The 486,544-nt window shown below is 38.9% G+C and overlaps 1 protein-coding gene and 1 pseudogene across 2 annotated transcripts; one reads left to right on the forward strand and one right to left on the reverse strand.

Moving 5' to 3' along the window:
• Positions 1–32,705: 32,705 nt before the first annotated feature.
• SYNE1 (spectrin repeat containing nuclear envelope protein 1) lies at positions 32,706–476,702 on the forward strand. Of its 2 annotated transcripts, XM_059940974.1 has the most exons (145): positions 32,706–32,847; positions 105,645–105,706; positions 119,828–119,923; positions 128,371–128,454; positions 135,561–135,653; positions 136,552–136,730; positions 142,860–143,056; positions 145,663–145,772; positions 149,085–149,135; positions 153,333–153,440; positions 156,374–156,511; positions 157,792–157,956; positions 165,731–165,843; positions 166,396–166,564; positions 172,056–172,152; positions 172,848–173,050; positions 174,862–175,026; positions 175,485–175,637; positions 176,644–176,787; positions 179,007–179,180; positions 181,352–181,510; positions 181,810–181,974; positions 183,718–183,852; positions 186,452–186,610; positions 186,812–187,020; positions 187,672–187,780; positions 189,393–189,557; positions 190,484–190,651; positions 192,153–192,323; positions 193,107–193,247; positions 197,090–197,250; positions 199,233–199,383; positions 202,478–202,705; positions 203,088–203,186; positions 204,722–204,909; positions 205,309–205,432; positions 207,718–207,884; positions 210,104–210,257; positions 212,016–212,644; positions 215,097–215,276; positions 217,272–217,422; positions 218,051–218,209; positions 219,411–219,593; positions 222,877–222,978; positions 225,301–225,504; positions 226,435–226,642; positions 227,453–227,565; positions 228,923–229,128; positions 230,148–230,303; positions 233,792–234,083; positions 234,894–235,066; positions 237,662–237,971; positions 239,161–239,325; positions 243,389–243,745; positions 247,897–248,033; positions 248,260–248,437; positions 249,070–249,252; positions 253,272–253,415; positions 253,741–253,896; positions 255,393–255,557; positions 257,086–257,258; positions 259,193–259,346; positions 262,050–262,193; positions 262,997–263,161; positions 266,809–267,126; positions 267,829–267,984; positions 268,140–268,310; positions 268,938–269,264; positions 270,885–271,037; positions 271,351–271,518; positions 273,757–273,933; positions 275,933–276,079; positions 279,053–279,178; positions 280,489–280,665; positions 281,968–282,233; positions 283,822–285,982; positions 289,048–289,385; positions 289,570–289,714; positions 290,380–290,598; positions 291,534–291,793; positions 294,119–294,284; positions 294,624–294,779; positions 296,878–297,030; positions 297,641–297,823; positions 298,562–298,699; positions 302,347–302,532; positions 303,208–303,330; positions 303,693–303,875; positions 304,962–305,105; positions 309,593–309,787; positions 310,880–311,020; positions 317,671–317,838; positions 318,050–318,211; positions 326,126–326,320; positions 328,280–328,453; positions 331,071–331,262; positions 339,722–339,853; positions 340,792–340,901; positions 346,198–346,354; positions 349,275–349,406; positions 349,607–349,762; positions 350,343–350,552; positions 354,690–354,791; positions 359,041–359,160; positions 360,711–360,911; positions 363,177–363,350; positions 364,399–364,530; positions 365,124–365,320; positions 366,398–366,530; positions 366,905–367,087; positions 368,499–368,648; positions 369,255–369,431; positions 369,871–370,026; positions 380,540–380,695; positions 383,286–383,456; positions 385,375–385,508; positions 385,909–386,113; positions 387,776–387,958; positions 388,518–388,664; positions 390,648–390,802; positions 391,522–391,669; positions 393,657–393,751; positions 396,531–396,765; positions 398,365–398,559; positions 402,803–402,928; positions 405,853–406,008; positions 415,645–415,803; positions 418,607–418,773; positions 433,565–433,727; positions 444,138–444,325; positions 445,220–445,370; positions 448,723–448,905; positions 449,175–449,312; positions 451,321–451,512; positions 452,415–452,748; positions 455,323–455,391; positions 457,131–457,273; positions 458,951–459,077; positions 459,660–459,871; positions 462,261–462,461; positions 463,744–463,872; positions 465,179–465,391; positions 466,420–466,512; positions 467,909–467,967; positions 475,721–476,702. In XM_059940974.1, the coding sequence occupies exons 1-145, from the start codon at positions 32,781–32,783 to the stop codon at positions 475,959–475,961; spliced, it is 26,466 nt and encodes an 8,821-aa protein (XP_059796957.1). In that variant the 5' UTR covers positions 32,706–32,780; the 3' UTR covers positions 475,962–476,702. The 2 variants fall into 2 exon arrangements, with proteins under 2 accessions (XP_059796957.1, XP_059796956.1); XM_059940973.1 differs by lacking the exons at positions 32,706–32,847; positions 105,645–105,706; positions 119,828–119,923; ... (123 more) ...; positions 415,645–415,803; positions 418,607–418,773 and adding an exon at positions 426,126–426,334.
• Positions 101,080–103,730, reverse strand: LOC132376369 (importin-9-like; annotated as a pseudogene).
• Positions 476,703–486,544: the final 9,842 nt, after the last annotated feature.

A 486,544-nucleotide genomic window follows, 5' to 3' on the forward strand; every position in this document is an offset into this window, starting at 1 on the left:
CTATAGGACAAAGATACCAGGAGGCCCTCCTAGACCTCCATCCCACCTCATGTGCCAACACAGGTAGCCTAACTAGGGTGACTGTCCGTCCCAATTTGCCTAGGACTAACGTGGCAGGATGTGGGGAGGGGAGAAAAGAGGGGAAGCAAAGTTTATGACTCTTCCTAAAGAATTTTAATGAACTTTCCAAAAGAAACTAAGGCTTCCAGTGTCAATGGTTATGCCCAAGAGAGCAAAATTCTCCTCAATCTGGAAATTGAGCAACTTGCAAGTGGGCAATCACTCAGCAAGAGTGCCTGTTATATGATGCATGGCCCACCCTGCCCACACAGAACTCCCGGTCAGAATGATTAATCAGGAAAAATGGTAGCAAGAATAAAGGACATTTATATACAATAGAAAGAAAACTCACACCAACTATCTTGTCCTCTTTCTTTTTTTTAAAAATAAATTTATTTATTTATTTATTTATTTATTTATTTATTTATTTATTTATTTATATTTTTGGCTGCGTTGTGTCTTCGTTGCTGCGCATGGGCTTTCTCTAGTTGCAGCAAGTGGGGACTACTCTTTGATGCAGTGCACGGGCTTCTCATTGCGGTGGCTTCTCTTGTTGCGGAGCATGGGCTCTAGGCACCTGGGCTTCAGTAGTTGCAGTGCATGGACTCAGTAGTTGTGGCTCACGGGCTCTAAAGCGCAGGCTCAGTAGTTGTGGCGCACAGGCTTAGTTGCTCTGCGGCATGTGGGATCTTCTGGGACCAGGGACTGAACCCGTGTCCCCTGCATTGGCAGGCGAATTCTTAACCACTGCGCCACCAGGGAAGTCCCTTGTCCTTTTTCTTAAATGCAAACTGATACCCAAGGATTGCCAGTTATATGAGAAGAATTGGTGGTATAAAGAAGAACCAATTTTGTTCTTTTTATGGCTGAGTAATATTCCATTGTATAAATGTACCACATCTTCCTTATCCATTCATCTGTCAATGGACATTTAGGTTGCTTCCATGTCCTGGCTATTGTAAACAGTGCTGCAATGAACATTCGGGTGCATGTGTCTTTTTGAATTATGGTTTTCTCAGGGTATATGCCCACTAGTGGGATTGCTGGGTCATATGGTAGTTCTATTTTTAGTTTTTTAAGGAACCTCCATACTGTTCTCCATAGTGGCAGTATCAGTTTACATTCCCACCAACAGTGCAAGAGGGTTCCCTTTTCTCCACACCCTCTCCAACATTTATTGTTTGTAGATTTTTTGATCATGGCCATTCTGACCAGTGTGAGGTGATACCTCATTGTAGTTTTGGTCTGCATTTCTCTAATAATTAGTGATGTTGAGCATCTTTTCATGTGCCTCTCGGCCATCTGCATGTCTTCTTTGGAGAAATGTCTATTTAGATCTCCTGCCATTTTTTTGATTGGGTTGTTTGAGTGAAGTAAGCCAGAAAGAGAAACACAAATATCATATATTAATGCATATATGTGGTATCTGGAAAAATGGTACAGATGAACCTATTTGCAAAGCAGAAGTGGAGACACAGATGTAGAGAACAAACGTGTGGACACCAGGGGGGGAAAGGGGGAGGGTGGGATGAATTTGGAGATTGGAATTGACATATATATGCCACTGGGTATGAAATAGATAACTAATGAGGACCTGCTGTATGGCATGGGGAACTCTACTCAGTGCTCTGTGGTGACCTGGATGGGAGGGAAATCCAAAAGGGAGGGGATATGTGTACACATATGGCTGGTTCACTTCGCTGTGCAGCAGGAGATAGCACATCATTCCAAAGCAACTATACCCCAATAAAAAATAAATAAATATTTTTAAAAAGAGCCAACACAAGTAAACAAGCAAAATGTGCTTAGAGGAGACAGATAGTTCAGGAAGCCAGATTAATATTCTGAGAGAGATTTGAGAAATTATTACATCCATAAATAAAAACAGAATGCTATAAAAAGCATCATATAAGAAAGAATGCTTAAAGATTAAAATTATGATTGCTGAAATAAAAATTAAAGACCAAAACTTGTCATATATTCTTCTAGAATGTATATTAAAAAGAGATTTCAAAAAAATGAGAGCTGAGGTAAGAGATGCAGAGGGCCACTTAGAAGGTCTAATATTCCATACATATTCTACCAGAAAAAGAACAAAGATAAGGTGGAAGTGAAATTTTTAAGTAAAAAGTAGAAGAGAATGTCTCAGCTGTAAGAAAAACACAATTAAAAAAAAAATCTAGCCATAACTAGATACATCATCCTATGAAATTTCATAATATTAAGGTAAAAGGAAAGATTTTAAATGCTATTTGAAAGAGAAAATAATACCTACAAACAAAAGAGACTCAAATTAAGAATCAACTTTATCAGATTTCTCTTTCATGACATCAATACCTGTAAGATAATCAATTTCAAAATTCTTCTGGGAAATGACATATAGGAAGAACAATTTTCTATAGGAAGAAAAATTTAGGTGTATTTGGCAGAAACAGAATTCAAATGGCCAACATGGGGATTCACAGCCTCTTAATTAATTTTCACACCCAAACCACTTTGCAAACTCTGAGTCTTTAGACTGAGGGGGCAAATGGGTTTCTTTAAGGAAGGGCCTTGTAAACTGACCATAGATGAAAACAATGAATCTTTCCCTGAGGCTTCTTCGGAGAATCTGAGGCTATTTAGCAGGATTACTGGAGAAAGGGAAATACTCAGTTCTTCAAGAAGTAATAGGATTCTGTCCTGATTCTGGGAGACCCCGCAACACCTAGTCCATTGTCAAAGTAGAGACTTGTGGAGTCTGTAACAGTCTTGTCCAAGTCTGTCTTCTAGAATTGGATGGATATACGGTAGTTCTCTCTCCTGTATACGTTGAAGACCTTTCCTAATAACATATTTAAACCCACAAACATTATTCCATAGTTATTATCCTAGTTCCAAAATGTCCAGTGGGGAAACAGATACAATTAGTACAAGATTGATCTCTAAATTAGCTCCCTGATATACGGAGTAAGGTCCATTCTGGAAGAAAAGGCAGACTGGAAACCCCTGGAATTGAATTGCTCCCCCTTACCCTCCACCTTCCTCCAAGAGAGTAAACAATATGCAATGCCACATACCTGGGTAACTGTCGAGATAAGTGCCACCATCAGAGGCTTGAGAGGTGCAAGCCTAGTGATTCTTACCATATTCTCGTTTAACATATCTGTTTTAGCTGAGCAAAAGCCAGATGGGTTACAAAGAATAACAGTAGATTATAGCACCTTTAATCAAGCAGTGAAACCAATTATGGCTGCATTTCCAGATATGGTATCTGTGCTGGAGCAAATAAAAACAGCCCTTGTACTTGGTATGAAGTTACTGGCCTGGCAATTTTTCCTATTTTCAAGGAAAATTAGAAGCAATTTGCATTTATGTGGCAGAGGCCAAAGTATACTTTTAATGGATTATATCCATTCTCCCACTATCATAACATAGTCTAGGGGAGCATCAATCATTTCAATATTCCACAGAACATCACATCGATCCATTACATTGTTGACATTATTTTAATTGGACTTGGTGAGCAAGAAGTAGTAAGCGCCCTAAATTCTTTAGTAATATATATTAACTACTCAAAGATGGCAGATAAATGTTCTAGATGTTCAAGAACCTGCCTCACAGGTTAAGCTTCTAGAGGTCCAGTGATAGGAGGCAATCAGAATATCTCTTCCAGAGTAAGAGACGTGTTGCTGTACCTTGCCCAGCCCACCATGGGGCAGGTTGTGTAATAGTGAGTCTCCTTGGATTTTTGGGGTTTTTTTAAGCTAATGAATGGATTTAATGAGGGTGACAGGAATCTTGTTTCTCTCTGTTGGAGGAAGGATTTACACACATGGAAAAATGGGACACGGGAATGAATGTGGGGATATTATCAGTGGGTAAGAGTCCTGGGGCGGCTGTAACAAAATACCCCAAACTGGGGGCTTAAACAACAGATATTTATCCTCCCCCAGTCCTGGAGACCAGAAGTCTGAGATCAAGGTGTCTCAGGGCCCTGCTCCCTCCCGAGGCTCCAGGGGAGGGTCTTTCCTGCCTCTTCCAGCTTCCGGGGGCTCCAGGCATCCCTGGGCTTGTGGCCACATCCCTCCCATCTCTGCCTCCATCTTCACATGGCTTCTCCTCTGTGTCTGTGTCTCTCCTCCTCTGAGTGCAGGCTGAGGTCTTTACGTCCCCCATAAGTGCGGTTAAAGGTGCCGTTCTCTGAGCCTCCCCCGAAGAAGACACTCATTGCTGTGCTCACAATGCGTCTGACACCAAGGGGATGTGGTTTCCACATGGAGAGCTTCTCGGATTCTGCATGGACAGTAGATGGTGTCCCAGCATCAGTGCTGGCACTGACTTCCCCAGGGTTAGCGCAGACCCTGCAGGGTGAGGGCTCAGCCCCACAGGACTGACGCCACTTCAGCCAAATGTTAGAGACTCACGGGGTAAGGTATGGGGTGAGGGGCTCCCCTGCCCTCTCCAGGCAAATGTCACCCTCCCAGCACCTCCATGTGTTCACCCTCCAGAAGCCTCCTTGGATTTTAGAGGTGATCCGCGCCACATTTGGTCAAGATGCTCCAGCCCATTTACCGCCACCCATAAAGTTGATTGTTTTAAGTAGGGCTCAGAGGAAGAAAAGGCTCTGCAGCAGGTCCAGGCTGTGGCAGCGGCCTGACCCTTGGCCCTTATGACGCAGTGGGTAATAGAAGTATCTGGAAAGACATAGATTCTGTGTGGAGCCTCTGAAAAGCCCCAGTCAAGAGAATGGCAGTGCAGACCCTTAGGATTTGGGCATAAGGTCATGCTCTCTTCTACCAACAACCATTCTTGACTGGGAAAGAATTTTCTTGGTCCTGATAGAAACTAAACACCTGCCCATGGAACCAGAGGTATACGGGATGGAATAGTGTCTCCCAAAATTCCTGGAACCTCGGAATATGACCTTATTTAGGAATAGGGTCATGGTAGATGTAATTAGTTCAGATGAGGTTATTCTGGAGCATGGTGGGCCCTTAACCCAATATGAATGATGTCCTTATAAAAAGAGAAGAGACACAAATACAGACACACTGGGAGAACACCATGTGACAAAAGAGGTAGAAATTGGAGTGATGTGTAAGCCAAGGAATGCCAAGGACTGTCAGCAACCCCAGAACCTAAGAGAAAGGCATGGAACAGGTTCTTCCCTAAAGGTTTTCAGGGAACATGGCCCTGGCAACACCTTGATTTGGAACTTCTAGCCTCCAGACTGAGAGAGAATAAATTTCTGTTGTTTTAAGCCACCCAGTTTGTGGGTACTTTGTTACTTCAGCTCTAGGAAACTAACACAACAAGTGACTGCGCCGTCTGGGTTACATACCTTGAACTGGGTATTATATATATCTAATCGGCACTGGAAGAATTTTTGCTTAAGGTGCCCACAACCTTACACACTGTGGGTTTGAAGTTCCCATGGCCTAGAAGAGGAGTGAGTCCACCAGGAAACATGGTTGTGATTCCAACGAATTGGAAATTGATACTCTCCACTGGCCATTGCAGGTTCCTTGGGCTTCTGCAACAGGAAGAAAGAAAAGGGTTTCCCTACTGAGCACCAATTCCAGGGGCAATTGTGTTGCTATTATTCAATGAGACATGAAGAGTTATGATTGGAACCTAGGGGATTTACTGGGATGTCGTGTGTATTCCCTTACCTAGTAGTGCTAAATTGAGCACTGCAGGAATGCATTAAAGACAATACCACCAAGAGCTCAGATTTTTCAGAATGAAGGTTTGGGTCATCCCACCAGGCAAAAATCTATCCAGCTGAGGTGCCAGCAGAGAGAAACCACTTACGTTTCATGACCGTGGTAGCTGTGTTTCCTAAGGTTTCTTTTCCCCACTGTTATTCTCCAGGCCCTTTTTATGAAAAACATGAGTCTGGCTAAAATTTTAGGTTTTGAAGGAATATGACTGACTTGTCATTCCCCCACAAAGGTACAATAGCTGATGGGATACTTGATTCATTTGTGTATATTGAGAGGAGATTTCGACTACTGACAGGGAAACCTGGGTGTTGAGACTGTAAAAAATTCATTAAAAATACACTAACAAAGTAACAAGGAAATTGTTAACGCCAGGGAAACCAAGGAATTGTACAGGGAATGATGAATAGTCACAGCTTAATCTGTGGTTCAGCTGTGAATTTCACTCACCTGGCCATGATATTGTAAATTCTGGATATATATCAAAGTAGAATTATGATTAAAATCTATTAGGAACACAGAGGACAGGAAGTGTATGTGTGTACAAGAGAGGTAGAGAGGAGTATTGGAATAGGTTTAAAAGCTTGTCTTCCACGGTGAAAAGTCAACAGATAATGCCTAATATATCAAAATAAAGAATTAGCAATATAAGCATGTTATTTAAAGATAAATACAAATTAAAGCTCGCTATAAGTGTTTCAACTTGATGGCTCTGGGGAGGCAAAAATAAAAGGAAGTAATACTTCTGAGGATTTGAGTTTTGTTTTTGTTTTGCTTTCAGTAACAAAGGAGAAGATAAATGTATCTTCAGATTGTAGGGTGATTTGGGTGGTTACTTTCACATTCGATGGAATCAAATATCCTGGCTGAATCATGTGCAGTATCATAGTAATTACTCTTTATGGATGTTTGAAGCTGCAAATTTTCTTTCAATAAGCACAACAACAATATTCATTTGCACGCTTAATTTTTAATTTGCTAAGTGTTAATACGTTGGCATATATTTTTGTACAATTCAAAAACATTAGAATTCTTTGTAAGATTTATTATCAATATTAATTTCTAATTGTAAATTCCTATATAATAGGGGTAGAAGTGGTTCGATTGTCTTACAAATGAAGTTGAAGCTTATTTATTATTTTTTATCTTCAGCACCTGACAAACAGTATGTACACTAAGAAATACTTTTGTCTGTCTACTATGATCAGAGTTTTCTAAATATAATGAGAAGGTATTTTTACCCAGATGCAACAGTTTTTAATTTTTGTTGTTTTGTTTTTGTTTGGGGGCAGGGATCTCATTTTTCACTCTATTAGCATGACATTTCTTTCCTAGAGTTGCCTATAGATGGTTCCATTTTGTCAACTTCGGATAGCAAAGTCAGCAGGATTTCTCATCAGCCATTTTTAGTATGAAGAAATTACAATAGTTTCTAAACTTGTCAGATCAAAACCAGCATTGTCAGTATTTGGCTCTTATGTCAGCCACTGGAGTATAGTTATCCCCTCTGTAATTGATTCTGAACCTGGCTAGGTGTCCAGACTTCCTGAGTCTATTTAAAGTACAGATTTCCATGCCTTATCTCAGACCTAGAAAATCAAAATGTAGGAGGTTGGGGGTCCAAAAAACCCCCCCATATTTCTATTAAGATCCCCAGATTATTCAGATATAGTATTTGGAAAATATTGCTGTTACATAAATCTCAAAAATTTAGGAAAATACCCTCAAATAATACAATTTCCATTATAATTTATTTTCTAATAATTGTGCACAAATTTATCTAAGCCTTCATTCTTATAATATCCTACCTGGGTTTGTTCCCTCATTCCTGAGTTTATATTAACCGATTCATATTTTAGTCAGTAGCACTTGGGAAAATTTAGTTTCAAAAGCACATTTCATACTTTGTAAAGGAATACTTCTTTATTTGTATTATGCTTCCCTCTTTTAAAATGATCTCTTTACATGTACACTATCAAGCAATAGCTTGCACATAATGATTCTAAGGGCAATAATAAGAAATGACAGCAAAGATGGGAGGGGAGAAGGTTAACCAAGAAAAACATATGAATTAGTAAACAAATAAAGCAATCAAAAGAAACAATTGCAATGCCTGAAAATGTAGGAAGAGGGGCAGAAAAGGTACAGTAAAAGTGACATGAAAGATTTGTTTCCTGGCATTGTCTTAAGGAAGATTAACCTTGTAGAGAATGTCAGAATTTCTGTTGCTGTAGTAAATTGGAGATGGGAAGTAGAGAAAGATAATGGGGTGGAGATGGTTTCTAGAGAAAATAAATGAAGGACAAAGTGAAAGAGGCAAATACACATATAAAGAGGCCGTATTTTTGTTTAAGGACAATATCATTCTCCTTGTCACTCAGGCTCAATACTTGTGATTTATCACTGATTCCTCTCTCTTGGCCTCTGTATTCAACCAATTGCTCATTGTAGCTTTTACCCAGGAAATGTCTTTCATACCCATCTTCATTTCCTTTCCATTATGATTACCTTCGTTCAGATCCCAATTTCCTCCCACTTAGAAACTTACAATTGTATCCTTGCCTCTGTTTTCACACCCCTCTGTTATGGACTGAATTGTATCTCCCCAAAATTCATATGTTGAAGCCCTAAACAATGGGACTATATTTGGAGATACAACCTTTAAAGAGGTAATGAAGGTTAAATGAGGTCATAAGAGTGGGTCCCTAATCCAATATGACCCGTGTCCTTATAAGAAGAGGAGGAGACACCAAGGATGAGTGTGCATGTGAAGACACAGCAAGAAGGCAGCTGTCTGCAAGCCGAGGAAAGAGGTTTCAGTAGAAACCAACCCTGCTGGCACCTTAATCTTGGATTTCCAGCCTCCAGAGCTATGAGAAAATGTGTTTCTGTTGTTTAAGCCACACAGTCTGTGGTGTTTTGTTATGGCAGCCTCAGCAGACTAAGACACCTTCACAAAGATGGTTGATAATGCTTTTTAAACTGCAGCACTCATACTGTTACTCTCTTCCTCCCAAAGTGCTAATGACTCCCCATAGGGATTTCTCACCCTGGTCTTTAAAGGCATTCTTCCTGGATTTACCTTTCACCAGCCCCATGTTTCCAAAAAAATATGACTCCTCACCATTTCTACACATGCCAAATAATTTTTTACTTCCATGGCTTTCACAGTCTGAGCTTCTCTATCTGGGAATGCACTTCTTTTCTCCAACTTCAGTAACGGTCAGGAGTGGGAGAAACCCTGTCCAAAGAAGTCCGAGGGAGCCACCTCCATGATATACATAGTGACCAGACTGAATGCACCACCACAAAGTCACTGGAGCAGCAGCCGAGGCAGCAGAGGCTGCGGAAGCCCCAGAAGGACAAGAGTGTCCTCTGTAGTTTATGGTTGACCTTCAGGTCTTGTTAGCACTCGAGTCTTTGAGAGCAATAAGCCTCAGGGTCTTAACTTGCTTGGCTTCCAGTCATGTAATCTGCTGTACTCTCCAGCTGGATTGATCCCAGCCTCACCTCTGAGATCAGCCCTGGCTTAGCGGAGACGATACAAAGAGCATTAGGACAATAGCTCAATATCTAAGCACCAAATTGGTTATGATGTTGGTCCAGCTCCAGCCTGGGTGTCCTAGCGATGTGTCTGATTCTCTGTAACTAGATGTCTTTCAGAACCAATGAATTGCTTCTTTGTTCCACGATGATCAAGTTGCTGCCCAATACTCAAAGTCCACTAGAGTCAGAATGATCACGATTCATGTTTCTAGGCATCTTGAGGCCTCCCTGACTAAAACTGTGTTGATCCCCTGGTATAGATCTGCCAATCACTTTTTCCTCAGCCACTCTTGCCTCACGTTAACTCACTCTGGATCTTATCCTGGGTTAAGAAACTTTGTTAGTCTATCCATCCCAACTGGCTCAGAGTTTCACTTGTTAATTGCTCCAGGAGAATGGCCCACTTCCAATCTCAGACCTGTTAGAACTCATGTTTTCATGGAATCCTTTGGAAACACTCTGCTGGTCTTAAGGTCCTAATGACTTTTCTTTCATGAGCTACAACCAGTCTGTCAATAAATCTTAAAATCTCTCACTTCAAAATACATTCAGGGGCTTCCCTGGTGGTGCAGCTGTTGAGAATCCGCCTGCCAATGTAGGGCACACGGGTTTGAGCCCTGGTCTGGGAGGATCCCACGTGCCGCGGAGCAACTAGGCCCGTGAGCCACAACTACTGAGCCTGCGCGTCTGGAGCCTGTGCTCCGCAACAAGAGAGGCCGCGATAGTGAGAGGCCCGCGCACCGCGATGAAGAGTTGCCCCCGCTTGCCGCAACTAGAGGAAGCCCTCGCACAGAAACGAAGACCTAACACAGCCAAAAATAAATAAATAAATAAATAAATAAATAAATAAATAAATAAATAAATAAATACATTCAGAATCTAATCACTTCTCACCACCCACACTGCCATCATGCTGCTCCAGGCTACAATCATCTCTCACCTGTTCTGTTGCAATGGCCTCCTAATTTGTTTTTCTGCTTTTGCCTTTGATAATTCAGGCTATTCTCAACACAGTAGCCAGAGTTTTCCTAAAATACAAGTTACATCATGCCATTCTTATGCTCAGGACTGTCCAGTGAATTCCTCTATCACCCAGAGTGACAACAAGGGTGCCAAAATGACTAACCAGGACGAAAGGAGCTGTCCTCCACTACTGCTCAGCATTTCTCTGAGCTCATCTCCTATGGCTCTCCCCATCACTCGCTGCACTCCAGCTACTCCAGCTTCCTACCTATTCCTCAGATAGAACAAATTTTCAACCTCAGGGCCTTTGTACTTGCTCTCTCCTCCCCCTGGGATGCTTTTCCCAGTTATACTATTACTTCTTGATTTACTTCCTTTAGGACTTTTCCCAGAAGTTACATTCTCAGTGCTGTTTTTCCTGACCACCCTAACTAAAAATTCAGCCATTTATTGGGCACAACTTTTATCTTTTCTCTGTTTTATATTTTTCTCCATAGCATCTATCATTATCCAGTATAGTTTATATTTGTGTGTATATTGTCTTCTTCCCCCTCTAGAAGATAACTTCAGGAAAGCAAAGATGTCTCCTGTTTTGTTCACTGCTTTAATTAGCACAAAGAACATTGCCTGACCTATACATAGTAGGCACTCAGTAAATATTGAATGAATAAATGAATGAATATTCTGAGCCCTAACTCTGCTTATCTTCCTGGATTTTGAGTCTTGCCTTTTCTGGTCTTTACTATCATTCTATGCTTGTGTCCCTGTCATGCCACGTGAAGGCTGGAGAGGAATCTGAGGGCTCTGGTTCTGCACCTGGAGAGGAAAATTAATTTTTATATCCATTGCAGGCCCTGTTGGTTGCCAGATTTCTCTTAGAACATAAGCAGAGGAATCACAAAACTGTGCTCAAAAAAATTCAGGGGGTAAAAACTTTGGGATTTAACAGATCCTACAGTCAAGAATTTCTCCCTCTATTTAATCTAAATATTTCGTGCTGAAAGTAACTTCCTTTTCTCTTATTTTATGTTCAAGAAAGATAGGTAATCGGAGGTCTCTCTCATCCACATGATTGATAATCTTTCATGTGCAAAATATTTTTGTCTAGGAAGCTTTCCTAGAAGTCATGCAATATGTCTTATCAATTAGCTAATATTCTTTTAATTTTATTTATTTATTTATTTATTTATGGCTGTGTTGGGTCTTCGTTTCTGTGCGAGGGCTTTCTCTAGTTGCGGCGAGCGGGGGCCACTCTTCATCGCGGTGCGCGGGCCTCTCACTATCGCGGCCTCTCTTGTTGCGCAGCACAGGCTCCAGACGCGCAGGCTCAGCAATTGTGGCTCACGGGCCTAGTTGCTCCGCGGCATGTGGGATCTTCCCAGACCAGGGCTCGAACCCGTGTCCCCTGCATTGGCAGGCAGACTCTCAACCGCTGCGCCACCAGGGAAGCCCAATTAGCTAATATTCTTGATGTAGTTGTTGATACGTATGATGACAATAAATATGGTTAATTAAGAAAAATAGTTGGTCCATGCTTCTAGTCATTGGGGTAGGAGAATTCTCATATGCGTATAATGTGATATTGTATGTATTTTTAAGAGGCTTTGTCTGTTTTTTGGAATACAGGTGCTTCCTTAAGTATCTTAGGAGTCCTTAGTAAGATTAGTGAGTAAAATACTTCTGGTCTATAAGGAACATTGACTGGCTGTCTCCTCAGGATGTATTATCTCCTTCCACTTTCCTCACAGTACCCAAAGTTTGATTCAGATACTGTGCAGAGTATGAGCCACCGCTATTCTCTGCCCCTTTCCATTGTGCACCCTGCCCTGGAAGACTGACCAGTATGGGCGACATCAACAGACCTCCTGCACCCTCAGTGCTTTTAGGATTGGACAATGGGAAGCCCGAGTAGAAACAGGAGAAAACAAGGATATCAGAGTACTAGTTCCCCTAGATCCTTCTCAAGCTCCTCTGAAGTTACCTGTGTTCCTAATGGCTCATTGCTCCTTTCAGCACACTATCTCCCACAAGACTCTTCTTCCAGGTTCCCTCCCCTCTTCCTTTGGTCCCAGGGTCAGTAATGGCTCTGCTGCTGCTCTCTCCAAGTTCCTGTGCTAGGCCTTATGGTTCTACAACACCCCTTTGTTATTTGGCCTTTTGAATAAAACAAAAAAAGCAAAAACAAATACACCTCACCTCAAATTATCCTAATCTAGAGTGTGACTTCTGATTCTTTTGGGAACTCTGACGAATACAGATATCTATAGTTTGTTCATGAAGACCATTGGCTTTGGGAAAATATTTTGTCAAGTTTAATACCCAGGATGGGTCCTGGTTGGCTAAATGAGGACATTTTATTCTTCTTGGCCACAGAAGTTGGTTAGGATGAGGATGTTGGGCACATAACCTAAGCTAGTCCATCTGGGGTAAGTTTTAGAACCCTTGCATCGAACTTCTAGACACAAGTACTTTCTTTTCTAGTCGGTGAACCAAGACATAGGTAGCTAGTCTACAACCACTAGGGCAATCAACCTTAGAGTGAAGCCAATATGTGGGCAGCAGAAGAGAGGAAAAGAAAGAAACCAAACCCTTGATGGAAACTTTGGGTGAATCCTGAAACCTACTTTTCGAACTTTCACAAGCTAATAAATCTTCTTTATGAGTTTTGCCAGTTTCAGCTGGCTTTTCTGCTGCTTGCATCATGATGATTCTGAACTGAAACATGGTCACATATAAACTTGATTTTGATGATTTCTCACAAATTTTTCAGCTGGAAATAGGTATGGGTAGTGAAATAAACGAGGAAGAAGAAATTCACAAGTAACTATCTCTTTTGCTTTCTCAGAGATTTCTTGGAGTATTTCCAAATGGCCAATAAAACTGTGTTCCAAAAAAACAAAACAAAACAAAACTGTGTTCCACTGAGCTCATTCAGCCAGTCTGGAACACTCTTTGTAGGAATCCAGTTAAGAAGTTCTTCAATCCACATGATCTCTTCCCACTGCAAACCCATCTACAACCTGACGTCATTACTGGCACAGTTATTTTGTAAACAAAGGGTCAATTCAAAACAGTATTTAGGAAAGTCATTATCCAAAGCGAGGCAGAATGGTGGCAGCCTATGAAATTAATTTTTAAAGTATCCAGAAAATGTTAATACCTTCTGAAAAGGAGATAAATAAGGACAGAGAAAGGGTAGATAATTTTAATATAAGACAAAGAATAAAGAAAAGACTCCAATATGCCTAGACTGCGACACAAACCCAAGGGAAATAGGAAAAGAGCACAAAGTCGAAGTGAATTTATCAGAGGATTTCAGAGATGTGTACTTATCAGGAGCCATGTCAGGCATAAAACTATATATCCAAACAGAGCCAAAAGCACAGTGACAGAAGTGTTTGGAGTAGTTGCAAAATTGTGAACCAAAAAGAAAAGATAGAATGAAGAGTTGAGAAGAAAGAAAAACATCATTTTCTACCCCTTTACATCATGAAGCATGGGATTATCCTGAGTTAATGGCCCACTGAGGATCCAGATATCCTGGAGATTTGGGTAACCACTTTCTAGTGGGTTTGATAATAATGTAACAGTATAATTGATGATTTATACAGTTTCATAAGGTATAGTGAGATTGATAAATTATTCATTAGTTTATTCAACAAATATTTACTGAGTACATTCTATACATCTGTTTTAAATGCTAGGAATATAAGAGTTAACAAACGGACAAAAATATCTGCCTTTGTGGAGCTTACATTCTAGGGGTAGATAGAAAATAAACTAGATTAGTAAGTAAATACATACACAATGTTGGTGTTAAGTGCTGGAGGAAAAAAATAAAAAGTGGAAAGAAAGATAGAAATTTTGAAGTAGAGTGGAGGGGATTTAAAAATCTAATATAGGGCATCCAAGAAAGACTTAGAAGGTGATATTTGATAAAAGACCTGAAAAAAGTTAGGAAGTAAGCCCTGTGAATAATTTTCAGAGTAGAATTTCTCAGCAGAAGGAATGTTACCTGAAAGGGCCCTGGGGCAGCAACTTGCCTAGTTCCCTTCAGGAGCATCAAGGAGTAAGTGCATGTGGCTGCTGGGCAGGGAGTGAAGGGAAGAGTTGTGGTTGAGATTAAAGGACTAACAGGGTCTTAGGGGCAAATCACACAGGGCCTTATAGATCATAAAGGCACTTCAGTCTTCATTCTAAGTAAGATGGAACGCCACTGGGGGATTTTGAGCAAAGGCGTGGAAGTACCTGATTCGTGCTGTGATAAGATTTACCTGGCTGTTATATTGAGATTAGCCTGAAGTTAAGAGGTGATGGTCCAGGTAGTAGCAGTGGAGCTGATGAATAGTGGATTTTAGGTACATGTTTTGTAACCTAGAGAAAACTTCAAGAGTATTACATAGAACTCCCATATACTTTTGAACCAGACTCATCGACTGTTTACATTTTACCTCATTTACTTCCTATGAATATTCTTCTTTATCTTTCATCATATTATTTTTTCTGAACCATTTGAGAGTATGTTGGATACGCCATGCTCTAGTACTATTACATATTTCAGACCTTATTTACTAAGAACAAGGACATTCTATACATATATTTTAAAGAAGGAATTGGCATAATTTGTTAATTGACAGAAGGTGAGAAATGAGAAAAAGAATTAGGTGTGACACCAAGGCTTTAGCTTGAGCAACTAACTGAGAAGGATGGAGTTATCATTAACTAATGTGAGGAAGGCAGAAAGAGGGGCAGGTTTGAAAGGAAAGATGGAAAGATGGCAAATTTCGTTTTGGACATATTTTATTTGGGATACGTTTTAAACTTTAGAACTAGTGGAAATCTTAAGTAGACAATTGGATATTCAAGTCTGGAGTTCAGGAGAGAGGTTTGAGCTAAAGATTTCAATTCTGGAGTTCATAGTATATACATAATATTTAACACTATGAAATCGAGTAACATTACCTAGGAATTAGTGCAGCTGGAAAACAGAAAAGCTCCAAATTTGGAGCTTGTGGTCTTCCAAAGACTAGAAATTGAGGAGGTGAGAAGGAAGTAGCAGAGAAGACCAAGAAGGGGAATTCCCTGGTGGTCCAGTGTTTAGGACTCCGGGCTTTCACTGCCGAGGGCCCGGGTTTGATCCCTGGTCAGGGAACTAAGATCCCACAGCTGCACAGCTCCCCCCCAAAAAAAGAAGAAAAAAAAAAGAATACCAAGAAGCCAAGAAGGAGTAGCCAGAAGAAGCGTTAAAGCAAGGGAAGTTTGTGTGTGGTGGGTTCAGAAGGCAAGTGAGGAAAGCACTTTAAAGAGGAGAGAAAAAATAAAATTTGTCAAGTTGTTCTAATAGGTCAAGATAGGGACAAAGACCACCATTTAATTTAGCAAAGAAGTCACTGGTAACCCAGATAAGGTAGGTGCTGTGAGTTTAGAAGCAAGTGGGAGGAGAGAAATGGCCAACAGTGAGTACAGCCAACACTTTCAAGAAGTTTGCTTGAAAATAAGGAACGAAATGGGTGGTATTTAGTGCTCAGATGGTGATCAAGAGAAATTATTTTTTTTTTAGTATGAGATAAATAGCAGAATGTTCCCATACTGTTGGGCATAAACTAGTAAAGAGAAAAGAAATAAATGATTCTGGGGAGAGAGGAAAATATTGTTGGCAGGAAGGATGGATTGAGTATGTAAGTGGAGGAATTAGCCTTAGCTAGGAGCTTGAAGAGCTCTTTTGTAGCAATAGCAGACAAGTTTGAATATTATATAAGGCACTGATGCAAATAGTGCAGATGTTAGTGGAAGCTTATGGAAATTTTCTTGATTGCTTAAGACGTGCAAAAGAAATCGGAAGAAAAGTTGGCAGTTGAAAATTTAGTTGGGGGAAGGATGTTGGAAGTTTGTGGAACCAGGGAAATGTATGAAATTTGTGCAGGAAAGTGGGAGAGTGTATTGATCAGAGATGCAGAGTATTCAGGGGCGTTTGATTTAGTGATCATAAATGCAAAGAACAGCTAGCATGATTGGATTTTTCTCCACCCATGCTCAGCACTGTGAGTGCATGCACCAAGTAGGCAGAGTTGAATTTAAACAAGGTATGTGGTTTAGCCAAGTGAGTAGGAGAAAGTGAGAGGAAAGGTAATTAAGGATAAATGCAAGGAGGTGAATTTTAAAGTAAATATGAAATCTAAATCATTTTAAGAGGACTAAGTATAACAGGGGTGGTGGACAATGAAAAAATGGTAGGATCAATAGTCACAGAGCTGCCACATATGACTGATGTAGGCTATGAACTATATACACCTAAGGGTACACCTTCTAAGTGGGTGCCATTCATATTTGAAATTTGATTTGTATATTTATTACAATAATTATTTGGTGGATGGAACTCTTGTTTTGTCCAAATAAATGGCCTTTTATGACATTTGTTGTTTTCTTTCTAATTTTTCAAGCAATACATGTTCATTTCAGATAACTAGAAATACATAAAAAATAAAGTAAAAAAAATTAACAATCACCCATAATCCCTACTCCCCACATATAACCATTATAAGAATTTTGATGCATTTCGATGCATTTCTTCCCAGTGTCTACATATTTTTAAAATTGAAGTACAATTGACCTACAATACTATGTTAGTTCCAGGTACACAACATAGTGACTCAATATTTCTATGCATTAAAAATGATCACCTTGATATATCTAGTTACCCTATATCCCACACTACAATATTACAATAAAATTGACTATATTCCCCATGCTATACATTTCATCCCTGTGACTCATTTATTTTGTAACTGGAAGTTTGTACCTCTTAAACTCCCTCACTTATTTCATTCATCCCCTAAACTCTCTTTCCTCTGGCAACTACTTATTTGTTCCCTGTATCTATGAGTCTGTTCTGTTTTGTTATGTTTGTTCATTTGTTTTGTTTTTTAGATCCCACATATAAGTGAAACCATACAGTACTTTTCTTTCTTTGTCTGACTTATTTCACTTAGCATAATACCCTCTAGGTCCATTCATGTTGTTGTGAATAGCAGGATTTCATTCTTTTTTATGACCAGTAATTGTGTATATATATACCACATCTTCTTTATCCATTAAACCATCCACAGACACTTAGGTTGCTTCCATATCTTGGCTCTTGTAAATAATGCTGCAAGTATCTTCTCCCATTCAGTAGACGACCTTTTTGTTTTGTTGATAGTTTCCTTCAATGTGCAAAAGCTTTTTAGTTTGATGTAGTCCCATTTTATTTTTGCTTTTGTTTCTCTTGCCTGAGGAGATGTATCCCTCCAAATACTGCTAAGGCCAATGTCAAAGAGCTTACTGCTTTTGTTTTCTTCTAGGAGTTTTATGGTTTCAGGTCTTACATTTAAGTCTTTAACCCATTTTGAGTTTATTTTTGTATATGGTGTGAAAAAGTAGTCCAGTTTGATTCTTTGGCATGTTGCTGTCCAGTTTTCCTCAAACCATTTATTGAAGAGTCTTTTTCCAAATTGTGTATCCTTGTCTCTTTTGTCATAGATTAATTGACAATATAAGCGTGGGTTTATTTCTGAGCTCTCTATTCTGTCCCATTGACCTATGGGTCTGTTTTTGTGCTAGTACCATCCTCTTTTGTTACTGTAGCTTTGTAGTATAGTTTGAAATCAGGGAGTGTGATATCTCCAGATTTGTTCTTCTTTTTCAAGATTGTTTTGGCTATTCTGGATCTTTTTTGGCTCCATACAAATTTTAGGATTATTTGTTCTAGTTCTGTGAAAAATGCCATTGGTATTTTGACAGGGGTTGCACTGAATCTGTAGATTGCCTTGGGTAGTATGGTTATTTTAACAATATTGTCTTCCAATCCATGAACACAGTATATCTTTCCATCTGTTTTTGTCATCTTCAATTTCTTTTATCAATGTCGTAGAGTTTTCTGAGTACAGGTCTTTTATTTTCTTGGTTAGATTTATTCCTAGGTATTTATTCTTTTTGGTGCAATTGCAAATGGGATTGTTTTCTTAATTTCTCTTTCTAATAGTTCATTGTTAGCATATAGAAAAACAACAGATTTCTGTAGATTAATTTTGTTTCTGCAACTTTACTGAATTCATTGATGGGTTCTAACAGTTTTTTTGGTGGTGTCTTTAGGATTTTCTATATATAGTATCATTGAAATGGAGCAGGGCCCTAGGGTCTATTACCCCACGTCCTCAGCCTGCCTTTTGTCTGTGGAAAAACTTTAGCCAAAGAATAAGTTTAATCAGAGAAATGAGAAAATACAGAAACAAAGGAAAACAGTCAAAGGAGACCAAATAATAATAATTTAGTCATTAAGCATAGTCAAGGACCTTTAGTTCCTTCTCAAGGGCTATAGGTAATATTCTGAGCCACATCCTGTGAGCTGTGTTATAGATACTGAAACCCCCGCCAGGTGGAAGGAATTAACTACATGATGACCAGACTGTAACCATGACATAAGCTGTCACAGTTCCAAGAACTGGCCTCAAAAAAATGGGAACAAACCGACCCTGGAACTGAAGAGTAACTGTACTTAAAACAATCAAGATGACGCTGATCAGACCACCTCATGATTAATTTCAAGATGACGGTCAGAGCTGATAGTGCTGCTTCTGTACGTAGCCCCCTCCCTCCACCTACAAAAGCTCTTGCCCACTGATTGTCAGTCAGGGGGAGTCGGCCTTTGGACAGGTGTCTGCCCTCCCCCCACCGTTGTCGGCATGCAGAATAAAGCAAACTTTCCTCTCCACCAACCTTGCCTCTTTATTGGCTTTTGAGCGGCGGGCAGCCGGACCCCACTTTCGGTTACATCATGTCATCTGCAAACAGTGACAGTTTTACTTCTTCAGAAATGGTCTATTATAATAGTCTCCAAAAGAAGGAGTTGAAGCATCTTGAGGAAGGCTCCCTCTCTAATACAAAGGCATCCTAAAGGCTGGCAGTGGCTTATCCATGGCTATAAGGTTCTAGTCAGCTGAGGGATTATTGGAATTGAAGCAAAAGAATAAGTGGGCTGGAAACAAAAGAGCAGGTGAAGAGTGGAGTGTTAACGACTGAGATGATCAGTATCAAATAATTGTTATTTTTGATAATGACAAGACCAAGACCATGATCATGGGAGTGGATGGTTAAAGCAGGGGAGAGACAATAGTGGTCTAAGAACAGCTCCTGAAGGAACCATAGGGAGAAAGTGACAAGAAGACTACACTGGGTAGTCAATGATGTCATCATAAAATTCATCGGCAATGCTAGTTTTGTGTGTGTGTGTTCTTTTAAAAAATAGTCTTAAAATCCTAACATGTAAAATTCTAAAATAATATCAATATGAGAGTTAAAACAGATTAAAAAGACCTAATGTTTTAAACTGGAGTTACTATGAGTTTTAATTTGAATACATGCTTGCTTTTCTCCCCAAGTCTGTGTTTGTGCTGTATACCGTTCATTGGCAAACAGTCTTCACTAACAATCCGTGCTATGCTCTCTCTCCCTGTATCTCAGGGGCTCGAAGTCTGAGGATTACCTTTCCTAGGCTCTTTCCTGGGGGTGGGGCGGGGTAGGGTGGATGAAATGTGCATTCTGCCAATGCTCTTACATGAGATTTGGAAGGCAAATGGGACATAGAGAAATTGTCCCTCCAGCAGCAATGACAGTAGTTCTACAGTGGCTGGCACCAAGCTCCACCACCAGGAGTCAGTGCAGAGGCAGCTGCGATGCTGCTCGCCATTTGCTGCAGCATCTTGACCTCTAGGTGGCAGCAGTGAGTTGCTGAGTTCTGAATTGCACCTGCAATGGCAGGTGCAATGACAGCTAAAAGCAGCCATACTAACGGTCACCTCTCTAGCCTTATCAAAAACTTTGAACACCTAAATCCCTGTTTCAAATCCTCAAGTTGTTTTGATTTTTCTTTAATGAATCCTAGATGACACAATATTTCATGCCATGTCTGGGTCCAGACCTTCAAAGATGAGAATCTCAAGTTGGTTAGTTGACCTGCCTGGGTTCACATACAGTGATGATACGATTCCAATGCAAAATAGAATTCCAAAGAGACATGGCAAGTAGTGGAGAAGAAATTAACACCTGAAATTAAGGGCCTACTGAAGACAAGAATTTAGGAGACCAATTTGGCTATTGCTGTGGAATCTTACAGTAGGAAAGAGAACTAGAAGAACTATGGGATGTGTCAGCTACTTCTGACATGACCATAAAGAAAAGCAAATGACAAGTTCAGAAACTTTACCATCTTGGATCAAGGCATGGTCAGAGACCCAGCCAGCTTCTAGGGCTCTTACCCTTGCAGCTACAATGTTGACAGAGCCAAAAAATCAGACCTAAGGTGTGTTGTCGCAGGTTGCAAATTTATAATGTAAGATGAATTCAGAGTCTTGCTGAACCTCTCATGTGAAAGTCATGGTCCTTATTGAGAATTGCAAAAGGGGCATTTTGGAGGATTCGGTTGAATCCTAGTTCTTTGGACCCCAAATCCTCCTGAGCTTTCCTGGCCAGGAGAGGTAAGCCCCTCCTTCCCTGTCTGTCTTTCCTCTCTCGTTAGCAGACTGTGAGAACTCCAGCAGAGGCAATTACCAAGTAAGGGGCTGCCTAACCCAACCAGACCATTACTGACTGCGTCCAGACCATGACGATACAAAGCCCCTTTACCTTGGAAACATAGGAGCCATTTTGTTTAGTTTCCCTGCCCTGTGCATAGAAGTTTGTTTTGAAGGGACTTAAGACTAATGGAGAGAGGTGGAAGAAGAGACCTGCTTGTTGAATTGCACGTGGGCTCATCCCCATAAAGATGCACCTCTGTAAGACTCTGGGCTGCTGCTTTTGATAAATCGACAACATATTTTTAAATGTGGTAAATCTCTGCCATGGTGTTAACACAATTACATAAAAGAGAAAGGATAGACATATAAAGGATTATTTGCTGATTTCATATGGGCACTGTGACTTATTTTACAAATATATAGAACACAATGATGCGGCCCTTGGGATAACGCTGAACTAAAATCAACTGGCATTTTTTGCTGTTCTCTGCCACTTCCTATTAACTCAGGGAGGAGGTATTGGGGGCCCAGATGCCACGATGTATAGGAATAGGATTCTGTGTAAACTCAGAGGGTATGAAGAGGAGACAGATGAGGAGGACAGACCTTGGGCTCCGTGGAGGAGAAAATCAGGTTGCTCCCCAGACTGCTGTCTCTCAACCTGTGATGGCCCCCTGGTTATATTTTGCTGCTCTCAGAAACTGGTGCTCTAGCCCAATCAGCCTGTTGCAAAGTAGAGTCAGTAGTCCCTTTATGTGCCAACTTCAGAAACATCGAGAATAATAGTAATAATAACTATAACTATAATAATGATGCTAATTATATTGTGTTTCCTGACCACATGCCAGGCTCTGAAGTATGAAGTACTTGCCATTATTAGCTCATTTAGTCCCCAGAACAGCCCTATGAGTAAGATATGCTGTTATCATGCTGATTACAGGTTTGTGAAATCTGAACTTGTGAGAGGTTAAATTGCTAGCTAAAAATCACACAGGTAGTTAATGATGGAGCTGAGACTCAAGCGTAGCCCTTTCTCGCTTCAAAACCCAAGACTTTAACCACTATACTATTCTGACTTCCTTCTGCCACCCATGACCTTATGTCCCATACACTTTATCTATTAAACATCCCTCAAATCCATGCACTTTTCCCATCACCATCACTCTAATAATTAGGGCTATGATCTTTCTAAAAGATTACTGTAGCAACTTCCTAACTGGTCCACCTTTACCCATTTTGGCCCTACTTCTAATCTGTTTTCCACATTGTAGCCAAAGGGAAATTTTTAAGACATAAAAGTGATCATATTGCACCACTTACTGAGAACACTGTAAAGGCTTTATGTAAAGACCCATCTCTTCGGGCTGGTTTTTTTTTTTTTTTTTAATTTTTATTTATTTATTTTTGGCTGTGTTGGGTCCTCGTTTCTGTGCGAGGGCTTTCTCCAGCTGCGGCAAGTGGAGGCCACTCTTCATCGCGGTGCGCGGGCCTCTCACTATCGCGGCCTCTCCTGTTGCGGAGCACAGGCTCCAGACACGCAGGCTCAGCAGCTGTGGCCCACGGGCCCAGTCGCTCCGCGGCATGTGGGACCCTCCCAGACCAGGGCTCGAACCCGTGTCCTCCGCACTGGCAGGCAGACTCTCAACCACTGCGCCACCAGGGAAGCCCCCGGGCTGGTTTTTAAGACCTGCACAATCTGCCCTTCGCTTCATTTTTGGGTCTCAAGGGGCCCATTTCCCCGTGTAGCTCCTGTCCCCTCCCTTGCTTTCTCTTCTGCAGCCACACTGGTCTTCACTTCCTCGAATGCACCATGTACGTTTCCTCCATTGATCCTTTGCACACTGTGCGCTCTGTCTGGAGCGCTGTTCCAGACCCCAACCTATCTGTCTTTCCTGCAGATCACAGTTCAAAGGTCACTTCCTTAGCAAAGTCTTCCTGATCTCTAAACTAAATTAATTCCTTTCACTGAAGCCTCTCATTTTTTTTTTTTTTCCTTCTCTTGGAGGCTGAGGTTTTATAATAATTTGTGTGACTCTTTGATGAATGTCTCTCTTCCTGATCATACTGGAAGCTCTGTGAAGGCAGGAACCAGGTCCACTTTTACTTACCACTGTGGCTCCAATGGTTAGGACAATATTCAGTATATGGTAGGCGTTCAAACAATAGTTGTTGAATAAATGAAGCTACAACACACTTCCCTGGGATTTATGGAGAAAGAAAAAAAAAAAATAAAGACAAGCCTCTTCCAAAAGTCGATGATGCGTTTAGTCCTTCTGTGGAGGATAAAACTGAGCTGAGAGTGGACATTCAGTTCATCAGGCAACCAATGCCAGCCAGACAGCCCTAGGCTTCTGCCTGTCTGTGCCTGGGAGAAGAGCAGCTAAGTCTGATGAGGGAGTTTCAGTTGGTGGGTTGGGTTGGTTGGATGAAAGCACAGACAGAGGGGAAGAACCCAGTCACATCCTCTCCTCCTGAGTGGCAGGCCTGCAGCTTGGACCTCAGTCTGGTCCCACCCAGGCAGAGGGAGCTCACTGGCCCCACCAGGCTCTGGCCGGTTATCTCCACAAGGAGCTCTGGGCATCCACGGGGAGTGTCACCCTGAGGCAGAGGCAGGATATGTTGAGAGTGATCCCAAACAGCCCCTCTCCAGGCGCGACTCCCTAGTGCAACCAGTGCTGTACTTAGAGATTCATTCTGTGGTCTCTGAAATATGTAAACACAAGGAAAGATAACACATCAGGTGAGTTTACCAGATTCATGTCAGATATTATTTTGATGGAATCCGAAAGGAAGAGAATTTGAAGAAAATGCAAAACTAATCAGTGGAGTGTTGGCAGCAAGTGAGGGAAAGGCAGGAGGCAAAGAAAAACTTCATCCACTTTAAAGCCCCATCCTTCCATTCTGCAAATGTAGAGAATAGGAAGAACTATTTTCAGATAGAAAATTCGAGAAGGTAATTATTATTTTTAAGATTCTTGCAACATAGCTTCGATTATTTGAGTTGCCACAATCCTGTTGGGCTTGGGCTTCGTTGCTGGTGAAGAGAGACTATGTTTTACTTTGCTTGGAAACCATAAAACCACAACAAGATAAATTCTTCCGAAGGCTACTAGGCAACCCCAGACTCTCCTCTACACCATGAGAAGGACTTGTGATGAAAGCCTCACAGAGAGCGTGAGGGAAGAACCTCAAGGTAGTTCTCCAGCGTCTCTTAACGAATAACCAAGAATAAATACGATTCAGATGCCGGGTGTCTTCTCAGGAAATCTAAGCCTTATAAACCACAAGAACAAAAATCTATAGTCTGATCAGTCTCCCTAAAATTATATGCTACTGATTTGACAGCCAAAAGGTCAGCCGTTAGGATCTTTTTGAAAGTTGATTTAAAAGGAGCCAGAGGAATGTCCTCATTGAACCGCACCACTTCCTTCCCGGGACCATCAGGGAACCTCCCCAGCCTTTCAGGATAGGTTCTGCTCAGAAAGGTCAGCCGGGCAGTGGAAACCCCAGGCAAAGTTAGCAAGCCGGGGCAGCGAATCTCCTTCCCAGCGCTCTCGGCCATTTCTTTCCTCCTCGACCCCCGGGAGGTGGACCCCGTGGAAAGGCTCCCGGAGAGGGAGGTTCACGTAAAGGCTTTGCAGCTGCGGAGAGACGCCGGAGGCCGTGCTTCTCCGGGAGGTAGGGAAGCCGGTGAGAGAGGCTGGGGCCCCCCCGCCCCGGGGGGCCCCCGCCCCTGGCTCTGCCGGGGACCAGCGCATCCTGGAGCCGGGCGCGGGGCGCGCGGAGGGGCGTGGCGGCGCACGGGGCGCGCCGGGAACCTGCCTGGGGGCTGAGCCCGCCTAGCCGACCTTGGCGAAGGGAGCTTTAGTGCGGGGGCGGGGGAGTGGGAGGAGGCCTGAACCCCCAGGGTGCACCCGGAAGGAGGACCGCTTGCAGAGGGAGGACAGAGCCGCCGAGCAGCTGGGCGCAGGAGTGAGAGAGCGTGCGAGCGGGCCCGGGAGCGCGGCCGCGGATCCGCCGCCGGCGGGGAACCGGCCCGGCGTGTTGCACTCGGTCACCAGGGCCGCCCGGCGCCCCGCAGCCCTGCAGCCGCGCGCCCCGGCTCCCGCCACCGCGGCCGGCCCAGAGCGCGCACCGGCACCGCCGCTGCGCTCGCTGCGCTACCTGGAACCAGAACGAGCCCGAGAGAGAGAGAAGGTAAAGGGAAGGAGAGAGGGAGAGAGGAAGGAGAGAGAGAATATGGGTGCAAGCAGCACAAATTGCAGACAAATTGTAAGCAAGTTTGTACGTGCGTGCTCGGGGTCGTGCGTGCTTAATGGGAGGGAGAGGATGGTGATGGTGGCGGTGGTGTGTGTACGTGTGTGATACTCAAGGATGAGGAGAGACGGAGGTGGGGAGCGTCCTCCTTGCATCTCGTGCGTAGATACCCCTTTTAATATCCCTTCTCTGAGTTGTCATTTCCGCCTGTGGCACTTCTTCTGGGGTCCAGTGATGCAGAAGAAAAAGGCAGCCACCCTCTTATTGCGATGGTCGAGACTGTTGCTACTATCAGATGGGAGATGTAGGGCGTTGAACAAATTCCAAAGCCTCCCTTCCTCCACTGCCGACTATTTTAGGAAGGGCTGGGGGAGGGGAAATGGGTAGCAAGGCCCGGGGCTTGAAGAACTGCGGAGGCCGGGGCTTCAGACTCTACTCCAGCTGTCGCCCTGCGATTTCTGGCAGGCGGACCCTACGCTAGAGGGCAAGATAACTTTCATCTCCTCTCCAGAAAGACACGTTTCAGACAGATTTTGCATCACTGCCGGAGGGAGTTCTGTGAAATGGTGGTTCACAGAGCGGCAGGTGTATGGCAAAGGGCAGGAAAATATGCAAAATAAAGCAGCTGTTAGCCATCAAGGAAAGAAAGCCGGCTGGGAAACGGGGTTCAGCGGGCTGCCTGGGATAACAGAGCTTGGAGGCTGCAAGTTCAGGCCCTCTTCCACAAATAGAGTCAGGTTCAACCCTGGGGAGAAAAAGACACCAGCTGTGAAACCGGTCTTAGCATCCCAGAATGTTCATTTCTGAGCTTCTCAGTTTGGGGTAGAAAACCTGTATGCATCTGAAAATTTTCTGTAAATATTAAGAGAGTTCAAATGGGTATCTATTTTTGTCTTCATCTGAGAGCTACTTTTCCAAAGAAAGCGTTTGTATTCAGGAGCCAGACTTGTGGATGAGAAAGTATAATAATTTTCAATTAAGCAAAGATTATTAATATGACCCACATCTGCGTAAAATGCTGATTTAACCATGAGTCATGAGGATTGTTCTTTGAGAGGCTTGCTGTTCTCCATGATGAAAAAGATTAATAGGATGGATAAAAAGTTCCTGACATCACCAGAACAGTGTAATAAAAAACGTATCTGTTTTTTTCTTGCACTTTTGAGTCTGTTTATTACTTTGTGGCAAGTTTAGAACAAAATGTGCCAGATCAACACTAGCTTAATATATTTCAGGCTGAAGATAAAGGCACATCTTCAGACTGACTCAGATAATAATATTGCTAGCCTTTGAAAATATTTGCTCAGTTATTACATTATAGCCTCACTTTTATCTGTCTTAACTAATGATTTTTTCACAAACTGGTTTATTTCTGTCCTCGTCCCCCACGTAAGAATTTCTTTCCACTTGATTCTTCTGTGCAAAGGAGTAAGGATTGAGAAAAGGTAGTTTATCATTTAAAAATGTTCAAGAATTGCTTGTGCTAAGTGGGGAGGGTGCTACAGTAGGACCTGCTCTCTGATAATTATGCAGCCCACACAGCTACTTGGAGATGAAGGGAGGTGTCACTGAAACCGGATGTAAGAAACCCATGACTGGGCAAGGTTGGTAGCAATTTCTCCCCAGGGCAGACGGCACCAGCGCTAGATACAGCAGTCACACCCTGTGGTCTGAAGACAGGCGTGCAGGACCCAAGGCTCCCCTTTGAGGAAGTCTGCGTATCTCCTTCTCTGAAATGTGTTAAATGTGTCCTTCCTTGTGGTCTAAACCAGTGAGAACTCATGTTTGGCACGAAGTGCAGTATAGACTCTAGCAGAGCACGGGAGGAAGGTAGCAGGTATCTTTGGGCAAGATTTATACTCCAGGCTTACAAAAAAATGTTCAATCATGACATAGTATCTGTCATGCTGATCAGCTCTGTACTTCATCTTTTGATTACTTCTACATATTCTTGTTCTTCCAGGGAAAGGACCAATTTTTATTTGTTACCCTGTAAAATTCATGAGTGAATAATTACCAGCACTATTCACTGATAGCCCGTACACAGGCATCAGTAATATTTTTGTATTAACTGCCGGGATGTCCGTCTTCTTCCCCACCGTTTAGCCATCTTAGCATTCATTAATTAGTACCATTACTAAAGGATGAATAGAGAAAAACAATAATTAAATGTAAAATTAGACACTTTATGTGACTCACTCCAGCAAAGGACTTAGATAGAAGGGGGGTTGAAATGTATTCATTAGCTTTTAAAATTTTTGTTTAGTAGTGGATTTTAATAGGAGTGCTATTGGACATATTTAGACATGTAATGAAGTAATACTTCATAGGGTTGTGAATCGGTTTACGTTTTATGGTCTCAGTTCATCTTTTTCAGCTAGAAATGAGCCATATCATCTCTGGTTGTTGCAGGGGCTGGAACTTTCTGCTTCAGTTTCCTAATATTAAAAACCTCAATTGCATTGCTTGAAGATGTAGCCTTGTGGCTTAGCAGTGTTTCTTCTAGTGTTTTCCTACTGTATTCCTTTTTAATAGCACAGATAGGAAACTGCTTTAGCAGGCAGTTGTCCATTCTGCTTAGAGACTGGAAAAGTCAAGTTGTGATGATTCATTCCCGTGCTTTTCACAGGTGTTGGTGTTAAGAAGAGTACATTGTTCAGATAGGAGAATCCCAGATAGCAGATACTCTAAATTCCCTCTGCATCCCGTATGATAAATGCAGCAGATGGTAGTGCTTGGGTATTCTCTTTGCGCCCACAGTACCCTGGATTTCTCCATTACGATACGCAACCTACTTTATTGTCATATTGTTTGTACGATCCCCCGCTCTGGTACATAAACTCTAAGAGGGGCTTATCTGTCTTGTTCACTGCTATTTACTCAGTACCAGTGTCCTTTACGCATGGTTTCTCAATACATTTGCTGTATGGCATAATAAATACAGGAATCTTACCTCTCTGCTAGGTGTGGTGGGTATAATTAGCTGCTTTGTAATCTTAGTTCCTTCTCTGGACATGATTAGAAGATGGTGCAAGGACTATTAATTGGCACACAACCTATCAGTGTCTCCCTAAGTCTCCCTTCCCATCCCTCCCCCTCTCTTCCTCCCCCCTTCCCCACCCAATATCCTGCACCTGATTAAAAACTCTTAATTAGCCTGGGACTAGTGAGATCATTGACGGTGCTGGACATTCCCTTCATGTCCTAGTTCTGTAGGTCATGCCCGCATAGACAGGAAGAGGCAGAATTAAGACTCAGCTCCATGTCTTTTTTAGTCCAGAGTCTGTGCATTTCCCGTTACCACGATCCCATGTCAGGTGGTTGTTGAGGACCTCCATACGCAGAAGCAGCTCAAAATCATCCAGCTGGTCAGAACCAAGCTAAGTCTAAACTCATATCTTCTAACATCCAGAACACATATCTTGTAAAAATTTACTTTTATTATCTTTGTCTGATTAATTTGAAATTTTTATCAAATCACATGGCCCTTTAAATTTAAGTATCAGTAAAAAGCAAGAATATCATAATTTCACAAAATAGGAAATATGTGTGTACATGAATGGTGAAAGCAAAATATTTAACCTTATGTCTAAAAAGGGAAGGATGTTGCATCAATATCTTTTGCAGTGGGGAGGAAGGAGTTTTCTGAGGGTGGTCCTGAAGAAAACTACACGTTCATAGTTTAGTGATGAATAGAGGAAAACGATAATTAAATGTAAAATTAGACACTTATGTGACTCACTCCGGCAAAGGATTGAGAGTGAAAGTGATTCAAGAAAACAAAAATAGGTACTGGGGGCTAGGATGTGTTCGGGGATCTAGTTAATATCAGTGGGTGGGATGTCGAAACAGTAAGAGTTATAATCTCTGTGCCTGCAAAATGTTCACGGTCTGGTTAGAGGGAGATAAGACTAACTGGTAAGGATTATAAGACAGGTCTTACTTCGCACAGTGTGGCTTGTTGGTGCTGGAGGAATGGAGGGAATTGCTGAAAGTGTGCTGCTGTGTGAGCGGTGGCTTTGCGCAGAGGGTGGGTCCTGGGCTGGGTCCAGCGAGCCTTTGGATTTGCTCAGCTGAGCGTGGGGAGGGATAATTAAGATGCTGTTCAGCAAGGACGTGAGGGTATGAACTGCAGAGTTTGGGGAAATAGTAACCTGCATAGCTCCTCTACTGCTGAGCTCAGCCTATGGCGCCTTGGCCCACAGAATCTCAAGTCAGAGCCCTGAGAGTCACTCACCATCCCCTGACTACCTCACCTCCCACTCCCTGTCTCCCCCCAGTCACCAAGTCCTGCACGTTTTGCCTCCTCAAGATTTGTTTGGATTTTACCCTCCGTTCACCATCCTGTTTCAGTCTCTCATCATCTTCCACCTGGGCCCCTGAGATACCTTCCTAACAGATCTTCCTGGAACTTTGAGCTGTCAACCTCAAATACACCCTTAAAAAAATGTACCTAGAATGGGCTTCCCTGGAGGCGCAGTGGTTAAGAATCTGCCTGCCAATGCAGGGGACACGGGTTTGAGCCCAGGTCCGGGAAGATCCCACATGCCGCGGAGCAACTAAGCCCGTGCGCCACAACTACTGAGCCTGAGCTCTAGAGCTCGCGAGCCACAGCTTCTGAGCCCGTGTGCCGCAACTACTGAAGCCTGTGTGCCTAGAGCCCGTGCTCTGCAACAAGAGAAGCCACCGCAATGAGAAGCCCGTGCACCACAAGGGAGAGTAGCCCCTGCTCGCCGCAACTAGAGAAAGCCCGCGCGCAGCAACAGAGACCCAACACAGCCAAAAATAAATAAATAAAATTAAAAAAAAAAAAGAAAAAAGAGCAATGTGCTTTAAAAAAAAAAAATGTAGCTAGAATAATCTCAATTACACGTGGTCACGTCCAGCTTCAAAATCCGTCAAGGTTTCCTGTTGCCTCCTGGAGACTCAGGACCAGCTTCTGGGCAGAGCACCACAGGGCTCAGCCATCTGGCTGCCCCCTCCTTTGCCAGCCTCAGCCCCAGAATGTCACCTGGTAGAGTCCCTCACTGACTGTTGGCAGTTCTACCTACAAATCATGCTGTTTCTTGTGTCCATGCCTTTCCTCAAGCTATCCATCCTGCCTGGAATGCATCTTGTATTTTTCACCTGACTACCTCTAACCCCTTTACCACGGCTCAGGTCAGGGGCTAGCTCCCTCCCAGGACACTCTCAGAACTTCCAAATTGGTTTAGTGCCCATCCTTTGTATCCTTCATTTCTATATTTGCTTGTACCCATGGTTTTGTTATAATAGCTTTTCTATACTGTATCTTCCACTGTGTTCTAAGCTCCTCAAGCAGTGAGCTGTGTGTCATATTCATCCTGTTGCCCCAGCCTTGAACTCTGGCACTCAGAATGTGTTAGTTATACTGTGGAAGTAAGACTGGGTATATCAGCTAAAGTTGGACACAGGCAGAGGAATTCTGAGTTTAATGCGGCATCAAAAGAAAGAGGGAGAGAAAGAGAGGGAGGGAGAGAGGGAAGTATTGCAGGATTACTCTGTTGTGAACGTGAATGTGAACTAGGAGAGGTAGGAGGGTGGTGATCTGCAATGTAATGGCTCATAGGCCATTCTCTGATTTTAATTCTCTAATTCTTGATTGATGGTGGGGGCCACGGCTTAATCATCTGTGAACTCCAGTGCTGAGCAGGGCCTGGCATGGGGTAGCTAAATTAAAATGAATTTCTTCCCTCATCCCTACTTAGTATATATGTAGCTACTAGCTAGATTTCAGAAAGCTGTGTTCTTGCATTTGGAGAACCTAACTTTCTAACAGCTGAGGGGAGCCATTTGTAAGATCCCTTAGGCACTTCTCACTGTCTATCAGTCTTCAAATTCAGGTAGCTTTGGTATGTGGGCTGGTGGAATGTTTTTCCCCAGGACATGAAGGTTGTTAATGGGTGCACGGCTCCAGTCGGGCTGGGCTGCAGGCCTTGAGGCATGAGGGCCAGCCATTAGTAATTATTTCTCCTCTGAGAATCCCTGGGGGAACCACCCACTGAGAGGTACCTCTCTAGCCTAGAAGCTGCCAAGTACTGGGTCCTACTTCCTGTATCTTTGCAAGCGGCCAGGAGAAGCCTGTCTTTGCCTTCTTACCAGTCAGTGCTATTCACTGCACCACTGACCCCTAACTTGCTAAGTGGCCAGTGCACCCTTTCTGGCCCCAGAAATGTGCAGGGCAGCAGCAGTGTGCAATGTTTTACATCCTTTTTGAGGTAGTGGTCTAAAAAGATGTTATCAGCTTATTCGTAGAATCTAACTAGATACCAGTATATACTAGTGTTAATGCCATTTTAAAAGTCAGTTGTAATCTGTAATTACACTGTATTACTTAACCAATTCTTCACAAATAATACAAGTTTTATGACCACACATTCACGTTATAATGTTTGATAGCCCTCATAGACGCCTCTTATTTCCTTGCCGAAGGTGGACCATCCCATAGATGAAGGTGGACCACACACATAGATGCACTGTGTTTTCTTTACAGTCTTGCTTTTGCCATCCTCCCTTGCCCCCGCCCTGTTTCTTTTCTTCACCTTCATCATCATAGCCCAGAGATGAGTATGAATTGTAAAAGTACCATGCTCACATAAGCCCCCTTGGTTTGGTGTCTTGGTTAAATTTCTTTCTCTGGGTACATTTTTCACCCTCCTCTTCTTTCTCTTCTTTCCTCTTTGGCTAACCCTAGGATTAGGAAATTCGTGTTCAAAGTACATGTCTCCATGTCAAGATTTCATCAACAACTCTCATCTCTTTTTTACCTCCCCCAGTCCAGCATGATGAATTAAACTTGACCAAAGCAGAGAATACAGGAAGGAAAGGGGTTAGAAGGAAAATGTCCTCTCTGTTAGCCCCCCATCCCACCCCAGCCTTCCAACTTACTTTAGAATCTTTCCATGGGGAGGGAAAAGCTAGATCAAACCCGTTTGTCTTCTAAAATGACAAGATTTGAAATTTGGATTTCTAGAATGAAACAGTTTTATATTTATCCTGTTTCAATTCATCAAATTTTAGGAGCTAAGATCTGATCTCATTCCTGAAAAGTGTACAAACACAACAGAGCAAAATAGGTGTGCAAAGCAGGCTAAAATAGCCCAGATAAGAGAACCTGTGAATATTAAATAGAACCGGCATTTTGAATACAGGTACTTTCACTTTCATAGATCAAAGAAAAAGGTCTAGTTTAAAAAGAAAACGTGGAAAAAAGTGAACATTTCTCCTTTTAGCAACCAATTTTACTCTGTATGTTTTGATTATGTGTTTATCAAGTACCATGAGAATTCCTCATATTTGCCTACTACTTTATAGTTTATAAGTATTTTTACATTGGTTATTTCACTTCAGAAATAAGAGATGAATCATCTCTTCAAATTGAATAAAGATAGCTCTACTTTTTGCACTCGGGTGACCTATATAGATGTTTTAAAAATATTGAACCTTTTCTGTTTGGTTTTCAGGTTCCTGAGTTCATCTAAGAGGACAGTCTTAAAGCAAAAGAAGAAAAAAGAAGTGGTTGGATTTCTGGGAGATCTCTTCGCTGACTGCTGTGAGTGCCTGGGATTCGTCCATGACTCGATAGAACTGAAGAAGTTCAAGTATGTTTTCTGGAGGGGCCTAGGGCTGCACTGCGTCAGGCCAGGAGTCTCCAGTGGTGGTTCCATGCCAAGGTGGGACCATGGCAGCCTCCAGGACAGCCTCGCGGGCTTCTCGGGACATCGCCAACGTGATGCAAAGGCTGCAAGGTAAGGGACAGAAACAGCAGGGGTTTTTTGTTTTGTTTTCTCGTGTGCTTTAAATTTTAAATGCCGACTTACCTCAGATTCTCTTCGGTTTGCTTGAATTTTTATTCAGTTTTATGAAGCTGCAGCAAGGAATAGCACCATGATGGCTTTTATCCTAGTGTTTTCAAACTAGTCCATGCTATTTTAAGATGCTGTCTTCTTCAAGTAGAAAAAAGACGAAGCTCCTTTTTTGGTTTTGTGTCTGCATTAGTGTGACCTTAATGGCTATTCAGTTCAGTGTCTGGCTGAGAACTGAGTCATCGGCAAACTGTCTTTCAATAAACGATGACGATACAGCACCATGACAAGGCCCTGATAAGGATATCATGACAGTGGTGGACAAATAACTATATGCTACAGTCAAATAAGTAAACCAGTGGTTTACTTATCCCAGCGAGAAAGCTCTTGGACATCTAGAAAGTCTTTAAGCAAAAAGAGGCAGAAAGGCCCAGAGGGGTGTCACGACCTGACGAGATTAATGGCTAGTGGCCCTGTGTGTGTGGCCTGGAACCCCGTCCTTCAACTGTGTCCTTTCTCCAGCACCAAATGGTTTTACACAAGAGAGTTCACAGTGAAATGTTATGGCAGCTCATAGATGAATTCCTAAGTGTGAATTTTAAAATTCTTTAATATGTGTATTCCTTGAACCAGAAAAAAAAAATCATCATCTACACCTCTATGAAAATATTGCTTCTTTTGTCACAGTCGTCATGTTACTTCTCTCAGGCTTCAAATGGCTATTTTCAGGATATAAAACTGTCCATACTTAGCAGTGTTTTGCTCTAGGCTTTGTCAAGAGAGCTTGAACATAATACTGTAGCTTGGCTTTTGAGCATGTGACTTTGCACCGCAGCCATCATATTAATCTGTCACAGCCCCACTTTCCTGGCTTATCATGCATTTAATATGCACACGAGCAGTCATTTCCATTTAAGCAGTTTTCAAATACAGACCAAACTCTTACCTTTGGCTGTTCATGACCCGGAACATGCTCCCATTTATAGAAAATCAGGCTGTCAGTGGGAATGGGTGTTTATCTTTGTCTGACCGGAGACCACCAATTTGACTGAAGCTCCTGCAGTCACGTGACCCCCACCCATGTTCATCTGCCTGGGCTGATTTGTGATGCTTCAGTGCAAGCGGCGTTTGTTTCCCATTGATTGTTGAAAAATCGCACTCGTCATGCTGGAAAGAACCTGGCTGGATAAAAGACCAGATCCTTGCTGAATATGTGGGCATAAATCTCCTCCATAGGCTGAAAAACCTTTGACTGGGTCTCCCCATTGCCAAGGATCTCCAATTTAAGTTGTACATCTTTACTTGGGTGGATGGAACACTGAACTTGGAGTTCTTTACTCTGTCTTGCCCGTCTTTGCCATTTGCCTGGGTACAAATGACTGAACCATTTTGTGCCCCAATAACCTCAGCTTCAAAATGATGGGATGGAAACTTAGGGTCCTTTGCAAAAGTGTGGGAAGATACTTAGGTAATGAAGCAGATTTTCCTTTGAGTGATTAAATGTGAAAATTCTGTGGATAAGATACATATTGACAACAAAGGAAAGGTGTAGAAAGTAAGTTTGAAACACTTAATTCAGAATCAGATTATGGTCCTACCAGCACTCTACTCTTTATACTTATTTTGGTTTGAATGAAAATTCTTTTATTAAAGTAATGGTTAGAGGTGAGAGGAGAGGGAAGGGTACTGATGCCTCAGTGTTTTGTTTTATTTTATTTTATTTTTTTGTAGTGTAGCAGCATGGATGGACTTGGAGGACATTATGCTAAGTGAAATAAGTCAGAGAGAGAAAGACAAATACTGTAGGATATTGCTTATATGTGGACTCTAAAAAATACAACAAACTAGTGAATATAACAAAAAAGAATCAGACTCACAGATATCGAGAACAAATTAGGGGTTACCAGTGGAGAGAGGGAAGTGGGGAGGGGAATATAGGGGTAGGGGAGTAAGTGGTACAAACTACTATGTATAAAATAAATAAGCTACAAGGATATATTGTACAACACAGGGAACATAGCCAATATTTTATGATAACTATAGATGGAGTATAACCTTTAAAAACTGTGAATCATTGTATTATATACCTGTAATAACTTATATAATATTGCATAGCAACTATTCATCAATAAAAATTTTTTTATTAAGGTGATGGTTAGGGGTGAGAGGAGAGAGAAGGGTACTGATGGCTCAGTGCTTTGTTCATTTGTTTGTTTTCATGGATGTACAGATGGTTTTGCTTGAGAGGTGGGTGGAGTGGGGGAAAGCCCTGGAGTCCCACCCTCCCCGCACCCTAGGCCTGTGACGGTAAATGTCCTAATTAGCATCTATGTGTTTAGGGACCCCACTTGCAAAATGTGGACTGTTTTCACCCTGCTCAGCCCTCTCAAGATTGTTGTCAAGCTCAGTGACATAATAGACAAAAGGTGCTTTAAAAGCTATAAATACTGTCATGTGGTCAGCTGTTCTGATTGTCATGGAAGAAAATTGGATGAGAAGGCACAGGCCTGACAGTTTGTTCAAATTGGGCTAGTCATGCAGATTTGGGGAGGAATGTTAACCGTTTTTATATATTCTGTATTGTATAAAGCAGGTAACTTTATTACATAATGAAGGGACTATACTTACTGTATAATTTTTTTCCTTTCTAGTATAAGAAAGAGTTATAACATGTCCTAAGGGTACTTGACAAATTTAGAACAATAAACCTTACAATTCAGAAGGAGAGAAAATTCCTGAGCCCTAGATACTTATCATTAACTTTTAGCATCAATTATGTCATAAAATAGGTAATTGGTGACAACAAAATGTAAGGTCTGTACAAGATGCAGCACATCTAGCCTGCAACAGTGAGAGCCAAATGACAGGGCTGGAAGGAAAGGTGATCTGCGGATTTGTCTGTTAACATATTGAGCTGCTGGGTTAATTTTGCCAATTCAGCTGGCAAGGCCTCCTCTTCATCTCAGCTCTCACTGTGCATCCTACTGAGGCTTTGAACCCAAACAAGAGTCAGCCGGCCAGAGGAGACCTGTCTTCTGCCAAGGGTATTGAGTAACTTTTCTTGCCTGCTAGAACCTCCAAACCAGGGACCAAGGTCCTAGTAAACGGAGGGCTGGCATTATTACCCAGATAAATGAGACAAGTGAGGGAATTTATTTGAGGAACAGGAAATTTTTATTAACTTAAATAGAACCAGAGTTGCTATTTTCAAAGTTCAAATCTATAATAACATTCTTCTAGAATCATCTTTTCTTTGCCTGGATAGATAATCCACATAACTAACGTTACCCACCCCCTTGGGTTTTATTGTCATATCAGCTCCATGCATAACTAATAAAAAGCATGTAACATTGAATAATGGCAACTTGACTTTCCTCTCTTGGTTATTTAGTTTACAACCATAATTGTTGACTGCTTTTCTACTTTTAGTTTTTATTTCCAGTGCTACGAAATTAAGGCACACACATAGATTGCTACATAATTTAGCTGCTACTGTAGCAGTTCAGTATTTCACCTTTGCCAATATTTGTACTTGTTTGGGCATAATGTTTTAGGCTGGGATCCTGAATTATGGATGAGCAGACAGACTGCAATGCAGAGTTTTGTTTGCTCTTAAGAAGAATGAATGTTTCTGTAACTTTCATCCATTTAAATATAAGCAATTTAATATTTAAATATTTAAATAAAAGCAAATATTAGACACTGGCATAATACAGGGCTTTAAATTTTAAATGCACATGATTAGTATATACATTTTCTGCTTTTAAAGGCTTACTAAGGGAATCTATTTAACAGGTGGCTTGTGGAGTCTTTTTAGTTTAAAATCACATCTAAAAAAATAAATGTTGAACTGTTCAGATTTAAGATAGTGACAAGAGGTTAAGGCTTTTGTCATTTTTCATAGTGCTTCTACATAACGTTTGCTCAAAGAGGGTTTGTTAACTGACTTCTATCAATTACATTTTTTTCATTTGAAGATCATCTACCAGGATTTTTAGATTAAAGTATCAGTGTTGATTATTTCAAAGCAGCGTGGCATCCATGCGACCTTACAGAGCAGGTGGTAAATGCCAGAGAAGACTCAAATGGGCAGGCTAGTGTGTCACATAGAGATCAATTTAATAAAAAAGAAGGATTGTTGACTGCAAGGTTAAACTTTGATTTTTAAACCTTGTGAATAAAATCAAAGAGAAACAAATGAGGAAAGGAGTAAACATTTACTCTTGGAGATATATCTATGAAATTCGCTAACTGTTCAAAAAAAAATAATCATGGCCTTCCCCTAAAATTGTTTTTATGATCAACATTGAACTTTTTTGGTTAAATATAGTATTTCCTATAAATCCATTTTACTGCAAAAAAAAAAAAAAACCCTCAGACTAACAAAAAAGCTTACTGAAAAGTAGAATAAACAACTATAACTAATGAAGACTTAATTTTCTTTTAGCTTAACATCAAATAAGCATTGGTAGGAAAAATTTGCCATCTTGTGAAGATTCTGATTTTTGATAGTGCTTTAAAGATTAAGTTTTGTTGCTTTGACTTAATGAATCTTCTTATTAAACTACAAAGTAGTGTCAAAAATCCATTTATCATATTTAGGCTGAAATTCTCCTTTTGGTTTAATCTCTTTCTTCCTATAATAGACATTATATGACAGCATCTCAAATTTAAATATAACACAAAACTGAACACAAAACAATGATATTTTGGAACATCATAGTTCAATAAATATTTGATGAACAAGTAGATAAATCATGATCCCTAAATTAAGGAATCGAAGATGAGATTAGTCAAAACATACGTTAAAACAAAGGAAGAAACCAGTTAAATTGGCTCCTACTTTATTTGCTTTCTTTAAAAAAAATCTTTATCTGAATTTTAATCAAAATTGGGTTTTGACCATAAAATCATTTTAAGGACACCTGTCCAGTCTGAATGGGTGACCGTATTGACCCCTCAGATGTGTGTGTTGTTTTTGTAACTGTCATGCTTTAAACACATTTTTCCTTCCTAAAGATATATTACACGTTCTTATTACTATTAAATGTATTAAATCATTTACATTTGTATAATGCCCTATCCTCCAAGCCTTTCCTTTTGCAGAGCCTTTTATCCACTATGCATTATGGAGAAAGTGCTTGAAGCCTTCAGGATTTTTAAAGGCCTGTAAAAATATTGGCTCTCAAATAGAAAAAGAAAACTGCTAAATCAAAATTCACAAAAGTTTACAAATGCTAAAATTATGTCAACTACCTTGAAGGTAGAAATTGGGTCAAATGCATGTCAGTGCCCTATACATTGACTAGCACAGTGCATTTCATAATATGGACAATTCATAAGTCTTGTTGAGTGAATATAATATAAATACTTAATATCAGACTGATTTTCAGTGGTGGAAGCAGGGAGACTAGGAGGGTCAACTTTGATAACTCAGAAGAGAGATAAGAGTGACTTCGACTAGATATTAAACAGTGGATAGAGACAGAAGTGGTAAAAATCTAGATATATTTCGAAAGTAAAGCCAAAAGATTTTGCTGATGGATTGGCTGTGGTGTGTGAGAGAGGGGAGTGAAAGTTGGCCCCTGCATTTTTCATTTGGAAATGAGGAAATATGTAAGACTGTTGGGAATAAGGTTGAGAAGGAAAATCAAGAGCTCTGGGGGGACATGTTACACTTCAGATGCCTGGTGGACATCCAAGATAGTAATTGAATGTCTGTGACTGTAGAGATCAAGGGAGAAGACACAGCTGGAAAAAAACATTTGGAAATCATAAGCACACAGAGAGTATTTAAAGCTGTGGGATGGGCTGACACCACCTAGGGAATAAGAATAGATAGAAAAGAGGTTTGAGAACTAGAACATCCAACATCAGGGGCGGGAGGATGAGGAGAGCCCCACATATGAGACTGAGAGCTGCAGCCTATGTGGTCAGAAAAAAGAAGACAGAAGGCTTCCCTGGCAACCAAAGGAGAAAGTTCAAGGACGGAGCGATCAATTGTGTTGATGCCATTAATGTTCTTTACATGTGCAGGTTTCAATGTTTATAGCACATAAAAAGATTATGTGTTTTTCATATATAAATATCAGGCCTGAGTTGATGCATATAGTTTCAAAATCATTTCTGGAAAAATAAAAGAATGGTCCTGTGCGTTGCCTGTAAAGAGTTGCAAGGTTCTTGGAAGTTAATTGGATAAGCGCAATTCCTTAAGAATTAATTATATAAATAAAATTCTGTATTGATGTTGAGCCCAATCAATAATGCCTCCTAAGGATAAAATAGCTCTCACTCAGGCCCTAATCAGTTCTCCATCCTTGTGGAGTTGGGGGCCCTGCTATGAACTGAAGGATTGTCCTCGTGAGAATGGTGCGTCCACTGATGCCATTTTAGACACCTGTGTGTGACTCTTGCATCTCAGTGCACCTCCTTCCCTCATAAATCTCCTTTTGCACCCCTTGACTTTATCTTTCTAGACTCGTTCCACATAACAAAACTAAGAGCATTCCTCTCCTGTTTTGGAGAAAGTCTTTATGGAGTCGGTGTCATCTCTTTTCACTGCTTTGGTCATTGTCGAGTTAGATCCTCTAGGACATAATGAAAGTATGACATTCAAGGTGTTTGGATTATCTGAATCCTTGTGACGACTTTGGGATTGCCCCTCCATTGAGACTGGGGTGGTAGGTACCATTCCCCAAAATGCTGTAACTGAATTTGGGTAAACTACGTTTGCATTTGGGAGAACTCTTTCAGTCATTGTGCTGGTAACTATTTAATTCCGCCTGTGTTGAGTCAGACCTGGGGCCGTGGGTTGGCCTCTGTAAGAAAATGAAGGCCACACAGGTACCCGTGAACTTTAGAGTTTCATGAATGTATAATTTAGGTAATAGATACCGATAAAGGGAAAAAGTGCTAGACTTTAAATGTCATGTGATATATTCCTGATATATCTTAAAAGCCTTATAGAAACAATTCACACCCCAGGTTATTATTTTTCTCTTATATTTTCCTTCTAATTGGAGCTAATGAGAATATTGACACATTTTTTATGTGGTATTCACACCTAAATACATAGTTCCTGATCTTTGCATGACATTTTGTAATTAAGCAATTATCAGTCATAGGATTCAGTTAATCATGTACTCATTTAGCTAGACGTTATCGTGTAAGAAAATATGCCGCTTTGCCATAATTCTGAGGATAGGCAAATCATAATTTTCTGTTTGTTTTACTCAAATAAATGAATGAAAATGGGAGAAGGAGGAATTGACACTGCCTCAAACAGAGGCAAGGTGAAATGGTTTACGTAAGATTTTAAATTCCTTGGATGTAGTGAAGTTTGCTTTAGTATTTTTTTAAATGGTTTCTATGGTAACCTATGTTCTTTTTGTTTCCTCATTGTTCACAATGACCTCTTGGATTAAAAACAAACAATTCCTTCCTCTGCTGATATTAATCTTTCATGTTTAGTAAACACTGGTCCCCACCCATGTTTTAAAAAAATTATTTACCTTGAATTATACAGCTGTTCTCCATTCTTTTGCTTCCTTTCTCCTCACATGTCACCAACATTGTTCTCATGGCATTTTGAATCCCTTTTATCTATTTATTCTTTATTATACTGTTGACTTGTTTACTGATTTGGGAAGAATTTTGAAATTTCCAGGGCTTATCTTGTGGGTTTTTTTGTTATTGTTGCTGACGCTCTTATGATTTTATGGGCCATAGTGTTCATGTTGCCAAGAATTACACTAATTACATACTCATGGTCACATTTTTCAGCTCCTTTACTTTTCTGAGAGTTCTCACAGATTTTTATCCATTTGTGGTTGAAATGAGCATTCATTGCTCTAATATTGAAGAGAAAAATGTAGAATTCTTACCCAGAAACCCGGGAGCTAAACTAAACAGTACCCCTGATATAATGAAAGAGATTGTTCAAAATACAACTCCAGTTGGGTCTTTCCCCCTGTTTCAAAGCCTACAATGACTCATCATAACCTTTAAGATAAATTCATTATTCTAAATGGATCTTCCTATGTGGCTCCTTTTAACTTCCTATCTTTGTTTCTGGTCACCCTCTGTAAATGATGTTGTTTCCACCACCCTGAACCACTTCTGGTTTTCCTGAAGCTAATTTCCATCTCACTTCCATGTGTTTGCATGTTCTCTCTCTCTTTGTCTCTCTCTCCCCTTTCTCTTTTTATTTACCTAGACTTGACTCAGGCTTTAAGACTCAGATAACACATTGTCTCCACTCTCCCAATGCCACCAGCCAAAGTGAAATGACTCCTTCTTTGTCCTCTACTTTCAGTATGCTTCTGTTAAAGTATTGATTACATCAGTCTGTCATGGTTTGTTTCTTTCTCTCTGTGTCCCATTAGAATATTCGAACCTTGAGGGTAGGGGTCTTGTCTTAGTCAACTTCGGATATCCAGTACTGAGCACAAAACTTGACATGTAGTAGGTACTCAGTTCATCCAATTGTGCATGCCTGCATTTAACAAATATTTTTTGAGCATCTGCTGTGCCCAAGTCCTCTGACTACAGATGTGAATATGATATATGGGGTTTCTCTCCTTGTGGGGCTGTAGTCTACTGGAGTGACATGATAATTAACAAGGAATTTATAAACTGGGTGATAGATATGATGTGTAAGTATATGTTTGATGAATAAATGAATGAATAGATGAAATTTGCACAAAACACACAGATGTAATTAAGTAAATTGACCAGGCTAGCAGACCATTTAATGGTCTAAATTATTTTCATGTAATCTTTTACTCTGCCTGAGTTGAAAACACCTTATTCTTAAAAGCCCAGGTCCCAGTTTTATAGAACTGGTGTGGTTGTTTAGATTGGAAGTGACTTATTGTTTATAACTTGATGTTCTTATTTTGAAGATGAAGTAACAGAGTTCTTGAGCAGTGAAGTGATAAGCCAAGGTGATAAGTAGATATATGAGGAACTCCAACCTCTGAGAAAATTGAGGGGTAACTTGCTTTTCATACATTAGTGCATATTCCTTCAAGATTATTCTTTTGCATAGTTGCTAATGATCAACTGGATCATTATGGATAGGAGACAAGACTAGCTATGTAATTTTTTATTTTGGCTTAGTACAAATAAAAGTGTGGGCCCTTGTTCAACAGTTATTAAGAACAGTTAATATGCAACAGAACATTGAGCCATGTGTAGGGCCAATCTGGATATAGGGCCCATCTGGGTGCAGGGCCCCATACAGTACCCAAGTCACACACCCATGAGGCCAGCACTGGTAGGAGATCAGACTTTGGAGAACTTCGGACCCTGAGGGCCACTGCAAAAGCAAAATTAAGAGGTGGAAGAGGGTGAAGAGGAGAGGAAGCAAAACATCAAAGAGAGCCCTTAGCTATCTCAAAATTGTATCTGGAACAGTCTTGTATAAAAGGAGGACTGTCTGTCTCACCTCATCTCAACTCTTCCTTGACCGGAACACAAAGCTAGTCCTTGAGCACTTGAGCGCAATCAATCAGCTGGTCTATGGGTTAAATATACCGGGGGCCTGGGAGCCTTCCCATCGCTTACAATCTTATCTTTCTAGGTTTCAAAATAACTTATCAAAAAAATCATTCATGGCCACTTAGCGAATTGAAGCTTGCTTATACATTTCATCAAAAGGAAAGATCATTTTGATTATTAATTATTTTAATATCCAGTTTTCTACCAAAAACATTTAGGTTGTACTGAATAATGATGATGAGAAACTAGGAATTATTTTCTTATTTCTAGATGTATTCATGCTAATTATATCCCTTTAATATCTCTGTTCTACAATTAGTAGCACTACAGTCAAATTTGTAAGAAACGTGATACAGGCCATATAAAAAGATTTGGTGGAAATTTCATATCTCTTGACTTCATCTTATTCAGTGAAGTTGTGAAAAATCCCTAAAGAGTGCATGGCTTTTGTGTTTACAAGTCAAAAGGCATGAAAACATTTAGTTGTGAAAGCATTGCCAAGTTCATGGGTCTCATACAGTAAGTGTCAAATATTCTGAGATCATTTCATGTTCTAATGTTATGATACTTTTCTGTTTTCATAATTATGCTAGGTAGACACCTATGCATAATTAATGAATTTAATGAACTAATATAAAGCATAGTTAAATCAGACTGGAAACATGTGTATACAAATAGCACTCTTTTTTTATTCTTTTTCATATTCTTTTCCATTATTGTTAATTATAGGATATTTAATTTAGTTTCCTGTGCTATATAGTAGGACCTTGTTGTTTATCCATTCTGTATATAATAGTTTGCATCTGGTAATCCCAGACTCCCAATCCATCCCTCCCCTCCGCCCCTTGGCAACCACAGGTCTGTTTTCTATATCTGTAAGTCAGTTTTGCTTTCGTACATAAGTTCGTTTGTGTCATAGTTTAGATTCCACATATAAGTGATATCGTATGGTTTTTGTCTTTCTCTGACTTACTTCACTTAGTATGATAATCTCTAGGTCCATCCATGTTGCTGCAAATGGCATTATTTCATTCTTTTTTATGGCTGAGTTGTATTCCATTATATATATATATATATATATATACACAGACACCCCCCCTCCCACATCTTCTTTATCCATTCGTCTGTTGTTGGACATTTAGGTTGTTTCCATGCCTTGGCTATTGTAAATAGTGCTGCTATGAATATAGGGATGCGTGTATCTTTTCAAATTATAGTTTTGTCCAGATATATGCCCAAGAGTGGGATTGCTGGATCATATGGTAGCTCTGATTTTAGTTTTTTGAGGAACCTCCATACTGTTTTCCATAGTGGCTGTACCAATTCATTCCCACCAACAGTGTAGGAGGGTTCCTTTTTCTCCACACTTCTCCAGCATTTATTTATTTGTAAACTTTCTGATGATGGCCATTCTGACTGGTGTGTGGTGGTACCTCATTTTAGTTTTGATTTGTATTTCTCTAATAATAGTGATGATGAGCATCTTTTCATTTGCCAACTGGCCATCTGTTTGTCTCCTTTGGAGAAGTGTCTATTTAGGTCTTCTGCCCATTTACAAATAACACTCTTTAACATTTTCTATTTGGTTTTATAATGTCTGTTTTCTATGAAATACATGTCTCACCTTTGTGATAAAGCGGCACCTTTTCAAAATAATAGCTCACCACCACAATAATCAGACAAAGAAGGAGTGGTAGTTCTGATGTATTTTAAAGCCTTGTTTATTTTTTTCTTTTGATACTTTGTACTTTTAAAAAGACAGTTTCATGACACCATTGAGTCTTGGACATACTTTTGAGTTTAATATGATAGCAGTGGTCACATAAAACTCCATCAAGTATAAGTATTTGGAAGATGGCCAGTTATATTAAAAATATCACTCTGTCTGTTTAACATTACCCATAAAAATCTGCATTTTTTAGATTCCCTAGGTAACACTCAGTGATTGAAATCTAAGTGTCCTGAAAGGCTTATAGAATCTTTTTTTAAAATTTTTTAAAAATTTATTTCTTTTTATTTTTTGGTTGTGTTGGGTCTTCGTTTCTGTGCGAGGGCTTTCTCTAGTTGTGGCAAGCGGGGGCCACTCCTCATCGCGGTGCGCGGGCCTCTCACTATCGCGGCCTCTCTTGTTGCGGAGCACAGGCTCCAGACGCGCAGGCTCAGTAGTTGTGGCTCACGGGCCCAGTTGCTCCGCGGCATGTGGGATCTTCCCAGACCAGGGCTTGAACCCGTGTCCCCTGCATTGGCAGGCAGATTCTCAACCACTGCACCACCAGGGAAGCCCAGGCTTATAGAATCTTATCATTTTCGAGGGAAAACTCTTAAAAGATCTTGTCTAACTTTGATTTTTAAAGATGAGTAATTGAGATTCCTAAAGATTAAACAACTTGTACAAAGTCACCATTTGGTTAAGACAAAATCGGACTAGGACCTTAGATTATCTGACTTTCTCCAGAATTATGGAATTTTCTCCTCATGATAAAATTATATGGCTCATTAATAAGCATTGCCTTTTCAGCTTTGTTCTGAGTTGAAAAGCGTTGATATTTAGTGTGTGCTTAGTTCACGTAAAAACTTACACTTTGTATTTACCTCTAATTAGAGCACTTTTTACAAATAGCTGGAGCTGTTGAGGGCATAGCCAACGTCTGTCTCAACTTTGCAAAATATGGTAAATGTTCACTGAACATTTGTTGAATGGATATTAGGTTAGTAAATTCACCTCCTCTGCAGTGTGCCTTTGAAGAAAGAGAGAGAGAGCGAGCGAGAGAGGGAAGAAGAGAGGGAGACAGGGGGAGAGAGAGAGCTCATCACTTGACTTTTTAACTGTTGCTTCAATAGGGCTATTGCAAAAATTTCTCTGTAGAGACTACTTATTTGCTGTAGTCAACTTGAACTAGAAATTATTAACTATAGGCTGTAGCTTAAAAAATAATGTTATTCTCAAGGATGCTTTTTCTTCTGAAAGTTTTGCCATGCAATTGACTAGTTTCTTTGCATTTGTGTGATCTTTTGTTTGTGAAATACGGTAATGAGTGGCCATTCAGTAGATATTCCATTCCTACAACAAATATAAATTGAACACCTCCTATGTTCCAGATACTGTGTTAAGCATAGAGGATCTTACTCTGAAACTGACAGTCATGTCCTGTTCTTTACGGGACGTCAAAGCTAGTAACCAGTTTGTAACCACAATTGAAGAATTTGGCCACGGGTCACTCTGGACAGGGGGCAGAGGATGCTTTGGAAGTAGGTTGGCATTCCTCCTGGTCTGACGCCAGCCGTGGCCCCAGGAGCCTCCCTGGCTACCACTGTGCTGATGCTCTGCTTCGGGCACTGGCCCTTCCTCATGTTAATTCTCATGCCAGCTTTTGGGAACTAGGCCACAGTCTGACAGAATCCCCAATGAGCTCCCCTTCTCGCCATACTCCAGATGGGCCTCTGGGTTGTGGACAACAAGCTGTGGCTCCTTCTCTTCCCCATGGTGCATCCACGGTGCATCTATGCCACAGATTTTTAACGTTAACCTAGTCTTCATTATACCAGGAAAACTTGGCTTTTGTTCTGTATCCAAGACTTTTAGGAATAGTAATTGTTAATTATTACTTTCCTGAACTTCGTGTTTTAACTTTGGTTTGGGGGAGGTATGAACTAGTTGAATGGCATACTCTGCCCATTTTATTTAAAACCAAGCATTACTCTAATGAACACATATAGCTGCAAGAGTAATTTAAAATAATTTTTAAATTACTAAAAGCCCCAGTCCTTGATCGCAACTATAAAAATATCTTTAAACATCCGTGTTTAGAAAAACAAAATTGCTCCTATGCTCCAAACTATAAAGAAAGCCTTTCTACCCAGAAAGCTGTGTGCAGTTCCAACCTGACACTGGTTTTAATTGGCTCAGTTATTGATGCCTCAGAAAGGGAGTTTTTATAAGGGAAAAGTTGGATCAGGCTTAAGTGCAAACCACTGGACTCAAGTGCTGTAATGCATTTCTTCCTGGCAGAGTTGCTTCATAACCAGCTATACATTAATGACAGCTTTTATGTGTTTGATAAAGATAACTATTTCCTGTTATCCAAAATAGCTTCTGTGTAAGTCAGATTATCAATGCAGAACATTAGACACTCCCTTTACATTTCAAGAACAATCAGTGCTTTGAAATACCAAGTGGCTTTTGTTTCTGGTTTGAGAGAGGAAACATGAGTCCATTTTTCAAAAACGTCTCCATTGCTAGTTGGCTATTTAATAATTTAAGATAGATGTCTAGAAAATACAGAGATTTTTATCATTACTTTTGTAGCCACATGGGCTGAAAGAAATAAGTCCAAATGGAAAGCTAGTAAGATTGCTATACTTTAAGCAAAAATATTCTTAATAAATTATAGTAATTGTTTTTAGCATTTTATCAGTGAGATTAACCAAAAAATGTATTAGACAGGTTTCTAAATTTTTTCCCAAAATTTAGATAGCTTAATTTTCTCAGATTATACAAATAATATGTTTCTTAAAATTCAACCAGCATAGAAAAGTATAAACAACAAAGTGATAATGTCTCCAATTCACTGAGGTAGATGAATAGATGACAGATAGATAGATGACAGATAGATGTATCTAAGTATTTTGGTGGATATCCTTCTACGTGTTTTTCAGTGCACACACCTATAGAGGAGAAAAGGTAGCTATATACTGTGAAAACTCTTTTATTCTCTGTAGTTTTTTTTTAATGGAGCAATATATAGTGCACTTCTTCACACGTCAATAAATATAAATCTACATTGACATTGAATGGCTAAATAATATTCCATTTTAGATATGCAGCATAGTTGGTTTAACTAATCCTCTTTTGGGTCTCACTTTTCACTATTATAAGTAAGATTAATAATCTTTTGACGTAGGATGCTCTTCTTTCTGTATTGGATTTTACATTAAGAAACAGACTAAATGTGACATAGTTTACGCTTTTTAAGAATCAGTTGTATAATCATTTTAGTGAGCAAGTTTTCAAAAGAATAAGATGGTGAAAATCTAATTATCATTATCAGTGACTTAAAAGTTTGAATATAAGTTGGTACGTTCCCCATTATTATGGAATATTTTTGCATGAAGTTCCCAAACATTTTCTCCAGATATAGTCAAACTACCTAATCCAGAAGGAGAGTAGCTCTCCTGGTACCTGCATCTGACTTAAATGGGAACTTCTGAAAGGAGATTTATGTCAGGAGCTGATGCTTCCTTTCCTATGAACAGACTGATTCCCATTCAGCGAAGGGCAGCACCATCAGTAGCATTTTATTCAAAATGACACAAACATTTTTGCAAAACAATACTGCCTGTGTTATAATTACACTGAATTTAGTCCTTATATTGCAGAATATAACCTTGAAATCAAGAATGCAGGGCAAAAAATAATCTCCAACCCTGATGTAATAATACGTAGGCAGTTGAGGTACTGGAGTTTCATTTTCCTTTTCCTTGAATCACCCAGACCACTGGCTCAGCTCTCAGTTTGATGCTGTGAGCGGGAGGGAGAAGTTGCGAGAAGTCAGGAAAATAATACGGGCCAAGACGCTACCATCTTGCCTTGTATTCCTGCCAGTGATTATTTCACCTGCCGAGCAGGTCCTCTAGTGTGAAATACACAGATCCTCTTCCCTGGCTGGCCCTTGCTCCTGTTTCTCCATTCTGCCCTGTCTCACAGTTTCTCCGGTTTTGCTCCTCAGCTCAAGGTTAGTGGCCCCAGAGCGGGAGCCTCTCCCCCTAGGCTAGCTCTTTCGGTAGGACTCACTCAGTCTCTTAGTCTCTCCCTCCCTGCCTCCCTGACTTCTCTCTGTCTCTGTCTCTCTCTCTCTCTGAATAGTGACTACTTAAAACTCGACGTGTATTAACCAAAAAATAAAGCACCTCTGGGTCTGGTTTCAGATCATGAGAAATTTTTATTTATATTCTACTTGTTCCGGAAAGGATTGAAAATAACAAAAATACACACAACCCAATGCAATTTGTTTTCAAATGAGGAAGCGAGTAAGTGATACCCAATGGAAGGTACTAATTAACCTCGCCTTCCTTCTTCACTTTGTGCAATGTCCAAGTTTGTCTCCAGCTGAGGGATGAAGAGGTCAGGATGGTGGAGGAGTGGAGGGTGGAGAAGATGCACGGTGTCTTATCTCCAGGTTGCTGAGCGCCAGACTTTGGCATCAACTGAAGGAGCATAAAATGAGTGGACATCCAGGGGCAAGACAACCCAGGACAAGGAACATCTGGATAAACAAACGAAGTGACTGGGGGACACTGGGGATGAATTTCGAAAGCCTGTGTAGCCTCCTACACGCAGCCTGTGACTGATTGTAAAGGACCCAGGATGGAATCAGTAGGGAGCACACACCCCTCACCCTCACTCTTTGTTTAAACAGTCTCACATTGCCCAATGCTTAGACCTCATCATATGAACCATTTCTCTCAGTGCTGTTTAGATTTCATTCCTGTTGGAACTGTTGCTAGTCTAGTGACTCTCAAATCATTTCAGATCATGATTCGTAATCTTGTCTACGGGTGTCCAAGGTGCCCTCTGCCCATGGCCTGAACTTCAGTTTTACACTTTAGCTATTCAGCAGGGCTGTATCCTGCCAGGATCCTTTGTCCTTCAGGAAAGGAAAGCATTTACATCCTTATCATGCTGTGGTTTTCTCATCTGACTTAGGCTGGTATCATTCATCTGCTTCATCTACCCCTACCATTTGCTTCTCAGTGACATTGGTGGTTGAAAGTTGACCTTAACTTATTGCTGCCTCTTCTTTGGTTTGTCTCAAATGTATTGATTAGCCCAAGTTAAGGATGAATACCCAATTAGGTGAGCCTCAGTTTCTTCAATTAAGTTAACCCTTTGCCCAGCTAGGTCTACTATTGTTCATGGTCTTTTTTATTTTTTGAATTAAATTAAATTTATTTGTGTATTTATTAAAGGGAAATTTTTTTTTTGAATTTTAGAATTTTCTTTACTTTTTTATACAGCAAGTTCTTATTAGCTATCCATTTTATACATATTAGTGTATACATGTCAATCCCAATCTCCCAATTCATCACACCACCCCCCCGCCACTTTCCCCCCTTGGTGTCCATAAGTTTGTTCTCTACATCTGTGTCTCTATTTCTGCCCTGCAAACCAGTTCAACTGTACCATTTTTCTGGATTCCGCATATATGCGTTAATATATGATATTTGTTTTCCTCTTTCTGACTTACTTCACTCTGGATGACAGTCTCTAGGTCCATCCACATCTCTACAAATCACCCAACTTCGTTCCTTTTTATGGCTGAGTAATATTCCGTTGTCTGTATGTACCACAACTTCTTTATCCATTTGTCTGCCATTGGGCTTTTAGGTTGCTTCCATGACCTGGCTATTGTAAATAGTGCTGCAAATCAACATTAGGGTGCATGTGTCTTTTTGAATTATGGTTTTCTCTGGGTATATACCCAGTAGTGGGATTGCTGGATCATATGGTAATTCTATTTTTAGTTTTTTAAGGAACCACTATACTGTTCTCCATAGTGGTTGTATCAATTTACATTCCCACCAACAGTGCAAGCATGTTCCCTTTTCTCCACACCCTCTCCAGCATTTGTTGTTTGTAGATTTTATTTTTTTTTGAATTTTATTTTATTTATTTTTTTATACAGAAGGTTCTTATTAGTTATCCATTTTATACATATTAGTGTATATATGTGAATCCCAATCTCCCAATTTGTTGTTTGTAGATTTTCTCATGATGCCCGTTCTGACAAGTGTGAGGTGATACCTCATTGTAGTTTTGAGTTGCATTTCTCTAACAGTTAGTGGTGTTGAGCAGTTTTTCATGTGCCTCTTGACCACCTATATGTCTTCTTTGGAGAAATGTCTATTTAGGTCTTCTGCCCATTTTTTGATTGGGTTGTTTGTGTTTTTAATATTGAGCTGCTCTTTATATATTTTGGAGATTAATCCTTTGTCCGTTGATTCGTTTGCGAATGTTTTCTCCCATTCTGAGGGTTGTCTTTTTGTCTTGTTTATAGTTTCCTCTGCTTTAAGTTTCATTAGGTTCCATTTGTTTATTTTCGTTTTTATTTCCGTTACTGTAGGAAGTGGGTCAAAAAAAGATCTTGCTGTGATTTATGTCAGAGTGTTCATCCTATGTTTTCCTCTAACAGTTTTATAGTGTCCGGTCTTACATTAAGGTCTTTAATACATTTTGAGTTTATTTTTGTGTATGGTGTTAGGGAGTGTTCTCATTTCATTCTTTTACATGTAGCTGTCCAGTTTTCCCAGCACCACTTATCGAAGAGACTGTCTTTTCTCCATTATATATCCTTGCCTCCTTTGTTATAGATTAGTTGACCATAGGTGTGTGGGTTTATCTCTGGGCTTTCTATCCTGTTCCATTGATCTATGTTTCTGTTTTTGTGCCAGTACCATATTGTCTTGATTACTGTAGCTTTGTAATATAGTCTGAAGTTAGGGAGTCTGTTTCCTCCAGCTCTGTTTTTTTCCCTCAAGATTGCTTTGGCTGTTCAGGGTCTTTTGTGTCTCCATACAAATTTTAATATTTTTTGTTCTAGTTCTGTAAAAGATGCTGTTAGTAGTTTGATAGGGATTGCATTGAATCTGTAGATTGCTTTGGGCAGTATAGTCATTTTCACAATATTGATTCTTCCAATCCAAGAACATGGTATATCTCTCCATCTGTTTGTGACATCTTTGATTTCTTTCATCAGTGTCTTATAGTTTTCTGAGTACAGGTCTTTTGCTTCCTTAGGTAGGTTTATGCCTAGGTATTTTATTCTTTTTGTTGCAGTGATGAATGGGATTGTTTCCTTAATTTCTCTTTCTGACCTTTCATTGTTAGTGTATAGGAATGCAAAAGATTTCTGTGCATTAATTTTGTATCCTGCAACTTTACCAAATTCATTGATTAGCTCTAATAGTTTTCTGGTGGCCTCTTTAGGATTCTCTATGTATAGTATCATGTCATCTGCAAACAGTGACAGTTTTACTTCTTCTTTTCCAATTTGTATTCCTTTTATTTCTTTTTCTTCTCTGATTTCCATGGCTAGGACTTCCAAAACTGTGTTGAATAATAGTGGTGAGAGTGGACATGCTTGTCTCGTTCCTGATCTTAGAGGAAATGCTTTCAGTTTTTCACCATTGAGAATGATGTTTGCTGTGGGTTTGTTGTATATGGCCTTTATCATGTTGAGGTAGTTTCCCTCTATGCCCACTTTCTGGAGCGTTTTTATCATAAATGGGTGCTGAATTTTGTCAAAAGCTTTTCCTGCATCTATTGAGATGATCATATGGTTTTTATTCTTCAATTTGTTAATATGGTATATCACATTGATTGATTTGCATACATATATATATATTTTTTTCAAGCTTTATTGATATAAATTGACATATCACATTGTGTAAGTTTAAGGTATACTACGCAGTGATTTGATAGACATATATACTGCGAAATGATTGCCACGGTGAGGGTAGTTAACAAATCTATCACCTCACATAATTACTTTTTTCTGTGTGTGGTAAAAACTTTTAATATCTATTATCCTAATAATTTTCAAGTACAAAATACAGTATTGTTAACTATAGTCACACTGCCTTACATTGCATCCCCAGAACTTATTCATCTTGTAACTGGGAGTTGGTACTCTTTGACCACCTTCACCCTTTGCCCTTGGCAATAAGAATTTACTCTCTGTTTCTATGAGTTAGGGTTTTTTAGATTCCAGGTATAATTGAGGTCATATAATATTTGTCTTTCTCAGTCGGATTTATTTCAGTTTGTATAATGCCCTCAAAGTTCATCCATGTTGTTGCAAATGGTAGGATTTTCTTTTTTTTAATGGCTAAATAATACATATTTGCAGTTTTCATTCTTTCACCATTGACTATGATGTTAGCTGTGGGCTTTTCATAGATGGATTTTATTATGTTGAGGTAGTTTTCTTCTATTCCTAGTTTGTTAAGTGTTTTTATCATGAAGAGTTCTTGAATCTTGTCAAATGCTTTTTTTCTTCATCAATTGAGATAATTATGTGGTTTTTATCCGTTCTATTATGTGCTATATTACACTGATTGATTTTCATTTTTACTTCATATGTTGAGACGTACTCACATTCCAGGAATAAATCTCATTTTGTCACGTAGTATAATTCTTTTAACGTGCTGCTGAATTCAGTTTGCCAGTGTTCTGTTGAGATTTTTACATAAATATCCATTAGGAATATTGGTTTGTAGTTTTCTTGTATTGTCTTTGTCTGGCTTTGGTATCAGAGTAATGATGTCCTTATAAAATGAGGACTTGTTTTTTTCTCTTCAATTTTTGGGAAGAGTTTCAAGGGTACTCGTGCTAATGATTTGCATATATTGAAGAATCCTTGCATCCCTAGGATAAATCCCACTTGATCATGGTGTATGATCCTTTTAATATGTTGTTGGATTCTGTTTGCTAGTATTTTGTTGATTTTTGCATCTATATTCATGAGTGATATTCGTCTGTAATTTTCTTTTTTTGTAGTATCTTTGTCTGGTTTTGGTATTAGGGTGATGGTGGCCTCGTAGAATGAGTTTGGGAGTGTTCCTTCCTCTGCAATTTTTTGGAAGAGTTTGAGAAGGTTGGGTGTTAGCTCTTCTCTAAATGTTGGATAGAATTCGCCTGTGAAGCCATCTGGTCCCGGACTTTTATTTGTTGGAAGATTTTTAATCACAGTTTCAGTTTCATTACTTGTGATTGGTCTGTTCATATTCTCTATTTCTTCCTGGTTCAGTCTTGGAAGGTTATACCTTTCTAAGAATTTGTCCATTTCTTCCAGGTTGTCCATTTTATTGGCATAGAGTTGCTTGTAGTAGTCTCTTATGATGCTTAAATTTCTGCAGTGTCTGTTGTAATGTCTCCTTTTTCATTTCTAATTTTATTGATTTGAGTCCTCTCTCTCTTTTTCTTGATGAGTCTGGCTAAAGGTTTATCAGTTTTGTTTGTCTCCTCAAAGAACCAGCTTTACGTTCTATTGATCTTTGCTATTGTTTTCTTTGTTTCTATTTCATTTATTTCTGCTCTGATCTTTATGATTTCTTTCCTTCTGCTAACTTTGGGTTTTGTTTGTTCTTCTTTCTCTAATTCCTTTAGGTGTAAGAATAGATTGTTTATTTGAGGTTTTCCTTGTTTCTTGAGGTAGGATTGTATTGCTATAAACTTCCCTCTTAGAACTGCTTTTGCTGCATCCCAAAGGTTTTGGATCATCGTGTTCCTGTAGTCATTTGTCTCTAGGTATTTTTTGATTTCCGGTTTGATTTCTTCAGTGATCTCTTGGTTATTTAGTGACATATTGTGTAGCCTCCATGTGTTTGTGCTTTTTACGTTTTTTTCCCTGTAATTTATTTCTAATCTCATAGTGTTGTGCTTGGAAAAGATGCTTGATATGATTTCAATTTTCTTAAATTTACCAAGGCTTGATTTATGACCCGAGATGTGACCTACCCTGGAGAATGTTCCATGTGCACTTGAAAGAAAGTGCTGCTGTTTTTGGTTGGAATGTCCTATAAATATCAATTAAATCTATCTGGTCTATTGTATCATTTAAAGCTTGTGTTTCCTTATTAATTTTCTGTCTGGATGATCTGTCCATTGGTGTAAGTGAGGTGTCAAAGTCCCTCACTATTATTGTGTTACTGTCGATTTCCTCTTTTATAGCTGTTAGCATTTGCCTTATGTATTGAGGTGCTCCTATGTTGGGTGTATATATATTTATAATTGTTATATCTTCTTCTTGGATTGATCCCTTGATCATTATTTAGTGTCCTTCCTCATCTCTTGTAACATTCTTTATTTTAAAGTCTATTTTATCTCATATGAGTATTGCTACTCCAGCTTTCTTTTGATTTCCATTTGCATGGAATATCTTTTTCCATCCCCTTACTTTCAGTCTGTATGTGTCCCTAGGTCTGAAGTGGGTCTCTTGTAGACAGCACATATATGGATCTTGTTCTTGTATCCCTTCAGTGAGCCTGTGTCTTTTGGTTGGAGCATTTAATCCATTCATATTTAAGGTGAATATTGATATGTATGTTCCTATTACCATTTTCTTAATTGTTTTGGGTTTGTTTTTGTAGGTCCTTTTCTTCTCTTGTGTTTCCCACTTAGAGTTTCTTTAGCATTTATTGTAGATCTGGTTTGGTTGTGCTGAATTCTCTTAGCTTTTGCTTGTCTGTAAAACTTTTGATTTCTCCGTCGAATCTGAATGAGATCCTTGCCGGGTAGAGTAATCTTGGTTGTAGGTTCTTCTCTTTCATCACTTTAAATATATCGTGCCACTCCCTTCTGACTTGCAGAGTTTCTGCTGAGAAATCAGCTGTTAACCTTCTGGGAGTTCCCTTGTATGCTACTTGTCATTTTTCCCTTGAAGCTTTTAATAATTTTTCTTTGTCTTTAATTTTTGTTAGTTAGATTACTATGTGTCTCGGCGTGTTTCTCCTTGGGTTTATCCTGCCTGGGACTCTCTGCGCTTCCTGGACTTGGGTGGCTATTTCCTTTCCCATGTTAGGGAAGTTTTCGACTATAATCTCTTCAAATATATTCTCGGGTCCTTTCTCTCTTCTCCTTCTGGGACCCCTATAATGCGAATGTTGGAGCCTTTAATGTTGTCCCAGAGGTCTCTTAGGCTGTCTTCATTTCTTTTCATTCTTTTTTCTTTATTCTGTTCTGTGGCAGTGATTTCCACCATTCTGCCTTCCAGGTTACTTATCCGTTCTTCTGCCTCAGTTATTCTGCTCTTGATTCCTTCTAGTGTAATTTTCATTTCCGTTATTGTATTGTTCATCTCTGTTTGTTTGTTCTTTAATTCTTCTAGGTCTTTGTTAAACATGTCTTGCATCTTCTCGATCTTTGCCTCCATTCTTTTTCCGAGGCCTGGGGTCATCTTCACTATCATTATTCTGAATTCTTTTTCTGGAAGGTTGCCTATCTCCACTTCATTTAGTTGTTTTTCTGGGGTTTTATCTTGTTCCTTCATTTGGTACATAGTCCTCTGCCTTTTCATTTTGTCTATCTTTCTGTGAATGTGGTTTTCATTCTACTGGATGCAGAGTTGTAGTTCTTCATGCTTCTGTTGTCTTCCCTCTGGTGGATGAGGCTATCTAAGAGGTTTGTGCAAGCTTCCTGATGGGAGGGACTGGTGGTGGGTAGAGTTGGCTGTTGCTCTGGTGGGCAGAGCTCAGTAAAACTTTAATCTGCTTGTCTGCTGATGGGTCAGGGTGAGTTCCCTCCCTGTTGGTTGTTTGGCCTGAGGTGACCCAACACTGGACCCTTCAGGCTCTTTGGTGGGGCTAATGGAGGACTCCAGGATGGCTTACTCCAAGGAGTACTTCCCAGAACTTCTGCTGCCAGTGTCCTTGTCCCCATGGTGAGCCACAGCCACCCCCCACCTCTGCAGGAGACCCTCCAACAGTAGCAGGTAGGTCTGGTTCAGTCTCCTATGGGGTCACTGCTCCTTCCCCCAGGGTCCTGATATGCACACTACTTTGTTTGTGCCCTCCAAGAGTGGAGTCTCTGTTTCCCGTAGTCTTGTAGAAGTCCTGCAGTCAAATTCCGCTAGCCTTCAAATTCTGATTCTCTGGGAATTCCTCCTCCCATTGCCGGAACCCCAGGTTGGGAAGCCTGACGTGGGGCTCAGAACCTTCACTCCAGTGGGTGGACTTCTGTGGTATAATTGTTCTCCAGTTTGTGAGTCACCCACCCAGCAGTTATGGGATTTGACCTGCTCATGACCAATCCTAAGATTCTGCCTCTTATTTTCCATAGAAGATAGAGAAGGGACACCTAAAAGAGGTTTCTGTTTGGGGTGTTTTTTGTTTGTTTTTTAAATTAGGAAACTTTAAAAAAACCCCACAATTATTGGGCTTCCCTGGTGGCACAGTGTTTAAGAATCTGCCTGCCAATGCAGGGGACACGGGTTCGAGCCCTGGTCTGGGAAGATCCCACATGCCACGGAGCAACTAAGCCCGTGAGCCACAACTACTGAGCCTGTGCATCTGGAGCCTGTGCTCTGCAATGGGAGAGGACGCAACAGTGAGAGGCCCGCGCACCGCGATGAGGAGTGGCCCCCACTCGCCGCAACTGGAGAAAGCCCTCGCACAGAAACGGAGACCCAACACAGCCAAAAAAATTAATTAATTAATTAATAATAAATAATAAATTAATTAAAAAAAACCACAATTATTACCATTTACTTGCCACTTAAATAAAAATCTTGTTTGGATGATACATTTTATTGTCCTTTGTCTAAAAGAAAGCTATGCAAAGGTGAGATTCCTTTGGAATGTCAGTCCCTTGTCACCTGCGTGGTGGCATCTGCTCCTTGTAGCCTCTTGCCATCTGTTGTCTTGCTTTGTCACCTCTTCTAAGGTTTTGCCACATCAGAGCTATCCTCTTATTGTTCACCTGTTCGTCTTTGTTACTATACATCCAGTCTCAGGGCTTGTTAACTGCTACTACACTTAATATATTGGTCAGTCCCAACTAATATTACTGGGCTTTACTGGCTCTTGTTGCTACTAAAAGAGAGACATTTCAAATAATTGACTGAATCTTTCAAGTCCCACATTATTTTGAGGTTCAACTCAAGTAGTGCTCTTCATCATCCAGGTAGTTCTAGTGTCTCCACTTACCTTATCTTTCACTTTTAACCTACCAGATATCATTCTAGGTATTAATACTCATCTGCTGACTTGTAGCATCTGATTAGAGTGCTTGTGTCTAACCTTCAAGGCTAGAGGGCAAATACACAATTTAATGCTTGCCATTGCTTTCTTAGCATAAGTAAGCAATAGAAGACCTAGTGGTATAAATGAAATGATGTCCCTGAATACACTTGACTCAAGTGAACCCAACCAATGAATTTTAATTTTTACTATAGACCAGCAGTAGAAATTTAGTTATGTAAATGATCAATTTTTTAATCAGTAGATTCTTACCAAAGGAATTGACCATGCCTCAGCAACTTTTCTGTAGTTTGTTCATGTTTATCTGTAAAGTAATTGAAAAACACTGATGAATCTGGTCGTGGTGGATAATGTCTAGAGCATTAATTCCAAGATGCATGTCTATTTGATGCTTAAAAACAGGTTTACCTCCCTATGCTTAATGGGAAAACATGTTCAAAACTCAAATGTCTGTTGTTTTACTAACATATCTAGAGCCTCCCAGAGGGGTGCATTTAAACGAGAGCCACCATTTCATATTCAATGTAATAAAAGTCCTGCATGACATTTCTTTAGGAACCACAGTTTTTTTAGTTCATTGATCTGAAAGTGTCACTTAGGTGGGATTGCTCAGCATGTCGAGAGAGGGAAGTGGGAGGAGTTCTGGAAAGATGTGGGTGTGTGATAACCTATTGCCATCAGATAAGAAGATACAGATAGGATTGCAAAAAAAAAAAATAAAATATCCTTCCTCTGTATTCCCAGCACTTATTAGAGTGAGCCACAGTGATGTTTTCCTTGGCAGGCTTGTAGAGCATTTATCAGCCAGTGGGGTCTCCAGTCTAAAATTTATGATGACTTGAGAGACTCACAAGAGCCTGTACTTAGTGCTTTAAATAAATTCAAAATGATAGTTTCTCTCTCCTGTGAATTTTCATTATTGAAATTATTAAAGGGACAGTAAACTTTCCTGGACCATGTTGCTTATTTATCTCATATGAAAGTTGAATATCAAATTCCTATGTTTGTTCTCATTTTGTTTTTTTGAATATTGTGGAAGACATAGAAAAGGCCTCTGATCTCTTGCAAAAGAGAATGACATCACTTGAATTTACTTCTGCTTCTCTCTGTCACACACATGAACAGCAACAAAACATCTGGTTAGCAAGGAAGAGCAGCTAGATGAAAAATAACACGTCATAAAATACTCTCTTTGGTCAGTGATCTTTATCTGTCAGATATAGATCAAATACTGAGTGTATGTGTATATATTACTGATACATATCAGCATCTCCTGATTACCTGATTCTTTTTCTGCATAAAAAGAGCAGATTTATCCAGACTCTTAGAGGCTGGATTACTCAATTACTCGATTACTCAATTACTCAACAGTCATGAGTAATTGCCACATTGCCCCTTCCTCTTGTGTTCTGCAAATGGTAAGCTTTCTTTTAATCTTGAAAATTCAGTATACTATGTCCACGTGATGTTATTTTGAAAATCTTGAAGCTGAAACCATATTTATTTTGGGAGATATTGCTAAGAGACCATGGGGACTTGTGAAAAAAAATTGGCAAATGTGAGTCAATTTAATTCTTTAAAAAAGAATGATTTTAATATTCTAATGTGTGTATTCAATTCCTGAATTTGAGCTTCTAAGCCTAACTAAGCTCTTTTCTCCCTAAACCCCAGGAAATACTTTCTCTCTCTTACCTTGTTTAAGTGTAATAAAAGGGAAGTGTGTTTGCTCCGCTTCATCTACTCAGTGATTCTGCTACTAAATTAGAGGGAGTTCACGGATCAATTCCTAGTCTCAGAAAAAAAAGAAGAAATAAATATACGTATAAAATAATCATCATCATATAAAAAGTAAATGATACTAATAACATAGTTGCCATGGGGACTATGAAAGAAAAAGTGAGTTTTTCTAAAGGAGAAAAACTTTCCGTTTGACTGTAATGTGTACTACATATTCAAGCACATATTTTGATTTTTTTTCTTATGAATATATTCATAATATTTACAACCAAAGAAAAAATTTGTCACCTGTGGCTATTATCTCATTAGACATGCACTCTGCAATTGGATGATAGTCAATAATGTGGTCTTTAGAGTCACAGGTATTTGGGCTGGTGAATCAAATCCAGTTCAGCAGGTATTTATCTTGCACTTGCTAAACCACATACATTTCATAAGGTGGTAAGTTTGAGCCAAAGAGGAAAACGCTTTAGGGAGTTTTAGTTACTGTAAGATGCTCATCTATTTAATATATAAGGACACATTTGCCTACATATGCTTAATGGGAGAACATCATGTTGCAAAAAACTCAAATGTCTGTTCGTTTACTAAAATATCACCCAGAACAATGCATGAAAACAAAGATCCACCATTTCACATTCAATTTAAGAAAAACCATTCATGTCATTAAATAAATATCTGTGATTTAAGAAGTTGGTAAGAATGGTTTTATTGGACTTTATTTTATCTACCAATTTGACATCCACATTTTCCCGGGACATATGAAAGCACTCACGTTCCTGGCACAGAGGTCGAACAGTTTTTGCTGTGCCTTTCTCTGTGCGTTTATAGAGAACCAGTCCTTTATGAAATAAACCAGTGCACCAGTAAGTTAGTCTGTAATGCCAACTTTACTTAAGGTTGTTAAATTCAACAGGAAGGGAAGATAATAGGAATGAAGATCTCTTTTCCAATTAATTTTTAAAAGCTTTGTTTTATGCAGCCCGTAGTTCAGATGATATAAGTGAAACAGTCCTATAAAAATAATGCTTCCAGTACCCTTTTCTTCCACTCTGCTTCCATATAACATTTGCCTTGAGTTGAGCTAAACAGTTAATACTTCCAGTCACCATATATAGTGGAAGGCTTAAAGAAATAAGTATTATAGAAGGAGGATCAAGTTAAAACAATACTGTAAGATTTTTTAAATGAGAAAATAATTGAAAAATATCTCATCATGCCAAGTTGGCCTTTAGGTATATACAGACCATTCATTCTTCTCTAGGGAAGTTCTAGCGAACTTCCCCCATGGATCAGAGGCGGCCATCTTTTCTGTCTTTTTTTTTTTAAGATCATCCTTTGCTCCAGATACACCCTTTTGAGAGAGAGGTGCAAGGAGTAGTAAAGAAGGTCAACCTCAGCCCTCCACCTTCAATGGTCTTGATTCAAGCAGCCAGCTCAGCCTTCATCTCATTCCTATGTACAAGTATAAGGCCAACATCCCCAATTAGTTACTTAGGACATCGTGTATTTGAAACATGAGAGTGTAGAAGTTTAGAACTGGTGGGACCGTAAACAGCATAGACCCTACAGTGGCATCTCATAGGTGACGCAACTGTGGCCTTGAAGTCTCAGGCTATGTCGAAGCCTGGACTCTGTGTTAGCTGCTGCTGTCACACCCCCTTTATAAAGTTTCCGGAGTTCCCTCTCGGGGCAGATGTAGAGCCAAGTACGTTTTCCCACAGCAGCTCTGTTAACAGATTTCTGTTCCAGTACTTCCAAATTCAGAAAAGAATATAGAATTTCTGGCAAGGCAGTTTGATATAGCTAGTGGCAGCATTTTTCAGTATTATGATAAAAAAGAGATCAGTGATTGCTCATTTATTCACTCACTAACCATTTAATAAACTGCTACAACACTGCTTGAAATAGGATTGTCAGCAAAGGCATGTGTAAGAGGTAACATTTGATCAGAGACCTGAACAAGAAGGATGGAGCCTTGAAATGGGGAGGACATTCTAGGCCATGTAAACAACAAACGTAAAGCACTGTGGAACAAATGTGTCCACTATACCTGGGGTTTAGAAGATGAGGCATGGGGAATTCCCTGGTGGTCCAGTGGTTAGAACTTGGTGCTTTCACTGCCGAGGGCTGGGGTTCAATCCCTGGTCCAGGAAAAAAAAAAAAAAAAGAAAAGAATTGTTATATCTAAAAAAACCCCAAAAAACTGAAAATTCTATCCTACTCTAAACATCTCCCATTGTGAAAATGGGGAGTGGGGACAGATAAAGGACAAAAGTCATCTCTATATATAGTCTGCAATAGAAGGTATTGATCTGTCAGGGCCAGGAGCATGTCAATTTTATACATATCAGCGAACTGGATTGGTGCACAGCAGATAGTCTTGTTCAATAGTCATAAATAATAATTAGAAAGAAAAAAAAGATGAGGCATGGAATCAAGTGCTGTGCTTTAGAACTGTTCGCAGTCAGATGTTATGAGATCCAGTGGAGATGTCTGTAAAGCAGTTTTACCAAACAGGCTGAAGCTCAGGGGAGAATTCAAGGCTGGGGATAGATGTTTACGATGCAGGAGCATATAGGTGACATTTCACTGGATGAGATCTCCTGAAGGTAGAATGTCAGTGGAGAAGGAAGTGATGACTGCTCACTTGGTTGTCTTCAATATTTGAAGTTCAGCAGAAAGAGAGGAGACAGCAGTGGAGACTGGAAAGGAAAGTAAGGAAAAAAACAAACAAGAGAAGAGGATGACCTGGAATCCAAGTCTGACAGAGTTTCAAGGATAAGGGGGTACCTAGCAATGCCTGTGTGCTGAGAGGTCATGTACTCTGAGACCTGGGAATTCAGCCTGGGATTTGGTAAGGCGGAGGTGTGGCACTGACAGGAGTGTTTTCATTGGATAAAAGTCTGACTGGATTAGGCTTGAGGGAGACTGGGAAATAACCAAGTGGAGGTTGACGTATTAGAATTTCCTTGGAAGAGTTTTTCAGTACAAGAGAGTAGGGAAATTGATGGTAGCTGGAGGGAGACATGACATTAAAGGGAGGTATTTATTTAGTGAATGGTTTTAGAGATTTTTCAACAAATTTACCATAAAATTTAATAATTTAAAACAAATGACTAGGGTTTCCCTGGTGGCGCAGTGGTTGGGAGTCTGCCTGCCAATGCAGGGGATGCGGGTTCGAGCCCTGGTCTGGGAGGATCCCGCATGCCGCGGAGCGACTCGGCCTGTGAGCCACGATTGCTGAGCCTGCGCGTCTGGAGCCTGTGCTTGGCAATGAGAAGCCCGCGCACCGCGATGAAGAGTGGCCCCCGCACCGCTATGAAGAGTGGCCCCCGCTTGCCACAACTGGAGAAAGCCCTCGCGCAGAAACGAAGACCCAACACAGCCATACATACGTACATTAAAAAAAAGAATGTAAGCAGACAAGAATAGCATTAAAAAAAAAAAAAAAAAAAAGAAAGAAAGCCCTAGAATTAATTATAAAAAAAAAAAAAAACAAATGACTATACATTTTTATAGTCATTTTTTGCTAGAATTTTAAAAATTTATTTTGTTGAAGTATAGTTGATTTACAATGTTGCATACAGCAGAGTGATTCAGTTATATATATATATATATATATATATATATATATATATACACACACACACACACATTCTTTTTCATATTCTTTTCCATTATGGTTTATCACAGGATATTGAATATAGTTCTCTGTGCTATACAGTAGGACCTTGTTGTCTGTCGATTCCATATATAATAGTTTGCATTGCTTGCTATAAATTGAATCTTGTGCACCATCAGACACAAAGAAGTTTCCTAAAGTTTTCATAAATTTATTGGATATCAAGTTTAAAATAAATCCTAAAGATAGAATAATCTGACCTTGGACTTCCCTGGTGCAATGCAGGGGACACGGGTTCGAACCCTGGTCCGGGGAGATCCCACATGCCGCGGAACAACTAAGTCCGTGCGCCACAACTACTGAGCCTGCACTCTAGAACCCACGAGCCACAACTACTGATGCTGCGTGCCACAACTACTGAAGCCCGCACACCTAGAGCCCATGCTCCGCAACAAGAGAAGCCAGGGCAATGAGAAGCCCGTGTACCACAACGAAGACTCAAACACAGCCAAAAATAAATAAATAAATAAATAAATTTATAAAAAATTTAAAGAAAAAAGAAGAATCTGACCTCTTCTCAGACCAACATCCCTGCCCGTAAGGCAGCACATTGCACCTTTGGACAGACCAGAGTCAAACACAAATTCTTCGTGTGTACCAAACAGAAATCTATCTTCTTGTAACTTCATTCGGATGTCCTGGTTTTACCCATTGGGCCACGCAAAGGTTGTCTGGCCTCTGCTGCACATCAGGTGACCCTGGTATCCTTGGCACTTCTCTTTTACAGGCCAGCACTCCCATCCCCCATCCACTCTTTGTATAATATGCTTTCAGATCCCTTCGCCAGTCTGACAACCATTCCTTTCCAGTGGCCCAGGTCCCACATACGATGGCATAACCGGCAGCTTTCCTCTGTGGAACTTCAGCTCTTCCTAAAAATGACTCTCCTATTCAGTCACTTAAGTCTGTCTGGAATCCAAGTGAACAGGACTTGAGCAGCATGGGCGAGGTGAGGCGTGGCGGTGGGGAGGAAATGAGTGTATTTCTGATCTAAAATATTGGTAAGAAGAAGTTACTGAGAAGGTGAGTGGGTGCTTCTCGGTGGAGAGTTTGGTTTAGAGGAGGCAGCACTCTTGTCCTCTCCTGACCTTCGTGATTATGGATCCCTTGTTTGTGGGACCCCGTGTTATGTATGTGCTGAGAACACATCCAGATGCTCACACAGTGGTCGTGTATAATTTTCACAACCCTGTAAGCAGACATCTCTAATCTCTGCTTAGTAAATGAGGAAATAAAGGCCCAGAAACTCTGGGTAAATTGTCCAAAGTCACCTGGTTTGAAAGTGGCAGCTTTGACATTAAAGTCAAAGTCTGTCTGACTTCAGAGTCTCTCTTAGACTTGACCTGGGTACTTGGCAATGTACTTGGATCACAGGCTTGGAGCACCTTAGATGTTTTCCTCTCTCTGTGGTTCTTTAAGATGTGTCATTTCTTGGGGCTTCCCTGGTGGCGCAGTGGTTGAGAATCTGCCTGCCAATGCAGGGGACACGGGTTCGAGCCCTGGTCTGGGAAGATCCCACATGCCGTGGAGCAACTAGGCCCGTGAGCCACAACTACTGAGCCTGCGCATCTGGAGCCTGTGCTCCGCAACAAGAGAGGCCGCGATAGTGAGGGGCCCGTGCACTGCGAGGAAGAGTGGGCCCCGCTTGCCGCAACTAGAGAAAGCCCTCGCGCAGAAACGAAGACCCAGCACAGCCAAAAATAAATGAAAAAAACAAAACAAAACAAAAAAACAGTTTATAGCCTCTTAAAAAAAAAAAAAAGAAAAAGATGTGTCATTTCTTAACACATTTCATTATATTATATTTTTTATTATGGTATGCGCTTCATGGTACTATACTAGTCAGATGTTTTATTTTCTAAAATATTTCATTATATTCTTTTGTTGAGCACCTTCTCTGGGTCTGACACTATTCAAGCCTCTGTGGAAGGTGCTAAGATGGGAAAAACTCAATCCCTGACCAAAGAGGTTGATGGCTCTGTGGAAAAGATAACCCAAATAATTATGCAAACTATTACATATAGAGTGGATAAACAACGAGGCCCTAATGTATAGCCCAGGGAACTATATTCAATATCCTGGGATAAAGCATAATAGAAAAGAATATGAAAAAGAATGTATATATGTGTATAACTGAGTCACTTTGCTCTACAGCAGAAAGTAACACAACATTGTTAAGTCAACTATACATCAATAAAAATTTTTTTAAATCACATAAAAATAATTGTATAAGGCAAAATATGATGGGCGATCCTGAAGAGAGGCACTAATAATTTCTCTTGCCTCTAGATCTGTATGGAGGTGGGGAGGGCATGATCAGGTGGAGGACCTTGACATTCTTCATGAACAATGTGAGATGAGTTTCAAAGGATGAGTGAGTGGGATTGTTCATGGAGGGGGGGCATATCCACATCTCGAGAACAGCACATGCAGTGAGGTAGAGGTGGGAAACCTTAAGATAAGTCAGGGGATATCTAATAATTTAGTTTAGCTAGAGAGAAGGATGCATCCTGGAGGTCAATGACAAACAACTTAGGAAAGCCAGGACCATACTGACAAAGGTATGACTGTTATTTTGCAGCTGGTAACAGGGAACCATACAGGATTTATTTTTTTTAAAAAGTAATGACTTCAGTACATGTAGGAGGCTTATGGTTTTTCGGGTTTTGTAATTTTTTGTGGTTAAGAGAAACTACACCTGTAATTATTATAAGAATAATTAATTATTTTTGTCTTTTTTGACACTGTATGAAACTATTTAACAGGTAGGAATAGGTAATATGCTATGACCTATTTGGAATTGATGGATTTTTGCCCCATCAATTTCTTAAAAGTGTTCTTATAATCTAAGACCTTGTTTGTTATATCTTCAGGTGATTATTTTATAAGATGAACACAATTTACAAAGTTATTGGTGATAAAAAATAAATAAAATTTATTTTATTAGTTCTGATTCCCCTGTTAAGTGAAATATACTTTTATATATTAAGACTATAGATTCAAACTAGCAAAAACAAACAAACTGGTGAAATATGAAAGACTGTGTATGAGAAAAAGTAATTGATTTAACTAAGATTTGCTAAATCCTTTATTTCATTTTGAATTAATATTCTAGGTGAATAACTGTATTTCATGTTTAGTTAAGAAAACCACACTAGATTATCACATGGCCCTTTGCTGTCCCCTGACATCCCTCAGGATTGGTAATATGATTCTTGCTTGACTCAAAAGTTGTCAAATATTAATGGCAGTGTGAATTGATGGATAAAATGTTGACTGCAGACTTCTCGGACAAAAGGTTCCCATTCAGTTCTATTTTTGTACCTTTCAAATTATAATTTATGCTGCACACCTCTGTCTGTTTAGACCCATTTATTACCCAAACTCATTTTTGTGATTAATTTTCTGGTAAGAGGATGAAAAATTTTCACATTAATTGGTTTTTATTTAAAGCTCGCAGAAGATAAGAACTTAAAATCAAGTAGATTCATATTAAATTTCCTGATAGGAAATGGTTTTCTGAGATTACTAGTAGACTTTTTTCAGATAACCAAAACTATTAATAGACCATTGCTTTATTACATATTTCTTCAATAATCTCATGCAATGGCTATCAGATACTCCCAATCTCTGTTAAAAGGAAGGATTGAAATTGAAACATTTAAAACGCTGGGCTTTCCCAGTTTTGCTTTTGCCATCTACTAGCTGAGTAACTCTCTGCTTACTACGTGGCTGTAGAGGGATAAGACGGCTGTCTTGGAAGATGCGGTTAGTGCTGGGCGCCCTCCCGGGGGGCCAACTGGATGAATCTTTTCAGGACAGTAGCCCCAACCCACCCCTGCCCCAGGCCTATATGGATGCAGAGTAGGGAGGGAGCTTCTTTAAAACATGCCTGCACGTCTCCCCCCGACCCCCCTAAAGTTTGCCAGAACTGCAAGAGGAGGAAGCCTAGGCATGTGTGTTTTCAAAGAGCTCCTCTGGTAATCTGGTCTCTCTGCTGTAACCCACCCTCCCTCCTCCGTCATCACCGGCATCCATAATGGCCCTCGGAGAGGATGTATCTTCCTTCCTTGTACTAGATGCTTCTTGACCTTCCTTGAACCAGAACCCAGTCAACCACTGGTCAAGCCTCTTATTGGCTGTCCAATTTATATCTACTCAGGGAGTGAAGCCATAAAACAATTCGGACAAAAGAACCTGTAGAATACTTCCTGCCTTTCTGTGTGATACTATATCACAGATCATTTCAATTTTAGAATATTTTACACATTGTAAATTGTCACCTGTATGGAAGTGATCTATTTAATCCAGTACAGTGTAAGACTCTTCGAGGCATAGATCATATCATACATTTCATTGTTTTTATTTCCTAGCACAGAGCCTCAGCATAGCAGTTATTTAGAAGTTTCTATGATTTTTGTTGTTGACACTGATGTTTGATTCTCTACTGTCTACCTTTAGCACTGAGTTTGGTTTGAGGCATCTGTATCTAATGCAGTAGATGGGTGGTTCGAGTTACAGAGTCTTAAAAGCCAAATAGATTGGTTGTCTATAGGTTCAAAATAAAGGAGAAAAGTGGAACATTTAAAAAATTCTGTGGCATTTGTCTTTAAGATAGGTGACCAATAAAATGTTGATATCAGTATTCCTAAACAAAACAGCACATACAAACCCAAGGTAGGAGTTTGCCTCTTTCATTCAGGGTGACCACCCATGTGACTCTTAAGTTGATGTAATATCCTCATAATCATAATTTAAGGTAGATGAGCTCCATGTGGCATAAAAGGAATTTCTTCCAGGCAATAAGTCTGACCTAAAAAACATTTCTGTGATTACTAATGGAACCCTGGTATCTTAGCATCTTACACATCGAGTGAGAGAGGCATTCTAATCTCTCACAGCAATATTGCCTGTATGAGAGAGGATGTGGGAAGGAAAAAAAAGAGACGATATTAAGTAAGAGGAACTTGCCCAAGAGATTGTTCCCTTTATTCTCCTTTCTGCCTGAGTAGCTTACCCCTTAAAAGTAGCACTAGTTGGCACCCTTTTCATTATTCTACAGGCATCCTCTACTTTTCCGCAAGTAATTATTTGGTGTAACTGAACTGGATTTTCTCTGATCCTGGTCTTTTGAAATCCTCCTTCTTTTCAATGATATCTATCACAGTGAAAATTTGGAACAACCTAAATATCTAATTAAATACAGCTGTTCAATGGAACACTGGACAGCCTTTAGAATAATAGGTGTTCTGGTAAAAGACTGTGAGGAAGGATATTTTTTATTTTATATCTCTCCCTGAGACTTATCAAAAGCAACAAAAAAGAATGTAAAAATAATGGAAACAAATTTAACTTTAGTAAACTTGAAAATACTAGTCAAAATCCAACCCCCAACTCCCCCCCCCCTCCAAAAAAAATGTCTGCCAAATAATAGTGACATTTGGATCATTGAGAAGGACATTGAGAACCAACACACACTTATTCAGAACTCAAGCAAGGCATGGCCCACTCAAAAAGGAAGCATCATGGTCCTGAAATAATTCTTTACAAAGATTCCCTGACTGAGCATGGCAAGCCATTGTAGATGTGGAGAACATTCTTATTCAGACCTGTTTCTTCACTGAAGCACATCAGAGAATCAGGTTAAAGAAAAAACCATAAAGATACTTTTATTCTCTTTGACCTATAATAACTAGAGCTTAGCTGTTTTTTGAAATAATAATATGCCATCAAATGGGGTTTCTGTAGGAATTTAGGGATGATTCAGTATTATGAATGTTATTAATATAATTTATTTTAGTAATAACTCAAAGAAGAAAAACCAAATACTCATCCAAATGCAAAATAAGTTATAAAAAACTGGCATTTAATTCTGATTTTTAAAATATCTTCGTAGTGTGTGTATAGCCAGCATCAGGCCTAGTAAGTTTTAGTCAGCAGTCACATACCAGCCAATTCAATCAAACAAGAATTAAAAAAGATAAATATTTGGGCTTCCCTGGTGGCGCAGTGGTTGAGAATCTGCCTGCCAATGCAGGGGACATGGGTTCGAGCCCTGGTCTGGGAAGATCCCACATGCCACGGAGCAACTGGGCCCGTGAGTCACAACTACTGAGCCTGCGCGTCTGGAGCCTGTGCTCTACAACAAGAGAGGCCGCGATAGTGAGAGGCCCGGGCACCGCGATGAAGAGTGGCCCCCGCTCGCCGCAACTAGAGAAAGCCCTCGCACAGAAATGAAGATTCAACATAGTCATAAATAAATAAATAAATAAATAAATAAATAAATAAATAAATAAATAAAAGAACGTGAATTTCTTTTAAAAAAAAAAAAAGATAAATATTTGAATTGTTATGGCAAACATCATACGTTGCATTAATATGAATGGATGACTGGAAAACACAAAGGCAATTGGAAACTGTTAAAAACAGTAACAGAATTCAGTAGGCAGTAGGTTTTAAATATGGAAGAATTGTATAAGGAAAAATTTGAACACCCTTTTGAGGAATATGTAAAAGAGAATTTGACTAAATTAAATATATACTCTTTCTTGGACAGGAAAACTCAGCTGTAAAGATGTCAGATCTTCTTAAATTAACCCCAAATTGCACTCTCCAGAAAGATATTAGCAATAATTTTTTAAAAATTTGAATTAATCAAAATGATATTCGTTAAAAAATACACATTATATTAATATCCAGAAAAAAATTTAAGAATCGAGTCATGAGGGAAGACTAGTTCTACCAGATATTGAAATATATTTAACAACCACAGTCATTTAGACAGATTTATCCTGGAGCAGAATATATAATCCAAAATAGGCTCATATATGTAAGAGATCGATATTCATTAAATCATTTGGAGACAATTGGATGACCATGGGGAACAGGGAGGGAACCAGTTGACTTATTTCCTCATGTCTTCACACGTCACGCATGCACAAGCACGGGTACACACACACACACACACACACACACGCAGACACACACACAATTTCAAGTAGACCAAAGGTTTAAATACATTTGTTGGAAACTGACATTTTGTAGGCTAACATCACTTGATTCCTGGCAACTTCACATGGTTTAACTCACATTTTAAAACATGAAACCACATAATTAAAAGATATTATAGAGGTTTAATTTTTTCTTTTATAATCTAGTCCTGGGGAAATCCTTTCTTGTCAAAAACTCAGAACCAAAAAGGGATTGATTTGTACGTTTGAGTATGTAATAATATCTGCATAACAAAGTGTGTAACTCTACAAAAAGCAAATGAAAAGATGGGAGAAGAATATGTCAGATATATAACAAAAGTTATATAATTTTGTAATCACAAAGGTCTTTATAAATCAGTACAAGAAAATCAGCCAGTAGAAAATGGACAAAGGACATAAGAAAACATCTGCATTTAGGCATCCAAGTAAAGATGCATATAAACATGCAGTCAGCAATTTTGTTTCTAGGATTTTATCCCTTGGATGTATTGTACATGCACTTGTAGGCAAAGCTGTATTACAAAATTGTTGATTGCAGCATTTTTGGCTATACATATATCTATATCCTAATTTATACATATATAAACATCCATATATATGTGTATTTTTATATATATATATATTTATAAAAATATAAACATTCTAATTTTCCCTATAGGGAGTTCCTTATAAATAGTAAAGTGTATCCATATGATGAAATATTATGCATCCGTTTTAAAAATGAGGAAGATTTGTATTGGTGTAATGTGAAGATGCAGAAACATATGTAACACTTTCATCCCAGAAGTACTCTGCATATGTAAGAGGGTGTGAGCATATATAAATATTATATTATTATATTAACCATTATATTAAAAATGTAAGGATAACCAAGAATCTGTTAATATTTATTGACATCAAGATAAATTAAGTAGAAAAAGTTAGAGTATAATATGATTTTATCTGTGGTCTCATTTTCCTTCTCTCTCTCACACTATATTTATTGAAACTTATGTGAGACTGTTGTAAGTGCTTCATATGGGTTTATCTTATTTAAACCTCATGACAACCCTAAAGCAACCCCAAAGAAGGCTTTTATTAATGTGTTCCCAGTTTAGCCAGGATTTGAAACCAGGCGGTCTGGCTTTAGAGCTTATGTTCAGAACCCTTAGGCAATCATGCTGTCCTGTACCTATGTGCGTAGAACTCCATCACACAAATTCACACAGAAAAAGTGTTTGGAAGAATATAGCTTTATAGTCTCTGGGTAAGATCATATAAGTAATTGTTTTTCCTTATAATTTTTCTCTATATATTGTTCTACAATGCGTGTGCATTTTTTGCATGACATTTTTAATAAGGTGTTTTTATTTAAATCATACTTCTGTATGTCAGTTACACATTCTGTGGCCATTATACGATTTTACTGTATCAACTACCGTTTCTACATTATCTGTGGGGTTTTAGATTTATACTTTCCACTAAGAAAATAATTAGGTCAACACTTTCTTACGTTGGCGTTCCCGTGTACCTTTGATCAGTCTCTGTTTTCTTGTGGAAAATCTGCACAAAAGGCAGCTTTTTATTCTAACTGAACGTTTTAGCAGTCTGTGCTGAGTCCAGTTTTCTTAATTTAGTTTTCCTCTTATTATTCATTTTTTTCTCATTCCTCTCTATTCCTAATTTTTCTAAAAACACTGATTTTAATTTTGAGACACAGTGGAGTACTGACATCTTGTCTTTGTTTCATGTTCACATGGCTTTTCCCAGCTTGACTGCTGACTACCCTGGTTCATTATTGTCAAAACTACATTTATAGGCATCCAGTTGTCTTTGTGTTGCGATTTTCAGTGACGATGTGTAGTATGTCGTTTGAGGTGGCTAAATTCTCTCATTTTGAAATGACACTTCCATGTTTCCTGGGCTGTTTTGCAGATGAGCCCCTGACTCTTTCTCTGAGCAGTGCTTACCAGCTGCTCGGGGTTCTTGTTCATACAGCTCCTGTACAGAGGTCTTTCCAAACTTTTAAACTAATGGGAAGCACTGTGGGAATTATTTAGCTTGTGAATTTCATTTTTTTTATTCTAGTGGGACTAGAATGCAGTTATTTTCATATGAATTTTTGACCCCCTAGATTGGTACAAAAGTAGAAGCTGAGTCTTTGCTTGTTGTGGAATAAGTAAAACTACTTCTTTTTATCTACCTCCAGTAACTTTCTATTCCAAACCTATGCTTACTCCACAGCAGTTACTTAAAGTGTGACTGTTGTGATCAAGTCTACAAGCCTTAGCCTTGGCCACACACCATCAATAATACAATCTCCATGTTTAAGACGAAGATCATTTTGCATCATAGGGTGAAAACAAAGTTGTGGTTTCGGTCGTGGAGATAATATAGATGGAGCCATACATCCATACTAACATGTGTTTATGTTTTACAAAAGCCTTCATGAATTGTTGTCTAGCTCTATTACATTTTGGTTTATACTCCAGGAGGAACTAGAAGGGAAAGAATTATAAACAGTACCCTAGTGGTTGACAAAAATGTAGGAATAGATATTCCCCTCAAGTTCCTGGGGAAAGGTTTTAAGTAACTAAATCGGTAGAAAATAGGCAGCTTACTTAGATGGATACTTTGTATTGATCTTTGAAGATCAAGTTCTTATTGTGGATGGGAGAAGCTTAACAGGAAGATGAAATAAGTACAATCGGTCCTTAGAGTATACCAATATACCATCGTTACTTTGTCCCAGAAGTTCTGTATTCCCTCAAGATGTACAAGCCATGCGTCTGTACTTTTCCTCCAGCCTTCCCTATCTCCCTAATATTAGGGGGACAACACAGGGTCATGGTTAAGAATGCAGGCTCTGTGGTCATCCTGCTGGAATGTGACTCTCTCCGCTGCTACTTAGTTGTGCAACCTTGGAGTTATTTAACTTCTCTCTACCTCTGTTTGCTCATGGGTATCATGAAAAGGATAGACTTCTTGATTTGTCATGAGGATTAAATGTTTATCCATGTCAAGTGCCCAGAACACAAATTAGTATGTTCAATAAACGTTAGCTATTGCATTACAGGAGCACTTAAGTGCAATAAATTCAACGTCATCCATCGAACCTGAAAGGGTTGGGAGAAAATGAATGGACATTGATCCAGATGGTACCGGTGATTCTGCCAGTTTTTCCCCTGGCTCTGGAGGGGCTCTGAGACGAGTGAGATGGGAGTCCAGGGCCTGCATTTCCCTCAGGTAGTCTCAGCATCCACTTACCTCTTAGTGCGGGCATCTCACCTCCCTGAGGATGATTCTAGGCTTAAAGATACGGAATTTTCATATGAGGTGACTAGCACAAGCTAAGTATGTCAACTTATGAAATTGCCTTCACTTGACTGTTTTAGACCCACAAAATTAGTGGTTTCATGTGGTTCAACCTAACAAGCTATCAAGCGCTCAGCTGGAAAACTCTTGGGTTTTGCCTTGCTTTAGAATCTAATTACTGAGAAAGATAAGACATTATGTATTTTTTATCACTGCCCGCCCCCCCCTCCCCATGGAGTATGTTTTTCTCCTTCATTATGTGGTTATGTCTATTTTCAAGGCAATGTTGGGTAGGGGAAATATGTTTTTGATGACACCTGATCTCCAATCCATCCCTACTTCTTCACTCTCTGCCCGAGGGCTCTTACACGGTCTAATCCACCCACATCTGCTCTCGGAAAAGGACCTAATAAATTCAGTCATGCAGAGGAACAAATGACAAATAAGGCCTAGTGCTCTCCTCCAAGAAACATGCAGATTTCAATAACCACCATCCTCTGTAAGAAGGGCATGAATCACAGATAATAGACTGAAAGGCTCTACTGTGTCACTGGAAACTTTGGTGGGGTTGGAGGCTGACAGTGGGGATTTGAGGCAGGGGAATTTCTGGAACTTGTAAAAATAAATATGCCCTGTTTCCCAGTCTCTGGAGGTAGGGAGTTCCCTGTTTCTCTAATTTTTCTGATAAAGAGTTTAAGACTGCATGTTGGGATTGTGGTAATAAAATAGATAACACTTATAGATTTCTTATTATTCTGCACAATCCTCACAATAACCTTAGGAAGCTGGTGGACACTATTATTTTCCTCATTTTAGAAATAAGGCAATGGAGACTTAACAGCAGTGAGGTAACTTGCTCAAGGTCATTCAACTAGTAATGGTAGAGCTGTCGATGCAAAGCCTACAACTATGGTTGGGGGGTATGAGAAAGAGAATATTGATTATAATGGTCCTACAGGCCCCTCCCCTCTAAGCTTCCTTGATTTTAGGATGCGACCATGAGGCCAAGGTGTACTGGAAGCTCTGGCTCACGCTGGTTCTTTAATAAGGGTCACTATTTAGAATCTGAGTACAGCTAATTTATAATATATTTTAATGTGTTCCCTTTTAGTACAAAATAAGTTTTAGTTTGGTAAATATATTACTAGAGAGCTGCTTATTTATTGTTATCAATAAAATAATTACAAAGTGTAGGATTAGATTTGTAACACTTCAAAAGCCCTCTACTCTGATGAAAGTACTCATTTAATTCTAATAGCACTCCATGATTTTGTCCATATTTATAACCAAACAAATGCTAGATATAATGATCTGACAAATAAAACAATTTAAAATATTGAATGAGTCCACCCTTCCACGAAGTATTTAGAAACAATGAAATACATTTTCATTGCAGAATTATGAATATCAGCAAATATTGCAAAGGCCACGATATAAGTGGCCAGTAGTGTTTGAAGTGCAAGGAACTGATATAAACACAATTATACTAAAAAGAAAGTATAACCTTTGTGTTTGGGGCTATTAATAAGTATATATATTATGAGTCATCATTTATTTGTCAAGAAAAGAAGTATTTTCTAGAAATTAATAAATAAAAACCAGTTTCTTATGAGACCGCTTGCAGCTTTAAATTATATTTTGTGCTGTATTATTTGCGAATCAGGAGAGCCATTTACATTTTAAAAGCCCTTTGAAACCAGACGTTAATAGAATAAATTATCACAAGGTGATATAACATGATTTCCTTCTGAATTTCCTGCTGAGATAACTTCATATTTGCAGCTGTTCAGGACCATCATAAATTATAAATTCAGTCTTTCTTTTTAAATTTGACACCATGTATATGTGTGTCTCCACACACACACACACACATACATACACACACACACAAACACAAAGCTCTTTAAGCACTTTTATGGGGTGAGGGGGGCTAGCTATGTGGAAAAATAGGTAAATATTGATGTTATTAATACAAGGAAGGATGTGAGAACAAGGGCCCTGGATGATTCTTAGGCTGGTGGACACTGTACCCTTTAAGAAATATCAAGGGAGAGTTAGGAGGTGTTTGAACTAAAAATTGAATGGGATTAGCCTCAGGATAAAAGGAATGAAAGCACACCATTGTAAAGTAGTATAATCCAATAGAGATGTTAAAAAAAATGGTGATTGAGGTGGAGAATTGTGGCCGGAGAGGCTTAGCTCAGCGGTGGGACCCACCACACTGTACCCATGTATTTATATGGTCATTTCGTGCCCTGAAGTTGCTGCTGGATCCTCTTAGGATGCAGCGGGCACTAAAGAAGTTTTGTGGAATATTTGTGGAGTGGCGGCATTCCTTGCAGGCTCAGAGACGCCTGCAGTGATCTGGCCTCTCTCTCGGAGGACCGGCTGGGAGTTCAGTCAGCTGGGGGCACTGGGTGCCCTGGTGGCTCCTGGAGAAGCCCCCTCTCTGCCCCTGGCCCAGCAGACGGCGCAGGAAAGTGCTAGCCCGCAGGCCATAGGTCCTTCAGCCTGGAGTTGGCCAGGAATTCAATTCCTTGTGAGGGCCACGTGGGGGACAGTCTCGGGCAAGCAGTTCTTTGCACCCCTGGGTTCACACATCAGTGGCTCCTGAGATCGTCTGGGACAGCTTCTCAAATACTTCCACTGTGACTAGACCTGCGAGGGTAGATTTTAGTAGCATTTACCACGTGAAGAAAAACTGGTAAATGACGAAAGTGACAAATTATTTAGGTGCTTTGCACCTAGAGAGGTGGGATAGGGAGGGTGGGAGGGAGGCTCAAGAGGGAGGGGCTATGGGGATATACGTATGCATATAGCTGATTCTCTTTGTTATACAACAGACACTAACACAGCATTGTGAAGCAATTATACTCCAATAAAGATGTATTAAAAAAAGAAAAGCCAAGGAAAGTTGACATTATAGGTGTTGGTGGATGCCCCACGTTAAGGGCCAGGTAACCTTCCCGCACATGCTTAACGCTGCGTGCACGGACATCCTGGTTACCGATGGCTCTGTAACAAGCTACAGAAACCTCACAGCAGAAAACATTATGCTCAAGCACTTTGTAGATCAGGAATCTAGACAGGCTTCCAGAGAGATGGCTTGTCTCTGCTCCACAGTGTCTGGGGCCTCAGCCAGAAGACCTGAACCCTGGAGGCTGGAACCATCGCACAGCTCTCTTACCACATCTGGCAGCTGATTGGCTCTTGGCTGAGACTTTAGCTGGAGCACCTGCCTGTGGCTTCTCCATGTGGCCTGATCATCCTGTAAACATAGGGGCTGGGTTCCCAGGGCAGGTGACTGAGAGAGAGAGAGAGAGAGAGAGAGAGACAACCAGGGAAAAGCCTTTTTGCCTCTAAGACCCAGACTCAGAAGTCACAGGGCATCACTCCTGATACACCCTCCTTGTCACAGCAGGTCGCCAAAGCTCTCCCAATTTCGAGGGGAAGAAAAGTAGCCTTTACCTCCTCATGGGGTAATAGTAGCAAGGTTCTGGAAGAGCAGGGAGGAACAGAAATACTGTCGTCTTTTTCAGAAAATGCAATCCTCCACAAAATGATGGAAAAAGGAAACATTCTTATGTTACTAACTTTAAACCAGTGAAGCCTATTTAGTGAGAAGCGGCAGGTGAAGCATCATTATACTTGTAGATTTACATTTCTCGGTGTTAGGCATGGGAAGTCAAATCTCTTCTGAAACAAATCAGAATATTAAGTAATATCCATTTCTAAAGACTTAAGAGGTTTTTAAGTGGATAAACTAGAAATAAAATGTGGCTCTTACTGTTTAAAACTGTTCATGAAATAAGTAGTGAAGTGACAGTGACAAAAAATATTATTTTATGAATAATATATAAATATTATAGAAGAGATATATACATAGTTCTTAGAGGTCAAAATTCTTAATTTTGAAAGTTAATAGGAAAGCAAGGCGATAGACTTCACAGGGCTAGCCAGCCCCAAAACCTCCAAAGTAGGGAAACTTGAAATCAAAGTCAGAACATTGGAATTGAAGAATAGGATTTTACATCTCATGAGTTTAACAAAAGAAAAAAAACTTTACTCTGGTTTTGCTGCTGATAATAGGAAGGAACTGATTCTGCTGTCTAGATTTGTATATTTAATAGAAAGGGTGACACTTTACAAATACACAAGCCTACACGGACACACACATACACCCACACCAGCCCTGTGTCACATTATAGTTAGCATATTCAGAGAAGGAAAATGCAGTAAGTAAAGATGTGGGGCTGTTCAAAGAACTGCTTGTTTCTGGCATTTACTTTCTAAGTGAGGCCTATTAGTCGTCTTCTAAGTAGGTAAGATACTGTAAAGTATTTTTAAAAAGTAAATTATGTGTATTTTTTGCCATATTGCTTGCAAAGCTAAAGAAAAACAAAACACTCATTGAAGAGCTCCATTCAGTGGTATCACTGGGAGATGTGATACCAGTGAATAGAGCTCTGCAGTCCAAAGCTGGTCTGAAAAATTATAATGATCTGAAACATTCCAGTGTTAGAAAATGGCTTTGATCTAAAATATCACAACCATGTCCGTTGTTTTCATGGATCTTGATGGGTTTTCTTTATCAGCAGCAGTATACACAGCCTTTTGCAAAGTGTGTGATAGTTGTGTCCATATTTCTGCCTGCAGTCATGGGCTCTAGCTCAGCTATGTGACTTTTCTGAGGCTTGACATTCAGTATAGCTCCTAATAAAATCCTTCCTGTTATTGAACTTGCAACAGGTTTTGTTTTGTTTTAATTTATTTAATTAATTAATTTATTTTTGGCTGTGTTGGGTCTTCATTGCTGCCTGCGGGCTTTCTCTAGTTGCAGCGAGCGGGGGCTACTTCTGTTGTGGTGCACGGTCTTCTCATTACGGTGGCTTCTCTTATTGCGGAGCACGGGCTCTAGGCGTGCGGACTTCAGTAGTTGTGGCTCGCGGGCTCTAGAGCGCAGGCTCAGTAGTTGTGGCTCACGGGCTTAGTTGCTCTGCTGCATGTGGGATCTTCCCGGACCAGGGCTCGAACCCGTGTCCGCTGCATTGGCAGGCGGATTGCCAACCACTGCGCCACCAGGGAAGCCCACAACAGGTTTTATTCTTGGTAAAAAATAAAAAGCATCTCATTATCCCCCATGACTGTGAATAGCCTTCCTAGCCAAAGCTTGATTTCATTTAAAGAAAAGACAAGAAAATCCCTTTTTAATGTATGAAAGATTAGGATTGACAATTGAAAGCTGGCATTTTATGTATTCCTCAATTTGTTTTTAAAAAGCCCTTCTTGTATAAAAAGGTTAGTATAAAACATATTTGCTTTGCTCACAGTCTGTTTTCCATAGATCTTTTGCTAATGCTCAATTATTAAGTCAAATTGTATCTCCATTTCCTCTGCTTGCTTTGAGGGTTATCTACTCATCTTTACTATTATTGGACTAAATAGGAATTAGATTTGGGGAAACCCAGAGACAAAGCCGGATTTTTCCACTGATTTTTGACAGTCAGCTTTGGGAGAGTGTAAGATAATTTCCATACTTCCTCTAGCTCATTTCAATAGGAAGGTCAAGAATATGGCCATCTATTTTTATACTGGCTGTGACCCAAAGTATCTTGTCAAGGTTTTGAAAGCCCTTTGGTCTGTGTGTCATCGTGTCACTTGGAAATACCTGTGTCTTTTGGGGAGAGCCACCACTGCATAGTAGTGATTCTTTAGTTACTTACCTCTGACAAATTTAGGAATGTATACCTTAGAAATTATTTTGATGGAAAAATGACTAGGTGTAGAGACGTGAACACACCAAGTTGCAAAGGATTAGTCATCAAGAACCTAGCGTATAATGTACTCTTGGGAACTGATTGAAACAAACAAAAAATAACATCATATAACTATATGAGAGAGTTGTCCTGTGCATAACAGAACTCAAAAATCAAAACCCGAGTATGTGCTAATAGTTCTGCCAAAAATACCTACTAATCAGTTATTCTGTGTCTGTGCTGTGAGCTGTGGCACACTAACATGTTGCCTCCTCTGGACCACCTGAAAATCCTCTTATGCATAACAATTTTTATTTATTTTGGATATACCCTAAAGCTACATAATGTGAATATATACCAAAAACTGCACACAGCAAACAGCTAATGCGGATTAGATTTAACATTAGTAGAGAAAGACGGGTTGGTACATATTAAAAAAAAAAAAGAAAGAAGGAAAGAAAAAGAAACCACAGTAGGAACAATTAAATAGCTGACTGATTGACTACCAGAAAGACATGCACGGGCATGTTTTCCGATTAGTCAAGGTCCACTTTGTTCTTATTTGGTGGATTATGCAAGAGTCGTTTCCCAGAACATTACTGATAATGCTGGAGGAGTTATAAGAGAAACTTTGTTTAAACTGGGTATTTTTAAAGAGTTTATATTCACATCAAGTTGCTCAGATGGAGAGTAATAATAATATTAATAAAGTTTACCATAGATTAAGTACTCATTATCTTCCAGGCCCTTTGCTGTATATTTTACACAGGTGTTGACCATTTAACTCCCCAGCAACCCTGTGAGGTAGCTGTTACTACTTTCCCCATTTTAGTGGTAAGGAAACTAGCACCCAGATAGCTTAAGAAACTTGCTCAAGGTCACACAGCTAGTAAGTGGTAGGAAACCTAGGTTGTTCTGACTCCGAAGAACATGTTTATTCCCATGACATTGCAGTCTAAAAATGGAGAGACATCTTAGATGATGACTGATCTATATTGAGATGCAATATCACTGCTCTCTTGACCGTTATTGGCAATTAACATAATGGCATTATCATACATATATTTTAAGGATCTAAAGCACTGGGTTTTTTAAAAAAATAAATTTATTTATTTTATTTTTGGCTGTGTTGGGTCTTCGTTGCTGCGCACAGGCTTTCTCTAGTTGCGGCGAGCAGGGGCTACTCTTCATCGCGGTGCGCGGGCTTCTCATTGTGGTGGCGTGTCTTGTTGTGGAGCACGGGCTCTAGGCATACAGGCTTCAGTAGTTGTGGCACGTGGGCTCAGTAGTTGTGGCTCACGGGTTCTAGAGCGCAGGCTCAGTAGCTGAGCCCGGTGCATGGGCTTAGTTGCTCCGCGGCATGTGGGATCTTCCTGGACCAGGACTTGAACCTGTGTCCCCTGCATTGGCAGGCAGATTCTTAACCAGTGCGCCACCAGGGAAGCCCCTAAAGCACTGGGTTTTAAACTTCGTTTGGGTAAGAGTCGCATGAGGAGTGTGTCTAAGCCTTGTCTGAGAGGTTCTCAAGCAGGGTTGAGCTTGGGGACACCTTTGCCATACAAAGGTGTTGACCCATTTCTTAGACACTCTCCAAAGTCATGTGCAAATATATAAATATATATATATGATATAGATGATGTATATAGCTATGATATGTGATATATAAAAATATTTTATATATATATATGTATATGTATGTATGTATATATATATATATATATATATATATATATATATATATATATATCTCAACATAGTAGATATTGTCTCTCTTCTTCATTCTTCCCCTATTCTGCGGCTCAAGTTGTAATTACAAACTGGTGCCAGTGTCCACTTTCACAGGTTGGAATCAGGAGATTCTTGCATCTGGGCCTTCTTGTCATTTCTTATTGAGAAGCTGTAATTGGTGAAGAGATGACTTGGAGCTTGGATGAATATCGTTAAAGTTTTACCTTTTTCTTCTCTTTTTTTTTGTAAATTTAAAATATATTCTGTGGTTCCAACAGGTGATACAGAGCTTCAGTGAGAGTCTGCTGTGTTTGAAAATGAACCCGTTCTGTTTCTTAGTCATAGAACTCAGCCTTCTGGGATAAATGTTATTTTAGGATAGGCAGGTGCTATTATCACAATTAGTTTGTTAATCTTAGTCTGTTTTTTAAAAAAATGATTGACCTGATTCTCAAACATATGTATTAGAGTACTAGGGTAATGGACTTTTATAGGGAAATCCTCAGCAAATTCATACAGAAAAGTTATTATTTATTAAAGTCTCAAGGTTACATGCTTAACATTTTTTGAGGATGAGCTTTCTAAAAGCTTCCTGAACATTTATTTCCATATTCAAAATTGGAGAATGGTAGTTCGGGGCTATCAGAGGGAAGGAGAATTGTGAGAAATGGAATCCAACCTATTTTTTCATCCTTTCTCTCTAGTATAGTTTTCTAAACCACCTCTAACTCACCCTTAGACAGTATTCCTTTCTTTATTTCTCATTACCAGAGGCAACTGAGCAAGGTGTTGTCTAATTAGAGCAACTGATGATGAGGAGTGAATGACAGAAAGAGCTACCCTTCCCGTTAGGTGTTTGCATTCTTGAAATGTTTATTAGACCAAAGACTTCTCCCTGCTTCAGAATTTGTGGCTGAGATATGTTTCACTGGTGAACTTTCCCTGCCTACCCTAGGAAGCCAAATGACTAGGAAGACACACCAACACACAAAACCCATTTAACACAAAACAACAAAGAGCAAAATTCACGAAATCAGTTTTATTTTATAGTTTTTGGCATTACATTAATTGATTCTCTTTATCTCTGCTCTCTTCCCTCTTAAGTGAACTCTTCAACCCCTGGCAGTAAGTGAGCTGTCCTTAGGGAAAGACTTTTCCTTCAGTTCATCTTTCCAACTGCAGAGGAAAGAGCTTTGGGGTGTTGGGCAATGATGAGCACCCTTTCTGACTCTCTGTGGCTAACTGGTTTTGTGACACTGGGCAGGTCACAGACGTGAGCTAACCCGTACACAGTGCTCTAATTCTAGAATTCTGTTATTCTAGGAGTCCCCTTATTCTGTTTATTTGCTTTGAAGCCGTTCCTGTGTAATTTCTCCTGTAAGACATGTGAAATGAGCAGTTTTACAAGAAGCAGGTCATCTGTGACCGAACTACGACTGAACTGAATTGTTCTAACGGCTAGGTAGATGGTTGTGCATTTTGGATACATGTAATTAATGGACCTCACCTTTAACCAGGGAAATGAGACGAACAGATCACCAACTGACAAAATTGGCAAAAATACGAACATACTTTGGTTTGTAGAAATTTCATTGTATGTAGATTGTAGTAAAAATTACCTTGATTGTCATGCCTATTACAGCAAAATGCTTAGTATTGTAAGGACAATGGAAATATTATTCAGACACTTTAAGGAATGTCACTAAGGATGCAGACATTTTATTTTTAAAAAATATCGATTTCTGTTTGCCTTCTCAGATGCTTGAGGCAAAAATCCAGTCCAAGATTGTGATTTTGAAGATACCCTCCTTCCCCCTCCCTGCCTTATTCAGGAAGTTGTTGTGAAGAGTTTTGTCATTGTACCTACAAATATGATAATCTCTTCACAAGGGCATTGTGAAAAATTTGTGATGATGCACAAACTAGCCTTAAATTTTTTAAAAAATCCATTAAAAATAACAAGTTAGTTGTACACAGCAAGTAAGCAGGAAACAAATTTAAAAGTAAGTAGAGTCACATGTTATGTTTTCCTTTTTAAATTATGTAAGAAACTAAAATGCTGATATTCTCTTAACCAGAGATAATGCCCCTCTGTCATAGTAATTGGTCCAACACAAATACAGATTTAATTAGTTGTGTTTCTAAGAACTGTTTCCCTTCTTCCCTCCTGTGGGCACATCACAGTTCCAAATTTTGCAAATAAGTGAAATCACACTGTTTTTCATAAGAAGGGAACATGCGTGCTTTCTTCTCTTGTTAGGATAAAAAGGTATATACATGTAAAAATTAAATATATATATTTCCCCTTCATCCTGTAGCTCTTATGAAATGTCTTTGAAGGACTGTAGGTGTGTGGCTCTAACTTCTGGGATGCTGCAGGAGTCACGGACACACATATATACACTTCATTTTCTAAGGAATCTCAGAGCTTTCTTGTTTCTGCTCAGTGAGTTTTCCTTTCTTCTTTTGATTTTCTTTTCTGATGTGCCATATAAACTAGAGTTCATTGACAAGGCTGTTGTTTAAAAAGCAAGACTAGCATACGGTAGCACATATATTTGGAATCTAAGAAAGAAAAAAAAAAAAAGGTCATGAAGAACCTGGGGCAAGATGGGAATAAAGACACAGACCTACTAGAGAATGGACTTGAGGATATGGGGAGGGGGAGGGGAGAGATGTGACAAAGTGAGAGAGTGGCATGGACGTAGATACATTACCAAACGTAAAATAGATAGCTAGTGGGAAGCAGCCGCATAGCACAGGGAGATCAGCTCGGTGCTTTGTGACCACCTAGAGGGGTGGGATAGGGAGGGTGGGAGGGAGGGAGACGCAAGAGGGAAGAGATATGGGGACATATGTTATGTATAACTGATTCACTTTGTTGTAAAGCAGAAACTAACACACCATTGTAAAGCAATTATACTCCAATAAAGATGTTAAAAAAAAAAAAAAAAGCAAGACTATTAATGGGTACTTTGTTTCCCATTCTTAAGCAGTCTCAGAAGACAAGAAAACAGCCTTTGCATTAGGTATATTGGGTTAAGAGGAATCTCAGAACTGAACACATTGTAAGGTAAAGTTTGCTGGTTAAATTTATTGCAACTAGGCAGCTGAGATAAATTGTCAATTGAAAAAAATCTCAGTATTCCTACATGGGTCCCAAAAGTCCAGATTAAGAAACAGATTAAAGAAGTAATTTGATTTCTGAGACAGACCCTTCCTTCCCTTCTCCTAGTTTTCCAACCACAAGGCTGAAAATCACCTTGTTCATCCCTTCCTGAGACTGGGCAGAGAGGTCTCACACAAATCCCTCCAGATCGGGGCCTGATCAGGGAGAGGGTCCTGGGTAACCATTTACCTGCTGACAATCTCCATACCGCTGTGGGGAGGAGTTGGGTTTTTTTCCTTTTCATTGATGCGGGCAACACAGGAAAGATTTCTTTCCTTGATACTGGGTACTGAACCTTCCGAGACAGCTCTATGAATTTGTAGGAGGAAATGGATCTCATCCTTTCAGTTGCCTCTGATTGGAGGAACAGTTACTAGAGTCTGTGAGTCTGACTTTCTGGTGGGAGCAGGTGAAACACACTGCCCATCCCAAATTTGTTTGAGGTGAAGGAAGAGAAGGACCCAGCACCGTTCCTTGTGCTGTGAGGAGACACTAGAGATTCAAGATGGCCTCAGTGAGCCCAGCTCCTAGAGATGCTAAGGCTGGGCCTCCCCAAAAGGTTCAAGTTGACAACTTTGTTCTTCAACAACCTCTTTGTTTTCCATGGGCCTCAGTGACTTCCTCATCTTCCTGATCCTAAATGCACAGGTAACTCCCTGGTTATTCTGTGCTTATGAAAGGAGCTGAAAATTATACACAGCGATGGAAGAGCACACATTTGGAATGTGAGAGTAAACGTTATACAGGTTTTGAACAATCAAATATCTATATAAAACAGGGAAAGTAATAGTAATTTAACTTTTATATTATCATGTTTAGTCTTGAGCAAGAGTTCTTAAAAATAGAGAGAAACTGTAAGACTGTATTTTCTATTTATGTTGCTGTGACTTCATGATAATTCATTTAGTTATTGTTAATGACTAAAAAATTGAAGAATTCAGTGGGGTTGTCAGACAGGGTTTAGACAACGCTGAAATAATTACTAGACTTGCACTTTTTGTTTTAAACTTATTTCAGTAACAAAATTGTGAATCAGAAGAGTGACTATTAATAGACTGAAATCACTAAGAACACATCTTGATGACAGGCTAAGATCGTATTTGTATCACTTATAAATTAATGAAGGGTTGTTTATTTCATCAAAGTAGGGCCTCAAGCCATGTTTCCACAGCTGCTTTATTAGCATAGAAAGCCAATCAAACACATCTTTACCATCAATGAGATGAGTTTTCCATTCCCAAATTGTTTTAGACTGAGCATAAGAATTTGCACTGCCAGGCTTACCTCCAAGAAGATCCCTGAATTATGTATGGCCCTCGACTGTCAGAGTATTTAAGAGTATTTTGGATGCAGCCTGTGTATATTCTTTTTTTCTTCTTCTCTCCTGTTCTTCGCATTCCTAACACCGATTACTAACCTATGTTTCTATTACAGCTATGCAAATTAACGTTATCTTTGATAATGTAATTATTATTTAAATTTTTTTTTAACTTGGTCTTTTCCCTTTTAAAATAAAGAGTTATTTATTTTTAAATTTTTATTTAACAATACAGCTAGACTGTATGCTAAACACTGTTTTGTATGCTTTTAGGGGTATTATGTTGTCTTCCTAGCAACCTTGTGAGGCAGGTGGTATTATTATCCCCATTTTGCAGATGAGGAAACTGAAAGGTGGAGAGTCTAAGTAACCTGCCCAAGAGGTGGAGCTGGAGCTTAGACCAGGCATTTTGGATACATGCTGCTAACTGCTGTGCCACAGAGTTTCGTGTAGCTTATGATCCACGTGGTGATTCCCACACTTGACTGTACGTAAGAATCACCCGGAAGTCTTGTTAAACCAGGTTGCTGATCAGATTCTGTAGGTCTGGATGAGAGCTGGGGAATGTAGATTTCTAACAAGTTCCCAGGTGATGCTGTGAAGGCACTTTGAGAACCACTGATCCATCATCGTATTGAGACCACGGGAAATAAATAGCTAATTTATTAATGTTGCTTAAGCTTCATTATAATAATTGAAAATATTAGCTTTTAGAAATAGGAGCTCTTTGCAGCTCAAAATCTTTCTGTTTAAAAATTACCCCTGGAATTCATGCTTATCTCACTGTTTTGTTTTCGTTTTTTTAAAATGGGAATTATTTATTTATTTATTTTTGGCTGTGTTGGGTCTTAGTTTCTGTGCGAGGGCTTCCTCTAGTTGCGGCAAGTGGGGGCCACTCCTCATCGCGGTGCGCTGGCCTCTCGCTATCGCGGCCTCTCTTGTTGCGGAGCACAGGCTCCAGACGCGCAGGCTCAGTAGTTGTGGCTCACGGGCCCAGTTGCTCCGCGGCATGTGGGATCTTCCCAGACCAGGGCTCGAACCCGTGTCCCCTGCATTGGCAGGCAGACTCTAAACCACTGCGCCACCAGGGAAGCCCTTATCTCACTGTTTTAAACTCCACTTTTTATTTAAGTAATCGCAAGCCTTATTTCACATGTTTTAAAAGCCATTTTGTGAATTGCTGGTTTATATCTTTGCTTAACAATGTAATAGGATATAAAGGTTTTTTTCATTGATTTCATTTGAAATATTTGCTATTATATTTTGGGCAAATATTTTCCCCATATGCTATTTGCCTTTAATTATGGTTATGATTTATTGACTGTGCATTTTTTATTTTTATGCAATGAAATCTCTCCCTCTTCTGTTACTTTTAGGCCTAGAATATCTTTCTTCATTTAGTAAACATAGATATTGATGCTTTTTTCTGGTAGTTGTTATAGTTGCTTTATTTTCTTTAATTCCCTAACCCAGTTGTAATTTATTTTGGGGCAAAGTGAGGCTGTAAATGGATTTTTCTGTTCAATTTGCCTTCTAGTTTTCCTTTGTCCATTCACTAAGTAATCTTTCTCATTTTTAAATAGTCTAGAGTCGCTTTCAGGACTGTATTCCATTCCATTCTGTGGTTTGTTCCTTCTCTGTTATCACACTGTTTGAATTAATTGAGCTCTGTATTGTATTTTAATATTTGGTAGGGTGAGACTCTGGCTCTCCTCATCACTATGTTTATCTTTTATAACCAAGACTATCTTTGTTAAGGAGTCAGATCTCCCTCCTTTTTTTCCAGAAAGCAGGTAGGAAGCTGTTTTTTTGACAACTCAGTAAACATCACTAACTTCTTGGATTTTGGAGAAATATCTATAGATTCAAGGCAACTGTTATAATAACTACTTGGCATTGGTACAGCAGGAGAGTTTCAGACTAAAAACATCATGAAGAAGAAAAAATATTCTTTTATCCTTCTCTGTTGACTTTGCTTCAAGGAATGGTAAGAAGGGAGGCAAAGAATTCAGTAGAGGCGTTCAAAGTACCTGTTGTATATACTTCACCATAGGCTTGTAGAACAATCCACTAATAAAGGTCTTTACCATTAAAGAAAACTATGAATTATGTAGGTTAGGCAAACAAAAGAATGTACACTTTTATATTATTATGAGAAAGGAAAATCTATTTCATTGACGAAGAGTTAGCATGGTTTGGTTAATATTTAAAATGATGTGTAGGAAACCAAATGACACTTTATAGCAACACAAAAAAACCCAAGAGATTGTTTTTCTACCACTGAGATTATAGCCTTAAATGATGAAGAGTCTCTCATAACTGCATTTGTTTGTGAAATTAATATTTGAGTCAGGCCAAGCTCTGTGTGGAGTGATGCTGTAAGGACACCCTGCTGAAAATGAGCCTGTGGTTTCTCTTCCTGCCTGATGTCCATTTGGCATCCACACTCTTTTGATAATTCCACTAAGCCTTATCCTAGAGTGCTGTGAATTGGAGGTATACTGCCAAAAATGCTATTTTAACCATGCTTTTAATATAATTTGAAAGGTGATGAATTGGACTCAAATTGCCTCTGAATCTATATTTTCCTGCTCTTGTGTCTTCCTGGGTACATTTTCCACCTCCTATCACACTTCTTTGTTGTAGCTATTTTTTAACGTGGATTTTGTTTTTTATAAATTTATTTATTTTCTTTCTTTATTTTTGGCTGCACTGGGTCTTCATTGCTGCACGCGGGCTTTCTCTAGTTGCGGCGAGTGAGGGCTACTCTTGGTTGTGGTGTGCAGCCCTCTCACTGCGGTGTCTTCTCTTGTTGCGGAGCATGGGCTCTAGGCACGCGGGCTTCAGTAGTTGTGGCACGTGGACTCAGTAGTTGTGGCTCGCGGGCTCTAGAGCGCAGGCTCAGTAGTTGTGGCGCACGGGCTTAGTTGCTCTGTGGCATGTGGGATCTTCCCGGACCAGGGCTGGAACTGGTGTCCCCTGTCTTGGCAGGCGGATTCTTAACCACTGTGTCACCATGGAAGCCCTAATGGATTTTTTTTTTCTCCATGCTAGTATTGTTTCTTCCTGAAAAGAAACAATATTGCCCTTGAGAGTGCAAACTGAAAGTAAAAGGGAAGGTCATGCTGGTTGCTTGCTCCATCGAGACAGCAGAGAGAACATGTTATTCTCAAACAAACCAGCATCTTTGTCTTGCCTACCTCTTTCCCTGTTGCCCTTTCTCTCTGTTTTTAAAAAAATTTTTAATTGAAGTATAGTTGTTGCACAGTATTATATGTTACAGGTGTACAATATAGTGATTCACAATTTTTAAAGATTATACTCCATTTATAGTTATTATACAATATTGGCTATATATTCTGTGTTGTACAGTATATCCTTGTAGCCTATTTTATACCTAATAATTTATACCTCTTAATTCCCTACCCCTATACTGCCCCTTTCCCCTTTCCTCTCCTCCTGGTAATCACTAGTTTGTTCTCTATATCTGTGAGTCTTCTTCTTCTTTGTTATATTCACTAGTTTGTTGTATTTTTTAGATTCCACATATAAGCAATATCCTACAGTATTTGTCTTTCTCTGTTTGGCTTATTTCACTAAGCATAATGCCCTCTGAGTCCATCTGTGTTACTGCAAATGGCAAAATTTCATTCTTTTTGACAGTTGAGTAGTATTCCGTTATATATATATACCACATCTTCTTTATCCGTTCATCTGCTGATGGACCCTTGGGTTGGCAGCAACTGAAGTGCGCTTTCTCTCTTATCTCAATGGGCTGGGTTGCCATGTGCACCACAGGTTCAAGCTTTGGGAGCAATAAAATAAAATGGAAGCTGCTATGTTTGCATGATGTTTCTTCCCCTTCCACACACACGCGTGCGCACACACACACACACACACACACACACACAGCCGTACTGTTGGAGGGCAAGATACTTTTCTGGGATGTGAAGGGGCTAAGTTTACAAGGTTAGGTTTAAGATCCGTGTCTTCTTCCTCTGTTCTCTTTGCCTTCCTTTGCCCCCCACGATCCCCCAAGTCATCAATATACCTAGTCAGCACCTTGCACATAATTTGTGTGCAGTAAATCTTTCTTAAAGTCAATTAAGAAACTCGGTGCTCCTTTAGGACTACAAACCCTGTCTAACCTAACTTTTCATCCCCACAGTTCTTTGCCCTTAGTCAGCACTGAGGCACTGCTTATGGAATGGAAATAAGGTTTAAATGAGAAATTTGAAAGGATAAGACATCCTATTTGTAAATCTATTGTAAATTATTTTCATCTTATTTCTTTTCTACCATTGCTTAGAAATACATCCTTCCTTAGAGTTGTTTTATTTATTTTTTTCTTTCATCAAGGCAATTGTCTGAATAAGAGGACATTTTGAAGCGATATAAAGTTTAGCCACCTAATTAAATCATTACAGTGATGCTGTAGGGCTCGTGTTACTATTTTCATCTCTATTTTACATATGAGTCAACTGAGGCATAAAATGGCTGAGTCACCTTTCTAAGGTCTCACAGTGAATGTTGATGCTGGGATTCCAAATCAGGACTTTTTTACTCCCAGAGCCCAAAATTTACTTCTGAGAAAACTGATTATTCCATTTTTGCCTCTACTGAACTGTAGGGACTTTTTTCTAAGTCGTGGTAATAGCCAACATTCTTTATAAACAAACTTTTGGGATTAACAAATTTCATATCACAGTAAACATTCGTTACTCTAAATGGGACAGAAAAATGAAAACAATCCCGTTGCTAATTTTGTTGTGTCACTTAACAGGCATGAGTATGGCTACAACTGTTTTCTATTTGGCCTCGAGATCCCAGGTCAAGGAATTATTTTATTCTAGCCTGCAGAGACCCACAAATCTGTAAACATTTATTGCTTGGGGGTCTAGTCTTAGATTGCCTTAGGAAGCATAACATGGAACTTCTGAAATACTCTTTGTGGATTCTTGCATGTGTATTTATTTATTTTTTGTATGGCTTTAAGTAATTTAAAGCCACACAAAAAATAATGTATTTAAATAATGTAAAATCTTTCCAATATTGTTTGCATATATATATATATATTTAAAAGCAGTGTGACTTCCTTAGCAACTTGCTATAATGTGTATTTCTAATACGGTAATTATAACTTTTAATGTGTGTTCCACAATATTAGACATTGGGAAAAAAATCCAGCAAACTCAAAGAACAAATTAGAAATAAACCAGATTATATCTTGTGTAAATACAACTATGAGAAACTAAATGCCAATGTAATATTGTTTACAAAGGATTCATTGAATTTCTTTCTCTCAGATTCTAAAATTAAAACTTTACATACATATCTAAGGTTAAAACTGGGGACTTGGAATAAATTGAATGATTTTTTTCAATTAAAAAAGCCTTTAAAGTTATTAAGATTTTAACATAATAAGAATGCCTGAATTCCTAAATGCTGACTGAAAAAGGTGTCATTTTTTTCCCCCTGAAAATGCATCTGAAGCACTTTTTATAAATTGATGTGAAAACTGTCTTTGTTGAAACCCTGGCATTAGGGAGCAGTGCCATGTGGTCAGTAAGCAGGGGGTAAGGCTAAAGAATGAGAGAAGAAGAATATGCTTTTATAGAGGTGTTGCTATAGGGATACTTTAAGGACAGTGCTGCAAGGAGAATTGAAAGTTCCCTTGGTGAAAGCTGTGTTTGGTTTAGATACTGATTGAATTGGGACAACTCCCAAAAGCCACCATAAAAGGTGGAATATAATAAAAACAACCTTCAAGACTCCTGGTGCGATAAAAGGTATTATTTGTTGTTGTTGCCTTTCTGTGTGTGTGTGTGTGTGTGTGCGTATACTCTTTCTTCTGATATAATTCCTGTCTGGATCCCTGCTACAAAAAACTGATATTATATAGAGAAGATTTTAAAACAACTCAAGTGAAATATTTTTTTTCTTCCTATTTTATCTGAACCTGAAACTGATAGAAGTGAAATGAATACTACTGATTTATGCTCATGATTTTGGGAAACCTAAAACCATTTAGTGAAATGGTTATTCACTAAACCATTTATAGTGAAAGCCTGAATTGTGGAAGTTTGCTAGGAATGCTAAGATAAGATAAAAGCCAAATTTTAAAACAAATTTAGATGATTTACATTTAATTATTTTTAAGAGATGGTTTCTAAAAGTTAAGACATCAGTGTTATAAGCATTTATGATAGAGCTAAATATCTTCAAATTAGTGACCAAAATATTCTTGAAGCCTCAATCTCAAGTCAAAAATTTGTCATAGTCTATTATGGCTTATTTTGTTTTTTTTACTTCCAGTTTTATTATTTTTAAATTCTAATTTTAAAAGTACACTGACTTATATCTTTATGTGAATGTAATGGAATTCTTTCATCATATTTTTCATTTTGTTTTTAGACTTCTTATAAAATATGAGGATGACTCAAAATTTCTCCTCCGTACTGTTGTGTGTAGATTCTAGAGGGTGGTAGCCAGATGCACCCAACTTTGCTTCTGGAATCCTAACAATTTTTCCTCAGTGGTGACCCCCCAGAACATACTTAGGTAGCTGTGCCATTTTACTTACCTGGAAACAAATGTAGATACAGTAGCAAGTCTTATGCTGGTGTTTGGCTACCTGGAATATACTGTTAATAAATTCCTCTTGATATATGTTCTGGTGATTTCCAAAGTTTTATATAAAATGTACCATGCATTTTTATAGCTGATTGAAACTTGGAATCTGGTGTTTGGTTATATATAAAAACACCAAAATCTTACATTTTTATATATATTTACCAAAACATATGTTTCCTTTATCTAACAAATAACTTTTAGTTAGTTCTGATTGTTCTGAGTTTCCTTGAAATAATTCAGTTGAAATAGTGCACTTATTTAAATTTATACCAATTTAAAATATTGGGGGCTTCCCTGGTGGCGCAGTGGTTGAGAATCTGCCTGCCAATGCAGGGGACACGGGTTCGAGCCCTGGTCTGGGAAGATCCCACATGCCGCGGAGCAACTAGGCCCGTGAGCCACAACTACTGAGCCTGCGCGTCTGGAGCCTGTGCTCCGCAACAAGAGAGGCCGCGATAGTGAGAGGCTCGCGCGCCGCGATGAAGAGTGGCCCCCGCTCGCCACAACTAGAGGAAGCCCTCGCACAGAAACGAAGACCCAACACAGCCATAAATAAATAAATAAATAAATAATCCTTCCCTCTACTTAAAAAAAAAAAAAAAAAAAAAAAATATATATATATATATATGTAGGCGGTGGGGTGGAGAAAGTGAACAGAAACCTCTTTGCCTTTTCCCAAGGATATAATTAAAATAACCATATCAAGAAATTACAATAGCTTCTTTTTATATTGGGAGAGTCTTTGTTCTGCTTATTACCTCTTCCTAAGATTTCTCGTCATATTCCCTCCTTACCTCCCTTCCCATCTGTGCATATATGGAAGTCAGGTCTTCCTCTTTTCTAGACGTTTTTTTTTTTTTAACAGATTATTTTTAAAATTTATTTATTTATTTATTTATGGTTGTGTTGGGTCTTCGTTTCTGTGCGAGGGCTTTCTCTAGTTGCGGCGAGCGGGGGCCACTCTTCATCGCGGTGCGCGGGCCTCTCACTATCGCGGCCTCTTTTGTTGCGAAGCACAGGCTCCAGACGCGCAGGCTCAGTAGTTGTGGCTCACGGGCCTAGTTGCTCCGCGGCATGTGGGATCTTCCCAGACCAGGGCTCGAACCCGTGTCCCCTGCATTGGCAGGCAGATTCTCAACCACTGCGCCACCAGGGAAGCCCTTCTAGGCGTTCTAAACTCATTTACTTTCCGGTGATTTGAGATGTGGCTGGTTTAAGAAGATTGCGAGTAATGAATCTGTGGAAAACTGGGAAATATTAAGTCACACCTAAAAACACTCAAATTAAAATGTTTTCTTAGAACATTGCTGGTGAAAGAAAACACATTTTGGGCCCAGATTCTGCCTACATGCCACTACTTGGCAACTCTTTCTTTCTTTTTTTTTTAAATTGAAGTATAGTTGATTTACAATGTTCTGTTAGTTTCAGGTGTACAGAAAACTGATTTATATATATATATATATATTCTTATATATTATATAGATTATTTTCCCTTATAGCTTATTAGAAAATATTGAGTATAGTTCCCTGCGCTATATAGTAGGTCCTTGTTTGTTATCTATTTTATATATATAGTGTGTAATTTTAATCCCAAACTCCTAATTTCTCCACACACCGCCCCCCCCTTTCCCCTTTGGTGACCATAAGTTTGTTTTCTACATCTGGGGGTCTATTTCTGTTTTGGATATAAGTTCGTTTGTATCATTTGTTTAGATTCCACATGTAAGTGATATCATATGGTATTTGTCTTTGTCTGACTTACTTCACTTAGTATGATGATCACTGGGTCCTTCCATGTTGCTGCAAATGGCATTATTTCATTCTTTGTTTTGGCTGAGTAATATTCCATTGTACCACATCTTCTTTATCCGTTCATCTGGCTCCTGACCAATGGTGTTTCAGAGCTGGGAGAGAGGCATCATCTGTGGGAGAAGGACTCAGACAGGATAGATGGTGACATGGGGCCAGACACAGGGCAGGACTAGATAGTGGTTGCCAGAGTTGTCTGGTTGGAGAAGTAGAAAAGGTACCTAGGCAGGCAGGCCTAGAAGGGAGAAAGGCAGAACCAAGTTTGGTTGGTTGACTAGAGAAAGCATATGAATCAGTGAGCAACCATTCAATCTGGTAGAAAAACAGACGTCTGACACATTTTGGAGAACTCCATGTAATTGGCAGTCTCGTGAGAGGTGTGGCCCTTTCCCTTTCTTTGCACTGTCCTCTTTGTTGCCACACTTCTAATTCAGTCCTCAGAAAAGTGCAACAGTGGGCCTTGGAAACAGTGTTCGTTTAGAAATAAATGGAGAAAGCAACATCTCATGGTGATAAAGGGTTTGACTCTGGTGTTGAACAGATAATGAAAGCAAATGTTGCCTCCCTCTGTATTCAGTATGTCATACGTGTACGTCTCACAGCTGAGCCCCTCCCCAGGATGTGTCCTCAGCCCAGGGGATTTGCCTCATCTGAGGTATGCCTCTCGATAGGGCAGCCCATATCCTGCCAGTGGGTACAAGGTCCTTGCCCCTTATTTCCATTTAGGACCTCTCTGAAGGACCACCCCAGCTAATTGCATCTCAGGTCAGCATCTCTCTCTCTAAAATTCTGCTTCCCTCATGCCCTTAAAAGTGTTGGTTTTGAGAGCATATCCCCCAAAACACTTCTTACTGACAAAATTCCTTCTAGAGTCTTCTTCTCTGTTAGCTTGACCTTGACGATTGATCATACCAATGCAGATACAAATATAGAGATGGGGAAGGGAAATCATTTATATGTGAGCCAGCTTCCACGAACTTCTGGTTGAATTCTGTTTCTGTTGAGGGTGCCACAACAGGGACGAGGTGGGCCCAGAAGAAGGGATGGAAAAAGTTGGAGAATTGAAGACAGGAGGTCAAGGTGTCACTGGGGAGGAGAGGTCCTCATAGCTTGTAGCTCAGGAAGCTGGTGGAACATACACGACCTAGCTCAGTTGTCCTCACTTTTTCTTTACCGTTTGCCTTTTTATGTAACTTATTAGGAAAAATTTTAGATATAGAAGCAGAATTTTCCCATTAGTTCCCATCCTTGCAAACTGTAGGGACTGGCTTTTATTTTTTTTCCACATTCATGTTGCCTTTAATTTCCTCCACTGTGGTCTTTTTCTTTTTTTTTTTTTTTAATTAATTTATTTATTTTTGGCTGTGTTGGGTCTTCGTTTCTGTGCGAGGGCTTTCTCTAGTTGCGGCGAGCGGGGGCCACTCTTCATCGCGGTGCGCGGGCCTCTCACTATCGCGGCCTCTCTTGTTGCGGAGCACAGGCTCCAGACGCGCAGGCTCAGCAGCCGTGGCTCACGGGTTTAGTTGCTCCGCGGCATGTGGGATCTTCCCAGACCAGGGCTCGAACCCGCGTCGCCTGCATTGGCAGGCAGACTCCCAACCACTGCGCCACCAGGGAAGCCCTCTTTCTTTTTTTTTTTTTTTTTAATAATCCTCTCACATATGCCAGGCCACTGTTTTTACTTTGCACTGCATACACAGAACTTGGGCTGTGATGTGCTTCTTTTTGATTCCTGTTCTCCCTATTGGACTGTAAGGAACCACACCCATCCTCTCCAGTTGCATCCATAGCTGGTCAGAAGTGGGTGCTGGCATACAGGAGGGGCACAATGACATTTATTAAATACATGAATCAAACAATCAGAGAATGGATCAAAATTAGAATAGGAGTAAGACTTCCTAAATTCTGGCCATGGTTCTGTAACTTCCTGGACTTCATTTCAGTTTCTAGATTTCTGGCATATTTCTTAACCCCACCATGCTTCATTTCCTTATTTCCATCTGGGCTAATGGTACCTCCTCTGTCTGCTCACCCAGGCTACTTGTGTGAATCAAATGAGAAGTATACACGGAAACGAGAGTAAATTCAAGTGTTGTAAAAATATAAGGTATTTTTATGAATTCACCACGTGATTATTTTCTTTTGCAGTGTTTATACCCACACATAGAGGAAGAAAAAAGTGACAGAAAAAAACTACCAAAGTTCCGGAGAAACTATTCAAATTTATTGTCTTTATTTAGAGCTAGAAGATAATTGAAGGAAGCCACCGTATGAATGCCTATAATGAACTCTGCTGCTTTCACTCTCATTATATTTATTGCTTATCTTCTCTTTATTATGATTATTACTCCTCTGTAGGGCACATGTCTATCATTGTTTTTCTATATTGTAAACACAATCCTTTATGCAGAAGTCTAAGCTTTGTTTTCAAATTCAGGATCGTTTGGACTTTAGAAATATAATATGGTGGGCCTGCCACATGGTATGTATCACCCCCAGTCAGAGACTGTGTCTTTGTAATCAGACACATTACTATTTCTGCAAAGAAAAGTATGCATTTTAACGTTAAGTGGGGTAAAGAAAGATTATAAACAGGATCTTCTCAATTTAGGTGAGTTTTTTTTTTCACCAAATGATTTTTACTAAAAATGTATGAAATTGAGGCCTATTTAAAGATTCAAGGCTGATGTATGTATTACCTTCTCTCTCCCACACCCCCATACATGCCTAATTAAAATTCCTCATGGTAAGAAAGCATTTCCTCCGTCATTGTTTCCCTAGAGACTAACCCACTGCCTGGAACCTTGTCTGATCTATGTGTCCTTAGAAAACCACCCATATTTAACTGCCTCCCAAACAAATATATGAAAATTCTCTAAATATTTAAATTTTCTTGTAATTTGCTGACTGACATATGCTATTTGCTTTTCCTTGCCTAACAGTGATAAAATTAAAATGTTATAATGAATGGTTCAGACTATATTTTTAACTAACAATAGCCAACTGAAGATGAAAGACTATCTTTTGTTTTGTACATTTCCGAAAAAAAAAAAATTTAGAAGGTTTAGAATAGTTAAATAAACCAAACACATTATCAGGATATACACACCCTCTCCCCTCCCACCCACTCCCTATCATGTAAGACCAAATTTTCCAGATTTAAATGACAGTATCTCAGACATCATAGGATATTTTATTCATATTGGAAAAATCATGTCATCTTTCAGCAAATGTCCTTGACTTACTGCATTTTGACCCTTCTTAAATAAATATATCTCGGGTAAATTTTTGTCTAAATAAATATACAAACAGTGGGAATAACCCAATATGATAGTGATGTTTTGGAGTAGTTAATTGGGCAATAATAATTCGATTGAAACAGATATAAATTTTAAAAATGTTCATACCACTTCATTCCCATTGTTACACATAGATACAAAGGACATAGTTCAGGCCAGTGATTCTCAACTGGGATGATTCTTCCCCGGCAGAGTTTTGACAATGTCTGGAGACATTTATGATAGTCGTAACTTGTTGGGTGGGGAGAGAGAGGCGTGCTCCTGGCAGCTCATGGGTAAAGGCAAGGGACGCTGCTAAATGTCCTGTAATGCACGGGGCAGCCTCTCATAACGAATAATTATCCTGCCCAAACTGTCAAGAGGGTTGAGGTTGAGAAATTTCTAATTTAGGAACTGAGATAATTATATTCTTCTCATCCCTTGTGCCTTAGATTTAAAGTGAGATGGTACTAAGTTTTGCAAATGTAACTTTAATGAAACTGGGCTCTTTTTATCTAGTCACTGGTTTTACATACAAAAGAAATACAACTCCACTTCCAAAAATCTCAGAAGCACTATGTCTTTACTGACATGTGCTTGAAAAAAACTGAAGCAGTGATTAGAGCACTCAGTATAGGCAAAAATCCTTAAAAATTCCCTTTTCTCAACTTTTTCCTCAATCTCACTCTTCCACTGGCTCTTGATCTTCTCCCCTCCTTTCCTTCTCTGTCCTCTCCCATTAGTCTATGCTGAACTTGTGCAGAGTAACTTCGGATGCCCTTGTTCCTTGCCACTTTTCTCTCCATTGCTCATCTCGTCAGAACACCAAAGACCCGGAAGGTAGACCCAATCAAGCAAGCCTAGAATCTTTCTTTTATAGAAGACAGAATGAAGAAGGGGTGTGTGTGTGTGTGTGTGTGCATGCGTGCACACGCACATGTGTGTATCTGTCACACAAGTAAATGCCTTTGTTTAGTTAGCCTTTGCTGTGTAACAAACCACTTCAAAACTTTGTAGCTAAAACAATCATAATTCATTTCTCATAACCTGTGGGTTGGCTGGTTAGTTCATAGTTAAAGATGGATGGTTTTCTGAGGAACACATATAAAAGGCAATGTGCCAGGCAATGGGTTCATTTCTAGGGATAAAATGATGGGGAAAATGCTCTTTTCCTGGAGGAATTTGTAATCAGGTATGTATGGGGATGTGGGAGAGGGGAGTAACAGATGCATCGACTCCGAAGCCTTAGATGAGTCTCAGTTTGCTGGCTTCATCTGGTTTGTGTTCATCTGCAGGGTTGGCCAAACTAGAAGGTTCAAGATGACCTCACCCACGTGTTTGGCAGTTGGTTCTGGCTATTGGATAGGGCATCTCAATTCTTCTCCACATGGACCCTCCTCCTCCAATATAGACTGCTTTCCTTGCTTGGTGAATTTAGGACAGGGATCCAAGACAGCTAAAATAGAAACTGTAAGAGTTCGTAAGGCCTAGAAGCAGATGATATAAAGTCATTTCTGCTGCATTATTGATCAAAGCAAATACAATGCAAGATCAAATTCAAGGAGAGGGGAAATCAATTCTGCCCTTGAGGGGAGGAAGAACAAAGTCACATTGCAAAGGAGAATGCCTACTGGGACTGGAGGATTTTTTGTCCATAATTTAATATCTGTCCTCTGATCACTATGCTTTATATTCTTTCTACATCAAAATACACTCATGCCCTCCCAAGACATCAAAAGTCTCATCCAATTATGTTATCAAGCTCCAACTCCAGTCTCGTGTGATCTGCATCTGGTCCAGATACAGAGGAGGCCCCTTGGGTGTAATTTCTGTCAGTCCCCAGACCTGGAAACTAAAAAGAGAAGTTACTGCTCCCCATTCATCCAACATGCAGTGATGAGACGGGGAAGGACCATTGCAATGGATGCTTCTGTCCGAAGAAGGGAAGAATGGAAAGGAGATGGAAATCGTGTTCTGAAGTCATTCTGAAGTCCAGCCTGGCACACGTGGCCCCCTCCTTTAATTCAAGGGCAAGGGTCATTCCCTGTCTTTTTGATAAGAAGTGGCTCATGTTTGTGGCTGATAGTCTTCTTAGCCATATAAAGCTGTGGTTCGAAAGTCTTCTCTTCATTTTGAACTCTCCTGTCCCTTAAGTGCAGACCGGTGGCATTTTTGCTTCACAGATTTGTTGGCTTCGTAAAAATCTGCTTGGAGTTCATTCTGTGGCCCCCAAAACCCAAAGTCTGAAATAAAACGTTGGAGCACACGTGAGGCTGCAGTGGGCAGTGCCCTTAAGATTCTTAGAAGCTGGTTTGTCTGGTTGAGAACATCAACCAAACACTGAAAAAAAAAAATAAATAAATAAAAAAATAAACAAACAAACAAAAAACAAACCAAACACTGCCTTAAATCTTTCTGAGTTCTTAACAATGGTTCTTACGGTCACAGTCTTGATTGATTGTTGTCCTGAAGCTATTTTTTACTTTGCAAATCTTTTCCCAGGAGAGACTGACAATGACAAACCATTATTTTTTCTGACGCGCCCTATCAAAGGTCTCCTATGTTTCCTCTAAATTCTGTTTGCAAACTAAATAGTTCCTTCTTTGGTTCATCTCCCTTTCTTCCAGTACCTTATAATGTGCAGCTGAAAGAAGCCGGTTGACAGCTTTCTGCAGGGAAATCTCCCTAGCCAGTTGCAAAAGTGCAAGTTACTACCAATGACAGAACATATAACGCATAAAATATGTGTAGCTCTCCTTCCGGCCCCAGCTAGTAGTTTCCTCACTGTTCTTTCAGCCTCTGCTAACAGTCTTCTTTGTGTCCTTCAGCCTCCTTCCCCATCTGATCCCAAGGCCACCTGGGTTTTTTTCTGGTCATTACTTGAAAGTTAAAAGTACATGTTTAATGTGCATTGGAAATAATGGCGCTCTTTAAATTTTATGGATATATCCAAATTTTCTCTAAATTTAAAGGCTTTGTTGTTTGTTTTATTCATTTATTCATTCAACAGGATTTATTTGTAACATTTGTAGGCATTGGGAACAAAGTTACTGTCCTCATGGGGTTTTTTTTTTTTTTAATTTATTTAATTTAATTTATTTATTTTTGGCTGCGTTGGGTCTTTGTTGCCGCGCACAGGCTTTCTCTAGTTGCGGCGAGCGGGGGTACTCTTCGTTGCGGTGCGCAGGCTTCTCATTGTGGTGGCTTCTCTTGTTGCAGAGCATGGGCTCTAGGCGCGTGGGCTTCAGTAGTTGTGGCACGTGGGCTCAGTAGTTGTGGCTCATGGGCTCTAGAGCGCAGGCTCGGTAGTTGTGGCGCACAGGCTCAGTTGCTCCGCGGCATGTGGAATCTTCCCGGACCAGGGCTTGAACCCTTGTCCCTGGCATTAGCAAGCTGATTCCCAACCACAGCGCCACCAGGGAAGCCCCCTCATGGGGTTTAGCTTCTAGTAGGCAGTCCAGGATTCTGAGCCAAAACTCAGGAGAAGTCAGCTCCAGCTCTGCCTCTCTAGAACTTAATATTTAGACTTTAGCCAAAAGGTCCTTTTTTAGAAAGCTGAAATTATGTTTCTTTGAGCATTACCTTTCAAAGGGTGAGGAATTGAAATGGTATCTTGTTCATCTCTGATCCTCACAACATCTAGTTTACAGCCAACAGTTGACACACAGTAGATGTTGGTGGGAAGAGCAGAATTCACCCTTTCCTTGAAAGGTGTTACATTGGCCCCTCTCTCTGGTCTTCATCTCTTTATATCTCTAATTAAGTCCTTCATTCCTGGGATAAACCCCACTTGATCATGGTGTATGATCCTTTTAATGTGCTCTTGGATTCTGTTTGCTAGTATTTTGTTGAGGATTTTTGCATCTATGTTCATCAGTGATATTGGCCTGTAGTTTTCTTTTTTTGTGACATCTTTGTCTGGTTTTGGTATCAGGGTGATGGTGGCCTCGTAGAATGAGTTTGGGAGTGTTCCTCCCTCTGCTATATTTTGGAAGAGTTTGAGAAGGATGGGTGTTAGCTCTTTTCTAAATGTTTGATAGAATCCGCCTGTGAAGCCATCTGGTCCTGGGCTTTTGTTTGTTGGAAGATTTTTAATCACAGTCTCAATTTCAGGGCTTGTGATTTGTCTGTTCATATTTTCTATTTCTTCCTGGTTCAGTCTTGGAAGGTTATACTTTTCTAAGAATTTGTCCATTTCTTCCAGGTTGTCCATTTTATTGGCATATAGTTGTTTGTAGTAGTCTCTCATGATCCTTTGTGTTTCTGCAGTGTCACTTGTTACTTCTCCTTTTTCATTTCTAATTCTGTTGATTTGAGTCTACTCCCTTTTTTTCCTGATGAGTCTGGCTAATGGTTTATCAATTTTGTCTATCTTCTCAAAGAACCAGCTTTTGCTTTTATTGATCTTTGCTGTTGTTTCCTTCATTCTTTTTCATTTATTTCTGATCTGATCTTTATGATTTCTTTCCTTCTGCTAACTTTGTTGCAAAACGGTGTGTGGCAGGCAGGAGGAGGCCCTTTTCAAACACCAATGGTCTGCAGAACCTGCCTCTCATTACTGTTGAGGTGGCCTGAGAACACCATGTAGCGGGGCTGCTGAGCGAACTGGCAGAGGAAGTGTGTGAGGTACGCCTGCAGATCCATCTGTTAGGGAGGGTCCTTCAGGGAGTCAGGGTCGTCTTCCTCATCGTCCTCGTAGTAATCCTCTTCGTATTTACGTGTGGCGAGAATATCAGACGAGAGTTAAGCCATCCTCCTCCTCGTCATCGTCCTCCTCCTGGTCCTCCCACATGTCACTGGAGTCACCTTGGCTCCACTGTGCAGGGGCGGCCTGGCGGGTGGCATTGGCCTCCATGACGCTGGACAGCTCGTTGATGATCAGCTTCAGGATCTTGACCAGCAGAGGAATGTTGGTCCAGCGCTCAGGGTTCTTGGCCGACTTGGAGCGGGTGCGGGTGCCCTCGTCCAGGCCGTAGATCTCCTCCCCCTTCACGCGGATGTCCTGTAGCCGCTTGTCATCCGTGTTGATGCCGTGCTGGAGCAGCTTACACAGCGCCACAGAGCTGACTTTGCCCTCGTACTGCCCGTAGGACAGGTGCTGCCGGCTGGTCCACTCGGCCATCGCGAACTCCAGGGCGGGCTTGCCTCTGGGCCCCAGGAGGTTGCACAGGAACTCTAGGAGGGGCTCCAGCTGAGTGTGCACCGGGTGGGCGAACACCATGATCAGGGACTGCATGCCGCTGAGCGTCTCTGCCTGCTGCGTCTAGCTGAGGATGGCATGGAAAATCTGGTCCAGGCTCTCCGCCGGCTCCCACCCCGCCTTGGAGATGAGGGTGGACACGAGGCGGCCCGCGAAGGCGGTGGTGAACTCGGAGGTGCGGGGGCCCAGGAGCTGGCTCGCCACCTGCGTCACACACCACAGCCCATTGTAGCCATGCAAAATCAAACCGCAGTGAGCTGTCACCTCACACCGGTCAGCATGGCCGTCATCAAAAATCTACAAACAATACGTGCTGCAGAGGGTGTGGAGAAAAGGGAACCCTCCTGCACTGTTGGTGGGAATGTAAATTGATACAGCCACTATGGAGAACAGTATGGAGGTTCCTTAAAAAACTAAAAATAGAACTACCATATAACCCAGCAATCCCACTACTGGGCATATACCCTGAAAAAACCATAATTCAAAAAGATACATATACCACAATGTTCATTGCAGCACTGTTTACAATAGCCAGGTCATGGAAGCAACCTAAATGTCCATCAACAGATGAATGGATAAAGAAGATGTGGCACATATATACAATGGAATATTACTCAGCCATAAAAAGGAACAAAATTGAGTTATTTGTAATGAGGTGGATGGACCTAGAATCTGTCATACAGAGTGAAGTAAGTCAGAAAGAGAAAAATACCATATGCTAACGCACATATACGGAATCTAAAAAAACAGTACTGATGAACCTAGTGGCAGGGCAGGAATAAAGATGCAGATGTAGAGAATGGACTTGAGGACACGGGGAGGGGGAAGGGTAAGCTGGGACGAAGTGAGAGAGTAGCATTGACATATATACACTACCAAATGTAAAATGGATGGCTAGTGGGAAGCTGCTGCATAGCACAGGGAGATCAGCTCGGTGCTTTGTGACGACCTGGAGGGGTGGGATAGGGAGGGTGGGAGGGAGGCTCAAGAGGGAGGGGATATGGGGACATATGTATACATACAGCTGATTCACTTTGTTGTACAGCAGAAACTAACACAACAAGGTAAAGCAATTATACTCCAATAAAGATACATATTAAAAAAATAAAGCCTTCCTGAAGCCAACGTTTTTTTCTTTGTATATTCGTTTTCCCTTATTGCATAACAAATTACCAAACTTAGCAGTTTAAAACAACGTCCTTTATTATCTCCAAATATTTGTGGGTCAGGAGTCCATGCATCTACCTATGCCCTCTGCTCAGGGTCTCACAAGTCCATGATCAAGGTGTCAGCTGGGCAGCATTCTCATCCGGAGGCTGAAAGAGGGAAGAATCTACTTTTGAACTTATTCAGGTTGTTAGCAGAATTCATTTCCTTGTGTATGACGGAGCTTCTTCCTGGCTCTTGACTGGAGGCTGCCCCCCTACTTCCAGAGGCAGCCTGCAGTTCTCTGCTCCGGGGCCCTCTCCATGGACTTTTCACAGTTTGGCTGTTTGCTTCTTTAAGCCAGCAGGAGAATCTGTCACTCCAGTCAGCTCAGAAGGAATCTTACATAAAGTAACATGTTCATGGGTGTGGCATCACATCACCCTTGCTGTGTTCTGTTGATTAGAAGCAATTCACAAGTTCTGGTTGCAGTTGCCCACACAAAGGTGTGGACTCCAGGAGGTGGGAATTTGGGGAGGTTACCCTATTATAGTGTGTTCACCACGCTACTCATCTGGTGAAATTACTGTACTGCCTCTGTCTTGTTGCATTACTCTATAGCCCTCCACTACACATGTGCCCTTTCTTGTCTCTCTCGACCTCTAAATATTTACCTTTATTATAATTTTTTGACTTTGCTACTTTTTTCTTCCAGTTTTATTGAGGCATAATTGACATTCAGCACTGTATAAGTTTAAGGTGTACAGCATAGTGATTTGACTTACATACATCGTGAAATGACCATCACAAACAGTTTAGTGAACATCCCTCATCTCTGTAGACACAAAATTAAAGAAATAGAAAAAAATTGTTTTCCTTGTGATGAGAACTCTTAGGATTTACTCTCTTAACCATTTTCATATATAACATACAGCAGCGTTAATTGTATTTATCATGTTGTATATTAAATCCCTAATACTTATTTCTCTTGTGACTGGAAGTTCGCACCTTTTGACCATCTTCATCCAGTTCCCCCTCCCCCCATCCCACCTCTGCTAACAGTAAGTCTCATCTCTTTTTCTGCGACTTTGTCTGTTTTTGAAGTGTAATTGACCTAAACACTGTGTTAGTTCCTGTTACACAACACAGTGATCCACTACTTCTATGCGTTTCAAAATGATCACCATAAGACTAGTTATCATCTGTCATCCTACAAAGATATTACATAGTTATTAACTATAGTCCCCAAACTGTACATTTGATACCTGTGACTCATTTTGTAACTGGAAGTTTGTACCTCTTAATCTCCCTCACCTACTTCTCTCCTCCCCTCAAACCCTCCCAGCAACTGCCTGTTTGTTCTCTGTATCTATGACTCTGTTTCTCTTTTTTATGTTTGTTCATTTTTTTTTGTTTTTTTGGATTTCACATGTAAGTGAAATCATACAGTATTTGTCTTTTTCTTTCTGACTGATTTCACTTAGCATAATACCCTCTAGGTCCATCCATGTTGTTGCAAATGGCAAGCTTTCACTTGTTTTTTTAATGGCTGAGTAATATTCCATTTCATATATATGTATGTGTGTATATATATATATATATTATATATATATATATACACATACATACACACCACATCATGTCCTTTGTTCTTTATCCATTGATCTGTTGATGGGCACTTAGATTGCTTCCATATCTTCTTGGCTATTGTAAATAGCGCTGCAGTGAACATGGGGATGCATATATCTTTTCTAATTAGTGTTTTTGTTTTCTAAATACCCCAGAGTGGAGTTTCTGGATCATATGGTAGCTCTATTTTTAAATTTTTTGAGGAATCTCTATATTGTTTTCCACAGTGGCTGCACCAGTTTACATTCCCTCCAATAGTGCATAAGGGTTTCCTTTTCTCTACATCCTTGTTATTTTCTCCAGCGCTTGTTACTTGTTGTCTTTTTTGATAATAGCCATCTAATAAGTGTGAGGTGATATCTCATTGTGGTTTGATTTGCATTTCCCTGATGATTAGTGATGCTGAACATCTTTTCATATACCTATTGGCCATGTGCATGTTTTCTTTGGAAAAATGTCTATTCAGATCCTCTGCCCATTTTTCAATTGGGTTGTTATTTTTTTTGATGTTGAGTTACATGAGTTCTTTGTATGTTTTGGATATTAACCTCTTATCAGGTACATCTTTTGCAAATATCTACTCCCATTCAGTAGGCAGCCTTTTCATTTTGCTGATAGTTTCCTTTACTGTGCAAAAGCTTTTTAGTTTGATGTGTATTACTAAGACCGATGTCAAAGAGCATACTGCCTATGTTGTCTTCTAGATATTTACCTTTAGATGTATCATGGTAGAGACTGTGTACTCTTCATCTCTCTGCATCCCTTTGCACCAAGCATAAAACTTGGCACTTAGTTGGTCTCAAGTGAACTTTTAAAAAAACAGATTTATTGAGGTTTAATTATTCAGTGAACTTTCAATAAATGAATGAAGATAAACATAGGGCTAACATATTGCAAATTTTAAAGCATTTGCTGATAATTTTTAAATAAATAATTGACTTGCCTAATATATTTGAAGTTTTACTGGCTCTTCCTTCAAGACAATAATTGGTAACATGAATCATAAGATAAAATAATATAATAATCATTTCTAGAGTTGTGTAACTATGAATTTTTTTCATGATACAACTTCATGACATGTTATCTAACCAGATAATTTTTTTTCTTCTAGATGAGCAAGAGATAGTACAAAAACGTACTTTTACAAAATGGATCAACTCTCATCTGGCCAAGGTAAAGGAAACTACCCAGAGTTCTATGTTTACTTAGTTTGAGCCAATACATCATTAAATGCACAGTTTAACGTAATGCTGCTGTGGCTATTGTCACTATAACTAGTCAATAATGTTGGCACCTATCAGTTTAATTGTGGCATCTGCTAACATTTTTTCAAAGAAAATTAACAGATAACCAGAGTCGAAAGCAGTTACTTCATGTCAATTCCATGAATCTTGATGAAATATTTCATTCAGTTGTTTCTTCTGTACTGATGTGTCTCATATCAGAAGGAGAATTCATGCTGGATTTTTGTTTGTGTTTGTTTCTATTTGGAGCAGAAAAAAGCAATGAGTAGTCTGCCCTGAGCAAAGAATTTTATCTAAGGAGATAGTGTCTGGGCTCCCCTCTCAGGTGCTCTTAGAGAAAAGTAACCATAGTGGCAGGACACTACAAAGGCTAATCAGTCTGAGATTATCCATACTGACCTTAGATTGTATCAGGTGACTGGGTATCCATACATTGTAATGACTTTGAACATAAATACTAACATAAAACAAATTTCCATGTAGCTACATTACAAAAAAATTAATCTCTTATAATGCTGATGAAAAAATATGTGAACCAGAAAACATTGCATTTGTAAAAATAAACGCAGATGACAGGACAATTGTCTGCATTCAGTTAGAGGATCTTTGCCGAGAGCAGTGCCTAAAGTGTGCAAGGCATAATCCTACGAGCAGTTTTTGACTGGGGACTCCTCCAAAGCCTCTTTTCATAGTTCAGAAGCAAACAAAGCATGGCAACTTACTTCAGTCCCATTGTACAAATTGACTGCTTACTGTGTGTCTATGATAGGCTTTGGAGACAGGAAAAAAGCTAGTAAGACACTTTCCCAGGCCTTGGGAAGCTCAAAATCCAGCAAAAACAGAAGACTAGATTAATGTGTCTAGGGCTTCCCTGGTGGCGCAGTGGTTGAGAATCCGCCTGCCAATGCAGGGGACACACGTTCGATCCCTGGTCCGGGAAAATCCCACATGCCGTGGAAGAACTAAGCCCATGCACCACAACTACTGAGCCTGTGTGCTGCCACTACTGAAGCCCGCGCGCCTAGAGCCCGTGCTCCGCAACAACAGAAGCCACCACAGCGAGAAGCCTGCGCACTGCAACGAAGAGTAGCCCCCGCTCGCTACAACTAGAGAAAGCCCACGCGCAGCAACGAAGACCCAACACAGCCGGAAAAAAAAAAAAAAAAAAAAAGCTTAAAAAAAAAAAGAATAATGTGTCTAGATACAGGATAAAATGGGATTATCTTTCCTATAATCTCTCCAAAAGCCACTTGGTAAAATGGGAATTTTCTGGCCCAGTGGCTGCACCCAGAATCTGCCCGGTGACAAGGCACTGAATGCTCTTGGGGCTCATTTTCTCAAGCTTTGGCTGGTGCCATCTGGCCCCAGCCACTACTTATACTCCAGAATTGTCATCATTTGAGGACAGTTCTTTTTTTTCCAAAATGAAAATAGTTATTGTTTTTTCATATCATAAAAAGGTTACATGCTAATTGTAAATCATTTTGATAATAAACTTCTTAGAAAGTTTAATGAAAATAAAAATCACCTTAAATTCCACAATCCTGATATAACCATCACTGACATATTGATCACCATTTTTCTACATGCTGGCATACACAATTTCACATAAGTGGTTATAGACGATACTATTCTGAATGCCTCTATTCACTCAGCACATCTGCACGTCTTCCCATGTGACTAGATACAGAGCCACATAATCATTTTAATGGCTGAATAATACTTTGTCATTATAAATATAATAAAATTATTTATAAATTATACGTCATGATTAGCCAGTTGTCTATCAATGGTTATATAATTAGTTTCCAGTTGGTTAATATTATATAAAATATCACAGTGAAAGTCCTTGGGCATATATATCTGTACATTTGTGTGATTATTTTTCTTAGGATAAATTTCTAGAAGTGGGTGGATAGTCCACAAGTATACATGTTTATAACTTTAATATATACCAAGAGCTTATGAGAATGCCCATTTCCTTATACTATTAATCCTCTTTAACAGTATTTTCCAATCTGGTGAAAATAGTTTATGGTTATTTTTATATTTTTTAATAGGGTTGAGTATCTTTGCAGAAGATTTTAAAGCAGAATTCCTGGGACACACTTATCTGTGTTCTGAATTCTTAAAAAGAAGCAAAAATTGGAATGTGTGCCATGGCACATGGTATACAAAGGGCCTTTGTGGAAGGATTATATGCCAAGAATTTGTTTTCTAATCTGTTTTTAATCACCATTTTATCATTGTTTCAAGTTACTTTACATATTTATGTGATAACTGGGTATTGGAAGGGGCTCTACCAGTGTGTACCCTTTTATGTTCTTTTTTTTTTTAGTCCTGCTTTGTGACCTCACTCCTGCTATTTCCCGTCTAAATATCTAAGTCCTACCCTTAATGTGTAGCACATACCTCTCTCATTCATGAAGTCATTTCTGACCACGTGTGAAACGCCGAGCAAATGCTCCAGAAGGTTAGCAGTTTCCCCTGCACTCCTCCCCCAGCCTTCTCTGCTGTTCCTGCCTCGGGTTTGGTAGAATCAGAATCTCAGCACTTCTCCAGAACCTGCAGCACAGGTGGAAAAGTTCAGCATGTCTTCTTTTTTTTTAATGTGCTCAGAGTATTTTAATTTAAAAATATGCTAGAGATTAGAGATTTCATGTATTTTGTGTATGTGTGGTCTGTGGGTCTATGAGTATTTGCCTATGCTAGTAGAAGATAGCTAGTTTCTTTTTTTTTTTTTAAGTATTTTATTTATTTACTTATTTGGCTGCGTCCAGTCTTAGTTGCGGCGCGTGGGATCTTCGTTGCGGCATGCGGGATCTTTCATTGCAGCGCGTGGGCTCTCTGTTGTGGCGTGTGAGCTCTTTGTTGTGGCGTGTGAGCTTAGTTGCCCCACAGCATGTGGGATCTTAGTTTCCAGACCAGGGATTGAACCCACGTCCCCTGCATTGGAAGGTGGATTCTTAACCACTGGACCACCAGGGAAGTCCCTAGTTTTTTTTTTTTTTTAATGAGAAGGAAATTGGTTTTGTTTTTTTTTTTACTTTTGAGTCATTGCATTTGGACTTACCACTGCACTCTTTTTTTTTTTTTTGGAATATAGTTGATTTACAATGTTGTGTTAGTTTCTGCTGTACAGCAAAGTGAATCAGTTATACATATACATATATACACTTTTTTGAAGATGCTTTTCCCATATAGATCATAACAGAGTATTGAGTAGAGTTCCCTGTGCTTATTAATTATCTATTCTATATATAATAGTGTGTATATGTCAATCCCAATCACCCAGTTTATCCCCACCCTCCGCCAGTATGTCTTAAATGATTTTATACTGTTTCATATCTCACCTTCCCAACAACACTGTAAAGTCTTCAAGGCATGTGCTAATTCTTGGAGTTCTTTGTAAATCCTAATAGCTCTAAGCACAGCACTGAGTACCATGCAGAGGAGCTTAACGAAACAGCAACAGCAAAGATTCTTTATCTTTCCTTATTTTGTTAGAGTAGTAAAAACATCAATCACATGGGGAAAAAATAACGATTAATGTCTGGCACTGTGCTAAGTGCTTAACTCAGGTTATTTTATAACGTACTTCTTCATATATCTTATAACGTACTTCTTCATATATCTTATAACGTACTTCTTCATATATCTTATAACGTACTTCTTCATATATCTTATAACGTACTTCTTCATATATCTTATAACGTACTTCTTCATATATTTTATAACGTACTTCTTCATACACCTGGCCATTGGTGCTGCTGAGATTTTAATGCAGACGTGAATCTGAAGTCCCCTTGGTTTCCCTACTTTACACATTTTTGCATTGATAGTATCATTTCAAAAGACCCGGAAAATTATTACCTCTGCAACTGCTCCATTGTAAACTTACTGCAATAGAGATTTTTTTGTTGTTGTTCTTTTGTTTTCTCCTCTGTACTTGCTATTTTTTTCTTTCTTGGGCCTTGAAAACTGAAACAGTGATACCTATGCTTGTTATCCGGGACTTATTTATACTGACATCGTAGTATCTTACCAAATGTAGCCTGCAACTTCATTGGAAAACATTTTCCTTTTCTGACTCACTTGTAGTTAAAAACATTTTGAAAATAAAATCTGACCACATTACCCTGCTTTGACAGTTGAGAGTTTTAGGATAGCTACAGAGTAGATGTTTATGTCTGCGACTGTCTCAGCAGCTGGTCCCATGATTCCCTACTCTTCCCTCTCTCTTGTACCCATCCTTTGCTTGCCTTTATCCCTATTTGAGTTTCCTATTGCAGCCCTGTTTCTCTCTCATTCTCCCTCTCACCCCGCTTCCATTCCTGTATCATCTCTATCTCTCCCATCCCATCTCCTCCATCACGCCTCCACCCAACTCCCTTTCCATCTGTATCTCAATCTCTCCATCCCTATCTTTATCCCCATTCCCATCTCTATTTCTATCTGTACACTTTCTCTATAAAAACATATGCAACTTGTACATCCTAGGCTTCACAGTCTCCTTGAGGTCACATTTACATATACGCCCAAATTTAAATGGAAGCACACACTTCCCTCCCCATTGCAGTGTGCTGACTTACTTCTGAGAATGATAATACCTTACTTGCAACAGAAGCAAAGTCAGGTTCATATCTTTTATCTGGCCTCTGGACAAGGACACTGTCACTTTCCCTGCTGTCTCTGTGAGAAGGCTTGCTCCCAGAGTCATTGTGTGACGCTAGAGTGTGCCCATCAGTCTAGCACCCCAGGCGCAGACAACAAGCACCTGCACAGACACACACACACACACACACACAGACACACACACCCCTATCTTAGTCACCTGGGCTCTACAGAAGCATATATTATGCCCAGAATCTCACTAAGTCTCTCGTGAAAACAGTTTCTTAGATTTTTGGTCTTCAGCTCTTCTTTACCTTTTAACAACACATGGATATCTCCCCTGGCCCCTGGTTTTCAGTCATAGAGCACGCCTAAAGCCATACTTAGAATCAAAGTGTTTCTCACTAGAAAAATAATCCACAGAGAAGCAACTTGATCTGCTTCAAGGTCTTTCCTTATCCTCCAGAGATTCTTTTTTTTTTTTTTTTAATTTATTTATTTATTTTTGGCTGTGTTAGGTCTTCGTTGCTGGGCGCGGGTTTTCTCCAGTTGCGGCGAGCGGGGGCTACTCTTCGTTGCGGTGCGCGGGCTTCTCATTGCGGTGGCTTCTCTTGTTGCGGAGCACAGGCTCTAGGCGCGCGGGCTTCAGTAGTTGTGGCACGTGGGCTCAGTAGCTGTGGCTCGCTGGCTCTAGGGCGCAGGCCCAGTAGTTGTGGCACACGGGCTTAGTTGCTCCGTGGCATGTGAGATCTTCCCGGACAAGGGTTCGAACCCGTGTCCCCTGCATTGACAGGTGGATTCTTAACCACTGCACCACCAGGGAAGCCCCTCTCTGGAGATTCTTGAGCCAACTTTTCCTCTTCTTTCTTGCCTATTAAGAAACCAAAGCCAATGGTTTGTCCTATAACAACAATCTGCTCCAAGGATGGAACCATAATTGCTGTCAGCTTTGAAAGGACCTGGTGTTCTGTAATTTGTTGGGTCAGATTGAGTCTGGTTTGGTGTATTGTTTATGTTTGTTTATTTTGCCCAGTAAATATGCAACCAACTTAGACCCAGTATTAGTCAGCTTGGGCTGCTGTAACAAAATACCGTAGACTATGTGGCTTAAACAAGGAACATTTATTTCTTGAAATTCTGGAGGCTGCGAAGTTCAAGATCAATGTGTTGACTGATTTCAGTCCTTACATGGCAGAGAGAGAAAGAACTGGTTTCTCTTCCTCTTCTTATAGGACACTAATTCCACTGTGAGGAATTTATGACCTCATTTACGCCCAATTACCTCCCAAAGGCCCCACTTCCAAATACCATCACATTGAGGGTTAAGGCTTCAACATATGGATTTGGGCGGGGGACACACAAACATTCAGTCCATAACAGGCCACAGGTTCATCCTGAGGTCTGGCTTGAAGCACATGAGAATTTCTTCCAAACCTCGGTCCAAGAACGATGTAAGTAATGAGCTTGTCTCCTCTTGCATATCAAATGTTTGTTTGTGTTTCAGTTCCTATTGTACATAGCGCTGTGCTTTGGAATGGCTTCAGATATCTAATAACCAAATCCTTCAAAATAATTAAAATGCATTTTATTCCTTGGTTTGTGTGTGTGTGTGTGTGTGTGTGTGTTTCCTGCAGTTTTCTGTTGACATCTACCAATAAAGGCAAGGAAGTGACCCATGTCAAAAATATTTTTATGCTGGTGATCAGATACTAGTCTTAATTCACCTATTACTTATGCTATATAACATGCCAAGTTACTTTATCTCTGAGAACAAGAAAGGAGAAAGTGCTAAATTGGCAGGAAAAAAAGAGTTTCGACTTTCTTCTAGAATGCAAGTTGTAAATATTTTGCAGGATCTCAATTGTCTGGGAGCTTTTGCACAAGTCATGGGAATTTCTGTGGATTTAAACTAGAGTGATAAACCAACTCATCCTAAATTCTGTGATTATGTCTTGCTACTGCAATGCCTTCTTTAAAGATTTCAAGCAAACTAAAAAAATAAACAAACACCTTATTTAGAAAGAAAACTTTATATGTCAATTATATCTCAGTAAAACTGGAAGAAAAAATCATACCTGTTTTCTCAAAAATCTTCTTTGGAAATTGACTGTTTCCAAAAATAGCTTTAATAATAAGTTGCAGCAGGTTTACAGAGCTGGGATGTTGAATTGAGAAGCAAAAAAAATTGATCCTGTCTCCTAAGATCATTCAATGTTGGGTGCATTGGGAGATGTTCAAAAGATGCTTTGTGGAGATAAATTTGGGGAGGGTTTTTCATGGGAAATTTTCATTTTTGTTGTAGGCTGCTTTGCTTAGTTGCAAATAAGAAAACTATTTACTGCTAAGTAAATAAAACAAACTCTTTTACTGATGACATTTTATTCTATTGTAACAATTCTTTGTAAATATTTTGACAGTAGCATGAAGACATAGGGTGCAAATAAGAGAGCAATCTGTTTTCAAAAAATACGCTTTTCTTAAAACAAAAATTTATATTAAAAATAGGAAAAAAAACTGGAGAATTTTCTGTATATTACTCAAATTTGTGGATATAATTATCAGTTTTTAAAAAATATTTGCTTTGTTTTCAAATTGAAGTCTTCACGCTTCTGAAATTATGCAAAACATTGCAAATCATAAATTGTTGATATAATGTAATGTAACATCAACAAAAATTAGTGAGTTCTGTTTTTTTCATATATCTGATAATTCCTTTGAGGAAGAGAGCTTCATACTGAAACGTGGGCCCTGTAATTTTCTTCCTTTTTAAGAAGAAACCTGCCTCTTTCTATTCTGTTTGCTTTGTCAGTGAAAGAAGGTGGAGTATTCGTTTTTTAATTAGCCCAGTATTGATCCAAGTAATAGTTTTTCAAAGTTAGGTCCTGATTCAGTGCTGGCTGTCATCACTCATTGCTAACTAGGTTTTTAAATTGCAGGGCTGCTGTTTACTGAACTCATCATATGCCGATTACTGTGCCTTAGCAACTTTATCTTTTATTTTATTTAAATAACACAACAATCAAATATAAGTAGTATTTTCTCCATTTTATAGATTATGAAACTGAAGCTTAGAGTTAATTAATAAGTTCAAGGTCATATAACAAGTACGTGGAAAACCAGATTTCAATCCCAGGACTCCAAAGTTTGGGCACTAACCATTGTGTTATATACACCCATGCTTCTTTCGTTTATTTAGCTATTCATGTAGCAAATACTTTTCAAGCACCTATTATGTGCTTGGGGTTGTGGATACAGTGGTGAACAAAAAACAGATATAGTCCATGCCATTATGAAACTGACAGGCCAGCAGAAGAGACAGCAATTACAGAGACGTGTGCATGGTAAATTCCACGAGCAGAGAAGTACAGGGTATCAGGGAGCACAGGGCAAGCGCAGCCAACCATACAAGTAACCTGAAGGAGGGCATCAGAATAGGTTTTCAGAGGAAGAAACATTTAAGCTGGAGCCTGAGAAATGTCTTGGGATTGGGTAGGTGAAGGAACTAATAATGTTTTCAAAAGTTAAGAGGTAAGATAGAGCCTGGCACAGTAAAGGAAATGAAGCTCAGAATACCTGAAAATATGGGTTCCAGGAATGGGTTGGCAACAGATGAAACTGAGAATCGATCAAAGGTCAGCCATTAAAAGGGTTTGGATGTTGTGTTATGGGCACCGGAGACGTTAAAGAATCTTAGGAAAATGAAATGATCACTCTGGGCTAAACCCGTCTCTCAACCTCTCTCTCTCATCTCTCTCTCCCTCCCCCGCCTCTCATTTCCGCACCCCCCTCACATAAATTAGAGCAGGAACCAGTAAAATTGGAGGTGGAGTGAACTTGCAATAAGTCAGATAAGAGGTGAGGATCCTTTGGACTAAAGTAGTGGTGGGGGAATGGAGAAAAGTGGATAGATTGAAAAATGGGTAGGGGTGGACCCGATACAACTGAGTCATTAGTTGGAAGCTGGGGAGAAGGAGTCAAGAATGACTTCGAGATTTCTGCCTGGAACAAATGATTAAGATCATTCACGGAGACAGAGAATACAAGAGACTTTGGGGGAAAGCTAATAGGTTCAGTTACACAGGGGGAAATGACTTAGTAAAGATGGACACATTTCATTTGGCAATTAGAAGTCATTAGCCATCACTGGGAGTGGCCAAGTCGTGGCAGAAACCCGACTCTAGCAAACTGGTAAGTAAATGAGAGGTGAGGATGTTAGGACCTGAGTGTATATTACATGTTAAGGAGATAGAGTATTAGCTAAAGCAGAACATGTGGTCTGGTAAGAGCTGTTTCAATAAAGAGTGGTCTTAAGTGTATGTCTATGGAAGGGAATGATCAAGAACTGGTAGAGAGGGATAGGGTGAAAATGAAGGAAAACAAGCTTATTTTAAGATACAAGACTCCTAAAGAGGCAGGGTGGGGAGAAAATCAAGAGGACAGGTGGAGGTTTTTACCAGAGGAGAGACAGCTCCCAATCTCTGAGGCCAGAGGGGGAATAGGAGGGATGGGTGTGGATGTGCCTAAGTTTGGGATGGGGGAGAGAGGAAGACAGAGTTGGGTGGACTTGAATTTGAGGGGATTCCCACCTAATGACTGCAGGTTTTTTAGGTCTATCAGAATAGTCTGCATTTCTAAGCAGAAGAATTTATGTTAGGAAGAATATTTTTCTTAAATTGGCAGTTAAAAATACGTTAGTTCTTTCACATTTAAAAATGTATTTATCTTAGCAAATTCCTAAACTTTATGCAAGATCCATAGGCTATTGTACAGTGTCACCTTGACCCCCAAAGGGGACAGATTAAAGACGTGTTTTCCAAAAATCCTTCCCCTAAAATTTTATTTTTAATTAGAAAAAGATAATATAAGTAATCTTAACATTAAACATCGGTTATACTCTGTTATCAAATAATTGTAGTTTCACATTCTCTCTAAATTTGTCAAATGGAATAGAGTGTTATATTTATATTTAAATACCTTTGATTCAGTCTTTATGATATTTGACTTTGAAGTAAATATATGATTTGGCATTAAGTCCTTTGGGAAAAAAATAGGTCAGAGATAGCCATTGTTCAGTGTTTCTATAAATGGAGCTTCTCTTTCCATTTGCAATAAACAGCCCTTTCTCCATCTGCCAGCCTTAGATCTAAGGGGCCATTAAGTATAGGCACTGAACATTTTAAATACCGACATTTGGATGACCTCAGGCATAATACAAGCATCTCCTCACTTTTTAGATGAACTGAAAAAAAAAGCACCGTCGAACATTATTTACATTCTGTATTAGTTTGCTAGGGCTGCCATTACAAGGTACGATATACCGGGTGCCATAAAATGAGAAATTTATTATCTCGCGGTCCTTGAGACTAGACAGCCATGCTTCCCTCTGAGATTCTGGGCAGAATCCTTCTTTGCCTCTTCCTAGCCTCAGTTGGAGGCCTGGAGTACCTGAGGTTCCTTGGTTTGCAGCTGCATTAGCCCAATCCCTGCCTCTGCGCCTGTCTGAGACTGTGTCCAAATTTCCCCTTCATGTAAGGACACTGGTCATATTGGATTAAGACCCCCTCTCCGCCCCCCCCATGACCTCATTTTAACTGGACTACTTCTCTAAAGACCCTGTTTCCAAATAAGATCACATCCTGGGGTACCTGGGATTAAAACTTCCACGTATCTTGGGGAGAAGCACATGCTTCAACCCAAATGTGCTCTATTAAATGAGCACATTTTGTTTTAAGACCAAGTCAGATTCATATACTCCTTTAAAAGGAACACTTTTGATTTTCCATGTTCGTTTTTAAATAATTCAAACTAATAATGACTTTGACATCTTCACAGTCATAAAATATCACTTTGGTGGCTGCGTTTATTCTTCTTCAGTTGTCTTTCCACCAATGGTGCTAAAAGATAACATGGAAACGCTTTCGAAATTGAAATTTGAGCCCATCTGTTTCCTTGTACACACTTTGGTGGGACTATTTATGCACTAAGATGAGGAGATAAGGAGGCGAAGAGGAAAAAGTAAATGTAATAATACACCCCAGAAACCATTCTTTAGTTGATTTTCTAAAACTAGTTTGATAATCTCAAGCTTAATGATAAATTAGTTATTTCCAAATATGCAACTAAAAGATTACAAAGAAAATCATGATTTCAAAATGAATGGCATTTAGTTTATTAATAGGATGTGTTAATTTATTAATAACAAAGACGTAGCTATAGCAATGTCCATGCGGTTTAATAAAATTTTTGACAATATTTGTCAAAGTTCTTTCTTTTAGAAATGTATTTTGTCTAGTCATATATCCAGTCAATAAATATTTTTAAATGTTGTTTGTATGCTTGGCAAGATTCTAGAATGTAGCAGTGAACAGAACAGGAAAAGTAACCCCTGCATTATGGTGTTTATATCCCAATGGGGGAGATGGACAGAGGAGAAGGAAAATAAGCTGTTCTGTTGAGAATAGACTGAAGAGGGACATGGGCCGAAGGAAGAAGATAAGGTAGGAGATTGTTGAGTCATCCAGGTGAGAGATGGCCGGCTTGGACCAAGGTCATAGCAGTGGAGGTGGTGAAAAATGGCTGGATTCTAGGTGAATTTTGACAATAAAGCCAACAAGATTTGTTGACAGATCAGCTGTGGAGTATGAACAAAAGAGAGGAGTAAAGGATAACCCCAGCTTTGTCCTGAATAAAACAAATAACTTGAGGGGTGTGCTTCTTTTAAACTATATAGTGAAAAAAAAAAATCATTACATGTGAAAGTTGTCAGGAGCAGTTTTCCAAGCAGATTTAAAGGTGGGCTGGAGGGCAGTTATTGCCTTTGGGATATTTATTCCGAATTGAATTAAATAATTAAGGAAATGGAAATGCTTATGCAATCTGTCATAGGAAACAGAAAAGAATGGGAACTATCTTCTCACTTTTGCCAAGCAGAGGTGGAAAATAATCACAACAGTGCTTTTATAAAGGGAGTGAAGGAGAAACATATCATACATAACATTAAAAAAAAAAAAACTACTTCACCTTGTTTCTGGAAATACTGGTAATGTCTAATCAGATTTTCTGAGTAAGATGACAGAACCTTTTAGAAGTTGAATTAACTTTATCTGGCTCGTGTCAGTGGTTATGATCATGATTTTACAGACCTAGTCCAGCTGCTTTGGCATTCTTAGACAGTTTAGTGTGGCGGGCTCCTTGCCAACCACTGGGGGGTAGCTTGCTCCACATCTGCCGGTCAACCTCTCTTCCCTTCCCACTCTCCTCTCGGTTCCTGTCGTTTAGCTTGCTGTTCCTGCCCATCAGATAACTGGAAGAGCATGCCAACACTCTAGGCTGGTCCTGGGATGGGAGGTTCCCCCATACCCTGTCTCTCAGCCTGTGAAATAGCTCCCACCTGAAACCTGGAAACCAGAGGCGGGAGTGGTTGGTCTGGCTCTGGAAATGAGGGGCCATTGTGTGTACACAGGTTTCAAGATGCCCGGAATACACCTTGAGGTCCAACCTTTGTGTTGAGACCTCTTTATATACTGCACAGAAGACCATCTGGGGAATATGTCAGGCCATGATTTTGCATCATTTCCAGCAAGACTGACTATGCTTGACCATGTGTATGTCTCAAATAAAGTAAAGCATTATCTGTGCCATGGGATCTTTCTTTAGGTCTTTTCCAGTTCAGTTTTATTGGTATCACTAGGTATCCAGCAATCACAAATTTTAAACCCAAGGATATGTATTTAGTAATTTAAAGTAAAATGCTGTAATTTTTGTATTATAAAATGTTTTAAGAGCTCTTTCCCCAAGAGGGAAAAGCACTTAGTAAAAGACTGCCCAATAGTTGTGAAACTAAAAGTGATGACGGTAAGTGAGGACCTGGGTTGGTCCTGGAATGAGATGGGTGATTTGGCCCTTTCCTTTGCTGAGGACTAAACCCTTCATGCTGCAGATCTCCTTGATAGCCGTGTGATATTTACCACTAAGGGGCTCTAAGATTCTTGCAGATGTGTAGCTACCTGCTGATGGAGCCATGATATGCTAGTAATGTTTCAAGGTAGCTTTGTACTTTTCCACATCACTGATTTGGATCAAACACCCAAAGCATCTTTCTCCTTAATTGATGTGCATGTGCTTGCCCTATTAATGCAAAGTTAAAAATGCTAAAAATAATTTTAGTACATTAACATTTTATAATTTTGGATATATAGGCATACACTTGTCCATGCAAAATGACCTTCTTTCTTTCTTCCTTTTTTTTTCTCCCTCCCTCCCTCCCTCCTTCTCTTCCTTCCTTCCTTCTTCCTTCCTTCCTCCTCTTTCTTTCTTTCTTCCTTCCTCCCTCCCTCCCTTCCTTCCTTCCTTCCTTCCTTCCTTCCTTCCTTTCTTCCTTCCTTTCTTCCTTTCTTTCTTTCTTTCTCTCTTTCTCTCTCTCTCTTCCCCTCCCTCCCTCCCTCCCTTCCTTCCTTTTTCTTTCTTGATAGAAAGAAAGACAATTGAAAGTCAAGTAGACAGCGTTAGGCCTTTAACATGTTCAGTGAGAATTAGAAAACTACAGAGCCTGACCCAGGTTATAAATTTTTTAAAATTCATATTCTGTGAGAAATCTGAGGGCACTTAATTACTGTTGACCATCAACTTTGACATCATCACTTTTTTACTTTCTTCTGAGGCAAGAGATACCTAATTTCAAGATTTCATGAACTCTAGTATACTAAGTATTTTCATAATCTTCATAAAAAAACGAAAGACCCTCCATGAGTTGAAAATGGGCTTTGACTTATTTCTCCAGTAGTGGTGCTAGATTTGCCCTGATCAGTCTGTACTCTTGTGCTTTTGATGCTTTGGGTTCAATGCCACGCTGTGAGAGAGGTTTGCTGGATTTGCCAGCTTGTGCAACAGAACGGACGTGGCCAGCTAACCCACAAGAGGTTCAGTCCATCCCTCTGGCTGTGCTAACAGTGGTCCCACAGAAGGTCACTGAGTTAACGAGGTTACCCTGGAGAGGATGTTCAAGGAAATTTGGCACCTGCCTCAGCCCAGTAATGTGCTCACTCAGGGTGAAGGTATGGAGGTTGGTCCAGTTTATCTGGGGTACCTCCTGTTCCCTGTTTACGTCCTGCTTTAACCTCTCTCTTATCTTTTATGTTTATAGTATCCTCTTTTCCTTCCCTTATCCCACACCATCCCACTCTTGTCAAAACTCCCTTTCTAGAAAGACACTGGTGTGTATGTGAAAGCCCAAGCATGAGGTTCTTGAATGTTAAGTTTACCTCCAAAGGATCGTTTTTCTCTTTGCAGCTATCCAAAGGTAATTGCCAACCATATCCCAAATAAAGGATTTTGGTATTTAGACATTTTTCTTCAAATTTTGCCACAGTGAGTAACAAATGTCTGACAGAGAGTAAGAGAAGCATTTTTGGCATTTATTCATTTTTTTATTTTATAGCGGAAACCCCCAATGGTGGTAGATGATCTTTTTGAAGACATGAAAGATGGTGTGAAGCTGCTTGCTCTGCTGGAGGTCCTGTCTGGGCAGAAACTGGTAAGGATGTTTTCTGTGACCAGACTTGTCAAACTGTTCCCATTTGGAATTTGGGGACTATGGAGTTGGGAGTATAAGGGGTGCTAGCCATGTAAGAGAAAGGTTTTCTCTTTTGTGGTTGGTAATACACAGGAAGCACTAGTCTATGGGTCACTTCTGGGAACAAGGAATAAATTTCCTTTCTTGTTCCTGCATACCCGTAGTAGATTTAAAACATTATGTGTAGTGGTAGCAATCCTAGAAGTGAGAGTAAAGAGCTTCATCGATAATCAGTCCTGGTTAACTACTGCATCTGTACGGCATCCGGGAAGATTTGTTGGAAATTAACATCTAATGCACTTTAAGTGCTTACTTTCCATTTGGAAAGGATTGTTGGTCCATATCTGTATACTTATATAGTTGTTGAAAATTAAGCCTTGAAATCAGCGTGGCATTTTTCATCCGCTTATGGACATTCTCTGTCATCAGTCGTTTGTAATAGGAACAGCATGTTCAGAATCATTTGTTGTTAAGCTCAATGGAACCAGCGGAGTGAAAAACAAATTGACGGTGACCTATAAAATCTGTTTTTCTACATTACTCGAATACTAAAATATTTATTTCTTTCTGGCTTATGTTTTTTTGTTTCAGAGTAGTAGAGAAGTAAGTAGTTTGCAAACATAGATTATTTATGTGATGTTTGCCATAATTTTTAAAAGGCTCTCTGGAAATAAGCTTCAGAATGTTGTATAATGCACTAGACATGGGGTCCAAAATTGGGGGTACTTATTTTTTTCTTAATCTGTTGCATCATGACAAAGAGCTACACAGTCATTATTACTTGGATAATTGATTTTTTAAAAAGTGTTTTTGCCTGATCATAAATTTCCAGTTCATTTCTTTTTTTTTTTTTTTTAAATTTTTATTTTTTTTTCCAGTTCATTTCTTGCGAGGAGCCTTCACCATAGCTTTTGTAACAGAGTTGTTTCTGGGAAGATACAAACTGGTAATAATAATTTGTGTGTAAGTCATTATCTACTTGAATTCATATTATAGCAGATGCTTTTGGTGCCCCCAGCGCCATCTCAGATCACCTCTGATTCCAGTAGCCGCAGGAGTGGACGTGGTCCACCCCCTCCATCAGCATCTCAACTCAAGCACTGGCAGCCTGTCTCTGGGTTTCTGCCCTCAGGACTTTTATCAAAGCTGCAAGTTGCACAAGGCAGCCCTGAAGTGTGGGAGAGTTAATGGTCCCAAAGGGGATGGGAGTCTGAATAAAAATTCCAGCCTGGCATTTGTAGGAGGGATGATTCCAAGGCTTATTTCACACATGAGGTAGAGTGCCCCATTGGATCCCCAGCAGAATTGAGCTGTGGTTGCCCATTGTGGAGACCCTTAATAGCACATCGTACTATTATTGATTATTATTTATTGATTTTTCCTCCTTCCCTGTCTCACTCCTGCTACCTGGGATCACCTCCTCGGTCACCTGCATGCACCCAGGTTCTTATCAGGCTCCGCATTGGGAGAAATCAAAGAAGACACACGTGAAAAGCCAATTTGGAATAAACAGATATATGCATGAGCTAAATAAACTGGATTAACATTAAGATGTGGGAGTCATCGACCTGAAATATATACTCCCTTGGTGGCCTGATGTAACTGGCTATCTTCATATACCCTCCTGAATTAAGCTATTTACTTGAACTGAAGGAAACTTCATTACAATTCAAATGGGTATTTAAGAAGCCTGTCATTCTAAGTGTCATTATGATTCTGCCATTGTACTCGGCCAACAGTATACAGAAACCTCAATGGGCATTACCTGCCAAGCTAAGTGATTCTAGAAAGAGTGTATATTTTGATACAAGAATCCTACTTCTCTTTAAGTGCCCTACTCATTCAGATGTGGTTACAATGATAGGATCTGGAAGCTAGAAGCAATTTCAGAAAGAATCTCAGCATTCTCATTTAACAGGTAGAGAAACTGAGACACAGAAGGACAGTTTCTGATTTAACCTTTATTATTTATTTTTACTGAGCCCTTCAAGATCCTAAATTATATAAAATGAAATTACTCTGAAATTATAAATAAACCATTGCAATGGTTATTTAAATTTTGCACATGTAGACATTTTGGTTCAGGACCACATTAAGATGAAAAGCATCATTTAAAGGACTGAGTATCCTAGGCATTCTTTTAGAGCTTTCAAAGAGAGAATGTGAACAAAAGCATTTCCCTCAGGAGCATTAGCACTGTTCGGGTAATCTATAATCTCATACGTACAACTCTATTAAAGAGCACTATACTTTAACATCATGATTCACATAGCCCAGGACTCTGACTTTGGCCATGATCATCTGGGAAATTCAGCCAAATACCTTAGTATTCCCTTTACCACCAGCATCTCAAGGTAAGGGAGGACTCTCAGTATCTTAGTTTCTTTTAATAACCTATTGTGACTCTCTTGTCTATGATTTTATTTCAGATGCTAGGGAGTTTTGAGTTTTTATAATTATTATTCTTAGATTTCTCTGTGCCCTTTGATTATTATTCGAAGAACATTTACTCTTTGAATGGATCAGTGATTATATATCTTTAATCACACATAAAGATAGGAACACTAAATTTAATTTTATACTTAGGATTTTTTTTAAGAATGTGAAGAATTCCATAGAAAAATTAAAAATAGTAGAAGCAATATGAATAGAGCTTAAGGACTGCAGAGAAATTCATTTCTTATCTATTTTGTTAACCTTCTGTATAGTATTATTAAAGACTCCTTAACACTCTGCATTCAAGAGGAGCCTAAAAATCCACTTAAAAGTACACATGGGCATTCTTAGGAAATTGGGAGCATTGAAGGTCCCTGCACGTTCACCAGGTAACTTTGTTAAACATCAATCGTATATTGAGAGTAGAACTCAAGTCTGCAGCTGGGTTTGGCATTATCTTTTGACTGTTCAGCTAACATATCTGGAGTCTCTAAGGCACTGCCTTTGCCCTCTAAGGAGAACAAAGATGAATGAGGTATGGTTGGTGCCCTCAAAGAGCTTGTAGCCTGGTAGGGAGGATCACTGTATTAATTAGGGTAGGTCAGTTGTGTTAAAATAGATGCAAATATGGGGTAGAACTATACAATAGATGTTTATACCTTGCTTTTTTAGCCAGGATACAGCCAAAGAAGAAAAGCAGAGAAAAGGTATTTGCTTTACTAGATATCAGGTCTTACAGTGAAGCTTTATCACGTAAGATAGTGCGGTGTTAATACAGGGATGGGCATATTGACTAATGCAATAGAGTTGAGAAACAGACCAAGGCATGAATGGAAATTTAGTTTATGTCAGAGGTGGATGTCAGATCTGGGAAGGAAAGATGGTTCAATAAATGGAACAGCAAGAAAAAGGTATAGTTGGGTCCTTATCTCATGGCCTCTATAGAAATCAAACATACATGGATAAAGGCCCTAATGGCAAAAATACTTTAAACTCTTAGAAAATATAGGTGAATATCTCTGAGACATCAGGACAGGGAAAAAAATAAGGCAAAAAATATTAACTATAAAAGATTGTTACCTTTGACTATTTTAAAATTGAGAACATTTTTTAATCAAAAAGCTTTAAAGAGTGATAAAACAAGTTAAAAATTGGTCAAAGATATTCACAATACAGGTTACAAAAGGATTAAGAAAGGATTATATCAAGAATATATGAGGTGCATCTTCAAAACAATGAGTACAAACAACCCAAGAAAACTGGACAGCTACATGTAAAAGAATGAAATTAGAACACTCCCTAACACCATATACAAAAATAAACTCAAAATAGATTAAAGACCTAAATGTAAGGCTGGACACTATAAAACTCTTAGAGGAAAACATAGGCAGAACACTCTTTGACATAAATTGCAGCAAGATATTTTTTGACCCACCTCCTAGAGTAATGAAAATAAAAACAAAAATAAACAAATGGAGGAACCTCCATACTGTTCTCCATTTACATTCCCACCAACAGTACAAGAGGGTTCCCTTTTCTCCACACCCTCTCCAGCATTTACTGTTTGCAGATTTTTTGATGATGGCCATTCTGACCGGTGCAAGGTGATATGTCACTGTAGTTTTGATTTGCATTTCTCTAGTGATTAGTAATGTTAAGCATCTTTTCAGGTGTTTGTTGGCAATCTGTATACCTTCTTTGGAGAAAAGTCTATTTAGGTCGTCTGCCCATTTTTGGATTGGATTGTTTGTTTTTTTGATATTGAGCTGCATGAGCCGCTTGTATATTTTGGAGATTAATCCTTTGTCAGTTGCTTCGTTTGCAAATATTTTCTCCCATTCTGAGGGTTGTCTTTTCATCTTGTTTATGGTTTCCTTTGCTGTGCAGAAACCCTGAGAAAACCATAATTCAAAAAGAGTCATGTACCACAATGTTCATTGCAGCACTATTTAATAGCCAGGACATGGAAGCAACCTAAGTGTCCATCGACATCTGAATGGATAAAGAAGACGTGGCACATATATACAATGGGATATTACTCAGCCATAAAAAGAAACGAAACTGAGTTATTTGTAGTGAGGTGGAGGTACCTAGAGTCTGTCATACAGAGTGAAGTAAGTCAGAAAGAGAAAAACAAATACCATATGCTAACACATATATATGGAATCTAAAAAAAAAAATTGGTTCTGATGAACCTAGGGGCAGGACAGGAATAAAGACGCAGACTTAGAGAATGGACTTGAGGACATGGGGAGGGGGAAGGGTAAGCTGAGACGAAGTGAGAGAGTGGCATGGACATATATACACTACCAAATGTGAAATAGATAGCTACTGGGAAGCAGTCGCATAGCACAGGGAGATCAGCTCAGTGCTTTGTGACCACCTAGAGGAGTGGGATTGGGAGGGTGGGAGGGAGATGCAAGAGGGAGGGGATATGGGGATATATGTATACGTATAGCTGATTCACTTTGTTATACAGCAGCAACTAACACAACAATGTAAAGCAATTATACTCCAATAAAGATGTTTAAAAATAAATAAATAAGTAAATAAGTAAACAAATGGAACCTAATGAAACTTAAAAGCTTTTGCACAGCAAAGGAAACCACAAACGAGATGAAAACACAACCCTCAGAATGGGAGAAAATATTTGCAAACGAAGCAACTGACAAAGGAGTAATCTCCAAAATATACAAACAGCTCATGCAGCTCAACATCAAAAAAATAAACAACCCAATCAAAAATTGGGCAGAAGACCTAAATAGATATTTCTCCAAAGAAGACATACAGATGGCCAACAAACGCATGAAAAGATGCTCAACATCACTAATTATTAGAGAAATGCAAAGCAAAACTATAATGAGGTATCACCTCACACTGGTCAGAATGGCCATCATCAAAAAATCTGCAAACAATAAATGCTGGAGAGGGTGTGGAGAAAAGGGAACCCTCCTACACTGTTGGTGGGAATGTAAATTGGTACAGCCACTATGGAGAACAGTATGGAGGTTCCCTAAAAAACTGAAAATAGAACTACCATATGACCCAGCAATCCCACTCCTGGGCATATACCCAGAGAAAACCATAATTCAAAAAGATACATGCACCCCAATGTTCATTGCAGTACTGCTTACGATAGCCAAGACATGGAAGCAACCTAAATGTCCATCAACAGAGGAATGGATAAAGAAGATGTGGCACATATATACAATGGAATATTTCTCAGCCATTAAAAAGAATGAAATACTGCCATTTGCAGCAACATGGATGGTCCTAGAGATTGTCATACTGAGTGAAGTAAGTCAGACAAAGAGAAATATTGTATGATATCACTTGTATGTGGAATCTAAAAAGAAATGATACAAATGAATTTATTTACAAAACAGAAACAGACACACAAACTTAGAGAACGAACTTATGGTTACCAGGGGGGAAGGCTGGGGGGAAGGGATAGTTAGGGAGTTTGGGATTGACATGTACACACTGCTATATTTAAAATAGATAACCAACAAGGACCTACTGTATGGCACAGGGAACTCCGCTCAATGTTATGTGGCAGCCTGGATGGGAGGGGAGTTTGGGGGAGAATGGATAGTACATGTATATGTATGGCTGAGTCACTTTGCTGTGCACCTGAAACTATCACAACATTGTTTATCGGCTATACTCCAATATAAAATACAAAGTTAAGAAAAAAGATGTGGTACATATATACAATGGAATATTACTCAGCCATTAAAAGGAACGAAATTGTGCCATTTGCAGGGTTGTGGATGGACCTAGAACCTGTCATACAGAGTGAAGTAAGTCAGAAAGAGAAAAACAAATATCGTATAATATCACTTATATGTGGCATCTAGAAAAATGGTACAGATGAACTTATTTGCAAAGCAGAAATAGAGACACAGATGTAGAGAACAAGCATATGGATACCAAGGCACGGGGGGTGGTGGGATGAATTGTGAGATTGGGATTGACATATATACACTACTATGTATAAAACAGATAACTAATGAGAACCTACTGTATAGCACAGGGAACTCTACTCAGTGCTCTGTGGTGACCTAAATGGGAAGGAAATCCAAAAAAGAGGGGATATATGTATACGTAGAGCTGATTCACTTTGCTGTACAGCAGAAACAAACACAACATTGTAGAGCAACTATACTCCAATAAAAATTAATAAAAACAAAAAGAAACAGACTTGCCAAAAAACAGAGGGTGAGGTGTTCACACCATTGTTGAGCAGGGCAGTGCAAATGAAGACCACCATGAAAGACCATGTTACATACGTTCAACTGAAAGTAATTTTTTAAAGATAACTATCAAAATCAAGTGTTGGACAAAATATGTATCCACAGGATTATTCTTGTATTGCTGATAAGAGTGAGTAGTACAAACACTTTGGAAAAGTTTGGCATTAGATTAGAAGTTCAAAAGTCACATTCCCCCAGACTCAGCAATTCCACTGTTAGGTATACACCCAAGAGAAACTCTTTATACATGTACCAAAGGTGGGATGTACAAGAATGACCTATCAGCACAGGTCACATAGGAATAACCTGGAAATAATTCAGATTCACATCAGAAGGAGAGTAAATAAATGGCACAGTATATGGCTGTCAAAATGAATGAAATACAGTGACAGGAAACAATATGGATGAATGTTAGCAATCTTATTATGTGGAAAAGTAAGTATCAAAAGATTAATACAGTGATATTCTTTATATAAGAGCTAAGAACTGAAATAAATATTCTTTTTAAGAATGCGATAAATGAAATGAATGTGTATAAAAGGGAAAACATTGGACTGGGTTTATTGTGATGGTTGCCATGGTGTAGGAGTGCAGGGGGATGGAATGAATGGTAATATTGAGGGATGTGGCTTCTGTGCTTAATTTCTGGGTCCTGGCTTTGTTTTAGTTGTGGGTTCCTAGGTGCCTTTTACATTATAAAAGATAATTAATCAAATAACTAAATAAGTGGGCCATGCAAGAAAAGGATAAACATTTTTAAAGTATATTTTCTATTTAAATATTTGTTTAAAATGATGTCATAAAAAATTACCTGTTGTTACACTTTTAACTGGAAATGAAAAGATACTTAGTTTTGAGCTCTAATGGGAGATTGTTTAGAGTTCTAGTGCCACAGAGAAGAGACCAGTCTATCAGCTCTGCAGTCATGGACCTGTTATCCTCTTAGGTCTTGTGAATGTAATGTTATCTACTTCACTGAAATTATTTTGAGTTTTAAAATGAACAGTGTAGCACATAGAAAGCACTTACTATTTTATTCTATTTATTAAATTATTTATTAATTTATTATATTTTGCTGAATCAAACACAAATAACTTAGTATCCTTGTACCAGAACATACTATTTTGCGAAGAACATTTTCATTCTTACACTCCTACTTTTTAACCTTGGCTCATGTGCGCCATGCTTTTTGGTCCTTCAGGCAGAGAAATGCCACTAATACTGTCAGCAACTTTCATGTTAGTATGACTGAAAAAAAAATGTGAGTGACCAAGAGTACTTTTTTTAAGACTTTATTTTTTAGAGAAGTTTTAAGTTTATGACAAAATTGAGAGGAAAGGAGAGATTTCCCATTATCTCCTGCCCTCCACACGCACCAAGAGCACTTTTCATAAAAATACTTCCTAACTTGCAGGAATAACAGTCTTAGTAGACAACATAGGAATTTTGTGACTTTCCAACCTTAAGCACACAGAAACCTTAAGGGTAAGTGCGTTCAGAAGCTGAGAATGAACGTATTTATTGAGTAAATTATACACCTTCCAAGTGCTGTGGGGATAACGCTCCTCTATGTATATGCTAACCTTTATAGAAATTGAGTATGTTGGCTGTTCTTGAACATTCTTCAAGTATATTTTGAATCCACTTAAGTAGATTTTATAACTGTCTTTTTAATGTGTGCATTTTTACTTATTCCTATCCTTCCCCCTTTTACAGCCGTGTGAACAAGGACGCCGGACGAAGCGAATCCATGCTGTGGCGAACATTGGCACGGCACTCAAGTTCCTGGAAGGAAGGCAGGTAAGAGAGAAACACAAACAAAACACTTCAAGAAGAAAGCGTGGACATACTAATATTTTCATTGTTGATTGTTGGGTAAAAACACTGCATGCAATCTATACAACATATATGTGCAATATTATTGTAAAATCATTTTAGACTTACAGAAGAGTGGCAAAAAAAAAAAAGGCACAGAGACTTCATGTCTGTACTTCAGCCAGCTTCCTCTAATGTGAGGGACTTATTTGTACATAGTACATATATGTAACATAGTACAACTACCAAATAAGGAAATTAAAATTGGTATGATACTGTTAAGTAAAGCATAGAAATTAATCTAATTTCATCATTTTTTCTCCAGTGTCTTATTTCTGTTCCAGGATCCAATCCAATAACATGCCTTGCATCTTAATTGTTGTGGCTCCTTTGTCTTTTCCATTCTATGACCTTGTCTTTCTGTGTCTTTCATGACCTTAATGATAACTGCTAGGCAGTTATTTTTCATAATATCTCTCAGTTTTGGTTTGTGTGATGTTCTCCCATGATTAGACTGAGGTTGTACATTTTTGGCAAGAATTCCAAGGAAGTGATGTATTCTTCTCAGTGCATCAGTTTAGTGGATATAGGTAGGATTCTGACTTGTCTTATTGCTGGTGATGCTAACCTCAACCACTTGATTAAGTCATTTGCTGAGGTTTTTTAATGGTAAAACTACTATTTTTCCATTTATAATTCAGAAATAACTTAGGGGAGGTAATTGAGATTATGCTAATATTCTCCTTTTTAAAAAAAATTTTATTTATTTATTTATTTATTTATGGCTGTGTTGGGTGTTTGTTTCTGTACGAGGGCTTTCTCTAGTTGCGGCAAGTGGGGGCCACTCTTCATCACAGTGCACGGGCCTCTCACTGTCGTGGTCTCCCTTGTTGTGGAGCACAGGCTCCAGACGCGCAGGCTCAGCAATTGTGGCTCACGGGCCTAGTTGCTCCGCGGCATGTGGGATCTTCCCAGACCAGGGCTCAAACCCGTGTCCCCTGCATTGGCAGGCAGATTCTCAACCACTGCGCCACCAGGGAAGCCCTAATATTCTGCTTCTTGCTCACTGATTTTAGCATCAGTTGCCTTCAATAATTACTTCTGTGCTGTTTGCCTAATGATGATTTTGTTTTTCCCTCATTTCTTTTATACTTACTAATTGGAACTGTTATGTAAGAAAAAGATGACCTTTCTCCCCCATTTATTTATTTATTCAATTCCTTATTTATTTCATTATGGACTCATGGATATTTATTTTATTCTATAGTTATAATCCAGTATGACTACTATTATTGTTATTATTGTTATTATTTTGTTGCTCAGATTGTTCTAGCTTTGTCCATTAAGAGTTCCTTCAAGCTGGCTCCTGTACTCTTTTGACATGGCCCCATCCTTTTTCAAGCATTTCCTTATTTTCTGGGACTACAGATTTTCCAGGTTTATCTTATATTTTCCTTACCCCAGTCCTAGAATCAACCGTTTCTCTAAGGAGGCTTTGTTCCTTTCATTAGTGAATGGCACTTAGAAACCAAGATTTGGGTGCTAGGTGTGCTCATGGCTACTGAGGTTTCATTGCCCTCTCAATATACAGATCTAGATATATGTATGTTTACTAATCTGGGTATACACACATATCTATATTTCTCTCCCTTCCATCTCTCTCTCTCTCTCTTTCTTTCTATATAGCTTCTTCTATTATGTGTGCATGTAAACCTTTACTTCAAATTGATACTTCTGATTTCAGTCCAATACCACAAGGTCCATTTCATGATGATTTCTTTCTGTTTTCTCTGACAGTGAGAAACCTGGCTCTCATCTATAATATATTCTCTTCTTTTTCATCCCTAGTATATACACATAAAGTAGTTTTAGAATTGCTAACCCACACCTTTGTGAGAAACATACTGACTAACTGAAGAACAGTATTTGTATACAGTTCTTTCGGTCTTCAGCATTACAATATCCTGTCAAGAGACTGTTGTCCAGATTTACCTAGGTCACTTCTGTTCTCCCATCCTTTCAGTGTGATTATGTTATTCATTTGTAGTAGAGTTAAGTAATAGAGTTATATTCCATTTTGGGCAACCACACACATCCTAGTTGACTTTATTTTTTATTTTAGAGAATGAGACATTATTATGATTCTAGGAGTAAAAGTTACACTTAGAGAAGTGGCATTCCCTCCTCATACTTGCTTCTCCATTACCATTCTCCTTACTTTCACTCCTTTTCTCACCTCTAGGTAACCAGTTTCTCCAGTTTCTGATTTATCCTTCCCGTATTTCTTTTGCAGGAATGAGCAGGTTATTTTCATACACCACCTTCTTTCTTATACAAAGGTAGCATACTAACGATACACCAGGTGCACTTTACCTTTTTCATTTAACAGTATATCCTGGAAATCCTTCAAATCAGTTCACAGAGATGTTCCTCATTCATTTTTACAGCTGCATAGTATTCCGTGGTCTGGATGTTCCAGAGTTTATTCAACCACTGTCTTATGAATGAGCATTTACGTTGTTTCTAGCACTTCTCAAACAGAAATGATGATGCAATTAATAACTGTGCATAAGTATTTTTGTATTATTGGAAGTGTATCTTCTGGGTAAATTTTTAGAAGTATGATTGTTGGGTCAAAACATAAGTGTGTATTTTGTTTTGTTAGGTGTTGACATATTTCCCTCCAGAAGGGTTGCACCAATCCTTTTAGATTTTAGCCTTTTCTAATTTGTGGAAATTCAGGAAGTCTGTGTTTGGCAATACCAAAACCAGCTTTATAAATGGATATCCAGATACTTCTGGAAAATAGAATGATTCAGTTATTTACTTCTCTGTCTATATGGACTAAATTATTTCATTTATTCCACAAATGCGTAATTGAATATTTTCTGTAAAACGAGAATTCTGGAAAAAGCAAAATTAAAGAAAACTAGATTCTGGCTCTTAAATAATTTACATTTTGATGAGCTGTTAGTACAGTGAATCAGTATAAAGTTCAGTCAAGTGTGCTAACTTCACACCAAAGAGAGATTCTAGGCATTAAGATAGTGTAGAAAAACAATCTTAGCTTTTAGTAGAATATTGGACATTGTTTCCAGGTCACTTTAACATCATTCTTAATGGAGTGTTTCTCTTCTTCCTTCTCTCGCTTCATGAGTTTTTCATGGAAAGCTGTAAAAAAAACCTTATTTAACAGGATATTTAGAGTTTTCCCAGTCATTTTGTCTTCCATTTTGGCTATGTAACAATAGTGTCCTTCTTTGTTCTGATGTGTATTCACTGGCTGGAATATGAAAACAAAATTCTTCTTATTAATTAATGTGTTGGAGAAAAATTTAATGACTTAACCCATGAAAGGCATTGTTTGTAAAAAGAACCAAAGAGTCTTCTTTTCACAGAAGACTTGTTTGTACCAGGTCCATTTTCACAGAACAAACATGAATAACTTTTTAAAAAGTAGAGGATTCAGATTTTAAATATTATATTTACTAAGGGCAAAAGGTAATGCATTTGAGTCTCAGGACAAAATCCAAAGTATTTCCTTTCTGTCCCCACAAATCCCTAACTACTTTGATTTTTTAAAAATCTACCTGAAATACATAGTTTTGGGCTTCTCTTTCTTGCATTTCTTTACCCCATTGGCTCACAAAATAATTGACAGTGGGGTAGAATGAGTTTTTGAAGACTCTTTGGTGGCCTCCCTCTTACTGTTTATTTTTGTTCTTTATAATTTAAGAACTCAAGTCTCAAACATATTTTCAAGAATTTGTCTTTAACCTTTGTATTTACTTTGTCCTCCATTTATATTTTTTCTTTAGATGATAGAAGATTTGTTTAGTACTCGGATAAGGAGTAATGAAGGCACTTTTCAAGTTTGCTGAAGAAAATCCTACCATTGTGTTTATTTTCCACTTGTTTACAGGGTTACTGAATAAAGGCATATGTTAGTATTTGATAAGAATTGTATAAATTTGGCTGTAATGAATAGATTCATCACTGCTTTCCACAAGTTTTTCTCCAATGAGGTGTCAGGTGTATCATTCTAAATAGTAATACAAGGAGCCGGTCACTGACCACGTTTCCTAAAGCTTGCCGTAGTGCACACAAGGACATAAATTCAGGTTCCTGTGAGGTCCATAGATGATGTAAACGATGAAGCAAGGTAGAAGCTGATTATGGTAGCAGGAAAACTGAGTAGTCCCATGTGCTGTCTGGAAGAAGGAAGCAAATACTCAGTTCCATCTGGAGTTACCTCGATGAAATGCAAGCACAGTGATCCCAGGTTTAACAATTGAACGAGAAAAGCCAGTAGTCTGGATTTTTATTGAAATCTTATTATTTATTTAAGTTATTTATTAAATAATGCAGGTATTTGGCTACCTATATATATATAAGTAGAAGACAACTCATAAAGTGGTGATGCATCTATTCATTAGGTTTTCCAATGTATCAAGAAAAGCTGGTAGTCTGGATTTTTTTTTTTTTTTTTTTTTAGTTTGTAAGGGATGGGGTTATATATTTTATTTTATTTTTTAAATTTTTTAATTTATTTTTTTAACATCTTTATTGGAGTATAATTGCTTTACAATGGTGTGTTAGTTTCTGCTTTATAACAAAGTGAATCAGTTATACATATACATATGTTCCCATATCTCTTCCCTCTTGCATCTCCCTCTGGATTTTTTATTTAAATTTTTTTGAAATTTTTCCCAAATAATTCAAATATTTTTTTGAAATATCTGTGGGCAGCTATGGCTGCCATAACAGAGTACCACAGGCTGGATAGCTTGAACAACAGAAATGTATTTTCTCACAGTTCTGGAGGCTGAAAGTCCAAGATCAAGGTGTCATCAGGGTTGATTTCCTCCGTTTTTCCAGGCTTGCCGACAGCTGCTTTGGCACTGTGCCTTCACGTGACCTTTCTTGTGTGTGTGTGCAGAGAGAGAGAGAGAAAGTGAGAGTGAGAGTTCCGGTGTTTCTTCCTCTTCTTATAAGGATACCAGTTCTATTGGATTAGGGCTTACTCTTATAACCTTGTTTCACCTTAATTGTCTCCTTAAAGGTTGTATCTCCAAATGCAGTCACATTGGGGGTTAGGGCTTCAACATGTGAATTTTGAAGATAATTCAGTCCATTCAGGCCTCTGGCTTACAAAATCAAACTTCTCCAAACCTAGAGGTTTTGTTAAAACAGATTCTTAGGCCACCTTCCTTATTTTCTGGCTCAGAAGGTCTGAGGTGAGGTCCATCTATGTGATTCATCCTTTATGGTTTCTGGAATTCTTCAGTCTCTTTGGATGTGTCTCTATTGCCCATCCCACAATCTTAGGGCTATTAAAAGTTTATTGTATATTTCATAGGATTTTGCAAGGGAGAGGAGGTAAAGCAAACAAAGAACCTGTGCTCCCCAAACCCATTATGGTTTTTAAGTTTTTAAGAAAGAAAATAATTTTGAAAAACATTTTTTCTTCACAAGTTGAGCAAAAGATCTTCAGGTTCTATAATAAGCTGAATGTGTAAACTTCAAAGTGTGGTTGGAGCTGGGTTGAGGTAGGAAATTCAACTTATATATTCAATTGCATTTTAAAAAAGAATGATATATAAGGAAAGAGAAATAATTTGTCCTCTATGAAAGGCATTAACCTTGTGGTTATTAGCATGTATTATAAATTTGTGGCCCATGGATACTAAAATGGATATAGAGAAAATTCTGGAGAAATTGTAAAATGGAGCAATCAAAATGATTATAAAGATTGTAATAGGTTCTGTTATAAAAGATTAAAGAAATGTGACACTCTTTATTTTCCACCAACAAGCATTTTATATCTTACACAGTGCTAGGTTTAAAAGAAGTAGACACATGATCTTGTGATCTGTGGAAGTTCTCAATTTTTTTCTGTCTCTGAACCTGATGAGTGAACTTCAGCAGTGAGATAAAATCCCATGGGTATATCTCAAATTATTTACAATGACTTTTGTGCTAGCTTTTACTTTACTCCTCAGATGTATAACTAGTAAATTTAAACTAATTAAGAGTAAGGTGTTTGTGGGATGATTTTGCTTCTGATATTTTTTTAAAAATAAGCTATTTACAAACTTCTGAACTTTATTTTAATATCACACGTTATTCAATCTTGGCTGAGAATTATTGAGCTAGAAGTCTAAGGAGTACTTTAGTTTTTTTTCTAATTTGTCCAGGGATTATGAAGAGGGGGATGAGCAGTTAATTGTATTCTATAGAGGTTGACTGAGCTGGACCTACCATGCAAGTCTATTTTCCTGGAACTTTCTCATAGTTGGGAAGACATTGAAATGAATAATCGGGGACAATTGTAGACAGATTAATTCTGAGTGCTTTATAGTTGTCAGTGCCCCAAAGTAGGGAACTGAATCCCCACAGTCTCTTTCTACTCTCTTAACTATTTCTCTTAACAATTAACTATTTCTCTTAACTATTTCTTGGCTTTCCTTTATCTTTAAAATGTATTCTGCAAATCACGCTCTAAATTTACCACCTGCATTTTTATTCCCTTTGAACAAATAATGTGGATTTTGAAGGACTATTTATGTATATGTATCATCTTCTCCCTTTGTTTTTCATGTCAGTCCACGTACAGAGGATCACCGGTTAGTACAAATTTTAGAATTTTTAACTCCTGACTTTTATAGGTAAAAGAGAACATAAGTTTCATGCTATTTGGTAACAAATTTCAAAGTAAGTGCATCTTCTTAAACTTCCCCTCACAGTTTCTTTTACGTTCCAGTCAACCTCTGAATGTAAAGAAAAACCTTTTTTTTTCTTTTTCCTGTCTGGCATTTTGTTGGTAATTCCTCGCATGATGTCATATTTTTTTCAACTTTAAACCAGTTTTTGAAATTTGTTCTGTAGTTGTGTTCATTGTGTGCACCTAATGAATGCCCCTGAAATTTCCACTGAGACCGTGTTTTTATGGCTCACCCTGCTTACTCTTGTGTACTGCTGCACAGGCATGACCAAATGTTACTGACGTCTAGTAAAGTGCTACTTATTGCATACTTAAATGATCTGTAATCTTCTAGTACATTACTAGTACAGTTTTTCTTTTTAAACAGATTAAATTAGTCAACATTAACTCCACTGATATAGCTGATGGCCGACCCTCGATAGTTCTCGGATTGATGTGGACCATTATTCTGTATTTCCAGGTATTGTGCTTCTTCAGCTCCCTTTTCAGTTGAAATAAATGTCACAGATGGAGGTAGTGGTGGACATTTTAATAATGAATAATGCCCTCATTTTCTGTACCTTTGCGGCTGAACCTCAAGTTAGCAGAGATGTGTCCTTCACACGTACATTGTTTTTTGTTGGCAGAAAATGCCCTCTTTTTCTCCGCTAAGGTGTTATATATGGAACTTCCCAAAGAACTCGGCCAGGTACCCAATCCGAAAAGTGGGTAGAACACGGTGGAGATGAAATATTGGTGTAAAAAGAGTTCAGGAAGTTTTTCTTTGTCCTCTGGAAGGGAGCGGTTCTATGCTCCTATTAGACATTAAGGGGAGAAATTAACTTGCTGTTCTCTCTGGGATAATTCTTCTAGCCATAAGGTTGTTTTTTAAAGAAATGGACTTTATTTTTTAGAGCAGTTTGAGGTTCTCCGCAAAACTGAGCAAAGAGTACAGAAATTTCCCATGTACCCCCTGCACCCACACATGCATGGCTTCCGCTTAACCAGTATCCCCCATGGGAGTGGAACATTGGTTACAATTAATGAACCTTTACTGACACATCACTATCATTTCAAGGTTCGTAGTTTACATTAGGATTCACTCTTGGTGTGCACATTCTTTGAGTTTGGAGAACCATTAGGTTTCGTTTTCTTCATTCATGCATGTATTTAACAAGTGTTCATTACTGTGTACAAGGTCCCGTTTTAGATGTGGTTGGAAGTGCAAACAGGAGTAAGACATCGGTCGTGCTCTTTAAGAGCTTATATTGTTGGGAGGTTAAGGGTGTTAAGATCAATCAAGTTGGAAAAGTAAACCACCTGCGAAGAGAAGAACAAAGATAATGCTGACGTTTTGCCGACTCTTGATGCACACGCAGATTGAGGAGTTGACCAGCAACCTGCCGCAGCTGCAGTCTCTGTCCAGCAGCGCGTCCTCCGTAGACAGCATGGTCAGCTCTGAGACCGCCAGCCCCCCAAGCAAACGCAAGGTGGCCACCAAGATCCAAGGAAATGCTAAGAAGGCTTTATTAAAGTGGGTCCAGTACACAGTCGCCAAGTAAGTACCAAGAAGGAGTTTGTTTAAATTAGAAACCCTTGAATAATTTGAGTTATCAATTTATGACTGAGTGCACATTCCACTGACTGCAAAATTTGTGGCGACATATGAATGAATGGCTTTGCTTCGGCTCTCATTTCACTCTTCCCTTGAATTAAAATGTAAACAGAAAGCATCCCTGATACTCTAGGAAAATAGTGTAATAAAACTAATTCCTTCTTCACTTGTTTGATGGGACCCAATTAATTTGTTTAATCCCTACACTTGATTAGCATGAGGACTAATTCCATTTAGGTCATTGTTTGGATTTTCTGCTGCTATTAGATAATCTTTACACAAATAAATTAGAGGTTTAAACGTGATTATCTCTTCATAAGACTATTGAGTTCTATTTAATACTATTGTGGACTAAGGTCCACATCCTGAAATAATCATATTTGTTTTTATACCTTGAAACTTTCTAGCAGTTTTATTTTTTAATGTTTTCTTTGATCTTTTCTTTTATCTGGAATGTACATTCTTTTGTCAGCTCCAGCTATATGGACTGGGAGTTTGATTCTAAGCATGATAAATTTACATGTGTGCACATATATGTGAGAATACTGGATATAAAATTTACTACTCTCAAAAAGTACTTTCTCATAGCAATTTCAATAGAGTTTTCAATTGATCATACCAATACTTTGTGGTCAGATGTGGTCAGTAATAAAATCTCTTCACCTAGAAGTTGTGTTTTTGTAAGATTTTCCTAAATGACATGTAAAATTAACTCACTTTCTATTTTGTTTCACATGCCTAGATGTAACCCACATCTAATTCTCTCCTTCTGGAAAATAGTTGTAAACAAGTACTTATCATTATAAAACACTGAGGCACTAAACACAGGAAGTTCTATTTTTAAAGAGTTTGAAGAGCAAAAATAAGGAGAGAAAAAAATAAACATAGAGAAGATGTAATTAGTGTTACTAACTTATATAGTTTTGCTTAACTTGTAAAGTGTGTTGGTGGTTTTCTAATTTGGGGTATATTTTTATGATTCAAGTTGCAATTAAAAATATTTCTGAAAGCAAAGCTTTGTGGCTCTTGGGACTCTAGTAGGGATGAAATTAAAAGCCCTTCCCACATTGCTGGCATGCTCTTTGCATAACATCTACAGTGGGTATTACTAATCTCTTTTGCAGCTTAACCAAGCAGGGAGAAGAAACATGCTGGGTAGGAGAGGACTGGTGATCACATGCTACAACATATATCATGATGCTATCGCGATAAAACTTTGTAATAATGTCAATGTGATATTCTGTTGTCTGTTGCTCTACACAGCATTTAATTAAACAAAGTAAATAAATTTTCATTTAATATTATATAGCTTGAAATAAAATCAAATTCAATGATGTTGGAGTTTTCCTGCATAAGTTTTGTTTCACACATGATGTGCAGGGGTCTAATAATAATCGTCATTCCTGCAACTTGTATGTTTGTAACATTGGTGGAAGTTGTATTTTCCTTACCTGTATAAATGTCCAGATTTGTGGACCCAAGGATTCTCCACCTATCAACACCTCAATGAGATCCATTTATTTAACAGCTGCATAAATTGTAGAGATTCAGGGAGATGACCACTTTCTGCCATGAATAGTCTGGAATGAACACATGATTCTGTCATGCTACCACATTGTTGATCATTTTTCTAAAAGCTATTTTACACTCTCCTGGTATTTATTTTTCAAGCAATTTCTTACCTGACATGGATAAAATAACTTTAGAATCTGTGCCTAGTTCAGTATATGACATGTCTGTAAAATTATAATTTGTGAGACTCTGTAGTGTGAAGGTTGATCCTTCTCACAAGACTGAAGGTGGAGAAAAAGGATAAAATATCCAGTGAACACCAAATTGTCAGAGTGTATTCAGTTTTCATATAAAATTTCAAAATACTTGAGAAGTAAATCAAAAAACTGTTTCAGTAACACAAGATAGTTAATCCCCCTTCTTTTTTTTTTTTTTTTTTACCAATTTCATCTACTATCTGTACTGTCAGAAATGAAAGCATGTCTGATAAACATGTCCTTAAAGACGTGTCCTATACATGTCCTAGTAAAAGGAAAAGACATGTCCTATAAACATCAATTAAATCTATCTGGTCTATTGTGTCATTTAAAGCTTCTGTTTCCTTATTAATTTTCTGTTTGGATGATCTGTCCATTGGTGTAAGTGAGGTGTTAAAGTCCCCCACTATTATTGTGTTACTGTCGATTTCCTCTTTTATAGCTGTCAGCAGTTGCCTTATGTATTGAGGTGCTCCTATATTGGGTGCATATATATTTATAAATGTTATATCTTCTTCTTGGATTGATCCCTTGATCATTATGTAGTGTCCTTCCTTGTCTTTTGTAACATTCTTTATTTTAAAGTCTATTTTATCTGACATGAGTATCGCTACTCCAGCTTCCTTTTGATTTCCATTTGCATGGAGTATCTTTTTCCATCCCCTCACTTTCAGACTGTATGTGTCCCTAGGTCTGAAGTGGGTCTCTTGTAGACAGCATATATATGGGTCTTGTTTTTGTATCCATTTAGCAAGCCTGTGTCTTTTGGTTGGAGCATTTAATCCATTCAAATTTAAGGTAATTATTGATATGTATGTTCTATGACCATTTTGTTAATTGTTTTGGGTTTGGTTTTTGTAGGTCCTTTTCTTCTCTTGTGTTTCCCACTTAGAGAATTTCCTTTAGCATTTGTTGTAGAGCTGGTTTGGTGGTGCTGAATTCTCTTAGCTTTTGCTTGTCTGTAAAGCTTTTGATTTCTCCATCGAATCTGAATGAGATCCTTGCTGGGTAGGGTAATCTTGGTTGTAGGTTCTTCCCTTTCATCACTTTCAGTGTATCATGGCACTCCCTTCTGGCTTGTAGAGTTTCTGCTGAGAAATCAGCTGTTAACCTTATGGGAGTTCCCTTGTATGTTATTTGTTGTTTTTCCCTTGCTGCTTTCAATAATTTTTCTTTGTCTTTAATTTTTGCCAATTTGATTACTATGGGTCTTGGCGTGTTTCTCCTTGGGTTTATCCTGTATGAGACTCTCTGCGCTTCCTGGAGTTGGGTGGCTACTTTTTTCTCATGTTAGGGAAGTTTTCGGGTATAATATCTTCAGATATTTTCTTGGGTCCTTTCTCTCTCTCTTCTCCTTCTAGGACTCCTATAATGCGAATGTTGGTGCATTTAATGTTGTCCCAGATGTCTCTTAGGCTGTCTTCATTTCTTTTCATTCTTTTTTCTTTATTCTGTTCTGTGGCAGTGAATTCCACCATTCTATCTTCCAGGTCACTTATCCGTTCTTCTGCCTCAGTTATTCTGCTATTGATTCCTTCTAGTGTATTTTTCATTTCTGTTACTGTATTGTTCATCGCTGTTTGTTTGTTCTTTAATTCTTCTAGATCTTTATTAAACATTTCTTGCGTCTTCTCGATCTTTGTCTCTATTCTTTTTCCAAGGTCCAGGATCACCTTCACTATCATTATTCTGAATTCTTTTTCTGGATGGTTGCCTATCTCCACTTCATTTAGTTGTTTTTCTGGGGTTTTATCTTGTTCCTTCATTTGGTACATAGTCCTCTGCCTTTTCATTTTGTCTATCTTTCTGTGAATGTGGTTTTCATTCTACTGGCTGCAGGATTGTAGTTCTTCATGCTTCTGCTGTCTTCCCTCTGGTGGATGAGGGTATCTAAGAGGCTTGTGCAAGTTTCCTGATGGGAGAGACTGGTGGTGGGTAGAGCTGGCTATTGCTCTGGTAGGCAGAGCTCAGTAATACTTTAATCCGCTTGTCTGATGATGGGTGGGGCTGGGTTCCCTCCCTGTTGGTTGTTTGGCCTGAGACGACCCAACACTGGAGTCTCCCCGGGCTCTTTGGTGGGGCTAATGGTGGACTCTGGGAGGGCTCACGCCAAGGATTACTTCCCAGAATTTCTTCTGCCAGTGTCCTTGTCCTCATGGTGAGATAGAGCCACCCCCTGCCTCTGCAGGAGACCCTCCAACACTAGCAGGTAGGTCTGGTTCAGTCTCCTATGAGGTCACTGCTCCTTCCCCCGGGATCCTGATATGCACACTACTTTGTATGTGCCCTCCAAGAGTGGAGTCTCTGTTTCCCATAGTCTTGTAGAAGTCCTGCAGTGAAATCCTGCTAGCCTTCAAAGTCTGATTCTCTAGGAATTCCTCCTCCCATTGCTGGACCCCCAGGTTCGGAAGCCTGACGTGGGGCTCAGAGCCTTCACTCCAGTGGTGGACTTCTGTGGTATAAGTGTTCTCCAGTTTGTGAGTCACCCACCCAGCAGTTATGGGATTTGATTTTATTGTGATTGTGCCCCTCCTACCATCTCATTGTGGCTTCTCCATTGTCTTTGGATGTGGGGTGTCTTTTTGGTGAGTTCCAGTGTCTTCCTGTTGATGATTGTTCAGCAGTTAGTTGTGATTCTGGTGTTCTCTCAAGAGGGAGTGAGAGCACATCCTTCTACTCCGCCATCTTGAACGAGTCCCCCGCCCACCTCAATTTGTTAAAATGTAATCTGATATATATACACTAATATGTATAAAATAGATAACTAATAAGAACCTGCTATATAAAAAAATAAATAAAATAAAAATTAAAAAAAATTTAAAAATGTAAAAAAAATTTAAAAAATAATTTGAGGTGGCATAAAGAGACTGTGAATACAAAAACATTTTAAAATGGGGAACTGTGGGCAAAGGGAAAATATAGGAAGAAAAGTAAGATGAAGCCAGAGGTGAATGTACAAATGAATAGATAATAAGAACATACTGCTTAACCTGGGTGGATATTTGCCAGTGTGTCAGGCATTGGCTGAAAAAATTATATCTGTACCACCAGAGACAGAAACTCTAAAAGAACTAAGAGATGTTGCTGCAATCTTACAAAATTGTTTTTAAAATATTTATTTATGAAGCCAGTGATTAGGTCCAAGGATGTTATTTTTAGCACAATATATTTTATGCAAACTGAGTGTACATTGGTAAAACATGATTTAAAGTAAACCTTAAAGTTTGCAGAGATAAAATGTAAGGGCATTTACCAACTTTTTATATTAATCACGGTATCAGTAAGATATATTGTCTCTTACAGTTTGTGGAAATTTTGAGAATATAGCAGACAAAAAGAATTGAGTGATATTATTTCTGTTTTATTTAGAAACAACTGTAATGAGACTAATTTTCTAAAAAGAAACTACCAGAATATTTATCTACTGAATGTTACCTAATTTATTGATCACCTTTAAAGGCTCTAGACTTAATCAAAAAATGTTGTTCAAAGACATCTTTGCAACTCTTTTTGAAACTGTCTTTATGATTGATAAGTTACATGTAGAAAAAAATTATTCATTGTGAGCTTGCCTCGCTTCTGTTTTCAACACCAAAATATTGCTACCAACTTGAATCACTTCTTAGTGATCATATCTGGCTTTGAAGTAAATCCACGAAAGAGCAAAGATTTGCCACCAGCACATTGCCCTCAAGGCAATTCTAAAAAAAAGAGTTTAAAAAACAATTTGCTCAAACAGTTTGATGGTAGGGTAAATTAATCTTGTCTGTACTTACGTGGAGTATAGGTTTTTTTGTGACTAATTTAGAGACATGATCACAACCATTTGCATTTTATTCATTCTACAGCATTTGATATAATTCAGCCACATTATATTTGTCTATTATCATCTGTGCATGTACAACACAGGCTGCTTGTCATTATCATTAGAAATGTGTTACAGACTTCTTCAAAAAAATACACAATGGTGAATTATTAACAGTTTTGGTGTTTTTAAAATGTTCCCTTTTTTTATTTTGCCAGGTGTTTTTTCTCTCTATTGGTTTCCTTTAAAACTGTGCTTTCAATTGAGTCTTTCAATTACTGAAAACCCTAATATAGAAAATTCTTTAAGTACGGAACCAGAATTTCTACACCTTACCTTGTTACCCGTTAAAAATTTTGCTTTGCTTCTTTTTTCTCAAAACCAGTGTACCGGTATAGCTAACTGCATATCATCCATTGCCGAGGAGGATTGGATTGAGTCTTTGAGGAAGTGTGCATTACCTGTTTAGAAAGTGACATTATCATTATTTTTTTAAAGGCAGAGTGGAATAGAAGTAAAAGACTTCGGGCGGAGTTGGAGAAGTGGAGTGGCCTTTCATTCAGTCATCCATGCTATTCAACCGGAACTAGTGGACTTGGAGAAGGTGAAAGGAAGATCTAACCGGGAAAACCTGGAGGAGGCTTTCACTATTGCTGAAACGGAGCTGGGAATCCCGAGACTCCTAGATCCCGAAGGCACGTTGAGCGACTGCTGGCTCTTGTATCCCTCAACTCAGTAGGGTTATATATCTTAAACCCAGATATTATAGATGCCTTCCGAGAGGTCAGAAAACTTTGAAAAGTGGGAAGGAATAGTATCTTCCTGCATCAGTTTTCTTTTGGAAAAATATTTGCCACTATACACGGGAGCAAAATATAGCTGGTTGCTCCTAACAGCCCTCTGACATGGGTGGTACCAGCCAGGGGAACTGTACTTACTCAATGTACCTAAGGATGGAATGAAAGTTTTACAAGTGAGTGTACTGCGAGGAGGAGGAGTATCACAGAATCCGGAAGAATAAAAAATTGTTAGTAATCTCAGAGCGTATCTTTAAAATGTCAGTCATTAGAAACTTAGAAGTGTTGATAACTACCCAGTATTTAGGTGTCAATCAGGCAAACTACCCAAGTGATTGACCTAATATCTTTCACTAGAATTTCTTGGCAACTTTTTGGTAAGGCTGTGAATTTTAAGACTTTCTGGAAATGGAGTTAACTCTGTCAAGCCTTCAAAAGGCAATTTTGATGCGCTTAATAAACTTCTAGTTGTTTGTTAAATTGAAATAAAAGGGTCAAAGTGAATTTTCCAAAAGTCCCAGATAATTTCTTATTTGGCTTGGTAATTATGGAAATTTCCATTAATGAATGCAAAAATATAAATACAGTGAAAGCAAGTTATTTTTTTAATATTTTAATTAATTAATTAATTTATTTATTTATTTGGCTGCGTCGGGTCTTCATTGTGGCACCTGGGCTTCTCTCTAGTTGTGGCGTGAGGGCTACAGAGCGTGTGAGCTCAGTAGTTGCAGTGCGTGGGCTTAGTTGTCCTGTGGCATGTGGGATCTTAGTTCCCCAACCAGGGATCAAACCTGCGTCCCCTGCATTGGAAAGTGGATTCTTTACCACTGGACCACCAGGGAAGTCCCGCAAGTTATTTTTAAAGATGAGATTTGAGAATGAACGTTTCTAGCTCTAAAACAGTGTCTACCTGCTTGGCTTCCTCTGAGATGATGGCAGCATGGAGATCCCTTGCCATTTTAGGGAACTGTGGTGCCCGCCCCCGCTCCAGTCTCACTAGGGGAGCCAAGGACTTTCCACCTTGTGTCTTCACACACACACACAAAAACCCAATAGTATCCAGGACACTACTCAGCTCAAGGGGAAAGACGCACAAATATCACAGCCCTCAACTTCAGAGAATGCATCAGAGCTGAAATTTTTTCCTAGAGTAGGATAGGAGGAGGATATGAATGGTTCTTTCATATCCATCAGACCAGAGGATCTTAATATTTTCTTTGATCATCAGAAATTGAGTTTGCCCAAATGCAAGGCTATCCCACATATAAAATGACTATTTTCCTAATGAGAACTTCCCCTTCAAAAAAGTTTTTAGCCAATTTGAACATATAAACTCTTAGGAATACAGATTAAATAGACCAATATCTATTGTAACAATTGTTTTATGATTTAGTCCCATGTGTATTTAAAAACATATACTATATTAAGTCATGTATTAAATGTTGTTTTTCTTTCCACTTTCACTCTTCATGAAAGTTTTACTCTTCACATGCATTCTCCACATCAGTGATCTTATCATTTCTAAAATCACCTCTGAGTCATCTCGTGAATTCCAGAATACATTATCTTTAAGTCTTTTAAGAGTTGTACCACTTCTTAAATCCTACATTGATGGTCGCTAGAAATTATATTTCAAATCACAAGAAACAATACAAAATATTAGGGCAGTTTTATATTTTGATTTTCATGGTTTTTGTTCTGTTTTTTTTTTTTTTCTCTACTGGTGCAGATATTGTATTTCTAATCTCCAAATGTAACCCCTTATTCCATTGCCTTTAAAAGGGATGTTTAAGACTTGTTGAAAACATTCAACACTTTTTATGTATCCAGTCTTACCCTGATTCTATAATTACTAAATTCATATAAATATCTTTCCTAGATTTTTGCTGATTTAATTAGGTAAACATCTATATACTTTAAAATGATAGTGATTGAGATCTTTTCAGGCTCTGTTTCACTCAAAGAGTACTTGATTGTTCAAAGTACAGTGACTTAGACGGAAGGCTCCACAATGGAGAAGCTGCGTAAGGACTTGGACATAAGGCTTCTCTCTCTTTTCTAAAATAAATTGATATTTGGCCATATGTAGTATACAGACTATGTAGTCACTTGTCACTCAGTGCCACATCTGTTAGCATGTTTTACTACTCATCTACCCCAATTCTGAAATGTACATATTATTTGTATTTTAGTAACTAGACAGAATGTAGGAATAACTATATATATCTCACATTTCTGATGAGTGTAGAGATTATTTAAATGAAACACGTACTACTTTCCTAAAAGCTTGGTTAAAATATGTCATCTTTCTGAGTCGTAAAATTTCCCCCATGGATTATCCAGACTAAACTGGTTTTTCCTCTCCCCATCTCTAAATAGTATTCTATTTTTCTTTTGCGTTTAGGACAGTGTCTTTTGGTATCTTCTCTAGATTTCAAAGTTTGTATTATTAAAATCTTTTTAATGCTAATTAATTTATTCACATTTGGGTTTGGTTTTTCCAGATGTTGATGTGGATAAACCAGATGAGAAGTCTATTATGACCTATGTAGCCCAGTTTCTGAAACATTATCCCGACGTTCACAGTACAGGCACTGATGGGCAAGAGAATGATGTAAGTGTTTGTTTTTCTTTGAGTGCTGATAATACACTCAATGGTAGTGACTTGGATTTTTAATATGCTGTTTTCAAAAAGTTAAACTGGAATGCATTTTAATATGAGAGCAACTGAGTAAAGACTGATATCACCAACTGGGGAGGAGATTAGAAGGAAAGATTTCTCTGATTTGTATGTTGGATATAGCAAAGAAAGCATTATTAATAATAAATACTGAACATATGATAGTGAGGGATTAAAATCTAGGAAAGATAGGGAATTCCCTGGTGGTGCAGTGGTTAGGACTCCACACTTTCATTGCCGACGGCACAGGTTCAATCTCTGGTCGGGGAACCAAGATCCCCCAAACAGCATGGCATGGCAAATAAAATGAAATGAAATGAAATGAAATAAAATAGTAGAGTAGAATAAAGTAAAGTAGCAGTGTTGGGAAACTTTATTGTAGCAATTTGATGATTGAATTAATTTTATATCCATCATATTATTTATGCATTTAGATCCTGAGTTCCCTTCTTCTGTTCAGTCTGATAAAATCTAATTTTGACTTTTAGATTTATAAGTTGCTACTCATTGCAAACATATGTAATTAAGGCAAACTTATGAAAGTTCTAATTATTCACTGTGTTTAGATTTTCAGCCTCTCAATAGTTTAAATAACATTTACATTTTTCATACTGCTCAAATGATATATGTTTGTTGTCATAAATAAACAAAAACAAAAGTTGGGGGAAAAAGAAAAAGAAAATTACCTGTACTTGACCTTCTGCAGAGAATCTATTCTAAAAAAATTAATACTTTGGTGTGAGTTCCATGTGTGTACACATAAAATATTTTAACAAAAATATTGATAGAATTGTAATATATATACAATTTTATAATTTTCTGTTTTCTGTTAACATCATACAAAACCCTTCTCATGCCATTCTTTCTAGAACATCATATAGATGTACAGTAATTTATTTACCCAATATTAATTGTTGAAAATTTCTGATTTTTTGCTGTTATAAAAAAATACTTCTATGAACAATTTTGTAATAAGCATTGTTTTACAGTTCTTTCTTAGAAGAGAAATTCCTAGACTAAAGGGCATATGGATTTTTAATGCTTTTGAAATGATTTTTTCAAATCCTCCTGTAGAAAGATCTCCCATTTTACAGTCCAGCCAGCACACCAGAATGCCTACATTCTGTCTTGAACAACAATGGATATTATTCTCCTATTTTTTAAAAGTACTGTAGTATTGTTTAGTTTTGATTTTGTTTTGTTGTTTTGGTTTTGGGTTTTTTTGGGGGGTTTGTTTTTTTTTTTTTTTTAGAGGGACGTGGATTTACTACTGAATTTAAAATTAATTATTAGGCAAAATGACATCAGGGAAGAATTATAAATGGAATTTTCAAGACATGTTAAAAACAATCTCTCTGTCTTTACTGTTGAGGTCTCAACTAACGTTTTCAGAGAGGTTTGAGATTATAATGAAGAGAAACAAGAAAAACAAAAAGCAAAGTGTACTATGTGTCTTAGAAACGGATCTAAGGAAGGAAAAGGTCAGGGGAACATAAACCAAAGTTTTCAAGTCGGAAAAGGTTTTGCACTAATAGAAATCTTCGTAAAAGAATTAAGCAAAACAGCGGTAACTGGTGTTTCCTAGGTCACTTGGATGAAGTTAAGGTGGCATTTGGTAGAACTATGTTAGTTATTTAAAAAGCTATGGTTTCAAGAAACTTTTTTTTTGTTCCTTGCCAGGCTTCAGGCACAAATGTTGATCACCAGAGTGACTTATTCTATAGTTAGAAAAATAATGTTCCTAAGGAGCACCACTGAAAGCGAAAGACTCTCTGTGCAAATTCCAGTGTGGACTGAGTCGTGTGTTTGGGATTCATTTGGGGTTTTCTGGGTTTTGAGAATATAATTGGGCATGGGCAGTGCTCTGTGAATAAGAAACTCTTTAAGGAGGTGTATTAGACTTACCTCATACGGCATAGAGAATATCAGCTTTGCACCTGATTGTCATATCTCAAGTTCTTATGTTACCCAATTGGATTTACTTCTGAGCTGATTTCTAAGCTTGTACTCTTAATTTCTCTGACATTAATCATCTCTCCAGATGAGTAAACACGGTGGCTGGTAATGTCTGAGAAATAACAGGAGATACTTCCGTTAATGCTCATGAGCAAGGATTTAATGCAAAAATCCTCAGAGATTTGAAGCACACTCCTGCTTTAAACTTGTTAATATACTATACTAAAGAACTTTATTATTAAGAAACTAATCTCATTCTCTAGAAGATAAATTCTGATTTTTCTTTTAAAAAATAAGCTTTACTCTTTTTTTAATGAGGCATTTGTAATGTAGGGTATGAGCATCTAAAAATGAATATTTTGAGTAGAATAAAAAGAATTTTTTAAATTTTTTATGATGTAGGGCTTATGTTTGTTCAATGCAGCTAAATGGCCATCTAATTCTGTCTAATGAACCTTTAAGGTTTTATACACTATACATATTAGGTTTGGTGTCAGCACCTAGAAATCCTCATTATTTGTCTACTCAGATTTTATTAAATGGTTCTTTTAATTCATTTTTTAAAAATATTGGCATCAACATGTCTACCAGGCTTTCATTTTTTTGTGTATTTGATTTTCATATCCCTTTTATGAATTTACTTAAATTAGATATTACGTAGATACTATTTTAAATCAAATTTTCTTATTGGAAATAGACATTGCTATGCCTTTCTTACTTCATCCATTAAAACTGATAAAGGAACTTTTTCCCTAAAGGTAGTCCTTGGATAATTAGCACACAATTGTAAATAAATAAAATAGGCATGTTGGCTTATCTCTCTCATCTATTAAACTTTCAGTTATTTATTCACTCATTACTTCCCCCATGGCAACAAATTTTACTGACTGCTTTCAGAAGCACAGCACAGTCTTAATTGTATAGGAATACAGAGATGCATATTATGACAGTATTTATAGATAAAAATATGAATCCATATACCTTTTCTTTACATTGTTCTCCTTTCAAAATGTTTACTACTTCAAGACATATGTATAATATATATATATAGCCACATATGACTATTACAAATTAAAACAAAAACATCAAATGCTACAATACTACACTGCCTTATTTGATTCAAACATTTTGATACTTTCAAAAGTTGTGAAAACATCTTAAAATAATTATATCCTTAAAATTATTGTCTATTTATTTATAGACAGATGCCTCGCCATTTTTCTTGTTTCCTATATAATTTTTTCCATGATTTATATTATTTTTCTATATATTATCTTTTCATATTGTTAGGAAATACTTCCAGGTTTCCCATCTTTTGCAAATTCTATCCAAATTCTTAAGGTAAGATTTAAGTAATCTTGAATTAGTGACCTCTTTCAAACATTCTGCATTCTGTAGCTTGTTAGCCATTCTTTTGCATGTATTTGTCTTTATATACACATTTATTTTAACACCTTAATTCTGTTATTTCCTTTTCCTTTCTAGTAGAACAAATGACATATGTGTTATTAAATGTTAGTTGCAGTCTAAGCCACTCCCATGGACTTCCTCACTAATCTTTAATTATAAGATGACATTAATTTCTTTTTAACAATACTTAATAGCACTAATAAAAGGAAAAATTAAAATAACTACAGTTTCTTTATATGTGACGTGGAAAATTAAAATAAAGTTAAAGATTTATTTTTGTACTTTAAAATATTAAGCAGGAAATAATTGAAAAAGGTAAGTGTTCAATTAGTTTGTAATCCTGAGTTTCATCACATCTCTTCTGCGCATTGTTGAGTTGTATGGTTTAGTAAAGTTCATGGCACATGTTGAGTGCTCAAAAAAATATTTGTGGAATTAATGATTAAGAACTTTTTCCCATTTCCAAGTTATCCTCTTTTTCAGTTGTTTCATCTTTCTTTATATTCCATCTAGGCCTGAAGTTAAGACTCTATCAACACAATAGACTTTATGCCAACATGGGAATAAAAAGCTAGAAGTAATTTCATATCAAATGTTGAGTTAATTTTTATCTCATGTTTCATGAAGCATGAGTTTATGTATATATAAATATGCTATAAAACATATAATGTGTATGTTTGAGTGAGCGAGAGAGAGAGAGAGAAAGAAAGAAAGAAAAGTAGTGAGAATGCTGACTGACACTTTAGCTGCTTGGCATTCAGATAGTCTCTGTAGGCAAATAGTCGCCTATGTCTTTCACAGTACATGTGAAAGTTACCAGTTGAAGAAAAGCCACTTTGGACTTCCCTGGTGGCACAGTGGTTAAGAATCCGCCTGCCAATGCAGGGGACATGGGTTCAAGCCCTGGTCCAGGAAGATCCCACATGCTGCGGAGCAGCTAAGCCCGTGCGCCACAACTACTGAGCCTGCGCTCTAGAGCCCATGAGCCACAACTACTGAGCCCACGTGCCACAACTACTGAGCCCACGTGCCACAACTACTGAAGCCTGCACGCCTAGAGCCCGTGCTCCACAAGAGAAGCCACCGCGATGAGAGGCCCGCGCACCATAATGAAGAGCAGCCCCCACTCACTACAACTAGAGAAAGCCTGTGTGCAGCAACGAAGACCCAACACAGCCAAAAATAAATAAATAAAATTTTAAAAAAGAAAGAAAAAAAAAAAAAAAGAAAAGCCACTACACTAAATGGGTTTTGGGAACTTAAATATTATTTTGTACTTCATTTTCCTCTTAAAAAGGAGAATGTTGAGTTTGTAAATAGCTACATCCTTTTTAATCTTATTGCACTTCCCCACCACTAGAAAAAGTCATTTACTGAATGTACTCTAAAGAAGCTGTTTTTAAGAACATAATCCTTTTCTCTCCGATGACTCTGTGAAATAATTTCAATCGGTGAAGAAAAGGTGATGATAGCCTCCTGTCTTTGGAGGCTCACAGTGAAGTCCCATACTCACTTCGGTGGGCCTCACTTAGTGGTCATGTTGACCTCAGGTCCCTTGGAGGTAGACTAAGAACATTGAGTTCCTCTGAGCTCATATGTCATTAGTGCTTCAACCGATAAGAAAACATGTGCCGTGACCCAGTTCACCTCTTCATTCAAAAGAGACAGCATGGGAAGGGCTGAGGCTTTGGAGTCTTGGGCTCCTGTTCCATATCTTTCTCTAATTAACTATGTTACCAATCAATCATATATTCACAATTATTTATTGATACCAGGTGCCAGACACTGTGTTAGGCTGCAGAAGGAAAGATACATAAGGGGTTTGGAATGCAGGGGGGAAAAAGAGACAAAGAGTGGACAATAAAATACAGCGTGGGGGCGGGCTCGTGCGCGGGAGTCCATGTGGACGCCGGTGCGGGACGGAGCAGCGCGGGGCCGCCCTGGTGGAGCTGCAGTAGCTCCGGGTACAGGAGGCGGTGGAGTAAATGATGAAGAGTCTGGAGAGAGACAACATCTGGAAGATGCAGGGCCTCACGTTCCGGTGCAGCGCCGGCCGTCGTGAGGACAGCCAGGCGTCCGTGCAGCAAGTGCGCCAGTGCATTGAGCGCTGCCGTGCGCCTCTGGCTCACCACTTGTGGTCGCACCACTTTTGCGACATGCGTTGTTCTTGCCCTAGTTCTGGCACCTTATCGTTTTAGTAAGGACCTTGCTGTGTTTTTACCAACTTATTACTTGAAATGATAATACAGCCTGTTTGCTGTTTCAAGACTGTGATATATTTTCCTAGTGGTTTGATTTTAAAAATAAATAAGACTTAAGTTGTCTTCCAAAAAAAAATACAGTGCATTTTGGGGGAATATTTGAATATTACTGGGGGAATATCAGGTTGTTACAAGATTATAGAAAAATGTTCTCAAAATGTGGTCCCTACACCAGCAGGCAGCATCAGATTCACCTGGAAACTTGTTAGAAATACACATTCTCAGCCTCCACCCTAGATAGACTGAGCCAGAAAGCCTGAGGGTGGTGCCCAGTAATCTTTTACACAAGCCCTCCAGGTGATTCTAGTGTCCACTAAAGTTTGAGGACCACTGGTGGAAGAGAAACTCACAACTGAGACTTGTGGGTCAGAAAAAGCTTTCCGGAGAAGGGTGTGCCTGAGCTGAGATCTGAGCAAGGCATTATCCAGGGGAAATTGTTCCAGGCAGAAGAGGGTTGTCTTTGTAACACCAGGAAGTGAGAGAGGACACAGATCATGATAGCACGTGTGCCAACCTCTGCCCTGGGCTTTTCTTCAATCGGTGACATTCACATGCATTCAAAGACACAGGTGACTATTTGCCTATAGAGACCATCTAAATGTCAAGCAGCTGAACTGTCAGCCTTCTCACTACTTTTCTTTCTTTCTTTCTCTCTCTCGCGCTCACTCAAACATACACATTATACGTTTTATAGCATATTTATATATACATAAACTCATGCTTCATGAAGCATGAGATAAAAATTAACTCAACATTTGATATGAAATTAGTTACTTCTAATTTTTTATTCCAGTATTGGCATAAAGTCTATTGTGTTGATAGATCCCTTAACTTCAGGCCTAGATGGAATATAAAGAAAGATGAAAAAACTGAAGTACAGGATTCAAAAAAGAAAAAAAAAATATTGTGGCCAAACTCACAGAGCTAACACAGGTCAGAACAAGAGTTTGAAACCAGCTTTACCTGCCTCCATAGCCAAAATTCTTTCTTCTGTGCCACTTCACCTGTCAGCAGACAGTCATTTCATCTGGGCCACAGGGCTGTGATCATCAGATGAGATGCTGTAGTCGAAAGCTATTTGTAAGTGCCAAAAAATCATGTTAAATATGTTTGTGATTACTTTGGCCTTCTTAGCAGATAAGAAGTCTCGATGAAAATTTAGGATATTTTCACTAAATCAATGCTAGAAAGACTCCTATTATTTGTGGAAGCAAGTATGTAACTGTCCAACTTTTTTTCATTTTTGAGATGTGAGTGGTAGCTTGTATGCATTCATTCAGCAGATAATTTGATAAATTATCTGATAGGTTCCATGTTGCTGGAGTCTGGGAATACCATATTGAGCAAGATAAATGTGCTTTCTGTCCTCATGGAGCTTACGTTATACTAGTGGATAATGTTTTTAAAAATAATATACACTAGTAATCCAATATTACTGTGACTGTGGCTCCTCGAATTCAGTCAAAATTAATCTGATCCAGAACAGTCCTCTGTGTTACCAATGGCCTGTGTTAAGAAGCAGCCACAGGCCTGTTTCCACTCGCATTTCAGCCATTGCTTTTTCTGAGTATTTTTGTACTTACATATTTCTTCTTGAGCACATTTTCTTAATTAAATAAATGTTTCTTGAGAAGAACAATGGAGGTAGGTAATTTCAGTATTCAGCACAATAATTAAGATTTTTTTTTTTAGAATTAATTTTTATTTCTTATCCTCCAAAAGAGGTGAGGGCAGGGAGAAAGAAAATTTTTCAGAGACATTTGGAACTTATTAAATATTCAGTGTATTCTAGGATCAGTCAAGTATTAATCAGCAATTAAGTAAATGCACAGATACTAATACAATTGTAATGTCTGCTGGTTTCTAGAGAGAAGACAGGCTAATTTTGAAGGAAACGAAAGCTTGGATAGAACAATTTGAAAGAGATTTGACAAGGGCACAGATGACAGAATCAAATTTGCAGGATAAATATCAGGTAATGTATGGAAAACAGATTTCAATTTTTTTAAAACCTTTCATGAGTAGGATTCATATTTGTCATTTAATCTATGTTTAATCTTTCAAATGATATTAATGAGAAATGTCTTTAAAGAAATAATATACATTATCTTGTTTACATATAATTTAATAATTGTATTTCTATATAAATAGATAGTTTTAAAAATTTAATACATTTATATATTGTGATGTGATTGCCATTGTAGCAATAATTAGCACCTCTATCATGTTACATAATTATCATTTCTTTTTAGTGGTTGAGATGCTTAAGTTCTACTGTCTTAGCAAGTTTGATGATTATAATACAGTATTATTGTCTATATTCACTGTACTGTGCATTTGATATCTAGGACTTATTTACTACTCGTTTGAAGTTTGTATACTTAAATATCCGTCCTATTCCCCTCTACCCCCAGTCCCCTGATAACCAGCATTTTGCTCTCTGTTTTTATGAGTTTGACTTTTTTAGATTCCATGTATAAGTGATATTATACAGTGTTTGTATTTCTCTGTCTGCCTTATCTCACTTAGTATAATGTCCTCAAGTTTCATCCACGTTGTCACAAATGGTAGGAGGTCCTTCTTCCTCATGGCTGAATAACATTCCGGGTATATATACACCACATCATCTTTACCTGTTCATCCATTAATGGGCACTTAGGTTGTTTCCATATCTTGGCTATTGTGATAATGCTGCAATAAACGTGGAGTGCATATATCTCTTCGATAACCTGTTTTCATTTCCTTTGGGTATACACCCAGATATGGAGTTGGTAGTTTTAAATTGTACATATCTGCACTATATAGAGTTGTGAGGCTTCATGACTTTCCGAGAACTCAGTCTTGTAGATGACCCAAAACACACACATTTAATTGCTGTTTTTGTACAACTCATGATCTTACAGATGTTACCTAACAAAAAATTCCAAAAAATGACTTCAGTGCCAAGTTGAAAATTACTGTAGAATAAACTGAATCAAATAAAAAATTGCAACATGACTATTTGGAGTGGGCCCATTAATGAGATCAGTTTCTCCTGCCACCTGCTTCCTTCAACACTATTGCATTCACATTGCAGCCAGTGTTATTATTGCTGCGGTGGTTCTTCTTTCTCCCAGTCTCATTACACTATCATTAATTGTATTTCAGCTTCCAATTTCCACTTCCAGAGTTTTTTCCATTAAATTGTGACTTAACTCTGTGTAGCATTGACATTTTCTCCTACTTAAAATATCATTGCATTTTAGTGGCAAAACTATAGTATATTCTAATATACATTATGTTTCGATCATTTTTGCTACAAAAAAAGGTGTGCGTGATATAAGAGATGCGAAGTGGCAGATGATAAAAGATTTAACTGTTAGAGTTAGTGTGTGATTTTATATAATCCTCTGTGTAAAGCGTGCCTGAATTCAGATTGATGATGCCATCAGTATTATATTTGATGGACTCGGCAATGCAATAAATTCCGTATGTGGTTATATGTTTGTACTTTTTGCTGTGAAACATAATGTAATTTTTTCCCCAAAAAAGATAATTTTCTGGGATGAGCTCCATTAAAATGATTAAATCAGTGAATTGAGACTATAATGCAAGAACAGAGTGAATGTACTTATTTAGTCCATTAGCGAGTTTTAGTCTTAGCATAAATTATCAAAAAATAAATTCCAAGTTATAAAGTTACCGGTTATACAGATGTTAATTTATAAGATGAAAACTAAGGATTAGAAAAGTATAAATCAGAAACATTCCTTTCAGGCCAAAGATGATCACAAGTCTCTTAAAATAGGGTTAGACAGCAGAGGGAATGTTTTCTTTCATTTGTGTGTTTATTATGTAATCAAAATCTTCTGTTTCTACTTATCAATTAATAGTGTATTTTCCAGTTTTTCCATATATCGAATTCTGTAGAACAAAATTGAAGACTGATTTTATGTTTTGGTATTTTAAAATTACATTAAGTTAGAGGGAATGGAAGGTAAAATTTGTGGGAAAATATTTATTCACCATCTCCCCCAAGTGTTCGTTATGTGAATTTACATGTTTGTTTACTCAGTGACTTAAGAAATTCTTTCAAATGTTATCTGTTAGATTCTGCAGGGCTATTCTCATGTTCTTTAATATAATTGCACATTGAGTGGCATTTTCAATTCATATTTGGACTTTGAGACATATTTTAGGATGTGTTAATTGAACATAAAATGTAGGACTTTCATTAAAATCACTACTTTCTGAGGTTAGTATTAGACTTACAGTTAAGTCTACATATTACAAATTTATGTTAACCATACTGTGACAAAAGAAAGATATAATACTTAATATTTTAACACCATAAAATTAAAGCAGAGGATTATTACCTAAGTGATGTCCCCTAAAGTAAACCTCTTTATACAGACTTACTTAAACACAAATTAAGATATTGTTAATTCTGTAGTATTTTGACATGTTCAATTGCTATTTGTAAATTGTTTGGTACTTTAAAGGAAAGCAACTATTTTGACTATTAATATAGATTTATACTCCTGTTGATTATTATTTCCTGATGAGTAGGGACTGGCTTGTAGGTTATTTAACTAGGAATGAGAAATCCTAGGCTTTAGTCCTGACTCTACTACTTGTCTTTGCCAGGTCACCTCTGGGCTTGGTAGTAATAACGGGGCTTGTCTAGGCTGTAGGGCGATGGGGAGCCAGAGAAGATAATATGTACAAAGCACTTAGCGTGGAGGCAGGCTCATCATCCGGGCTTGATGAATGCTAGCTGCTTTCAGCATCATGATTGTCATTATTATTATCAACAACATATATTGAACGTTATCCAAATATAAAGGATTGTTATTTAGGAAATGTGGTTTCCTTTGCTTTTGCCTTTTTTGACTAACTGCCATGTTGTGGCTGTTTTTCCTCTTTTAGTCATTTAAGCACTTCAGAGTTCAATATGAAATGAAAAGGAAACAGATTGAACACTTGATACAACCATTACACAGAGATGGTAAATTGTCACTTGACCAAGCGTTGGTAAAACAGTCCTGGGATAGAGTGTCCTCTAGGGTAAGTTCTCCAACGATTCATTTCATTAGACTCATATAATTTAGTCAAAGATATTTTCTGTCATCTCTTTCTTCAAAATGATGGTACATCAGGTCCTCCTATCTCTGTCTGAGGTGGGAAGGTTTACCTGTGGGATAGACTTTGTCCACTTGTCAAGTTTTCCTTTCAGTTAGCGGAAGTGCTTGTGTAACAACTCTTTCCTGCTTTGCCTGCCCTAAGTGTGATATCACCATTGACCAGATGACACACTGAAATCCTGAAAGACCACCTGGGTTACTTCTCACTTTGCACAGTTTAATCCTGCGTTGTTTAGAAGAGGTGACTCCCCAGGAATGGGGCCTCAACAGCTTCTCCAAATTCCATCATCAGATTTCATCAACAGTTAATCATCTTCCTATATTCACATTTATTTTTATATTCTTTAGTTTAAGCTTATCTTCTTATCTGGTCATGAACTTGAAGGAAAATTGCTCTGTAACTTTCATATTAATATTTTGCAAACTTAAAGACCAAGATTTCAAAACCTCTGAAACTTCTGTCACTCATGGGAATATTTGCCTCGTACTCACCCTATTTTCTTCATTTTCATAATCTAACTTTTCCCATTAAACTCTATCAAAGAATAGATTAGATCTCAGGCACCCCAACCCACCCCACCTCTCATTGCAATAAGCTAGGAAACAGTACTTGAGAATTGGATGAAGTGGAAGAAATGACAAGATGGTTAGAGAATTATATTATTATAGTAAGAATCGTGAATACTCATTTTCCTCCAGAGATGTCTAGACGACCCTGATTTTTCTGGACCTGTTTTCATCATAGGGAAGGTTTTAAAGGATACACATCAGCGGGTGTATAATTGCTGCATCTTTGAGCACGTCAGCAAAGCCAGTCCATTCCCTTTCAGCAAAAGCCAGTCTGAAAATCAGTGGGCACTTTATGCTATTCCTTATAAGAAGAAAATTGCCTGATCTCCCAATAATATCTTTCCATGTCTAAGATGTATTTTTAAGTTTCCTCAAAACTTGCTTCGAAGTGTCATTTTCTCCCCATTTAAGTTAATAATTTTGGGTTAATGTAGTAAATATCAAATAGGAAAATATCTGTGTTCTGAACTCAAAGCATCAGATTCAGAACACGGATACTTTCTTACTTGCTATTTATTAAGTTAACCCAAAATTATTAACTTCAGGCATTTTTGTAAGCTTTAAAATCATTTGGGGGAATTTTAGGAATTGTCTTCTATGTTAAGATACTGTCTTTCTACTTTTGTATTTCAGCTCTTTGATTGGCATATACAACTTGATAAGTCTCTTCCTGCACCCCTGGGCACCATAGGGGCCTGGTTATATAGAGCAGAGGTGGCCCTGAGAGAGGAAGTAACCATTCAGCAGGTTCATGAGGAAACGGCCAACACAATACAACGGAAACGTGAGCAGCACAAGGTAAACATTCTGGCTGGAAAACCTTCCAGCGTAACAGTTCTAGTGTGTTACCGAATCAGGTTTGCTTGCCTGTTGCTCAGCAAGCCAAAGGCTGAGACACTGAGGTTGGCAGCAGAGAAAGGGTTTATTCACAAGGCAGTCCAGTGAGGAGATGGGAGAACAAATCTGAGACCCACCTCCCTGAAGGTAAGGGGCTCTCATTATTTATGAGATAAAGCTGAGGCGTGGGGCGCCTAGGGAAAGGTAATTAGAGATAAGAAAACGGTGAGGTGATCCTGGTTCTGTGCAGATGCAGCTAAGCTACAGGCTTCTTCATGGGATGTATGTTCAGAAAATGGTGGCATTAGCGTGACCAGAGGGTGGAGTTTTGGGCCCTCTGATGTCAAAAGGCCACCACTCAACGCATGCCCAGATGGAGGGTCGGTGGACCTAGCCAGTCTTAACTGGCTGGAGCTCAAACTGGACACAGCTGACTCCAAGTTTCTAAATTCACCTTGGCCAACATCTTATTGTTTAGGCTGTGTGACCCTTGGAGCACATGCAAGCTTTTATTAAAGCAAGCCTGATCAGTGAAGACAGGTTACAGTTTATTATTTATTAATGGCTAACTGATAACTATCCTCGTTTCACTAGTATGGTCTGGAACTTGCACTGAATCAGGCCTCCCAGGCATCCGTTCATACTGGTTCAGAGATGTCACACCTTCTTAGAAGTTCTCTGATCTGCACTTCCCTTTTCTGTACTTGTTAATGGCAATTCCAGTAGACTCATTACCTGAGGTATTTTCCAAGAGCTCTGTGATGTTTTCTTATCCGCAGTTACCTTTGTTATTTCTCTTGCTATTTGTTAGCTTTGAAAAGATAAGGCAAAAGACAGTGTGAATTTACATAATAACGTGATTGGCCATAGGCTCCAGACCTCATTCCTGCCTCCATTCTCAAAGGAAGGCAAACCAAGTCACCGAGTTGTCGTGTCGTGGTGCTAAAGGAGTGGAGTCAGGGTGGGAGTTAATAGTGGCCTTAGAGGGCTTCCCTGGTGGCGCAGTGGTTGAGAATCTGCCCGCCAATGCAGGGGACACGGGTTCGAGCCCTGGTCCAGGAAGATCCCACATGCCGCGGAGCAACTAAGCCCGTGCGCCACAACTACTGAGCCTGTGCTCTAGAGCCTGTGAGTCACAACTAGTGAGCCCGCGTGCTGCAACTACTGAAGCCCATGTGCCTAGAGCCTGTGCTCTGCAGCGAGAGAAGCCACTGCAATGAGAAGCCCACGCACTGCAACGAAGAGTAGCCCCCGCTCACCACAACTAGAGAAAGCCCATGTGCAGCAACGAAGACCCAAAACAGCCAAAAATAAATAAATAAATTAAATAAATTAAAAAAAAAAAATAGTGGCCTTAGAAAGGGGTGGGATTCAGCCTGGCTGGTCTCTTAGTCATTTGCGACTCTATTTAGCTCATTGCATGGTTTGTTGTGCTCAGCGTAAGTTCTAATACGCTTCCTCCGCGTTTTGCGATAGTACAGACCTAGCTCAAAATGCTGTTTTTCGTTGTCTCATTAATGCAACCCTGCATTTTGTGCAGTTGAATTTGTGTACCTCATTTATTGTGTCATGAAGGGGGTTTACTCTGTATGTGGAAAATAAACAGACAACCAGGTCTCACTTTGTCCTACACTCCTGGTTAAACATAACCCTGGTTAAAGCCAATTCTCTGCCTAGTTCCTGCCCACACTCAGGCAGTTGACTGTGGCTAGAGAAAAACACACCCCCAGTCACGATGACTAACCCAAGTGGGTCCTTAATGCTCCCTGGCACTCCAAAGGCATTTTTGGACTCGATTCCCTCTGCATTTCTGGGACAACTATTTTATACCTTGTCTCCTTAAACCTTCCACACCTCCTCCCTCATCCTTACTCTTAGCTGATGACACTGCTTCCTATTTCTCGGAGAAAATAGAAGCAATCAAAAAAGAATTTCCGCAAGCTCCCACGACCACATCAACCCACCTACGAGCATTTGTGCCCGAATACTCCGTCTCCTCTTCTGTTACTATGGATGAACCATCTGTGCTTCGAGCTAAGGCCAGCCCCTCCACATGTGCGCTGGATCCCATCCTCCCTGCTCTTTTCCAAAAGATAATTCCCGTAGTTCTTTGCGTCTTTATTTTTTTCTCTCTCTCTCTCTGCTGGATTTTTCCCACCCACATAAAATATACCATTATTATTCTCATCTTTAAAAAGCCTCTTTCTTAACCCTACCTCCCTTTTCAGCTACTGTCCTCTTTTTTTTTTTTTTTTCCTTCCTTTTACAGTGAAGCTCTTTGAAAGAATTGTCTTAGATCTCATTTTGGCTTCATAGTTCTCTTCTCCCATTCTTTCTGGAACCCATTCCAATCACGTTTTTCCTTGCCCTGCTATCCATGTCAGGTTCAGGAGGGTTCTTTTTTTCCTCACTCAATGGCCAATTCTCAGTCCGCATTTTACCTCACTTATTAGAAGCATTTTAGATAGTTATTCATCTTTGAAATACTTTCTTCATTTGGTTTCCTAATTTTCTTTTTATTCCTCTGGCTATGCCTCTCCGGTCTTTCCAGTTAGCTGACATTTGGTCCAAAATGTCCATGAGCATATTTGGTCCAGGCCAAATGGTTTTGGACAGGGCCGATATCAAGAACCTTTTGCTATAGACCAAATATCTCCATGGACATTTCAGACGGGGCCAAACATGACCAATTATCAAGGACCTTTTGGCATGAGCCAGATGTTTTATGGTCATTTTGGACAGGACCAAATGGTCCTAAAAGAGTCTTTCCTTCTCTTTCAACAAATATTTATTGAGCTCTTTCTATGTGCAAAGTGGCATTACAGGCATTTGTGATACACCCATAAGCAAAACAGACAAAATCCCTACCCTAATGTAACTTGCCTTCTCATAGGAGGAGGCAGTTAAGAAATAATAAACATAATAAATAAATAAATTTTATATTAGAAGGTAAAAGGACAGGGAGTATTAGGTGGTGTTGCAATTTTAAGTAGGGAGGTCAGTGAAACCTCGCTGAAAAGATAATCTCAAACATGCAAGCACATTCCCACCTGAAGGCCTTTGCCCTTGCCATCATTCTGGAATTTTCTGGTCCCTTGGCCTGAAACATTCTCCAGTCATATTCCCAATACATTCTTCCTCATCTCCTTTGGGCCTTTATTGAAAGGTCAGCTTTTAGTCAATCCTTTCTTGGCCACCCCTTTGAAAGTACAACTTCCCTTTCCCCTTGCCTATTCAGTTTTTCTCTTTAGCATTTATCTTCATCTCAACTGCTTATTTAATTATTTATCTTATTTATTGCTTGATTTCCTACACTGTAATGTCACCTCCATAAGGCCAAGGAATTATTGTTTGTTTTTCACTCTTGTGTCCCCAGCCTCTAAAAATGATTTTAGAAATATTCTGGCTTTCAAAATTTTAATCAGGTCAATCATGCTAATCATACTTTCTGAGAATTTGTTCGTTTGTCTACATTTTCAAAATTATTGTCACAAAATTATTCAAAATGCTCTTCTATATATTTTCTTGTAATCTTTTCTGTGCCTATAGTTAAGCCTCCATTTGTCCCCAGTATTGTTTCTTTGCACCTTCTCACTTTCCTTAATTGCACTTTTGACATTGTTAATTTTCTCTGCTGTATCCTAATAATCTTTTTCCATCTACTTACCAGAGGAACGGCAGTATCACTCTTTTAACAGCATCAGTCTGGCTGCCGTGTGAGGATAAGGCTGGATTGGTGATAGAGGGTAGGAGCCAGAGAACCAATTTCAATGATCCAGGTAGAGTGGCTTGAGTGAAGGTCGTAGCTGTAGAGGTGTTGAGAAGTGGTCAGATTCTGAGTATATTTTGAGGGCAGAGCAAAGAGAATTTTTAGCATTAGATATTGATTGTGAAGGAAGGGGAGTCATGAATGACACTATGATTTTTCAACCAAGCAATTGGGAAACTGGAGTTTCCATCAGTTGAGATGGAGAGACAATGAAACAGGTTTGGGAAGAAAGATGGAGGTCAGTCTGGGGCAAGGTAAGTATGAGACTTTTTCACATCCAAGTGGATGTGTGGAGCGGGCAGTAGGAGCTAAGAGGCAGGAGGGGGATAAATATTCAGAGTCATTGAGGATGACTCTGAATATATAAAGGGATGTTTAAAGCTCTGAGACTGAAATTAAAGAAGGACGTGTAGACAGAGAAAGGATCAAGAACTGAGCCCTGAGGGAATCCAGTATTAACAGATCAGAGAGTAGAAGATGAACCAGCAAAAAAAAAAAAAAAAGAAAAAAGATAAACCAGCATGAGAAAAAGCAATCAGCGAGGTAGGAGGGGATCCAGCTACTGTTTTCTTAAAAGCCAAGGGAAGTAGTGTATCAAGGGGAGAGTATTTTCAATAGAATGGCCATAGCGATCCTTTTAATACGCAGTTCAGTTCATTTTACCTCTCTGTTCAAAACTCCCCACTGGCTTCCATCTACTCAAAAGAAACACCAAAAAATTCTTTAAAAGGCCCATGAGGCCCACAGATCTGCAGCCCTTTCCCTCCTCTGCCCTCCCTCACCCCCAATCTGCTGTTCCAATGGCTTCCTTTGCTTTCTCTCAATCACTGGGAAAGGTATGTTGATAACTCCCACAGCCGTGTGGATTTCTCAGTTTCTCCCCGTCGTTCTGTGAGCTTTGGCTTTATATATTTTGAGACTTACTACGTATGTTCAAGTTCAGAATTAATGTGTCTTCTAGTAAATTGAAAGTTTCATCACTAAGCGATTACTAACTTGTAATGACTTCTGTTCAGGAATCTATTTTGCCTGGTATTGATGCACTCATACCAGCCTTCTTTCATTAGTATTTGCCTGGCATGTTGTTTTCCATTCCATTAATTTCAACCTATCCTTGTTCTTAATGTTTAGGAGTATCTCTTTTAAAAAGCAGATGGTTCTATTATACTTGTCTGATCTGACAATCTCTGCCTATTGATGAGTAAATATATATTCCATTCAGATTTATTTATAATTATTAATATACTTGAATTTGTTTCTACCTTTTGACTCTTGTTTCTATTTGCCCTGCTTTTGCTTTTTTCTTTTTTCTACATTCTTCCTATTTATAAGTTGATTGAGGGGTTTTTGTTTGTTTATTCACTTGCTTATTTTTCTTATTCCATGTTTTCCCTCGAACTGGTTTGAAGTTATAAACTCTAGTTGTGTAGTGTGATTGTCCTTGAAATTATACCATATAGATACTTAACGAAATTGAAAGTTAATCAATGTCTTAACCTCCTCTTAATCAATATAAGGAATTAAGAACACTTTAACCAGGTCATACTCTTCTAACCTGCAAACTGTTGTTGTCAAGTATTAAATTGCTTACGTTTTTCTAACACCATGAATGTGTTGTTTCTGCTGATTCTCACTCATGGTAGCTTGTCTCCTGTGTTTGGCGACCTTTGCTTTCCTCCTTTTTTATTTGCTGTCTACCAGGCCCACATCAGCCCTCTTTGAGGGTTCTGGCTAAATGTAGGGGGTCTCAGTTTCAGTGTTTCTCACCTTATTCAAGTCCCAAGACTCCATCTCCTGCCACAGTGGTTTAGATGTTTGCCCAGGACAACCAGGCTTTTTCAATCTGTTTTTGCTCACAGGACCATGATCCAGTTTTGGGTCATGTTTTACCGAGCATGGGAGCCCTAAAAGGTTTCACTGACTTCCTGTGAGCCCACCAGTGAATTAAAGTCATATGCTGTGCTCATCATCCAGCTATTTTGTAGTGAGACGGCCTTTCAGAGGACCCAGCGACATCACGCCAGTTGTAGTTCGTCATATGTTTGAAAATGTTTTTGTTGGTTTTGATTTCTTGTCAAGATTTTTTTGATTAACTACATACAGAAAACTACAATAGGGAAAGCTTCTTGGGAGGCACCTGGACATTTGGATATCCCAGTATAGTCCCAGACCCCCACCCGTACGTTAACATACGGTCGCACGTAACAAATCAGAGCTGGGAGTGTTGGTGGCTCTCGGTTTGCCCTGCAGTCATTTGGGGGAGTTTCGGTCAAGATAAAAGCCACAGATGGCTTCCCTGGTGGCGCAGTGGTTGAGAGTCTGCCTGCCAATGCAGGGGACACGGGTTCGAGCCCTGGTCTGGGAAGATCCCACATGCCGCGGAGCGGCTGGGCCCGTGAGCCACAACTACTGAGCCTGCGCGTCTGGAGCCTGTGCTCCGCAACAAGAGAGGCCGCGACAGTAAGAGGCCCGCGCACCGCGATGAAGAGTGGCCCCCGCTCGCTGCAACTAGAGGAAGCCCTCGCACAGAAACGAAGACCCAACACAGCCAAAAATAAATAAATAAATAAATAAACCCAAAGTTTAAAACACTTGGAGACAAATAAAATCGCTTTAAAAAAAAAAAAAAGCCACAGAAATGTGTCTGGATGTTAAGGAGGAGGCAGAGAGTGACTAAAATACTCACAGGCAATAGCTGCTCTAGGACAGTCCTCTGGCCTCTGTAATCAGCTCTGAGATGCCTGTAGTGCCCTCCCTCTGGGAGCAGGGGACTTGTGAATATCTGTGCGGTTACCTACAGACTCAAAGCAGGTCAGAAGGTGGTAATAGCAAATATATATCAGGATAGAAATAGTTTGGTCCTGGATTTTTTTCTACAATGTAAAAACTAATGTTCCCGAATTAAAAGAAAATTGATTTCACTCATGTGAACAAACACATATGACTTTAACATCTTAATTTATGTATGAAAGCCTTCATGTGTACCCTTCCATCAAGTGTATCTCTTACGATTTAGGCTGGTCTGTTTTCTCCAATTAATCTACTAAATCTTAGTGTGAGAGAAACTGTTAGTTTTAATGTATCATTCTGGTGGGCTAATATATCTTATTTTTCAGTGAGTGACAAACTGTTGGCTATTTACTCTGCTATTGAGAAACAACCTAAGCTCTAGAAAAATATGGCATGAATCTACTTTCACCTTTCTCTTTCTTTGCTTCTGTGTGAGAAACTGGCTAGGAATTGTGCAGTACATGTAAGTCTTTATATAAATGTCTTTTGACAGTGAAAAACCCAGAAAACAAATCTAAATAAATTATTAAAATTTGTGGAGTTCTATACAACCTAGAAAGGATCTTTATAAAACATCACATTTACTCTTCCCACTGTGATATCTATGGGACATTCCCTGTGCTTGATTGAAATCTTCTAACCACAAGGGTATTTTCATAATATGCTGTAATGTAATTGACTTACTTTAAGATGGCAAGCAAACATCACTTTATGGTACCCTGCATGCACTCAAAATAGAATAACAGTAGAGAATTTAATATTTTTATTTTGACCATTAAAGGGTTAAACTAGTTGTGCTTAGTTTTAAGCTTTGAAAAATCAATAGATTCAAAATCAAGGAAAGAGAAAAACACTAACAATCATTGTTTATAGCACTGACTACATTTCCCTTTGGACCATGTGCCTTTAAAATGTCTGAATGCATTGCTGTGCAAGTGTCATGTGTGTTTAAAAGATGCCATAATTATTAGCTACGGCTCTAGCACGGGGCCTTATGGACAAGCACCCAGGCTCCTGTACAAGGTAAAAGCCTGTGACTGGCACCAAGCCGCATGTGGCTATGGAAGCATGATCAAATTGTTGAATACACTGCCTCATCCATGCAAGCTGAAGATTATGCTTCTCAGCCTCCTGTGAACATGTTTCCTCATTTTTTTTTTTTTAATTGTATCTTAGGATCTGCTTCAAAACACAGATGCCCACAAAAGAGCATTCCATGAAATCTACCGAACCAGGTCTGTTAACGGGATCCCAGTACCACCTGATCAATTAGAGGACATGGCTGAGAGGTAAGAGAACGTCCGGTTTTAAATGAAGTGTCTTTAAAAGGCTCGGTGGATGTTTTTTTTTTCCCATTTCTTTTCTTTCAATGAATTGACTTTTTTTTTTTTTTTTTTACAGAGATGCTTACGTTTGGTACATAAAAATTGGGTTCCCATAACGTATGTTAAGAATGCCAATATTGTAGTATATTATTAGTTGAAAAGAGTAAACCTGCATGTACCCACAGCCTGGAAATCACAGAAATGGTTTCTTCAGAGGCTGTATTTTTATTCAGTACTGTGAGGAACATTATGTAATATTGCAAAAACAGCTTATAAAAGAAACAGATGAGAGCTATCTTGGCAGGGGAAAGAACTAAATCAAAGACTTCAATCAATTGTGATTTGCCTTTAAACCCAGAGCTAGAAACAGAACCAGATCTCCTGAGTGATTGATCAGCCAGAGTTTAGAAGACCTTGTGCCTGCATTTTATTTAATACTGACATGTAACAGGTTAAGTAAGCCCCGTTCTGTTACTATTAGTTACATTCTGTAAATTCTCTGTGTTTTGTTTCTAGGTTTCATTTTGTTTCCTCCACATCAGAGCTACACTTAATGAAAATGGAATTTCTAGAATTAAAATACCGTCTGCTCTCACTGCTGGTTCTTGCAGAGTCAAAGCTGAAGTCTTGGATCATCAAGTATGGGAGGAGAGATTCAGTGGAACTGCTTCTGCAGAACTACATGGTAAGTCTCCCTGGCGCTGACAGAGAGATCAGAGGACGCCTGGCTTTAGTATCTAATATCTTCTAGTTTATTGGACACTGTTACTTTTATCTTGAATTTAAACATTAAGGTACCAGTGTGTTAAATGGGTTTGATGTAAGTTTGTGAGCTTTTCACAACAATCTGAAATATATACCTATATTCTTTGGAGATATGAAAGGTTTTGCTGCAGTAATCATATTGAACCATTGTGATTGGCTTTATTGCTTTAAAAAAGCAAGTTTTTGCATTGCATACAACTGACTGTGAACTCACTACTGAACCACAATTAAAATACTTAAAGATTATCTTCATGTTTCTAAAATCCAATCATGAGTAGTTTAGAACAATCCTCAATTGTTCATGTGGGGACTTTTGTATTTTTTTTTTTAGATTAGGTCAAGCATGCCTTTTTTTTTACAGTCATTCTGTGAGCTTCACTGCTTCCTGTGTGCACCCAGGAAAAGTAAGATTTTGTCTGCGAATCTCTGTACCAACTTAATTTTTGAAGAGTTTCTCATATTTTGGGCTATCAGCATAGATAATCCTATATTTACATAGAGTAGTAGCCCTGCATTAAGGAGGAAAGTAGGTCATTCTGTAACTAGCAGTTTCCATTTACATATAATCAGAGAATTATAATTATTAAAGGCAGTTTATTTCTCTTAGTTAAACATGCCCCCCCCCCAATTTAGTAGCAGTACAAATTTGCTCACAAAATTAATGTTAATAGGGCATCTCAGTCCTGTAACTGTTCCATTTATATTGAATCACAAGTTCTAAATGATAAATTGATGAATTTAAAATATAAGCCCATTTCTAACCTGACTACTCTCAGTGGCTCTGTAACTCGCATGACTGAATATTTATTGAAACCATATCTTTACTGAAGCATCCTAGAACCATAATATATTTTGCTACATTTTAATTTTATTTTCTAAGTGCTAAATAAACAACATGAATTTGAAAAAAAAAAAAAAAGGTTTAACAGGTTAACAAAATCTTTCTTTAGATTTACTACAATTTTCTAGGAAACATTTGTCCAAAAATGTGAAATCTGTGACGCTATGTTCCCTTATTCATTTTGAATGCTTTTGGAAAGTAATGAGAAATCTGATTTTTTTTTTTAAGTTTAAGCAATGGCATTAGTCCCACAAATATTAAATACAGATATGCATTTATATTTTCGGGTTTAATCATGTCAAGTGATACACTCTGAGCTCAGAGGTAATTATTCAGGATGCGTCTTTGTTCTCGCTATTTAAAGAGAGCCAATTAGGTTGAAATACCTAATGGGACTGTTCCACCAGGTTAATGTTCCAACACAAAGATGTTAATAATTCTCTTTGAATGTCTCAACTAAAGCATGTGTAAGTAAAGAATTATTACTAATGAATAAAAAAAATCAGTACTTTCTGCCTACTTCATAGACATTCACTGAGCTGCTAATTTTAAACTGCTAGGTAATGTAACTCTCAAAATTATTTGTAAAATTGCTAATAACTCTACAAATATATCGGGTTTTAATAAATATTTCCTAATATTTTATCACCTGATAAAAAATACGTATTTATCGCCTAAGCTTCTATTTCAAAAAGGGGTTTAAGGTGTTTATAGTTTAATAGTTTTAATAATTGTAGGATATTGATATTTTCTATGTGCCAAGTGTTTTACATGTGTCATCTTCCATCTCAGTGATGACCCTATGGGCTGGGCATTTTCACATTGTTTCACTGAGGAAATCGAGCCTTTGAACGCTCAAGTCACGTGCTCCAGGTGGCAGAGTTAGTAAGAAGTGGAGTCTGGATTTGAGTCCACATCTTTCCGAATCAGAAACCTTTGTGCTTAAGTACTGAACTTTACTCTCTAACAAAATTGGCTGGGAAAAAAAGGTTTTGGTTTTTTTTTTGTTTTTTTTTTTTTAATTAATTAATTAATTTTTAAATTTTTGGCTGTGTTGGGTCTTCGTTTCTGTGCGAGGGCTTTCTCTAGTTGCGGCAAGCGGGGACCACTCTTCATCGCGGTGCGCGGGCCTCTCACTGTCGTGGCCTCTCTTGTTGCGGAGCACGGGCTCCAGACGCGCAGGCTCAGTAGTTGTGGCTCACGGGCCTAGTTGCTCCGCGGCATGTGGGATCTTCCCAGGCCAGGGCTCGAACCCGTGTCCCCTGCATTGGCAGGCAGATTCTCAACCACTGCGCCACCAGGGAAGCCCAAGGTTTTGTTTTGTTTTTTTTTTAAACCGAAAAGACCAAATAATTGAAATGATCTCTTGCAGCTCAGTGAACTTAAAGAATGTAGTTCATATAAGTATCAGTTCCATTTAATGCTGGTCCATGATTGACAGGTCCATACTGCAACCTGCGAGTTACCATTATGTCTGTTACGGGCAGCGTGTCATTGGGGCAGGGTGGGGTGAGGTGGGGGAGATTATTGAAGCCTGCACACCAGTCACGTAGAAATGTGTTGAATCATGGCTCAACTACTCGCTACCCATGTGACCTTATAAATAACTTAATCTTTCCCAAATTTTTAATAACCGCAACAACAACAACAATAATAATAGAATATTAGGGATTTTTTAAGGAAAAAGGACTGACTCATTATTGTTTTCCTTCTATCTCATACCCCACAGAGCTTCTCTCATTCTTTTGAAGTTTTTGGGAAAATCATTCTCTTTAGAACAGACTATTTCAAGGTGCATGAAGACTTTCAAATAAAATCATAAAATCAGTTTCTTAAACATAATCCTTTACTTGGTTTCTAAAAGAAATGATTGTAATGAGCCATATGCTGCTACATCAATAAGCAAAGTAATATTTGGGATGTAAGGGTTCCATAATTATCTTTTCCTTTGTCTGAGTTCTCAATTCAATTTTAATCATCTGCAAAAAAAAGATACTTTTTATAAGAGTTAAGGAACTAGAGAACTACATAGGGGCTACGTAAGGTACGTAGCCCCTAAGTGCTCAAGGAATTCTTGGAAAATACTTCACAAATGCTTGTTGATTAAATTAGGCCACATGATCCTGGTGAGAGATTACATACTGTAATGTAAATCAGAAGATGATTGGTTTGAATTGTTCATGACATAACCATGTTAGTTAACACACGCTCCAATTTTACAATGGAAGAAATGAGACAATGTTTCATTCTTTCACATAAAAGAAGAGCTCTTGGAAGCGTAGACTATGTGAATGCCACAAGTAATGTGAACATATGGTCTGTTATTGATTATTAATGATTTTATTTAAATAGGCAGTTCTAATGAAACTACTTCTCAAAGTTGATTTTTAAAATCTTAAATTGTCTGGTTTAGCTCCCTTTGAGTGAAATTGATGAGCTTTTTATTTATTATATCTATATTTATCTTTTGAGAGTAGAAAATTAGTCCCTTCCACAAATACTTTGCATTTTGTAGCATAAAGAAATATCTTATTTTTCTTGAAGTGCCACCAACTTTAAAAGTCCCTTGACCAACATGTCTTATTTGTTGAACTTGATATCCAAATGTAAGCCATATTTTGAAAGAAATAAACTAATCCTGTCACTGTTATTTTAAACATAACATTTGTGCTTAATTTTGCATTCTTCTGAGAGACTTTGTCTAGATAGCTCACAGCAAAAAGGAGGCTGAGCAGTCCTCCTGCTAAAGTGATTCTAATAGACAAAATAATTTTGTTACTAAATGGAGTTACTCAGGACTCAAAAAAAAAAAAGGGCAAAAATAAATGAAACAAAAATAACAAGTCAATTTTCTTTCTTCAAAAATTAATTACCTAGTTTTCCTCATAAGAAAGCTCAAAAACACTTTAATGAATCTCTACAACATTTATAATCTAAAAGCATTCTCCCCACCTCCTACCCTAGACCAAAAATGAAACTGGAAATAACTTTTCTCTTATTCAATTATAATGAATTTGTAAACCACTCTAGCAAAAGCATGTGTAAGTCTTACTGTCCAGTATAGGCACTATTTCCCATTTATCTGACACTTCAGAAAATTTTTTTTTCCATTAGCTTCTTGGAATTTGTGTCCAAACTGAATGGAGACTATTTTTTTAAACTTTGCCAAATATATTTATCTCTTCAGTTTCTTACAGTGTCTTGAACATTAGGTGTAATCTTCCATTTTTGATCAAACCAGGACCTCCCTATTTGTTAAATTATTCAAAATTTAAATTCCAGTAAATTACTCTTTCCCCACTTGGGGAGCAGGCAGAGGTTAAGGGAGTAGGACATAAGGCTAAATAATGAACTAACCAATTCTCATGCAAAAATAATAAAGCCTATTAAAGTTATTGAATAAGGTATTCATCAGGGAACCCCATGCCAGGTAATTCACAGCTTTCTCTATTCATTATATATTTGAAGAATAGTTACTATATAAGTAAATGCAAACATAAAATGATATGAAATGTGTTATATGTATTTTTAATATAATCTTGAAATACTATAAACTTCTACAATAAAATCTAGGGATGTCTATGGAATTGCTGTATGAATAGTTTTGCCTCTGCGCACAAACATTTTACATCTCCATATTAAGCATTCATCAACATCCTATTCAGGGCTTCAGCTGGTTTTTGAAGGCTAATTTTGTATTTTATAATAGTGACACAAAGTATTTTACTGAGTTTACATCATAGGAACTAATTATGCTATGAAAAGAAATGAAGAAGCCTTTGGTAGTATGTTGTTATCTATAATTACATTAATTTTCTACTTTACAGAAGTAGGAATAATCTTTGAAATAGGAATTATTTCATATTTCCTGGAGTTAGCAATAACAAAACTCACCTACGGATTTTTTGTGTATTCTCAATTTTATAGTATCCATTTGCTTATAGTAACTCTAATACATATGTAAGTTGCATACAGACATAGATATAGACACATCTTATCTTTAATTTTTATACCAGGTAATAGAAATATGAGAGCATATGGATAACGTGGATGGAATGTGTGATTATTTAACGTTTTTCTACTTGTAAATATTTTTGTATTTACTTTTTATTTTAAGAAAGTGTGCATTGCATTGTGCCAGTTATTTATAATCTGAAGTTCCTCAGAGCCATCATTCACCAGAATTATTGTTCAAAGAGCAACAGAATCCCACAGCTAAAACACAGTTGGACACTTTACAACATTGTTCCAAATTTAGTGCTTTTTAAATGTTCGCCCCAGGTTCTCTGGAGAAACTTCTGTCTCTTCTAAAAACAAACCCTTGGGTGGCGGAGAAATATAATATTTTCCCAAAGTAGGAGTGAATTAGAATTAAAAGTGTAGAATCAAGTTATATTCTCAGAAATAATCAGGTTATTTATGGCAGTTGAATTAATTTGATATTTTTCAGAAGAATGAGGTTGGTAGATTTGGGTAACATATCCACATAACCTATACTGAAGAAAATTGACTTTGGCATGTCTACATAAGCCAGTATTGGTTATCGTTTAACCATTCCCTGTTTTTCTAGTCTTTTATAGAAAATAGCAAGTTCTTTGAACAATATGAAGTGACATACCAGATCTTGAAACAGACAGCCGAGATGTACGTCAAAGCTGATGGTTCAGGTAAGACACAAGACAGAATTTGTTGCAGTATTGAATACAGTAGAATTTAGAACCTACAGGTTTCAGTATGATCAAATCATTTTTTTCTCTGCAGAATCTCTGTGTGGCCATGCCATTGGCCTGGAAAGCACATACTGGATTCAGTCCCCTTGACTTTGTGAAATGCCTATCCTGTATAATCATTTGCCTGTGTGTGTGTGTGTATGTATGTCTGTGTGTGTAATCTTCTAAGAGAGAGGAAAATAAGCATTCGTTTTCTAAATTGTTATGTTCAAACCTATTTTAAATTCCAACTGTTAAAGGCAAAAACTGGACTGACTTGAATATTATGAAAACTCAAGTTAGTGTAAAGACACAACTGTAAAATAATTTGCTGAAAATGAACTATATATAGCATTTGTGATTATACTATATCTGTGTCTGAGTGCATATAAAATGCAAACAAATATACGTCATTTATTGCATCCCATTTATCAGGAATTTTAAATATATCATTGTCTTTAATCTTTATAAATACCTATGAATAAGGTATAACATGTCCCCAACATTAGCTGAATGTAATTCTAACGTTATATCTGTTGAATTTAAAATCCTGGGAAGAATTAGGAATGCACACCAGTGTATAGACCGTAGAAAAAAGATGTGGTAGATTTAAAATATAAAATAAGGATTATAATTTGTTCTATCCGTTTCAGTGGAAGAGGCTGAGAATGTGATGAAATTCATGAATGAAACCACTGTCCAGTGGAGGAACCTCTCAGTGGAAGTCAGGAGCGTGCGGAGCATGCTGGAAGAAGTCATTGCCAACTGGGACCGATACGACAATACCGTGGCTAGTCTTCAGGCTTGGCTAGAGGATGCTGAGAAAATGCTAAATCAGTCAGAACATGCCAAAAAGGTAAGACTGCTTCTTATAAAAGGGAACAAGCACAGGTGAATTTAGAGATAGGAGATTTTCACAGCAAACTTGTCTAGGGAGTGTTATATATCTGCAAACGTGTTACAAAAATCTTGACTTTGCCTGACAAGCTGCATTTTCAGGTTATTAAATTATTTTAGACCAAGAAATACTCTGCTTTATAAAAGTTATGTTAAAACAGTGTTTGACTTTTGCGTTCAGAAGAGCAGTAACCCATGGAGCAGTGGCCAAAGCCAACAGGCAGCAGAGGGCGCTATACACACAGTAAGGTCTGCGCTTGAAGGGGCAGGTCCAGTGCACAGCCTCTGAGGATTTCCTAATTTAAGAGAAGATGAAAACAACTTTGGCTAAAGTAGTACTAAATCTGTGTGATGGCATACACTGGTTCAACAGATGGGTCACTACATTTTTGTCTCTTTGGCTATTCTTTTTTGGATTTTTATCAACCCTCAGTCAACGGTCTTTTTCTGGGTAGGAGTGATTTTTTTTCCTCCGGTTACAGGAGTGTGTGTTTTTTTGCAAGAGTTAACTGTTTTACTTTAATATCATTTACATTAAAAGAGCACATGAAATGGACTGATTTCTGTATATATACTTCTTAATGGGAGCTTGGTATTTTTCTCATGGAAAAACTATGTATATGTATGTAAAAGATTAAAATGCCAGATTCCCGTTAAGAAGTATAGTACTTACATTAGAATTACTGCTTGTCATGCAAGATTGGTTCTTCTGTTATTGTGTTGTACAAGTAGATGTATAATTTTTATGTTTTCCCGTTCTATATTTCATATAGATTAAGTATTTTTGTGTAGCTGAGCAACTGTAACCCACACAGATTTTGGCTTTTCTGATTAGACTGGCAGTGCCCTAGTAGATGTCATGTGTTAATTTCATCCAAGGGAATATAACGACCGGAAACAGAATTGCTCTCATCGATTTATCTAGGCAGTCCTCCCGCACATGGCTTAGGAAATCGATTTTGAATTATCTTTGGCGTCCTTGGTTTTTACCGTGGTGTATATGTGTATGTATGCATATGCACATATGCATTTAATTCGAAATCAAGTGGAAGCGGTTCCATAGCCAAGTGTGTAACCTTAAATAAGGAAGGATGTCATTGTATTAAGTGTTCTTGGCCCAGATAATTTAATTTTTTCCTTCAAGGGTTTATCTCTGTGATTGTTAATTATCTTCACGTACAGTATCCAGATTTTAAAATCAAAAGTTGGGAATTCCCTGGCGGTCCAGTGGTTAGGACTCTGCGCTTTCACTGCTGAGGCATGAGAGGGCACGTGTTCGATCCCTGGTTAGGGAACTAAGATCCCGCAAGCCGCATGGTGCAGCCAAAAAATAAAATAAAATAGAATAAAATCAAAAGTAACAGGTCAAACGATTTTTAAGACAGCTATATATTTCCCTAAAATATTATGCCTTTTATATGACTTTGGCACTGGTATTTACTAGCCTAAAGACCATAGGCACAAGTGCCTTACACTCACAGAAATTCAGCTTTTTCCTCTCTAAAATAGGAATAACAAAATGGTCATCATGTTTTGTTTTGTCTTTAGCAAAAGATATTGCATATATTCTTATAAAAAGACATTCAGCGTTTCTAGTTCATATTTTTGACCTTCTTTATTAAAAATTTCCATTTTGAAAGAGATTTAGGATTCACCTTAAAATTTGCACAAATTTTAGAGCAAAGATATTTCTCTTAGTCTGGTTACTTTCATATCATTTATTAACTTTTGGTTTATGGTTTACAGTAGTGTGCACTGTTTCTTGTTTAGGATTTTTTTCGAAATTTGCCTCATTGGATACAGCAGCACACTGCCATGAACGATGCTGGCAATTTTCTGATTGAAACATGTGATGAGATGGTTTCCCGTGATCTCAAACAGCAGTTACTGTTGCTAAATGGACGATGGAGAGAGTTGTTTATGGAAGTCAAGCAAGTATGTTTTTCAGATCTATTTATGCCTAGAGCATGGGTGCGTCATAGATGTTGTGATAAACAGTCTGTTTAGAGACGCTTTTATTGTTATAGCTTATTAAGGCAGAGTACAGATGTGTTTAGAACTGTTATGTTTCTATTTGGTCCTTTATTCTTTCCCATTTGTAAAGGAGGAACAGAACAGAAACGTAAAGCTTGATTAAGGATTACGTTGACATATGGAGCCTACTTACATGGAATGATTCATGCATCAAATCATAATTCGTTGCTTCTCTGCTAGTTCCTTTCTTCTCTTCACAGTAATTGGACTAACTTCAAGTGTATCTAAAATAAGAATCAGGAATTAGAGTCTTTCCTACCACCTAACCATTCCAGAGAGTACGTAGAAGTGAAAGTTACAAGCTTCCAGAGTCTTGGCTTAATGGTTTTCGATGTCGCCCCCCTCCCTTTTCTTAACAGTATGCTCGAGCTGATGAGTTGGACAGAATGAAGAAAGAATACACAGATTGTGTTACTACCCTGTCTGACTTTGCAACTGAAGCCCTTAGGAAACTTTCAGAGCCCGTAGAAGTCTCTTTTATTAATGTCAAATTGTTTATTCAAGACTTAGAGGTGAGCTGATTTTCTAGAACACAAAGTGAAAAACCAATTCTATTGTGAATAGAAAGATCAGTGAAGTTACTTAGGCCATTGCAAAAGCTGTTTCTGTGTCTCCTTGACATCATTTTGACATGTGTACATATCCTGATTTGCACCTCTCATAAAAAAATCTATTTGAATTTTTTAAAGAGGTTTATTGACCATAGAGTAACTTCAAAATAGTTTTTTAATTGAGATTTTTTTATTTTCTACAATCAAATTATAAAGTACTAGGAAAAAACAGACATCTGGAGTTAACACCTCTACATAAATGCCTCCAATGATAAAGGATTTGCTAAATGAATTGTGCTGTTTACATATTTTGAATACCCTGCAGCTCTCAAAAATGAAGTAATGGAAGAATATTAATGACATAGAAAGGCTTTTCCAATATACTATTAAGTAAGAAAAGCAAAAATAGTATCATTGTTTTTTTGTAAAAATAAAAAATGGTTGTAAACACACACAGAAAAAATACTAATTTTGTTCAGTAATTTTAGCAGAGCCTTGTGGTGGTAAGGATGTTGCCTCTGGTGTGAGAAGACTGTATTAAATTTTCTTTAACTTATTATCTCTAATTTATAAATTTCTATAATGACAATGTATTACTTTTTTTAAAGAAAAAGTTGTTTAATTTTTAAAATCAGAGGAATTACCCCAAGTTGTTAACATACATTTACCTGATATAATGTTTACATACTACATTAACATATGTATTTTGAAAGTGTAAAGATTACCTCAGCTTATCTTTAGGTTAGCTTAAGGATTATGGTGACTTTTAAAGGAAACATTTATTTGTATGATATTACTAGTGTATCATATATTAGTAATGAAGGAAAGTAGTCATTGGAATCTCCAAAAGATGACGACAGGTCTAGAGTTTTATTCAGTGCATACTGATTTGTGTCCAGTTGTCGAATCTTGAAATTAAGAGGAAATGAATCGTGTGGTAATGTAGCTGTTTCAATGATTCATGTAGGATGTTGAGCAGAGGGTGCCTGTGACGGATGCTCAGTATAAGATGATTACAAAGACAGCACACCTCATTAGCAAAGAGATCTCCCAAGAAGAAGCTAACGAAATGTTTGCAACCATGTCTGGGCTCAAAGAGCAGCTAACCAAGGTGGGAAAATATTTTAAAGCATGACACTCTCTGCGGGACCAACACTGCCTCCAGCTCACCTTACTCGTTCTCTGTCACTGTGGGCAAATCATTTACTTGTTAGCAGATCATGTTTTTATTTCTTATTGGGATTCTTCATCTAGTAACTTTGTCATGAGTTTTAAAAATGAAACTATGGAGCTGATGCCAAGCATTACCTTTATTAATTTAGAAGTACTAGTAGCTGTATTTTAATAGAAAGATAGGCCTCCTCTGGGAGGACAGAGGGACCAGTTGAAAGTGATAAAACAAAGCGGGAAGCAAGGGGAGAAGAATAGGAGGAAGAAGGGGGAGGAAGACATCGTATATTTAAATGAGAAAGAATTCCCAAATACCTTTTATTGAGATGTATTTGACATACGTCCACTCTAAGATTATTTATGCTATTTTTCGCTTACACAGCCACAATGCAGTGAAAATTCTCCGTCTTCATCTCACAGAGCTACCTTGGGTTTAAGATATATACATTTATGCCACTTCTGTGCAGGAAGCTCAGTGAATATCAGGCACTAGCCATAAGCCTTTTCTGTTCTACTGAGGGATTTTCCTTAAGAGTTTGGAAGTTTCACTGGGATTTTTTATCTATCTAAAGTTGAATTTTATGAAGATGATACTGCTGGCAAAGTCCACTTAGATTGTGTAATTAATATCTGGTAAAAGAGTGATTATATAAGTGAATAGAAAAATTTCATAATGAAGAATTGGACAACAAAGGAAAAAATAGCAGAAAACCCTGTTAATTAGGAGAGGAAAAGTAGAAAGAGAATAGCCAATATGAAACCAGCTGTGGAGAATTAATGAAAGAGAGGAATAAGTGAGATAGATGAAAATAAGAATCATGGCCAGAAAGATAAGAAAATTTTGTCAAACTGGTATGTAGTAGAATGCTAATTTTAAATTCTTTCAAACAGTCAAGTTAAGATTCTTTATAAAGACTGGGTACAATTTGGAGTCAACAATTTGTAACCTTTAAGCAGCCTTTAGAGCCCTCTCTTGGGCTGGCACATCTTAGCCTAGGTCAGGTTTAGTGATTTAGGGAAACTTCTGAGAAAGCAAAGTACTCTTTTAGATACACGTAAGTCATCATGCTTTCTTAATTGCTGCATTAGATGTAGCATCTTGATAAGTTTCCTGTCGTATCCAGGGAAGACTTCTAAAGCACACTGATTTTTATACATGTTAGCAGATTCTCTTTATTTTGTTCAGTAATTTTAGCTGAGCCTTGTGGCAATAGGGCAGTAGCGTATTTTAGATGATTTTCTCCTTCAGGCAGTGCATCCAAGAGCATGAGGGTAATTATAATGTAAGGAAAAAAACAAATGATCTACTAATGAGTACTTAATTTCCTTTCTTGGTTTCCAAAAGTAATGCTTTGGGAGAAACTCTAAATAAAATGAGGGGAACGGGAAGTTCTTGCAGGATTGTATGAGGTCCCGGATTCCGACATAAATGTGACAAGGCAGACACTTTATGGAGATCTTCATCTCCAGGAGCTCATCATGAAGATAAAGACAATGCTGGTGTATAAACTAACAGCATTTTTTAAAAAACAAGTAACAGATGAGGGCTGGGCCAGTTCAGACTAGAGAGACATGTTCTTGCGTGAGAACCTTTGTGAATAAGTTTGTGTATGACGTGAGCGCTTGTCATGAGTGGGATGTTGATAGGGGAAGAGTAGCAAAGTGTGGAGCTAGGAGGAGGTTAGGAAAGCACAGGGCCTCTCTGGGGAGAATGAGTCAACACGTTTGAAGTTTGTCTACGGTTAAGGGATCAAGTAGTAGAGTTCTTGAAAATAAAGTTGGAAGGTACAAGTTGGTCTAGATAATGTAATTCATGACTGTCTTAGGTCAGCTTCTGAGGCCAAAGGGAAGATGGGTTTCAGAGTTTATAAAGTGGAATTTGATGCCATCTGGCTCCCTAACGTCATTTAGATGAGCAAGTGCTATCCAGATGGACAATTTAGATGAATTTTCATGAGGAAACTCCATAGCATTTACTTGTCTCAGTGGTATAGCAGTAGTGGGTTTTTTTAACATCAAAATTTAATAATACACAGGAAATATTAAAGAAAGTCACTGGAGCTCTGTAAGCCCAAAATGACCCCATCCTGAAGAAAACATTCCTGAGAGCTATGGTCCTTAATGGCCTTTAATGGAATTTTTGTCTTTGCATTTTTAAAGGTCAAAGACTGTTACTCTCCACTCCTTTATGAGTCTCAGCAGCTGCTGTTACCATTGGAAGAATTAGAAAAGCAGATGACGGTCTTTTATGACTCACTTGGGAAAATCGATGAAATTATGACAATTCTCGAGCACGAGGCACAATCAAGTGCTCTTTTTAAACAGAAACGTCAGGTAAGGAAAAGTCCCCTTCAGGAGATGGAGTTAATTTAATGCGTGTGTGTTAAGACTGGGGTGCATATAATGATAGAAATTCAGTGACAGGACAAGAAACCTTTTTCTAGACTAGTACTGGCAACTCAAAACAAAAACACATGTCTAAAGATGAAAACCCTATCCACCATAGATAAAATAAAAATCTTATATCTCTCTCGATACTTATATATAGGTATATTTATATAGATAAAAATTTTACAGATACATTTTAAATTGTATATATTTAGCTATATAAAAAAATAAATAATTGCATTCCATTTCTAGCCAGTATCTATCATTTGTGTCTTATGAGATCCTTTCTTGCCTCTAGGACTAGGGCTATTTACATGACCATAAAATTCTGGAAATATATTTGGAGTGCTAATCATTTTTCTTTGTCTTATTTTTAGTAAGCAGATCTGTATGCAGAACAGCCTCCTACTGAGTGTGGCAGTTAATTCACTTATTTAGTTGGTTTATTATAAATCAACTTATGTATCAGAGGAGGGTGAAACTGATGGGTAAAAGGTTTGCCACTGTTATCGAAATAGATTCATGGAAGGAAGGCAGTGTCACTTAGCAGAAAGAGCAGAGAGTATCTGAAGTGAGTCAGACAGGTATTCAGATCTGATACAGCAAATTACAAAGCCTTGATTAGCTTTATTTCCTCACCTTAAAATGGGGGTGGTGGTACCTAAGTCGAGAACTTCTCTTGGAGATTACATTAGGTATTCTATAATGTGACTAACCCATTAGCGCACTGGTAGCAGCTAATATTTATTATTATTATTATAAATATAATATTATTTATTTTTAATAATATTATTAATTAATACTATTATTATATTAATAATATAATAATTATTATAGTATATATTATATAATTTATTATATATTAATATATATTGTTAATTATATATTAATATATAATATATGTTATAATAATATTATTATTAATTAATAATAATATTAATGTAACTGGTAGCAACTAATATTTATTGTTATTATTATTAATGGTAAGCCAAAATGATTATACCACCAAGCCCTATTTTAATGGGTTCTCAACATATTGGATAAAAATTGTTTTTCATTTTGAAGTCACAGTGCCATTTCTTACGTTCCCAAATTGCTGTAAGTTGCCGTCAAAGAATCCTTCCATGATTAAAATTGTATTTAATATATTAATAATAATAAATATTAATACTACTTCATAAGAGTTTTCTAACATATGTTACTTTTATCTGCTAAATCTTCAAAAGGAAAAAGTATGTCCTTACTCTGTTTTCCCAAAACAAAACAGAAACCTTGCTCTTAATATTTGCATCTAAGTTACCCAAACTGGTATCCAAATAACCAGTTTGAAATATTTTCTCAAAGCAATTAAGGATGTTGAAGTGCAAATGGTGTGGATTCAAGTCAAAAAATGACTGCTTGCCTTGGGCTGAGCTGAATAGCTTCCATGCTGTCTAGCACAGAAATCGCCAGGATCCCAGGTTACAGTCAGAGATGGAAGGGCCTGTGAGTCACCATTGCTTCTCATCTGCAAATGTGTGACAATTGCCAAGTCTTCCCAGGCCCTTTGGTCTGCTGCCTTTTTTGTTAGGATCTGGGGTCCACCATTTTATTAATGAGGTTGATAGCTTTCGAACCTTAGGAATTCAAATGTTGTGTATTTTAGGTTACAGAATGATATATAATCTGCTGCATCTGACTTTTAGTAAAGTATTTATAATGTGCATTGGTATTAAATTTATTGAGTCAGATTATAACCTCTTATGTAGATTGATTTCATTATTGTCCTTTCAATAAATTATGGGCCTATTAGTTGGTTGGAGAAATGCAGGTACTAGGCAGATAACAATTTTGATTCTCTGTCATCCTCTGGATGTTATTAAGATGGGCATGAAATGTAAAAAAATTCAGAAAACTCAATGTGACATTTAAATGCCTCATGTAAAAAGCACTGACTTCAGTGATTGCTTAAAATTGTGCTCTTCTGAAAAGCAATACTTCTCTGTACTTTCAATTTTACTTATTGCTGATTAAAAGCCTAAAAGCTATATAATGCTGTTCTTATTGTTTCGTAATGGTTACTCTCTTTCTTTCTTGCCCTTTTAAATACTATTGTTGTGGGTTTCCTTTCCTTGTAGGAACTGTTAGCTTGTCAAGAAAGCTGTAAGAAAGCCATGACTCAAATTGAGAAAGGCAGTCATAGTGTTCAAAAGTTTGTGACTTTGAGCAACGTGCTAAAGCATTTTGATCAGACGAAGCTACAGAGAAAGATTGCAGATGGGCATGTTGCTTTTCAGGTAAGTTCTCTGCCTGCTTTAGAGATGTGAAGGAGGGAAACTTCCAAGAAGGAGGACATGTAATCATTGCGTTTCATGTCTTCACTCTTGGTAGATGCTTCATCTACTGGTGTTTGGAAACCAATAATTTTACTTCTTCTTTCTCTAATATGAATTAATATTTAAGAGGGTTGATTATTCTCATCATAATGAAATGTATTCTTTCCAACTGTTTTTTGAAAGAAACAATACTCTTTAACAAAATGACATTTTCAATAATGAGAGATCAGTATCCCATTATGGTTATTTTTTAAATCAAGAATATGGTAAAGAAAACTGGAGATTGGAAGAAACATGTGGAAACCAACAGCCGCTTGATGAAGAAGTTTGAGGAGTCTCGAGCAGAGTTGGAGAAGGTGCTGAGGCTCGCTCAGGAGGGCATGGAGGAAAAGGGGAATCCAGAAGACCTCCTGAGGAGACACACCGTGAGTGCATCCCGTGTGGGCCCTTGACCTGGAGGCGTGGGCAGACCATCTTGGAGGAAAAATAAAAAGAGCATAAAGATCTAATACAGAGAAGGAGAGAGACAGAGAGAGACAGAGAGAGAGAGAGTGGGAAGATGAGGAGGAGGAAGAGGAGGGGGGGGGAAAGAGGAGGGGGGAGAGGAGGGGGGAGAAATGAGTTAGGAAGGCAGAAACTTTTTACGTATGAGACCCACAGAAATGGCAGCAAAAAGAACCTCAGGAGCACTTGATGAGCTGCCTTATAATTGGCCATTCTCAAGCCCCTGGAGTAGTAGAGAATCACGGGATAAATAATTAAGGCTCTCCAAACTACTAATTCATTGTTTAGCTGAAAAACTCTTTCATAACTAACGTATTCTTTTTAAGAGATAACTTTAGGTGGATGGCTATGTCTTTGTGCTCATTTCGTAAATCTACCATATCACAGTATAGATACCATGTCACTTGAAATTCGGTAGCTGATCTACAACTTGACCCAGTATTGTGAAGCCATCTCCCTGTTAAGCATACTCATTTAAATCATATCAGTATTGCAAATATGAGTAATCTATTAAATGGTGTATGGAGATGATGGGCCCTCTGAGAACATATATTTTGAGTTACGTTTTCTGAAATTTCAGTGGATATTTGTATAAAACACACGATGAATGCAATGTATTTGTGATGTGGCTGACTGGATTTAGGGTTAAGGTCTATGACCATCCAACATCTCGTTCAAGTTTATACACCTCTACCGTGTGGTACTTTCTTTTGAATCACTGTTGTTTCAAAATATCTCTGCATACATAACCCTGAGACTTTGTGAGACTTAGTCATGTGACTTTGTGAGACTTAGTCATGTGTATTTGTGCATGTTGTATTTGTCTGCTTGGCCTACCATAAAAAATACACAGGCTGGGTGGCTTAAGCAACAGGGATTTATTTTCTCAGTTCTGGAAACTAGAAGTCTATGATGAGGGTACTAGCCTGGCTGGGTTCTGGTGAGGACTCTTCCTTATGTGCAGATGGTCACCTTCTCGCTGTGTCCTCACATGGCAGAGAGTAAGATCTTTAATGCCTCTCCTTATACGGGCACTAATTCCTTCACGAGGGACCCACCTTCATGACCTCATCTAAACCTAATCACCTCCCCAAGGCCCCACCTTCAAATATCATTACCTTGCAGGTTAGGGCTTCAACATGTGAATTTGGTGGGATGGGATGGTGGCAGGGGGCAACACAATTCAGTCCACAGCATGTGTGCTCATGTGTGTGCTTGGTGTGAATGCAGAAATGGCTCATAATGAACCAGCAAGGTCTGGAACACATTGCCATTAGGGAGTGAGGAGGGATTGTGAGGCTTAGTTCTGGCTTCTACTCAGCTCTTCTTTTACCAGAGAGGAACGAAATCTCTATCACTGTGGGATCAAGGTTTTAGGATCTCTCATTGGCTTTCTAGAATATTCTACCAAATGTGAAAACTGCAAAGATTTTTTTCTAAAACATAAAAAGCCCTAGTTGAATCAGATATGGTGATTTCTGACTCATAACTGTAGGTAATTATAGTTAGTTCCTGAAAGAAAAATGGTAGTTGCCCAGAAGGTTTGAAGAGGGCAGCAGCTGGCTAAGAGGCTTGTTTAGCAGTGTGACTCCTTCACTGTCTAGTGTCTGACACTGCCTTTATCTGCCCAACACTCTTGATCACTTTCCCCCTCTCCACACCAGGAGTTTTTCAGTCAGCTGGATCAGAGGGTACTCAATGCTTTCCTGAAAGCTTGTGACGAACTCACCGACATTCTCCCTGAGCAGGAACAGCAGGGCCTGCAGGAAGCCGTTAGAAAGCTCCACAAACAGTGGAAGGTGAGTCAGGACAACATGGGAGTGCCGTGTGTCTTGGATGATGGGAGAGAGCGTGCGGGTGTGAAGGTTCAATTGTCAGAGAAATTTAGAAATCAAGGAAAGTTGTCATAGTTACTTTTCCCATTGAAAAAGCTGAACTTGAATAAAACAGGATAAAATATGATAGAATTTTGTTTTTCCTATTTTTAAGTAGCATCAGTTTTATCATAGTACTTAACGAGTACTCTTTTTCTTTTCCTGATTATTTTTGGGGGCAGGAACATCAAGGTGTTTAACTTTTTCAGCAACATTTCGTAAACTCTTCCCATCCTAGTTATGTTAGGTATGCTACTGAAATTACAAGAAATATTTCTCATTTCAGTAGCATACCTAACATAATATCTACATTATATATGTATGTAAGTATATGTAATTATGTATTATATATATCCATATATATTTGAAGTTTTCAAGGATTTTGCCATCTGGTGTAGCTTGTTATGATTTGAAACATATAAATAAAAACATTGGTTAAGGATTCAATGATGAACAAAGCATATTCCTTTTCCCCCAAAGAGCTTAGATTCCAGTAAGGGAGATGATTAGTTGCAAAATAATAAAAGTATAATATATAATAAGTCCCAAAAATATATTGTGTAGGCAATATATTGATGAAAGCTTTGAAAGAGAGAAGTGGGCCCACTTGGAGAGCGGAAAACAATGAAGCAGGTAATTAGTTTTGAGCTAGGACGTTAAAGAAGCAGCAGATCTGGGGGCGATGGGGACAAAGAAAGAAAGCTGGAGGGTGTGCCAGCGGGGACGCAGGGATCCACGGGGTTCAGCCTGACTGGAGTGTCGTGCGCGGGGCCTGTCGCTTGGAAGCCAACTTGAGAATCTGCATGTCAGGGGAAGCAGCTGCAGGAGAACAGAGACCCTTTGAAGGTGTCGTCCTTGAGGCAGACTGGAGGAAGCTGCTCTAGCAGCAGGTTCACAGTGTTGCTCTGGGAATATTGAGTGGTGAATTTCATACGTATTAGAGGAAGGAGTCACGGGGTCCAGAAGATAGGCAGCCGGAACACTCTCTATCAGGTCGTGTTATTGATACTTTCTGGATTTTTTTTTTTTAACTTTTTTTTTGGCTGCGTTGGGTCTTCCTTGCTGCACGCGGGCTTTCTCTAGTTGCGGCGAGCGGGGGCTACTCTTCGTTGTGGTGCACGGGCTTCTCACTGCGGTGGCTTCTCTTGTTGCAGAGCACAGGCTCTAGGTGAGCGGGCTCAGTAGTTGTGGCTCGCAGGCTCTAGAGGGCAGGCTCAGTAGTTGTGGTGCACGGGCTTAGTTGCTCCGCGGCATGTGAAATCTTCCGGGACCAGGGATTGAACCCGTGTCCCCTGCATTGGCAGGCGGATTCTTAACCACTGCGCCACCAGGGAAGTCCCCGGATTGTTTTTTTTTAATCTCATTAATGTAGACTAAAAAATCAGCCCTTTGCATAAGAGAAACACAGTTAAAGAAATCATTTTTTAAAAAACAACAAGGACCTACTGTATAGCACAGGGAACTGTAATCAATATTTTATAATAAACTGTAATGTAAAAAAAATCTGAAAAAAAGAGATATATATGTACGTATAACTGAATCACTTTGCTGTACACCCGAAACTAACACAATGTTGTAAATCAACTCTGCTTCAATAAAAATTAAAAAAAAGAAATACCTTTTTACTTGCTCAATTTGAAAATTAAAAAAAATAAGATGCTTAAAGAAATCCAGGCTTTTTAAGATGTCTTTGCAGCTTAACATTATCATATATGTACTATGGAATAGAGACTATAATTGAAGGCTGTATTTTATTTTACATACACACACACTTTTAAGCTCTCTAGGATATAATCTGTCCTATTCTTTCCAAAGCCCTAACTCATCTTTCTCATCAGTTATCTCAGTGTTTTATTTTAAAGATAATCTTTTAAATCCATAGGAGACAGGTTGGCTAAAATTAAATTGTAGGACTGAAGGTAATGATGAAGCTTATGTTTGTATCAAAGAAGAATGTAAAAAGTTTCACGTTGTTCGCGTGCTGGCTTGCTCACTTTCTCAGTGTATGCTCTGAGGAAAAGAAGACATGGCAGGTGGTCGGAGCTGTTGGCTGCTTAATCCTGACTTTTTCACTGATAATATTTCCTTGAGTTCCTTCCCTTGTGTAGTGAGTATAATATCTGTCCTTCCTACCTCACAGGGCTGTTGACAAAATTTAAAGGGACACATGCTAGAGGAGGGTATGTGGAATCAGTGTGTGATTTAAATTTAGATTCAAATCCAGTTTTTCTACTTAACCCTGAGCCTCAGTGGTCTAATCTTTAAAATAGGAACATTAATACTGCGTGGGGCTATTGTAAAAATTAAGCAGAATAATCACTGTGGAAACACCCAACTAACAGCAGGCTGAAAAGATTTGCTGTGGTCCTGGTACTTGGAAAAATACAAAGCACAGCAGCCCGATGCAGACAATAGGGATTAAATCATATTGGTCCTAAAGGGACTATTTCAGGTTTTCTGCCACTTCAGTTGGGAATGTACAGAAATGGTGTCTTATTTTTCGGAATCGTCCCATGGCATGTAGGATCTTCAAGGAGAAGCTCCATATCATTTGCTTCACCTGAAGATCGAGGTGGAGAAGAACATGTTCTTAGCTTCTGTAGAAGAATGCAGAGCTGAGCTGGACCGAGAGACCAAGCTGGTGCCCCAGGAAGGCAGCGAAAAGATCATCAAAGAGCACAGGGTACGTTCCACACACCCTGAGTGCAGTCCCTCGAAGTCACAATGTTCCTTCAGGCATAGCACTGATACTTTCATTTGGGTCTGAAAACACTCAATAGCTTAATTACTTTATACTGCTAGACTAGATGAGTATCTGCTATGACAATATGAAAGTCTTGCTTGGATTCTCACAGGGATTATCAAAACGTTTATTGCTCATTAGATCTTCTTCAGTGACAAGGGTCCTCATCATCTCTGTGAGAAAAGGTTACAGCTTATTGAAGAACTGTGCCTGAAACTCCCAGTCCGGGACGCTGTACGGAACACGCCTGAGACTTGTCACGTGACCCTCAAGGAGCTCAGAGCTGCCATTGACAGCACCTACGCGAAGCTGGTGGAAGACCCAGACAAGTGGAAGGACTACGCTAGCAGGTAGTCTTGGGGTTGTTCCCAGAGAAGGATGTAGTCTTTCCTAATTCTGTTAATTCAAACATTGTTGCAAAACAAGCCATGATGTATGTTTCATCTCACGCAATAAAGATAATCAGATGGTACAAATGTGTTCATACTCTAGTACAGAAATGCCTCATTTAATTTAAAGAATGAGTTTCAGTCAGAAACAGGGTGAAGCACTTTACTTCCAAGTGACCCAGATGTTGTCTCTTTGAAGCAGAATTAGGCAATCCCTTTCTCCCCGATTTCCTCACATCCCCCAAAAGGGACATCTGCCTCTTTGGGTTTCTGTCTCACTCAGGTGGAGACACGTAAGGCCAGACCTCAGGTGGTACCTTCCTCACTCCCAGGTGCCCAGGCTCTAGGACACATCCTCCTCCACCGCTGAGCTCCATCTACTCTGCCTTCTCTTTCCTTCAAGTGACTGAGCACTGGGGCAGCCATTCCTGTGGAAGGAACCATTGCCAGGAAATTTGTTAATCAGTTTGCTAATCAGTCGAATGAAATCTGTCAACCAATTTTCTAATCAGTTGATTGTTAAATTTCCATAAATAAATTCAAAATAGAAAATGTATTCTAACCATGGGGATATTTTCTCCCTTTAATAAGAAAATACCTGTGTTATTTCAGAATTTCTGAGTTCTCCTCTTGGATATCTGCAAAGGAGACCCAGTTGAAGGCGATTAAGAACGAGGCCATCGATACTGCCAACCATGGAGAGGTTAAATGTGCTGTAGAGGTAAGTTCTGGGCCATTTTTTGTTATTAGAAAATATCCATGAATAAAAAAATAATGATAACAGTCTAACTGATGTTTTCTTTCTATAAAAAAATTAACTTCCTGAAAATTGTCTTAAAATAAGTTTTCTCCTGGTACTGTGGAGAACTGCAGGGGTTTTTTTCTATGGAATCATGTTAGCTTTGAGATTTAGTCATGCTCAGTGGTGCCTCTAATGCAGCTTTAGCTAATGGGGAATCCTGAGAGGAAAATTGCATGCATGGGTGTACAACACAGCAGAGATTTAAGAACTGTCATAGAAAACGAGAACCCTGTAGGTTTTTATACATTTTCACCTACTCAAAAGCCAGGTTATAGAAAATGAGGGAATTGGGCAAGGTCTCTAAGCATCACTTCTATGTCACTTTCAGCCTGGATTGGATCAGCCTCTGTGAGCATGAGTACCGCCTGATAAACCCAGCCAGGGCAACAGAACCTCAGGCCTGAACCCAGTTTGCATTCTGTGAATGGGGCACAGCAATCCTCTCCCTCTTGGCTTGGCTCTTGGTTTTGTAGACACATGCTATGGTGAACATTCTTTATCTTTCAGCATTTTGCACCCTTGCAAGTCACAGAGCTGCTGTTAATGAGAATTTATTTCCTTTCTATTCCTATCCTCTGATTTCCATTTTTTCCTATTAAATTTATAATCCCCTTAAATGCTAAAGGTACTCAACGATATCATGCTACACCTGTAGAAGCATACTTATATTTGCTATTGGTTGCTGTTATAGTACCAAAAAAATTTACATCTTAGAATGAAGAAATCACTTGCTTCTAAAACCAACCATTTTCCTCCATATGCATTTGCCCTGTAAGACCCTGTTGTAGCGGTTGGAGGCCACAGCTCTCATCTACCCAAAGCTGGTGTAGGAGGGAGAGGCTGCCCCAATCACCATTGCCCTTGTCCCTAGACCTACAAGGGCTGCGGCCCGGAGTCTTTCTGGCATCATCTTGGCCAGTCAACTCTCCCTTCCTGGATTACAGCTGAGCTCCTGTTTGTGCATCTTACTGTCTGGGGTATTGACTTCCAAAAACTAACCAAAATGAGGCATAAAATATGAGTTAATGAAGTTAAAATAAATATTTAGGGCATCTATTATAATATTCAACAAGTAAATTCTTCAACAAGAGAAATCCACTAATTTTAAAAAGGACTCTTTCTTTTTTTTTTTTTTTGTTCAAAAAAATACTATGTTCCTTCCAGCTCACAGAAAATAAGGTAACAAAGTATATAATTCCCAATTTCACGTATTCTTCTACAGTACTTTTAGAAGCATCTTTGTTGTGATCAAGGAAATATATAGACATCTAATTATGGAGGTAATTTTTTGGCCCAGAGAGTACTGATTTTACACATTGGGTATTGGAGTTGGGGAAACATTTCTTTCTAGCACTTGTAGACTTTGTTAAAGATGTGAACAAAAAGTGAAATAAGCAGGCATTCTCTTGGTGAATGAATGCCTGGCTCTCCTACCTCCACCTTACAAACCTTCTTAGGTTGAGTACTTTCTTGCTGGAAAGATATGATTCACAGTTGTATTTTGTTCATCAAAGGTGTTCTTTCATTCCAGGAGATCAGAAATGGTGTTACCAAAAAAGGCGAGACTCTCAGCTGGCTGAAATCCAGGCTTAAAATTTTGATTGAAGTTTCTTCTGAGAATGAAGCCCAAAGGCAAGGAGATGAGCTGGCAAAATTATCTAGTTCCTTCAAGGCTCTTGGGATTTTGTTGTCAGAGGTAAAGCATTTACTCATCCTCTAAATGGACAGCTTGGGGTGAAGAATCTGGAAGGTTCCTTTGGGTTGCAGATTACCAAGTAATTTTATAAAGAATGTGTAGTTTAAACAGAATAGCTTGGATACTTATGTATATGAAGATTGGTGGGGAAGATGAGCAGGATGTTTGCTTTATGGTCTGTGACGTCATTGGATGTTAGTTCAGGTTAACTATCTATATTTAAAGTACAAAGCTTATAGATCCACACTTTGACTCTTACTAAAAGCATTCTTTCATGGTCAGTTTACGGTTAAGAACCCAGGCTTGAGAGTCAAACGAGCCCAGTTCTAGAGCTTAACTCTGATACCCCATTTCCTATGTAACCATGAGCTTGTCATTTAACATCTCTGGACCTTGATTTCTGTACTTGTAAAACAGGGCTAAAAATACTTACCCCAAAAGGTGGTGTCAAGAATTGAATGCAATGATGTATGTAAAGCACTTAGTACAGTGCCTGGAACAGAGTAAATAACTGATAGCTAGTAATAATAAAATATTCATGTTGAGTCAGCAGACCAGTAAAGTCTCTTTCAGGCAAGATCTACTCATTTTAGACTTGATATACATTTCAATGTTTATAGTCCTTTGTAGATTATACAAACCCATCTACTCGATTTCTAGTAGGGCCACGTCTACCCTTGAAAGAATATTTTTACTGACCAGGTTGTCTTACGAATCTGATGAGTTTGTACATGGGAAGGTAATGTAAGAATGTAAAGTATAATAAATAGTTATCAGGATTTCTTGAAATCATTTATAAACTAGCATGGAAAAATGATCACTCGGATGACAAAGTTCCCTGATTCTGAAAGATCTGAAATTCTCTATAGAGAATTAGATGTCCCTAATCTAACAGTTTAATTGATTGATTTTTCATGAAAATCTAGGTTGAAAAGATGTTAAGCAACTTTGGAGACTGTGTCCAGTACAAAGAAATAGTCAAAAGTTCCCTTGAAGAGTTAATGACTGGCTCTAAGGAAGTCCAGGAAGAAGCTGAGAAGATCTTGGACACTGAAAATTTGTTTGAAGCACAGCAACTACTCTTTCATCACCAGGTAGAATGCCTGTTTACTTCCATGTATTTATGCAAAGTTGTTTAGTTACTGAGAACCAGAGAGATGGAGAGTAAGTCTATCCACTGACTGGAGGGGGGAAGATGGGGAGCTTGGGAGGCAACTCAGATGAATAGTTAAAAAAACTTGGCACTTCTGTTCTCTCTATTAAACATTAAATATTTTAGAACATCTTGCAAGATAAATTCTCAGCCAGAGCGATTTGATGATACCAGAAAGTTTAAGGAATATTGTGGAAGAAAAATTGATTTTGCTATGAAAACCTTCATAAAATTGTCCTTTGCTAAATTGCTAAATTGTCCTTTCATAACAGAGAAGGAAAGCATAAACAAACTACTTCATATTTGAGATCACTATTCTTTTATTATGTTGCAATCTTTGCTCTTCAATTTACAACTTTGAATACATCCTGGTTTGGGAAATTATAAATTAACATGAAGTACCAGTCCTTTCTGAAGAGTGTGCTCCTACAAAGGATTAGAACCGGAACTAAAGAAATTCTGGTACATATATTGATAATTAACAATTTTAATCAGCTTTACCTGTCAAACTCAACATAAGTGGAAGTATGATTTTCAAATTAATCTGACAGAATTTTAGCTAACTTAATATATAAGAAAATGTTAGCTAATTTTATATGTAATAATATACCAAAATAGAAGTTGCATTAAAAGTATATGTAAAAGAGCAGGCTTTAGGCTTTACAGATTTACTTAATAATTATAAAAAGGCTGTGAGTCCAAAAGAAAATAACGCTTAGTGTTATATTGTTCTCAATCACTGTAAAAGTGTTGTTTGGGTTTCAGTTTACTTTAAATCAGAGAAATATGAGATTATAGATATTTACATTAATATTTAAAAACTTCACATTTCTTGGACCAGGTGCTTGGCTATATGGGTGTGTTTACTTTGTGAAAATTCATAAGCTGTATTTTGAGATTTGTGTACCATTCTGTTTGTACATTATACTTCAGTAAAAAGTTTATTTTAAAACATAACTTTCCCCAAATATCTCAGACTATTAATCATTCTGAATATACCCTGGAATTAAATCTCTTCATATTAGCATTTTTACAGCATGGATGATTTTTAAAAATTGGAGTTGGGACTTTGTGTTTTTAGGCAGAATATAGTTCTTTAAGGAGAATTATGTCAAATGAATAGTTCTGCCAAATTCCATCTGTAGTATTGCACGAAATATTAAATGTTATCTAAATTAGCACACAATTAAAACACTCTGGCCAAATTAATTATGCTGTTTCTCATTAAAAAACATAAAATATTTATAAATGATGCCCATCTTTGATAACTATAGAGCCTTCATTACCATCTTAACTATTCATCCTAGGTTAAAAATGCAGTTTGGGCCCCTGCCGCGGGAGACTGTACTTTTCTGTAACTATTAAAGTGTGGGTGTTTATGTCCCTGCCCGGGTGCTTAGAGAGTTAACATTTCTATCCATCTGTTGAACAAATGCTTCCAGCAAAAGACAAAGAGGATCAATGCAAAGAAGAGGGACGTGCAGCAGCAGATCGCACAGGCTCGGCAGGGAGAAGGTGGGCTGCCTGGCCGAGTCCGAGAGGAGCTGCAGAAGCTAGAGAGCACCCTGGACAACGTGGAGCACAGCCGGGAGAAGCAGGAGCGCCGCATCCAGGTAGGAGACCGGAAGTTGCGTCGTGGGCTGTATTAACTTCCGGGTCACAGGTTACGCGTCTACTACTAGCTGGAGCAAAGGTTTATTGTTCCCGCCTCTGAGGCACCAGCATTCCGTTAAACACTTACACGAGTTATCTCTTTCAATCACAGCATCAGCCTTGTGAGATAGGTACTGTAATTAGCACGTTTTCCAAGTGTGGATGCTTAAAAACAAAGAGTTAGAGGATTTTCCCTGAAATCACAGAGCAGTGATCAATTGTAAAGCCAGGATTTTAATCTACACTTGTCTGAATCCAGAAATTTATGTTGGATTATTTCACTTTTCTGGACAGTCCAGCAGTCACACCTTTATGGTTTATTGTGTCCTTAACACATTAACTTAAAAAAGTTCTTGGATTTTTCTTTTTCCACCTGCTCACTGCCTGCTGCACTTCCTTCTCTCTCTTTCATCCTTTCTATTTTTTTGAGAGACATTGGGAGGGTTTCTTTCTTTTGTCCCTTATCTACAGTTAAGTAATATCCTAAGATTCATAGGACTTTATAGCAGATTAAAAAAACTCAGACTCTTAGGCCATACATTCTCTTTTGGTAGATGAATTGAGACTCAAAAGGGGAATTCTTATAGAAGATATTAAAATCATTTTTATTCTGTGTAATTGTTTGACATTTGAACTGAGAGTTAACTGGAAGTTAATAACCTGACGAATGTAAATGTGACAGTATTTTGTGATACATGCTGATAATTCATAACATCATATGTTATTTATTTTTTCTAATTTAGGTCACATTAAGAAAATGGGAGAGATTTGAAACAAACAAAGAGACAGTGGTGAGATACCTTTTTCAAACAGGTTCCAGCCACGAGCGCTTCTTGAGTTTTAGCAGTTTGGAAAGCTTATCTTCAGAACTGGAGCAGACAAAGGTATATTGGCAAGACCGCGTAGTCCCTTGGTACCCATTATTCCCAAGAAAAACTGTGTTTCATTTCATTACTTATTATAATTATTTAATCAATTTTTATTCTTTACTTATGATTCACTCTTCAACACATTGGTCAAGTTGCTCTGGGGAATGAAAATATAAATAAGATTGAAACATCAAGATGTTTTCCTTAAAGTGGGAAATAGTTTCCTAATAGATGGATGCATTTCTAAAACATCTTTCTGAAGTCAGTGATATTTTGAACTGAAACTTGAAGGGCAGTTAAGACATAGAAAAGCAGAGTTTGGGGCAGAAAACCAGCATTCCTGTAATGGGAAACACCAGGAAGTATAAACGTGTGAGAAATGGGGATTCTCTGCTATAAAGCAGAAAAGGGGAGTGAAGTTGTAAAGGAAAGTTGGGCCACATCACAAACACTCTTGAAGGCTTAAAGCATTACTCTCTAGGCTACGTGGAACCGTTAGAGGTTTGTAAGAAGGAGAGTCACATGAGCAGAGCTGGCCTTTAGGGAGATGAGTTTTTTAAGCAGGTGTAGAACATTGAAAGCATAGAAGTCTGGAGTCATGCGTTCTAGTTATAAAGTTATTGCATGCGTACATGAATAGGAACATGAATTAGGGTAATGGGGATGGCAATGGAGATATTGGGACAGATGTAAAAGAGACAAAGTGAAGGAAAAAAGCATGATACCCAAGGTTCTGAGCCTGATGGAGACAATGGGAGCGAGACAGGAAATTGGAGTAGCTGTTAGTGGGGGAAGATGAACAACTGCGTTTTGAACACATTGAGTTTGATGTCCAGTGGGACATCCAAGAGATAATATTTAGTAGATGTGCTTGGTAAGCTCAACCCTGTAAGCTCAAACACCTTGGACACTCAGAGCAGACCAGTAAATTTGTGCAAATCATTTAGAGGAGTTGTACAGGCCCCTTTGGTTCCTATTGCATGTGTTTTGGGTTTATAGAAAGACTAAATTAGTGTAGGAATGTGTTTGTCAATGTATAAGAAAGAACATTCTTACATCCATCCTTTCATAACCTTTAGCAAGGAAACCCCTGTGCTTCTGTTTTCTCACCAGTAAAAGGCTTCTGTGTCTCTTGTACTGTAAATTTGTCACTATTTCTCCTGTTTTTAACTCACTGAGGAGTTTGAAGTTTTATAAGGCCACAGAATCTTTCAATTCTGTATGATTTTCATCAGCCATTTAAATAGAAAATTATTTTTTATTTTTAATTTTAATTATTGTACAGATTAAAAATATATCAGGTGTCTTTTATAAATACAAACACATATATTGTGTGAATTATCACATGGGTGTTCCTCCTGGGTTCCATCCAGAGTTTCTGATACCCTGCGGCTCTAACTCCTTTGAATTGGTTTACCAGCTATAGATGAAACAAATGTGATCTTTTTGTCTTATTTTTAAAATTCTCCTTGGCCAATAACCTTGCATACTTTGGGATTGATTTAATGATGTGAGCTAACAATTATTGAACATACACTATTTGCTGATCTAATGATTTGATGTTTATCATCTTCTTTAATCACCAAAATAATCCTTAGAGATAGGTACCACTATTAATCATGTGGTATAAATGAGGAAATATAAGGTACAAAGTTGTTACTGAATTTATCCAACATCTCAGGATTACTAACTGGTGAGGTTGGGATGCAAACCCAAGAGGTCTGAGTCTAGAGCTCATAACCTCAGCCACCATATTATATTTTCATTAAAAAACTGAGCTACTTTACTAATTGTTGGTATACACTGCTGTACAAGCATATGTCATCTGGAATAATTGTTCTCTGTTTCTCTGCTTACTTGATATTGTTAATATAGCCTTCATGCCTGTTGTAACCCTTGAGTGGTTGTGCTGTGGAACTTGAGGGTTTTCTGTCTTCCAGTGTGTGTTTATAGCAATATCATGTTTAATCTTCACAGTATGGCTTTACGATGAGATGAAAATTCAGAGAGTGGTGTGACTCAAGGTCCCACAACTAGTTTGTGTGTGAAGGTCAGAGCCAAGTTTCAACTCTAGACCTATCTGATGCCAGAGTCCATTCTTTCCTGCTGCACCCTGCTGCCACTCATATGTCTTCTTAGGCCGTAGAGATAAAGCCTTACAACATTATTCTAGTTTCGTTTAATTTGGTTTTTATCAACGTTGTTCTGTTCTTCAGATTCCTCTGCATTGTGCTTTCCCCATACGTAGCTCCCACAAAAGGCCCTTAGATTGAATGTATATAAGCATTTTCAAACATAACTCTACTTTCTCCATGTGTTTTCCTGGGTTCAGGGAAACACGAGGGGGAAAAAACACTTTTATGCTTCTTATTTTATTCATGGGATTCTGCTGTGATTCACAGATTTCACAATTGAATCTACATTGACAGTAAGTTCACATATAGTGATAGTAGATGCTTCTAACCACAGAATTTAATGTTGTGACATTAGTACATACTGTATTTTAGGATATTATAAATCTCTCTACCGTAAGGAAGATGTACTTACTCATTTTTATTCTTTCAGATTGCAGGGTACTTCTCTGAAGTAATGTTGATATTTCTATGAGGACGTTAAATCTTTCAAACATGAAGATGCAATAGTATTATGTAGTAACTATCTTATATGGCATTATGTAATGATTTTGAGAGATGGTCTGTAGGAAAAGGTGGCTATCAGGAGTCTGACTTTTAAAAATTATTTACATTACTTACTTAGGAGAGAGCAGTTTATGATCAAAATTTGAAGCTCCTCTGATATAATCCAGGAGAAGAAATGAGACCCTAAGTTACTTTTTTTCCACTCAGGATTGTCTCTGGGTTTACCTTTTCTAATTCAGTATTCAATATATTTACCTGACAAAGTTGAGATAACCAAAATTTACCAGTGCCTCAAATATATGAAATTAATTTTTGAATTAAGGTGATTCACTATTATTGAAAATCAGTGTGTGAACTTTATAAACAATTTTATCCTCAATTTTATGTGAAGGTAGTAAAAAAAATGATAATAGGTATGCCAGAGTGCCGGGCACTTAAAAATGAAATTCCTAATGAAATGTTAACAGTAATCTTTTGAGAAAAGTTTTACTATCTGCGTTTTATGTGAGAGAGCCTGAAAAGTAATTTGCCAAAGACGAACAACTAGTAATTAGCAAATCCAGAGCCCTAGTCCAGGATTGAGTGGTTCAAAACTTATCTTCTTTCCCTCGTGTAGTATATGGATATATAGTAAATAAGATTTAACAGCATTAAGATCAGTTTATAGCGCTTTTCAGAGAACTAGTTAACAAAATTTTTTTTTAAAGATCAGTGATACTCTGTGTTGACTAAGATATCCTTCAATTAAATAAACAAGTATTTATATTCACTGGCCTAGAAATCTGTTATCTTTATGACTGAAAAAAAAAAATCACTAATGATCATTGCCCAACTGGCCTGTAATAAACTAACATATGTGTAGACAAGTTAATTACTATAATGTGGCTCAGAATTCTAAACAAAAAACCCAAACCGGGAGACAATGGAGTAAACATTTTTTTGAGAATTGTTGGATAACTATGAAAGTAGTTCTCCAACTATGAAGGTCTGGTTGTGGTTTCACTTATATAAAATGAAAATAATTTAACAAAGTGTCTATTTTGGCCATAATGAAAAAAAGTCTGTTTTATTGCCAAGAATATTATATGCCAATATTCTTACATGTTTGAATCTATTTATCTATCCATCTATTCTGGGGGAGACTGCAGTATGTGCAGTTTATTTGAGGGCAGAGTTTAATAGAAGATGCTGTCCTAACAATTATAATATCCTTTTTAGGAGTTTTCTAAACGAACAGAAGGTATTGCAGTCCAGGCTGAGAATCTTGTGAAGGAAGCTTCAGAGATCCCACTTGGGCCCAAGAATAAGCAGCTGCTTCAACGGCAGGCCAAGTCAATCAAAGAGCAAGTCAAAAAATTAGAAGACACACTCGAAGAAGAGTATGTGCTTGACAAGTCCTAAACTTTCTTCTCTGAGATAAAGTTTCATACACTCTTTCCTGTATATTGTATTCAAAACATTCTTTTAAAATCTCCAAGTGTCTGTGTATTTCAGCATGTTTTGAGGAAGCAACTTACAATTCAAAAGAAAATATCACCAGTAGAGAATCCAACATCTGTAACAGAGCAGAAAAATATAAGTGATGTGGTTTTGGCATCGTAAACTGATTCTGTTCATGAGAAAACCATATCTATAAAATTTAAGTGGCCTTTGTACACTGGAGAAGGGAATCTCAAAAAAGAACCAATATTTAAGATAATTTTTTTACTGTATTATTCTGCTGTCACCAGTTAGAGGGAAGGGTAGATTTTTGGTTGTGTAGATTCTAGGCCTAAACACATATGGCATAGACCAAGCGTCTTCAACTCCAAGAAGCTCACAGAGCTTGCTTACAGCGCCTCAATATTCAAATTGTCACTGATTGTATACTATTTCCAAAAATTAATTTCAAAAATATATTTTATTTTTAAACATTTAGTGTTTAAATATCTAAAAAGAAAGAAAATAATTTGGCCTATGGTATCCTGTTATGTACAAGATAGACACACACAAAAATTTGGAGGGGATAAACATATGGCCAATGTTCCTCAAAATAATATGGCTGAACGGTTCTATTTTAAAGATTATTTAGTGGCAAATCACCAACATGTATTGTTTTTAAGGTATAGGACATAATTTCTAGATGGGTTTTAAAATGTAAAATTTGTTTTTAATACTATTAACACCTTATAATTAATGTTGTACATTTGTCTAAACTTTAAAATTTGTTAAATAATTTATTTGAAGCAAATTGTGACTTAAAACCTTTAAATATTATCCATCAAGGTAGAAATAGTAAAACTTAGAGTTTATTAGAAAGGAAGTTACTTCCATTAGAAATATCCACTTGAATCTTTATTTCATTTAAAAAATTGCAATATAATATAGCTTGAATTAACTGTACTGATGAGAGCATAGATTCATCCAGGGTATACATTTGAGACTACAGTATTATTGAATTTGACAATCAATGATGCCATTGTATTTTCCTTGATGTCTTCAAGTGCCTTTTGGTAAACAGGGAAATTCCTTCTTTTTTTTTTTTTTAACCCAAGGACTTAACAGTTCAATGATATACTCTTAGTTTCCTAGTCTTTTTCTAAACTGAAAGCCATAATCACCTGGTTATATATGCATAACTATCACATGGCTATATGTGCATAACTAATACAAACTGGGAACCTATAAATGAAATTTTATTCACTAGATTTATTACAAATAAAGCCCAAGTTGTCTAAAAGCAGGTAGGGTGCTCATGTACAAGAATTTATAAAGTCTTTTAGAATCAAGATCATACAGACATCTAAGAATAGCTGAAATTGTTATAGATAATAGATTGCAGGCTCCACTCTAATAACAGAAACAGTTCCTGTGTGGCAGCATAGGATTCAGATTACAAGCTTTATCTTGATTCATAAAGGTGTATTTTATAAAGATCTCTGAGTATAAAGCGTCACTGCAGTATCTCTCCTCTCAGAGCAAAAGGGTCATGTTGACAAAAGTAGGACTGTTAAGAAAACTGTGTGCACTGGAATCTAGGTGAGCAGTTTACTAAAATAAGTTCTGGCAACTACTGGTCTCGTGCACAGTTTACCAAGATTATACCTGGATTCAAACCCTTTGGACCCAGCAATATTTTGTTCAAAGCACAGTTCCATCCATAACATAGCTTAGTGCTACCTCATTCTCAGAGGAGACAGGAATACTTGAGGACTGACTAACTCAGATCAAATGTGCATTTTTTCCCCCTGTTCTAATAGTTTCAGCTTTGATGTGGTCACAAATGTCTTCACTATCTTTTCACCTGATGATTTAAAGGAAAATGTATTGTTTTTCTCTATTAAGGAACTGCATTTTATTTACTTAATTTGGTTAATTTTAGTATTAAAACCATGGAAATGGTGAAAAACAAGTGGAATCATTTTGGCACTAATTTTGAGACCGTGTCCGTCTGGATAACTGAGAAAGAAAAAGAACTCAGTGACTTGGAAACTTCGTCATCTGCCATGGACACACAAATCAACCAAATTAAGGTGACCTGCTCACAAGTTACATTTATAATCCATGTCTAGATTTTAAGAGCGCCTTTCTTACATTTCATCAAATGCTATTTGTCCCCAGAACAAATCTGTCATTGCTATGTGACTCTATTAAAATTAAATTCACACAAAATGCTGAGCTAAAAGGTCTTGATTGATACTGGGCAACACTTAATAGATGGAATTATGTATTAATATTGTCTGACTTATGCATTCAAAGTCATTATTGTGTGCAATATCATTAAAATGTTTTTATGGTTACATTATTCTTTTCCTTGATTTTGAATTAACCCCATTAGAGTGCCCTGTTGATGGATTTATACGCCATGAAATGTGTTCGTCATCTACAACCTTACTTTCTAAGAACTATTCTAAATGTCTAGCTCAAGTATTGGTGGCATTTACCCTCACCAACCACAAGGAGGGGTTCAAGAAATTACTTTCTTCATGTGAAGCAATCAGATTCCATCGATCTAATGCTGGCATTTATGATGTGCTTGGGGGCATGAACTGAGATGCCCTGATATGTTATCCTCCAGTTTTAAAATAACCAAGTACATAGACTATCATCGTCCATTTCATTCAAGTAGCTTAAGAAAAAAAATGGGCTGAAAGAAATGAATTCTGAATGTTCATTTCTCTTTCTTTTATGCTATTTTTACACAACACATTTTCACAATTCAACTGCTTCTTTTTCTAACTCAGCTCATTTTTTTGGAGTGGGAAAACCCTTTGCCATTTCATTCGATTAAATATAGTAAAATAAATACCAAGGTGAGGGAACGTTTCACATTATGACTCAGAACAAGTCATTGCCATGTGCACAGTGGGAGGATGCAATATTGTTTAGCTAAGATTACAAGCCGGGCAGACTGCTTATCGCACATCTTCTGCAGTCAAGGATACATGGAGTCTGGTGTATGCAGTCTAGCTTATGTCTTGTGTGATATACTAGGCAAAACAGATGCCCAGCCATTAAAGAATGAAATATGTTTAATCTTTAAAACTGTTTTTAAAAGTTGCCATTTAATTCTAAGAAAACAAAGAATAGCGCATTTAAATAGTTTTGTCTCAACATTCTTCTTTCAAAAATTTTTGGCATACACCTTTTAACTTGTTTATCCTTTCTGTAATTCATTTTTCTGTTTTCTTAAACCTTAATTCCAGAACTTCTGAAATCTGTCAGTGATCAAATGTCATCACATTGCTTTTAAGAAAAAAAATGATTATTTTATTTTTGAGTATATAAACATTCAGTTGTGGATTTCCATGCCATCAGGCTGAAATACATTTTAATATTCCAATATGGCACTTTGAAAACTATCTAAAAATGAATATGAATATCAGGAAAAATATATTTGCTAGAAATAAGCAAAGATAGAGTTGAATACACTGTACTGTGGAGTTGGGGCTCATAGATTCTATTTCCAGACAAGACTACATTATAGGAAATATTCAAAATATGTTAACACTTGTCATAGTATTTTCACTTCAGACTCTTAGGATTAAAATTAATGAAGCATTTGGGTGTTATTGTGAAGATATTTATCTATAAGCCCATTTTTGTTCTTCATTACGTGCTATTCCAAATTTCTTATTCCTAATTGATAAGTCACAAATGATAAGAACATACACTGGGTTCATCTTCCATCTTCTCTTCATGGATTGGAAATTTTTTCTGCCACAATCCAACAATATAATTATATAGTTTGCATCTATGAATTTGTTAATGCCATATATTACTCTAAGAACTAAGAACTTTGATCTTAACTAAGATGGTTTCACTGAGGTGTTGGAAGCACCTAGAACAACTATTAGCACATAAAAAACTCAAAATACATTTGTTGAATTTATGAGTAATTTTTCCAAAAAAAATCATCTTAAAAAACAGCAAAATAAAGAAAGATTGTATTAATGCTCAAACAGCAAGTATCTATCAGATATACCACTATAGTCGTGAATATGAGAAATAAAAACAAATAACTGATGTGTACCTGGCTCTAATCTGATGCCAGCTATTTCCAATAGTCTTATCTAAACAGAAGTTATTTCTGACTCTGTTGTCTCATCTAGACAGAAGTCACACATTTATTTTTTCTAGGGTAACAGTATTTTCTATTTAAATTATTTGAAACTGAGATGTCTGAATTTGGGGCTTTATTTTGATTGAATGATTTGGCTCTTTTTCTCAGAGAAATAGTTTTTCTTCTCTTATAAATAAATAAACCTCTATGTTTATAAGAGGCCCCCCCAACACACGCGCACGCACACGCACACGCACATGCAGGTGCCCACTTTCAGTACTTTTCTTGTGTTGGCTAATAGGTAAAATGTTCTCCTGCCCCAAATGTAGGCTCCTTCCTGCAGAATCTGCAGCTAGTGAATAAAGCAGTGGTTCCCCAAGTGGATTCCTTGGGTCAGCGGCAGTGCATCACCCGGGAAGTTGTCAGAGCTGCCAAGTGGGCCCCGCCTGAGACCCAGGGAGTCTGACTCCCTGAGGTTGGGGCCAGGGGACCCTAATGTATTCCAAATTTGGAAACCATTGGCATAAAGTATAGGTGATAAATATGAAAAGACTGGGTTTAGGTAGGAGCAGAATCAGACAAGCTTTTAGTTTGGTAAAATATGAAATACTCAGCTTCATTTTAGGAAAATTAAATGAATGCCAATATTAGCATTCCTATGAGTTTGGGAACATACTACTTCCCAGACCAGTTGGTCAAAACTCTTGACTCATAGGATAAGCAGAGAATTCTCTGTACCTTCAGAGAGACTGTAAGAGTTCCAGGGACATGTTCTTGCTTCACCGTGAGCAGGGGTGGCCTTTTCTCCTTATTCTCCATCCAGCGAGCATGACCACCACCAGTTTGTATTTTTCAGACATTGTCTGCATACCTGTCCTCCCCAAACGAGGTCAGGAAACACATGGTGTTTGTTTGTAGCTAGCTGCTTTCTAATGGTGCAAGTAGGTTGAAATGTCAGTTAAGGAAAAATTCTGCTGATTTTCTTTCTCTGCAGATGATTATACCATTTCAGGAAGGCAGGCTTGCTCAGCCTCCATTGTCATTTTTCTTGTTTTAAATATTAGGTCACGATTCAGGAAATAGAAAGTAAGATCAGCAGCATTACAAGACTAGAAGAAGAAGCTCAGTCTTTTGCTCAGTTTATTACCACTGGAGAATCTGCTCGAATCAAAGCCAAGTTAACACAGATAATAAGATACTGGGAGGAACTCCGAGAACATGCACAGAGTCTGGAAGGAACAATCCTGGGACATTTATCTCAGCAGCAAAAATTTGAAGAGAATCTTAAAAAGGTAACAATTGGTCCTTGCATGCAAAAGTTACCTATTTCACCTTGTATTTTATAAATTGTGCAGAAATAATGGAATAAGGAAAAGACACAATTTGCCAATTATTTACCAAGTTGTCAGTGATGACTGAGTTTGTCATTTATATGTAACCTTTTTTCAGGGAATATAAAAATGCCATTATATATTGTGTTCAGATAGGTATTAGGTCTTAATTATATTCCTTTCAAATAGTGGAACACATTGATTTGGGGTTTTTAAAAAAATACATTTTATCATCACACTGAACGTTATCCAAAAAAGATAGGTATGCTGTTTCCCCAGTAACCTTCTCTGCCTTGATGTATGTTTTCCCCATCATCATTTTTATATATTACCAATGTTTTAGATCCAGCAGACTGTGTCTGAATTTGAAGATAAACTTGCTGATCCAATTAAAATATGTTCTTCAGCTACAGAAACATACAAAGTTCTCCAAGAACATATGGTAAGAGCATGTTTCAACGTTTCTTCTTATTTATCTACTCAGAAATGTGATTATTCCTGCTTGAAAGGAAAACAGTAAATATTTTTATTAGAGTTAAAATTGAAAAAAATTGTATGTTACTTGAGGATTAATATAGATCAAACATATTCACTTCATATAACACAAGAAATATAACTGTACAAATAAGTTTTCATTAAAAATGTATTTTAAAGAGTAGTCATTTAAGATATATTTCTCTCTCATAATTAGAACGTGTAACTTTTTCAGAGTATAGCTTTAATAAACCCTGTTACCTCTTGCCAACATTATAAAAAATTAAATGTGCAGAAAAATCTGTATATATTTGCATAGCGGATTTCAGATTCTAACCCACTACACTCAGATGTGCAAAGCCTATGTCCTCACTGATCTTTTCCCCAATGGCTAGCTTTTTTGTTCTGGTCCCTGAACTGGTAACCACTGTGAGATATTTTGCAAAGCAATAGATGCCTCTGGCAGAATTCAGAGGAAGGAGCAAAGCAAGAGAATCATGCACAAAGAAATACTCAAAAGAAGTGTGTTAATTAATAAACCAGAAAAAAAAAATATATATATATATTATCCCTATTATATGTGCATGCATGCACAAATGCAGAGAAATGGGCCACAGTAATAGCAAACAGTTGACAAAAGTACAAGTGGAAGAGGAAGTGGAATTTATATTGTTTGAATATTTATCATAAGAATGCATTATTGTGTTACTTATGTAATTTTTAAAAGAATAACCCCCAAATGAGGAAAAGTAGGAAAATTAGATTTGATAGAATTATTTTAATAGACAACTAAGTTAACAATTGAGTACCAGAGAGGATAATATTGTATGTTTCTAATATTTGGATTTCCTAAAGCAAGTTATTTTTCTCTATCTTGATTTTCTGATCTGTAAAATGGGGGCAAATGAAAGAACATACCTCTTAGGGTTCTTATGAAGATTAAATGAGATAATATATGTAATGTACATAACACATTGTGTTATGCCACACAATGTGGCAGTGCCTGCCACATTCTCAGGTTCCCTAATTGTTATTATCATGGATTCCTGACAGCAGCTATGTCAGCCATAACTTCCCGTATATTTTTTTAATAAAATTATAGCATGTTGCATATAGCTCTTATAAATTAGGAGTAGGGTTTTTTTAAACACATTTGGTATAACATGAATAACAATTTTCACAAATTTTCTAAATCCTTAAGGGAAAGTTGTAATTATTGAGATAAACAGCAACAAATTCTTATTTGGGGAATAGTCTCTCCATTCTCACCTTTGACTTCTGCATTCATGAAGTAACTTGCTTGTCACTTTCACTATGTCTTGCTGAAAATCATGGGCAGAGACTTTTTTTTTTGCTGAAAATCATGGGCAGAGACATTTTTTAGTACCGTTGCTGTTTATTATGCCTTTGGGAAAACGTGTGGTGATAAAGGGTCTCAAATAAAAACTTAGGTCTCCTTTCTTGATGCTGTGCATTCATGGAACTCTTTTGCTCTCGCATCAGGATCTCTGTCAGGCCCTGGAATCCCTGACCAGCACGGTGGCTGGCCTGTCAGCCAGCGCCCGCAAGGTCTCTAACAGAGACTCCTCCGTGCAGGAGGCTGCAGCCCTACAGCAGAACTATGAGCGTTTGCTGCGTCAGACTAAGGAGAGACAGACTGTGCTCGAGAAGCTGCTGGCCCACTGGCAGAGGTGAGCAGCCTTCCTTCTCCAGTTGGCAGCCAGGGTTTCAATAGCTACTCCTAAATAGGAAATTCTGGACTTTAAGTGATGGGAAATGATCATCCCACATGTAAAACTCATCACCTCATGGGCCTACCATGGGAAGACATTGATCTTCATTATAAGATGAAGATCCCTGATTGTGGAGGGGATGTATGAGTATCTTTACACATTGCACAGATCTAAACACATGTGCAAGTTCATACGCAAACATGAAAGGAGTGGTTTTTGCACCTTCACATCTAGAAAAAGACAACAAACACTGTGGTATTTATAATGGTTACTGTTGAACCCCTCAACTTCAGAAAAGTTTAATTTTCAAGTATGATAATTTTGCATGAATTTGTTTCTTATCTCTGCTTTGTGTAGGCTAGAGAAAGAACTATCTACCTTTTTGACTTGGTTAGAGCGATGTGAAGCTATAGCCAGTTCCCCAGAAGCCAACATTTCTGCAGACAGAGTCAAGGTGGAGAATGAACTTCAATTAATACAGGCAAGTTCAAGGAAGTGGGAGGAAAATGAAATGCTCTTTGTTATGGTTGCATTGTAAAACAAAATCAAGTATGAAATCCTTTCTGCAACTTAACTTCTTGTTTTCATTTCATGATCCTGCAAAGAAGAGCAGCCCTGACCTGAAAGACAAAGTCATGGTGAACTTTGTGATGATCAGTTTCCATGATGTATTAGAAAATCCTGTAACATAATGTCTGGCACTTGAATACAAATTATCTGGCAGAGGAGTTGAAGGCGAAATGGGTAGAAACATAGATGAAACAAGGTTGACCATCAGTGAATAATTTTTGAAGTTGAGTAATAGCTGTATTCCTTCTACTTTTGCATTTGTATGAATTTTTGGTAATAAAAAAGTCACAGTAATGATTATTTTCAAGCAAGACACCAAAAAATGAATAAGCACAAATGCAGAAGATAGAAAGACAAAGAATACTAGCTTATTACATTCTTGAAGAAGCCAACTTTTTATACTTAAAATAATCTTTAAGTATTACTGAAACTACAGACAATGTTACTGATTTCTGGAGATTAATGACTTGCTTTAAGCGATGCTATCTGTGCCAGAAAATTCAACAGGCAATACTGCTTCACAAAAGATATTTATTGTGTAACAGATTTACACCCCAACTTTCTCCCATCACCTTTTACAAAATGTTTAAGAGGAAACTAAGTTCTTTTACTTTTCGTAATTGCTTCTCTAAAAACTCCATCAGAGCATGTCTGTAGCATCTGATCCTATTCCCCCATCTTCACATGTTCTCCTACCTTGACTTTGAGGGTTTCTCACGCTCTTGGTTCTCCTGCCTTTCTAGTTTATTAAACACCAATGTTCTGCATTAATCTCCCAAAAAGTCCCTGCTCAGAAACCTCCAGTGACTGTCCTGCCTGAGGATAAAGGGCAATGCTCAGTCCACAATCCAGTGTTTATCTTCTTATAAATGCAATGTGAGCTGTTCTAAGAAGGGAAGTCATAGCTCCTTTTCTTAAAAATGATACAAAGATATCTGCCTATATAAAACTGTATTCCTGGACTTCCCTGGTGGTGCAGTGGTTAAGAATCCGCCTGCCAATGCAGGGGACACGGGTTCGAGCCCTGGTCCAGGAAGATCCCACATGCCGCGGAGCACCTAAGCCCATGTGCCACAACTACTGAGCCTGCACTCTAGAGCCCGTGAGCCACAACTGTGGAAGCTCGCATACCTCGAGCCCATGCTTCGCAACAAGAGAAGCCACCGCAATGAGAAGCCTGCGCACCGCAACGAAGAGTAGCCCCCGCTCACCACAACTAGAGAAAGCCCACGCGCAGCAACAAAGACTCAAAGCAGCCATAAATAAATAAGTAAATAAGTAAATAAATAGATAAACAAAATACAACTGTATTCCTACATGTCTCTGTGTGGAAAACAGTGCTGTACAAATTAGAGGACCAAGACTGGCCCCCATCCAGGCACTGTGTCAGCCAAGCTGCCTCCCTACCATGGTCTGAACATTCCTTGTACGTTCCCACCTCCTGGCCTGTGTCTTCATCCTGCTCAGCGTTAAGTCCTGGTTCTGCTTTGAGGTCTTTCCTGTTGTCCATAGACTGTGTACTCCTTCCTCTAATACCTGTAGCAATTTTGCTTGTATCACACATGTGGCCTCACTAGGGAGGGGAAAGAAAACATTTTGACAAGCATCAGCTATGTGCCGTGCTACCACTATCTATATAGTGCTTATCTTTTATCTCTTATTAGGTAGGAACCACAGCTTTTATGCACCACTCACATCACCTAAGAGATTCATTGCCTGACTTAAAAATAAGTAGTTCTGTTGCACGAAAGTAAAATGAAGACCCTTTAAGTTCCCTGGTTTGGCCTAATGTAGTCTCTAAACAGAGAGACACACTGTGTTCCCAGTACCTAGAATTATACCTCTGTCATTGTTAGATATGCTTTGTTTTTCTTCAGCAACAGTTTTTCTTTGATTCTTTTCACCTACTCAGTTTCTTTATTCTGAAAGAAATTCTACAGCTTCTAAATTTGCCTAACTTAATATAACCCAGGCACTGGGAAACTAATTCAGGTTTCAGAAGCATTTTTAATGTTGCATTAGAGGTCAAGTAGATCCATTTCTAAATCAAGGGATAAAAACCCTTTTTAGCCTGGTCCCAATGACCTCCGTTTTGCAAGAACACAAAGCCTTTGGATAGCAACCCCCTGTGTCACGTGGTCCTTCCTGGTCAGTCTCATTGGGATGAGATCTGTAATCCTTTCTGTTTTTTCTCAGGGGCTGCAAAATGAAATTGTATCCCAGGCCTCAAACTACAGCAACCTATTGCAACTAAAGGAATCCCTATTCTCAGTGGCCTCCAAAGATGATGTGAAAATGATGAAACTACATTTGGAGCATCTGGATGAGAGATGGAGAGATCTGCCTCAGATAATTAGCAAAAGGTTTGGTTTCAAAAAAAAGCTTCTAGTATTGTTCATTTTTTTAAATGGTGAGCATATAAATTAAGAAAGCCTAGCTTTGTTTACTTTTATTTAACCCAGTTATTCAGGACATAATTCTAGAAGGGAAGAAAACTACTTTATTTGTCATTTAAAAAATCAAAGTGCTTAGTAATTAGTATTTCTAATGAACCTCAATTCAAAATTTTAGTCTTGCAATCAGGGCAAATGATCAAATTAGCTGAACAATATTGAAGAGCATAGGATTACTCGGGTTTGTATTATTACTGTCCAAGCTGTTTATGTACAGGAGAAAAAAGGTAATTAAAATTTTGCCTCACATGATATTTCTCAACAGAGGATATGTATTTTTTTTCCCATTTCATTCCTATATAGATCTTAGTGGGAGAGCAGGGAAATTATTATTATATTAAAAGGAGACAAAAATGGATTAAATGTTAATTGACTAGATGATTAACAATTGACATTTATACCTTTCTAAGATGCCAGAAGACAAAATTTTGACTTAAATTGGTACTGAATACCCATGTAATCTTGAATAAGGCATTTAACCTTTCTAGTCAATTTTTAATTTATTTATTCAGCAAATACTGAGTTTTTACAATGAGTAGTGCACTCTTCTGAGTGCTGGGGTTAGCAACAGTAAACAGAGTTCTGCTGTTTACCTCTGTGGAACCTGTATTTGTTCCATTGTCTATTCATTCATTTATTCAATTAGCAAATGTTTATTGGGTACCTGTTGAGTACAAGGCACGATATCAGAAATTGAAACCGTAAAAATAAATAAAACCTGACCTCAAGTATTTTAGAGATCAGCATGGGAATAACAAGAAATCCAATGAGAGGTGAGCACAGGATATTATGGGAACAAAAAGAAAGGACATTTGAATGGGTTCATGAAAGGCTGACAAAAGGCTTTGGTGCCAAACTCTTGAAAGATGAGTAATTTTTTGTAAAATAGAGGAGGATCTGCCTTCTGCCTGTCTCCCAGAGGGAAAGGAAAGGGTTTTTAAATGATACAAATGTATAAAAGCATTCAAAATATAATATATGCTTGTAAAGATAATGTGTAGAAGGTTTTGTAAGGATTAAAACATGAAAGTCTATTTAAAAAGTTGAACTTTGGATATGAGCCATTGTAACAAATATTAATATTTGATTAAGGTATTATTCTTAATGCCAGCTTTGGATTCTGACCTCAGATCACCTATTGTTTATCCATCTAATTTATTACACAAGCAGTGATTGATCCCTGACCATATCCCAGGCACCATTTTTGGCACTAAGGATATAGCAGTAAGCAAAGCAAGTAAAGTCCAGTCTCTTATTCAGTGAGGGAGAGGATACATGTATCATTAATCAAATGAGTGAACAAGACTGTTTCCGGTGATGTTCAGTAATATGAAAACAATAAAATAGGGTTATATGTCAGGGACCGTAGATTGGGTGGCCAAGCCACATCTCAGGGGACGTGACATCTATTAAGATCCAGATGCTGTGTAGGAAGCAGATTCATGGTACTTTGGGGGCAAAGGATACAGGCAGAGGGAGCCAAAAGTCTCTAAGACAGTAGTGAGCTGGGATACTGAGGAAACAGAGATGAGTGGCAGTGTGAGGCCTCTCTGTATCAGATGAGGGCACAGGAGTTGATTACGTGGGATCCTTCGTAGACCACAGTAAGGAGTTTTGGAGTTTTGCCTTCCTATGTGCAACAGGAAATTGCCCCTGTGTCTAAGCTTGGCAGAGAATGTTCTGATTACATTAAGGTCATTTCTGGCTTTTACCTACAACGTGGATTGAAGGGAGGCCACGGTGGCAGGAAGGAGGCCAGTGTGGCAGCAGTTGGAGGCAAGGCGACAGATGAAGAGAGTTAGACCAGAGTGTAGAAGCGGAGAGGAGAGCAAAGAACGTGCCGTGATGGGGGCGCTAACAGGATCAGAGTAGATCAGATGTGGTGGTAAAGAAATGGAGGGATGAAGGGTGACCCGTAGGACCATCTGGGTGGATGGCGGTCACATTAACTGAGACAGGAAAAGTGTGAGAGAAACGGGGTTTGAGAAGTAGAAAACATCAAGAGTTCCGGTCTGTCCGTGTATGACAACACTGCTTTTGCCCTTGGTTAAGCTTATTTCAAAAAACGTATCATCATTCTTTCTGTCCAGCTGTGGGGCATTTTAACTTCAACACCTTTCTGTACCTAGGATTAACTTTCTTCAGTCTGTGGTCGCTGAACACCAGCAATTTGATGAACTGCTGCTTTCCTTTTCTGTCTGGATTAAGCTGTTCCTCAGTGAATTACAGATGACTTCTGAGATAAGCATAATGGACCATCAAGCAGCTCGTACTCGACACAAGGTAAAGTGCATTCTTTTAAGATTGAAGAATTTATTTATAAGAGAGAGCTCTTGAATTATAAAGGAATGCAACATTAAAAAAAAAAACACTTGACAGCAATTTAACTTCTTATTAATATGCAAATGTTTAAATAATTGAGCATATGGGTCCAGGCAATGTGTTATACAGACAAATTAAACAGATAAAGCTACTTCAGATAAAACAGGCAACCACCTTAAGACACTGTTCCTTCAAAGTGGAGCAAATGATTTGTAGGGTGAAGTGATAAGAATGTTCCTTTTTTTAGCTTCGTTCGCTTTGTTCCAATGCTGAAAACTACTACTGAATTCCAATGCTTTAATGATAGAGTTTTTCTGAATTACTCTTTAGCCTGAAAGTTATTTAAAATTTATGATTTATTTTCCTTATTTATAATTTATACATAATATCTATCCAGGCATCAAAAAATAAAACATTTAAAAAATCAGATACTGACCATCAAGTATTGGGATAGTCGGAGATAAGCTACATAGGAAGCTTATAACAATATTTAATAATAAAACACTTAATATTTATTGAGTGCTGACTCTGTGCTGGGTTTGCTAATTAGCTTTACCCAAAGGAAAAGTACTTTGTCATATATTCCTGTAGTGAGTCAGGGATGCTGTTTTACTTGATGACCTACATTTCAAAGGGATGACTCCCCTGTCCTTGGGAAAGATATTCTGAGTTGTGAAGCTGGCCAGAGGTTTTAAAAAAATTTACATAGCAAAGGGGCAGACAGTGGATTTGTAAATTTTCTACCATAAATGCTCAAAGAAGCCCTCAAAAGTTTAGTAGTCAAGCTGAAGAGAATATTCAGGCCACTGTGGTCAAGATCAAGACAGATGATGATTTGTCTTTAATGGGAACCATGCTGAGATCGTTGGTAAATCTCTGCTAGATTTTAAGCCAGATTTACTGAGAGCTAGCCAAATTTCCTGTACAATAGGCTCACCCTGGTTAATCTACATCTGTTTAAAAAGAAGGCAGCTAAAACTTGTGCAGGTTTCTACCTGCCTTATTCACTACCTCTGAACAGGTGTTAATGTTCATCTGTCCCTTACACTCCTTCCCTACAAACTGTTAAAATTAGCTCTAATATATACATAAATATTGTAATTTGTATATAAATAAATTATTATAATAGGTAAAATATAAATATATGTATTATATATAATAGAGCTTAGCTCTAATATATAAATATTATAATTTGTATATAAATAAATTAATATAATATTTACAATGTAAATATATAACATGCATTATATATAATAGAGCTAATTCCATACATTAATAATTCTAAATTAAAATTAATTCTAAAATAGAACTAATTCTCTATATATTTTAGTTATATTGTAGGCATATGTATAGTTAAAAGAAATTGAATATTTGGAAGATTTTAAAAGATATATATGTATATGTATGATGTATGTATACACACACATATGTATATAATTATATATATCTGTAATTTCTTTTAACTATTTCTATCCACAAAGAAATTATTTTCCATGGAATGAATTAGTTCCAAATGAGAGTTATGCTTTATGTGAAATATGTAGATAAACAAAGCAAAACAAAAGAAATTTTTAAAATGTTTCTACAAGATTCTCCATAGTTGACCTTTATGCCATCCACTGCATTTAAAATGTATCTTGACATCACAAATCCTGACGATACCTGTGTCGGTAAAACAGTGTATCTGGGGAATCAATAACTAACTCTCTCCTCTTCCAGGACCATGCAGCAGAAGTAGAGAGCAAAAAGGGAGAATTGCAGAGTCTGCAGGGTCACCTAGCGAAGCTGGGTGCTCTGGGCCGCGCTGAGGACCTTCACCTCCTGCAGGGCAAAGCGGAGGACTGCTACCAGCTGTTTGAGGAGGCTAGCCAGGTCGTGGAGAGGCGGCAGCTTGCCCTGTCCCACTTGGCCGAATTCCTGCAGGGCCATGCCTCTCTGTCAGAGGTTCTCCACCGGCTGAGGCAAACAGTGGAAGCAACCCACAGTATGAATAAGAAACAGTCTGACTTATTAGAAAGGGACCTCAAGGATGCTATCCGAGATGTGAAAACATTAGAATCTACTGCCATCAGTCTTGATGGCCTTCTTACCAAAGCCCAATACCATCTCAAAAGTGGAAGTTCTGAGCAGAGGACTTCCTGCAGAACTACAGCTGATCATCTCTGCTTTGAATTAGAGAGGATCCAGAACCTTCTGGGAACCAAGCAGAGTGAGGCAGACGCCCTGGCGGTATTGAAGAAAGCCTTCCAAGAGCAGAAAGAGGAGCTGCTGAAAAGCATCGAGGACATCGAAGAAAGGACTGACAGAGAGCGGCTGAAAGAACTAACCCGCCAAGCGCTTCAACAGAGGTGAATGGAAACTGCGTGGAAGCCGGTGGTCTCGTGTACTTTTTATTTGGTCTGGAATGAACTCTTGTGCAAAACTATAATAGTACCAGATTTAGCTACTTATTTTAAAAATATTTTGAGGGGACTTCCCTGGCGGTCCAGTGGTTAAGACTCTGTGCTTCCATTGCAGGGGCACGGGTTCGATCCCTGGTCGGGGAACTGAGATCCCACATGCCTTGTGGCCAAAAAAAAATATTTTGAGGATAAAATTCATGACTATTTTAACACTTAAGAAGTATTAAAATTTCCTTGTTTTCCTTAAGGACTTTCCTAAGAGCTATGTATAAGCCACTCTATTTACAATAGAGTATATTGATCATGTCATCTATTTTTAAGCAGTTTTTAACTGATAGAAGAAGGGACTCATCTTCTGTAACAAGAATGAAAGGCAGAGGAGAAAGAAAGTGAAGTAGATTTGTATCTCTGGTGGAAAATATGAAGTAATTTTTCCCGGGGGCTTCTAGCCTCTCAGAAAGGACTGGAGTGAGGTCTTTAGTTGAGAGTGAGTGACGGGAAGTTGTTGGGAGAAAACGTAGGGAGAAATGGGAATGAAGCCTCCGGTGCTTGGTAAGTAATAAGCTGCCATTTGAGATTTGTATTCATTCACTTGAAGGGGACCCAAACAGCCTGGCAAAGTGGTTCTCCCCCACTACTTTTACCTGTTTGCTTAGAGGTGTGGAGAATGCAGAGAAGTGGGTTTAAGCAAAGTCGGGGTTTTGTCAGGTGAGATTAACAGAGAAGCTAAGCGGTCAAAGGTATTTTTCTGCAGTAAATTTGAGAAGTAATTTTTTACTATAGCGGTCTTTTCAACCTTCTTTTTCCTTCTCAGTAGAACTTCTCCCCACTCATCTTCTCAGCATTGCTTTCTCTTCCATTTTTCAGGGGGCAAAGAAACAGCAGAAATGCGTTCATGCTAAGGCGCCCATAATGGATAAAGATTATATTGACCCTGCCACAGTCATTGCCATTTGCTTCCTTTTAACCAGAATCAAACATCAAGCTAAGGCTTTGGTTAGGTGATAATGCCTCCTGAGGTTATATGCCTCATGGGCAATAAGCTATCTGACTAGTTTAGCAATAAATTTACAAAAGGGAATAAAATTTGGGAAGGAAAAATGGCCTCCAGAGTAAGGGTAGAAGGAGGAGCCAAGTGTGGCAAAGGAGCAAATGACTCACCCAGGAAATAAGCGGTAGGATTGGTGCTGCGTGGCCCTTCCTCGGAGGCTCAGTTCCAGCAGACCAGGAGATCCTAAAATTGCTGGAGGAGGCCTGGGCTGGGCTCGAGAGCCACGTCAGTACCCACAACGCTGAACTCACCAAGGTTGTACAGAGGCTACGGAAAATGTTGCCTGGAATCGATTGATCATTAAATCCCAGTCATACCATACTCATGTGTTACTGGGTGACCTTGAGCAAATCACCTCTCTTCTTATAAAATGGAGATATTTTGATAATGCCTGCTCCTGGCCGCTTTGCTTTGGGAATTAAATGGGATAATGTGTATAGTCAGCACTATACCAAAATGCAAGAACTAGAAGAGTCAGTGGCTGCCTCTTTGTGACCACTTTTTTTACAAATACTCAAATATTAATATATTAAGGACCAAAATAACCCATGATCATTTTCTAGTGGTAATCTTTTCAAAAAGTAGGTAAAGTTTTATTTTTAAATATTACTATTAATATGAGTTGAACTTCAGGGCACAGAAGAATTTCTTTTTTTTTTTTTATTTCTTTTTTATTTATTTTTATTTTTGGCTGTGTTGGGTCTTCATTGCTGCGCGCGGGCTTTCTCTGGTTTCGGAGAGCGGGGGCTACTCTTCGTTGCGGTGCGCGGGCTTCTCATTGCGGTAGCTTCTCCTGTTGCGGAGCACAGGCTCTAGGCATGCGGGCTTTAGTAGTTGTGGCTCGTGGGCTCAGTAGTTGTGGCTCATGGGCTCTAGAGCGCAGGCTCAGTAGTTGTGACACACAGGCTTAGTTGCTCCATGGCATGTGGGATCTTCCCAGACCAGGGCTTGAACCCGTGTCCCCTGCATTGGCAGGCAGATTCTTAACCACTGCGCCACCAGGGAAGTCCCCAGAAGAATTTCTTACCAATGACCTTGCGATAAATACTCACCTACTTTACCTCCAATGTCGGCCCTAGTCAAAATTCTTATACCACCAAAGCAAAATAGAAAGAGAATACAAACTTAATAGCAATTTGAAGGTGAATAGTAAGAATGACTTAAAATGTTTTCTAAGGTACAGTCTGAATTATGCAAAGTTAACTTTAAAAACATCTTTATCTGTTGATATACATGAATTGCTGTGTTAAAAGCTTTTCTAGCTACCAATACGCATGCTTTATGGAAAGGAAATACTAGTTCACTACCTTTAGTAAATTAATGATAAAATAACATTTTAATTTGCAGGTTGAGAGTTTTCAATCAGTTAGAAGATGAATTGAATTCTCATGAGCATGAACTATGTTGGTTGAAAGACAAAGCTAAGCAAATTGCTCAGAAAGATGTAGTCTTTGCACCTGAAGTCGACAGGGAGATAAACCGCTTAGAGGTTACCTGGGATGACACCAAAAAACTAATTCATGAAAAGTAAGTAAAAAACTTCTCAGTTTTTGTTTTTAACTTTCTACTTAATTTATGACATTGGGCCATTGCCTGTTGATTTGCGTTGGTGTGATCAAGAGTTTAATATCTTTTGCCAACTTAGGTATTCTGTGTCTATTTAGTAATGTTAAAAATTTAGTCCTACAGAACTTTGTTGAGGAAGTTGTCTTGAGATAACAATTACATACAAAATTTGATGCTTAAAATCCAGAGTTGTCAACAGTTACAAAGTGCCACCAGGAGAGTCTTAACCCCTGATTTTCTTTTTCATTTTGTTGTATTTGTTTGTAATTGAGGTATGTTTTACATACAGTAAAATTCACCCTTTTAAGTGTATACCCTTAAACTGTAGAAGTTTAACAAACTCATGCAGTTGTGTAAATATCACAACTATCAAATTTCACAGTAACAGTTCTACCACCTGAAAAAATTCCCTTATGTCTCACTGTCATCAATCCCTCCCCTCACTCCCGATCCTTGGCAACCACTGATCATTTTTCTGTCTCTGTAGTATCATCTTTTTCAGAATCACACATAAATGGGTTCTTTCCAGTCTGGACAATTGTAAATAAAGCATATCTAAACACTCATGTTCATTTTTTGGTGTATACGTAAGTTTTTACTACACTTGGTTAAATACCTCTTTTACTTAGCTCAATGCACATTGTGATATGTATCCACAGAGTCCAATCTAGTTTTATAGCTGAATGACATTCCATTTACTAGGTGTACCACAGTTGATCCATTCACCAACTGATGGATATTTGGGATCTTTCCAGTTTGGGGGACTACAAATAAAGCATCTGTAACATTCATATTTAATTTTTTATGTATACATAAGCTTTTTATTATATACTGTTGACTACTAATATAGGCTTTTAAAAATTTAACCATATTGCAAAAACTTTATTCCATGTTATTAAATATTCTCCTAAATTGTGATTTGTTATAGGTTGCACAGTATTCAATCATAAGAATGTATCACAATTTATTCACTTATTGGCCTATTTTTAACATTTAGGTTATTTCTAAGTTTTCTCCTATTACAAATAATGGTGTGAAGGATATAATTTTACCCAAATCTTAGTGCACACCTCTTTCTTTTGAAAAATTTCTGGATGAAGAATTGTTTGCTCAAAGGCATTTTACTCTTATGAACAAAAACTATCTTATATTTTGACGATTCTTGGGGGATTCATATTTAATGAAAATTTGTGTTCTTGAAATGGAAAAGAAAATCTCATATGTACTTTAATTTTTTTTTAAAAATAAATTTATTTATTTATTTATTTTTGGCTATGTTGGGTCTTTGTTGCTGTGCATGGGCTTTCTCTAGTTGCGGTGAGCAGGGGCTATTCTTCGCTGTGGTACGCGGGCTTCTCATTGCAGTGGCTTCTCCTATTGCGGAGCACAGGCTCTAGGCGCATGGGCTTCAGTAGTTGTGGCACGTGGGCTTCAGTAGTCGTGGCACATGGGCTCAGTAGTTGTGGCTTGCGGGCTTAGTTGTTCTGCGGCATGTGGGATCTTCCCGGACCAGGGCTCAAACCTGTGTCCCCTGCATTGGCAGGTGGATTCTTAACCACTGTACCACCAGGGAAGTCCCTGTACTTTAATTATTGAGCAGTATTTTTTGTTTGTTTTGTTTTTTGGGGTTTTTTGGGAGGAGTGGGTTTCCTTCCCCTCAACTCACATACTATGAAGTAATTAAATCACAGATAATTTTTTTAAAAATTTAACAGATTTTGTTTTAATGACTAGGTGGATTCTTCATTCATGGAGAACATTTTGGACATTAGGGTTAAGTCAGATTGCTTTTGACACCAGAATGCTTTTGACACCAGTAGGTGGAAATAGGTTTTCCCTTGATTCCAGCATTTATCAGAGTACCCTTATGTAGTTATATATCAGGTCCAATCGTGGGGGAACTCTTCCTTATCCTGATATGTGACAATAAATGATGTATTTTCTTAATCATTACAGCCAGGGTCTATGCTGTGGACTTATTGACTTAATGAGAGAGTATCAGAATTTGAAGTCAGCTGTTACTAAAGTCCTAGAAAATGCCAGCAATGTGATTGTAACCAGAACTACTGTAAAAGATCAGGAGGACCTTAAGTGGGCTTTATCAAAGGTAATAATTCAAGATGTATTTATTTTATTAGACTTTGTTAGTAGATTTGTTTTTACTCATAATGCATTCTCTATAAAACTCTTGTCAGTATATTTAGATATAGCTAATTCATGCTGACAAGCTCAACCTTTTTTTTTTTTTTTTTAATTAATTAATTAATTTATTTATGGCTGTGTTGGGTCTTCGTTTCTGTGCGAGGGCTTTCTCTAGTTGTGGCAAGTGGGGGCCACTCTTCATCACGGTGCGCGGGCCTCTCATTATCGCGGCCTCTCTTGTTGCGGAGCACAGGCTCCAGACGCGCAGGCTCAGTAATTGTGGCCCACGGGCCTAGTTGCTCCGCGGCATGTGGGATCATCCCAGACCAGGGCTTGAATCCGTGTCCCCTGCATTGGCAGGCAGACTCTCAACCACTGCGCCACCAGGGAAGCCCCAACCTTTTTTTTTCAGGAATACTTATATCCTGGGATTCTAGCAATTCGAGAAAATTATATATATCTGTATAGTTCATTATTACCAGTGGTTTCTGCATAAGGTCAACCATGAATTAAATTTCTTAGAGGCAAATGGTTATAAATTCTTGACATATCTCTGGTTGTTTTATTAATTAAGGAAACATTTATGTCCATAGCATGCAACTGCCAAGAATGAAATGTGTAATAAACAGAAAGAATTGGATGATTTTACCAGTAAAGGAAAACAGTTGTTGTCTGAGCTGAAGAAAATTCACAGTGGTGATTTCTTCTTGGTGAAAACAGACATGGAAAGCACTGTGGACAAATGGCTGGATGTAAGCTCATCACCTGGGATTCTATGAATAGTTTACATATTCACATTTCTCAGTCACATTTTTGGGCAAGGATTATTCAGGAATGTGACTTCCTTTTTTAACTTTTAATGCTAAATTCAAAATGATACTCTAAAAAAAATAGTGTTCACATACAATTTAGAAATAGTTAAACATTATTTGCTTTATTTTGTTAAATTGGCAGATTTTCTAGAATTTCATTTGATAGCTTCAATCATAACATATTTATAACTCTAAATGTTTTTCTTTTCCAAACCTTGGGATCATGGATAAAATAGAAGAATAATTGATAAACATATTCCAGAATATTAAACAATAATGGATAATAATTTAAAGTAATGAGACTATAATTGTGCATTGAAAAGCATTGGACTTGTAGTTTATATCCTTGGCTTTTAGTTCTTGCTCTGTCATTTGCTAGCTATGTGCCCATACAACAAGTCACTCGATCTCTCTGAAACTCTACCTCTCAATCCATACATATTTTACATTGTTTTCCAGCTCATAATTCCTGTGATTCTGTCACTCCCCTGTTATCAATATTTAGGTTCAGAAGTTTAGCCTACAGTAGATTCCCTGACTTAAGCTAAATTGCTGAAGTTAGATATTGATGTTTGCATATTATAATCAAATAATTTGGGGACTTCAGAAAACCTTATCTGCCTCCACTTTTAAAATGGTATTCTTATTATGGGAAGATTGTTAAACAGTAATACTAATAATACTTTAACCATGCAGAGTAGGTTGTTCTCCTGTGCATTTACTTATTCTATAAATATGTCCAAGTCTAATTATGCACATTTTTGTATCTCAGCATTACAAATAAAAGGGCTTATTGTGTCATTTTCAAAAATAAATACAGTACTGCCCTAGCTAGACTCCTATCCTGTAAAATTAAACCTTAGAGTGAGTTATATTATTGTAGACTGCAATAGACCTGTTATTATTTTCCAATTTACAGATGAAAATCAAAATTCAATCAACTCTCCTAATGACAGAAATACTTTATGTAATGGTTAGCATTCACTTGAGCCAGGAGCACTAATTAGATTATAATAATTTTTGTAAAACTTTGTTTTTCAGTCAGAATATGAAAGAAGCATTGACATATTTAATACTTCGATGGGCAAAGAGCATCTGAAAGCCTCAGATTTAATGATATGGCCTCTCTTTTCTATCCCAGATATCAGAGAAAATTGAGGAAAACATGGACAGGCTGAGAGTAGGCCTGTCCATTTGGGATGATGTACTTACGAGTAAAGATGAGATCGACGGATGGGCAAACAATTCTGTTCCACAGCTGACCAAAAGCATCAGCAACCTGAATAACAGCCTCAAAGCAGAAGAATTCCTGAAAGAATTTGAGGTAAAATGACTTTACCTTCATATGTGAGCTTGTGGTACATCATTGACCAGAGTATAAAAAATTGTGTCTTTTTTTTTAAAGCTCATTCTTCCTTTTAAGACACATACTATACTCAATATTTTGTAATAACCTATAAGGGAAAAGAATCTGGAAAAAATAGATATATATTTGTGTATAACTGAATCACTTTTCTGTATACTTGAAACTAACACCATGTTGTAAATCAACTATACTTCAATTTAAAAAAAAGAAAGAAAGAAAACAAACCACTGGAAAAAAAAAAGTAAAGTTCATTCTTCCTTTCAAGGCACATAATAAGTGTAATAAAACTCTTTACTGTCTTTTGCTGTTTACTTGAAAGTTGATTAGGCTATGGATAAGAGGGATGTTTTCTTTTTTTTTTAAATTTTATTTAATTTATTTATTTATTTATGGGTGTGTTGGGTCTTCGTTTCTGTGCGAGGGCTTTCTCTAGTTGCAGCAAGTGGGGGCCACTCTTCATCGCGGTGCGCGGGCCTCTCACCGTCGCGGCCTCTCTTGTTGTGGAGCACAGGCTCCAGACGCGCAGGCTCAGTAGTTGTGGCTCACGGGCCCAGCCGCTCTGCGGCATGTGGGATCTTCCCAGACCAGGGCTCGAACCCATGTCCCCTGCATTGGCAGGCAGACTCCCAACCACTGCGCCACCAGGGAAGCCCAAGAGGGATGTTTTCTTTTTTGCATTTTTATCATTTCTTAGTTGGGGCTCTTAAAGTATTAGTAGAAAAGTAAAGATTCACAAAATCTACAATTTGTCCCATTCATCTGAGATTACGGCACCTTCCTATCGGAAAACCAAATTGAAAATGTTTGCAATCTAATGATATTTAGTGTCTATTTTTTCCTCATTCAAACAAAATGTTTACTGAGTACTTACCACGGGTCCTGAGCACTTAAGTTAGGTGCTGGATTCTTCCACTGCCTTTGCAGAAGTGGAAGAAAACTGGAGGTTGGAGGGTCACAGATTCCCACGGAAAGTGGGCTTTTAAAGTTCTAGTGGCCAATTTATTTTAAATTCCTCTTTTAAACTCCCATTTCTTGCATTCATTTATTCATCTGCTCATCAAATTCCCAATGAGCACCTAAAATGTGGCAGGCACTGTTTTGGGCACTGAGAATTTAATAGTAAAACAGACAAAGTCACTACTCTTATGGTATTTATGTTATTTACATTACAATGTATATCATATGTAAAATGTCAAGCAGTAATTGGGCTATGATGAAAAATGAAGTAGGGTAAGGGGAAGTAGAGTGAGCAGAGGTAACCCGTTTCACAAAGCATGGGGCTGACTGTGCCCTTGGTGAGGGGAGAGACTGTTCACATCCTGTGCTCCAGGGCCCAGTGCTGGGCCTGGCACATGTGTGGAACATGACAGACACATGAAAGAACGACTGCAGTCTGAATGAAATGTGGTTGAATCATCTGTATTGCCTAAGTTATCGGCTGTATTTACCCAAAGAACATTCTATAGATTGTTCCTATTTCTAAGAGCAAACAGAAGTAGAGGAAATTATCCAGACCAAAAGTACAGTCAGGAGAGGGATCCCACAGTCTCTTTAGTTGTTACCTTTGATGTTAAATTAACATAACAGCTCAAACAGTGGTGCGTACTGGAGCACAGCTTGTACCAGCTCACAAAAGTCACTACGTTTTCAGGAATTTTGTGAGCCAGTGATAAACACGACCATTATTAAAAATTAAATTGTAAATAACTGTACCATTAAGTTGTATTAAAAATGAAAGTAATGAATTCCCCAAACTTGTCACTTCCTAATTATTATTTGACAATTACTGTTATCTGGCTCTTGAGTTATTGACACTTATTATATCCATATGATGGAAATACTATAGAACGTGTACGCCTGTATGGTGCTTCCAGCTCCGTGTTCTGTGACATCATGCTGTAGCTCAAAACGGTGGTAAATGCTACAGATCAGGGCCAGCTGTTCAGCCAGCCTGGAGGATACACCTACTACTGACCTCTGGGATCCAGGGAGCCAGTGGGCCTCAGCCACGTTCATTATGTCCAGGTTCAGTCACTCACAGAGATGGGTTTTTTATGCTATGCTCTGTGATGCACCAGCTACTAAAATCAGAGAGCTGGATTCAGCCTGGTGCCCAGCAGTGTCATTGCTGCTGCGGTGCAGGAAATGAAGCTTAGCTGCATAGGGGTGACTCCTTAATTGCCCAGGCTGCTTCTGGGGAAGGCCAGTGGGCCTGGCAGGCAATTCATTAATTCTTACTGGGCAAGTAAATCACTTTCTAGATTGAAGGCATCAGGAGTTTGTTAGTGTCTACAAAGCACCAAAATACCACATTTAAGTTGAGAGGGATATTTTATTAAAGTGTTCCTTCGTGGAGCAGCCACAGAGAACAGAGAGATCAGCTCGGTGCTTTGTGACCACCTGGAGGGGTGGGATAGGGAGGGTGGGAGGGAGACGCAAGAGGGAGGGGATATGGGGGTATGTGTATATGTGTAGCGGATTCACTTTGTTATACAGCAGCAACTAACACACCATTGTAAAGCACTTATACTCCAATAAAGATGTTAAAAAAAAAAATGTTCCTTCATGGGCCCAGATAACTAATGAAGTTTCCAAGCACCTAATTTGTTCCATAATGATTGATTATTCTTTCTTCTTCTTGTGTTAGTGTTGGTGCCAAAAAAAAAAAGAAGACAAAAGTCAAAATGTTAGATGTCAATTTCCTAATGAACCTGATTTCTATTTAACCACCCTTTAAATTTCTATTTGAAATATTTCTTCTATATTACATATAGTCTACAGTAATTAAGAGTCACTCCTGATGTGTATTTGTTTTGAAATGCTTTCTCAAGACTTTAAGGCTGCCATAGTAGCCAATGATATTAATGCTAATAAATAAACGACAGTTAGTCTGTTGAAAATCCCCGCTGACTCAAGACTTTCGGTTAATGTTTAATTTTTTCCGGGAGCATTTTTTTCCAATTAAAGAGAGTAGGAAGAAAGAAAGTTCTGCATACTCCCTCACATTCCCAGTGAATGTTAATGGTGACATTTTTACACGTTCACAAATAATGAGAGTCCTCAGAAAATGAAGCAGAGTTTTAGTTTTAGTTTTTTGTTTTTTGTTTTGTTTTGCTTTTTTTACCCTGGGTTAAAGTTGGGGCTTTTTGACAGAGTTAATGCTTGAAATTATTAAATGCCAAGTATAACATGTCAGTGTTTTGATTAGTTATGTTTTTCCCCTTTGTCTTTTATTTTGCAGTCTGAAGTTAAAAAGAGAGCATTGAGATTAGAAGAACTTCATTCCAAAGTTAATGATCTTAAAGAATTAACTAAAAATCCAGAAACACCACCAGCTCTTCAGGTAAGCACTCAATCAAGTTTGTAATAACTCTATATACTATACACTCTGAAAAAAGTGTATATATATGTCCACATATATATATATATATATATATACACACACTTTATGTATTTATTTACATGTATATGTATATGTGCGTGTATATTCTTATTGTTATCATTGTAGTAATTCCAAGCAAGCACATAGACGTTATCAGATACGGGGGTTAAAATATTAACATTTTTAGAATTCCTTGTGCTAGTATTAATAGCATATTTCCAACTCAAATATTATAATAAGATTAGTTCCTTTTTTCCTTACTAAATTTTGGAAGTGGTAGCATCCAACTTGCCTCATGGACCATCTTAAGCCTAGACAGAAACAGAAACCACATTTATGAATATTGATATTCTTATTGACATTTTTCTAATCCATCTACTGAGTAATGGCGTTTGGAGGGACCACGATCACAGATCTCCCTTCAAGGCCCTTTAGATGGCGCACATCCACAGGAACCAGGAGACAGGCCAGGCAGACCAGGTCTGACCAGGCAAACTGGGCGGCTTCAGGGAGGGAGCCTGGGAGCAGCCAGCGCCGGGCTTGGGGCCAGGGGTTCTGACTCATTACTTTCAGCTCTCTATTTGTTGCTGCCCTCATTTTCTGTCTTCCTATTTCTTCTTTATCTACTGTTTCTTGCTAACGAGTCAATCTTGTTGGATCACCTATACTTTTGCTCTGACCCAAGGCTGTGTATCTATCAGTTAGTATCATTGGTGGATGATATACTTGTACCAGAAGGTTAGAAGTTTCACCTGAAGCAAGAATAGGCAAAAGCGATGCTGATCATCCACAGAACTGAAAAGGAGAGCTTGTGCATATCAAGGGCATAAGCGGGTAACAGCTGGACTTTGCCAGAGTGAAGATGGAGGCAGGGTTTTGAGAGAGAGCTTCTGTTGTTCTCCGGTTTCTCTCTTACACACACACCCCTACCTATATACTCAGGGAGGAAGTATGGGGGCGCCTGCATCTTACCTCAAAATGAGAAGGATTTTGATGGTACCGTCTAGAGAGCATGGCATATGCCCCCTGCAGTTGGCAGACACAGGAGTCTAGTATCTAACTCCCACCACGTAAGACCTTAAGGGTGAGAGACAGGCTGGCTGACTGCTGATGTATCTGCCAAAGGAGAAATGATTGTTTTGAGTGGCCTGCATCCCAGAGTCATCTGGGATGAAATGCCAGCGTGTGACCTGTGGCCCAGAAATGAATTATGAAAGGAAAGGAGGAGGAGAGCATTACTTGTGTGCATCTCAAGGTACCTAAGAAGGCTTTCTGGGGGGATGAACAGGCCTCGGCAGCTAGGAATTAAAGAGATGACCACAGGCTGCACCAGGAGAAAATGAAGAGCCAGACGGGACTGTATTGCCCGCATCTAGGGGACGTCAGCGGGAGGCGGCAGCAGTGAGGGAAGCCTCAGAAAACCCCACACACGAGGCCTGTGAGAGAAGTGTGTAAACTGTCACCCGGCCCGGAGAGCAGAGATGCCAGCTCCCAGGAGTGGTCACCCACCTCCTGCCTGTCCAAGCCTGCAGGGGTCAGAGGCTGTAGAAAGTCAGGGAGAAGAAAGAATGTGAAGAAAGACAAAAAAAGGCACTTGGCCCCTTTCTCCACTGGAGGCTTCCTCTTTGCACCTGGTCTGAGCTGAGAATAGGAAAAAACGTCTTAGCTTTCAGTTCAAAGTTTTGATTATTAAATGGGACTAGGTGTTCTAACTGAGGAATTGAAACTGCTTGGCAATCGGTCAGGATTATAAGTCCTTTTATTATTATGCGTGGGGCCAGAGAAGTTCAGGCCCCTCCCAAAATCAATCACCCAGGGAGGAGAGAAGAACTAGCCTCATCGAATATTTTAAACAGGAGACAAAAATGACATTGCCTCAGTATAAAATCCCCACGTGGTGTTTGTTCAAAGTAGCGACTACTTCAGGGCGAAAAGTGTGTATTTCCAGGGAGAATGAAGAACAGCTTTTTGGTCCCCAGCTTGGTTACTCTGTGTAAGTCTGGCTCTGCTTTTGAAACGGGATCTCGTGGGTTCCCTGGAACCTCAGTCAAAGCTTCCCCTTTAAAAAGTCCAGTGTTAACGGTAATCTTCACTCTTTCCATTTTCCCATTACATAAGACATTCGGCAACTTGTACCCGCTGATTTTCCTTCTTAGAAAAGTTGAATTAGCATCCATCGTTAGACTTCTGCGATTTTTACAGTTAAGCTGCACGTGAACGGAATCCTACTGAATGAGTGCTCTGGTCTTCACAGATTTTAATGCAATCTTACTTTATGTTTAGTTCATAGAAGCCGACTTAAGGCAGAAACTGGAGCATGCCAAAGAAATTACTGAAGAAGCAAAAGGAACCTTGAAAGAGTTCACCTCTCAGAGTGCACAAGTGGAGAAGTTTATTAATGACATTGCAACCTGGCTGACAAAACTAGAAGAATCATTGACAAACTGTGCCCGAACTGAGACTTGTGAAGGATTGAAAAAAGTGAAGGTAAGTCATAAACTGTCACTAAGTGTTTACACTTCAATACTAATATTAATTCTCCTGTTTTTCGGTGACTATAATAAAAATGTAGCCTCTGTTCTCAATTACCCATGTTAACACCAAACCAACTAATTCATGATATAGGAGACAGCAAAGCAAATAACAGATGGAGAACTGAATGCAGGTGGTAAGAAACCAAAGACAAATATTCTAAAAACAGAAAGCATGCATTGCTATAGGACCTACTCATAGGTTATACTTGTTAAGATATTTTTTTAATAAAAAGGTGGGAGCCTATAGAAGAACTGTTTGAATTTCTACACATTTTCAAACTTGAATGCCTAGTAGTTTTTCATCACTTAATTACTTTTATTGGTCAGCATGAATGCTTTCATCCTGAGAGGGATATATTTTTTAAAATGGTTGAGAAAACAACACATGTGTTCTGTGCTCTTTTAGCATATTTTCTTACTGTACTTGAGACTAAGGACATACACTTTTAAAATTAACTACCGGTGCTTTTGATGTGGCCTGTGATCCTGAAACAAAACCCAAGTAGCCCATGGAAGATGTGAACATAGGAGGGTGACTCCATTAATATAATAGCTTCTAATCGACTAACTAAACCCAAGATCCTGGGCTGGAATCCACAAAGACCTTTTCAATTTGCTTGAAATCCTAAACTATAGCCCAAATCCTAGCTACCTCTCAACAGTGTTCGCAGTTGTTCCCAAGGAGAACTGGGCAAAATTCTGAAAGAATCAACACAAATCTATCACAAATACTCAAAAAAAAAAAAGAAGTCCGACAAAAATATATACATTATTGAGTGGATTTCAACAACATCAATTTCCAAAAAACATTCCAGAGTGGAGTATATGGAATATTTCTCTTGAATGTGATGAATATCCTTCACTGCATATTTTTATTCTGTAGGAAATACAAAAAGAACTTCAAAGTCAGCAAAGCAACATCAGTTCCACCCAAGAAAATCTCAATAGCTTGTGCCGCAAGTACCATTCAGCGGAGCTGGAGAGCCTGGGCAGTGCGGTGACGGGGCTGATAAAGAGACACGAGGCTGTGAGCCAGTCCTGCTCCAAGACACAGGCCAGCCTTCAGGAGTCTCTGGAAGAACACTTCAATGGTGAGCTCTGACAGGTCTTAGCGTGAATAGTTTGTTTACAAGACACGGTCCAAACCAAATGCTGCCTAGAAACTGCCAGAAAACTTTCCACAAGAGTAGCGTTTTAAATTTGTGTGTGTGATGAGATTTGAGCAATCAAATTGTTGCGGTTGGGCTCTCACCATACGCAGAATTCTTCCTTTTTCTCCTTAAGAGACTAGGAGTCTGCCATCTTGAGGAATCTGAACTCCATCTGATTTTGTGTGTAGAGCTCATTTATGTGGAAAATGAGTCCCACCGCTATGATGAAGTGACACGGTAAACTTGGATCTTAGGAGAGACTGTGAAATTCAGCCATGTAATTCAGGAAACTGCTGGTCATATGTCCCTGACTCGGCCTCCCACACAGTTGTGCCTCTGCTCTGGTGTGGATGTAAGATGCTCTAAGTCAGCGTGGTGGGCAGAGGAGATGGTTCTTCCCTTTGCCATAGGAATGGCTTTAACGCCTCTAGAGCGTTGCTCAATCTGACATAATCAGGCAATTATCTTCCTTTACTGAAAGAAAGAAACACAATGGGAAATCACACGTGTCAGGAATACGAATTTCTTTTCAGTCTTATATCTTTGATAATTTCTCAATTCTGCCATGAATAGTCATGATGATAGATCATACTGTATTATATTCTATATTATTATCGTTGTTGTTTTCTTTCTGGAATATGTTGTAAGGCAAGATGCAATGGGCTGAAGGCCAGAATTAATTCATTGTGGTCATCCTGGAAGCTCTTTCAATGTTTTGGATGTATTTCTTACTTTCGTTACTTTCCAAAGAGTCTATGCAGGAATTTCAAGAGTGGTTTTCTGGAATAAAGGCAGCGGCAAAGGAGTCATCAGATAGAACTGGGGACAGCAAAGTTCTGGAGGCAAAGCTCCATGATCTTCAGGTATGCAAGCTGGCACTGCTTTTCCTTCTTCCCTCAACTGCACTCAAGTGCCTTCAAGTCAGACCTAAATCATCTATTTCCCCAAACCTTATTTTCTTCAAACTTTTCTTCTTCCCTAACAGAATGAGGTTTCTTGACTGAAAAGGAGATAGTTAATATATGAAAAGTAAGTTGAGAAAATGTTAGAATTTCAGAATTTCTAGATCCCTTTCCTCTCTTTTTTAGCCTGTTGATCATTCTTTGGAATTCATTCAGAACTAAACCTAATTTCAGTTTTTATAGCAGTAAAAGCATAAATAATTGTATCTATTTTACATCATTATCATGAAGGAGTTTTAAGAAAGAAGACATGGCTTGTGTATTTTAATAACCTATCATCTAAATTTGGAGCTACGATATATTCAAATAAAAGCAATAGATATTATAGATTTTATAGGTGTTACAGACAATGAAAAATGTATAAATTCTGGTAAGAGAAGGCCATTGTGACGCAGAGGTAAGAATGATTGACAGGAGCCTAGGTTCAAATTGAGTTTTGGCCAGGTTTTTCAAGCGACTAATCTGAGCCAAGCACTGTGTTAAGTCTTGTAAAAATAATTTTAGAAAATTAATGAGGAACGTGAGGATTTTGTGGCCTAATGGGTGATGGCAATTATGTAGATAACTCATTAGCAGTCAGGGTAGGAAGAGCATTATACAGGAAGCGGTTTTGCAGGAGGCATGGTGAATTCAGATGTGGAGTTGTCCCCTTTGAGGCTTGAGATGCAGTGGAATTCCACGAAGAAAAGTCTGAGTGACGATCGCAAATGCCACCGTGGAGCTCAGTGGAGAGGCGGGGCTAGCACAGCAGTCTTGGGCTTCTTTTGCTCTGTTGAAGCCATGCCCATGCATATGATCTTCCAAGGAAGAGGTGCATACCAAGAAAAGAAGGGATCTGAAGACAGGGTTTTGTGCACAGGGGGTCAGACAAGGAGGAGGGGTGGAGACAGGTAACCAGTTAAAATATGTCACACTAACCATGTGAGGAGGTGGAGCCTGGACCAGGTTGGGATGGTGGGAAGGGGGAGAGACAGAACAGACCTTGATGAGAGCATCCTCCTTTCCAGCTCGATGTTGCTCGCAGTTGGTCCTCGGTGGTTCCAGTGACTGGCTGGCACCGTCCTCCATTCTGAGTCTTGATTATATCCAATTGTATACATCATTCTCACTCCAGCCTTGTTAAAGGCCTTCTTCCGTTGGGCTCTGTTTTTCTTCTTTTGCTCCACTTTCTCAGGTCAGAATTGTAATTAATACTCCCATGCAGCAGGGTCTTTGAATAATAACAAATATTTTCTATTACCTTTATTTCCCGAAACAGAACCTTTTGGACTCTGTCAGTGATGGGCAGAGCAAGCTCGATGCGGTGACTCAAGAAGGGCAAACTTTGTATGCACATTTGTCTAAACAAATTGTCAGTAGCATTCAGGAACAAATTACAAAGGCTAATGAAGAGTTTCAGGCATTTCTGAAACAATGCCTTAAAGACAAACAGGCTCTTCAAGACTGTGCTTTGGAACTTGGGAGGTAGGTTGTTTTGATGAGTGCAGATTTCATCATACACAGAATATATTTTCAGGATTTAAAGACCCATTGGGAATAAACAAAAAACATTTGAAACTGTGAGTTTAAATTATAATAAGTGTTGACCTTAAGTACATGTTCATACTAGGACAATAATTGATTGCTCAAATTCTGATGGCATCATTTGGCTTTATTTTCTATATAGAAAAAGAAAGGAATTATATTCACTAATAATTGTTAATGGCATAAATGCATGTATTTTTTTGTCTGTTTGGCTAACTCAAGATGTTAGAGTTTTGATACCCAGATTTAGATTACCCAAGTCCTTTCTGCTTCTGTGTCTCCTTCTGCTGGGTTGGAATTACGGCAGAAAACACCTATTGTATTTCTCTGACTCAAGATTCCAGTCAGGAAGCTATGTCAACAGGGGTGAATATAAAATTAGAAAGAAAAAAATTTTCTATTTCTAGGAAAAGAAAGGTGTCAGTATAATCAAAATGCCTTTTTGGTTGGAGAGTAATGTGCCTGACTCTTGTCAAGGTTTCTTAGAGAATTTACGTTGTTTGCAAAACTTAAGAGCCCTAGAGCTCTTGTGCCACATTCAAATCCCCATAAGGTACAAAGACACAGAGATGACTTTTCCTTCTTTTCCCAGGGCTTCTACTGCCCCATTTATCCACTGGCCCCAATTCAGGGTCTTTGTAGTAAGACACAAACTTGAGTGCCCACTGACATGGGACTGTTATCTTGTTGGTAATTACCAGCTATAATTACCAAGGAAATCAACTCAGCAAGATAAGGTGCTTCTTTTTTTTTCGCTTGTATCTCAAGAGAAATGTCCAGAATTTATCATTTTGTTACTGAAATAAGTGATACTTTAATTGGCTTATTGTCGAGTTTTCTTCTCTACTTGAAAATTCATGAGATCTTAATTGCCATAGACATTGTGACCTCAGATATTGGAATTTATTTACTATAATGAGGATATTAAAATTTCTCTAAGGTGTGTTTGTTTTCTTTAGCTTTGAAGATCAACACAGAAAACTGAATTTTTGGATCCATGAAATGGATGAAAGATTAAGTACAGAAGACTTAGGAGAGAGTAAGCAACATATTCCTGAGAAGAAAAATGAAGTTCATAAAATTGAAATGTTTCTGGGAGAACTGCTGGCTGCAAGGTAGGGTGCAGAAGTGGAATAGATTCTTTCCCTACTAACAGGTGTTTGTTTGTCTGGTTGGTTGGGTATTTGGGTTGGTTGTTGGCTGGTTAGTTGGTTAGTTGGTGGTGGTTATGTTTCTATCCCTGAATGTCTAGCATACAAATGATTGTGCAGTGTTTCTATGGCAGTGTGGTGATCTGGAGAGAGCATCGGGTTGGAGGTAAGGAGCTGGTCTCCATCCCAGTGACATCTCCCTTTGCTCAACAAATTGGACAGGCCACTCATTTCCTATATTTCTTGATATTAGCTTTTAAGCATTGTGATAATAATAATAATAATGATAATAATAAAAAATATATTTTCCTCTCAGGGGTTATTATAAGGATATAAGGTGATTATAAAGATACCCTTCATTTACAGAAATAAATGAGACCCCAATTTCCATATATTCTTCACACACATCAGCCTCCAGCACCATTTCCAATCCACCCCATCCTTGTAATATTCTTAGTAAAGCAGAAGGTCATGTAGTCTGGCTGTCCTAAAGGTTCATTTTCTCCTCTGCAATATTTGTCTCCTTATTGCTTGCCAACTGAGCAAATGTTTCTGACTCCTTCTCGGGCAGAGTTCTCCGGCCTATGCTTTGGACTCCACCACTTTCATGGCTTTGCTCCCTCAATTTACACTCCACCCCTGGCATTTTCAGTTGCTTCGTTGGAACTCTTGCATTGGAAGATAGAACACTTTCCACTAGGGGAGGGCAGCTTGAGCCAAAACTCTTTAACTGTCTCACTGTCGTCTTACAGAGCAGATACACTTTGAGCAGCAGAAGGCTGGTATCCAGCCTGCTTGATCAACCAAATCAGCAACCATGATCAACTGAGCAAAATTTGCCTAATTCAGATCATACTCATTCCGTTTCCTCTGAATCCTCTTTTTGGTCAAACATGCTAAGTATTCCTTGTCTTGAAAAAAACAAACATACAAACAAGTATACAAACAGAACCCATACTGACAGCTGTTGTTGGTGTGCTAGTTTGATGACTATTATAAAGTTTCCCTGGAATGTTTTGGTCCCAACTCTGTGAGCCTTTACCATGGGGTAAACACTTTGTTGATTTTGTTACTGAACTCAGGTTAGGCTTCTCATCACTCAAGAATCCGATACTGAGAGACAAGTGTTGGGTAAAAGGAAAGGTGGCTTTATTGAGGAAGCTGGCAATCCTGGGGAGAAGGTGAACTCATGTCCCAAAGAACCAACTCCCCATTGCCGATCAGAGGGCAAGAGCTTTTAAAGCAAAGCTTCAAGGGTGTGCAAACAGAGACTATGTGCAAAACAGTACAGTTAGCTTCTAGAATCATCTTGAAACTGATCATGCAGTAAGTAGTCTGGTCAGTGTCATATTGATTATTTTAAGCACAGTTAATTTTCAATTCCAGGGTCAGTTTGTTACAATTTCCTTGAGGCCAGTGTCTGGAATTGTGCAAGCCACATATTCAGTACTGCTCAAGATGGAGCAGCTTATGTCATGGCTACAGTCTGGTCATCATGCAGTTAGCTTTTTCCCTCTGGTGGAGGTTTCAGTATCTGCAGAACAACTCAGGAATGTGCATCAGACACTTATCTATCTTCAGGGAGGAACTAAAGATTCTGTGACTCTACTGTCCTAATCATTAACTGTTTGAGCCTGCTCTTTTGTGACTAAAGGAGGCCTGGGAGACTACAGCTTTCCTATGAACAAAGAGACAGGGGACACAGAAGGGCTTTTTTTACCTGGGAGGGCCCTACAAGGTCCTGCTCAGTTTCAATTTTATAAACCTCAACCCAATGGTGAGTATCTCAAGGCTAGAGACCATCAGGTCTTTATCATCTTTATCTAGTATAGTGCCTACAATAGAAAATATTTGCTGAATTAACAGAATCATAGCATTATTCTAACTATATAACTTTCTGAAAATTATACTGCACTTTATTTGCTTTTTAAATCTTGACTCTTGTTTAGGTACAGTATGACATGGCCAGACCTACTTCTCTCCTCCTTTCAAACATTTGAAATGACTTTACATATTCTTCTTGAGCTATTACTCTCTGATATTCCAAGACCAGATGCTAAGAGTCCTTAGGTGTATTTGCTTCCAGCCTCTTTAGACCTGGCTGCTTCTCCGGAAGATCCTAATGTGCCTGCTGGTCTCCCAGCTTCTCCAGCTGAGTCATCTGACTTGTTTCACTTGCTTGCCACTTGCTTCTCCCAGTCCTTTGGATTTTTTTTGTCATAATATTTTCCAGTACTTCGCATATCTTGGGGGGATGTCCTGTATTTTTAAAAAGAACACCAAACTTGAGAATCATTGAATTTTTATCATCCATTAAGCAATTCTCCTCATGGTAACAAGTGATGTCTGTCATCTTGAATTATTATTTAACTCACATCTTTGCTCAAGCCACCTTCATGTCTCACCTTCATGTCTCAAGCAGCTACAAGTAAAAGAGATGTATTTTAAAGAATATGTAATGTTGTATAAGTCAGAGGCCCATAGGATGCTCTTTACATAGTAGGAAAAAAAAAAAAAAGAGACAATGTAGGAGATGGGCTTCCTATTCTTTTTCTAGCATTCACAACAGTTTGTGTTATGTCATCTGTACTCTCCCTTCTGGTATCCCAGGCATTTCCTGATAGATGTGCTGATTGGAATTCAGACATCCGTGAAACATGATGAAGCCTACCCAGCCACATATGATAATGTTTTCCCTTGACCTAATTAACATAACCCCAAACTGAGATGAGAAGAGTTCCCAAGATACAACAAAGGAACCCATAAGTATTCATAAGATGGCCTTTTGAAAGAAACTTTTTTTTTTTTGGCATTTTATCTCTGCCAAACATCATGCTGGGTCCTGGGATATGAGATGAATGTAACAGCCTTGGCTTCTAGAAGGTGAAAGCCTTGTGGATTGAGACAGACAGAGTGTATGAGGTGACAGAGCAAGACAGGCAGAGGGCACCCAGAAGAGGAGTCATCATGATGCTTCCTGGGGATGTGATAACTACAGAGATTTGAAGGGCCAATTAGAGAAGAAGCAGAAGAGAGCCGAAGGGTTTTCACGAAGGAATAGTCTCCGTGTGTATACAACAGAGCGGAGTGTCTGGGGAATTTCAGGGAGCTGTTTATGGTTAGAGCATTAGCTAGGAATGGAGAAAAGTTAGAGATCGGCTTGAAGAGGCAGGCCTGGGCCATTTCCTGAAGTGAATCCCTAACAATTCAGTGGGCTGGCATCTGGGCATAGCACAGAGTGAATCAAACCCCCCATGTGAACTGACTGCATTCAGAGAAACCAAGGGGAACGAGGTAGCCAGCCCTCTGAGGGTCCCCAGCACCCTCACTGAAAGACATGTCAGCTCTCAGCTCTTGTCTGGTCACTGCTCTAATGTCAATGATCACTTGTCACTCCCCTGTGCTCCAGAATGTCAGCATTACATTTTTGTTTGTTTGTTTGTTTTCTTTAGAGAGTCTCTTGACAAGCTTTCCCAGAGAGGGCAGCTTCTCAGTGAAGAAGGCCACGGCGCTGGGAAAGAAGCCCGCCTGTGCTCCCAGCTCCTCACTAACTATCAGAACTTACTCCGAATGACCAAGGAGAAACTCCGGAGCTGCCAGATGGCCTTGCAGGAGCACGAGGCCCTGGAGGAAGCGCTGCAGAGCATGTGGTCCTGCGTGAGAGACATGCAAGACAGACTGGCCTGTGCGGAGAGCACCGTGGGGAGCAAAGACGCCCTGGAGAGGCAGCTGTTACAAGTGCAGGTACGCGGGGCACCGGCCCGACACCGATGCCTTCGGAAGACTTTGAGTCGATTCACAGATATTTTAGTTGGGTCCTCGTTGGTCTGTGAGCCTCCACATGAGGATTATGCGGGCAAAATGGAGAAACTGGGCAAAAAGGATTTGGAGGGATCATTTTTCTCTTTTGTAAAGGAATATTTTTGTTCAAATAGCTTTGAAATATTTTTGAGGTTTTTTAGTAAACATTTAGCAAACATTATGGAAAACCTACTCTACTCTAAGCACTATGCAAGTTGATAGGAATATAGAAACAAAAATTAGTCCTTGCTTTCTAGGAGTTCACAGTTAGTGGGAGACGCCAACCTGTAAATTGTTACTTGTCGTGCAGCCTGTATGTAGGGGCCATGACTGAAGTACAAAAGAGGCCACCAACCCAGCCTGCAGTCAGCGAAGCTGACCTTGAAAAGCAGAAATGAGCCAGGCAGTGAAAACGGGACTGTTAAGTTTTTGACAGGTGTGTCTTCATTTTCAAAATGACTTCTTTTTTCTCTGACGCAAAATTCAGTAAAGTTCCATTTCTAGGCTAGTGGCCCAAAGTTTTCCAAGAACTTAAATCGGAGTTCATCTCTGACTCCCAGACTCCCGGACATCTAATATTTAAGTAAGGTGTTACAGTGCAGTAGGGCACAGAGTTTGACGTTGTTGTTGTTTTTTCATTTTAAGATGAGTAAGGTGTGCCCTACCTTGATTCTCACGGGAAACACAGCCGTTTTTTAAAACATCAGAAGGTTTTAGTAATCCTGCTGACAAGCGTTCATTCTTCCTTCATAGGATATTCTCCTGATGAAAGGTGAAGGGGAAGTTAAATTGAATATGGCCATTGGCAAAGGGGAACAGGCCTTGCGAAGTAGCAACAAGGAAGGTCAGAAGGTGATCCAGACTCAGCTACAGACGCTTAAAGATGTGTGGGCTGACATCGTGAGCTCCTCCGTCCGTGCTCAGAGGTACAGAGTCTATTTTTAGTGTTTCTTTGCCTGACTCAAACCCAGTGGCTTAGTAAAATGATGGCGCAGTGCTGAGGGTATCCTGCAGGAGAGTTTCCAAGCATATTATTAGAGCTAGTTGTGTGCATGTCTGTCTTTGCCTAGATGGTATCTTCTGTAACTGCAAAGGCCAGTTTTGTTTGTTTGTTTACTTGCTTACCTTGTGTGTGTGCATGTGTGTGTGTAATATTTGCATCTCCCATAATACCTCTCATGGAATCGTACCTCCTTTCAATTTATCAAAGCAAGGATATGTGGTTTTTAACAACTTTAATAACTTTTTGCTTTTTAAGGGAAATTAAGTCATTGGCAACTATTGAGCTTACATATAAATCTTTGTCTCAACCGAAGTAATATCACTGACACTGGGGATATGGAGATATGGGGAGAGTATTTAATCACCCCGGCGATGGGATGTCCTGGCATTTAGTGTGAGGCCAGGAGAGCCGACCTCCTGCAATGCGTGGACATCCTCACACAAATATCAGCCAGCTCACCCAACCCCACTGCACTAGACGCTGAGGAGAAAGTAGAGAAGATACGGATTGTTACACCAGGTGTTGTTGTTGTTGTTGTGTTATATCCGTGAGTGGAAGAGTTTATCTTCCTCCCTCTTCTCAGAGTATCAACAAATAATCTGGCTGGCTTGTTGGACAAATGACTTTCAAAAGTCATACCAAAATACCAAAACCCATTCCAGGAACCACATTCTAAAGGTTATATGTTTGATCACTGAAGAAGTGTGTGCTCAATATGATCTTGATAAATAGATGAATAAAAGATTAAAGTTCATCACAAAATAAAACAACACTGCAGTTACTCACTGCAGTGTAAACAATGAACCATGGTTACAACTAAAATTTGGGGAATTGTGCTTTGTTTTGTTTCCTTTAAATATGGAGCGTAGGTGGTGACTCCCAAAGTCAGCAGGACTTGAATCTTCATCACAACTCATAATGGTCAGCAAAGAAAAAAATCAGATCCCATGATTCTGTTATTCTGTAGAGCAGACCGCTGGAGCGTGAACTAAACTTCCCAATGCTTGGCAATAGGACAGCTTCATAAAAGTGAATAGGAATACGGGTGAATATTTTCCTGATGCTAGAATAAAATGTTAAACACAAGAAGCAGATTCAAATCCTTGATTTCCCTCTTTCAGCAAGAAATTACATTTGGCAACTGCATTCTGAGCAGTAACAGGGCTCAAATTATTGTGCTAAAATAATGAAACTGAACAAAGTAGGTTTTGCCCTCTAAGTGCTTAGAGGCTAGGGTAGGATACCTTCCAAAAATAAAAATGAAAAACTGACTCAGATTGTGTTACTGAAATGCTATGAGACTGTGGAAGAAGGCAGGGCTTGGGGTAGCTTCTGGAGAAGTGAGATTGATTTGCACTTTCTAGAAAATTCTTTGAGGAAAGAATAGGGCTTTAGGGCTTCCCTGGTGGCGCGGTGGTTGAGAGTCTGCCTGCCAATGCAGGGGACACGGGTTCGAGCCCCGGTCTGGGAGGGTCCCATATGCTGCGGAGCAACTGGGCCCATGAGCCACAATTACCGAGCCTGCGCGTCTGGAGCCTGTGCTCCGCAACGGGAGAGGCCGCGATAGTGAGAGGCCCGCGCACCGCGATGAAGAGTGGCCCCCACTTGCCGCAACTAGAGAAAGCCCTCGCACAGAAACGAAGACCCAACACACCCATAAATGACAAATAAATAAATTAAAAAAAAAAAAAAAGAATAGGGCTTTAGGGCATTATGATGAGGTTTCTATTGATGTAAAAGGAACAATTTGAGCAAAAGGAACAATTTGGAAGTACATTCACCACAGATATAACTCCAGGATCATAGGATTATATGCAAGGGAGGGTGGGAGGGGTCACTGAAAGTGAGTTTAGAATAGTTTATAAAGCTAAATATTGGAGGTGTTTTAAAAATGCCAGTCTGGAGAGCCTTTTACTTGACTATCTGGAGAGCTATTTGCTTGACTCTTACTTACGTGACTTTAGTGGCTAAATTTCTTATATTATTAATACACTGAACCTTCATTCCTTCACACATTCAACACAGGAGCCCTAAACATTGTGCATTATATCCTTAAGTGAAAAATCAATCTAATTATATTATTTACCCAGAAAGAATACCTTACATTTTTAACTCCTGTCACTAAATAATCATCTGACTTTAATAAGATAAACTGAGTCCAAGAAAATAAAGAATTGATGTATATTAAATAAAATTTAACTGATGCCCCAGAGCTGATGTTCTATCAATGTAACACGTATATGTGTCTGTTCATTTAGACAATTAGCATTTGGAAGACAAATCCCCAGATGCATATGTGACTACAACATCTTCAAGTTTGACATAGATTTATTTTCATTTGAAGAAACTGTGTTGTGGGTCAGAGGAGTAATGTTTCTCCCTGCACTTAAAAGCAGTGTTTTCGTCACTTACAATAGCATTCAGTAAAACAGCTTACATGGCTGCAATGCCCTTGTGATTGGTTTTTAGTAGAGATGTTAAGATAACTTATTTTTATAACATGTGACATTAATTCTAGCACTTTAGAGTCTGTGATTAGCCAATGGAATGACTATCTAGAGAGGAAAAACCAGTTGGAGCAGTGGATGGAATCAGTGGATCAAAAGGTAGAACATCCCTTGCAACTGCAGCCTGGTCTGAAAGAGAAGTTTTCCCTTCTGGACCACTTTCAGTCCGTCGTGTCTGAGGCGGAAGATCATGCCGGAGTCCTGCAGCGACTCACTGCCAAGGCCAGGGAGCTCTACCAGAAGACTGAGAATGAGTCTTTCAAGGAAGCGGCTCAAGAGGAACTGAAAACACAGTTTAATGATATAATGACCATTTCCAAGGTTAGTGCTTTATAGTGAAGAAAAAAACTTCAAGGTTCAGGTAAAGAATACGCTATGGGTTGAATTATAGGAGAACTGGCTGCTCTGAAACTATGTGTATCTTTAGTGAACAGGTATTACATAAAGGGTCATTTCTCACCAATGAATGCTCATGAATTTTTCTCTTTCTGCAATTTTGGGATTATTTTTTATTCTTTGGTTTTTCATCTTTCTCCACTTAGAATGTTAATCAACCCATTTCTTTTCTTTGTAAGATTGCCTGAGACTCAATTGTCAGTGTTTAGAGTTCTTTTTCTTTTGCTGCCACTTACATTTGTTGTATTAAAGCAAGTCTAGCCACCTCCCAGATTTCAATCATGTACCAAGTATTTTGTTTATTTCTCATTTTAGTAAAAACTGCATTTCCCTGTTCTCCAAGAAATAACCTCCTTCATGTAATATCAAGGTTTTCTCTCAGTTCTATCTCTGAATCATTACTTTCTTCCATGAGTTTTCTTTTGTATATTTGTGAGAATGTTAAAGAAAATAAGGGAGAAGTTTCCCCCCCCCCTCTTGGTTTTCTTTTTGGGAACTATCTTTGTATTATTAATACTACAATTTTTAACATATGTGCTAGTTTATCTTAATTTTTATTTTGGTAGTGATTAAGAGCTATGACTTTTGAGTCAAAAAGACCTACATTTGAAATCTGGCTTTGACCCTCTTCTGGATGTATGACTTTGGGCATGTTACTTAACCTCTGTAACTTCTGGAGGTCCCTTCCTATAATATAGTGTTAATAATAGTATCTACATCATACGGCTGTTGTGAGAATTAAATGAGCAAATGCATTTAAAGTGCTGAGCAGAATACTGTACACAAAGGCAACACCAATAATTGCCTGAATAGCAAAAATAGTTATAATAATAATAATTGAGTGGATTATTAGTGAGGGATGTTAGTCAACATTCATTAAGCATAGATTTTTATTCTAAGCTAAACTAAAAAAATACCTAAAGGAAAATGGTTGCTTCTTCAATGTCTTTCAGTCTAATTAAAATTTGATCTTTTCATTTAAAGATATTAAACATAGAGAAAATTCAGGAATAAGAATGAAATCTTCTCAGATCATTAAGAGACCTGTTACCTTGTTTGATTTCAGATTCTCAATAATTACTATTGTTAAAGTACTCTTTTCTTTGTCTACTAGGAGAAAATGAGGAAAGTAGAAGAGATTGTGAAAGATCATCTCATGTATTTAGATGCAGTCCAGGAATTCACTGATTGGCTGCATTCAGCAAAGGAAGACCTTCATCGGTGGTCAGATATGTCTGGAGATTCATCAGCCACCCAGAAAAAATTATCTAAAATTAAGGTCAGAAAATGGACAGATTTTTGTAACTTCATTGTTTCATCGATTCTTGAGTATCACACACCTGTGATAAAGATTCTGTAGATAAGATTTTTTATTTAAAATGTTTTCTTCCTATTTTTCATTTGTTGGTATTTATTACCTTGCCCTTAAGCAAGAGAAAAAAGGGAATTTAAAACACTTTACACTTGTGAGGAAAACAGAACATTGTCTGTAGATGCTTCTGTATGCAAATGTGCTGATTGCTATAGCATCAAAGCCTAAGAAATATGCACCAGACTAGTGGGCTGACAAAACCAGATACTATTTTCTAGCACAGTGGAAGAAAAGTTTATGAAGTAAGTTGGTTAAACGCATTTGAATAATAACTGGGAAATGCCATTCACTTGTTTTATTCTGCTTTCCGAGCCAATAGCACAACAACATAATGGAAGACAGTACTTTAAAAGGCATTAAAACTATCACCTAGTTACTGCTTATAAGGGCAACTTAAAAAACCGAAATTCACATATCTGAGGGAGCTGGAACAAGTATATTTCTAGTTACTGGAGTATTAAATTGCAATCATTTCCCCTCTGTGGAAATAACAGATTTTAATCTGAAAGCTAGGCAGTGATGAAATCCTCAGTTGTTTAGTTATAGATGAGGAAATGCTGGAATACGTAGTATAATTGTGATCAGGAATGTGACAGCTGGAAATCAGAACATAAAAATAATTGTTGATGATAACAGTAATAACTATATTTTGAGGATTTACTTTTAAATGTTTGGAGAGTACTATCTTATTTAAATCTTACAATGACCACATAGGTTTTAAATGAGATAATCACATAAAGCCACTTCTTAAATTCTTATTACCTGTGTGATTCCCTAGAATACTTTCATATATTCCTCACTAATATTTTGATTTACCCATCCATTCATTCATCCATCCATCTATCCATTTATTCAGCCAGGGTTGTGCATTCCTCAAGGCACTTGCAGTGTAGGAGGGAATGATGATGCAAAAACTAATGTTTATAAAATAATACCTCAAATGTAGCGATAGCTCACAAGACTTTTCAAGTTCAAGCTCTAGAATCAGACCCTGACGCTGCATCTTGTCTCTGCTGCTTTTCTAGCTGTGTCTTTGGGCAAGCCACTTGATGTCCTCAAGCCTCTTTCTTTATTGGTAAAATAAGAATAACAGTAGTACCTGCTTCACAGAGTAGTTCTGAGGACTAAATTAGATCATGTGCATAAAGCATTTAGCAACATAGAACAGGATAAGAAAAGTGGATTTCGTAAATGAGTGATTTAATTGGCTATGGAGTGACGATGTGAGAAAAGTCAAAGGTGATGGTCAGGACTTTACCTAGAGTCAGCAGAGCTGTCTCCAGATGAGGAAAACAAGTTCATGCAGAGGAGACGGGTTACAGAGGAGAGGTGTTCAGTGTGAACAGGTGCATTTGAACTGCCAGCTGGTGATGTCCAGGAGGTAGTTGAATGTTCAAGTCTGAATTTTAGATTAGGAAGCTGGATTGAAGACACAAGTTGGAATGATCAGCACACAGTTTGTAGTTGAAGCCACCAGAGTGAATGAAACCAAGACCTACGTATAAAGCAAACAGAATGATGCACACAGGACCAAAATCCAGGCATTATCAATATTTAAGGGGCCTCAGAGAAGAATTCGAAAGGGAGAGGGAGAAAAGAGAGGAGAAATAATAATGAGAGGGGAAAGGACAGTGTGGTGCCACCAGGGCCTCTGGTGGAGGAGGTGGTCACCGTCACAGAAACATCAAGAAGTGGCCATTAAGAGGAGGACTAATGACAGGACTTCCCTGGTGGTCCAGTGGTTAAGACTCCATGCTTCCGATGCAGGGGGCGTGGGTTCGATCCCTGGTTGGGGAACTAAGATCCCACAGGCCACGCTGCCAAAATAATAAAAAAATAAAACATAAATAAAATAATTAAAATAAAAGAGGAGGACTAATGAATGCCCCCTGAATGGGCAGTTAGGCTGCTTGGCGATCACCAAGAGCCATTTCCACAGTCAGGTCAGGAGAGAAACTGGATGACATAGATTAGGGAGTGAAGAGTAGGGTGGAAGACCAGATAGCAAGGATGAACTCATGTTTTGAGATGTTGATATAAGAAAAGCAAGGAAATTCTTTTACAAAGGCTGCTTTCTGGGTTGCCGAATGCTCTTTTTCTGAAATGCTTTTATACAATACTTCAAAAAATACAGGAAATGTGGGAGAAGGAGCTGGCAGGAAGAAATTGGGGTCTGGGAAGGAGAATGTACAGCCTGACAGAGGTTGTCTATCAAAGTCCAGGTCAGGCCTGAGTGTAGGCTGGTGTGTGGGTGAGGAGGAACCTTGGAGAAAGTCAGGTAGCGCCTCCTCTGTCCTTCAATGTCATCCCTCCTCACCCCCAGCAGTAACCAAGAACAGGCAACTTCAAAGCCAAACGTGTATGTGTATGAGGGTGCGTTATGTGCATATAATATGTTTTTACAGTTTAAATACAAGATGGGGAAATACATGAAAAAGTCATTTCAGAACACTTTCAAATGATGATATCCTTCTTCAAAATCTGGTTGAGTGGAATTAGTGATTGCAAATATTGAAATATCCCAAGGTCATTCAAAGAAAACTGGGATAATGCCTTAGAGAGTATTTTGGGAAACTGATTTTTGATAGTAGATACCCTCCGAACTCGCAGAGGAAATTCGAAATCACTCACAGAGGAAAATTATAAGTATTTAAATCCAATAGTTATACCTAGCTCTTTTCAAAAAGTTATTTTCTTCATCAAATCACTACTTACCACATGCATTGATAAACAAAAAAGATTTTTAGCATCCTACTGCCGAGAAAAGGGTGATGAATGTGTATATAAATGCTAAATGTGTATAAGGATTTCATGAGATTGTACTTTGGACTACTATATAAATACTTTCAAATGATCTATACTAAAATGTAGCTCTCATATATACTTGTGAGAAGATATATTTATTTCAAGCTAGTCTAATGAAATGTGAACTACATTATATAGATTAGCTAAGATATAGTTGTGTTTAACATAATTTGTTAAACATGCTTCATACTTAATACCCTTATTTTTCCTATACTTGTTAATTTGTAATTGATTTTCTTCTGGAAGTTTTTTTTCCCCTAATAATCATCTTTTCCTTCTATTTAATCCAGGAGCAAAGTCATAATTTTGTATTAATACTAACAAAATCCTGGCTTTAGCAATAAATATGTAAATACGTAAACATCCACATAGATTCTGTAAAAGAATCTATTCTCAGAAAGAAATGCCACTATTTTACCTAATCAACAACTCATATTTTAATTTTATCCTGTTATCTTTTAGAGTATTTGTGTGCTTTAAGCCTAAAAGTTACAGTTAAACTGTTAAATTTCTAGTGAGGTTTTTAAAAGTAAAAATAATGGTAATAAATGAATGCTGTCTAAAGGTTACTTTGAATTTTCGATTAAGTACGTCTGTGAATTATTTATTTTAGTTACTATAAAAATGTTAACCTACTGAAGTATTTGAAATCGAGTAGGGCTTATTCTTTTATTGTGATGGGTTAGCTTGATTCCTAGTGGAACGGAAGTGTGGTTTAAGCCACCATCTCGGGGAAGAAAATGGAAATGGGGTAGAGACACGAGCAGAGCACAGTTCTTTGCAATCCTTGTTCGCTTGTCTTGACCTCAACTTAGGGAAAAATAGGATTCACCCATTTACAGGAGCAATACACCACAGGCAAATACTTAAATCACTAACAAAATAGTTTCACATATTCAAACAACGCCTGATTTCAGGGTCCCTCTTCAGTCTGTTTCAGGATGTTGTGGCTTCCTCAACTCATTTGGCCGCAAACCTTGGCACTCACAATGATAATTCTCTGCTATTATGACTTAGGAGAAGGGGGATGAATTGACTCCGGTTCCTTGTAGCACACTTGCTAAAACTTCCTAGCAGGACAGGGTCCCCCTCTGTACACATTTGGAAACTTGCAGCCCAAGTGACTCAGAGCCTCCTCGGTTGCCATGGTGATATTCCATTACAGGAGCTGTTGGATTCCAGAGAGATTGGTGCAAGTCGCCTAAGCAGAGTCGAGTCGCTGGCCCCTGCAGTGAAACAGAACACAACTGCCAGTGGCTGTGAGCTCTTGGACACGGAGATGCAGGCCCTGCGTGCAGACTGGAAGCAGTGGGAAGACAGCGTTTTCCAAACTCAGACTGGCTTGGAGAACCTGGTTAGCCAGATGGCCCTTTCGGAGCAGGAGTTCTCAGGCCAAGTGGCTCAGCTGGAGCACGCCCTGGGACAGTTCGGTGCCCTCCTGACAAGCTGGGCTCAGCAGTTAGCCCTCCTGGAAGGCAAGAACACAGATCAGGAGCTAGTGGAATGCTGGCAGAAGGGCCGGGTAAGTTGGCTTCCTGTTTTCTGCCTGTGGCTCTGCTCAAGTTTTTGTTTGCCGCTCCTTGTTGCTAAAAAATCCGTGCTAACTAAGAACATGCAACATTCAGACTTGGAAAAATAAGTGTTTACCTAATTAAATTTGTAAAGCTGATCTGTTTCCTTTTCTCATAAATCAAACCATTGTAAAAATACAGACATAAGGGAGAGGGAGTTTTTAGTTACCCTAAGAAGCATTTGTTGTAAGTGGAAATATTTTACTTTCATTCTTATGGTGTAAGAGTTTGTAATATTGTGTTCAGTCTGAAAAAATGGCCTATGGGTACAGGCATAGATAGACGGAGAGTCATAGCTGTTTTCCTGCCAGCTTTTTTTTTTTTTTTTTTTTTTTCTGATAGGATGTGTTTATATTTACATGGTACATTTTAAAGCAATGGCTACATTGGTCATACATATTAGAAACCATAAAAAAAAGTTAAGAACTAAAATGTACATCATACACTTATATATATATTTCACCCTGGTTAGCTGTCCTGTGTGTGGATTTGACAGCTGTGCTTGAATTAACCCGTTAACAGAACTCCTAGTGAGGCTCACCAGTTGCCTCGTGGACTTTTTTTTTTTTTAAACTGATAGCTGCTCTTTCAGAATGTGAGGAAGGGACGCATAAAAGGAAGAGTGAAGAATGGGCAGAAGCCTGAAGTCTTCTTTCTTTTACTGTTAAATAGTATCATGGAAAGCCTTTCGATATCTGCAGTTTTATAGCGCTCTGAATCGTGGATGTCCTTAAAAGGAAGTTTAGTATAAACTTCTCTGTTTCTATTTATGTTATAATCTTTTCAAAATAGCTTCAGCCAGTATTGTAGTAAGTCATGTAGTATTTCCAACATTGTCTTGTTTTAATCAAGTATTTGAAATATAGCACACCACAAAATAAAACTTTATAATCATCTCTTCATACTATTTTATTTATAATGTTTCTAGGTTTTTTGTTTGTTTCTTTGTTTGTTTTTTCCTGATGGCTTTCCTATCCTTTAGGCTTAAGCCCTAGAATAAAGCACAGAAAGCAGTTCTGTAAAACAGGGACAAGGAAGTTGGTAATTGTCCCATGTGGTCAGTATTATTCACTCTGATATCAAAAAAATCAGTTATAATGTTTTTAGTTCTTTTTTGCTTCCCTTCCTTTCTCTTCCACTAGTATGAATGAAATTTTTAAAAAAGAAAGATTTGGTTGTGTTTAGGTTACGTTACTATTCTACCATGTTTTCATTGATACTATTAGTGAAAATAATAGGTGAAGCCTATAAAAAATGCACAGGATAATGCAAAAGTGAATATGGAATTTTAATTGTACTAGTAATTCAAAGCTGACAGTCCTCTGCTTAAATCTACTTCCAGATTTGGCTCCAAAGTTCATACTTTTGATAACAGTACTACATTGCCTCCCAATATTCAGATTTTCTTTTCTTTCTAATAATGCTATTTTGGAGATAACATTATGCTGTACATCTTATACAGTGCTGTGTGTCAATTATATCTCAGTAAAATGGGGAGAAAAAAATAAATGAAAAATAAAAAATAAAAACGGAGATAATAAATGTTCTTACCACAAAAAAAGAAATGGTAATTATGTGATGGGATGGAAGTGTGAGCTAATGCTCTGGTGGCAATCATTTTGCAATAAATACATGTATCACGCCAACACATTATACACCTTAAATTTATCTACAACGTTGTATGTCAATTATATTTCAATAAAGCTAGGAAAACTTTTTAATTTAAAAAAATAGAGATAATACTTCCATTACTATGAACACATAGGAAAAGTTTTACAAAATAATGGATTTGCCAGGGTTCTTTGGCATTGTTTTGCTGTAAGGGAGGGCTTATCATTGTTGAAAATCATAATAATAGTCACAAACCTTCACAAGTGTTTACTTTCTCTTCTGCAATTAAGTGATGAGACTCAAGAAATCCTTTATAAAATAAAAATGGACTATCATCTATAAACTATATTAAATCATGTTGCAAAATATCTTGTTCACTCTGTTTGCAAAACTCATATTTTTTAATATCCACTAGGTTATTAGTGTTAGAAATTTAGCAATTGTATTAACCTGTATAACCTTAAGGAAAAAAAATGCATTCTAGGACTTAACTGAAATAGAAGTATATGAGCTGATATTTATAAACTGAAAGACTGTGCTACAATGCTTTAATCTATGATGAAGTTTAGAAAAAAATTTTAGTATAAAGATTTGGTCAAAAGCTTTTCACTTTTCATATCATCTCATTGATAAATGACCACTTTGACTCTCTGGTTCTTTTTACTTTTTGGTATATGGTAGATTTCTTTAGTTGTTATAATGTTCTTCCTTAAATAAATGGTTCAATGTGGTGTAAAATAGTAGTTAGTATTTTAGTGTTTGGAGTTTTGGAGAGAAACTTTCTAGTTATTATTTGTGAATTTTATAAATAAAAATATTTTAAACTCCTCTGTGGCCCAGCCGCTAAGCTAAGTAACGAATTTTAAAACCAAAAACAGCATCCCTCCTCTCAGAATCACAGTGTAGGTGGAAAGGCCAACAAACTCAAGACCACTGGGGACTGTGGATTGCGATGAGTGCCAACAAGGTGCTGTGCGTCCTCAAAAGAAGCCCCTAAGAGGTGGGACAGAGGACAGAGAATCCTTAGAGGAGCCGTGATTTGAGCTGAGCCTTGAGGTGTGATTACATATTGACCAGGTGGGTGAGGTGGAGGAACAGCGTCAAGATCCAAAATTACTGAGGAATGAGAAAACACAGAAGAGACAACTAGAGAACAGGATTCACATTAAGAGAACACTGTGCCATTCTAGAGAGTAAATGGGGTCTATGAGAGTTGAGAAGCAGAAGAAAAGAGATAACTGAACTGATTAAAAGAGTTAAGACATAGAATAGACCAGGCCTCGTTTCTCTTGTGTGGAGTGAGAAGGGAAATGGGCAAGGCCAAGATGATGCTTAGTTTTCTGATTCAGATCAGTGGGAGAACAGTGGTGCCATTTCCTAGGATGAAGGACACAACACAGACCTACTTTGTTGAGAGGCATGGTTTTCCTACAAATCTAGGCCAGGTCTTGATAAATATCTCTGAGAATAATACTAGTAACAGCAACAGCTATCTGAGTAGTTAACTCAACTTCTTGCCCCTCCTCCTTAATAATTTTCTTTTTTTTTTTACCTTGGCGATACTATTATCCACATAGTCCCACTTAAATAACCTGCTGTCTTTACTAATTAGGCACCTGGTGTGCCAGGAATTGTGCTAAGTATTTGACACTGGTGATCTCATTTGCTTCTTGTGACAGTGCTATAAGAAGAAAGCTCTGATTGCAAAGCACCTTGTGTAACTCAGTAGACCATGGCCTTGATTTCAGAGGTGCACTTGTCAAATCCCGACACTTTATTTTGGATTAAGTATTCACAGTACTGTGATTATTCACGTCTCTCTCTCTCATGTGTTACACTGTGAGCTCTTCAAGTACAAAAATTATCCCATTTTGGGAGTGCCAGAATCCAGCAAAATGACTGGCACATGCCAGACATTTAGCAAATACTTGATGACTGTATGAATGAAACTATTAAATGAATAAATTACTAGTTAAATTAGACATCTGAAATGTGAGAAATTCTTATTATGAAAGTTAACCATACAGACTACGTAAAACCAGTTGCCTTATGTATTTTTTGATCCCAAATAAGTATTGCTTTGCTTTGAAGTGATTTCTCTTCACCTTCACCTCACACCAACAATATTCATACACATCTTCCAATGGCCTAGGCAGACTGTTTTTTGTTTTTTTTTTTTTAAACAATTTAGGCTATTTTTGCTTTTCTTTTTCTTGTCCCACTTTAAGTTACTTGACCACTTGATCATTTGACTACCCGGTAACATTGGATGCTCGATTGACTATCCATGCCTTGAAAAGGATGCAGATTAACCAAGTGCTATTATATGCCTTGGGGAGTCCTGAAAATAGGTCTCATTTCTTTACTGAATCTACTGTGTTGGTTTTTCCCTGACTAATAATTTATTATGTGACTTATGCATGTATAGTATGAGGATGTGGAAATTACCCAGTTTAAATGCTTGTTCCTCTGTCTTGTTATTTCCTAATAGGAGATACTGGATGCTCTACAAAAAGCAGAGCCTCAGACAGAGGATCTCAAGTCTCAGCTGAATGAACTTTGTCGTTTTTCCAGAGACCTGAGCACATACAGCAGAAAAGTTTCTGGCTTGATTAAAGAGTATAATTGGTGAGCGTGAACCTTGCTGGTATTCAAAATATTTTCACACAAATAAGAAGCCAGAGGTTTGTTTATTTTAAGTTGTGAGTTCAGTAATAATATAAATTAATTAATCTTAAATACATTACCAAATGGTGTGAGGGCATACTCAGGACTGTTGACTCTGTTGAACATTATTTTAATCTACTTTATCATTTTTTTCCCTCCCATTAAATGTTTCAAATCATGGTTTTAGTCTTTGTTTGCAAGCATCCAAGGGCTGTCAGAATAAAGAACAGATTTTACGGCAGAGATTTCGAAGAGCCTTCAAGGATTTCCAGCAGTGGTTGGTTCATGCAAAGATCACTACAGCTAAATGTTTTGATATACCTCAAAATATTAGTGAAGTTTCAGCAAGTCTTCAGAAAATACAGGTAAGAGTGTGATCAATTAATTCTAATAATGGTGATGGGAATTCCCTGGCCGTCCAGTGGTTAGGACTCCACGCTTCCACTGGAGGGGGCACGGGTTCAATCCCTGGTCGGGGAGCTAAGATCCCACAAGCCTTGCAGCCCCAAAAAAACTATCCAACAATGGTGCTTAAGTGGTTTAAAAATGTGCCTCTAGATCTTTATAAGCATATTAAAGTTTGGCTTAAGAAACTCAGATTTCAGGTAAATCCCTGCTTGAAACAATTGATGTGTATGTGAAAAGAAACTAGTCCATTGATCTAGATGCATGCTATTTGTATATATTAATAGGGATTTTGGAAATAATAAAAGCTCTCTGTATGTGACAAGCATCATGCCTGAGCACTCTAGGCAGATTTTCTCAGTACTTTTCACAATGACCATATCAGTTATATAAGATTATTATTAGATATGATACATACATAATACAATAATACATGAGTATTATTGTACAAATAGAGTAAGAGAACCTTAGTCATTTAATATATACAATAAAAATGGTTTATTTCTTTTCTTTGATTATATTGAGAAATAAGTAGTAAATTCAATGGATAAAGCATTTTATCATGCCTAATGTCTTACCTTTTTCTTTATAGGAATTTTTGTCAGAAAGTGAAAACGGACAGCACAAGCTAAACGTGATGCTTTCTAAAGGAGAACTTTTGAGTACTCTACTGACCAAAGAGAAAGCTACTGGCATCCAGGCTAAAATTGCAACTGCAAAAGAAGATTGGAAAAATTTTCATTCAAATCTCCACCAAAAGGAATCTGCCCTAGAGGTATACTATAGCCAGCCACGTGGATATGTTCTGTGCTGTTTGTCGTTGTTGCTGTCATTGTAGTTACAATACAGTGTATTGTATTCAATACCTCCAGATACCCTTGTTAATGATTTTGGTCATCCCTCTCTGAATATTAATAGATGACGGATAACTCTAAGAAACAGCTCAGTGTTGAAGTGTGAACCTCACTGAGGAATTGGATAGCTTCTTGCATGGTAGGGGCAGTTATCACAGGCTTGCCCATGCACCATCCCACCAGGAACAACTGGTTTTACTTTTAGGCAATATCACTTAATTTTTCATTTGAAATCCCTCAATTTAAGAAGTTGTCCTAGGAGAACTGAACAGAAGTATCCACGTAAGCAATGCTATGGCTGAGATGGTATAACTAATGCACATATCAGGTAGTAGGTTTTTGGAGCTCAGTATGCAAAGAGACAATGGTTATTTTATTTTATCCAGAGACAACGTAAATTGAATTTATTATAATCATAACATAATTTCTGCCAGAGTGCAGTTATATTTTTCTTGTGATCATCTGTTTTGTGTGCCAGCTCTTCTCTTAGAGTAAAATTGTGAGGCACGGAGAGTATTCTTTTCCCTTTTAAAACAACACTTCCTAGCAGAATAGAGCCTTAATTTAATTATGGCCATAATTATTACAGGATGAAAATAATAATAAAAGAGAATTAATATGTGGAAAGAGAAAATGCATGTTTCTTCAATTCTTCCCTAACCAGAGATCATTGTAATTCTCCTTTGTAGTGGTGGCTATTCTTTCATGGTAGGTATCCTCCATTTAATAGAGAGTCATAACCACTGTGCAGTGCCTAGAAATTTACTCGTAACCCTGCAGGGCTCATTAGTGCAGTGGGGCCTGAGCTGTGAAGCAGCTGCTGTTGAGGGTAGTACTGTACATCCAACACAGATAGTGAGGTTACTAGTTCAAGAGATGTCCCGGAGTAGATGGGTAAGTCAGAAATCGCCTGCCTTCCTACTTTTCTTATTTTTCTTCCTTCCCTCCTCCCTTCCTTTTCCTTCCTTCCTTCCTTCCTTCCTTCCTTCCTTCCTTCCTTCCTTCCTGTCTTCTCTCCATGCTTCCTTCCTTTCTATTAGGAGTACACACATATTAACACCTACTGTGTGCCAGGCACTATGTTAGGAATACAAAAAGGTTAGTCTTTTCTCATTCCTCAGGGAATTCATTTTCTGAAGAGGGAAACAGTATATAAAGAGGTGGCTGCAGTATAATATAGGTATGCTCAGGATATGGTAATCACTCAAAGAAGGATGCAACTAACTCTTTTTGGAGAAGTCAAGGAAGGTATCCAGAAAGGCGACATTCTAACTGAACCTTGAAGGCTAAACATGCTTTGAATTTGCCGAAGCCGACGTGCATTTCAGGTAGAAGGAATTGAATGTGCAGGGCCAGGGTGTCATGAGTGTCAACTATGAATGGGGGACTTTGAGGGGTTTGACATTCACGTAAGATTTTGTGGGAAAAACAACAAAGATAAGACCGGAGATGACGATTAGGACCAGATAGTGGAATGTCTTGTATACGAAGCAATTTGACCTTGACTCTTGGCCAGAATTCCTTATCTGACCCCCAGAACAGCATTTATTTTCTCAATTTTCACAAGGATGGAACATAACCCATACCATTCTAGGTACATAGAAGAGAGATTAATTCATTACATACAATGGATACTTTAGGATACTAGAGCTTAATTTGAGGGTTGAGAAAGGCTGAGTGAGGAACCTACTGATCTTTAAGCTGGAGATAAACATGTCAACTCTCTGGCTCCAGTGTAGACCAGAATGGTGAATAATAAGTAGCTCGAAGACCAGGGAAAGCTTTTCATAATGATCCAGATGAGAGAGACCAGAGCCTGAATTAAAGAAATGATAAGGGGTGGAGCTTTATCTCTAAAAGAAAACATAACAGGATTTGGTAAAGAATTCAATGAGGGGCCCAGAGAAGGAGAAGTTAAGTTTTTAAGTCTTTGGTTTCTAGTTCAGAAGATGGCATGAATGGTGATGCCATTAACTGAGACATGAATATGACAGAAAAAGTAGTTTGGGAAGGGATAGAAAAATTAATTCAATGTAATATATGTTCAATTTTATGGGCCTGCAATATACTCAGCAGGTAATGGCCAGGAAAGTAGCCGTGAAGGTGAGTGCAAAGTTCAAGAGAGAGGGTAGAGCTGCCAAAACAGTGAGAGTGAATATTTACCAGTCACTGTTGAAGGCACTTAACGTATATTAATGTGTTTAATCCTCATAACCATTCTCTGAGGTAGAAACTCTCTTATTTCTATTTTATGGATGAAGAAATTAAGGCAAAAGGTGCTTAAATCATCTACCAAGTTCTAACAGCTAGTAAGTGTTGAAGACAAGGTGTAGACCCAGGCACTCTGACTTGAAGTGTTGTATGAATACAGTTCTGTAAATGGAAGGCTTTAAGGCTTTGTAGGTGGTCACTGAAGCCATTGGAGAAATAACAGGAAAATTATGCAGAGTGAACATTTGGTGGGAGGCCTGTACACCCCCAAGGACAGGAAACATCTGAGGAACATTAGGAATTGTTTGACTTAGTATCAAGCTGTCCTTATTCCTGTGCCCCAGGCCCCTTGCTCAGGCCCTTTGACTTCACTCCTTGGATGAGGAACCCAAACTTTTTACAGTAGATCTCTGAGCCCCTACTGCTCCGCTCCTCAGTCCCGTGTCTTTGCAGCACTAATTCCTGATCATGGTCCCCAGTTTCTCCTGTAGTGGCCCCATGAGACTCCAGTGGCAGGAAAATGGAAACACCTTGAATTTATAAATGTATTTAATTATTCAACAAATATTTGTTGAACGTCTTCCATTTGCCAAGGATTATGTTAAGCTCTGGAGATACAGCAAAGAATAGAACAGAATAGAACTCCTGCCCTCGTGAAGCTTAAATTTTAGTAGAATACTCCAGGAGTTATCCTGGTATCTTACATTTGTGAAGCACTTTTAATTTTCCAAAGCATTCCCAGCTACCATCTCCCTAAGAGGTGACTATGGCAGCATGACTGTCCCCACACTGTAGACACCGGATCGGATACATATGGAACCTTGAGCCATTCTCCCAGCCTCCTGCAGTTCTTGCCACATAGATTTTTAAGCTAACCTTTGTGGATTTGCTCTTTGACAATTCTGCGCAAAGCTCTGATTTAAACTTAAATTTAAAATCCTTTAGTGGGTTCACGTGGTAACATCAATTTCAAATTCACTTCAGTCTGGCATTTTTATAAATAATAGAATGTAGATATAAACACCTTGGCTAAGGCGAAATGGCACCATATAAAACTTTATCAAATACATATGACAGCTACAAATTATCAGTGAAAGTGGTGACAACATTCTTATGTAGTAAACACAGAATACTATTTCTTGTTTCTTGTATCTTTATAAATCAGAATAAGCAAATTGTTTATTAAAAACATAATAAGCATATCAACCATATGCTATTTCTTGTTTCACCATTAATCAAAATCAACAAAATGTTTGTGAGGACTTACTTATATTCCTGCAAGGTACCATGATGTGTCCCAGGATGTGTCAGACACAGCCCTCCCCTCATGGAGTTTGTAATCTACTCGTAGACAGGCTTGCTGGCATGAGATGAAAACTCACAATCCAGCGCAGTCCATGATAAAGTATGCAGTGACTGGCGTAAACAACAAATGTGACAGAGGCTGAGAAGGGGGCGTGTATGAGCTCTGAGGTGGGCTGGATCACGAGGGAAACATTCATTTATTAAAAAGTAGAACTTAAAAACCTCTGAAGGGTTGTTCACAAATTATCCGGGTACCAAGGTGAAGGATAGAAAGTTCCAGACATTGGGAACAGGAAAAGAAGGGGAGATGGGTGAGGAGGTCTGGTTGGGGTGGGCTTTGAATGCCAAGTGAAGACTCTGGACTTGCTATTAACATTTTGTTTTTTTGTTTTTTTGGTCCCTAACACTATCTAAAACCTCATAGAATCTAAAGATCCAAATGAAGGACTTTGAAGTAAGTGCTGAGCCTGTACAGGACTGGCTGAGTAAAACCGAGAAGATGGTGCATGAAAGCAGCAATCGCCTGTATGATCTGCCGGCCAAGAGGCGGGAACAGCAAAAGCTGCAGGTGATCAGCCCCTCAGCCCGTCTGGCCATCCCCCATCTACCACACATTCAGATCAGAGGCATTTGAGCACCCTGGAGTTAGATTTTGCTGTCCTGAGATAGAGCGCACCCGTCCCCGATTTCAGAGGTCCTGTTTTCCAACTTTCCTTTGAGGTGTGATTTGTCCGGTCCTGTAGTCCACACTGTGTGTAGCTTGGAAATAATAACGCGCCTTCGGGGCACACCTATGACTCGCCCGTGTTTGTTTCCTCGGTCTTGGGGCCGAAGCTTTGTCTGCGATGTGCTCTTCCCCAGCCTCTTAATAGTGACTTGCTTGTGCTTTTCAGTCTGTCCTTGAGGAAATAAACTGCTACGAGCCTCAGCTCCACAGGCTGAAAGAGAAAGCTCAGCAGCTGTGGGAGGGCCAAGCGGCCAGCAGGAGCTTTATGCACCGAGTGTCACAGCTGTCTTCTCTGTATCTAGCTCTAAGCAATTTAACAAAGGTAACGCCTGCCATGTGCTGTGTGTGAGTGTGGGCCCCAGGTCGCAGAGCTGGGGCCCGGGAGCCCGGGGCCCCGGGGCAGGGCTGAGGCGTGTAAGTGCTCTCCCTAGCCTTGCAAGCCCAGCCAAACATTTGTGCTGCATCATCTCCACGTGCTTGTCTGAAAAGAGCAAAGGAGGTTTCAGACATCGAAGAGACTTCCCATCTCTATGATTGCACAAAATATTCCCTTTAATCCTGAAGTGGTATGTTCCCCAGAGCTTTTATTTTGAAGACTCAAAGCATAAACATAAGGCAGAATTCAGAGTATTGTGTCTAAAGATACGCAGATTAAATTTAGAAAAAGAGGAATTCAAAGCAGTTTAAATTTATTTAGTGGACTAAATAGAGTGAGTGGGGGATCATTTTTTTCCGTTTGTCTCAATTCTTTATATTCATTACATAGTAGTCAAATACGTGTTGATTGAGAGTTTCAGTTCAGATTCTAGAGCAGAGCTCAAAATTGGCAATGATTCCTATAACTGATTAAAGCGCTTTTCTAACAGCTTAGAAAAAAGTAAATGGGATCCCACAGTGACCTCACTTAGAGCCTTCAGCAGACCCATCTTGAACTTTGTAGGGCCGGCCTACCTTGAGCTTTATGGCCTTGTAACATTTGTTCCCTATACTTCCCTTTTGTATTTCAGATCTGAGAATGTAGGGAACCTGCTGTAACTTGGCTTTGCCTGTTTTAGTGTGGGCTTACTCCTGGCCTGCTGTTTGCATCCCCAATAAAACATCATTGAGACAGCCAAATAGCATAGGTGCTGGAGTAAAAGAGTCTGTTTACGCCAATGTTTTTTACTTTTTTTGTCTTTAGAAAATCTGGCACATATCTGAAATTAGAATAAATTAAGGCCATCTTTCTATTCCTTTGTATTTATTTAGATACCAAAAAATCAGTAGATACTCAAATGCTTTAAGAACTGAAAATTATATTCATAAAATCTTCACTGTTGGATATAAGCTTTAATTAATAAATAAAACCACATTTACGGTCCCAATTTAGGGATATTACAGAATCTCAGATAATTGTTTTTTTAGAACTGGCTACAATGTAGGTCATGTGGGTATGTGGTATCAGTCGAGCCAAATGTGATCATGTGAGAGCAGAAACTACTTCAGTGGGCTTCCCAAACAAGGTGTGAGGAAGACATTAATGAAATTTCTGAAAAATATCCCAATTGTCGTAAAGAAGTGTAGCGAGTAAGCTGAGGGGCACTAAATTGTCATTGTAATCTTTCTGCTTCTTGACCCAATTATTCTCATAGTTTTACTCTTTAGAAAGCTACTTCACATCTCATAGATTCATACAGCTTTGCATCGTATCTGAGCATATGGACCTATGGCTGATCGCAGTTGTTTGGAACAAAGGGTTAGCTTTTACAATCGGAGTAGCTTCAGGGTGTGAAGTCTCTGTGCAAGGGACAGCTGGAAAATGATTTCTGTCATTTCCAGGAGAAAGTGTCAAGACTGGACAGAATTGTTGCGGAACACAATCAGTTCTCCCTCGGGATTAAAGACCTGCAAGACTGGATGACAGATGCGGTCCACATGCTGGATTCTTACTGCCACCCGACCTCTGACAAGAGCGTGCTGGACAGCAGGATGCTCAAGCTTGAGGTGTGCCTTTTACGAGAAATGTCTCTAATTTACAGAATTTGTTTTTCTCAAAAGTTCTCGAGTCTCCGTCTGTCTGGTATGATAATGTCACACTCTGTCCACGAGAAATCCAAGAATGCTCCGTGGATGTGATCCTGTTTGCATAGGGAGGCTTTGCCTAAGCACTCCTGAATCGATTGAGCTCAGATATACTCAGTCATAAATACTTCACAACAATTAAAATAAAATAAGGAAATTTCCTGGCAGTTCAGTGGTTAGGACTCTGTGCTTTCACTGCCAAGGGCGTGGGTTCAATCCCTGGTTGGGGGAATAAGGTCCCGCAAGCCGCACGGCGTGGCCAAAAAAATAAAAATTAAAAAAAAATTTTTTTTAATAAAAAATAACAACCCCCAAATGGTTAACTTGCTTGATATAGCCAGTTAAGAGGCTAGTTTCAAATTACATCACAGGCACATTTATTCTGAGAAATACTTGGTTGAAACATTTTATCGGGCAAAACCTTTCCCATCTTGTTCAACTCACTTGCCTGCCTATATCAGTTAGTCCGTTCTTCTCCCATCACAAGATATTAGTTTTGTGTTAGTTTACGTTTGTGATAAAGCAATCATTCTGCGTTCATTCACCTGTCATTTATACACTGGGTGTCTTCTGGGAGACTGGCACTCTGTCTTGATACCAAAGATTCAAAAATGAATAAAATATGGTCATTGTCCTCAAGGATTTCATTGTCTGAGGCTGGAGGCTGAAACACAGAAGACAGTAATAATAATTACGGTGCTGTGGACACACAGAGGAGCGGAGCTGGGCAAGGGGCATTGGGTTGAGAGTTGAGGCAGGTTTCTCAGAAAGCCTGATACCTCAGCGGAGATTTCAGAGTGGGACCAGAAGAGCAAAAGCTGAAGAAAGCCAACAGCATGGTGTGTGAGACGTTACTAGCAGTTCTTTCCTGCTGCAGCAAAAGCTGATGGCCATGACTGGCTGAAACTGAATCTGTAGAGGTTGGCAAGGTCCAGATAAGAGAGAGAGATGCAACTTTACCTTTTAGGTGATAAACACCAGTTTTATAACTTTGAATTCAAAGATCCTTCTTATATAGCAAAAGAATAGTGCTTGTGAAGAACTTGAAATATATAAATTAATATATAATATGAATTAAGCTATTTCTTTCAGTTTGTTGTATGAGAGACCTTAACCTTTATAGAGCTCTTCATCCAGTGACCTTTGAGAATTCAGGAATCCTATTGTCATCTATTTTTCTCTCATTAAAAAACAGTAAAATTAAACTTCGGTGGAAATTAGGGATTATTCAGAGAATAATAATGACCTGAAAGGCCAAGGCCACTCAGGCTGGTGAGTGGTTACTGGCACCACCAGCAAGTGACTCTCCCATCCTCCACCTGATGAGCCTGAGAGAACCGGGGCTCAACCCAACTGCAGATTATCTGCTATCCACCGGGACTCTGAAATATTTAAAGCTAGAAATGTTAAATAAGCAAATGACAAAGGACTTCCGTATTTGCTTTTACAGGCTCTATTATCAGTGAAACAGGAAAAAGAGATCCAGATGAAAATGATAGTGACCAGAGGGGAATCCGTCCTTCAGAATACCTCTGCGGAAGGCATTCCTGCCATTCAGCAGCAGCTGCAGAGTGTGAAGGATATGTGGGCGTCCCTTTTGTCTGCAGCGATTCATTGTAAAAGGTTAGTGAAGCTGAAGGGCTGCTGTGAAGTCATTGCTAAAAGATCTACAGGATAGCTCAGTAACAGACTGTCCCGGGGTTCTCTCTCTCTCTCTCTCTCTCTCTCTCTCTCTCTCTCTCTCTCTCTCTCTCTCTCTCTCTCTCTCTCTCCTCTCCCTCTCCTCCCACCCCTCGGTCCCAATCTCTTTCTCTCTATTGCCCTGCTCCGTTATTTTTTCCTCCCTTTCTTCCTTCCTGCTTCCCTCCCTCCTTCCTTCCTTCCCTTTTTTCTTCTTGGAACAAAAGAAACTGGCAGGTGCGATCTTTCATTTAGGTTGACCTGCAATACTATGTCTGTGTTTTCATATAACTACATGTTTCTTTGTGTTGATGTTCACTGCTTAAAAAGTCAAAAGATAAATACATGTTTAATCTTATGAAGATATATTAGTGAAAACCAATCAGTTTACTTGGGAAGTAGCCCCAGAAAACACCAGTAGGTGGTGGGAACAACACGTGAGAAAGGGAGGGCAGCCAGTAACATGGGCAGCTGGAGCTTACTCCCAGCAGGCGTTGCTGGGAGCCAGTGTAGATAGAGCGTGTCTGGGAATTACCCGTGGAGAGCAGGGGAGCCGGAACGTTTGTAAACAAACTGCCATGAGTCAGGCAGGCAGTCGAGGATTGCCTCCAGGGGACGACAATCCCTGGCATTTCTTGCCTACAGTGCCCTCAAGCTGAGAGGGCACCAGGGACCAAAGGATGCCCTCGGGCCAAGAGGGCAGGGAGTTGGCCTTTGGAGGACCGGTTGGCAGCGTAGTGCAGGGGTCTGGATGGAGGGTGGAGTGCAGAGTGTCTGCTACAGAAGGGCTCAAGCATGTTAGTAAAATTAGACACAAATGATTAACAGAGTTAAACATGTAACATCTGTATTGAGAGAAGGAAGTGCTTAATTTATCAGTAAGAGAAATCATCAGGTTTTAGTTAATTAGACCAATTCAGGAAATGTTAGCCTATATCATTTGTGATTTTCTGATTTTTAAATCTCATGCAAGATAGTGACTATGCTTGTTCTTGTTCGGTTCTTCCTTCCTTCTTTTATTACTTTTTTTTCTCTCCTCTGGATGTCCTACTCAACTTGATGGAGCTAAATATTGCTTCTCTTTCTGCCCTGAGTCTTGGCTCCGGAAAGCCTCGCTCAGGGCATCTCTCCGTCCTTCCTGCTGCTCGGTGGCAGCAGTGCTGCTTGAGGCTATTTTTAGCAGGGATGTGGGAAGGCACATTTCTCCTGGGCTTTCGCTGGGGACACCCCTCACCCCCCAGCCAAGACTCGGCCGGGGGAGTCTGGTACAGAAACCCCCGTCTCCGAAAGGGGAAACGCGTGTGTTTTCTGCTCCTTCAACTCACCAGAACAGGAGTTGCAGTCAAGCCTGGGGTTACACTGATGGGAAATGTGAGGTTCCAAAGCCAGTGTGCTGCCCTCATCCCTGGTCTCCGAGTCCTCGTAAATCTGGGGAGCAGGAGGTGCCTGGGGCCTGTGATGCCCGGTGTGTGGGTGTTGGAGTCCAAGGGGAGCCAGCACTGTGGACTGCACGGGGGCACCAGGCGTCTGGGTGGTGTTTATGCAGGTACTTGCTTTATAATTCATTAAACTGATCATGTCTGTTCTAAAAAAAAAAAAAAAAAAAAAAAAAACACCTGACTCCAGGTTTTATATCCAGTGCCTCTTCTCCACCCGTTGGCCTGGACTTCACTGGCCCTTGCTTCTCAAGGCTGTGGTTGCCAGGGACCCAGACTCGGATTTGATAAGCCACAGCAGCCCCTCTCAAGCCTGCCCCGTCCTGATCTATGGGCTTCCTGCTGGGAGAGTAGACAGAACCAACACGGTGATCGAGATCAGACAGATTGGATGTACATGGCTTCTCCGTGTAGATTACTGTCCTTTCAATTACCTTTCAGTCAACTTGAAGGAGCTCTTTCTAAGTGGACAAGTTATCAGGACGATGTTCGACAGTTTTCCAGCTGGATGGACAGCGTGGAGGCCAGCCTAAATGAATCCGAAAGGCCGTGTGCAGAAGTGCGGGAGAAAACAGCCGCTCTCGGGAAAGCCAAGGTGGGACCTGGATTTCAGATTCCATTTGTTTTCTGACAGGTGCTTCAGAATTGCCATAGCTGTACAGAAATGTGCTCACCTGAATCCTAGGGCTGTCCACATAGGCAAACTCTATTTGGGGTTTACTATGATTTCTAATGGCTTCTTAACCTAAACTTTTGTTTGTGGCTATTTTGTTAGTGAGTGAAAATGTCCTCTTCCAGGAAAACCTCATAGACGCATGTTTTATGATATATTTAAAATTTGGCAACTTGTAATAGCTTTTCATACCTTCAGCCTGCTCGTCATTCGGAAGTAAAAGTACTTTCTTTTCTATCACATCCTTTTATATATCTACTTTTGTATATTTTTTATAATGCTTATATTAGTACAGTACTACATGTAAAGATTATTTAATAGATAGATGGATAGATCGATGGTAGATAGATAGATAGATAGGTACTGGAGGTATGTTCTTAAACCTCTTTTTTGCTGATATTAGTATTCACACATAACATGTTGGAAACCTTTGTTTTATTCATCCACGGCATATTCATTGGATGGCCTATTCTACCTAAAACTTATTGTGTCCTAAACAGTACTTATTATCTTCTACCCCAAATCCTTCACTCTCCTATATTCTCAGTGTCAGTTCTTTTGTGTCACCCCGCACTGAATACCCGAAACTGGGAACCTCGTTTTCCCACCTCCTACTTTCTTACCCCCGCTTTGAATTAGGCAGTAGGTCTTGCTGATTCCAGTTCAGAAGTGTCTCCTGACTCTAATCCATCCTTCTTTTCCTAAATTGCAGCAGCTCACCCCGTCTCTTGTCTCCATCTCCCGTTAGCTTCATATGAAGGTGAATGTCTCTCTTTCCTGCCTGAGAGTTCTGTTGCTTTCCACTGTTTACAGGATCATACCAATCTCCCTCCTCTAGTTTGTAAGAATTTTAATAATCTCTTTGCCAGCCTCATTTTGCTCACTCTCCCACCCTCCTTCCACCCTTGTGCCAGTCTTACTGTATTTCTCACTATTTCCTGAATGTGCCACATTAAATGGAATTAAACGATTCCATGCCTTTGCAGAATCTCCTCCCTTTTTCACAGAATACTTGAGCTGTGCCCCAGCACCTGGCAACCTTCTACTTACCTTTCTGAATTAGTTCAGAAGCTATCTTTTCTATGAAACCACCACCACCCGAGGTTTAATTAGTTCTACTGTTCTCTGTTGTTCATATCTCTTTATCAGTTTTATAGAATATATGCTTACATACCTCTCGCCCTCAGTGGTTAAAGATGCTTAATTTTCTTTTTATCCTATGCATTTGGCTCTCTGTCTGACACAGAGTAAATACTGAGTAAAAGTTATTTGAATGACTAAATGGCCTTACGTGACCTATGCCAAATCACTTAACATTTTTGGGTTTGCATGAGTGTTTGCATCTGAAAATTAATCTACTCATAATTATCTACCCATCGTATTGTTATAATGATCTATTGCTTTATTAATTATTCATCTATTCAATAAATATTTACTGAGAACTCGCTACATGCAGGCATTGTGCTCGATTCCAGGTAGATAAAACAGACAAAGGTTGTATTCTGGAGGGGACACCTATACTCATCCGAGAGTGCATGAATAAACAAGTAATTATAACTGGTGATAAGTGCCCTGAAGAAAAAACTGCATGTTTTGAGAGAGAGTCATCGGGACAGGGCAATTACAGACTGCTTGGAGTCGGGGGAGGGGGAGGAGAGACTGGAAAGGCATCTCTGAAATAGTAGACGGAAATGATGCCCTAAGGAATTTAGTGCAGAGAAATCAGTTTGGGGAGGAGGTGGGAAAAGAGCATTTCAGATGGAATAATCAGCATGTGCCTGAGGAGGGAGAGAACCTGGCTCAGATAAAAGGGAGCTAGAAGAAAGGCTGGGTGTTGCTGGAGCCGAGAATAAATGGATGGGTGCTGCCAGGTGATCTGGCAGAGGTGGCAGGGACCAGATCCTGCATTGCCATGAGGATGCTAGCCTGTGGATTTTCTACTTGATCCTGACCGCCTTGGGAAGATTATCAGTGTTTTAAGCTAGGGAGTGACACGATTCCCTTTAGAATCTTACAGTCTTTTATCACTCAAGCTGCTGTGTGGAGTGTGGACAAAGGGACTGGGCAGGAACTGGGGGCAGGGAATCTGCCCAGCAGGATATTGCAAAGGTCCAAGTAAAAGGTGATAGCAGCGGGGGCTGGGGGTTTGCAGGAGACAGGAGAACACATGTCAGGATATAGTGAAGAGATAGAACTAACAGGATTTCATCATGGATGGAGGGAGAAAGGGTGACTCCAGTGGTCTGAATTGACCAGCTGGGTGGGAATGGTAGCATTTACTGTTTGAAAAAAGACTGAAGGGGAAGGAGGTTTATTGGTGGCTGGGGAAGGATGGGAATGGAGTAGAGCTCAAGAGCCCATTTTTGGACAAATTAAGTTTGAGGTTTCCAAGTCAACTGGAATCAGTATCTCATAGACAGTTCTGGGCCAGATATCAAATACACCCCCCGACTCATATAGATATAGATATAGATATAGATTGATGGATAGAGTGATCTATCTGTCTACAGATAGATAACCTGAGATCACTTGCCAAGTATGCAGTTTAAATATCCTAATTTTAGTAGTACCGTTGATATGATTATATATGCACCAATTCCTTTATTTTTTTTTAATGTTCTCTAGTTATTAAATGAAGAGGTGCTGAGCCACAGCAGCTTGCTGGAGACCATTGAAGTCAAAGGAGCTGGCATGACAGAGCACTATGTCACCCAGTTAGAATTCCAGGACCTGCAAGAACGATACAGAGACATCAGAGAGCGGACCAAGGTATGGCTCACCGTGTTCCACGCAAACCCACTGAAAATGCAGTGTTTGGAGCTGTGCTTATTTAAAGACTCATTTATTTGGGGCAATGACAGCCTTATGAAAGCAGATAGAACAAAAAAAAGCAAAATGAATTTTAATACTTTGAACACCCCACTGGCAAAACCAAACAAAAACCCTCAACTATTGTTAGGATATGAAAGTTACTGAAGGAAAATAATTCTCAATTAAAAAGTCCTAGAAATGTACCTATTGTAGAAAAATTGGGGGCAGCTTCATAAGGAAGACTCATAAATTCTTTAATATGTCGGGTGATGAAAATTTTCTAAAGCAGGAAATAATCACCAATAATTTTTATAATACTGTGCTTTATTTATTTCTTTGTGAACTTTCAGCACACCTTACTTTATTAGACAAAGTACATGAAAAATTAAATCCACAGTGAGTCCCAATGCTCACTGAAGGCACAATATAAGAATTTCAGTTTTCTTCATTAGCAAAAATGTATTTTTATGACAAATAAAATTAATTCATTTTTTGGAATATCCATGTGACATTTCATAAGGAATTCAGAGATCAGGAAGATAATTCAAGAAAGTGATCTTTAAGACCCCTTTTACTCCCAATATTACATTTTTTAATATTTTTTGCCTAAATCTTAATGTTTTACTCTTCTAGGAAACATTCATATTTTAATGATTTAACAATCATGCTTTTCTAAAATTCCAAAAGTGAATTCTTACAGTACGTTGAAACTGCATGTAGAAATGTATACCCATCTTAATCATCTTGCATGCTAATAATAGGAAGCAGTAACCAAGTCTGAAAAGCTAGTTCGCCTGCACCAGGAGTATCAGAGAGACTTGAAGGCATTTGAAGCTTGGCTGGAGCAAGAGCGAGAAAAGCTTGACCGATATTCAGTTCTTGAAGGTGATGCCCACACTCACGAGACAACGTTGCGGGATCTTCAGGTAAATTCTACTTCATCATAAAACAAGGGAATTTTCATTCTGAATATAGAATCGTAATTTTAAGCAGTGGGAAGTTACTGTCACCTTAAATCCTATAAACAGCTGATATATATTAAGTGAAACCCTAGTAAGGTCTGATCCTGTAGCATTTTGGGACCTCGGTAGCGTATGCTAGTCGAGATCGTTTGATAGGCAGTTTAGACTGAGCAGGACTGGATCTTGAGGAATGCGTTAAGTTACTAAGGTGGCCTCTGACAGGAGTGCCTAGTGGTCTCACTTATGGTATTGACTGGCCCACCTGCCTGTTCCTCCCTAAAGGATTGAATTAGATGTGGAACACAGCTGCAGGAGTCAATAGCACGTGACACTTCTCAGAGTCAAATCGGTGGCACCATCTTAGGCCATCTGGTTTTAACCCAAATCTCCCACATTGCTGAGGATACAGGCCCAGGGACAGAGACCTAGAAGAAGGAATTCGAGGAGCTAGAAAAAGCACTGGTGCTCAGGTAAGCAGTCTGAGATTCAGGGCGAGATGGCAAAGCTCATGGGGAAAGTGGTCCTAACCCACTTATTCATTGACTTATTCAACATTTACTGAACACCTAATGCAGTGCAGACACTGTACTTGGCTAGCTACTGCAGGTAAAGATGATTAAAATATTATTCTTGCCTGCAAGGAACTTGCATTCTAAAGAAATGCAGACCCGTTGATAGGTCGTAATGATCTATCTAACAATGTGATAAGGACAATAATAGAACTACTCTATTATTAGGGGTCTTATGGGAGCATCAAAGAGAGCCCCTTAATCTTACCTGGAGAGACAGGTAGGGGTCAGGGGGTTCCCAAGAAGGGGAAACCAGGCACACAGAGTAGAGAACAGAGAAAGGCCAGCAAGACAGCTCCGCATCCCACCAGCTCCGTGTTGGCACTTACTGAACACTGTCAGCTCTTATCGGAATTGGTTCAGGATTGGGCAACATGTACCTACAGCTCACACAAGGTGGAAAAGCAGGACTGAGATGGTCATCGCTGGCATATAACATTTCTGGCTATTTCAGTGGGTCTCAGGGAGTGTTGTGTAATGGCGGGAGTGCACGGTTGGGATAAGGAAGTTTGGACTCTGACTTATGGTGAGAACTGACCCTGGGTGACTTTGGCAGAGGTAAACGTCTCTGACTCAGTTTTCTCCACAGAGTTGTTCTGAGGAAGGATTAAATGAGATGGGAGAAAAATCTTATTTAAATAATAGTCCATTCATGAAATAAATATACAGCAGAAGTTGAAGAGTCATAGTTTCATTAGCTTATTTAAGGATCTCATCCATTTTATTCTTAATAGTAGCATACCCTGGTCTGCTAGGGTTAGCTGTTGTAATTTATCTTAATGGAATGGACTTTGTTTTCTGGCTATAACCTCTCCCAGCACTTCACTCCAGACGTTCTTGGCAAGCAAATGCCAAGCTCTCCAAGTTCTGTGTAGGAACTAGGCCAAGAAGTCACTTGTCACCAGCAGGTGTTTCTCCTGTTCCAGAAGAAAATGTTTCACTTTGGTCAGTATTAATGTAGCCCAAACCCAAACCTAACTCCAACCTCTCAGTTCACTGTGTATTAATTCTTATTGACACTGTCTTATTCTGAGTCACCACAAATGTTAAAAAGGGAGGGGAGACACTAAGGCAGAAATTGGTGGTGGAGACGTGACATCCCAACTGCACTACTTCAGGGTCCTGATGTCCTATAGCTCGCTTAGTCATCTGGGGATCTGCCAGCAGTGTGAAACATGTTCACAAATTATTTTGCATTTACTGAAGGCTTAATTTGAGTCTTAGAACATATAGATTTTTAAAATATTTAACTATATTTTCCCCTCAGAATAAATACTTGAAATGTGGTATATATATAAGAATTTATCTAATGCAGTGATTTGTAGAATAGTGAAAACTGCTATAAAATAGGGAAAGGGTGATATACTAAGAAGATTAGGGGCTTCCTTGGTGGCTCAGTGGTTAAGAATCCGCCTGCCAATGCAGGGGACACGGGTTCGAGCCCTGGTCCGGGAAGATCCCACGTGCCGCGGAGCAACTAAGCCCGTGCGCCACAACTACTGAAGCCCGCGCGCCTAGAGCCCGTGCTCCGCAACAAGAGAAGCCACCGCAATGAGAAGCCCGCGCACCGCAACCAAGAGTAGCCACTGCTCGCCGCCACTAGAGAAAAGCCCGCGCGCAGCAATGAAGACCCAACGCAGCCAAAAATAAATAAATAAATAAGTTAATTAATTAATTTTTAAAAAGGAGATGAATTAGGGCAAGGATCAGTAGATTGTAGCCCAGAACCCGTACTTTAAATAAGGTTTTATTGGAACACAGCCACACCTGTTTATCTATGTAGCGTCTATGGCTGCTTTGGCGCCACAATGGCAAGGTTAGGCAGTTAAGTACTTGCAGCAGAGATTGTGTGGCCCACAAAGCCTAAAATATTTACTATCCAACCCTTTATGGAAAAAGTTTGCCAAACCCTGAATTAAGGAAAGAGATTGTACAAAATTACCTTTAAAAATTTTTAGGAATTTTGGAATAAAATTTCTGTTTGTCATCATTTTGATTAATATTTTACCATATAAATTGTTCTTCTCTTCCATTTACAATACATTCACATTACAACATTCTTGGAGTGATATCATAGCTGAGGACAAATGTATCCAATAGTCTGAACCATATAAGATTGCTATTTCTATAGGTAAAAGTGGTCAGATATGAGCAATTTCATTGGTATTAAAGATTTTTTAATAATATTGTATTCTGACTAAATATGTTGGCACTTCTAACATTCTTGGTAGGCTTTGACTTGGCCCCTTTCAACTTTAGATGATGAGATCAAGTAACACAAGTGCATAATAACGTTTTGCCAACATCTTTAAGGATATGAGTTTTTCTTTCTATAAAAAAAGTAGTTTATGCTCTTCAAGACTTGATTCATACTAAATTTGTAGGGTAAATTTCTGGGACTTATGCTTTGGTGGAGGGAAATGTATTTGTACCTAGGAGTACCTGATGGGCAGGTGTGATAATTCAGCCTTCCAGGTTTGTATGCCCTGTACCCTCCAGGGCCAACTTCTCTTTGCCATCGCATTCCCTAGAACATCTTTGGCAAAGGATCCCTCCTTAGCAAAAACAAGGTCCATTGTTCTTTTCTCAGCCACACATGTAGCACTGATCCCATTCATTGTCAAAGCAAGAAACCTTAGGCTCTTTAAACAGGTTAGGAGCCAAAAAAAGCCTAGGTTATTATATTAAACAATAACCCTTTAATCACAGTGTTTTTTGTCTGTAGGCTGAAAAGCCAAATTTCAGACATTGCTCCTAAGATGACTGAGAAAAATATTTCTCTTGGTGTGTGTATTTGTGTGTATATGTGTGCATTCTGATTAATTTAATTGGAAATATTTCAGAATCTTTCTCCTGACTTGGGAGACAGTATTCAGTTTTCGGTACATACTTTTTTGTGTAAGTCGGAACCAAAGCATTCTTTCCTGACATGAAGCTTTCTTGAAGCCAACGTGAAGGGCACAGTTGGCTTGAGTGAGACATGATCACCTACACGGGTGTAAAATGTGAGTGAGGTGTGGCAGCCATACCTTTCCCCTACAGGAGCTCCAGGTGCACTGCGCAGAGGGGCAGGCCCTGTTGCATTCAGTGCTGCACACCAGAGAGGAAGTGATACCATCGGGCATCCCCCAGACGGAGGACCGGGCATTAGAGTCTCTCCGGCAGAACTGGCAGGCTTACCAGCAGAGGCTGTCCGAGACCCGAACTCAGTTCAATAACGTAGTCAACAAACTGAGACTGATGGGACAGAAGTTTCAGCAAGTAGACGAGTGGCTGAAAGCAATGGAGGACAAAATGAGTCTCAGAAGTGGACGTCAGTCTAACCGGGCGGCCAAGGAGATACAATTACATCAGATGAAGGTACAACTAACGTAAATTCCTCATCTTTGTCAAAGTAGCAGTTGCCTTGCATAATTTGTTTCCTTAAACTATTTAGTAACTTCTGGTCCAAGGTTTAGCTTTTGCAAAATCTCTTTCTACTTGCAAAGAAATTTGATGTACATTACAATGGAGCATTCTTCTACCAGCAATTATTTATTAGAATCCTAAGGCAGTCTAGTTTAATGAAGTATTTTATATTTTCTTCCCAAGCTTTATTACCTTGCTTGGTAAAGATACATGAATGCTAGTGTCGCAATAATTTGTTTATGGCTCTGATTTGAAATTGCTCTAATGTACTACATTGACATAATACTTGAAAATTAATTTTATTCTAATTTTTATGTAGATTCAGTGCACAGGATCAAAATAATCCTTAGGCCTCTGGAACTTCTTTTCCTTATTCATCTATTTTAAAATTTATCTAAGTACAACAAAAAGATATAAAAATATATGTAATATAGACAGAAAAGCACTCAGACTCATTAAGTGTACAGTTTTTATCATGTTACTGGAATTACATTTTCATGAAGGTTTTATGTGAAGTATTTTCAGAATTATATCACAGGATAAGTATATTCTAACAATACACTGAAATCGTTTTCTAGTAAGAAGATATACTTATTTGTCTTACTCAAGAATCTGTAAGATTGAACCTTTCCCTCCAATACTGTGTCATTTCAGAAGTGGCATGAAGAAGTCACTGCGTACAGAGATGAAGTTGAGGAAGTGGGAGCCAGAGCGCAGGAGATCCTGGATGAGAGCCACGTGAGCAGCCGAATGGGCTGCCAGGCCACCCAGCTGACGTCCAGATACCAAGCCCTTCTCCTGCAAGTGCTGGTGAGTGGGCCACCCCTGCTCATCATAGGCCAGCAAACTTCACAAGCCAGATGTTCTTCCTTTGGCTAACTTCCAGTGAAAATAATACGTGTTTAGCAAGAAAGGCACTGGCACAGGTCTTTAATCACTGTTCAATTGTGTTTCTTCTTTCAAAGGAACAAATACAATTCCTGGAGGAAGAGATCCAGAGTTTGGAGGAATCAGAATTATCTCTAAGTTCCTATTCGGATTGGTACAGCTCTACTCACAAAAATTTCAAGAATGTGGCTGCCAAAATTGATAAAGTAGATAAAGTGATGACGGGGAAAAAAATGAAGACATTGGAGGTAGGCATGCAAATATCAGGTTTGTCTCCCAATGCTTCTTCTTTCACAAGCTGTTCCCGTCTCCGCATAGAATTGGGAGTGCATGTGTTCATCCCCGCCCGGTATGATCGGTGATCCTTGGCTCACCATTTCACTCTAAATTCCAAGTTATAATCTCTTAAGCCAAAGACTGGCTTTCATTTATTTGTGTTGTGAAGCCATTTCAATGTCTTACACATGACTGGGCAAGAAATTCTTAACTAAATTCCAGTTTGACACTAAATATTAAAAGAAAAAAATTATCTCAAATTCATGGCACTGTGCGTTAATAGAGTTTTAACTCAGATCTATAGGAGCACTGTTAAGGACAAGAGAAACATCAAGTTCTTCCTTAAGTCTCTGATTTGGAAATGATATGCTGATCAAAACTTTAAAAGACCTATATTGAAGTAAAGAAGATTCCTGATTGCTGGCGGGGCAAATCTGATTATAAACTTCAAAAAACATATTTTAAGGAGAAATCAGTGGACTCAAGAATGGGACTTGAAAGGCTGTTCTTTAAAAGGAAAGAAATAATGCTAAGTTATTTGCATTTATCTGTTTGTTTATTCATTTGTTTGTTTGTATTTGCTTCCCACTCTTTCTCAGGGTTTGCTAAAAGACATGGAGAAAGGCCAGAGTTTGCTCAAATCAGCCCGAGAGAAAGGAGAGAGGGCTCTTACATACTTGGAAGATGGTGAGGCAGAGACGTTAAGAAAAGAGATCCATGACCACGTGGAACAGTTGAAGGAACTGACCAGCACTGTCCGGAAGGAGCACATGACTCTGGAAAAAGGCCTTCATTTAACAAAGGAATTCTCAGATAAATACAAAGCACTAACTCAGTGGATAGCAGAATACCAAGAAATCCTGCACATTCCTGAAGAACCCAAAATGGAATTATATGAGAAAAAAGCTCAACTATCTAAATACAAGGTAGCGTGTTGTTACTAACTGACAGATGCACGAGGACGTCATGTAGGACTGAACTGGTGGGACGTGGTTCCTGGTTTGTGTCACCCTTAGTGAGTGCTAGAAAAACTCCTTAACATGCCTGTTCTGCTGGTGGGGAGTGGTATAGATTTATTTGGCTAGAAACACTACATCAGACGTATTTTTCCATTCAGGAATTGTATTTGTCTGATATTCAAAGGTTGTATCAGTAAATGGAGATCTATTCTGACAGTGTGATCCAGGTATGTGGATCACCCAGAAAAACCTTCTTGGCATTAGGATCTCACACCTACAGATTTTATCTTTCATGTAGAGTCTTTCCTTCATCTTTTGGTACAGAAGGCCTATAAACTGACCTATGGTAAATTCAAAAGGAGACATCCTATTTCTAAGAAAATAAATTCTAATTAACCGACTGTAGTTAAACATCTTAGAAATTAATTTTTGAAAGAACAAATGGTGATGTGGATATCACTATACATGCTGTAGATATAAATATTTCACATGCTCAAATCTGTGAAACAGTTATCGAAGCTTATACATGGAATAGTCTGTTTTCTAAATTTGACCCAAATTATTTAGCGATAGTCTTTAAGAATTACAGTGTGATGGCTTGCCTCAAAGCTTTTCCTGTCGGAAGCTTTTTCCTCCTCCAGCCAGTATGTCTATTCCTGTCCTTGGTTCTTCTGCCTAGCCTGACAGTGTGTCTTTGAAGGTGTTATATAAGAATCACACTGCTTCTTCTTTTTTAGATCCCTCTGAGTTCTTGATATATTTAAATAGCACTTTTAGGCCATCATAGCAACGTTGCAACTGGAATTTGTCTCCCAGACTTCACATCCAGCTCAAGCTGCTATTGGTTTCACGAGTCAAAATCAAAAGATAGCACCTCGCTCCCTTCATAGAGAATTAAGGTTTATTTCTCTGCCGAAAGGAATGAGCTAGAAGCCAGCAATATGAACCATGTTAAATTTAGCTGAATGTAACTCTTTTCCATACTTCTCTCTGCGCATGTGAAGGGCTATTTGATGTCTTACTTTTACTCTGTATTGAAAAACTGTATTAGCCATAAAAAGGCATTCTCTCTTTATTGCTTTATACTTATTAATTTTTAAAGTATATGTCAGATCTTTATTTTTATAAATTTATTTATTTATTTATTTATTTTTGGCTGTGTTTGGTCTTCGTTGCTGCATGCGGGCTTTCTCTAGTTGCGGCGAGCAGGGGCTACTCTTTGTTGCGGTGTGTGGGCTTCTCATTGCGGTGGCTTCGCTTGTTGCAGAGCACAGGCTCTAAGCACGCAGGCTTCAGTAGTTGTGGCACGTGGACTCAGTAGTTGTGGCTCGCGGGCTCTAGAGCGCAGGCTCAGTAGTTGTGGCGCACGGACTTAGTTGCTCTGCGGCATGTGGGTTCTTCCCAGACCAGGGCTTGAACCCGTGTCCCCTGCATTGGCAGATGGATTCTTAACCACTGCACCACCAGGGAAGTCCCATCAGATCTTTATTTGAAGTAGATAAACTTATACATGCCAACGTATATGTATATATTCACCTTGATCACGTAGGTGAGCTGGCTCTTGTTGTTTTTTCTTTGTAATTCAAGTCACTCCAGCAAACGGTGTTGTCCCATGAACCGTCAGTACAATCAGTGAGAGAGAAAGGCGAAGCCCTCCTGGAGCTGGTGCAGGATGTTACTTTAAAGGACAAAATAGATCGACTTCAAAGTGATTACCAGAACCTCTGCAGTGCAGGAAAGGTAAGGAGTGATCAGAAATTCAATACAATGTGTGTATTTGCCACAAAGGGAGTCCTGACTCCTTTTTATCTGTCAGAAGATGTTAAGGCCTGGGATGGGTCAATATTTTTCCTTTTATTCAGATGGGCGTTTTAAATGGCGAAACGACTTTGTGGGTTGTGTTGTGGTTTTTTTTTTTTTTTCTGTTTCTAGTAAGTTTCTGATGTGTGTAACTCTGCCTACCCTATGAGTTGTCCTGGGCTTTTAAAAATATGAAAGTTTTGAGTAGATTTTTGGCTTGAAAGTCACTTCTAACGGACACCTGGCTTCACAGGAGCATGTTTGCCGTCTCGAGGTGAAAGTCAGAGAGCACGAAGATTACAACGGTGAGCTCCAAGAAGTGGAAAAGTGGCTGCTGCAGATGTCAGGAAGGTTAGTGGCACCCGACCTCATGGAGACAAGCAGTCTAGAGACGGTTACCCAGCAACTGGCCCACCACAAGGTATGCCTGATCGCTAAGGAGCTGAAGAATACAGGGTGGCTTTAGCAGGTGTGCCGTGTGTCTGTGTGTGTGTGTGTGTGTGAGTGCACGCATGCACCTCTCTGGGTCGTAATGACTGCACTTAAAGAATCAGGTCTGAGTCTCAAGAATGACTGATAATTGAGAACAGTTCAATTTAATACTTAAGTGACTCAACAACAGCTGAATCCTGGCATTCACCTTCTGAACATATTGTAGCATTTTTCCCAGCTAATAGTTTTTCATTGCAGAATATAATCTTTAGGGCGTAATTTATCAAAGAGAAATTATCTTTATTTTAGAAAAGTATAGCCAAAGATAGGACACAAAAATAGTAGTCACAGAGTCTGGGTTCTAGCCAGACTGTCTTCTTCCTAGTTGGGGGGACTTAGCCTCTCTGTGCCTCTGTTTTCTCCTCTGTTAAAGGTGATAATGACACCAGCCCCATCACGTAGCTGTTGTGGTCATCACAGGAGATAATGTATGTGAAAGTATTTTGTAAACCATAAAGTACAGTACTGATATGTGGTGTTAGTATATTTATTAATATGTATTTTTAGTAATTATATGTGCCAGATGACAGATGTCATATAGTCACAATTTTATAGAGCCATTTTGGTGAGCTTAATGGGAAACTGATTTTTAGTCGTGACATGGTAAATATCTAGTAGCGTGTCTTAGGAAGACCAGTTAACCATTCTGGGCTTCAGGATTCCTATAGGAGAAAATTTTATTTAGCAAATACCAACAGAAAAGTAACTATATGATATAGTCCGTTTGGCACTGAGAAAATACCCTCAGTAACCTCATGATGTAGTGGTTCCATTCCGGCTCGAAGACAAAATGTTTCTTTTCAATATGGCATATATGATAACTGTTAACCCAGCACCACTGGAAAAAAAGTGGTGGACCCTGGGCTGCTGAAGGACCACCTGGTTTCCCTTAGATGTATTGATGTGTCAGCCCAGGAAACTGTGTGTTGGAATGTCACTTGTCATTAGCATTGTAAGGAAATTAGAACCTGATTTGAAAAAGTTGGTTCCTGCTCTCTAAGTGATCTTGTGAGAAATCTCACTAGAGAACACAGGTGGGTATAGTGGTGTGTGTGAACTGGAATCGGGCAGAGACGGGCCCAAAGCTGGGGGCTGTGCCATTTACTACTTGTGAAACCTTGAACATGGTTTTTCTTTTCTTTTTGGCTGTGTTGGCTCTTCGTTGCTGCGCACGGGCTTTATCTAGTTGTGGCGAGCAGGGGCTATTCTTCATTGCGGTGTGCGGGCTTCTCATTGCAGTGGCTTCTCTCGTTGCGGAGCACAGGCTCTAGGTGTACAGGTTTCAGTAGTTGTGGTGCACGGGCTTCAGTAGTTGTGGCTCGCGGGCTCTAGAGCGCAGACTCAGTAGTTGTGGCATGCAGGCTTCAGTAGTTGTGGCTCGTGGGCTCTAGAGCGCAGGCTCAGTAGTTGTGGCTCACGGGCTTAGTTACTCCACGGCATGTGGGATCTTCCCGGACCAGGGCTCAAACCTGCGTCCCCTGCATTGGCAGGCGGATTCTTAACCACTGTGCCACCAGGAAAGTCCCTTGAACATGTTTTATAACATCTCTGTGCTTCAATCTCCTCATCTGTAAAACAATAGTAATAATACACATTTATCTGGGCTTATATATAGTCCCTGCACTATAGCAGGTGCTTAATAAATGGTAAGTGATAAAGGTTATTTTTATTTTTATCAATATAAATATTATTAGATGTAAATTAGATCTTACATAATTTAGACATTCGATTATTACATAAATCAGATATCATATTAGATAAATTAGACATTAGTAAATTAGATTAAGTTGTAATTAGATTATTTTAGATATAAATTATACCAGAATTATAATTTAGAGAGTTGAAAAATGTACTAACATCCTTCTTGCTGGTAATAATACCATGGAGCAGATCTCTAACTGAGGTGAGCCTCATGAAATCACTTAAAGGTTACTTCATTATTCGTATGTAACTTAATCCATGAAATTCATTAACTTTTCCCATTGGAGTATCTCTGAAAATATACTTTTTTTTTTATTTGTTGATATGGTAACCAAGACAAATTGCAAAACTCTTTTAAAAACATTTTAAACAGAGAAATGATTGATCTTAAACTTTCTGTTTGATGGATAGATTATTTAAAGACTAAAAATGGAATGAGAACTCAGTATTTGTTTCACTTTTGTAGGCAATGATGGAAGAAATTGCTGGTTTTGAAGACCGTTTGAACAACCTTAAAATTAAAGGCGACAGTTTGATCAGCCAGTGTGCAGACCACCTCCAAGCGAAACTTAAACAAAATGTACACTCTCATCTGCAGGGCACAAAGGATAGTTACTCAGCCATCTGCAGTACAGCCCAGAGGGTGAGTACCACTGGAACATTCTAGAATAATGAAAAATTAAGGAGAAAAGCTGTGCAAACTGGAGGTTTTTAAAAATAGTTTCTGTGCTTCAGTCTTTGGGATCGTTTTGGTGTTTTTCCAGACAGAAAATAAGAGGATAGATTTCATAGTCTCTATGTGAACATAGAACTAACATATCATATATTTGATTGATGTGATGAAGTGGTGAATTTCAGACATGTGGTTTTACTCAATCCCTTTATTCCATGAATTGATTATGAAAAAAATTTTTAATTTTGTTTGTTTTTATTTGCACACCATCAATAATACTTCTTTCTAATTTGCCATTTATTCTATAACATCAAAATAAGTTTATTCTGTAAGTCGCACAATAATTATTTCTTTTTAACTCTGTGCAGCCCAGGTTCTACTCTAATTCCGTATTTTTATGTATTCATATAGAAACTGAGAAAAGAAGTAAGCACCAATTTCGAGGTATACTTCAGTGGGTATCCCTCCAATAAAATGGAATCCTTAATGTTATAGATATAAGTCTAAGATAAATAAGAATCGCCCTTTTAACAACAATTAAGTAAAATTAGTAGATTACTCTTTATTATTCTGGAATTTATAAATGACACTGAGAAGAGTCCTTCTGTTTTTGTTCCTGGGCTATTTAGTAAGAACTGGAGAAATACAAGTGACATGGGGAGAATTATCTGTGTTCATCACGATAATAAAAAAAAATGCTGGGTGACATTAGTTGATCCCTAGATTTGGAAAATCCACCTTCAAAAAGTTAATAAAAAAGAGAGATAAAAGAATCTAACAAATAATTGCAGATGATGACAAAGGGGAAAAGGGGGTGAGACAAGAAAAACAGCAGCATGGAGCTTTCTGGTGGGCTCATTTGTTCGCTCACTCAACAGAGATTTCTTAGCACTGTCTTTGTAGCAGACTTTTTCTGTGCGTAAGGGACACAGCTTAATTTTTCTTTTTAATTGGTATATGTTCGAAAGACAAATATATTTTTAAAAGAAACTTTTAAAAAGTGAACGAAATTCTAAGAACAGAGTCAGAATCTTATAATTAAACTTTGCAAAAATGTTAAAGAAAGCAAAATACCTTTTTTCTTTTTAGTTCTGCTTGGAGTAAAAATAAATAAGGGATAGTCCCAATATCAGATAAAACTGATTAATAGATGACAGAGAAAAGCAGAATTCAATTACTGCTTCTGTTGTCTCAATAAGGAAAGAAAAGCCAGTCTAACCTCAAAGTCTTTTTTTCTTTATTTTTTTTTTTTGATAAAGAGTTTGCTCAGAAAACATCATAGGTATATTTCACCTTGATTTCAAGGAAACATGTAGTAGTTTCTCAACATATCTTTGTGGATAAAATGGAAATTGCTTGGCTGGTTGAGGATTAATTAATTGAATAGACGCATTAGAAAATGTTTGGGTTATTCTAGATTATTGTTGTCCTGGAATGTAACTTCTAAGATGAAATGAGGGCATCAAGCTCTCCCCTCCCCTGTGTTATAATTTAGTTCCAATTTACCCTACCCCTAAAACAGAAGCTTTTCAGTTAGAGAAATATTGGTTATCTTTTCATGAGCTGGCATTTTATTTTTACTTTTAGTTTCTAGTTTAAATGAAAAGGACAATATTTATACCATGGGGGAAAGCTGCAAAAACTTTCGATTTATGTTTGACCAATTTACTTCAAAGATTTTATGTGTTCTAACACATTTCTAGCGTTACATTAACCCTGCCCACCTTGTCTTTCCATGATCAGGATATTATGTTGTAATGTGTGGGTTGAGAAGTTATAAACTGGGGCATAGCCCATGTGCTTTGCAACATTTTGGAACATATGCAGACTCCGTAGATATGTGTCTGGTTTTGGGGGCCATGGTGGGGAGAGGGATCCATTTAAAGTGGACTTGTTTCATTTGCTTCCAGTGATCTTTTTAGAGATATAAAACAGCTCTCATAACTGCAGCATGATTGTTCTGTCTCAGGTGTACCAGAGTCTGGAACATGAACTTCAGAAGCACGTTAGTCGACAAGACACCCTGCAGCAGTGCCAGGCCTGGCTTTCTGCAGTCCAGCCCGATTTAAAGCCAAGCGCACATCCCCCTCTCAGCAGGGCAGAAGCCGTTAAGCAGGTAGTTTGTGATTGCTGAAAGTTTATGTTACGCTGTGATTCATTCATTCGATGAAAACATGTTAAGTACTTATTATGTGCCAAATTGTGCTGGTTGCTGGAGATATAAAAGTATAAATAAGGTCTGAGCTTGATTCCAGTCAAGTTCACATTCTAACCAGGAAGACGGACGCACAACTGAGGTCAATCTGGTCGAATAAATAGGGCATGGGCACTGTAGCCAAAAGATCGATTCCAGTGCCTGCTCAACGGGGTGACCATGGGTAAATCACTGAATTTCTCTGAGCCTCAGTGTTCTAATAGGTAAAGTGATTATAAGTATGCTTGCTTCTGAAAGTTATGAAGAAATTCAAATGTCGTACCACAGTGTACATGATTTGTAAACAGAAAAGCAAAATTAGCCTCTCCTGCATTTTTTGGCACAAAACAAGGTGCTTATTAAATAATTATTGAATGAATGCTGAATGAAATATTAATTGTTATCATGTGAAAGAAACCTATGGCATATTAATTTGACATCTACATGCTTAAAATGTTGCTGCTGAGACTTCATCAGAATATTTGAGGGATGTTTTTAAATTTTTTGTACTAAGCAACTTTTCTGTGTAGTGCAAAGAATATATTTTACAGGAATTTAGTTGTAAAGGTTGCTGCCAGATAGGAAGTAATGTAAAAATGCAATTTTTTTTTACCTCAAACTGAGATTAAAATAATATGCTTGTTCATTTAGTCTGCTTAGAGAATATGTGCAGTTAATATGCCCCCCAAAGTATACTTTCTGGCTTAAGTGATTTACATTATTTAAATCATGAAATGGCTCACAGAAGTGCATGTATTACACCTTATAAAAATAGAATATGGACAAATCAAACATGGCTCTCCTTGAATCAAGAAATGAAGTAAAGATTGTCTGTATTCTGCTTTTTCATTAGACTGTGAGCTTTCTTGGGTCATTCATTGTCTTGCGGCTGTTTGTTTCCAATGTACTTTATTCAGAACAATCCAGACCAAAGCTTGATTCTTCTCCTTTGTTCCCAAAAAAAGAAGTAAAAGGGGGAAAATAACATTAATCCCAATGACCTTTCGCTAGAACAGGAAATTTCCTACAGCTACCCGCGTTAGCTGTGGTTGCAGGAGGAAGCTCATCCTTCTTGGGCCCCAGATTCAGTGACTGCATGGTTCATTGTTTTGCTCTCTGCCCCTTCCACACTGCTTCTCAAAATGGGCTGCCCCCTTTTGGAAGCAACAGAGAAGGGAATTAGAGGTATTGGAAACACCTGGACCTCAGTTGTTCTGAAGGGGAAGAGGTTTTTTGTTGTTTCTTTTTGTTTTTGTTTTGCTTTGTTTTGATCAGTCTTTCCTTTGGCAAGTACTGCTTTCATGTAAAGTCGAGCAGGTCCTGGGTCATTAGTTAGCTTGGATGTGTCACTGGAGAATTCCACTGCTGACAGGGTGTCAGACTCTGGTCAGGCTTTGATTGGCTGCAGTTGAATTTGGTCAGGGTCCCAGGGTGCATCGTGTATCCCCAGGGCCTCCCACATGGTACATGCTCAATACGGTATGTAATGATAATATGGTCCTCACTACCGTTAGTCAGTGACAGACTGATTTGATTCCATTAAGAATGTCATTTGTTTTCATAAGGCATGATGTGAATTTGGGGGAATGAGAAGAAGTACTATCAGATTTGCCCTTGAAATTGATTTTTAGCAAAAATTTTTCATAACTGTTTTGTCATTGACAATCAACAAGCTGCTCCCAATGCTTTTGGAATCAGGCCAACTGTATACATTTTAAAATAAATCATTATTTTTTTAAAGTAAATATATTTATAAAATAAAAATTCAGATATCTCATTCTCTTCTCATTTCCAAAGGCTGTTTGGGACAGATAACTTTCTCTGAGCCATGGGTACCTGATGGGATGGTTTTGGTTAATGGCTAATGATACTAATTGAAAGTGAAACACCAGTCAGTTTGTGCAATGGATAAAAGTTTAGGTGCTACTTTCCACTTAATGGGAAATTGATCTGTATTTGTTACATTTATGTGAGAATGATGTGTCTAGGCAACCCACACAGCTTAGAGGAAATATATTGAGATGAGTCAAAAAGTTAGGCTCCATTATTAGCTATGATTTTGGAAGATCACCTGCTGTTTCTGTAGATCAACTTTATCCCATACAACTTGCAGTCAGTACCTCCTTCCCCATTAATCACAAAGATGGAGTAAGCGAAAGCCACTTCTCACCACCCCTACCACCCATCGCCCTCCGTCAGGCCATCATCACTTCTCATCTAACTCCTGCAGTAGCCTGACAACTGGGGATGCCAGTTCGGTCCCTGGTTGGGGAACTAGGATCCCACATGCCACGCGGCAACTAAGCCCATGCGCCACAACTAGAGAGCCTGCGTGCTGCAACTACAGGCTCTGGAGCCTGCATGCCACAACTACAGAAGCCCACGCTCTCTGGAACCCGTGTGCCGCGACTACTGAGCCCGCACACCACAACTAGAGAAGCCCACGCTCTCTGGAACCCGTGTGCCGTGACTACTGAGCCCGTGCACCGCAATAAAAGATCCCACGTGCCGCAAAGAAGACCCGATGCAGCCAAAAGTAAATAAATAAATATTAAAAGAAAAGAAAAGAAAAGAAAACAAGCTAGAATGTGAACAGAGAATCTGGAAAAACTGTGGAAGTTTCTTGGTTGTTCCCCTTTCCCAGACCATACAGGCTAATTAGAGTAAGAAACACCTGGTGGACAAATGGCTCCCTGCCAGTGTGTTTGGAAAGCTTTCTTTTGAGTAACTAATATATGTCATTTACAACAATGGTGAAAATACTGAGCATAGCAAGGTTATTTTTGAAATGTCAACAACATACCACAAATGGTACAAATATTTGCTATCTAAATATAGCATGCATCTCTTTCACCCTGACAAGTTTTTTTTTTTCCTCTTTGTTTGTTTTTTCAGGTCAAACACTTCAGAGCTTTGCAGGAACAGGCAAGGACCTACTTAGATCTCCTTTGCACCATGTGTGACTTGTCAAACTCTTCAGTGAAAACCACAGCAAAAGACATTCAACAAACAGAACAAATGGTAAAAGTTAAAAAATGACATTGGATATATCTGACTATATTCTCTTGCTTGAATGTTAGATGTGAAAAAAAATTTCTCCTTGGAGTATTCTTGCTATAATGCTCCTACAAGCATTATAATAAATATGTATTGAATTTCAACTAAGTCACAGAAAAGTAGGCACACTCTAATACTGATGCCACTGAATTGGAAGTGAAATATTTAGTCCCATTGAACTGCTAAACATTTGCACCTCTTTCCTCTTCTCTTTTCTCCTCAATTACCATTCTCTCTTCCTCTTTTCCTATTTTTTCACTCACTTTTTTTCTTTTCTCCTTTTCCATTGTTTTCTTTCGGTCATATTTAGTGTGAAAGGGCCTCCTGACCCTTCCTATTAGGATGGCAAACATCTGTCATGACCCTTCTAATTCATTGGCAGTGGCTGAGTGTGGTGTTAAGAATTCTGAAGCTGTATCTGGGCCCTTTGGACAGTGTTGTAATGAGTTAGCAGTACCTGCCTGCAGCAGACAGATGGCGCCACAGAGGCCGTGTGTTTGCTGCTGCTGCCTTAAACTCTGGAACACAACATGTTCGGATGAAAAAAAAAAAAAAAGACTTGGTTTTGGTATTTAATTGATTAAATATTCCAGAATAGTAAAATGATCTAAAGGAAAAAAATAATGAAGAAATTAAGATAATTAAATAATTATAATATAGATATTAAAATAATTAAACTAATGTATGTTTTTTTACTTTTATGTTTTATTACATTACCAAAGCAAGTCTGTATTTAAATCCTTAAGAAAGATGATATAGCTCCTATATTTTTTTTTACAGAAATGATTTATCGAAATAAGTTATATGATTTCAAAAACCAGTGAAGCAGATCTAAACATATATCCAAAATGTTAATAACTCAGTGTTCTATAAGAAGTATCAGCAGCTGTGCACTAGAGAACAATATAAGTCTTTTCTAGTTAACCCCAAGACCAAATTGATGACTCAGTCAAACAGATGTATCCACTGAAATGCCCAATGTGAAAAACCATTAGGGCAGCTTCTGACCTAATAAATTGTTAAAACTTCTAGACCGTCACAGCATTGACTGAAATCATATGGCATAAGTCTTAGACATTTGAAGTCTTTAGAAAACCTAAATATAAAATCTGTTTTTCTTGAAGCAAATAAAGAATTCTTTTTGGATTTATCACTCGTGTGTGTGTGTGTGTGCGCGCACACGTGTGTTGGCCTGTGTACATGGACAGGCTCATTCATTGAACATAAATGTTTCTGTCCATTGCTGCTAACTTTTGCCTCTGTGTTTTCTGCAGATTGAACAAAGGCTTGCCCAGGCACAGAACTTAACTCAGGGCTGGGAAGAGATCAAGCACATGAAGGCTGAGCTTTGGATTTACCTCCAGGATGCCAATCAGCAGCTGCAGAATATGAAGAGGAGGCACTCAGAACTGGAGCTAAATATTGCACAGAACATGGTGTCTCAAGTAAAGGTAGGAATTAACGTGTCTCCAGGGGAGCTAGAGGAGACCAGGACGGGTGTATGTCAATCAATCCTTACACATAGTTATTTAAGGAATGAGATAGAACAACTTTCATTTGGTGCCAGAAAAGTATAGCTCAGAAAGTAAACGTTCAGATATTTTCCTGGAGCTCCAGTTGGCCACTTGCATTGAAGGACATTCACTCTGTAGCTTATTTCTGAATAAAGAACTGTGGTTTAGCTAGCAGAACCTGAAGACTCTGCCATTAAACAAACATGAAGCCTTGTTATTCATTAGCTTTTCATCACAATATTGCTAAAGCTGTAGGATTTATCAATTTATTAAATATATATTTAATATATAAAACATATTAACATACAACTGATTTAAAATGTAATAAAATATTTATATAATTTAAAATATAATAGAAAATTATTATAAGTAGATTAACTTGATGGAAGTTGTACCAGATTTTTTATTTTTAAAGAATTCTTTTTTTTTTTAATTAATTTATTTTATTTTTGGCTGCGTTGGGTTTTTGTTGCTGTGCGTGGGCTTTCTCTAGTTGCGGCGAGTGGGGGCTACTCTTTGTTGCAGTGTGCGGGCTTCTCAATGCAGTGGCTTCTCTTGCTGCGGAGCATGGGCTCTAGGCGCGTGGGCTTCAGTAGTTGTGGCACGCGGGCTCGGTAGTTGTGGCTCACGGGCTCTAGAGCGCAGGCTCAGTAGTTGTGGCGCACGGGCTTAGTTGCTTCGTGGCATGTGGGATCTTCCTGGACCAGGGCTCGAACCTGTGTCCCCTGCGTTGGCAGGCGGATTCTTAACCACTGCGCCACCAGGGAAGCCCTGTACCAGATTTTTAACAAACCTTAACACATTTTTTCTCTGTGACAATCAGCCATTTTTATTTTCTACTGGGATATTGTTTGCATATGCAGGAAGAAGAATGGAAAGAATATAAATTAGATTTTGTTCTCAAAATCATGAACTTTAAAAATTTTTAGAAAACTAAGGATGTACTTTAAGATAAAATATTAACTCTTTTCCTTAGTGGCAATAATATTGTTTCACATTTATCAGTTTTCCTTTATACTTTTCAAAGTAACACAAGAAAATACCACAGTACCCTTTGATTCTTAAACACTTGGAAATTTGTTCATAAGGAAGTATGATGATTTTAGATTTTCTCTTTGTCTCTCATTATACATTCTTCAATTACATAAAGTGTTCAGAGGTATTGTATCTATGTCTCAATCTGTATTTATTTGGGGGGGGGGGGTTATTCAACATTATTTTATTGTTGTTATCCTTTAGGATTTTGTTAAGAAACTACAGTGCAAACAGTCATCAGTGACCACTATTACAGAGAAGGTGGATGAGTTAACCAAGAAGCAGGAGTCTCCTGAACACAAGGAAATAAGTCATTTAAACGACCAGTGGTTGGATCTGTGCCTTCAGTGCAACAATCTGTGCTTGCAAAGGGAAGAGGATTTCCAGAGAACACAAGATTACCACAACTGTATGAATGTCGTCGAAGTGTTCTTAGAAAAATTTACTACAGAATGGGATAACTTAGCCAGGTAACAGCAATTCTCCAGTGGGTCACCAAAATGCTAAGCCAGAAATTTCTTAATTTCTATAAAAATCAAAAATGTCTTTCTTACATTTTAAACATTCATTTTCTATCATCATAAATATTGATAAAACATTATTAAGAATATGGTGTCATCTGTATCCATAATCATGATTTTCCTTGCTCAGTGTTAATTTAAGCAGTGAGTAAAAGGAAAATATTTGAAAATGGCACCATTTCTACCTGTGACCTCAAGGAATATTTCAAAGCTGTTATACTGTGAGTTCAAAGAATATCCCAAGAATATTTCTAGTTTTAATTACCAGTTATGGGACTATCATCTATGATTTCAGGACATGAATCCTTCTTGAATCTATAGTTCCACGGGTTTCTTGTCAATTCTGTAAAGTAACACATTCTGTGTAATTCAGTCTAGTTTTGTCTTGTACTTGTGGTATTCTAGAACTTAGTGAACAATCTAAATTCAATTAATGTGTGTCTTATTTGATTTTATAGCAATTGAAACCCTCTTAACTTTTTCTTTGAAAAGGATTCCCTCTCTCCCACATACACTGAGTCATCATATGGAAATCTTTCTATGCTCTGATCACTATAATTGTTAAAACCTGTACTTCTGCCCAGATTTATCAATTTGTAGCAATTAAAACTGAAAACATTATTCTAGCTGTAGTTAAATCGTTAAACCATGGGGTTTTTTGGTTTGGGGTGTTTCCTTTTTGGAGGAGGTACACTACTTTCTGATTTGTTTACTTTTTCTTGATGCTCAGCATTTTACTAATCTTTGGGATAAATCCAATATCAGCAAAAACCCATATTTCAGACGGACAATAGGCACCTCCATCTGGTTAACCCACAAACACCTCAGATCTAATATGTCCCAAACAGAACTCATCATATGGCCTCCCAACACTCTTCCTCATACTTCAGAACTAATCGTTTTGTAAGTGAAAAAGACTCTAAGATTGAATTTTCTCATATGTGTTTTGTAGTCAAAGGGATGAGAATTCTTTGCATTTCACAGTTATTTCGAAAGATTTCTAACGATAAACAGAAAATATCTAAGTTCCACACATGAGCAGCTGTTAGAGCCATTGGTTATTTCTTACACATGGTATACCATCTAGCACTGGATTGTTTACTGGAGCTTCTTCTCACAGGAAAGCACATAAATCACAGATCACTTAATTTCTCTAAGTGCCTTTCAAGAATGCAGTAGATCAGTGTTTCTCAATATTTAGTGTTTCCTCAAATCATCAAGGGAACTTGTTAATATGCAGATCCTGCTCAGTTGCTAAGAGTCAGAGGAAGAAGCTAAAAAGTACACGTCAGACGTGATGGGAGGGCAGTCTTAGCTAGAAGAAGTATCTGGGCAACCTATCTTGGTTCAACTTCTGCTATGGAAATATATGGGTCTTACGTTCCATAATAATTATAGCATTTCTGTCGATAAGCCATGAATTGAACCACTCGAAGCTAAGAAAGAAGATGGTGATATGCACTTTAACATGATATGAACAAACACAGATATTAACTAAAGTTAACTTGATTTTATGTCTTTTAATATATACATATAGATCTGATACAGAGAGCACAGCCATCCACCTGGAAGCTTTGAAGAAGTTGGCAATGTCATTGCAGGAGAGGAAGCAGGCTATTGAAGATCTGAAAGAGCAAAAGCAGAATATGATAGACCATCTGAATGTAGATGACAAAGAATTAGTCAAAGAACAGACAAGTCACCTTGAACAACGCTGGTTTCAGCTTGAGGACCTTGTTGAAAGGAAAATCCAAGTGTCTGTCACCAACCTGGAGGAGTTAAATGTGGTCCGGTCCAGATTTCAGGAGCTGATGGACTGGGCAGAAGAGCAACGACCCAACATTGCTGAGGCTCTTAAGCAGAGCCCCCCGCCTGCCGTGGCTCAGAACCTTCTCATGGATCACCTTGCCATTTGCAGCGAACTGGAGGCCAAACAGATGCTCCTGAAATCACTCCTGAAGGATGCTGATAGGGTGATGGCTGATCTTGGCCTCAATGAGAGGCAGATAATCCAGAAGGTACTCTCTGATGCCCAAAGGCATGTGAATGGCCTCAGCGACTTAGTGGGCCAGAGACGAAAGTACTTAAACAAGGCTTTGTCTGAGAAAACCCAGTTTCTAATGGCAGTGTTCCAGGCGACCAGCCAAATTCAGCAACATGAGCGCAAGATAACGTTCCGTGAACATATCTGCCTGTTACCGGATGACGTGAGCAAACAAGTGAAAACATGCAAGAGCGCACAAGCCAGCCTCAAGACTTACCAAAATGAAGTCACGGGACTTTGGGCCCAGGGTCGCGAATTAATGAAAGGGGTCACAGAGCAGGAAAAGAGCGAGGTACTGGGGAAGCTTCAGGAATTGCAGAGTGTCTATGACACCGTTTTACAAAAGTGCAGCCATCGGCTACAAGAACTAGAGAAAAATTTGGTTTCTAGGAAGCATTTTAAGGAAGATTTTGATAAAGCTTGTCACTGGCTAAAACAAGCAGATATTGTTACCTTTCCTGAAATCAACCTAATGAATGAGAGTGCTGGGCTGCATACACAACTGGCCAAATACCAACACATTCTGGAACAATCTCCAGAATATGAAAATCTCCTACTTACGCTACAGAGAACTGGACAGGCCATACTGCCGACGCTGAATGAAGTCGATCATTCCTACCTCAGCGAAAAGCTGAATGCACTGCCCCTGCAGTTCAATGTAATTGTCGACTTGGCTAAAGACAAGTTCTATAAAGTCCAGGAAGCAATTCTGGCTCGGAAAGAATATGATTCCTTGATCGAGTTGACAACCCAGTCTCTGTGTGAACTCGAAGACCAGTTCTCCAAGGTGAGCCAGGTCCCCAGCGACCTGAGTGTTGAAGAGGCTCTGTGTCTTCAGGATGGTTGTCGAGCTCTTGGGGGAGAGGTGGCAGCCCTTGCACAAGCAGTGGATGAACTGAACCAGAAGAAAGAAAGTTTTCGCAGCACAGGGCAACCATGGCAACCAGACCAGATGCTGCATCTCGTCACCCTGTACCACAGGCTGAAGCGACAAACAGAACAAAGGGTGAGCTTATTAGAAGACACCACCAGTGCTTATCAAGAGCATGAAAAGATGTGCCACCAGCTAGAGAAACAACTAGAGGCTGTGAGAACAGAGCAGGCCAAGGTGAACGAGGAGACGCTTCCTGCAGAGGAAAAGCTCAAAGTGTATCACTCCCTGGCGGGAAGCCTCCAGGATTCAGAAATTCTTCTAAAACGAGTGACTGTGCATCTCGAAGATCTTGTTCCGCATCTTGATCCCTCAGCTTATGAGAAAGCCAAGCATCAGATCCAAGCCTGGCAAGAGGAGTTAAAACTGCTGACTTCCGCCATTGGCGTGACGGTGATGGAGTGTGAGAGCCGCATGGTGCAGAGCAGAGACTTCCAGACGGAGCTGAGCCGCTCCCTGGTCTGGCTGCGGAGCGTGGAGACAGCGCTGAGTGGGCCACTGTGCCTGGACCTGAACCTGCGGGATGTCCAGGAGGAGATCAGAAAGGTCCAAATCCATCAGGAGGAGGTGCAGTCCAGCCTGAGGATAATGAATGCACTGAGTAACAAGGAGAAGGAGAAATTCACGAGAGCCAAGGAGCTGATCTCTGCCGACCTACAGCGCACACTAGCAGAGCTCTCTGAGCTGGACGGGGCCCTGCAGGAAGCTCTCCGCACCAGACAGGTCGGTACCACAGGGCTTCCCCTTTCTTTTTTCCACTTTGCTTCTTTGTAAATAGGTGTGACAATTTTCTTTGGTTTTGAATTTTTTTGTTTAGAATTGCTTCCTTAAATATTTCTTTTTTGGCTGCTACATGGAATCATCTTCAGTTGTGACTTAAAAAGATGCTTTTATTGTTTATGCTCATGGTATTCATTTCATGCGATTTTCATGTTGACTTGACTTTAGTTTTAATACAGGGACAGCTCAGTTGTCACTCTCCTTTAGGAGAGATAATAAACGATAGCACTAGTATAATTAATACCATATGTGAGGAATTAATAATAAAATTCATTCATTAGCAATGAATAAGTAGTGATGCTTTTTTAAAAACAATGAGAAACCTGGCATTTCTAAGCTTAGTACTGGGTGAAGAGTCTCCAAATGGAGAGAGGCAGGTGGGTGATGCAGTCCTGACCTGATGCTGAGCCAGGCTTTCTTGTGGGGTCTCCCATCAGTTGCCCCATCTCTCCACCCCTTCCTCAGGGAGGAGTGCTTCCTCTTCTCTGGCTTCCCTGAAGCACAACAGAAGCAAGACTAGAATATCCATCATGACTTGACTTGAAGATAACAAAGAAATGAGAGCATGCCCAGGACCTCCCAGGTTAGCCTCCTAATCGCGGCTTGTTCTGGGGCTCTGTGCATTCAAAAATAAGAGAGATACAACAGTGCCCAGAGGTGTACTTACTTTAATCCCTTGACCCTTTTTCTCCACATCTGTCCCTCTGATTCTATGGGATTTCAACCAGCCGTTTAAGTTAAGGACAGCCTTCCTTAGGATAATATAGTAACTATAGCTTTGGAGTAAAGCACACCTGGATTTTAATCTCAGTTATTTGATCTTGAGCAAATTACTTACATCCTGTAAGTCTCAGTTTTCTCTGTGGAAGAGGGATAATAATATCTCCCTCTTCAGATTTATATTCTTAGTGCAGGGTCTGATGTAGAGGTCGCCCCCGATGACTCTTAGCTATCATTTAACTTTATTTTTCACATAGATTAAGGTTAACACTAAATCATACAATTTTTAAAAAAACTTAACATGTGGTTAAAATCTTAGTAAACTTCATCATGTAAAATTCTGACTTCTTAAACTAGAGTCTATTTAGTATATTTTTACCTTTTCATGTTGGTTCAGGCCACTGTTAAATTTTTTTCAAAAAACTATGTCCCTATAGCTGTAGAGATAGAGATAAGAGTATTTAACCCAGAGTGAAGAATCAAAACAGAAGTTACCTGGAATTTTCATTCTTGAAAAACATCTGTCATGTAAGCTTGCTTCTGTTGATTTGGTGATTTTTGAACCAAAATCTTGAATCTGCTAAGGTGTCCCTACTTCTGCCATCTTGTGATTGGTAGTCTTATTGATTGTCTTGGCCCAAATAACTGAAGGTCACGGTTCTGGTGCCATTTCTAACCTCCACCACTGATTCTTTGCTTTGCCATCCTCATTCTTTCCTCATTAAGTGCTAATCTTACAAGTACTTTCTCTACTACTTCTCTGCATCTTTGCTTGACAGTAATGGCTTGTCTTGTCCAGCCACTGATGGCCAATTAGAGTGTTTCCTTTCCTTCTGGATTTGAATGGACTTCATTGCACAGGGGTCAGCTTTCCAATCTACAACTTTTCTATCATAGTCTCTATGCAAGACTTACAGGCTACTATTTCACTACCAGAAATCACTATTTAGTCTGGTAAATGCCGTTTTGGAAGTTTGGTGTTATTTCACTCCCTTTTTTCCCCTCCAGCTTTATTGAGGGATAATTGACAAAGAAAATGGTAAGATATTTAAAGTGTACAATGTAATGGTTTGATATATGTATACATTGTGAAAGAAGTCCTTCTTCAAGTTAATTAACAAGTTAACACATCTATCACATCACATATTTATCTCTATCTTTTTTTTTTTGGTGAAAACATTTAATTTCTACTTTTTAAGCAAATTTCAATTATATGTTACACTGTTGTCAGCTGTAGTCACCAGGTTACACATTAGATCCTCAGAGCTTATTCAACCTAAAACTAAAAGTTTGCACCTTTTTTTTTTTTTTGGCTGCACCACACAGCTTGTGGGATTTTAGTTCCCCGACCAGGGATTGAACCTGGGCCCTCAGCAGTGAGATCGTGGAATCTTAACCCCTGGACCACCAGGAATTCCCGAAAAGTTTGCACCATTTTACCAACCTCTCTATTTTGTTCACCCTGCAGCCCCTGGCAACCAGTTTTCTACTCTAAGTTTCTATGATTTCAGCTTTTTCTTTTTTTCTTTTTTTTAGAGTCCATATGATATTTGTGAGACCATGTGATATTTGTCTTTTTCTGTCTGGCTTATTTCACTTAGCGTAATATCCTCCAGGTTTGTCCATGTTTTTGGAAATGACAGGATTTCCTTCTTTTTTAAGGCTGAATAATACTCCAGGGTGTGTATTTTTTTTTTAATTTATTCATCTGTGGATGGACACTTAGGTTGTCTCCATACCTTGACTATTGTGAATAACACAGCTATGAACATGAGAGTACAGATATCTCTTCGAGATAATGATTTTGTTTTCTTTGGATAAATACCCAGAAGTGAGATTGCTGGGTCATATTGGCAGTTAATTTCTTGAGGAACTTCCATGCTGTTTTCCATAGTGGCTATACCAGTTTACGTTCCTACTGGTATTATTATACTCCTACCTAAATGAGGCATTATTTCACTTTGGTGAATATTCATTCTGCCACATATTAGTAAGCATTATATTTTTTCTTTAAAGAGAGGACATTTCAGAACCATCATAAATTTCTGTTCCATCTGTGTCCTTGTTTGTTTATTTTAACTGCAATAATAAAATTATAACAAGAAGAACAGAAGGGAAAGTGAAGGATAATAATGGATTGCACCAAAAAAATTTTACCAGCTTATCAATTCATTTATACACATACATCCATGTGACTGAAGACTGGAAAAGAAATGGAAAGCATAAATTATTTTTGGCAAACACATTGCAAAAGAGAGTTGATTATGTTTGCATTTGCTGTTTTTCAGGCTACCTTGACTCAAATGTATAGTCAGTGTCAAAGGTACTATCAAGTGTTTCAAGCAGCTAATGACTGGCTTGACGATGCTCACGAAATGCTACAGCTGACAGGCAACGGCCTAGATGTGGAGTGTGCAGAGGAAAGTCTCAAAAACCACATGGAATTTTTTAGTACAGAGGATCAGTTCCACAGCAATCTGGAGGAGCTCCAAGACCTAGTAGCCAACCTGGACCCACTCATCAAGCCAACTGGAAAAGAGGACTTAGCACAGAAAATGGCCTCCCTGGAAGAGAAAAGCCAGGGGACAATACAGGATTCACACGTCCAATTAGATCTCTTGCAGAGGTATTGGAGTTGTTTTGCTCTTTATATTCTAGTGAAATGGATTTTCACATGGAAAATAGGAATATATTAATGATATACATTATCGTTCAGTCTTTTAAGTATCACTAGACATATTGACATCAGAGCTCTGCATAGAGATGTGTGATTTTAAGTTGCTTATTGTCGTGTGTTGGATTTTTTCAAGGTGTGCAGCTCAATGGCAGGATTACCAGAAAGCAAGGGAAGAGGTTATTGAATTGATGAATGATGCAGAAAAGAAATTGTCTGAGTTTTCTTTATTGAAGACTTCTTCCAGTCATGAAGCAGAAGAAAAATTGTCAGAACACAAGGTTAGTTTTATTGTTTTTTTTAATATTCTTTCATTGTAACTGTAATGGGTCTTTGCAATATGATAGTTCCAGAAGCAAGTCAATAAATCTTCATTTCCACCTGGGCTTTTTAAACGCAAAAAGGATACATTTAACCACATTTCATAGCAGTTTTAACTCAATTAATGCAGTCACCTTTTCAGGATTCCTGTTAGAAATACATAGCTAGGTTTAAAAAGACACATTCAGAGCAATTTGCTTCTGATAAGATGTGATACAGTAGATTTCAGTAAATACTTTCTTGTGTAACTTAGATTAATTCAATTAAAATTCAAAAATTAATAACTTGAGTCTCACTCATATCACAGCAATATAAGGTAGAATGTGACATACTTAAATATCAAATTCCATTCACTTATATTTTTGCTAGTTTTTAAAAATGGGAGAATGTCATCTCAAGCAGCATGTAAATGTTTGTTTGTAATAAATAAGTATTCACCTTACCTCTTTAAAAAAGCCAAGCCTAACTCAATTACAAATTCGATGTAAAAGTAAGAATTACCAGAGGAAAATAAACATATGTAGGAACATTTCCTTTTGCAGATAATTTTAGGCTTTACCAAAATCCATAGAGCTTTTGAAAAAAACCATCTCTCCCCTCAACCTCTATTCCTCTCCCCACCCAGGCTTTAGTGTCAGTAGTTAACTCTTTTCATGAGAAAATTGTGGCCTTAGAGGGTAAAGCTTCAGAACTGGAAAGAACCGGAAATGGCACCAGCAAAGCAACCATAAGCAGGTCGATGACGGCTGTCTGGCAGCGCTGGACACGGCTCCGCGCTGTGGCCCAGGACCAGGAGAAGATACTGGAAGATGCAGTGGATGAGTGGAAGAGCTTTAACAATAAGGTAATCTCCGTTACTGATGGACTCAAAGTATTGTTTCCTTGCTGATGAGAATGTATTTTGAAAAGTGGTGTTTTGCTCCTTTTTTTCAAATCGGCCTTATGAAAGTAAAAAGCCTTTTTAAAAAAATCTCTATTTCCATTGACTTGAAAACCAAAATATGAAATAAAATACATATGAAATGTGCAATTTAGTCCCAAGTCTGGGTCCAGTTATTTTAATAGGAAATAAACCAAGTAATCACATTTTGAAAGGAGGACAAGCCCATTTTGCCCCATTTGTGAGGCTCTTAGTGATATTTTCTTTCCTGGCCCTGAAAAAATGCAAAACACTTTGTCTTTGCCATGAAATAAGCAGGAATTTAACTCATTTTCCAAATCCTGTTTAATATCTTCCCTTTTAAGTAGGGTTCAAGTTTTAAGCCACATCTTCCTTTATGACTCAAAGGCACATATTCATGTTAGCATAAATATTGAAAAGAGTTTTTCTTTTATCTGTTTAGTAAAAGAAAATTTAAAAAAAAAACCTTTTTGTATGTTATGAAATGTCTGATTGCCCTATTATTATTATATTATTATTTTTATTTATTTATTTATTTTTGGCCACGCCATGCAGCATGTGGGATCTTAGTTCCCTAACCAGGGATCGAACCCGTGCCCCCTGCATTGGGAGCACAGAGTCTTAACCATTGGACTGCCAGGGATGTCCCTGCCCTGATGTTATTTTGAGATTAAATCTTAAAACCCAGAATAATAGTGGTGGTCTTTCCTTCCATGTTAAGGAGATTGTTCACATTTTAGTTTCCTGAGATTTAGAGTTGACACCATCATCTTTAACGTGCTCCAATGCATTAGTGTCAAATTTGGCATTTATGGGAATTGCCCTCTTTTTTTCAGTTTATTTACTTTGAACTTCACAGTATGTACATTTGTCATCAGGTTAAAAAAGCCACTGAAATGATTAATAAGCTGCAAGATAAATTGCCGGGAAGTTCAGCAGAGAAAGCCTCCAAAGCAGAACTCTTAACTCTTCTTGAGTATCATGACACATTCATTCTGGAGCTGGAACAGCAACAGTCGGGCTTACGGATGCTGGAGCAGCAAGCACTGAGCATGCTCCGGGAAGGGGCCACGCCGTCCCCTGGAGAAGAGCCACCCACTGTGCAGGAAATCACGGCAATGCAGGACCGGTGCCTGAAGTAACTATACACCTGCTCTCATTCTCTGTTTCTAAACTTGGCCATGACCCAAAGGGACAAATGTGGTACTAAGAGTCTGGGGGTGCTCCCCCCAGACCACCTTAAAAATGTGGGGCTCTGTTCCTGTCATCCTTGCTATCTAGTACATATCTAGTCGTATTTAGAAATATAGTAATGAACCAGATGCAATCTCTGCCTTCAGGTAGTTTACAGTCAAGCAGCAGAGGTAGACAACTAAAGATGCCTTTTAGGTGGAGCGTGGGAGGGGCACTAAGGGAAATCAAAGCAGAGGCAACTAATCTAGGAGAGGAGTCAAGGAAGGCTTCTCTTCAGAAGGGGTATTTAAGCTAAAGACTAAGCAGGCTTGAGCCAGCCAGTGAGGTGGAAGGAGAGTTCTGCAAACAGGGGAATAGCAAGTAAGAAAGCGTGGAAGGAAGCGTGTCACCTCAGGGAACTCTTGGGTGATGGGGCAATTCATGAGACATAAAGCTTAAAAGGTAAACAGTTGGGGACTTCCCTGGTGGCGCAGTGGTTAAGAATCCTCCTGCCGGGCTTCCCTGGTGGCGCAGGGGACACGGGTTCGAGCCCTGGTCTGGGAAGATCCCACATGCCGCGGAGCAACTAGGCCCGTGAGCCACAACTGCTGAGCCTGCGCGTCTGGAGCCTGTGCTCCACAACATGAGAGGCCACGATAGTGAGAGGCCCGCGCACCGCGATGAAGAGTGGCCCCCCACTTGCCACAGCTAGAGGAAGCCCTTGCACTGAAACGAAGACCCAACACAGCCCCCCCAAAAAAAATTAAAAATAAAAAATAAATAAATAAATAAATAAATCCTAAAGACGTGCTTTTAAAAAAAAAAAAGAATCCTCCTGCCAATGCAGGGGACACGGGTTCGAGCCCTGGTCCAGGAAGATCCCACATGCCACGGAGCAACTAAGCCCGTGAGCCACAACTACTGAGCCTGTGCTCTAGAGCCCGTGAGCCACAACTACTGAGCCCACATGCCGCAGCTACTGAAGCCTGCGTGCCTAGAGCCCATGCTCCGCAACAAGAGAAGCCACTGCAATGAGAAGCCTGCGCACCACAACGAAGAGTAGCCCCCGCTCGCTGCAACTAGAGAAAGCCTGTGCAGCAACAAAGACCCAAATGCAGCCAAGAAAATAAATAAATAAATAAATAAATAAATAAATAAATAAATAAATTTATTTAAAAAAAAAAAAGGTAAAACAGTTGGGAGCTGTTGAGTACTTGGTTTCAATAAATCTTGATAACTCATTGGCTAAACTGGATGACACATAGATTAGAGCAAGGATGATACCAAAGTCCAGGTTAATAATAGTCATTTACTGATAGTGAACTTAGAGAAAGTTAATCTTTTATTTATTTATTTATTTATTTATTTATTTATTTATTTATTTTTGGCTGTGTTGGGTCTTCATTGCTACACACAGGTTTTCTCTAGTTGTGGAGAGTGGGGGGCCACTCTTCGTTGCGGTGTGCTTCTCTTGTTGTGGCGCACGGGTTCAGTAGTTGTGGCGCACGGGCTTAGTTTTTCCGCGGCATGTGGGATCTTCCCGGACCAGGGTTTGAACCTGTGTCCCCTGCATTGGCAGGTGGATTCTTAACCATTGCATCACCAGGGAAGTCCCAAAAGTTAATCTTAATGATATGTAACCAGCCTGATTCACTTATGGGGCCAGAGAGGAAACGTCACTATGTAATTTAACTCCTGTATTAACTACTATTACTCATACATATCCTACATTCACCCCGTCACTTGTAGATGAGTTCAGGATAATCCAACTCCACTTATTTAAATTTTTTTAACCAAATTTATGTCAATTCAAATAAAGACTTACAATTTGGATGTTGAACATTATTAATCATAAAATTTCCAAAGTTTGAGTCTTTATTTAAAGACTAGTTTCTAATAGTCACAAATATTCCAGTTACACATTACTTTTAAAGGCTGATGATTCTGCACCATAAGTAGATTTTCAAGGAGGAAATAAATAATCAAACAATCTCCAGGTCACTCTCGACAAGAAAATGAATTGCAGTTTAGTGGCATGAGAGTATGTCAGCTCTCAATTTTCCAAGGGTAAATCATTCACTTCACATGATGTATTTTCTTCTGTTATACTTGAAGTAAACTTAAATGTTACTGAAAATTATCTGGCAGTTTGGGGAAAGTGTCTTTACTTGGAAAAAAGATAGGCGGCTTCACTTTTTTAATGTCTGTTTTTGACAATTTGATGTCATGTATTGGGGGGATTCCTTTCGTTTCAGTCCACATCTGCTTTCTCCCTTTATTGTTTCTAAAGCATACAGGAGAAAGTGAAGAAGAATGGAAAGATGGTAAGGCAGGAGCTGAAGGAGCGAGAAGTGGTGGAGACCCAAATCAATTCAGTAAAATCTTGGGTTCAGGAAACGAAGGAGTATTTGGGGAATCCAACAATAGAAATAGATGCTCAACTTGAAGAACTTAAGGTACAAAACTCATTCCCTAGACCCATCATGTTAAAAAATTGTCCTGCTTTTAATCAAATGTATCTGTTTATATTCAATGAAATAATTGAATTAAAAATTTTTAGAAATGTTTTCTATAAAAGACTTTCAGTATTATTTCATTGGGCTTTCTTTTGTTCTGTATAAAGTGGACATGCTTCTTATTGAGACTAAAGAAAATTTTGCTTTTTGTAAATGTGTTTCTCTAATTCCACACTTAATCATATTTTGAGGAACAAGGCATAGCCTTGTCTCTGTACCCATAAAAATTAATTTCCTTATCAGGCTCCCAGAAATTTCTTATGTTGATCTTTTCTTCAGATTCTCCTAACAGAAGCCACAAATCATCGACAGAACGTTGAGAAAATGGCTGAAGAACAGAAGAATAAGTATCTTGGTCTATATACTATATTACCTTCTGAACTCTCTCTTCAGCTAGCTGAAGTGGCCTTGGACCTAGGAACTATCCATGATCAGGTAAACCTGCGGTCAAGAAAGAGTACTTTTCCACTCTTTTATAGGCTCAGTACTCTTGTATGAGAGGTCGTGATTTTCACAATGCTGTCTTCATGGAAACAGAGTTAAAAAAAAAAGATCGGTATAAAATAATAATATTAAATTAGAGGTCTTATTCATAGGCAAGAAGCATATGAGAAGATATTAGATGTGAACAATACTGTCAAACATTAAAGATAATTTATCTGCTTCCAAAAGGAAATTACTCAAAGGAACAAAGATACAGTTCATGTATTCAACAAATATTTATTGAGTATCCAGAGTCTGCCAGGCACTCTTCTTTTGTTCTTTCAGTTCAGCAAGATGTAGTAGGTGAAGATATTTGAAAAAAGGGAAAATCAGAGTTAAAAAAATAAGGTAAAACCAGGAATGAGGTTTCTACCCCAAATGCATGCTAAAGGGTCCCGTATTGTGTCTAGAGGAAGTCCTATCAGTCTAACTCTAACTTCCAAATAACTAAGGAAAGGAATGTGTATAAATTTTAAAACAAATCTTTTTTTTTTTTTTTTTAATTTAACAAATTGCTACATAGCCATTCATAGTACTGAATCAGAGGGATATTTCTATCTTAACTCCTCGTAGAGAACATACACTTTCATGTAGGGAAAATAGCTTCAGTAGCATTTGTATGGAAACATAATGGGTTTTAGGACCTTCTTGGTGGCCTAACACTAAAGCAGTTTAGTTAAAACTGGTCTACAGAAGATAAAGGGAGGCTAATTCTAAACTATTACATGAAATGGAAAGTAGTATTGCATTGTAGAAACTATAAAACTATAAAATTCATGTAAGTGTGCTGTACCTTTTAGACTCTCCAGTGTATGAGGCAGTGTTTAAAAATTTTCATCAAAGTCTAATTCTACTGCGTCATACTATTGACCTAAACTAAAATATTATTTTCTATTTTAAGTATTAAAATATTAATTTTAATACTAATATTTTACAGTATTACTTATTTGGTTTTTCTTCTTAGACATTGGAAGGTCTTTTGGGAAGGATGACTTGGCGAGTTCAGATCTTAAAAAAAGAAGTTCAAATTTCAGGGTTTTTTCCCTCTGGATAAATTTCCCTATAATAGAGTTATTCACATGCATTCCATTTACGTTAGCGCTCAACTCAAAATAATGAAGTCAAAAAAAGTACTCTTTTAATGGTGTATTTCCTCACTACTAAGGAGATTTGATTTGCTATTTTTATATATTACAAAATGATCAGCACAATAAATCTAGTTAGCATTCAAAACCATACATAGTTATAAAAGTTTTTTTTCTTGTGATGAGAACTTTTAACAAGTACTCTCTTAGCAACCTTCAAGTATGCAATATAAGATTGTTAACTATAGTCACCATGCCATACATTACATCTGCATCACTTAAAGAAGTTTTTTTAAGGCCTTTCATTTATACAAAGAAAATATTTCTTTACCATCTTCCCTTCAACATTTTATTATAAGCAAAATATGAATGTTATCATATCAAATCAAAACCATTAGAAACTTGTAAATATTAACTGTGATTTTTCATTTTCCTTTCCATTGGACATGTTCTGTGCTTTTTTGTTATACAGAGGTTATTGGAAGTTAGAAAAAGAGTTAACAGATCATTAACAGCTACTTATGAAAAGGTGTATGGACACAAATCTGTGTGCCTCCAATTATCTGGAATCGTCTTCCATTTTATGAAGAAAAAGGCTTAGAAGAGTTTGTATGTTTAGGGTCACAAAGTCAGTAAGTGGAGAAGATAGAATTCAAACTCAGCTATCTGCACTGCTTCCTGTAAACATCTGATGAGTGAATCACTGTACATGCATTGCTTGTTCCTTTGCTGAAATAGCAGCAGAAAGAGGTGCAGTTAATACGTAAAATGGCGGGAAGTAAGGCTGCAAGAAAAGCCATGAGAGCTTGTAATTGCGCGTGCTGGCTTGTTGAGGCACTTTGATGCCAAAGCAGTGTTGATGACCTAAAGTGCCTCTTGGCAATATCTGAAGATGGAGATATATATTAGTATTAATTATCCAATTTTTACCATGGTTGATTTTGCTGTTTTCATTGATTATTTAGATCCAGGACAAAATAAAAGAAGTTGAACAGAGCAAGGCCATGAGTCAGGAATTCAGCCAGCAAATTCAGAAGATAGCCAAAGATCTCACAACTATTCTAACCAAGCTGAGAGCAAAGACAGATAATTTAGTTCAAGCTAAAACTGACCAAAAGGTAAGGAAGGAGAAGTGGAAATCCAAGGGGTGCTATTGAATGAATTAAATATTTTGAGTGCATTAGTTTATTTTGAAGATACAGAAAAAAAAAAAAAAAAAAGGTTCCTTGATTAGCAGGCTTCATGAAAGCCAGAGAGTAAAGGCAGGCAGTAAAGAAATTTTGTAAATACAATAATATAGAGCTACTTATATCGTATAATTTATTATCACAGTTAAACTGTATTCATAAATATACATGCATATGTAGTGTCAAAGGACTAAATGATGGTTTAGGATTACAAGTATATAAATTTCAAAATGAAGGATGTTCTTGGTAGTTAAATCCCTGTTCTCATTTTGCCAATGAGTAAAGTGACTAATCCTTTTTGGGTGGGACAGAAGGAAAATTTTAGCTCTCTCAGCCTCGTAGGAAATAAACACCAGGGTTACAAAACATCCTGCTCTGCCTTTTCAACTGAAGAAACAGAAATGAACTGATCATAGTTGAATTATTCTTATATATTTGGCTTTTACAAAAATCATTTAAAATATAATCCTTCTGATTCTGGAAAATCTGGAGAAATTTATTATCTATAGTCTAACGTTCTTTCCTTTTGATGACCATCCAGGTGCTAGGAAAGGAATTGGATGTCTGTAACTTAAAATTAATGGACCTAGATGAAGCAGTACAAAAATTCTCGGAACAGAATGGCCAACTGGGTAAACCACTGGCCAAGAAGATAGGAAAACTGACTGAACTTCACCAACAGGCCATTAGACAGGCCGATAACCGGCTCTCTAAGCTCAGCCAGGTAAGTTTTCCCAGCCGGTAATCAACATTCTCTAAAGCCAAAATTCAATTTTCTATTTTTCGCTTTTAAAAATAAGTGAAAAGATAATATGGACAATGATGAGAGTAATTTAAGTGTAGCTTATTTCATACCATGCCTGTATTCCTAAGATTTACATGTAGACCTGACTTTATTTTATATCAAACCATATTATAAATTGATTGACAAAGGTGTTCATATAAATGGACTTTTTATAAATAAGTAAATATATATATATGTATGTTTGCCTTTACTTAATTGGTTCAGGTCACACATCATCATAATTTTTGAGCATAGACTGAACTTTTGCAAATTGATTATGTTTTTTTCTGTAATCAGGGATGAGTTAAATCAGGATTTGCAACCAATAAATTATAATGTTGAAACCTATAATCCCCACCTACCACCTCCTTACTCAGTGAGGGTAGAGTAGGAAAGGAGGGAGAGAGAAGAGCTAGATAGAGGAATAAGAGATAAGAATGGAGACTTTTTTTAAAAGATTATTCAAGCATAGTAAGAACTTGGACTTTATCCTAAAGTCACTGGGAAGTCCTTAATAGATGTTCAATAAGGAAATAATTTTTCATGATACCTTTAGATATCACAGATATCATAATGATCAATTCGTAGGATTATTGTATCCAAAGAGAGATCGAAGACTGATTTCTATCTCACGAAGCAGAGTTTACATTTGTTATCTGAATGTTAATGATTTTTCAGGCAGCATCCCATTTAGAAGAATACAGTGAAATGCTGGAGTCAATTCTGAAGTGGATTGAGAAAGCTAAAGTCTCAGTACATGGAAAGATTGCATGGAATTCTGCAAGCCAACTTCGGGAACAATACATTTCACATCAGGTAACTTTGGGAAAATAGTTTTCAAAAAGTAACTAAGAGAGTGCTTTGATTTAACTGGCTAGGCTGACAGAAAATTTAGAGGACCATGATGTAAAATTATTGTAGGTGCCAGGAAAAAAGAAAGGTAAGGTAGCCCTAACAACTTGTCCAGGGGATTGAAAGAAAGTAGCTACCCATGAGATTTCATAAGACCTTATATACAAATAAATGTCCTCCTCTGTCTCCCCTAGACTTTCCATTTCCCAAGACCAAAAATAATCATCCAGATAGGACTCTTTTTTTTTTTTGAAGCTTCTTTGAAATAATTGTATGCAGGGATATGGTGGGAAACTCTTCCCCAGGAAGAGCTGTAGGGACAGGTGGAAAGATTATAGCCTCCAGACTCAGACTGATGGGGAAACCAAGTTCTGCCATTTAGAGCTGTGTAATTTGGAGGAAACTACTTTGCCTCTCAGAATTCAGTCTTATCATCAATAAGATGGAGATGTAAATGATATTCATACTGCAGAGTTATCATGAGGATCAAATGGTTTAACGTATGTGCCATCATCAAGCACAGTCCCTGGCACATGGGTCCTCAGTCAGAGCCTCAATCTCATGCCTCTTCCTTCCAGCCCTTCTGCCTGGTCACAGTGGGCTGGCCTCCCGCAGGAAGTAGGGGTCAGCTGGGAATGAGTCCACACCACATGGGGGCCGGATTACTTCATTTCCTCTGAAGTTTTCTCTCAACCATATCATCCAGGAAATTATTTCATCCCTTTATAATTTAGGCTTGAATTAGATACAGATATCTAATAGCCAGTTATCTTGCAATCGAATACAAAATGGTCTTTATTTAAGTTACATGAGTATCCTCAAGTATTTTAGATTTTCTCTCTTTTATTCTGATTTATGTATATTCATGTCTTTTAAATGCATCCCCTTTTCCATTCCAGTTGACAGGGTTCTAGATCAAAGCCTCATTTTCTCCTTCTTGGAATGCTTTAACAGGCTCCTAATTGGTTTCCCTGTATTTATCTTTCTTCTCTAATCAATCCTGCACACTCCTCTCAAGAAATCTTTCTGAAACAACTACAGAGTTGTTCTGCCTGACGTTATGCATTATACATTAACAGACAAGACTTAAGTTACAATTGGTTGTAAACAATGAAAAAATATTCATTAGAAATCTAGAAATGCAAATTTAAAAGCGAGAGCATTTTAATTATCAAGTTAACAGTATTTTTAAAAGCTCATATTTAAAGAAGTGAGAGCTCTCAAACACTGCTGGTAACTTGGTTAAATCTCTTTGAAAAACAATTGGAAAATATATCATGATCATCAAAACATTACTACTCTGTAATCCAAAATGTAGGAAATATTTTATATGAGTATTAATGACTCTACTGGAATTTTAAAGAAAACTTAAATATCAAATAAGTTTTCTGAGTAAATTTTTGGATTTCATAAAATATAATGTAGTCTTTAAAATGACCAAGAAAGTAGTTTTTGGTTTTGTTTTGTTTTTTTTTTAAATAGCTCCTGCTCTCATTCATTTATGTATTCAATAATCATTTATAGAGTGCTTTCCAAAGCTAGGAATTTTGTTAGGCATTTGAAACACGAAGGATATTCCCTGTCTCTGCCCCAGGGAGTTGATAATTAAAGGGAGAAAGGAGATAGAAAGACAGATCTAGACAATTACAATACAATGTGATAAGTTCAGGGATTGAGAGCCCAAGATGCTGAAGGAACTCATGGGCGGGTACCCAACCCAGACTGCCCAGGATTTGAGAAGATTAAGGAAGGAAAAGGTGATTCTGAGCTGAATCCTGAAAGACACGCAGCCTACTTGTTGAGTTTTAGACAAAACCACATGTTGAAATCCCAGCAGTAGGAGTGAGGGGTGCTGTAGCTGGTGCACTGGCGAGGAGGTCTGCAGAGAGCTGGAAAGAGAGAGAAGACAAAGACAGATCATGGAAGCCTGTTAAGAACTTGGCCTTTCTCCTGAAGTCACTCTAAGCCTTGGACAGATATTCTGCAGGCAAGTGACAAGCTCAGACTTAACAGTTTAAGAAAGATGACTTAGAAGCCTGTGGAAAACAGATGGATGAAGGTAAGAGAACTAGAAGGTGGTTTCAGTATTCCAGTAGACAATGACAAGGCCTCTCTTTGGAGGCTGAGAGAGGACAAAAATCAAGGGGTATTACCCAGCAAGAACTCTGGACTTGGAGGCTCTTGGGTGTGGCTGAAAGAGAGGGAGGAGCCACGGATGGTTCCCAGGTTGTTTTGACTTGGGCAGTTCGGCGGGTTGAGTGCGTTGAGGGACACAGGAGGACAGATGTCAGGTATTGGTGGTGACCTCACACAGACATTCAGGAGAAAACTCAGCCTGTTACACACCGTTCTGGGGAGTTCTCCCATGCCTGAAAACTGCCTGACTTTATCCAAAAACAACGCACAGAGAGAAAATGCATGTGTTCTAATATCAGGTGAAAAAGAAGGAACATTGTAGGTATGTTATGATCTCAATTACCTAAAATTATACCCAAACTGAACAGCAGTTATTGCTTAAAGTTGTCTCTGGGATATGGGATTATGGACTATTTTATCTTCTTTATTTTTCAATATTTTCTAAGCTTTATAATATACATTATAATATATATAATGTATAATATGTTATATAATATATATGTAATATATGTATATGACATTTATTGTGAGAAAAAAGATGTACTTTATTTTTTCAAATAAGAATCTATTGCCTAAGAGTAATGTCCCATCTCCCATTTCTCCTCTTTACACATCACACACCCCAGGAACTGCACATTTTGTGCTCACTCACCGATGTGCCTTTGCTTATTATTCTGTCCCCTCAGCATAAAATATCTTTCCTTTTCCTCCCCATCTGTCAATACAAACATTCTTCTGACTCAGCTCAGATGTGACTCTCCCAGGAAGCCTTCTCTCAACCCTCCTGCAAGTAGTAGCACATCTCGTTTCTGGCATCCTTAACCCTTTCTTCTTTCACTCCACTCATAAAATGCATATTTTGTGCTTATTATTCTGTTTATGTTGTTATTAGTCCCAAGAGATGATACTATCTTGAATGGCAAGGGCTTTGTTTTATCCCAAGTTGTTTCTACCCCTTTGTCTCACTTAAAGCCAGTGTTTGTGATGCTCTTGTCTTGTTTTCATTTCTTAGATCCATATATGCTTAGGTCTTAGATACAGAATATGAGACCTGAAAAGCATCTCTGTAGTTTGAATATGAGAAAAGGGGGGCCAGTGACCTGATGAAGATACCCAATGCGTCAGAGCGTCACCACTGCTGGAAATGCTCACGTCCTGACCCTCACCAGGGAGCCGCTTGGGGTGGCAGATGGAGCGCTAGCCTTATGGTCCAACACAGGTGGCCTCAACAGATTGTTTACAGCTCCTGAAATCTGATTGCTTTTTGAAAAGGGGGTAACAGGAAGTGGGGAGCAGGCACAGGGCTGTGAAGGTTAAACACAGTAAGACACACGACCTACACAGTGTGCATGGAAAATGTGAATTACATCCCCTTACTCCCTCCCCAGTCTGATGGTCTTTACACCACACCGTATTGATTACCCATACCTCTCTGCCTACCTGTCAATGTCCTGAACATTGATAATTCACTCTAGACCATGCTAGAAGAATCTGAAGAGATTTACAGCAATCTGGAAGTGATGACTGAGAAATTACAGTACCTCGATAGTGTGTACCATACGGAAAAAATGTCTCAGCAAGTAGCAGACCTGGGACGGGAGACTGAGGAGCTGCGGCAGATGATCAGAATTCATTTGCAGAATCTCCACGATGCTGCCAAGGTAAAACATAAAAATGTTTTTTAAAAAAAGTAATTTAAGTGGAAAAGTCTATCATTAAAAGAACAATCGTGGTTGTATAGCAAACGTAGAGTGCTTACCTCTGATGAGCCTTCTTGACTGTGATGGTTATGGTTGTGTGTCTGATGCACAGTGACGCCAAACAACACCTAAACATGGGAGTTTGGAGCAGAGAAAGATTTGGGCCATGCAAAGAGACGGGTGGCTCATGCCCCGCAAAACCCCAAACTTCCTGCAGGGTTTCAGCAAAGCATTTTTAAAGGCCGGGAGAGGGAGAGGGGCGTCACAGGGTATGTGATCAGCTTGTGCACAGTTCTCTGACTGGTTGATGGTGAGGTAACAGGGAGGTGACACAGGGCTTAACAGCATCAGTCCTTAAGCTCCAGGAGGCCTGGGGCTGTGAGCTCATGGTCAGCAAGTAGTTAACATCTGCCATCTGGTGGGGGCTTTTCAGCTCCGTTAAACAGCTCAGGAAATGTGCATGAGATACTGTTATCTGGGTACTTCAGAGAGGAGCTCAAGCAGAGGGTATTGGGGAGGGGGTCTGCCCCAGAAGGCCCTATAGGGTCCTGCCTGGTTACATGATGCTATTCTCCACCTATGACTTTGGAGTTCAAGTGCTTATATATCGACATTCACATCGCTCTTACTCTGCAGGATATGAAAAAATTTGAAACAGAGCTCAGAAACTTACAAGTTGCTTTGGAGCAAGCCCAGACAACACTGACTTCTCCAGAAGTTGGACGTCTTAGTCTCAAGGAGCAACTCTCTCACCGACAGGCAAGCAAAAATAATTCAGGGGAAATGGGTAGGGAGCTATATTTTTGAAAAAGAAAGGATAGTTCGGAAAAGTAATTTCTAAACTCTGTTATAGTCTGAGCACTGTATGCATGATTTAAAAAAATTCCTGGGAAAATTTGTATAACTTGGGACAGAGCTGTAATTTAGTAAATGTCTCTTGCTGATGAAATACACCATTAAAACATATAAAATTTTAAAATATTTCAGAATATACATTTTAAATGGAAAACGTATATTTTATATATACATACATTTTATGTAAATAAATAAATTTATATCAAATTTGTATAAGATATAAACTTTTAAAATTTAAAATATGAAATATGAACGCGCACTTTCAGCATTTGCTGTCTGAGATGGAGTTACTCAAGCCAAAAGTCCACGCGGTGCAGATGAGCCAGAGCGCGCTCCGGATCCCCGAGGACGTTGTCACCAGCTTGCCGCTGTGCCACGCAGCTCTGCGCCTGCAGGAGGGGGCCAGCCGGCTCCAGCACACGGCCATCCAGCAGTGCAACATCATGCAGGCACGTGCAGCGGGGCCAGCCGGCGTCTGCAGGCGGTCCCCACGCCACCCGCAAAGCAGCAGCAGATGAGTCATGGGCTGCTTTTCTTAGCATTTACGTGGGCTCAGCCATCAAAACACATCCAGAGTGTTAACTCTGACAGCTTGTTGTGGTTATATAAAATAAGGACATGAGATGCTATCATTTGGATCATCCACAAAAGCCTGGGGAAAGCTCTATTAAAAATATCCTTTGGTGAAAACTATCTTTTAGCAATTATTTTTTTTATAAAGAACAACTTATGAAGGTTAATTTTTATATTCAATCATAGATTTTTATCTCATTGTTCATCTGAAAATCATCTAGAACTTTGTAATAAGACTTTACTGTTAGGGTATATTACAGAATTTTTTTTTTTTTTTTAATATTTCAGCTTATTGATGCATTTTATTGCCTGAGAAGTACATCCAACTATAACTCTGAGTCTCTTCCCCTAATAAGAGAACAATTATTTACTAGGAAGAAATGACACTATTTATCTCTTATCTACTTTCAACTAATATTTCACCTACTTTATCTAAAAATTGTATACATGTCCTCTCATTAAACCACTAATGGTCTATTTGGTCAACTCTACTTGCATTGTCTTGTAATTTGTTAGACAGTAAATTCCTGAGGGTAGAAGTCATGCTTCATTCATTTTTATATCCCCTATTCCAGCACTTAGCTGAGTGCCTTACATATATATTTAGTATTTCTTTCATGGAACAATGAAGTAACCATGCTTTTCATACTGCTTTCTACCATGTTCTAGACCATGACATTGCCGTCTTTAGGGCAATAAGGAGAAGAAAGAGGATCTAGCCACTTAACTATTTTCAGTCCATCAGTAATCTTGCCGAAATGTTTTAGAGAGAAGGCTCTGAAATATCTGAGTAGAGCTGAGGATTTGAATCATCTAGGAATTTTCCCCATCATTTCTTTTGTTCCCTTGACACATGGGTAAATAGGAGTTAGCACCAGAGTTTGGCAGATAGCAGCACAGAAGCACTTACACAGTTATTGACATAGACAGATAATTGTCTTTTTTTTTTTTTTCTTTCAAAGGAGGCTGTGGTGCAATATGAACAATACGAGCAAGAAATGCAGCACCTCCAGGAGCTCATAGAAGGAGCTCACAGAGAGATTGAGGATAAACCTGTGGCCACCAGCAACATCCAGGAGCTGCAAGCCCAGATTTCCCGGCACGAGGTATGACAAGCTAAGTTCAAGGGCAGGACACTGGCTTGGTGAGAATATGTGATTGGTTTCCAGCAGATGAAAGAGAAAGGTCTTCCCTGTCCAGGGCATAATGTGTTGGGTTCTTGGAGAGCCTCTTGGACTCTCTTTACATTTTGAGGGCTATTTTTGCTGATACTTTCCAAGACCCAGTAGCATGAGTCTTCCCCTTGATTCCAAAACCTCTTGACCCGACATTCATGACATATCTCCAGCACGACCCACCGACTGCCTCCTGCAGAATTCTCACAGTTCATACACCAAAACACACTGTACTCCCTGTCTTTACAGACTGCAAGGAACAGCAGTGCTCAAAGCCTTGCTGCTTTGATGGTCCTCTTTTAAAAGGAGGGGTATTTCTTGTTAAAAAGAAAATCATTTGCTCTTTCACGTATAGGTCACTTCACCTCCTTTTACCGGAATCAGAGAATGACTCGTGTTGTTTGTTTTGTGGGTTTCCAGATTATGCCTGTTAGCATATTCCGCATTTTCAAATGCACCTCCTTCTTTGTACCTTTGGAATCATTATGACCTTAGGACTTGGACACCCCTTGTGCAGACCTGGTCTCAGAGATCATACAAGGAGCTTGAGTGTTCCAGCTCCTTGACACTTAGCAGTGAATTTCCTTTCCTGACCTGTCAAACCCTATATAGATCACATTTACTCTTTCCTTGGGGGCTGGATCCCAGCATCATGAATTTTGGAAAGTGACTGTGGGCTGGGGTGGGGTGTGTCTTATTTCTCTGTGCCAAGGTTAGACATTCAGTTTTTCCTTCCATCTGCTCTATTTTAACTTCATTGTCGTAAGAACAACAGTTTTTCCAAACCAAATATCATAGTAAGATTCTCAAAAGATTCAACTGTTGCTTTTTTTTTTTAATTTTTATTTTATATTGGATCATAGTTGATTAACGATGTTGTGTTAGTTTCAGGTGTAAGGTTGGAAAGTCTCACTTCCCCCCTTTCCAAATGCAGTTCTCTAGTTTCTTGTCACAGCCAGTGAGCGCATCCAACACTTAACAGTTGTATATGATTTACAAGTAATGTAAATGAATACCCCGCCTACATTTACTTCTACACCATAGATAATCATCTGTGTTAACTATTCATCTCTCTTCTGCCACTGGTTAAATGAAAAGATGTTTTGCAACTATTTGAAACACTGTTTATATGTCATACATTAGACTGTATAATACAAATTTATTTTGAAACTACTTTTAATCCCATTTTGTAAGACCCAGAATTTTGTTGTAACAGCTTTTCAGTCACAGCACAGAAAATATGTTTTAAAAAATCTATCTGGAATAACAATAATTATCATTGCTGCTGTGGGTTTTTTTTGTTTGTTTTATGTTTTTTAAAACAATTCACAAAGTTTTTAGATTATCTTTTACAACAACCCTATGAGGTAAGAATTTTTTTGTGTGTATCATCTCCATTTTAACCATAAGAAAAAAAAACCTGATTGTTTAGAATGACCTCCTGATCTTCCAGATCTAGTAACTGATAGAAACCAGATTCTAATCTAGTACCTTTGGGGACTTCCCTGGCGGTTCAGTGGTTAAGACTCTGAGCTTCCACTGCAGGGGGCATGGGTTCGATCCCTGGTCAGGGAAGTAAGATCGCACATAAAAGAAAAGAAGGATGGTCCAGGAGAATAAATGACTTGCCCAAGATCATTACAGAGCCGGCTCTCAGCAGAGTCAGCCGTAGACTGTCCTCTGGCTGCTATTCAGTGATCTGTTCATTTTGTCACATTTTCTCCTCCCAGTTCTAAACATTAGTGTAGATGTGTTAGTTTTGTCATGTGATTTAGATTCCATTTTCATATTTAAAATGACGTAGTCCTGTGTGAGGCTCATTGTATGTGTAAAACAAACACAGGAAGGAAAGTGCTGCCTGGGGAAAGCCTGATTCATAACATAGAATTTGGGAAGAATGTTTTTTCCTGTATTTTCTGTCTGCTTTTAATGGAATTTAATCTTGAGGTGAGGCTAGTTTCCATATGGATAACTTAAACTCATAAAGATAATGGATCATTTGTTCATTTCTAAGGAATTCACATTTTCTTCTTGTAATTTTTCAAATGTTGCATTTAATTTGAAAAAACTTATCCTGTCGCTTTTAAATGATAGGAGAGAATACTCAGAGCTCTTTGCTTTCCACCTGACACAGAAGGCCTGCTCCTTCCTGTACCTGAAATTCCCACCTGTACACTCATCCTCTGTAATCATTTTCAGAAATACTCAGTAAAAACTAAGAATACGTATGCTTCCTGAGACTGGGGAACACATTAACCCCCTTTTGATTTAGCTCCATTTTGATTTAGCGAATTTGACCACTAAGCCGCAAAGTTCATGGGATATAGGCAGGTTTATTCTTACAGAAGAAAGTTCTTGAGAGATGTTTCTCCAAGGGAATCACATGGACTAACCATAAAATGCAGATTCTCATAAGCCTAGTAAATCAAAAACTTTTGAAGCCTAGACCAGTATTGCATTTCTAACAAACAACTCAGATGAGGTTTTTTTGTTTTTTTTAATATATTGCTACTAGTGTTTTATTTATTTTTAAATATTTTTGGCTGTGCCGAGCAGCATGTGGGATCTTAGTTCCCCGACCAGGGATTGAACCTGCGTCCCCTGTATTGGAGGCACGAAGTCTTAACCACCGGACCGCCAGGGACGTCCTCTAGATGAGTTTTATACACAGTAACTGGAGAACACGTCGATTTAGGAAATGGGCGTTTGTTGTCAGCGTGCTGGGCAGGGTAGTGCAGTGGGGCCGCGGCCGTCCACGTGGGCACGAAGCGTGGGAGGACTAAGACTAACTCCCCTTCACACAGGGTCTTCAAGTCTGCCAGATGGGGCAAGCCATGGCAAGGAGGCTTAGTGATTTGTCCTATGAAAACAGAGAATTCAAGGAGTCCGGTGGGCTGGTAGATGACTTCCATGTGTACACGTTTACCAATTATTATAGAGTAATCATGTGTTAGGCACAGGACCAGATGTGGTAAATAGCTATTTAAACACTATTATAAAAATCCTATTAGGTTTAACTAAGTAAGTTTCTGTAACCCTGAAAGGTAAAGAAGTGATGATTTCTACTTTTTAAATCCTTGCTTAAAAAAATTCCTGTACTTCTGTACTAGAAAGAAGACAGGATGCTGGCTGAGTTCTGCTGGACTCTTTTCCCTTCCACCCACGCAGTCAGTTTTGGTTGGGAGGGGAGAAACAAAATGACAACAGTAGCAAAATGGTACGTGTGTACATATACACATACACATGTACATATACATACATGTATCACTTTGCTGTTGTCATTTTGTTTGTTTCTGAACTTCAGGTTCAAAGCTCTAGTTTGAGTGTGGATACACACACTATCATTTTAAAGACTCACAAAATGTGTTCTGTACAAACGCTAAATGACAGCTTTTCCGGTGAAGGAGCCAAATAAAAGGAATAGAAAAAAACAGTGGTTTTGTACTTTTAGGGTTAATGTTTTACATGAATGTAATAAAAAAGAATGAATGTTTAAATCTTCATTTTTTTAACTTATGTATGCATCTTTTAAGCAAGAAAGTATAAATTTAACATTTTAGAGTTCCCATTTTAGGTTATTATTTTAGGATTTTAATATTTTAATATATTAGATTTTTTAAGAGCTATGTGCTGTTCAGAATATACTTTCAATTAGCTCTTTGTAAAAGTTTTAAAACTTCTATCTCTCAAAACAATTTTTTTCAACAACAAATAAATTTAAAAGCCATTAAAATTGAACCACACTTCAAGTTCAAAGCTCTCGTTTGAGGCATCAGAAACATTTGAGGCATGATGGAGTACATGAGGGAAAATTTCACGAATGTACAAATTTTTATTTGGGGTGTAATCTGCATAAAAAAATAAGGGTTTCCTAAGTGGTATTCACCTTATCTGCAAAAAAGCAACTCCCCGGGGTCACAGGAATTCAGGAGCAGTTTACTTTGTGATGCGGCTGTCACAAATGACTGCTCTGTTTGACATATTCCGGAGGGTAAGAGCTGAGCATTGCGTTTTTGGCAGTGTTAGTCATCACATGACCTAATTTGCCTGGCATGAACCATCTGGCAATTTCAGATTCCTTAGGCATTTTAAAGAAAGTTGCCAGGGCTTAACTTCCCATAAATTCCGATCCGGCCCGGAGCGTCTCTCGGGATCAGAATCCCCGGCCGCCTGCCGTCGTCTCTGCCGCCGCGCCCGCAGCACCCCTTCCGGCCCCGCCGCGCCGTGGTCTGGCTCGGGGAGCGCGGCAGGCAGGCTCGGCGCTCGCACCGTCCACATCCTGCCTCCCCGCCGCTCCGTCTGGCGCAGCCCTGAGATTTCATTGGCCAGCCCCGGAGGAAGATGAACGCTACTAGTTCTGTTTCCTTCTGCTGCTGCTGTGACACCCGGGGCGCGGGGGGGCGGAAATGTTTCCTCAGGAGCTGGCTCAGAAAATCAAGGGCTACCAGGAGCAGATCGCTTCTTTGAACTCCAAGTGCAAGATGCTGACCATGAAAGCCAAGCACGCCACCATGCTGCTGACGGTGACCGAGGTGGAGGGGCTGGCGGAGGGGATGGAGGACCTGGACGGGGAGCTCCTCCCCGCGACCTCGGCCCACCCCTCTGTGGTCATGGTAAGTAAGGGTCAAGGCCAGTTAGCTGGGTGCCAGCTCGCTCTCTTCTGACTGTCTCCTGCCTAGTGGCTCTGGGCTCTTCTCCGGTGGCTTGGTTTAGGGATCAGTGCTGGGTCTTGCAGATTAGAACTGAGGAACAGTCCCCTTAACTCTCTGACTACCTTTGGGCCAAGGCCAATCTTTGACACTGTAAACAGTGACAGTTGAAATGAAGCTATTTGTTTGAGACTCCTGAATTAACGTGCTGAAGGTTGGCCCTGCATTTGTTAATAATTTAGCAATAATACTCAGAAGCTCTGAGCTTCAAAACAATTCCTTTGCACAGTTTTCTAGTTTTCTGGGGGATGGGAGAATCATGCTACATATATGTTTTGTGTGTTTTTCCAGCTGAAGCACTGGCTGACTAGGTATGTTTGTGTATTCTGTTGTGTAAATGTTTAATAAATTATAGAAGGAAAGCTATTATTAGACAAATAAGAAAATAGAAAATCCAAAGTTTACCTTTGGATTAAAATAAGTTCCATTAATTTCTCTCTGCAACATTATTTCCTCATAACTTTGCATCTAAACTGTGTTAATTAGTTTGATAACGCAGTGTTTTTCAGTGCTGTATATTTTCCACACATAATGTGCTGTGCTTTGGGTAGTGTATAACCATACCTGGACTCTTTTGGCAATATATTACTCCGGGTGCATTTATCTTGCTAGAATATTGGGAATTTGAAATATCCACAAGACCAAGCTTTATTTCATAGACCCTTCTCTCATTTGTATGATTCATGATTTTAATTTCTAAAGATACAATCAATCAAGAAAAGGAAAATAAATTAAAGAGATATTTCATCAACAAGAACACTCTATAATGTGACGTGCATCCCTTACCCCTGTTTGTCTTACAAATGGTCCCTAGGAGCATATTCACGTGAGGACAAAATTTTCAAATAGTAACACAGAATTTGTATGTAAATTTGGGTCTCAGTAATTCTAACTTTTGTTGTATAGTTATCTCTATTTTGGCCTGTGCCTGACCAGGTCTTTTGTCAACATAGCTAACCAATTTTCATGTCCTTTGGGCAACATTTTATGTGACAGATGACTGCAGGTCGCTGTCACACTTTGCTGTCACCGGTCACTGAGGAGTCTGGGGAGGAGGGAACCAACAGTGAGATTTCCTCTCCACCTGCCTGTCGCTCCCCTTCACCTGTGGCTAATACAGATGCTTCCATTAACCAGGTACCGCCCCCTTGGCATTCCTCCAGCTAAGATCTCTGAACGGATGCAGGACTCCATTCTCTGTTCTTATGAGATTATGGGTATGAATCGTAGACTTTGAGAAACACACTGTTAGATGTGATAGTTGCACATACTGTGATTGTCATGTGAGACCGATACTGGCTTAACCCACCATCTCCTCTCCCAGGCTACTGAAATGAGATGAGCAAAAATTAGGTCACAGAAATGATAGCTGGAGAAGGGCCTGTTTTAAGGCATTATGGCTTTAGTTTCTAACAGCTGTCTGTAATGGAGTACTGCATCCTAACAGAAAATGAAATGTTTGTGTCACTGTTGTAAAATAACATGATTCTATTGCTGTTTTAACATTTTCACTGAACATAGTTTTGACACTTAACCAGCTCAGATTTTGAAGATGGAAAATTTATGTTCACTGTATCAGACTTTCTTTATTTGCTAATTGCCAACAAATTTAAAGGCTGTCAGTGTATATTTTGGAGTGCCTAAGTAGATTTGCATTTTGAGTTTTCTTACTTATCTTTCAATAATCTTAAATTTTATTTTTTATAAAATGGGGACCATAGCTTGCTGTTATGAGGTGTCTTTTTTGTGTACACTATATTAAATATAGATTATACTAAATTAAATATGTCAAAAGTTTTCATGAAAAATATTGGATAGAGATCAAAAAGATGCTTTTACAATAACCAAAATTGTTTTAATGTGTGTTATAATAATGTGTGTTAAAATAATAACCAAAATTGTTTTAATGTGCGTTAAAATAATACTTTCCTTTTTTTTCCTTTAGCCAAAAAACTAAAAAAATATTTTAATTACCGTATCATGAAATTACTAGTGTTCAAAGGAGTTAAAATTTATTATCAAGGGAGAAGCATTGAACATTGCAAGGGTTCTATAAGCTATATTACAAATCAATCATATTATTTTTATTTTAAAGCAAAAGCATTCAAAATAGGATTTCTGTGATAAAAAGAACCTACCTCCCCCCAAAAAGGGAAAATGAAACGATGAAACCTTTAGATAAGACAATTCTCTTGGAGGGAATTCCCTGGTCAGGCAACTAAGATCCTGCAAGCTGTGTGGCACGGCCGGAAAAAAAAAGACAATTCTCTTGGTAAAAATCTATGTAGCTTTAGGGAACATATCAATTCATGCATTCATCAGATACATTGTGAGCACCTGCTGGGCATAAAACCTTGTGCTGGGTCCCAGAGGTGTAACAAAGGCGGAGACAGCAGTGGCCCTTGCCCTCAGGCACCTTGTAATCTAGAGAAAAAGTGGCCATAAGATGAAGAATGACAAAAGTGATGAGAGGAAATTAAAAAAAAAGAAGTTCACAGTGTTCTGGAGGATTTGGAAAACAGTTCTCCAAATTCTGATTTTAAAATATGAATTACTCATTCTTTGATGATGTGTTCTTCCCTGTGGTCACAGATGTCGTTAGAATCATAGAAATATGGCTAGAGTCAGCTTTTTATTGTGTAAGAAAAATGTATCCTATATAATGTGCTTAATGTTCTTAACATTTTCAAATTGAACAATGAACACGGACCTTTGGACTAACACTTGGGAAGAGTATCCCCTTCCTAAAATTATAAGTCTCAGTGCTGCATCTTATGAAGTGTCTTTCCATGTACATGTGAAAGTATTCTGTAAATGGTGAAATATGCAAACGTTTTTATTATGATTACTGTAACTGTCCAGCTCAATCAAATCCCAAAATTATGAGCAAAATTGTGCTTTGTCTTAATCCCGTTTTGACACTCTGCCTATATCAACATCAATTTAAATCACATTATTAACCTAACATACTTACATATGGAACTGCAAATTAGGGGGAAAAAAAATCTTCATTTAGTTCATGTCAGGCAGCTATACTCGCAGGAAGCTGTTGGAAAGCAAAAATATAATGCTTGGTGTTAGACAAATCGACCGCATCGTTCCAGCCACATTTTACGCTTGTCCAGTGATGTAAGACAGGGGAAAATGAACAAATACTGCAACATGGCCAGTGATGCCTGGATCTACAGAATTTTCTCTTGAAACTGAGAACATTTAGAATTCCCATAAGTTCCAGTTTGCAGGCTCAAAACACTGTACAGAATGTGCACAGCTGTTTCAAGGAGCAGCCAAATATAACGGCTTCATAAAGTCGCAGCTGTTAAAAAAAGGCTCTGTGCTTGCTGCTTCTGTAAGTAGATCTCCATTATATAACTGACTGATCCCCTGAAGTCAGTGTGTTCTCTCTCTGACAGTGGTTATTAGCTGAAATGTGATAACAGTTTAGTTTACTTGAGGGTAGAAATAACGAGGCAGCCGCAGAACTTGCTGCAGGCTTCTTGATCTTATTAAAAGCAAGCCAAGACTTGGGCTCCTCCTCGAAAGAGCTGAGGGCAGTAGAAGTTTGATGAGAGTGGTAGTGTAATGGGTAGAACCCCCAGTTCCAGGTTAAAAAGCTCAGAATGGGTCCCAGCTCTTCCTCTAAGCTGAATGTACCCGGAAAGTCCCTCATTTGTAATGGGAAGCAATGCTACTTAATTCACAAAATGGTGAAAGTTAATTTTGTAAGTACATTTTAGACTGGAAAATGCTAATCAAATTGTAGCAGTGGTTTTCCAAATTTAATTCCTTAGGAATCTGCTGGATAATAACTCCCATAACATAGACACATAACCAACAAGAGACATATTTCTAAGGGTGATTCTTCACTATGCCAAATATTGCCCTTATTTAGTAGTTACTTATAGGACTGATTGATTTATTTTATTGACTCTATGTATTCCTCAAATAGATGCAAATTATTAATCTACAAGAGGTGATATATTTTCAAATTATTTTAGGAAACCAAGGGTTGTCTTTCCTGTCTAATAGACCTGAGACACACACACACAAGCCAGAAAACAGATTTTTTTTCTGACAAATTTATTTTATTCTTTTGGGGAACCTTTATTTATTATAGAGTATTTAATTTAAATTTTTTACATTAAAGGACGTTTTGCTTTTCCTCGTAAACAGTAATGGTACTACCTTCCATGTATACAAAACAATAGAGTTTACAAAAGTGCTTTTACATATACCATTTTTTATGAATGTATATACTTGCCTGTTATTTGCCAAATACTCCATGATACGCTCAGGATCAAAGACACTTCCACAGATTTTAAGGAACTCATAGTCTGTGTGAGAGCAGGCAAATGATGACCGTGGAGTGGGACAAGTGTTATGACAGTGGGAAGCACAGTGTTGAGGAAGGACACAGAGTAAGTACCTAAACAAGGCTGGAGTTCAGTGGGTCAAGGATGTCCCCCTTTTGTTTTAAAGCAGGGGAAGGTAGGTACAGTTGGAGTGCACTAGAGTGATGTGAAGTTTTTCAGGCAGAAGGAAGCACATGTAGGAAGTTTTTCAGGCAGCAGGAAGGAAAATGGCGCATCAAGGCAACTGTAAATAGTATCAGTATGATCGGAGAAACATAGATTTGGAGGAGGAGGTGGGAGGAGAATTGAAACTGAGAAGGTTACGGGAAACACACCCTGATGGACCTTGAATGCCACACGGAGGAATTTGAACTTTGTCCAGAAGCTAATCCTTAACCACTGAAGGAATTTAACTAGAAGCTCTGCCCAGAAGTGACTTTTAGAACAGGTCATTCTGGATCAATGTGGACAGGAGAACGGAGATAGACAAATCCAGAGCCCAGGAAGCTAGTGAGGGACAGAAGTTGCACACTCTGATGTCTGGTCCAGACTGGTGATGTAAATGAGAGAAACAGCGCAGGGGCCGTGGGCACCTGGACAGCACCTCCCCGCATGAACGAGGCAGCCTCTCCTCCGTTAGAATTACTGTAGCTGCCTGGACACAGAGTCCTGTCTTACCTACCTTCTGGTTTGCAAGAGAAGCCATGAATCGGGATTCTTATGAAAGCTCCCTCTATGGATGAAGATAAATTTTACACAATTTAAAACACTGTATAAATCAAGCTAAATGTATGCAGGCTAGAGGCAACCTGCAGGCTGCCAGTTTGCAACCTGAGAATTAGGAAGTTGTTGGTGTAACGTGAGCTTGAACCAGTGTTTTGGCAATGGTATAGAACTTCATCCTTACATAAGCAGGGGCGGTAAGGGAAAGAAGAAAATAGAGAATAAATCCCAAGTAAGGTGATTAGAAGTTCCATTCACTGAAAGATGGATAATACTTCCTCATTTTTCCTAAATCCATTTCTCATCCTAGATTTGGGTTTTGTTTTGTTTTTTTTTTTTGAAGTATTGAGTTTGAAGAGACTGTGGGATAAACTTGTACAACAGGATATGTGAGTCTGGAGCTTATAAATACAGCAATATTTAAGAATGAGGGCAAAAAACAAACTACAAAAGAGAAAGATTGAATGACTAGAGAGCTGGGAGGAGAACAGAGATGAAAAGGAAAGTGTTTCCAAAAAGGGATGGTCAGTGGTATTGAATGCTAGTGAGAGACCAAGCAAGAGAAGATCCGAAAAATAATCATTTTATATCATGGAAAACAGCCACCGCTGACTGTGGCCAGAGCATTTTCAGTGGAGTCGCTAGACTCGAAGCCCAGTTGGCTACTTAGAAGTGGACTGAGGGTGAGAAAGTGAACATATTAAGTGTAAACTACCATTTTCAGAAACTGGATTATGAAGCCAAAGGGAGAGGGAAGAAATGATGATTCCGCATGTATTTGTGTATGATGAGCCATCACATATTGATCTGTAGAACTTTCCAATATGTGCTATCCTGCAAGAAAAAAAATCAGAAAAGAGTGTGTGTAGATGTTTTCAGATGGAAAAAAATGTGGCTTTATTTACATGCTGAGGAGAAAGACAGTGAAGAGAGAGTAGGTATTAATGGACCAAGACCCTTGCAAAAGCGAAGGTGGCTGAGGTTGTGGGAGTAGGTAGGAGGGTCCTCTTTAATCAAGAGCACCAGGAGGAGCGAGATAGAGCTGAGTCTGAATATAGACAGGCTTGAAAATTTGAGAACTTGCAGGAGTATCTCCTCAAGGGCTTTGATGGTGTGTGTGCGTACTGGAAAGAAAAGTTGCATTGAGTCATGGTTCGGGTTTTCCAAGTGGCTGAAGCAGAGGTTCAAGGGGCAAAGGAAACACAGCAGTTGGCAAGAGAAGGGTTTACATAACTTAAACACAGTCAGAAATACACTTGGGGTGAACCCATTCAGTGATGACAACCTATTATGTTCAAGGAGTGGAAGTGGGTGAGGATGAATGGATATAAGCCTGTCAAGGACTTGAAAATACCAAGATAATCTACTCAAGATGAGTGACAAGGTTAGGAATGAAAAGGAACCAGTCTCCATGCTTCAACGTCATCAATAAATGCTGGAGACTTACCTAGAAGCCTCAGCAACAGCAACAAAATGGGGAGAAGGTCTCATGGCCACTCAAACATCACTGTATTAAATTCTCAAAACCACCCAGTGTTATGCAGATGAGGGAACCCATGCATGAGATGTGAGTGACTTGCTCCAATTCTGTAGCTACTTGGGAGGAGAATTTCACCTGGGATCTCAGGTGTCCTGACGCCTCCAGTGGCAGACTTCTGTCTGAACTCATTCTGTTGTACTCCACCACCCTGCTCCTGCCCTGGTACAGACCCCCAAGACACCAGGCTCCTTCCTGCTGTTTCCTTGGTTTCCCAGGTGTCTGGGGCTTTTGTCAATACTTTTTACCAAGACATTATTATCAATAAGGCTCAGGTTTTTGATCTTAAACAGTGCAACTGTGAAAGTAGTGAACTTTATTATAGCAATTTCCAGAATATAAACATTACGTCCCAGTTCAGTTTCTATAAATATACAGATAAACAACCATAAAAACAATTAAAAACACATGAATTATGTATCTTGAGATAGTAATGCCATTATCAACGCTAATAAAGTATGTAATATTACTTATTATCCAAGAAATAAGAAAATTCAAAAGCTTCATTTTTCAGCATTCACTTTATTTCTTGTGTACTTCCAGGAATCGAATAGAAGAAAACCTCTCTATTATTTGTTTCTTAGAGTAGTTTTAACCTCCCTATTACATTTTCCCTTATTAATATTAACATATTTAAATTAATTACTGTGAATAATGAACTCACAAATATTAAAGATCTGGCTATATCTGAAAAAAGACTTTCTATAGACTTACATGTATTTAAATCAAGGGTTTAAAAAAATTATTCAAAAGTTTGATCAACACATTAAGCAACATTTTAGGAAGTAGATCATTTAGATTCTCCTTTTTTGCTGGTTAATCAGTCTCTAAATATGTATACCACTTAAACATGTATTCCACGTTGTGGAAAAACCCGAACGAACTTTTTGGCCAACCCGATATTTCCATTTTACCAAATATAAAATAGGAATGAGTTTTGGCAACTTGAACTATTGGTAAATTTTTTTTTACCAATTCTAAAAAATTCTAAAGCAACTCCAGTGTGCTTTGATATGACCTTCTTGTCACAGGAGTTTACTAACTTTGATAGTTGGTAGCCCCCGGGGATGGGTGTGAATCCTAAACCTTTCCTCCACATGACAAGCAGTACCCAGGGCATCATGACCTAAAGCTTGTTTTCCTCTTGAATCCAACACCATGCTTTGCACCCATAGGACATCGCTTATTACCAAGCCTTGTCTGCTGAGACATTGCAGACGGACGCCTCCAGGATTTCCCCCAGCAATCTGCCACCCCAGGAGCTCTGTGACCCAAGACTGGAGCCGTCTGCTACTGCTAAACTGGATGATTTACAGCGCTCTTGGGAAACCTTAAAGAATGTGGTAAGTCTTCGAAATGTGGAATTGTTTAGCCCACCAAACACTGATTACCTTAGCGATTGTCTTATGAAATAAATGCATAATGTTTACACATCCCGTATACAGTTGAACACCCTTTGTTGGGTCACAGAGGTAAAGTGGTGAGGAAAGAAATGTCGTAATCTAGAAGATAAGGGGCTGAGGAATATTTGGTAATATCCCTTTTCTTCTTTAGATCAGCGAAAAGCAGCGCACACTCTACGAAGCATTGGAACGCCAGCAGAAGTACCAGGACTCCCTTCAGTCCGTCTCCACGAAAATGGAGGCCATCGAGATGAAACTCGGTGAAAGTCCGGAGCATGGCAGGAGTACCGAGAGCCAGATGGCTGAACACCAGGTAAGAATAGCGATGACTTCAGTTTCCTGCATGATCAAATAGGTGCACTCTTACTTATGACTGGCCAGCCAAGCATGGGTATAAGACAGCAGGCTGACACGTTTTACTGTATCACTTGTTACAGAGTAAACAAGATCCCACGTGGTGGTGGTTTCCATCACTGCTTCAGGGAGGGGTCTAAGAGGGAAAGAAGGAAATTCAGACCTTGATGTTGCTTTTTTACTTTTGTTACACAAACTGCATTTCCTTATAGTTGCCACATTATTTTTATTTTGTTTTGAACCATTGTTGTAAGAATAAAGTGTACCCCACGTCCACCTTCTCGGGGTATTGTTGTTTGAAGAAACTTAGCCAGTGTGTGCCCAGCACCTCCCCGTTATCACTGAAGAGAATAACTCTCAGACTCCAGTAGGCAAAGAAGCAGCTGAAGAATAAGGGGTTCCAACTTGTAATCTTGTGGTTTTCCCAGACTTGAATCATTTTTTAAAAGGGACACTGGACAGTGCTTCAGCTTTAGGTGAGAAACAGAGATGATTACATTAACCTAACTCAGACAGATAGTGTTAAAAATGCATCAACTTAAAATGCACGCTAAGAAACTGCAGAGCTTAAATCTGGTTACTGCTTTAGCAACATTATCGGGTGTACTCTTAATGCATAATCAGGTGTAACTGGGTCTGGGCACTGAGGCGTGCAGTCACCTAAATATTCAGTCACCGTGGTACAGGAAAACGCTGCTGTGGCCAGAACTCAGGAGCATGTGACAACCCTATCAAAGGCAGAGGAAAAGAAAGATATTTTTAAATGCAAATTAAGAGCTATAAAAGCATGATGCAATTATGTAGTTATCAAATACTGGGTAATTTACCCGCTTTAAGAGTGAAACTCTGTACTTTATATTTCTTCTACTTAACATCTCTGTAGTTTTGGAACACAGGATAACCTTGGAATACATTGCTTGTTCGTATGTGTAGTCAAAGATAAAATTGTACTATTTTACAATAAAGGACCTTGCAGTATAACACAAAAATGAGACTATTTCATCTAGAGACAGCATGTTGAGAAACAGTGGTTTCAGGTTTTTGACACTCTTGTAACTTCTTAAGATAGAAATCAGAGTGTATAGCATCCATTTATAGGCCTTATTTTGGTAAAATGACCTTCTGTGGGTCTTTCTGTTATCCTAAAGTCACCCATAGTCCATCTGGTTTGGGGAGGGTGCAGTGAAAATATAAAGTTAAAATTAACCTTTGTTTACTTGGATTAAGACAATCACGAGGACAGTCAGGGCCTTAGGTCTCTACTACCGGGCGGTGTCCCCGGAGGACCGCAGTCCCCTCTAACTGACACTCCAGTTTTCTGACTGTCAACAGCCGCCTCCCTGTCCCCTGAAGGGGTGTCCGGATAGCCCCAGTGTGCTTCCTAGGGCTCCGTCTGCCTACCACCCTCCCCAACTCTTCACTGTGCCTGGAGGGGCAGGAGAACTTCCACACATTTGACTACAGCTTCTTTTAAGCAACTGAAAAGGATTTGGCATAAATGATCCAAAGGCTGGATTAAAGTGAATTTGAGTGTCACAGACTTAGATTATCAGAAGCCAACATTCCAGGAGAGGGTTTACAGAATTTGACTCTCTCTACTTTTGGGTACTTTCGGGTACTTTCCAATCACCTCTGCTTTTGTTCAAGGCTGATCATTCTTGTGTCCCAGGTGACAGACCACAGCTCCCAAAGGCCCTTCAGCAGGTCCACAGGATTTAGGAACTGTGTGAGATCCTGGCGGTCTGCCTTGACCTTCCAGAGTTCCTAATTAAAATGCAAATTAGCTCCCAATCACCAGCATCACCCTGCCTCTCAGGTATTAGTATGAAAACACAAACTGAATGTAGAGCAAAAGTATTATTTTATTGAAGGGATTTAATGGAGAAAACTCAAAATTACACATTAAAGCTAAGTATTATGAATTAGAAATGAACCTGTGACTTTTCTTGTAATTAAGCCCAACCACATGACTTTTGTCCCATTCTAAATTGAGAGTGGTAATGCTAACAATTATAGCAGTGAGGGGATGTAGCTAATTCAATGATTACCCATCATTGGAGCTTTTAACAATTAATGCTCTAATGAGAGGGAAAGAAATATAAATAATGTATAATTTCTTGTATCATCACAAATCTAACATTTTCCATCTGACCTACTTTTGCTGTCTGTACCTAAATTCTATGAATTCTGGGACAGCCCTGCCCACATGGAAGGCTCACGGTATCACAATATCTAAATTGGTTCTTGGCTTCTGGAATGATTCTTTAAAAATTTCAAGCAATACGATAGAATTACTCTTTCTAAATTCCAGTGGAATGTGCGTGAGAAAGTCCAGTATGCTTTTAGTATTTTCTAAAAATTAATAAAAAATACTTCAATTGCTAATTTTTTCCCAACACTCTCTTGGAAGTACTAATGTTTCTTTAGAGAGCTACTCTAATTCCTACATTTTTCCTCCGAACACTTGTCTAGATCTGCTGAATTTGGGTGGAGGGCTGCGCCTTTCCTGTTACCCTCTTTAAATTGAACAATAAGTTTAATTTTAAGACATCAATGCAGTTCATAAGCCGACTTGTGGCTGTTGTTCTGGGTGGTGAGCCCTCTGATTGGGACCTTCATTATCACGGGCAGCTAATGCTTCCTGGGCATGCGTTGTCTTTGCGACACCAACTCAGTGATGGTTAGTAGGCAGAGCTCTGAGGTTATTTCGGTTCTGTTTCTTTAATATAAATAACAGCTCAAAGTTTGAGATGAACTCTGATGTAGATAGTTCTGAAAGTCACAGTGAAATTCACTTTCACCTTTGGTGTTGAACCAGACATGAGCTCCATGTTCTCCCCAGAGTGAGTCATTTTAGAAAAGCTCAAGGAACTTCTCTAAACCACAAACTGGTCGTACACATGCCCTCCTTGTAAACACAAGTCAGAAACGCAAAGAGGAACAACATTTCATCTCCTCTCCTTAGTTTTGAGTCAGATGTTGGAGGGAAGCATCTGGCCACCAGCTGAGACAGTTATTGGGCAAAGACATATTTAACTGCTGGATCTTTTTGTTTTTTTAGATGGAAGTGAAATTCGCATCCCATGAAATTAACCATTTTAAAGTGTACAGTTCAGTGGCTTTTAGTACTTTCACAGTGTCATACAATCACCCTCCCAATCTGGTTTCAAAACATTTACATCACCGCAAAAGAAAACCCCATCCCCCAGTAAGTTTGGCTGCTGGATCTTGAAGTTAAAAACTATAGCAACCTTCCAAAAATATCCACTCTCCCCTGAGAGTAAACTGAAGCATGAATAGCGAGGCTTGACTCTAACGGAATGGAAACTAACAGTTCTAGGATTCCTAATTCCATCATCACTTACTGCAGAACATTCAGAGAGCTGTTTTAGACATTGTGAGTCTGAAATGGAAGTTGTTCACTTCACTGTATGCCTGGTTGGTCAAATCCACTGAGATTAAATGAATGAGGAAGCTTTTTTTTTTCCCCCCCTGGTTGCTTCATGATTAAGATGACTGTTTTGTCTATTATGAATTAGAATGAATTCAACTAGATGTGTTGAGCACCTACTATGTGCACAGCCGAAATAGACACTTTTATTCTTTAACTTATGATTTAGGGGTAGATGAATTACCAACACATTATAGAAAACCCAGCAATGTGATTATGGGTTACAGTGGTGGGAAGATCAGAGGAGACTCTAACAGGTCTTTTGGGAGACATGGATTTTGAAAATTTGGAATGGTAACAGGAGTGGATGGGAGACACCATAAATGTAAATGTGTGAGGAAAGGCACAGAGGAGAGAATGAGAATGAACGTGGTGTGAAGTAGTGAGGGGCTTTTCCTGCTTGTACAGAGAATCAGTGCAAAAAAAGATATAATAAGGTCAGTTTAGTTATGGAGAAGCCCTCAAAACAGACCACATAATATGAATTTTATATTTTTGGCAATCAAGTACCAAAAATGATTATAAAGTAGGAGAAAATACTTTACTGGACAAAAAGCATTTTGAATATATAACAAACAATAATGGTCTGTAAATTTATTACAATTACATTAAAATATCCCAGCAAGTTCTTTGGTGGAGATTGATAAGATAATTCTAAAACATATTGCAAATGTACTAAAAAACATATATTGAAAATGGAAAGAGTCAAGAATAGCCAAGACAACCTTGAAGAAGATGAATAAAATTGAAGGATATGTATCCTTTCAGAGAGTGAGACTTATAAAGCTATAGCAATTATGAGACTGTGGTATTGGCACAGACACCAAATGGGTCAATGGTACAGAATGGGAAGCCAGAAGCACCCTCCCACCTACACGGACACTTGGCTTATGTCAAAAACTGTACTGCACAACAGTGAATGAAAAATCATCTTTTCACTAAATAATACAGGGTCAATAAGAAGAAAAAAAAAAAAGAATTCTGACCCCTACTTACACTGGACACGGTAATTAAGTTTAGGTGGATTGTAGATCTAAATGTGAAGATTAAAAAGAAAAAATGTTTTGAAACAGTGCTTCTCAAAGTATCTGTAGTGTATAACCTTTTTTTTAAATTTTTAAATTTCTAACTCAACATTTTAGTAAAATAAAATAAAATACTGGTTGGATATCGTGTCAACGTCAAGTTGCTATAAAATTTCTTAATGTTTACTTGCAATATCTTTCTCTTGTCATGAACTAGAGACAAACCAGTTCATGACGCCATTGAATGGACCACACTTTGAATAGCATTCTTCTAGAAGGTAACATGTGAGAGTATCTTCATGACATTAGGGTAGGCAAAGATCTCTTAAATAGGATAGCAAAGGCCCTAACTTTTCCAATGAAGCAAAATACTGATATATTAGACTACAATAAAATGAAGAACTTCTCTTTATCAAAAGACATCATTAAGGAAGCTTTTACCCATTAAGGGACAGAAAAGTCACAAAATGGGAGCAGATATTTGCAATACACAGAACTAAAAGAAACACAGGCACTCCTATCCTGAATATATACACAACTCCATGCATCAATAAGAAAAGGAAAGACTCCAGTAGAAAATGGGCTAAAGATTTTTAGCAGGCAGTCACAAAAGATGATCTCCAGGTGGCCAAAAAGCATAGGGAAAAGTGCTCAGTCTAATTAACCATCAGGGAAATGCAAATTAAAGCTGCAATGAGATACCACTATGAACCCACTAAAAAGGCTTAAATGGACAAGACCCACAAACCAGGTGACAGTGGAATACAATGCAGCGATAAAAAGGGTCAGCTCTTTTTATGTGCAACTGTCACAGTCTTGGAGGGAGTGAAAGAAGCCAGACACAGAATAGTACATCAGGAATGATTCCATTTCTGTAGAGCTCAAAAACAGGCAGCAGTGATCTATGACATTTGCAAGCCAGCACCATGGTGATCTCTGGAAAGGAAGGGATGCGGTCCAGGGGGCTTGTGGAGTCCTGGGAATGTTCTGTTTCTCGATCTGGGTGTCAGGAGCCACAGGTATGTGCAGTTTGTGCAAATTCATAGAACTGTACACTTATAGTCTGCACTTTTCTAGGTGTATATAATAATTTCAATATAATAGTTTACTTAAACAGCAGTTGGACAGGATGACAACTGATATTAGGGAAAGAAGAGGGTTTTTGTTGTTTTGTTTTTTATATCTATTGAGAGCCCACTCTGAGGAGGCACTGGGCTTACAGCGAAGCCTACAGTCCTATGGGATAGGTGGGAATTATGCAAGTAGGGGTATATTGGAAACTGTGAAATATTGGCAACTATAAAAGCAATGATTCTTTACTTGGAGTCATGATTGCCCCTCCTGTAGGGGTAGGGCCTGTTTTTCTAACATGTCATTCAAATCCCAAAAAAGAATTTCTCCTGTCAAGAGTCCAGCTAAAGAGCAACTCATAAAATACAAAAAATGAGAAATACCAACAGTGTATAATTGTGATAGCTGTTAAGCAGGAAATAGGGTGCTGTTAAAAGAGAACAATAGAGATTTTTTTTAGAGTCAGTGGTCAGGAAAGGCCTCTCTGAAGATGTGACAATTAACCTAAGGCTCCAAGAATGAAGAGAACCATCTCACAGAGAGGAAGAAGAGCATTCCAGAGCTTGAGGGAACACCATGTGCAAAGGCCCTGAGGCAGAAAGTGCTGAGGGTCCTGGAGTAACTGAAGAACGCTGGAATGTAGTAAGCCAGAAGGGAGTGTGGTACAAGGGGCAGGCGGGGGTGAGACCGCACTAGTGCAGTAAGGAGTTTGGATTTTATTTTACAGGCAAGAAGCCACTAAGTATTTTAAAGCAGGGAAATGAGAGGATCTGGTTTACCTTTTTAAAAGGTCACTCTAATTACTCTGTGAAGAGGGGTTTGGAGAGACAAGAGTGTAAACTGGTACTCCACCCAGTAGACCATGAGAGCAATTCAGATAAGGAGTTGGCGTGACTTAGGTGGGAGCAGAGGAGACATAGAAGATACGTTTTGGAGGTGAAAGCAGTTGGATTTGCTGGTGGTTATGGTGACAGAAGGTGTGAATGACTCCTAGGTCTCGAGCTTAAGCAATGAGAAGGGTGTTACCTTTTACTGAGATGGGGACAACAGAGGAAGAAACAGGCTTTTACATGATAAGATGTAGATACCCATGAAATATGTAAGTTGAACATACAAGCCTGAAACTTAGGACAGATATCTGGGTTAGAGATATACCTTTATAAGTGTCAGGGAGGCAGAAAATTTCCTCTACTCTTCTAGGTTCTTCTGGCTGGTCTAAGAATTTAATTGACATGAGACAGATTAACCAGAGAAAATCAAATAAAAGTTTAATAACATGTATACGTGGGAGAGACCCAGGAAAACTGAATAACTTGCCAAAATGGTTGAAACTCTCGCCGTAAATACTATCTTCAGCTAAAGACAAAGGAGGATGTTGGGGGTAGTGGTTTGAGACTTAAAAGAGGAGGAAGGCAACTCACATAAAGATGGAAAAGCAAATGTTTGGTAAATAAATATTAATTGGGCCATTCAGAGATAGTGGGACACAGAGTGTACTCTGATCTCTTAAGAGTTTCCCTCACCACACCCAGCCCTATTCTTTGCAGATATCTCGATGATAGCTCTATTCCTGTAATAGGTCCCCTTTCTAGATTCTTTAGGTAGTTAGAGGGAAGGTCAGAGTTTTTCCCTGATTCTTTTGGACCTTGATTGTTTTCAGCTCAAAATAATCTGCATGCCAGAGACATTTTGGGGTGGCAAGTTTTATTCTCCTACTAAGTGTTCCACATTAGGAAGGGTTTAAAGCCTTGGCAATGGACATCACCTGGGAGAGCTTGTGAAGAGAGAAAAGGGGCCTGGAAATTAGCCCTGAGAAACTTCAAATTTTAGAGTTGGGGAGAGGAGAAAAATAAGGAGAGGGTAACAGCATAGAAACAGGTGACAAATTTTTCCTGTCTTGTATAATGTGAGTTTGTGATTAAAACGCAGTGCTGTTTCAGACTCAGGGAAGTTTAGAGTGGGAAGAATCGTGTTGAGGAAGAAAGTGATGAATTTTATTTTCAACATAGAATTGTAGACTCAAACATAATTGAGCATACCCCCATCGGATTACAGATGTGCCCGTTGAAAACCAGAAAGATTAATTAACTAGTTCAAATTCATTTAAGTTACCAATACAAATGGTCTTAAAATCAGAAATTTCCTGACATTCAGTCTGGTACTGTCATTTAGAAACTTAGGTCAGTAGGTCCCCCGTTTGTTGGTTAAACAATTTCCAAGTGAAGCGTCTTCACTAATATCCAACCACATGGGACTCAGCTGGTGCCACGATTCCTCGGTGCAAAAAAATACATACACGAGTATGATTCCACAGTCTTCCCCACAGGCACTGATGGATGAGATTCTCATGCTTCAAGAGGAGATCAGTGAGCTGCAGTCAGCCCTCGCGGAGGAGCTGGTGTCCGACTCCCCAGAGTCCGACCCTGCGGAGCAGCTGCCCTTGCAGTCCACGCTCACTGTCTTAGCAGAGCGAATGTCCACCATCAAGATGAAGGCATCAGGGAAACGACAGCTTTTGGAGGTAACAAGCTACTCTGAAGGTGCCCCTCAGATCCAGATTAACTCTCTGGGTTGTGTTGACAAGTACGTTGGGCTACGTACGTGATCGACATGTTTATTGTTTCCCGCTCAGAAGAAGCTGGTATTGTGTGTCCAAGATGGCCTCGTGAATAGAGCCCTGAGTCAGTGTGGAGCCATGAATGTGTCTTTTCACCCCTTTCTGAGTCATTTCAAGCATGCAAAACTGAGACTGTGGAAAGCTGATACTTGGTAGACATGAGTCTTGTGAGGAATAATTATAGGAGGTTTGCATACTAGTTTGCTATGTTTAAAGAAGAGCATTTTTATGAATAGTATTACCAATACTGTGAAGAATAAATCCTTAGTCACTGTTAGCCAATTCAAGCACGTTAATTCATGAAAATATTCTTGCAGTTCTGGTTCTCATGTTACTTAACTTTAATATTATTTAATAGAGAGAGAAATTTTAGTCACGGTAGCAGATGTGTTAAAAAATAAGTTATTTTCCTTTTTTATTGTTGTTTTTCTCTTATCATTCCTGGCCCTAAACATATACGATGTTCATATTGTTGATCCTATAATTTAAAGTGTCTGTGTCCTTGAATCTCTAGGGTCTAGCAGCTTCTCTGGCAAATAATTATTTATTATATACACTTATTTTATTTAGCTGCTGATTATACCATAATTCAATTAACTGTCCCCCTATTTTTGGGTATGTAGGCTGTTTCTAGTTTTACCTGTTATAAAATTAGTCAGACTAGGTATTCATATATTTTCTGGTTTTGGAGAAATTTTAAATCAACGTGTCTGCTCTATTTAATCTCTCTTTTAAACAATTTAATAAAAATTTTAATTAAAAACATAATAGATTATTAATAAAATAATTTTTAAAGTAAAGTACTTAGAGTATCTTAAGGATTAACTTCTTAATTCATTAATACTGTCCCCAGTCACTCTATGAAACCCTTGTGGAATTCTGAAATAAAGTGATTGGCCTGGATTTTTTTAAAAATATGAATTATTTGCCATCATTAAAACATCCTCAGAGATCTGACCAAAATTTTTGAATTTTTGCCTTTGCTCAAGAAACTAATAACACTGGACCACCCTTTCCTGTAGGGGATCAGTTGCCTGAAACTACATGGTGCTGCCCTTTTAGGTGGACCAGATATGTTCTTCAGTTTTCCATAGACCCCACTACTTCCTACAGTTTCCCGGACATTGAAGCCAAGTTACCCACTGTCTTATGCCATTGGTTTGTTCTAATCCTTGACCAGTTTCTATCATTCATATTATCTGCCTTGTCCTGTAGATGTGTTATTTAAGAACGTTTAACTCTAGGCACATGTTAGAATCATTGTAGGAGTTTTTAGGGACTTCCCTGGTGGCGCAGCAGTTAAGAATCCACCTGCCAATGCAGGGGACACGGGTTCGATCCCTTGTCCAGGAAGATCCCACATGCCGCAGAGCAACTAAGCCTGTGCGCTGCAACTACTGAGCCTGAGCTCTAGAGCCCATGAGCCACAACTACTGAGCCCACGTGCCACAACTACTGAAGCCCGCATGCCTAGAGCCCATGCTCCACAACAAAGAGGAACCACCGCAATGAGAAGCCCGCGCACCACAACGAAGAGTAGCCCCCGCTCGCGGCAACTAGAGAAAGCCTGCGTGCAACAACGTGGACCCAGTGCAGCCAAAAATATAAATTAATTAATTAATTTTTTTAAAAAAAGAGTAATTGTAGGAGTTTTTATAAAATACTAATCTTGAGGCTCACCTCCCCAAATTCTCATTTACTAGTCTGTGATGTGGCCTAAACATGGGTTGTTTTGTTTTTGTTTTTTAAGTTTCACAGGTGATTCTGATGTGCACTCAGGCCTGAGAACCATTGCTCTACTGTGTTGAATCCTAATGATTTTACCTTAGAGTGATTTAGGTTCCATTCTGCTTAATTCATTAGGAGAAGTTAAATGATCAGCTGGAGGAACAGAGACAGGAACAGGCCCTGCAGAGGTATCGCTGTGAAGCCGATGAGCTGGACCATTGGCTCTTGAGCACTAAGGCCACTCTGGACATTGCCCTGGGGTCACCCAAGGAGCCCATGGACATGGAGGCCCAGCTGGTGGACTGCCAGGTACAAAGATGTTCTTGAAGGAATATGCCAACATCACAAGGCACATTTTTTAACTACAGAAAACATAATGGTAACAAAACTTGGTATGGTTGTATGATTTTTCACAACCCATATACTTTATATACTTAGAGAGTAGAAAAACAATACCTTATAAAAGCTTAAATGAAATCCAGGCTTGGACTTAGTCTTTTGAAAAATTTTACCAAGGGTATCTACTCTTTAGAACATTTTCAGCTTCCTGAAGGACCATTCTTAAAGACTATAGATGCCAAAACACTTATGGTATCTATTTTGGTGGCTAATAAGGAATATAAGTACCCAACGAGAAGAATTAGTATCAGTGAATCGGACTGTGGATAAACACAACAGGAGATGTCTGTAGGTGGCCTGTTGCAGTTTTGGTTCTAATTCAGAAATATTATGTGGAAAACTTGGCAAAATTGTTAGTTATAGGCAGACAGATTGAACATGGGAAGGTTGTCTTCTGGAGGAGAGAATTTCCTTCCTCGATGTGAGGTCTCTAGAAATTAAGGTAAGGGGTAATGGCATCAAGGTTTTTACTGTAAGATTATTTTCTTGCCTCTTTATTATGGAAACTTCCAAGCACATGTATAAGCATAGAGAATAGATGATAAACTCCCATGTACCAATCATAGAATTTCAAAGATTATCAGCATAGTAGACTTTACACATGGGTGAAGTATGTTTTAAAAGTGCTTTCATTTAACTAACTAGCAAGTCTCTAGAAAACCTGGCCTAATCTACAAGGTTAAATATCCATATGCACAACTTCATATTTCTCCCATTCGGAATCGGAGGAAATATGCACAAGCCATTAATTATGAATGCCACTTCTTTTCTTAATACTTTGTATGTCATTCTGGTCATCCCTTTTATGATTTGAGATTTTTTTGTCATATTAATTATTATAATTTGGATTTTTAAATTCTTTGGACAAATTCTTCTTTATGTGTATTCGAAGCATGGCTGCCTTGATGGTGGAGAGTAGAGAGCCATGTGCAAGTGTTTTCTATTCTTTCTATCATTTTTTCTGAAGTTCCTTTTCTGAAGAGACATGTATTTTTAGCGTTCCCTTCTAGCACTCGAAATTACCCATGCACTAGTATTTCAAAATTATGTTTCGTCATTACTCCCATCTCTCCCTTTTGGATGTCTCTATTTTTATAGTTATGCATAAAGTCCATGGTTGAGATAATATATTTCAGGACTTTTGCAAAGTATTGAAATGGTATTTTTTAAAACTCGAAGCATGTGGAATCACACAGGTACACAACAGTTCCTCAGTCAATTCATTCAAGCCTTTAAGCCAGTTGTATAATTATAAGTGTGGCTATCACATGGAATTAGGGCCCCATTATGACTTTTGGGGCCCTAGGTACTTTGCTTCCATGGGCCTCTTCCTCTATAAAAATACTAAAAATTATATTTGATTTTACAATTGCTTTGGTACAGAGACTAATATAACCTGGGGTGGTATCATTATATATTAATTGTTATTATCTTCATTTTTTTCTTCTGATTTTAAAAGAACCTAAAATTAAGACATTTTCTGGTGTCCCCAGAAGTGTTATGGGCTCTCAGCACTGTGTCAGCTGTGCCTAATGGAAAAGACAGTCCTACACAGAATGATATTAGCTCCACAAAAGTAATCCTCAGGAAATCATCCTTTAAGCCCCACTTCATGAAGTATTTCACTTTCCCACTTAGTTCTAGGTTTTAGGATCATACTTTTAGTCCTAGAAGTTGATGGTAGTAATTCTGATTTTGTACAGGGAAATAAAATATCTTTTCTTATTAATGTATAATTGAGTATAAATTAGAAAGTGCATTTCAAAGAGTTCAGAGTTAAGGAATATAAAAACAGAACAGTTTTTGTAGAAAATAATATGGTTATTTGTTTTGCTTGATTTTTTTAGTTGTTTTTCTTTTTTGGTTTTTGTTTTAAATAGTACTTTGGAAGAGGGGAGACTATTTTCGCTTCTTTTCTGGATTTAGCCTCCATTTTAGAAGAAAACCTTGCAGCACTAGAGAGTTGCCACAGAAAGTGAAAGTAAAATTCTTAGGAAAACTTTCAGAAATGTGAGGTTAAAAATACGTTATATAAAAGACAAAAATAATAAAAATCAAGTAAAAAAAGCATCAGTCTGGGAAAAAAGTCAACGCAAAGAAAAATGTTTTGAAAGAGAGAGTCCTCTTTAAATTGACACAAAAAGGGCTCATCATGTGATGTCTTTACTATTATTAGCCACAAGCGTAACAGTCTAACACTAAAATAGTAAAATAATCATAATAATGGGATAACACTAAGGAATGGTCTTTTCTACTTACCTGTTGGCTATATAAAATGTGCTTTCCATATGTTTTTCATTATATAATATCTAATCTTAAATAAGAGAAAAATTAGGAAGCTCAAAGAAGTTTTAAAATCTACGTACCACTCTTGAAGTTTGTAAGAAAACTAGGTAAAAAAACAAACAAACCTGGAGGCATGATCTTTTGGTGAAAGACTAGTAAAGTGTTGGGTTTTGCTGTGAGACACAGTCTTTGCAGAGACTGGCAGGGTTTGTGAATTTCAGCCTTATTTCTGTTGTTCCAGAACATGCTGGTGGAAATAGAACAGAAAGTAGTGGCCTTATCGGAGCTCTCAGTCCACAGTGAAAACCTGCTGCTGGAGGGCAAGGCTCACACAAAGGAAGAGGCGGAGCAGCTGTCGGTGAAGCTGAGGACCCTCAAGGGGAGCCTCCTGGAGCTGCAGAGAGCGCTGCACGACAAGCAGCTCCACATCCAGGTGAGGCTGCAGCCGTGGACGCTGCATCTCTGCATGTGGCTGGTCTGGCCTCTGAGTACGGGACACATAAAGGGGACAGCTGGGGAATGATACGTACTTATGTACATACCTGCTTTGCACAGTCTGGCATAGGTTTTCAAATAGGTTTTGTAAGAAATATTTGAATGCAGACACCTGAAAATTGCAGCATAGGAAAAGAAAAGAAAATGAAAATAATTACCAAAATCTATCAAGTACATCATTTTAAAAAATATTTAAACATAGGTCATGGATTAAGATATCCTATGACACTCTTATATTTCTCCCTTATTTCTCCTATATTCTACTTTTCAGATAGACTCTTTTATTTAGCACCCACAACTTCAGACTTGTCATATACTACAGGTGAATTGAACCTTTTTACTATCATGTAATGACCTTAACGTTCCCTAATAGTGATTTTTGTTTTAGACGACTAGAGCTATTTTTGGGTAATATTTGCCTCGCATGTCTTTTAATTTTCCTTTGATTTCACCCTTTCTGGGTCCTTATATTTGAGATTTGTTTCTTATAAAGAACACTTAGCTATATTTTGTTGGTTTTAAACATATGTAGTCAGAAAACCTCTGACTTTTGAAGGGCAGGTTTAGTCCATTTAAATTTATTGTGATTATTGATATGTTTGAACTTTTATTCTTATTTTTTGTTTTCCGTTTTTGTCCTGTTCTTTCTATTCTTCTTTCTCCTTTTCAACCTTTGCTTATAAGTGGTTGAATGCTTTTCTTTGTTTTTTTCCTCTACTTTTTAATCATGCATACCTAATAAATTCTAAGTTAATATCTTAATCTGCTTCCAGATCAATACAAGAAACTTAGAACACATTCACTCAGATTTCTTCCCATGCACCTTGTATACTATTATTGTCTAATATTTTGATTTTGTTCTTTTTTAATCTATACAAATTAGAATTATTATTATTATTATCTTACACAAAAATTAAGCAACTGTGTGGGAATTCTCTGGTGGTCCAGTAGTTAGGACTCTGTGCTTTCACTGCTGAGTGCCTGGGTTCAATCCCTGGTCAGGAAACTAAGATCCCGTGAGCCGTGCAGTGCGGCCAAAATAAAAAAAAACAAAAACTAAGCAAAAGTTTATTGAGAAACTACTATGTGCCAGCCACTATTCTATGTGATAGAGTGAAAGAGCATGGGCAACATCTATCTGTATCTGTATATCTATATATTCCATCTTCAAGGGATTATGTTTGGGAGAGACAGATAGAATATAAAATTAAGGTACATTATTATATGCTAAGTTAGAAGATGATAAGAGCTATAGGTGAAATACCCATAAGGCAGGTAGATAAAGGCAAGGCTGGGCGGATTTGCAGTTTTAAACAGGGTGGCCAAGGAAGCCTTCCAATAATAATGGGATAACACTAAGGAATGGTCTTTGGTTACGTTAGGTTTGAAGGAGTGAGCCATGTGGACATGGGAGGATAGAGTTCCAGGCTCAGGGGGAAGCAAGGGCAAAGGCTCCCAGGTGGGCTCCTACCTGCTCTGTTCAATATGCCCAACGGCTGGAGTGGAGTGAGCAAGACGAGAGAGGTCAGACAGGTAACAGGGGCCCAGGGTGCAAAGGACCTTGTAGGCATCATATGAGCTTTGGCTTTTTATGCTGGGGGAATTGAGAAGCCATTGGAGTGTCGGGGGACAAAGGAGTGACAAGATCAAATTATAACTGCTGTAGGGGACCAGGGTGGAAGCTGAGAGACCAGTTAGGAGGTTAGAAGTGATGAGGACTTATTAGATTGTGGATAACTCTGAGGAAGAGAACTGGGGGAAGGAGGGCTAGTTGGGTCAATGGTTTCATTAGGGACAGGTTAGGTTTGAGATGCGTCCTCAACGTTAAGCAGTGGTTGGAATTCAAGAGACAGACCTAGACCGAATCAGCGGCCTCTAGATGGTCCTCAAAGGCTTGAGACTCCATGAGTTCACCAAGGGTGTGAGGAGAGATAAAGAGCACCAAGTGCTGGGATGCTCCAGTGTGAAAAGTTTGGAAAATGTGGAGGAGCCCAAAAAGGAAACAGCATTGAGGTGGGAAGAAAACTGAGATTTGGGTTCCTGGGAGACACTTGAGGGTAAGTGAGTTAAAATGAGGACTGAGAACTGACCACTGGATTTAGCAACGTGCAGGTCTTCTGTGACCCCAACCACAGCTTTTTCAGTGAAATAGTGGAGGCAAAAAACCCTCTGAAATGAAAGTGAGAATGGAGAAGGGAGTTGGAGAGGAAGCGTGCAGGAAACTCAGGAGTTTCACTATAAAGAGGAACAGAGGAATGGAATAAACTATAAGAAGTAAGTTAGGAAAAATTTGTTCCATTTTAAGATCAAAGAATAATGACATGTTTACAGGGAGATGGAAACAACTCAGTAGAGGGAAAATTGATAAAAAAAGAAGTGAGATTGCCACAACAGTCTTCTTGTTAGAAGGGAGAAGATGGGATCAAAGGGGAGGGAGTGGTCTTGGAACCGGTATCAGGAGGGAGGGAAACATCTGTATTTGAGTACAGATGCTGGCAGGGGATATGGCACAAATATTGTAGTGGGAGCTTAATGAACATTCACTGCGATTGCTTCTGCTTTCTCAGTGTAATAAATTTTTTTGGACTAAACTACGTATTTTCAGTTCTTTGCTAATCACATGATTATATGATCTGGAACATCAAGCCTAGTCAACAGAAAACTATTAGAAGCAATGGAAGAATTTAGTAAGGAGACTGGCTTATTAAAAAGATGAAATAGAGAATCCATAACTTTCCTGTATAAATAAAAAGTTAGTGAAATAATATACAATAATTTTCCATCTATAACATGAACAAAATGTAAAGTATTTGAAATCTCAACATTTTAAAACCCGAGTGATACCAAAAAAAAACTGAAAAAATAGAGAGAAACTTTATTTTTAGATAGGAATACAGTATCTTAAAGATGTCAAATTTTCCTCTACTAAAACATAAATTTAAGTTATTCACAACTAAAATACTAACTGTATATTTTTGAAATGTGACAAAATGATACCAGGTTTACCTGGAATAAAATAAACCTGAAAAAAACTGTAAAATTCTGACAGTAAAGAGTTATGAGGGGTTAATTATTCTTATATATTAAAATACAATATTACAATAATTAGTACTGGCACAATAAATGGATGAACAAAAAATTAGAATAAATATTCCCAAAAGAGATCCCAGTATACAAGGGCATTAGATAAATGTTTAAGGTGGCATTTCAAGTCACTGTTTAAAATATGATTCACTGTGTAAATAATAAAAAAGTAATAGGGGACTTCCCTGGTGGCGCAGTGTTTAAGAAACCAACTGCCAATGCAGGGAACATGGGTTCAAGCCCTGGCCTGGGAAGATCCCACGTGCCGCAGAGCAATTAAGCCCGTGCGCCGCAACTAATGAAGCCCGTGCGCCTAGAGCCCGTGCTGCGCAACAAGAGAAGCCACTGCAATGAGAAGCCCGCGCACCGCAACGAAGAGTAGCCCCCGCTCGCCACAACTAGAGAAAGCCCGCGTGCAGCAACAAAGACCCAACGCAGCCAAAAATAGATAAATAAATAAATAAAATTAAAATGAATAAATAAATAAAGTAATAGGCAAACCACTTGAAATATGATAAACTAGATTCCCTATCCCACTCTTTACAGAAAAAAGTGCATCACAGGTGGATCAAATATTTAATGTAAAAACTAAATCTAAAACGTTCTGGATGTATGGGTATTTTAAAAAAAAAAATCTTAGGATGGGAAGGACCTTTGCCAGTATGCCCAAAACCCAGAATTTTACTTTCTTTAAAATTACTACATAGAAATGAGAAAGTTCTGTATGACCAAGAAAATATTAACCAAATTAAATGACATGGACAAATATGGAAGAAACTATGCAATTCACATGACCAGGAATTAATTCCCTTAATTTCCAGAAATCTTATTGTAAATCAATAAAAAAATAAGAAAAGGTCACCTAATAGAAATATAAACAAAAAATACGAAGAGGTGATTCAAAAGAAAAGAAATACAAATGGCCAATGAACATATGAAAAAATATTTGAACTCACTATTAGATAAATAAATGCCAATAAAGACAAAATGCAACTTTTCACGTTAAATTCACATACTTTAAAATGCACATGCAATCTGACTTTATGAATTAAAGCAAAAAGTAAAATGTTGAAAGTATTAAAGTTGAACAAAACTAGAAGGATTTTCTAACTGGGAGAGTATACCACAGTTCACTTAGTTTTATAAAAGATATTGTCAATCTAACGCGTAATGCTTTTTTTTTCCCCCTCATTTTTCCCCCATTGTTGGTGTGTGAATGAACTTTAAGAAACCAAAACAAAGGGAAGGACTTCAAGGTTTCATCTCTGGGATAGTTATCATTTATCAGTCTCCAGTTGTGCCCTATGCCTACAGGCATAGGAGGTAGGAAGGGAAGGGCCAGCCTAATACACAGGCACATCTAGAGGTTAAAGAGGGGAAGGGGTGCTGGCACAGTTGCAAGGCCTCAGGGCCTGGGAAGGGAATATAAATGAGTGAAGCTGACCCAGTCAGGACCTAGGCAAGCTGGTCGCCTGTCAAAGAACCAGTTGTTACTCAGCTCCAGAATTTACAGGAAGCATTGCTAGATCTTCCAGAGAAAGCATATTTATATCTAAAAATTTCCAATTTTAAAACATTGACATTTTATTCTAAAATTTTAAAATAATTTGTGTGCCAAACAAAGCATATCCAGAAGCCAGGCTTGGTTCTCGAGCTGTCACTTTGGAACTGCTGCTCTGAAGTCTCCCCAGCCTGGCGCCACCAGTTACTGAGCAGGTGACTCTGGGGCAAGATTCTTGAACTTCCCAAAATTTGTCTCACTGATGTTTTCTGATCTGTAAAATAGGGATCATAGTAGTGTTTAACTTTTTTTAAAAAATGCTGAGGATTTTCATGCAAGTAGCACTTAACAGGAAGTGCTCCAGTCTCAGTATAATAATAACAGCAACTGTTTGCAGACCACATTCTTTGGGAGGAAAAACTCCTGACATGCTCCAAGGCCTGGTCTGAGACTGGTAGGGCTGGTGCCCACACCCAGCAGATCCTGCCCGCCCATGGCCGCAGGGATTCTTCACATTGACTAAAGTTCTGACTGCCCGCAAGTGTTAGCTTCCCTGGGGATACTGCTGTGTGAAGTGTAACTACAGAAAAATGTGGCAGTGTTTGCACTGAAATTGGTCGTTTGTTTTAAAGTATCTATAAATACCATCATCTTTTCGTCTTATGAGTTCCCAGGATATAAAATATTAATTTTCTAAATACAATCAGAGCTGTTGAGGAGATTATTTTTCCAACTGCAGGTATAAAAAGAGTCCTGTTTACATTATTATTGCCGGGAAAAGGATTATTTACCCGCGTGTAAAGAATTCGGAGTTGATCTAAAATTAACTAACGTTAACTGGGGGAAAAAAAAACTTCCATTGAATGTGGACGTCAGTGAAGTTGGGTTTGCATAATTCAGGAGAGCTGGAATACCTTCCTAAATCATGTGTGACCATAAGCACATAATTCCTCAGTGCTAGTTATCTGTAAAATGGTCATATGTCTTATGGCCATTCTTTTTAACTAATTGGACTTCTAGGCATATCAGTGAATAATCCATTTAGTTCTCCCCACCCCACCCCAAAATAGTTTCCTTCTCTATATGACACAGGCATATAATAACATCTCTTGAGTTACATGATGTCTTTCTTTGTAATAAGTTTAAATCATTTTCACACATTATCATTCATCTAAGGAACAGAGTTCACCCTATATAAATAATGAAATGCTTTATAAATAAGTGTTTTATTTAATGTTTAGCATTCTCTAATCCTCACTAATGTTCCAAGGAATGTTCCTGGCAAAAATGGTTACTCTTCTAGTATTTCCAAAATAAACAGCTCACATAGCCCCACCCAGGCGGGACCCCTTTGGGTCCCGCCTGGGTGGGGCTATGTAATCCACCTTATTTCCTATTCCCTAGATAGGTCAGAAAACTGTTATCAGACCTCAGATACTGTAATTACGATTGTTTTATTCCTTCTGTCAATGCCTTCGTATCCCAAGGGGAAAGGAAAAGAAATTCGAACAGATTCTTAATCATTTTTTGCTTCCTGTGGTCCAAGACTGATGTTTCAAAATGATGAAATCAGCCAGAGAAAAATTGGCTAACTGAAAAACCAAACCTGACCACAGAGAAAATGCATACTAGGCATCTGTTTTTGATGCTGCATAATTTCCTTTTTTCTAAAGCTGTGGATTCAATTAATCAAATATGAGTCCCCTTCTTAGATTTTGTCTTAGAATCTGAGATGTGTCTGTGCATGTAAAAGTGTTTAAGTTGTCCTTAAGACCTAAGATTTCAATTGTTATTTTTCCAAGTACAATTGGCATTTTTCCCCAGTGTGAGGAATTTGAAATCAGAGCTCTCAGTCAGACTATAGTTACCTGCAGAGAAGGGTGAGCTGGTGCCCTGAGGAGTTTCCACGGGAGTCTTCAGGCTGGGTTCTGAAAACAAACCTTTACTGAAGGGCAAAGCATAGAGGAAGTGGCTGGAGCCCACAAAAGAGAGTTAGCAGGTCAGGGCCATGGCCACTGTTTTGTCACTGGGGCTTTGACTAGGGACAGCTTTCAACCTGTTACACTGACTTCTTTGGGGTCATTCTCTACAGGTCCGTTTTGACCTGCTGTTTCCTCCTTGCCTGGAAAAGCCAGGATCTCTCAGAGCTTATTCTGGGTAGATGGAGTGTTCTCAGATGGGGGAGACTGCTTTATGCAGAAATGTGTGGCCTTCAGTCCTGGAGGAATGCCGGACCACCCCAAACCTCCCACCTTCAGGAAAATCACTGCTTCTCTGGAAGAGGCATTCCTGGGAGGGCGGGGAACATACTGACCTGGGTGTCACTAGCCACCCGAAGGTCCTGCGAAATGCAAATAACATGTTTTAGGCCAGTGGCACGCCAGTTGTTCTACCTAAACCACATTCTTTTCCTGGGGAGCTGGATCATCTTAAAGGAAAGCAAGTACCTGTGAGCTAAGGTGGCTCAGAATCTGGAAAGGATGAAATATAAATAGTACCTGTAGGTTTCACTGTTTCCTTCACTGCACTTCAAGCACGGATACCACTGTTGCCAAGTTCACGATCTGGAACATTTTACAGTTTAATTATGAGATTCTATTGAGTAAGACAGAGGGGAAACAGCCGCCATCTATTTCTCTGTAAGAGTTAGTGTACAATTCTGAAAATAAGAGGAAGAGAAGGGTCTTTGTGGGCAGTCAGGAGGGCTGAGCTGGGGCGGCTGGACCCCATTCCGTGGTCAGATTCGGCAGAGAAGAGCCAAAGGCCGGGACAGCAGCAGCTCGGCAGGATGACTCTTCCGTGCAAGCAGCCTAAAGAATGTTCCCTTTCTCTGCGCCTGGCCCGGCCCCTCCCCTCGCTCCAGCCACGCTTGCCCTGTCTCTGCTCTTTCCGAGATGCTAAGTTTCTTTCCCCTACAGCCTTTGCTCCAGCGGTTCCCTAGGCCTGGAGGCCCCTCCCCTAATCTTTGCCAGCACTCCACACACGTTGTCAGCTCTGAAGACGCCTTCCTGCCCAGCCTAAGAAACCCTTCCCCTTCGCTTTCCATCCCATTATCTAGTTTCACATTCTTTGTAGCTCTTATCACCATCCCACTTTATCTTGTTTGTTTATTGTCTGTCTCCGCAGCAGGGCCCTTGTCTGGCTTCTGAGCTGAATACCACCCAATGCCCAAAACAGTGCCTGACACACAGTGGGTGCTGATACGTATCTAGTAAATGAGTCATACCGAAATGGTGTAATTTATCCTTTGACATATAAATATATGGGAGTAGAAAGGCACTCATTCAGAACTAGTTCCATTCTGATACACCGTATTTTAGGGCCTGTTAAATTCCGTCAGGATAGTCTAGCAGGAAGAATAAACTCCTGCCCGGGTAATAAGTAATTACGTTGGCTTTCTCCTTTAGCCATACTTTGTCAAAGCCAGAGTGGCAACAGATGGCAGTGGAGTCTAGTCCTGGTGGTGATAGTAAAGGAAATAAGATCTAGAGTTATATTCTCATGGAAAAAATCCCAGAATAATATGTGGTGACCACATCAGTCAGCTTAAAATCCTAGCCTCTAAAGGACAGTTTTTCCCCCTCAAGTATTTTTTAGTATAATCATCTATTTATTGTTCTCCCTCCTGCAAATGCCATAAATTCGGTGGGTTTTGTGTTACCATTTTTTTTTTTTTTAATGTGGTCTCATGTCCAAATGGAGCCACTTTGGTACCATTATTCAGACCACACTAAAAAGGAGCCGTCACTCTGTTTTGGTTAAGGTCTTCCAGTGGGTAGTATGACTCTTGATTTCTGCCTCGTTTAAAGCAGGGGACAGCCCAGGAGAAGGAGGAGAGCGATGCTGACCTAGCTGCCACTCAGAGCCCCGGCGTTCAGGAATGGCTGGCTCAAGCTCGGACCGCGTGGACCCAACAGCGACAGAGCAGCCTCCAGCAACAAAAAGTAACGCACTTCCTGACCTTCTCGCCTGCAGATAGACCAAACAGACACCTTGAGAGAAATGTTTTAGAAGGACAAGTTCCTTCTGTACTAAAGATAGAATGCCCCTTTATCTTCTCTTTGGACAGAAGCAGGACCTGGCTGTTTCCTTTCCATGTACTTACTTGTGACCACTGGAATGATTGGTCATTTTAAAGTCAGTTCTCTAAGAAAAGCTTGTGCTTAGTTTTAAAACAGTGTTACTCAGTTATGATCTGCCCTCTATTTCTAGTCTTGCCTCTATTATAAATAATGAAAACCTCAGAAAGGCCTCTGAGAATTGGTAAATGTCTGAGTTACATGTTTTTAAAAGAAATGAAATTTGCTTTCAGCTCTCAAGTAGATACCATCACAAAATAGGATTGCAGATTACTGCCAGGTGAAACAAATGAGCTTTGAGAAGGATTGCTCATTGATATCTTAACTTTATGGATAGGGCATATTAAAATATTTTATCAAAGAGTAGAGACATTTATTATAAATAATGAAAAAGTAAAACTGAGTCCATTGATGATCCAATTTATCAAGTGAGTGGGAAATTGAAGAGAGCTCTTGCTCTCAAGGATCTCTTTCAGTTAGAACAAGGCAGTTATCAATTTTTGAAAAGTGAAAGTGCATTTTGTACCACTTGAGGGCACTATTGCCCAGCAAAATTTTCTTTTCTCATTGATTGTTTTTTTTTCAAGATTATTCAGAGATTATCTTTTATCAAAGCCAAAGAAAGCTACAGAAGACTTGGAGACATGTCTGAACAGTTACCTAAACCACACCTTTTATGTAATGTGCAAACTTAAAAACTTACTACCAAAGTTCTCTGAGAATTTTCTAGACGTAGAGCTGTGATTGTAGACAATAATCGTAAAGTAACAAAGATGTTTTTATTTGTCCTTTTCCTTGAGCAGGAGTTGGAACAGGAATTAGCAGAGCAGAAGAGCCTCCTCCAGTCAGTAGCCAGTCTTGGAGAGGAAATTCTAACCCAACACTCAGCTGCAGAGACCTCTGGTGGTGTTGGGTAGGTTTCTTTCATTCTTTTTTTTTTTAATTCACTAGTTTGTTTTATTTTTTTAGATTCCATGTTTAAGTGATATCATACAGTATTTGTCTTCCTCTGTCTGACTTATTTCACTAAGCATAATACCCTCCAGGTCTATCCATGTTGTTGCAAGTGGAAAATTTTTCATTCTTTTTTATGGCTGAGTAATATTCCATTGTATATATGTACCACATCTTCTTTATCCATTCATCTGTTGATGGACACTTAGGTTGCTTCCATATCTTGGCTACTGTGAATAATGCTGCCATGAACATTGGGGTGCATGTATCTTTTCGAATTAGAGTTTTTATTTTCTTCAAATATATACCCAGGAGTGGAATTGCTGGATCTTATGGCAGTTTTATTTTTAGTTTTTTGAGGAACCTCCATACTGTTTTCCACAGTGACTGCACCAATTTACATTCCCACCAACAGTGTACAACAGTTCCCTTTTCTTCACATCTTTGCCAACATTTGTTATTTGTGGTCTTTTTGATGATAGCCATTCTGACAGGTGTGAGGTGATACCTAATTGTGGTTTTGATTTACATTTCTCTGATGACAGCTTACCATTCTCTTCTTGTCGCTGTTTTCCTGACATTTGAAGAAATGTAAACATCTCACTCAAAATTTTATTTTGAACATCTGCAAAAATTTAATCATTTTGTTTTCACTTTATGATGTTAAATTTACCTGCATTTTGAACATTTCGTTGTGTAGCATGAGTATAGCTAGTAATTATAATGGCTAACTTGCTTGCCCTCTTTCCACTACGCTTAGCATTTCTGTCTATAGAAGATGCTAAGTTCATTTTTAAAATCAAATAAGAAATGCATTATAAAATTAGATTCATGATGTTTCTGACTGAATAATTATATCTAACTGCAAAACATTTTCCCTACCAGAGCTAATCTTCCCCTAATATCATTCTGAAAAATAAATGTACGTGCCTTCTAAGTATCTTGAGTTTTCTTGATGATCTGTTTCTACAGTTTCTGTATATAAAGTCATTGAGCTTTGAGTCCTGGTTTGGAGTAGAGACTGAAAGTCTTTTACACAGGAAAGTAAAGTGTTGAAGAAAAATTAAGGAAAGTGGAGAATTTTCAGGTTGAAGATTCTGGTTTAAAAAGTAGGAAGGAAAATAAACTGAAGAAGAGTGGAAGTGTCCCTGTATTTTGAGGCAGGTCTGGGTTTTATTCCCGTTCTGTATTTGTCACCATGGAAAAGTAACTCAACTCTGAGACCTTGTTTGCTTATCAATAGAATTAGAATAATAATTGACTACCATCATCACAGAAGGGCTGTGCTGTGAACATTGTGGATGTCAACTGAAAGGATATATAGGAGAAGTATCTTTAAAATCTAAAACGTTAGAAAAAAAAAGTTTCAGCGAAACCTCTGTGTTCATGCAATGCTAACAGTTGAAACTCAGCAGCATCCTTTGACAACCATCATGTGTCAAAGAGCTTTAACTCCATGGCCTCCAATGTTTTCATTTCTGAACGTTTGTTTGGAGGAAATACATGGTATAAAGATGACTTTTGATATTATTTATAATACCAAATAATTAAAAAGACAGAAATGCCCATTAGTAAAAAAAAAAAAAAAAAAGGCCTAAGAAAAATTTTATACCTATATAATCTTAACAAAAAACTATGTAACAATATCAGAAAATGTATATGTGGTCCTAAGTAAAAAATGTGATATAAAATTGAATGTATAGTATATGTATGAGTAAGAACCAGAGTAGATGTGGATGATCAAAAGTAAGTTTGGCAAGGGTAGATTTGGAGATTTTTCTTTTCCTTTTTTTTTTTTTTTTTAAAGTTTATTCAGTTTGACATAAAGTTGCTGACATATAACATGCGTGTTGACTATATATGTATATACATATAAGAAACAGGAAGATATTCAAGGAAAGAAAAACAAAACAAAAAGCAGTAAGAATATTGATACAACTAATAAATATCAATTTAAAAGAATAGGAATGAATACTATTATAACATCTACGGTCAGGAATTCCATTAAAATAACCCTAATACTGTACAAATTGTGTTAAAATATAATGGGGTTTTAAAAGTCCCTGTTGTCCTCAGGCTTAAAAGTGCTGATAAGGCCATAAACCTGTGTCTGTATAAATCTAAAACGAGGAACGCTATTTCGACTCTGAGTAGAGACTTGCCTTCACTTTGCATTTTCTTTTCTTTTTCCAGTTCTTCTAAGATGTTTATTCATCCCTCATAGTTTTCTGAATATTTTTGCCAAACTCTGTTTTTACCAAGAACCCATCCACACATTGCCTCCTCATCGTATGTAGAGTCACGAAAAGCAGCCGTAGGAATATTCTGCAACTTTCTTGCCATGATTTTCTTTTCTTTCCTTGGCCTTTAGCTTTGGAAAGGAGCCAAATGGAAGACAAACAGCTATAAATTCCTCGTTCAAATATAAAAAATATTTTAAAGAGAAATTTGCAGTGCAGTACTGGCTTTCTGTAGAACATTTACTCCAAATACTTATAAATTATTTAATTTTTGTACAAAATCTTTAGAAAAATCTCCTTTAAATCTAGTTGATGACAGAGCAGCCATGCCTTTCAAGCCTTTAGGTAAATATACCAAGCAAACAAACAGCCATAAATTAAACAATATCCAGAAGTCAAAAAAAATATATATGTATATATCTTTAAAAGAACAGAAGACCATTGCTAGGGAAAAACTTTATATATTCAGCCTTCAACATGTTAGCTGATTTTCTAAGACTATCAAGTGTGAATTGGTTTATGTCAGAAAATCCCTGTGGGATGGGCATGGTTTGCTTCATGGCTACAAATTTCATAAATAAAGAATAAGTACTATGTGGCGTACGAGAGAATTGATGGAGGAGTCCTTCCAAGATCACTAAGGAAACTCAACTGGAAATTAATTGATATAAATATCAAAGGAAAAGAAGAATATTTTCTATGGGAAACGAAAGGCTGTGTTCTTATTTAAGACTAATTTGCTGGTGGCATTATATATGTGTCAATGCTTAAACATAATAATACATAGATATTAAATATCCCCAGGAGGGTTTTTTTTTTCCTTTTTTGGCCACACGGCTTGCGGGATCTTAGTTCCCTGACCAGGGATTGCACCCAAGCCCTTTGCACTGAAAGCAGAGTCCTAACCACTGGACTGCCAGGGAATTCCCAAATATCCCCAGGTTTTATACTAAATTGTTATGCAAACATAAATGAATTAAAAGTGATGCACTGCAGTTCACCACCCCAAAAAACAGCACAATAAAGAACTTTAATTTCAGAAGAATTTTAAAACTTGTTTTTTATTTAAAATGCTTTTTAAAAAGCAGAAAAATCCTTAGGTAATTCCTTGGCAGTCCAGTGGTTAGGACTCTGCACTCTCACTGCCGAGGGCCCAGGTTTGATCCCTGGTCAGGGAACTAAGATCCTACAAGCCGTGGGATGAGGCCAAAGGAAAAAAAAAAAAGGCAGAAAAATCCAGAGACTAATATAACAAACAAAATTAGAGGTATCAATTTTATTTTGATATTTTTTCACTCAGCATTACTTTTTTAGATCAATCCACGTTGATACATATAGATCTAGTTTTTTCATTTTAACTGCTTAACAGTATTTTAACTTGTAACAATAACAACTTACCCATTTTCTTATTGATAGGCCTTTATATTGTTGCCATTTTTTTTTGGTTTTTTGCTATTACTAGCATTGTTGAACTTAACCTCTTACATGTCTTTAAGTGTGCAGGTGAGAAAGATTCTCTTATATCCTAGAAGTAGAAGTCCTGCATCATAGCCTTATAGATAATTTTTTAAGGTTTACTTCAACAGACCTACCTAAAGAAACTATATTGTATTCAATACTCATTCTGAAAAGAATTGGCTTTGGGGTAGTATATAGTATTATTCTGCCAATGAACTGGTTATTTTTTTTTCTTCACTTGAGCAAAAGTTTCCATCAAAGTAATAGTAATGGCTATCTAGTACGGCTTTCGGCTGACATGGTTCTAGTTAGGACTTCAAAACCCCTGACAAACTGGGACCTATTGGAACTTGGGTCCCCCAGATTCTTATCATTGCCATTACCATTATCATTAGGCCCCATTGATTGAGTGGCTGTTTTTTACCAGATAGGGTCATAGGCATTATGCATATCTTCTCTAAATTTAATTCTCATACTTCTGCAAGATAGGTACTATCTTCATTTTAAAGATGAGAAGGTTGGACTTCCCTGGCGATCCAATGGTTAAGACTCTACGCTTCTAATGCAGGGGGGCGGGGGTTCGATCCCTGGTCAGTGAACTAAGATCCCACATGCCGCATGGCACAGCCAAAAGGATAAAAAATTAAAAAAATAAAGATGAGGAAATTGAGGCTCTGAGAAGTGAAGTGACTACCTCAAAGTCACAAATCTAACGTGCTGGAACAGGGAGCCCAGATCTGTCTCACCCGCAGAGCCATAGTCTCAGATGCTACCTTATGCCTCTCTTTAAGGATGACCCTTCCACATTCTGTACTCCTATTCCCTGTCCTGAAACCTGTCCTGTGGTATTTTCCTTGGACTCAGGGTGAAAACTCTCAGTAGACTAGGCAGCATTTTTAGGGCTTTTGAATTAGTTTGTGGGCTATTTGTCAAAGGATACAAGTCTTTCTTTTTTTTTTTTTTTAATTATTATTTTTTTTTTTATTATTTTTGGCCGTGTTGGGACTTCGTTTCTGTGTGAGGGCTTTCTCCAGTTGTGGCGAGTGGGGGCCACTCTTCATCGCGGTGTGCGGGCCTCTCACTATCGCGGCCTCTCTTGTTGCGGAGCAGAGGCTCCAGACGCTCAGGCTCAGTAGTTGTGGCTCACAGGCCCAGTTGCTCCGCGGCATGTGGGATCTTCCCAGACCAGGGCTCGAACCCGTGTCCCCTGCATTGGCAGGCGGATTCTCAACCACTGCGCCACCAGGGAAGCCCAGGATACAAGTCTTATCGTCTACTTTCTGGTTCTAAAAGTTACAATTATTTTTATCTTTAATGCTGAGCTATTTTCAGTGTATTTTTTTAATTATTGTGCTCATGGTTCAATTATATGAGTAAGAATATACTCGCTTTACTCTTAGTCTCAAGTTTTCTATTTTAATTTATAAAGTATAAGCTAATGACTGAAATAATCTGGTTCCAATTTTAGAAGCCAGATCTAGTACACATAATAAATGACCTAGAACTTATTGCCTTTTTACACACATTGTAAACTTAGATTATTTATTCTTCTAATAGCGAAAAACCTGATGTGTTATCCCAGGAGTTGGGGATGGAAGGGGAGAAGTCACCTGCTGAAGACCAGATGAGAATGAAATGGGAAAGCCTCCATCAAGAATTTAGTACCAAGCAGAAACTGCTTCAGAATGTTCTGCAACAGGAACAAGAGCAAGTGGTATCGAACATTTTGCTTTTACATATTAACTAATATAAAAGATGTACAGCTTATGCTATGGGAATGAATATAACTGTGCAACAACCTGTATTTCATTATCAATTCCAAAATAAGACATAAAACAAATTACTTATCCTACACTCTTCTTAACAAGCCTGTTTCACGTATCCCTTTATAATTATATATTTATATGTGGAAATTTAGTTGACTTCTAGATACTGTTTTCCTCAGAGAAGATTAATATCTGATGACTCATTAGCGTAAACCATTAAATTTCAAATGGGCCCCCCCATTTTTCCCACAACTTTGAAAATTAAGGATGCAAATTAAGGATATACACATCCAGGCCAAAAAAAAAAAGCTACAAATTTGTCAGTAAGTTATCAAGTTATCTTATTTTCTATTGCTACTTCCAGTATTTAATCGTTTCAGAAGATCTTACTGGGAAACACACTGGGACCTCAGTGGGGCTAAAGGGAGGGGAATTCAGGGGTCAGTTACAGTGGTCACTGGCCCATCTGCACGCTGGTTCCCAAGATGGGTGGGTACTTGTGATGTTGGACTTGGTTCCAACAAGCAAGCCGAATCCAGTGGAATTAAATAGAGCAACCAAAGGTTCCAGATAGATAATAGCTATGAGTTCACCCTAAGCAGAAGCCTGAGAACAGCAAAGAGTCAGAGGGATTCACCCCTTAAGAGCTAGTCAGGGAAGCCTGTGATGCTCAGCACAGCTGTGGTCCAGCAGGATGCTGGAGATAGAAGCCCAGCCCAGGCCCTGGGTCAGCCCTGCTCTGGCCGTCCCACCACGGTGGTATCATCAGAGCAAGTTCTAAGACCTTCACTGTGGATCTGGGGAAGCTGCTGTTTTCACTGCTCTGCTTCGGACCAGCTTAGGAGCTGGGAGAGGCTGACCCCAGAAGAGAAAGGGTATCGATAATTACAGAGCATCTGAGGAGGGAAAGGCAGGAGCTGACAGAGCGGGCACTGTAGGGGAGGTACACCTTGCCAGGATCACCTGAAAGGGGGATGTCTAAAGGTCAGAGCCTGTCCCCCATCTGCTGAGAGCCGTGCGTAAGTCGTACAGAGCCATTCGTCTCTGTCTCCTTTTACAGCATCTTGTGGCATTCACACTTTCTCGCTCCCTGGCCAGGGCCTTCTTTGCCACTGTCCACAGGAACATCACCAGCTCTGGCCCTGGAGAATAGAAAGCCCTCCCTTTCCAGAGGCGGTTGTCTCAAAATCATACTCCACCCTGGCACACAGGACCCTTATACCTTTTGCATGGACCTCCTACCTGTGTTTGAATGAATCCTTCTTCACACCCCTGATCAAACATTCCTCAGACTCGTAGCTTGAGTTCTTGATTTCTGATGTAGATCTCCTGGACTTCCGAACAGCACTATCCATGTTATAGGATTTCCCTTTGTCTATAAGGGGTATTTACAGCCCTAAATGGTGGACCGCAGCCTTTTCTGAGTATCCTAAGTCAGATAAACCTGGGATATTTCTAGTCGCGCCCCACGCTTACTTACTGTTCTTCATTCGTGAAACGCCCGACCCCTCATTCTGCCTCTTGTCCGTTCCGCCTGAACACTTGCATGAGTCACCCATCCAGCATCACTGACCTGGACGTCTCCTCCATACCCGCTCTCATCTCAGAGAGCTGCCCTGTCAGCACTTTCTTCCCTTTGGTGTGGAGAGGTGAGAGGAAAGTACAGGAAGAAGTAGTCTGGCTATGAGTTTCCAAAAAGAAAGGGAATGATCTATTAGGACCATATTTTGTGTTCTAGGTGTTCACATAACAATGCTGTGGTGAGGTTGACATTATCTCCCTTCGTAGATCAGTCAGCTAAGTCTTGGAGAGATTAGATAATTTCTCAGGGTCTTGTGACTAAGAAGAGGCAGAACTGAGATGGGGATGCAGGTTTGTTTAACTCCAAAGTCCCTCCTTTTTCATGTTACCTTACTGACAGTTTTGTACCCTGGATGATATACTTAACTAATCTCAAGTGTAAAAACAGGCACTTTTTTTTTTTTTTTTTTTTTGCCTCAAGTTCATTAGGTCAAAAGGCATCAGTCTTTCAGAGCAATGTTTCTTTGTTCGCTTCCACTGTATTTAGCATCTCTGTGCAGAACACCTGGCCTCAGGATGAGATATGGCTCCTGCTCCTCGGAACCTGTAACCCAACTAAGGAAATACTTTAGACATTTCTGAAAAATTAAGCAGCTGGGGAGGCTCCATTAGCAGGAATTAAAAAGGAAACGAAAGTAAAAAAAAAAAAAGTGGAAAGTGGCTAGAAGAGGTGTGGAATTTAAGGCAGTGGATTATAAAGAGATGCTGGGTGGTGAGCAGTGCAACCACAATGGGGAATGAGCCTGGCATGTTTAGAGGATAATGAGTTAATCAGCCTGAAAAGTAAGGGGAACATGAGGTATTCTAAACAATTACAGGACACTGAGTGAGATCAGAAACATCATTAAAACGTTTGAGTGCTGGGCCATATCATAGCCCTTACTGGGGAGACGTTGTGTTTGCCTAAAAGAGTTTAGGGGGGAAGTAAAGGAATCACGAAAGCCAAGGGATCAGTCTAGTTCTGGTATTTCGGCTGAATTATTTCATCATGGGTCGTGCTAAAACCAAGATTAAGTTGAGAGGAAGGCTATGATAAGAATTCAGGCGTGTTTTTTCCACTATTTTCTTTTCTCTCTTTCTTTTTTTCTTGGTCCATCAGGGAAACGTTGCCATTGCTGAATCTGGTCATCATGTTTATTGGACATGGTGTGTTGTAAGGTTGTTTTTCTCCAGCAGAGGTTTCCATAAACACAGTTTTTCCAGCATCTGTTTCAGTGTTCATTTCTAAATGAGAACACCTGGATAGAGTACATCTGGTCCTAAATAAACTCTCCTGTCTGCCTGCAGCTTTACAGCAGGCCAAATCGGCTCCTGTCTGGCATGCCACTGTACAAAGGGGACGGACAGGCCCAGGATAAATCCGCAGTGACGTCTTTGCTGGATGGATTGAACCAGGCCTTGGAGGAGGTTTCAGCCCAGGTAGGGTGGTGCGCTTGGTCTGCTTGTGGATCTGGGATCCCAGCGGGTTGCTCCACCCCTGGGCGTGAGCTGTTGAGACCCAGCGCTAGTGATTAGCCCGGAAAGGCAGAGCCACTGGACCCCAGCATCTCATCCTGGTATTTTTCTTTGATTTCTCAAAACACTGTAATTAATCCTTTGTTCCTTCCTTTTTTTCTCAGGGTGGAGGGACAAAGAGGCAGAACACTGACTTGGAGCAGAAATTATACGATGGGGTCTCGGCTACCTCTACTTGGCTGGATGATGTGGAGGAACGTTTATATGCTGCCACAGCACTTTTACCAGCAGAGGCGGAAACTTGCCTCTTTAACCAAGAGGTAGGTTTGGCAGCCCATGTCTGTGAGGGTATGACATTACACGGCACTTGAAATGCTGACATTGGATAATGAATGTTATGTATAAAGAAGGTCAAGCATAAAACAGTTCTAATAAGGGACAAATGAGGTGTATTTCCAAGCAGCATAATGCAGAAAAGAATTGCCTAAATATAAAAAGCTATCAAAGATATTTATGTTTGGATTTTTATTCTTTGTCTTGTGTATGTAGGAGGTGGAAAAAACTGAGAACTCTGTAGGAACCCTGTTGTATATTGCAAGCTTCCACATATGAAACACAGACTAAAAATAATAATTATGCATTTCTAAATGGCACTTTAGAAAGCTCATCTTTTCACCAAATATTTTATATTAGTATTAGCAAATGATGTAAAGTTTCTGAGGAAAATAACAGTAACTTGCCTAATATTTATAGAAGTGTAAGAAGTGGTCCAACTTGCCTTAGATGTAATTATCACTGAGCAGCATGAGAGATATAGTGGACTTCCTATGAGGAAATGACTCGATTTGTATATGAATTCATGGATCTAAACATTGAAATGCACTTTCTTATCAACCCCAGACTCTTGCCAAAGATATTAAGGAAATGTCTGAAGAAATGGATAAGAACAAGAACTTGTTTTCCCAAGCCTTTCCAGAGAATGGTGATAACCGAGATGTTATTGAAGACACTTTGGGTTGTCTTTTGGGCAGGTTATCTTTGCTAGACTCAGTAGTAAATCAACGATGTCATCAGATGAAGGAAAGACTTCAGCAAATACTAAATTTCCAGGTAAGACATTATCGAGATGTTTCACCATCTTCCTGCTACCTTCAACGATAAACAGGATCTTATTGAGGTATGATATAGACCTACCTTTTTTTTCAAAGGTACGAAGAGCAAGAACATTACAGAAAAACAAGGGGGTTGAACTCAAGGAATAGAAAACAAAGTTTTATGCGCCTAGAAATGGAAGGTTGAGAAAATCAGCCAACCAAACTTAGGGCTGAATAGAACTTTAAATTCAACCAGTGAAGCTCATATATATGGCATATTATAATGATAATTTCCAGTTGATAAAACTGGAGTTTAAAACATTAGACCAAAGAAACATGCAGGAAGTAATAAAAAGCTTCCTTTGGGAATACTTACATTCTAATTGAATTTTATTTGTAGCAAACACAGAAGATTTATAAAACAGATTCATGTAATACATGTAATTAGGGCCAAGGGGTTGATGTAAAAGTTTGATTTCCAAAAAAATACTGTAAAGTGTCAAATAAACGTACCACTAGCCAGGAAATGTGGAATTTTCTAGATATTCGTCTAGAGGGACAGATTATCATTGCCTTCCAGTAGTTTACATTCTTAAAACTATAAACTAAAATTATCACAAACATTTGTGTATCATTTCTCTATTCACAAGAAATCTTCACATATATTATTGACATAATAATAATATTATGATTTTATCACCTACTGCTGTATAACCTTAGCTGCTTCTCTGACCTAAGTATCCTCAACTATTAAATCATGCCCACAGTAACTACCTTTTAGGGCTTTGTGAGGATAAAATGAGTTAAAATGTTTAAAATACTTTAAACAGTGTCTGAAACATAGTAAGCACTCAGCAAGTTTTGTTACTGTTGCTGCAGTTAATAGTAGTATTTATAATAATAGATATAGAATCTAAAACCAATGGAAAAGTTAAATTATTTCTCCAAGTTTATTTAACCATCGAGAACTAGAGCCAGGATTTGACTCAAAGAATGTTTGTATATTTTATATTGTTAGGATGATGGTGGGGGAGTTGGAGAAAAGTAGACCTAGTCAAGATATATTTGGAAGGCAGAATCAATAGGGGAGCATCTGTTTGGATCTGGGCAACAAGAGAAAGGGGCACTGCTGAGGAACTCCAGGGACTCTGACGTGAGCATCTGGGGGGCATTGGCTGACAGAAAAGACAGATGGGAGCAGTGCCATGGACCAAGGGGCAAGACTGGGTCGCTAGCAGTATCACTGGCTGGGCAAGGATATCGGGTTGAATTAAAATACTCTGGTGAATAGTCACAAGTCTGTGGCTTAGAAGAATGACCTGCATTGGATATTTGCATTTGTATCTGTTGTGCTGTGTAGTACACAGAGAGGAAAGAGCATTTCCCTTTCAGTTAGAAAACCTGGGGTTGATTATTTGGGTATTTTGTCTTGAATGCAAGATCTGATTGCATGTACATCTGTACATACTATGTCTAAAATCAGCTAAACTGTTGTGCAACTTATGGAAACTTGTTTCATTACTCTAAAATTCCTCTTGCATAAAATAACACACTGAGTTTTAATAGCATTCTAGTCAATTGGCCATGAATTGAGGTGGGTTAAAAGTGCAAATGGGTGTATCACTAGGAGGCATGTTTCCCTTTTTCAAATTGCGTTCTCTATGCTAGTGTCTTTGGTACTTTTAAATTGTTATTGGTAATCATAGCCAGTCAGAGTAAAAACTGAACTAAACATGAATACTCTGGAACTTATTTTGGGTAGAGGATCAAGAGAAGAACAAGTAATCTTGAAATTCTCTTTCAATCATGTTCTCTATTTTTCTTCTGCCAACAAGTTTCTACTTGTTGGTGGCCGACTCACAAACAAAAACTGACATTTCAAAATGTCTGTGCTCCAATTTAATTGAGAGAAGGAGTTCTGATGTTAATGTAATTAAAAGTCAAGTCACAAACCATTTTATTTTACTTTGCACTGAGCACCTGGTATACTATCAGTGCTCAGTGCTTATTGGAATGGTAGCCTTCATTTTCCAGTTAACTTTTGAGTATTAACTTTTGCCAGACGCTAACGTTATCCTGTACCCAACAGACAATCTGGAAAATGGGTAGATGTTATGTAGAAGTATGTTATCTACATGGAATCACAAGTTAATTATCACCTATTCTGTATTTTTAAAACTTTTATTCATAGACTTAAACCCAAATAAATTTCCTAGACATTTTTATAGTTGAATATTTTAAGTTATTTAAAAAGTAAAAAATGAAAGAATTTCTTATTGAATGAGCAAGGCAACACAAATGATTTTAGAACTTGAAACTTCCTGTTTCTCAAACAGCTAGAAGCCCACCTCTTTATGCCCTACAAGTTAATTCCAGTAACTGTAAGAAAAAAATTGTGATGTCTGTTATGTGTGTAGTAGTAGATACCTTAAATACCCTGCTGTATCACAAGTGTGGTATTAAGAAATGGTTAAAGCCTTTGGATTTTCATTCTTAAGAAAATATCAACATCTATATGGTTATAAGCACCTCTTAAAGTCTTTTATTTAGTAATTTTTAAATCAGTCATATTCTCTGCTTTACTTTCTTCTTGGCTAGTCTCTTCTAGTAATTAGTGCAGCTTCTAGAAATGTGAACTCTGGTCTCTATTACCTGGAGTAGAATATGATTAATATAGAAAATGTGCTATTAAAAATGTAAAGATGATATACAGGAAATACATACACCCTCTTCATTTCTAACCCATGTTATTTATACTTATCTACTCGTTTAGATTAACGAAACTAATGTTTTTCTAAATACATGTGGGTAATAAGGACTTTATTTCTTTTGAATCTGTTCAAATGAATGGGAACATCTTTTCTTATGCATATAAACAGATAAATGTATCATGGTTCTAATGGCCCACGTGGCCTTACCCTGAACACAGCTGAATGACACAAGCATTATCATAACTCATAAGCAGAACCCTTGTTTCTGGCATCGTTTTTCCAGTGCTGTTCTTATCATTTCTCATTTAGTCTGCAACTAGGCTTGCAGATTGGTTTGGGTTTTGGTTAGTGATAGTTATTGCCTCTTAGGATCGTATGCTTTTCTCTAAATCTCATGTTCAGTTCTATTTCTTCTTTTCTTTTTAAACTGCATAATTCACCTACTATTTTGCTTTAGCCTTGTATTTTGTGTTATAATGCTGCCATATATCCTTAAAGACTTTTTTTCTTCTTCGGTGTGATTATCCTTCTACTCATGAGACAGTCAGAATTTTTGCATCTTGGTACCATACACACATGCGATCAGCTCCCGCTGAAGAGAACGTGATAAGTCAGACTTCAGCCTGTGATGAGCAACCAGCCCATAGTAGAAGTTTCTAACTAATAAGAAATAGAGCTTACCTGTTGATATTTCAGGAGAAAAATTAAAAATGTTATAATTCAAGTTTTGTTCCAGTTCATTATTCCTTTTAGAATTGAGTATCAAAATTCTGATAGTTATCTCCTTTCTGTACAAAGTTAACTCAATATAAGTATATTTGGACATTTATATGAGTAATGTTTATGAATAGGCTGAGCTAAGATCTTTTTGTGTTGTCTTTTCATATGTCTTTGGTCATTGTGAATAATGCTTATCTTCTAAACTTCTGGATGGCTTTTTATAAGCTTGTGCAAATTCTTTGAAAGTAGGAGAAAGAAGGAAGTGAGGGAGAGAGGGAAGGAGAGGAGAGAGGAAAAAAAGGATCATAATTACTCTTAAGAATAATATTTTTCCCCCAAACACAACAACACCTGCAGGTTGTTTTACTAGCCAGAAGTCCTTAGTGTAATATTTCTGCTGCAATGTTTAAATGTGCTCATTTATTACAGAAATAACAAGAACATTCGGGTGAACAATATTGCTTTTTATCTGTGTACTTCGTCTCCATCTGTGTTGTGTTGGAAATGCTTTGTATAACAAATTCTAGCACTTGTGTAAATTTTTTAGCACTTGTATAAATTGTTACCAGTTCCTTTTACTTTGCCATAAGATAATATTGTTTCTTCTGGAAACAATTAAATTCCTACCCCTGTATATTATTTCTAAGAATGTGTGTTATATTTACAACCATTTTGAATTTCCTGTTACACATGTTAAGCTTTCCTGTTGTTTTCCTCCTTAGAATGATCTGAAGGTGCTGTTTACATCCCTGGCTGACCACAAATACATCATTCTGCAGAAACTGGCAAATGTGTTTGAACAGCCTGTGGCAGAGCAAATAGAGGTATTTACAGCTGCCTTTTTCCATAAGAGCAAGTGCAATGAGTAGAACTGATTTACTATGAAATTCCAAATATTCTATGGAATATTAATGGCTTACTATAGCATTTTTGTTTGTCATCTGTTTTGTTTTTAAGTACCAGGTTTACATCAGATTACATTGACTCTGTCACTTACTTCTGTGTGTAACCAGGAAATGTGAGAGAGGAAAAGGTGTTAGTGACAGATGCTGACCTGAAGGTGTTTGCCACCTAACAATGAGATTAGACATGAACCTCAATGACACTGGACAGGGAGTCAGACCGTCCTGGTAGCATTACACATGAAGCACTATGGATGTTTAGAAGATGGGAGATTACCTTCAGCAGCGGTAGGATTAGGGAAAAATTTTGTAAAGAGAAATTCGAACTGGACTTAGAAGTTTGGACACAAAGAGACTGGGAAGAAAGGTATTCTAGTAAAAAGGACAGCAAGAACAAAGGCATAAATGTTAGACCATTCAGGGCATTTCGGGAGAAAAGCAAGTAATCCTGTTTGGCTGAACTTAACAATGAGCAAAGGTGATTGAGGGGAAGTAGGGTTCAAAGAGAAAATTTGAAGCAACTTATAGAGCCTATTCAATGTCAGAGAATTTGGACTTTGTTCTACAAACGAGTGGTCAACTTTATTGCTTGCGCACTTCATTGGTTAAAACAATAAGCACACACCACAAATATATGTGTATTTACTTATTTATAAATTATAAGTAGGTACTGTGTTATAAAGCATACACACAAATGAAAATTAAAAATGCATGTGGTTGTATATAAAGGAAAGACATAGTGTTTCATTCTCATCGATCATCTTATACACTTTTGGGTACTTATACTCACCTTGGAGACCACTGGCAGTGGAAAGTCACTAGGGATGTTTGAGGGTGAGGATAAGTGTCAGTGCCAGCTCCTGCATCTGCTGCTTGACATGACAGCTCACAGGGTCAGGAAGCAGGATATCCGTCCTGAGGCTTCACATAACTGCACTGAGGAGAAGGAATGAGAATTCAAACTATCGTACTGGCAGTGGAAACAGGGAGGAGGGAGAAAATGGGAAGGATGTTACACACAACATCCCATTTCATAAACTAAGTAATTATGGAAATGTGTGCTTTAATAGAATTGCATACCCTAATTTCAGTAGACCTCTAATGGTTCTATGGGTAGGCCATAGGGAATCACCTGAAATAGAAACCACCTCAAAGACTTCTCTATAGAAGGAGATATCTAGATCTCTCTCCCTCTCTGACCATCCAAAACAGTTTGCAAATTTATATGTGAATATGTATCTTTCTGGACCCTAATTTCATCTGTTTTTTAACAGAGATCCCTCATTTTTCCCAAATTGAAAATCATTCTTCCGTGTCATAGCTTCTACTTGAAAGGACCCTTTTTTATTTTTATTTTTTATTTTTGGCTTATAATGTACCCAATCCCAAACAGAATTTGAGCAGCCATAAGAGTGCTTTGCCTTGAATTTCTAATGTGAAATTTAGGATATGTATGATCACAAGTAACACTTTTACTGACTATTGACCAATATAACCAATGTAAATTCCAGAGATAAAAATAAATTACTCATTATTTCGTTGAATAAAAGGAAAGCAACTAAAAAAGTGCTAATTCCATCTCTACCCTCCTTGGGTTAAAGAGGTAACAGTAGCAGAAGCATGGGGATATATTCATCTTTTGAGTCATGTCATTCTGACCTAGAACAGACCTGTTGCCCCACAAGCCTGTTGCACAGCTGTCTTCTTCAATCTCCCTTTACTACCATTCTGAGAATTTCCTTCACTTCTCCCTTCTGCTGGGTCTTCTCTTTCCTGAGTTTCAAGTCTTTCTCTTTACTGTATTGCTTCCTTGTTTTCTTAGTGCACATCCTCACTAAGAAAGGATGCATGCTAGATATATTTTTCAATATTTTGCATGTCTGAAAATGTTCTAGTCATATGCTCAGATACTACTCATACTGATAGCTTGGCTCTTTATAGAATTCTTGGTCAGTTCTTTATAGAGTTTTGAGGCTTTTCCTCCATTGTTTTCTAGCTTCCAGTGTTGGCTTGAGGAATTGAAAATTGTCCTAATTCCCAAAGGTCTCAGTGTTCTGAAATTTCACAGTGACATGCCTTGGGGATAGTCTGTTTCATCCACTGGGCTGGGAGCTCAATGGGCTCTTTTGATCTGGCAGCTCTCATCTTTCTATTCTGGAACATTTTCTAAGAGTTATTTAAATATTTTTCATCCCTCTATTTTATCTGTCTCCCTTTCTGAAACTCCTTTTAGGCAGATGTTGGATGTTCTGGTCCAGTCCTCTAACTTTCTTATCAAGGGACATTTCTCTCTTTGTCTTTTTGCTCTGCTTTCTGGAGACTTCCTCAGTTTCAACTCTAAACTTTTCTATTGACTTCTATATTTCTGCTCTCATGCATTTAATCTTCTCAGAGCTCTTTTTGGTTCTGCAAATGATCCATTTTTTGGTAGTATCCTGTTCTTTTTTAAATAGATGCATTGCCTTTTATAATCTCTCTGGTATATTAGTGATTTTGGGGTTGAAAGGGTTTTGGGGGGACTTTGGGGGAGTTTTTTATTTGTTGGTTTTTCCTGTATAATCTATTTCCCTCCAGGTTGCTTTTAATTTGTTTGCTTATTTTGGTCTCTATCTTTCATGTTAGAGGCTTTTCTCAGATATATGGAAATGCTTTGTTGTCTATTCACATTTAGGATGAGAGACTGAATGGGAACTTCATGAATGGATGGGGCTTGACAATTTTGAGATTTATTGAAGGATGATCTGTGTGGGCTATTGGAGAATCCTTGTGTCAAATTTTTTAGGTCTTTTCTTTTGGTCTTTTCATATTCTCCTGCCCACCCCCTTCTGTCTGGAGAGTAGAAACAAGGCTTCAGCACTCTAGGAGACGTAGGGGCTCCACATTCAGCATTCAGTGGGTGTTGTCACTTTATCCCCTTGTTTTCAGTCAAGGACTCAAGCCCACAACTGTGCCTGGTGCCCCTCAGTCCAGAGACATCCGTTTTACCTTCTCCAGAAAATGAACTTTCAGTCTTTCACCAAGGAAGGAAAGAGCCAGTGTGGAATGAGGAAGGGGATCTGGGAATCGAGGTGCTCTTTAAGCAGCTTTCCACCAACCCTCCTTATTTAGCACCCGCCCCATGTTGCCCAGGGTTCCAGAGATTCCTGTTGCTTTAATTTGGTGATAAAGAAACCCTGCTAGCTTAGGATTCAGCTTTCTCAGATTTCCTAAGTCAATTCCCATGTATCCTTCTGATTTTCAGCTTGCAAAATTTTGTTGTTATTACCCTCTTTCCTGTTTCCTTGCCCTTGTAGATTTATGAAGGAAAAACACACCAGAAAACAAGCAAACAAAATATTGGCAGTGGTTGTAGTGGGGACTCAGGAAAGAGAAAATAAGACACGTGTGTTTCATCTGCCATTTGGAGTCCATGTTCTTTTCATCCTTCAAGGGCAGCTGAGGTTGCTTTTCTTCCAAAAGCCTTCCTCGACTGCTCCAGGATTCACTGGTGTCTCCCTGCTCCAAAGTCCTCTAACAGGGATGAGCTGCGGCAAGCTTAGTACATAACCGCATTCAACCTTGTTCCCTTTTCTTCTGTTTACTCAGGCTTCCTAAGCAGACTGGAAGCTCCTTGAAGGCCAGGTTCATGTCTTGTCCTGCTTCTGTAGACCTCACCCTGGGAAGACAAGGCTCAGCGCTAGCTGTCACTTTCATACTTGATTGCTTGCCCTCCCATTTCACAATGGAGTAAGCTCTCCCTGACCATGCTGTAACATAGATTCCTCTTTCCTCACTGCATCTCTCGTCAAAGATGCTCAAAACTGCATTTCAGAAAACCAGAACACGATCCCCTAGAACATCTTAGGCGAATACCTTTTTCTAAAGACGTCCTAAAATCATGCTTCTTTTTCAGGGTGCTATTCACCGTTTCCCTTATTTGTTCAAGGAAGCCATTGTTCTCCCAACCCTCCATGCTAAGCCCTTCCAACCTCCTTACCTTTAAAATATCTGATCTGTAGCATAATAAAGGGCCTTCTTCACTTTTCTGTTTAATAAAGGACCATCATTTTTATGTTGCATGGAAAATGTTTTAGGTGGAGAAGAGAGGAACAAATAAGGAGACACGATAATCATACTTTGCATGGCAAATTGTTTACGGGAGTTTTAATAAAATGTCATAAATCTTATACAGGCAATACAGCAGGCTGAAGATGGGCTAAAGGAATTGGATGCAGGAATCACTGAGTTGAAGAGGCGTGGTGATAAGCTGCAGGTTGAGCAGCCTTGGGTGCAAGAACTCTCCAAACTCCAGGTACAGTTTTCTACCAGTGGCATTCAGCTTCAATGGTACATCCTAACTGGAAGTCAAGAAAAAATTATTTTCTCAATTTTTTCAGGCTTTCTCTATAAAATTCATGTCATTTAGGCCCAATTTTTCTTCCAAGTAACTCTTAGAACATTTTCTGAAACTTTTATCATATTTAGTACAATAAAATAATTCGACATATTTTGAGATTTACTACAGGGCAGTCTGTGTGCATTTGTTGGAGGACCCTTGTGTCAAATTTTTTAACTCTTTTCTTGTATTTTCTTGTATTCTCATGCTTTGAAGATTTTTTTGACATTATTTTTATTCCGATGGCTAAGCATTATAGCATAGTTTAGTTGTGGCATATTATTTTCTTCTGTAGAAAATTTAATAACTGGCAATCCTACCTAGAAAAGTTAAAAAAAGGCTATCTACCCTGTATTGTACTACACCCAAAAAAATTTTAAGGAAAAAATACTTAAGCTAATACTTTTAGAAAGTGTATTTTCTCAAGTTCAAAATTATAGTTTATATTTCATACATGTTTGAGTGGAAAAGAGACATTGTTTCAATTCCAGAACAACAACAAAAAATTAAAGGTGGCTGAAATCCAAACAGACTTCCTGGCATCTTTCAGGCATAGAGAATTAACACTTTGGATTAGTGTTTTTCTAAATCTGGCACTTAGGCAAGAATCTGATCTCAGGTTGGTAGGAAGATACTGGGATAGTAAACCAGCAAAGTGTAGCATCTGAAAGGCAACACAGTTAAGTTATATTAAGAAAAACTATGCGCGTGTGTCAGGTTTTCTCTGCACACACGCCTTATTACAGAACCATTGAAGGATTAATAGTATGAGTCCAATACAGGGTCACAAGTTCTTACTTTTGAGAAAATAAAATACCTCTTATTTTAAAAAGAACATTTTTATTTCAACTATCTCATTCCATTATCTAACATTTCATCATGTGATGAGCCCATGGCCCCGACTCTGTCCTTTTTAGACAGTTTTCCGACAGTACTTAAATGTCAGGTGTAAGAGTCAGGCGTCATAGCTGTAAATAGGCATTAAAGTTGAACTTTTCCAGATTGAGGCATTTTGGCCTGCTAAACCTTAATATGATACATTAATCAGGTCCATATGGCTAAAATAAATTTTGTATTTGGTGTGTCATCGTCCGCTAAAATGTCTTTCCAGCTTGAATAGTTATTTATTTACTCCACCACATTTGGCAAAAACATTGCCTTTTTAAGTTTTAAAGTCTTTCTGCTCACGTTAAACTCCTCTGTTTCTGTAGCTCTTTATTTAAGGAATAGTCCCAAATCTGATTATTACTTAGCAGACCAAATGTTGAAGATGCTCTCTTCAGTTACTCTAAAATTAGAAAATTTGAGAGCATGATAAAAATTAAAACTACATTTCCTATGACATTTCCCTCAGCCACAAGAACAATTTGTCAGCATTTTAACCCCACGGAAACTATTGACATCCTGTGAGCACAGGTGTTAAACGTACCTCATGAATTGAGCGTGAGTATCTGTCTGTTTCTTAGGACATGTACGATGAGCTGATGATGGCCATTGGCTCCCGGCGGGGCGGTCTGAACCAGAATCTTGCACTCAAGAGTCAGTACGAAAGGGCCCTGCAAGATCTGGCTGACCTGCTGGAGACCGGACGCGAGAAGATGGCAGGAGACCAGAAGATTATCGTGTCTTCCAAAGAAGAAATCCAACAACTACTTGACAAACATAAGGTAAAAAAAAAAAACAGAGAGAAAGAAAATGTAGTTTTGGAAGCACATTCTCACTCACTGACATATATTTAGTAAAACCTAACATTATCAATCATTTATGAGTTTCTACTCATATAAGTTACTCTTTAAAATGGTCAACAAATGTATATTCAAGCCCACTGGCACTCAATAGCACAGAAAAATGAGAGAGTAGTATATATTCCTATAATTTTGGAAGTTAACAAAGAATACCTACCATACCAGTACTTTTGATGATCAGTATCAGCCAGGCTTTCTCCTTCGTAGACTGCAGTGGACAGGAAACCCAGCTCTCTTCAAAGGAGCCCAGCTTCGTTCTTAACTCTGCCCTTTTCCTTTGCATCCCTCCTGCCCATGTGTTCATCTGGTCCTAGGTGTTCTCTCTGCTTTCCCTTGTCCTGGCCGAGAACTCCCCACTCTGCTCTGGGAATGCAGAGCTGCCCACTCAGCTCTGGATGGGCTTTATGTCTGTCACATGCATCACTTGGCTCTTCTGGTCCTTAAGTACATGCTCCTCTGGTTACTGTGGGCCTCAGGAGTTTCCTCCTGGGGACGGCAAGTGCTTTTGCTATATAACCAAACTTGGGAGGCCTGAGAGTGTTCCATCAGTGTGTACCGTAACCAAGTTCAGGTTAGACACTGCTCCTTTGTGAAGGAATGCCTGTTTAATGCACACACACACACACAGATTGCATTATTAGTAATATTACAAAAATAACAGTTTTGCCAGTTCAGAGACTCAAGCTCCCAGATAGTGGAAATTTCTTATGAGGAAACTTTAAAAATTCCCTAAGATTACAGATGATTAACATTCTACCATTACGTAGCTCTTTGGTGGCTTATAAAGGTAGATTTGGGGGGGTGGTGCTTGGAGAATTGTACTTGTTGCTATTTCTCCCAGAGGTTCTTGTCCAAAACTTTGTGATTTATTAAAGCCTTATCATTTGGCTTTGAAAACATTGCTTTAAAGTTCACAGCTGGTTTTTCTCAAATCTTTGACCATAGCAATAAAATATCATCCTGAGTTATTCCAGAGGGGAAACTGGGATCAATGAGTATAAATAACAGAGAAATAAAGCTCAATAGATGAAGAACTCTAAAAGGAGTAGGCTGCCATTGAACAGACCCCCTCCTGGCCATGAGAAGTCCATCCAAGGCTGTCAGGGGGAGACGGGGTTGTAATAGGAATATCAGCTTTCTGTGAATGTTGGGCTAAATGACTTCCAAGTTCTCTTCCAGCTTTAAGATTCTATGATATAATAATTGTTAGTTAAAAATAATGGTTCTAGCTCCTCCTGACCAGACCATTTTCTGAGGGAGAGCTCTGTGTGACCTTGGGCATGTTGCATTAGACTGAGTAGCGCAGAGTCTGTAAAATGGGAAATAAAACTACCTATCTAATGGGGTAGTTATGAGGATTCAATGAGTTAGTTGCTGAAGTGTTTATAGGGCACCTGGCACGTAGTACACACTCAGTGTTAGCTGATGTTAACGATTCCTGGTCCTTTAGTTTCATCCGTGGTGCTGGGAACAGGAAATGGGATAACCTTCTCCCCATCTTCTGGGGATTTTTATGTATAGAAAGTAATATTTTAAAACACATTTGTAGGGTTGTGCAAGGCCTGCAATTCTGCTGTGTGTAGGTATGTTATGAGGGAAATTTTAAAATATTAATGCCAATTGTTGGTTGTCCAGCTGTGCTTGGCCATGAGTATTAAGTACAAAAGAGTAGAGCTCAAGCCCAGCCCTGGAGGAAGAAAAATTATGAATGTGTCAAGTGAGGACATTGCAGGAAGTAGAGTGCAGGCAGAGGCTGAAGATGGGGAGCGGGCGCTCATGTGTCCCAGGGACAAAGGAGGCCAGTATCTGTGGTGGAGGAAGCAGGTGTCCACCCAGATGGTACCAGGATGAGGAGTGGAGAGGGCGGACGAGTGTTTCAGCAGCTGTTCGCTTCTGAAGGGCTCTGTTTTGGGGACAGAGTATCTGCAGCACAGCACAGTGTAGGTGCTTTGAGTGGGGGGGGTGGCCAGGAGAGGCCAGTTAGGAGGCTGGACCCCCATCCCAACCCCCCCCGACCCCCGTCTCTGCAGGAAGCGGTGAGTGCCTGGGTAAGCGGAGGCCAGCAGGGAAGGACCAGTATCACCCATATATTAGCCAAGTTCCATCAGCTTCCAGGTTTGAAGCAATTTTTATTGTAAGGTAGTAAATGAATGAGTTGCTGACCTCTTTCTATCTGAAAAATTGCAGGAATACTTTCAGGGCCTGGAATCTCATATGATCTTGACTGAAACACTCTTCAGGAAGGTTATTAGCTTTGCGGTCCTACGGGAAACTCAGTTCCACACAGACCTGATGGCGCAGGCTTCGGCTGTGCTCAAGGGGGCTCACAAGAGGGGTGTGGAGTTGGAGTACATTCTCGAGGTGAGCCCCTGGTGCTGCCCTTCCCCTACAGCACACCTCCTACTGCACAGCAGACCCTTCAGGCAAGACATCTTCGTTCCTGCGATTTGCCTCCTCTGACCTCGGCGGTGTCTCAGACTCAGCACGTGTGTCGCTTGTGCCCCTGGTGTTCCCTATCCACATTTAGGTAACGGCTGTGCCTTACCGTGAGTTCAGCTAGATGAATACCAGTTTCAGACTGGGCATGACGATATTTGGGGTCTCGATAGTCAGACTGAAAAACTGCTGACTTTTGCTATACATGATTGAAAAAGACTTCACATGATTAAAAAAAGATTTTCCGATTTTAAATAGAATAAAAATCATAATTTTCTTTTAGTTTTTTTGGCCGTGCTGTGCAGCTTGTGGGATCTTAGTTCCCCGATCAGGGATTGAACCCGTGCCCCCTTCAGTGGAAACACAGAGTCCTAACCACTGGTCTGCCAGGGAATTCCCTAAAAATTATAATTTTAGAATAAGTGATTTGGGATTTCTCCTTAGTAGAATGTCTATACTATATATTCATATTTCTTAAACGTCTGTGTGGGGTTTTTTAATTTACAAATGTAATGTATTTAGTTCACTTACTTTGGAAAGTAAACACACCCATCCCTTTCACTTAAGTCATTCGTTCATCATCACTGCAGTAAAGGATGAAACTGTGAATATCAGCTGCCTGCTGTGTTCCAGATGTGCTGCATACGTTATTCTATTTAATCCTCACAATGGACAAGATATTATTATCCCCATTTTTTTTAATGTTGAAAATGAGGGAGGTCAGAGAAACGTAGTAACTTGCCCCGGTCATACAGCTAGTTAGCTGCAGAAGTGAAAGCCCGTTCACAGTGCTTTTCAAGGTCACCATCTGATGACTTGCTTCAAAGCTATCTTTCGCTTCCCAAAGCAAACCCCCAATGCAGGCATCTCCGACTTGTCTTTAAAGAGACTGTCAGGTGCATATTTGCACACAAATAGGACTACTCTTCCTTAATGAGGATATTTAGCTCACAGACTGATGCTGTGTTTCTAGACATGGTCCCATCTGGATGAGGACCACCGGGAGCTTAGCAGGCAGCTGGAGGTGGTGGAGACCAGCATCCCGAGTGTGGGTTTGGTGGAGGAGAGCGAAGACAGGCTTATCGACCGGATAACACTCTACCAGGTCAGCGTCTAAATGACAACTTGGTGTAAAAAGTTGCCACATTTCCTTTGGAAGCTTTCCCATGGTTTTAACAGGATCTAAACAAACTTGCAATCAAATATTTTATCAAGTACTTTTACTTTACGTGTTTGTTTCGAAATAGAACATAGAAAGGTCCTTTTTTTTTTTTTTTTAATGAAAGCCCCTTTTGAAAATTTAGCCTCCATCAAGCGTTTTCCGCTTGTTATGCTGAAGTCACACTATCCTGAAATAATTAGTTTGTTGTTTTTTAATAGAGGACTGAAAAGCCTTTTTTTTTTCTTATTTTTGAAAGAGAGCTCTTTTTGAAAACTTAGCCTCCACCAAGCATTATTTTGTACTTTGTGTTGGTGTCACACTATTCTTGAAATAATTATACTTCGACGGTTTTAAGTGCACCTAAAGTTATATACTTAGATACAGATGAAGCGTCTCGAAGCTTCTAATGAAACTTGGGTGCAAATAGTTGAAATTTGACTAAAAGGTAATGGTAACATTATGGAGAACTTACAATCTTTAGGGGAGAAAAATTGCATTATCTCACCTTTTTGACCCAGTATTTTCAATCATTTTAGCATTTGAAATCCAGCCTTAATGAATACCAGCCCAAATTATATCAGGTACTAGATGATGGGAAACGACTTCTGATATCTGTTAGCTGCTCAGATCTAGAAAGCCAGCTAAATCAACTTGGAGAACACTGGTTAAATGACACCAACAAAGTGTCTAAGGAACTTCACAGATTGGAAACAATATTGAAACACTGGACCAGGTAATACAGTGACTCTTTCGCAAATTTTTAAATTAGTGCTGCAGAGTATTTATAAGGTTATTGGGTACCTGAGTTGACGAAGATGTGGTCCCCCTAGGAACTTATCACAGAGTTTGGAAAATAAAGGCAAGCACAAAGCTTCTAGTTGGATTCTTGTATAATTGTATAAACATGTACTTAAAAATGTGGCGGGGAGGCAGGAATTATGCAATACCTCTTACCTTTGAGCTGTTGTCTCCCCTGCCTACTGACAGTCAAGTGGTCAAGTAAATCTTAGAAGGAGAGAAAGAAGAGAAAGTTTGTTTTGAGAAGGTAAAGTTTTCCTTGAGGGCAATGAGAGGTATTCGAGAGAGGTGGGGGGTTGATTTTATGTAATGAAATCCTTATTTTTATGCCACCTTTATTTCTAAGAACTTTGAATAACAATCATGTAATATTTTCTTTTTTAAAAAACTTATTTATTTTTTTTATTTTGTTTATTTTTGGCTGCATTGGGTCTTCGTTGCTGTGTGGGGGTTTCTCTAATTGTGGTGAACGGGGGCTACTCTTCATTGCGGTGTGCAGTCTTCTCACTGCGGTGGCTTCCCTTGTTGCAGAACATGGGCTCTAGGGCACGTGGGCTTCAGTAATTGTGGCACGTGGGCTCAGTAGTTGTGGCTCGCGGGCTCTACAGCGCAGGCTCAGTAGTTGTGGCACACAGGCTTAGTTGCTCCGTGGCATGTGGGATCTTCCCGGACTAGGGCTCAAACCCGTGTCGCCTGCATTGACAAGCAGATTCTTAACCACTGTGCCACCTGGGAAGCCCAATCATAAAATATTTTCTAAATAGCCTCAATGTGAAGGAGTAGGAGAAAGATATTTTTATTTGCAGCTTAGAGATGGGAAAGCTGAAACTCAGAGAGACTGACTTGCTGAAGGTATGAATATTAAGAGAAGGGAATTTGAGAGTGTCAACCCAGGGCATTATTCTCCCAAATCTGTTGTGTCTCCTTTTAAAATTAGCATTGGTGACTAACACGGGTTAGCACAAAGTCGGAATTGGATGTTTACTTAATAGGCGTATTACTGTCCTTACAGATATCAAAGTGAATCTGCAGATCTCATCCACTGGTTACAGTCTGCAAAAGACAGGCTAGAATTTTGGACTCAACAATCTGTGACAGTTCCTCAAGAACTGGAAATGGTCCGTGATCATCTGAACGCTTTTCTGGTGAGCTCAAGAATCTAAAGCATTTGATTCAGTTTTATTGTTTTCAGACCTGACTTACAGGTGAAAAGGACATCAGTTGTCAATGGATGTACTTAGTAAATCAAGCTATAGAGAATTTATCAATGTTCACTCTGTGTGTTGAATAATTATGCAAAATAGTAGGGTTCAACATTGCCTCTTTAAAGTAGTGTTTAAGTAACGTTGGCTTTCATTTGGGGCAAGGGTGCGTTGCTTTTGTTTTCCTCCAGAGTGTTTAATATCACCACTCCCTTTCAAGATGTAAAGAAAACTTGTTTATGTAATAAATTAGTCTCTTTTCTTAAATGAAGGGTCTGGCTACTTAATCCTGATTTGAGCCTTGCTGCTTCTTTTAGGAGTTTTCCAAAGAGGTGGATGCAAAATCTACCTTGAAATCGTCTGTTCTGAGCACTGGAAATCAGCTTCTTAGACTAAAGAAAGTGGACACAGCTACCCTGCGTTCCGAGCTATCACACATTGATGGCCAGTGGACTGACCTGCTGACAAATATTCCAACCGTACAGGAAAAGCTCCACCAGGTACAGAAATAATCATCGGTTTAATTGGTCATAATTGGTGTAAGCAGTATTAGATGGAAAAGTACATGGATCTGCTTTTGCTCACAAATTTAAATCAGCTTTGTCTTGGACATCTCGTCTTTTATGGCTTCCATTGTATTGCATATTAACACTATTATATATAAAATAGATAACTAATAAGGACCTACTGTATAGCACAGGAAACTGTACTCAGTACTCTGTAATGACCTATATGGGAAAAGAGTCTAAAAAAGAGTGGATATATGAATATGTATAACGGAGTCACTTTGCTGTTCAACAGAAAGTAACACAACATTGTAAATCAACTATACTCCCATTAAGAAAAAAAAAGAATAGTGAACGGTTCTACAAATGCCCTATCTATAAATTCCCTGTCTTCCAAGGGCTTCTTTATCGTGTGTGTGTGTGTGTGTTTTAGAATCCTTGTCTGTCCATGTTTAAATTCTTTGTTTTCTCATAAATAAAATATGGGTAACTATACCTGTCTCATAAAGTGAGTAGTTATGAAGATTTAATAATAATAATATATGTAAAAGACCTATAACCTTACCTACAATAGAGCTGACATTCAACAAGTGAAGAGAACTAGGGGAAGAGAAGTAAGTAGCTCTCTTATCTGGAAATTATGCTTCTCTCCCCTGGAACTCCCAGATATTTTATCTTTATCTCTCTTTGGCATTCATCACTGTGTACAAGGTGTAAAGATGTGTTTCATATAAATGTCTTATCCCTTCTAATCAGCAGCTGTACACTTCTAGAGGGCAGGAAACATCTCACATTAACTTGTATATCTTTCTGCCCACATAGAAGTCCATAAATATTTTAAATGATTGCTTTTGTTCCTCTCAGTCATTACAAGCATTTGCATAAATGTATGATATGTTAAGGAAGATTCAGGATTCTAAGTATGTTTTAGTGAAAGACTGAGGAAATTGGCTATGCTCTTTGGAATAAATATGAGAGCACCAAAAATCTAGAAAATGATAGTTTGTAGTGTGGTGGTAACATTCCTGTGTCATAATACACAGAGATTTTACAAGATAATTAATAAAATACATCTGTTGAATGTTTTGTAGTTACGTTTTTTTATACTCATAAAACTAGCTATAAAATAAGAATAATATTTTCTTCCTGCTGGTGTTTTGATTAATTAGGTAGTGTTTATGCAATGTTTATAGTATTCGATGTCAAGTGAACATAAGAGGACTATTATTGTTCAATGTTTGCCTGATGTTTAATTTCAAGCTTCTAACAAGGTTAATATCCAAAAATGTCATTAAGAAGTGTTATCTCTGTTGGTACTTTAGTAGGAATTAATAGAGTTTTAGGTTAACAGAAATCGAGTTTGAATTTTAACACTTGCGACTTCTTCTGTCTCTGACATGGGCAGCTCCAGATGGATAAGCTGCCTTCTCGCCATGCCATTTCTGAAGTCATGGCTTGGATTTCTCTCATGGAAAATGTTATTCAAATGGATGAAGAAAGTATTAGAAACTCCATCGGTTACAAGGCAATTCATGAATACCTTCAGAAATATAAGGTAATTAAACATTTTTGTTTGTTTGTTTTTAGCTTTGCATATTTTAGGACTGTTTTATTTGAAGAAACTCAAAAACTCAAGTTATGGAAATCAGGTCTGAAAGTATATGTTTCATATATGGTGACCAGGTAGGTCTACTATAGTAAGAAAACTGCTTCCCTAGTTATAGGCATAGGAAAGTTGTCCAGTATTAGGAATAATTTTGAATAAGATTTTGTGTCATTTTAAGAAATCATAAAAATAAATACTATAATTTGTAAATATTTTATAGTGAGATTACACAATTTGTCCAATTCTACTTTCCTACCTAAAAAAAATTTATATTCAATGTATCTATAAATTCAAATCTTTACAAACTCAAATTCAATATATTTATACATTCAAAATGTATAAATTCAATTTATATTCAGTATATTCATATATTATATATATTCAACTTCTGAAGATAATGGGTTATATTAATACATACCGATTGTGCCGTTTGGACTAAGTCACACAAGTGATAATATTAATCTTAAGGTTACTTAAGGCTTTCCAACTCCTGGTAAAATATAAGACATGTATACATATAAGGTTGTTTTCTTACTTTCGCCTTTCCCTTTTTAGGGTTTTAAGATCGACATTAACTGTAAACAGCTGACCGTCGATTTTGTGAACCAGTCTGTGCTACAAATCAGCAGTCAGGACGTGGAAAGTAAACGCAGCGATAAGACTGATTTTGCTGAGCAACTTGGAGCAATGAATAAAAGCTGGCAAATCCTGCAGGGTGTAGTCACTGAGAAGGTGAGCCAAGTGTTCTCTGCTGTCCGTGTTTCATGAAAACGCCAAGAACGGGTACACTCTGTAAAGAAAACTCATTCCACGAATAGTATGGCTACACTGGGCACACAAGTGCTTCTGAAGAGACTGGCCCCTGAAGGTTCTAACAGCTCTTCAGCCCTGTTCATTATTCTGTCTATGTACCCACTGCTCTTTGAATATTTCATATTGTTTTAGTTTATTAAAGATGCCTCTTAATGTCTTTTTCCTTTGCCTCAAGTTGACTTAAGTTCTTTACTTGTTTACCAATAATGGTCATTGATTTATACTTTTTAACATTCATTTTTAATCATATATACAATGGACTGTCTTTTAAGAATTCTTAATCTGGAGGAAATAGTGACCTGCCAGTAATTTGATTCTAAAATAAAATTGCAAATTTCATTTCATTATGTTTGTTCAGATTCAGCTGTTGGAAGGCTTACTGGAATCTTGGTCAGAATATGAAAATAACGTACAATGTCTGAAAACTTGGTTTGAAACCCAGGAAAACAGACTAAAGCAACAACAGCGAATTGGAGATCAGGCTTCAGTTCAGAACGCTCTGAAAGACTGTCAGGTAACTTGTCCAGGTGGCTGACAGGCGCGGCTACACAATTTCATTGCGCACACCAAAGAAATTTGCGGGTCCTCAGAATTGAGGATTCAGTATGGAAAAATGCTGCATTTGATAACAAATTTCTCTGATTATGTGATTTATAGAGTTTTTCTAACTATTAGGTTTTTTTCACCTGTTTTTATAAATTTGAATTTATGAGTTTTCAAACACACTTGTAAGTAGAGAATCCTTCTCTACTGATCATTAGATTTAATAATTATCAAGATTTTGAAATACTTGTCTGCATTATTTCTTTTCTTTGTAAAGATTTTACAGTGAATCCCAGGCATCATGTCATTTTTGTTTTTTTTTATTGACTGTAAATGCATGAGTTTATTTCTGGAAGCTCAGTTCCATTCCATTGATCTATATGTCTATCATTATGCCATACCATACTGTGTTTGTTGTTGTTGTTGTTTTTAAATAGATCTTTACTGGAGTATAATTGCGTCACGATACTGTGTTAGTGTCTGTTGTACAACAAAGTGAATCAGCCATATGCATATATATGTCCCCATGTCCCCTTCCTCTTCAGCCTCCCTCCCACCCTCCCTATCCCACCCCTCTAGGTGGACACAAAGCACCGAGCTGATCTCCCTGTGCTATGCTGCTGCTTCCCACTAGCTAACTATTTTACATTCGGTAGTGTATATATGTCGATGCTACTCTCACTTCTCCCCAGCTTCCCCCTCCCACCTCGTGTCCTCAAGTCCATTCTCTATGTCTCCCTCTTTATTCCTGCCCTGCAACTAGGTTCATCAGTACCATTTTTTTTTTTTAGATTCCATATATATGCGTTAGCATATGGTGTTTGTTTTTCTCTTTCTGACTCACTTCTAGGTCCATCCACCTCACTACAAATAACACAATTTATGGCTGAGTAACATTCCATTGTATATATGTGCCACATCTTCTTTATCCATTCATCTGTTGATGGACATTTAGGTTGGTTCCATGTCTTGGCTATTGTCAATAGTGCTGCAATGAACATTGCAGTACACGACTCTTTTTGAATTATGGTTTTCTCAGGGTATATGCCCAGTAGTGGGATTGCTGCATCACATGGTAGTTCTATTTTTAGTTTTTTAAGGAAACTCCGTACTGTTTTCCATAGCGGTTGTATCAATTTACATTCCCACCAACAGTGCAGGAGGTTTCCCTTTCCACCACACCCTTTCCAGCATTTATTGTTTCTAGATTATTTGATAATGGCCATTCTGACTGGTGTGAGGTGATACCTCATTGTAATTTTGATTTGCATTTCTCTAATAATTAGTGATGTTGAGCATATTCTCATGTGCCTCTTGGCCATCTGTATGTCTTCTTTGGGGAAATGTCTATTTAGGTCTTCTGCCCATTTTTTTTTTTTTTTTTCTGCCCATTTTTTAACTGGATTTTTTTTTTTGATATGATAGCTCCATGAGCTATTTGTGTATTTTGGAGATTAATCCTTTGTCTGTTGTTTCATTTGCAAATATTTTCTCCCATTCTGAGGGTTGTCTTTTTGTCTTGTTTATGGTTTCCTTTGCTGTGCAAAAGCTTCTAAGTTTAATTATGTCCCATTTGTTTATTTTTGTTTTTATTTCCATTACTCTAGGAGGTGGGTCAAAAAAGATCTTGCTGTGGTTTATGTCAAAGAGTGTTTTTCCTATGTTTTCCTCTACGAGTTTTATAGTGTCTGGCCTTACATTTAAGTCTTTAATCATTTTGGAGTTTATTTTTGTGTGTGGTGTTAGGTAGTGTCCTATTTTCATTCTTTTATATGTAGCTGTCCAGTTTTCCCAGAACCACTTATTGAAGAGGCTATCTTTTCTCCATTGTATGTTCTTGCCTCCTTTGTCATAAATTAGGTGCCCATATGTGTGTGGGTTTATCTCTGGGCATTCTATCCTGCACCATTGATCTATATTTCTGTTTTTGTGCCAGTACCATACTGTCTTGATTACTGTAGCTTTGTGGTATAGTTTGAAGTCGGGGAGCCTGATTCCTCCAACTCTGTTTTTCTTTCTCAAGATTGCTTTGGCTATTTGGGGTCTTTTGTGTTTCCATACGAGTTGTAAAATTTTTTGCTCTAATTCTGTGAAGAATGCCATTGGTAGTTTGATAGGGATTGCACTGAATCTGTAGATTGCTTTGGGTAGTATAGTCATTTTCACAATATTGATTCTTCCAATTGAAGAACATGATATATTTCTCCATCTGTTTATGTCATCTCTGATTTCTTTCATTAGTGTTTTATAGTTTTCTGAGTACAAGTCTTTTGCCTCCTTAGGCAGGTTTATTCCTAGTTGTTTTATTCTTTTTGTTGCAATAGTAAATGAGAGTGTTTCCTTAATTTCTCTTTCTGATTTTTCGTTGTTGGTGTATAGGAGTGCCAGAGATTTCTGTGCATTAATTTTGTATCCTGCAACCTTACCAAATTCATTGATTAGTTCTAGTAGTTTTCTGGTGGCATCTTTACGATTTTCTATGTATAGTATCATGTCATCTGCAAACAGTGACAGTTTTACTTCTTTTTTTTGCAATTTGTATTCCATTTATTTCTTTTTCTTCTCTGATTGCCATGGCTAGGACTTCCAAAACTATGTTGAATAAGAGTGGCGAGAGTGGACATCCTTGTCTTGTTTCTGATCTTAGTGGAAATGCTTTTAGTTTTCACCATTGAGAATGATGCTTGCTGTGGGTTTGTCATGTATGACCTTTATTATGTTGAGGTAGGTTCCCTCTATGCCCATTTTCTGGAGAGTTTTTATCAAAAATGGGTATTGAATTTTGTCAAACACTTTTTCTGCATCTATTGAGATGATCATATGGTTTTTATTACTTAATTTGTTAATGTGGTGTATCACATTGATTGATTTGCATATACTGAAGAATCCTTGAATCCCTGGGGTAAATCCCACTTGATCATGGTGTATGATCCTTTTAATGTGCTGTTGGATTCTGTTTGCTAGTATTTTGTTCAGGATTTTTGCATCTATGTTCATCAGTGATATTGGTCTATAATTTTCTTTTTTTGTGATATATTTTTCTGGTTTTGGTATCAGGGTAATGGTGGCCTCGTAGAATGAATTTGGGAGTGTTTCTCCCTTTGCAATTTTTTGGAAGAGTTTGAAAAGGATCGGTGTTAGCTCTTCTCTGAATGTTTGATAGAATTTGCCTGTGAAGCCATCTGGTCCTGGACTTTTGTTTGTTGGAAGATTTTTAATTGTACTTTCAATTTCATTGCTTGTGATAGGTCTGTTTATATTTTCTAATTCTTCCTTGTTCAGTCTTGGAAAATTGTACCTTTCCAAGAATTTGTCCATTTCTTCGTGGTTGTGCATTTTATTGGCATATATTTGTTTGTAGTAGTCTCTTATAATCCTTTGTATTTCTGCAGTGTCGGTTGTGATTTCTCCTTTTTCATTTCTAATTTTATTGATTTTCATCCTCTCCCTTTTTTTCTTGATGAGTCTGGCTAAGGGTTTATCAATTTTGTTTATCTTCTCAAAGAACCAGCTTTTAGTTTTATTGATCTTTGCTACTGTTTTCTTCATTTATTTCTGCTCTGATCTTTATGATTTCTTTCCTTCTCTTGACTTTGGGTTTTCTTTGTTCTTCTTTCTCTAGTTGTTTTAAATGTAGGGTTAGGTTGTTTATTTGAGATTTTTCTTGTTTCTTGAGGTGAGATTGAATTGCTATAAACTTCCCTCTTAGAACTGCTTTTCTGCATCCTATAGGTTTTGGGTCATCATGTTTTCACTGTCATTTGTCTCTAGGTATTTTTTGGTTTCCTCTTGATTTCTTCAGTGATATTTTGGTTATTTAATAGCATACTGTTTAGACTACATGTATTTGTGTTTTTTACAGTTTTTTCCTGTAATTGATTTCCAGTCTTATAGCATTGTGGTCAGAAAAGATGCTTGATACAATTTCAATTTTCTTAAATTTTCCGAGGCTTGATTTGTGACCCAAGATGTGATCTGTCCTGGAGAATGTTCCGTGTGCACTTGAGAAGAAAGTGTATTCTGCCACTTTTGGGTGGATTGTTCTATAAATATCAATTAAATCTATCTGGTCTATTGTGTCATTTGAGCTTGTGTTTCCTTATTTATTTTCTGTTTGGATGATCTGTCCATTGGTGTAAGTGGGGTGTTAAAGTCCCCTACTATTATTGTGTTACTGTCGATTTCTCCTTTCATGGTTGTTAGCATTTGCCTTATGTATTGAGGTGCTCCTATGTTGGGTGCACAAACATTTATAATTGTTATATCTTCTTGGATTGATTCTTTGATCATTATGTAGTGTCCCTCCTTATCTCTTGTAACAGTCTTTATTTTAAAGTCTAGTTTATCTGATATGAGTATTGCTACTCCGGCTTTCTTTTGATTTCCATTTGCATGGAATATCTTTATTCCATCCTTTCACTTTCGGTCTGTATGTGTCCCTAGGTCTGAAGTGGGTATCTTGTAGACAGCATATATATGGGTCTTGTTTTTGTACCCTTTTAGGTCTTGTTTTTAATGTCTTTTAGTTGGGGCATTTAATCCATTTACATTCAAGGTTATTATTGATATGTATGTTCCTATTACCATTTTCTTAATTGTTTTGGGGTTTTTTGTGTGTGTCTTTTTCTTCTCTTGTGTTTCCCACCTAGAGAAGTTTCTTTAGCATTCGTTGTAAAGCTGGTTTGTTGGTGCTGAATTCTCTTAGCTTTTGCTTGTCTGAAAAGCTTTTGATTTCTCCATTGAATCTGAATGAAATCCTTGCTGGGTAGAGTAATCTTGGTTGTAGATTTTTCTCTTTCATCACTTCATGTATTCTGCCACTCCCTTCTGGCCTGCAGAGTTTTTGCTGAAAAATCAGCTGATAACCTTATGAGGATTCCTTTGCATGTTATTTTTTTGTTTTTTCCCTTGCTGCTTTTAATATTTTTTCTTTGAATTTAATTTTTGTTAGTTTGATTAATATGTGTCTTGGTGTGTTTTTCCTAGGGTTTATCCTGTATGGGACTCTCTGTGCTTCCTGGACTTGGGTGACTATTTCCTTTCCCATGTTACAGAAGTTTTTGACTATAATCTCTTCAAATATTTTCTCAGACCCTTTTCTCTTCTTCTTCTGGGACCCCTATAATGCGAATGTTGGTGCATTTAGTGTTGTCCCAGAGGGTCTCTGAGATTGTCTTCAATTCTTTTCATTCTTTTTTCTCTATTCTGCCCCTCGGCAGTTATTTCCACCATTTTGTCTTCCAGCTCACTTATTTGTTCTTCTGCCTCAGTTATTGTGTTATTGATTTCTTCTAGTGTATTTTTCATTTCAGTTATTGGGTTGTTCATCTCTGTTTGTTTGTTCTTTAGTTCTTCTAGATATTTGTTAAGCATTTATTTTCTCAAGTGTGTGCCTCCATTCTATTTCTGAGATTCTGGATCATCTTTACTATCATTACTCTGAATTCTTTTTCAGGTAGATTACCTATTTCCTCTTCATTTATTTGGTCTTCATTTATTTATAGGTTTTTACCTTGCTCCTTCATCTGTGACATATCTTTTTGCTGTCTCATTTTTTAATTTTTTTTATGAGTGGGATTGTGTTCCTGTCTTAGTGGTTGTTCGCCCTGAGCCTTCCAACACTGGAGTTTGTAGGCTGTTGGGCAGAGCAGGGTTTTGGTGCTGAGATGAGGACCTCCATGAGACCTCACTCCAACGAATATTCCCTGGAGTCTGAGGTTCTCTGTTAGTCCAGTGGTTCGGACTCAGAGCTCTCACCGCAGGAGCTTCGCCCAGCCGCTGGCTCATGAACCAAGATCCCCCAATCTGCATGGCGTGGCCAAAAAAAAAAAAGAAGAAAAGAAAGTAAAAAAAGTGGGGGGGAAGGCCTTGGCTGTGGAGGGTGGGGCTTAAACAAGGGCAAGGTTTGGGTGGTGGGTGGGGCCAATGCTCAGGACCCACAGGGCTGGAAAAGGCCCTGGGTGCTGTAGGGGGTGGGGCTTAGGTTCAAGGAACAGAAGGGGCCCAGGCGTGCCCCCCACCCCTGGTCTCAGAGGGTAGGAGGACCTCACCTGGGAGCTCAGTGGGGCTCCCGGGCCCGAGTGGGCAGGGCAAATGCCCTCCACTCCTCTCCTGCTCCTCCTGGAGGGACCCTCCCACCTGACTCTCCTGTTCTCCCCTCAGCCTCCTTCCTGTGCCCCCAGGACCAATGTGGCTGGGGGGAGGAGGGGGCCCTGTAGGGCAGGGGACCAGCCTGGGAGCTCAGCAGGCTCCCTGGGCCCGAGTGGGTGGGGCAAACGCCCCCTGCTCCTCTCCTGCTCCTCCCGGATGGCTCCTCCCACCTGCCTCTCCTTATCTCCCCGGCCTCAGGGGTGCCGATCCTGTCTGGCCTCCACTTCTCCTCCCCCCTCAGTCCCCCACGTCCTACCAGTTCACTTGGGGGTTCCTCCCGTCTCCTTGGGCGTCAGGGTCCCCACCAGCGGCCGGCAGGCATCCTAATTATGGGGAGGTGCTAACTCGGCATCTTCCCACACTGCCATCTTGTCTCCGCCTCCCCAGACATCGTGTCGTTTTACTCCTGCGTGCTACAGTATGCCTCTCTAAAAGAAATGGACCTTTTTCTTATATAACCATAATATCATTATCACCACAAAAAAATTCACAGTAACCCCTGAATATTATTTAATGCCCAACTCATAACACTATTTCCTCAATTGTCTTTAAAATATCTTTTTTTTCAGTTAATTCATTTAAACAAAGATGTCACAGTGTCCACATCCTCCATTTCTTCTTAGATCTTTTAAGTCTCTTTAAGTTTTTTTTTGACACTATTAACTTGTTACAAAAACCGTAGACTGGACTCAGGTTCAGGATTAGCCTCTGTAGTTCCTTGACATGCTCTCCTCTCCCCTGTATTTCCTATAAATGGAAGTCAGCCCTAGAGGCTTGATTGGATTCTGGTTCTACTCCAATGAGCCAGTGCTTCCCAGGGGACAGTGTTACCTCCTACTGTGTCTCATTGGGAAGACCGAGCAGCATCTGCTTGTTCTCCTGTTGGTGATAAGGATCTTGGTGCATGTGGAGTGGGCAGACTCTAAATGTTTTCCAGTGACTTAGGACCACTTAATATTTCCTCAGGGATTCTTTTTTATACAAAAGAAATGTAAGCTATTACAGCAAATGCTGTAATTTTTTTTTTAATAATTCAATAATTTGTATGTGTTACAGATTAGCTGTGATAGTTCTCTGTAGTATTTCCTAAGGACAATTGAAGGTTAAACTGTGAAGCAATTCTACAGAAACGCTTATTTTCCCAAATTTTGTTTTTATATTTCAGCTTTGAAAAAGAAAGGCCTTTGGTAATGATCTTCCTTCCAACCAGCAGTTTTTCTTTGGGGGCATATGTAAAGAGATGTATATTTAAGCTCTTAGTCAAAACTTTTTGGTTCAGAAAAGGAAGAGCACATGCCCTTATGCTGGGCTAACAAGCTCATGGATTGCAATTTCGAGGGTGCATGAAAATGGTAAAGAAAACTATCATACAGGGAACTACCTTGAAATTAAAAAAAAAACAAAAAACCTTCACATCAGAAGATTGGTATGTAAAAGATGGAAGACCAGAAACATGCATCAGCTAGTCTTACTGCCTTTCCAATTTTCCAGGAGCCAGTAGGGTTTCAAGTAGTAGGCTATCAATTCTAAAATGTACAAGTAAGCCAGAATTTCAAAATTTTACTTCAAAGGATGACTTCCTAAGTTAAAATGTTTTCCTTAAAATTAAAACATAATTTCAGCATTAACATTAGAAAGATTAGTGCTTCCTTGTTACACTGTTATAATAATAAACTTGACTATTAAAAGACTGAAATATAGGTTAATTTAACTTTTCTTTTCCTTTATTTTTCTTCTGCCTTCTCTCCTTTTATTTTTCTCTTTCTTACTATTTTTTCTTCTCTTTAATGTATACTTTTTTCTGCCATTTTCCATTTTCTTTTTATGTACATGTCTTCTATTGAACACAGAGAGAGGGATTGCTAGCTGGAAAATGTAGCAGAAACTTGACCAACTTTCACTCCTTTTCAGACCCAAATTTTTAACCTTCCAGAGGGTCACACCAGGCAGTGTCAGGAGGAAAAGCTTCAAGTATGGTTGAAAGAACTTAACTCCAATGCCAATTTGTGATTTCAAATGAAAAGCCATTTTTTTTAAAACAAAGAACAGAATGAAAGTAGACCACATAGTTATTTTGGGGCATCACATATAAATCACAGTAGCCTAACAGGCAGGTTCCATTTGGCAGTACCACAAACCTTGATAAAAATTTATTGTCATTTTTGAGAAATAGTTCTTCTGGACCAGAGTGTAGAATTCAAGCCAGCATACTTACATTGGTGACTGGATTCAAGCTTTATTTTGTTTAAAAGATCTTGGATATTTTTCCACTCTTTCAGAAGTGATTTATGAATTTGAACCAACATAGAAACTGATATTTATGAATTAACCCAAGTTAAGAGTGATTTATTATAGCAAAAAGATGTTAGGTTTGGCTTTTCCCTTCATTGATCAGAAACAGAATCATCTTTTAATTATTATTGGAGGGAAAGGAAAACACCTTTGTTTTGCACAAAATATATATTTCATTCCTGTTTCCCTCCTGGGTTTTGCTTTTATGCCAACATAAATGCGCAGGACACTTTTGAGATGTGTTTCTGAGCAATGGGTCATTCATTTAATATTGCTCACTTAAAAAGTTAACATCTATGGATAAATGAGAATAAATTCAATTCCAGTGGTTGAATTTTAGGATCCTATTAAAGACAATGTTGGAAGGATTATTTATGGTTATGTAATCTTTTAGAGAAGCAGAGAGAAAAATCCTTAAATAGTAAAGTTCATTATGTTTTCTTTACTGTATAAAGGGCCTGTAGCACTGGTAATCACTATATTTATTCTCAGGTTAATTATCAAAGCTGTCAAAATATTGACAAAATTATAAAATGAAAATGAAAGAACAGTTATTCAAAACAAAAATGATCTCTTTAGGCTACTAATCACATGAACTTCTAATTAATACATCAAGACAAAAATAGTTTCATAATAGTTAAGGAGAGAAAAATAAATAAATTTTCAGTGAAGCAGGGCAGATTACCAAATGGCTGAATAAAATGAACTCTTACATTTGCCTAGTTTTTAACAGCTTGAAAGGGATCTCATAGATTTATTTATCTAATGTTATCCCTTTGAGATAAGCAAATGTATTATTATTCCTATTTTATACATAAGGTAGGGAGTGATTAAAAGATTGGACCACACGAAGCAAAAATTAAAAGAGGCACATTTGTAACTAAAACAGCGGAGACCAGGACTTCTCACTAGTATCCTACCCATAGCACTACCCAAGCCCAGGGGAGTTATCCATATGTGGGTCATGACAGGGGGCTGGAAATCTTTTTCACAGAATTGAGACATTATCCAAACTTAACATATTTTGCAATTTTCTTCACTCTAACCTCCAAGGCCTACAATCTGCATATCTAGTTCTGGGGGTGTACTTCTGAATATGAGCGTGTAACCAGGATCAATATACAGCTTCTCACATCACCCCGACATGGATTTACCTCTTTTCCACAATTCCCACCTGCCTCCAGCACTGGGCTGGGAGTCAGTGGGCTCAGAAGTCTTGAATTCTAATTCTACTTCTGGCCCTTTTGTGACTGGAGACAGGTTGCATGACATAATCTCCCACTGTTCATCCATAAAACGTTGATAGCAGTCTCAGCCTGGCTCACTGAGCTTTCCAAAGTTTCAAATGGCTTTAAAATATAAGTGAGGATTATGGTTAAGTATGATTTCCAGATCATTGCCTCATTTTCTTTTTTGAACATTTCATCCTGACCATCATAAATGCAAATTCTAAAGAAAATGAGGATTCAATTCATGAAAAAAAACTTGTACAACTTTTCATACTCACTTAGAATCAGAGTATTTTAGGGAGAAAGGCAGGTTAATAGAGATTCTGATTTTTCATCTGAAGAAACTGAGACCCTGTGGAAGTTTCTCACTTGCGCAAAGTGGCACAGCTTGATAGTCACAGAAATGTAACTAAATCTCAGATACTGGGGTCCAGAATACCATTCTATTGCATTTCATCCCATGAGCTAGGACTATGTAACTTTTCCAACAGCAAGATAAATGAATGTAAGAATATAAATCATGTTACCATTTCCAACATATATTTCTTTCCTTGTAGCTTCTTGAAAAAATTATCTAGTGCCATTTAAATTTTGTGTGGTTTTTTGTTATGCTAATTTCTCATGGAATGAAAAGAGAATTTTAAAAATTTAAGTGTAAGAAGAAGTATCACTCTGGAGACCCTCTCCTGAGAATGATAAGCTTTTCAGATTAATAAAAGATTTTTTGGCTGTGAGACTATAATGGCTCAATTTCAGTGTACCCCAGAGTTCCATAATAGAATAATTTAAAATGACTGTTTCTTCATCTTTCAGGATCTGGAAGATTTGATTAAAGCAAAAGAAAAAGAGGTAGAGAAAATTGAGCAGAATGGACTTGCTTTGATTCAGAACAAGAAAGAAGAAGTCTCTGGCATTGTCACGAGCACGCTTCAGGATCTCAACCACACCTGGGCAAATTTAGACCACATGGTAACGTTTCTTGTGGAGAGCTGCCTCCAAGACCGTGCTTGCCATCTCATGTCCAAATGTGACATGGGTTTTGGTTTTCCTAATATAAATAAGTAAATAATCACGGAATCTACACAGCATCCATTGGTAGTGTTAAGTCCACTTTATTAACTTTCTTTTAAAGAGCCTAGCTTCGGATGTTTCCTATAATTAACATTACTATGAACATGACTTTCTTAATAATCTTATCCATTCCCATGTCCATAGATACCATCTAGGCACAGATGGTTCTCAGATGTGTGTCCTCAGACTGGATTTCTCGCCTAAACTATAGACAAAGACAGACACAGAGGGAAGTCCTCTGTAGACATCTCCGCTTGCATGACCATTAGACATCTCAAACTTCCTGCCCAAACCAACTCCCATTCTTCCCCCACAAACCTATACTTCCTGCCACCTCAGTTCTTGACAACTCTACCCGTCCAGTTGCATGGGCTGAAACCTATGGAGTCATTCTTCACTCTTCTCTTTCCCTGAGACCCACATCGAGTCCATCAACAATCTTGTCAGCCCTATTTTCAGGATAGATCTAGAATCCAGCCTCTGCCCTCCATCTGTGCAACTAGCACCTAGGTCTAAATCACCGTCACTGCTTGCTTTGATTATTTTAATGGCCTCCTAAATAGTCTCCGTGCCTCCTGAGAAGTCCTGTTAAAATGGAAGTCAGGTCACACCAGTCCTCTGCTCGCAACCCCGCAGTATCTCCCTGTCTCATTCAGAATGAGGCCAAAGCCATGCGGCTCCTGCTGCCAGCCTACAGGTTCCTCGTGCTTCTGGTCTCCCCTAGTCTGGAACCCAATGGTGTGGCCCACACTCGGGGACTTTGTACTGGCTCTTCTCTCTGCCCGGAGCCCCCTCTCCCTAATATCCACATGGTCACTCCTTCTCCTCCAAGTCCTTGTTTGAATTCACCATCTCAGGGAGGGCTTTCCTGACTGCCTTGTTTTCAATGACAGCCTTCGCGTCCTCCCCTTACATTCCCTGACTCTCTTCTCTGCTTTGCTTTTATCTGTATTATTTATCAACTTCTAACATATGAGATAGTCTACTCGTTTATTTAAATTCTCTCACTAAAATGTAAGCTCTGTGAAGATGTTTGACATTATGTGCTGAATAGAGGGTTGAATCCCCCAGTAAGAAGAATACATGTAACAACAACTCCTGCTCTGCACACACCTGTGCCAGTGGCTCCTGCCCGCACTTTCCACAGGTGAGGGCTGAGACACCAACAGGTTAAGGGACAGGGACCAAGGGTGTACAGCAAACCGCTTCTCACAGCCCATGCGATGGTCTCCGAGGGCAGCTTTCTAATTACCTTATCTTTAACCCGATTTTCAATCTAGTTCATTTTATGTTATGCACTTTTATAAATCATCACAATTCTTTGGAAACAATTTACCATCTAAATAAATTGAGTGGTTCTTTCACAGAAACATCTTCTCATGAAAAACAAACAAAAATAATACAAGGAAGAAATAGACGATTTAGAAATTCTTGATCTCTTGGCTTTACGTTCATGTTTGTTCCTGACTTTCCTAGGACAGGCCCTGGCACCTGCCTGTACATGGGAGTGTTGCCTCGTTTCTGCGGCAGCATTTTCTTAGGCCTTTGGCCCATGTGATAGTACCTCGATTGGTTTCAACATTTTTGGTTATGCTAAGAAAAAGAGCAGAGAATTCAGTTGCAAATTAATTTATATGATCTCTTTCCTTAATCATGGCCATACTTATTCCATATTGAAAAGATTAGGAGTGAAATCCAGGAAGTCCAAAGCAGGTATATTTCTAAATGATACAGATCAAACTAAAACCTTTTCTGTTGCAGATAAGTACAGGAAAGAATGTTCTTGGATGTTTTGTCTTAAGATATTCATTTGAGTATGTGTGTGTGTGTGTGTGTGTGTGTGTGAGAGAGAGTGAGAGCGCGAGAGAGAGAGCTTTTACATTCCTGCGGTGGATCGATAGGTAGATAGTTAGATAGATAAATAGATAGGTAAGTAGATGGACAGATGATAGATAGGTTTCATTTCTTGGGACCAGTATGCCTAGATTTACATCTAGATCTTTCACACTCTAACAGTATGATCTCAGGTGATTTTTATAACCTCTTTGTCCCTCAGTTTCCCTAATATAAGGTGAGCATAATGATTCCATCTACCTCATAAGGTTGTAATGAGGATAAAGTGGGTTAATGCATTTAAAACACTCATTTAATACGTTTCCTAAACTGTGGTATTAAATATACTGACCTTTTATCACTTTTATATTATAATACATATAAATAATATATACTATAGGTAAAGGTTATATATATAACCTTTTTAAGCATTTTAATTTAGACTGCGTGATCAAAAGTATGAAAGGCTTAAATTTCAACATTGCTACATTTTACTTTTCAAATCTTTTTTTTAAATTTGAGTTTATTTATAATGCCTGAAATCCCAATGAAGTTCTTAAATGTTCATATTTTTCCCATCAGTGCAATATATATTTATATATTTTATCACTTAAAATATTATGCAATTATAAGAAGCCTCTGTCTCTTTCAAAAGGTTGGGCAATTAAAGATCCTGCTGAAGTCTGTGCTGGACCAGTGGAGCTGCCACAAAGTGGCCTTTGATGAGATAAACAGTTACCTCATGGAGGCCAGATACTCTCTCTCCCGATTCCGTCTGCTGACCGGCTCTTTAGAAGCTGTGCAAGTTCAGGTAGACAGTCTTCAGGTAAGGGATGAATTGAACCCATCCTTAACATCCTTTTTAATTTGAGAAAAATTTTTTAAAAATGAGCAAATGGGAACATCATCCTGGAATAATTGGTGTATATTGTTTACATTTAATTATTTTAAAAATATTTAAAATGAATTTTACCTGCTTTCTTTGTTACATAACCAAACTTGCCTGTGGATACCAAATTCTGGAATAACTGGTGTATAACTAAATGATTTTTTTAATTATATAAATATCCCCATGAATGTATTTTATAAAATGATTTTATACCCAAATCAATCTCCTGGATCCATTATTGCTGCCTTTTATGTCTTTCCTTTTTCTTTTTTTATCCTGCTTTTCTAAACACATTCTACAGGATTAAAAAGAAAACAAAAAGAAAAATAGCAAAAGTCATAAAACTTTAAACCATTAAGTTGTTTTCTTTGTGTTCAGCAGAATGTCAATGGTGTGTACACGTAATCCTCCTTTTCTAGCACTTACTGCTTGGTTTCCTGGGTGTCCATCATCACTGTATTCATCCAGGAGGGCATTGCTGCTGTTTGACTTAAACGGCACACTGTCCTCTCTTAGGTCACTGCTCTCAATCAGCTACTGCCCTCACTCGCCTGCACACCTGGGCGCTGGGTGCTCTCACCTGCCATTGCCCTTTCTCCCTGGCTAAATAACGCAGCCTGTGGGATGGGCAAGTCAGGCCCTAAGGGGTGGGATGACAGCCTCGCATGTACCCTCCTTACATCGGTCCACGTCCCTGGCTTGGCAACCAAAGTTTATATGTTGCTGACATGATATGCAGACTTTCTGAAGGGAATGCCCTTTTTTTGGGTGAGGCAGGAGGGAGGAAGGATAAAATGAGTATATACAGTTTCCTTCTTTTGTGCGTGCGCGTGTGTGTGTGTCTGCGCCGCACGGCATGTGGGATCTTAGTTCCCCACCAGGGATCGAACCTGTGCCCCCTCCATTGGAAGTGCGGAGTCTTAACCACTGGGCCGCCAGGGAAGTCAAAGTACATACAAAGTATGTACTTCGTAACCTTGTACATACAAAGTACAAGGTTAAATTTCTTTAAACCTTAAAATAGTTGTTGCAGATACTAAGAATCATTAAAACTTATTTTGAGAATAGTAAGTTTAAAAAGACATTTTATAACTTTGAGGAGGTTAGAAGTACTTCTTAATTGAGCTTACTCTGTGTTTCACATCTTCTGTCTTAAGCTATGAAAGGATTCAGGGTCTATGCCTTATGTATTTTGATTTGATGGCAACCATATTATCAGTGTTGAGTAGGACTGGATTTTTGCAGCCTGCTTCACCTATGGAGTTTTGCTAAGAACTGAGTCTGTCACTTCAGCAACATTTCCAGGGAAATATCTTTCTTCAGTGGTTCTTGGTAGATGACTCCACCAAGCCTATAGCCTGCCTAATAAATATTCTTTGCAAGGAAGAACATCAGAGATAGAACTTAGAGCTGGTACTCAGAAAAGCTATGACTTCTTAAAGTCTCACTATCAGGAATTTCTGGTAGAGCAACTTTGGGTAAGTAATAAAGTAGAGATCTGGGCTTTGACCTTGCGCAGTAGAGAGAACCACAGTACGATGTATTGCACACCCAGCAGCCCCACGCCTTCCTCCTCGATGGTGGGCGGGGCCCCCCCGTGAGCTTTCCCAGCAGAGTTCCAGCTCCCACGCCAAGAAGTCTCAATTGTTAAGAACCCTCCTCACACCCATAAGAACAAACTCATACAAAAGAAAAAATGGTTATCTAAAGAAAGCTCATAAAGCATTGGGGCAAAGTCACGGTTTTTGTATTTGTATGTTCATATTTATGAAAACAGCTATAAATTACTCTTAAACTTGATCATTAGAAGTTTTAGATCCTGTTATGTCATCTGTGGCACTTTTCCTTGGGGCAGAATCTTCAAGATGATCTAGAAAAACAGGAAAAGAGCTTACAGAAATTTGGCTCTGTCACCAACCAACTGGTAAAAGAGAGTCACCCGCCTGTGACAGAAACTCTTACCAATACGCTAAAAGAAGTCAATATGAGGTATGGAACATGCCAGTTTTACACTGTTGTTCATTATTCATATCACGATCTTATTATAACTAACAATACAATTAAAACACTGGCATTTTGAATTTCAGCTTTATAGGTTCTATTCTATGAACGTTTTAATTTTCACAAAATGAACTTAAGGATAAGTAAATGTAGTGAAGATATTTAGAAAGGAATTAGAACTGCGGTATACCCCAAGATTGACCTCATTTCTACTACCTACCCTTGAAATATGAGAGTGAAATGTTACTTTTTATTACGTTCAATAGAAATGAGACATCTGCATTATTTCCATATTCACATGAACCAGGATCATGAAAAATAAAATAGTAAATAACCGCATTTGGTGAGAGGTGGGAATCAGCCCATGAGTGTTGGCTATCATTTCCAGATGGAATCACTTGCTGGAAGAGATCGCAGAGCAGCTGCACGCCAGCAAGGCCCTACTTCAGCTTTGGCAGAGATACAAAGACTACTCCAAACAGTGTGCTGCTACAGTTCAACAGCAGGAGGGTCGAACCAATGAGCTCTTGAAGGCAGCCACTGACAAGGACATCGCGGACGACGAAGTTGCCACATGGATTCAAGATTGCAACGTATGTTCAAGAACTATCGCGTGTTACCAACTTGCCAAGCTTAGACTTCTCAAGTTTAGCAGGGCTGGTGCTGCTGTGTTTAAGCTTTTGTTATGTCTCTATGTGAGACAACTATCCAAAAGTAATTGTTTCGAGTATTAGAGAGCCTGCTAGGTTTTCAGAACACAGTTGCACATGTAACAGATTTAAGAGATCCCCTCCCGTTGTTTTATCTTTAAAGAGTTGTTTTCCCATTTTTCCTAATGAAATACAGTCCATGTGAAAGACTTAGGCTATCTGTTTTTACAGAGATGGTCAATATAAGAAATGACCATATGAAGAGTAATGTTACATCTTTTAAAAATCCACTGTTCCAAGGTATTGTCCAGTGAGGTCCATTATCTCTTATGTAAGCATCAACATAATAATTTCTTCTAAGAACTTAATGGTAGGAAGAGGTCTTTCTTTCCTGATTTATGGGTATACTTCTTTTTAATAGCTTTTTAATATTTCTCTTTTTCACTGCAGCTGCCAATAACCCACTTAAGGTTTTCAGGAACAATTCTTCTCTCGTTTCACCTATCACATGCCTCTTACTATTTATCCTTATTTGTCTCTATTTTAATGAATTTATGTCAAAGACCTTCTTATAAACTTTCCCAAATCAGTTATTAGAATTAGGCAAGTTATAAAAAGCACATAAATAAAAGTTTAACCCATTCTAAGACCTTCACATGAAAAATGAATAATCACTTTAAAGCTAAAGTTTAAGATTTACGGTAAATTCTGTGCTTTCTTTTGCTCTTTCCACATAGTTTATCTTTATAAAATTTGTCATTTTCAATTTTCAGTCCTCCTTCGTTGAGATATGCCTGTTCTAGAGTCTAGTGCTCGAGATGATTGCTGTGAATTTTCTGATCTCTCTGTCAGGGTTAAAGTTGCCCTTTGTTTTTCCCCTTCTCACTGTAGCCCCTGCACGGGTGTAGCAGGCTCTGCTCTCTCTGTATCTGGTGGGGCACCAGCAACAGGTGGAAGAATCAGTCAGTTGTCATCCCTCAGAGGCAGATGGAAACCAGAACCAGGGAGTTTCCACCAGCTTATTAATTTGGAGCATATAAAAGGGTCCCACAAAAAATGGAGGCAAGAGATAAACACAGAAAAGAACGGAGATCGAGTCTCCTCTTCCTCCTGCTCCCCAGAGCCATAGCTAGGCTTCTGCACCCACCAGGAGGGGAGGGTGTGCTGTAACCACTAAAATGGGACCACACGTATAGCTCCTCTCTCGTGTGTATAATATGAAGTCAAAAAAGGTAAAATGTAGCCCTGGGTTTTCAATTTGATACCAATTACATGAAGAGGCAGGAAAAAACTGCCAAGATGTTTTCAGTTATTGGCTCTACTTGTAGATAATGTTTTTTCTTGTTTATATAAGTTTTTCTGCATTTCCCCGATGTCCTACAATGAACCTATGTAGCTTTTATAATCAGAATAGTACATTTTTGAAATGTTAATACACATACATATTTTTAAAAATGGAATTCAATTCTTGATTATTTTTTCCTGCAGGTGAAGGTTATTTAGTGTAATAATTTGACAAATAAGAATTGAGTGTTTCTAATTGTTTATACTAAGGAGTACACTTAACATGTGGTTTCATGATGGGCATGCTTTCATCTTCTGTAGGACCTCCTCAGAGGACTGGGGACAGTTAAGGATTCCCTTTTCGTTCTCCATGAGCTGGGAGAGCAACTCAAGCAACAAGTAGATGCTTCGGCAGCATCAGCCATTCAGTCCGATCAACTCTGTTTGAGTCAACACTTATGTGCCCTAGAACAGGCTCTTCGCAAACAGCAGACTATGTTACAGGTACAGAGCTCACATTCAGCAGGTGTTATAAACTGGGCATTCTATAAAACCTGGGCATAAACACAGGAAAAGAAAAATTTTTTGTCATTGAGACAATGCCTCCTTCAAGACCAGAAAGTTAAAAAATAAACAAACTTGGAAGTTCCAATGGGGTCAAGGGAATGTGGGAGTCCTGCACTTTTCTCTACAATGTACTTTTGCCCTAAAATCAGTGCTTCCTTCCACGGTAAAATATGTTCAATTAATAGACATTAAGTGACTTTAATGTTAACAGTCATGTTTACCTGACAAGTTTTTGCAAGAATCAGAATATATTTCTGTTTGATAATGTATGTAAAAAATAACTTTAATTGGTTACTTAATGGTACGTAGAAGTAATTCTAAGTGTTAAGCAAACTATATAAATAAAAAGAAGAAAATTTAAATTATTGTAGCCTTGTCTTTTTAGGAATGGCATCTTGAGAATGGCAATTTGGCACGAGAATATGAAAAATAATTTTAATATCCACTTCCCCTTTCACTAGATTTCTAAATACCAATTTTCTTTTGTGAAAAAAAGGCTGGAGTTCTTGACTATGAAACCTTTACCAAGAGTTTAGAAGCTTTGGAAGCCTGGATAGTAGAAGCTGAAGAAATATTACAAGGGCAGGACCCTAGCCACTCGTCTGACCTCTCGACCATCCAGGAAAGAATGGAGGAACTTAAGGTAAGTGTGTTCAAATCCTCGTCCCAGATCTTCTATCTTCTATCTTCAAAATCCTAAAGAAAACTCAAAACTCCTGACATAAGCCTACTTTTTGTTCCCAAGGAAACTCTTGCCAGCTCTGCTTTCCTGTTCTCTTGAGAGGAGTGTTGGCAGTGAGCTCAAGCTGATCTCGTGGTCCGTGCTGGGAGACCCCCAGGAGCAGTGCTAGAATTCCACCTCACTCCTCCTCCTCCTAGCTCTGGTCCCTCCCCGCGCCCAATCCATCACCTCCTTCATAGCTCTTGAACCTCCCATCTCCATCACTACCATCATCCACTCCTACTTTAAGCTGTCCGATCTTGCTCAGGGGCCAAGGCCACAGCCTCAGCCTCTGTGGACCTCCTTGCAGCGACCTCTCTCCCTCCAACCTATAGCTGCCAGAATGATCTTTTGCTTTTAAAAGGTTTTACTTAATTATGAACTACTTTACAGTAAATAAAATAGTACAATAGACATGCACATTTTATTACTGTTATTCCTCTGCTTAAAACCCTCCATGGCTTCCCGCTGCTCTCAGGCTAAAGATCTGTGTGAAGTATCAAGACCAGCAATACCCGGCTTCCACCTCCCTAAGGGTCTCGCCTTCACCTCCGTCTGCCTCCTTCTCCAGGCACTTGGGAGCTGCAGTGCTTCCCAGCGTCTGTGTGTAAGATGCCCATCCCCTGCTTTCTGGAATCCGTTCCTTGTCCCCAAAAGGCATCAACTCCTGGTCATTTTATTCAGTGTCACTCTCAGAAAGGCTCCCCTTCTGTCCATGGTCAGGCCCCACAGCGACACAGTTTCATAGCCCACTGTTATTTTTCTTCAGACTTTCATCATACCGTCCAAGGATGTTCACGTGCTAGGTGGCTGCTGTTCTCTCTGCTACTGGAATGGTGTCTTACTCTTTCTGAGCACCACGAGAAGGACCGTGGCACGTCAGTTTTGTTCACTGCTGATGTCTCCCCATGGAAATTCTGCCATCTAATAGTTTGCTTTTGGCTTCGACAGTTGGCAAGATTTATTCTCTCTTCAGGGTTATGAGCCTTTTGCAGAGCACGCAGAGTGGACACACACACAGCCAAAGGTGTCCTGACCTTTTCTCCTGCCTGTAGCCGATTTCCTAGATGGAGTTACGAATGCCCACAGGAAAACCAGGACAGGCAGCTCTGTCCTGTGTGTGAAGGGAGGAAAGCGATCTGAAAGCATAGACTGCTTTCTCAGTTGAGTCTCACCAACTTTGGGGTTGGGGTCAAGGACCTAAAACTGAAGCTCTTAAGATAATGGGTGGTGATTTTGGAGCTCAGGTGGGATTGTGTTCCATCCAAGGAGAACCCAACGAGTCGTGTTTACCTGGCTCTACCACTTACTAGCTGGGTGGCCTTGAGCAATTTACTTAGTGTCTGTGCCTCTTCTTCCTCACTGTAGATTGGGAACAGTAGTGGTTCTTACCTTATGGGGTTGTTTTGAGGATAAAATGAGTTATTACCTGTAAAGCTCTTATAACAATGCTTGGTTCATATGTGCTCAATAAATGTTAGTTAGCTATTACTATTCTAACTAATATTATTATTAAATAATAAAGGAGCAGATTAACATGGATAATGAAATATAAAGGGAAAGAAACAAGTCCTTTCAGTCATCAGCACAATTTTCATCCTTTATCAGTTCAAGCAAGAATTACTTATGAGTAAATAAATCAAGTAAATAATACACGTAAACTGTTAAATGTTCAATAAGGGATGGTGAGTAGCTATAGCAACAACAGCAGCAGCAGTGGAAGCTGATGAGGAGATGCAGCTTTGCTTTCTTTGCAGCACTGGCGATTGCGAGGAGGTGGCCTAGAAATGCAGAGGAAACCAAAGACCAGCTTCTTCCTGAAATCAGAAGTTCGCTGTGCACTTTTGAAAGAGCTCTGCCTTTTCTGACCGTGGTGCTAAATCTAGTTTTGCATCTTGCTTTCAGGGACAGATGCTAAAATTCAGCAGCATGGTCCCAGATTTAGACCGGCTAAATGAGCTTGGATACAGGTTACCCCTGAATGATAAAGAAATCAAAAGAATGCAGAATCTGAACCGGCACTGGTCTCTGATCTCCTCCCAGACTACAGAAAGATTCAGGTAGAGTAACCCAGAGATGTTTTGGCTACTCTGAAACATCAGTAGAAATAAGTTCACGATTTGTGTATATTTATAAATTCTAGGTCTTTCCAATGTTATTCACACAATTTGAACTAAAATTGAGAAACTCAAAATGTGAAGTGATTTCCCATGTTTAATGTACTGAATATTGTTTTAATCAAAAAATAAAACTTTTATATAAGAATATATTAAAGATATATAATTTTGTCATTTAAATTTCTTTTCTTAATGGTACAGATGAGCCAGTTTGCAGGGCAGAAGTTGAGACACAGATGTAGAGAATGGACATATGGACACCAAGGGGGGAAAACTGCGGTGGGGTGGGGATGGTGGTGTGCTGAATTGGGCGATTGGGATTGACATGTATACACTGATGTGTATAAAACTGATGCCTAATAAGAACCTGCAGTATAAAAAAACAAACAAAACAACTAATACTAAACTTTCATTGGGTTATTTGTATGGAAACATGTTAATATAAATGTTTCAGACAAAAAAAAGAAAATAAATAAATAAATAAATAAATTTCTTTTCTTCAATTTTCTTTTTATTTTTCACAAAATTTTACTACCTAACATGAAAGCTTTGTGGAGGTCAAATTAGAATTGGAACAGAGAATATTTAATCTCGTTTTATATGCTGACGGTATAAGAAAAAAGCGACAGCACCACCATTATTCATTTTCCTTCTTCTGTCAGTAAGTTACAGTCATTTCTGCTACAACATCAAACTTTCTTGGAAAAATGTGAAACATGGATGGAATTCTTAGTTCAGACGGAACAGAAGTTAGCAGTGGAGATTTCAGGCAATTATCAGCATCTTTTGGAGCAGCAGAGAGCACATGAGGTAGGTTATGCCAGTACATTTTTGGGTGATAAAGTTGTTTTAGGCCTTTGGAAGATGCTGCAAAATGCCATGTGGAAGCATGAAAGTCCCCTAATGTGTGCTGAATCTGCTCAAATGCACGCGATGTTTTTGCCTTCTTTCTTAAGCTTGAAGTTTCGCTATCTTAATCACAAAAATGCAGTCCAGTCTTTATTCCATAGCTGGTTATAAGCATGGGGCAGGCTTCAATACCCTGCAAGGTATGGTGCCAGAATTGTGGTAAGATAATTTCCCAGTTGAATTACAGACTACACTAATATTGCCAAGGCTAGTTGCTTAGGAGATTATGCTTTGATTAAAAGTCTTTGATAAATAAAAATTGTGAGTTCTTTAAAAAAACATATACATATTTTATACTAGGAAATCAAACTACCAAATATCTCCAGGTGTGCCTCTTGATCAAATTACATTATAATCATTTCTCAAGAAACATCGAGAAAGAATTAGATACAAAAAGCAAATTAATCAATTTGCAATTAGTCTCTATTTTGCTATTTACTGGTGTAACTAAGTTGCTCCCGTGTTTATGAAATATACACAAATGGAGAGATAGAATGCAGCTAAAGCAGAGAAAAGCTTAATGCTGGACTTTAAAGAGAATGAAATTAATTTTAAGGCATTTTGCTTAAATTTTTAAAAATAGGGAATTTAAATATGTGTAAGGGATTTTTAAGTCCAGTTTTATAGAGTTGACCAACAATGAAGTAATATACAATGAATCAAAACTAAAATGAGATAGTACTTCATGCGCACTAGGATGGCTACAATGAAAAAGAAAACAAGTGTTGATGAGGGAATAGAGAAGTTGGAATCCTCATGCATTGCTGGTGGGAATGTAAAATGGTGAAGCTACTTTGGAAAACAATTTGGCAGTTCCTTAAAGTGTTAAACATAGAATTACCATGTGACCCAGTAGTTCCACTCCTAGGTATACACCCAAGAGAAAGGAAAATATATGTCCATACGAAAGCTTGTACCAGAATTTTGTTCATTGCAGCATTATTCATAATAGCCCAAAAGTGGAGGTGACCCAGACATCCACTAACTGATGATGAATACAATAAAATGTGGTATATCCACTTAGTGGAATACTATCCAGCAATAAAAAGGAACACACTACTCATACCTACTGCAGCATGGATCAACCTTGAAAACATTATGCTAAGAGGAAAGAAGCCAGTCACAAAAGACAGTAAATTACCTGATCCCATTTATATGAAACATCCAGAGTAGGCAAATCCATAGAGACAGAAAATAGATCAGTGGCTACCTAAGGCTGGGGGGATTGAAAGGAGATGGGGAGTGATTGCTAATGAGTGTGGAGCTTTTTGGGAGAGTTATGACAATAGTCTAAAATTGATTGTGGTGATGGTTGTATAACTCTGGACATATAATAAAAATCATTAAATTGTAAATAGGTGAATTGTATGATATAGAATTCTATCTCAATAAAGCTGTTTAAAAAACAGTGAAAATCTGAAAGACTTTCTCTTGAGCTTTTTTAGTAGGGAAACAATTTTATTAACTGAGTTATATTGAAAAACAGTGAGTTTATTAAAAGGGTGGATTTTTTTCCATTCTTCAACTTCTAAAAGGTCTTAAGCGATTCTCTGTCTGAAAATGGACCATATTCTGCATATAAAAAAAAAAACAGAATACAAATTATGTGTTAACTAACTTTATTAGGTGATTTTGAAAGGAAGAAGGGAAACATAATTCTACTTTTAGTCACTTAGTTTTAGTAAACAAAAACTAAACTGTATCTTTAAGTTTATCTTAATTGATGGTTTAAAAATATTCTTACATTGCGGGTTTTCATACACAACCTGATTCGGCTGGAAATATTTTTCATAGTCTCACTTGAACCAGAATTTTTGGAAAGTTATTGGAGAACTGGTCACTAAAATTAGGAACTCTAAATTCTGTTTTTCTTTTTTAAAAATAACAGTTGTTTCAAGCAGAGATGTTCAGTCGTCAGCAGATTTTACACTCGATCATTGTTGATGGACAGCATCTTCTAGAACAAGGTCAAGTTGTTGACAGGTAGGATCTTTGATATAGTATTATGAAGAAAGGTTCCAGTAAATTAGCCATTTTCTTTCGAATGAGCAGGTTAGAGGACATAGAGCCAATCTTCCTAAGGCAATTGTACTGGAGAGGAGCCTCAGGAATTGGAGGAAAGACTTGTCTGAATCTCTGAAACGACTAAGTATTGAATCTTTTTAAAGAAGTGCTATTATATTACATGAAGGACATAGAGTAATTGGAAATCACCTAGCCAACCTTCGCTAGTCGTCTGTAGGGGACTAGAATTAATGACTAGATCAGAATGAATTGTGTCAGTGATGTATCAGTGGTTTGTCAACAGATGCTTCTGATATTCTCATATGATTACAGAAATTTTATTCCTCAGAGGAGCATAGAGATCACTAGACCATCTCTCTTGTTTACAAATGAAAACTTGAGGCGCAGAAATGTGAACTGATTTGACCGAGGTCACATAACTAAGTAGCAATAGAATCAAGCCCACCACTCGTGTACCTTGCTTTCGTCAGGACCAGCCAGGTTTCCTATACCATGGTGACGTCTCCACATTTGAAAATGGTTTGCTAACTTAAGTCAGATTACACTCAACCTGAAACCCTGTTTCCTCTTTATTACTTAGCAGATTATCTCTGTATTAAAAATGCAGAGGTAAAATCTAGGTCCTCTTTAGATTTATGGTGTATGAATTGGCAATTTCGTCCTATATTTACATTTCCTAGGAACAATGTTTACTCTACCCCATTACTTTCTGTGATGATATTTGGCATACAAACCTCATTTAGTTTATCACATGTGTATGTCTTTTCCATATTTAGAACAGTAGTTGTGATTATAATTGACTTCGTTTTTTTTTTCGAAAAAAACAGAAAATAAGTCATTATTTTTATTAAGAGCTTTCTTTTTTAAAGTTTTGGAAGCAATTTCAGTTTTAAGTGGATATTTCTTTGGAAGTACATGAAAGATTTTCATGATTAAGCTTGGAACAACAAAATGTGATGCCATATTTATTCTATTCTAAGGAAGCCAAGCTTAAATGTGAGCTTTACTAAGAATTTAAGGCCTTCAAAATAAGACACATTCAAGTGCAATTAACTTATCTTTTGCTTTATCCTCCCTACTCTGTAACAATATTATAAAAGCTTGAGTCATTAAGTAAAATAAAATTTAAAATTCATGCACAAGCCAACATCTATTAAATGTTAAATGTTAGCAGGGAAAAACACCAAAGAGATGAAAATGGGAGGATGGGACCCAAGGATAATTTTGAAAGTTGCGAGTGAAAAAAATTACAGATGAGAGCCTGTTGACAAATAGGAAGGTCCTAGATTACAAATGTATTGCATTTTAAAAGTTCGTTTATACGTTTTGTTTCTGAGAGTTCAAGTTCAGCATTGAGCCCAGTGTCATGTTTTGAGTAGTTCCTCATGCTGACAGATAGCTCAGAGCAGCTTGGTTCTACAAAGTGAGGACGGAGGCTCCAAAGAGACCCTGGATGGCTAGCTGGTAGTGAAGCAATGTATAGGGTACTCTTCTCCAAGCCCTGGAGTTAGATGTTTTCAGAGATGATGGATGCTTGTAACTTTTAGGGAAGTCTCGTGAACCTAATTCATCAATATGATGAATTGGTTCTACTGAAATTAGATTATAAATATCAGAATTTCCTCTCGAAACCAGAAGCACTTAATAACATATTTGGTTACAAAATCAAAGTTTATAGTGGCCCTCGATAATAAGAGGTATGAAGAATATAGGAGCCCAGGACAGTAAATCCAACTCAGAGAGAAGCCCCCCACAGGAGGGAAGAAAAGCAACACTAGTAACATAGAGAAAGAGCAAGTAATGTTACACTTTAGTACTAAAATGTGTGAATAACACTATAATCTACAAAGAAACTCATTCTATTTGATACTGGACAAACCAGTTCTAAAGCCACAGTTGGATGTTAACAAAAACATAATAAAAAACTACCAACATTTTTAAAAGGTAGTAGACAGAGGTAGGAAGAACCAACTACAAGATCTGAGATGAGTTAGCCTGAAATTGAGAAAGCATAAATAAAATTTAATATCTCTAAGTATACGCACAACCTTTATTCAGAAAATGATGACTAGATAGTTTTCATTTTGCTAAGAACAAGTGAAGTGGGCTTGAAACGTTAGAAGGGATGATTTAGATTAGTATGTGAAATAATCCGCTAAAGATTAGGACTGTCTACTGTGAGGGAATACTGAGAGTTTATGGAGTACAGTTTTTAAAAATATTTTTACATAACATAATTTTATTTAAGTGGTTTGTGGTTCTAGCTAAAGTAACCCAGTTTTGTTCATCCAAAGTGACTTATCATTGTAGCTGAAGACAGAGGTTGTAAATAAGCTGGGCTCCTCATTTTCTGCTGTCGCATACACAGGATGCTGCCACGTGCTGCATACATTGCTACAGGCATGTTCAGGGAGCCGTTCGCATTGTAGCTGCTGCCCCATACTCTGTCCCCTCTCATGCACTCTGAGACAGGGCAAATGACAGTTGACCTTACAGATATGTCTTCCACCTGTGCTAAGACGTGAACACACCATTTGCAAACACCGATAGCTTAACTGTTATTAATTTTTTAAATTACTTTCAGTAGACCTGATAACAGATCATGGCACAATATATGAAAACCTCTGCCCTAGATCACCTCTTAGGCTTACGGTCATCAAGTATGCATGTATCGGTTCATTATGTAACTACATCCAGGATAATGGTGGTTTTCCTTATGTAATTATTTCTTCACCAGGGATGAGTTCAACCTCAAATTGACCCTTCTCAGTAATCAGTGGCAGGGGGTGATTCGCAGGGCCCAGCAGAGGCGGGGCATCATTGACAGCCAGATCCGCCAGTGGCAGCGCTATCAGGAGATGGCAGAAAAGCTTCGTAAATGGTTGGTTGAAGTGTCCTATCTACCCGTGAGTGGTCTCGGAAGTGTCCCAATACCATTGCAGCAAGCAAGGACCCTCTTTGATGAAGTGCAGGTAAGGTGCAAAACAGGTGGTTTTTAAACCTCTTCTGCATTTCCGCTGCACACTTTACCCTGGCCTCGGTTCTTCAGAAGGATTTTAGAGTGGAATGAGAACAAGCATTGTTCTCAAATGTCAACAGAAATATATAAAATGATGGCATTACAAAGTCCATATTTAACAATGAAAGTAGGGCGAGTCCCAGCCTCTCACAAAGACTGACTCCACTTCACCCACCAAGGTCTCCCAGCAGCTCAGTGAATCCCAGCGTGGATGGAAAGGCAATGGCAAGGAAAGGAAAACTTTGCACTGATTATACATATTTTACTCATGAGCAGTTTAACTTAAGTATTCCAGAAAAGATGAAAGACTCAGTCCTGTGTGAGCTCTTTGCCATTCCCCTTACTTTCCCCACCTGGGAGTTTGGGAGTCCAGCCTCTGAGATGGAGACCTCCTCACCCTCTCATCAGTCCCTCCCAGTACACTTCATAGGCTCCTCTTGTTTTGAAGGTCACTGTTCTCTGCTTCCTTTCTCCTCCTTGCTTCTCTGGGAAACCTCATCTATACACATGGCTTCCACTACTCCCTACCAGCAGAGAAGGGTCAAGTTGGTATCTTCTGGTCACATTCACCTCCTGAGCCTCCAACTCATGTATTCAACCCCCTTTTAGCTTTAGATCTATGTGTATCACAGACATAATAATACTCCATGGTTCCAATAGAGCCTGTGATCTCTGGATCAACCATTCTCCACCAGTCCATTCCATGTGCCCAAACCGAGGAAATATCACCGGCTATCTGGTCTATCAGTCAGCAACCCAGAGTCATTCTAGAGCTATACTCTTCATTTAACTCCCTCCCCATATCTTATATCCCTCAAGTCTCCATCCCTACTGCCACTACCTTAGATTAGGTGCTCATGATTTCCTGCCTAGATAGACAATAGCTTCCTAACCTGTCTTAAAGTATCCAATGTATGGCCTTCCATTCCATTTTCTACCCAACCGCTTAATACTCTTCCATGAATCTCAAGTCACTTTTACTATAAAAACCAAATTCCTGTGCAAGGTGTGGTCTGGCGTCATCTTCTACCACTCTCTTACAGGAATCCTATATTCCAGCCACTGAAAACTAAGTCCAGTGTCCTGAATTCATCATATTTATCCCATATAGCAAATTTGCCCATCCTGCTTCTCTGTGTGGAAGATGCCTTCTCCCTGACTCCTGGCTCTCATCACAGCAGACCCTTCTTAATATGGTTGTGGTCCTGTGTCTTTCAAGACTCCTGAAGGCTTCACCATTTGAAGAAGGCTCCCTGTGCCCCCAGCGTGGGTCAGATGTCCCTCTGTGCCCCTGTGCATCAGTCTCATAGAGCAGTTTTCCTATCGCATCGTGATTGCGTTTAACTCGGGAGCAGAAACTAAGCTTTCTGTGTGGAATTCTCATCTATTTATACATTGCTTCACTCAGGCCCAAAGTACTGGGTCAGTAAAGCTTTTTGGAAAAAAGAGGGCATGTTATGTATGCAAAAAATTTAGGATTATTTAAAGATACTTATAATGGGGAGATGGTAAAGAGAAGAATGAGAAAGTAAAAATCTGCGGTTTCTTTCAGTTCAAAGAGAAAGTGTTCCTGCGACAGCAAGGCAGCTACATCCTCACCGTGGAGGCGGGCAGGCAGCTCCTGCTTTGCGCCGACGGTGCGGCTGCGGCCGCCTTGCAGGCCGAGCTCGCTGACGTGCAGGCGAGATGGAGGTCAGCCAGCGCGCACCTGGGGGAGCAGAAGAAAACACTGGCCTTCTTGTTGCAGGTAAGTTCGGCTCTTTCCTCCTGCAGGCCCAATGCAGTTTAAGAAGCCCTGTATTACTCAGCCATAGAAAGAAACGAAATTGAGTTATTTGTAGTGAGGTGGATGGACCTAGAGACTGCCATACAGAGTGAAGTAAGTCAGAAAGAGAAAAACAAAGACCGTATGCTAACGCATATATATATGGAATCTAAAAAAAAAAAAAAAGTGGTCTGAAGAACCTAGGGGCAGGACAGGAATAAAGACGCGCAGACGTAGAGAATGGACTTGAGGACACGGGGAGGGGGAAGGGTAAGCTGGGATGAAGTGAGAGAGTGGCATGGACGTATATGCACTACCAAATGTAAAATAGATAGCTAGTGGGAAGCAGCCGCATAGCACAGGGAGATCAGCTCGGTGCTTTGTGACCACCCAGAGGGGTGGGATAGGGAGGGCGGGAGGGAGGGGATATGGGGATATATGTGTATGTATAGCTGATTCACTTTGTTATAAAACAGAAACTAACACACCACTGTAAAGCAGTTATACTCCAATAAAGATGTTAAAAAAGAAAAAGCCCTTTTAATAGTTGTGCTGCTTCCTCAACGCTGTTATCCTGCGAATCAAATAATGCAGATCATTACGTCAGACCCTGCAGTATTTTGATCCCCCTGTGTCCTGTTCAGGACGTTGTCCTGTCTTGCATGAACTAGAAAAGTTTCCCAATTTTCAGCAGGTGGTCTTTCAGGAAAATCCCCCAACAAAGTAGTTTTAAGTCTAGTAAGACTATCCAAGCAATGAATTCTGATTCATGGCCAGTGCTAAGCCAGAAACCATGAGGTGACTTTATAAATCTAGACAAGAATGCAAAGAGTAGATTCCACTCCCTAATCTAAGACTCTAAAGTGGTTTTCAAGATTGATGTCTCTTCTTTTATAGCAGGGAAAAACCTATCCAAGAAGATACTCTTGATTTGATCTTAGCTTATCCAAGCAAGTTGCTATGAGATAAAATCTCCAGGAGGTATATTAAGCCTCTAGTTGGATACAGATAGCAGGCTGATCACACAGCAAGTTTAGGGAAATGTAGGTTTAGCAGACCTCCCACAATATGCTTTTCTCCCTCACTTTCCAATTCCTTGCATAAGAAACGATTAAAGCAGCAGTTGAATTAAGGCATAGACTCTAAACTCAGGTAAACCCAAGTTAAAACCATTAAGAAACCAAGTAACCTGGTTAACTCAACCTATCAAAGCCTCAGTTTCCTCATCTGTAGAGTGGGTATGACTACATCTCTTTCATAGGGCATTGTGAGGGTTTAATGAAATAATGGAAGTAAATCATGTATCAAAGTACCTGGTACATACTGAGTACTCAATAAATGATGGTAATTATTATTGTTTATATTATTATCATTTTGAAATTGAACATGACTAAATACTGAAGTTTTATATATGTTGATAATCACCAACACTTCAATAAGATTATCTATTAAATTTGGCCTGTCACTTTTTGGATCAAAGGTAATAACTAAAGCTAATGAAACACATTTTGCTTCTTTTAATGCTTAAAGTAGGCACATTCATTGGGTTTATTCTACTGAATTTTATTTAATAATATATGGGTATATATGTATACATGTGGCTGATTCACTTTGTTGTACGGTGGAAACTAGCACAGCATTGTAAGGCAATTATACTCCAATGAAGATGTTAAAAAAAATAAAAATAAAAATAAAATAAAATGCTGAAAAAAAATAATAATATATCACCTTCTGTGTAGGAAGCAATCAATCAAAAATGCCACCCAGCATATGTTAGAGAACCATTTTTTGCACACAGCACAATTCATCAGTAATACGATATGCCTGATTCTTTTTTCTTTTTTTGCTTTCAGGAAAGGATTAAAAACATTGTAAATCATTCTGCAGAGAACATGTTAATCATATCTTTTTCTTTATTTGTGATTGGTTTTTGGACACATTTCTAAGACTTAATAAGGCGAGATGGCTGAGTCACTACATTTGCTTTTCTTGTTAGTCTATTTGTTGGTGTATAAAACATCCACTTTGATAGATGTTTGCAGACCATAACATTTAGTTATTTCCTTATAATTCATGTAGTAAAAAAGACTTGGTTATAGCTTCAGAATCTAAGCCATCCTTGGAAAGGGGAATCCCTATTCTCTTGTTAAAGTTTTATTTTCTTTTGGATCATACACTAGATCCTGTTTGCCTAAAAAGGAATTTATGGAGCTGAATTCTAATGTTTATACAGCCTCGTTTTACTGTATCTTTTCACCGTAGCTATAAAGCTTACATATTTTTAGCTTTTAATTAAATGCTGAGTAAATATGCCAAAAATAGTCATTATAATTCTATGCCTTGCATGTTTACCCACTTCACTATTGCCTCTTACTTTCGTTAGGAAGAATAAAAAGCTGACCTTTTCTCTTTTAGATCAATGAACATTTCTTGCCTGCGTGTTCAGAGATTTCAGTGTGTGATGATTTCATTGAGAATGTTGTTCAGTTTAAGCAGAAAGAGGATATTCTGTCTACCCTCACTATGCTTAGCGTTGATGAACTAAGAGTAGCCTGGGAACACCGAGATCTTTTACTAAAGCGGAATTGGAACAAATCTGTCCAAAATAGACATTTGGGGCTTCTGTTTTGGGGGTCTTGTTTTTGTTCTTTCTGGTGAATGGGAAGAGGGAATGAGGTTATGTACTCTAGGAAGTTCCTCGAAGGAATTTTAAAGAGAAATGAGAACTTTGGGCCAAACTCTCAGTTTATTTAGAAACCAAAAGACATTATGAGCAGGGAGGCACTGTAGCCAACACTTCTTAAAGAAGACAGTTGTAATAGCATCGTGCGTTGCTGTGCTGAAAATAAGGCATCGGGAGAGAAGATAGAAAGAACCTAGACAGGAAAAGACCGGTGACAAAAGATGATGAAAGGGATAATATGAAGGGAAATGCAGCAGGATTTGGCTCCAGGCTAACTACTAAAAGCAACTCAAGTTGTCTGTCTTTGGAGCTCAGTAATTTAAGTTGAGGGGAGGGTTACTAGGGAGGGGGAGGCCAGGAATGGGAGGTATTGGACAAAATGAAGGAGATTTGTTTAGTTGAATTTAACTGGCACTGAGACACCAGATGTGGGCTAATTTGTAGATAGGGATAGGGTGCTGTAAAGAATAAAGTCTCCATCATAGTTCCTCTCATTTTTTTCTTTTCTTTTTTAATTACATAAGAAATACATGTGTCTGAAAAAAATGTAGATAATAATTGAAGCATAGAGAGTAAAAAATGAAATTTCCCCTACACCACCACCCAAATCCTAGTATCTTCCCTAGAGGGAACTCTTGTTACCTTTGGTGTGTAATCTTCCAAAACACAAGCACATCATGTATGTTTTCTTTTGTCAGTACATAGGGATCTCCACATTCCACACCACCATTCTATTCTTCAGAACACTTATCAGTAGCTGGCATATAAGGTGTACACTTTAAAAATTGTGCATTATTTTTCTTCCTGTACTTTTTTCCTTTGGATAGGTTTTTTTTTTATGTTTTACACATTTAGCCCTTTGTTACATATGTTTCAGTACTATCAAGAGAAAGCCAGTCAAATGCCATGCTTTTTAGAGTTATGTGTTTCTACTTCTGTAACAATTCAAATCTAAGTGGCTCATACTATTTATATATTGAATTGAATCAGAGTCAGGGTTATATTATTTTTACATTTCATGTCACTTCTCTTACCTATATGTATTTTCACCCTGAAAGAGATTTCATATCCTCTTTTCTATCCTTTTTAGTGCACTGAGATAGTGTAGACATTAGTGCCATTACGGGTGGAGTTAGGAAAGAGGCAAAGTACTGTGTTCATACTCTCACCTCTGCAGATAGATTTGGATTCAGGTACATTTTTGAGTACCCATAATATTCTGGGTGTCTTGTACTTGGTGTCTTGACACCCATTGTTTCCTTTAATCCTTTAATACAATTATAGAGAGTCTGTATCATTTCCGTTTTCATAAGCAACACGTAGTGCATTACCTGCTTGCAGTCACCCAGATAATGAGAACTGTCCAGTTTGGAACTCAGCTCTTCCCACGCTCCCCACCCTGTAGCGTAGGTGTGGGCGCTTTCACAGTATTCATCAGTGTAACTTTAATTCTTTCTCTGGGAATTGAGAAGAGAGTTTTTCTTGTTTTCCAACTTCCTGCTCCTTAAAAATCCATGAAATTTCTTTTGCTTCCCGTTATAGGACTGGGAAAAATGTGAGAACGGAATAGCTGATTCTCTGGAGAAACTACGAACCTTCAAAAAGAGGCTTTCCCAACCTCTGCCAGATCACCACGAAGAGCTCCACGCGGAGCAGATGCGTGGCAAGGTAAATCGCTGGACGGAGCTTCTGTCAACTACTTGGGCTTCCAGTGTAATAACGCCTTTGAACGCATAATTCAGTCAAGCTCCTATGAATGTCTGCATGTAGGTGCAAGTTTCTGGTATTTTGCATTAGGGCAGACAACTCTGGTGAAACTTGGCTGTTGATTTATTGCAGTCGATGAAATTGTAGACTAGTTTATGGATTACCTTCAGTAAGTAAATGAAAATGTAAAACACAACATTAAAGGATATTTAAAAACTAGGTTAAGAGCAATAAAGACAATCTTTTTAAAGTGTCCACACTGGAGAGTCATTCTAGAAGAGTCTAGTTCACAGAAAGAAGAGTGAGGGTCAGCAACCTGGAAATTCTGCAGACGATGGCCCTTGGAGAAACACACGCTGCCCTCCAGGCCCTTTCCTGTAAGAAAAGTAGGAACTACAAGTAGCTGATTTCAGTTACCGCATGGAGACACACAGTCCTTCAGATACTCAGGGCCCTAGCTATTTAAAGGTTATGATCAACACTTCAAATGGCACTTGGAAACAAATCAGAAGCTAATACAGACCCCTCCCTGCATGGGGCGCTTACTGAGACCAACATGATTTAGTGTCTGTAGGATCTGTTCCATTCACTCCTGTGTAGGCAAGTGGAGTGCCTGAATAGCAGTTCTCTGCTGAGCAGTATGCAGACAAAATCACAACTACCCTTAAAAATGCTTTTTTCGGGCTTCCCTGGTGGCTCAGTGGTTAAGAATCCGCCTGCCAATGCAGGGGACACGGGTTCGAGCCCTGGTCTGGGAAGATCCCACATGCCGCGGAGCAACTAGGCCCGTGAGCCACAATTACTGAGCCTGCGCGTCTGGAGCCTGTGCTCCGCAACAAGAGAGGCCGTGATAGTGAGAGGCCCGCGCACTGCGATGAAGAGTGGCCCCCGCTTGCCGCAACTGGAGAAAGCCCTCGCACAGAAACGAAGACCCAACACAGCCAAAAATAAATAAATAAAATAAAGAATTATTAAAAAAAAAAAAAGAAGTATATCTAAGTATATTAAAAAAAAAAAAAATGCTTTTTTCCCCAAATGATATGTCCTCGTGTTCTCCAAGTCATTGGCAAATTACTGCACTGGAGTAATTCTGTTTAAAACTTCACACAGACTTAAATGATTTGGATTTTGATCAGAAGTTCTCTGCTTCACTTTGGCTAAGAAGCTGTAAGCCTTTAAGAAAGATTAATTTTTAAAGAAGTCTGGAAATCATGAAAAGGGTGGATATAAGAAATTTTCTTCATTATTAAAATGTAAGGATGATCTTTGAAATTTGAAAGAAGCAGATTTAGGAAAATGAAAAGGTAGTATACTTTATGTCATGGATGGCAAGGGAGAGAAATACTATCTTGAGGTGTAAATTCAGTAGTATGCAAAGATTAAAAAGAATTTGTTTTAAGTCTGTGCCTGTGAATTTATGACAAATGATTAAAGAAAACTTTTCAACAAGCAAGAATGGGAATTTACTGGGCTCCTTCTACGTGCCAGTGACTAACCAGTGTTATCTTAGTTGGCATGAACGCAAGCTCATGAGGACAGTCTGCTATTTCCCTTCTACAGATGTGAAAAGTGAGGCAGCTAGAAGTTCAGTAACTTTTCAAACTTAGTAAATATCAGGGTTTCCTGAACCCAAAGGCTATATTTTTACCACACACATTCATCTAAAATAGAGTCTGTGAGTCTGAAACAGTTGGTTTCTGAAGGTGGTGTTTCTCTTTTAACCCATACACCAAATCTGATGTTTGAGTTGGGGGGGTGGGAGTTGAAAATTGGTATAAAAAGAGGAAAATCTTTACATTGATATGACAATTTAATATGTCTACGGATATAAGCAGAAATGCTACGTATTTAATACACCCAGATAGTTTGGTCTTTCAGCCAAATACTGTTACCATGGGACCTCATTTCCCAAAATACACAACAGTTACAAACACGCCTGCTATTAAGTTTGGAGAATAGAAGGATGCATTTTGGTCCAGCTCTCTGCTACTCTTCCGCAAACCACCTTAGCAGCAAAACAAAACAATTACCTAGAAAATTCAGGCTATAACCTAGTTTGCTTAAATTGCCTGAGAAGTTAGCCTCAGACAGTACCATTAATTGCCTTTGCCTTTGGAAACTTGTCTCCTGTATGAAGAGACAAAAAGAGAGGGAAAAAGCCATGTGAAATACTCTATTCATGTGCAAAATTAGCTGGAATCTAAAAACATCAACAGCTGGCAAAAAGCAAGAGCTATACAAATTGTAAAACTAGTCATCTGTTCAAAGCATTGCAAAAACTGTTGTCAACTCCTGCAAATATTGGATTTTTTTTCCTTAAATCATTCCCCCAAAGGAGAAAATACATATTTTTTCCAGTAACTTAAAGAAATCTCTTCTCCTGCAGAAAACATATTCAGTCCATTGTTTTAAATTGAGTAATAACGGCAACTGATCCTTTCAGCTACTACATTGTAAATCTGTATCACAGATGTAGCAACTGATAGTCTTTGAACATGAAAGTTAAATCTAGTAGTTTGGGTTTTTTTTTTTAATATTTCATTAACATGGTCAGTCACTTGGGACAAAGGTAATGTTGGTTTAAAAGTAAGGAAGATCAATGCAGTGATGAACCTTGAACTAGAAAAGACGATCAGAAAAGATCAATGAAATGGCAACTAGATTTCCATTTCCCATTAGGAAAGATTCTGCAAGCAACCTGGTATTATATAAGAAGAACTTGGCAAATTATCAGATTATGTAGGAAGCAAATAAAGTAGCTACCAAGTTGGATAGAATGGGATGGAAATGTAATGACATCAAGAGGGGATTCCCAATACACTTCAGAAATTGTTGATGATAGATGCCCATGGGTATTCAAGTTTTGTGCTTTTTTTTAAATCTAGGAATTGGAAAATGCAGTTGGGAGCTGGACAGATGACTTGGCACAGCTGACGGTGCTGAAGGATGCTGTCTGTGCCTGCATCAGTGCAGACGATATCTCCATCCTTAACGAACGCATGGAGCTTCTGCAAAGGCAGTGGGAAGAACTATGCCACCAGGTGAGACAAACTCTAGACTCAGCTCTGCTCAGAAAGGCAGAGAACTGGAAGAGGATTTGGAATGTCTGTGGCTGTGTCCACATTTGGATAGAGGAAGACACTGTGCTTATTATAAGAATGCTTCAGATTAAGACAATTATATCTTAACACTATATTTTAAGTGCATCCAAACTGGATTCTCTTGCCCTTTCTTTTACTGGCTGTCAAAATATTTTAAAGAGGAAATACAGTTTTGTGGTTCATAGATGTGGTTTTGCTAGGTAGATATTGGTGGTCTCTTTCTTACTTTAAACGTGAAAAAACGAGGTTTTATTTGCAGTCGTAGCTAATGCTGTGAGTGGTTTTGTACATTTAACATTTATTATTGCTGTTGATCTACCATAGTTGTTTCTTCATAATTCATGGGTGTATGGCATTTTTAGCCATACTTTATTTATTTAGTAAGTACATTCTGTGTGCACAATACCTTAAAAGAGATCCGAGATTGGGTTTTGATTTGGAAATGAAAGGGAAAGATTGCTGGAGTAGCAAGGAGAGGACATTTGAGGCAAAGAGGAATCACAGATAGGCCCGCAAGTGAAGAATAGCTCCGACTCATAGCCTTGAGATCATACCCTCCAGGAAGCAGGAACCGTGTTCCTGCTGTCATGTTCCTTCCTGTACTTCGATTGCCTTGCCTGGCACAAAATAGGTTATGATGCATATTTGTTAAGTGAATCATTCACATTAATTATTGTGAATTTCACAAGCTACAGTAGATGTCCCTACAAACTAAGGGCAGTGTGGATGGCAGAGAATAAAGGAAATGCTTGTTGAACTGGATAAATCTTGAATTGAGTGCTGAGATCAGAGTGGAAGAGACAGCTTGGTGTAGAGGGAGAAAGTGGATGTGTTAGACAAGGTTGCAGCTTGAAAAAGGCACAGGAATAGAGCAGAGAGAGGACCTGGTTGGGGAAAAGCAGGTGTTGGAAGGATGATGAACTAGAGAAAAACTCTGGAGCACACTTGGTCAATGTGTGAACAGTTTCGTGTGTGTGTGTGTGTGTGTGTGTTCTTTTAAAAAAAATAATTGTAAGAGATGATTTTCATAAATATGTTAATGATTTGCATTCAAAATTAATTTAGCTGCTTTCCCCAGAGTTCTATATTCTCAGTGAACACAGTGTGAAACTTACATGGAGTGTGATGATGTTTATCACACTTTATCCTTTTCTGAGTTCTTCAATCCAAAATCAATACTATCCAGTAAATTAGCGTAGACTTTTTGATGTAAAGATTTTATCATAGCATATATAAATGAAAGCTATTTGGTGGGTACAGATATTGGAAAATGCCCACAGCAATGTTACCCTTGTGAGCTTTAGTCATCTGTTTTTCTTAAAATTGGGAAAAGTCTAGCACTACTTGCTGACTCAGTACTTTTTAGCATATTATGTGAAGTGAATTAGACTAGATCCATTTCTCTAGCTAATTGATGTCTGTGAAGCTTTCAGAGAGATAACACTTTAGATATTGGCTTCCGTCTCCTTCCCAAACCTACCATGAACTTCTCTACGCCAAGACCTTGCTCAGGCCGTTGTTCCTGTCTAGACGTCCTGCCTAGACTATTCCTTGCTTTCTGATTTTCTAACCTATCCTCTTCTGTTGCATTCCAGTACTCTTGTGATGCCATTGTTTGAAATGCTCAGACCCCTATTACTCTGAACGCTTGTTTCCCTTTTGGTCTATGCCATCATGTGACAGTGCATTGTTCCTTTTTTCCTCTCCTCCTTCTTCTTCTTCTTCTCCTTCTCCTTCTTCTTCTTCTTCTTCTTCTTCTTCCTCCTCCTCCTCTTCCTCCTCCTCTTCCCCTTCCCCTTCTCCTCCTTCTTCCTCTTTTTCTTCTTCCTCTTCTTCTTTTCTTCCTCTTCCTCTTCTTCCCCTTCTTCTCCTTCTCCTCCTCCTCCTCCTCTTCCTTCTCCTTCTTCTTCTTCTCCTTCTCCTTCTCCTTCTTCTTTTTTAATGCCTGTGACTTGAGTTCAAGACCATGAAGCCCTTGAGGACAAACCCTTTCTTTGCATCTCCAGTGCCTAAAACAGCTGAGTGTTTCTACTGTTGATTATTAAGACAAGACTTTAGGATATTATTTTATATCTTATGTTCCTCTAAATGTAAAATAATGAAAAGGTTTCTGAATATTTAGGAGGGTAAGAAGATTATGATTATGCAATACTTTTTGGTTTAGGAAAACTGGTACTATGTGAGAATGCCACCAGGTACAAAGGACACAAACTTCCAGTTACAAGATGAATAAGTTCCAGGGATCTAATGTACAGCATGGGGACTATTGTTAACAGACTGGATTATATATTTGAAAGTTGCTAAGAGAGTAGATCTTAAATGTTCTCACCACACAACATATAATGGTAATTATGTGAGGTGATAGAGATGTTAATTAACCTTGTGGTAATCATTTCACAATACATATGAATATCAAATCATCATGTTGTACATCTTAAACTTACACAGTGTTATACGTCACTTACATCTCACTAAAGCTAGAAAAGGAGAAAAGAAAAAAAAAGTTTATATGTTGTAAAATTGCTTACCAGACTTAAACATATCTAGGCAACAGTCTGTTTAGAAATACATTTTGAAAGCTCCTGTTGATCATGTAACATGCTGTAAAGAGATTAATACCTTGCACCTGTGAGTAGACTAGACAAGTTAAAAAAGAAAGAGGAAGCAGAAACATAGTGTTTCTAGAAACTTTCTATATTGAGTGTGTTAAGGCATGAAGCTAAAGCATACTTGTCTCACATTACTTCAGTCTAAACAACATTATTTAAACCAGTGAGAGTTTAGTCATGTGTATTCATACCAATGGTGTCAGGGTATAACTGTAAGGAGAAATATAGACCAGTTACTACTTCCTGAGTTAGTGTTTCCGGAGAACTTCTGTCAAGTATGAAACCGCAAAAGGAAACGAGCTTGTGCCTATGTCTCATTTTAAAAGTTAAAAACTTTAGAGAAACATGGCATAATCCCTGTGTTAAAGACCAAGTAGTGTGTTCATATTCCAGTAGAAGCAATCGGTCAGAGGTCCGGATTGACTGGGGCTGCAGGCAAGGAGGAGGAGGCCGCACTGTACATAAGCGTCGCAGAGTAGAGGTAATGGAGAAAAGCATCCTGTCTTCAGAGAGACTCACCAAATTGTTTGTTGTGCCTGTGTACAGCCGTGGCTTGTATTTGCTTTTATTCCTGTTTTGGTTTGTAGAGCTGTGTGTAATTCCAGTTGAGATATAAATATATCATCATTGTAATTGCTCGGTGTTCTTTCAAATTGTCATGGTAAAAATATTTGAAGCAGAAGAGGATGTGTTTCCTGTTCAGCTGCCTCACGCTCTGGAGGTTTTAGCTGGTGTTTGTCAGCTGTTGGCAGTGCAGCGTGTTTATACCCTTGAGAAAACGTAAATATGTGCTAAACTGATAAGTAATGTAAGGGTTTCCACTGAACTCAAAGACAACGATGGTAAAGTTCACTTATCGTACAGCCTAAATATTAGTTTTACAAACCAAAAGGAAAATTCGGTCCCCATTATTAATTTAAATCTTTTGAAAAGCTTTGGGCGCCAGTTTGTAACCAGAGCTTGTGGCCTACCTGTTTCTTCTTTCAACTGTTGCTCTACATGAGCAAATGAAATGAAAGCAACACTTGTATGGATTGTGAGAAAGACTAGAAATATATATTTAAGCTGCTTATTGAATACATGGGTGTCAGGAGAAAAAAATATTAAAAACGCAAATGATGCCCTGTTGTCATATATAGTTAAGTAGGCTGAACTTTTGTTAAATCTTTAGGATCTACCGGTCACTTTCTAAAATTATTTTCTTGTTTGAAGAATATATTCTATTATGAGCTTACAGTATTCCAGTGCATAAGACTGTGCATGGCACATAGTAGACACATGTTTACTGCAAACCATAAACATTTGTTTAATGAATTTTAGAACAAATGAAAGATTAATTTACAAATGACAAAAGTAAAGCTTAAGAAAGATGAGTAACCTTGCCCTGGTCATACCATTAGTAAGTGATGGAGATTGTGTTTGAACCTCATCTGCCTCTGGATATTTGATCATAATGTTATATTACAACCTGTATCAAAGATTCAAGCTTTGCTGGTGCTGGTCCTTTTTTTATTTTTTTTATTTTTTTTTTGGCCATGCCGTACAGCTTGCAGGATCTTAGTTCCCCAACCAGGGATTGAACCCCGGCCCTCGGCAGTGAAAGTGTGGAGTCTTTCCAGTCTAACCACCGGACCACCAGGGAATCCCTTTGCTGGTTCTATTTTGTATTGATATAAACAAATGCCTCAAATTTGTCTGACCTCCTCTATCCCTGTCTCTGAAATCAGAGTAATACCTAACCCCTCAAAGTAATAATATTTTTCTGTTATGTGGTCATCTTCCCTGCAGATGTGGTTGAGAAAAGCCCTAGAATTTATTCTTGCTGATGGCCAAGATTTGGGGGAAGAGGCAGAGAGGCGATGCACATAGCAAGACTTGTTAGTCTGAAGTCTGAAAGGCAGGGGTTTCTAACCTTTGCATGAAAAACAGTTGCTTCAGGCAGTTTCAACTATGAAAATATAGTTTCAGCTTGGACATCAATCGAAGCAGAATTTTAATACCAGTCTGACTCTGCTGCTCTGTGAATGAAAAAGAAAGTCATATCCACGAGAAAGTTCAAAATCTTAGCAGATCAGATGACACTCTGCTGTCAGAGATTGAGAGGAAAATGGTGCTGGACGGATTGTGCTCTTCAGTGCTGTCTTGGTAGAGCTTAACGTAGGTGAAATTTGTCTCCAAAACTTTTAGTCTTGTTTTCTTGGTTTTTCTCATTCCTATCAATACCCACACCAAGTAAATGCACTGTTGTTCTGTATTTTTCTGCCTCAAAGAAAAATTCATGGTAAACTGAATTATACTAATGGGGAAATACTTAATGGATTAATCGGTGTCACTCTACCCAGAGAAATTTTTATTTTAAAAGATCATATTAACTCAAAAGAGTGAATTTCTAATGGTGGCATTTCAAAAATTATGGCAGGTTATGGGGTTCGCCATCGAGGCAGCTCACTAAGCTTGGCCCTGGTATAGGTATCCTGGACTCATAGTCTAATTCCCAACATTTAAATTTTTTTTTTGAGAGAACTTCTTCAGTATTTTTTTAACCATTTTTTTAATTGAAGTGTAGTTAATTTACAATGTTGTGTTAGTTTCAGGTGTACAGCAAAGTGATTCAGAATATATATGTATTCTTTTTCAGGTTCTTTTCCATTATTGGTTATTACAAGATATTGATTATAGTTCTGTGTGCTATACAGTAGGTCCTTGTTGGTTATCTATTTTATATATAGTAGTGTGTATATGTTAATCCCAAACACCTAATTTATTCCCCCCACCCGCCCGCTGTCCCCTTTGGTAACCATAAGTTTGTTTTCTATGTCTGTGAGTCTATTTCTGTTTTGTAAATAAGTTCATTTGTATCAGTTTTTTAGATTCCACATATAAGTGATATCATATGATATTTGTCTTTCTCTCTCTGACTTCACTTAATATGATCATCTCTAGATCCATCCATGTTGCTGCAGATGGCATTATTTCATTATTTTTTTATGGCTGAGTAATATTCCATTGTGTGTGTGTGTGTGTGTGTGTGTGTGTGTGTGTGTGTATACACACACACACACACACACACGCACACACCACATCTTCTTTATTCATTCATCTGTTGATGGACACTTAGGTTGCTTCCATGTCTTAGCTATTGTAAATAGTGCTGCTGTGAACATAGGGGTGCATTTATCTTTTCAAATTAGAGGTTTCTCCAGATATATGCCCAGGAGTGGGGTTGCAGGGTCATATAGTAACTCCGTTTTTAGTTTTTTAAGGAACCTCCATACTGTTCTCCATAGTGGCTGCACCAATTTACATTCCCACCAACAGTGTAGGAGGGTTCCTTTTTCTCTACGCCCTCTCAAGCACTTATTATTTATAGACTTTTTGATGATGACCATTCTGACCGGGGTCAGGTGATACCTCATTGTAGTTTGATTTGCCTTTCTCTAATAATTAGTGATGTTGAGCATTTTTTCATTGCCTGTTAGCCATCTGTATGTCTTCTTTGGAGAAATGTCTATTTAGATCTTCTGCCCATTTTTTGATTGGGTTGTTTGTTTGTTTCATATTGAGCTGTATGAGCTATTTGTATATTTTGGAAACTAATCCCTTGTTGGTCACATCGTTTGCAAATATTTTCTCCCATTCTGTAGGTTGTCTTTTCATTTTGTTTATGGTTTCCTTTGCTGTGCAAAAGCTTTTAATTAGGTCCCATCTGTTTATTTTTGTTTTTATTTCCATTACTCCAGGATATGGATCCAAAAAGATATTGCTGTGATTTATGTCAAAAAGTGTTCTGCCTATGTTTTCCTCTAGGTGTTTTTTAGTATCCAGTCTTATCTTTAGGTCTTTAATCCATTTTGAGTTGATTTTGTGTATGGTGTTAGAGAATGTTCTAATGTCATTCTTTTACATGTAGCTGTCCAGTTTTCCCAGCATCATTTATTGAAGAGACTGTCTTTTCTCCATTATATATTCTTGCCTTCTTTGTTGCAAATTAATTGGCCATAGGTGCATGGGTTTATTTCTGGGCTTTCTATCCTGTTCCATTGATCTATGTGTCTGTTTTTTGTGCTAGTACCATACTGTTTTGGTTACTGTGGCTTTGTAGTATAGTCTGAAGTCAGGGAGCCTGATTCCTCCAGCTCCATTTTTCTTTTTCAAGATCGCTTTGGCTATTCAGAGTCTTTTGTGTTTCCATACACATTAAAAATTATTTTATTCTAGTTCTGTGAAAAATGCCATTGGTAATTTGATAGAGATTGCATTGAATCTGTAGATTGCCTTGGGTAGTATGGTCATTTTAACAATATAGATTCTTCCTATCCAAGACCATGGTATTTCTTTTCATCTGTTTGTGTAGTCTTCAGTTTCTTTCATCAGCATCTTATAGTTTTCAGAGTATAGGTCTTTTGCCTCCTTAGGTAGGTTTATTCCTAGGTATTTTATTATTTTTCATGTGATTAATTCCCACTCTTTTCTAGGATGTAGTATCACAGACATTTGGGGCTGTGAGGGACCTTGAATATTATTTACCTAATCATTAACAGAGCCAACCCTAGGCAGAATTGCTAACTAGGAAGTGTATAACACCTTAGAAATATTTTCATTTTCATTTAAAAAAAGGAAATTCATTCAAAATGCATTGAAGAGTAAAATAGATCCATGGATAAAGGAATATATGTGTTAAAGCAAAATGTAGCAAAATGTTAACAGTATTAGAGTCTAGGGAGTATATCATAGCTGTTTACCATACAATTCCTTCAACTTTTCTGTATGTCTGTTGTTTTTCATAATAAAGTATTGCCAGAAAGAGGAAAATTGAAACTCAGGTGTTTAACGTGGTGGGATGAATGGCAGAATGTCTAGCATTATCAACATGACTGTTTAGAATGTCTGCAAAAATGGATCATCTTCTTACCACTCAAATCTCATTTTATTTTGCTAACGTGCAGTTTAGCTCAACTAGAAACATTCCTTAGTATCTCAACCAGCACTGCAAAGACAAGAGTATTATGATGTCAGAAAGTTTTAGAATTCTGGAAAGGATCATTCTAGACCTAGAGATAAGAAAACAGGCGTATTGTATCTATATTGTATAAAGAACTATTAAAACTCAATAATAAAAAACAATCCAATTAAGAAATGGGCAAGAAATTTGACCAGATAGTTCTCCAAAGAAGACATACAAATGGCCAAGAATATGAAAAGATTCTCAACATCATTAGCCATCAGGGAAATGCAAATCAAAACCACAATGAGATAGCACTTTATATCCGGTAGGATGACTGCAATCCGAAAGACAGATAATAACAGGTGTTGGTGAGGATGTGGAGAAATTGGAACCCTACTACTGATGGGAATGTAAAATGTCGCAGGCACTTTACAAAACAATCTGTAGTGTTGCCATATAACCCAGCAAGTCTACTCCTGGGTATATGCCCCAAGACAAATGAAACATATGTCCACACAAACACTTGTACTCAGATGTTCATAGCAGCATTATTCATAATAGCTAAAAAGTGGACACAACTCAAATGTCCATCAATAGATAAATTGATAAATAGTATGTGGTATATCTATATGGAAACATATGTTCAGCAATAAAAAGGAATGAAGTACTGATGCATGCTCCAACATGGATGAACCTTAAAAGCATTTCGCTAAGTGAAAGGAGCCCGTCACCAAAGATAACACATCGAATGATTCCATTTATGTGAAATATCCAGAATAGACAAATCCACAGAGATAGAGAGTAGGTTAAGGTTGGGAGGAGGGTGCAGGGGTAGGCAAAGGAGTGAATACTGATGGGTACAGGGGGTTTTGGGGTTTTTTTATATTGATGAACATGTTATAGCATTGTTGGTGGTGGTGGCTTTTAAACTGTGAATATCCTGAAAACAGCTGAGTCGCACACTTTAAACAGGAAATGGTGTGGAAACTACATCTCAGCAAAGCTGTTACAGGGAAAAGAAAAGAAACAAAGATACAAAAATCAAAATAGAAAGCAGGCAGGGAAATAAAAGTACTTGCTGAAAGTAAAGTGATCAGGATAGAGCCGATCAGGGATTGTGCCTCTTCCACTGACACTCCACTCTGTCTTGACACCTGACGCTCAATTAATTCTTCCCTCCTTCCCAATTTTTCTTTCATTTTTCTTTCTTTCCTTTTTCCCTTTTCCTTCCTTCTTTTGTATTTCTTTCCTTCTTTTCTTTTTTTCTGCCCTTTACCTTCCTCCTTTTCTTATTCCTTCTTTTCTTTCCTATTTCTTTCCTTTTTAGTAAAAGTACATTCCATGATCCTGTATCATAGCTGCACAGAACCAACTGTAGTGAGAAGCTAGATTTTTGTTTAATAAATTTATTTATTTATTTATTTATTTTTGGCTGTGTTGGGTCTTCGTTGCTGCACGCGGGCTTCCTCTAGTTGGAGAGAGCGGGGGCTACTCTTCATTGCGGTGCGCGGGCTTCTCACTGCGGTGGCTTCTCTTGTTGCGGAGCACGGGCTCTAGGAGCCCGGGCTTCAGTAGTTGTGGCTCGCAGGCTCAGTAGTTGTGGCTCACGGGCTCTAGGCGCGTGGGCTTCAGTAGTTGTGGCACGTGGGCTCAGTTGCTCCGTGGCATGTGGGATCTTCCAGGACCAGAGTTGGAACCCATGTACCCTGCACTGGCAGGTGGATTCTTAACCACTGCACCACCAGGGAAGTCCCGAGAAGCTAGACTGTTCAGAACCTCTAATAAGTGAATGTGCATGTGGCTCTTCGGGAGGGAAGTAGCGGGTTCAGTGTCTCCCACGTGTGAAACTCGTTAGGCTAGAGCAGAGCTCCTGGGACTGGGCCTCAGGGAACAGTGGCCTAAAGAGATGCACAGCTACTGCTCATCTTAGTCTACCCAACAGAGTTTATTTGCTCTTTTCCTCAGGGTATGAGTTCCACTCTGATTATCCTTTTGCATTTTCTCCCATTTTAAACTTTTCAGCTCTCCTTAAGGCAGCAGCAAGTAAGTGAGAGACTGAATGAATGGGCCGTCTTCAGTGAAAAGAACAAGGAGCTTTGCGAATGGTTGACTCAGATGGAAAGCAAAATTTCTCAGAATGGAGACATTCTCATTGAAGAAATGATTGAGAAGCTCAGGAAGGTATGGGATGTGTGGCTACATGTGCTTAGATGCTCTTTTAACGGGTACAGAAGATGGCCTTACTCCTAGCTGCTTTCCTGAGAAAGGAGCACTCTAGTATAAACATTTTATCTTTTTAATATAAAATAAACTTGACTGAAAAGACCTCCTTTACATACAAAATATATAGAATATTTTCAATTCGCGATGAAACAGGTTATCTGCTGATAGATAATGTTCAGTATTTTTAGATTTTATCTGCCTGTTCAGCAGGAATTATTTATGTGTGTTGGTTGTCTTTGTTTTTATTTGAAGTATAGTTGATTTATTGTTTGTTTTTAAAGAGGTAAAATCACCAGAGAGGAACTAAAAGAAAAAATTCCTAGGATCAATTAAACTGACATTTTCTCTGTAAGTCATGATTTATAGACAGTTACAGGAATGAAGACTTTCCTGAGAATGTTAGCTCCATATTAATTTCAAGCTATGTATGATTATTAAACTATTTTATATGCTCAAATGGATCTAGATCGTTTTTCATGTCTATACGGGACTGGTCAAATTTACTAGCATTTAAAAATGTTTTTGATGGTTTCAGCGGTGTTTCCACACTGTTTTTGAACAACTAATCATTTAAATTTTATATCTCTTCTAAGTACATATCACCATCTGAAGTACAATGCACTTTCCCGATTTACTTGTTTATTATCTGTCTACAGTGAAGCCCCACGGGAACAGGGATGTTGTCTGTTTTGTTCATTGCTGTATCTCCTGCAACCAGAGCAATGCCTGACTTTTCATAAGTACTCAGTCATTACTTACTGAATAAATGAATTATAGCTTCATTCATTATGAAAAGAAATAATTATTAGGAAAAATATCTTTACCTACAAAGTTATTAATATTACATCTTGGCTTTGGAGTTTATTTTTCTCTCATGTACTTGCTTGGGCATATACACAGAAAAACAAAAACTCCAGAGCCAGTATGTGATATGAATAACTCTATAGGTTTACTTAAAATTGCAAGTTCTAAACATCAGCATTTGTATATTTGTTATTGCAAACCTTTAAACTGTGGGCTGAGATGATACAGATTTCATTTCAGCATCTGCTAAAAGCTCTGCCCTTTGCTGGTTTCTGGGTGTCAGATAATGTTCTACCAGACATGATTAATGTATAATAGGTATTATAGTGAAGTTTTCTATAGAATAAATTTTAATTAAATGCATTTATACTCTGATTGGTTTTATCATGAAATTTAAGATGCATATTTTGGGGGCTTGACACACAGATAATTTTGTTATACTATTTGGTAACATTTGGAATAATTTTTAAAATATCAACTATACCATTCTGTATATATAATAAGTTATGGACTTTAAAATAAAGTCTTTATGAGCTTACCCCATGTGGTATCTCTTTTGTAAAGAAAGATAACATGGAGGCTTGGTAATTTTGACAACTTAAGAAAAAGAAATTAATAAACAGACTGTACCCATGGTATGGGTACCTACTGGCATTAACACTCAACGTTGTACTTTAAAAGACAACCTAAGAGTATTATTTTACTATAAATACTATTTTAAGCTTGGCATAATTCCTTTGAAATAAACATTTCTCAGTAATATCATCTCAAATTTGTAATAACACATTATAACTATTAAGAAATGGACCTGGTATATTGGTCTTTGACTCCCATGGGCTTGAAGTAACATAGAAAGGAGAGTAGGTGGAGGTTCTGGGCCTGAGGAAGCACTCACAACTGCAGTAGAATAAAATTTCACCGGCTCCATCCATTCTTTGGGGCCCTTTTTACTTAGATAACTGATTTGAGAGGGTAGCCCTGTTACCAAGGTAACTTGAGAGCAATAGAAGGTGAAGATATCCGTATTCCTATAATATCTGTCTTGGTATATTATTTTGCTGAGAAAATATTTGCTGCCTAACAGGAGCTTAAGCCAGAAATGAAAAAGGTGATTCTAAAGTTTGGATGCTGTCACTATGGCAAGAAAGTAAGAGGATCAATTGGTCCAGAGGCTGGGGGGAGGGTGGGGGGACAGGTAGGGGTCAAGGGGAGATGTCCTTTCATCATCACTTAAATCATACTGTTCAGTGGCCTTTCTGTTACTATAGACCACACTGAGAGCCTGTCCTTCTTACCTAAAACAATCTTTAAGAGGAGCTACTACAGAAACTGGATAAATGAGGAAGGTTTGAGACCCATTGATCCTCTAAGATGGTTATTGTTCTTGAGAGTTAATTTGCCAATGATTTATGTGCTGTAAAATATTGACACTGTATAGAGGACAGCTCTTTAAAATGAAAGTAGTCTTTTAAATCATTCTGCACAAGTAACAGTTGACATACACATACATATATACATTTACATATACACACATAGTCACACATCTTATTAGCATCTTGTCAGCTATTTGTATGAGGATTGATTCTAAATATAACACGTGGTTGGTGATTACAGCAACAAGGTGTAACTTCCCAGCATTGAATCCTTCAAGTTTTGCCTTTTGTTTCTATGTATATACTTTTATTGCTTTTTTTAATGCCCATTTTAAGTAAATGGAAAGCACCCCCATTTCCTTTAAGAACATCTGTATAAAAATTCAATCTGGACTTTGCCTACATACCGAAAATAACAGGTACCACTAATTCTTGTGTACTGGGACTCATATTCACACAGTGTTCCTTATGCCCGAACTATTTCCAAGCAGTAGAAAACTGTAATTATCATGTTTCTAGTAGAGCCAGACTGAATGAATCAAGAATATGCTTTCTGACCTCTGTGATTGCCATTTATTACACAGGATTATCAAGAGGAAATTGCCATTGCCCAAGAGAACAAAATACAGCTCCAGCAAATGGGAGAACGACTTGCCCGAGCCAGCCATGAAAGCAAAGCATCTGAGATTGAATACAAGCTCGGGAAGATCAATGACCGATGGCAGCACCTCCTGGACCTGATGGCAGCCAGGTAAAAAGGACCTTAGTCAATAGGACACACATGCAGAATCTCAAAGCATTCAGGCCGCCTTCCATTTCAGCTAAAGATCGTCCAATAAATCTCTGTGTTCTTTATGCCACCATTTTAGTTCATGCTTGTCTCATAAATGTCACTTTCGTTAACTTTAAAATTCTCCTTCTTATTTCATAAATTCAGTGGTGTTTGCATTTAACTGAAAGAGGGAAAGTCATATCCAAACAAAATCCATTCCCAAGAGAAAATTCTTTATTCTGGGGCTTCATAGTACTCAACTTCCTATAAGGAAGAAAGTGAAACTGCTGACCAGTATCTGTGGAGGGTGTGTTTGTCTGAAGTGGCAAAATATATATATATATATAATTATATAAATATAGTATATTTAATTAATATATACATATATATATATAAAATCACATTCCTACTGTCTTTTTGATTAGCAACATGTGGGAATAAATCTAATTACCATTCTGCTTAGACGTAAAAATAATCTGCTGCATTACTGTAATTTTGTACTTAGCTCTAGTGATAGCTATAAGTGTCTACCTCATATCTGAGGAATGTTACATTCAGTTTCTGTTGCGGAAGGGCAGGGTGAGCGAAAGGGATAAAAGTCAAAAAGAAAAAGTATCTAAGGATCTTTACTAGCAATATAGAAATCTGATATGATTGAATGAAGCACTGTGTTATTTGACATAAGGGTTATTATTTAAAGGGAAGGGCTAGGTAGATGCTTTATTTGAGGTGAACTTTGCTTCATGTTGGAATGTAGCCTCCATGAGGGCAGGCATCTTTGTCCATTCTATTCACTGTATATCACAAGCACCAAGAACAGTACCTGAATGCAGTTGGGGCTCAATAAATATTTGAATGAATGTATGAATGAATACTTGAATATTTGAATGGATAATCTTCTTTATGGCAGTTAGGAGAGTTGGAATGTTACACATGCTTCTGATTCACAGCCATTTGGGAGCTATCCCAAAATACACTTTTTTAAAAATCCGGATTATTTTCCTTAGCCATGCTGCATGAAGGTGGACATGAAATAGTGCCTTTTGAATACTGTGTGCCCACAAAAACTTCATATGGGCATGGCAAGTCCATGTGTGGATTTTAAAAACATTTAGTATATTTCTTTTTCTATAAAGGAGTTATCAAAGAGGGTCTCATTTAAGAAGGTGAGATTATAATTTGTTTTAGTGAGAATGAAACAAAAATGGAATAAATGTTTACCAATTTTTAAAATGTTTAACGGTAGTATTATAATAGCTAACATTTACTAAACCCTTAGTTTGTAGCAATGACCATGCTAAAGACTTCATGTACATCTTCTCGTGTGCTGTTCACAACATTCTTTGAGGTGGGTATTATAATTATACCCATTTTCCAGATGCGGAATGCTGAGGCTCAGGCTTGCCCCTGGTCATGCACGTGCTGAGTGGCAGAGTCTGTATTCTCTGACTCTACAGCCCATGCCCTAGAATACTACACGCTCCTACCTGCCAAGCTTATGACTTCTTTGTCCCTGTTCTAGAGACTGCAGTTAAAAGGAAGTCAGGTTCTGTTATTTATTTCTACAATCTAATTTCCCAGTCCTTTGTGAAGTACTGACAGCAACTATGAGAGGTATAGGAGGTACAAAGACTGAGGCCCTTTCTTCAAGGAGTTCATAGTGGGAATTTAGACATGTGAAGAAATCCAGTAAAATGATGTGCTAAATGCCTTAGTAAAAGTACTATAAAGAGATGGAAACTTAACGGTGCAGCTTAAACTACTGTAAGTATTTAGGCATTGGTAGATTTTAGAACCCCAGTGCTGTGTTTAGCCTCGCTTCTCAGTCACTGATAACCAAATCTTATTTTAGAGGGAGGAACTGAAGCCCTTTTTTATTTTATTTTATTTTTTTAACATCTTTATTTGAGTATAATTGCTTTACAATGGTGTGTTAGTTTCTGCTTTAGCCCTTTGTGCTATAAATACCCTTCTTAGGGAAGCCACCCACTTGGTAAACATCCCTGGATTTTTTTCAGTCAGATTATGACTCATGGATTGGCTTTCATTTCCATGTAATCCAGTTAAACTAGTTAATATCCTTTTCTAATTTTTAGTTGGTTCAGTGGTGTGGAATATGGGGTTGTACTAAGTCAAAATGTTTTAAATTTAATTTAATATAATTTAATCACAAGCAGCTAGTTTGGTGTATGCCCTGCTGTTAGCCAGCGTTACATCACATGAGTTAGGTGTTTACTCCTCAAAGTCATGTTTATTTGTAACTTTTCTATCTCGTTTTTCAATCAAGAATTTTCTAGGTGTTATTTAGTTTATTTTTCCAAAGACACGTTAGTAAATTTGAATCAATTAAATATAGGGTACACAGGCTTGCATTTTAGTCACTAAAATGCTCATATGTTCCTACTTTTGTAGAATCTCATCATACACAGATGTAATATATATATTGTCCATTTCTAATTGTCTCCTTCCAGCGTAGACCAGATGACATTTTGACCATTCATTTGTCCTGAGGTTTAATGCCACACTGAATTCATAGTTCCTTGAAGCCTCTCCTAAATGACACTCAGCCATCACATTTGCTTTCCACTTTTTGGTTTATTGCCTGTGCTAGTGCACAGGCACGATGACTGTCTTTCACACCCATCTTCAACTATGACCTGCCAGCTGAAATACTAAGTTTCTATGATTCAGTCTCATTCACTACTCTTCCTTCTTCCAAATTTTTTTAACATGGATTCATTGAAACAGAACGTAACTTATGCCTTTGTATGTTTTTATGTTGTTTTGATGCTCTTGGGAATGGAGAGGTAATTTTTGAAGATGATCATGTTTTCAGGTGAACAGCTTCCCAGCTAACAGAAAGGTGGAAAAAAGAAAGAAGATTCACTGATAATAACCTGTTATATACAAATAGAATGCATAACTTTGAGTCAGATTCCTATTACTAGTGGATTAACTTAGACGATTCTAAGTACAAAGTAGATATGTTTTGCTTTGAATTTTTAAACTGACTGTCACCAAGCATTGTCAGCTTTTTAGGATAACAAAAAAATTAGCTCAGTTATTTTTAGGGCTCAATGGATAATGTTATAGTATACTTTCTAGACCTACTCAGTTCAGTATAGCAGTCACTAGATACATGTGGCAATTTAAATGAGTTGAAATGGAATACAATTAAATTAGAATTATTTTTAAACAATCTGATTTTATTTTTTATTTTTATTTTATTTTATTTATTTATTTTTGGCTGTGTTGGGTTTCGTTGCTGTGCGCCGGCTTTCTCTAGTTGCAGCTAGCGGGGGCTACTCTTCATTGCGGTGCGTGGGCTTCTCATTGCGGTGGCTTCTCTTGTTGTGGAGCACGGGCTCTAGGCGCGTGGGCTTCAGTAGTTGTGGCACATGTGCTCAGTAGTTGTGGCTCTCGGGCTCTAAGAGCACACGCTCAGTAGTTGTGGCGCACGGGCTTAGTTGCTCTGCGGCATGTGGGATCTTCTCGGACCAGGGATCGAACGGGTGTCCCCTGCATTGGCAGGCGGATTCTTAACCACTGAGCCACCAGGGAAGCCCCCAATTAAATTAGAATTTAATTTTAATTACAGTCAGTTGCACTAGGCACATTTCCAATGCTCAATAACCACACGAGGATACTGTCTACCTTATTGGATACTGCAGACACAGAACGTTTTCATCATCTCAGAAAGTTCTGTTGATCAGTGCTGGCCTAGATAATTAAAAGCATTTCTGAGCCTTTAGCTTTCATTAAGAGTCAACATAATTTGACTGTAACTGTAATTTCTGTAAAAAAAAATTGGTGTAACTGTAATTTCTGTAAAACTGTCTTCGAGGACTCTAGCTCTCATTTTATCAGTGGACCTTATGCAAAAACCCACATGGCAATTTTTCCAGCGCCTAGCACTAACAGAAAATGCCTTTTAGCATCAGTAGTTCAGAGCGTCTAATAATAGAGAATACATTGTTAAACATTTCCCATCTTGGTATCTAGGAACGTCAGACTCAAGTTGTTTGCCCTGCTGTAATGACTTTTTTTAAGTTAACTGGACTCTCTAATATAAGGACATTCTTCTTTCCTCTACCAAACCTAAATACCCATCACCAAAAACAAAGTACACATTAGTTATTTGGTTCTTTTTTTTTTTTTTAATAATAGTTTTATTGAGATACAATTCACACACCATACAACTCATATATCAAAAGTATACGATTCACTGATTTTTAGTGTATTTACCGAGCTGTGCATCCATCACCATAATCAATTTTAAAACATTCTCGTCACCCCCAAATAAAAACTTTAACCCCTTTTTTCCTTTCTGCCCTCCCTCCTTTTCCTCCAGCCCCAGGTAACTACTAATCCACTTCCTGCCTGTTTAGGTTTACCTGTTCTGGACAGTTCACATACACGATATCATACAATATGTGGTCCCTTATGACTGGTTGTTTTTAATCTGTGTTTTAATTATAATTCCCTTCAACATTGTATAAAAGTAAAAACAAATGTAATTTTTAAAAACTATGGAATGCCTCCTGTTTATGAAGTACTTCCTCTGCATGTTGCTACAGGGCAGAAGCTGGCAAACTCTCTGCTTGGGGCCATATGGTAAATAATCTAGGCTTTGTGGGCTGAACAGTCCCTGACAAAGCCCTCTTCCATTGAATCACAAAAGCAGCCTTAGGCAGTGTGTAGAGAAGCGTAACAGGTTCCAGTAACATTTTGTTACCAAAACAGGTGGCCAGACATAGTTTGCAGACACCCCTCTGGGATGTAAAGATGAAAAAGAAAATGGTTCCCAACCAAAAAGGGGTAAAAGATAAAGTGAGGATACACGTGACTCCTCACCTCAGGGCCTTCCCCTTTCTGTTACTTCTGCCCGCTCTCTCTCCTCTGTCTGGCCAGGCCAGCCCCTAGTTCTTCTTCACGATCCTCCTTTTCTCTAGATTAGATTAGATTCTTTTTATCTGCTCAGTAGGCTTTCTGTACAGAGTCCATAGCATTTCTCTTGATTATAATAAATATCTCGTGTGATAGATTGTTTAAAGTTTCTTTCCTCTATTGAAATGTAAGTATCTAACTTGATCGCCACAGTAATCCCAGAACCTAACATAGTTCTTTGCATATAATTATCACTCCAGTATTTGTTGAGTTTCTCAATCTGAGACATAGTGTGTGAAATGTGCCCTACATACAGATAAGAATATAGCAGAGCCTGGGCTTAGGGCTTTTGCCTGAATTATAAGGTGTTTCTGCTTCACCTACACTGTGATGTTTGGCAAATTACTTATTACGGTGTAAAAGGTTATCAGGAGGATTAAATGAGGTGGTACCTGTAAACCACTTAGCCCAGTGAAGTGCTCAGTCAACAAATGTCAGCTGTCATCCCAGAGGGAGTTTAGAGGCTTGTGCAGTACAAGGAAGGCTTTGCAAAGTTGTAGCAGCTGCCTTCAGAAGGGGTTTCAGTCTAATGGGAGTTCTGCCCAAACTAGAGGAAAAAGAAAACTTAATTCTTGGAATTTGTGGCTGGTATTACCTCATGGTGATCCATTCAGAAACGTCAAGCCAGCATCAGGAATTCTTTGATGCAGCAAGCAAGGAAATGACCAAGAACTAATCAAGAGTCCTAGGTTTAGTTCACCTTGTTCCAGCTGTGTGACCTAGGGCTTAACTGTATAACCTCTCTGAGCCCTATATTCCTCATTTTCAAAATGTTCATTAAAACAACTGCCGCATCTCCAATGAGACAACATAGGGGACAGGACCATGTATACTATAAAACACTGTATGCGCCAGTCTTATTCTTTTAGACGGCTGCAGAGCATTCCACAGTTCATTCCACAGAACATTCCACATTCCATTTATATAACGTGATTTATCCAGTATTTTCCCTATTGCTGGAAATTGATATTATTGCCGTCTTTTGGTACTACAATAATTGTGTCTTTAAAGCCTTGCCTTATGTTTAATTCATTAGAATAAATATATTGTGCTAAGGATAATGAACATGGAAAAAAAAATTAACCCATGGGAAAAACTATATAAAGTAAAAGGGAATTAAACTAAGGAAATAATGGCAATAAATATTTTTAAAGATCTAAGTTTTTTAAATGTTAGTCATAATCAAGAAAAAACAAATTTGTCTACTGTTATGGAATTATGACCAATATATTCCTTTAGCCAAATTTACATATTTACATTCCTGATAAAAATAATATATCAGTGGAGTGATTGTTTTATAAAGAATTCACAATAGTATATCTTTAAGTAGCAGGATTTTTAAAATAATTTTATTTATAACCAAGTTGTCTAGAATTTTTTAAATGTAAAATGCAGGTTTGTTTCTTTCATAAAGAAAATGTATTACTATTTTAAAAGCAGTCAACTCACACAACCAGAACCAAATGCTTTGTTTTATTTTAGTTGCAATTCATCATATTGGCATTTAAAAAAAAAAAAAAACTTAGCAAATGTTCATTATCTATTTATTTATTTGTAATTTATTTGTGTGTATGTATGTTAAAATCCAAAAAGGATTTAAAGCAGACAGCATTAGTCATTTTTTATTAAATTACCAGTAATGAGTAATTTGGGAGCTTATTTTCTTTAAAAGCTTAAATTATGAAATTTATATAGAGTCAGTGCAGAAAATTTAGAAACTCTTGAAATTCACAAAAGAAAAAAAGTTATCTGAGATTCCACCAAGCAAATGAACAGATCCTTTTTAAAATTACCTTAAAATGAACATGTTATTTTTGTCACTTTATATCATTATTTTTAAAAGGACAAAGGTTTATGTAAGAGGAGAATAGTATTTCTTCATTACTTTTCATGCTCAAATAGTCTTTTTAAAGGTGAAGAGCAAGCACTTTCCCACAGAATATCTTGTCCATCCCATCTTCCCAAACAGCCCCTAAAACTCCTACTTGACACCACTTAACTGGCAAATCAGACTGAAGAAAAAAAGCAGTTGCTCCTTTTTGCTACTACAGTTTGGCACCGTACTTGTCGAGGTTTTGCTTGTTTGCATTTGGGTCATTTATCTTTGCAAATATCTTTTCCAACTTAAACTGCCTGCGAGAAAAGTCGAAGGTCCTTCCAGAATGGCAGTGTCTGCAGCCGGTCTTATTTTCGATACCCTTCTTTCTTTAGACCTGGAGCCTCCCCCTCCTAGCAGATTACCCTGAGCCTTTTCCCTTCTTACACTCGTGGCCTACATTCCAGGAGATCAAGCCTGGCACATGTTAATGAATGTAGGTTTTATTTAGAAACATGACCACTTGTCACTCACTGCTCAGTGTCATATTGTCAGGCAGAGACTTACCAACATTTGTCTGGAGTGAGCATTTTCATACTTCCATACACAGACCGGGGAAACTTTCATCCCCACGCAGGATTTAGCCTTTTGCTCTGCAAACCTGACTTTTGCGAGTGGAAACTTCATGGTGGTGGCGGAAGATCCGTGTGCCCTGAGGATGGCAGAGGACGGCTGTGTGGACGCAGACCTCCCCGATTGTAACTGCAGTGTCACAAGGCAGGCATCTCCTCGAGTTTCTTCCCTTGGGCATAGCTTTCATGTTACGTGGGGGTTATAGGATGGATGCTGGAGCTTTAATCCATAATTGTGTTGGCCAGTGTTAAGTGGAGATGACTGGTGTGAGGAGGTCGTTGGCCGTGGACTCCTAAGAGTTATTTGTCGGTTTGTTTTCTTGTCTCCTGCTGGGCCTGCGGAGCTGGGTGAAAAGGTTAATGGACTTTGTTATGGTTCAGTATCTACTTGTCTTGGGACTGGATGCATCATACAAGGAGTATGGTTACAGCAGAGAGCCTGAGACACAGGAAAGAGATTCAGAAAAACATTCAGTGGAAAGATCCTGTGAGTCCATCATCTGCTATTTAAAGGATGGGCTCCTGCTGAAACTGAAATTCAGTCATGGCCAGTTCACAGCTTTGTAGCTGAAAGCGTTCCCTTTAATAAATAAAAATCTACGCATGTTTCAGGGGCCTGGAGGGTTTTGTGTGTGAGAGAAGGTTGTTTCTGTTTTATGTATGTCAGTAGGTTTTGGTCACTGACTAGTATAAAGGTTTTCAATAGTATGTGCAAAATATAGAAGGTTATGTCTAAAACGGTAATTTAGTGCATTATACAAATGTTTACTTCATGATTTTTTTTCAGTTAGAATAACATTACATCAGGAATTTTCATTTTGTTTTTAAAAAATATTTTTCTTATACCATAACATCCCCCAAACAAATCCCTACTGATGAATAGAATTTATTAGTGGTACTTTTGGTTCTTTTATATTGAGAATATGAATTTTTTTGTTTTGGTTTATGGATCTACTAAATTTGTTTGAAGGAAAGTAGTGAGGTATATATATGAAATATGTAGATATATGTGTGTATATGTACGTATTCATGTGACAATATTAAGAAGCTGGACAACTGGATTTCATAGTAGAATCCTTCTCAAGAAAGGTCAAGTGTGCAGGAAACACACTAGACTCTGAAAGGGGAACCAGAGTGCAGGGACTTACAGATTCACCGGGCTTGCTAAACTTACCCAGACATGTGACGTCTGTAAACACCCATTTTGAATTATAACCCTGTATGCTACCAAAAGGAATGTTGCTCAAACTTCTTACAATGATAAATAAAACTATTGTGATGCTTCACCCAAGGATTTCCTTGAAAGAAATGATGAAAAAAAATGTGGGACATTTCTCTTAAAAAAGAATGATCCTCGTCCTGCAAATATCAAGTTTAATAGCTCAAGGATGATGTATGGGGGCCTTGTCCCACACCTTCTCTCAGTTCACACCTGCTCCCCCCAACACACACACAATGTATTTTGCTATTTGTAGTCAAATACATTTTTTTAAAAATGAGAAAGGAGAACCACTTAAGCGTTCACCCTTCCTGACTTTACTAAGATTTACACGTTCATTTGAAAGAGGAACTTGCCCCTAATAGACTGTATGAACAAGCATTTCCACGTCACTATGCCCTTGACATATTGCACTAACTGCTCTGACTATTGGAATTCCTTCAATGTTATACAAGATTACTAATCCAGTAAAATATTTGGCTACTGTAGACAATATCCAATGGCACAGTGTTTACTTATATCCCTTTGTGCTTTGGATCTTTTGATCATTTTTGTCAGTGAATTTTGAACCAAGAAAATTAATGAATTTTAGTCCTTAGCAGATAGATCATTTGCAAGTGTTGGATCTAGAAGAAAATTTAAGTATACATTTAATATCAAATAAATTAAAATATGTTAACAAAATAAAAAATATTTTAGTTAGAACACTAATTATTAATGTTTAGCAGGCATTTAAATAGTACCCAACTTTGTGCAAGGCACCAAGCTTAGTCTGGCAACCAAAAGTGGAAAGGGAAAACCCAAAGTGGAATTCACAGTTCCAGCTTTCCAGGAACTTCCCATGAGGAGGAGGAAGGTGAGCATAAATAATACCAGGAAGTTCAAACAAGGGTAAGAAAGAAGCAGGCACTGAGTGAAGTACCCTCCCAGCCCCTAGGTCCACACAAAGCCCTGATGATGTTATGAGTTTTCTTTAAAACCCCATCCCAAAGCATAGTCAGCATTCAGATCCTATCAGACCTGAAGACAGGAAGCTGGTCAAGTGGGAGAGGTTCCTGAGAGGACATTCTTATTGGGGTAAAACCAAGATGGACATCAGTGCAGTGAGCCATTCTTCAGTCCTGTTCCAGTGGGTTTATTGATTGTAGACTGTCCTTTCCATCTGGGACACTAAAGCAGGATGGCCAAGGTCATGTTAAATCCTAAGCCCGTACCATGGTCGTTGGTAGAATATGCACCCCGAACTTTATACCCAGGAGCTGCTCGAAAACTGTCATTCACTGACCGACGCTCAAGTGAATTTTGTCTGACATATGAGAGAAATATGAGTGGGTTGTATGTAACAGTTCTTGGAATTATTTTTCAAGGCTAATGCCTTGAAATGCCCTAGAGACAGAGTACAAATTGTACTTATAAAACTAATTAGAAAAGTATTATCTTGAATGGAATTATGAATTATGATAAACATATTGCAATGCATGTTTTCTGTTCCCTATCAATCCTATGTATTGTGGCAGAATAGAACTCGCAGGCAGTTCTATTTTTGGTTTTTTAAGGAACCTCCATACTGTTCGCCATAGTGGCTGTATCAATTTACATTCCCACCAACAGTGTATGAGGGTTCCCTTTTCTCCACACCCTCTCCAGCATTTATGGTTTGTAGATTTTTTGATGATGGCCATTCTGACCTGTGTGAGATGATATAGCATTGTAGTTTTGATTTGCATTTCTCTAATGATTAATGATGTTGAGCATTCTTTCATGTGTTTGTTGGCAATCTGTATATCTTCTTTGGAGAAATGTCGATTTAGGTCTTCTGCCCATTTTTGGATTGGGTTGTTTGTTTTTTTGATATTGAGCTGCATGAGCTGCTTGTAAATCTTGGAGATTAATCCTTTGTCAGTTGCTTCATTTGCAAATATTTTCTCCCATTCTGAGGGTTGTCTTTTCGTCTTGTTTATGGTTTCCTTTGCTGTGCAAAAGCTTTTAAGTTTAATTATGTCCTATTTGTTTATTTTTGTTTTTATTTCCATTTCTCTAGGAGGTGGGTCAAAAAGGATCTTGCTGTGATTTATGTCATAGAGTGTTCTGCTTATGTTTTCCTCTAAGAGTTTTATAGTGTCTGGCCTCACATTTAGGTCTTTAATCCATTTTGAGTTTATTTTTGTGTATGGTGTTAGGGAGTGTTCTAATTTCATTCTTTTACATGTAGCTGTCCAGTTTTCCCAGCACCACTTATTGAAGGGGCTGTCTTTTCTCCATTGTATATTCTTGCCTCCTGTATCGAAGATAAGGTGACCATATGTGCATGGGTTTATCTCTGGGCTTTCTATCCTGTTCCGTTGATCTATATTTCTGTTTTTGTGCCAGTACCATACTGTCTTGATTACTGTAGCTTAGTAGTATCGTCTGAAGTCCGGGAGCCTGATTCCTCCAGCTCCGTTTTTCTTTCTCAAGATTGCTTTGACTATTCGGGGTCTTTTGTGATTCCATACAAATTGTGAAATTTTTTGTTCTAGTTCTGTGAAAAATGCCAGTGGTAGTTTGATAGGGATTGCATTAAATCTGTAGATTGCTTTGGGTAGTATAGTCATTTTCACAATGTTGATTCTTCCAATCCAAGAACATGGTATATCTCTCCATCTATTTGTATCATCTTTAATTTCTTTCATCAGTGTCTTATAATTTTCTGCATACAGGTAGGTTTATTCCTAGGTATTTTATTCTTTTTGTTGCAATGATAAATGGGAGTGTTTTCTTAATTTCACTTTCAGATTTTTCATCGTTAGTGTATAGGAATGCAAGAGATTTCTGTGCATTAATTTTGTATCCTGCTACTTTACCAAATTCATTGATTAGCTCTAGTAGTTTTCTGGTAGCATCTTTAGGATTCTCTATGTATAGCATCATGTCATCTGCAAACAGTGACATGACTTTACTTCTTCTTTTCCGATTTGGATTCCTTTTATTTCTTTTTCTTCTCTGATTGCTGTGGCTAAAACTTCCAAAACTATGTTGAATAATAGTGGTGAGTGTCGGCAACCTTGTCTTGTTCCTGATCTTAGTGGAAATGGTTTCAGTTTTTCACCATTGAGGACAATGTTGGCTGTGGGATTGTCATATATGGCCTTTATTATGTTGAGGTAAGTTCCCTCTATGCCTACTTTCTGGAGGGTTTTTATCATAAATGGGTGTTGAATTTTGTCGACAGATTTTTCTGCATCTACTGAGATGATCATATGAATTTTCTCCTTCAATTTGTGAATATGGTTTATCACATTGATTGATTTGCATATATTGAAGAATCCTTGCATTCCTGGGATAAACCCCACTTGATCATGGTGTATGATCCTTTTAATGTGCTGTTGGATTCTGTTTGCTAGTATTTTGTTGAGGATTTTTACATCTATGTTCATCAGTGATATTGGTCTGTAGTTTTCTTTTTTTGTGACATCTTTGTCTGGTTTTGGTATCAGGGTGATGGGGGCCTCGTAGAATGCGTTTGGGATTTCCTCCCTCTGCTATATTTTGGAAGAGTTTGAGAAGGATAAGTGTTAGCTCTTCTCTAAATGTTTGATAGAATTCGCCTGTGAAGCCATCTGGTCCTGGGCTTTTGTTTGTTGGAAGATTTTAAATCACAGTTGCAATTTTAGTGCTTGTGATTGTTCTGTTCATATTTTCTATTTCTTCCTGGTTCAGTCTTGGAAGATCCCTAGAGTTTTAAAAGACATGTTGCTCTTGACATTTTTTCCAAGCAGATACCTCTTTAGTTGAACCAAGTTGACACCTCGGAGATGGAGATATTTTGCTTATCTTCTATTCATTTTTATTAGGAGCAGTGTCAGTAAGGGACCACATATCCTGAACCAAAAGGTCGAAAGTATAAAGAAACTTATGGTCTAAAAGCAGAATTGAATTTTAAATAAGGGTGTACCAGAAATCATTGATCACGTGCTCCTCCTCCACATCACCTTTCTTTTTAGAGCCATCTATGTACATACATCCAGTCAGCCATGTCAGGCCCTCAACAGGGACTCAATAGTCGATTTTTGCTACTATTACTTGGTAATAATAGAGTTGAGAAGTACTATCTGTGTCCCTCCCAAATTCCTGCTGACACCCTGCCCTCATTGGGAAATAACTTTTCAAATCTAATTTATCTATCCCTGCTCTATGCCCTTGATCCTGCCTCCTGTGCATCCTCGCTCCGTCATCTGTATTCATCTGTAATTTCTCTCCTTTTTCTTCTGTCTTTGGCTACTTCCTCATGATGACACACATCCTTTCATAGGGCTTCAACTCTATGCCAACAGTATGTAAACCTATGCGATAAACTTCATCGTGTCTTCTGGACATAAGAACTATATTTCCATACATGTCTAGCTGATCCCACAGCGTCATCATACCCCAAACTTAATGCACCTTTAATCCCAAGAACTTGCTCCTCATTCCTGTATCCTCTGAGGCAGCAGCGTCTATCTAGTCACCCAACTGGAAAAGACATCATTTCTTAACTCCTTCTGCCTCACGTCATGTCGGTTCGTGAATTTAGCAATCCACTCCTCACCGCTATCCCCACTGTTTCCAAGTGTAGGCTTTTGATGCAAACCGCTTGGACTATTCTATTTACTTCCTGAATGAGCTCTTACCACAGCCTTGCCTCAAACTTACGCACTCAGAATCAAAACTGATCTTAACATTCCTCTGCTAATAGATCTTGGGGAAGTTCTTATTTATCTTTAAAACTACATACAAATCCATTGTCATGTCACTATGGGAGTTTTATCATCTTACTCCCATCTACCCATCAGTCTTACCTCTTACCACTTCTTATCTCTTTTCTGTTTCTCTTCCCCATCCTTCCACCACTGATCTCCTTGGCATTGTGACACTATTTACCTTCAAAATCTCTGCTCTTCTTCATTATGTTTCCTAGGCCAGAAATGTTCTGCTTGGCTTGTATCCACCTCTCAAGATGCAGGTCACATGTCATTTCTTCATTTTCCTTCTTTCATCAAAGTCTAAGCTCCTCAAAGGCAAGGATGAAACTTTAGTCATCACTGTTTATCTATCACCTAGCACCATACATGTTGGTAGGAGGAATAAAGAAATGAACAAATGGTAAATGAATGAATGATTACTGAACATGGCCAGACAGACTTGATCACTCTTTATTTATTAGCCAGAGACTTCGTTCACTTCTTTAGTTTAGTTCTTACCACACTTTGTTATATTTCATTATTTCCATGTTCAGATTTCTGGTCAGATTGTACATTTCATTAAGAAAATAATCACATCTCATTTATTTTGTCTTTCTGGCATCTTACATATAAAGTGTCCACGGATGATTGTTAGAGAAATGACAATTCTTAAAGGAATGAGTTTTTACTCCTTCCTGGCGAGAATGGGAGAATAGTTATTTGTCGTCGTTTTTTAAGCATGCTATGTAGTGAATACTGTACCGAATTAGGCTCTGCAGGTGGAAGATGGGGTACCTGCCCTCTGCCACTTACAATCCAACAGGTCCTTAGTTACCTTTAACGTGATATGGCATCATTAAAACTCAAATTGCTTAAGTGCATGTGACAACTCACTGATAGGTTTTATCTTCAGTATGCTGTCTTCTTTTGACTGAGTTTCTGCCACAATATTGCTGAAATACATCCTACAGGGGGTGAAATGATTAGAACCATGGATGTGTAATCTGTTTGGTGACAATCCATTGGAAAGGTTAACTTTTTCCTCCCAGTTATTCTTCATAGCAGTATAAATTATATTATTTGCAAAAGTCAGGTAGTATAGATTATATTATTTGTGAAAGTAATAATTTCTGTGACAACCATGAGGTTTCTATCACTGTTATATTAGTATAGCTGTGCTGAGTGTAACTATGGTTGGTATTTTTTTAATGTTTCCCATGTATTGGCACCCTCTGTCATTCACCTCATTTAAATCTCACAAGTACTCTTCATTTCCGTTTTATAGACAAAGAAACAGAAACACGGGAGGGGTGTACAACTGCCCACAGTCACACAGCCAGTAGGTGGCTGAGCCAGGCGGGACTCTGGCTTTAGACCCAGTGCTGGCTTCTGCTTATGCGGGAAACATGAGCGAAGCCTCTCACTGAAGTTGATGTCTCTCCTTCTCTGCCCACAGGGTAAAGAAGCTGAAGGAGACTCTGGTCGCCGTACAGCAGCTGGATAAGAACATGAGCAGCCTGAGAACGTGGCTGGCCCACATCGAGTCAGAGCTGGCCAAGCCGATCGTCTATGATTCCTGTGACTCGGAAGAAATACAGAAAAAGCTTAACAAGCAGCAGGTAAAATGTAAAACAATGGAAGGAAAGTTAATAGGTTCTTGAAAATCTGTTCTCCTGGCCAGAATAGAGACATGATTGTGAGATGGTGAATTGGGATGGAAAATCTGGAGGAAGCTGGGCAGGACTGGTGAGAAAGGGAAGGCATTGGCTAGAGAGGTGTTTGGGGCAAATAGGTTCCATCTCCTCACAAAGTTGACTCTTAAGAAGGTCTGCCATCGTAGAGTTAATGTCACTGGTCCGCCAAGAAGTCATCCTAAGATGGTAGGTTAGGTTGAGCTGCAATAATGTATTCAGAACAGTGCTGACAGTTTTGTTTATTTATTTGTGGGTCGCTAACTCACAACCATGACTTAGAAACGAGCCTTTTTCTTTTTTCTGCATACAGCCTTTGGAGAAAGATCACAGTGCATACTTAGAGTTTTTAGAGTCTAACATAATTTTGTTTTGCAAGGATTGCATGATCTGCAGACCACACACTGTAATGCCATCTTCATGTGTGTAGCAAATACAGCACCATACACAACCCAGCAAAGCAAAAGAGGGTGACCCTGAAAAATACATACAGAAGGGATTTTCACTTCCCACTCCCCTTGCTTATTCTTACTCAGCACAGTAGACTCCAGCTGTCAGTAATAAACACCATAAATCCCCCATAAGAAGTATTGCTACTTCATGCTTTTAGATTGTCCCTGAAAATTCTGCCTGCGCTCTGGTTATTTCCATTACATTAAACCATTATATTCAAGTTGCTTAACTTTAAAAAAATGTATAAACAGGCCTATTTCTTCAGTCCTATGAAATAGTTTATGTATTTTATTTTACAAAGAGAACAGTTATTAAAATACAGTTTTTAGGTGTTGGATGTTTAAATTAGCATTTATTTTTTAAGAAATTGTTAGCAGGACATTTTTCAATTTTCTGCAAGATTAAAACCCTCTGATGGACTCTCTGATGTTTGAAATTCTGATGATTAACTCTGGGGGTGGTGGTTGGCCTCCAGCTCCCCACATTCTCCTGGAGAGCATGGTAATAATATCTACACGTGACGAGAGTTAAAATGCTAATGACCAGTATTGTAATTTAGCAAATGTAAGAAGATCAAAACAGTATCTAGTTAAATATGGGAAATTGATTATATGCATCTGTAGTTGCAGCCACTACTAAAACCCTAGTAAAATAAAAGGTCAAAACCCACGATGGCAAAAAGAACAGAAGAGAAGATGATAGAGCTGCCAGACATCTGAGAGAATTTGGAAGGTGGAAAGTAGACAGATGAACAGTGATGGTGTTAGCAGAGTGGAGGACGAAGAAAGCTGATTCACGCCGCAGAGTTCCCAAAGCGCTCACCCAGGAAGTAGAGCTATCAAGTCTGTGGGGCTTTAAAGGGAAGATGGCGTGAAAGTCTGAGAAAGGAGGGGTGAGATGAGCAGATTTCCCCTAAGCCCAGCTAGTCAGGCAGCTCTGCTTCATTGACTCTCTGGAGAAGGCCAACCAGAGGGACTTGGGATTCGATGACACAGGACGCCATCTGTGCTGGAGCCACTCTGTTAAAAACAGAGGAATTAAGTGAAAGACTCTGTGCCAAACCCCACAGCATCCATCGCCTCTCACGAGGTCACTAGCCAGGCTTGTGCTGCAGCCAGGATTTACACGAGAGTTTCAAAATCCAATTCAGTTATTCTGTAAAAGTCCCCCTGCCCCCAAAATAAAGTGGAAAGGAAGAAATTACCAAAGTATTAATGCAGAAAAAGAATTCCCAAATTGAAAATTTACACACTTCTGGAACACAAACCCTACAGGTGCCCAGGAAAATTAAAAACAAAGCTATTATGAAATTTCAGAACATGGGGGATAAAAGAAGATTTTAAGGCTTCCAAGATGAAAAAGTTGGATTTCTCCAAAACAATGATGGAAGCTAGTATACAATGGCGGAATGCCTTCAAAAAGCTGAGAAAATTTTTTATGATTTAGAATAATATATCTGCCGTTTAATATATAAAATATTTACCTTCTATGCACACATTCACAAGAAGCTAATGACAGATATGCTCCATATACTGAAATGAGAGGAAAAATAATATTCAACCCAGGAGAAGGAAGTCCCCAGAATGATGGTAAAGGAAAGTCCCAAATGACAGTGGTACTGCAACCTAGGAAGAGCCTGTCCAGAAAGGAGTAGGGAGTCCGGGCGCTCTAAGAGGAACATCTCCAAGAAAGAAAACAGTTGAACCAGATGACCTGACGGGCTTAACCATACTGGAAGGAGCTTTATTAGTACCATAAGAGAAAGAATAGCAGTTAACAATATAATTTTTTTTATTGGAGTATAGTTGCTTTACAATATTCCGTTAGTTTATACTGTACAGCAAAGTGAATCAGCTATACGTATACATCTATCCCCTCCTTTTTGGATTTCCTTCTCATTTAGGTCACCACAGAGCATAGAGTAGAGTTCCCTGAGCTATACAGTATATTCTCATTAGTTATCTGTTTTATACATAGTATCAATAGTGTATATATGTCAATCCCAATCTCCCAATTCATCCCACACACCCCCTTTTCCACCCTGGTATCCATATGTTTTTGTTCTCTACATCTGTGTCTCTATTTCTGCTTTGTAAATAAGATCATCCGTACCCATATTTTCAGATTCCACATACATGCGTTAATATACGATATTTGTTTTTCTCTTCTGACTTACTTCACTCTGTATGACTGTCTCTAGGTCCATCCATGTCTCTACAAATGACCCAATTTCATTCTTTTTTATGGCTGAGTAATATTCCATTGTATATATGTACCACATCTTCTTTATCCATTCCTCTATTGATGGACATTTAGGTTGCTTCCGTGTCCTGGCCGTTGTAAATAGTGTTGCAGTGAACATCATGGTGCATGTGTCTTTTTGAATCATGGTTTTCTCTGGGTATATGCCCAGTAGTGGGATTGCTGGGTCATATTTTAAAGAGAAAAAGAGAGCGAGGGAGAGAGAGAGAGAGAGAGAACTATTGATTTTAGAAAAACAAAAAGTTATGTAAAAGAAGAAATATAACCATAGCATATTTTGTTGCTTAAATGTGAAAAGTATTAAAAACACCATAATCATGCAAAGAAGTGATTATTGCTCTAGCTATAAGAGGTGCTAAAATAGTCATTGGAGCCCCATGAGTCATGTAGTTTATTCCTTCTCTGCTGTAGAAGCACTGATAATGTCTAACATTTAAAAATCAAGAAATAGCAATATAAACATGTTACTTAGAGAAACAGAAGTAAAAACCAGAAGACAGAGCTACAATAGATGGAAATGGTTGTTTCTGGAGAAGAATCAGGAGTGAAATGAAAAGGGTACTACTTCATTGGAAGCTTAGTAGTAGTTTTTAATCATATCATATTTACTAGTTTCCTTTATGGAAATTGTTTGACCATGATTTTGTAAAAATTGTAGCATTGGGGGATACATGTTTTAAAAGACAGATAAATAGTAATCTGTCTCCAAAAGGGAAAACTTCTGACAAATATTTAAATGGACAGATTAAATTGGTAAGAAATACATTGTCTTCTATTTCCCTATGTGGAGTTTCTGTATGTCTCTCTTGCCAATGTACTTAGTTCTTATAGATTTAATTGGGCAGAAATATATATACACTTGAGATGGCTTCAGAGAATGTTTTGTCAGATTTCTCTGTGTTATAAATGAAAAAGAATGAATCCAGTGACACTATGTGACAATTTGAGACCATCACCAATGGAAGTTAAAGCTGAGACTAAAATTGTGATCTGTATTTGGGTACTTATATAATTATAAGATTCCCCCCCACGCCTTATTTTAAATATTGATCTGAACAAAAACTTTTGAGCAGAAGTACAAGGGGACTTTTCTCCAGTGTTTACTGTGTTAAACTGGTCAAGTTCCTGGAGGTAAATCTCACCAAACTGGGGGGCCCCCATGACTGGGTCGGTCAGAGGTGTCCACACTGAGCCTCCAACAGTCCGTCCATTAGAGTTCTGGGTTTCACACACCAGCGCTGGTTCCCACAGTGGTTTCCCCTTATGAGTCTCCCCTCTGAGAGAGATTCAAAAGTATATGGAGGAGTGATGTCACCAAGATGGTGGCATAAGCCGTTCCTGACTTAAGTCCCCATCACAAGAAGACCAACAAGCAACTATCCATAGACAGGACCCCATTGTGAAAATCCCAGAACCCAGGGTGAGGCTGCAGCAGCCCCTGGACAACAGAGACCGGGAAGGACCACGTTAGAAGGTGAGAGGAGTGGCTGCACTCTGCCCACATCACCTGCCCCAGGCTGGCACAGCACCGCACCAAGAGCGCCCCAGCCTGTGGTTTCTCCAGTTGGAAAAGAGAGGCCAACGTGGGGAATTCCCTGGCAGTCCAGTGGTTAGGACTCCATGCTCTCACTGCCAGGGACCCGGGTTCAATCCCTAGTCAGGGAACTAAGATCCTGCAAGCCGTGGGGCACGGCCGAAAATAAAAAAAAAAGAGAGAGGCCAAAGTGGACACCCAGCTCCCCCAGTATTGTATGACGCTTCCCAGGAGGCCCGCTTGGGTCTCTCTTCATGGGGATCACTAAGGAAATCTATGAGGCTCAGTCACGGGGGATCAGATAGAGATGGAGAAGGGGCGTGGGGCTTACAGCACCTGCGCTCAGATCTTGGTGGACTGCATTCCTGCTGGCAGCTGCACCCAAGCAGAGATGCCGGCCAGCGTCTCTGCTCATCAGCAGCGGCCAGCCAGTGGCCCCGTCTAGCCTGCAAACTCAGTTAGCAGCTCTGCTTGATTTGGGTCCCCAGACAACTGGCATTACAGGCCTTGGAGCTCTTTCTACCCCCCCGGCCTGGGCAGGGAGGCAGATTCCCAACCCCACCCAACAACTGAGCACAGCCTCCGTGCCGCCCCCACCAGGAAGCCTGGCCAGAGAATCCAGGCAGCCATGGAGGCCGTCCAACAGCCCTGCTGGGGCAGGGAGCCAAGCCAGAAGCCCTGCCAACTGTTGAGCACAGCCTCTGGCCTTGCATAACCAAGGAGCCTGAACAGTGACCGTAGGCATCCTCAGAGGCCAGCCTACAGCCACGCCCAGCCATGGAGCCCAGACCACAGCCCTGCTCAGTGGGGGAGTCCGACCAAGGGCCTTGTCTGATTGCTGAGCACAGCCTGCAACCTTGGCTGGTCAGGAAGCCCAGCCAGTGGCCCCGTCCAATTACCAAGCAGAGCCTGCGGCCCCACCCAAGAAGAAAGCTTAGACAACAGCCCAGCTAGACCGTGGAGCACAGTGTCTAGGCCCACTCACTGTGGGATTCAGCTGGCAGGCTCTCCTAACCAGAGAGCCTGGCCAGTAATCTTGCCCAACAGGGGAGCACAGCCAGCGGCCTAGCTGATGGCAAAGCCTAGACTGTGGCCCTGCCCAACTCCAGGGCACAGCCTGCAGCCCTGCGTGATCACAGAGCACAGCCTGAGGCCTCACCTGAACACAGAGTCCAGCCGGCAGCACCCTCTGGTCTGGGAGCACATCCTGAGACCCCATCAAGAGCAATTGCAGTGAGACTTCCCTGGTGGTCCAGTGGTAAAGCATCCGCCTTACAATGCAGGGGACGCGGGTTCGATCCCTGGTCGGGGAACTAAGATCCCACATGCTGTGGGGCAACTAAGCCTGCGCTCCACAGCTACTGAGCTTGCGCACCTCAGCTAGAGAGCCCACGTGCCCTGGATCCTGTGCATCACAACTAGAGAGAAGCTGACACACCACAATGAAAGATCCCGCGTGCCGCAGCTAAGACCCTATGAAGCCAAAAAGAAATTAAATAAATAATAAATAAATAAATCTTTTAAAAAAAGGCCAATTGCAGAGACCAGCTTGTAGCCTGCCCAATCACAGGGTCCAACCAGTGGCACTACCCTGCCAGGGGACGTAGCCTGTGACCTCACCCAGTTAGAGGTGACTGTAGGGCCCAGCCAGCAGCACCCCCAGGCCCACCCCAACCTCAGAGCACAGAACGTTTTCCAGGAGAGATTATATGTTAGATCACAAAACTAGTCTTCATAAATTCAAGAAAATGGACATTACATCAAGTATCTTTTCCAGCCACAATGATGTGAGACTAGAAATCAATAACAGGAAGAAAGCTGGAAAATTAACAAATACATGGAAATTAAACAACACACTCTGAACAACCAGTGGATCCAAGAAGAAATCAAAAGAGAAATTAAAAAATATCTGGAGATAAACAAAAAAAAGAACCCAACATACCAAAACTTATGGGAAGCAGCAAAAGCAGTTCTAGGAGAAAAGCTTATAGTGATAAATGCTTCTATTAAGAAAAAATAAGGATCTCAAATAAACAACCTAACTTTATACCTCAAGGAACTAGAAAAAAAATGAAAAAACTAAGCCCAAAGTTGGCAAAAGGAAGGAAATCATAAAGAATAGAGCAGAAATAATGAAATACAGAATAGGAAAACAACAGAAAAGATGAACGAAACTGAGTTGGTTCTTTGAAATTATAAACAAAATTGACAAACTTTTAGCTAGAGTAATCAATTAAAAAAGAGGACCAAAATAAATAAAAATTATAAATGAAAATGGGCACATTACAAGAAATACCAAGGATCATAAGAGACCACTCTGAACAATTATAAGCCAACAATTTGGACAACCTAGGAGAAGTGGATAATTCCTAGAAGCATACAACCTACCAATATTGAATCATGAAGAAATAGAAAATCTGAGCAGATCAATAATGAAAGGAGGTGGAATCAATAATTAAAAACCTCCCAACAAAGAAAAGTCCAAGACCAGATGGTGTCATGGGTGAACTCTACCAAAGATTTACAGCCAATTCATCTCACTCTTCCAACAAATTGAAGGGAAAAGAACATTCTCAAACTCATTTTATGAGGCCAGCATTACCCTGATACTGAAGCCAGATAAGGACACCATAGGAAAAGAAAACTATCAACCAATATGCCTGATGAATATCGAATTTTTGCCTGCAAAACTTCTCAACAAAGTACTGGCAAACCAAATTCAGCAGCACATTAAAAGGATTATACACTGTGATTAAGTTGGATTCGTTCTGGAATGCAAGAATGATTCAACATATGCAAATCAGTAAATGTAATACATTACATTACTAAAATGAAAGATAAAAATCATACGATCATCACAATAGATGCAGAGAAAGCATTTGACAAAATTCAAATGATAATAACTCTCAACAAATTGGGTGCAGAAGGAATGGACCCCAACATAATAAAGGACATGTATGACACACCCGCAGCTAACATCATACTCAGTGGTGAAAGGTTGAAAGCTTTTCCTCTAAGATCAGAAACAAGACAAGGGTACCCACTCTTACCAATTCTATTCAACATAGCACTAGAAGGCCTAGCCAGAGAACTCAGACAAGAAAAATAAATAAAAGACATCCAGCTCAGAAAGGAAGATGTAAAAATTGTCTCTGTTTGCAGGTGACATGGTCTTATACATAGAAAAATCCTAAAGACTCCACCAGAAGACTTTTATAACTAATAAATTCAGGAAAGTTGTAGCATACAAATTCAACATACAAACATCACTGTGTTTCCATACACTAATAATGAAGTATCTGGAAAATAAACAAAGAAAACAATCCTATTTACAATAACATTAAAAACAGTAAAATACTTAGGAATAAATTCAACCAAGGAGGTGAAAAATCTGTACTCTGACACTATAAGACATTGATGAAAGACATTGAATAAAACACAAATAAATGGAAAGATATTCCATGTATTGGAAGAATTAATATTGTTAAAATGTGCATACAACCAAAGCAATGTATAGATTCAATGCAATTCCTGTCAAGATTCCAATGGCACTTTTTACAGAAATAGAAAAAAATCTTGAAAGTCATATGGAACCAAAAAAGACCCCTAATAGCCAAAGCAGTCCTGAGAAAGAAGAACAAAGCCGGAGGCATCATACTTTATGCTTTCAAATTATATTTCAAAACTATAGTAATCAAAACAATATGGTACTGGCATAAAAACAGACACATAGACCAGTGGAACAGAATAGAGAGCCCAGAAATAAACCCACACATACACAGTCAACTAATATTTGACTAATAAGAATACTCAATGGGGAAAAGATAGTTTTTTCAAAAAATTGTGTTGGAAAAACTGGATATTCACATGCAAAAGAGTTAAACTAGACCTCTATTTTACACAGCTTAGAAAAATTAACTTGAAATGGATTAAAGACTTAAATTTAAGACCTGAAACCTAGAGCAAAACATAGGGAAAAGGCTTCTTGACATTGGTCTTGGCAGTGATTTTTGAAAGCACAACCAACAAAAACAAAAATGAATAGGTGGGACTAAATCAAACTATAAAGCTTCTGCACAGCAAAAGTAATGATCAACCAAATGCAAAGGCAACCTAGGAATGAGAGAAAATATTTGCAAACCACATATCTGATAAGGGGTTAATATCTAAAATATACAAAGAATTCCTACAAATGAATAGCAAAAAATAAATTATCCAATTTAAAAATGGGCAAATGACCTGAATAGACATTTTTACAAAGAAGATAGTCAAATTGCCAACAGGTACATGAAAAGATGCTCAACATCACTAATCATCATGGAAATGCAAATAAAAACCACAATGATATATCACCTCACACCTGTTAAAATGGCTATTATCAAAAGACAAGAGATAAAAAGTACTGACAGGGATTTGGAGAAAATGGAACCCTTGTACACTGTTGGTGGGAATGTAAGTTGGTGCAGCCACTATGGAAAAGAGTATGGACGTTCTTCAAAAAACTAAAAATAGAACTACCATATGTTCCAGCAAGTCCACTTTTGTATGTATCTGAGGGAAATGAAATCACTATCTTGAAGAAGCTATCTCCACCCCCGTGTTCATTGCAGCATTATTTACAAGTGAATACATGAAAACAACCTAAGTATTCATCAACAGATGAATGATAAACAAGGCATTGAATTTGCCCAGAGTTCTACCATGTGAAGTCTTCATATTAACTGCATAGAATGTAAATGCAAAATGTGCATTATTTTTTCTGTTGAGCTTTTAACTCAATTTACTCAAAGTATTCCATTATTAAAAAGGAGGCCTGTTGGTGCCATGTTTTGCTTGCCCTATTCATCAAGGTCCTCAATGTATTTTCCTTTTATTTTATACAGTTCTCGAATTTGCCTAGCTTTTCTCTTGATAATTCCTCAACTTACTCAGGTAGCTGGGATTTATATTCTTGTATGTATATTCTTCTTCCTGTTTTTCTCCTTAACACCATGTTCCAATGTCTTCTATACAAACTCTAGCTTATTGTTGAATGCAATAACAGTGCCTTTGATTAATTTTGGAGATTTCATAAACTCCATAGACACAAGAAAATAAATTCTGTAAAATATTTCTATTTCACTAAACTGTCGTTTCAAATCTCTTGCATAACCTCTCAGTTATATGGAAGTTATCACAGGAATTGCTGGTCTAAAAATATAAAATAAAAATATTACAAAACTTGAACTTTATTATCATATTTCATATCTTCCTATTTCTGTCCTCCATTTAAATTTGCTCACTGAGGAAGCTGCTGATGATAACGATGCCATACATGACAGAAAACCTAGGTGCCTTAAACCATGGTACCTATTTTTTTTTTTTTTTTTTTTTTTAATGTCTGTGTTGGGTCTTCGTTTCTGTGCGAGGGCTCTCTCTAGTTGCGGCAAGTGGGGGCCACTCTTCATCGCGGTCTCTCTTGTTGCGGAGCACAGGCTCCAGACGCGCAGGCTCAGTAATTGTGGCTCACGGGCCTAGTAGCTCCGCGGCATGTGGGATCTTCCCAGACCAGGGCTAGAACCCGTGTCCCCCACACCGGCAGGCGGATTCTCAACCACTGCGCCACCAGGGAGGCCCCCATGGTACCTTTTAATGATGGGGGCATTAACTGTTTAAAACAGTTTGCAGATCTTTGGAGATCAAATCCCAGGTTTTGAGTGCCAGCTGTTAACAGGAGCACATGTATTCCTTTGACTGATTGATCTATGGATTGGAATGGAAGGGATATATCTGTGAAGTAGAGACTGGGGCAAGATTCATTTTTCAATCACTAAAGAAGCTCATTTTACTCAATACAGTTGATGTAGTCTCTTTCATTTGTTCAGTTGATATTTTGGCTTTGCTCACATAGCTAAAATATTTCTAGATGCATTTTGTCATACTTTTGAGGTTGCGGTATTTTATAAAGGAACTTGAGGAAACTTCATGCGTTCAAGGAAATGAAATATCTGTCAAGGTTTTGCCTAACCATTTCTGAGTCAGTGAATACTGCTGCAGTTTCTCCCATCTGTACGCAAGTGTTTGAATGAAGCGTGTCTCCTTCCCTGCAGGAGCTTCAGAGAGACATAGAGAAACACAGCACGGGTGTGGCCTCTGTCCTCAACCTGTGCGAGGTTCTCCTGCATGACTGTGACGCCTGTGCCACAGATGCCGAGTGCGGTTCCATCCAGCAGGCTACGCGCAACCTGGACCGGCGATGGAGAAATATCTGCGCTGTGTCCATGGAAAGAAGGCTAAAGTAAGCCAGGCTGTGCAAACAGTTGCTAAAGAGGAAGGACCAAAAAAACAAAAACTTTACCCAGAGTGTCTACGGTTCACTATTTGCTTTTGGTTGCAATGTCCAAAAATAGCCTTGGTTTCCCAAAGTTGCCATCATCTACATTTAGTTAGGAAAATAAGTACGTATAAAGGTCATATATAAATATAACAAGCCAAGTTACACCTGACCTAACAGTTTAAATATAATTCACAGAAATTAAAATACGCCCTTGCTGAACAAATATAATGTTACAGAATTGGTGCTCTGGAAAACTAACATTCTTTCATGAAAAAGGAAATAATAAAACAAAGGACTTACCTTTAAGCCCTTTGAAGTTCAAGGTGGTAAAAAAAATAGTGATATGTTAGAAAATTATCACAGTGACTTAAGGCACATAATCTTTGTGCTCTCTGGGGAACTCTTGAAAGGCTAATGTTTATCTTGCCATCATCGGTCGATTTTGATAAGAGTAAATTTGACATTGAACTTAAATGGATTTTCAAACCTTAGTGTTAGTTCAGCGGAAGCTTGGTATGAGTGTGCACTGCAGACGCGGTGTTGCACTTTTAAACTTCCTTGCACGTACCCAGAACGCTTCACACCGCGTGCTTGTCTTACTCAGTTTGACTAATTCCAAATCCAGAGCTGCAGGACGTGTGTTTAAGCACACACACACACACGCACAGCTGTTTCATCTTAGCTCAAACAGTTGTTTCTTTTTCAGTCTGGGCAAATTTGGCTCAGGGAACGGTTATTGTTTGGCACCCGGCTGCTTGTTTTGGGCCCTCTTAGTCCTGTTGCAGGTATCAGACAGGGTTCTGGAGCAAAAACAGTCTCAAGCAATCAGATTCTGTTCTTTCATTTCTGTCTCAGAATTGAAGAGACGTGGCGATTGTGGCAGAAGTTCCTGGATGACTTTTCTCGTTTTGAAGATTGGCTGAAATGTTCGGAAAGGGTAGCTGCCTTCCCCAGCTCTTCTGGGGTGCTCTATACAGTTGCCAAGGACGAACTAAAGAAATTTGAGGTGATTTTCAGTTTCAAATGTTTCATCTTTATTTTGCTACGAGAGTAGCCAGCTGATAGTTGGTGCCCCAAGACCTAAACAATCTGTTCACCCACATATTATTTGTTCAAACAGCTAGGTGATGACTTTCTGGCCATCTTTATTATTACCTCATAGGTAGGCAAAGAAGAAGAGAAAGGAAGTCTTTACTTTAAGATTGTCAAGAATTACAAATAAAGTAGTAATGCTCTTCATTACATTATAGAATTATTCAATTCTGTTAGAAAACACGAATCATGATTCCCCCCAAAAGATCTTGGCATTCTTTTGATTTCATAATTTTTTACAGTCAACCTTCTAAGATTCAGATATGATGGTTTTCCATACCAAAAAAAAAAAAAAAAAAAATGGTCATGAAGAACCTAGGGGCAAGACAGGAACAAAGACACAGACCTCCTAGAGAATGGACCTGAGGATATGGGGAGGGGGAAGGGTAAGATGGGACAAAGTGAGAGAGTGGCATGGACATATATACACTACCCAACGTAAAATAGATAGCTAGTGGGAAGCAGCCACATAGCACAGGGAGATCAGCTCAGTGCTTTGTGACCACCTAGAGGGGTGGGATGGGGAGGGTGGGAGGGAGGGAGACACAAGAGGGAAGAGATATGGGGACATATGTATATGTATAACTGATTCACTTTGTTATAAAGCAGAAACTAACACATCATTGTAAAGCAATTATACTCCGATAAAGATGTTTAAAAACAAAAACAAAAACATCTATCTGTCTTTCAATGTATTTTCTTAATTTTTTTTTTTACCTAACTGGAGCATAGATATATCTGTATTTTTTAATCATTGATAAAATAGAATTGGCTCCAGAATTGATCAAATATTTTAAATCATAAACCATCTCTAATTATAAATGAAGAGCAGTGCCATTCTTGAGTCACCAAGATTTTTCAATTTTATAGAGACAAAAATAGCAGCAGTATAATCGTATTCATAAACAAAGGAATCATTCAGTAACAGATTCTAGTTCCTTGCCATTTGGGGCAGTCTCGAGGCTTGCTCTGTCACTGTGATAGGATGAAATCCCAACTTCTCAGCCTCTCATTTTCACAGAGGACCTGACGTAGCCTTAAGCTGACCATTTTTTAATTTGAACTTTCTTTTCCCATCAATGCCCACTGATCGGCAGTTGTGTTCTCAGATGCACTGACAGAGAGCAGTTCTGACGCATGAATCTTACAAAAATCATTCTTGGTTGCTAAGTCCGCCCCAAGCTCCCTGAGATATTTTAAACTAAGACTAAAAAAATCCAACCAAATTCAGCTGGATTCATTTTTACCTTGTGATGCCAATTAACCAGGCATTTTTTGAGGCCTGTTATAGTAAACATGAAGTTTAGTTTTTGTTCTTGTGGAGTTTAAAATCTACGACTCATAGATGGGCAAGTCATGAATCTATAAAAGTGTTCAAATACTATGTGAAATAAATAAGAGTATTCTGATATCTGAATATGCACTTATATGTAACTATACCACTAAATTCCAGGGGAAAAAAATCCTATCTAAAAGGTTTTCCCTTAGAAAAGTTCCAGTAAAAAGCCACCATAAATTCTGCAGTAGATTTCAGATCATCCCGCTGTGAACCAATGCTAGTGGAAATATTCTTGTACTGCATCTTATTACACTCAGCTTCATAAAGGTTAAACCTTCTATAATTGGCTTATACTACAAAGCAGATTAAGTAAGATCCCTGTTGATGCTATTTTAGACCCTCAGATTTTATGGCAAAGGTTAGCCATGTAGTTAAGCTTATAATGCTATATAGTTATATATATATATATATATATATATATATATATATATATATATATATAGCTAGTTATAATGAATGATTTTATAGCTAGTTATAATGAATTATATAGCTAGTTATAATGAATGATTTTATTATTTATCTTTGTAGTTAATTTTCTTAAGAGACAGAAATAAATTACAAAAACAAAATTTTGTTTGAGGGCAGCCTTTGCCTGTTCAATTGCACAATTGCACAAATATTGGGGACAGATCTAGGTGTGCTGGGGTACCCAACCATGGTGCCCGCCTTCACGCCAGTGAGAAAACATATTCTGTGACTTCCAGTAATGGCAAAAGCTGAACTTTCCTTACCACTTCCTTTTCTGGGGAAATAATTTAAAGTTTGTAGAATACAAGGTTGGATTTACTCAGATAAAGGCTCTTAAAGCAACTCTCAGAAGGAAAACCATTTCAGAGGCAGAAGTGTGGTGGCATGTAAATAGTGTGACAAACCAAAGGAAGCAAAATTTGGGGATTTAGATTAGTACTGTCCAATCAGTTATACAATTTTCTGTCCAATACCAGGATGAAAATCAGTCATAAATCATACACATAAGTTTGAAATAAAAAAGCTTCATTTTATTTTGGCCAAATGATTCTTATGCTAGGGTTATGCTACATTACAGAGAAAAAGAAGAGAGAGTATTTTACCTGCGGAAACTCTACTCTGTGCATGGGGTAACCTCAGAAGTAAATAGCTACTACTATGTAAGGTGTCACATCAGCTCTAAAACGTTTTATGAAAACTGAGTCATTTGGGGGCAACAAAAAAGAAATAGAGCATGTTCCACACCTTTTTTACTAAGCTGTTTTTCTTAAAAGTTAATAATAGCTTGCATTTAGAAGACCTTCTGCAAAAGGTAGTTTTATTGTTTTTAATGGACACCAGAATTGAGGCAATTTCTGGATTTCTTAGGAAATAACATATTTTACAAATTAAAGAGGCAGTTCTATGATATCTTTTCTCAGTATGGACATCAGAAATTTTGAACATTTTAAACTCACATTTCAGCATACATACATATTTATGTAATCAGTTTGCTTTATGGGAAAGTTTTTTCAGGCTGTTTATTTTAAAAGCTATATTATATATGTGTATGTATATGTTCGAATGTATATATTATATACGTATATGTGTACATGTTATATGTATATGTGTGTGTTCTATATATATATGTATATATCATATGTATGTGTGTATGTTCTCTATGTATGTGCATATATTATATATTTATATTGTATATATATTTGTGTATATACATATATTTATTACTGTTTACCATTTTCTTTCATATTTTTGTTTGATCAACTCCCTTTCCCTAAGCCACACCGATAACATTACTTTACTTTAACAAGTGGAAGTATATGCTGTTTAGAAATTGTCTTTTCCCATTTGGGGGGAAGAGTTGACTTCCTGTTCTGCCTGACATCACAATATGAAACCCAGACACCCTTGCTGAGAGCCCTCCGCTCATCTCCCTGTCTGATGTGCCTCTTTGTGGTCTTAGGGTTTCCAGCGACAGGTCCATGAGACCCTGACCCAGCTGGAACTGATCAACAAGCAGTACCGCCGCCTGGCCAGAGAGAACCGCACCGACTCGGCCTGCAGCCTGAAACATATGATCCACGAAGGCAACCAGAGATGGGACAACCTGCAGAAGCGCGTCACCTCCATCTTGCGCAGACTCAAGGTCTATACTACGCCTCCTCTGTAGCCTAGAGGCCCGGAGGACAGGATCGGGCCGTTTGTATACAGTATTAGGACATAGTCTCAGTGACTTTGTAAGACTGGGATGGCAAGAGATTGAGGTATCCAGCATGAATTTATATGGTAAAAAATTGCAGGGCTCTGGTTGCTCATTGAGAAAATGACTTTCCAGGAGAACGTTGGAATTGACGGTTCCATCTCAGCACGTGTTTGTGGACTTTTTCACTTTTATTCTTTTCTTTTCACATCCAGCATTTCATTGGCCAGCGGGAGGAGTTTGAGACTGCACGGGACAGCATCCTGGTGTGGCTGACAGAGATGGATTTGCAGCTCACTAACATTGAGCATTTTTCCGAGTGTGATGTTCAAGCTAAAATAAAGCAACTCAAGGTAATAAATTAGGGGTTATTTTTCAAATTATCAGTGCTAAGAGAGTCTGAAGAGGAAAGGATTTTTTAGATACTTTTGTGAAGAACATACTAAAGAACTGTTCTTTTTTTGTTTTATAAATTTATTTATTTATTTATATTTTTTTTATTTTGGGCTGCATCGGATCTTTGTTGCTGTGAGCGGGTTTTCTCTAGTTGCGGCGAGCGGGGGCTACTCTTCATTGTGGTGCACAGGCTCTAGGCGCGCGGACTTCAGTAGTTGTGGCACGTGGGCTCAGTAGTTGTGGTGCATGGGCTTAGCCACTCCGTGATCTTCCCAGACCAGGGCTTGAACCCATGTCTCCTGCATTGACAGGTGAACTCCCAACCACTGCACCACCAGGGAAGTCCAAAAAATTAGTTCTCCTTGATTGAAAACAAGTTCAGAAAATAAGAAAGATATTAAAAATGAAATAAAGAGCATTACCCAGAGATACAACTTCCATTAACATATACACTTTAATTACTAACTTGATGGCCAGGATTGTTGTTTTTAGTTCTTGTTGTTTTTTCTGATTTGTTTTTAGCACCTTCAAATTGTTTGACTCACATGATCCAGAGCAGTTCAACTTTCTCGTGTTGGGATTTCATTCCACATAGTCTACATTCTTAGGTGCCAAGTTAGTTTTTAAGCATGGTTGGTATGTTTCAGTATATAACTCAAACACAGTGGCTAGTTAAACATTTTAAATGGGGATGGATATATATTAGATATAAGGATTCCCTGAAAGGAAGAGTGTTTAACATCTTGAATAATATGCAATGCAGCTTGTGAAATTTTCCTCCCAAGATAAGATAGATTTTTTTTTTAAAGAATAGTCATGATGCCCATAACTTTAAGGTTGTTATAATAAAACAAGGAAGTTACTTTTAATCGGTGATTCTCAGGATAAAAAAATCATAAAATAGCCCTGGTATTCTGCCCAGCCTCTCTCTCTCCATCCCTCCCTTCACCTCAATTCTTGCAAGTCATTTCACAGGTAAATCAATATTTTAAAGCTTCATTTTCTACCAAGTGGTAGTTGAATCTTTTCTTTTTGGACTCTGGCAGGGTCATGGCATTTATTAACACCCTCCCTCTCCCTTGGCAGTCTTTTTATTATTGTGCAATTTCAACTATTCCAGAGTTTATTCTTTTTTTGGGGGGGTGTTGCGTAGGGTCTTAGTTGCGACAGGAGGGCTCCTTGGTTGCGGCTCACCAGCCCCTTAGTTTTGGCATGCGAACTCTTAGTTGCAGCATGCATGTGGGATCTAGTTCCCTGACCGGGGATCGAACCCGGGCCCCCTGCATTGGGAGCACGGAGTCTTAACCACTGCGCCACCAGGGAAGTTTCTCCAGAGTTTATTCTTGTGTTGAATTAAAATTTATCCCCTGAAACTTGTCCCCTGTAGCTGAACTGTTTTGAATCATATAGAATGAGTCTAAATAATCCTCCAGAATTACCTGTTTTTCAAATAATTATAATCTTTCCTGCTTATGGCCTGAAACAATTTTAAAAAATCATCTGAGAAGAATTTGTGACATTGTCATTTGGATGGCTTTCCTTCGTCATGTTTGACATGTCAGGAAATCTAAAATTAAAATATCCAATATAATTCTTTAAAATGCTAAATTTATTTCAGTGGCACTGTATTGCTTACCATTGCTTTTCATCAGGGGCCACCAGTGCTCTCAACTTTATGATGGGTTTGAATGTTTGTTCCTATGATTCTCTTACCCGCACTGTCTGTGGTGGTAAATTTTATTAGCGAAAGGCACCTCTCTGGTCATGGAATTCTAACAATGCCATTTCTGCCTCCTGTTCTGATTTAAAATTTTGATGTTTTACTTTAGAAAGTCATAGCCTCTTGGCTTGCCATTGTCTATGGTAAATTTAATATCCCCTACATGGTTTTTCTAAATATGTATTTTAGAATTACTTCATGTCCAAGTGAGCAATAAAAAATTACATGCAATATGCGCTCCCTAGGCCTTCCAGCAGGAAATCTCATTGAACCGCAATAAGATTGAGCAGATAATTGCCCAAGGAGAACAGCTGATAGAAAAGAGTGAACCCCTGGATGCCACGTTCATTGAAGAAGAGCTGGATGAACTCCGACGTTACTGTCAAGAGGTCTTCGGGCGCGTGGAAAGATACCATAAGAAACTGATTCGCCTGCCTGTATGTGACATTGTTTTTTCATTATCATGAAATCTAAAGAGAATTAATAATGTGGACTTAGGTAACATCGTTGAGTGGGCAAGAGCCCGGACTCTGGAGCCAGAGTGCCTGGGTTCCAGCCCCAGCTCTGGCTACGTCACCTTGGGCAAGTTACTTCACGTCACTTGCCTTGGTTTCCTCAGTTGTAAAACTGGTTTAATAACAGTACCTACCTTGTAGAAAGGATTGCTTTGGGCATGAAATGAGTTAACATATATACATATAAAGACCTTAGATGAGTACTTGGTACACATCTTCCATGGAAGATAAAGAAGCTTCTAGAAGAAACAAGGGAATGAAAGTGAGCAATGTAAACAGTGGCTCAATTGATGAGGTTGTTTACTTGAATTTCTTTTTTCTCTTCCATTTCCCTAATTGCTACCATAATCACATCTCATTGTCAAGATGCTATTATTAGAATATTTGGAATCTTCTGTGATAAAATATATTTTATATCTGGGATATAAGGTATAAAAGGACCAGCTAAGGTTTTATTAGTAATTCCCTTTTGCTCCTGATATGTGCCATTCTGTACTTACTGTGTTGCAGATTAGGTACTAGGTTGCCTTTATTTACATTATCTTATTTAATCTTATATCAATGCTTTGAAGTAGATCTTAATATTATTTCCATTTTTCTGTGATAAAACTGAGAATTTACTAGATTAATGTATAAGACATTTAAAAAAGTTATCAGAAGATACTTATTTATTTGATGATAGGAAGTTTAAAATTACCCCCAGCGAGGTAGGAATGTGGTCCCGATAAGCTTGAGTGCTGAGATTTGGTGAAAGGCAGAGCACAGAGTGGGAAGGGGGTCAGCTGACCGCTGCGGTAACAGGGCTGGCTTGACTGCGTTTCCAGCTCCCAGATGACGAGCACGACCTCTCTGACCGGGAGCTGGAGCTGGAGGAGGCTGCAGCTCTGTCGGACCTCCACTGGCGTGACACCTCCGCGGACAGCGTGCTCTCCCCCCAGCCCTCCTCCAACCCCTCCCTCTCACTCGCCCAGCCCCTCCAGAGCGAGAGGTCCGGACGAGACACCCCTGCCAGTGTGGACTCCATCCCTCTGGAGTGGGACCATGACTACGACCTCAGTCGTGACCTAGAGTCTGCTGTGTCCAGAGCTCTGCCCTCTGAGGACGAAGAGGGTCAGGAAGATAAAGACTTCTACCTCAGGGGAGCTGTTGGTCTCTCAGGTAAGAAAGAGCTCCTCCTGTATGCTAGCTTGAAAGAAAATGAAAAGGAGTGGATACTGTACTGGAAATCTGTGTGCTGACCAGAATCATCTTCCTTCTCCCATTAGGAGAACTTATACACAAATGAATAATTGGATACTAACATGATTCACAAATATAAAATTGGCGTTGTGGCCACTGATTTATCCCACATATACTTATGTTCTTACTACATGACAAGCACTTTATAAGTGCTGGAAATACACAGTTCCTTTTCTTCTCAGAGAGCTCACACTCTAGTGTGGAACACAGACAAGTAAGAAACGGTTGTGTGAAATGTTTGGCACTAGGATAGCAATGTACACATGGTGGTGTAGAAGCACAGCCCAGGGATGACTAAGCTGGCGCTTTGAGGAGAGGCTTTAGGGAAGAGACTTGAGCTGAGACCTGAAGGATGAATAGGAGTTGGTCAGGAGGACGCAGCAATGTTCAGAGCAAGAAAGGAAAGCATGCCCATCTTGGATTTATGATTAGCCTCGGCGCTTTTGGTCACCTGGAGTTTGTCCAGAATGACAAGGCTGTAGACTGGGAGGCAAGGAATGAACAAAGAGGAGGTGGAAAGGCAAACCAGGACCTGGTCAGAAAGCAACCTGTTCATCATGGAAAGGAGTTTGGTTTTTATCATGAAGGCCATGGAGAGCCACAGCAGGGCTCTAAGGAGGGAGGCAATGTGATCAGATGCATATTTCCTTTTTTTTTCTTTTTTTTTTGTTAATAAATTTATTTATTTTATTTATTTATTTTTGGCTGCATTGGGTCTTCATTGCTGCGCGCGGGCTTTCTCCAGTTGCGGAGAGCGGGGGCTACTCTTCATTGTGGTGCATGAGCTTCTTGTTGCAGTAGCTTCTCTTGTTGTGGAGCACGGGCTCTAGGCGCGCGGGCTTCAGTAGTTGTGGCACGCCGCCTTAGTAGTTGTGGCGCACGGGCTTAGTTGCTCCGCGGCATGTGAGATCTTCCCCGGCCAGGGATTGAACCCGTGTCCCCTGCATTGGCAGTTGGATTCTTAACCACTATGCCACCAGGGAAGTCCCGGTGCATATTTTCAAAGAACCTGTCTCAATACTATCTAGAGAAGGGCACATTGAAAGAGAGTCCAAGAGGAATTGTTTTACAATCCAGGACACAGATATGCTGGTGGCCTGAACTAAGGAAGCAGCACTGGGAATGGAAAGAATGGAAGAGCTATGAGAAATCATAAGACAGCTCCTCCATCACTGATGGTTGATCGAATTGGGATTGAAGTGATTTTCTGGCTTGGGCATCTTGGTGAAAGATGCAGGTGGTCCTAGGCTCTGAGGACCATGAGCAGGAGAGAATGTTCTGGGTGTCTGTGGAGCCACGGGGGCCCGGCAGTGAGAAAGGGGGAGGTGATGAGTTCCTCTGCGCACATCCTGAACTTGAGATGCTGTAGACTATCCCAAGGGAAAAAGCCAGCAGTAGATGGATGCATGGATCTGAATTTCAGGAACCGGAAATGCCAATTAGGTAGTTTTCCACATAGTGGTCACCAAGGGAAGGAAGGAGATCACACAGGAAGAGTGTATGAAGGGATACAAGAAGTATGAAACTTCAAGAAACACATATAGTGAAGGGATGGACAGAGGAAGAGGAGCATTGTAAGGAAGGTGAGTAAAAATAGAATAATAATCGGAGGCCAATTTGTAGCGCTTGTAAATGCATCTCACACATTCTCTAAAAGGGAATTTCTGCTTGTTTCTGATGGTTCACAGTTGGATTCCCAAGGGTATGGCACTGTCTAAAAGGAAAATGATTTCTCTCGTTTCTATTTTGTTTTTATGGTGCAACCTAATAGTTAGGCATTTTGCATCTAAAGCAGAACTGTCCACTATGTAGCCCTCGGCCACATGTGACAGCTGGACACTGAAATGTGACCGTGCAGACTGAGATTTGCTGTGTCAAATGCACTTACACGAATACACAAAATTCAAAAACTTAGCACAAAGGAAAGCATGTAAAATATGCATAATAGTATTTACGTTGATTACATGTTAGGATTAGGGTATATTGGTTTAGTAAAATTAAGTATTGAAATTATTTTCATCCCTTTCTTGTTACTTTTTCATTGTGGCCCTTACACTCTTTAAAATAATCTACGTGGCTCACGTTATTTCTATTGGACAGCGCTGCTCTAGAACCTGACTGTCTTGGTTGAAATCCCAGTTATGGCACTACTAGCTGTTGAAACTTGGATGAGTAACTTCATTCCCCTGAACCTCAGTTTTCTTATCAATAAAATGAGAATAACACTTCCATGCACCCTGTAGGGTTTCTGTGAGGATAAATGAGTGCTTAGAACAGCACCTGGCTCATAAAACACTCAATCAACGTGGGCCCTTATTATGATTTATTTCAGGAACCCTTTGGTGATCGTACTCAGACTTCTCTGTATGTTCAAGAGTTATCTGCCGAGGATGACTAACTTCCTTTTTTTCCCTAAGAAAGTTATTTTCCTGCCATCAGGGAATCAAGGTTTCCAGACCTTAGCTGTCAACTTAGACTGTGCTCTTTTTGCAGATGTAATGATCCCCGCAAGTCCTGAGGCCTATGTTAAACTCACAGAAAGTGCAATCAGAAATACCTCTGGTAGGCGCCAAAAGCCAAAGTGCCCCTCTGTCCCTCACCTGTAACAAGCCTCCTCCTCTCCCAGCACATCTACTGCACCTCTCACTGCTCTGTGCCAAAAGCATGTTAAGGCAGAACCTTCCTCTCTGACTGCTGTCTCAGAAACAAAAACCAAAACATTTGGTTGATCAACACCAAGAATAAGATTCCAATAATCAAGTGCAATAAAGCAACTGCTCAACTTGCTAAATGGTAATCACTCTCAGTAAGTGTGAACCTATGATGCCCATTAATGGCAGAAAATAGGAGATGGAAACACTAGTCTTAGCATTGGTGCTTTAGTGCCCTGCTTGGTTGTAGCAGGTCTGGCTTCGTGACTTCAAGGAGGGCTTGCAGACCCACCTCTGGCTGAGGAATCAGGGCTCAAGGATCTGGTCCCAAGTCCACCAGCCTATACGTGTGACCTCAGGCCCACCATTCATCCTCCTGATCTCAGGGGTCCCATATAAGACAAGGGGTGAAATCAGATATTCAGCTCTAAAAAATTATACTTTTAGTTGAATAAGTCTTACTACCCCATAAAGCAATTTGACATGAGAATGTATTCCACAGTATCTTAAGACTTAGATTTTCAAAAAAAAAAAAAAAAAAAAAAAGAATTAGATTTTCCTTTAAGGACAGAACTATTCCTGAAACAAGAAGCCTTAAAGAAAGGAAATGGAACTCGTTTTGCTTAATGTTGCTCTAGACAAACTGTAGCTCAGGGTCAGTAATTTGGAGGACATTGGAGAGAATAGGGTTTGACCACAGTGATAGGATATTGAATTGTGAGTTTATTAGTTTACACTTTAGTTTTTGCAGAAAAGCAAAAGGACAGGAAGTAAAGTAGCATTACTGAAATGGTTACTGCCTGAGTGATTCCCAGTGAGAAACCTCTTCCAGGTGTATTTAGAAGGTCTTTTTTCCAAAAAAGAATTAATAAAGCTTACTAATATTTATTCTGCTTTCACCCTGTGCTAGCTTCACTCTGATGATCAATGTTCTTGTTGAATTCAAAGACTGTAATACACACACACACACACACAATAATTTTGCCAAAGGATATCACATCTCTCAAAGGAGATGAGCTAGAAGTTCTAAGCTGTGAGTGAGAACATACCTGGATGGAAACGGTAAAATCTTAGCTTTCTCCTGATTTTGTTTCAGGTTTGAAACAAAAGCAAGCCATTGCTAGTTCGGTACCTCCACACATACCCGTCCTGAGCTAGTCTTTTCTTGGTTCACTTGAAGTCCCGCCTTAAGTGAATGATGCAGCCACCTGGGACTTCAGAGGCACTATCTTCTACTGAGATGCAGAAAGGAAAATTAGAGGGTGTGTCTTTTTCTGTTTGATAAGTGACTGCAGAGGGAGCCTGAGATGTAACTGCCTCCTAGTTACTGGGGAGCAGAAGCCATCACCTGAGGTCTTTAGAAAGCTTACAACACGCAGTTTTCAGGGGATGAGCCGGAAGAGGGAATAGAAGCAGAGGCTGTTAGAACCCACCACAGGCCCCTTGTGCAACACCCAGTCTGCTTGGACTCTTGGTCAAGCACATTCATTGGTCTGGTAATTCGAACTCCTAACCCACCAACATGTTGGTACTAAATGTGCTTTATGATTACGCACGCACGTACCATCTCTCTGCTGCCTTAGCTGTAGAATTTCTTAACCATCTCCTTGAATGTCAAGCTTGTAAAGATTCTTATGGTCGACACTGCAGGGGATCCTAGCACCTTGGAGTCACAGATCCAACAACTGGGCAAAGCCCTGGATGACAGCCACTTTCAGATGCAGCAAATGGAGAATATCATCCACAGCAAAACTCCCACAGGACCAGAGCTAGACTCCAGCTACAGAGGCTATGTGAGTATCCGGACCCTCGTGATCCTGACACGTACCTGGTAATCACAATCGTGTGACAAAGAACAGTCCATCTGTGGCACGAGGGTTGTGTCAGCTCTCCATGTACCAAGCTGCCCTTGAACTCGTGTGTGTGCAAAACAAAGCCCTGTTAGTAGATTACCTTTTGAGCAAAACTGGTCTGTGCTCAGACCCACTGATCTACCCTAATGACCAGCCTGGTCCTTTACACGGAGAACTGAGTGAAATCTATTTAATTGAAAGCAACAAAATGCTTTGGCTCTGGAAAGTGATTAGGCATTTTTCCAAATGCAGCTAATGATTTTCTGACCAAGGATATCCTTGGAGCAGCAGATTTTAGCTGGTAGGTTACTAACACGGAATTATTTTAGTTCTTTTCGTAGGTGTCTTGATTCACTTGATGATCTTGGGACTTTTTTAATGCTCTGTTATTTGTATGCTCCTTCTGGAGAAAACAGTTCTGACTAACAACAGAGATTTGGGGAAAAGATGGCAAGAGATTGTGTGTATTACCAGTTCCATTTTCGAAGCTTTTTGTAAAGTAATAACTTCATTTGCTCTGCTTAGGTTACTGACGACCGAATAACTTTTCTCAGAGAATTACCTGTTTTCCTACACATACTTATGCAAGAGGATTTGAAAGTAAATCTCTTCTATGCCTCATATCATTTCTTTTCACACCCAAAAGACCGCTTTGTAAAAGGAAAGAAAAATTAATTTCCCTAAGCCTAATGACAACACACACGTACTGCTTTTTGAAACCAGGAGAGAGAACCGTTCTAGTTATATATGCTAACGTTAATATCCTCACAATCACAGAAGACTAATTAATCATGAGCTTACTTCCTGTCTGGTTTGGCCTATTATACTGACTTCTTTTATAGTGAAACCTCTTTTTTAAAAATATAATTTCACAATGAGCATGCCGACATCACTGAGGTTGTACTTAACACCACTCAAAAGCAATCAGAGTAACTTAATAGCAATGTAATTTGTTAAAGGCTTTGAAAGAAAATGTTATGATCAGTATAGCAGGAGTGTCTTGAAATGATTTGTTCTTTTAATCTTTGAATACTGTGCATGATATTAAACACGGAGTTGGAAGCTTTTCTTTTGATGTTAGAATTTATTCCCTTAGTATCTATTAACCATTGCTTAAATTTTCTCATGAAACAGCTGGCTTTAATACTGCTTTATTCTTTTAAGTATTTTAATTATTTAATACAAATAAACGTCCCTTTGAGATTTGTGGTAATATTACTCTTCCCACACTTCAGTTTAAGAAAAAGGGAGCAGCTTGCCAAAAACTATGTATTGTATTGCCAGCTGGGGGCTCTGAGTGTTAAATCCCAGATTGGTTTAGTCTGTTTTGATTCATAAATTTTAAAAGAAATTTTGAAGACTTATGCAAAACCACGTGTGCCAAGTATATCTTCAAGGCATTGCTTTATGTAAATATGAATGTGTCACATGTTTAAGAAGCCTGTTTTTGAACTTGACTTTTTTGTTTTCAGCAGAGCGGCTTAACTCTTTATAGAGAAGTAGCGCACAGCTACTGCCCTTTTTGAGGAACTCCAGAGATATTTTCCCCGGGAGTTCTTGCACTCATGACAATTTGAGTATTTTGTGACGGGGGGCCTCTTTTCTGTGTCTAAACAGATGAAACTGCTGGGTGAATGCAGCGGCAGTATAGACTCAGTGAAAAGACTGGAGCACAAACTGGCCGAGGAAGAGGAGCATTTTCCTGGTTTTGTTAACCTGAATAGCACCGAAACCCAAACAGCTGGTGAGTGGGTTGTGCTCAATTCAAGACAGAGTGAAATAGAAGATCTCGAAGCACCCACCTCGTTGCCCCCGAGTTCCACTGTGCCACTGACCTCATTCTACACTGTTCTATCCTGAGAACTTTCCTCCATGTTACAATGATCTCTGGGGACAGAGGGGGAGGTGAAAATAATCACAGTGGTTTTTTTCCCCATGTCCCATGTATTTTAAGGCACCGTCTCTAATCACTAGTCAGGAATCTTCTGTGTGTGCTCTGTACGCTCTCAGAGCTTTCCTGCAGAAGGAAACCAAGAGTTGAATGTTATCTTCACCCACTTTAATGCTTATTACTTCATACAGCTCCTTACAGCGTTAAATCTTAGGTAGTAAATATCTTTTCTCCATTATCATTAAAGATGCAGCTAGGAAAAACACAGCCACCATGCTGTTATTTACAGCTGACAACAACAGAAATGCCCAGAGGCCTTACTTTTCTTTCTGTTGCTGTTTTAAAGTTAGCCACCCGCGTAGGTTTCAAACATTTCCTGAACGTTCTCCGTGGAGGACAATCCCTCCCCATCCTGTGCGTGTGCTGTCTTGCCAGGTGTGATTGACCGCTGGGAGCTCCTCCAGGCGCAGGCCCTGAGCAAGGAGCTGAGGATGAAACAGAATCCCCAGAGGTGGCAGCAGTTTCACTCGGACCTGAACCGCGTGCTGACCTGGCTGCGGGAGACGGAGGAGGACCTGGAACGGCTTCAGCGCCTGCAGTGCTGCACTGATATCCAGCCCATCGCGCTCCAGATCAAAAAGCTCAAGGTAGCTACCCTTGGCCTTTCCCGCAGCGCCAGACAGAAAGCTGCCACGTGGCATGCCCGGTCAGATGACACCGCTAGCCCTGGCCGTTGTGCGGTCACACAGCAGCGGGGGAGTGGTCAGCACAAACGGACACGAACGCTTCCCCAGCCACCCCAGATCAGAGTGTTTATAGGAAGGCTTGGAAGGGTTGAGAGCTGGACTGCCGTTGCAGGACCAGCCCCAGGAAAATAATCCTGATTTGATGAATTGGTAGCTAAGAAATGACCAATTAAAATTTCATGAAATATCCAGGTACCTCTGGGACCTAATTAACCTCTTTTAAAGGAAATAACAGCTATGTCCTCAGGGTCCTACAAGTCTATATCTAGAGTTGGAGAGGAGTCCTCTCCCAGATCTTATAGGTGTGAGTTTATGGAGACCTAAGGAAGCCACTTGACATTCTGGAATCAGCAGAACTTCTGAAATAGATTATAGTGGCAGAAGCAATTTTCAGTGAAATGAATCCAAGCAAACAAAACCCGTGGAGTAATCGCAGTAAAACACCTGACGTTTACATTTGATTTTGACCTGGGTGGGTGTAGTGCACAAGATGACCTCTTTTAACTCCCTCTCTAGATCTTAAAAATCCTTCTCAGCCCAGCTATTGAAATGCATTGATATGTGGAGACTTTTTGTAAGCATACTGTGGATGGAGAGCTCAGTTTCTTCTTAATAGGCCTCTTGGTCCTGCCGTTTTGTTTGGAGAACGTCAAGCTGTGCTCTTCCTCAGAAGAGGAGGGCTACTGGGCCCTCCAGGCTCAAGGATTAAGCGCACTGCCTTTGTTTCTCCCTGAGTTCTCTGTATGCTGTTTCTTGTGGGGTGCTGTATTTCTGGTTTGTTTTAGTTGTTTTGTTTTAAATTTTCAAACAGTGAAGTGAGTCTTCCGCACAGATGCTCAAACTTCTTGTAGAATAGACTCTGCACCAGCTCCATCAATTTCAGGATGAAGGATGCAATTTACATGATCTGGATTACAAAATGCTTTTTTCTCTAGAGTACTTCAATTACTTTAGTTTCTCTCCAGGAAAATGTAAGGCAGTGTTGCATTATAACCAATTCCAAATAAGTTGATGAAACAAACACTGGCCAGAGTCTGAGACCTAAGCGAGATTAGAATGGAAAAATGAGACCTTGAAAGTCAGCCTGTGTGATAAGAAAAAGCCACCCTCCTCTGCACTTCTCCCCCATCTTTCCTATCTGTTTTCTGAGAATAAATCTGTGGAATAACCTAGTACTTTCTACAACATTTCTTGATTTTATACTGTCTCTGTGGTTGAATCTACATTATGGGATGTTAAGAATCCATTGAAAAGTGCAAATTTAAGACAAGTTGGAAACATAACAGAAATGGTGAGAAATTATAAGAAAATGTAGCCTGAGTAGATGTGATTTGTAGGATCACTGACCCTACCTTGATCTGGGAATATTTAAACAGTACCCAGATATTCAATTATTAATACATAAACTTGTACTTAAATTCTTGAAATTTAGTTCTAGATTTTGGGGAAATGCACACAGTAAAAAAATCAGTCACCTGTTTTTTTGGGAAACTAAACTAAATTGCTTAGCTGATGAAATACAGTTCATTCTCTTTACCATCACAAAAATCTGGCCTGTGACAGAGGCAATGTTCTCAGCCTGTGGGCCACTAACCCTCGGTGCCTGTGGAGTCAGAACAGCTGGAGGCCAGGGCCTGGGAATCTGCTTTCTCATCAAGCTTCCCATTTCATGCCTATGCACACAGCGTTGAGACCAGTTTGTGTTTGGTTTGGTTTGGTTTGGTTTGGTTTGGTTTGGTCTGGTCTGGTTTGGTCTGTTGTTGAACTCCCATGCTGGGAATATGGGTGTTAATCATACTCCTTAGTTCACTCCCCAGGGCCATCATTGCTTCCTGCAAAGCTCCCCTTAATTTTATTTATCTATCCTTTTTCCCCCACTGTTTCTTAATCCCAATTCCTCAAACCCATGGCAACCATTCTGAAATTTTAACACATATTCCTTTTTCATATATATTCATGAAAAATGTGGACTTGTGTGCGTGCACATGTATTTTAAATTACATAAATGCTGTTTTGTCACCCATATCAATCTGTTTCTCTTTCACTTTATACCACATTTTCTGAAGATTCATTCACATCGTCAAGCGTACGTCTGATCCATCTCTTTTAACTACAGCGTGGTTTCCAGTGGTGTGCACCCACTGTATCTTATCTAGCCATCCTGCTAAGGCCAGTGTTAATTAATAGGTCTTTTAATTTGGGTGAAGCATTTCCAAAGGTCTTAGACTATTTTTCTTTAGTATTTTTATTGTTATTTCCCTTGTTTGATTGTTCTCCTTTTTCTTTGCAGGAGCTCCAGAAAGCTGTGGACCACCACAAGGCCATCATCCTCTCCATCAATCTGTGCAGCTCCGAGTTCACCCAGACTGGCAGTGAGGAGAGCCAGGATCTGCAGGGTCGCTTGTCCCAGATGAATGGCCGCTGGGAGCGCGTGTGCTCCCTGCTGGAGGAGTGGCGGGGCCTTCTCCAGGACGCACTGATGCAGTGTCAGGTCTGTGGGGCTTTGGGCCTGCCATGCTCTGAAGTCAAACATTTCCAGTGTAGCTGAGTCTGTGACTTGATTTATCAAGATCACTAGGGGGACGCAGTTACTCTCCAAAGTCAGTATTTGAGTGAGATAACTTTGTGCCCAAAGTCTTCATTTTACTGGAGAATTTGTACATGTGACCAGGAGTTCAAAGACTCCACTTCTTTACAGCTAACAAGAGCCTCTTCCCACAAGTTTATCTCAGCCTCACCATTCCTCCTTCGACTCATTCTTTACTCATTCAACAGGTATTTTCTGAGCACATAGAAAGACATTTCTTGGACATCCAAGTGAGCATTACAAATATTTACTCATCCATTCAGACCACAATTATTTGCCAGGTGTTTACAGTCTGACAGATACTGCACTAAGCAGGCAGGATACAGCCCAGCCTCTGCTTTTGTTGGGGAAGACAGACAATAAAAATGCAATTAAATGTTTAACCAAGCTACTTACAGATGTTGATGATAAGAGTAACCGAAAAAAGCACTTTGGGAAGGTGATTGGGGAAGTTCTATGGATGTTTGAGCTGATTCTTGGAAAGATGTTGCCATGAAGGAGGTCAAGCAGATGGCAAGTCCCAGAAGCAGGAAAGGGCTTAGTGTGTTCAAAGACAGAAGAAAGGCCGGTGTGATCAGAGAGTAGTCAGAGAGGAAGGAAGGGATGAGAAAGATCTGGGAGGTGGTCAGGAAGCATATCATGCCAGGCTTTGTGGGTCCTGGCCAGGAGTTTGGGTTATAATCTGAGCAGGATGGGAAACCTGTTTCCCAGGATTATAGGTGCCCCGAGAGTAATAATAGCTCCTTGAAAGCAGGTACCCAAGCTGTGGTTTCACCCCTGCACTGCCTCCCCGTACAGCGCCTCCCACATTGGAGATCTTCTGTAACTATACCTTGAATAAATGAATACATGGACGCATGGAGAGATGGGATTGAATTTAGGCCTTCAAAGATGGGAAGATAAAGGAGCAGAGCTGCTTCCCTCTACATAGTATTATAGCCCTAGAAATTAAGCATTTTGATGCCAATTTTCCTTATGTCTAATTTTTCCCTCGAGTAATAAATTAGATGCTTTTGGTAGGAACGTGAACTCAGATAATTACAACAGCTCTAGTGCCTTCCTTAGAAAGGAGTTGTGTATAAGATCTTAAAACCAACGGTAGGAATTGTAAAGCATGGATATTTAAGCTATGAGGGAAAGAAAAATATCTCATTCAAAATGATTTTATGCTCCATATTTTTTTTAGGATTTCCATGAAATGAGTCATGGTTTGCTTCTTATGCTTGAGAACATTGACAGAAGGAAAAATGAAATTGTGCCTATTGATTCTAACCTTGATGCAGAGATACTTCAGGACCATCTCAAACAGCTTACGGTAAGATGTGTGGACTCGGGCAGCGTCTGGTTATGTTATAGTTGGTACTACTTATTTACTTTTTCCATTATAATCTCTTAGTCTTTCTTTACCCCTCATGATTTCCCATCTCTGTGAAGCAAACATGTACATAGAAGATGATATCTATTAGCTTTAGAATCTGGTTCTAAAGCCATTGCTCGTCTAAAAATCTCAGACGGTCTTCATCTTAATTAGCTTGTTTTTATCAAGGCAGCTCTTTGGCAAATTACATTTATTTTAAATTTAAACTGTATGCGTTGAATCTACGTCCCAAGAATATATTGGGTGGCTGATAATTAAAGGAATTAAAATAGAGACCATTAAGACTTCTTAAGAAGAATTAAGTATATGGATTCAACACTAACCTTAGCACCAAGTTTTCTGAAAGCTAAGACAACAAGGGAAACATGATAAGTTAAATGATTTTTATTACCTGACAAAAAGGAAACAAACCAATTCTCAAGGAGCAAGAAACTTTTTCTAGTATTCAATTCAAAGGGAAATTTACAGGATTTCTGTGTAGATTCTTATAAAAAGAACTTTGGACAATATAATGTACAGAGCACTTAAGTGATTTTATAGAAGATAAAGAAGCATATTTGAGTTCCATTAGGATAAAATGATTTGCATTTTGTCACTTTCTGTATTTTTAAAATGCTGTTTCTTAACATTTAACACTCGAACAAACCTAACAGAATTGTCAGCTTTTAGTTCAGTATCATAAAGGTCTTAGAAACCAGGAGGAAATAGCTATGCAGCTGCATTTTTACTAGACTTTTGACCTCAGACATTAAGTTGTGAGTGATGAATCACCCATATATCTTTTTTAAAATCTTGAATAGATATCTGAGTATACCTCCACATACTTGAGTTTTTCTATATTTATATGTTAATGTTTTACTTCTCTTTTTAAAAGAATAGTTTATGTCTCATTTGCATAACACTTTATATTTTAAATACTTTAACATACATTCACCAGTTTGAACCTTCCAGTAATACTTACTGTGGACCCGGCAGGAATTAATATCATCATTTTACCAAATGAGAAAACTGAGATCAGAAAGATTCAGGGGTCTTATAGGATACATTTTGGCAGAGGCAGGATTAGAACAGAGGTCCCTGATTCCCAAATGTCATGGGCTGCTGTATCCGTCCTTGTGTGAGCACAGCATTCTGATGCCCAGATCTAATTGTCCACTAAGTTAAAGTGATGTCATTGTGCACCTTTGGAACTTTCTCAAATTATTGAAAATTCTTAGAAAAATATTTCTTATGATAACCATAGCAAATAAGGCATGAGCTGTTGGAATCCCAACTCAAAGTGGCCTCACTGCAAGACATGTCTTGCCAACTATTGGTGAATGCTGAAGGCACAGACTGTTTAGAAGCCAAAGAAAAAGTGCATGTGATTGGAAATCGGCTCAAACTTCTCTTGAAGGAGGTCAGTCGTCATATCAAGGAGCTGGAGAAGTTATTAGACATGTCAAGCAGTCAGCAGGTAAGCTCTCAATAGACATCATTGTGTAGCATGTCCTACAGGAGACCAAACAAGCATTATCTTTATCCATTTTAGAGACTCTGAATGTAGTACTTGTGAGACTAGAGTGTCCCCTCTCAATCACTGCTCTTATAAGTCTGGCTCAAAATAAAAAAGTAACTCAAAAACTTTTATAATAGGACACTACTTTTGATTCTGTTACATCCCAAAAACCTCTTGTAATTGTTACTGCTAACCCTATTACCACCACTACTGTGGCATTTTATTTTACCCAGTTTATTTAAGAATTCATGTGCTTTCAGTAACACTGCGAGAGTAGGCCACAGCCAATTGTTGCATATGAGTTTCATATTCAAACCTTAGAAGGTATGAACTCTCCTTAGCTGGCAGTTGAACCATACAAAATGTTCAATGCTCACTTCTATTTGTTTATCTATTTAATTGTTTGTTTATCTATTATTTATTTTTAAATTTACTGCATCGTGGTAATATTGTTGGTTTTAAGAAATGCATTTGCAGGTAAGACTTCAAACATTCAATTGTGAAATCCTGTTATGAACACACAAACATGTTGCAGGCAAAAGAACCACCTACTCACAATAACAGCGGTGCCAGCAACAATACAGTTTCTCTGATGCTAAAAGGCAGGCTCCTGGGTGACTGACAATCTTTTGTTTCTATGATTTGGTTTCTCTCCGGCCTGAGCACCCTGCAGCTGTAAGGCAGATTCCTTTACCCCCTTCACTTCAACCCATTCCCGTCCATGTCACTAAGAAATGATAAAGCTCCAAGCGGCCCAGTAATAACAAAGCTCCACCTGTATTCTCCAGAAGGGCCAAACTCACAACCAGGAAAGCCCAACACACTAGAAGTATTAGGTTCTGTTCTTCCTGCAGTCATCTGATTCTTGTTTTTCCCGGGGAATGGGTTGAGGGATAGATAGGGATGGGGTGGGAAGTACTTGCAGATCACAAAGCCATCGTGGCTCTGGGACATGGAATCATTAAGAGAATCTATTTCTCACGTAGGATTTGTCTTCCTGGTCTTCTGCCGATGAACTGGACACCTCAGGATCTGTGAGTCCTACATCAGGAAGAAGTAGCCCAAACAGACAGAAAACGGTAACTTTCCACTGGTCATTTTCAGTTGGCCCACGGGAGGGACCACTGGGGCGTGACAGTCTTGGTACCTCACGCAGGGTCCACGGGCTCTCCCCTTGCAAAGCAGGAGTCCCCATACAACGTGGGGTTGTCACACAGTGACGCAGAGAAGCTCTGTTTCCTCAGCCCTGCCTCAAACCCTCCCCACATGCACTCAGGAATGGAAAGAGCAGTTCTGTTTTTCAAAAGAATCAGGTTCAACGTTTGGTTGGTATGCAGGGAGGCAGATTATTTTTCTTGCTCACAGGGCCATCTCTAGAACAGTGCTCCCTTGTCCCTTTGGTGGCCCCTCCCTTCAAACCACCTCCGCCATAGTCCACCCCAAAAAATGTAGGCTCCACTTAAAAGGGTGCCTCAGCCAGAGGTGGACAAAACTGTGAGCATCTCATGAGACCATTGAGTTTATAAGACAAATGGAGGTTCTGTTGACCCTCAAGCAGAGAAGCTCCTGAAGGTGGTCTTGAAGGTTTTCAGCGATCGTATTGCCCCCAGAGTGGCAACAACTCAAGATGACTCACCCACAAGGCCTGTTGGGGGGCTGTCTCACTGGCACACAATGAGGAGAAAAAGACCAATTTGGCCCCTGCTACCCTCTCTACCTTGATTTCTCTGTGTAATTAGAAGCTTGTTTTTCGTTTTGTTACTTTTTTTGGTCTGGCTTTATGATTATATTCATTTTTATTATCATTCCATTTTCCTTAGTTTTTAGAAGTATTGGTTTCATTTGTACTTTTTTTGTTATAAACACTTAAGTTCTATGCTGATAAATGTTATTATCTTTTTAGGATTGTTTTTTACTACATTCGCTAGTTTCCTATAGATCCTAGTTTAAGAATGTGAAGGAATACTGGCTTTTCGAGTCAAATTTTAGGCTTTATTTAACTTGAGTACTTAACTTGTTGGGTCTTCATCACTCTACACAGAATAATCTCACACTGCCATTATTTTTAATCTACCAAGAATTTTAATATTGTTCTAGAAGATGAAAAATATGTAAGGTACATTTGAAATACGTGGCACGGCGTATTGAATTTTATATTTATTATAAGTAAATACACAGAGATCTTTGGCTAGTGTGGAGTCATTTGTGTTTCTACCATGAAGAGTGAGGGAAATATACCCATTGTGGTGTGAATGCCCAAACCGCCATGTTTCTTCAATGATGAATAATATAGATGTAAATTGATTTCACTTCTTCAACAAAAGAAAAGCCAGTTTCCTTGATTCATGGGTACTGATCATTTCATTTGATTTGTATTTCCTTTGCTGAACTTTTAGTTTAATTTTCATCAGTAGCTTGTCTTTATTTGCCTGGACTGAACATTCTTCTTTCTTTACCCCTGTTCATTGCAAACAGCCACGAGGCAAATGTAGTCTCTCACAGCCTGGACCCTCTGTCAACAGTCCACATAGCAGGTACCTTATTCTCCTGGTTTCCACACTGTTCTAGAACTCCAAGAGGATGATGAAAATTGTCCAGAATTTAGGTGGGCCTGTATCTGGTCTGCCTCAGGGTAGTTGAGAAACTACTCATGTCAGTCCACACCCTTGCCTAATAAATTGGAAGAGACTTTTCTAAGTGGGAAGTACAAGAAAATCTCAGAGCGTAAAATATTTGGACCCCATCAAAATTTTGTTTAACTATACCTAGGCCATCCGGTACCCTTCATCCAATGGTTTTTTTATTCCGTGTGCTCGTAAAGATTCGATATCACTGATGTCACAGTGCAATTTGATTCATGGCAGAATTTTATCATCCTCTTTATTTCTAGATTTTACAATAAGTCAGGTAATAGATCAGTGAATTATTTTACCATTCCCAGAACCCACAAACCTGAATAAAATATACTAACATCCCCAGCTTTTTATTTTATTTTTGTGTTTTATCCAGATTGTGGGTTTTGGATTCTCAAAATGGCAAGTCCTAATTTGGTATTACTTAAAATTTATAAGCCCCTTCTCTCTTCTGCTTATCCTAAAATTCCTCTTCAGCCAGCACACTCAAGTCACTCACCTGCCTGACACTTGGCAAGCTCTTTCACTCTGGAAACAAGAGCAGTCAGGGCCCCCGCCCGGGAACCTCCCGAGAGCCTCCTCACAGCTGCCACTCTGCTTAATGCCTGGCTTCCAACAACCCCTGTCTCTGCACTTAGCAGTGCTTTGCCTTCTTCGTTGTCGTCGTCGGTGTGATGTCTGTGCTCCCTGGCCCTTCCACTAATCAGTTCATGTTTCCCCAGACAACTTTCTAAAAATGGAAATACTGTCCTTGGAAGCAGATTCCTTACTCCAATCATGCGCGGTTCACTGTTAAAATAGTTTGCCCCTCTGAAAACTTATCACCACTGAGCTGGAATCCCAATTCCTGGAAGGAGGGTGGGGCATGAGGAAGTGTAAGCAAGCCCTGAGTAATAGTTTTAGCTTTCCAGCTGTGTGAGGAAGGGGCTGGCCTTTGCATCTGGTTTCCACTCAGCTGAAGTAATGCAGAACGGATTTTGATGTGCTTTCTGGTTTGAAGCTTCCCTTCACTATGTTTTGCTTTTTTTTTCTCTTTCCCTTTGGTTTGGTTTGATGACAATTTTGTGGGGCTTTTTTCGTCCATAACAAAGTATCAGTAACGAAACATGAATGGAGAAAAACTCACAGGGATTTTTGAAGATAATGGTGGGCTTCTCCAGGTGCTCTGATTTTTTCTTAGCCCCCTGCAAGGAAAGGCATCATGTACTATAGACAGATCACTGTTTTATGTGGTCCATCTGCCCCCCACAAATTGCTGATGTGCCGTGAACAGAGATGGGGCACGTCCCCCTCGCATTCCTTTAAGGACACCAGAGAGCCATTCTGTGGTCGACATAAATGATGGTGATGAGAAGGGAGAAAGCTCTTATGTTATTATGCGATGTCAATAGCAACCACAGCTCGGTTCCCGGATTTCCCCGATTCTTTCACACAGTCACACGGCCTTCTGAAATGTCAAAGGCCTCGTTTCTCAGGGCAGCAACTGCTTCAATATTGTCTCTTAATGGGGCTTTGCAGCTGGGACAGCCACATTCTCACTGTGACATCCGCAAGGCGCCTTTCAGCTCTGCTCTGTCCAGCACTGGTTATTAACATCTTTCTGAGCACACAGCATGATGTTCACTTTGCTGCTTACAGGACCTGGAATACAAACGATCTTCACCTGAATGGCCAGCTTCGGCAAACAGCTTGGCAGACGGGTTGTGGTTGAACATTCTTGGACTTCTTAACTCCTTGGCACCTCTGTTTGGGGTGCACCCACGTGGGCAATGACACGGAGAGTCTGCTGGGAAAGAATTAACTTCACTCACAATCCAGGCTGTCACGTTGAGACTTGAGATTACCTTGCGTTTGATCTTGCACTGGTCCAGCAAACTTGAAAGGTTATTGCAAAAGCACAAGCAGTTTAGAATGTTGACCCCAGCGATCTGCAATGGGAACATTTTAGGCATATATTCTTCCTGAGAGGAAAGAGGCTGAGTTGAAAGAAACTGGGTATTAGTTTGAAGGGAGGGTTCTTATATTATTTTTGTGGTTTAACGTCAAATATTATAATATCAGTTGCTTGCCTGCTGTATATTTCATATTGATTCTACAGCTGCTGTTCTGTGTTCTCTTACATAATATTCTAAGCCTACATATGGATTGATGCCAGTGTTTACAGAACACCTACTGTGTTTAGGCCCTGGGCCCACAAAATTAATACAATATGGTTCCTGTCATAAAAAACTTGCAATATGTCATAATCTAGAGATCCCCTAAATCAATTACAAGGAGTTTCCCACGACTCCTTAAAATTCTAAACATTTGAAAAACATCTGAAAGTATACGTTCATAATAACTATCCACAGTTTTTGAGATTAAACCTATTTAAGATGCATGCTTTTTGAAGCAATGTTTATGATGGCCAGCTGGTACTTTTTCTCTACTTTTGACTTGAAATTGGCTAACCTGATAGCCAATAACTCTTCAAAATTCTACTATGGATTAGTTGAAGTTCACAAATGGGAAGATTTTACTCCAGTTTCCAGCAAAGCAAAGGAATAACTGCTCTGTAGTCTGAAGAGAGGGAATTGATAACTTCATTCCAAAGCTGAGAATTGTAAAATGCAAAACTTCTCTGGGCATCTTTAGTCTTTGGTACCTTCTGCACAAAGAACTGAGACGGAATAAGAAGTGGCAAATGACCGGCTGAAACACTGAAAGGGAGGGAAAAAAGACCTCATTTAAAAATGTGTTCAAGGGAGCCAAATACATCTAAGCAGGCACAGTGGGGTTTTTGCATGTACACCAGGGCCTAACTCTAAACACCATTCAGTTTCTTGTGGAATTTTTTTTTCTAAGTCTTTTCTGTCAAACTCCACCCTGGGGATTGATTTATTCAAAGCTCTCAAAGCACCTCAGCCTAAAACAGCCTTGCCCCTGGGGCAGGCTGGATACCGGGACTGAGGACACTTATAGGGGGTAAGGCTCCACTATGTTTCTTTTATATTTTGAGATCTGCATTCCCAGTGTTTCCTGGGACCAAGTCAGACATTTTAGAAAATGCATCGCCTCTTTGAAAGCACTGCTGTAAATCAGGAATATTTCCTTGGAAGGAAAGGCTGAATCCAGCAAAATCCCTAAGGTTATGAGTCATCACACCTTTGCTTTAACAATACAGATAAATAAGAATGATAAGTTGCTGACATTTATTTAGCACTTAGTGTGTTCTAAGCACCATGCTAAGCGTTGCATATCTGTTACCTCATTTAACGCTCCCAACGTGTTCATTCCCAATTTTACAGGCAAAGACACCAGGGATTAGAGGCATGAAGATGTAGAATTTTTTTTTTATTTAATTTTATTTATTTTTTTATACAGCAGGTTCTTATTAGGCATCCATTTTATACACATCAGTGTATCCATGTCAATCCCAATCTCCCAGTTCATCTCACCACCACCACCACCTCCCTCCGCTTTCCCCCCTTGGTGTCCATACTTTTGTTCTCTACATCTGTGTGAAGTTGTAGAATTGGAACCCAGGTCTCTCTGACTCTGGATCCTAGCTTGTTAACCACTCCTCCCGACCGAAGGGCTCCTAATGGGTGGGGTACTTTAAACAATAGTTCCAGGGCTTGGGCTACCATGGGTTGCCTGAGATAGCTTAGGACCAGCCAGAATGTTCATCTTGGAATAAAGAGAGGCAAATCCTAAGTTGATCCTGGGAATTTGTCTTCTGAACCACATATCCAGGGAATAAAGACCATTCACACAGGAACAGGCAACACGATCGTAGACAACCTGATACTTCCTCACAAAAAATTTCCGTTCCTCTACTGCCAGTGTTTGCTAACAAGTAACAAAATGAATTCAAAGTGTCTTTTCGTTTGTATAAATGATGTGTGCACAGAATTAACTCATTTTATTTCCCTGATGATGTAAAATTTGTGAGATGAGTCACACTCTATGTGCACACTCTTCAGGCTTCTCACAACCCTTGGCCAGACTTTCTTTCCTGTGGTGTGTTCGTATGTGTGGCCCCCTCCCCTAAAGCCTCCTTCTCCCACAACTATACGTATTTTAGGAAAGAGATGAAACAACACCTGGGCAATTATTTACCCCCAAATTTGAATGAGTGAGGGGAGTGAGAAAGATAATAAATAAATATTCACTTGTAGAGAATAAGCATGTTTTTGCTGGACAGGATTATCTGAAATATCTCCATTGATTAAGTTCCTTAAGTAGGTTCACACATTTAGTTTTTCTCTATCAGCACCATCTCTACTGCATCTATTTGTGGAGTAAGGCCGTTGGAGAGTGATGAGTGACGGCTCAGTGCGATGTCTTTGTTCTTCCCCTTGTCAAATTTCCCAAGACTTGAAACTTACGTGATTTTAGGTCAATAGATTAAATATTAAAAGTACCCTTTTACTTGGTATCATTAACCTGTTAGTACTAGAAACTCTAGAACAGGTTTACCCTAAGCGGAAGCAACTGTGGGCTTATTGAAACCTTGGTAATTGCCCCAAGCGGGTGGCGTTTTTTTCAGTAGAACAATTGGACGTTTCCAAGAGCAGTCAACTGAATGGAAGCTCACTAAGAACTGTGTGTTCTCTTTGTCTCTATCTCAGCCCATTATTTCTCCCCAGGTTGGCATTCTTCAACATTAGAAAGCACACGCTAATTAAATTTTAATACGGAATGCTCTGATGCTGTTAAATGTGCCATGTCCTTCAACAGACTCTGCAGCGTCTGAGCCCGTATTCCAAAGATGGTGACCTTTCCAGCTTTTCTCAAGAGTGGACTAGTCAGTGTGTAGCCCTTGTTTTGATCTTGATCTTTGGCTTTATTGTTCAAAGAAGCTAATGATTGACAAAGAGGGGCTATTCAGCTCTGTCAGTCTGATTGTTACTATCAATTATATGCATAAATCTGCCCATCACTAATGTCCTTAAGTGTCTCCTAAAGAAAAAGAGTCAGTTAGAAATCTCCCTTATTTTATTTAAATCCCAAATAATAAAGAAACGTGGAGCTCTCTTTTGTGCTTTTGTTATAACTCAGACAGGTGACAGGTGGAGAGTATTGTTTTCCAGGGCATATGTTCAGGTCAAGGAAAAGATGTATTGAAGGAAGATTCAATCCAGAGATTGTGGGTAACTATCCCTTCCTTCTCCAGACACTTAAACTGCTGAATTCATAAATTGTCAGAACGAAAAAGATTTTAGGATGTTAATGCATCTTCATCTTTTCAAAGGAGAAAACTGAAGGCCAGAGAGACTAAATTACTTTCCCACAATTGTACAACTGCCTCAAAACAAAATGCCCTCGTATCCATATTCTGACTTGATGATCTGTGTCATACTGCGAAGCTTTATGATTAGAGGCCTTTATTTTAGACATGAGGAAACCACTCACCTCCAAGTATTTTAGGATACAAATGTTGTCCTCTTTGCTTCTATATGTGAGATACGTGTGACGTAAATATGACCTGGATGCCCTTCATTTATGTCACCAAACAACAAAACATAACAGAGAGCACAGTAGGCAGGGACTTTGGAACCCTGAGTTCCTGCTAGAGCTCTTCCTTTAGTGGTGGATTTGGGGCAAGTGATTTACTCTATTTATAAAGCTCAAGTTCTGGGAGTGAAAATACCAGAGTTGAAATCTTAATTCTGCCACTTGCTAGCTGTATAACCTTGAGCAGCTTCCCTTACTTTTCTGTACCTCATTTACATCGGCTCTAAAATGAAGGTGACAAGCACGCTGAGGACTGTCGTGGGAATTAAGTGAGAGAACCCAAGACAGATGCTTTTGTCGCCCAGCACTTAGAGGATCAAATGTGAACTCTCCTTAGCTGTTTACCTACAGAAGTAAAGATGGATTAGATACTCTCTAAGGCCTTATCTCAACACAAATATTTTACAATTAGGTAAACTAGAGAAGTTTCTATTTAACAGGTATGTGACATAACTTCTTCTATGCTTTAGTATATCATCACAAAATATGCAGTTTGTCCTGTTCAGCCCTTTGGGAATAACTCATTGGTCTTAGCATAGGGCAGTTAATCAGTTTGACCACTAGATGGTGATTGAACTCTTGTGGCCTCCCAGTTGGCAGACTTTACACTGACCAATCAGTAGAAGACATAAAATGTGTAAACAGAACTTGCAAGTTGGAAGACCGTTTAGTCTAACTTGAAGGATTTGAAGAAGAGCTTGTAACATAGAGGTGAAGTGAGTTGTTCAAGGTTTGTAGACCAGAAAAACACAGCCCCAGTTCAGGCCAGGGATTTGTTTTTTCATCACACTTCGAGCTGCAGTAGAAATAGTATGGTACGTGGCTGCTCAGGGCTTCTCGGGGCCAGTCTAGTCTGTTTGTCTCACATATTTCTTGGTAGTTTAATGAAAGAGTTTTGAGTAGTCCCTCTGTTCCCTTTTAAGGGGATTATGTCTGTTTTTTATTTTAACATTTATTTTCTTTGGTGTCACTCCTTATGCCTCACTGATACCAGTGTAATCTGTCTTCAGAAATTAATGGCTAATAACGTAGCTGGAGACATAGTGTTTTCTTATGAGATAAACGAACAGAGTAACCAGTACAGTTTTCACACCTTCGTATTTCTCCAGTGGCCTCACATTCAGTGTTCTTACCATTAAACCGTTAGAGAATTCCTACTAGGTGTGGGGCAATGGGTCTCACTTGTACATGTATTCTTTTTGCTTCTGCAGTGTTGTGTGTGTGTGTATGTGTACAAAATTCCTCCTGTAAATAACATTTCTTTCCTCATCTTTTCCACTAGTAGCAAAACATTCATGGATGCTCACAAAGAGAAAAGAGTGCCCCCTACTCAGAACCTACTTCCATTTTCAACATTTCACAGGCAGTCTTTCTTACGAATTCTGAAATTCATGGTTCATCTCTAAGACACTGTTTCAATGTAGATGCGGAAATTAAAGTAGATAGGAAAACTTGGAACTTGGAACTTCCCAAATTCACAGAGCTAGGGGTAGAAGGATCAGCCTGGAATGGGTGTCATTCAGCACCAGTGATCTGTAGACTGACTCCACTGTCATCCTTGTTCTTACAGCTTTGGATCCCACTAATGTCAGGGCCAGTTGCTGATTCAGTGCAAGATGAAACCAGGGCATACTCTAAGAATAATTCAACTCTGTGGGTCTGTGCAAAATGACCGCAGCTGTTCTTGTCCTTGCTGCATGGACTTTGGCACATCCAGGACGGCTAGATGGGAGGGATACCTTGTATCGTCCTGACAGCAACTAATTTTGCCTGATATTCTTAAACCAAAAATGTACTGCATCAAACATCCACAGTTTAATTATCCCGGATCTACTTAATTTATGCTGGTAGAGCGTGTGTGGAGCAGTTTTCTTTGTTGATGGAAAATGTTTTACCAAATTAAGGGGTGGAATTTGAACCCACTTAGTTACCTTTAGTTGACTAAATGTCTGTTTTCCATCAGTGCATTTTCCAAACAGCGCTTCATTTGGTGGTGGGGAGATGACCTGGGTTTACTGCAGGAGGCTGGCAGCTAATTGCCAGGTTGGGTTGTGTTCAGCCTGACCCTTTAGCTTCCAGGAAGGTGAGGAAGCCAAAGGCAGCATCCATCCAACATCTGAGATATTTGAGTTATTGATGTCGATTCTTCTCTCAGGTCCATAAGCGGTGGCTCCGATTCCTCCCTTTCTGAGCCTCGGCCAGCTCGGTCCGGCCGAGCCTTCCTGCTCCGCGTCCTCCGGGCGGCGCTCCCCCTTCAGCTCCTCCTCCTGCTCCTCATCGGGCTTGCCTGCCTAGTACCCATGTCAGAGGAAGACTACAGCTGCGCCCTCTCCAACAACTTTGCCCGATCGTTCCACCCCATGCTCAGATACACAAATGGCCCTCCTCCACTCTGAACCGAGCGATGCCCTCTGCAGCAGTGCCGGTAGCGTAAGGAGGGTTTGGCCAAGGGCAGTCCCAGACTAGCAAAGAGAGGACCTGAATCTTGGCGGATGCCCTCGGTGCGGCAGCTGTAGCGCGCCTCCGTATCCCCTGTGTGCAGATCATGGCTTCGGAGGTGACGATAAACAATGACAGGGGGGAGAGCAAATGGATGCAGAAGGTTTGGAAGAAATTCTGTTTGAAACTGAGCCTCAGCGCTAAAGAGATTCAGGACCTCCACTGTTCCCTGGACAAGTGAGCCCTGGGCCTTTGGTCCGTCCTGTGCGTACCCAGCGACTCCCAGAGACCATCTGGGCAGCTTTCCCGCAGTACGGATCCATCCTTTCAGTAAGTGATGCTACCTGAGCGACATGTCGGCATCCAGCAATCTACCCATCGACCAGTGCTGAAGAGCTTTGAGAACCTTGTAACATACAGTTTTTAAGAGCTTATGTGACAGCTTCTTTTTTACCTTGTTTTTCTTTGGGGCATGATGTTCTAACCTTGCTTTAGAAGCACAAGCTGTAAATCTAAAAGGCACTTTTTTTAAAGGTATAAAGAAAAATGGGATGTAATAAAATCATGGGAGGCTTTATGTGGAAAAACAAAAAGTCGAATGTTATAGTAAAAAAATGATATTTATGTATGTACAGTTTGCTAAAGCCACATTTTGTTTGTATCGATTTCTTTGCATTTATTATAGAGATTATGAAATATTTTGTCTGTGCTTTTTTTCCTCCCTAAAGAAATGATTCTAAATTTCCCTATTAAGCAGGCACTTATCAGAATGCAACCTAAATGATCATTTTTGGTGGAATAAATGAAGCTGAAACATAAGTATATATTAAAGAAAAAGGATGAATAGAGGTAGTGTATATTTAGACATAGAGGACTCCGGATGATTCCTTCTTCCTTCTCCTTCCACAGCCAGTCACATCTCACAGACTCTTGCTTCCCAGCATCTTTCATACTCTCCTTTCTTTTCTGTTCTCATTGCACAACTGGAAGAACCTCCTATGATCTCCTGACTGAGGCCCCCTCTCCACTCCATCCCAAGGGTACCAAAAAGCCATGTGAATATCCCTGAAGCATTCTTCTGGTCAGATCCCTTCTTTGCTCCAAAATCTTCTGTTTTCGTTGTCTAGCAGAGGAAATACAATTGTAGTCCATCATTCAAGTCCAACTACAATCAGATTTTATTCTGTCCCTCCGATCTTGCCAACTAGTGCCCCTCATGGAATTGTTTGGCGCTCGTGGCATTTTAATCCACCATTTAATAATTGGAGGGAGAGGATTTATATAAAATCCACGTTTCAGGCTTCTCTTGAGAATGGAAAGCTCGCGTGTCCTGGACACACATTCCCACATGATAGTAGTTGCTGGAGTGACATTGCTGCTGTCCCTTGAAGAATAGGAGACAGTTACTACATTTGCATGACTATCCTATCAGCCTCTCTCATTGCCCGTACCAGCCTAACTCCTGGAGGTATTTAGTTTACAAATCCTGCTCTAAATTGAGAATTTAAACCAAACTGGGGTACTCAGAATTACCCGGAACTGCCTTCCATAGTTTCCATGATGTTCATAGCCTGAGTGCCTTCTCAACCAAGCGTCTCGAGGTTTTTTAGGCTTTCTGATTTCTGGACTCACTGCAGACCTTCTAATTCAATCTGCTCAGGGAAGATCAGAGTTGAGATGTTCTTTTCTAAAGACGACAAGCCTGTGTGTAACGTTTCTGGTCTTTCTGCTTCTGGAAAGGCTGTGAGCAGTGGTGGAGACTGGAGTTGAAGTATGCCCTGCACCCTCATCTGAGATGGTCCCTCTTCAGGCCTGGCTCTTCCCTCGCTTCCCTGTCACCCCGGCTCCAAATACCTGGAGGTCCTGGTCTTGCTTCTAGAGCAGTCCAGCCCTTCAAGAGACACACATTGCCATGTTACGGAAATCACCACACAATGAGACATCGGTCATGGTGGAGGCCAGCACAAGGAGATTTCAGAGCCACTTCTTCTCCACATGGCAATTAACTGACTATGCATTTCCCATCACTGAAAAATTAAATGTTAAATGTGGCTGAGAAAATAACGTGGCTTTGATTAGGAAAAACTCTTAGAGTCCCATTTGTGCCTTTCTAAAACCCCTGTGAAACACTCAACGGAAGGCATCACGTGCATTTCTATTAAATTTTTTGAAGACTTAAACTAAAGAACGTTGGAACAGGACAGAAGTAGGAAGCCCCGGTGAGTGTAAGCATTAAAGCCATGAGATACTGGCTTTCCCCAGATGATAACACACCAGTCTAGCAAGGACCGAGCCAGCCACAGAAGAGACTAGGATTTCTGTCTAGAGCTCACACAATCTCCCATGCCTAATGAGGGAGGGGACACAGGGTACCATTAGGGTCATCCTCGCCTGTGCTGGCAGCTTCCCAGGCAACACAGAGAGATTGTGGTCAACAAAGGCTTTGTGGACGAGGAGGAGGGTTTGAAAGAATAATCGGAGGCTAAAAGGACACTGATGGCTGTTTAAAAGGCCCTCACTTCCGGAGTAAGGGCTGTCCGGAGCCCTGCTGTGGCCTGGAGATAGGGAGTGATGTCCTCAGAGAGTGGTGGGTGAGGAAGGGCAAAGAGACGAAGGGTAGGATTAATAATACCTTGGTAATGAGATTTGCACAAGCAAACAGAAAACATTAGAAAAGCTGAGGAAAGAGAAAATCCAGAAAGCTAGGATGGAGAGAAAAAAAAAAAAAAGAGTTGGAAACTAAAAGTAGTGATTTACTAAAGAGTCCAGGGAGGAGTGAAAGGCTTTTGTGGAAACTATGCCCGGGGAGCAGGAATGTTGCCTCCTGGAAAATGGCGCAGCGGCAGCTTCCCTTGTTTTTGTAAGAAGTGAGAAGAGATGCCTTCAAAAGGCTTGGATGGGTAGTTCAGCAAGCCGAGAGCTGAGATTTCCTGTCAAAAGGCAAGTTGGGGTAGGCAGATTTACAGCGCATGCCCTGGGGCCAAATATTAAGAAATTAGAGCTACAAAATTTTGTTGCCAGGCCACTTAAGAGATCATAAAGCAAAGAAAGGTGGAGCGAATTGATTTATGAGAGCCGATGATGGCTAGAAAAGCAGGGTCTCCAGCTGGTCTGGATGGACCTGAAAGCAGTCCCAATAGCTGGGTTCTCTGCCCCGCCCACCAGACCACCATCACCATCCCCAAATGTACCCATAGGGAATTATACGGAAATAAAATATTCTCAGAGGATTTGCTGAACAGGACCAGAAACGCCCAGGCAGAGCAGCATCCACTCATATCACAAGAATGTATTGAATGCCCACCATGGTGGGGCAGGAACTGCTCCGAACTCTTCCGGAGTCAAGTTTCAGCTGGGATCTCATCCCGTCCCTTTTAATTACCCATTAAAATGTCATCACTGAGCCTTTGATGTACAGGAGCCTCTGTGTTTTCCTCCACCAATTACGTCCTGAAACTTGGGGTGAAGGATAATGAGGACACTTGAAGGGAACAAACCGAAACAATCTCTAATTTAGAGGAGAAAAGGGAGATTAAACCTGCTAAGTCTCTTCATTTTCTGTCAGCAAATTTCTCCTCCTTTTAACTCCTTTGTCACCTGGCTGACATTACAGAGGGATGCGTTTTTGAAGAGTCTGGGGAAATGGGGGCAGGTGGCGTGGTCTGCACTTTCTGGCTTAGTCACATGCAGCACGAAGATGTTAATTCGGGTGATGAGAGGAGTGGGGTGTTTTACCAGGAGTGGTCGATTCAATTTCAGGTTTAATAATATATTGTGATAACCATGGCCCATTGTTGTACCTAAAGTAACCCAGAGACGATGAAACTTAAAAGGAGTAACTTCTGTTCTTCGGTTCCTGGCTTCTCACTAACCTCTCCCGCAGAGTTTTAAAATATCCACCAGGAATCCATTGGGGACTACCACGGAGGGGCCTCAACTGGGGGAGGAGAACCGTCATTCAGGTGAGTAAGGGACGGAACTGGGTGAATTGGGGGCACTTGGGGCAGCTTCAGCTAAGCAGCCTTCTCTGCAGGGCAGCGGAGCACTCCTCGGATGGAGGAGGAGTTCTCTTGGTTATTGGGCAGAAGGTGGGAACCAGAGGAACTCACTTGAACTCTGTGGTCAGTCAGGAGCCTCTTGGAAGGCTAAGGAAGTTGGAAAGTTGAAAAGGGCTAATAAAAAACAGGGTGATACACTGTAACCCAGGCTGAACAACGAGGAACATTTAATCTGGGGAGCCAAGGAAGCCAGTGGGACTTGCATATAATCTTTCTAAAATATGAAGGTCACAGTAACATGAATCAGACTTGCAATTTTTTTTTTTTTTTTTTTTTTACCTGTTACCTAATACAGAAGCAGGATCAAAACCGAATGTGAAAAGCCCAATTGTATCAGGAGAGGAAAGTCCTTTGTCAGCTGTGCAGCAGATGATTGCATCTGATGCCACAGGTGGTCGAGAAGAAATCCAGAATCTCCCAGAGGAAGTCACGTCAGCGCCTCACAGATGTGCGTTCCCAGCCCAGGCCTACATCCCGCAGGAGACATTCTTGAGGCAGTTGCTGGACTCAGAAAGTGAAGCTGCCGAACAGCTGCCAACATCGAGGACAGTTCAGGCAGTTACCCCAACCGCAAAACACCTGTGCAGCTCACCTCCCGCCTCCACACCACACCTCCCCGTGGGAGTTACAGGTTGACCAGAAACTGTAGGCATGATGCGTCATGCTACAAAGCAGTCCGTCCAGGCCAGTGGTTCCCAGTGTGGTCCAGATCAGCAGCATCAGAGTCACCTGGAAACTTGTTAAGGATGCGCCACCTTGGGCTCTAGGGCTGGGCTTCGGAGCCACCACCTGTCCTGGGTTTCCTCGTCTTGGGACCTTTTAACTCTCCCCAGCTGCCACAACGGCATGCTATGTAAACAATCTTCCCCACCGACCTGCAATGTCAGCTTCATTGAATAATAGGTTTCTATATAAAACTGGATTTTTATTCTGGACTCTAGCTTGTGTTCCTTGATCTATCTTTCCATTGCTGTCTTAATTATAGCAGTATATAGTATAACTGAGTTTAGTAATGATGGATATATGCAATTATATATAAATATAAGCTATATAATAAATAATATTAATGGATGGTATACATAACTATTAATTCGCTATAAAGTATAGTAGAGTATATTAGTTACTTTGTTATAAGTTTTCATTCATCTTAGGAAGAATCCCATATTTCTTTCTCTTTTTTATATGTGTCTATTTTAAAGGCTAATTATTTAAAAAAATCAACTATTTGAATTACAAAAGATTCCCTTCTTTTCTAAAGAAAAATGAACAGTTTCCTATGTCCCTCTCAATTATCTCCCAATTTGATGTTACTTTTCTATGCCTTTTGATTTTCTTATTCAAACAGTGTACACATGTGTTTTTAAAAACTGGATCTATTCTTATTATTCTGTGACTTGCATTTTTCACCGAACGCTATTCCACAGACATATCTATACATATGTGTCTATCTCCTCTGCATTGGACATCTCAGTATCTTTTTTTCAACAGTTATTTCCTTCCAGATTTTTGCTGTTTAAACAATGCTGCATTAATCATGCTTGCAGGTATATGCATGCATGTCTTTGTGTAGTGCTGCTTTTATTTCCCCAAGTTGCATTGTTCACGGTGGAATTACTGAATCAAAAAGGTATGTATATTCTAAACTTTAATAAATTTTAATAAATTCTGCCAGATTATTTTCTGAAAAGTGGTAATGATTTACAGTCCCACCCATAATGGAGAAGAGAACCCTTTTCCTCAGACCCTCCCTAAATCTAGAGCAGTGGCTTCCAAATTATGGAAATTCATCCCAAATTATTAATGTTCAAATTCTGTACATTAAAATCTTTCAGGGGGCATTTAAAAATGTAGAACCCCAGGCCTTACCCCAAACCAATTAAATCATTGGTCTCTGGGTATCAGAATCTGTTTGAAGCTCTCTGGGTGAGTCCCTTGTGCCGAAGGTCTGGAATAGATGTTATCCATTTTCTAAAATGTTGCCCAGTTGAGGCAACATTAGCTCATTGTTTTTAAATGTGCATTTCCATGACCAGTTTATATGACAGGATTGTTCCAGTTGTGTTACCTGTGTGTGAAGCCTGTTTTATTCTCTATTTTTCTACTGTTTTTTCTTTTTTACTTTTTTATGCTATTTCTAAGGAACTCTTTGCATATTAGAAAATTAATCCTGTACATCATATCATTTGTCTTGACTTTAGTCACACAAGAAGTTTTAATTTTTATGTCATCAAATCTGACAGGTTCTTTTTCCTTTATAGATTCTGGATAGTGTATATTAAGATGGCCTTTTCCACTCCAAGATTATGCAAATGTTTGCTTATACTTTCTGCGAGTAGGTCTATAATCTATCTGGAATTATTTTTGTAGTTGCTGTGAAGCAGAGAACTACTTTGTCATTTTCCAAATAAATAGATAATTGTCTCAATGCCAGTCAGGAACAAGACAAGGATACCGCCTGTTATCACTAGTTTTTAGCAACCAAATGTCTGTCAGCACGGGGCTTGTTGAATAAATTATAGTGCATACATATAGTGTTTACTATAATGCAACTATTTCTAAAAAGTGAGACCAATCTATATTTATTGAGGAAGATGTCTACCATATATTCTTAAAAAAAAGATGTAGAATGGTTTCTATTATACGGTCCCATTTTTTAAAAATTTTTATTTTATATTGGAGTATAGTTGATTAACAATGTTGTGTTAGTTTCAGGTATACAGCAAATTGATTCAGTTTTACCTACATTATACATGTATCTATTCTTTTTCAAATTCTTTTCCCATTTAGGTTATTACAGAATATCGAGCAGAGTTCCCTGTCCTGGTACAGTAGGTCCTTGTTGGTTATCTATTTTAAATATAGCAGTGTGTACATGTCAATCCCAAACTCCCTAACTATCCCTCCCCCCAACCCTTACCCCCTGGTATCCATAAATTCGTTCTCTAAGTCTGTGGGTCTGTTTCTGTTTTGTAAATAAGTTCATTTGTATCATTTTTTTTAGATTCCACATATAAGTGGTATCATATGATATTTGTCTTTCTCTGTCTGACTTAACTTCGCTTAGTACGATAATCTCCAGGTCCATCCATGTTACTGCAAATGAATATGCCCCTACTTTTATAGAAAGAAAACTAATAATTGTTTAAGCGAGGAAAAAGTTTAGAAAGATATATATGAAATTCAAAGCTTAACATTGTGAATAGAGTCACAGTGGGAGAAACAATTTTAAAACATTATTTAATTGTGACAAGGAGCGTGATTTGTTTTTGAGATCCAAATTGCTGCGCTAATAATAACAATTTTAAAAGACAAGAAAAAGGTACTTCTGTTCTTTCATGAGGAGACACTTGATTTGCTTTTTAATTAAAAACATTTTTTGATATGCCCAAAATAAATGGTGACAGGTCATTTATTAAAAGCGGCAGAATCCTAATGGCTGAAGCCACTCCAAGTGGTCATCCTGGATTTACTGCTGGTTCCAGGACCTAAGAGCAAAGTGGTGAAAGCCCCCGATTTGAGATGAAGAGGCAACCTGACCCGGGGACTTGCTGAATCCCCGGAGAAGAGCCTTCCCGGGAGAGCTGTCCCCCAAATGGGACTCATTTGTTCAGGAAAAAACTCCACTTCCTAAATGACCTCCCACCTCCAGAAGTCACTCTGCTGGCAGGTGAAACCAGTCCATCGGGGACAGCCTGATGGCAGGAAGTGACGGGGGCGGGGACACCAGAAGTCGCAGGCCGCTTCTGCTAGCGCCTTCCCTCCCTGGCACGGGCGCCACAGATTCCCCCTGCTTTACTTTCTCCTTGCTATCTGCTCCTGCTTGACCTCCTGACCGATTCTGCCCCCTAAAACCGGGCTTGGGAGTGAGGCTCAGTCCCTCCTCTTCCCCCCACCCCAGTGGAGTCTGAGATCAGAATAGGAAACTGATAGGAGAACACAAAGCATCTGGATGTTTATATAGTCCTTTTTGTCCAAGTCTTATTAGACAGGTTCTACCTATAGCAGAGACTCCAGAGTCAAAATACCTGGGCTCAATCCGCAGCTCAGCAATTTCCTAGCTGTGTAACCTGAGCACGTTACTTAACCTTTCTGTTCCTTAGTTTCCTCCTCTGTAAAATGGGATAATAATAGGACCTACGGCCTGGGGTTGTTATGAGGCGATAACAACGTATGTGTTGAATAGTACAAGGCAAGTACTCAGGGCCAGTGTTGCTGACCAGTTTACTATTGTTTATTCCAGTTTCACACTGATTTCAGAAATGGCTTTTGGGAAGAGCTTTCCACATCTTCTTCCCACACTCATTTTTACCCTTTTTTTTGGGGGGGGGAGGAGAAAAGCTCTTAGAAACTTGAAAACCCCAGAATCAGCCAGCAGAAACAGAGCAGCACCTCCTGGGTTTGCATTTCCGAGGACCTCCCACTGCCTCACCAGGTGGGGTTCCCTCAGGACATCACCTCCCCAGACTCTCAGTGTCTTCTTAGCTGGGTGAGGAGGAGGGGACCTGTGGCCTGATGATGCCTGACAAAGGTCACAAACTATGGGCCAAGACAGATGTCGGCCAACTACAGGTTGCGGCCTGTTTTTGTAGGTCCTTGACCTAGAATGGATTTCATATTTTTTTAAGGGTTGTAAAACAAAAACAGACCAATGAGAAATTATTGCCAGCCACATTACGTAAGACACTTACTCTCTGGCCCTTTACAGAAAAAGTCTGCTGCCTCAAGAGATAGAGTCGCCCAAGACAAACACCGTTAGTGGAGTTGTTCGCGGGAGAGCTGCACTAAGTATGACCTTGAGCCTTTCAGACTCCCTTCCCCTGACAGGACTTCTCAGAACGACATCCCCACCGGGTCAGCTCAGCAGTCCATCTACAATCCCTCACCTCAGTCTGGCTGCCATTGGGGAATTCTTCCCCTGAAAACACTTCTGTGGCAGCCATGAAGAATTCTTTCTTTCTTTTATCCCCCCAGTTTTTTTTTTGTTGGATTTTGTGGGGTGAGGTGAGGCCAGAGCTGTCAGGTTTGTCTTTGGAATGGAAATGGCATCCTCTTCCACGAGTAATAGGCATAGAGGGTCCTATAAATCCTGTGGCCTCTCAGAAGTTGCGCGTGCAGAGTCCTAGCTGGCGCACCTGCCAGGTCAACGGTCCTCCTTGTTCCCTCAGCTGTGAACACCGCCATTAGAAAAGTGAAGCTCTGGCCCCTCCGCAGAGCTGCTTTCTCAGGGCGGGGGACTTCCCATTGGCCGAGAGAGTGTGCATGTGTCTTCCCAGAGCTCAGCAGGAATGGGAAGTATGGGACCCGGATGGTGACATAATTTGGCAGGTGATAAACCTTGTTCGTTCAGAGTTTTGGCTCCTTTTTATCGGCTCGGTGAGGTCCTGGCACCATTCCCCTGGGGGCTTCATCAAGCAGTGTCTTCTCTTGGTGGTCTTTGTGGTACCCAGAGGTCTACACGGCCCTGGCAGCTGCTGCAGGCTTGTGTCTCCAAGGCCATAGAGAGGTGGGAGCTGGGGAATGGGAAAACTCACCTGTCAGAGCGCTTCAGTGGAAACGGGACATAGGACGTTTGAAAGAGCATCTCTTTTATCTTCCTGCCTCTATGAAATCATAGAAAATAAATGAAAAAAATCCCTAGAGTGCTTTAAGCTCTCTGATACAGGCTTTCCTTTACTTTTTCAAACCAAGGCCAAAGCTCAGCAGCTTTTCCTACAGGAATAAGCCTAGAGCCACCTGGGGTTCTGTCTTTTCAGGATCTGGGTTCTTTCTACTTCCTGGACTCAGGTTCTCGTGATCCTGGGCTAGAAGCAGTTGGTACCAATACTGCCAAGTACTGAAAACCAACTTCTCTATCCAAACCTCCTGTCTTTTCATAAACTTGCTAATGCTTTCCCTTATATACATTTTTTTTTTTTTTTTGCATTCAAGAATACATTGGCTTGTAAGGATTGTTAATGGGTGTTTCTGAATATTTAATAATAAAGTCAAAGATGAATGAATGGGTTCTTAGCTCTAGCTCTTAAAAAGCTCTAGCTTTTTAATCCAGTCTTAGTGAAGCATCTAGCAGCCCCAGTTTGGCCCCTTCAGCCCTTCCCCTCATTTTGAAGGAAATGCCTTCTTTGCCGTTGTTGGGCCCCAGATTCCATCTGCACCTGGTGTCCTTAAGGGACTGGGGAGACACGGAGAGCAGCTCCCAGAGGCGGTGGCAGGATCTCCCCCTGCTGACTGTGCTGTGCCCTTGTCCCTCCCTCCTCTCCAGCCTGTGGTCTGGTGCCCTGGGTATTGACACGTGCTCTTTCTGGTTATAAATCTGGAAGTACTCAGGAATCTTTACAGCTTACACCCCATTGAGCCTGAATTCATGCAGCCGGTAAAATGTTTGCCAGCTCCCAAACCTTTCACTGGCCTTTCCCACAATTACTGATTTCTCAATGAAAAGACATCTGATGACAGGTTGCAGAGCTGCGGAAGGGGCTAGCGGA

This window comes from Balaenoptera ricei, chromosome 12 (assembly GCF_028023285.1).
Source record: "Balaenoptera ricei isolate mBalRic1 chromosome 12, mBalRic1.hap2, whole genome shotgun sequence".
Classification (NCBI taxonomy): Eukaryota; Metazoa; Chordata; class Mammalia; order Artiodactyla; family Balaenopteridae; genus Balaenoptera; species Balaenoptera ricei.

What these genes read in the sequence shown, in the direction of transcription:
- SYNE1 (XM_059940974.1), top strand. Translation starts at nt 32,781, where the DNA reads ATGGCAGCCTCCAGGACAGCCTCGCGGGCTTCTCGGGACATCGCCAAC. An exon ending in CCCTTCTCCTGCAAGTGCTG is followed by an intron (nt 267,985 to 268,139) that starts GTGAGTGGGCCA and finishes CTTCTTTCAAAG; the next exon opens with GAACAAATACAATTCCTGGA. An exon ending in AAAAAATGAAGACATTGGAG is followed by an intron (nt 268,311 to 268,937) that starts GTAGGCATGCAA and finishes ACTCTTTCTCAG; the next exon opens with GGTTTGCTAAAAGACATGGA.